The sequence below is a fragment of the Hemicordylus capensis genome, chromosome 2 (assembly GCF_027244095.1).
Source record: "Hemicordylus capensis ecotype Gifberg chromosome 2, rHemCap1.1.pri, whole genome shotgun sequence".
NCBI classification, from domain to species: domain Eukaryota; kingdom Metazoa; phylum Chordata; class Lepidosauria; order Squamata; family Cordylidae; genus Hemicordylus; species Hemicordylus capensis.
In genome coordinates this window covers 262,566,706-263,028,779 of record NC_069658.1, presented here as the reverse complement: position 1 = coordinate 263,028,779, position 462,074 = coordinate 262,566,706, and the positions used below count along the sequence as shown (strand labels likewise).

Below are 462,074 nucleotides of genomic sequence, written 5' to 3'. Positions count from 1 at the left end.
CCTAAGAACTTCTGGGCTTGTCCACTATGGGGCTGTAAAGGTGGGTATGGGTTACCACAGGCATAGCCAGCTTGAGGCTCTTCAGCTATTGTTGGACTGCAATTCCCATCAGCCTAGGGCACAATTTTATTTTTATTTTATTTTTGCCTCTGGGGATAATGGAAGTTGTTGCCCAACAACAGCGGGAGAGCCTCAGGTTGGCCACCCCTGGATTCCTACAACAGGTTAAAAGAGATTATCCATCTCTGAGGGTTCATAGGGCCTGAGGCATAAGGTTTACCTCAGAAGAGACTTTAGTAGTCTGGTTTCAGACCTACTGATGTCTATAAATTATTTCAGATATGAGTGGTTTCTACCTGATTGTTATTGCAGGTGGGGTTGTATATTTAATATTTAATATTTATTTATTTATAGTGTTTCTTGTGATTTGGAACGTTCAGATTAGTTTGTCATGACTGGTCTTGTGGTAGCAAGCATGAGTTATCCCCTTTGCTAAGCAGAGTCTGCCTTGGTTACATAGGAACATAGGAAGCTGCCATATACTGAGTAAGACCATTGGTCTATCTAGCTCAGTATTTGTCTGCACAGACTAGCAGCAGTTTCTCCAAGGTTGCAGGCAGGAGTCTCTTCCAGCCCTACCTGGAGATGCCAGGGAGGGCATTTAGAACCTATAGATGCTCTTCCCAGAGTGGCTCCATCCCCTCAGGGGAATATCTTACAGTGCTCACACTTCTAGTCTCCCTTTCATATGCAACCAGGGTGGACCCTGCTTAGCTAAGGGGACAAGTCGTGCTTGCTACCACAAGACCAGCTCTGGTTGCATCTGAATGGGAGACTAGAAGTGAGAGCACTGTAAGATATTCCCCTTGGGGGGATGGGGCTGCTCTAGAAAGAGCACCTGCATGCTTGCAGGCAGAAGGTTCCAAGTTCCCTCCCTGGCATCTCCAAGATAGAGCTGAGAGAGATTCTTTTACCTGTAACCTTGGAGAAACCACTGCCAGTCTATGTAGACAATACTGAGCTGAAGCTGATAAAACGTGCTCCTGGCTACTGCCTCAACCTGAGAAACCAGAGAGAGTTTGGGATCCAAGAGCACTCCCAGGCTACAGACATACCACCTGTTAAAATCCATGTGCTTTTGTTTACAAACAAAAACATGTGGCTGAGGAATGATGTAATGCCAGCCATGTGACTGCTTACATCATGGGAGCTGTCAGAAGGTCCTTCTGTCACAGGAAGTGGTTAAAGGAGGGGCTTACATCACAGGAAATGGTTAGGGATGGGGCTTACGTCATACGAAATGGTCAGAACCAGGGGTACACCCTTGCCCCGGAAGTTCACCCCCAACCTTCCACCCCACCCTAGAATACGTCCAGGCATGTCCTGAAGGTGGGTGTGTGATTCCCTCTACAAACACGCCTCGCTACCCTGGACACTCACTGTTTTGGCCCTTCACAGTAATATTTTGCAAAAGGGGGACATGATGGTCTCCAACTATCTGATACTCTACAATGTCTGTATAAACAGAGTACTGAACCCTCCGGTTATGTCTGCAGGGAAAGGGAATCCTTTGCTGGGTCTATCAAGAACAGAGTTTTGAACCCATCAGCTATGCTTGAAGGGTAAGGCAACGCTTTACCCTTTAAGTTGTGTGTGTCAGGAAGGAGCCCTAATATGTAGGCTAGTTCAGCCCCCGCAGAAAAGATGAAAGTGTTGTAAGGATTCATAAACTGAATATTTCTAGTAACAAAGTTTACTCCCTCTACAGCGCTTTTGGTGTTTGTGATTTCATTAATATCACGCAGCAAATCTGAAATGGTGGAGTTGTACTCCTTTTGTTACTAGAAGTTCCATTTCTTTAACCCCCTGGCGTATTGAAAGGGAGTATCCACTGTGAAGGTGTCCCAGGTATGCGGGTACTGTATCTCAGTTAGGGCCACTTTCCACTCCCTGGGAAGATCCAGCGAGCGACTTGGCTAATTGGATGGTGAAGGCTGAACTAGGGTTCTGTGGGAGAGCCTTCTTGCTAGCATTACTGGGGAGTGTAATGTAAAATCCTCTGTCACTCATTTTGGAGGTCTGAAGCAGGCACCCAGCTATTGAATTTGTCAGGCCAGCCTAGCCACTTCACTAAACGTTATTTTACTTTGCTATGGCCTTTTAAAGCTAGAATTTGTTCAACCCTGTAGACCTTGTCCTCTTCCGCTTTAACTTTCTGTAATTCTTTGGGATAGAAGCTGCCAAGAAGTGCCTCACCCATGTAATATTTGAGCAGATAGACTGGCCTTTCAGCTTTTCTGATGACTTTGTTGTGGGAAAATCCTCTGGAACCTTGCCCTCCTGTTTGATTCAATCCCTTGCTTTCATCCATCCATCAGTTTTGACAGAGAATGGGGCGTCTTACTGACCAAAGAGGACTGGGCAAGCTTGCCACAATTGAACTAGTTGCCTGACAGAATTGAGTCAACGAAGGTGTGTGCTCAAATAAGCATTTTTTATTCATGATCATGAAGACACAGTGCAGGTAAAAAATATATCTGACAGGCATTGTGCGCCGAGGGCACGCAGTGGCTAGCTTATATAGATTCAAAACAGCAAGCAAATCAGTAAATCCTACAATACAAGTCTTTGTGGATAAACAGATGTTTTCATGAGGTGTCAACTAGCCTTGGACATGAGCTACTGTTTGGCCTATCCGTCCTCCCTACTCCTTATCGGTATCTTCTGGTCCCAGCTATGTTGCTTTCTAAAACACAATTAAAACAATCTATATTATTAACTCTCCAAGACGGGCCATGTGTGGGAACGTGGCAGAAAGGAGGCAATTGGCTGACGGGGGGGAGGAGGAGGAGGTGATTGGCTGACAGAGTGGTGGGAGGCAATTTGCTGACAGCACGAGAGTTTGGAAAGCGAGAAGGCAGCAGCCAGAGAGGAGTGCGAAAGCCAGGGTGTTTGCCGGCTGGGGTCATGAAGCAGGGAGTTTGGGGACTGGAGACAGAGTTTGTGGAGAGCTGCAACATAAAGCGCCAGGGAATTCGGCAGAAGGGTGTGTGTGGCGGTTCGCCACCTCAAAACACGCCAAGGAGCTTGAGGCCAGAATGAGGGCGCTACAGAAAGTGGTTGGGCGGCAGGGAGGCTGTTGTTAGTGCCCACCTGCCACACTCGCCATCGGGAGGAGGTTTGCCGGCTGGGGTCAGCTGTTGGTTGGAGGGAGGGAGTTTGCATTGGACCACATCAGCAAGTGCCAGCGAGTTCAGCAGAAGGGGCGGCTGGCAGTTGGCTGCCTCAGAACACCTTGCTATTGCCCGCCCGCACCTGCCAGTGGGGAAATGGAGACTTAAGGACAGTCGGACAATGACAGGTTGACACAGGCGAGCGAGAGAGTTGCGGAGGAGCAAGAGAGTTGTGTGTGTGGGAAGAGTGAGCGAGAGAGTTGTGGGGGGAGACAGCAAGTGAGAGAGTTGTGTGGGGGAAGAGCGAGAGAGAGAGTTGTGGGGAGGGAGAGCGAGAGAGAGAGTTGCGGGGGGAGAGAGCGAGCGAGAGAGTTGCAGGGGGAGAGAGTAAGTGAGAGAGTTGCGGGGAGAGTGCAAGGGAGAGTGTTGTGGGGGGAGAGCGAGTGAGAGAGTTGTGTGGAGGGAAGAGAGTGAGAGAGTTGTGGGGGGGAAACCGAGTGAGAGAGTTGTGTGGGAGAGGAGAGAGCAAGCAAGAGTTGTGTGTGGGGGAGAGAGTGAGCAAGAGAGTTGGGGGGGAACAAGTGAGAGAGTTGTGGGGGGGAGAGCAAGCAAGAGAGTTGTGTGGCGGGGGGATGCCACAAGCTCAGGGCATGACTGCACAGATTCTCTGTGTGGGGTCAGCTAGTATCTAATTAAAAGCCTGGGTAAACAAATGCATCCTGACTGCCCTTTTAAATGCTGATAACCATTTCATTATCAACTTGGTCCACTGTAAACAGCTCAGTGGCACAGTTCTGTTCATATCCTTTCTCAAAAAAAACTCCTTTAATTTTAGAAATCCTAATGTGATCTTCTCCTTTTCTTAACACAGGAGACGGCTTTTTTTTAATGGATAGTGCTACCATAGACTGTTTTCAGATGGTTGCTGGAGCGAACATCCACAGGCCTGGTTGGTATGGTTCTGTGAAAGCTGTGGTTATAGCTCTTTAGGAGCTCAGGCAAGACATCAAAATACCTGAAGGTGTTGTTCGTGGTAAAACACCTTCACATCCAACCTTTTAATGTTCTGTTCAGCCTTTCCACCACCCCTGCTTTGACATCATTGTTGGTGACAAAGTGGTGAATCCCATACTCCTTTTAACAGCACACCTACAGGTTTATTTAAAAACTCACTCCCTCTATTGCCAGGCTTTCGGCCTTCTCTGAAAATAGCTTTTAAAACTGCAGCCACTTCCCTGCTTGTTTTGTCTTTTAGAGGCACACCCAAGCCTATTTAGATAGAATATTGACCACTGTCAAAATGTACTCATAGCCTTTGTTGCATTTACAATACTGCTGCACGTCCACTAAATCTGCCTGTCATTGTACATCCACCCCGAAACAACAGTCTTATTTCTTTTAAAATGAATCCTTCAGGGACGTAGCAAGGTTGGAGTGGGCCCAGAGACAAGATTTGTAAACTGTGGACAATGCAAGTCATTTAATGGTCCTAGAGAAAGACATGCTGTTCTGGTAGCTCCAGGTCTTAACACTCACATCAATTTCGGAGGAGGAATACAACTGAAGGAAGCTCAGGCGGGTGTGTGGCTGGGGGAGTCAGTCATGTGACTTGCCTCTGGGGGGGGCCCAAGGCAGTGAGCCCCCAGACAACTGTCTCCCCTTGCCCTATTATAGTTACGCCCTGGAATCCTTACAGGTTTGTGTAGAGTATAAGCGTCCTGCTCTGAAAGCCATGCCTCAACTTGCCTTTTACTCAGCATTTTACTGTGCTTTCTGGCCTCTTGAAATAGTGGATTTTCATAACTCCTCACTCTCCCAGGGGTGTAATATATTTTCTTTAGGGTTTCCTTGTGCCTTGCCATTGTCCTGCTTAACACAGGTATGAACACACATATTTAGAATAAAATTCTTTTATTGGTCACCAGCCGTGCCAGCACATGAGATGCAGGAGACATGGACAACCCTGTTGTGCATGCTCTCAAAGGCATGGATGTGCACAAAAGAGGACAATCTTTTAATACTGCAGGGTGAACAAACAAACAAAAAACAAACAAAGCAAGCAAATTAAAACATATACAACTTACCAGCTTGTCAGGCTCCTCAGTGGGGGTTTGCTCTTCAGGTTTTGTAAGCATGCTGCCATCCGTGGCTTCCTTCTCCCCCTCCCCACTTCAGATGATGAAGTTAGTAAAGCATACAGCCCTGCAGTAAGAGGATCTTGGGCTGCCTGAAATTGGTGTCAGGCAATCACAAGATGACCGATCTTCACTAGACACGCAGCACTTCCTCACACTGTAACCGCTGCGGCCTGCTTGACAAAAATGAATCACAGCCACACCCCATATCTTCAGAAAAGTTCCCATCTGAATTTTGGCAACAGTTCTCACCACACCAAAAACACTGAGACCTCTTCTTCGCCCATTTTTCCCCTACGCAGCTTTCATTTCACAGGAGCTTCTGTTTCAGAATCCGATGAACTCACATTTCTCTTTCTGAGGGCAGTAGCTGGAACCTTTACAGTGCGTTTTCCATACTAGGAGATTTGTAACACTTAAAATGTTGAAAAGTATAATGGAGTGAGGCAGTGGTTTGAAACCGGGAGCACAGCAATTCTCACGCAGTAATCTGCAGCGGTTTTTCCGGGCAGGGAGCTTCCATACTCCACCTCTAGAATGCATCCACTGGCCCCTCCTCCTCCTCTATCTCAGGCCAATGGGGTTTCGGGGGGAGGGGGGGTCGCTGATGGGACATAACTTTTTTTTTTTTTTTTTAAACAATTTCTCGGTGAATTTGAGCAAATCTTCCAGGAGGAGGAAGCACCGCTGAATGGGCATGCACCTTTGTGCAAACATCTGTTTATGAAATTTTTTTTAAAAAAGAGGAAGGGGTTAAGAGAGGGTTAGGAGAGGGGCTGCAAGAACAAAAAACTGGGAGGATGAAGAAAGGAGACTATTTCCCTGCGCCACCTTAAGCAGCCTCTGGCGGGGTTGGAAGGGGACACAGACTGTCTCCCTTCCCGCCATCTGCAACACATGTTGCTGCCGCCCCCGCCCCCCCATTCTGCTGCCTCCCCAGCCCCCCCCACACACACACCATGAGAGCTGAACATTTAAAGAGGCAGGAGGAAGCAGAATCTGTCTTTGGAATAAATATAAAAATCTGTCCAGACTGCCACACTTTGCAGTGCGTTAAGTACGGATGTAGCCTCCCTACCATGGAAAAATACATCTAGTCTCCTGAGAAGCATTAACAGCATTGTAAGGCAAAATCGCATCATTATGATTCAAATCCAGGCATGGGGAATGTGGACAGCACCATTCTTAAAATGTGGTGACACCAAGGGCAATCTGGACAGGCACTCCACAGAAAGGTTGTGAGTACGTTCCAGCATCCAGTGTGGAAAACACCCTGCTTCCGTTTTCATGCCAGTTGCAGGGTTGGTGTTACAGCTCCCAAAATCACATTCTAGTTCATCATACTGGTCTGCTGCTAAATTTGTTTCTGGAACGAGAACCTGGCCAACAATAAAAACAGCCATCTGGTGCATTTTCATTCCTGTGGCAGGGTAGGACAGACTCTTCAGTGTCATCTACTTCTTCATGTCAGCTTTTTCAGGAGCTGGCATATCCTCCCTAAATGCCTGCCTGGAAGCAGTAATGGGCTGGATGAGGGAGAATAAACTGAAGCTGAATCCAGATAAGACGGAGGTACTTATTGGGCAGGGTCAGAACTCTAGAGACGATTTTGATCTCCCTGTTCTAGATGGTCACACTTCCCCAAAAGGAACAGGGTCGCAGTCTGGGAGTACTTCTGGATTCACACCTCTCCCTAGCTTCTCAGGTTGAGGCGGTGACCAGGGGTGCTTTCTATCAGCTCCGGCTGATACGCCAGCTGTGCCCGTTTCTTGAGATCAACGACCTCAAAACAGTGGTACATCTGTTGGTAACCTCCAGACTTGACTTCTGTAATGCGCTCTACGTGGGGCTACCTTTGTATGTGGTCTGGAAACTTCAGTTGGTTCAGAATGTGGCAGCCAGGTTGTTCTCTGGGTCATCGCGGAGAGACCATGTTACTCCTTTACTGATGGAGCTACACTGGCTGCCAATAGGTTTCTGGACAAAATACAAAGTGCTAGTTACAACTTATAAAGCTCAAAACAACTTAGGTCCTGGGTATCTAGGAGAGCGTCTTCTTCACTACAAGCCCCACCACCCGTTGAGGTCATCTGAGAAGGTCCGTCTCCAGTTACTGCCAACTCGTTTGGTAGCTACACAGAGATTGGCCTTCTTGGTTGCTGCCCCAAGATTGTGGAATGCGCTCCCTGCTGAGATACGATCCTCCCCATCTCTGGCAATTTTCAAAAAACAGCTGAAAACCCATCTTTTCGCCCAAGCTTTCTCAGCTTGCTAAATTCTTTAGGTTTTAATCTCTAGTTTATTTTTAAATTGTTAAATTGTTTTAAGTTTTTTGTATATGTTTTTAATTTGTTTTATGCTATTGTTAACTGCCCAGAGACGAAAGTTTGGGGCAGTGTACAAATTTGATAAATAAATTAAATAAATAAATAAATCAGCCAAACGTTCAGGGCTGTCTGTGGCAAAGATAGATCTACGGGACACAGTGGAGTCCTAGCATCAGCCAGGGTCTCTGGAGATCTGTAAAATGGCCACCTCTATACACGCAGCCTGAGGATCTGTACTTAGAGGGGTCACAACCCCTTTTTGACCAATAGAGTTACACAAAATTGCTGCTGACTCACTATTACACCTGTGCAGTCAGACCTTTCTGGTCTCTGAAACCTGTTCCTGATGGTCCAGGGTGGGTGAGCTGTTTTTGTAGAGGGGTCACATGCCCACCTTCAGGACATGCCTACCATATTCTAGAGTGAGGTGGAAACTTGAGGGGCCAAACCTCCGGGGTTAGGGCGTATCCCTGGTTCTGACCCTTTCTGGTTACGTAAGCCCCATCTCTCACCATTTCTTATGATTTAAGCCCCTCCTTTGACCATTTCTTGTGACATAAGGACCTTCTGACAACTCTCATGATGTAAGCAATCACGTGGTCACACGGTTACATCATTCCTAAGCCATGTGATTTTGTTTGTTTAAAAAAGCACATGGATTTTGACAGCTGGTATGTCTCCCTAACTACTCCTGTTCTTTCAGGGGGAGTGTAACTCAACCAACCATCTCTCAAGTCTTGACTCCCCACAATAAGAACATAAGAACAGCCCTGCTGGATCAAGCACAAGGCCCATCTAAAAGCCCCTATATACTAGGGATGTGCAGAACTGGTTCAATTGCAAACCAGTCTGCTATGAACTCGGCAGTTCAAGCAGTTTGAGCTGGTTCATTGAACCGACATGAAGACCCATGGTTAGGTCCGATTCAGACCAAACCACAACAAATGGTCCGTGCACACCCCTACTATACATTTTAGGAGATGGTAGTCTACAAAAGAAGAGGAGACAACAGCAGGAGAGCTGATCATGCCACAGCATCAAGGGGATTTAAACACAGCTGATGAATTGTGAAATATCAGATTTGTGGGACATTTTGGGGAATGCAATACCTTGGTTTGGATATGGAGTCTAAATAAAGTGTGCTGTCAAGTTGATTTCGAGTCCTGGTGCCCACAGAGCCCTGTGGTTTTCTTTTGGTAGAATACAGGAGGGGCTTACCATTGCTTCCTCCCGCGCAGCCTGAGATGATGCCTTTCAGCATCTTCCTATATCACTGCTGCCCAATATAATACCAGCAGGGATTCAAAGCGGCAACCTTCTGCTTGTTAGTCAAGCATTTCCCCGCTGTGCCACTTAAGGTAACATGGAGTCTAAATACACTCCTGTAATTTTCCCCCACTGAACGCTATGGTATTTGTGTTTTAAATTGGGAAGAGAGGAAAAACATAACAAAAAAAAGTGCTACAAGTGAAGTGAAAACACATTGCCTTATTATTGCTTCCCTTATTCTTTGCTATAGGTATGTTGAAAATCACAAGATGGGATTATGCCGCCTCTCTAACTGAATCCACTGATTTTATTTAATTGTGTATTCTATGAAAATCTTCATTTTAGTTGAAAGGAGTGAGGTTTGCAGAGAACTGGTGCAGTTTTGGGACACGCTCTGCTCTCATTCCATTGCAAAAAGGACATGAAAGAGTTGAGAAAGGGGCAACTAGATGATCGAGGGCTTACAGCACCTTTCCTGTGAAGAAAGGCTAAAACATTTGAGGCTCTTTTAGTTTAGAAGAAAGCTGTCTAAGAAAGGAACAAGATCAAGGTTATCCATGTTGTGCAGAAAGTAGACAGAAGTTTTCTCCCTTCTTCCAGAACATCCAGTGAAACGACTGGAGGGCAGACAAAATAAAGGCTTTAACACAACACACAGCTAATTTACAGAACTGTCTGTCTGCCACAAGATGAGATTCTGGCCATTATCTTCATTGGCTCTGAAAGGAGATTAGACAAATTCATGGAGAAATTTAGGTCTATCAATTACTGTTAGTCATAATAGCTAGGAACCTCCAGGTTCAAAGGCTGTCTTCCTCTGAATGCCAGTTGCAGGGGAGCAACAGCAAGAGACAGGTCTTGTCTGATGACCTTCGGTCTGATCCAGCAGGACTCTTCTTCTGCTTGTATGTTTTTGGCATGTGAGCCCTACTTGCTTGCTCCATCCTCAGCCTGTATATTTATAAACAAATACATATTAACCCCTGCTAAATTGGCAAAGTGGCACCTTTTAACATGGTGATTCTCTTTATTTAGCAGGGGGAGAGTAACTGGCCCTGTCCACCCCTAGCACAGTACCTCCAGTGACTGTTGCTGGTGTCTATCTTCTGTAGTGTTTTTTGTTTGTTTGTTTATTTGTTTTTTAGATTGTGAGCCCTTTGGGGACAGGGATCAATCTTTATTTATTTATTATTTCTCTGTGTAAATCACCCTTAGCCACTTTTTGAAGGGCAGTATTGAAATTGAATAAATAAATAAAATAAATAAATATTATAAAACATTGGACATCTTTGGTACTCTCCAAAGAAAATGGATGCAGTGTACTGTACCTGAATATTCCATGGGCAGAGAAAACAAGGGCATAAATTTTATTTAGATATTACCCACAGACATCTTCTTTTGAGTCTTGCAACCTTGTAAGTAAGATGAGGCAGAAAGAGTACAACTCAACCAAGGCCTGGATTTCTAAATAATCTGGATTTGAAATAGTAGTCCATGTGATATATTTAGGGATGTGAATGCATGGACAGGAGTGGGGGAGCGAGATTGTACCCACTTTCCCTCACCATCCACAAGCTGAGCCAAAGGTATGAACAGGGAATATGCATCATTTGGGAGGAACAAACTCTTCAGATGTCACATATTTGTTCAACTTGCTGTAGATCAGTGCTATGATAAATGAAGCTTTGTTAAGCTTTTGTTTAAATTTGACTAAAGAGTATTCACTTCCCTCCCCCTTTATTCCTTTTGTGTTTTTGATATTTCATATATTTTTATAGAATAAAAATATGAATCTTAAAAAGAGACTATGCACACGCGCACACACACACACAAGATCTGTTCATAGCTTTAGCTAAACATGTGGATTGAGTGGTGGTTGAGAGAGGGAGGAGCTTCCTACCCTCAACTCCAATTACAAACAGTGGCAGAAGTAGGACAATACGCCACCATATCGTCCCAATTCTGTCTGACTGGAGGTTTCGGATGTGAAACCACGGAGGAACCAAGAGTTCCAATTCACGTTTGTGGCTGGAAATCTTGGGTCACTTTTGTCACATAACTGAAGGTTTGCACTTTTGGACAACCATAAACCCAAACCTCTGGAATGGTTGCCTCTGGTTTGGTGTGATGTCTGAAGACGGCCCTTCTGTCTGAAGCTTCAAGGCTGACCAGAGTCTGGGCTTCAATTCTTGACTCCCAACTCCTATTTTTCCATATTGGAGTTCTCTACACAAGTAGCAGAATGAGATGATAGAATGGATATTACTACTTCAGACTGTGTGTGTGGGGGCGTGCCTTGTTTGAAAGTTCTGCTGTGTTAAAAACTCCCTGAAAATAGAAAATCAGCTGGCACAGGTCTGGGATAGAATCATTCTCCCTGACATGCCAGTTTTCTATTTGCAGGGACATTTTTTTTTTTTTAATGTGGGGGAGTTTTAAAACTGGATCCACCCACCTGCAGCCTGAGGTGGTGAGATACATTGTAGCCTTCTCTGCTACCAATGGGCCAGGCAGTTATTGGCTGCACTGCAGCAATGCCATGCTTACTTTTGGCAAGCCTCCCCTGCATGCACCCATCCCATTGTCTTATGTCAGGTGAGCAAGAGGTTTCTTATTTGCTGACATCACCTCACTCCTGGTGATGCCATAAACAAGTTTGTAATCTCATGACCCTTGTTTCCAGAGGCCTGGAGGCTTTCACAAAACAAATGAGGAGAAAGCAGTGTTACAAAAGAGCTTTTCTTTTCCTGAGTGTGGAAATCTAAAAAGCATCAAAAGTCTGAAGATTAGTCTGAGGTAAGCCATCTCACACCAGACCAACTCAGCTGTCCCTAAAGCTAGTAGACTAGCTTTGATCTGAATTATTATGTGTGTGTGGTGGGGGGGGGATGCCAGCATTGGGTCGCCAAATCTTGGACTACAACTTCCATTATTCCTAGCCAGAATGGCCAAAGTGATAGTGGGAGTTGGATTACAATTGAGGATGCAATGTTAGGAACCACTGGTTTTGGAATTTAATTTCTATCTATATATACTTGTATATTATATGTTAATAATAGCCTCATGGCAATTTACAAAATATAAATACAACAAAACAAGGCAATAGAAACTTAATTCTGAAAGGTAAAAGCATAATTAAAATGCTGTCTAAAACTCTAAAAAATATCATAAAAACAAACATAAGAATCCTCTTGATAAATTGGGATGCCCTAGATTCAGAGGATTCTATTTGAGGCCATGATCGTCAGTGCTTAGCTCCAGCATCTGTTTTTGGTGCCAGACCTGAACTCTTGAGAAATGGGAAGTAATAAGGGAGAGAACAACAAGATGTGCAAAGTGTCCCCCCACCCCCGCCTTTCACCACTGATTTGCTGCAATATGCCCCACACATCTAAGTGCCTGATATGTTTCTGGGCAAAATACAAGGTGCTGGTTATTACTTTTATAGCGCTGAATGGCTTAAGTCGAGTTATCATAAAAAGAGCACCTTTTTCTGCACAATCCCGTCTTCAGTTACCACCAACACATCTGGTGGCGACTCAGCAGGCCTTCTCTGTAGCTGCTCCTGGGCTGTGGAATTCGCTCCCGGCAGAAATCTGTAATCTGAGTTCATTGTTGGCCTTCAGGAGAGCCCTTAAGACCTATCTGTTTGGCCTGGCCTTCCAGGGTTTTTAAACTGTTTTTAAACCATAAAGGTTTGGCCTGCTTTTCCAGAGTTGTAAAAGCTGTTTTAATGGTTTTAATAATGGTTTTATGTTTTTTGTTTTTTGTTTAGCAGTTTTTTTATTTTAATAGTTAATTGATTTTAGTTTTGTTTTAATTTTGTTTTGATTTTAGTTTTAGTTTTTAATTTTTGGAAGGGCGGTATAAAAATATAAATGAATGAATGAATGAATGAATGAATAAATAAATAAATAAATAAATAAATAAATAAAATAAGTATAGATTGACAGAAGGAAAAGGCACCTCTGAATCATCTGAATAACTCCTGCTATCTGAGCAAAGAAGCATTTTTAGAAATGGTGGCTCTCTCTTATATTTAGCAGGAGACTGTTGCTAGCATCTGCCTTGTGTTTTCTTTTTAGATTGGCCCCATTCATACATAACACAGAACTGGAGTTGAAGGGGCCTGAGGCTGAAATTTTTGTGTGTCCGAACTCGTACAGTATGGACCCAAAAATGACCCAAGGTTTCCCTCCTAAGACTCTGATTTGAATCTTTGGTTTGTAGTGGATTTCGCTGCTCCTACCTGCGGTTTGATGATGTCAGCATTACATCCGAACACTACACTGCAGTCCCACTGTGCTGCAACCGGAGTTGAAGGCAGAAGCTCCTCCCTTGCTCTGGCTGTGATTGGCTGCTGTTCTTTAGTCCAGAAGCAGCAAATTCCCCCTCCTCTCTGCAGTCTCTCAGAAGAACGGGGGAAGGGAGGGGAGTGGAATCCTCCTGGGTAGTGATGTGCACCGACTGGTCCGGAGGCCATTCTACAGGCCTCCGGACTGGCCCAATTTTGTGGCGGTTCGGCAGTTTGAACGCCAGGGTGGGGTTTCCTTTAAGGACGGAGGGAGGGTGTACTTATTCCTCCCGCCACTTTTCTCTCACTGGTGCTTTTTTTTGGTAAGCATCTGGGGTGGCAGGATACCTCCCTGCTGCCCCTTCCACCTCTCAGCAGCAAAAGGCTTCAGAAAGCCTTTTGCGCGTGCACACGTCACGTGTGCATCACGTCTCTGCGACGTGCATGTGCGCACATGCACAAAAGGCTTCCTGAAGCCTAATTATTATTATTATTATTATTATTATTATTATTATTATTATTATTATCATCATCATTATTTTGCTGCGGAGAGGGGGAAGGGGCGGCAGGGAGGTATCCTGCCGCCCCAAATGCTTACAAAAAAAAAGCGCCGGTGGGAGAAAAGCGGCGGGAGGGGTAAGTTAAAGGAACCCCTTCCCCAGTGCCGGAGCGCAGCTCCGCGGTTCCGTGCACATCCCTAATCGTGGGTTAATTGGACCTGCTATTCTGCATTTGGTGCAAATGCAGCAGCCATTGTAAGCCCCTTTGTGGCAGGGAATCTCCTTCTCATTCCTTTTGCTATGCAAACTGCTTTGATATTTTGTATCAAAAAGTGCTAACTGGGCAAAGAGGCACCTTTTTAATGCTGTGATTCTCTTTTATTTAGCAGGGGGGAGAGTAACTGGCCCTATCCACCCCTAGCACAGTATTTCCCATTACCGTTGCTGGTGTCTGTCTTATGTTTCTTTTTAGATTGTGAGCCCTTTGGGGACAGGGAGCCATCATATATATAGTTAGTTAGTTAGTTAGTATTTCTCTCTGTAAAACTGCTTTGGAAACTTTTGTTGAAAAGCGGTATATAAATATTTTGTTGTTGTTATTTAAATATAGAAAATATAGAAAATATTAAATCTTTGACAAATTAGTTGTTACCTAAGGCCAGATCTTGCCTTATTTTATTAATTATTTTTTTTTCTACTGCTTTTCTACTTAAAAAGTACCCAGTGCAGTGCCCAAAAGAATTTTTAAAAACTATTTAAAATAATAAAAGCCAAATTTTTAAATTTTAATGTGTTTTTATCTATTTTATCTTTTTATGTATTTTAAATGTTTTATATTTTATATTATGTTTTAATTCTGTAAACCACCTAGAGATTTCAATATTAGGCAGTATATAAATTCAATAAATAATAATAATTAATAACAACAATAATAATAACATTGGGGACAGATAAAGTCAAATAGCCCATAGGATCATTGACCACTTCTTAGCTTCAGCTATGAATGCCCTGGATGGTCTCATCTTTCACATTCTCAGTCCCAACCAGCTCAGTCTGTAAAAATGGTGACAAGAATAACAATATTGGTCTTTTTAACAGTGTTATTGTTTTAAGAATTATTGAGAAAATGTATATTAAGTGCTTGGAGCATGATCCTGTGCAGGTTTGCGTAGATGTAATGGAACTTCTTCATGTAGGATTGTACATAGGATTGCACCATGAGAAAAATATTAGCTTAATCTTCAAACACTAGACAGTGACAATGTTTCAAACACTAATAAGTGATAATGCCTTGAAAAGTTTCATCTGCTGAGTTTTGCCAGTGAAGCTGTAGTCAAAAGCCACAGCAGCAATCCAGGCCTTTTCCAGTCAGTTGGCAACTCTGTCTATAAACACATTTAGAATACATCCCTACTATTCTTTGTTATTTTAGCACATTGCAAATCCTTTTCCAGCCAACAAAGCAGGAGAAAATTAACACAAGAACAGAAAGAGTGTATGTGTGTGTTCTTCTTCTTCTTCTATTGCTCCCTGCCAAGTGTTTCCCCATCATACAAGCTCCAGTGTTCCCTATAACAGGGATGCCCAAATGTTGACTACAACTCCCATCATCCCCAGCTGTAATGCCCTTTGGCCGGGGATATTGGGAGTTGTAGTCAACAACATCTGGGAGTCCCTGTTATGAGGAACATTTCTCAACACCCTGGCAAAACCCCTGCAATGTCACCATGTGAATCTCCTTCCTGTGGGTTCTCTCCAGCTGGCAGTGATATAGGTACAGGGGGCATATGGACAGTAGAGTGAGGGGATAAGAAATGCATGTATCATATTTATGATAAATAAATCATATATAAATGATTTTTTTCTGTCAAAAATCATAAAATGGTTTGTTTTATTTTTACATGTTCCCTGTAGATATTAGAGGATTGTCTTCCCTGGAGTCCTTCAGGAGAGCCTTAAAGACCCTTATTTTTAGCCTGGCTTTTAATGATATCTAGTTTTAATTTTGATCTGGTTTAGATTTTTTTTAAAATTTTAGTGTAAACTGTCCTGAGCCATTTTAGGAAGGGCAGTAGATAAATTGAATGAATGAATGAAAATATAGCGCCTGATTGATTGTTCTGGGTTGGGTGGTAGGACCCAATGGGTGGAAGCTCCCACCCAAATTTTAAAGAATTGGACAAAGGGGTGATTTTTAAAGAATTGTTGAAGTTGATGCATCTTTAAGCTTTTCCCCATAGGGAATAATTGGGATTTGACAAACGTTGAACCCACTCTTATTTCCTACCAGAGAATATACTCTCAGAACACTTAGAGTGCCCCATGGGCTTGTGGGTTTAGGGGTAGTTGGCACCCTATGTGCACTACACCACCACTTTCTCTGGGCCACCCTGGTGCCCCCCAAATGGAGTTATGGGGCTGCTGAAATCCCCATTAATCCCTAGGGGAAAAACTTAAAGACGCGCATACTTCAGAAATTCTTTAAAAATCACCCCTTTCACCAATTTATTTGAAATCCAGATGGTAGCAGGCACCCATTGGGGCACTACCACCTGACCCAGTCTTCTGCCACCGAAACCCCTTTTCTGCCCAGAATCTGCCCCAAAGACATGCCATCTTCAAAAAATCTTTAAAAATCAGCCCTTTGCCCAATTCCTTTGAAATCTGGGTGGTAGCTTCCTTGCACCCATTGGGCACTACCAGCCACCACAACCAGTTCTGGGCCACCCTGGTGCCACCCCCCGGGGAGATATAACTAAGGCTGCTGAAATCCCCATTATTCCCTATGGGGAAAAACGTAAAGATGCGTAAACTTCAATAATCATTTAAAAATCAACCCGTTACCAAATTTCTTTGAAATCTAGGTGGTAGCTTCCTTGCACCCATTGGGCACTACCACCCTGGTCACCACATCTAGAAAAGGACATTGTAGAACTAGAAAAGGTGCAGAAGAGGGCAACCAAGATGATCAGGGGCCTAGAGCACCTTTCTTATGAGGCAAGGCTACACCTGGGGCTATTTAGTTTAGAAAAAAGACGACTGTAGGGAGACATGATAGAGGTCTATAAAATCATGCATGGTGTGGAGAAAGTGGATAGAGAGAAATTATTCTCCCTCTTACATAACACTAGAACCAGGGGTCATCCCATGAAATTGATTGCCAGGAAATTTAGGACCAAAAAATGGAAGTACTTTTTCACACAACGCATAATCCACTTGTGGAATTGTCTGCCACAAAATGTGGTGACAGCCAACAACTTGGATGGCTTTAAGAGAGTTTGGATAACTTCATGGAGGAGAGGTCTGGCAATGGCTACTAGTCGGAGGGCTATAGGCCACCCCCAGTCTCAAAGGCAGGATGCCTCTGAGTACCAGTTGCAGGGTAGTAACAGCAGGAGATCGGGCATGCCCTCAACTCCTGCCTGTAGGTTTCCAGCAGCATCTGGTGGGCCACTGTGTGAAACAGGATGCTGGACTAGATGGGACTTGGGCCTGATCCAGCATGGCTGTTCTTGTTTATGTTCACCCACCATAACCCTGGTGCCCCCCATGTGGAACTATAAGGCTGCTGAAACCCCCATTATTCCCTATGGGAAAAAGCTTAAAGACGTGCCAAATTACAACGTTCTTTAAAAGTCACCCCTTTGCCCAATTTCTTTGAAATTTGGGTGGTAGCTTCCACCCATTGGGCACTACCACCCACCCCACTCTTTTCCCCCCGGACCCCTTTTTTGCCCCAAATTGATTCAGATTTGGAAAATTTAGGTACAAATCGAATCTGGGGTGATGGGGGGCAGATTCAGACACATAACAAATTGGGGTAGTTAAATTTGGGTACAAATTGAAAAAAATCGATAGATGCACATCACTACTAAATTTATCAACTTGTTGGTGTTAGTTTCATATTGAAATATAAGGATGTTGTAAAGGACAGTGTAATCTATTTTGTGTGTGGTGGTGGTGGAGAAATAAAACTTATAAATTAGATATTTTTAAACCAGCAAGAATTTTTCTAAAATAGTTCAGAAGGTAAGGATTGGGGATTAGCCTGCCCTAGCCTTTAACCCCTTATAGCATTATGAAAATTGTATAAAAGTTGGGGATATGCAACATTTTGTTGCAGAACCAACTTGTTTCCTCCAATAGCAAACTGAGGTGGTTGAGTGCCACTCAGATATAAAAATAACTCAGATATTATTCTATGACTTAGCAATCATAGAATAAGGGGGTAGGTTCATTTATGCATTGATAACTGGCTGAAAGATAGGAAACAAAGGATAGGATTAAACAGACAATTTTCACAACAGAGAGAAGTAAGAAGTAGGGTCCCCCAGTGATCTGTAGTGGGACCACTGGTTTTTAATTTATTGATAAATGAGCTAGTAATGGGGGTAAGAATCAATGTGGCCAAATTTGTGTGTGTTTACATGTAACATATATTATACTGAAATCTTTAGGAGGCCCCACACATGCTGATTCACCCCCAGCCCTGTGCCCCACTAGGAACAGCCCTGTTAGAACTTGCACATGTGCAGTTTGTGATCTCTTCTACAATCAGCTCCAGGCCACGTCTTTGCTGTTATAACTGGTCTCTTCCACTTCCTTGCACCAATAATGTAATCAATTTGATTTCTGTGTACTCCATCTGGTGGTGTCCATGTGTATAGGTGCCGCTTTGGTTGTTTGAAGAATGTGTTTACAATGAAGAGATCGTTGGATTGGCAGAAACTAATAAGTCGTTCTCCTGTTTCATTTCTGTTTCCTAGGCCATAGAGTCCAACTGTGTTTTCTTTCTTACCATTTCCAACTTTGGCCTTCCAATCTCCAACCACCAGCAGCACATCTTGCTTGCATGTTCTGTCAATTTCAGACTGAACTTGAGCATAAAACTCATCAACTTCCTCTTCTTCTGATCAGTCATTGGAGCATAGACTTGGAAAACTGTCATGTTAAAGGGTTGTCTGCAAAATCTAATTGATATTAGTTGGTCACTGACCATATTGTACCCTGATCAGGCGCAGAGTCTGCGAAATCTAATTGATATTAGTTGGTCACTGACCATATTGTACCCTGATCAGGCGCAGAGTCTGCGAAATCTAATTGATATTAGTTGGTCACTGACTACATTGTATGCTGGTCAGGTGCAGAGCCTGACCACCAGCAGCCCTTGTGTGGCCGCGGCCACAGCCCCACTCATCCCGCCCCCCACATCTGACGTCAGATGCGGGGACTAGCCATGCATTCGCAGTGCCAGCCATTTAACTCCCGAAGGGGCCGCACGGCCCCTTCAGGTGTTAGGCTGGGGCTGGGGCTGCATTCGCAGTGCAGCCAGGAGTGGCTCTTCCCTGCCTTAAAGGCAGGGAAGAGCCACTCCTGGCTGCACTGTGAACACAGCGGCCATTTAACTAACGAATGGTGGCCGCTCGGCCCCTGCTTGGGAGCTTAACCATTACCCCCACGTCTGATATCAGTCGTGGGGTGTGTGTCGGGGCAGCAAGGTGCGACCCCTGATTGGGCACAGCCCAGGTTCTTTGAACCTGTTCAGCCAGTGGTAGCTCAGCCCCTGACCCTGGTACTGTCATTGCTACATCCTTCCTGACTATGAAGGCAACACTGTTCCTTCTTTGTTTCTTGTGTCCCAAGTAGTAAACAGTATGATTTTCTGACTGAAAGTGGCCTATTGCAATCCATTTTAATTCACTGATGCCCAAGATGTCAATCTGTAGTTGATTCATTTCATCTTTCACTGTGTCGAGCTTTCCCATATTCATGCTTATGTTCCACGTTCCCATTGTAATTCTGTCTTTGCAGCTTCAGATTTTCTTTTCTTGCATGGCAACATCAGCCTCTAGACGTCCAAAAGGCTTTAGCCTAACCGCATCATAACACCATTGGTATTCTGAGAGATCCTCAGCTCTTCTTCAGTAATATGTTGAGTACCATCCAACCTGAGGGCCCATCATCGGGCACTACATCGATAATCTTTCTATCTTGACCATCCATGTGGTTTTCTTGGTAAAATACAAGCGTGATTTACCATTGTCTTCTCCTGTGCAGTATGATATGATGCCTTTGTCGTTGTCACTAAAGGAAGGACCATCCTTCCTATATGGCTAAGACCTGCTATGCTGCCTCATTGTGGTGGCGGGGAGGTGTTCCTGGGAGGGATGAGCAAAGTACGCTGGGAGGTATACTCCCAGTAGGGTCACCCAAAGTGCAAAGGTCATCCCAGCTGCTCAGATAAAGGAAGCAGGAATCTATATTGGGCAGCAGTGATATAGGAAGGATAATCCAAATTACTATATTAAAATAGTTGATATACTGGCAACGCAATATGCATAATGGATCTACACTAAATTCTTCTCTCCAGACCTTTTTATTGTGTAGGTTAAAAGAAAATTTTAAAAACCCTACAAATAAATAACAGACGTGCAGATGTACAGACATCAACTTCAGTGTTCCATGTCTCACTGTTTAAAATCCGCACTCTTTTATCCCAGATACTCTCCCTAAGTCCAATCAGGCATCTGATTAGCACGTGAAGGAGGAGGGGGAGGTGGAAATTGATGACTCGCGGCTTTGTGGGGCTTTGCATGCTTAACACTATCAAATGTCTTCCTGTTTTCCCTATATAATTTTCACCACATTCTGTGCAGGTAATTTTGTAAATACCTCCTTTTTTCTTGCAGATCCCTTCCACATTTTCACAGACTGGACAGGCTTTAATTTTGCACTTTTTATCATATAGTTTAGATCTTACTAACTGGTGTTTCAAAGTCTTGCAGTTGTGCATACTACATTAGCCTTGATCCCACATGTTCTTACATTTTTCTGACACTGCCTAATGATGCTGTTAGAGATACTGAAGGGGATTTTAAAACAGGTTTTCATAAAAGCAGGCTTTTAAATGCTCCATTATTGTTTTGTTATATCTAGTAGGTTCTTTAGCTTCTTTAGCTTTTTATAATTTTCAGTTTTAATTTGAACCGGATAATTGTGGGTTTTAATCTGACTTATAAAAATTAGTTAATTTTATTACTTTTATTGTATCTTGTGTCTCGTACTGTTGTCAGCCGCCCCGAGCAGTAGTGCACTGGAGGGGCGGGATATAAATATTTTAAATAAATAAATAAATAAAACAGGTAAACCAGCCACATATTTGGACCCCCCTGATCTTCTTAAGGGGGATTTGTTTCTGCTAGATTCCTAACTTTTTAAAAGACCGGCCCTTATAAAAATAATAATAACATTTTCACAGAATAAAAATATTTAAAAACTATTCAGAGAGTGAAACAATTAAAATAATTGCACAAGATAAAACCATTTAAATTAAAAGCCTGAGGGGAAAAAAGGTGTGTCTTATTAAAAGCAATCTGAAATGGAGAAGCTCTTATTCTGACAGGGAGTGAATTCCAAAGCCCTGGGGCAGCCACAGAGAAGGCCTGGCCCCAGGTCGCCATCAGATGAGTCAGTGACAACCGTAACTGGACCTCTCCAGATGATCTTAATAGGAGGCAGGGTTCATGACAAAGAAAGTCATCTCTTAAATACCCTGGACTGAAGCCATTCAGGATTTTAATGGTAATGACCAGCACTTCGTATTTTGCTCAGAAACATATCGGCAGCCAGTGCAATTCTTTCAGAATTGGTCTTATATGGTCCCTTTGGGTTGTCCCAGAGACCAACCTGAATACATACAATTCTGTACCAGCAGTTGTAGTTTCCAAACTATGTAAAAAGGCAGCTCCACATGTAGTGCATTACAGTAGTCAGTAATCTCTACAGTAAGCAGAGATTATATGATAATAGCATGCAGCAAGACTGTACTTTGGTGGTAGAATTGAAACCCAGCTCTTTTCAAGGCATTTTTGAGTGAGTGGACAGCACTTTCTAGGACCCAAAGAGTCACAACCCATTTCTGCCAATTTCCACTTCCTACTGTAGCCTCTAGTCACCTTAAGTGCAGTGGGGTAATGCTTGATAAACAAGCAGAAGGTTGCTGGTTCAAATCCCCGCAGGTACTATATTGGGCAGCAATGATATATTATTATTTCTTGTTTACACAGTCAGACAGGAGTTATTGACTGGTTTGTTTTATCCAGACATTGAGTCTTTCCCTATTATTATTATTATTATTATTATTATTATTAATTCAATTTCTGTACCGCCCTTCCAATATGGCTCAGGGCGGTTTACACAGAGAAATAATACCTAAATAAGATGGATCTCTGTCCCCGAAGGGCTCACAATCTAAAAAGAAACACAAGATAGACACCAGCAACAGTCACTGGAGGTACTATGCTGGGGGTGGATAGGACCAGTTACTCTCCCCCTCCTAAAAAAGAGAATCACCACGTTAAAAGGAGCCTCTTTGCCAAGTTAGTATACAGGAAGATGCTGAAAGGCATCATCTCAGGGAGGAGGCATACTTTACTGTAGCCTCTGCATCACATCCCATGTTTCCAGAGAGCTCCTTGACCCTCAATAATGGCTCAAGGATACAAAGGCTGTAGTAGCAGGAAGAAGGAGAATAATGTTGCCTGCTAACCTCTTCTCCTAGTCACATAGGCTCTCCCCAGAATTATGCTTGTGGGTGGTTCCAGTAAACATGATCCTGTTCTCCCCTTCTATGCACATTGGCTGTACATACATACACCTGCGAATTTTCCTTAATCACCTATTTGTGGAAATAACTACTTCAGAGGCATATAGCTGTTTAGGGGGGGAATCTGGCACAAAAAGAGCAGTGTGTGAAAGGGTTAACTTCCTTTCACCATGCTTTCATGCAAAATCTGTGCCCCATCCCCTGCAACTGTTCTAGGCCTTCAAATAACGATTTGGGTCCAATTCCTGCTTTAAGCCCACCTCTCACTGGGGATTCCAAATGGCCCCTTTAAACACATGGAGGAGATGTGTCTCTGGGGGGGGAGGGGGCATCACATCCCACCCAGCACAGTGTCATCTAGTTGTGTGTGTGGGCAGTTTGTCTGAATCATCCCCAATGAGTTGTTTTAATAGTGAATTAATGTATCATTTAAACTGCATATTGAGGGACAGTTTGGCAGGACCGTCCCCCTGCATGTTTAAGTGCTAGCAGAAAAATCACCCCATGTGCGGGGAGATGTGTGTGCCCACCCTCCTCCCTGGCATTTAAAAGGACCAGTCAGAGTGGCATCCGAACCAGTGCTGAGAGGTTTACGGACTCATGACAACCTACTTAATCAGGGGTGCACCTAGGTAATTTTGGAGTGTGGACCTAAAGGCCTTTGTTGCGCCCCCCCCCCCCGCTTGCTGGAGTCCCCCTCCCCCACTGCAAGTTAAGCATCACCCACCTACACACACACTCGTGACACACACAGAATTTTTAATACATCAAGTGGGTTCTTGAGGGCACAAACAGCAACTGAACTCACAAGAATGTAACTCTACAAAACAGGTACATTTATGCAAATATGCATTAGCAGAGACATTCCAACATAGAATTTATCCTTTCCCCACATGTTTCTTTCCCTACTCCCTCCTCTGTCTCTAAAGCAGAGTCACACTTGGCCACAGTCACACTTGGCCACTCAGGGCAGTGCGGGTCAGCAGCGACCACACCACCCAGGATAGACTAAAGAGAATTTGAGGGCCCCCAGGGGGCGTAGAGGCCCTGGACTTCAGCCTCAAAGTCACTGTATTTGATCTCACTCTTCTACCATTTACAGTAATGTCGTTGCTTTCAAATATACCCTCAAATGAGAAGCATACTGGCTCACAACAGGTTGAGATTCTACCATTTGTAAGGGCTGTGTGACTCAGTGGGAGTGTCCATCCTTTGCACACAGAAGGTCTCAGATTCTGTCCCCGCCATCTCTAGTTAAAAAGGGTAGCTGGACATCCCTGCCTGAGAATGTGGAAAGCCACAACTAATCAGAGTAGACACTACTAAGCTAGATGGACCAATGGTCTGACTCAGCTGAAGTCAGCTTTATCTGTTCATGTTGTTATCCTTCCTGAGCCTTTTGGATAGAGCAGGTGATAATGAATGAGTGGGCCATTTGCTCTATTGCAGGATGAATTCTTTCATAAAGAAGCTCCTAAAGAGGAAGGGTGTGGAGAGCAATGAGTCTGCTCCTCAGACTAGTCGAGGCCGGCCAGGGAGTCGGGAGGTTTTCCGGACCACAGGCTATCAACCATCATCAGGTTTCCAAGATCCAGCCAACAAGAGAGCATCCCAGCTCTTGCCGCTCCTGGTCAAACCTCCTGTGCCAACTTCTGCTGAGGTCAGGAAAAGGCCCCAGCCAGTGGTCCTCCCTGAAGTGGTGCAGCGTTGGCCCCCCAAGTCTGGTCCAAGGGCTAGTAGGACAGACCAGAAGTACCCACAGCAAGTCTCAGGCGAGGCTGCCAAGGAACAGATTGTTTTGCCAAAGCTGCCTGCTGCTAAGCCATCAACAAGCACTACACCAGTACTGAAAAAGAAACCATCAGAGTGGGGAGCACCGTTATTGCCAGGTAATTTGGACTGCACCACAGAGCTCCTGGTCATTCACCTTCATGAGGCCTAATCCACCCGGAGCATCTGACACCCATACTTTAATGTCTGCACTGGTTTCCTGTTGCCTTCAAGTCTGCCAGACACGATGCAGCAGCAAACCAGAGTATGCGCCCAATGGGAAGCTTCTGCTGGCTCCTGGCTCCATGATAGCATATCCCAACTGAGCCTGTATTTGCAAACACGGGTTTGCCGCAGTGTTAGGTGTCCACTTAAAACATCTTAGCGGTGCACCTTCACTGGCCCTTCTGGACATACTTGAAAGTGCTGGTTTTGACCGAAAGGCTTTTGAAGGCCAGGGTCTTTCGACAGCTCAGATGGCCTTCTGCTCTGCTTCAAAACTGACTGAGACCACCATGGTATGTGTCAGCTTAAAATCCCAAGAGTGTGCAAACATGGCAACCAAACCTCCCCAATCCCCAAATGAAATGAAAATCCACTCAGTGTTAGCATCCAATACCAGGAGGCATCTGTGGGAGATCCCATTTTATGTTCACAACAGCCCATCCTCCATGCGTTCATTTGAATGTCAGAACAGAAGCTAACTGTTCCTAATGGTGCAGAAGAGCGCTGGGTACATAAAGTACTGTGCACGTATGCTCATATGCACCAATCTTCAAATGGATGCATGGGAGTTGGGACTGGAAACCATGCAAACATTGCAATTTTTCTCCCTCCATGTGCTTAAATATTATCTGGGAGAGGCTATTTCGTGTCCAATGTTGCATTACACTGATACATATATATTCAAATATGTCCCCCGTATTCACTTAGTGAGGCCCTCCTATGCGTTGCACTGTTCATGGCAGCAAGGTTGGCAGCAGAGCATGAGAGGGCTGGGAGGGAGCTCTTTTTCTGTGGCAGGGAGCTCCACATCCAGTGTGTGGAGCTCCCTGCCATGGGTGTCTGTCTGGTTCCCCCATTGGCAGTGTCCCTGTGCCATTTGAAAATCTTTTTCAGATGCTGTGGATTTTGTTTTCTGTTTCCCTAATCATTACTTGTTGGTTTTTTGTTGCTGCTTTGTTGTGTTTTATGGTAGCTGCTTTGGGCACCTCCATCTGGAAGGGAAAATGCAGGATCCAAATTCATTAAATAAGAATGTATATATTTAACTCTAAATACCATCTGGCCATATGAAATTCAAGTACTGAAATCTTCAGATTTGGAGCTTGGGAAGTAGAATGCCCTTGTTTCTGCTGTCAGCCACCACTGCACCAGAGGTAGCAAATAAACCGTCGCATTCATTCACCACAACACACTCTAATTATGATCTAGTTAATCAGATGACAGTCATAACTTTTTTCATCTGTTCTAAGTCACCACTTCATTGGTTTTTAGGTCAGTTTCATGTGAAAAACTGTTTTATTTGAAGGCCCCTTCAAGTAGCAAGAGTCGGAATGTCCCACATCACTGAAAAATCAGAATTTGCTCCCATGTGATCAGTGTCAGCTTGCACCAGCTTGAAAGCATGTTTTTCCAGCAAAATACCAAACATGCAACATACTATAGATAGGGAAATATCACCTGTGCTGACTTGGTTGCTGTAAACAATGATTTAACTCGAGTTTTCTCCACTCTCAACTATTGTACCAAATAACTTATTTTTACATATTGCCTATAGACTCTTTCTCTCTCCCACAGAACTCTCTGATGATAATTTCAGATATCTGTGGGGCAGCAAGAACTTACAGAAAGGAAAAACTGTCCAAGAAGCTGTAGATATGATGGATGAGAAAGAGATCCTAGACACCATCCTGGCTCACCTCCAGCATTCTCTCCAGGTGTGTCTGTCTATTCTATTACATGAAAGATCTTGAGTCACTCCTGGAATAAATTAATCTTTGGAAAAGATTAATACCCCAGACTTTAGAAGATCATAGATGCAGAAGAAGCTAGGGATTTTGACAGAATACTTTGCTTCCCTTCTTTATCCCTTGGGAAATCAGAGTGCTGCAGTGTTAGTGTGGCACATTAACCCAACCTGAAAGAGATGGACACAGCAGGCATGGGGCGGGGGGGGGGGCATGCCCACCCCTTTCTCCTGGGTAGGCTGCTGGCATGCTGACGATTGCCAAGCCAATACAAAAGGCACATTTTGAAGTCACTGCTCAAAAATGTGTTTTGCTTTATTTACTGAGTATATGAAGCTGTTGCCTACTGAGTCAGACCATGAGTCCATCTAGCTCAGTACTGGTTACCCTGATTGGCAGTGGCTCTCCAAGAATTTTAATAAATCTAATCAATCAATCAATCAATCAATCAAATAAATAAATAAATTCAGGGAGGAGTCTCTCCTAGCCTTACCTGGAGTTACTGCTAGGGACAGAACCCAAGGCCTTCTGCATGCATTCTGTCACTGAGCCCCAGCCCCTTCCCTGAACCACACAGCCGCTTCCCCTCCTGCTTGTATTCCTGCTTGTATTGATTTTTAAAAAATTAATTGTAATGGCTTTATGGAGGGGTTCGCAAACGTTACATATTTTGAAGACTGGTTGGTTGGTTGGTTCATTCAAAATACAAGTCATAGTTCCTGATGACCTACAGATCCCAAATTTTGCACACACAATCTTGTCACTTATATTAGCTGAATGCACTACTTTTTACTCCGGATTAGGCTCGGTGAAAAATTAATTATTTTTTAAGGAAGAAAGTCAATCAATCAATCAACCAATCAATCAATTTATTACAGCCATAGGCCATACAAAGAACAGGAAGAACGTCTGAATATCCTACTTCCTAGTTAGTTACAAACACCCAATTTCGCATGAACAGTCCTGCCACTTAAATTATTTTTATTTTATTTTATCAGATTTGTACACCTCCGCAAACTTTCGTCTCTGGAGGTTAACAATAGCATAAAAACAGTTTTAAAATATTTTTTTAAAAAAATTAAAAAAAACAATTTAAAAATTTAAAAATAAACCAGAGATTAAAACCCAAATTTTTTTTTTTAGGGAGCTGAGAAAGCTTGGGCGAAAAGATGGGTTTTCAGGGGGTTTTTTTAAATTGCCAGAGATGAGGAGGATCGTATCTCAGCAGGGAGCACATTCCACAATCTCGGGGCAGTGACTGAGAAAGCCTGTCTCTGTGTAGCCACCAGACGAGTCGGCGGCAATTGGAGACGGACCTCCTCAGATTACCTCAATGGGTGGTGGGGCTTCTAGTGAAGAAGATGCTCTCTTAGATACCCAGGGCCTAAGCCATTTAGGGCTTTATAAGTTATGACTAGCACTTTGTATTTTGTCTGAAAACCGGTTGGCAGCCAGTGTAGCTCCATCAGTAAAGGAGTAACATGGTCTCTCTGAGATGACCCAGAGACCAACCCGGCTGCTGCATTCTGAACCAACTGAAGTTTCCAGACTATGTACAAAGGCAGCCCCACATAGAGCGCATTACAAAAGTCAAGTCTGGAGGTCACCAACAGATGTACCACAGTTTTGAGGTCATTGATCTCAAGAAACGGACGCAGCTGGCGTATCAGCCAAAGCTGATAAAAAGCACCCCTGACCACCGCCTAAACCTGAGAAACCAGGGAGAGGTGTGAATCCAGAAGTACTCCCAGACTGCGAACCTGTTCCTTTTGGGGAAGTGTGACCCCATCTAGAACAGGCAGATCAAAATCATCTCTAGAGTTCTGACCCTGCACAATAAGTACCTCCGTCTTATCTGGATTAAGCTTCTCCGTCTTATCTGGATTCAGTTTATTCTCCCTCATCCAGCCCATTACTGCTTCCAGGCAGATATTTAGGGAGGATATCCCAACTCCTGAAGAAGTTGACATGGAGAAGTAGAGCTGGGTTTCATCAGCATACTGGTAACACCCAGCTCCAAATCCCCTGATGATTTCTCCCAGAGGTTTCATGTAGATATTAAAAAGCATTGGAGAAAGTACAGAGCCTTGAGGGACACCATACTTTAGCTCAGATGTTGAAGAGCAACAGTCTCCAATCGACACTATCTGGAATCTATCTGAGAGGTAAGAGCGGAACCACTGTAAAACAGTGCCTCCCACCCCCAACACCCTCAGACGTTCCAGATGGATACTATGATCAATAGTATCGAAAGCCGCTGAGACATCCAAAAGGACCAACAGAGTCACACTTCCTCTGTCAATTCCCAATTGGAGATCATCCATCAGGCCGACCAAGGCAGTGTCCACCCTATAGCCCGCCCAAAAACCAGTTTGAAATGGGTCTAGATAATCAGTTTCCTCCAAAACTGCCTGGAGCTGAGAGGTCACCACCCTCTCAAATTAGCTAAATGCACTACTTTTAACACCAGAATATAATGAAGGAAAGTTTTGGATGATATTTTGGTGTTTTTAGAAAAAAATTGGAATATATATAATCATAATATTTTAACTGTTGTTGTTCTCAACAGATTTTTAATACTCAATAGTTAGATCAACAATTCCAAAATGTCATCATGCCCAAGAAGAGAAGATCAGTCTGAGATTCAAATTTACTATGATTCAAATTATTATTATTATTATTAATAATAATAATAATAATAATAATAATAATAATAATAATAATAATTCGATTTCTATACTGCCCTTCCAAAAATTGCTCAGGGTGGTTTGCAAAGAGAGATAACAAACAAATAAGATGGCTCCCTGTCCCCAAAGGGCTCACATTCTAAAAAGAAATATAAGACACACACCAGCAACAGTCACTGGAAGTACTGTGCTGGGGGTGGATAGGGCCAGTTACTCTCCCCCTGCTAAATAAAGAGAATCACCACGGTAAAAGGTGCCTCTTTGCCCAGTTAGCAGGGGTCCATATAATTTACCATATATAATAATTATTCAATAAAATGAATAATGTTTGAAGTAGAAATTCTTCAAATTTCAAACTCTTCTTTTACTTCTCTTTTGCAAGCACATTAATAATAAAATTCTATGGCATATATAGGTGGTCCCCAAATAGTGGTTTTGTCCATTCATGGACCACCTGTCTGTATACCAGTTATTGTGGGGCAGGGGGGTAATTTCAGTTATTTGCGCTTTTCTACCCCTCCCAACTAAATTGGTATATACAGTTTCAAAAGCCACTCTCTCTGCTTCTCAGCTGTCACATGGGGAGATTTAAAGAAGCAGCACAAGAGGCACAGGCTGCTCCATTCACTCTCGTCTCTTGCACCGCTTCTTCAAACCTCCCCATAATCACCTGAAAAGTGGGGAGTGGCTGTTTAAATATTACATCTCCCCACACATCTCAGCTGACATGCAGGGAGGTTTAAAGTTTAAATAGCCATTCCCTCCAAGCAGGCTGCTCCTTCCACTCTTGCTGCGAGAGTAGATGCTCTCACTCAGAAACCTAACCCAATTTTTGGGGTTAGGCCATGCACTCCAATATTGTGGATACCGCAAACATTACCCCCAACCAAGATATTAGTGGGCCTCCTGGGTTCCATTTCTTGGATCTTTCTTAGCAATGGAATCTATATTTTAATATAATATAATGTACTATAATGTAATGTAATGTAATATAATATAATATAATATAATATAATATAATATAATATAATATAATATAATATAATATAATATAATATATATTGACATGACTTCTCCCAATCAATGACAGGCCTCACCTACTATTTTTTAAATAAAGCAAGACATCAATGAAAGGGTGGCTGCTTTTTCATGCTCTCAAGATATGAAACATGAGACTCCTCTTTTGTTTTAGCAGACTCCTTCTACAGACCCCAAGCAAGCTGCAAGAGGACAGACAACGGCAGACAGCTATGCTGCGAGCCAGAAAACGGCAGCACCGTCATGGGGCTGGCAAGCACCTAGCCAAGATAAGGTGAATTCTGAGCCTAGATGTAGAGGTGGAGATGTTGTTATAGTTGTACTGGCATCCTTTTGCTAACTCTGGATGTAGACATGTGCTATTCCAAGGTGGATTGGGACAGAGGCTTGGTACCCCCAATACTGCTACAGTCCCTAGGCATCCCCACGCTTTCCCCATCCTCCCCACAGACACTCTCGGCATTCTCCCCACCTGCCCAGCCTTCCCTGTGCCAGTGCTGGGTTGGGATTTAAAGAACCCACCCCATGCCCACTGTACTTCCTGAGGCAATCGGCTGCCTCCCCATACTGTGTGGAGAGAATGGTGATGTTGGGAGTTCTGATACTCCTGATTGTACAGCCCTAAGCATAGCACCCTGTGGGACTGAGTCTACACTGGCCCTCTTCTGTCCCATACTATGGTGAGTCCTGCCACCAGAGGTGTTGCTAGGTGCTTATAAATCCAGGGCCTGGGCCCAGAGGGCTTGGCTCAGGCTCACATCCTCCTCTCCCCACTCCGGTTTTTATAATTGACTTTTTCATGCATGCAAACAAACCAAGATCCTCTTCCATTTTTTGGAAGGCATTAATCTCTAGAACATCCTTGTTATATCTGGAGGCTGTTGACACAAATGAAAACTGGGTAGGATAAGAATCCTCCTACCCAGGTTTGGGAGCTGTGCACTCCTACCCAGGTTTGGGAGCTGTCCCAATTTTGGGCTGTGTGGGAGCAAATACCTAGGTAGGAGGAGGAGTACGGTCCAAGACCAGAAAACAGCAACAGACATGACCATGAACAAAATACAGAGTTATAAGGAGGGGGGAGAAGTGACTGTGTAGGAGACAGGAGCTGGGCAGGACAGCACTGTTCTACCTAGCTTTCATACCCAGGATTTTACCAAGGTAGCAGAAAAAGCTGTCCTACCCAGTCCCTGCCCCCCACACAATCACTTCTCCCTCTTCCGACCTAGCAGGACACTTGCCATACCCAGTTTTCAGTTGTGTGAACAGCCTCCTAGTGTGGTTTGACCCACAGGTCACAGTACTTGTTTTATTTCAAAAATTTCCCTCCCTTTTGCAATCACTTCTTGCAGAGGCCTCACCACTGTGTGAAATCTGGGAGGTGGGAGTTTGTTTGTTTATTTTTACATTTATTATTTTATTTTTATTTTATTTTGCAGGGCAGTAAGCTATGGTTTTTTAGGGGGCTATCCACCTCCTACTCCTGAACCATCACCATCAGCAGCTGGGTTGAGGCTGTTGGTTGTGAGACCCATCCATCCCCCCTCTCCCATCCTCCACTGTGATATTTGGTAGAAGCTTACCTGTTTGGGGAGATTTGCATGACACTTTAAGATCTGTCACGTATAATGTGGCACTCTCCGCTCTCCCTGGCTTCCCAAGTCGTCACTGGTTTTGCTCAGCTCTCTGGAACTCCTGGAGCTCTGGGGATGGCTCCAGACTTGCAGGTGGGGTCCTCAGGTCAAGCTGGGTTCCGGTGGGTTCCCTGGCTGGAGAACCTGTTCACCTTGCAGTGGTTCCACTATAACCAACTACCCTATACAGACCTCCATGTATATGCAGGTAAACCTCCAGGAGGTTATTCACACATGGCTTTATGCCTCAGGGTATCTGAAGAGCCAATCTGCAGATTAAGTTGACAGTTCACATAGCTGTCAGTTCCTCCCCGCACTCCCTGGCAGATCTTTTCCCTGTGCTTTCGCACCTACCTGGCCTGCGGTTTCCCTCCAACCAGTCAGAACTCACAGAGGAAGAGGGGAGAGAACTTTTTAAAAATAGTTTGACAGCTAAGAGTGCAAGACCAGCATAACGAGTTGCCGAACAGCTGGGTCAAACAGCAGGACGCTTAACCTTTGCCTTTGTGTGAGTGACTGCCTTCATCACCTCATGTTTACCACTACCACCCCTGCCCCCCCCCCCCCACACACCTAATAGAATCAGCCTAGACAACAAAGGGCTCAGGTTACATCTAAAGCCTATGTAAAACATAGCAAGACACATTTTTCAGGAATTTCTCCCTCCCCCTCCCCCAGCAATTTCTCCTTCTCCCTCCCTCAACAGAGTATCAGCCAATCTGCAGCAACAACACTCCACCCCGGCGCTTACAATTTCAAATCACTTAGAGCAGACCATACCCCAAGCAGCTGTCAAACTCCCCTTCATTGAGTTTTGCTGATTTAACGGCACGACCACCCCAAACATAAAAGAGAAAACTGAGGGGCTAAACAGAAGCCCCGGGTTTCCCCCCAAAAGCCTCTGAAACAAGAGGATTTTTAAAAAACCAGACATACTTTGGGCTGAGCCAGAATTCGCAGCTTCCATTCAGGAAAAAACAAAGTCCTGTCCATCCTGGTCCCTGATAGCCCGCAGGGACCTCGGGGTAAATCCAGCTAATATGTGGACTGGCGCACTCCAATCAGGAGTGGATTCGAAACAAAAGTCCTGTGTGAAAAGCTTCCTGGTAAACCTCTTGCCGTCCATGCTTCCTCTGAACTGTGGCTGCAGCCTATCTTGAACATCCTTGTCCAGCAACAGATTAGTGGGTCCCTCCTCTCATCTTCTGAAAAGGCAGGAAGTCACATCCTGGAATGGAGACGTTTTCTTGGAGTTCTCTCACCCCAACCAGACATTGTCTGCCACCCCAGCTCTCATGTCTTTTGCCCCAGGGAAAACAAGGAAATATTCATTGTGCTCAGGTTCACCTCTTGGTTCAGCCTTCAGCATCACCACCCTAAAGGGATGGGGACCCCTCACATTTCAATCTAAGCAGTAGAACATGTAGGAGACACACAGAAACTAGCGGTGTAGTTGATTGACCCATCTAAAACTACATCTTGTTCTTGCTGTTTTTGCTTGCTGTTTTCATCTGTTGTTTTTAATATGATTTTTTTATTATTTGTATTTGTATTCATGTTGTTAGCCGCCTTGGATGGTGTCTTACAGAAAAGGCAGGTTATAATTCATAAATTGTTTTAAAATTATCTTTAAACTCTTTTATTGTTTGAAAAGTTTATGTTGTTTTAGGATGTAAACTTCCTAGAGATGCAAGTTGAAGTGGTACTTAAATGAATAAAATATAAATGAAATGAAATGAAACCTTTACTTTCTCAAAGACCTCCTTTAATACATAAAATGCATTAAAGGAGGTCTTTGAGAAAGTGTGTGGATTTCGGAGAATGTGTATTTCATCATTGTTATACCATCTTATCCAAATAAATCCATGCATAAAATAAATAAGCATTTGGCTTCCCCAAAAACATAAACCAGAGGGAGCAATCATTCTAGTGTAAATTTAAGTAGAATACATATGATCTAAGGAAAGACGCAAATTTGAATAAAAAGAAATTGACTTGTTACAACAACAACAACAACAACAACAACAAATTAAGATTACAATAAAAGGAAAGAAACAGACTTCTCTGGCAAGAAGACACAGAGGCTCAAAGAATGTGCTCAGAGGCTACAATCCTGCACCCAGTTACATGGTCTAACCAAAGTGAAGGGCTGAGTAAAACATGAATGTTTAATATCTCTCTGTCTCAGCATTCTGGCATGTATAAAATTGCCTTGACTGAAAAAATATCCTTTTTGAGAATATTTATGTTTGAGATTCTGCTGGGTGATATTTATTTATTATTAATAATATTTATGTGCTGCTTTTCAACAAACATGTTCTGAAAAATTAAAAAACGGTTCCCTATCCCAAAGGGGCTAAAAATCGAAAAGGAAGCCCAAGGTGGACGCCAGCAGCAGCCATGGAGAGATGCTGTGCTGCTGGGGCTGGATAGAGACAGTTGCTCTCCCCTTGTTAGAGCCATCACTTTCCAAAATGTCCCTTTGCTGAGTTGCAGAGCTACCATCGAAGGGGCAGGAGAAGTGCCCAGGCAGGGCCACGGTCTGCAGGGGCCACCTGCCACCTGCCCCATATTCACACTCCACACTGGGCACTCTGCTGGCAGCTCTCTGATGCCACCGAGCTGCACGGTGGTTCAGAGACAGAGCTGCTCCAATCCCAGCAAGGAAAGGCGGCCCCTTTAACTCAGGCTTGCTCTCACTGGATTCTGTGCAGTCTATCCCCACTGATTTGGCACGGCTGCATCAGCTCAGTGATACCATCAGGCCATGCCAATGCGAAATAGGTAGGCCTGGCAGCAACATAGGCAGGCAGCGATGGCAAGGCCAGCCAGGTGGGCCCATCCTTAAATCTTGCCCCAGGGCTACCTCCAACCTTGCTATTAGACTTGGGAAAGAATATTCTCCTGCAATCCTTCTCCTAGAAGGGATGAATAATTCAGATAATTTTTCTGACCCTTTTTAGGTGAAGGATTGGAGAATATTCTTCCTTCCTTCCTTCCTTCCTTCCTTCCTTCCTTCTCTCCCTCCCTCCCTTCCACCCTCCCTTCAGTTTATATACCGCTTTTCATTAAAACAATCTCAAAGCAATATAATTACATTATAATTATAATTACATTGTTTTAATTATATTGTAATTATTATTACATTATAATTATAATTACAATATAAGTAAAACAATGCATCGTTATTTTATCTGCACAAAAGTGCAAATAAAATAATATCTCTGTTAAAAAATTAAAAAACCCATTTAAAACAATACATAAAAACACAAAGTAACAGCAGTAAAAACAATACTTTCATTTAAAAGCCTGCGTGACGAGACACATCTTTACTTGTTGCCTAAAAATGGTCATGGAGACTGAGGAGTGGATGCCAGATGGGAGAGCATTCCAAAGCCAGGGGGCAATGGCTGAGAAGGCCCTGTCCCGCGTGCTCGACAACCGAACCTCTCTCCCAGTCGGCACGCAGGGCAGAGCCCCCTCTGATGATCTTGTCAAGTGGGCAGGTATCAGCGGTACTCTTCACTGCAAGGCCCGGGAGCAAGTGGCAGCTCCCATCAATCCTCAGTGTGGCTCTTTAGTGGCAAAGCTGAATACTCCACACATCCCCCCAGTAGTGGGCAGGGATGACTGTCCCTACCACCCAGTGCCAGTCGAGCTCCTTTAAGAGAAACTTCAAGTCTACTTGCTACACCCCTTCCCCGCTTAGCAGGGGCTAGGATACGAAGGTTCCGTCTCTGATATTGGATCAGTAATGATGAACTGTTTTATGCATGTAAGCTGTCACTTGATGTCCATGTCCTTGGGTTATGGCATTGCTTTTTGATGGAATTTACTGCATGCTTTAGCATGCCAGGGTGCAGCCACCTGACCACAGATCCCTGGAATGCCAACCCTGCCTGTATATGGGCCAGGAAATGCAGTACAAATCTCGAAATGTGGCACCAGTCAGGCAGAACACCTATGCTTGAAAAGAGCTCTCTTCCTGTTCCCTGCCAGCTTACCTGAGTCAGTTCTTAACCATCCCAGGTGACTAGGCTAGTGACTATTTATTAAGATACAGAGTCCTCATCCTGACAGACAAAATAAGTTGGATGGATACATATAGATTATGTTTTATCATGTATATTTAAGTTGGACTCTCTTTGAGGCTGAGGACAGATAAGGTCAATTTTTAAGGATTTTCTAAGTTCCCCACAGTAGTATTTTAAGCCTTCCCCTCCAACCCTCTGATCACCATGATCTGCTGATGTGATGATCTCCCTCTAACAATAGCAACTAACTCCTTTCCTGACCTTTACCAGATTGCTCTTTATAAATATTATGGGATGAAACTGCGAGACTCAAGTTCTAAAGATCTGGTCTGGGAACACTTGCATATGCTTCTGAGGTTAACAGGACAAGACGAGGATAGAGAGGTAAGTGAATGGGGGGTGTTTCTGGAACATTCTGGCTGCCCATCCCCACCACAGGCCCTCCTACTGCCGCTCTCTCATGTTTGTCATGGCTAGAGTCTCCAAGACCAAGGAGCAAATGGTTTAAGCCATCTCAGCTGTCCATTTACCAACCACTGCCCCTTCCATGATCTTTGCATGATTAGGGCCAGCTTTTGGTGGCCCCCCCAGGCAGAGCCCTTTGCAGCCTCCTCATGGCTCCTGGCTTACTAGGTAGGAGCGGCATCAACAGCTTGTTTTTGAATGGTGCTGAAGAAGAAGAGGCCCCCATCACTGCTGCCTGGTAAGTTTAACTGAGCTCAGTGAGTGAAGGTTGATGGGGGTGGGGTGGGGAGGCCACGGCAGTGCCAGCATCAGCGACAAGAGCTCTGCCTTCCATGCTGATGCATGTGGCTGGAGCAACAACACTGAAAAAGGAGCTGCTTCAGCTGCCTGGTACGTTTCCCAGGGGAAGGAGAAGAGAGTTCATCCAGCTGCAGTGGACACTCCTCCTTTAGCTCCACTGCTCATAGCTGGAGCCGCCATACATGCTCTGGGCAAGCAGGTGTTGGGTTAGCTGTGGGCCCTTTGATAGGCAAGGGCCCCCAGCCAATGTCTGAGCCGGCTAAACCCACAACTTTCTGCTTTCTTGGTTATCACAGATAACAAAACTCAAGCCCCAACCCTGCCTGGAAACTGACAGAGAATAATAGGAATGGGTTCTAGGTTTCCCATCAAGAGTTGGGGACCCTCCACTGTAAGCCGGAACAGATGTCATTGACTTCAAAGCTTCTAACAAAAAGATAAGATATTTTACTCTGCGACAGCCAGTCCTGGTTTCTGAAGGAGGCCATCAGTCTGGATAGGCAGTTGTGTGGATAATGGAAGCAAAAAACAGCACATTGGCATGTTGTGTCCACACCCATTTGCACACATACTGGAGACAAGATTTGTCTTCATGTATTTATTTTTTTCATGTATATCTTCATCCTGCCTTTCTGTTTTACAAACTACATTCAGAAAGGGGTAAACAAAGAACAAGATATACCTTCCCTTCCCCTGGCCCGGAGATTTAATTTCTAGAGACTGGGGGAGAATCTGAAACCTGAAGGACTTAATTGTGGATGTGTGGGCACTTCCACACTTTCCCAGAAGGCAGAATCAGGATGAAATCAGGGCACTGTTGGGTCAGGATCAGAAGGACGGCACTGTGCCTGATAGATGGAGGTAGCTGGTGTCAAACTACAGCAGACAAGACATTTATTAAGGTCGTTCACATGATCTTAGACGCGTGGCTCAAGAGGGCTGGAGGGGAGCAGGAGCTTGTCTGCCTTCTGCCCAGATGAGTGGTGGCCGTCTTGGGCTCCACTGTGCCGTGTGCCCACATGAGCAGCATTGTGGCAGAGTCCTGAGCTGGGATTGGGAGGAGGAAGTCCTCCCTCTTCTGCTGCTCTGCTCTGCACTGCTGATCCTTCCCACCCCCCACCTAGCTGCACAAAATGGCAGCAAGCTGGGAGGAAGCCCAGCTACCCAGCAGCATTCGCACACATGATTGCCCGCTGAGGTAGAATGAACCAATGGTTCGTTTACCCACTTTAGTAAAAAAAAGTGGGTAGGAATGGCGGGCTACCCAGGCCTGGAGCAGCTGGGAGCGGAGGGTTCCCGGTGCTCCAGATGACACGAGCTACCTGGGGGGTAACCTAGGCAGCTCATGTTGTGAGAATGACCTCAGTGTGTGCTTGCCAGTTGTGCATCTTGTCTTTTCCCTCTTGTAAATAAGCAGCAGATTGGGACGTGAACCGGGTCCTGGTGGAGGAGGGAGTTTTAACTCTTCCCATTGCTGTGACCCCAGTTTGGTTCAGGCCCCAATTGGGCTGCTGTTTACAAAAGTAAAGATGAGATGTACCACTAAGTATGCAATAAATGCCTTGTCTGCGTTGACCCTTCAGAGGTAAATCTTAGAGACTCCTTCCAGAATGCCTTGGTGGTGCCACCTCTGTTTTCAGGTCCTTCTTCAGAAGCCAGCTTTCCCACGAAGTCTTTGGCTTAACCCCTTCCCTGTAGTCCTCAGAAGAAATTAATCCAAAGAACATGTAACTTGAACTTGCTTACATTGATAGCTGGAGATGCAAAAGAAGCAAAAACCACACAAAGGGCGGTGGGGGAGCAGCTTAAGAAAGCTAGTTACCATCCAAGGAAAGCAAATGAAATGGCTGTCCTCTCGACAGACATTAACCATTGGTGTGTGGAACAAAGGAGAGGCCAATCAAATGTCTGCGTCTGGAAGGAAATGGTGTCACCGACATGTATTCTTTTTTTGTACAGGGAATCTCTGAAGCAGTTGGCCTGGTTGCTTCTCGCCATTTGCCTGAGATTCTGGGAGCACTTAGGAATTATGGACAGTTGGTTATTACAAGGAAAACTTTGCAACAAGTGGTGCCTGAGGTAAGTTGTAGGACTGAAATGGTTGTGTAAGAAAGTGGGGCTCATATTGGGGTGGATTGGGCCCTACCCTTCTATTCACACACCCTTCAGTATGGAATACTAGAAAATTTCCTCTGTCGGTATGTTTCAGTCATTATCAGGAGCAACTTGGCCTCAGGAATTTCCATAATGCACTGCACACTCGCACAGTGCATTGTGAGATATATGGGGTCCAGGCATCCTTCCCCTGGCCTCTAGATTGCTGCAGCAATGATCATGTGGGTGCACAAGTGGTGATGCCCAGAGCAGGAAGGATCATGTGGGGGGAAGGTAGGTAGGATCTTGTCTCCCCCACCAGCCCTCCCCAACTCCAGGCTGTTGGGGGTTGTTAATTTTATGCCCAGTAGCTAAATAGCAGAGCACTAAGGAAGAGAGAACACACTCCAGTTACAAAGTAGGTAGCAGAGGATGGTTTAGTTTTTGCAGCTATTTAGAGAAAACACATGGAGATTCTTGTAGAACTAAATACTAAGTATTTATTGGTTAAGTATACTTGGACAGGAAAGACCTAATCCTAATCTAAAGGATGACATAATGAATCGATAAGGAGATATATATATATCCATCTGCTCTCCAAGAGGAAAGGAAGGATTCTGACTCAGCACATAAGAACATAAAAACAGCCCTGTTGGATCAGGCCCAAGGTCCATCTAGTCCAGCATCCTGTTTCACACAGTGGCCCACTGTCAAGGTCTGGCCCAAGGCCAGGGAAGTTCTCGGCTCGGCTGCACGCTGTCGGCTGAATGACGAACGTTGAATCTCAGCAATGAGTCGGAGTTTGGAGCTGTAATTTATGGAGCAAGCCGAGAGCTCCCAGCTGGTAGGAATTTACGGCTTGTCAGCCTTCAACAATAGCCATTTGCTCCTCCTAACCGCTTCTAATTGTGTCCTGCGTTTAGAACACCTGCGTTGTTGCGGTGTCAGCGGTGTTCCAATGTCTAGTTCACCCTCTGATTGGTTCCTCACTCTTTCTGTTGACTCAGGCTGCTGAGCCTGTTCTAAATCATCAGCTGGATTTACTGCAGCTGTCTTAGGAACGCTGACAGCTGGGCTCTGCCCTTCAGACATTCCTGACTTGGCTGGAAAGCCGACAGCTTCCCCTTCCTCCTCGCTGTTGGAGCTCGAGGGCATGACACCCACCAGATGCCTCTGGAATAGGGATGTGCAAACTGATTCGAGTACGAATCAATTTGTACCTGAATCTAGCTGATTCGGGTGATTCGGAGACCAAACAAATCACCCCTGTGGTCCATTGGCTAGATTTGGGTACAAATCAAATCGTGCCTGATTCGATTCGAATCAATTCGAGTTTGGGATCCCTCCTATTAATTTCCCCAGATTCCCAGCTTTCATTTTTTAAAAAAGCTAAGCTCTAGCCCTTATAGAAGTGGAGTTATGGAGCAAAATGTGTGGTCACTATTTTTCAAGTGTTTGAATTCTTTGGTGTATAATAACTTTCACTCAATGAATCCTTATGAGGATTCATTACACACTTTCATTTCTTCTTTTAATTTTGACTGTCCTGTTTTTTCGAGAGCACCAACTGTCAACTGCCATGTGCCAACTACACCCCACTCCCGCCTGCAAGGCAGTGGGGTATTACTCAGTTTAAGTTAAGTGCCTAATGGGTAGAGGCTACCACCCAAATTCCAGAGGAATTGGGCAAAGGGCTGATTTTGGTGAATTGTTGAAGTTTTAGTGACTTTGGGGCAGATTTGGGGCACAAAGTGGGATCTGGGGCAGAAGAGTGGGGTGGGGTGGTAGTGCCTAATGGGTGGAGGCTACCACCCAAACTGCAGGGAGATTGGGCAAACAGCTGGTTTTTGGTGAATTGTTGAAGTTTACGTGTCTTTAAGGTTCCCCCCCATAAGGTATAATGGAGGTTTATCGCTTCACATCGGGGGGGAAGGGGTGGCCTATAGTGGTGTGGGGTTGGTGGAAGTGCCCAAGGGGGGCAAGGAAGCTACCAGAATTTTTTCAAAGGATTTGGGCAGAGGGCTAATTTTTGGTGATATGTTGAGGTTTACGCATCTTTAAGGTTTTTCTCCATAAGGAATCATGTAGGTTTCAGCAGCCCCATAACTGCACTTGGGGGGCACTGGGGTGGCCCAGAGTGAGTGGCAATGTAGTGAACAGAGGGTGCCAATCATCCCCATGGGTTTCTAACCCATGGGGTACAGGGTTCTGTTGTTTCTGAGGTGTTCTGAGTGTAGATTCTCTGGTAGTAAATGAGATTTTCAATACAAACCATGAATCCACTCTCATTTGCTATCACAGAATCTACACTCAGAACACCTCAGAACCCACTTTTTGATCCAAATTGATTCAGATTCGGATTCAGAATAATTTGGATCCGAATCGAATCTGGGGTGATTCAGATGGGTCAGATTCGGACCAAAAACAAATCAGGGGTGTTTCAATTTGGATCTGAATCGAAACACCAAAACTCCAAAATGCACACCCCTACACTGGAAGCCTACAGGCAGGAGTTGAGGGCATGCCCTCTCTCCTGCTGTTACTCCCCTGAAACTGGTAAGAGGCATCATGCCTTTGAGGCTGGACAGAGGCATATCTAGGGAAAATAGCACCTAGGGCAAGCACTGAAATTGCGCCCCTTGTCCAAACATCCAACACCCATCTTTCAGATAACTTTACCATAATATCTGCTGAAAAATACAAGTCAAGCTCGTTAATCTTTTAATTTTTCAAAAACAATTTAGAAAACTACAAATTTCAGTATGCTGGGGCTCATGAAATACCCAAATACTATGTGAAGGTATACTTGGAAAACTAATGTCTAATTCTCTACTATGCATTGTAGCATCACTATTACATAAGTTTTTAAAAGAAATGGAGAATTTGACTTTTCCCTATTTACTCTGAAAATAATTAAAAGATATGCAGAGTAAACTGTGTCACTGCTTGGAATATATTCTAGTATTTCAGAAAGACAGTTAAAATGAGAGAAAGAGAGCAAGAAACTCCCAGTGGGCCTTAATACTAAGGCTAATTAATACTAATTTCACACTGATTGAAAGACAAATTCACCATTAATAGCCATATTATTAAGACATCACATTTAACTCACTTATAACAAGAAGCAAAGAGCAAATGAATACAATCTTAGCTCATAAACTTCAGCTCATTATTCACAAGCCCTGATTCTCTGTACATAGTGCCAAACTGAATATGTGTACAGTGACTTATATTATATTAATTTTTTTAAAAAAAAAATACCTGTAGCCCCTAAAGGCTGTGGGGTGGGTCTGCAAAGGTTCCTGTTCCCCTCGCTGGCCTCTAGGGCTTTGCAGGGACCATTTGAGCATGTGTGGTGGCCATTTTTTATATCTATATCTATATCTATATCTATATCTATATCTATATCTATATCTATATCTATCTATCTATCTATCTATCTATATCCGCTGAAAACAAAATGGCTGCCACACATGCTCAAATGGCCTCTGCGAGGCCTGGCATGGGGGCCTCACAGAGGCCATTTGAGCATGCACAGTGGCCCTTTTGTTTTCAGTGGCCATTTTTTTAAAATTAATTTTTAAAAATGGTGCCCCCCTTCAAGTGGTGCCCGGGGCACGTGCCCTGCCTGCCCTACCCCTAGATACGCCCCTGAGGCTGGAGGTGGCCTATAGCCCACAGGAAGTGCTGAAGAGTCAAATCAGGGGTCATAGGGACAGATAGGGAGACCCTTACTCACTGTCTCTACTCCCAATGCCACTAATGGTCATTAGGATAGCTAGTGCAAAAGGTTGATGCACTGGAACTCCATCTCCATCACAGGCAAACGGTTGTGTGAATGGCTTTATTATTTTTCAAAATTTGTTTGGGAATAAATATGGTATATTCCAACATGGCTATTTTTTGTGTTTTGCTGTACATCCTTACATCTGCTTGTGATTCCCCTTGTCGGTTTGAACCCAATACTCTCTATTTTGACTGGCAGCAACTCTCCAAGGCCTCAGGCAGAGATGTTTCCCAGCCCTGCTAGAATAGGAGATCCTTTAACTAGAAATGCTGTGGACTGAATCAACGAAACTATAGTTAGAAGGATCATGTGCTTCTCAGTTGAATAATCTGAGAAGCTAATCATCTTGAATTTTGTTAAGACATCCCCATAAAATCACCACCATATCTTGAATGTAAAAAGAAACCCTATACGGATGGGGAAATGTCCTTAATGTTTTATTATATACATTCCAGGGCTTCTCAGATTTAGCTCCCCAAATGTTGTTGACTACAACTCCCATCTTTAGCATTTTTTCCCCTTAGATCCAGGCATACTGACCAGGCATTGTTGGGGGGCGGGGGGCAAAGCCCATAGAGAGAGTCCATTCACAATGACCAGACCTCAAATTCTTCGGCACTACACTAAAACTATGCCACTTGCTGGCTACTAAAATGCAGCTGTTAAAAGGTTACAGAGCAACTCAAATGGGGATTTACGTAATATATACATTGTTTAAGATTATCTCCCCTTTCCTCCTCTTGCCTCCAGGAACAAAGAAATGTCTTTGAGAGACAGTTGCGTGCTACTCTGATATTGTGCTATGGACAAGCAGCCTTCGGGGCCAAGCCAGAGGAGATTTTCCCACGAGCAGAACTCTTTGTATCAGAGGTTCTTTTTTATTTCCAGGGCATCTATAAGGTAGCATTCTCTTCCTCCACTGCTCATGTGTTACAATCATATCCTGCCTTTCTTCATTTATGGAACTCAAGGTGGTGGACATAAGCGTCCTGGTGTCCCATCCATACTCTAACCAGATCCAGATATGCTTAGCTGCAGCAAGGTTACTGACTGCCTCATGTGCCTTTGGACTACACCCTGAGTTGTGGTTTCCTGTTATCATTGTTTAAGAACAGATTATTCTCCAGTTATCACAATGAGAATTCACTTAATGCAGACTTGTGACTTCTTAGTATTTTTAAATTGTGCTGTTGCACACACAGTTAGGAAGGGTGCTAAAATAGTGGAACATAGGAAGCTGCCATATACTGAGTCAGACCATTGGTCTATCTAGCTCAGTATTGTCTTCACAGGCTGGCAGCGGCTTCTCCAAGGTTGCAAGCAGCAATCTCTCTCAGCCCAATCTTGGGGGAGCCAGGGAGGGAACTTGGAACCTTTTGGTTACAGGATGTACATTTTCTCTGCCATGTCATATTGTATTTACCTGAATCAAAGACTAGTTTTCCCCCAAGTTTTTTTGATGTTAAAAATCAGGACGTAAACTGTTAATGAAACTGCTCTGGGGTGTTGACAAAGCACCCCTGACTAACCTTTGGGTTTCTGTGGTGAAACTAGAGGGAACAGTTAATTACAGTGTTCAATTGTGCAAGGCTTTGGTCTGGAAATCAATGACAGAGATTTGGGGTACAAGGCAATCAGATGTTTTAAAGGCAATAAGGGTAAAGAAAGGCAAAAGAGTGAGTAATCAATATAAGCAATACAATATTAACTAATAAGACTAATTTAGATCTCACAAAGAGGTGTTTACGCTTGAATTCAGTTAAAATCAACTCAAGGCTGACTAGAGAAAAGGCTCTTAGAGAGCAGCTTTAGACTTTAAAGAAAGCAAGGAGCAAGAGGGTTTGGAGCATAGGTTTGTTAGTATTTCTGAATTCTAGGCTGTCTTATCACCCTTGAAGCTCAGCAGGTGCAAGAGACCTCCTCCGAAAGACCCGTAGCTTTCCAAGACAGCAGACCTTCTGCGAGGCTGTACTGCAAGTTCAAAATTGTCCCAAAACACCAACGCAAAAAGTGGATTTTTTTTACCCTGGATATAAATCGGGCTGCACTCTAACGCATGATGAAAAACCCAAATTGTGTGTGCCATCCTCCCTGATAGCTCACAGGGATAAATTTGGCCGATATGTGAATGCACACCTCAATTCCAGAGGAGATGTGAACGAAAAGCCAGGTGTGAAAAACTTCCAGGCAAGACCGTGGGGTGTAAAGGCAAACGTGCCACTCATGAGCCAGGAAGCTAGAAAAAGTCTAAAGGTGGCCTGATCTCAAAGGACCAGTTCCTTGATGCAACCAAGCATGGTGCACAGGTTGGACCTCGGTACAGGTACAAACTGGAAGCTGGAAGCGGAACAGGCACAAGAGCCAAGGCACAGATAGATGGAATAGCCAATGCCAAAACACAAGTACAACCAGGTGGTAGTTCTGAAAGAAACACACACGGCTTGATGGGGCTTGTGATACAAATAGGCAGAATCCTGCCCTGGGGCCAAACGCGGATCAGACCTCTTTGCAGATGAGGGTGACCTGTAATGGACAGGTGATGTCCACAGGGCTTGTCCAACCACAGGTGATGGACAAAATAATACATTTTGTCCTATTCAGTCCTAGGTGGTGTGCTCTAAGGCAGTGTTTCTCAACCACTGGTCTGTGGACCGGTGACGGTCCATGAGGCATTGGGTACTGGTCCGTGAGGCATCACTAATAAAAACCACCCCCGCAAACAAAACAATTTTAGGCCAGCATGGACCACCAGGAGCTCTCCAGAGCTCATTTCCAGGCAGCCCTTGCTGCTGGATAACATTCATTACACTTCCTCGAAATGAACATTATCCAGCAGAGAGGGCTGCCTGGAAATGATCTCCAGAGAACTGCCCGAAACTGGTTTTTTGGAGGGGAGGGGTGCTTGGGGATGGGGGCGAGGGGGGGGTGACCCCCTTACTAACTGCTGGTCCAGGGACCTGCACATGAATCCAATCCTGCACACCAGTCCATGACTCCAAAGACGTTGAGGAACACTAAGGCACAATGGCTGTAATGGTTTTGAGCAAGCTGTATGAGCTAAGTAGGAATGAACGGACTTAAAATTCATCTGTTGACCAGGATGATCCATCCAGGTGCAAGATAAGAATTCTTTATCCTGCCAAAATACTCAGTCCATTAGTGCTGGTGATTGCTGGGTGGGAGTGAGAGAGAGAGCTTTTATTCTGTATTTGTGTAAAATCATTAGCTTTGCTAAGGCCAACGATGGAGTTGTTGACTATTCCTTAGATATACAGGTGAAACTTGGAAAATTAGAATATCGTGCAAAAGTCCATTAATTTCAGTAATGCAAATTAAAAGGTGAAACTGATATATGAGACAGACGCATTACTTTTATATTATAAGCATGCATATGTATTCAGTACTTGGTTTGGGCCCCTTTTGCAGCAATTACTGCCTCAGTGCAGCGTGGCATGGATGCTATCAGCCTGTGGCACTGATGAGGTATTATGGAAGACCAGGATGCTTCATTAGCGGCCTTCAGCAATTCTGCATTGTTTGGTCTCATGTCTCTCATCCTTCTCTTGGCAATGCCCCATAGATTCTCTATGGGGTCAGGTCAGGCGAGTTTGCTGGCCAATCAAGCACAGTACACTGTATACTTTTCAGAGGTCCGATATTGTTCTATTCTACAATCCTTGTCTTCTTGGTTCCATGTAATATTCTAATTTTCTGAGATTGTGGATTTGGGGTTTTCATAAGCTGTACGCCATGTTCATCACAATTATAACAAATTAAGGCTTGACTTCTCGCTTTGCATGTAATGCGTCTGTCTCATATATCAGTTTCACCTTTTAATTTGCATTACTGAAATTAATGGACTTTTGCACGATATTCTAATTTTCCGAGTTTCACCTGTACTGTAGGTATACCAACTCATGTCTGCTTCAGCCAAGCAAGCTCTTTTGTGTACTTGCCCAAAGATAAGCTATGAGGAGCACCATCCAGCCTTGCGCTTGTACTTTGGACTGGCAGAGTGCTTCCCCAAACTGCTTGTGCCAAGCGCCTGGCAGAGGAATTGTCCATATACTGGTGATGGGGGTGGGGTGGGTTGGGGAGTCACACTCATGTGAGTCCCAACCAAGATGGAGCCTGCAAGCCTGCAGATCCAAAGTACAGAGTGGGGGTACTTCTGGTAGCTCCCAAACAAGCTGGTCTCTTAACATGTCTTAAATTCAGAGTCCTGTTCTTTGTGAGTAAATGCAGGTAGGTATAACCTATACCTAACCTCCAGGCGTGGAGGGAGGCCAGCGACAGCCCGGGCTCAGCCCGCCGTTGCAGCCTCCCAATAGCCCCGCCCCCTGCATCAGCATCTGACATCAGATACGGGGAGCGGTTAGCCCCCCCCCACCCCCGCCGCCACATCTGACGTCACAGGGTATAAATCTTTTAAATAAATAAATAATGTCCACTCTGTGCAGCCCCCAACAAGAGCCTGGCTCCTGAGTTTGTGCGAGCTGAAGCTTCCGGATGCTTTGAAAGGGCAGCCCCCCTTTAAAGTGCATTGCAGTCATGTGAACATGATGTGACTAAGACCTGAGTTGCTGCAGCTAGATCTGCCTTCTTGGGGAAAGGGTACAGCTGGTGCCAAAGCTAAAGCTTGCACCAACATGCTCCTGGCCAGGGCAGCCTGCTTACCCAGGACAAGCGATATTGTTGGGGGCTGAGCAGAGTGGAGATTATTTATTTATTTAAAAGATTTCTACTCTGCCCCTCCAGTACACTACGGCTCTGCGTGGCTCACAACAATAAAATAGATACAATATAAAATAAAACTAATAAAATTAACCAAATTAAGCAAACAAGTTGTGCTGCAACGGGGGTGACTCTATGCTTTCCTGGGATCTACCCTCAGTAGAGAGATTGCTCTGATTCCAAATCTAGGCGCAACGCCGTTCCTTTGAGGTAGGCTGCCACCACTTGAAGACTGATCTAAGTCACTGACCAGGCTTAGACACGGCTTCAACAACCTATAACTGTCCGGCTTGGGACTTACAGGCACTGTACTGCCAGAGTCCACATGACCCAGCTCTAGACAATAAGATTTTATTCTGAAAATCACTCAACAGTAGCGAATGACCTTACGAGGCACATGGGGAAGAGTTTTGCAAGTAAACCTCCAGAATCTGTTAAATCAGACTGAAGCCACTTCTAAGTATATGGAATTTATTAAGAAACAGAAACAATACTGTTTATTGCACACAGAATAAGGAATTGGAGAGAAATAGGGTGAAACTGGGATTAAAGAAAGGAATACAGGAATTCAAAAGAAAATACAAAAAGCATTTACTAACTGACTAGCACTGAGTTTTACCTTAGTCTACCCATAGGCAGGTCCTCGGCTGAGAGAGGGTTAATCTCTACAGCATCTCCCCATGGAACACCCATTTGCAGATGGAGAAGGGTGAACACTGGCTAGGCCTTTGTCCTCTAGCTTTAAAGCCATGGGGGAGGGGGTGAGCTGGGCCCAGGCGAGTATTCTACTTTCCTCCCCTCTGGGTGGTGAGATGCAAAGTGGCCCTATCTCCTGTGTCAGATACAATTAGGGAATTGGTGCAGGGAGGGTCTGTGAGATGTTGTGGAGTGACGCGCTCTCACCATATATGCGGCCGGGGGTGGCGGGGGTGGGTGGGCCGAGCACCCACCCCTCCCAGTGACCGGCAAAGCAGAAGAGACTGCTGAACTTGACTGTACCCCCCAGCAGCCCTTGAGAACTGCGATGTGCTCCAGCATGCCCGCACAGTTTGCATAGAGCGTTGACACTCGACTCAAACTGCGCAGGCGCTGACTGGAGTACCTCGCAGTTCTCAAGGGCTGCTGGGCCGTACAGTCAGGCTCTGTGGCAACTCCTGCTCTGCCCGCCGCCACCACAGGGGGGTGCTCGGATCACACACACACACACAACACACACACACACCCCATTCTAACACATAGTGGCTAGAATTATTTTTAAAGATTGGCAGTTTGGCCAGGCAGCGGAAGCAGCTTCATGGCCTCACGGCGGCAGCGAGCAGGGGCCCCGCTGCGGGGGCCCCAATTCCTCCCCCCCCCACGAGGCCCAAACCTGCTCTCTGTGGCCCTGGGTGGTAACCTTCAAAGCCTTAAATCATTTGGGTCCTAGAAACCTGAAGGACCACCTGCTTCTCCAGGTGTCACCCAACAACACACCGGTTCTACAGCAATTGCACTGACTACCAGTGCAATTGTCTTGTCTTCATGTTTTCATTTCTATAAACAGCTCTGTGGTAGCTCTTTTTGGCAAGCAGTATAGAATATGTTTTAAATAAATAATGAAATAAAATGAGAATTAAATCAAGTAATGAACGACACCATTTTAGCCTACCTGTGCTGGATCATGCATATGTAGATAGCATTCAGATGTCCTGTTCCCGTGTCAATATGCAGGGATGGAGGAAGCAGGGCCAGCATGCCAGGTGAGCTACTGGGGAAGGCTGGCCAACTCTCATTCATGCAGTGGGTCTGATCTGGAGGAAGGCTTAACCAGTCAGCCTCCAGCTCTAATTTATCATTTCCCTCTGTTCAGGAGCATAGCTATAATTGAACAAGGTGAGACAAATGTTCCTGGACCCTGAGGGAGGAGGCCCTTACTGTGAGGGGAGTGTGTGGCATTATTTGCATAGGGGCAAGAGAAAGGACATGCCAAGAATGTTTTGTTTTGTTCACCATATCCTTACTGTTCTTCTGGAGTAAGACCAGGGCGATTTCCACATTATACGCTGCAACAGGAGTGTGCTTCTGTACTGTCCTCAATCCGACATCACTTGCAGCGAGCTGCCATCCATATTTCTGATACCCTAATTTGGATTTTATTGCGGCACTGCAGCACTGCAATGTTGCAGCTGCCTTGCAGGAAAGTAGCAGTATTTTTCCATTGTAGGAGGGTTGTAACAATGTCGCCCCAGTGTAAGTGGTGTGGTGTGTTCATTGGGGAGGCGATCTGTCCATATCGCCCCTTCCCGCTTCAATTTTATTGTCTCTTTTTATTTTATCTTTCCCTTCCTATTTTTTTCTTATTTTTACACTGTGCAAAGGGGGAGCAGCAGGTGGATGGGTGGAGCCTTAAGAACCAAGAAGCTCTGCCTGGGTTTGCTTTGCTCACCATTTGCCGGGGGGGGGGGGCAAAGCAAGGGGGATAGCTGCCTTGACTGCCCCGACGTGACCCCCTTGTTCAAAATGCACCCAATCCCCAACTCCTCTGATGTCTATCTAGAGGCCCTCTCCACCATTTTTGTTTGTTTGCTTGTTTTGCTGGATTGCCTGTGGAAGGGTGCAACACTGCAAGTAAATTCACTTTGGAGCGACGCTTTCCCCGCCATTCACTTTTGGTGGTTGTGTTTTTGTGGGGGTTTTTGCTAGATTGCTTGCACAAGGGTGTAATGCTACAAGTAAATCTTTGTTTTTGAATGGTGCGTTCCCTGATGGCTTTGTGCTAGGGAGATGAGAATTTATTTATTTTTTAAAGTCACGTCATCCCCCAGCCTCCTCCACGACTCCACTGGCCCAAAATGGGGCAGGAGGAGGGGGCTGATAAGGTGGTTCAAGGGGAATATGGACACCTGTCGCCTGGAAACCATGTTGCTGTGGACAGCAATATGAACGGCCACCAGCTTACCACGAAGCATTGAACAACCCTTTACTTATGGTTTGAAACTGTTGCACCATTCCGTTGCACCTTGCAGTGCTGGGGCAAAGCTTGTAATCTGGAAAATGCCCAGGAGGGTGGCGAAGAAGGTAGGGGACCTGGGGGGCAGGCAAGTGCCCATTTTCACTTCTTGTCTCAGGGCTCACTCCAGCTTCAGTGCACCCCTGCCTCTGTCCTCCTTAATTTCTTTTTTTTTTTAATCCTCTTTTTAGGATGAGGCAATTAAGCGATGCTTCTTGAAGTCTGTAGTTTTGATCACCAAAGCACTTCAACACTGCAGGAAGGAAGATATCCCCCGAAAAACTGAACTGGTCATATGCATTATAGTAAGTGAGATGGGAGTGGGGAGGGGAGGAGTGTCTGAGAGTGTATCCAGATGGACATCTTTACATGGCATTTAACATGCCAGTCTATTTCTTAGTACGATCTGCTGGCCACCTGGTGACAATCCAGGAAAACTCATGGGCTTTTTTCAAGTCAGAATTAATATGGTGGTTGACATCACAGTCCACTCTACATCGATGTTAGGGATTCATCAGGGTTGTTGCACACAACTTGAATGGCAACCCTGATGGTGTAGTGTGATGGGGCTGCTATGGAACGACTTAAATGGTGGGCACTCGGGCAGTGATCCTGGAAAGAGCTACCTTTCAGGTTTCTCACCAGTTGTGGCTGGTCCTCATGTCTTGTGACCGTGAGCACCTTTGCTAAGCAGGATCCACCTAGTAGTTTGCATTTGGATGCATGAATACATGTGAATGCTCTCTGTTGTAAGATATTCCCTTTAGGGATGAGGCCATAGCTAAGTAGTAGAACAGCGGGTAGGGCTGGGAAAGAGTGAAACCTTGGAGAGCTACTGCCAGTCGGTGACAGTACTGAGCTAGGTAGACCAGTGGTCTGAGTCAGTACAAAAGCAGCTTCCTGTGTCAACACAGGGCTGCCCATCATGTCAGCTTACCATTAGGCGTGCACACACACACACACACACACACACACACACAACATTTTTGAAAAGCATCCTGAGAAAACAACTTAGGGACAAGTGTTTTCCAGAAAACCAGGACTGTCACTAGTTAATTAGGACACTTAGCACATATGCAGCTCTGCACAAACACTGTGCAGTCAAACACTCAGCCTGTGCCTGAGCAACAGGTTTCCCAGGTGGACCAGTACTCATCAGGAGGGAGAGACCTGGAGGGAGAGTCCAGTGCCTGTGCCATGCCTTTTGATCATCATAACTCACAGTCTTCTCAGCAAAGAACAAGGGTGGCATTGTGAGACCAGTTTGCAGTGACACCAGTACAAAGAAATGTGAGAACAGCAGGTAAGGCTACAGTAGTCCTCCCTAGAATGGGAGGGAAAGAAGAACCCAGCCACTAGGTCACTGAAGACTTGCTAATGCATGTACATGTGTGGAAATGTGAAGTTCAAGGGGTAACTTGAACCCTGACAATTTAACACAAGTTGCTAGTCCATGAGAGCTTCTAATACAGAGGAGGTGGGCCAACCAAGTCTCTAGTCGGCCCACTCCTACCTTAGACTCTGTGTGGTTAATTTTCACAACTCAGCTCATTGCTTCTTCAGCATTGGTTATGAAAATTAACCACACTTGGACTTGTTGGAAGTGAAGGACTCTGCACTGTCTCACGTCTCAGTGACAGAGGGGGACAGACTAGTGAGTCAGAGAGCTAGAGGGATCAAGACATTGGTCATCCCTTCTCTACTGCTCTGACACTATCCCTTTGATATGTAGATTGCTACTCTTAGGGACTGCCTGCCTTCCTTCCTCTCTTCCTCTTTCCCTTTCTTCTCCCTTGCAACACCCATGCTCCTCTCTCTCTGCACCATGTGTGCAGAGATACAGAATCCCTCTGCATCCAACTAGCTAGATAGATTAGAGATATTATCTCTCCACTTTACTATCTAGAATGGAGTTCACTAATAAAGACTCCTTATACTGATTTGAAACTATGAACAGGCTCCAAGTATCTTTTTACTTTCAGCATACACACATGCCTAGCCAAACTCTGCTGTATTGTGCCTCAGTGCACTCTGCTGTAATAGAAAGGTATCTCTTACCAGTCAGAATTCCCAACAGGTTATGGGCCCAGAGCCTTGAGCTGCGTGTACTGCAACTAAAAAGTTAAGTTTATTCCCGGAGATCCAGTGAGATCTAGCCACGGGCACTTTGAATTGCTGATCTACAGCTTCTTTTATGGAGCACAGTGAGGATGGCTACTTATCTAGAAGGAAAGCTTAGGCTGACTGTCCTGAACCCAGACAATTACTTGGAATGGCGAATTCAACTGCAGCTTGCATTACGAGCTGAAGGACTACAGAAGGTCACTGAGGAGAATGAACCAGCATATGGAAATTCAGCTGCGGAGAAAACTGCTAAGGGAACTTGGGAACTGAATGATGCGAAGGCGCAGGCTCTCATCATTGCTGCTTCTGTGAGTAGACAATATCATTCTACCATATGTGATCTTGCTACCTCAAAGGAAATGCTGAGCAAGCTAGTTTCCTTGCATATGAAAAAGGGGTGGGCATACACCTTTAACTTGAGAAAGAAAATGCAGAATCTCCAGTATAAAGACGGGGGCTAGAGGACTTTTTGGGGAGAATTTAAAGTAGCAAGAGAGAAATTTACAGAGAATCAGAAATTGGAAGCTCTGTTTCTAAGCATGCCTCCTAGTTATAGTAATATTATTGGGCAATTGGAAACCCACACTGCTCTAACCTTTGAGAGAGCAGTGGAAACTATTTCTTCTGAGTAAAGCAGAAGGCAAGTTTTGAGTTCTCGCTATGAAGATGAACAGGCAAGTAACTTCGCTCTTAAAGCAACACTTGGTCATGCCAGAGAAAACCCAAGGTGGGGAGGGAATGCTTTGAGAGGAAACCGCATGGGCCCCCATTTGCATACCAAAAGCTCTGGCTCCCTTGCCAAGGGAACTCAGTCCAGAGGGAGAGGTCACATGACCACCACCAGGGAGACTGCTCCTGGGATGTCTGGAATGAGGCCAGCTGGGACTAATGCCTTTAGATGTTTTCTGTGCAACCAATTTGGCCACAAGGTGGCAAACTATCCTAAGAATCAGACAAAAAGAGTTGGTTTTTTGAGAGAGATTCCAATAAGAATTTCAGTGTTTCCCTGTTGCAAGAAGATGCAGGATTCATATTAGACAGTGGTTCCACAATTCATATCTCAAATGGCCTGGATTTCTATACTGAACTGTTTGATATTCCCGAAGAGATTGTTCATTTGGCAATAATACTACAATTAAAGCAAAGAGGAAAGGTGAAGGAATTCTGTATTGCAAGTTAACAGATGGATCCATTAATCAGTTTTTAGTGAGATATGTTTTATATATCCCTGATTTCTCAAGCTCCTTGCTTTCATTATCCAAGCTAGAGAAACAAGGCTGTGAAATGGATATTAGAAATGGACAATGTGTTGTTACTCAGAAATGGAGAAGTTTGCCTAGTAGGCTCTGAATGCAAAGACCTGTACAATGTGCAGGAGCAACCTGTGTCAAAGACGAACAGAGAAAAACCAGCCTGGTCCAAACCTGAAGCATGCCAACTTAATGAAGTGAACCTTACTCAGTCATGCTCGCATAAGAACTGCTTGCAACTGTGGCATAGTCGTCTAGGACACAGGAGCTATGAATCAATCCAGAACATGAAGGAAAGGGGATTAGCTGATGGCATTGATTTTATACCATGTGACGTTGTGACTAACTGTGTTTGTTTTCTTGAGTCCAAAGCCGTTAATAAACCATTTCCTAATCAGAGTGAAAGGAAGACCAGAAAACACCTAGAGCTGATCCACAGCGATATATCTGGACCACTACCAGCGACCATCGGTAATTTCAAATACTTTCTAATGTTCACTGATGATTATCCAGATATACAGTTGTCTTTCTACTAAAGGAGAAATCACAGATGCTTGAGAAACTCCAGGACTACGTGGCCATGGCAAGCAACAAATTTGAGCAGAAGCCAAAGATCCTGCGCACAGACAATGGAGGAAAGTATATGTCCAGTGCCACACAGCAGTTCCTGAGAGAACATGGAATCGTGCATCAAACCACGGTAGCTTACAACCCATCGCAGAATGGAGTGTCAGAGAGAAAGAACAGAAGTCTCCTGGATATGGTAAGATGCATGCTTGCTGATGCATGCCTCCCACAGAAACTCTGGTGAGAAGGCATTATGACAGCTACATACATACAAAACAGAATGCACACAAAGGCTGTAGGAACAACACCATATGAACTTTGGCATGGTCATAAGCTGTCCCTGAAGCATTTGCATGTCTTTGGAAGCATGGCTTACTCATACATCCCAAAAGAAAAAAGGACTAAGTTAAGAGCTAGGGCCACAAAAGGGATTTTTGTAGGCTACTCAGCATAATCCAAAGGCTACAGAATTCTGGATCCTGACACCAACAAGATAACCATTAGCAGATCGGTGTATTTTGATGAGAATGAAAGAGCTACGTCTTCAGAGGGGGCCTACACCGAAACAAGCAAGCAGACCAAACACCCTGACAACTGGATTATGCTTCCTGATGTCAGCAGAATTAAGGAGGAGGAGACAGCAGATCCAGATCCAACCACGCTTAACACAGAGACCTCCAGTGATCCACCAGGCACACTTGAGATAGTGGAAGACTCCACAGAGGGTGAGGCAAGGCGATCAACGTGCTCAACAAGAGGTATTCCAGCCCCGAGACTGTCGTGAATTACCTCACAAGAATGGTGGAACAACCAGAACCATCATCATGGGAGGAAATATCCCAGTTACCACAACCAGAAGCCCAGAAGTGGAAACAAGCTGCAACTGAAGAGTTTGATGCTCTACAGAAAAACAAAACCTGGACTGCGCTGTCTCATGTCTCAATGACAGAGGGGAACAGACTAGTGTCAGAGGGCCAGAGGGGTCAAGACATTGGTCATCCCTTCTCTACTGCTCTGACACTATCCCTTTGATATGTAGATTGCTACTCTTAGGGACTGCCTGCCTGCCTGCCTGCCTTCCTTCCTCTCTTCCTCTTTCCCTTTCTTTTCCCTTGCAACACCCATGCTCCTCTCTCTCTGCACCATGTGTGCAGAGATGCAGAATCCCTCTGCATCCAGCTAGATAGATAGATCAGAGATCCTATCTCTTTACTTTACTATCTAGAATGGAGTTCACTAATAAAGTCTCCTTATATTGATTTGAAATTCTCAGCATACACACACGCCTAGACAAACTCTGCTGTGTTGTGCCCCAGTGCACTCTGCTGTAATAGAAAGGTATCTCTTACCAGAGAGAATTTCCAACAGGACTACAGTAGGAGTGGCCTGACTAGAGTCTTGGTTGGCCCATTTTCTCTGTATTAGAACTTCCCGTGGGCCAGCAACATGTTTTAAATTGTCAACACAAGAGTGCATGCTCTTTGAACAGCTAAGAAGAGAATCTGTGTTAAATAAACCCACATATGCACTCCCTCTCTTAAGAACATAAAAAGAGTCTTGTTGGTTTAGAACAAACTCCATTTAGACCTGCATTCTTTGCAAGAATCCCAGCAAGCACTAGGGAGATCACTGGAAAATGGCCTTGGTCTACCTCCTAATTATTCCTCTTCTAAGGTTTGCTGAAGCCCAGTTTGGAAGATGTTTGAAGCTCACATAGGCTGTGTGTTTTCCCCACAACAGGAAGTGATTGATGAAGAGCCAATGGGGTCATACACCATTACAATTCTTCACCAGGCCATCATTACCATCTCCTCTCTGACGTATGTACTGGGGTTTTGATGTCTTCTTGATCAGGCTCCTCTTGCACTCTAGAGCTATAAATGCCACTTGCCCAGAAATGCCACTTCACCATCACCATCACACTACCCTTGAACTATACCTCTTTGGTTTAGGTACAGTACCACCAGGTGTATGGATTATTATTAGGTGTATACTGAATTTATGACTAATGCTGAAACTGATCTGCCAAATTCTGTTACTTTGCTCCTGTACTATATACTTTGAAATTCTGATTATGTCAGCATTTGGGGAATGGGACGCCATGCCAGTGAAGTTTAAAATGTACAGACTGTTGATGTTAGGGGATGGAGTCATCGCTGTTTGGTAGAGCACATGCTTTAGATACAGAAGATATCAGATTCATTCCCTGGCATCTCCTGCAAGCAAAGCATATGCTCTGCTTCTTAGCTATGGCTCATCTGCTGTGCGCCTTCTCTGTTTTCTTCTTATGTCCTGCTGTGATAATTAAGTTCCACAACTCTTGAATTAGTGCTTCTCCTTGGTTAGGGTCCTTCCTGCTGGCCTGTGTTCATTTTCTTCCTCTTTCTTCTGTTTCCTTCTAAGTACCTTGAAGCCCCCGTTGGACTCACACATCAGGTCTGACCTAGTGTCCAAAAGCATTGAGAAGGTCTTCTCTCTGCCCTCCCTGAAGATGATGAAGTTGAAAGCTGGCAGCCCGATGCACCCAACACAAACACAGGTGACTCAATTTCTGCCTCAAAAGTTCCAAAGCAAAAGAAGATAGTCCACAACATTTTATTGGGCTGTAACGATAACCAGATCAATAATCTGAAGGGGACAAATTTAGGTTGCTCCAATATTACCCCTTTTTTGGAATTGTCATCCTTTTCTCCTTCCCTTTTTTATGGAGCATCCAGATGACAGTGTCATCAAATCATTGTGCTCACTATAAAAGAAAGTGGGCGGGGGGATAAAAAATTGCAAAATAAACCTCCCTGCACAGTAAACATAAGCTGACTAAAAGGGAGCAATTATGGGGCAATTAATTATTAATCCCCTAGCTGTGACTCAATAAGAAGCAATAGCCTGCAGGGAGGGGGCAGAATCTACAGGGAGGAAGCCTTTTGAATGAATGATGCAGGGGATCTTTGCTGAACAGGCTTTACTTGAGTAAACATTATAGAAGAATTTTGGCCATAGGGAAGGGGATTGGTGGATAATATAGCACTTGCGTTTGAAATCTAATCCCACTTGTAGCTAACTGAAGAAAAGCAGTGCCTCAGCAATGCTAAAGGACTCTAGGGTGGAAGCAAATTTTGAGCCATAGTCTCAGCTCCATCTTTCTGAAGCACATGCCCCAAATAATGCAGCCAGATACACCACAATTGCTCTAAGTGTGTCAATTTTTCTGCAGTACTGTAAGTACACTGCTTCTCAATCTGGCTATCAGCTACAAAAAGCCTTTTTCTTCCACAGCAAATCTTCCTTTGCCTAAAAATTCTGCCTTGCTCCTGCAGGGAGTACCAAAACCTAGACATGGCTGCAGAAAATACTCCTAGGGTTGCCAGTCATCCAGGACTCCAGGAATCAACATCAATCTCCAGGAGACTATTAAAAGCAATCCTGGATGGTTTAATGACCTGATATTGTGAAAAATATTTGGTTGGGGGTGAGGTGGGGAAAGAAGCTCCAGGAAAAGCTTCAGTCAGAGTTGGCAGCCCTGCCTAACACATGTTACCACTACCACCACCACCATAACCACTTGCCTAGCCAAGTTTCAAGGGTGTGTGTATATGTGTGTGTGAGAGAGAGACATATTTTTGGACACATTTTTTCCAAAACTGCAAAACATCAGCGGAAGAGACAGAGCTGAAAGATGGCTGAAGGCACCTTGTGGATGCTGGGGTAGTGGAGCAGCTGCCTTGTACAAATGTTTGCCTCTACTTATGGACTATTTGCATAAGAACATCAGGAGCCCTTTTGGATCATACCAATGGCCTCACTAGTCCAGCATCCTGTTTCCCACAGTGGCCCACCAGATGCCTCCTGGGAAGCCCACAGCCAGGAAATGAAGGCATGTCCTCTGTCCCACAGTTGCTCCCCTGCCATGGAACATGCCACCACTCAAGAATATGGAGAACAGACAACAATATTATCATCACTACTACTACTGTCTCCTTCTGTCAGCATGCCAGCACCATTTGCAAAGCTTTTCTGAAGTTTTATTTTTAATATTAAAGGGCACGGACGATCTTCATCTCTCTGCTCATGGGGCAGCTTGTAGAAATAAACAAGAACCCTTCCTGCCTGATTGCCCCTGACACCTTGTGCCACTGCTGTAACTGGTGGACCACTCCCCACACCTTCAGCAAACAGTTTTTTTGATACTTACTGCTCTTTCTCCTTTCTTTTCAGGATTTTTATCAACAGACCGTCAATGCCTGCAACAACATGCTTATTGGCTTGCTGTCTGAGGCCCCCAGGATTGAATCATTACAGGATATACTGATAGTAAGAGAACAATTCAGATGTCTGGCAGAAAGGAAGCTTTGTGCTGAACATCCACTTAATGTTATTATGCATCAGGATTCAGGACTGACTCTAAAACATCTATCTATCTATCTATCTATCTATCTATCTATCTACCACCCAAACTTTTGTCTCTGGGCAGTTAATATAAAATATTCTGGGGGAACAAAGTGGTGTCAAAGAACGTTATTAGGGGAGTGGAGATTTTGCCATACATTAAATACTTATAGAGGTAAGGTAATTAATGCAATTAACAAAATTAAGGAAAAAGCCTTTGGAATAAGCTTCCTGCTGAAATAAGAGCATCTCCTTCTCTGTCATGCATTTTAATGTGTGGCTTTTAACTATTTTAAATTTTTTACACCACCTAGGGATATACATATCAGGTGGTATAAAAATATGATTGATTGACTGACAGACAGACAGATAGATAGATAGATAGATAGATAGATAGATAGATAGATAGATAGATAGATAGATAAAATTAGTCTCCTAACTACCTGGCTGCTCTGTCTTCTGCAGCTTGTTCTATGGCAGAGGAATGAGTGAATGAGGCACCTTTTAAATAACTGACATCTTTTAAAATAATTAATTCAGTCTACAGGATGGAAATATACTATGACTGTATTGTCTGCTGTAAAGTCTGGAGGATGGCAGAACGAAAGGGGGTGGGGGTGGGAAATATTGGTGGGGGGAGGGGAGCACCCGCTACCCCTTGGAGTCTTCCCTGTACTGTATTTACCTGAATCCAATACTAGATTCCCCTCCAGTTCTGTGATGTTAGAAATTGAGGGGCCATCTTAAATTCAGACTGCTGTTGCTTTGGGGTAAATACAGGTATATCCTGCATTTAAGTTCTATTTTTAAGGGAGTTGTCTTAAATCCAGGGCCGTCTTCTATTCAGGTAAATATGGTATATGTGAACAGATGCAGCTGCCTTTTACTGAGTCTGTCAGAACCTTGGTCCATCTAGCCCAGGGCTTGCTGCAGCACAGTCTTCCCCGGCTGCTACCTCTCAGAGCCAAAAGGTAAGGGTGGGCATTCCTCACCCCACTTGATTGCCATGCAGGAGCTGCCAGTGGTTTCCTCCTAACGAAATGCCACACTGACCACCACTGCACCCAGGAGGCTTTACACACAGAGCTTCTGCCTCGAATCTCCTTCAGAAGAGAGGGTGTACGTTCACACACCAGCCAAACTTACCTTGAAGTCCCTTCGAGATTTTTGGACCCACTCCACACATAAACCGGGCTCTGTGATGCAAATTCTAGCTTATCTTGTCGTATGTCCGGGTTTTAAAAATGCTGGTTTTAAGCTACTTTCTCTGAAAACAACAGAGCAAATGGGAGAGGCACTGACTTAGAATCGTAGCATAAGAGGCATGAAATGCAGATCTATCAGAAATGCAGATCTATCTCTGCAGGAGCTCTTCCACCCACCCCCCATTGTTTAGAAGGAAAACACGGAGCATGTCATTTGGACTTGTTTCAAAGTGAAACCTAGCAGGGGGTGGGCTGCTTCCCTCAATGCCGCAAGTGTACTTCGAAGTGGCTTCGCTCAATGTTTACCCCGAAGCCTGAAGCCAAGTGCGAATAACTCCCTGGTGCCAAAATGTTTGATTTCAAGAGATGGCTACCATCTGGCCAGCTCACTGGTTCTATACACTGACTATTGTAAAGTTAACACACCAACATTACAATAGTTAGTGTATAGGAATGCATGCAGAAAGCTCAGATTCTTTTGCTTTATTTATTTCATTAATTGATTGATTGATTCGATTTATATGCCGCTCTTCCTAAAGTGGCTCAGGGCAGGTTACATTAGAATTAAAAAAACACATAGTAAAACAATTAAAATTTTAAAAAAATTAAACTAGATTAAAATTAAAACTAAAACTAGATATTGAAAGCCAGGCTAAAAAGATGGGTCTTTGACTCTCCTGAAGGCCTGCAAAGAAGATAATCCTCTCATGTTCACAGGGAGTGCGGTGTGTTCAGTATTGATAAGATTGCTGTAATTAATTTTTAAAAGTATGAACACAAACAAGACACTTGTAACAAATGTTCTCTGACAAAACTACCTCCTTTTGCAGAATATGTTTGTTTGTTATTTTTGTATGCTGCCCCAAACTCTTACAACAGCATAAAGCTAATTAAAACAAAATTAAAACAAATTAAAACCAGAATGTTAATTAAAAGTTTGAGTGAATAAATGTTTCTTTAGATACTTTTTTAAAGCTGTCAGAGATGGGGAAGCTCTTATTTCAGTAGGGAGCACATGTCAAAATATCAGGGCGGCAACAGAGAAGGCCTGTCCCTGAATAGCCATCAGACAAACTGGTGGCTACTGCATACAGACCTCTCTGGGTGATCTCAGTGGGCAGTGGGGCTCATAGTGAAGATGTTCTCTTAAATACCTTGGACCTAAGCTGTTTAGGGCTTTATAGGTTATAACCAGCACCTTGTATTTTACCTGGAAACATTTGGTAGCCAGTGTAGTTCTTTTAATATAGTAGTAATAATATGGTCTCAGTAATAAGATGAGTCAAAATGTTTCAGTCATTTAATTTGACTGAGACATTTTGCACTAATTGCATTTTCCAGAATATGTACAAAGGTGGCCCTACATAGAGCACATTGCAGTAGTCAAGTCTATAGCCATGAAATGTCCTTTCCTGCTCTAGCAAGATCCTGTTAGCTGCCCAAGAGACTTGCAAGCCCTGGATAATGCTTTCTTTCTCTTGCATTTTTCTCCCAAAGCACACAAATGGCTGGATTGAATCCCAAAAAATCTACGAGCGGGAAAGAGCTGTTAGGAGCACCAACTACATTCTGAAGTTTGTTTCTGAACACTTCAATTTTAATGTGAGTGTACTGCAGGAGGGCAGGCGGAATAACCCTATCTCATCTAAGTAGGTCATAAGAGCATGAGAATTGTCTACTAGGTCAGCCCAAACACCCATCAGAAATATTCTGAACTCATTCTCACAACCCTAAAAAGGGTAGGAGGAGCATGTAGCCACGGCAGAAGAGCCATGCACGTTCTAGACCTGCAGTCATGTGTTTGCAAAGATCATGGTAGTAGGAGGAGGGGAGAGTGATTGTGTGGGATCTGGGAGCTGGGTAGGACAGGTGCAGACAACCCACATTCTTTGCCCAGCATTTTATTTTATTCAGGGTGGACGAAAAGCCCTTTTACCCAGCTCCCACCTCCCACATGATCTGTGCTGCCTCAACAGCACCACGGGTTTAGTATGCATGCCAGAGAAAGCACATCAGATAGCTCTTTCTTGTTAGGCTTTTTGTAACAGGATTGACTGACTCTCTCTCTCTCTCTTTCTCTCTCTCAGACAACCCAGGAGTTTTCCCTGCTTGGGCACCTGTTGGTGCTGCTGTCCCTTCGCATTGCTGACAGCGCGGAGGACATTGGCATGCAGGCAGCAGAGGCCATATACTATCTCCACTACATTATCATGGGCAAACTGGGTGAGGGGCATGATGGGAAATCTTGAGTTTCTTGTTAAGTGTCTGCCTTGAAATGAAGGGAAGGGTGCTGAAGGGCCTACAGAAAGGACGGGTAGCTCAGCCTTGTCCCTCTTGAGGATCCCTGAAGATAGTTGAGGAGGATGTCTCTTGGTTTGTAACTAGGGGCTGGAAGTGGGTTTTAAGTAGACACTGCTCCCAGAGGCCCAAAGGTAATCCTGGGGGAATGCTTCTCTTCTGCATCAGGGCCAAGAGTTCCTCTTCCACAGTTTGTAAACGGTTGGGTTGCCCAATTCCTTTCCTTTTCTAAAGTCTCATGTGTATACCTTTTATGGGTGGATTGGGATTGTTTTCACTTGCCCCATCCCCAAAGGCCCTGGACTAGGAACAATATTTAAAGGTGATTAATGACAAAAACAATGAAAACATTTTGTTTTTACATCTTCCATTTCAAAGACTCCCCTCCTCATCCCAGCTTCTAAATCTTAATATCTGGAGGATTTCCAAAGGTGTGATCTCCACTGCATGTCTTGGGGAGCATCTGACAAACAGGCTTGTGTTGCGTGGACAGCTTTCTTGAGCAAGCAATGCAGTCGAAAGCAACTGTTCAGCCAGCCCTTAGATGAGCAAATCTTTGAAAATAGTGGATGGGGAAAAGACTAACGCTGTTTCCTTCCTCCTCAAAATATACTGCTTAGCTAGTGAAATGGAGAAAAAATCCAAGAATAAGAAAGGGAACGTTGTGAAATGGTTCCGAGAAGACTTTTTCGTTTCTGGCCCCTCTGTTTTCTTCAACAATATCGCAAAAGTTGCAAAGGTATTGCTCTAGACTGGCAGTTGGTAGGCTAAAGTGATGTTCTTTTTGTTGGTCTTCTCTCCAGCCATCTCTTTCTTTTTAAGCTGAAACCTGACATCCACCACCTCTTCAAATGAAAAAGCCACATTTCCTTTGAGTTTAGCATGCCTTCCTGCCTATTACACACCATTATGGCCATATTCACAGGTTTCTAAAACAAACTGCTAAAAGAATGGGCCCAGTCCAGTTCAGTTATCGGGCTCCTACTCATAATACAACGTCTAGCAGCCCTGGATGAATAGCCATGTCCCCATCTATATCATAAGACACATCATGCCAGTTTGAGGGGACCAGATGGATTATTGTTGTGTGGCAATTGCGGCTGCACATCCCAGATGCACACTTGAAGTTGCATCAGCTGCATATTTGAGCAAACCTGCTTCTGCACACACATACACATCTCCTTTGCTGGATCAGGGCAAATGTGTCCTTAGCATCATTTGTGAAGACATCCGAGGATTGCAGTAAGTGTCACTCAAGCAAGCAAGCTTCCACTAGTTTCAATAGCTTTATTTTTATATCCAAGACATGCAACGATAATTCAGTCTTAGAGGTTAGCACTTCCAGGGGGCATTGCAGTTCAAATAGAGATCAAAGTCCAGGAGATGAATTTTTGAGGATTGTAAATTGTGGAAAGATGATTGCTAGATGAAATGACCTGTGGTTGCTAACCATGAAATCATTCAGAGAGAGCAGCCATCTTGCCCTCCCATTAAGAGAGAGGCAACTAAGAACAAAGGGCAGAGCTGTTTATGGCTGAGAGAAAGGAAGCCCCCTGCCTCTGGCTAATCATTTAGCATGTACGATACGATACGGCAAATATTTATATAGACTTAAAACCCTAGACAACAACATAGGCATCTGGCTATACCACACAGCAGTAATAGATGGCTACTAAAGGGCTCATGTATATAATTCTCTAGTTTGCATGCATTCTAATCCTGTGATGTCCCCTGTGGCAGCACAATAACACAGGACAGAAACTCCTAACCTGCTCCGTTTTCTTCTTGTGTCAGGCTTTTGGAGAGCACCTGACCCCCAGTCAGATCTCAGAGCTTGTGCTAAGAGCGATAGACAATCTCACGCATGAAGAGAAGGCCATCTCTCGGGGGGCAGGTGTGCTGCTGAGCTCCTTCCTGCAGGAATGTGGCGCGGACATGGAGGACGTAAGAAAACAAAGGGGGCAGGGGGAAACCTTCGCTTTGAACACAGAATTAACTTCTGCAGGGTGTCTACCCTCTAATATTTTTCCTTTCTCTAGAACTGTGGTTTCCAACCAGGGGTCCTCCAGATGTTGCTGAACTACAACTCCCAGCATCCTCAGCCACAATAAATCATAGCTTGGGGTGATGGGAGTTGTTCAGCAACATCTGGAGGACCCCAGGTTGGGAACCAGTGTTCTAGAACCCTTAAAGTAGGGGTTCTCAAACTTGGGTCCCCAAGTATTGCTGGACTACAACTTCCAAAGGCCACTGGGGCTGTGGATGATGGGAGTTTATTATTTATTTATTTATTTATTTGATTTATATACCGCCCTTCCAAATGTTGTAGTTCAGCAACATCTGGGGACCCAAGTTTCAGTACCCCTGCCTTAAACCCAAACAAGAAGGAGCATGTGACTGCTGCCAGTTCACACCTGGTTCCCCATCTCCACCATCCTTAGAGATGACATGTGATGTGACATCACCATGCTCAGAGTTTCCTCATCACTGCTCCATTTTGCCTTTTTGGCTGCAGTCGGCCAGGGGTGCAGAAACCCGGGACACAGTGATGTCACATGAGGCATTTTTGGTAGGTCAGCATTACCTGAAGACACAGCAGGACCTGAAGGTCAGTAGCAGCCGCTTGTTCTTCATCCTGACTGAGTTCAGGCAGTAGTGCCTGTCTGGCCCTGTGAATCACATGATGAAGAGCAGTGTGTGTATGTATTTAAACCAGACAGTGAAGGGCAGTCTGGAAGTTTCACCTGCCCACGTAATTATGTCGCAATGGCATAGTGTGCTCAGAGGTGGGAAATGTGCCCAGACACACCCCATCATGCATTCCGTTGGGCTGGTTGGGTGGTATCCTAACTGGCATAATAAATAGCTTGGACCTTAGCCAGGGGCAACTTCCCCCATGAGCCAAAGTGAGACAATGGCCTCAAGTGGTGAATGTGCCACAGGGTGCCGGATGCAGGCACCCAGTTTCACCAACCACTCTCTCACTGCCACTGTGCTCTCCCTTTCAGCATGACGCATGTCCATTTGTATACAACAGAAAGCAGAAGAGAGTGAGCTGGTGGCTGGCTCATTCTCCAGTGGGAGCAGCAAGAGTAGGTGGCATGCATCCAGCTTTGCCAACCCCTTTCTACTCTCACTCCCACCACTGCACCCGGACCAGCAAGTGGCTCACTTTCCACCACAGCCTTCCCCTCCAGTAACAAAAGCAAGCAAGCTCGGTGCTGGATGGCAGGACATCTGGGTGCTTTCCAGATTAACCCGTACCACAATGTCACTACGGATCTGCAAAGTGTGCTTCCGTACTTGTTGTAATACTGCAGTCCCTGCGCTGGCAGCAAAGTGCCGTTCACATTTTCTGGTGCCTTACTTCAGATTTTATCTTTGAGATTTAGTGCTACGACGTTGCAAGTCCATTGCAGAAAAACAGCTGGAGTTTGAGATTATGAGGATCGTTTTCAAAACGAACCTGCCAAGACGAAGCATTTTAATGTTGTTCTAGAGTGTAATCTGGAACGTGTCCTGGAGATGCTGAGCACTCCTGAGACAAGCATGTATTTAAACTTTACATGCAGCACCAACTCTTACTCTTGCATTTAAAGGCTTGTTGGCCCCTCAGTTCATTTTTTTAAATGGAGCACACTACTACTTTGTCATGTGCTCATCTTCCTGTTCTCTCTCCATCCCTTTATAGCAATAGCAATAGAAATAGCACTTACATTTATATACCGCTTTATAGCCGGAGCTCTCTAAGCGGTTTACAATGATTTAGCATATTGCCCCCACCATTCTGGGTACTCATTTTACCGACCTCGGAAGGATGGAAGGCTGAGTCAACCTTGGAAGCCTGAGTCAACCTATGCTCTTGTATTGTGTCTATTACACAGGGGTTCCCAACCTTGGGTCTCCTCCAGATGTTGTTGAACTACAGTGCCGAAGGCCATTGTAACTGGAGATGATGGGAGTTATAGTCCATTTGGGGACCCAAGACTGGCAACCCTTGTAAAACTGCAGGTAGAGCCTATGCCATTTTTAATCTATCTATGGTGCCTAGAAAATTCTTCTTAGTGCTTTATAAATCGATCCATCCATCAATAATATAGCAGAGGAGGATGAAAGGACTTGCTGTTGAAAGGGGGAAAAGACAAATTAATTTTGTTTGTTTGTTACCTACCTTAGCTGCCCATGGTTATCAAAGAAATATACATGCATCTTCCTGACATCACTGACTCTGTCACCAAAGAGGAGACCCTGAAAGCTGTGCGCAACCTAGCTTCGAAGCGTCTGAATGGAATAGTAGACATCCTTCTTGAAATCTCGCTGGAATGTGATAAGTAGGGGCCTCAAGGAGATACGCCAATAATCTCTCCAATAAGTTTCTCTCTCTCTCTCTCTCTCTCTCTCTCTCTCTCTCTCTCTGTATTCCACCAAACTCACTGAGCCCAGATGTGCCCAGATGTGCTTCTACCCCAGATGTGCTCTTGGACCAAGATGTTATACTGGTCTGTATCTATTCTGCCAGAGAGCCTTAGTGCCATTCTGTAAATGCTAGGGAGTCTTAGATGCTCATTTCCCCAGCATGGAAGTCCATGGGCCAAAAGCCTCAGCCAGGCCTGGTTCTAGAACTCTTTGGAGAATTAAACAATCTCTCACCCTCAAGGACATATTTTTGGGTGGCACCGAGAGCTGCTAGGGGATGGGGAGACTTGTCAAAATTTACCTTTACTGCATGAGCGGTGTTGATGAGTTAGTTGAACTCTTCAGAAGCACCAGTGCTTCTACTGTAGCACTGGTCTTTCATTAGTCTGGATGTCAGTCACTGTTATTTTGTATTCATACATGCAAGCATTGACATGCATGTGTGGTAGAATTAAGACATTTCTTCACACGCACACCCAATATTTAAGATAAATATTTAGACTAAGACCCAAAGAATTGAGATATGTGCATACTAACACTACTTTTTTTAAAAAAAACACCCTCTAAAATCTCCCCCAAATACAAAATGAGGACTATGATTGGCCAGGAACCAGAAAACCAGGATTATACCTGAAAGGTTGGGATGGTGCAGTTGGGTCTGCTACAGATTCCTTGAGCTAATGCAGGTGGAACATCAGGAAGGAAAAATACAAGACCTGAGTTTTCCTTTTTTTATGTTGTTTTGAAAACCTGCAGCAGCGTAGCAGAGATGTGGATGGCCCTGGCCTACGACCCATATTCGAACATCAGGATTATAGGACCACTGCTCAAAAGGCTGCAAGATGAAGAGCCTCTTTCAGAAGTCTCCAATACCAGGCGTCACAGCAAGTCTCTCATGCCTATTGCGGTACAGGAGCACTCCGCTTATCTGTCCTTTATTAGCCCTGAACTTAGGAACATAGGAAGCTGCCATATACTGAGTCAGACCCTTGGTCTATCTAGCTCAGTATTGTCTTCACAGACTGGCAGCGGCTTCTCCAAGGTTGCAGGCAGGAATCTCTCTCAGCCCTATCTTGGAGATGCCAAGGAGGGAACTTGGGACCTAGATGCTCTTCCCAGAGTGGGTCCATCCCCTAAGGGGAATATCTTACAGTGCTCACACATGTAGTCAATGCAACCAGGGCAGACCATGCTTAGCTAAAGGGTCAAGTCATGCTTGCTACCACAAGACCAGCTCTCCTCTCAACTTGGGGAGTTGGGTTGGGGTTTCTGCCTAGCGCTTTCAATATCAACCGTGTTTGATGTGCTGTGGCTTGATGTTGAGACATTAGCATGAGAAAATGCTGATCTCCACGAAAAGCTTCACCTACAGATTCTTGAAAAACATGCTGCTATTCACGGCAGAAGAGCAGACCTGAGTACATTTCTGTGATCTGTTAGCACCTGTCTCTCTGGCTAGCTAGGGCGAAAACAAAATTTTCAAAGCAAAATCTTCTCACAGAGACTGGAAACATTCCAGCTTCTCAAAGGTTGAACTTTGAGGATCATGTGGCTTATCTGGTAATGGGGATGGAGCCGTAGCTTGGTGGTGGAGCATCTGCTTTGCATGTAGGAGGTCCCAGTTTCAGTCCCTGACAGCATCTCCAGGAGCCCTACCAGACGATGGTTTTACTTGGGAAGGGCAGGTGTGCGCTCACATATCATCCAGATTTACGTCGAGGTCCCTGCAAGCTATCAGGGAGCACTCGAGACACAATTTGGGTTTTTCATTGCTCATTGGAGCTTATACCGATTTATGTCTGGGTTGTTTTTTTAAAAAAAAAACCCACTTTTTGCATTGGGTTTTGGGGAAGATTCAAAATATCTGATATGCCCTGTAACTCACACTATTTTACCCCTCTTAATCCCATGTTAAAACCTGCAGTCTGGGAAAGGCCCAGATAGAACTGGGCAAGAATCCCACCTGAAACCTTGGAGAGCCACAGCTGGTCAGTATAGACATTACTGAGCCAGATGGACCAGTGGTCTGACACGTATAAGGCACTTCCTAATAAAAATGATGATGATTTGTAACCCTATCCCAAAAGGGCTGACAATCAAATGAGAAAATAAGATAGACACCAGCAATGACAACTGGAGGATTGCTGTGTTGAATCTATGCCTCCCTTTGCAGCTATGAAAGGCACAGGGACCCTTGTTGGGAAAAAGATGGCTGCCTTCTGACGCAGAGCTCTGTGATATCTTCTGACTTGAGGCTGGGGGCGGGGTGGCTGATGTGAGGGATTATAGCTCATGATGATCCCCTGCTGATTGAGGTTCTCCTTCCCTGCCCCTTCTAGGCTACCAATGCTTTGTGTCTGATCCTGTCTTTGCCCGAGTCTGAGGATGCAGTCCAGGGCAAATTTGCCCACCTGCTCATTGCTCTGGTCACTCAAATTTATTTTGTCATCGGGACAGGAAGGAGAGGATCCAGGAGGTTAAGTGATGCTGAGTCCCCTGCCACCCCACTGAGGTAAGAAGCCAAGGCATTGCGGTACCTGATGTGAGGCACCCAATGCCAGCTTGCCCTATGCCCCTGGTGGGAGCCAGTCAGCTTTCAGAACCAACCTGTGCAGGCTCAGAAAGAGGTGAGGGGGGCGGAGCGGAGGGAAGGCTGCCGGCATCCCTTTAAAGTTTGCAGAAAACAAGAGCGGCCTCCTTTTCTCTCCTAGGCGTTTCCCGCATTACATGCTGCAATGGTTTCGCAACGTGTCTGCTAAGTGCCCCTCCGTATGGCCCATGTTGCGACATCACGGTAGCTGCACTGTCAGCAGGGTGCCATTCATATTTCCGATGCCTATGATTTTATCAATGTGTTGTAGTGTAGCCCTACAACTTTGTCTATGCATTGCAGGAAAGTAGCTGTATTTTTCCATTGTAGAAGGCTTGCCCCATCATTTATGCATTGCAGCATGGTGTGGTGTGGACAGTTCAAACTGTGGTGCAATGATTTATTGATTTTTACAGCCCCTTTCTGTCCCATTCATGAAATAATCTTTCTGCGAATTTGATTTTTTTTTCCCCACCCAGGTTTTTGCTCAGCTTTTGATTTCAATTTCATTTGCTTTTGTTTTTCATCAGAATTATTTTTCAGACACGTTCATGTTTCCTCCATTTTTCTGTGCTATGGATTGGCTGGTTCATTCGGCAAACCCCTGTAGCCTGGGGTTTGTTTGTTTATTTTGCTGGATTGCTTGTGCAAGAGTGCAACACTGCAACTAAATTCTCGTTTTGGAGCCGCACTTTCCCCACCATTGCCTTTTGTTTTTCATCAGACTTATTTTTCAGAAACGTTCATGTTTCCTCAGGTAAACATGTTTCTCCGACAGGAAGCAGTCTTATACAGAGTCACCATCTGTCATCAAGCTCCACGTGTTTCCGGTGCTCTTGCTAGCTCAAAGCAGAGCTGATGGAGCTGTGTCCCTGCTAGAGGCTTTGAACAAAGGACTGAGATTTTTTTCTTTTTTTAAAAAGAGTTTGTCGCGTCAGTGGTTTCCTGCCCCCTGCACAACCCTATTGGCCCAAAATGGAGGAGGAGGGACAGTGAATGTGATTCAGGTGGAATATGGACACCCCCTGCCTGGAAAACCTGTGGCAATGGTGGGCAATATGAACAGCCAAAACCCTGTCATGGTGCATTGAAAAATGCATCAAGAAACACTGTACATGCGGCTTCAAACCACTGCCTCATGCCATCACACTTGTCAACACTTTAACTGGTGCAAATCTCGTAGTCTGGAAAATGGCCAGGCAGGGACGTAGCTTGGGGAGAGGAGGCTCATGTTCACCCCCTCCCCAGCAGCCCCTCAGTGTGAGGGAGATAATGAAGAAAATTAGGGAGAGGTGGATCTGGGGGCCCTCAGGAGCTGCAAAGCCTGGGTTCTTTGAACCCATCCACTCAATTATAGCTACACCCCTGTCTCCTGGTGTTTTCTGCAAACCTATCAAGAGAAATGGTCCTTGCAAAATTGGTAGAGGTCAGATTGGTCCTGAAGAGCTGCTCTGATGGTAGCGGGGGTGGGAGGGGCAGGGGGCAGCTTGCTACTCTGATAATGCCCCAGTAATCTGCTGCCTGAAGGGACAGCCTCACCTTGCTTCATGGCTATAGGCCTTGCCTCTGAGGCTGGGCTTATATTTGCTGCTAAATACCAGTTGCAGAAGAACAACAGCAGGAGAGGAGGAAAGCCCTCACCCCCTGCCTGTGGGCTTCTCAGAGGCATCTGGTGCGCCTCTGAGTGAAACAGGATGCTGGACTAGATGGCCTTGAGCCTGATCCAGCAGGGCTGTTCTTATGTTCTTCTGAAAGGACCCCTAAAAACCTGCAGGAACATTAGGGGTGGCTCTTCTTCTCCCTTCCCCTGGCTTGCAAAACTGACCCACTGCACTAAGAGCAAGTTTCTGTTGGTTCCCATGAAATCCAGGTTTACAGAATTCTAGAAGCAGTACTTTGTTGGACTGGAAACCCTTGTGAGCCCAGGAAATCTAGTTGGTTAATCACCACTCTGCATGTCATCACAACCTAGTGGCTGTGCTTCAACGATGGCGTACAAATCAGGATATAAAAACTCGGTTTCATAGTAGCCATCACCACCTCTTTGTGCAGAGAATTCCTAAGTCAGGGCCGAACTTTGCTCCCCTGATGATGCTGGACTTCAACTCCCACAATGAGTGAGGCCATTGTGACTGGGGATTATGGGAGCTGAAGTCCAACAACATCTGGGGACCCAAGTTTATTTATGTATGTATCATATTTATATACCACCTGATATGTGCATATCTAGGCAGTGTACACAAGTTTGAGAAGCCCTGCCCTAAGCAAGCTGATTTATACAGTCAGCTTTGAACCTTTTCCCAACTTGCCTTTTTAGCCTTCAGTTCTAGGATTAGGAAAGAAAGAAAATTTTCTCTGTCTGCTATCTCCACTCATGCTTAATTTTGCAAGCCTCCATCATGTCCCTGCTTAGGGCCAAAGTAGAGGAGAGACATTTTAATACGTGCTTTGCACCTGCATGTCTCATGAGTTACTTTCTAAATACCATCTAATAGGGGGCCAATCTGCTTTGGGACCATGGAACGGAGGAGGCATTAACCCCTTGTCCCTGTCACAGTCCCAGTCCAAACTGGGGGGCCTCTGCAGCTATTTATTTATTTATTTATTTAATATACTGCCTGACTCCAAGGCTCTAGGCGGTTCACAGCAGTCGATACAAAAACAACACAGTAAAACAAACTGTTAAAACAACAATGAATTAAAAGAATTTCCAAACATTCAAAGTTTACTAAAAGCCAGGCTACAAAAATGTGTCTTAAGGGCTCTTTTAAAGGCTGACAAAGATGTTAAACCGCAGATATCTATAGGAGTGCATTCCACAGCCCAGGAGCAACTACAGAGAAGGCCCACTCCCGAGTCACCGCCAGATGAGCTGCTGGCATCTGGAGGCAGACCTCTCTCGATGACCTTAATGTGGGGTGGGGTGTTACTTGCTTTGGAAGGAAAGCTTCATTCCCTTTCCTCCCTAGGCAGATAGCCATGTGGGGAAGGGGGCAATCTGGGCCAAGACCACAGCAGGGACAAAGGGTTAAGCCCCCGCCTGCTGCAGTATGTGTCTAGATTGGAGCCATGCACCACTGCTAATTTAAAACCCATGCAGGCCCCAGTCACGCAATAGCTGTGCTGCTCGGTTTGGCCCTTAGTCTTCTCTCTGCTTAACAAAAGCACCACAGCAGACTTTTCCCCTTAGTGTAAGCCTGCACAACTTGCGCCATCCTTGAAAGAAATGCAGCCCACCAGCCATGTTGCTTGGCAACCCCGCCTCCATTTTTGTAGTGCCCAGCAGGGAGCAAAATGTGGGGCTTCTTGAGCTCTTTTTGGAGCACCAGACATGGCTAGCGGACTGAGTTTGGCTTTGCAGACTGCAAAAAGAGCCAGTGTGGTGTAGTGGTTAGAGTGCTGGATTAGCTGGACTAGGACCAGGGAGACCCGAGTTCAAATCTCCATTCAGCCATGAGACTTGCTAGGTGATTCTGGGCCAGTCACTTCTCTCTCAGCCTAACCTACTTCACAGGGTTGTTGTGAGGAGAAACTCTGGGCTCCTTGGAGGAAGAGCAGAATATAAATGTAATAAGTACGTAAGTAAGTCTCGAAGGGTTCGAGAGACTTTGGGTTGAGACCCGTGAGAGGCTCTGCAGTTGGGCCCATCCGGCTTCTGACAATACCTTTTTACGTATTTAACTCAGCTCTGCCATCCAGGCCCTGAAGAACCTGATTGCATGTGCTGGGTATATAAAGGAGTACAACCTTCTGGGAACACAAGGCTGTTGGGACATGTTGGCCACCCCAGACAAGTTCTTTGAAGGCATTTTTCTCCTTATAAGGTAAGAAGCTGCATGCTGGGAGGCTTGGGCATACAGGCTTGGAGAAACTGGCCACAACACAAAATAGGGTACATCACTGATACAAAAGATAAATCTAAAGGCCAAAAAAGACCAGGAAAGAAAACTTATACAGTAATGGGCTGCTAAAAGCTAAGTATAACTAGAAGTGGGTATTTGAATAGCAAAATTTAAAAGTCCTACATAGAACAGCTAAATGCAGTTAAAATCATTTCATAAAGATAAAATATAAAACATTCTGATACAAATAGCAATAAGGTAACATAGAAAATATAGAAATGTCCCAAGTAGTAAAAATATATGCTCGCAGGTGAGCAAAAGTCCTCTTGAAAACTGAATGCTGTACCACCCAATCGTGGGAAACCTTCCCAAAGTGTGAAAGTTCTGTTCAGTGGGTCAGACGCATTTTGACCTATGAGTCTTCCTCATATGAAGAAGACGAACCCGTAGTCCCATGGCCTACTGCAGGAGTTAGGACATAGGAAGCTGCCTTACATCGAACCAGACCATTGGTCAATCTGGCTCAGTATTGTCTACATAGACTGGCAGCGGCTTCTCCAAGGTTGAAGGCAAGAGTCTCCCTCAGCCCTATCTGGGAGATGCCAGGAAGGGAACCTGGAGCCTTCTGCATGCAAGCATGCAGGTGCTCTTCCCAGAGCAGCCCCATCCCCTGAGGGGAATATCTCACAGTGCTCACATGTGTAGTCTCCCATTCAAATGCAAACCAGGGTGGACCTTGCTTAGCAAAGGGGACAAGTCACGCCTGATACCACAAGACCAGTCATAGCAGGTGAGGGTGCCGGTGGAGGGGCGGCGAGAGGGACCTTTAAGAGTAAAAGAATAGGTCCTTCCCTCCACTCTCGCCGCACCTGAACTCTGCTCAGAGAAGCTGCATGCTGCCCAGCAACCCCTGAGGTGGGGGAGAGCCTCCACCACTCCCCTGGCAGCAGGCAGGTGAATGGCTCCGTGGAAGCCAGGTGAGTGGCAGAGGTGATCCCCCACCGCAGGGGATGCTGGGCTGCACACTGCTTCTCTGAGAGTGGAGATAAGCACCAATTCCTTTACTCTTTAAGGTGCCTCTTGGCCACTACTGCACAAGACCAGCTCTGCTCCCTCCTCCTCCACGGTTCTCAACCTTGGTTCCCCAGATGTTGTTGGACTACAGCTCCCATCACCTCTTGGGATGCAGGCTGTAGTCCAACCACATCTGGAGACCCAAGGTTGGGAACTCAGCCTAAGTTCTTGTAACTGAAACAATAGCATATTCTTCCCCTGCTGAACTCTGCTTCCTTTTCCTTCTTCTGTGGTCTGCCTTATGTTGTTTTCTCACTCTAAGCCTCTTGGACAGGTCCTCTCACCCATGGTAAGCAGCAACAGCGTGTCTTGCTAGCTTTCAGATTTGTGACTCATTTGGGTTTTCTGTTTGACGTTCCAGGTGTTTGTTTGCATCTAACAAAATGCACCTCAAACAGACTTTCAAACAGGCCAATACATATTTGCGCCGTCCAGACGTTAAGGAGAGGACTATTGGGATGGCCTTCTTCGCCGAGGTGAGATTTGGAAGCCAGCTGGGCATGTAGGCTCTCTTGTAGGGGACCGTGACCTGAGAAGTGCTTTGCAACTCCTGTGTTTTTGCAGTCCCAGGCAGGCAGCAAACCCAGGAGTTTGATTAGGCCCTGGCCAGTCACCGTGCCTGACTACAAAACTGCCTGGTGGATCACTTTTTCTGCAGGCCTAATATAGGGACTGGGGCAAGGGCTTTAAGAGGACAGGGCCAAAGAGAGTGGGGTGCTGGTCACACAGTTAATGGGATGCTAGTCATACAGTTAAGTACATGTGGCTGTGTGTGCTCTCATTTCCAACCCTTGTTCCCCATGACTCCACCATTGTCTTTCACCTTCCACAATCTCATACATTAAGGCTATTTATACGATCATTATGGAGAATGGGAGGGTGGGCGAGGGAGAAGGCAGGGTCCAACTCATCTTCCCCCCAGACAATGGAGCACATTCTGCTGGGAGTGTGGCCGAAGCATCCCGGCCTCTCGATATCCCACAGTGCAGCACATAACGAGTGCGGTGCATTGGGGGATACCCCCATGAGACGGGTGATCTAGGTGTGAAGCCTAGGCATATGCACGACCCTGGCGCCAGGGTTAAAGGTGCACTCACGCCCTTAACCCTGGCTAAAGGCCGAGGTTAAAACTTGGGCTATCTGAGAGGGCAGCGCTAGGATCGGGCTCAATCCCAACAGTGCACACAGGCAGCCAAACCCAGGTTAGTCTGCCCTAGCCTGGGTTTTGCTGCTCACATGCATAGCCTTCCTGTCTTTCTTTCTTGCTTGCTTAACTTCAGATCACCCAAGTTTAGAATAATGATAATAAATACGAACACACCACTAAAAGCAAAACAGCCACGGAACAGGCCAGATTGGCAAATAAAATCAATATAGTGCTAGTCAAGGTCTATGGCAATTAGGGATGTGAGAACCGGTTTGAATTCAAACCGGTTCAAATTTGAACCAGGCTGGTTCGAAGGTTCGAATTCAAACTGAACCAGCCATCAGTTCGAGCTGCAGGTTCGAATTTGAACTGAACCAGGGGGTGGTTCGATTCGAACCAGTTCAAACCAGTTCTGACATCCAAAAATTGGTAAGATGGTAGCTGGCACCCAGGGGTACCCATCACCCAAACCCCAAAGCAATCGGACACTCGTACGATTTTTTATGAATTTTTGAAAATTATTTTTATTTTTTCTCATAGAGTATAATGGGACCCGAACCAGTCCATATCCCCTATTTTGGAGCACCTAGGGGCACAAAAGCAGGGTGGGTGGTAGACAGACAGGGGTGCCTACTACCCACAAAACCCCAAGGCAATTGAACACTCCTCTGATTATTGGTGAATTGTTTAAGTATTTTTGAATTCCTCATAGAGAATAATGAGGATTGCAGCAAATGTATAGCTTCACATCGGGGGGAAAGGGGTGTCGTAGAGCAGAGTGTGGTGGGTGGTAGTTCCCCGGGTGGGCAAAGAAGCTATCAGAATTATTTGAAAGGAATTGGGCAAAGGGATGATTTTTAAGTGATTTTTGAAGTTTACGCGTCTTTAAGGTTTTTCTCCATAAAGAAGCATGGAGGTGTCAGCAAACGTATAGCTTCACGTTGGGGGCAAAGGGGTGGCCTAGAGCAGTGTGGGGTGGTGGTGGTGCCAGGTAGGGGCAAGGAAGCTACCTGAATTTTTTCAAAGGATTTGGGCAGAGGGCTGATTTTTGGTGAATTGTTGAAGTTTATGCATCTTTAAGGGTTTCCCCCATTAGGTATAATGGAGGGTGTATCGCTTCACGTCAGGGGGAAAGGGGTGGCCTATAGCAGTGTGGGGTTGGTGGTAATGCCAGGTAGGGGCAAGGAAGCTACCTGAATTTTTTCAAAGGATTTTGGCAGAGGGCTGATTTTTGGTGAATTGTTGAATCCAAATTAGAGTGGATTCATGGTGTCTCATTGAAAATCTCATTTGCTATCACAGAATCTACACTCAGAATACCTCAGAAACAACAAAACCCTGTACCCCATGGGTTAGAAACCCATGGGGGTGGTTGGCACCCTATGTGCACTACACCACCACTCGCTCTGTGTCACCCCAGCACCCCCCAAGTGCACTTATGGGGCTGCTGAAAACTCCATTATACCTTATGAGGGAAAACCTTAAAGACACATAAACTTCAACAATTCACCAAAAATCAGCCCGCTGCCAAAATCCTTTTAAAAAATTCAGGTAGCTTCCTTGCCCCTACCTGGCACTACCACCAAACCCACACTGCTTTAGGCCACCCTTTTGCCCCCAATGTGAAGCTATACATTTGCTGACACCTCCATGCTTCTTTATGGAGAAAAACCTTAAAGACGCGTAAACTTCAAAAATCACTTAAAAATCATCCCTTTGCCCAATTCCTTTCAAATAATTCTGATAGCTTCCTTGCCCACCCTAGGAACTACCACCCACCACACTCCGCTCTATGACACTCCTTTCCCCCCAACGTGAAGCTATAAATTTGCTGCAATCCTAATTATTCTCTATGAGAAATTCCAAAATAATTTTAAAATTCACCAATAATCAGAGGAGTATCCGATTACCTTGGAACATTGTGGATAGTAGGCACCCCTGGTTGTCTACCACCTACCCCACTTTTGTGCCCCTAGGTACTCCACAATAGGGGATATGGGCTGGTTTGGGCCCCATTATACCCTATGAGAAAAATAATTAAAAATATTTCAAATATTCATGAAAAACCATAGGAGTGTATGATTGCTTTGGGGTTTGCATGGTTGTTGGCACCCATGGGTGCTCCACAATAAGGAATAATGGGCTGGTTAGATTCCCATTATATCCTATGAGAAAAAATAGAAATAATTTTCAAAAATTCATAAAAAATTGTACGAGTGTCCGATTGCTTTGGGGTTTGGGTGGCAGTTACCCCTGGGTGCCAGCTACCATCCTACCAATTTTTGGGTGTCCAAACCAGTTCAAACCGGTTCTCATCGGTTCAAACTGGTTCGAATTCGAACCAAACCAGGGGGTGGTTCGAACAAAACCAAAACCGAACCACCCCCTCATGGTTCGAACCTGGTTCGAATTCGAACTGAACCGGGTGAACCAGTTTTGTGCACATCCCTAATGGCCATAGACCTGACAAAAAGGGGTAGAGGGCAAAGAGATCTGTGCTTCTGCTTATGTTACTCCATTAAGCATCATGTCCGTGGATGTTGTCAATTAGTCCTCCTAGATAAACGGTAGCTCCCAATATTGCATCACATCTCTAGTGTACTGAGAAACAAGACTCAGGATGGGTCTGTGCAGATAGTGGCATGCTTTATTCTAGGGATGGATCAATCCTAGAGACAAAGTAGGCAGTTGCTTCACATGCCAAAATTCCAGGGGTACCCATTGTACTGAAATTTCTTCACACCACATAATTCACTGATGTAGTCTCTGTTGTGAGATGTGTTGATGGTCACTTGCTCAGATGACTTTACGAGGGAATTAGACAAATCCATGATGAAGAGAAGACTGTCAGTGGCTAATAGTCACAATGGTTATGTGGAACCTCCATGTTCAGGGATAGTGAGGTCATTCACACAACTGAAAACTGAGTAGGACAAGTGTCCTACCCAGGTTTGGGAGCTGTGTGTGCTCCTAATTTCCATTTGTGTGGGAGCAAACAACTAGGTAGGAAAAGGGAGAAGTGATTGTATGAAATCAAGGTTGGAGAAAAAGCTGGGTACGAGAATGCTGTCCTACCCGGCTTTCATGCCCAGCATTTGACCAAGGTAGGAGGAAAAGCTGCCCTACCCAGCTTTTTCTCCTACCTTGATTTCACACAATCCTTTCTCCCTCCTCCAACCTATTCATTTGATCCCACACAACCGAAAATTCGGAGCACACACAGCTCCCAAATCTAGGCAGGACACTTATCCTACCCAGTTTTCGGTTGCGTGAATGACCTCAGTATATCTCTGACTGCCAGTTGCTGGAAATTGGGAGAGGGATATTACCTTTATTTCCTGTTCATGGGCTTCCCATCTGGTTGGCCTGGCCACCATGGGAAGCAAGATGTGGGGCTAGATAGATGGACCATTGGTCTTATTAATGATACTTCCTATCTAACATTATTTCTATGATACCTATCTATGATACTTTCTTCTTATGATACTTCTGGGATGGCTGCTGTTCCCCCTGTGACCTTGCTTACCAACAAGAGCTTTTTTTCTCAGCTTCTTGTTCACATGCAAATAGGCATGATGTTTGTGAAGCAAGACATCCTGGATGTCCTCCACGAATGGATGGTGCAGGCCTGCCCACTCATGCAAGTCTTCAGTATCCGAGGGCTCGGGTACCTTCTGAAGCATTCCTTTGAGGTAAGAGCATCACTGCAGGAACTGAACAGCTCTCAGGGTGGAGCAGAGGATGCATATAGGATAACAAGTATATACACTTTTGGGCTTGAAGCAGGAATCTCATGGCCCATGACTGGGTCTTAATCAACGTAAGCTTCCGAAGACCAGGTATTCTCAGAATCCTAAATTTCAGGTAACAGAGATGTGGGAACATATCTTTGATTATGAAATTGGTATGAACAACTGCATGATATACTTGGTATGGATACAATTTTTCTCAGTTCACTGACATAGCTGACCCTTCCTAAGCACTTATTTCTGGAAACTTTGTTACTTTTTTATATTTTACGTACCCCTCTAAAGCATTTTATTGCAAACCAGTAAGACTAAATCCTTTTAATGTAGTCTAACAAATCTATACTTTGTGATCTGGAGCAGTTTGCTGTACTCCTTGCATAGTTTCTCAAGTTGTTTATTGTTTCCTCAGATGTTACATTCTAATCCTCACCACAGAATGTTATTTTGCATACTTTATTTCTCTTTATTTTACTCTGCCCTTTGGAACTGGGTTTCTTCCCTCACTCTTTCTATTTATTTATTTATTTATTTATTTATTTATTTATCTATTTGATTTCTATAATAAATAAATAAGATGGATCCCTGCTCCCAAAGGGCTCAAAATCTAAAAGAAACATAAAATAGACACCAGCAACAGTCACTGGAGGAATGCTCTGCTGGGGGTGGACAGGGCCAGTTACTCTCCCCCTGCTAAATAAAGAGAATCACCATGTTAAAAGGTGTCTCTTTGCCAAGTTAGCAGGGGTGTTGAATACATTTGATTGTAATTCCTTTTATGGAATTTTGTTGTATTTTATCTTTTGTAAACCACCTTGAGATACATTATGAAAGGTGGTATAAAAATTGAATAATAAATGAATTGTCATGTAAATATAAGAAGTAACTTAAATTCAAAAATATTTTTTAAAAACAAAATAATAATAAAGAAGGGAATGGGGGTATTCAAGAACCCCTGTGGTTGGCAGACAGTATGAATCTTCTGGACTGGCCAGGCCTGAGGCCTGGTGGTCTGAGCTTGCATGGTCAATAGAGCAGTATGATTTGCAGTGCACCCTGCATTTCAGGCCCCAACTCCAGCGATCAGCAGGGACCCTGGGTTTCGAAACTTGCCACTTCTGGTCTGTATTTGGTTGGCTGCCCCTAGCCTGGCCCTGACAAGCTGAGATCTTTCCCAGCCTTGCAACCTAAAATAAAGGGATATCACTATTGTTCCTGATCAAGCTCATGCTTTGACACAGAGTTATACCATGGTGAAAGTCCGATACTGTGGGACTGCACAACCAGTGGTATAGGGAGCACATGGAAGGCCTGTGTTCTCACAGGCAGCCCTCCTGTGGCGGTGGCGGGTTCCCTACTCCAGCAGTGGACTCCCACGGCAGTGACAATGGCGGAGGCAAAGCAGAGGTGGCCTCCCCACTCCTGCCGCCCATGCTCCAGCCAGCTCTGATCCCGAGACAGCTGGGAATGAAGAGTGTGCATGCCATTGTTCCCAGCTGACTTGGGACCATCAGACCCCTGAGCAGCTGGGAAGCAGCAGTGGACTGCAGGAGCACTACTGGGGATGGGCAACGTGGTGCTTCGCCACAGGAAGGAACATGGTGGTAGGAAGCAGCAGGAGTGGCTGGCCAGCAGGAGAGGGGAGGTGAGTGAGGAAGCCCCTGAGACAGAGCGAGGGGGCTCTGGAGGCAGGATGGCACATGTCACTCAGACCCATTTGCCCTATTGTAGTTCCACTCCTGTGCACAGCAGCTCAACCTGATTCTGAAACAGACATTCTTAGTGCCCACACCAGCTCTATTTCCAGCACAAAGTAAAACTGGTGCTCTTGGCCCTATATAGGGTCTCACTGGTTAAATGTTCCAGCTTCTGAGTTTGGTTGTGAGAAAAGAGGGCCAAACTACATGTTGCATTAAACAGATTATTTTGCCCTGCATCTGTGGGTCCCCCACCCCAGCTTCTGCTGCAGTCCCAATGAACATGTCCCCCTGCCCCAAGTAAATGTTAATCTCGGAAATGAAGCTGCCACTGGTATGGTCATAGCAGCTGGGGGTGGAATTTTTGCTGGGGTTGCTGCATGGTGAGAAAGGGTTAAATTATTCCTCTTTGTCATCCTGATCCTGACTGCGCGCACAGAGAGAGAGAGAGAGAAACACACACAAACACTGCAGTTGAACTTTAAACTGGTGAGGAGTATAATTTCTGCTCCTTCTGCCTCAAATCAGCTCCCAGAGACACTCTGCTGTGACGCCTTTAGTGGGTTCTTTGCGAATAAAATCTCCTGTATTCGGGCCGACTTGGACTCCACTATTTCTGCAGGGTCTGTGAGGGAGGTATCCAGCAATCCCTCTTGCAGTGTTAGGTTGGATCAGTTTCAATCTGTGACTCCTGATGACGTGGACAAGCTGCTTGGAGCGGTACGGCCTACCACTTGTTCTCTGGATCCTTGCCCGACCTGGCTGCTTCAATCTAGTGGAGAGATTGTTGGAGATGGCCTAGTTATTATCATAAATGCATCGCTGGGGGAGGGTAGGGTGCCTCCTTGTCTGAAGGAGGCAATAGTTAGACCTCTTCTTAAGAAGCCTACCCTGGATCCCTCAGCGATGGATAGTTATAGGCCAATCTCCAATCTCCACTGGCTGGGCAAGGTAATCGAGAGGGTGGTGGCTAACCAGCTCCAGGCGGTTTTGGAGGAAACTGATTATCTAGACCCATTTCAAACTGGCTTTAGAGCTGGCTATGGGGTTGAGACAGCCTTGGTCGGCCTGATGGATGACCTTTACCGGGGAATCGACAGAGGGAGTGTGACCCTGTTGGTCCTCTTGGATCTCTCGGCGGCGTTCGATATCCTTCTGGGTCGCCTGGAGGGGCTGGGAATAGGGGGCACTGCTTTGCAGTGGTTCCGTTCCTATCTCTCAGGTAGATCCCAGATGGTGGAGCTTGGTGACAGTCGCTCCTCAAAGCAGGAGCTGTTATATGGAGTCCCTCAGGGCTCCATTCTGTCACCAATGCTTTTCAATATCTACATGAAACCGCTGGGTGAGGTCATCAGGAGATTTGGTGCTGGGTGTTATCAGTATGCTGATGACACCCAAATCTATTTCTCCTTTTCATCTTCAGGAAATGGCACTCACTCTTTAAATGCCTGCCTACAGGCAGTAATGGGCTGGATGAGGGAGAACAAATTGAAGCTGAATCCAAGCAAGACGGAGGTGCTCATTGTGGGGGCTCAGAATCTGAGGAGTGAGTTAGATCTCCCTGTGCTGGATGGGGTCACACTCCCCCAGAAGGAGCAGGTGCGCAGCTTGGGAGTACTCCTGGACCCAGGCCTCACCCTGGTTTCTCAGGTGGAGGCCATGGCCAGGAGTGCTTTCTATCAGCTTCGGCTGATTCGACAGTTGCGTCCATTCCTTGAGGAGGATGACCTCAAAACAGTGGTGCACCAGCTGGTAACCTCCCAGCTTGACTATTGCAATGCGCTCTACGTGGGGCTGCCTTTGTACGTAGTTCGGAAACTTCAATTAGTTCAGAATGCGGCAGCCAGATTGGTCTCTGGGGTAACCCGGAGAGACCATATTACACCTATTTTGAAACAATTGCACTGGCTGCCGATATGTTTCCGGGCAAAATACAAAGTGCTGGTGATTACCTTTAAAGCCCTGAATGGCTTAGGCCCGAGTTACCTTAGAGAGCGCCTTCTTCTGCGTGTTCCCCACCGCATTTTAAGGTCATCTGAGGAGGTCCATCTCCAGTTACCACCAGCTCATCTGGTGGCGACTCGGAGGCGGGCCTTCTCTATGGCTGCTCCGGGGCTGTGGAATGCGCTCCCTGCGGAAATCTGTAATTTGAATTCTCTGTTAGCCTTCAGAAGAGCCCTTATAACGTATTTGTTTGGCCTGGCTTTCCAGGGTTTTTAAATTTTAACCCGATTTTGGGGCTTTTAATTACTGTAAACTGTTAAATCCTATTTTAAAATGTTTTTATATTGTTAATTGCTATATTGTTTTTAATTTGTTTTAGTTTTTATTGTTTTTATTGTAAACCGCCCTGAGCCATTTTGGAAGGGCGGTATATAAATCAAATAAATAAATAAATAAATAAATAAATAATAAACGTAAAAAGAATGAAGATGCAGGGCCAGACTGCATTTTTAACATAATGAGGCTGTTCTCACACACAGCCAAGACCAGGATAAAGCAGCTGAGCCTCCTTGGCAAAGTCACCTACGGAGCCCACCTCTTAAATGAGGTTAGGGAATGAGTGCTACCATAGCCCTGTTTCCCTCGATCATCTACCAGCAACAGCTGCTTTTAGTTATTTATTATTATTAATTTTTCGATTTATATTCTGCCCTTCCAAAGTGGCTCAGGGCAGTTTACAACAAGGTAAAAACAATTAAAACCAGTTAACAGTTAAAATCAAAACTATAAAAACAGAATAAAACCAATTAAACAATTCAACAGCTTAAAAACCCTGGAGAACTGGGGCAACCATTTATTATTATTATTTCTTGTTTACACAGTCAGACAGGTGTTATTGACTGGTTTGTTTTATCCAGACATCGAGTCCTTCCAAAGGACCTGGGATGCCAGAATGTTATTGTCAATTGTTATAGATATCGTCGCAGAATATAGGCTGTTCCCAGTAAAGCTGCTTTTTGTAATTGGCTGATGGTGACCAAGGCTGTCTCAACCCCATAGCCAGCAATAAAGCCAGTTTGAAATGGGTCTAGATTATCAGTTTCCTCCAAGACTGTCTGGAGCTGGTTGGCCACCACCCTCTCAATCACCTTGTCCAACCAAGGGAGAGTGGATATTGGCCTGTAACTATCCATCTCTAAGGGGTCCAGGGAAGGCTTCTTTAGGAGTGGTCTAACCATTGCCTCCTTCAGACAAGGGGGCACCCTACCCTCCCTCAGCGATGCATTTATTATATTAACTAGGCCACCTCCAACAATCTCCCTGCTAGATAAATCAAATCAAATCTTTATTGTTACGGTCATTTGACCAGCAAAACACAAAGTACAAAAGCTTTACATAAAAGCAAGCTTTACATAAAAGCGAACTTGGTCAAATAAAGTAATAAACTGTTAAAACATAAAACAGAACAATAACAACCAAATTCATCCATTACATAAAACAGAGGGCTCCATGCATTATAAAAATCTAAAATTTAATTCAATCCAACCCCATATCTCACTTCTCAACATTTCTTATCCTAGTCTTATTAGCCAGAAAACAATACTTTGCCACGTTATAAGATACTACATCCCAATGGTCTGTCAAAAGTAATTCCAGATAGAACTGCTCAGAACAACTGGGGTATGCTGTTTAAAAAGGACTTATATATCTCTTCCGCAAAGTTTGATAAAACTGACAATTCAAGATAGCATGGGCCGTTGACTCCACTTCCCCAGAACCACAAGGGCAGACATGCTCTTTATAGGGGATCTTATAGTATCTCCCTTCCTGGACAGCTGTTTCTAAGGCATTACACCGGGCCAGCAACAGAGCACTATGGAAACTAGGTACTAATATTTTAAGGTATCTTGCTGGGCCAGACCGTGATGTTTGATTACCTGAATAAGAGTCAACCAGGGACGTAGCTAGCCCGCCGGCGGCCCGTGTGCGGCCGCGGCGGGCGCCCTGATAGCCCCGCCCCCTGCATCTCACGTCAGACGCAGGGGATAGCCACGCCCCCGTGTCTGATGTCAGATGCGGGGGGCGTGGTCTGGCTCCCGAATGGAGCCTTGAGGCTCCATTCGGGAGAAGCAGCTTAACTGCTGAAGGGGAGCACGGCCCCTTCGGCAGTTAGACAAAGGCTGGTGCTGCATTCACAGAGCAGCCCAGGAGCGGCTCTTCCCTGCAGGGAAGAGCCGCTCCTGGGCTGTGTTGTGAACGCAGCATCAGTCTTAGCGCCTGAAGGGGCCGCATGGCCCCTTCAGGAGCTAGTTAGGCTGATGCTGCGTTCACAGCGCCAGCCAGGAGCAACTCTTCCCTACAAGGAAGAGCCGCTCCTGGCTGGTGCTGCGAACGCAGCGCCAGCCTTTGTTTAGCTCCCGAAGGGGCCGCGCGGCCCCCGCTTGGGAGCTAAACTACTGCCCCCACATCTGACGTCAGACGCGGGGGGCGTGTCAGGGCCGTGAATGGCGGCTGCTGATTGGGCACGGCTTGGGTTCTTTGAACCCGTTTGCCCAATTATAGCTACGCCCCCGGTGTCAACCTCTATCTGGCTTCTGTCCGTCTGTTTCTCCATATCCATAATGGGTTGGCGCAGACATGATCTTGCTCTCCCATAGCTCAAGACAACCAAAGCATCATTGGAGAAGCCATAGTAGTTCAACCCCTTCTCCATGTAGTATTTCCACCTAGACCTATATGTATCATTCAACACTAAGGGTGCTAGTCCTACTGGCTGAATAATCAACTTCAGCCAATATTCAAATATTACCAGCCAAACACTTGCCTTCACCCGAATCCAGCATGCTTCCAATCGTAGAAATGCATTGGAGACACCCCGGGATAGTTGGAGCACACTTCTCAAAAACTTTGATTGGATCGCCTCCAACCTGGCAAGGTTGGACTGCTAGATAAAAGCAGCCAAGTTGGGCAAGGATCCAGAGAACAGGTGGTAGGCTGCTGGCCCCAAGCAGCTCATCCACATCCTCAAGAGTCACAGATTGAAACTGATTCAATCTAATACTGCAAGAGGGATCGCTGGACACCTCCTCCATAGACCTTGCAGAAATATTGGAGTCCAAGTTGGCCCAAGTACAGGAGATCTTGTTCTCAAAGAACCCATTAAAAGCATCACAGCAGAACGATCCGGAGGAATGATTTGAGGTAGAAGGAGCAGAAACCAAACTCCTCACAACCTGGGATAGCTCTGCTGGACGCGAACCTGCAGTCGCAATGTGCACAGACCAAAATCTCTTTTTCGCTGCACGCACCACCACTGCATAAGTCTTGGATTGCGGCTGTGAGACCAATCATATTAACCAGGTAGTGGTCCATCCATGACAATGGGGAAACCACCAGATCCCCCACCCATGAAACAGCTCCCTGATCTGAATAAAAGACCAAATCGAGTGTGTAGTCAGCAACATGAGTTGGTTCAGAAACTAAATGGGATAGGCCCATAGTTGTCATGGCCACTATGAACTCCTGAGCCACACCAGACAAGCCAGCCCCAAAGTGGATATTGAAGTCCCCCAACACCAGAAGTCTAGGAGACTCCAACACCAACTCTGTGACCAGCTCCGTCAGCTCAGTTAGGGAGTCAGTTGGGCAGCAGGGTGGACGGTACACCAACAGAATTCCCAGTCTATCCCTAGATCCCAGCCACAAAAATATGCACTCAATATAAGTCAACTGTCTCACAAGGGCCCTGGTAAGCAATGGTATTCTTATGGACCACAGCCACTCCACACAGCCCCCACCCACATCCCCTAGCCTGCTCTATGACAGAGTAACCTGGTAGAAGAAGCTGAGCCTACACTGGACCATTCGCCTCCCCGAACCAGGTCTCAGTTATACATGCCAGGTCAGCTCCCTCATCCACAATCAAATCGTGGACAATTTTGGTCTTATTCTGAACTGACCTGGCATTGCAGAGGAGCAAGGCCTGACCTTGTGGGTCATTGGAGCTGCTCCCCGAGGCCTGAGAGTTGACAGAACAGCTGGAAGTGGAAACAGTTACTAAATTACTGATTTCCCTTCCCCTGTAGCTGCCAGCTGCTCTGCCAGCACCAATTCTTCTATTACCCACCAGTACAGTAATAGCTGCCCCAGAACTGCCAGGGGCACCCCCAGGGCCATCCCACTCAAGAGAGCCCAAACACATATCTGCAAAAGGCCTGGCACAACCCAGCCTCCCAGCCCTCAGTCCCACCCTTGAAGGTCCAGCCCCAAAAGGCCGGCCCCCTTTGGCAACTGGCTTTGGTGGCTGCCTACAGGTAGCCCAACAGCTATGCCTTTGATGAGTCTCCTGGTTTTTAAGCCTGCAAGCCCCAAAAACCACTCCTCCCACAAGCAGCTTCCAGGACAAGCGACAGGTGGTGCAGTTCAGTCTGGGAGGCTGGCAGCCAACCAGCTGGAATCTGGCAACAGATTTGCTGACAGGCAGGCTGCTCCCTGTCTGGGCCGGAGTTTCCACAGGAGGCAAAGGGGCCAGTGGGTGAGTCCCGGCAAGGCAGGTGGAATGGCCTTGCACCCCCTGTTACCTTCCCAGGTATGAAAGGCTCAAGCCCACCCCACTGAACTACTTCGTGGAAAGCAACCCCCATCTGAGAAGTTTACTCATGAGTAATTCTCCTGCTATGCTTGGCAGATGCCAATTGTCCTCCTGCTCAAAGCAGCAGGATCGAAGTAACTGTGTGTTTTGTTTATGAACCTAGCTTTCTATAATAGCTACCATATCTAATTGCTTGCATCTTTTCTTCCTTCAGGATGAAGCTCTGGAGCGCTTCGTCAATCCCCTGCTGACCTGCAGCTTAGATACAGACAAAAACATTGCCAAAGAGTCCATTAAGACTTTCCGAAATTTGTTCTGGCACTTGGGGACGGAGGATTTTGCACCTGTGGGGATGACCCTCATCCCTCATCTCCTGCAGTACTTTAATGATGTAAGTCATCAAACTTAAAGCAAGCAAGCAGCTAAACCCTGCTAACTGGGCAAAGAGGCACCTTTTTAACATGGTGATACTCTTTATTTAGCAGGGGGAGAGTAATTGGGCCTATCCATCCCCAGCACAGGACCTCCAGTGACTGTTGCTGGTATCTATCTTAAGTTTCTTTTTAGATTGTGAGCCCTTTGGGGACAGGGTTCCATCTTATTTGTTTATTATTTCTCTACATAAACCGCTTTGGAATCTTTTGTTGAAAAGCTGTATATAAATATTTGTTGTTGTTCTGCAGATATGATCCATTGGGATTAAGTAAAAAAACCAGAACAATTAGTATGCTGGATTGAGCTTTTTTCCATGCTGAGTAGCCACTTTGGCAAGGCTTCTATCAGCATGCAAAGCTGTTCCATTTCCCCAGAGAGTATGCCTATCCATCTGGGATGCAGAATGAACACAGTCATGTATTGTGGTATTCTGGATGTTGGGCAGTGGCACTCCACTCCCAGGGTGGCAGCAATATCGTATTGAGCCCCTAATGGGCTACCATACATGGCTGGTGGACTGTGTTGTCCGAGTGAATAGCATGAGCCCTTTCCTCTGCCATTGCCATCCTTTTATTCATTCACTTTTTATGGAGAATCTACACAACCTTATTAAATAGCTGCAGTCCAGTGTTTTCTGTGCTGTTCTATGCTTTTTCAGCTCTGATCTGTGGTGACTTCTGTACATTGCAACACTGCAGCACTATCCTCTCTGTTTTGGACAAAGCACTATGGAGCTGTTTCAGGGTTCCTTGACTTAAACTGAAAGCTGCTTCTTTGCAGTTTCAATCCACTTTGTTGCTTCCTGCTGATCTTGGCTGAGGCATGGTGAAGATAAATCTCTTAGATGCCCCTTGAAAAGCCTTTTTTAATTGCCCAGAATCAATTTCTATTCCTGCAGGAGGCACATTTAATTATTCATCGCCTCTCATTTTTCTTTTCATTCTTATAATGAAATAGAGGTAGACCTCATCACACGCAGTTCCGACAACCATAGTTTCACTTATCTGTGGCTAGGCAATGGAAACCCGACCTTGGTATATGCAGTTAAACAAAGAGTTAAAAATCCATGTGTCTGTGGTTCCTAGGTGGCTGGAAATGACCTCTGAGGTCATTTCTGGCCACCATTTTGATGAAAGGAGCCATTTTGTGACTCATTTGTTAAATTAAAAAAATCTGTGATTTTTTGTGTGTGGGAAATTGGCCAAATTGGGTACTGGGGGTGGGCATTGCTGGGCAGTTGGAGAGCATGGTATGTTCCTCCTTTGCACCTATTTCTGCATTTTTCTTTTCTTTTTCTGCCTTTTTTTGCCTTCCAAGAACTTAACCCTCCAATTCCCATTCACTCAATGCCTTGTTATCTGTGGTTTCTTTATCCATGGTTGTAGGGCAGACTAGAACCCCTGTGGATAATGAGGTCCAACTGTAGCATTAGTATACTGTTAAAAGAAAAAGGGAAATATAATGCAAGGAAACCAGGAATTAAAGGTTCCTCCCCGTGGGAACAGAAATTGCCACTGGAGCAATTAAAAGGCTATTCATTATGAATTCCCCAGCTGAGATCCAACACGAAGCAATAAATTGGCTAATAGGAAGCTTTTAATTAGCATTGGAAATTCCCCTCTGCTGACTTGAGTAGACACTGTAGAAGGAACTTGGCCACGGGGAAGAGCATTTTTTGGATAATATAGATCTATGTTCTGCTGTGTGAAATCTTTGTATATTGTTTAATTTCTGTACCTCCTTTCATTAAAATAATCCCAAGGCAGTTTACAGTATTATTCATTCATTCATTCATTCATTCATTCAATTTATATACCGCCCTTCCAAAATGGCTCAGGGCGGTTTACGACAAAGTAAAAACAATTAAAACAAGTTAACAGTTAAAATCAGAATTATAAAAACAAAATAAAACCAATTAAACAATTCAATAGCGAAAAAACCTGGAGATCCAGGGCAATCATTTAAAACAATTTTAAAACAGTTTTCCAGTCATTTAAAACCCTGGAAGGCCAGGCCAAACAGATAGATCTTAAGGGCTCTCCTGAAGGACAGTAATGATCTTGAATTACGGATTTCTGCCAGGAGTGCATTCCACAGCCCAGGAGCAGCTACAGAGAAGAGCTGCCTCTGGGTTGCCACCAGACGAATCGGTGGTAACTGGAGATGGACCTCCTCAGATGACCTTAACGTGCAGTGGTGATCATTCAGAAGACATTCTCTAATTAAAACAATACACAATTAAAAATTACAAATATTAAATTTAAATATAAATATACTACATCTCTATTTAAAAGTTATGTTATGATTCTGTTTCTAACCAGTTTGGGAAAAGCAACACTATAGGGCTCGAGTGTGGAAACAACCACAGATCTGGCTTGTGCCCTTGTACAATCAGAACCTGGGAGGAACAGAGCATCTCATCTCATCTCATCTATAATCTAATCTAATCTAATCTAATCTAATCTATTTTGCTACTCCTACAAAAAAATTTCAATGCCATGTTTTGCTTCTATGCTAGCATGAAAAAATGCTAAGTGTTTATTTAACTGAAAACTCTGACAGCCTGCAAAACTTGACTGACATTCTCCTCTCTCTCTCCCTCTCACTTCTTCCTCAGGAAGACAATGAATTGCGAGGCTCCGCCATTGGTCTTTTTGGGATGCTATTGAAGGGGGTTAAAAACAGCTCCAAACAAAGCCTGAAGGAAGAAGTTTCCAAAGCATTTGTTCCCCTCTTAATTCAGCTGATGGACCCTTGGACCAGAGAAGTGAATTGACATTCTAAGGGCTTCTCTACACATCATCTGCATGTCATCTGGTCTGCTCAGTGAACTCGCTCCCTGCACCAACTAGTTTACCTTCAAATGTGTTTCTTCCATGGCCATTCGCAGCCATAACAATCACTGGCATTTGGGTCTTCCAGCACCATTCTGCAGCTCAGAAGATTTGGAGAGTCATCTGGTTGCCTAGGCAATGTGGAGATGTTTTTTTGTCATCTTGTTCTGTGCTGCATAGTAGGGGTGTGCACAAAACCATCTGGCCTGATTCGTTCCGAGTTCAAACTTAACCCGAACTGCACTGGGCAGTTTGGTTTTGGCCCCTTTCAACCCCACCCCTGGTTTGGCTCGAAGAAGTTCAAACATATGGGAGAGGGTCTTCTTTTTTTCTTTTAACTTACGCCCTCTGGGGACTTCTCCAAGGTGGCAGGGAGGTCTGTGGAGGTTCCCCACCCCCAACCGGCCTTCTTTTTTGTAAGAATCAGTTTGGGTGTAATCGGCCCTTTCCTGGCGCGGGGGCCATTTTGGAGGCCGCCGTGCCTGCACAGTGGGACCTTGCATGGCCTGGGTCATGACCCATCCAAAATGGCCACCGTGCCAGGGAATAGGCCTGGAAAGGACCAAAGATGCCCGAACTGGGTGATTCTTACAAAAAGGAAGGCTGGTGGTGGGAGGGGAACCTCCACAGACACACACACACACACACCCTGCTGCCACCTTGGAGAAGCCCTCTGGAGGGGGTAAAAAAAGAGGGGGAAATTCCCTCAAAAATGTTTGACGAAGCCCTGAACTGGGCTGTGGGGGGGGGCATTGTTTGGCCCGGAGTCAAACCGAACCCGAACCTTCAAACTGAACCAGTTTGATATTGAACCGGTTCGGATTTGAACGTGTCTGCACACCCCTAGTACAGCAGCAGTAGACAGCAAAGCATTTCCCCGTTGCCCTCACAACAATGTAACTTTTCTAATCTCCCAGCAAAACGGCAGTGATCATTGGTAGCTGTGAACAGCCACAGATTGGAAGGTAAATTAGTTTGCGGGGAGTTGCATACTAAACAAACCCTCAATTTCATCCCCAGTGTTTCTGTTGGGTAATTCTTCAGCTCAGCCCTATTTATAGCAGGGCACAGAGAACAGTCATGAAGAAGGAGTTTCCAGGTCAGGTAGTATGTACAATGACTATGGATGGGCAGGCTTTGATCATACTTAGAGTCTGCGTAATCACAATTTTTCAGGAACTTCTTTCTAGATCAAGACGACTCTTGATGTATTTGCACTGCAAATATTGTATATTGTGGTTTGGATTGGAATTTTGGATTGGAACTCCAGATAAGACTAGTTAAAGATCCTGTAGTTTCCCTTTTCCCTGTGCGCTGGATCTCTTGCTGGAGCCATCCTGATATATTTGTACTGCACATATACTGTGATTTGGATTGCAGGGGTTTATATGAGAACAGCTTGGAGATGACCTTGTTTTGGAGAAAGTTGTCTTGATCTAGAGCAGGGATTCTCAATGTTGGGTCCCCAGATGTTATTGGACTTCAACTCCCATAATCCCCAGCCAAAGTCCACTAGGCCTGGGGATTATGGGAGTTGAAGTCCAGTAACATCTGGGGACCCAACGTTGAGAATCCCTGATCTAGAGGAAGGGCCATGGCTCACAAGCAGGGCACCTGCTTTGTATGAAGAAGGTCTCAAGTTCAATCCCCGTTGTCTCTAGTTTGAAAAGGAAAGACCTCTGTCTGACACCCTGGAGAGCTTCTGCCCATTAGAGGAGACAAAGCTGGGCTATATGGCTACATATAAGACAGCTTCTCATATACACGTGTGTGTGCGCGCGCACACACACACACACACAGAGGAGTCTTTGATTTCTGTCAACTCTTGATTCTACTATTTACTTATGAAACTGATTGCCAGGAAATTTAGGACCGACAAAAGGGATAACTTCTTCACACAATGCATAACTAACCTATGGAATTCTCTGCCAAAGGATGTGGTGGCAGCCACCAGCCTGGATGGCTTTAAGAGGGGCTTAGACAAATTCATAGAGGACAGAGCTATCAGTGGCTACTAGTCGGAGGGCTATAGGCCTCCTTCAGCCTCAGAAGAAAGATGCCTCTGAATACCAGTTGCAGGGGGGACAACAGCAGGAGAGAGGGCATGCCCTCACCTCTTGACTGTGGGTTTTATAGAGGCATCTGGTGGGCCACTGTGGAAAATGGGATGCCGAACTGGATGGGCCTTGGGCCTGATCCATCAGGGTTGTACTAATGTAAGGGTTTTCAAACTTGGGTCCCCAGATGTTGTTGGACTGCAACTCCCCTTATCCCCAGCCACAATGGCTTTGAGAACCCCTGCATTAAAATCCTGTCCATCCCAACAATGTTATTTCCATTTTTTCCACAAAGGACCCTATATAATGCTACAATCCCCTTCCCCCCCACCCCAGTCCTCCAGATTTGGCTGAGCTTTTGAGAGTACACAATTTCAGCCGTGTCTGAATTTATTGATCCTCTCTCTTAAGATACTGTTTGTTCATTGCTCCTGCTTGTTCCTTGTTTTATGTTCTTATTTTTGCTTCTTTGTAAGCTATTTAGTGTATTGTTCCAGTAGAAGTAGAAAAGCAGCCATTAATAAATGGCTGCTCACCACTGGGTCTGCCTCTCAGTAGCCACTGATAGCTGCTTCCACATCATAGTGAAACACGGCCTTGATGCCCAACCACCTTCCCTGGGCCCACATGCCAGACATCTCTTGGCCAATGCCCAGTACTCCTCCACCAGTTTCTCCATCTGCCTGAGCACCGAAACTTCCTCACATCATACTTCCTAAGAATCATGTCTGGAGTTGCCCCTATTGTCTTTTCTGAGCCATTGTTCTAAGAAGTAGCCTCATAGCCTGGCTAACCTCTCTGTCTCTCATTTCATCATCCAGTTCTCCAAGGATGCCTTTGCCACCTGCATCAGCTACATGAACTGGGGAGATGTGCCCAAAGATGTCATAAACATCGATCCCAGTGCCAATCTCTTCTATACATATGGAAACATCTGCAAGTACTTTGTGAGTAAGACCATGCTGGACTATATGGTTCTTGTTCAGTCCAGATGGGAACATAGTAACCCCTTAATGTGGCACATTCGTCAAGAGAGATCACATAGCTCCCCTCCTATGAGACTCTGGTTTGCAACAGGTTTGGACTCCTGTTTCTATTTTTTTCCCCGGCTCCTTTGTCAGTAGCTGTGACCAGTCTATGGTATTGTGTGTGGTAACCACCTCATTCTGTCTAGCATGACTGCAGAGGGACTTGGAGGCCCTATATGCACTCCTCTGGGGGCAACACAAATAGTCTTAGCCTCCTCTCTCTGGTGTGCCCTGGCCATCTCCCAAAATCGACTTATTTGGATTCTCCTCATAATGTTCACTATTACTAAGGGAGCGAGCTTGGACATCACTCAGAACCATGGTTTATTTTGTCTGTGTGGTTAGTTTGTATCTCTGAACCTGTACCAGCAGCAAACTGTGGTTGATTTCAGGCAGTGAAACAACAATCTGGACTCAAGGTTTGAAGTTATTTTTTTTATCCTTACCATGCTCTTGCATGATGTCTGAAAGCACAATTATGATTTAATTTTGGTTTATTTCAGTAGCTGCTCTTGCATAGAGAGAGCCAAGCCTAAATCATGGGAGTGAAGAAGGGGTAGGATCCAAACAAACCACAACAAAGCAAAACAAACCAAGATTTGGTGATATCTGTCCAGTTTTGTTAAATAAACATTAATCAAAATAAACTGTGGTTCCACATGATGTCTAAAGCCATTCAGAAGCTGCAGTTTGTGCAAAATGCAGAAGCTAGGCTGATATTGGGTGCCATACAGCTTCACTGGCTGTCAGTTTGCTTCTTGGTCCTTTTCAGTGTGGTGGTTATTACCTTTAAAGCCCTGAACAGCCTCTCTGAAGGACCACCTGCTCCCAATTGAGTCTACCCAGCCTTCGGGGTCTTTTGGGGGGCCCTGCTCTATGTGCCTGTGCCAGCTGAAGCTTGGTGGCTGCACACATCATGCAGGGCCTTCTCACTGAATGCCCCAGATTATGGAGCTCTCCACCAGGATCTTTCCCAGACAGCAAGGCTTTACTGCAAGTGCGAAGTTGCCCCCCAAAATGGATGCAAAAAGTGGATTATTTTAGCCCAGTATAAATCAGGCTACACTCTAACGTGCAATGAAAAACCCGAATTGTGTATGACTTTGCGGTAAATTTGGTAGATATGTAAATGCACACCTCCATTCCAAAGAAGATGCGACCTTAAAGGTGGGTGTGAAAAACTTCCTGGGAATGTCCATTCTCTCCTTATACTTCTGGTCTTCTGCTGACTGCTGAAGACAGCGGCTGTCATCTAAATTTCCTAGAGGAAGTCCTATTGAAATTTAGTAGTATTTTAGAGTAATTCCTGAGTAGTACTGTTTAGTAATTTAGTCACGATGTCAGCCAGTGCTTTTTACTGGGCCTTTGGAGAGTAGGGCTGGTTGTAACTGGAGAATTCACCTTACATGTTTAGATGCTACTGATGGAGCATTTAGTTTTTATTTTGCATTGTCTTCTATTTATTTTTCTTGCTTTTATATAATTGTACATTTTAGGTTGTACATCATGTTGAAGCTGATAGTGAAAGATGATCTATAAATTTAAAAATGATTAACAAAATTAAAACAAACACACACAGAGCTCCCATGTCACATCTAGTCTGGCCCTAATCTATCTAAATGTAGAGATACATTGCAGATAGGCAGGTGGGCATGAGAAACATGGCATTTTTGGTAGTGATGCAAAAAGCACTAATGGCCTCTCTGGGCAATTAGTGATTTTTGGCCAATGGCCTCATCAGGTTCCCTCTCTTCCCATGTTTAGGCTGTTGCTAAAAGCCACTTAAGCAGGTGATTGACATTTAATGCTTTAATATTATTATTAAGAATATTTGTATAAACCAGGGTTTTTTTTAAGTTCTCAAAGTGGTTTACATAGCAAAAGGAGTGAGAAGTTGATTCCCATCCCAAAGGGGCTTACGATCGAGGAACATAGGAAGCTACCATATACTGAGTCAGATCATAGGTTCATCTAGCTCAGTATTGTCTACCCAGACTGGCAGTGGCTTCTCCAAGGTTGCAGGCAGGAAATTCTCTCAGCCGTATCTTGGAGATGCCAGGGAGGGAACTTGGAACCTAGATGTTCTTCCCAGAGCGGCTCCATCCCTTAAGGGGAATATCTTACAGTGCTCACACGTTTAGTCTCCCATTCATATGCAACCAGGGTGGACTCTGCTTAGCTAAGGGGACAAGTCATCCTTGCTACCACAAAACCAGCTCTCCTCCCTAAAACACACACACCAACAGCTGCTGAGAGGGATGTTATGCTGGGCTGAGCTGAGACAGTTGCTCTCCCGCTGCTACGACTTTAAAAGGTACCTCCTTGCACACTTAGCAAAGATAACTGGTTCACTGCTTTTGAGAATGTTTTATTCTGTTACATTGTATAGGGTTTTTTTTAAAATAACTGTGGATGTTTTGAATTGTAGTTTTACTTGTTGAAAATTGCTCTGACTTAACAATTAAAACCCCCTGCTAACTGAGCAAAGACACACCTTTTTAAAGTGGTGGTTCTCTTTATTGAGCAGGGCGAGAGCAACTGGCCCTATCCAATCACAGCACAGCATCCCTCCAGTGGCTGTGACTGGTGTCTATCTTATGTTTCTTTTTAGATTGTGAGCCCTTCGGGGACAGGGATCCATTTTATTTTGTTTGTTTATTTATTTATTTATTTATATTTCTCTATGTAAACTGCTTTGGGGACTTTTGTTGAAAAGCAGTACATAAATATTTGTAGAAGGAGGAGTTCTATGTTCAATGTTGGTTTTGTGTCATTTTAGAGCATTGTAAGCCACTTTGGATATAAATTGTATTTAGAACAGTGGGGTGCAAATTCATTTAGATGGATTCATAGAACAATCCTATGCTTGTTTACACCCTGCATTCAGTGAGGCTTACCCACTGGAGGCATGTTTAAGATTGTAGCCTATTTAAACCAAAACTGACAATTTCTGCTTTGGTTTCTGAGCTGTCAGTAAACATAACCTAGATGTTTTCAAGTGTTGGTCAACAACTATGAAGACTAGGAACTTACAGAAGAGGTAGGATTTAATTAAAGTCACATTGATTGCCTTCCTGTTTTCTAGATGCGGAAAAACAAACAGAAGTTGCCAGAAATGGTAGCCCAGATGCTAGAATATCTCAAGAGCAGGTTCTCTTCGCACCGAGAGGCAGCAGCCATCTTGATAGGTAATCAAAGACACAGCTCTTGATAATGGGACGTGAGCCTGCAGTGGACTCTTCCACGAGAAACTAAGAGGGCGTGGGGCAGGTTTTCAGCCCATGTTACTACCCATCTCTGGCCAGAGAAGGGATCTGAAGATGGGCCAGCCCTGTCATTAAGGAAACCTCTTGTTGACACTGGTAGGCTAGAACAGGTCAGGTGGTATTCTTTGACCCCTATAAAAACATCCTGGTCACTCATGGTTGCTGGTTTCAGCAGCCTAGAGAACATGCCCTCACGTCTGGTTACAGATTGTCATCCTCACTGGGATTTAACTGACAATCTTGTGAAGACTGTAAGACTATCCCTGATGTTTAGATGGAAAGGTTTAGTGTCATATTTTATGCACCTTTTTAGCTGGAAATACAAAGTATTGCATTTCAGGCAATGAGAATTTTCTGTGGATCTATCTAGGATGCAGTGCGCAGTATATGAAGTCTGATTTGTCCACAAAAGAAATTGAAGATATTTATATAGGTGAGTATGTTAGCAGTGTTGAGTTCTGAAGAAATCACTCAGCACCATAATTCATAACTGTTAGAAACTTGAAAATAAGAAAAGCCTTAGCTGAGTTACATGTCTGTTTTGGATGGAGAGAAGAGTCTGCCTGTGAGTCTTTGTCTGCTGTATCTGTGCCTGGTTGGCACAAAAGCAAATATGCAAAGAATCTATTTACATATGAACCCTGCCCCCCACCATCTCTTCCCCTCTAGAGGTTAAATTAACCTTTTACTTTCTGGCTGGGAATATCCCACCACCATTGCAACTTCCAACACAATAGTCAATCAGGAGTTTGTTTAGTGTACACCGCAGTCCTTCACAATATAGCACAAGACATATAGGAATATGCCTGGGAACTTGATTCCTCTTCTGAGCCTTTTTGTGGTTTGCTCTGTTGTCTGAGGTGCAGTGGCTGAGTTCTTCAGACAGGGTCTTTTTGCTCATGGCACCCCAGGTTAAGAACAGATCCTCTGCTCCCAAGGGAATGCTGACTCTTTCACTGGGCAGCAAATACTGTTTTGTTTCAGCAGCAGGCTGCTACAAAGTGTGGTTTTGGAGAATATGTTGCTTTTTTGTTGAGTTTGCTTATTACTTACCTATTTGTCAAACTTAGAAGCTATTCAGAACAAGGCTCCGGCCCAGCATACAAACTAAAACAATGAAACATTAAAATAAATGCAGTGGTCAGCATCCTAACCCTGTGCATGCGCAGCTGAAAAAGGCCACCAGCACCTCCACTTCTAAAGCATAAATGTTCTCTATGCAGTCTAGAAGTAGGTCACTGAGGGTTGCAAGACTCACAGTGACCCACTTGCAGGTCTCACAGAGCGCTTCAAGGGGAGGGGGGATTGGCGAAATCACACACACGCTACGCAAGCATCTGTACTTCAGAAGCTGAGGTGCTAGCACTTTATGCATGCCTTTTTAAACAAAATAGTTGACACTCCTCTGGGGACAGAGAAGACTTAACCTCCCCACCCTACCATGGTCCTGAATAGGATCACACCCTGCCCCAGCTGCTGTTCAGGAAACAAAAACCGAGCATGCAAGAGACAATGGCCTGGCTGACATAAATTATATTTTATCCCAGTCAACTTTTAAACTTACTTATTTATCTGCATCATTTAATAAATATGTTCCCTTATAAAGCAATGGTCAGCCTACCATTCTGGCCTTAAAGAAGCCCAGTACAATATAACTTTCTACAAAAGCAAAACAGTGAATTGTGAGCCATCTCCTCAATAGCCTCTGAACCACATGGGCTTGAAAAGAAGGTGTCTTAGGGCCAAAGGAGATGTGACGTGGAGTTCCATGACTCCCTAGAATTCTTAGTTCAGAAGAACATCTGGTCTCTCCAAGTCTTTGCTCAGTATCTGCTTTATATAGATAACATTCCCGGCTGAATAAGGGCTCTTCCAGACAGTGATCTATTCCAACGTCATCACAAATTATGGCAATAAATACAATGAGAAATCCACACTACGTACAAGGATATTGCTTAATATTCTTGGTGCCATCTGCTGGCAATCTGTGGTAATCCATGACTAATTTTCTAAACCTCTTCCAGGCTAGGAAGGCCAATGGTTCTGACTATATTAGGCAGCTCCTTCTGTCCTTGTAATGAGAACAGACTATACTAGGCTAGGTGCCTTCACTCAGCCCAAGGCACATTTCTGCCAACCTGCAAACCAGTTCTTTCTTACCAATTCAGCTCTCCAAGAGCTCCAGGCAGACCATGAACCTACCGTGGCCAAGATTGCTTTTGAGGCAACAGAGGAATTCCTGAGACACTGTGGGAATCGGGTCAATCCTGCTATCACCCCCAGCACATCCGTCCGGAGAAGCAGCACGGCAAGCGAGACCAGGAAGTGAAAGGGCCTTGGGGAAGGCAGGAAGAAAAAATGTTCCTTGCTAAGAACCACAGGGAGAAGGCCCAGATTAAGACATGCTGCGGTCCTAAGCTATAAGGCCTCATGAGCATTAAAAACAACAACATTCTAACAAAAAGGATAATAAAAATAAAAATAATAAAGGTTTGATTTTGTTCATATATATCTGGCAAAGATGGAATGAAAAACTAATAATCTTGCAATAAGCCTATTTGCATTAGAAATACCTTCAACAAACTACATTATGATTTCTTACTTAAAAATTTTCAGAGATGCTGAAGTACAAAAATGCAAGAGTGGTTACACAGTTCAGCATTACTAAGTGTGTGTGTGTGTGTGTGTGTGTGTGTGTGTGTGTGTGTGTGTGTGTGTGTGATACAACCTGCATTATATCTGCTTTGCATTTCATGTAAAATTTAAAACATTTTATTTCATGATTTTTGGAAAGCAACGTCATTTAAGATATCAATTAAGGGGTTACAAAGTTTATCACTTTCTATGCACATAATGCTTTCTGCAGGAAGCCGTTCTTGTAGCAATGTTGTCCACGGTTCATTCTCGATCTTTTTTCAGCTGTGAAAATGACCTGAGCAGTGTGTTAGCATTACACTCAAAATGATCCACTATATTGCTTCTACATTTGGGAAAGGTGACTGAATTATATCTTTGATGATGACTTGATACAGGTCCTGATGGCAGAAATGTCCTTTATTTGGATAATTCTGCTTGATATAACCATGGAAGTGCTTTACATCCCCAACAGGGGTTGAACATTGACATCATCAGGATATTTATTTATTGAAATTTCTTATATACCACCTCCTCCAAAGACCTAGGCAATGAACAACAGAAAGATATTCTTTCACACAACTGGTTTTCTATGACATCTAAATCAATTAAAAAGAAAAATTTTGTGCAACGTTTTCATATATGATTGCTCTTTTCTTCAAGTTGGTTTCAAGTACATCCATCATAGGAATAAAGGACTTCACTTGAAAACTGGTTTCTTAGAGAAAGCCTTCCATCAGTATCAGGTACATCACTATCATAGATTGGTTTTTTCCTAGAAGTTTTTGCTACATGCGTTTATACCTTCCTGCCATGTTAGCATCATCATCATATGACTGTCCTCTACACTTGCTGAAATCAGTTTTATAATCTTTGCATAGAATAGTATAATCGAGCACCAAATTGGTGATACTTTCACCATTATGATTTTCTAATTCGAGGAAAGTTAGAAGGTGTTAAATGGGAAAACTATCTTTAGGAGATACATATTTTACAACAGTCAATTGATCAACATATAAAAGGTCTGGTGTAGAGTCAGACAAACTGAAGAAGCCTGCTTTTTGCAAATCCTCCAAAATTGATTATCTTACCTTTTTATCCATAACCTGGATAAGTTCTTCACAGACAAATATGTTTCCTTGTCTTGTCTTCACAGACAAATATGAGGCCACCTCCAGCCTCAAAGGCAGGATGCCTCTGAGTACCAGTTGCAGGGGAGTAACAGCAGGAGAGAGGACTTGCCCTCAACTCCTGCCTGTGGCTTGAAGCGGCATCTGGTGGGCCACTGTGAGAAACAGGATGCTGGACTAGATTGGCCTTGGGCCTGATCCAGCAGGGCTGTTCTTATGTTCTTTCCACATCCATTGCTTCCATAATGTTTTATATGGCTAGCAAGAAGTGGATGAAACTTAGCAGTGAGTTCTATCAAGCCAAGAAAGTTTCCGTGTTGTTGAGAGCCAAACTTTTCATTACCCTCTAAAAGCTAATCCACATTCTGCTAATGTGCACACAACTGCAATAACACAGTCAGGAACATCTTTCCAGTACTCTTGCTCCTTTTTCATCTGTTCTACCAGATATGCATCCAAGGTTAACCCTCATTGCCTTATCAAATAGGAAAGCAAAACTGTTCTCTGATCGTCAGAGTTCTCATGATTTTGAATTCTAATGAAGTTTCACCAGTCACTAAACCCATTACTAGCCAGAGTGGCTGTTGGTGTTGAGAAGATCTTGTAGACAAAGCAGCCAACATAACCAGTTGTTGAAGAGTATACTAGCCACTCCTGATTGTATTTTTCCTTTTGTTGAATGAAATAGACTAAGCATACCTGTTTAACCAGGCTTTTAGTTTATAGTTTTAAAGCTTCAGGTTTTAGAGCTTTTATTTGTATTTTTAAATTGTGTTGATGTTTTAATAGTTGTTTTTAGATTGTGAACTACCCAGGGACTTCCGTATAGTGTGGTATAGAAATGTACTAAAATAAATAGACTTTGAACAATATTGAATTTGGTTATTGAATGCCTGCTTTGAGTCTTCAAATGGACCATTCCAATGTTGACATTCAGAGGGACCTTTTTGTATCCAGAATGAAATCAATTCTTCAGTCAAGACACCCCAAAGACAGGGCCAGTGCCAGACTATTTTGCGCCCTAGGCAAGGCTAAGTACTTGCACTCCCCCCAAAAAATTTCAACTTTGATTTTCAAAAACAGATGTTTTGTAGAAAAGATGAAAAGCACAAAACTTGAAACTGCTAAATTTATTTTAAATTGCAAGGATAGGTAATACATCAGTTTTTGATTATCTTTCTCAAATATAAAAGAAAATATTTTGGCACACAAATCATTTTGATTGATTTGATACACTCTGGGCCCCTCTGAGGTCTGCACCCTAGGCGGCTGCCTAGTTGGCCTAATGGTAGCACCGGTCCTGTCCAGAGATCATTATCAGAATTTGTGCATTTATTTTCTTCTGTTGGGATTTCAGGCTTTGTAGCATTCTCATGCATAGTAATCACATTCACATCTGTATGACCTATGCTATAAGGAGAGGTGGATGTCTGTGGCTGCTGTGAGCCAGACTGACTATTCTGATATCAGGTCTCTTCCTTCCCACTGTAGTGAAATAACTCTCAACTTTTGGTAATTTTTTACTTGCCCTTCAAAAGCTGCTGGTTCTTTTTTCTTTTCTGACAACTGCTTTGAAAAGTTCACTTCATTTCTAAAAGCCCACTGAAAATTATTCAAAAATCAGTAATTATTCAAAACCATGGTGTTGTAATACTGTGTCTCAAGACTACCTGCTAATATACACAGCAGAAGTGTAGCTATAACTGAATGGTGGGGGGGGGGGAGCATATATATCTCTGGGACCATGAGGAGGCCCCCACTTGCTGGTAAATAGCCTTTTTGCACTCCCCTCCTACCTCCCTGACAGTGGCAAGCTGCTGGTGAATAATATTATTTGCAAAGGAGTGAGTAAATAGGGCATGCCAAGAATGCTCCTCTCCAGTCTATATAGTTCTGCTGCAGCAAAGACACAAAGAGTGGGGGAAGAAGAAGGAAAGGAGCCAAGGGGGCCTATCTGAGGAAGAGGGAAAAGCTCCATTAGAATGGACCCCTTCCATGGATCAAAACACTGACAGTGACTGGGAGTTGCAGAAGGAAATCAGGGAGGCATCAAGGAGAGGCAGGGCTGTAATAATGGGTGACTTCAATTACCCACAAATAGACTGGGTAAATGACCAGTCAGGTAATGACTGGTCAAATTTCTAGATATGCTGAATGACTGTGTCCTAGAACAGTTGGTCTTGGAACCAACCAGAGAGAAGGTGACCTTGGACTTAATCTTGAGTGGCACCCAGGACCTGGTGCGTGATGTCAGTGTCATAGATCCCTTAGGGAAGAGTGACAATAGCGCAATCAAATTCAGCATACATGCGGGGAGAGAATCACCAAGGAAGTCTAACACAGACACTTTGAATTTCAGAAGAGGAAGCTTCTCCAAAATGAGGAGTACGGTGAAAAAAAAGTTGAAAGGGAAAATCAGGAGAGTCACTTCGCTCCAGAGTGCATGGAGTTTACTCAAAACCACAATACTAGAAGCCCAGTTAGATTGTATATCCAAAAGGAGGAAAGGTACCACTAAGTCCAGGAAGATGTCAGCATGGCTAACAGGTAACGTCAAGGAAGCCATAAAGAAGAAATCTTCCTTCCGGAATTAGAAGGCCTGTCCAAATGAAGAGAACAAAAAGGAACATCAACTCTGGCAAAAGAAATGCAAGGTGACAATAAGGGAGGTGAAAAGAGTTTGAGGAACATTTAACTAAAAATATCAAGGGGAATAACAAAAACTTCTTTAAGTACATCAGAAGCAGGAAACCTGCCAGGGAGGTGGTTGGACCATTAGACAATGAGGGAGTGAAAGGGATTATGGAGGTTGGAGAGAAACTAAATGAGTTCTTTGCGTCAGTCTTCATGGCAGAGGACACTGAGCATACACCTGTTCCTGAACCAGGCTTTTTAGGGATGGAGGCTAAAGAACGGAGTCAGATAGAAGTGACAAGATGATGTTCTGAACTGTATGGAAAAACTGAAAACTAGCAAATCACCATCCAAGAGTCCTCAAAGAACTCAAATGGTAAACTGCCAGCCTCCTTACAAAATATATATAACGTATCCCTTCAGTCAGGCTCTGTACCAGAGGACTAGAAAGTAGCAAATGTAACACAGATTTTCAAAAAGGGATCCAGGGGCGATCCAGGAAATTACAGGCCGGTTAGCTTAATGTCCATTTCAGGCAAATTGAAGGAAAGCATCCTCAAGGATAAAATGATAAAGCACATAGAACAGGCCCTGCTGGGAGAGAACCAGCACAGCTTCTGCAAAGGTAAATCTTGCCTCATAAACCTTTTGGAGTTCTTTGACACTATCAACAAGTGATCTATTTGACATAGTATACCTGGACTTCCAAAAAGCTTTTGACAAAGTTCCTCATCAAAGACTCCTGAGGAAACTTAGTGGTCATGGGATAAGGGGACAAGTACATGTGTGGATTGCAACTGGTTGAAAGACAGGAAACAGAGGGTAGGTATAAATGGAGAGTTTTCACAATGGAGGGAAGTAAGAAGTGGGGTCCGCCAGGGATCTGTACTGGGGCCGGTGCTTTTTCATTTATTCATAAATGATCTAGAAGCAGGGGTAAGCAACGAGGTGACCCAATTTGCAGATGATACCAAACTCTTTTGGGTAGTAAAATCCAAAACAGATTGTGAAGAGCTCCAAAAGGATCTCTCCAAACTGGGTGAGTGGGTGACAAAATGTCAAATGCGGTTCAGTGTTGACAAGTGTAAAGTAATGCACATTTGGGTGAAAAACCCCAACTTCAAGTATACGCTGATGGGATCTGAGCTGTCAGTGGCTGACCAGAATCGGGATCTTGGGGTCGTGGTGGACAGCTCACTGAAAGTGTCGACTCAATGAGCAGCAACTATGAAAAAGGTCAATTCCACACTAGTGATCATTAGGAAAGGGGTTGAAAATAAAACTGCTAATATTATAATGCCCTTATACAAAACTATAGACTGGCCACATTTGGAGTATTACAGTTCTGGCAACCATATCTTAAGAAGGGCATTGTAGAACTGGAAAAGGTGTAGAAGAGAGCAACCAAGATGATCAGGGTCCTGGAGCCGTGCTATCATATTGCCACTAGTGGGCAGTCAGGGAGAGGTAGGAATGCTCTCTACCTCAACTTGTCCTGATGTCAGATGTGAGGTGGATCGCACTCAGCGGGCCTGCCTCCTACAGACTTGCCTCAACCCATGTGTGGTACAAGGATGGCACCACTCAGCAGCTTAAAGCTGTGCATGAGGGCACATAGTACTGCATGAGGTGTCTGAAACCGGCTCCACCACCGCAAAGGGCTGGTCATCCATGGCCAACATATCTCTGATGCAGCAGGTGATATCAACAGCCCTTGGACTGCCACCCAACCCTCTACCCAAGAGTCACTTGCTTACTCTGCTCACCTGCAGCTTCATCAGAGAGGTGGCCTTGGAGAAGCCTGAGAAGGAAGAGGGACCTGGCCCATGGACACTCCCTGCAGCCTCTGGCACAAGACAAAGGTGGACTCCACAAACATCACCAAGAGGTGGTCCACACTACTCTGAGTCTCTTCTGCCCACAAGGAGATGCTTGTTGCTCCTGCAGGACAGAAGGAGCAGCAGGTGCAGGGACCTCCTTCACCTCAAAGAGGAACCACCGTACTGGCTAGGAGGGCTCAAGGTGAATGGTGAAGACGTTGCCCACTCCCAGCAAGTTCCACGCCTGCCCATGCAGAAGTGCTAGGGGGAGATGGGCTAACGTATGCCTCTTCAGCTGCCACTGGTGGCAGCATAGGCTGAGCTTGAGATCCAGAGGAGCCTGCCACATCCTTTCCTTCACCCAATCCCTCCACTCCCTTACCAGAGTGAACAGGTTGCACCTGAGTTGGGGTGGGGGGTTTACTGAAGCCACACTGCTGCCTCATCCTCTGCCCCAGCCCTGAGCTCTACCTGACGCTGTTGCCTTATACATGATGGCAATAAACTGTTTAGTCACTGATAAAAATAAAAATTCACAATATAATATATGAAACTCAAATATAATATTGTAGGACTGAAGGTAAGGCAGGAACAAGAAGAAAATATGGATAGTATTCAGGGGGACTTTGTGTGGTGCTTTGCTGCACAGACTAGTGAAGGGAACTGGGAATCTAAAGTGAATAGGGAGGGAATAAAAATAATTTTATTTGGATTTGAAAATGTGTTTTGCCTAGCACACAACACAATACTCAACAGAGAGACACAAGGAACAGAGCAAAAATTATTTAAAAGAAAATTTAAAAGGGTGGGGGTGATAAGAAGGGGGGAATTGAGGAGAGACTGCAAACAAACAAGCAAGCTACAGGGGGAAATGGAAGTGGCAGATAAATCTACAGTAATAAAATAAAGCAAGCAAACACACATAGAGCACAGACAATCTGAAGTCAAGGACCCTAAAGAATAACCAGACAAGACAAGAAGAAAGCAAACTGCAACCAACAAGCAAGCAAAAAAGCAATGGCCAAAAACCAGTACTACCACCAGCTACAATTGTTAACACAAAAATTCATTGCACAAGAATAATAAAGGGATCTGTGTCCCGCCCCCACAGCACAGTGATTGGAGGAGAAGCATGAGGCTATTTGATAGATTCTCCTTGGTTGACCATTACCCTCTGGCACTCAAGTGTCCTCTCCTGAAACCGTCCAGTTCAGACTTCTCTCTTTAGATTTAAAGGAACACAAGCTACAAGCATAGAAAGTTTAAACTTTTGTATTTTTCTTAAGCTTCCCCACTCCTCTGCTTGAAAAAACCAAACACATTAAGGAACATGATTTTTAGCCACTTTATTGAACCCTGGGTGACAATCCCACCAAAGTGGACTTCATGGGTGTGCCAGATTTCATAAATATAAGGGGCGGGGGCATGCTGTTACCATTTTTCATCAGGCCTACAGTATAGGCAGGGGGTTTCCATCCAACTCAATAAGTTTCCCATTCTCCCTGAGTGACAGTCTGCCCCCACCCCCACAAGTTTCTCTATCCCTCTAGCTGCAACACTGGCGTTAGAAATCTGATCTGAAGCTCTTCTCTCTATGAAAATTTGCAACTTGCCTAAGGCACGTTGTTTGGCAAATATCTCCTTACTCATTAGTAATGTTTCATTCAGAGGCAATATACCATTCACTGCATGCAAGTGGAAGGGGAGGAAGGCAGCAGGAGAAGGGAGTCCATAACCCTCCTGCTTGTGGGTGTCCTAGCTGCTATCTGGCTGCTCCCTGTGGAACACAGAACAGTGCGCTGGACAAGGCCACGGCCTTCCCTGATCACAGCAAGCAGCCATGCTTTTAGTCTGGGTTTAGTTTATGTGGATTTTTATTGGTTATAAAATGATAAGCATACTCCTGATGCAATTGCTTAAGGAAACCCACTTACTATTTTAACCATTTTATTGAATTTATTAATGACATTTAGAAAATTACAATTTCTGTTGACTTTTGCACTATTTCAATATAAGTGCAACAGGCTGCAAGTTGTTTTTAAAAAGCTGTATAACCTGGCCCACCACCCCATTTGTGATTCTCCCCGCCCCCGCCAACTTTTAGGCTGGATACAGGCCCACTTTTCATGGCAAATGTCGGCAAGTGGTAGATTCCTCCACATGCTGGTGGAATGATGGTCCAAGGAGGGTCTTCAGTTTCAGAAGTTTTTGTAAAGTTCTGGCTTGAAACAAGCCAGATTTCTAGGGATGTACATGAACAGCCACGGCTCGGGCAGGGGTTGGTTCCTTTAAAAAGCAGGACCTTATTGACTCAACCACTGCCCCACCATTTTTCAGAGCATGGTGCTCACTGTTCAGAAGCCCACACGTGGCTGCAGTGCAGCTCCCAGCAGGCTACACATGCATGATGGCCATGTGCATGTCAACACCACAAGCAGGCTGCTGGGGGCTGCAAGGAAAGCACTGCGCCCGGAAAAGCAATGGGGTAGCCGAGGAGCAGGTAAGGTCCTGCTTACCTGTTTTTTAAAGGAAGCGACCCCCGCCACACCAAACAGGTTCAACTGCCTGCACCTGAACTGGTTCAGCGCTTCCTTAAGGAGGCGCCAAACCAATTCGAACATAGCCCTACAGATTTCATTTTTAGACATTTTAAACAAAAATTTCCCCAAAATCAGGGGATTGACCACGTCTCTTCAAATTCACTACAGGTGACCCTGACTTCCTTCTCCACATGCATGGCAATTTTCAAGGCTCTAGGACCAACCAGTGAATTCTGGTGATTTCTTTTACCAGTTTCCTCATTCACTGCTATGGGGGAAACCCTACTGCATTTTGCTAGTTCCAAAATTCTGAAGTATTTCCAAAATTAACTTCAATATTTTGGAATTAATTCCTTTACCAATCCAATTTAAAAGATTGATTCCGATTTTACAGATGTTTTCTGAGTATGGGCAATTTAGGGGTGTAGCTATATGGGTTCAAAGAAACCAGGGCCCCCAGTTCCTGAAGGCCCTCCAGTTCCACCCTTCCCTCTTTTCTTCGTTATCTCCCTCACTCTGAGGGACTGTCGGGGAGAGGGGTGAACACAGGCCCCCCTCCCCAGCTATTCCCCTAGGGCAATTTGGGATAAAATCTGATTTTCCAAATCCGAAATTGCACAGACCTATCAGTTTTGGCCATATTCTCCAACATGAAGAGTCATTTTGGTGATTTCCCCCACTCTCATAACGCAGCAAGACTTTTCTGCAGCTTGAAGCTGTTCTGGGTGTTATCTCTACTTCTCTAGGACAGTGAGCTGTTTTTCAGCCTTCAGCAAAGAGGCCCAAGTCAAAATAATAAAGTGAGTTCATCTGCAACAAACAGGGGAAACTGTCTAATTGCCAGAGTGTGTTTGGGATCATACACAGAAATCTACAGAACTTCACAGAAAGTCACAAAGAACACAACTATGCAGACAGCTAAGCGGAAAGCTAACACAGAGACTTTGAAAATGGCAGCTTTTCCTCCTGGGTTTTACTGGAGAGTTTGGGACTACTTTTTGCTTTGGAAGCTTACTTTTTTATTCGTTTGACACCGACTGTAGCCTGCTTTGAAGCAGGTCTGAGACTTTTGTAATGTTTTTCAATAGATTTCAATGTGACCTTTACAACCTACATTAAGTGAAATATTTTGGCAGCATTTTCAAGCATGTCAATGTCTTTTTTCATACGTTTAGTTTTTGAACTTGCCAATAAAAAGAGAATTTAGGAAGAATCCTCCTCTTATTATTTGTCTGGATAATCCTGCCCTCCCCTAGCAAAGTTAGCCATATGCATCACACACACCTGGTATTTGACTGAAGCCAAGCTGACTAGATTTACTCGAGTTATTTGACTACTTTGGCATCAACAATGCTTAATGTTACATGCACAAAATCACACCCTTATGATCTGTATTATTTAAATCCGGAGTGAATTTGGTTCTGCAATTGCAACTGCTAAAACAAATTACAACCCTCGATTCATTCATAAGCATGCACAGGAAGGGAGGCTATAATCCTCCCCTTTACCCTTCCTGGCAGAAGTTAAAGGGGAGAGTGATCTGCTTAAGCGCTCTTGGGTAGGTATGCCTCAGCCATCAAGGGTCAGCTGGGCAAGCAGTACCTTAAAAAAAGGGAAGATTCTCTCTCCAGAAAATGAGGCTGATGAAAAAGTGAAGACTGAATCCTTTGTGTCAGCATTTAAAAATGCCACCTGCCCTCTTTTGTAGTCCACAGACACCCGAATCCTTCTGGGAGTGCAACTGAGGGAGAGGGGTGTCACAGGGGTAGTGAGAGCCTGGTATTGACCAAAATCCCCTTGCAAGGCCCAGATCCCTTCCTCTGGGTTCAGTTTGAGCTCTGTCTTCCTCCTCACCGAGCCTCTGGCTACCCCTATAGCCCAGATGCCTCCATCTTCCACATTGACTTCCCAGTAATGTCTCCCAGACATGAATCCTTCAGAACCCAGCACACAGCAAGAGGACTTAAATCGCTTCGGATTATGTGCCACATCAGTCCGGGTGACATCCCATCTTGCGCTTTTTCGATCAGCAGAAATGACGACTTGAGGATTTGCTGTGTCTGGGTCGAGAGTTACATTGACTGCAAAGACAAAGAGAAGAAGGGAATGAAAAGGATGGGATAAAAAGTCCATTCATTATGGGCAGCATTCTATTTCAAGTCAGAGTACCTCAGAAGTCTGTGGTTGGGAGATGAATCTTATGACACATATGAGCGCACTGTAAGAGAGCTGTACTATGGATCCTGCTAGATTAGGGGTTCCCACATCTGTAGTACTCCAGATGTTGCTGAACTGCAACTCCCATAATGAACTGCAACTCCCAGCCACAGTAAACTGCAGTTGTGGGTGATGGGAGGTGTAATTCAGCAACATCTGGGAATCCTTGTGCTAAATGTAGTTTGGGCTGAATGAACTCAAACTTGGTCTGTCATATTGTTCTGTACAATGTTATTTCCCCTTCAAGTTTATTACTGATGTGGCATCCTGCTGCTATTGTATTGCTGTTTTGTTTAATTAAGGCTGTACTGTTTTAAACTGTTTTCTGGTTGGTTGGTTTGCCTGGTTGCTAGTCATCTCAAAGGCATACTTTTAGGACTGAGTGGGAATACATTAAAAATATAAATATAAATATAAATATGGTCACCCAGTTTGGTTCTAATCTTTTTGGACAGGATCCTCCTCTGTTTACAGAAATAAATAAACATAGACTAACTATTTTCCAAGTTTTTTTCACCAGAAACTTACCCCATTCTGTTCCCAGTTCTGACGGCAGAGTATCTAAGGGAAGAAAAGAGGCATGGCATTCTTAAGCAGTGGTTCATTTCTAAGAAGAGAGGTGTTAAAACCCTAGTGCACCTGCAAGCCACTTCTGATGTGAAAGCCTGGCTTGCCCACCAGTCCCAGATTTGAGGAGGCAAACTATAGTCGAATGCCAGGAGGAAGACATGTAATTGTAGAGTGCCTTCATCCACCTGGGATGAAAGTGCAGCAGCACTTCCTCCTTATTAAATTCAAAGTCTGAACCTGGCCTCATATTAAGCTCTAATCATTTATTTGGTTTCATTTCATTTATTTTTGAGAAGATGCATCTTACGCTTGTCTCTTTCTTTTGCTGAAGGTAGACATGCTGTCAATTTTGAGATATAATTGGAAGGAAATTGCCAGGAATATCAGAAAGGGGTACAGAAAAACCAACAATTAGTTAAGGACCAAGAAAGAAATGAATACAAATCTATCAAAGGTTCACCCAGTTGTACAGCTAGAGTATAAACATTCATTTTGGGCAATCTGTAATACTTAATTTTAAAAAAATTCCCAGCAAATCTATCACATCTAAAGCAGATATTAAGTACCTCTGAGATTCTTCAGGATTTCTGCGAGAACAGTATTTTTCTCACAGAATTCATCTAGTCTCTTTTCCACTTTAACTGGCATCTCCTCTGGTGGCTGAAAGGGCTCCTTAACAAACCTGAAAAGGGAAACATCATTTCAATTTTTGATCATTTTGCTGACATCTGATATAATACTATTTACTGTACTTTAACTGGTTCAATATCTATTGGATGTTTTATCTTATCATTTTGTTAGTTTTTACTGTTGGAAGCCAACAGTAAAAACGGCTGACTGAGCAAAGAGGCACCTTTTAAAAGTGATGATTCTCTTTATTTAGCAGGGGGAGAGCAACTGGCCCTAGCCATCCCCAGCACAGCATCCCTCCAGTGGCCGTTGCTGGTGTGTATCTTCGGTTTCTTTTTTAAGATTGTAAGCCCTTTGGGGGCAGGGAGCCATTTTATTTATATCTACGAAAACCACTTTGGGAATTTTTGAAAAGCAGTATATAAATAACCGTCAAATTCATATAAGCTGCCTTGAAGGATTTTTTCAGAAAAGCAGGATATAAAATGTTTTAAATAAAGAGAAAATGCAACTCTTTCACCTAACACCACACAGTCAATGGCATGTTGCCTTTGGTATTGTGACAGTTCCACAATTTTATTTTATTTTTTTAGGATTGTAAGCCCTTTAGAGACAAGGAGCCTATTTATGTATCTATCTATCTCTATGTAAATCACTTAGGGAGATTTTGTTGAAAAGCAGTATATAAATATTTGTCGTATTCATATTCATCATGAACATCAACTGGATATTATCTCTGATACATGATACAACACTTTCCCAATGCTCTATCTGCAATAGGAAAGGAAAGGTTGTGCCATCGAGTCGGTGTGAACTCCTGGCAACCACAGAGCCATGTGGTTTTCTTGGTAGAATACAGGAGTGGTTTACCATTGCCTTCTCCCGCACAGCTGCAATACCTGGGCCATAATGTATCTTTTTAAAACTCCCCATCTCAAAACTGGCAGATCCATATCTGCTTTAAGGAACAGCTTGCTTAAGCTGATACAAGTCAAATGTGAGAGCAGCAGCATAAAAACAGAAAAGATGGTTAGTCTGGAGAGTGGGAGGAGCTCTTGCCCAAATGGGAGGGGCCAGAGCTTAGGGGTAGAGCATGTGTTTTGCAGGTACAAGATCCTAGGCTTAGGCCAAAGCATCCCTGTTAAAGAGTTTGAACTACCAAGGCAGGGAAAGACCTCTGCTTGGAATCCCAGAGTGTCCATCAGATTCAACCGTATCAAGGCAGAAGAACCAATGGTCACTAGAAGACAGCTTTGGATTTGCAAAGGCAAACCATCTGCACCAGAATGAAGCAGAGCAACCTTCAGTTAAGGTAAGCCTCAAGATGGAGAATGGAGGAGCCACAAACCTGCACAAGGTTCCTCTGATATCCTAGAGAGAGAAGAGAAGCATGGGTGGGGAGAGAAAGACAGGAACTCTGCATCACAATGACTGTAATGAGAATCAGTGATTATAACCATGTACAGGCAAAAAGTGTATTTCTGATATATTTCAGAAACTAGCATAAATACTTTTCATCATTGTGAACTTTCTAACTGTTGGAAGAACCATGCCAGTGAATTGAAGTGAAAGGATATGAAAAGTGTATACATTTCATTAGGGGGAAAAGTGTTGCAGAGGTAGACATCACGTCAAATGTAGTAAAAGGCACACCCAATATTTAGCACGTATATAGAATTTTTCCAGATTGCACAAAGCACTTCACATATATCATCTCTGTATCGTTATAAAGTGGTTGCCAAGTCCAGAACCTGAAAGGGCTCCTCTTCCTTCCAGATGTGCATAGAAGGAAGCAATTCACAAGCTGCATCTTTTTCTACCACAGGATTACAGTAGTGGGAGACGCCAGACCTAGTGGAATTTTCTGTTTATGCAGTTAGGAACATAGGAAGCTGCCATATACTGAGTCAGACCATTGGTCTATCTAGCTCAGTATTATCTTCACAGACTGGCAGAGACTTCTCCAAGGTTGCAGGCAGGAATCTTTCTCAGCCCTAGCTTGGAGAAGCCAGGAAGGGAACTTGGAATCTTCTGCTCTTCCCAGAACAGATCCATCCCCTAAGGGGAATATCTTATAGTGCTCACGACTTCCAGTCTCCCTTTCATATGCAACCAGGGCAGACCCTGCTTAGCTAAGGGGACAAGTCGTGCTTGCTGCCACAAGACTTAAAAGATTCAGCAACCTTGCAGCATTTGATCCTACTTACAGAATTCAGCCTTAGGCCGCCATCAAAAGGGAGCTAGGAAGTCAAGCCAGCAAAGACTATCATCTCCCAGGCAAGTCCCACCTTGAATAGGGAACTTTTATAGCCATTTCTGGTGAGGAGATCCAATGGCCTGCCTGGGTGCGTGACGTCACTCCAGTACCTGGGAAACATTTACAGCCTAGGGAAAGACTGCAACCTGGTGGCTCACTACACAAGGCAGCTGTATGTAGGTTCCGGTTCTAGTATAGAACCTCCTGATGAACATACTAGTGTTTTGACTTTGTGTGTGGTGTTTTTTTGCAGTATTTTCTAAACTTCCCCTTCCCAAACTGCCACTTTCCCCCCCATTCATTTTCTGTTGGGTGGTTGTCAAAGGAACACAAATTCTGCCAAGAAAAAAAAGTTGGCAACTTCATTGACCTCACACTATAACAATGATCTTGTGTGTACCTGATGCCGATGTTATACACCACAACTCTATATCTGACATACTGAGAGCACGTATAAACATTTGAGTGTTTATAACTAGTCCATGTGCAGTTTTTCAGTGTATGTCCTTCTTTCAAATTCCCCCTCAAGACCACTTACCTGCAGAAATTCACTGTCTGGCTGGCCATACTTTTCTTCTACCTTTTCAATCAGGTCACTGAGAGAGACAATCTCATCAGAAAATTTGGTGTTATGCTCCTTCTGGTGCTTAACCATCTCTCTCTCCATTTCATTCAGCTGAGCCAGCAGGAGTCTTTCCTGTTCCTCCAGAAAGTGGCGCAGTTGCTCAAATTCCAACACGGTCTTCTGCCTCTCGGCTTCTGTTTGTCTCTAGAAGGTAGAGAGGGAAAGGGTATGCCAGGCCAGGCCATTTGGAAGAACATTAGCAGACACTGAATTTCTGAATGGCAGAAATGACTTTTCATCCAAATTGCAATACTGGATGTGCTTCCCCAAGATAACCAAAAGTAAACCTGAATTATTTGAACCCTTTGAAAAACCAGTCTATCCAATGTTCTGATTTTGAAAATTGTCATCACAACTTAAGATGTATCCATGACATTTGAACTTTGCCACCCATGCCCTCTGACCAAATCCTGAACTTCTCCATTGATTGAGTCTCAACAAAATTAGAAATCCAATTACTGCTTTTAAAACCAGCAGTTTTATCAGGGCTCCTGAAGAACATCCATTCAAAACACATTAGGCCTAGTTTTCCTCTTCTAATGTCTCAGGTTCTCCTTAAGCCCAAATTGTAGCGGTCACTGTGAGAAAGATGCCACTTTCCCTCACAGAGTGCATGCTTCTTATCACATCCATGCAAATTCCACTTTTATTTGGTTCTAGCAAAATGGATGGGGAAAGTATGAAGGATATGTACTCCAAAGACTACTTGAGTGGGGTGCATCTCTACATGAACTGCACACACACACACACACACACGCGCGCACACCACTCCCAGCAGCATCCTTGTCAGGGAGAACATGGCCACCCACAATCAGGGTGGTAAATAGCTACAATTCTCTCCTATGGGGAAGAAGTAGAAAGGTGCCCTTAGGGACACCACAGGGGCTCCCTATCTCTAGTGATTCCACCCCCTAATAGTGGAGCCTGCTTCTGTCAGGTTAGTCCTGCCTCTCCATCCTGGACAGCAGCCCTATTCAGACATTACGTTGAATGTGTGTACAAATGTCTGTGCACACATCTGTTTGTGAATGACTGTACACCGGTTCATTTTAAAAGTGAATCTGGATGGATACAGGCCCCCTCAAGTGCAGGGTACCAATCGAAAGTGTTCTTAATGTATGTGTATTGCATATAATGTGCAAAATGAATGCAATAGAATTTGGGGGCTAGCTTTTATATATGAAGACAGGACATAGATGCCATTAGATACCATTTCTGGGCATTATGGAAAGGGATAGGGATACCCAACTGGTTCTTGCTAGAATCCTGTAAAACTTGTTTTAATAATTTGAACAAGTTGTTCTAGTAAGAACTAACCTGCCTACTTTCCTTTCACTATCCCTACAACTGGACTTTATTTGGTCCAAATCGGTAGGCAGTTCACAAGTTAGCCCTCAAAAGTGCATGCATCCACAACTTGAACTGGGGTGGATGACATCATCACAAACTATGAGTCTGAAGTGTCCCTATTGTGTCCACACAACTGTACCAAATTTGGTTCAAATTGGTTCCCATACACCTCAAACGTTTACATATCCGCCATCTTGAATCAGGGTGGGTAATATAATTACAAACTACGCCCTTGAGCTGTCCCTACAGCTATAGCAAATTCGGTTCAAATCAGTTAGGTGGTCCACAAGTTAGTCGAACTCTTAGTTCAAACATTTATGTGTCCGCTATCTTGAATTGGGGTGGATGACATCATCAAAAACTACACCAATTTGGTTCATATTGGTCCGGGCATTGTGAAGTTGATATGGTAGTGATACACACACAGTCAGATGATCTCATATGCCTACTGGAAAGTACACTTAAAAGCAAGATGCAAAGCTTTATGATTGCACAGAAAAGCTTAAAAATAATTAGAGAATTTGTCCAATTATATCAGAAACCAGAAACTAAAGACTAACTTTTCAATTCTCATGAAGTGCATTTCATAATTTTTAGGCTGGACTTATTTATAGACCATTCACATATTTGTGTCAAACACTTCTGGAGGTACAGGAGACAGTAATTGGGGGTGGGGGGATTACTATTTTGAGCAGGGTTTTACATATCTTCCCTCCTTGTGAATTCTGCCATCCCTGCAAGACCCCAGTCCGCTGTGTGGACCATCAACTCAGGCTCAGTGGATTACATGTGACTGGTAGCGGGAGGGGGGAGATTGTGCATGTTGAATAGATGCATCCAAGATCCAGACAGATACATGTGTAAACATAGCTGCATAATGGCATCTCCAAGACAGGAGTGAGAGAGACTCCTGCCTGCAACCTTGGAGAAACTGCTGCCAATCTGTGTAGACAATACTGAGCTGGATGGACCAATGGTCTGACAAGGCAGCTTCCTATGTTGCTATGATACTCATATTCATTACTAAAATACATCATTGGCTTCTATGCTTACCAGATATTCCTGATGTCTATGCTCTCCAGCCAGCTTTAATACCACAAGTTTCTCTCTCTCATCCTTCAAGCTCTGCAGCTGGTTCCAGATTTTTTCCTAAGAAGAGAGAAACAGATTTTGAAAATATTTGGTATATTATTATTCACCATTGGTGAATACATTCTGAATTCAGGCAACATTTAATTTAGCAAAAATAAACCTACTGCTACTCTACAATCAACCGAAGAGCCAAAAAAGACCTGGGTCACAGAAGAATAGGGTCAACTCATGATGAGAGCAATATACCCCTTCAGAGCCATTATGGCTCCTAGCATCTCATTTCCCAATGTAAAGATAAGGTAAAGCGTGCTGTCAAGTCGATTTTGACTCCTGACGCCAACAGAGCCCTGTGGTTTTCTTTTGGTAGAATACAGGAGGGGTTTACCATTGCCTCTTCCCACGCAGTATGATATGATGCCTTTCAGCATCTTCCTATACCGTTGCTGCCCGATATAGTATCAGTGGGGATTTGAACTGGCAACTTTCTGCTTGTTAGTCAAGCATTTCCCCATCCCCACTGTGCCAAAAAGCAGGAAAAAGGAAAAATGATTGCAGCCAACAAGATTCTGGAGAAAAAGGGCAACTCAGTAGATTTTTAAAATATTTTAATTGTCTCTTTGATTAACATCTTCTGCAGCAATTGTCATTTCCCCCCCAATTGCATCTTGATCTTTCATGAGCTAAAGTATATTGTTCTGCAATATCCCCAGAATACATGAACATAAGGAGACGGGTGGTTTCTTGTCCACATGTTGCTATCTAGAAAACAGTGATATCCACCTATAATATTTGGATATTCCAAAAGCTAAAAGCTAACATCTACCTCCCTCCTGAGCAGAGCTTAAAAGACTGCATAACCACCACACAGGTGACTGAGCTCTTTTTATTCTCATCCACTTTTTGTTTTCTTGGGAACCCACTGAAGACAGGTCTATTTTTTTTTTTTTTTAAATGCTGTCAGCCAGTGATTCCCAACCTGGGGGCCTCCAGATGATAATGAACTACAATTCCCATCAGCCCCAGCTACAATTTATTGAGGTTGGGGATGATGGGAGTTGTAAAGCAACATCTGGAGGGACTGTTGGAAGCTGCTTTGAGTCTGAAAGCCTGTGGGACAGAATAGGCTATAAACAGAATGAATGGATATTCAGGGATGTCGCAGGCATGGTGGATAAGGGCTCCAGAAGTCTCCAGGTCCTAGCCCAACATTCCAGCCATTACACTCTATTTCTTACCTTATAATCCTGGGCAGCTTCCTCTAAGGGAAATACAGAGTGACTCCTGTGAGCTCGGGACTCCCTGCAGATGTAACAGATGAGACTTTCTTCCTCACTGCAAAATAGTTTCAGAGCTTCGTGATGTTTCTCACAAACCAATTCCCCTCCTGCCGCTTCCAAAGCATGTACGCTCAGCCGCTTGGTTATTTCCACGACATTCCCCAGCTCCCTGTTGGGCCTGAAATTTCTCTGCAAAGCAACTTCTCTGCACTGAGGACAGGAGAAATTTGTATTCCGTTCCTTCCAGCACTGGGTGATGCATGCCCGGCAGAAGCTGTGGCCACAAGGGATGGAGACCGGGTCTTGGAAATATTCCAGGCAAACGGAGCAAGTGGCTTCTTTATGGAGGCTTTTGACAGGGTGTTCCATGGCAACACAATACCCAGTCGCTGGATCGATTTAGTTCGCAGTTCTGGTTGATTGGCTGAGCCGGAGAGGACCGGAGCTCCCAGCTGCTGAGAAACCTAACCCTCTGTTTGCTGAAGAGTGGATACTCCGCCCACGGCAAAGCACACACGTACAAAATATGTGCCCATTTGTTGAGACAGAGGCTTGTTTGAATGAATAGATTGATTAAGAGTAAGTCGCTACCGTTCAGCATGAGTGTCGATTTCTCCCACGGTACCCATCATAGCTTCTCCTCCTGAATCCTGGGAATTGCAGATTATTGGGCTTCGGAGACTTCCCTATTAGCAATCCCTACCACCAGATTACAAGCACCAGGAGGGGTTCCTGCCTTGGAAGAAGGAATGTTAAGCAAACTGAGTTCCTAGCACAGAGAAATGCCCTCAACAAAAGGCTCATATTGATCCTGACTTCTTCCAATCAAAGATTCCGATCATGGTTGAAACAGACCGCGATCGGAACCTGACTCCACCCGCCTCTGATGATGCTCTTCGCCGAGCGACAGCAGAAGAACCACTGCAGAGCAAAAAGCCGCTCTAATCCCCTCTTCCTCGCCCCCAAGCTCTAAAAAGGCCAAAGAAGGAAGTGGGCTGGGCTAGTAAAGTGCGGGGCTAGAGCGTCTCGGTGGAAACAATCTGGGCTAGTACTCGCTTCTCCAGCTGCAAAGAGATCCTCCTTCCGCTCCTTCCCTGCTTTTTCAAAACCCAAGGCGCGAGCGGAGGAGGAGAATGGTGACTATGAGTCATGCAGTTGCTGTGTGAAGTAAATGGGGAAAAGAGAGACACGAGGCAGGGGCTGAAGTGTGTAGTAAGATATGCAAGAAGAAGAACTCCTGCTAACTGAGCAAAGAGGCGCCTTTTAAAGTGGGGGTTCTCTTATATTTAGCAGGCTGGGAGCAGTTGGCCCTATCCAACCCCAACACAGCAACCCTCCAGTGGCTGTTGTTGGTGATTACCTTATGTTTCTTTTAAAGATTTATTTTTGTCTATTTAAACAGCTTTGGAAGCTGTTGGAAAGCAGTATAGTAGTAGAAGTGAGCTAGGCTGGGCTGATGGTAGAACGAGGCAAGAGACAGGACTGAGCTGTGTGGAAGAAGTATCTAGCTCAGTGGTAAAGCATCTGATTTTGAGATTAGAGATGTGCACGGAACCGAGGAGCTGAGGTCTGACGCTGGGGGTGTGTGGCTCTTTAAGGCTGAGGGAGGGTGCCCTTACCCCTCCCGCTGCTTTCCCCCCACCGGCGCTCTGTTATTTTCCAAAATCCATGGGGCGGCAGAATACCTCCCTGCTGCCCCTCCCCCTGTTGTTGGCTGGAAAGGCTGACGTTGCACATCACGCACGCATGTTGCATGCGTGACATGCACATGCGATGTGTTATGTGTGTGGCGGGTGTGCACATGCGTGACAGTGGGCACACACGCAGACTATACTTTCGCCTTTCTGGCCAGCAACAGGGGAAGGGGCTGCAGGGAGGTACGCTGCCACCCCATGGATTTTGGAAAATAATAGAGCGCCGGTGGGGGAAATGTGGTGGGAGGGGTAAGTGCACTGTCCCTTAAAGAGCCCCCCCCCCCAGCGTCAGACTGGCAAAGCCACCAGTTCTTTGAACCAGTACGGAGGCCCATAAAGGGCCTCCAGACCGGTTCCATGCACATCCCTATTTGAGTTTAGAAGGTCCCAGGTTCGAACCCTGAAATCCCCAGGTAGGGCTGGGAAAGAGACCCCTGTCTAAAACCCAAGAAACTACTGCTAGTCAGAGTAGATACTACTCTGTGTTAGATGCAGTGCCAGCCTGAAGCTTGTTTGCACCTGAGGCAGACACAAATATTGCTGCTCCCTCCTCCCATGCTGGCTCCATCACTCACTATCCCCACCCCTACCTCTGAAGCCCAGGTGACATGCTCAGTGTGCATCACAACATGCCCCTGGGCACTCCATGCTGCCTCACCGTCAACAGCGGCTTAAAAACAAGATTGCACTCAGCAAGACTGGAGTGGCTGTGTGGGCTCTCATTTTTAAGACACTAGCAGCGACAGCAGCATTCTCCACTAGGGATGTGCACGGAACCGGCAGGGGCGGGCAGCTCAAAGATGAGGGGGATATCTTTAAGGGCAGGGGAGGGTGCTCTTACCCCTCCCACCGTGTTTCCCTCGCTGGTGCTGCACTTTAAAAGGGTCCGGCAGGGTGACAGTGCACCTCCTTGCCACCCCATTGCCTTGTCGGACTGGAAGTACCCGACACACGATGTCTGTGCTCACGTTGGATACTTCTGGTCTGACGAGGCAATGGGGCGGCACGGAGGTATGCTGCCACCCCGCCGATGGGGGAAATGCGGTGGGAGAAATAAGAGCACCCTCCACCGCCCTTAAAGGCATCCCCCCCCCCGCCTTCGAACTGGTCGAACCACCGGTCATTTGAACCTGTTGGGAATCTCGTAAAAGGGCCTCTGAACAGGTTCATGCACACCCCTTTACTCCACTCTCACTTCTACTGGCTCTCCTTCCCATTCTTGTAGGGAAAGGGAGCCAGGGGAAGAAAGGGAGGAGAATGCTGTTGCTGCTGAGGCACCATGGAGAGCCCAGGGGCACACGGCGACACCCAGAGAGTGTTTTGCCGGGGCTATGCGGGTGGTGATAGCTGGGGCCCATGAGGTAGGGGGTGCGAGGCCAACTGGGGCAGCAGGGGCACATTCTGCTGACCCCAAAAATACTCCTCAAAGGTGTGCCTGAGGAGGTGATGGCCTCAGTTCGCCTCATGGGCCAACTGGCAGCTTTTTCCCCTGGGCAAACTGCTCATCATGTTTCCTCATGGGCAAACTACTCCTGGATCGTACAGGAGTTGCATTGCTGGGTTGTACAGTTTGCATGCTCGAGACAGGACTGGAATTCTTTTTTGCCAGGCTAGTTTCCTACCACCGGAGGGCACCTTGACCCGGTTCCGGATAGGGCCCCAAGCTCGGAAATCTTTCACGCTGACGTGATTGCAACTAAAAACAGGGTTTTGAATGAGAGCAGTTTCAAAGTAATAGATGCCAGCAGTTCGAACGGGGCCTAGGTCAAGGCATTGAGCACCCTGTTCAAACTCCATGACAGAAATCGCTGGTCTGGTGGAGGGGCCAGATTGGATGCCCCCTTCAAAAAACAAGCAATGTGTGGATGTAGTGATGCAGATCCCAGACCTGAAATCTTTAGCACCGAAGCCAATGTAGAGACCTGTCTTCTTAGGGTATTGGCCCTAAGATGAAGCTCCCTTCCTGCTTGCAGAAAAGCCAGAACCTCTGGCACTCTCGCAGACAGCAGGTCCAGATGTTTGTGGGCCGACCATCAGGAGAAGGCCGACCAAGTCATGGTCTGATAGAACTGCTGAGTTGAGAATACGGAGGGGGCAATGATGGTGTCATGAACTGATTTTGCATAGCCCTTGATGATTAGGATTCCGCGCTCAACATCCACGCGCAGAGCTGGAACCACTCTGGATCTGGATACTGCAGCGGGCCCTGACATAATAGGTCTCTCCGCAGAGAAAGACGCCATGCAGGTTGGCCAGCGTAGTGAACTAGCTCCGAGAACCATGGTCTTCTTGGCCAATGTGGGGCCACCAGAATCAACCTTGCCCTTTCCACTACCATCTTTCGGATGACTTTGGTTATGATGGCTGTGGGTGGAAAGGCATATAACAGACCTTTTGGCCAGGGAACTATGAGGGTGTTGACCACTTCTGTCTGGGGCGACTGGAATCTGGAGAAGAACTGAGGGACATGGTGACTGAGATGGGAAGTGAATAGATCCCAGTGGCCCAAACACTGGGCTATCGGGAAACCCAAAAGGAACAGCACAACTCCTCCTCTGCCACATATCTTGTTGTCTGGGATGGGGAATGTGCATGTCCCCACCACCTTTTCTTGATTGCTGCCCTTCCCAGCACCATGTTCATTTCTATGGAACAAGGGGAAATATCTGTTAACAGGGAAAACCCCTTGAGGGGAGAACATAATTGTTCTTCACCTTCCAACAAAATGCCATGTGGTGGTTCTGGTTGGGAATTAACTTTCACCCAGTGCAGCAAAATCACTTGAGCCCATTGAATTCTGCTGCCTTACTTAATCACTCATGCTTTCTATTGGGTTGGGCCAGTCATATGGTCCTGCTTATGAAGTATGAATCACCACTCCTCAGTAACAGATATCATTGTTAATTTCCTTTTATTCTGTTGCCTTAGCAAACATCCAAAAGTCCTTCCTCCTGCTTCCGTGGCAGATCTGACGCTATTCCCTAGGGGCAGCAGTTGAGAAAATAAATAATTTGTTGAAACAAACCAGACGATGGCAGGATGCAGTGATTTTAGTAATTCCCTTGCCTGTGCAGACCTGTATCTTTGTGTAAGATGCACTAAGCTTCCATTCAAAGCTGAAAATAGTAAAGAATTCAAAACTTTGTTTCCGCTGTTGTGAATCTTAACTGCCACCAGTGGGTGTGGGCAGGGGATTACAAAAGGCATGATGATGGCAAGAAGGTAACGCCCATTCCAAGGCCTGCAACATTCTATCTGATCTGATCACAGGTCAGAATGATATAGATCCTGCTCGGTTTCCTGGAGAGATTCATGATGTTCTCAGACGAGGCAGCTGTAAAACTTCAAGGAGAACTTTCTTGCTCCATCTGCCTGGAGTATTTCAGTGATCCAGTGTCAATACACTGTGGGCATAACTTCTGCCATGCTTGCATCACCAAATACTGGGACCTAATGAAGAAAAAGGCCTTCCCTTGTCCTCGATGCAGAGAAACTAGCAGGAAGAAAATCCTTAAGCCAAACAGGGAGCTGAAGAACATTGGTGAAATAGTACCAATGCTGAATGTAAAAGAAAGAGGAGAGAGAATGTGCAAGAGGCACCAAGAGCCCCTGAAACTCTTTTGTAAAGATGACCAAACGCCCATCTGTGTGGTGTGTGACAAATCTAAAGAACACCAAGATCATATGGTACTTCCCATGGAGGAGGCCGCTCAGGATTACAAGGTAGGAAGGAAAATGCTCCTCAATGCCATGAAGCTTGTTGTCATTTTATCACAGAAGCCACATATATAAATTATTCCTTGCATTAATTTGTCCTTTTCTGTGACTTGTATGTAGATCACAACTGAGTTTATATTGTATGTGATTGAATGTAGATCACAACTGAGTTGTGATCTGCAGAAAAGTTATTTGTATATGGAAGAGAACCACAGGTCAGCTAAAACTCTGTTGGTTTTGCTGCTGCAGTACACACTGCCAAAGAGAGAAGCCTTGCTTAAAACTGAACAATGGCTTGTCTCTTCAATAATAGGAAGTACTGTAGCAGAAACTTAAGTGAAGGCCTGAATGTGTTATCTTCTATATATGCATATTATTCCTTTGGATCATAGTCTATAATTTGAATAATGCTAGGGACTTTCACTAATAGCTCTTTCTACCTCTATGCAGTGTCTGAAGGTTTTGTCAAATACAACATTAAATTACCATTTACTTTGCTCTTAAAAATTTCTCAACATTGCCAGCATTCAGTGGCTGACACCTTGCCCATAGTATTTATATTTATAAATATTGCATGCCATCACAGACACTTTAACCAATGACATGGAAATGTGGCATTACTGAGTCCCACCCCCCTCCCACCACATGTGATGCATTAGTTACCTTTGAGCCTCTTGCACTGTCTGCATTATTTATGTAGTGTCTGGCAATTGTTCATACAGAAAAGAGAGAAAAGAAGAGGCAAGTGTTACATGCATGAACATTCTGGCCAATGTAGGTTTCTGATGCAAATGACAGACTTTAAGCCTCACATGAAAATGTCCTCGTTTGTCAGTCCTTCATCTAACCCACTGCTGCTGTTTTTGACATCTAATATAGCCTATAAAAAACAGGCAAGGATATTGGGAATTTAAGGTTCTGCACTATGCATCCCATGGCATTAGTGATTACATAAAAGTTAAGGATCAATGGTAAGAATGACAACTACTATATTAAATCAAACATGGGTGGCTACTGTACGTTCCGTTGGAATATAATTTACTGAGGTCAGCAAAATCTACTGACCAGGTCTTACTGACTGGGGTCAACTGTGCTCACAAAGCAGTATGTCAGCTTTTGAGTTGCACAGAACCCTTCCTAATGGTAGAGATTCTTAAAAAAAAAAAAAAAAAAGAGGGGGAAGATTATTCTAGAGAAGTCATAGTTAGGGATGTGTACAGAAGTGCGGCGGGACGGTTCAAAGGTGGTGGGGGTCTCCCTTTAAGAGGAGGGTGCACTTATCCCTCCTGCCCTTCCCCCCCCCCGCTGGCACCAGTTTCACAGCATGACTATTCAATGTGTCTTTTAAAAACAATTGTGTTCAAAGTAAAAAGGGAGTTGCATTGATTTTTTAAAAGACATTCTAAATGTTTAGAAGGCAAGGAAACTTGAGCAAATCTACTTGGGATGAACAGGCAATAAAAACCCGAGTACAACTCAGCTAAATTGAAGGGAATAATTTGCAACACGTTAACCACTTGTTTCAAAAGACAAGCCATTTATCAGTATGGTAACATGGCAAAACACAGGGATGGCAATACATTGCAAATGCAAAATTTCTGGGTTTAAATTATTACAGCAGGTTGTTGTTGTTGTTGTTTTTTAAAGCATCACACAAGTTAAAGGCAGGCACTTTCCAAGTTTGAAATCCCACAAACCTTATAAACAGATTGCTTGACAAATATGCAGATAAAGATAGAGCTCTGTATAGAGAATTAAACAGCATGCAAGTGAATATTTCCATTTTATTCCTTGCCTCTCAGTTTTTTAATTTTCAAAATGGCCACCGCACATGCTGAAATGGTCCCTGCAATGTCCTAGGCCTCACAGAGGCCTTTTGAGCATGTGCGGCGACCTCCAAAATGGCCACTGCACAGATCTTTGTAGGCTTGAACAGGCCTGAAAATCAGACTGGGATGGGCTGCAGCGGTGATCTAAGTGGCCAGTGGGGGGAGGGGGAACCCTTGCAAATGCATCCCCCCCCCCCGTGGCCTTTAGGAAGCTCTCTGAAGGGGCTACAGGTTAAAAAATGTTTTTAAATTTAAAAAAAAAATTTGTGAATTGGGGAGGGGGTAGGGGGCAGCATGGCACTGGCGCCCCCCAGGTGGTGCCTAGGGCACGTGCCCTGGCTGCCCCACCCTAGATTCGCCTATGGAATAGCTATTAAACAGGTTTAAATAAGTTATGTAGATATGCTATTGCTAGTAGCTGAGTTACTTGAGTATTTACTGAGTGGCAGGAGGAACTTGGGGAACAGTTAATTGGAATCTGAAGTTCATGTCAGTGTTACTTTTGAGCATGTGTGGTGACCTCCAAAATGGCCACTGCACTGATCTTTGTAGGCTTGAACAGGCCTGAAAATTAGGAGTGTGCATGGACCGGTTCGGAGACCATTCTACTGGCCTCCGAACCGGTCCGGACATGTGGTGGTTTTGGTTCGGGAGGGTTAGGGTGGGGTGTTCCACTAAGGGCGGGGGGGGGGCTTTACTTACCCCTCCCGCCCTTTCCAGCTTTGGCGCCGTAATTATCCCCCAAAATCCGGGCGGCAGGATCCCTCGCCGCCCGCTTCTATCCACTACGAAGGCTCCGCCGCTCCTCCGTGTGTAAACAATCGGGCAGCAGGGTACTTCCCTGCCGCCCCCTTGAAGCCCCCTGCTGCTGCTGCTGCTGAAGCCCCCTTTCGCCCCCTTAAATCTCGCCCGGACCGGCTGCGCTCTCTATAAGCGGGTGGGTGACAGCGAGATGTCCTCCTGCCCGCCCCCTTCCCTGCTGTCTGCGAAAGTGTTTCAGGAAGGAAGCCTCCTGCGCGCGCATGCGCAGAAGGCTTCCTGAAACACTTTCACAGACGGCAGGGAAGGGGGTGGGTGGGAGGACATCTCGCTCTCGCCCGCCCGCTTCTAGAGAGCGCGGCCGGTCCGGGCAAGATTTAAGGGGGTGAAAGGGGGCTTCAGCAGCAGCAGCAGGGGGCTTCAAGGGGGCGGCAGGGAAGTACCCTGCTGCCCGATTGTTTACACACGGAGGAGCGGAGGAGCCTTCATAGTGGATAGAAGCGGGCGGCGAGGGATCCTGCCGCCCGGATTTTTGGGGATAATTACGGCGCCAAAGCTGGAAAGGGCGGGAGGGGTAAGTAAAGCCCCCCCCGCCCTTAGTGGAACCCCCCACCCCAGTGCCGAACCGCAGCTCTGCAGTTCGGTGCACACTCCTACTGAAAATCAGACCGGGATGGGCTGCTTTATACTGAGTCTGCCTTATACCTGCCTTATACCGAGTCAGACCATTGGTCCATCTAATTCAGTACTGCCTATGCAGACCGGCAGCAGCTTCTCCAAGGTTGCAGGCAGAAGTCTCCCTCAACCAGGAGATGCCAGGGAGGGAACTTGGAACCTTCTTCATGCAAGCATGCAGATGCTCTTCCCAGAGTGACCCCATCCCCCAAGTGGAATATATTACAGTGCTCACATATAATCTCCCATTCAAATGTAAACCAGGGCAGACCCTGCTTAGCAAGGGGACAATGCATGCTTGCTACCATAAGACCAGTTCTCCTCCCATAGGAGGATTTGGTTCCTTAATTCCTTCATCATTAAGGAATTGGAAAGTGAAGACCCAAACACTCTCTTCTCTTCAGAAACAAATCCAGGATCAGCTGCAGCATATGAAGCAACAAAAAGAAACACTTCTTGGATTTAGAGATATGGATGCAGCAAGGAGCAAGGAGTCTGTGGTAGGTTGCTGGACATTGATTAGCAGGGAGAAATGGAGGCCCCTCTGTCTTTAGGGTAGTAACCTAATATTTCCTTATTTGAATCTGCTGTAGGAAACAATAATATTTGAGATTCAGAAAACGACATCTGCTTTTAAGCATATCCAGCAGTTACTTACTCAACAGAAGCATTTGTTGTTGGCTGAGTGGAAATCACTGCAAATGACAACTGTGAAGAGGCAGGAAGAACACACCAGCAAGTTTTCAGAGGATGTAGCCCACCTGGACAGCCTCATTGCAGAGGCAGAAGAGAGATGCCAGCAGCCACCAACTGAGTTTTTACAAGTTAGAACTTTGATATTGTTTTCTTTGTGTTGGACAAAAATTATGTCATGAGACTCAAAGTACTTGAGAGCAGCCCCTTAAAGCCAAGAGTGAAAGGTGAAGCTTGAGACTAAGAGTTGTCCTGTAGAGGGAGAAAGGTGGCTTGACAGAGGCATTCATTCCCATGGTCTATTTGCATGATAGGGTTTACAAAATTAAGCATGGTGTGGGGGGGAAATGGACAGACGGAAATTTTGTTCCCTCATAATACTAGAAGAGGAGGTCACCCAGAGCAACAGATTTGCAGGAGGTCCTAGAAAGGCAAGAGCATACTTCTTCACACAACACATAATTAATTTATCATAAATTTGCGTCCTATTTGTGGGCTTCCCAGAAGCATATGGCTGACCAGTGCTGGAAATAGGATGCTGGACTAGATGCACCTTTCGTTTGATTTGGTGGTGGGACCTTTTTAAAGTCCATGTATTTTGTTTTGTCCCACTGCTGCCTTTTCTTAGATATTGTTGCAGGATTTAAAAAAATTTTTAAAAAGCTTACAAACCCTGTTTACCAGAAGAGCAGCAACTCCTATTTCAAAGCATCTTCACTCACTGGAAAAAAAACACCACAATTTCCCTCCACCCTGAAGGTTCTTCTCACCCCTGTACAAAATATCACCACAATTTGTAAACATTTTTATTAGGCAACTTATATTGGTGATGTATATAGTGCTTTGCACACTATCTGGCTCATCCTTATAGAAATCCTACAAGGGTAGCCCCTCAGAATCTAATTTCACAAATGGATCACATTGGCTTCAAATTGTTAATAATAACTAATGAAGGAGTTGCTTCAAATGTCTATAGGTGTAGGGCTGAATGTATTATGTGATGCTGAACTGCCTTTTCCTCCTTTCTCTTCTAGGATGTAAAAAGCACTTTGACAAGGTATTTGCTTTCCTCATCTGCTGGTGCACTATGTGGGGAAACAAGACATGGGGAATTATAAAGCTGAATGGTGTAAAGATGTTGTGAAAGGAGGATAACAATAGGGAACATATACCCTTCTCAGCTGGTTGTGCGGGACTATTGGCTCCTTTCCATGCATCTGCAGATGGCCACATGGGTAGGGCCAATTGCATGAGTATTTTCCACTTGATCAGTTAGGATTGCCGATCCTCCAGGACTGGCCTGGAGCATTAATCATCAGGTAACTACTGAAAGCAATCTTGGAGCTTTTAATAGCTTGATATTATAACAGGTTGTTCTAGTAAGAACTAATCTGCCTACTTTCCTTTCACTATCCCTACAACTGGACTAAATTTGGTCCAAATTGGTTAAGCAGTTCACAGCTCACTTGTGCCCCAAACGTTCATGCATCCACCATCTTGAATTGAGGTGGATGACATCATCACAAACTATGTGTTTGAGGTACCCCTATGTGTTCCTACATCTGTACCAAATTTGATCCAAATTGGTTCTCACTTGCATCTCAAGCGTTCATGTGTCCGCCATCTTGAATCAGGGTGGATGACATAATTACAAACTAAACCCTTGAACTATCCCTATGTGTACACCTGTAGCAAATTTGGTTCAAACTGGTTAGGTGGCCCACAAGTTAGCCCCCTTGCGCCTCAAACATTTATGGGTCTGCCATCTTGGATCAGGGTGGATGATATCATTACAAACCTGACCATTGTACTATCCCTATGTGTCACTCACTACAACTATACAAAATTTGGTTCAAATCAGTTACACGGTCCACAGGTTAGCCCACTTGCGCCTCAAATGTTTATGCATCTGCCATCTTGAATCAGGATGGATGACATCATCAGAAACAATGCCATTGGGCATCCCTATGTCCCTATAGTTGTAGCAAATTTGGTTCAAATCGGTTAACTGGTCCACAAGTTAGCCCACTTGTGCCTCAAATGTTAACGCATCCGCCATCTTGAATTGGGGTGGATGACATCATCACAAACAATGCCATTGAGCTGTCCTTATGTGTCCCTACAACTGAACAATTTGGGTCATATTGATCCAGACATTGTGAAGTTGATATGGGGGGACACATGGATGGACGCACACACGAAATGCCAGATCTCATAAGCCTACTAGAAAGTAGGCTAAAAAACATTAGGCAAGAGGTGGGGGGAATTTCCAGGAATAGCTTCAGTAAAAGTTGAAAACCCTGTGATCAGTGTCCAAGTGATGTGCAACCAGATTGGTTTCCCCTCATTTTAGGTTCAAGAAGAGGAAATTTGAGGGATCAATGAAGACTTCTTCTGAACTGGAACAAAGCCTTGATTCTTTGATTAGAAAAAATATTGCAGTAGCCGAAACGCTGCAAAAATGTGAAGGTATGAACTTAGCAGGTGACCTCTGAATATGCATCTGTTGTATAATTTCTGATCAAAGATGTGTTGAGACTTAAGCATATCTGGAAGACCTTCTGAAAATCCTATGTGTATGGCACTGAGTTGTGATTTCTTACTAGAGAGAGAAAGGCACCTTTGCGCATACGTATTTATAGACACTTATTATTCATAGTCTGGCTTTGCTTGGTATTGTATCTAAAGCTTTTTATCCCAACTTTCCACCATAAGAACCCTCAAGGTGACATACATCTTCATTTTCAAATTAAAGCAATAAAAATAGCAACAATAAACTCAACATATGCACATCCAATTACATAATTCTAACAGAAGTTAATGCCAGTGGACCACATCCAGACTAGTTAGTCATGACTGAATGCCACTTAAATCAATGGAATAAATTAGTCATTACTAATTTAAGTCCCATTAATTTCAATAGGTCTTTGTCGTGACTAATTTGGTCTGGATGTTTCTCATTAAAAGTGATTCCACTCAGTTTATAATAGTTGGTGTTAAAAGCTCAGGCCCACAGGGTGGACTTGGCCTAACATCTGTTGCCAGAACTGCCCCAGGGTGCTGGCTAGACACTCCGACTGTGCTTTTGGCTTAGAATGGGGAGTTAGTTTGGCTAGAGTATCAAATTTGAGCAAGTTTGGGGTTTGGGAAAGACGAAGAGGCGTCTTTAACTCTAAAATCCAGGCATAAGTGGATTTTGCCCAACAAAGGCAAAGATAAAGTTATAGAGCTGGATTGTGCATGTTGAATGGAGCCATGCTGAATTGACGATCTAGAGAACAGAATGACCCTAGGTACACAAGATTACACATCTCCAGTTTTGATGTGCTCATTTCCCTGAGTCCTTGCCAGCTAAATTGTTAATTCAGAATGGGTCAGGAAATGCACCACTTATCTGTGTGACTCCCAAGAAGTGCTCTACTGTTATCTCTCATAAAAGGGAGGATTTCTTCCCTTGATCAATGGAGTCTGCTTGTTGGCTCTTGCCTTCTCTTGTGAAACAGAGAGGGGCGGGGGCATTCAGTCTTCACTATTCTGACCATGGGGCATGTTGTCCCACGCTTTGCTCATGCTGAGCAACCAGCTGTGGGTCTTGCTAAACCCAGGCAGGTGAAAAGTTTATGAGCCCATGAGCTGCAGCTTCTAAAATGGAGACCATGGTCCCACAGTCCCATATAGTTAGCACAATCACATAGAAGGGTGCTCTCTAGGCTACCCTGAAATCGGGCTGTCTGGCAGAACATCTAAAAGTTATTGGTCGTGGTATCAGATGAACTTTCTTTGTGGTGGGTTTTAAATAAATAAATATGTTAAATAAACAAACACAGCCAAGCTTTTTAGATATCTGGTAGTATTTATGAGTATTTTAATTTGATCTTTTTATATGTTATAATTTCTTGGCTTTATTGCCGTAAACTGCCTAGAGACTTTGGTAGTGGACAGTGGACAAATATGTATTATTCCACAACTGGGTGTCTTTTTGTGGTCCTTTCTCTGGTTGTCAGAAGCCTAACTTCTAAAAGTGGGGAGCACAATGGTTCTCGGGATTCTGCAAGAGCCCTGATGATTCTTAGATTCTATATTTTCAAGGTAGCTGTGATCATTCAGGTGTCTGTATGACTTACCTGCTTCTGAAGCAGGCTGTTCTAGTACTACTATAATTGCACAACTGTTTGGATTTTTTTAAAAAACTTGTTATTTTTGCTCCTCTCTAGACACTCTGTCTGAAATTGATAGAGGCCAGTGGGAATCTCTAGTGGATTCTGGAACAGCAACAAGTAGCAAAGGTAAGTTTTTTCACAGACACTTAAAAAAATGTAGACATTGTTACTATAAGAATCAAAAGATAGAAAATGCATGCATCTCAGTCAGCAAGGATGATGTGCACAAGTTCTGCTGATCTTGAAACTGGTTTCATGAGTTTTTCCAGAGATACAGTTTTATAATACAGACTATGTTACTGTATCAATTAATTAATAAAAAATAGAAAATGCATGCATCCCAATCAGCAAGGATGATGTGCATACATTTTTCTGGGCACAAATTGTATGTGGAGGTAGATGTACATCTGGATATGCATCCACCTTGTGATGCGCAATTGGATACAGATGGGCATTTGATCCAAGCCAGTGTCTACATCGCTGGCATAGTTGATGGAGATGCATATTCCCAAGTGCACTGCAATGTTAGGAACATAGGAAGCTGCCTTAGACTGATTCAGACCAATAAGGAACAAAGAGATCCCTCACCAAACTGTCCACTAACTATGTGATGAAAAAACAAGCACAACTTTGTCCAATCTAAATCAGAAATTATATTCCATCTAAGACAAGACAAAACAATTGGAAAATTGTATCAGTGAAACAATTGTATGCTGTGGGCGGGATTCATAAAGTCCATAGTCTGGAAATTGATGTGATGCTTAAACGAATAAGTCCACACATTTATGCTTCACATCAGTTTCCACACTATCATTCCTCTCACACCATGCAATTGTTTCTTTGATACCATTTATAAATTTCTACTATAGATCTATTGGACAAAGTTGTGCTTGGTTATGTGGTTAATGGACAATTTGGTGGGGGATCTCTTTGTTTCTTGTAGGTTTGATTTCATAGATCCCACTACGCTTTATTTATTTTCTTATACTGATTCAGACCACTGATCTATCTAGCTCAGTATTGTCTCCACAGACTGGCAGCAGCTTCTCCAAGGTTACAGGCAGGAGTCTTTCTCAGTCCCTATCTGGAGGTGCCAGGGAGGGAACTTGAAACCTTCTGCATGCAAGTATGCAAATACTCTTCCCAGAGCAGCCCCATTCCCTAAGGGGAACATCTTACAGTGCTCACAGGTAGTCTCCCATTCAAATGCAAACCAGGGTAGACCTTGCTTAGCAGAGGGGACAATTCATGCTCATTACCACAAGACCTGCTAAAATTATTGCCTACTTGTTACTTGAGGCCTGTAGCCAAACATACTTTGTTGTACATGACTTTGGCTGGGCTGAGGATGTGCTGTTTTCTATATACTGGTGGATGTTAAGAGTTATGCTGTTAAAAACAAAACAAACAAAAACCACATGTATTTATCATGGATCTTTCCTTGGTTAGTTTGGTCTAGGTGGCAATCTCTGATCTCTTCCAAATGTGTACTTTTCCAGCTGATCGGACCGGTTCTGCACTCCAGAAAAGGAGTGCTGAACTAGTTCTGTGCACATCTCTAGTGGCTACTTTGACGGTGATAACAGCTTTTCAGGAACATCTTGTCTCAGCCATCACAGTGATCAACTTACAAAAGAATTGTACTTTTCCTAACAATATTTACAAGGTTTGTGATAAACTGCCTGATAAACAAAGTAAGGGTGGAACTACACTACACCTTAGAATGAAAATGTAGGGGGAGAAGCAGTTAACTCAACCTGCAGATCTTCCCTGTTTCTCCCAAAACAATATTCTTCTAGTTTAAAAAAAAAAAGCTGAGCTAGCCGAGAGACCATGACATACAGGTGAAACTCGGAAAATTAGAATATCGTGCAAAAGTCCATTAATTTCAGTAATGCAAATTAAAAGGTGAAACTGATATATGAGACAGACGCATTACATGCAAAGCGAGATAAGTCAAGCCTTAATTTGTTATAATTGTGATGATCATGGCGTACAGCTCATGAAAACCCCAAATCCACAATCCCAGAAAATTAGAATATTACATGGAACCAAGAAGACAAGGATTGAAGAATAGAACAATATCGGACCTCTGAAAAGTATAAGCATGCATATGTATTCAGTACTTGGTTTGGGCCCCTTTTGCAGCAATTACTGCCTCAATGCGGCGTGGCATGGATGCTATCAGCCTGTGGCACTGATGAGGTGTTATGGAAGACCAGGATGCTTCATTAGCGGCCTTCAGCTCTTCTGCATTGTTTGGTCTCATGTCTCTCATCCTTCTCTTGGCAATGCCCCATAGATTCTCTATGGGGTCAGGTCAGGCGAGTTTGCTGGCCAATCAAGCACAGTACACTGTATACTTTTCAGAGGGCCGATATTGTTCTATTCTACAATCCTTGTCTTCTTGGTTCCATGTAATATTCTAATTTTCTGGGATTGTGGATTTGGGGTTTTCATGAGCTGTATGCCATGATCATCACAATTATAACAAATTAAGGCTTGACTTATCTCGCTTTGCATGTAATGCGTCTGTCTCATATATCAGTTTCACCTTTTAATTTGCATTACTGAAATTAATGAACTTTTGCACGATATTCTAATTTTCCGAGTCTCACCTGTAACTGTTCCTTCCCTCCACCAATAATGAGCCATTCCTTTGACTGTTGAAGGCTTTCCCCTGCCTTGTGGGTGGGTGATCTGAAAGTGAGGAATGGCAAGGCTTGGGCCAGCTCTTCAAGCCACTTCAGCATTCCCAGCCTGTGGAGAGGCTGTTGAGATTCTAAACAGTCAGAGCCAGACACTTTCCACCAGAGTTACCATAACATAGCCAGGCTCACTTTCTTGAACCAGCCAGCTTGTGCTTTGCAAGTCTCAGCATTGAGTTTGAGTCACACATAATAATTTGTAACACTGTGTTCAGTACACTTCGTGGCTCTGTGCATGATTCTGAATGAATCTACTTTGTAACACTTTACATCTCTACTTCTTGAGTGCTCCCCCACTAACTAGCCAAGAAGAGGAACCTTTTAAAGTGGTGGCTCACTAGCCCCCCCCCCCCACACAGCATCAGGATCAGGGCCTGAAACTACCATTTGGTAGTGCTTTGATTATTGCTAACACAAATATCTCTCTAAAATCTGATATTACAGAACAAGACAATAATGACTGTTGTTGGTGTTTTCCTTGTGTTTCTTCTTAGATGTGAACCATTTGCAGACAGGCAACAATCTTATTCCTTTTCTATTATATTAAATATATTATATTAAAACCATTAGATGTGCAGAACCAGTTTGCTCGTGAACTAGATCACCACAAACTGGACCAGTTCGAGCAGTTTGATTGTGAACCACTTCCAAACAGTTCAAGCTGGTTCATTGAAACGACCGGCCCAGGTGATCAGTTAAACTGAACTGGTTCCATCCAAATTTAGACCAAACTGTTCCCAAAAGTCCATACAGATCCCCATATTAAATCACTTTAATAGTTTAAAAACCTTTTAGTTGAAGTGATACATTAATAATAACTTATTAGGGTTAACTCCTGTAAAATTTCTTTTTCCCCCTCCCTCACAAAACATGAATACAGTAACATAATATAATAGGCGCTGGTCACTTTGTGTAGTGGTTTTGACCATGCCTCTGTGCAATTCCATATCTCATGCTCTCTTTAGATACTTTGCCATTTGAAGTGAGGAAAGAAGAGTCCAGTTCTCCAGCTATGAAAAGAAAAATGGTTAAGGTTATTACTGATCCACATACAAATAAATTTACCCTTCAAGACCAGAGAGCAACTGTTAAACCTGACCATGTTCTGGACAGCAGAACATCCTCCCGAACTGTCTCTCAGGCTGATAAAAGGTTTTCGATGGGAGATGGTAAGTCTGTGAAATGGGCCTTTTCCAGGGCTACTGGGTGTGGGACAAAGATGGTGGGTGTAGAGGCCTGGCTTACACAGGGCAGTTCCGGTTCCCTTTCTTGCATTTTTTTTCAAATTTAATTTTTTTTAATTGAAAAAAGAAATGATATGCTAATGAGTGTGAAAGCTGAGCACCAATATTTTTACAGATCTCTGCTTCTGTGCCTTTAACAGCAGCTTCATCTGCAGATATTAAGAGTTGATGTTATGAATATCTGTGATAACGCTTATCTTCATGCTGTGACAAACTTTTCTGGTTTGTGAGCAAATCCAGCAAAGGGCATTGTAGGGTGGCTAACCATGAAACCCAAAGAGTTTTGTGGCACCTTAGAAACCAATGGATTTGTTGTAGCACATACACATTCATGGATTAGAGCAGCGGTTCCCAAACTGGGAGCCTCCAGATGTTGCTGAACTACAGCTCCCATCATCCCTAGCCATAGTAGCTGGGGCTGATGGGAGTTGTAGTTCAGCAACATCTGGAGGCTCCTGGTTTGGGAACCACTGTATTAGAGTATTTAAATCAGATAGATTTAAATAGGTTTGTTTTAATTGTAAACCGCCCTGAGCCATTTTGGCAGGGCAGTATATAAATCAAACAAATTAATAAATAATAAATAAATAGATGAAGCTTTATTCTCAGTTAGCAGAGAGAGAGACAATTTCACATGCACACAGACAGTATACTTTCTGAGCCACAGCAAAGCAGCAGTTTCCTGTAGCCCAGAACTACAGAAGATATTCAAGGAGTGTCCCACTTACCGTGTGGCTTCTGTGATGTGTTTGAGGCTATGGTAAGTTTCTAATGTACGCTCCATTTTTATTTTATTTTTTATTTTGGGTTTGTAGGTGTCACCAAACATCATCTGAAAAAGAGTTCTCCTCAGTGCCCTTTATCCTAAGAGAAATCCTTCATTTTTTGCAAAAATGAAGATACCTGCTCCCAATGCTTCTTTTGATTACTTCATCTGTGCCTAGCCAAGCTTTCATAATGTAATCAGCCATAGCAAAAGTACCAGTAATTCACCCATCTTGCAGACAGCAGTACCTTATGCTTTCTACCCCAGAAATCACCTGTAGTGTCATACACCTCTGTGAATCTGCCTTCTCCTGAACCACTTTCCAGTTTGGATAGAAGAGGTATTGTCTGAAAGGTATGGAGGATGGAAGGGCAATGACGTATGTTTGGGGGACTGATAACCTTTCACCAAGGAGAGAGCCCCACCCCCCACGCTTGTGCCCCTTCTCCATAAGATCTGCATAAGGGTACAGCATTGCTTTCCACTAGTGGTAAGGACATATCAGTACCTTTTGAAATCAGCACGCTTTACTTTAGGGATGTGTGTGAACCAGTTCAGAGGCCCTTTTATGGACCTCTGAACTGGTTCAAAAGTCCGCTGGTTTGGCCAGCTCGAAGGTGGGGGCAGGGGATAGCTTTAAGGACCAAGAAGAGTGCTCTTCTCCCCCCCCCCCCCGGTGTTTCCCCCGCTGGCGCTATGGTTTAAAACAGTCCCGCAGGGCAGTAGCGTACCTCCTTGGCGCCTCAGTGCTTGGTGGACCGGAAGTGCCACCAAGATGTCATGCTTGCACACGCACTTCACACACACACACACTGGGTACTTCCGGGCCACCATGCAGCTGGGCGGCAGGGAGGTATGCTGCCACCCTGCGGGAACATTTTAAAGCACAGCGCCGGTGGGGGAAACATGGCGGCAGGGTGGGCAGGAAGGTAAGAGTACCCTCTCCTTAAAGCTATCACACACACCCCACCTTCAAACCAGCAGTCGCCAGTTCCATGCACATCCCTACTTTACTTTAGTCTTCACATTCATCTCAGATCTATTTGCATGCCTGGCAACCAACACACTTCATATAGAAGTGCAGGGAAAAGATTACATAGGAACACAGGAAGCTGCCTTATACCGAGTCAGAAAACAGCTTTTTCTAGCAAGAACCTGGTAGTAAAGGAGCCCTTTTAGATTACAGAGGAAACCACCAACCATTGATCCATCTAGTTCAATATTGACCTCCTGGGCTTCTGTAGATTCTAACCATTCTTGATCTGGACCTGCAGTCTCAGCCAGCCAGTCCATTGCTCTAGCTCTTGCTCTTGTTCTCCCCTCCAGATAATTGCCTGACCTATGCCCTGTAACTCCCTCACGGGCTCAACTTCACCTGGATTGGACACTGTCTTCTGTTTGATTGTTTTTGCTGTTCCTCAGTATTAAAGTTGCCACCTCTCTTCTGTTTTGTATCTCTTCTGTTAAGATTTAAATGGATTTATATTTGATTTGGGTTGGTTGGTTGGTTGAGTTAGATATTGTAACCTGCTTTGAGTCTCTTTGTAATAGAAAGGCAGGATAGAAATTCCAATAAACAAAGTCCATTACAGAAACAACATACTGGATTGTTATTTACAGTTTAAAGGTATGACTACAGTATTACAATATTTAGGGAATCCTACACAGTCTTGTTGCACAGCATTCTTTGTTGTAAGGCCTATGGGCCAGTGGCAGCCTCCATCAAAACTAAGTGTGGCTCCCTGACTCATTGTTTATTGCTGGGCCTCTATAAAGCTTCCGCCAAAGCTGAATACTAGTCTTTGCATAGTCCCCCGGGTGACTGTTCCCCTTGTAAAATGCTGTGCTTTGCCCAGCACTGAGTGGTTGGGTGGGGGGTCTTCTTTGAGGGAAATTGAGCCCTCTTAGCCCCTGCACCATCTTGGAAGGCGTGCACAGAGCACTGGCATTTGTAATCCTTCCAAAGCAGTGTTTCTCACATAGAGCTCTTAAGAGCGGTCTCCAATTCTCTTAAAGGGCCCTCTCCCATTACTGAGAAAAGTTCAGTACTGTGTGGAGTTTAGCACAGCGGAAAATGGTTTTCACATTCAAAGTTTTTTGCCAAAGTAGCCCCCGCTTTAAAAATAGTGAAGATCACTATATTCTCTGCTTGTACTTACAAAAGTATGCTAGAGAACCTCAAAGTAGTATTTCATTCCTTTAAAAGGAATCTGGCTACGGTGCTCCTGAACTGAACATTAAGTACTTCAGTATGAAATAATCTCTGAATTTGATCAAATAACCGTGTGTATCATAAGCAAAAATTCAATTGAAACATGTATATATGATAATATAGATATTGACCCATTATTTATTTATTATTTAATATATTTCTGTACAGCCCAAAACTTGCATCTCTGGGCAGTTTTGTTACCATATATATACATAATATTTTAATATATGTTACCATACAGGTGAAACTCGGAAAATTAGAATATCGTGCAAAAGTCCATTAATTTCAGTAATGCAAATTAAAAGGTGAAACTGATATATGATACAGATGCATTACATGCAAAGCGAGATAAGTCAAGCCTTAATTTGTTATAATTGTGATGATCATGGCGTACAGCTCATGAAAACCCCAAATCCACAATCTCAGAATATTAGAATATTACATGGAACCAAGAAGACAAGGATTGAAGAATAGAACAATATCGGACCTCTGAAAAGTATAAGCATGCATATGTATTCAGTACTTGGTTTGGGCCCCTTTTGCAGCAATTACTGCCTCAATGCGGCGTGGCATGGATGCTATCAGCCTGTGGCACTGATGAGGTGTTATGGAAGACCAGGATGCTTCATTAGCGGCCTTCAGCTCTTCTGCATTGTTTGGTCTCATGTCTCTCATCCTTCTCTTGGCAATGCCCCATAGATTCTCTATGGGGTCAGGTCAGGCGAGTTTGCTGGCCAATCAAGCACAGTACACTCTATACTTTTCAGAGGGCCGATATTGTTCTATTCTTCAATCCTTGTCTTCTTGGTTCCATGTAATATTCTAATTTTCTGAAATTGTGGATTTGGGGTTTTCATGAGCTGTATGCCATGATCATCACAATTATAACAAATTAAGGCTTGACTTATCTCGCTTTGCATGTAATGCATCTGTCTCATATATCAGTTTTTTTACCTTTTAATTTGCATTACTGAAATTAATGGACTTTTGCACGATATTCTAATTTTCCGAGTTTCACCTGTATATAGAGATATATAGATATACTGTATATGTATCATACTGAGGAAAATATATTGTCTTTATCTTGTAGCTTGCTGCAAGTAGACTTCATTTCTAGCCCACCTTTCTCTCATGGAGCTCAAGATGGCATACACAGGGTTCTATCCAAGCACACACCTGACTCAAACTCTCTTAGCTTTTGCAGAGTTACTCCATTATTTCCCTTCAGATCATGCCATAGGAAGTAACAATATGCAAAGGGGAAATATTTTCCTAAAGCACCAACAACACTAGTTACTGAACTGGAATAACCATAATGAGAAGCTTTATTCAAATTATGAACATCAAATTGTACTGCAATCTATCTAGCATGATGCGCTCAATGATTAATGTCAGAGAGAAATAGAGCCCGATCCATTGTTTTGCTTCACTGGCACTCTAATCTTATGCACACTTACATGGAAGTGAGTCCTGTTGAGCACAATAGGATTTACATCTGTGGGAACATGCTTGGGGCCACACGGCATGCCAGTACCAAGCCACAGTGCCAGTGGTGCAGGTAGCCACACCCCACCAAACCCGGGGACTGGGATACTGCATGTGGCTGCGTAACAACCCCCGATACCTTTTGCAGTTAGCTGAAGCAGTCACAGCAGCCCCTGCCAGAAACTGTGGGCCAGCAGCACCTTCTTAACACCACAACTTAGGTATGAATGACCTCTCCTAACTCAGGGACAAGGGTATAGTGGAGGGGAGACACGCAGGGACAGAGCGCCGGTACTTCTCGGCTTCCCTGGCTGTTGGGGTGGGCATGGCCATGGGGGCTGTCATGGAGAGTGCCTGCACTTCAGAATTTGCAACTACATCACTGAGCATCGGAGGTACTACTCAGCCGGTTCTGATTATGCCTTGATTGTTGGGAGTGGGTGGATGGGTTTATTTATTTATTATTTATTTAATACATTTATATACCGCCCCAAACCAAAGTCTCGGGGCGGTTCACAGTCATAAAACAACAATACAAATAAACCAAACATTAAAATCAATTAAAACTCAAAAAAAGCTGCTTAAAATGAAAAATTTACAATGTTTAAAATTACAAAAGCTAAAAGACCTGGTTAAAAAGATGAGTCTTCAAAGATCTTTTAAAAACCTCTAGAGATGGGGAGAGTCTTATGTCAGCGGGAAGCGCATTCCAAAATCTCGGAGCAACAGCTGAGAAGGCCCATCCCTGAGTGGCCACCAACGACTTGAAAGTAGGCACAGACGGGCCTCCCCTGACGAATGCAGTGGACAATGGGGATTGTGCAAAAGAAGACACTCTCTTAAGTACTGTGGGCCTAAGAAGTTTAGGGCTTTATAGGTTATAACCAGCACTTTGTATTTTGCCCAGAAACCTATTAAATACCCCTGCCTGGGTTGGCAGAATACTGCAATTCCTGCCATTATTTAGAAAAATAGAATGTTAGTTGGAAGGGACTTTTGGAGATTGTCTAGTTCAGCCCTGCAGTCAGTGCAGAAGTCTGCTCCAGCAGCATTCCTGACAAATGCCTGTCCAGCCTCTGTCTGAAAACCTCCAGCAAAGGAGAGCCGGTCGCTGTATGTGGTAGACTGCTCTGCTGTCGGACAGCTCTTACAGTTAGGAAATTCTCCCTATATCTAGCCTAAATCTGCTTCCTTGTAATTTCAACCTGTTCATTCTAGTCCTGCCCTCAAGAGCTGTAGAGAATGTCCACTGTTCCTTCTATGTGACAGTCCTTATATATTTGAAGATGGCTATCATGTTGAGGCAAAAGATCCCAACTTTCACATGTAGTGGAGGAAGCACCTGCAAATCCTTATCCAAGATGTAAGAAATACAATCAAACTTGTCAATGAATTCCAATTTTAATTTAAATATAGTGTTCCCAAAGTCTAGAGAGGTATCCTATTGACACACTCTCTGTCTGGCCTTAGAATCACTTTTGCTTAAACAGGAATTTCAAAATGCAACATGATCTAGAATTTGTGCCAAGGAACTATCACCTGCTGGTTTGGGTTGTACTTCGATTACAATCACATCCCACTTTCCCCTTCTGGAGGTACTATGGCTCAGTACATGTCTTTGCATGTACAAAGTCTCAAGTTTAACCATGGGTATCTCTAGTGAAAATTCTAGTGAAAATTCAACCCAGAATTTTCACTTGAGGCACAAATGACCAGGCTCAAACTACCATACTTTGGACACATTATACGAAAACCCAGCTCCCTTGAGAAGTCCATAATGCTGGAGAAAGTTGAAGGAAAGAGAAGAGGACAACCAGCAGCAAGGTGGATGGACTCGATTACGACAGCAATGAATGCACCGCTGTGAGACCTTAAAGGCCAAGTTGAAGACAGATAATCCTGGAGAGAATCTATCTGTGGTTGCTAAGAGTCGACACTGACTTGACAGCACTTAATCAATCAATCTCTAGTGAAAAGAATGCTCAATATCAGTGCTATTAAATACCTCTGCCTGAGAACCATGAAAATGTCTGCCAGCCAATGACAACCAATCAATGTAGGGCAGATCTTTGCATTATTAAAAAGCTTGTTAAAACTTGGCTTTTTAGCCAGGCTTTTACATAATCGTTTTTACTGCTGCTTCTGTGTGTTTTTACTTGTTGTATTGTTTTTATGCCTGTTTTTTTATATGTTTTTATATTTTTTAGCTTGATGTTTTTATTGCCTTTTTATTGTGTTTTAACTTTTGTAAACCGCCTTGGGGTTGTCTTTTAATGAAAGGCGGTATATAAATGCAACAATAAATAAAATAAATAAATAAAATTATACCACAATCTCCAGCAAAGAGGACAGTAAGACAGTTCAGTGGTAGTACAGCATAAACTTTGCACATATAAGGCCACAAGGACCCCCTGGAGAACCTCCAGGAGTCACCAAAAAAAAAAATCAGCAGTGCCTGGAAAAACTTCTGCCTCAGTAAGACCTTGGAAAGCTGATGCTTCTCTGCTGCAGAGTAAAAAACAAAAGGCAGACCGTTGGTTTGATTCTGTATAAGGCAACTCTTTTGTGAGTCACTGTCAGTTTGTCACTGAAAACAAAACATGAGCCCAGGCTTCTGATTTGTTCTGGCTGTGGAATACGGACGTGCAGTACACAGCAAATTAACTTCCTCACTGCAGCTTGCAGGAATTAACTTGCCTCTTGCACAGCTTGATGTCCTCTCAGCCAATGGGAAAGAGAATAGGTCAGTCACTCACACATAAAGGCGGAGAAAGGAAAACGAAACAACTTTTGGCTCTCCTCATAGGGAATTATGGAAGCAAACATTCTGCTAGAAAGTCTGAAAAAGGAAGCTCGATGCTCCATCTGCTTAAGGTATTTCAAAGACCCTGTGTCCATACACTGTGGGCACAGTTTCTGCCAAGTCTGCATTGCTGAGTGCTGGGAGGAATTGGAAACAAACATCTGCCCCCAGTGTGGAGAAAGCAGCCAGGAAAAAACCTCCACAAGGAACCGGCACCTGGCAAGAATGGTAGAAATAGCCAAATGCCTGAATCGTGAGGCAGCTAAAGTGCTGGAAGAGAACATGTGCAAGAGACACCTGGAACTTCTGCAAGTCTTTTGTATAGAGGATAAAATTCCCATCTGCCTGGTGTGTGAGCTATCCAAGGAGCATCGACGTCACACAGTGATTCCTAGAGAGGAGGCTGCTCAGGAGTACAAGGTAGAATGTGGTTCTCCAATGACAATTCACATGGGTGTGGGTTCTCAGTTCATAAGGGGGAACAGTGAGGCCCAACTGGCTTGGCCAGTCTCAGAACCCCACTTGGATTCAGAATGTGCCTAGAACATGCCCCACAATCCTTTGCAGTGAGCTGGCATTTCATGGCAGATGCTCAGCAGGCAGAAGCCCTATTCACACATTCTGTTTGATTCATGTACAACCTCTGTACATTGCACATACAAACATCTGTATACACATTCAGTTAGTCACACATTATGCTGAACCACACACACAGTAGCAATGTACTTCCTATCTGTACCTGCACTTGAGAGATTCAGTACCCGTCTCACTTTTGAAATGAATGGATGTAGTGTCATTCACGCAAGAACATATACAGTCTGTGGTGTAGTCACAAATTCACAAGTGCAGGAGCTCCACATGGCAGCTGGCATAACCATACCCCATGGCCACACCCACCTAAATGGCCCCACTCGCCCCACTTAGATAAAGGCAATAATTTTTGTGAGTTTTGTCATAAGATTATGGATAAAATAATGGGGGGGGTTATATAAAAACAATTGGAGTTAGGCAAAGTTTCTGCTCCACCCTCCCCCGTGTCTGCCCCAGGGGGGCATATATGCCTTCTCTTATTAATGAATTGATTAATTAATTAATTAATTTTATGTACTTGTTTGTTTGTTTATTCTCTTAAAAGGCACATTTAGCAGAAAAGGGATATTTTAGCTTACATGGACCAAAGAAGACAGGGAAAGTTTTAACCTGAATTCCCAGAGTTTTTGATCGAGGAATGAAAATAAACATGCCAAAGAAAAGTGAAGGGCAAGACTGGAAAGGTTCAATCGTAGAAAAAGGCACAAACCATACTGTCTGTTAGTTCTGCTCTTATTTAAAGCCACAAGCTAGCATTTAGAAATAGTACAGCTGGAAATCTATGAACCTGAGCCCTGGAAGTGCCATGTACTGTGAAAATACTGAATGTTGGACTAGGACCAGGCAGACCTGAGTTCAAATCCTATAGCCCCAAGGCTACAGAGCAGCTTAATAAAGCCAGGAGGTGCTGTCGGAGTAATGTTGGCTGGGACTCCGGATGTTCTGCTTGGCTGGGGGGGGGGGGCGGCATGGGGGTGCCACAAGAAGTGCCGGAGCTCCGCTCCTGTGGCTGGAAAGGTGCCAGAGCTCCACTCCTGCTCCACTGCATCACTGTATACAGACACCTGAACACACATATGGCATAATGTCTGAATAGAGCTAGGATTTGTCTGCCCGCAAGCTGGTTCCCTGAACGTTTGAAAATGTATGGCCTAGTTTCATACAAGTAAATAGAAATTCCACTATAGATCGCTTTAAAAGCAGATGAGTCAATACAAATACGACACATATTTATATACCGCTTTTCAACCAAAGTTCTCAGTGCAGTTTACATAGATATAAATAAAGAAGTAAAATGGCTCCCTGTCCCCAAAGGGCTTGCAATCCAAAAAAGAAACATAAGGTAGACAACAAGCCACAGCCACTGGAGGAATGCTATGCTGGGGATGGATAGGGCCAATTGCTCTCCCTCTGCTCAATAAAGAGAATCACCGTTTTTAAAAAGGTGCCTCATTGCTCAGATAGCAGGGGAGTACTTGGAGGATTGATATGTCAATGGCTGACTATTCCTTATGGTGGCTAATTGAAGCCTCCATGTTCAGGCAACGTATTTGAATAGCAGTTGCTGGAAACTGAGAGCAGGAGCAGGTTGTTGCTTTCATGGCCTGTTTGTGAGCTTCCTGGAGGCATCTGGTTGGTCAGTATAGGAAGCAAAATGCTAGACTAGATGGATTTTTGGTCTGATTTGGCATGGCTCTTCTTATGACTAGACCTGATGGCAACCAACTTCTGATTATTTAAAAAGTTAATTAAACCTAAGAGAGGTTTTTAAAAAAAGAAAAAGTCCTGAATGGTGGAATGGGCATTGCTGAGAGTGAGAGAGAACCTTCCACGCCTCTTTTTCTATCTTATGAATAACTACTGGTGCTCTTATCTGGTTATGAATCCACCATTTCACAAACTGAAAACAAAAACACCACAATACTGTCTGAACAGTTCCAAAACTAGTCTGATATTATTATTATTATTTCTTATTTACACAGCCAGACAGGTGTTATTGACTGGTTTGTTTTATCCGGACATCAAATCCTTCCCAAGGACCTGGGATGCCAGAATTATTATTATTATTTCTTGTTTACACAGTCAGACAAGTGTTATTGACTGGTTTGTTTTATCCAGACATCGAGTCCTTCCCAAGGACCTGGGATAGCTGAATTTTATTGTCAATTGTTATAGATATCGTCGCAGAATATAGGCTGTTCCCAGTAAAGCTGCTTTTTGTAATTGACTGATGGTGATTTCTGTGGCCCCTATGGTGTTGAGGTGCTCTTCAAGGTCTTTTGGAACTGCACCCAGGGCGCCAATTACCACTGGGATTATTTTGGTCTTTTTCTGCCACAACCTTTCAATTTCAATTTGTAGATCTTTGTATTTTGTTGTTTTTTCTATTTCTTTTTCTTCTGCTATCCCCTGGTATTGCTATGTCAATTATTTTAACTTGTTTTTCTTTCTTCTCGACTACAGTTATATCTGGTGTATTGTGTGGCAGATGTTTGTCTGTTTGTAGTCAGAAGTCCCATAATATTTTTACATCTTCATTTTCTTCAACTTTTTCAATTTTATGGTCCCACCAATTTTTGGCTACAGGTAGTTTGTATTTTTTGCAGATGTTCCAGTGCATCATCCCTGCTATCTTGTCATGCCTTTGTTTGTAGTCAGTCTGTGCGATCTTCTTACAACAGCTGATTAGGTGGTCCACGGTTTCATCTGCTTCTTTACAAAGGCGGCACTTGCTGTTTGTTGTTGACTTTTCGACTTTTGCTCTTATTGCATTTGTTCTTAGTGCCTGTTCTTGTGCAGCCAGTATTAAACCCTCAGTTTCTTTCTTCAAGTTGCCATTCTTAAGCCATTGCCAGGTCTTGGTGATGTCTGATTTTCCACTTATATTGTACAAATATTGACCATGAAGTGGCTTATTTTTCCATTTTTCTGCTCGGGTCTTGACTTGTTCTTTCTTGTAGGCCTGCTTTGTTTCATTGGTGTTGAATAGTTTCTCGTTATTGACCATTTGAAGTGCATCTTCTTCACTGTCCTTTATATATTCTTCAAGGCCTCTTTTCTCCTCCTCTACTGTTTGATGGACGTTCAGCATTCCTCTTCCACTTGAGCTGCGAGGGAGGTAGAGCCTATCGACATCACTGCGGGGGTGCAGAGCATGATTGATGGTCATGATTTTCCTGGTCTTACGATCTAGCGTCTTTAGCTCTGCCTGGGTCCAGTCTATTATTCCTGCACTGTATCTGATAACAGGTATAGCCCAGGTGTTTATGGCTTGTATGGTGTCCCCGCCATTGAGTTTGGACTTGAGGATTTTTCGAACTCTCCTGATGTATTCACTTCCAATTTTTCTTTTAACTTCAGTGTGTGCAATGCTATCAGCCTGGAGAATGCCCAAGTATTTGTAATGTTCTTTCTCTTCCAGGTTCTTGATGTTGCTTCGATTGGGCAGTTCTATTCCTCCTGTTTTTGTTATTTTCCCTCTGTTCATTATTAATGCAGCACACTTGTCTAGTCCAAACTCCATTGCTATATCGCTCCTGAATATACGGACATTGTTTAGCAGTGGTTCGATTTCTGACTGTGACTTTCCATACAACTTCAGATCGTGCATGTAGAGCAGATGGTTTATTTTAATTGCTGTTGTTATTATTTTGTTGTTGTTTTGTTTATACAGTCAGACAGGTGTTATTGACTGGTTTGTTTATTATTATTATTATTATTATTATTATTATTATTATTAACATTTTATATCCTGTTCTTACTCATGTGCATTATGCACAGTAGGTGCCCTGATAGTCACACTAACATGTACATACATGCTGAGCTTTTGTCAGATTTTTCTTTTTCTTCCAAAAATAATTAATAATAATAATTAATAATTAATTAAAATAATCAATAAAATCCACAGCATTTTCTATAAACCAAGCACAAGAATTACCAATGCCTGGATTTGAGAGCACATTTCTTTCTCTTTCCAGTCTCCACAAGATGGTTCACAGTGTGGTGTAGTGCTGAGTTTGGATGTAGGAGAATGCTTCTTGCTCAACTCCCACCCCAGTTAAAATGTATGTTCAGCCACAAAACTCACTTGGTGATCTGGGCAGCTGATTCTCTTAATTTAGCTGAGTGGTGAACTTATGAAATAAGAATTATAAGGCGCATTAGACACTGGAATGTCTTATAATAATCAGCATTTCTCTCATCATGAAATTACCTAAATTATAGTCTAATACTTTTTTGGTTTAAAAGGAACAATTTCAGATGGAACTGCAGACTTGGAAGGAGGAGAGAGAAAAGCTACAGGTACTCAAAATGATTGAAGAGAGAAGAAGCTTGAAACGTCTGGTAAGACATTTTGCCCAGAGACATAAGTTATATTTCTATAAATATATCCCACCCAGAAACATAGATTTTGGACAGTATATAAATATGTTAAATTTAAAAAATTAAAATAAGAGGTTAATTGTTGGAATACCCCACCTTCCTAATGGGGCTCCTGTATCTTTCAACAGCTGGTGACAGGCAGAAATTCTACAGGTGAAGCTTTCCCCAGCATAGATGTGCAAAGATGGAGGAGACTAACTTGCTGTATTTTTGCCTGTGATGCAGCTGGAGCCCTGTCAGAAAAAAATGAGGGCAACCCAACTGCTTGGGTACCCACCAGTGTGTCTACTGGTGATTTTGTCTTTTGGTGATTTTAGACTCTGCAGAAGCTTCAGACCGCATTCTAGATGCAGTTTCTGTGTGTCAAAATGGGTGGCAGGAAGAAGCTGGGAAGGCAGTTTTGTCAGTCCCTGTAATGGATATCATGGCATGGACACCATGCTAGCGACACATGCGGAATCTTCAGATGAGTACGGCACAGCAGGAAGCTGCATGCAGCGGCGAGCAAGTAAGGATCTGCTCTCCTCTTTTTCAAAGATCCTGCTCACCACTCTCCTCCCTGCGGTGCTGAACCAGTTCAGATCTCGTACAAACCGGTTCAGCACCAAACCAGTGTACAAACCTTGGTTCATGCACATCCCTACCCTTGCCCTAGGATGTTGCACTGTGGTTTAATAGAGAGCCCCTATTCAACCTCAGTACAGCATCCTTTGCAGTAGCAGTTGCTAGTACTTGTAAATCCCTTTAAATGTAGGTGTGAACCCTTTGGGGGCACATAACTATCTTCTTGCTACTTTTGCTGTATAAATTGCTTCATGAACTTTTGTTGTTGCTGAAAGGCAGTATGTACACATTTTTAAAATAATAATTGTATGCTACTGAAGTAGTGCTTGGCTGCTGCTCCACTTCCTTCATCCTGTCAATACGTATATATCTATGGTATCAGGAGATAAGAACATAAGAACAAACCTGGTAGATCAGGCCCAAGGCCCATCTAGTCCAGCATCCTGTTTCACACAGTGGCCCACCAGATGCCGCTGGAAGCCACAGGCAGGGGTTGAGGGCATGCCCACTCTCCTGTCCCCTGCAACTGGTATTCAGAGGCATCCTGCCTATGAGGCTGGAGGTGGCCTATAGCCCTCAAACTAGTAGCCATTGATAGACCTCCATGAAGTGATCCAAACCCCTCTTAAAGCCATCCAAGTTGTTGGCTGTCACCACATCTTGTGGAAATAGAAGTTGATTATGCGTTGTGTGAAAAAATATTTCCATTTGTTGGTCCTAAATTTCTTGGCAATCAATTTCATGGGATGACCCCTGGTTCTAGTGTTATGTGATAAGGAGAAAAATTTCTTGCTATCCACTTTCTCCACACCATGCATGATTTTATAGACCTCTATCATGTCTCCCCACAGTCTTGTTTCTAAACTAAAAAGCCCCAGATGTTGTAGCCTTGCCTCATAAGGAAGGTGCTTTAGGCCCCTGATCATCTTGGTTGGCCTCTTCTGCACCTTTTCCAGTTCTACAATGTCCTTCTTTAGATGTGGTGACGAAAATTGTACATAGTACTCCATGTGGCCACACCATCATTTTGTATGGCGGCATTAGAATATTAGCAGTTTTATTTTCAGTCCCCTTTCTAATGATCCCTAGCACGGAATTAGCTTTTTTCACAGCTGCCACACATTGAGTTTAAATCAGCTGTCCACCATGACCCACAGATCCCTCTCCTGATCAGTCACCAACTGCTCAGATCAGGGGAATGAGTGGCCATGGCAGAGCCTATTGACATCAAGGAAGGGTCCAGTCAACCACTGCTGCTGTTTTGGGGCTACGGAGGCCATTGGCAGAGGGAGGCAGGAAGGCAAGGAATGGGTCCAGGCCTGTCAGCGGCCTGAGGGGAACGAGTGGCCATGGCAGTGGCAGCAGCGAGGAAGGGCCCAGTCAACCGCTGCTACTCCTGAGGGGAGGATCAGGAGCAGGGTTCGGGTGATGGTGAGGAGGTCTCTGGGGATGGGGGGGGGCAATAGCTTGGCCAATAGGTGCCAGCAATGCTGCAGCTGTGACCAAGAGGGGTGAGAGGGATGGAAGCAACTGGATGGAGGAGGAGGAGCAGGAGTGCAGCTCAGGTGAGGGTGGAGAGATCTCTGAGGTGAGGGGGGCTGTGGCAGGGGGTGAGGGGAGCAATCAAGTATTAGTGTGCAGATACTCTGTGAGGGTTAAGCTAATGTTTTGTTATTCCCCATGATGCATTTAGCTAAATTTATTTATTTTTATTCATCATGTTTTTATACCGCCTGATATGTACATCTCTAGGCGGTGTACAAATTTTAATATTAAAAATCACAGATTAAAAAATACATAAAACACAATAAAAACAAAATAAAACAAATTATTAAAATATCAAAATTAATTCTATTTAAAAGCTTGCGAGAACAGGAGTCTTGAGGATCTTCCGGAAAACAAACAGAGAAGGAGATGCTCTAATTTCAGCAGGGAGCATATTCCAAACTCAGCATACCTTCAAACTCTCTTTTCGCCTCCCTTATTGTCATCTTGCATTTCTTTTACCAGAGTTTGTGTTCCTTTCTGTTTTCTTCATTTGGGCAGGCCTTCCAATTTCAGAACAAAGTCTTCTTTCCCTTTATAGCTTCCTTGACTTTACCTGTTAGCCATGCTGGTCCCCAGTCTTGGTACCTTTCCTCCTTTTTGGTATACATTCTAATTGGGCTTCTAGTATTGTAGTTTTGAGTAAACTCCATGCATTCTGGAACAAAGTGACTCTCCTGATTTTCCTTTTCAGTTTTCTTTTCAACAAACTCCTCCATTTGGAGAAATTTCATCTTCTGAAATTCAGAGTGTCTGTGTTAGACTTCCTTGGTGATTCTCTCACCACATGGATGCTGAATTTGATCATACTGTGGTCACTCTTCCCTAAAGGGTCCACGACACTGACATCATACACCAGGTTCTGAGTGCCACTCAGGATTAAGTCCAAGGTTGCCTTCTCTCTGGTTGGTTCCATGACCAATTGTTCTAGGGCACAATCATTCAGTGTATCTAGAAATTTGACCTCTTTGTCATTACCCTGTGAATTTACCCAATCTATGTGTGGGTAATTGAAGTCAACCATTAATACTGCCCTGCCTCTCCTTGATGCCTCCCAGATTTCCTTCTGCAACTCCCAGTCACTCTCAGTGTTTTGATCCATAGGGCGATAGCACGTCCCCAGTAGCACATTTCCTTTCAGGCCTTGTATTGTCACCCATAGGGTTTCCGTGGAGGTCTCCGGTCCTCTTAGGTTTTCTAGCTTGTTAGATTCTATCCCTTATTTAACACACAGTGCTACTCCACCTCCAAGGTGCCCCTCCCTCTAACTCTATAGAGTTTATATCCAGGGATAACAGTGTCCCACTGGTTCTCACTGTTCCACCATGTTTCTGCAATGCCCACTATATCTATTTCTGTGTTAGCAATCAAGCACTCCAGCTCGCCCATCTTGGCTCGGAGGCTTTTGGCATTGGCATATAAGCACCTATACGCTGCATCTCTTACCTAGTGTGTGCTGTTTTTCTTTTGGCTCTTTGATCTCTTTGACCAGCTAGCACAGGCTTCTGTCTGCTCTTTATGTGGTTCTGCTCTATCCCCTTCTGTGTTATATGAATCCTTTACACCGTCGCACCTTATAGGATAGCATTTTCTGAACCAGATATTGCAGCTCCTGTCGGCTATTCCCCAGGCGTCATTTTAAAAGCTGTCCTGTGACCTTTAAGCGCTGGCAGTCTGGTTCCGTCTTGGTTCAAATGCAGCCCATCCCTTTTGTACAGGCTTTATTTGCCCTAAAATGTATCTCAGTGCCTAACAAATCTAAACCCCTCCTCCCTGCACCAGTGTCTCATCCACACATTGAAACCCCTCAGCTCTGCCTGTCTCACTGAACCTGCGCGTGGAACAGGTAGCATTTCTGAATGCTACCTTGGGGATCTTGAACTTCAGTTCGCTACCTATCAGCCTATATTTGGCTTCCAGGACCTCCTGACTACATCTTCCCACATCATTGGTGCCAATGTGCACCACCACAGCTGGTTCCTCTCCAGCACTGCCTAATAGCCTATCTAGATGTCATGTGATGTCTGCAACCTTTGCACCAGGCAGGCAAGTCACTGTGTGGTCAACATGCACGTCACAGACCCATCTCTTTATACCTCTAATGATTGAGCCATCCATTACAAGGAGGCCCCCACCCCCTGGAGGAGTATCCCCTCATCATCCATGGAAGGGGTCCCTTCTAAGGGAGCATTTCCCTCTTCCTCAGACTGATGTCTTCCTTCCCCAACATATTATTATTATTATTATTATTATTATTATTATTATTATTATTATTATTTTAATCAAATTTCCCCAAACTTTCATCTCTGGGTGGTTAACAATAGCATAAACCAAGTTAGAAACATATACAAAAACTTAAAACAATTTAAAAACAAACCAGAGATTAAAACCTAAAAAAATTAAAAAGCTGAGAAAGTTTGGGTGAAAAGATGGGTTTTCAGGTGTTTTTTTAAAAAAATTATGGGGAAGGAGGATATTTCCCCAACATATTATGTGGTTCTTCTTGAGTCTTAGAAGGGTTTAGGGATTGTACAATGGAATTATTGGCCAACCTGTTCCCTCTTTTTAATCTGTTCATTATAGGAAAGGTTAGGCAATGAGAGGAAGAGGATTGTGTCTGGCTTTGAGCAGCTCCATCAGTTTCTAGAACATCAAGAACAACAACTTCTGGCCAAGCTGGAACAGCTGCAGGAGGAAGTGATCAAGGAGGAGAAGACAATTATTTCTAGACTCTCCGTGGAAATCTCCAACCTCAGTGACCTCATCAGTGAGATAGAAGAGAAGTATAAGCAGCCAATGAGTGAATTCCTACAGGTGAAAACTGGAACCTTCTTCTGGGGCATCTATAGCTATCATAACTAGAAGCTATGTGCCTTTGATTAGAAACTCCCTCTTTATGGTTTCTGCCCTTATAACTGCTTCCTGTTCATTACTGATTTGCCCATTAATTTGTAACACTTCTCTATGGGGAACATACCTGTGGCACTGAAGAACTGGCACATACTAATTTTTTAATATATTTTTCCTGTCAGAATAAAGCTATTGTACAATAAGAAAAAGAAAGAACTAGTAATTAGAGCCACAACCGCTACACCTGCAGGGAACAGGAACTGGCTAGATGAAGGGTAATTACAAAGACAACCTCACTTTTATCTTGCCATTCTGAACAGCATTTCAGAATTCCTGCAGCAGAAGCTTCAAGAAGGAAACTTCTAATTAAAGTAACCCTGAAAATTTCCAGTGGCACTTTGCCAATCCACACTGGACAGGTGGTTGTTGCAGTGTATTTTAATTGAAAAGGGAAATCGCCACAAATCAGGACTGAAAAAAGATGGGAATGATCGAGAACACTGGAATGCTAGGGGTTGGCAACAATATTGTCTGGATAATGTCTAAAAAAAATAAGTAAGCAATGGATGGCAATGGCTACTTTGAAAGCAACCTGTGATGTACTCACCAAAAAAAGGTTATTCATAGTTATTCATAGTGCACTGGTATCCAGCTTGGTTTTATTATCTTGGCTTAAGTCATAGAATAGTTGGTGCTGAAGAGAGCCTCATGCCAGCTCATACATTTGTATGGCATTGTTTTAAAATAATACAGTTCTGGCAAGATGTGGAATACTTTTGCCGCCGGAAGCTGTTTTTCATTATTTCATCCCCCCCCCCCTTTTTATCTATTTTATACATTTTTATCCAAAATTTCTAGGTATTTCCAGGGTGGCTTACAGCTATGCTCCCTGCTCTCTGGCTGCATCTCAAACATCACACAGTTGGATTCACAGAGCAGCTGTGGGGGCCAAGAGAGCAATTCTACCACACAGGAGGGCTTCAGACTCTTCCTTCAACTGAACAATTATAATACCTTAACGGCTAGAGTTTTCCAGATACTTTGGAGTCTGTATTGCAAGTCATCCTATATTTATTTATAAGTGCATGAAAATGCTTATCTTTGAGAATGATGGCTCCCTCCAGCTTTTCTTTCTATAGATTTCCTTTCTTCAGTCTCCTCCTCCTCTTTCCTTTTTTAGTGGAACAGGCAAGGGTCATGAGGGGTGACTGAGTAAATGCTGTTAGATATTGTTTTCAGCTATGGATAAGTGCAATAGGATTAAGCCCAACATTTCATGGAAAATTAACATTATTCCTCTACAAACAAAACAGCATCTGAAACAGCCTTGCCAAAGAGGGAATTGGGGCAAAAATTGTTTTGATTGTTATATTTCTGTTCTCTCTCCAATCCTTAGGACATCAAAATCATCTTGAACAGGTATGTGACTTATCTTTGCTCTTTTAACCTTTTGATGGGGTTAGGCCCATAATGCAATAGCAGAGCACCTGTTCTGCATGCAGAAGAACCCCACTTGGTCCTGGAAGAGACCCCTGGAGAGCTGCCTGCTGCCTCTCTGGGGAGAGCCCAGAGCAGATGCCTAGGGGGCGGATCCAGCCCTCAGGGACTTCTTTACTGGCCCCCAGGTAGGGATATCCTGCAGCAACACAGGAACTGGAAACTGCCTTATGGCACCATCTTATGCATCTTTACTCAAATACATTCCATGCTGTACGCAGTGAGACTTAGTCCCACGTAAGCATGCCTTGGATTGCCGCCTAAAAGCAATGGCAATTTAGAGCAGTGTTCCCTCTAACAGGGATTCCCAGATGTTGTTGACTACAACTCCCATAATCCCCAGACAAAGGCCATTGCAGCTAGGGATGCTGGGAGTTGTAGTGAACAACACCTGGGAATCCCTGTTAGAGGGAACAGTGATTTAGATAGAGGAGAGAACTTAGCTTTGAGAGCTGGCATGCACTCCAGGGGCCCCCGACTGAGCAGGGACAGGACCTACTTTCTGGCCACTATCCTTAGTTAAAACTATGGGTCCCTTGACAGGGAAATAGATCCACAAGTATCTAATAATATTTTTAATTTAATGTAGTAACATGCTAAAAATTTACTTCGGCCCCTGCACACCACATTGTGGTTGGTTCTGGCCCACCAGGGCATTTGAGTTGCGCAACCCTGACCCAGAGACAATACTGACCTAGTCAGACTCTGGGTCCATCTTAGTATGAGACATCTTCATATGCACTGCACACCCAGCCTAAAGGGTATAACTAATTCTAAGAGATTATAATAAGGGATTATAACTTGGATGGGCAACACAGGGTCTACACTGCAGGGTCCACTCTGGGATATAAGGGTCCCAGGGACTTGGCCTTTACATCTGGGGAAGCTCCTCCTGAGTCAAGCTCTGGTTGGCGAGAGATGATACCATGGATAGGTTAGAGGAAGGGAAAGGATGACTTCCCACTGCCTTGTCCTTGGGAAAATTGGTAGGAGGGGTCGAGGAAGGAAGTCCTCCTTTACTCCCTGTAGCAGATTACAAGCCTTTGTCTCAGAGCAAACCCATGTGAGGGGAAGAAAAATGCTGAATAATCCCCTTTATGCTTTCTGAGCAAGCCTTTTTCTTAAACTTTCCTGTACTTCTAGTAGTTTCAAAAATGGCTGCTATATACCCATCTTTATCTCAGAGTTTGACCCTTCCTAGGCTTGGGGTGGAAATCCCAAGGAAACTCTCATTATTTTGCTATGGGGGAAAATACTCAAAAATCCTCCATGTGCAAGCCTACACATGGTGAGAAAACTGGAAGATTGCTGAATGTTTGAGGTGTGTTGCACAAGGAAAAAAAAACACTTTGAGCCTCCGCCCCCTTCCCGGAGTTAAAAATCCACTCAGAGAGGCTTGTAAAATGCAAAGAACAAAAAAAGGAGGGGGGAGTTCTATTCAAATGCTACAGACTGCTTCTGTCTGAGGCTCTATCAGCTTTTAGTTACAGGTAAAAACACTCAGTGGTTACAAGAATACTTCAAAAATCACCCTGGATGAAGTTGGGGTGGCATGCTTTAAAAATTGTGGTTACCCAGTTACAAAGAACAGGTATATAGGAAAATACAAAAGCACAATTAAAACTCACAGAGTCTTACAGCGCCCTGGCTAGATGGGCGACGGTTAGTGTTTCTTAGCTTAGTTACGTAACAGGTAAACAATAGTAGACCGGTATCAGGAATATGCAAAACACACACAAAGAAACAGAAAGTCTAACGTGAATTCTGACTAAATGAACTTTCCCTAGACTTTCCAGAAGCCAAAATCCAGGCTTCTTCCTCCTCAAACTCACCAAATCCTGGATGAGATTTCAAGTTTCCTGCCCTCCTGTCTTTTAGAGGTGTGCACAGAACCGGCTGGTCCAGTTCAAGTTCGGACCGGACCGGGCCAGTTCAGTTCCACACCCCCTCGAAATGCCCCCCCCCCCGGTTCAGTTCAGTACGGGGGGGCAGGGGCTGCGAACAATTTTTTTAAATTAAAAAAATAAGTTTTTTAACTTACCCCCTTTGAGGGAGTTGTTGGAGGTGGGGAGGGGGAGTCCACTGAGGTTCCCCCTCCTCCCACCGGTCTCCTTTCATGCCACCACCAGCCTGGGTCACACAGAGGCCAATTGCACAGGCGCGGTGGCTCCTAAATGGCCGCCATGCCTGAGGGGGAAGGCCTGAATGGCCAGTGACCGCATGAAGGGAGGCTGGCGAGGGGAGGGGGAACCTCCGTGGACTCCTTCACTGCCTCCAACAACTCCCCTGAAGGGGGCAAGTAAATTTAAAATAAATTAAATTAAATTAAATAATAATAATAATCCATGAACCTCCTAAATAATCAGGGGGTGTTCAGTCTGGAGTCGGACCGAACAGGTTCAACGTTGAGCCTGTTTGCACATCCCTACCATCTTTCAAGGAGCTGCAGAGACCTCCTTGCAGCCATCTTCCCTGGCCACATGTGCTCAGCTGCCACACCTCCAGCCTATCTTATTTGAACAAAGAAACTCTTCTTCCTCTCCAATGGCTGCCTAGGTCCCACCCATCTGGTGTGCTGATTGGCTGATCCCTGGAGTTCACCAGCCTGTCAGTCAGGACAGGGTTCCCTTCTGGTTAACTCTTTAGGGGAGATGAGGGGCTGGTTGCTAGTACACTCACTTTCTCCATTTGATTCCTGGGATCACACTTATTTATCCAAAATTTACCATCATTGTAAGTGCTGAATTACCACTGATAGCTATACTACCCTTGCAGAACCATTGGCTCATTATTCTGTAATAAGTTTATTCTGGAATGATTAACTCGCAGGCTGGGGAAACCTTGAGAATTCTCTGACTAAGGAGCCATTTTTCTCCCTCCAGATGTGAGAATCTGAAGATCCAGCAAGCAGTGGAGCACTCTCCTGATGTGGAAAAGAGACTGGACACCTTTTTTGAGAAAACTGTGCATCTGGAAGAGATCCTAAAGAAATTTAGAGGTATCAAGACAGGAAAAAATAGGAGACATGTTTCTGGGATATTAAGGCAATCTGAGCCACCCGTGATCCCTAAATGATAAGATACAGCACTTTGGGGGACAGACCCATCTTCTACACAGCTATTAAAGTTATAGGAGACCAGTCCAGGTTTGCCTCTGGTCATAAGAACATAAGAACAAACCTGCTGGGTCAGGCCCAAGGCTTATCTAGTCCAGCATCCTGTTTCACACAGTGGCCCACCAGATGCTGCTGGAAATCTACAGGCAGCAGTTGCGGGCATGCCCTCTCTCCTGCTGTTACTCCCCTGCAACTGGTACTCAGAAGCATCCTGCCTTTGAGGCTGGAGGTGGCCTATAGTTCTCTGCTAGTAACCATTGATAGACCTCTTCTCCATGAAAATATCCAAACCCCTTTTAAAGCCATGTTGGCTGTTGCCCCAACTTATGGCAGAGAATTCCATTAGTTGGTTATGCGCTGTGTGAAAAAGTACTTCTGTTTGTTGGTCCTAGATTTCCTGGCAATCAATTTCATGGGACAACCCCTGGTTCTAGTGTTATGTTAGAGGGAGAAAAATTTATCTCTATCCATTTTCTCCACACCACCATGCATCTATAAACACCATGCATTTATAGACCTCTATCACGTCTCCCGCAGTCGTCTTTTTTTCTAAACTAAAAAGCCCCAGGTGTTAAAGTCTTGCCTCATAAGGAAGGTGCTCTAGGCCCCTGATCATCTTGGTTGCCCTCTTCTGCACCTTTTCCATTCTCTCGGTCTCTCTTAAACCAGAGAGAAAGAAATGATGATAGTGATTGATCCCTGATCTAAGAGTAAGAGCATAAGCCAGTTGTGCAGCCAGCCCTCCAGTTGAAGACCAGTGTTCTAGGACAGGGGTTCCCAACCTTAAGTCCCTAGATGTTGCTATCATCATGCCCTGCCACAATGGCCTTTGTCCAGATATTTCCAGCAATATCTGGAACATAGGAACATAGGACACTGCCATATACTGAGTCAGACCATTGGTCTATCTATCTCAGTATTGTCTTCACAGACTGGCAGCGGCTTCTCCAAGGTTGCAGGCAGGAATCTCTCTCAGCCCTATCTTGGAGAAGCCAGGGAGGGAACTTGAAACCTTCTGCTCTGCCCAGAGCGGCTTCATCCCCTGAAGGGAATATCTTGCAGTGCTCACACATCAAGTCTCCCATTCATATGCAACCAGGGCAGACCCTGCTTAGCAATGGGGACAAGTCATGCTTGCTACCACAAGACCAGGTTGGGAACCTCTGTCCTAAAACGTACCTGACATGTTTGGCTATGTTCAGAGGTTCTGTGGCAGACATATAGGGGTTCCTCAGCGAATAACTTGATATGGAAAGTGTCCATGAATGTATGGATCTGAAATCATTGGCTTGAGCACAGTGGCCTATGAAATCCAATCTCAATTGCTCTCCTTTCTTCCTCTAGCTGAATTGTTGTCCGAAATGGAAGGCACATCTTCGTCAGAAGGTGAATTGGAAGTCTGGCAAGGCAGGACCAGATTCTTTGAGTTGCCCTACACCACAGAGAAAATAATAGGCCGAAAAGGTCAGTAGTTATACTTTTTCTGGCCACATTAATGATTGTTTGGTATGGGGTGCACTTTTGGTGACAGCCTTGTGACAAATGCAAAGCGTGTTCTAGCTCTTGGCTCTGTGGAAGTGTTTGTGAGGGACAGATCTTCCCAGCTGCTACCTGCTTCTTATTTATTTATTTATTTATTTATTTTATTTTTGCATTTTTATACCGCCTTTCGTTAAAATATAGCCCCAAGGCGGTTTTCTAAACTAAAAATTAAGTGAGGCTTAGACAAATCCACGGAGGATGAGTTTATCAGTGGCTACTAGTCCTGATGGCTATAGGCTACCTCCATGTTCCGTAGTAGGATGTCTCCGGATATCAGTTGCAGGGGAACAACAGCAAAAAGGGGGGCATGCCTTTATTTCCTGGGTGTATGGTTTCCCAGAAGCATCAGGGCACTTTCCAGAATGCACACTACAACAGTGTCATTATGTGTCTGCTAAGTGTGCTTCCGTACTGCCTGTGTTTTGACATTGCAGTCCCTGCACTCTCAGCAAGGTGCTTTTCACTTTTCCAATACCACCTTTCAGGTTTTATCTTTGCGTTTTAGTGCTACAACATTGCATGTGCATTGCAGGAAAATAGCTGTATTTTCCTGTTGTAGGAGGGCTTAGGAGGTGTGTGCAAACTAGAAAAGACTGTTCCTCCTGCCGGTGGCTTTGCGCAGCAAACTGTTTCCACCCTTTATTTACATTTTCAATATGATCCTGGCAAGCCAAAGCATTTTACCGCTGTAGAGCTCACAGTCTCGAGTCAGTCTGGAAAGCGCCACTGGTGGGCTACTGTGAAAAACAGGGTGCTGGACTAGATAGGCCTTGGGCCTGATCTAGCAAGGCTTTTCTTATTAAGCTCTTTCTGTTCACCTGCTGTTTTTCTCTCCCTGCTCTCCCTATCCTTCAAGTGAATGTGACTCTGGATCCTAATTCTGCAAACCCCTTCCTCGTCCTCTCTGCGGATCAGAAGAGTGTGAGCCTGGGAGACATATGGCAGGATGTTCCTGACAACCCTGAGAGATTTGACACTTATCCCTGTGTGCTGGGTTGCCAGGGATTTACATCAGGGAGGCATTACTGGGAGGTTGAAGTTGGAAGTGGTAAGTACTGGGCTGCAGGCTTTGCCAAGGAATCTGTCAGGAGGAAAGGAGAGCTCATCCCTAGCCCCGAGGAGCAGATCTGGGCCCTACAACAGTATGGGGATCACTTGGAGGCTCTTACCCACCCTGTGACCATCGTGTACTTCAGCAGCTGTCCCAGGAGGATTCGAATACTTCTGGACTACGAGGAGAATAAAGTGGCATTTTTTGATGTGGGTACAGCAACTTTGATCTATATGTTTTCACTTACTGCTTTCAGTCAGGAGAGAATGCTTCCTTGGCTCTGGGTCTGGCCAGGAACTGAACTGAGACTTTGCCAATAAGATCATATCCTGATATATTGGACTAATTGCAATGATGTTGAGTAAGATGTACACAAAATTACTTTTCTAGCTTTTGACAGTTGCAATCTCTTGGTACTGGGAAACTAGCTATACAGGAGCTTTTCCAAACAGTGATCGAATACAGCTTCACTACACTTAAGCTGGGGGTAGTTCATACAAGGGAACCATTTACAGTGTGGATGGCGACAGAAGATGCCATTCATACAGCCAGTGGCATTTTTCAGCTTCGTTCCTGACGATTCGCAGTTACTGTGCGTTGTATGTATCCTAAAAAGGAAGCACTTTGGTGCAGTGTTCAAAATGGCTTAACTTTAGGCACTTCCTGTCGCAGTAAAGTCGCCCATCTGGGGAACCTCCAGGCCATATATTGCTTGCAAGTGGCTCATTGCCTGTCCTAAGGGGTGGCAGTTAACATGTGCAGAGAAACATGGGGTGTGTGGGTGGGGGGAGAACTACCAATCATTGCTAAACACTAGTCATATGCTAATGAATTATGTTAGGCAAATCGACACAAAAGTACACAAACTGTATGCTAATTTTAAGTATGGACATGTTGAACAATATTTAGCTTTTTAAAAACTGCTAAAATTAAGAGAACATGTAAACAGATCAGGTTTGATAAAACAAAATGCAGTATGAATATCATTAACATTTAACAGAAAGAATATCATTAACAGTTAAATATGAATATCATTAACAATAAGATGATGTACAACACTAATTTTTGTTCAGAATAAATTATATAAATCAATACAGTGTGCAAAGATGAATGTTTGCATATGTTATCTACATCATTCCAGGCTCACCAGTTGTTTGGGTGTATTTTCCCCCCAAAAGAGCAATGTAGGGGCAACAAGATGGAGGAGGTGTGGGCAAGTGACAGAAGATGGCTAAAGGCCTAGAGTGGTACTTGAAGGCATGGACATAAACCCTTCTTATGGTTGTTTCCTTAAAAACAGACAAACCTAGCCCTTCTCCTGGGCCATGAACACAGCCTGATACTGAGGAGAGGAGAGCTGGTCTTCTGGTAGCAAGCATGACTTGTCCCCTTAGCTAAGCAGGGTCTGCCCTGGTTACATATGAATGGGAGACTTGATGCATGAGCACTGTTCCAAGCTCCCTCCCTGGCTTCTCCAAGATAGGGCTGAGAGAGATTCCTGCCTGCAGCCTTGGAGAAACCACTGCCAGTCTGTGAAGACAGTATTGAGCTAGGTAGGCCAATGGTCTGACTCAGTATATGGTAGTTTCCTATGTCCCTATGTTTTTGGTAGCTTTTATCACCTAGAATCAGTAGGGATGTGCATGGTCATGGAACCGGCTCGGAGGCCCTTTATGGGCCTCTGAACCAGTTCAACAGCAGCGGGGGTGTCACTTTAAGAAGGGCGGGTGGGTGCATTTACCCCTCCTGCTGCTTTCCTCCTGCTGGCGTCTGTTTTTGTAACAGCTAATCAGGGTGGCAGCATCCTGCAAATACGATTTTATTGCCTGGAACTTGTACCAGATTGTGGATTTTATTGACTTTCTGCATGGGACTTGGTTGGTTTTGCGTAGCTCCAAAGTTGGCATTCCAGGTTTTCTCCAGAATATCATCTCTCCCAAAATGGATGCTGGAATGTTTTTGAGGGTTTCTTCATTCCCACCCAGGCCTGCGTGGTATGTGAATCCAGCTGTGTTTGATGCCTAACCTGTGCCCAAATGCAGATCTCCATCTTAGCTCAAGAATGTCTTACACTTACCACTCCACCTGGAGTGCTCTGAATGGGGGACATTCTTCCCTTTTGTTACTGAGTGAGGACAATCACTGTTTTTTGTTAATGAAGAGACAGAGCCATCAAGCTATCATACCCTTAAGCCCTTTTTTCACAATAGGTGACCAGCTCAAACCAGACCTATCTTTAGACATGTAAGTTCAGACCCATTAAGGAGGAGAAACCTCTAGTTTGGAGGAACAACCTCAACCCCAGATTCACCAAAGACCAGCATTATATCAGAGATCCGCTGGCTCTTTTCACTGGATCCCAGAGATCCCAGATCACTCTGGAACAGTAGAAAAGCCTTCCCCCTCTTTAATCACTATAATTAACATATGGGCCAAGTCCCACCACCATTTTGTCACCAGTCCAGTAATGAGTAATCCAAGTTACCATGTCACCAACTGCCAGAAGGGGTGAAGCTGTAGAGATTAATGCTCTTTCAGCCAAGGACATGCCTACGGCTAGACTAAAGTAAAACTCAGTGCTAGTAAGTATATTTTTGTTTTTTCTTTTGAATTCTCATGTGCCTTTCTTTACTTCCAATTTCCCATCTCTCCAAATTCTTTATTCTATGTGCAACCCTTATTTGCTTAAGGAATTCCATATAATTAGAAGTGGCTTCAATCTGGTTTAAAAGGTTCTGGGGGAGTTATTTGCACAACTTTTCCCCATGTGCCTCATAAGGTCATGCACTACTGAGCCAGCGTGGTGTAGTGGTTAGAGTGCTGGACTAGGACCGGGGAGACCCGAGTTCAAATCCCCATTCAGCCATGAAACTAGATGGGTGACTCTGGACCAGTCACTTCTCTCTCAGCCTAACCTACGTCACAGGGTTGTTGTGAAAGAGAAACTCAAGTATGTACTACACCGCTCTGGGCTCCTTGGAGGAAGAGCGGGATATAAATGTAAAAATAATAATAATAATAATAATACTGTTGATTTGTTCTTAGAATAATATATTACATAAGAACATAGGGAGCTGCTGTATACTGAGTCAGACCATTGGTCTATCTAGTTCAGTATTGTCTACACAGACTGGCAGCAGCTTCCCCAGGGTTGTAGGCAGGAATCTCTCTCAGCCCTATCTTGGAGAAGTCAGTCAGAGCTGGGTTGTGTGGACTCTGGCTGTACATTGCCTGTATGTTCCAAGCCAGACAGTTTTAGGCTGTTTAAGTTGTGTTTGAGCCTGGTCAGTGGCTTTAGAAAAATCTTCAGCTGGTGGCAGCCTACCTTGAAGGAGTGATGTGCTCCTAAATTGTGTTCTCAGAGCAATCTCTCTGCTGAGGGTAGATTCCAGAAAAGCTTAGAATAACCCCCAGTCCGTCTCTCTCTGTATATGTACACACACACACACAGTTTAATATTGGACGGATTTCAGTTCTAAAATTGTTCTCAAGTGTCTTTTAACACTTCTGGTTTTTTTTAATCCAATTTGATTTTTAAGGGGTATTCCATTCCAGCTTTTACACCATACTTGAAGCTTTTCCAAGCGTGCAGGTAAGCATTATATTACGTTTCATTTGCAGATGAAGCGGCTGTTAATAGGACAAGAACAAGAGGTTTGTTTTGCTCAGGGAAGGTAACAGCTGAAAGCTAGAGGTGATCTATTCCATTAACCAGTCAGAAAATGGAGAAGTGAAACTTTTGACTTCCTGTTTCAGGCTGCACGTAGGAAAGCGAAACTAACTTTTGCTGGCAGTGAGTCTTCGAAGGCGGCGTTGCTTATATGACTACCACTGCAGAAAGCAAAGACCCTTGTGCCGTCTGCATGCAATATTGTAAACGTCTGGTTTCTACAGACAGTGTAAATATCTGCCGGGCTTGTACCGCCGAGAGCATGGGAAGCGTAACGAAAGAGCGATCCTGCCTCCAGACGACTACTGCAGAGGGTCCCCAGGAGAGAAGCCCCAGGCAAACCCCTGAGCGGAAAAGAATACAGTTGGCAAAATGGCTGAGATTCCAGGCAAACGGAAAGTTTGGAGGGGAGTCGCTGTGTAACAAACACCAAGAGCCTCTGAAAGTCTTCTGTATGGAGGATTACACCCTCCTCTGCCTCGTGTGTGAGAAATCCAAGCAGCATAGAACCCACGCAGTGCTTCCCTTGGAAGAGGCAGCTGAGGATTACAAGGTAAAGACCTGGTCGCTCTTGACGAATCCAAGGTAGAGAGCTGGCCTTTGGTGTTTTTTTTTTAAAAAGTGGTCTGTGACACTGCTCTTGCTTGAAGTGCAATTCCAATGACTACGTTATCCAATCTTAACCTGCATGACGAACGTGTTTTCGTTTTTACTAGCCGACCTGCACAGAGCATCTGTGCGCTTTTGGGGCCGGCTGTTCTCCCCTCCCTCCTGCCTCATTCTTCCCCCCTCCTTCCCCACTCCCCCTCCATCCCTTCCTCCCTCCCCATCACTCCCACCCGCCCCACTCTCTCTTTCCCCCCTCCCGCCCCACTCTCTCTTGCTCTCCTTCCATCCCTCCCACTCCACTCTCTCTTGCCCCCCGCCCGCCCCACTCTCTCTTGCCCCCTTCCATCCCTCTTGCCCCCCTCCCGCCCCACTCTCTCTTGCCCCCCTCCTGCCCCACTCTCTCTTGCCCCCCTCCCTCCTGCCCCACTCCCTCTTGTCCTCCCCCACCCTGCACGCAGTGGTCAGCCATTTTTGGCCGGACCTCACCGCAGTATAGAAAGATGGCATCATCTCAGACTGTGCGGGAGGAGGCAATGGCACACTCCTCCTGTATTCTACCAAAGACAACCACAGGGCTCTGTGAGCGCCAGGAGTCGACACCGAATCCACAGCACACTTTACCTTTAGTTTATAGTTTTAAAGCTCCCGGTTTTAGAGTTTTTATTGTATTTTAAATTAGCATAATGATATTATGTTAATGTTTTAATGGTTTCATATTGTGAACTGCCCAGGGACTTTTTTGTATGGGGCAGTATATAAATGTACTAAACAAACAAAACAAAACACCAAACAGTGGAATGTGTTAGAGCCAAAGGAGAACAGTATTTTAGACTGACTCTTCCAATACTGTATGTTTGTTAACCTCTCAGGCTGAACTTGCCTGGAACAGAATGGCATAGTCATCGTGAATATAGGAAGCTGCCTTGTTCTGAGACAGTTTATAGGTCCATGTCGCCCTCTGCTGTCTACTCTGACTAGCAGCAGCTTTCCAAGATCTTGAGCAAGGGCCTTTTCCAATCCTGTTCCCCCAAATCAGGCATCCCCAAACTGTGGCCCTCCAGATGTTGCTGAACTACAACTCCCAGCATCCCTAGACACAATTTTTTGTGGCTGAGTATGCTGGAAGTTGTAGTTCAGCAACATCTGGAGGGCTGCAGTTTGGGGATGCCTGCCCCAAATCCTTGAATTGGGCAGCCTGGGGATCGAACCTGTATGCATGGTGGATACTTGCAAGCTGTGCAGGAATTGAGCTAGCAGCCTAAATGGACTTGCAAGACCAGCATGGCTGGTACAGTCCAGATCAGTAGTGATTGTAGCCCAAAGCTCCTGTGCTAGATGGTATTTCTTCCGAAAGATATTTCCCCAGCCTGCCTGGTCCACACTTCTGGTGTAGCACTGCAGCAGGTGGTAGAAGCTGCCCTAAGCAGTTGCCAAATTGTTTTGTGTGTATGTGTGGGTTTTTGTTTTTGTTTTTGCTCAGAAAGAAATTCAGATCCGCCTAGAGATTTTGAAGACTGAAATAAATACTGTCCAAGAATCAAAGCTTCTGCAAGAGAAACAAATTGCAAAACATTTGGTAGGTGCCTTTTCTTTGTATCTGGTAGGTTGAGAGTTAAGTATGCTCTGTGGTCAGAGAGAGAAAACCCTTTTGATGACAAGTGGGAACCAATGCTGCAATAGTGCCTGGGTGGGCAAGGGAAGCAAGCACAATTTCACATTGTCAGCAGACAATCCTCTTAGCATGAAAGAAGTGACCAGCTTCAATGCAGGGCTTGAAGCAGCACAGAAGATTGCTTGTGGCATTTTTCGCATTGTGGATGAAAGGCTGCTTAGCGTTCCTCCTGCTTTGCTCTTCAGCCAAGATTAGCTCTCAAAGTAGCTTCCTATTAAAATCCATACAAAGGTGCAATATATTTGGGATTCATGGGTGGTTTTGGGACTACTGATGATGGAATCCAGGCTCAAGGGAGTAGAAGGAGCTAAGGTGGCAGGGCGGGTGGGGGGAGTAGTACTGACTCCAGGACTGGCCTGTGGTAAAGGTTATGTAACAACATAGGAGGTAACGAGTTCGAAATACACTTTGTTAGCCTTGTCAAAAAGCCATCAAGGGATAGTATTTTAGATTAGTATTGTCGATTAGTAACTTGTGCCTGGGGATAATGGGAGTTGCAGTTCAACAGCATCTGGGGATCCAAGGTTGAGAAGGTTGTACTTTATTTTCTGTGTATACTTTTTTAAAAAATTAACGAAGGGAGACCACATTTCTGGAAATGTATTCAATTTGTTGCCTGACTTTCCATTATATTTATGTGAAATTTAGCCTTCCTGTGTCTTGTCGTCTTGTGCATTTATTGAGATTCCTATTTTGCCCCTATCCTTAGAGAGTGGAGTAAAATAAACGGTGTCAACTGCTGGCACCCAAAGAGCCCTGTAGTTGTCTTTGGTAGAATACAGGAGGGGTTTATCATTGCCTCCTCCTGCGCAGTAGGGGAGGGATATTTTCTTCCCTGTCTTTATGACAGCCCTGTCAGACATGTCACTCTTAGTCCCAATTTACAGATCTCTCCTCCTCACTCTACTCTGTTCCTCTTTGTTTATCATTTGACTGCAGGAAGACTTAAAAATGGAGAGACAGAAGATTGTGCTGCAGTTCCAGAAGCTCCGCCGCTTTCTGGAGGAACAGGAGGACCTCTTCTTGACTCAACTGGCTGAACTAGAGAAGGAGATGGAAAACGTGCAGCAGGAAAATTGTATCCAACTCTCTGACACAGTTTCCCTTCTAAACAGCTGTATCAGTGACTTAGAAGAGAATTGTCAGAGGCCTGCCAGTGAATTCTTGCAGGTAAAAACGTTCCTGTCTTCTACAAGAATCGCTTTTTCTGCAGAGTTGCTGATGTTAATATAATATCACAAAATGCCTGCCAATATGATGAGTGGGATGTGGGTGGAAGGAGGGCCTGTATATTGTATGGATCCTTGTGGGGAGCAGATGCGATCAATCTATATGCTTGATATAGCCATTGAGATGGTAGTGTGCAATTGCACCCTACCATATCATCCCTGTGGATGGAGATTGGGCTACTCATTTGGTGGGCCAGTAATATCCCCAACACAGTTCCCCCCAGAGCAGATCCCCCCCCCCGGAATAAAATGCATGTAGTCACATACATGGGATTGACAGAAATGGGTACACTTGATGACACTACTGGGGTGGGGACTAAATATGCCCTTCTCTGGCGTGAGAGCCAGGCTAAGAGCCCTCTTAGCTGTGTCTCAGACGGCAGCCAATTGACTCTGCAGTCGAGCTCAATGGAGAGAACGGAGCCAGTCTGTCTGCCCCACCCCTTTGTCTCTGTATCCCTGTTCAGGATTGCAGCCGTGGCACTAGTGTCCTAGCGGACCCTGGGAAACTGACTGATAGACAATGAGGTCATTCACACAATCAAAAACTGCGTTCTACCTGGGTTTGGGAGTTGTGTGTGCTCCCAGTTTTCGGTTGTGTGGGAGCAAGGTAGGAGAAAGACTTGGGTAGCTTTTTCTCCTTTCTTGCTTCCACACAATCACTTCTACCCAGCTTTTCCTCTTACCTTGCTTCTCCACAACCAGAAACTGGGAGCACACACAGCTCCCAAACCTGGGTAGAACACAGTTTTTGATTGTGTGCGTGGCCTCAATGATTTGCAGCATACCTGCTTTTTAACAATTTCAGTATTTTACAGGTTTCAGCTGCTGATGTATATAATCCTAAGTCAGGGCTATGTCTGCCTGAAGCCTTCCTTAACCACATCAGCATAATCAATGCTATGTTACTCTCCTCAGCTTCATCCTCAGTACTCCTATCACAAACCCTTGACCTCTTTCTCCATCCCTTTCATACATTGCAAGCCATTTATTTATGTTTCTTATTTTATTAAAATATGTATACCCCTCATTTCAGGCCAAAGCACCCTGAGGTGACTTACAACCAAACAGCAAGAGAAGTATTATAAATAGGTTAATAACTGCAATATAGCAGTTCAGATAACAAATATAGGGCTGTAGTAGTGGGGGGGAAACCAAGCTGGGATTGAATCCAGTTAGTGTTAGGTTGATGCTAATTACATGTGTAGAGAGGGCAGCTGCAACTGCTAGATGCTTGTCAAAAGATGCCTGTGATGTACTCTGGCTCAGCTGTTCTTAGTGTTGGTGTAAGAACATAAGAACAGCCTTGCTGCATCAGGCCCAAGGCCCATCTAGTCCAGCATCCAGTTTCACACAGAGGCCCACCAGATGCCGCTGGAAGCCACAGGCAGGAGTTGAGGGCATGCCCTCTCTCCTGCTGTTACTCCCCTGCAACTGGTACTCAGAGGCATCCTGCCTTTGAGGCTGGAGGTGGCCTATAGCCCTCTGACTAGTGGCCGTTGATAGACCTCTCCTCCATGAAGTTATCCAAACCCCTCTTAAAGCCATCCAGGTTGTTGGCTGTCACCACATTTTGTGGCAGACAATTCCACAAGTGGATTATGTGTTGTGTGAAAAAGTACTTCCGTTTGTTGGTCCTAGATTTCCTGGCAATCGATTTCATGGGAAACTGTGTGCAACATTTTCCTGGGAAATCTACTGAAATGTTTCAGCTTCTTTGAGATATTAATTAGAATGAGAAGTTTTCATGGATAAAGAGGTTTTAAGCTGCTGCTCCTGTTGAGGAGCAATATTTGATAACTTCTGAACTTACTATTATACTACATTTATACTGTATCTACTTGTTATATGTACATCCTTCCATGATGGAGCTCTAGGCTGTGCACCTGGGATGTCAGGTGAGATTTCCATATAGACACTGAGCAGAACCAGGTGTGCTCAGTTTCAGCAAGATTGTTATATCGTGTGCCTTCAGGCCATGCCCTGCAACCTATATGAAACCATGTGTTTTAGATTGTGAACCACTCAGGGACATTTTTGTATGGGGGGAGGGTATAGAAATGTAATAAATAAATAAAATAAAATAAGTGTTAAATGTTTAAAATACTTTTATGGAAAGTACAAAATCCTGAGGGATTTTAAGAGAAAATGTCTCCACGGATATGATTGTGACAGTTCTCTCTCTCTCTCTCTCAGTTCACCATGTAATTCACATTTCTCTCTTTGATCTCTCTAGGATCTCAAGAAAACCTTAAGCTGGTATGCATTTTATGATGATAGCCAGTGGGTACTGGGTGTGTGTATTACAAAGATATCTCCACTGCTTTTTGCTTCTTGGGGCATATATGCAAATCTACTGAATGCAGATAAGTGACCCTTACTATATTTATTTCATTGGCTCACCTGCTGAGTAGCCTAACATGGGTGGTGCTAATTTCTCCACGCAGCTGCGGGCTCGTGGTGAAGTGTGGGCTGCCTTAAACTTTTGTACAAGGGCACAAATACTTTAAATAACGCACCTGTGTTCTGGAAGCGCTCCTTGGATTGGAAACCTGATGCTTGACTGTCAGATATTTGTTTCCAATCTAAGGAGTGCTACTGAAGCGTAGGAACATTCCTTAAAGTGTTTGTGCTCTGGCGTGAAAGCACAGGACTGTCTGTGCTTAACTGCAATTTGGTAGTAGCACAGGGGAATTAGCACCACCCACATTAGGCTGCTCAACAGTCAATCGGAGAGTTTTAAGTGGGAGAACTGATGGAGAGAGCCCATCTGCGTACCCTAGAGGCACTCTTCAAAGTTATTTCACATGTCCTGCTTCTAAAGCTTAGTTTACACATGCAGGTCCATAGGGCTCTCTCTTTCACAAGGTGGGAACTGAAACTTAGCTTTGAGAGTGCATATACTCTGTACTATGCAGGTGATGTACTGTGTGAACCAGGTGTCCATGTGTACAAGGACTTGCATGATGTGATTTGCATGATCTTTCTGTTTGGTGGAACGAAAATTCATATATTGAATCATCCATATGTTCATGCATGCTAAGCTCACACACAACATCATCTGGTAGTGCCAATCATGTGTACTTCTGAGGCTAAATCCCAGTTTCTGTCACATGAAGGATGTTTTGTTTTAACTTCATGTGCTGCCTTTCAATCTATATATTTAATTCTATAAGGCATTCCCATGGCCAATTCTGTGCGTGGCAGCTCTCGTGAGAGTTCGCGAGCAGAAGCACCTTATTGGGCAGTGGGGATTCCGTATGTAGATAGGAAGGAGGAGCCTGTGAGAGCAGAAGCACCATGGTGATTGGGCAGTGGGGATTCCATATGCAGATAGGGAGGAGGAGCCCATGATGGTTAAGGTCAGTTGGAATGAAATTGTTACTGGTCAGAAGATGTTCTTGATTGTAGAGGAGAGGAATATATCTATATGGATAGTGGGCAGGGGTCTGCAAAGATTGGGGTTGTGAGGGAGGAAAGAGCCCCTTCAGGAAAAGAAGGCTGTCGTCGTGTGAATTAAGAACATAAGAACAGCCCTGCTGAATCAGGCCCAAGGCCCATCTAGTCCAGCATCCTGTTTCACACAGTGGCCCACCAGATGCTGCTGGGAGCCTACAGGCAGGAGTTGAGGACATGCCCTCTCTCCTGCTGTTACTCCCCTGCAACTGGCACTCAGAGGCATCCTGCCTTTGAGGCTGGAGGTGGCTCACAGCACTCCAACTAGTAGCCGTTGATAGACCTCTCCTCCATGAAGTTATCCAAACCCAATTAGATGAGGAAACAAGATGAACAAGATCTATTAACTCAGGAAGGGAGAGAGAAAGAAGGGAGGGGAAGAAAGACAGTGGGGAAGAGCGAGTGGAGGAGAGAGAAAAAGAAGGGAGGTGAAGAGAGAAAGAAGGAAGGGTGAGGGACGGGACCAAGCCTGCCAGTGACCTGCGGAGAACAAGTGGCCATGGTCGTGCCTATTGGCAGCATGGAAGGGCCCAGTCAACCACTGCTGCTGTTTGGAGCTACCGAGGCCATTGGTGGAGGGAGGCAGGCAGGCAAGGGATGGGCTTAGGCCTGTCAGCGGCCTGAGGGGAATGAGCAGCCATGGTGCTGGTGGCAGTAAGGAAGGGCCCAGTCAACCACTGCTGCTCTTGTGGGGAGGAGCAGGGCTCAGATGAGTGTAGGGAGGTCTCTGGATATAGGGGGCTGCAGTTTGGCCAGTAGGCGCCAGCAATGCTACAGCCGTGACCAGGAGGGGTGAAGGCGATGGAGTAAAGGGATGGAGGAGTGACCAAGAGGGTGAGGGGGATGGAAGCAATGGGATGGAGGAGGAGCAGGAGTGCGGTAAGGGTGGAGAGATCTCTGAGGTGAGGGGGCTGTGAGTGAGGGGAGCTCTGGGGTGAGGGGAGCAATCCAGTACTAGCATGCAGATGCTCAGCGTGGGTTAAGCTAGTATAAATTATTCTCAGAGTGGTTTACACAGTAAAGATCTTGCTGTGATCTCAGATGTTTGTGGTCCTTCAATGTCACCTGGATTTTAATTTAATTTATTTTACTGCAAAAAGACCAGCAGATGTGAATTAATGCCCATCTCATCTCCCTCTTACCAAGCCCCTTGTGCCCTCCTTGAATGTTTTGGGAAACCTGAAACCACTTTGTGTTTTCCTTAATTTGGTAGAGTCTGTTTTCTTCTAGGTATGAAAAAGGGAATTTTTGTAGGCCAATGGAGATACAGCCTAGTCTGGAAAAGGAGGTCAATGCATTATCTCAGAAAAGTATTGTGTTAATGGAATACCTCAAAGCATTCAAAGGTATAAAAGATGCCAAGTAACCTATATTTTTGTGACTGTAGGAGAAGTCATGTTCTTGTGGAAATTATTGAATAGAAAACAAACGGGTGCACATGGTTGTACATCATGAAATTGTACACCTCCAACCACTAGAATCCCCTTCTTGTTGATAAAATATCAAGCGTGTGTGTGGTGTGTGGGGGTGGATTCATTTCCCCCCTGCCCTAATCCACGAGGTCTAGAGCTATGCTCTTTTTAAAAAGAGAACCTAGGAATCTCAGGGTTCTGACCTGGTTGCCACATTCCATCCTTGCTTCCTAGATCTCCTCCCAGAGCAACTGATTAAGACAGATCAACCCTTTAAAGTAAGGGCTGTCTGGTGCTGGTACGGTGTGCAGTTTTCATGGCTCGAGAAACATCATAGTGTTCTGCCTTTTTGGTGGGGGGGCACTGGTAAAATCCTTAACCATTTCAAAATAGACATTTGTATATGTCATGCAAGTAGTTAGATACATATTGGTGTTTGGTTATATGGCTAAGGTTGCCAGTCTTCCAAGATTGTTTCCAATGGAAGTAGCACTGTACAACTGCCCAGATGCTGTCTTAAGTTATTGCACAACTACTCGGTCAAGCAAGCACCATCAGGGCTGCTTTTCACATTGCCTAGCAGCCCTGGTGGGTCCCTAACACCAGTGTACTGCTGTGCAGAGTGTCAGCCAGTATATACCCTTTCCACCCACACACACATCCACCCACCTCTGCTTTCACCCTACACACACGCTGGAGGAAATAAGCCTCTGGGAATAGCTTCTGTCAGAGTTGGCAGTCCTAAATATGTCCTTAATGCGGCAGATCAGCATTATTTTCCCCCTTTCTCTTTCTTCTCCAGAAATGTTGGCAATTGAAATGAGGAGAGAAAAGGCACCTTTCCTAAATGCTGTGGTGCAGGCACAGGCAGACCAGCCGCAGCTCATCAGGCTGGTGATGTATGCTGATGCTCTGAGAACAGGCACAATCGGTAAAGAGGGATTTGTTTTATTTGGCTTGTATATTTGCAAACTTCACATTCTATAACTTGTACATCTGGAACAGGTAGTTGCTGCCATATTTGGTCCCAGAGAATAGTAGCATTTTTTGTACAGAAGATGCCTTTCATACTTGGCCACATAAGGTTTGCTTTTGCTTGATGGAATCCCATGCAGCTGGGGGATGAAAGTGGGCAACACCACCATGTCGGTAAGCTAAATGGGACTTGCTTCCAAGTGTCTATAAGAGTGGGCAGTGTGTACTCTGGAAAGTTACCTATGCAATTGGCACCACCCATATGGTTGCACCATTCACATGCAGCCTCCAATTCTGTGGGGTTAAATAACTATAGTTGTCTGTGGAAGGATGCTTCAGTTGCATTTCAACTAGTCTGCAACATGAATATCAATTAGCTAGGCTATAATTCATAGGAACATAGGAAGCTGCCATATACTGAGTCAGACCATTGGTCTTATCTAGCCCAGCATTGTCTTCACAGACTGGCAGTGACTTCTCCAAGGTTTCAGGCAGGAATCTCTCTCAGCCCTATCTTGAAGAAGCCAGAGAGGGAACTTGAAACCTTCTGCTCTTCCCAAAGCAGCTCCATCCCCTGAGGGGAATATCTTACAGTGCTCACACTTCTAGTCTCCCATTCATATGCAACCAGGGCAGAGCCTGCTTAGCTAAGGGGACAAGTCATGCTTGCTACCACAAGACCAGCTCTCAGTCTCTTCTCTAAGTTAATGCATTCTACCCTGTACTAATATTTCTTTCTATTTATTCTTGCTTTTCATTCTAAATTGCTTTAAATGCCCTCATGGGTGGAAATACTATAAATATTAGCACTTCCATGACAGAAATGGCATAAGGGAGGCTGGCTGGAATCTTGAATAGAGACGTCTGAGACTACCCCTTTGCTACAAATGTAGCTGATATTTTAAATTGCTCTGTCACTGCTTTCCCTATGGAACGCTGGGGATTATAGTGGAGGGAAGGGTTTACACGGTACTGAAAACTCTTTGTGCCTTTCTTCCCTTTCAGAACTAGTGTCCTGGGTTGGAAGCTGAAACAAATGTGTGTAGGTTTGTAGGGCAGAACTGCTCTTGTGAAAGTTTGGGATTGTCTTACCTGCTTTTTATAGGGGAAACTATTTGGCCATTGTTTCTCTTTTTAAAAGAAAATAAAAGTACTATTACAGCAAAAAGAGAGAGAGAGAATTAGTTCTACAGGTTTGATTAGCTCTTACAAAAGGGAGCAGATCTGGTCTTGCAGCAAGCATGACTTGTCCCCTTTGCTAAGCAGGGTCCACCCTGGCTTGCATTTGAATGGGAGACTACATGTGAGCACTGTAAGATATTCCCCTTGGGGGATGGGGCCACTCTGAGAAGAGCATCTGCATGCTTGCATGCAGAAGTTTCCAATTTTCCTCCCTGGCATCTCCAAGATAGGGCTGAGGGAGACTTTTGCCTGCAGCCTTGGAGAAGCTGCTGCCAGTAGGGATGTGCATGGAACTGTGGCGGGGAGGCTCAAAGGCGGCGAGGGTGCCACTTTAAGAGCGGGAGAGGGTGCACTTACCCCTCCCACTGCTTTCCCCCCGCTGGCATCCATTTAATCCGGGCAGTAGCATACCTCCCTACTGTCCCATTGCCCCCATTGGCTGGATATGGCCGGAAATTCCAGTCACGCCTGTACGCATGGACAGGCCCTTCTGGGACTTCCGGCCAATGGGGCGGCAGGGAGGTATGCTGCTGCCCCAATTAGCTGTTACAAAAACGAATGCTGGTGGGGGGGAAAGCGGCGAGAGGGGTAAGTGCACCCTCCCCCGCTCTTAAAGCAGCTCCCCTGCTCTTAAAGCGACATCCCCGCTGCTGTTGAACCGACGGAGCCGCCAGTTCAGCGGCCCATAAAGGGCCTCCGAGCTGGTTCCATGCACATCCCTAGCTGCCAGTCTGTGTAGACAATACTGCACTAGATGGACCAAGGGTCTGGCTCTGTATAAAGCAGCTTCCTATTTTAAAAGTTAACATAAACCTGGGGGCAAGAGCTTCAGAGGGGATACATATTTTGCTGCAAACTGCAGGGGTGAGTTTTGTAACAACTAGTGGTGTGCACGGAACCGCTGCAGCGCGGTCCGGCACTGAGGGGGGGTCTACCTTTAAGGGCGGGGGGTAGTACTTACCCCTCCTGCTGCTCTTCCCCCTCCGGCGCTGCATTTAAACTCGAAGTTTCGGGGGTGGCAGCGTTCCTCCCTGCCGCCTCTGCCCCCGTCATTGCCCGGAAGTCTCGGAAAGATGAGCACGCATGCTTCCGGGCAACGACGGGGGCAGGGGCGGCAGGGAGGAACGCTGCTGCCCCCCGAAACTTCGAGTTTAAATGCAGCGCCGGAGGGGGAAGAGCGGCGGGAGGGGTAAGTACTACCCCCCACCCTTAAAGGTAGACCCCCCCCCCAGTGCTGGACCGCCAGACCGGTCCAGTTCTGAACCGGTTCGGAGGCCTCCAACATGGCCTCCGACCTGGTTCGTGCACATCCCTAGTAACATCTCCTCATTGTCTCCAAAGAAGTATCTGAAGAATGAAGCAGACAGATTCTGAGAGGCAGAAATAAGGTGCTTAGGTGTACTGAAGTGTGTTAGCGCATAGCTGTAGTGAAAAGGTTCTCAGTCTTGGGTCCCCTAATGTTGTTGGACCATCCTCAGCCACATAGTAGCTGGAGATAATGGGAGTTACAGACCAACCACATCTGGGGACCCAAGGTTGAGAACCCCTGCTTTAGTATCTTTTTCATAAGCTGGATTCAGGACTTTGAGCTTAAGTTTTCCTCTAGCATTGCAGACAGAGGAGAGAGCATACATGCAAAGCACCATCCCTTCCCAGAAGAGAAGCACAGATTGAACCTGGCTTCTTTGAGAACTGTCCAGTGACTGTTTCTTTCTCTCTAGCAAACGTGACTTTGGATCCACGGACAGCAAACCCCCAGCTCTTTGTCTCTCCGGATCAGAAGACAGTGAAATATGGAGATCGACTGCAGGTGCTGCCTGACAATCCTGAGAGATTTGATCTTGAGCTCTTTGTGCTGGGCTGTGAAGGATTCTGCTCAGGGAAGCATTGCTGGGTGGTGAATGTAGAGGAAGGTCAGAGTTGGGCAATTGGAATTGCCAGGGAATCTGTGAAGAGGAAAGGATACATCAACCTCAGCCCTGAGCAAGGCATCTGGGCTGTGGAGCAGTGTTGGGGTCAATTCCAAGCACTTACCTCCCACTGGACTCCTCTGTCCCTGTTCAGAAAACCTAAGAGGATCTGTGTGTCTCTAGACTACGAGAGAGGATGGGTGGCCTTTTTTGATGCAGATCTTGATGCTCCACTCTTCAGTTTCCCACCCATCTCTTTCAGTCAAGAGAAAATCTACCCTTGGTTCTGGGTAGGACCAGGATCTCATCTCAGTATGTGCCTCTAAAAGTGCTTGCTTCCATGGAAGCCGGTCTGTAGATGATTGGCGCTCCTTCATTTCATGGAGACTTCTCAAGTTTCTGTCATTGCTATCTCTGTGATGCTGGAGTGTTTCTTTCAGTGGATCCTAAAACTGTTGTGGCCTGATGTACATATGCAAACTGCAACACGGTGGTTGAATTGAACTCTACTTTGTGGAAGCTGCTTCATGCAACAACAATCTACTTGTGTTAAATGTATGTTGAGCAATGTTCCTGACTCTCCTGCAAATACCATTCTTCTGTGGTTATGCAATTTCCAGTGGTGTTACAAAGGTCATGAGAACCATGTGGCATCATTTAAATGGACAAACACTAGGTGTACACAATTTCTTTTGACTTATACAAAGCTCTGGTGCCAGAGCAAAATAAAGTGTATGTTTTATATGCCTATGTGTGGTGTATTAAAATATAGTTGCTCTGCCATACAGTCATTCCTGAGTAGGGCTGTAACACTGTGGGAATAAAGCCTATAACTGGAATGTATACAAAACCAAACCCGTGAACAACCTTGGACAGGTCGAAATGTGAAAAGTGCAGTATACACATGTAAAGGGTAAAAAAATACTCCCAAGTATAATCTGATCCACAAACCGCAAAAGGCATCAACAATACAGAGATAATGTAAATTCAGACAATATGGGCTAATGAAAAGCTCCACAAACTAAAATATATCGTTCTTGACAGAAGCTGATGTCATGCTTATAGTGCCAAATTGCTTGAGGTAAATCCTCATAGGTAAGAGGTAATATTCCCGAATGAGAAACTTGACAGACTTCCTAGGTAAAGGTCAGTTTCGAGATAGTCTTCATCAGAAGTACCAATAATCTGCACATCAATCAAACAAACTGACAATACACCAACAGTACAACATAAACAATGAAAATGTGTCAAAATACAACAAAACAAAACCTTCTTTCCAGAAAAGCCAAGAGCTTGAGAAATCTGCTGACTCGTTCGGATTTTTCAAAAAGATCTCTCGAGAGAAATGTTGCACAAGGTTTTTATCCCTGTGGGAGCTATGCAGCCTGTTCTTTTTGTCTCCCTCCCACTGAATACTGGGACCCCACTATTAAAAAACATGTTACTTTAAAAAAAATTTGCCAATTGCAAAACTAAAGGTACTGTCTATGTGATAGTTTGTCTGTGCAATTTGTGGTATATTGGGAGCAGTATGAGAACCATTAAGACCTGTGTTCTCAAACACAGATCCCGGTTGAAGAACAGAGTATTGGATGTGTATACTGCATTTTTCACATTTTAACCTGTCCAAGGTTGTTCACGGGTTTGGTTTTGTGTTCATTGACTTGTTATCCGTGATTCTCTGTTCTTTATCTTTAGCTTTGGAATGTGGCAGCTGCTGCAGAATTCCAAGAGCCTGTGTTCTTGGGTAAAAAACAAAGTCATGTTTCTAGCCATCATCACAGAAGCAAAAAAAACTGGACAAAATGAGCAGTTTCGGCCAAGTACTTATAAAGCCAAAGTCTGTAGAGCAACCAGATGATTGTGGGTGGGGATGGTGAGTTGTAGTTCAACAACACCTGGGCGCCCCAAGCTTGAGAAGCCCTGCTCTCTATAGCCTCATCAAATATCACTACTCCCTCTAGTGGTATAGGGAGGGCATAGGCAGCCAAGTGCTGCGCCGACCACTCATCTGGCCCTTGTGTGCGCATGGCAGCCAGCTCAGCAATGCGGGCAGGGCAGCCTACCCTGGGCTGCTCAGTCAGGGAGGCCACTGCCACCAGCTGCCCGTTAGAGCGGCGGGGAGGAAAGGGATGAGCGCAGCGGCCCCAGAAAGAGCTGGAGGCAGCCCCAGCAGCTGCAATGGCAGATCCACCCGATTCCCTCAAACACCACAAAATTGCCACCAGTGCTCCAAGGGCTGTATTTAGCCACAGGGGGGCACATTTAAAAAATAATAGTGCAAGCCTCTATATGTTTACTCAGTTGCAAGGCCCATTTAATTCAGTGAGGGTTAGGAAGTGTTTATGGGATTGCAACACTTCTAAGGGATGTTTGTGGGATTGCAACCTGGATCGCTGGTCTCTCTCACTTGTAAAGATGTAAGGCTAAGCATGCAGGTAGTATCCTAAAGGTAAAGTGTGCCGTCAAGTCGGTTTCGACCCCTGGTGACCACGGAGCCCCGTGGTTGTCTTTGGAAGAATACAGGAGGGGTTTACCATTGCCTCCTCCCATGCAGTATGAGATGATGCCTTTCAGCATCTTCCTATATCCCTGCTGCCCGATATAGGTCGGGATTCGAACCAGCAGCCTCTGGCTTGATAATCAAGTCATTTTCCCACTGCGCCATTAGGTGGCTTAGGTAGTATCCTACCCAACTGCTTTGTAGGAAGTAATACAAAATTAAATAACATTACATATAATTGGCTGTTCCTGCATTTATATTAATGCAATTTTGTAGTTATTCCTACCCACCTTTATTTCAGCCTCACCACCTTTCTGGTAATGGGCCTGCATGGTCCACATTTTCTCACAGTCTTCATACTCTGATCTGAGAGCTCGTCCAAGCGACGATATAGGGCCATTCATGCAGGGTGGGGGCAGGAAGCTGGTTCAACTTGCTCTCCCCCCACCCCAGACGAGCACCTGACTATTGCTGGGAGCATGGACCACACTCCCAAATGATCTGTGCTGCATGGTGCAGCATGGAACTCCGGAGGCCACAACATCCCACAATGCACCATAGAACATGCACAGTGCATAGGGGGATTCCCCCAGGAGACAGGTGTTCTAGGCACCTGTCTCTGTGTCTGCTGGGGCTGAACCTACCCCAAGCAAAAAGATAAACGGAGAGCCCAGGGTTAAGGACTCACTCAAGCCCTTGACCCCGGCTAAGAGCTAGGCTTTAAAGCTGGGCTAGGTGGCACTGCCCTGCCAGGATTGGGCCCAAAGCCAGCGGTTCTCACATGCAGCCTAACCCAGGCTGGGCTTCCCTAGCCTGGGTTAGGGTGTGTGTGAGAACAGCCTCTATCTGTAATACACACAGTTTTCAACTATGGGTGAGCAGCATATTTACTTCTTTATTAACAGAATGTCTTATGCCATTTTCCCTGTCAGAGAGCTCATTCATACAATCAATAACTGTTCTATCCAGGTATGGTTGCTGTGAGGTCATTTGCACAATCAACAAGTTGTTCTAGTAAGAACTAATCTGCCTCCTTTCCTTTCGCTGTCCCTCTGAAATGTGGTCCAAATTGGTTAAGCAGTTCACAAATTAGCCCACTTGTGCCTCAAATGTTCATGCTTCTGCCAACTTGGGGTGGAATACATCATCACAAACAATGCCATTGAGTGTCCCTGTGTGTCCCTACAACTGTATCCAATTTGGTTCATATTGGTCCAGGCATTGTGAACTTGATAGGGGAGGGGGGACATACACGTGGAATACCTGGTTTTCCTCCTACCTAGCTTCCACACAATTACTTCTATCCAGGTTTTCCTTTCACCTTGCTTCCACACAACTGAAAATTGGTAGCACACACAGCGCCCCACCCAGGATAGAATAGTTTTTGATTGTGTGAATGACCTCAGAGAGTGCTCTTGAGTCTAAGGAATGTCTTCATTATCTGTATATTTAATTCTCCTGGATGAGCCTTGGAATGTGTGTCCCAGCGCCCAGCAGATTGGCTGGGCGGTGGAAGCGCCTGATTGGCTGAGGCGCACCTCAGGAGAATTGGTCGCTGGGAGGGGGGGAGGGGAGGGAGGGCAAGAGAGAGTGGGCAGGAGGGGGCAGGAGGAAGGGGAGGGCGGGCAAGAGAGAGTGGGGCAGGGGCAGGGGGCAAGAGAGAGGGGCAGGAGGGAGGGGGAGGGGCAAAAGAGAGTGGGGCAGGAGGGAGGGGAGGGGCAAGAGAGGGGCAGGAGGGAGGGAGGGGTGAACAGCCGGCCCCAAAGAGCACACACATGCTCTGTGCGGGTCGGCTAGTTTATGATTAAAAGCAGTAAGCACAATTATAACGCTGAACCGGCACACAGCATCTGCGCCGCTAGTCTCTCCTCGCCGCTCCCCCACCCCACCCCAATCTATTCCCAGTCATTTTCGCCCGCTGGCTGCCTCCTTTGCCAGGGCCCGCCGCCTCCACCACTCTCCCTCCTCCCAGCCCACATGCCCACCACAACAGCTCCAGTTGCTGCGCCAGCCTCCCCCCCGCCCCCGGCCATTTTTGGGAGTCTGCCGCCACCGCCACCTGCCCAGCCGGGCTCCTCTTGGTGGCGCTGCTCAGCTGCCAGCCGCCTCCTCTCCTCTCACTGTAGGACCCTTTATTTACTCTAAGTCCTCTAGCACTGCACGGCCCAACAACAGGGCAGCCCCAGGAAAACGGACACAGACACCAGCTGGTTTTAGTCAGTCAATGATTCATGTTTATTATAGTCAGTTAAACAGCAAGCTAGCTCCTAATTCACACACACACACACACACACACTCACCAGCCCCACTCCAAAGATGATCAGTCTTTGAAAGGGGTGTTGGAAGAAGCGTGGAGGCCTCGCACTGGGTGGTGATGCTTCTCAGGGGTCTTCTGGTTTCCTGCCTGACTTATAAAGGGATGTTTCCACTCCGGCTGGTACATCTGCAGTCCACTTCCATTTCCGTGATCACAAGATGTACTCCTCTTATCTTTTTGTTCTATTCCCAGTTCTTTCCCCTTTACAATGTCTTTGGCAGTTCTCCCCGGTTTTCACCGATTCTTCAGGCCTTTGGCGTCTTTCCCAACATTGTTTGTGTTCGAGAGGGAGTGGGGCTGGGGCACACTTGATGTTGCTCACTCATGCATTCTTCCATACATACTGTTTGCACGTACTACCTAAGTTTCTTAATTTGTCAAAATCACATGGCCCCGTAAGGTTACAGAAATGAGCTATTACAAATTAATATATTGTTTCTTGTTTCTGGATCTTTATAAACTTGCAAGTTAGCCAAGTACTTTATGCATCACTACTATCACAAAGCTAGCATAATTCTACATCACCACCCTTGCTAGCCGCCCCCAGCCGCCAGAGTGCCCCCCCCCCCGGCCTCCTCCTCTGGGCTCCTCCAACCCCCAACCAACGTTTCCCTCAGTCCCGAACTCTCACAGCGTGTCACGAGAATTCTGCCAGAAATCCTGGGCATGCATGGTCCCAAGAGAATTAAATATATAGATAGCCCTGTTCAAAAGGTTGAACATCCGTATAATCTAGCCCTATTAACATATCAATACTCATGGACACAGGAGCTATATTTGGATATTTTGCTGAAAATCCTCTGAACACACGTACAGGTAGGTCCTGAAGCTGGTTGCATCTGCTTTGGCACCTGTAAGTGTGTTTAGAGGATTTTAAACTAAACATCTGAATAGGGCTAGGTTCAGATCTGTATACAGGTACAGTTATTCACATGTTATGTTGAAAGACGGTACAGCAGTATACTTCCTATCTGTACCATGCATTTGAGGGACCTGTACAGTGTTCCCTCTAAGGCATGTGCGTGTGTTCACAAGTTTTTAGATGTCCGCTCATTTCATTTTAGATCCCACTCAGGTTGAATCAGGAAGGCCACATTCTGAATTCAGGTGCACATACACTGCCTTGATACTGCCACCCAGAACAAAACTAATTCCACACAGAGACGAGGGAGGGTGGGGAGAATAAAGGGACCACTGGACCTGGACTGACACTTAAGGTACTTATTGTGTGGGGTCAGAACTCCAGATATTATTTTGATCTACCTGTTCTAGATGGGGTCATACTTCCCCAAAAGGAACAGGTTTGCAGTCTGAGAGTACTTCTAGATTCACACCTCTCCCTGGTTTCTCAGGGGTGCTTTCTATCAGGTCCGGCTGATACGCCAGCTGCGTCCGTTTCTTGAGATCAATGACCTTAAAACAGTGGTACATTTGTTGTTAACCTCCAGATTTGACTTCTGTAATGCACTCTATGTGGGGCTGCCTTTGTACGTAGTCCGGAAACTTCAGTTGGTTCAGAATGCGGCAGCCAGGTTGTTCTCTGGGTCATCTCGGAGAGACCACATTACTCCTTTGCTGATGGAGTTACACTGGCTGCCAATAGGTTTCCAGACAAAATGTGAAGTGCTAGTTATAACTTACAAAGCCCTAAACGGCCCTGGGTATTTAAGAGAGCGTCTTCTTCGCTAGGAACCCCACCACCCACTGAGGTCATCTGAGGAGGTCCATCTCCAGTTACCGCCAACTAGTTTGGTGGTCACACAGAGATGGGCCTTCTTGGCTGCTGCCTGAGATTGTGGAATGTGCTCCCTGCTGAGTTACGATCCTCCCCATCCTTGGCAATTTTCAAAAAACACCTGAAAACCCATTTTTTTACCCAAGCCGTCTCAGGTTTTAAATTTTAAAGTATTGTTAATTCTATGGTTTTTAAATTGCTATATTGTTTTAACTTTTATATGTGTTATATGTTTAACTGTTTTAACTTTTATATGTGTTTTAATTGTTGTTAGCTGCCCAGAGATGTAAGTCTGGGCAGGATATAAATTAAATAAATAAATAAATAAAAATGAATGCAGATACATCATTCACACATAAACTTGTACCATATTTACCCCAAACTGAAGCTGACTCTGAATTTAAGACGACTCCCTTAAATAATACAAGTTCTATTGTATTTACCTGAAAGGAAGAAGACTCTGAATTTAAGACCACCCCCTGCTTTCTAACATTAAAGGAAAAAAATCTAGTCTTGGAGTAAGGTAAATACTGTATGTGTATTAGGCATCTGAAGGCAACAACCTGTGTTTCTGTCACAGTTTTATTTATTCCGATCAACATTTAGCATGTGGTCTTTTCTGTTGTTTTAACTGCTTCTGTTCGGTCTGCTGTGTTACCATTTCGTTGATGTTTTTAAAATGACGGTTAGCTTAATCCTTGCATTTGTATACTGCTTTGAGTACATTTTATGTAGAAACGCAGGGTAGAAGGGAGGAATTTATTATACAGTTTTTCTTTTCAGTTCGTTTTACTGCTTTGTGTCCACTTTTATTTATTCTTTATTTATTTACTGCATTTCTATGCCGCCTAGTATAGAAATCTCTAGGCGGTGTACAGATTAAAACATAATATAAAATAAAACCATTTAAAATTCATAAAAACAGATTATAAAAATTACAATAGATGAAAACACACATTAAAATTTTAAAATTGCAATTCCATCTTCTTTCTGATGCTTCCTTCTCCATCTGCTTCCCTTTCATCTTTCTTTCTAGCTTCTGCTCCTCAACTGTCGCCCCCCACAACCCATCCCGTCTCCAACAGACACCAGCACCCGACTTCTCTCTCCTGTTTTCCTCCCCCGAGGCTCAGGCTTCTCTTTGCTTGCGCGCGTTCTATGACCTCACGGTGCGTCGCCACTTATCTGCACTCTGGACATTCTGATCTGGCAACTCTTCTAATTGAGGGAGCAACCCCCGTGAAAGAGTTACGGCTCCTCCAGGCTCCTCGCGGGAAATCAACCAATCAGAATGAGTTTAGCCACGGAAACCGCATCCATTGCTCCTATCCACTTGCAGGCTGACACCCCAAACTTGGTTTCTGCCTTGCACAGTGGCTGCAGGCAGCGGCGGGCAGCCATGGACACGGCCGACAATCCTCTGCAAGGCCTCCAAACGGCAGCAGTTTGCTCCATCTGCCTAGAATACTTCACAGACCCTGTCTCCATAGACTGTGGGCACAATTTCTGCCGGGTTTGCATCACTCAATGCTGCGAAAAGTCCCGGAGACGTTTCTGTTGCCCTCACTGCCGAAGAGGGGCTTGCAAAAGAGATTTCAGACCTAATAGGGAACTAGCAAATATGGTTGAAATAGCCAAACGGTTCAAGCTACAGGCAGCAAAAGCTGCGGGAGAGCAGGGAGGGTGTGAGAGACACCAGGAGCCTCTGAAGCTTTTCTGTGAAGATGACCAAGCCCTCATCTGTGTGGTATGTGACCGATCCAAGGAACACAGAACTCACACGGTGCTTCCTCTAGAGGAGGCTGTCCAGGACTACAAGGTAAGGACTAGTTTGTCAGTGGCTCAGGCTGCCTTTGCACTAGCAGCTAAGCTCTCTGGGATGGTTTGGTGTCAAACTGAATTCAGTTGCTTTTGAAAGATTCAGTAGTAGTTGCTGCTGGAGAACCAACATTATACCTCAAAGTTTTCAAAGAGCTGAAAACTTTCATTGCTGGTAAATAGGTTTTGGGCAAGGAGTGAAAACCAGAATGGGTTTTGGGCAAGGAGAGAAAACCAGATTGGCTGGAATGGCCCTTTTATAAATAAAATGGTTGCAAAAACAATGAGATGCATCCAAGCCACCTGAGAACAATGTTTAACATTACAATATTCTTCTTTTTGAACACACTTCTGAGGCATCCAAACTAAGTTCATGTATCACACAGAAAAGAACTATGCAGTAAGTGATAAAAGAGCAAACTGATGATAACGAATTGTTTAATCCAGGCCTACAAATAAGTATATAAAAGTGTGTATCAAAGTATAACTCAAAAGTTTGGTTCATATCCCTAATGGAATATAAAGCTAGCAGGTTATTCAGAGTTGAGAAGCCTCTCGGTAACAGAGGCCAAAGTCAAGAGCGGGAGGCCCCCTTTCAAGAATGTGGGTTGAGAAGCCCACCAGAGATAACAGGTACCAGGAGTGGTCAAACACAGGCCATTAGCTAAATTCCTCAGTCAGCAGAAAGAGGGTTTTGCTGGTACGAAGAGATGCCATAGTTGTCATAAAAGCCAGGTAGTAACTCATCTTCTCAGGCTGTAGATGACACCTCTGAAATATGTAAGTTTAATAACTAATAACGTGTATTAATCGCTTTGTTGATATGCTTGTATGTTTGAGACCTATAAAAATGAGCCAACTGCATGGCTCGGGCGCGCAGTATCAGCCAGATGTTCTCTGATGATACTCGTGCCTTTTATGACATGAAATAAAAACTTTTTTGAGCAACGCACCCTTGTTGTTTGACTCCATTCAGTTGGACAGCAAGTATATCGGCGAGAATTGAGCCTAATCCTCTTTGGTTCTGGCAAGACACCCGATTCCCTATCCACAATAGGAGGATGAAAGCCAGTGGCTGAATCAAACAGGAAGGCTAGATTCTAGAGGTTTTTCCCACAACACTGATGTTGGAAAAGCTTTCCGAAAGCAAGATAAGTTCTGCTTATCCAGTCCCAATGTTTCATTTGGTCACTTGATCAACCTATAAAGGAGGCCATTGTCACTTGCCCAATGCTGCACAGTTAATTTCTGGCAGAAGTAGGTAGTTTCATGTATTATTTATTTATCATTTTTATACCAACTGATATGTGCATCTCTAGGCAGTGTACAAAATTTAAAACATAACAAATATAAAACAGAGTAAAAATATTTAAAATTTCACAAAACAAAAACAATCTCATAAGATAAAACCAAATTAAACAGTTTAAAACCTGAGAGAACAGGTGTGTCTTGAGGGTCTTCCTAAAAGCAATCAGAGATGGAGATGCTCTTATGTTGACAGAGAGCATATTCCAAAGCCCTGGGGCAGCCACAGAGAAGGCCTGGTCCTGAATTGCCATCAAATGAACCGATGACAACCGTAACCGGGCCTCTCCATATGTTCTTAATAGGTGACAGGGTTCATGACAAAGAAGGCACTCTCTTAAGTACCCTGGACCCAAGCCGCGGTACTTGGCATCATACATGCCAACTGTTCCCATTTACCCCAAACAGTAATTTTATTTATTTATTCATTGGTGTGTGTGTGCATAGAGAGAAAGGGAGGGAGAATTTTTAAAGTTGCAAACAGAACTCCATAAAAGTATTTTCTAAATCTCAGAAGGATGCTGTTAATCAAAAGGAATTTTATAAATGTATTGTTGATTAACAAACTCTTTGTCAATCAGCAATAAATTCTCTCTCTCTCTCTCTCTTTCTCTCTCTCTCTCTCTCTCTCTCTCTCTCTCTCTCTCACACACACACACACACACACACACACACACCCTTTCATAAAAACATATCCCAAGGCAGTGTACAATTTTTTTTAAAGTCATAGAACAATCATTATAGCAATAAAACACAAATAATAAAAACATAAATGCAGTCAAACAGAAACAGCAGCAGAGCTAACAGCTCAACTTTCTAGGAGTTGAAAGCTTGGACAAAAAACAAAACAACAAAACAACTGAAGGCAGTAAGAGAGGGCAATGAATGAATGTCAGAAAAACATTCCAGAATCTGGATACAATGACCAAAAAGGTCCTCTTCCATTTATGTGTGAACCAAGCAAGCCTCTTTAAGCGTTGGCACGTGACCCAGGGCCCCCAATGACCTTGTCAGGTGAGCAAAAAGATTATAGTAACTCTGCCTTTTGTGTTGTTTAGGAAGATCTTGGAGATGCTTTAAAAAATATTGTTAGTGTTATTTTTTTAATCCATTTGTTTATATACTGGCCATCCCAAAATAGCTCAAGGTGGTTCACATAAAATTAAAAACAATTAAAATGTTAATATAAAAATCATTTTAAAACCAATTAAATATTATTAAAAGCCCGGGTGAAAAGATGGGTCTTTAGGGCTCTTTTGAAGGCCTTCAAATATGGTAAGGCTTTTATACTCATGGGGAACATGTGCCACTGCCTAAGGCCAACTGAGGAAGCCTGATCCCAGCGTGCCACCAGATGAATTGGTAGCACCCTAGAAGACGGACCTCTCCTGGGAGTTTCTTGCACATGACTTCATGCGGGGTAAATGTTGAGCGAAGCCACTTCCAAGTACACTCGCGGCATTGAGGGAAGCAGCCCCTTCCCTCTGCTCTCTGTTTTTGTCTTTACAAGTTCATATGGCATGCCTCTGTGTTTTCCTTCCAGCCACTGGGGAGGGGAGAGTAATAAAAAGCTACATCTGCATTTCAAAGGCAGTATCCCTCTTATCATAATAATGATTCTGCCAGTGCCTCTCCCTATTTGCACCAACGTTTTCAGAAAAAGTAGCTTAAAACCAGCATTTTAAAAACCCGGAAATAACGCGAGATAAGCTAGAATTTGCAAGACAACGCCCAATTTGTGTGTGGAGTGGGTCCAAGGATCTTGAAGGGACTTTGGGGTAAGTTTGGCTGGTGTGTGAACACATACACTCTCTTCTGAAGGAGATTCAGGGTAGAAGCCCTGTCTGTAAAGCCTCCTGATGATCTTAATGAGCAGTGGGGATCTTGCAGGGAAAGGCAAGTGGATGCGGCATGCATCTTGAGAGTCACCTGCCTTAATAGATACCAAATACTAGGGCATTGCACAGGCCAAAGAGTCACTGAAATAAAAAAGTTACAAGTGATTACCAAAGGACCCATCCCTGATGATCCACTATCACATGAACACTGTTTCAGCAGGCTTTTAGCCTGGGTGAAATTATTTTATTTATTTATTTATTTATTTAAACATTTTTATACCGCCCCAAACTTACATCTCTGGGCGGTTTACAACAGAATAAAAACAAACTAAAACATTCGTTAAGACAGAAGGGGGGGGGGGACACACATTACAACAATTTTAAAAATTTCAAAACAATACTTTAAAACAGCATTAAAACCATTAATTTTAATTAAACCATTAAAAACCATAATGAATGCTATCTGAATTCAGGGAGAAATAACATGTTTACTTTGCAGATTACTGCAGTGCGTTGTATGTGCGGCCTTTGAAAATAGTCCATAAACTGTAGTTGGTCCAAAATAGGGCCACAAGATTATTAACTGGGACTGGGCATTTTGATCATACCACACCTGTCAGCCGCACTGGCTCCCAGCCCATTTCTGGGCCAAATTCAAAGTGCTGGTTTTAAACTTTAAAACCCTAAATGGCATGGGACCAGGCTCCCTGAGAGAGTGTCTTGCCCCTTAGGTCCCGACTTGGACCTTAAGATCTTCTTCTGAGGCCCTGCTCCAAGTGTCCCTGCCAAATAAGGTTAGGCGGGTGGCTACTAGAGAAAAGGCCTTTTTGGTGGTGGCACTCTGTCTGTGGAATAGCCTCCCCAGTGAGGCTCACCTGGCATCATCACTTTGTTCTTTTAGATTTCTTTTGAAAAGTTTCTAAATGTTTTGTATCATATTTTCTATTTTATGTTGTAATTTGTTTTGTGTTATGTGTTTTAATTTGATGTTTTTACTGTTGTGTTGCAAGCTCCTCAGAGAAGAATTTGTTATGGGGCAGCTAACAAATAAGTTGTTAAACTACTGTAATAATAACAGACACTAGTTTTAATTTGTTTCAGTGGGTGCTTTGTGCTTCTTTGTCGGTGCTATTTTTAATAGGATTTCCAAAACCAACAAGTTACTTGTGCTATTAATTTCTATGGGATTTCCACTGAGTAATTTAGTCAGGATTTCAGCCAATGTATTGGAATAGCAACCCACCCTACAACTGGATGCACAAAGAAAGGCAGTGGTGGTCTCAGACATTTTGCTACCTGAGGCGAAGGACAATATGATGCCCTTCCCTATCTGTGGGCGGGTGCTCAGCATTCTCAGGTCATTCTGTGGAGGCAGCAACAGCACATGAGTGCTCTCAGAGTATGCCACCAGGCAGTGATGGCTGGGACATTTCTACCCATTATTATTAGAAAGGGGATTGAAAATAAAACGGCTAACATTATAATGCCCTTATACAAATCTATGGTGCGACCACACTTGGAGTACTGCGTACAATTCTGGTCACCACATCTTAAAAAGGACATTGTTGAACTGGAGAAGGTACAGAAGAGGGCAACCAAGATGATCAGGGGCCTAGAGCACCTTTCTTATGAGGCAAGACTACAACACCTGGGGCTTTTTAGTTTAGAAAAAAGACGACTGCGGGGAGACATGATAGAGGTCTATAAAATCATGCATGGCATGGAGAAAGTGGAGAGAAAGAGATTCTTTTCCCTCTCACACAACACTAGAACCAGGGGTCACTCCATGAAATTGATTGCCAGGAGGTCTAGGACCAACAAACGGAAGTACTTTTTCACACAACGCGTGATCCACTTGTGGAACTCTCTGCCACAGGATGTGGTGACAGCCAACAACCTGGATAGCTTTAAGAGGGGTTTGGATGACTTCATGGAGGAGAGGTCTATCAATGGCTACTAGTCGGAGGGCTGTGGGCCACCTCCAGCCCCGGGGCGGGGTGCCTCTGAGTACCAGTTGCGGGGGAGTAATGGCAGGAGAGAGGGCACGCCCTCAACTCCTGTCTGAGGCTTCCAGCGGCATCTGGTGGGCCACTGTGCGAAACAGGATGCTGGACTAGATGGGCCTTGGGCCTGATCCAGCAGGGCTGTTCTTATGTTCTTATGTACCCAGTGTTGATGAGGGAGAAGAGAGAAAGAAGAGGCATGCAAGGAACAGCAAGGCCCCCCCCCCCAACAGCACGCAAGGAACAGCATGCCCCAGAGGAAGGGCAGTGGTAGCAGGAGGCCAGTGGGGTGGTGCCCATGGTGGTGTGGGGCTGACACTTGTCGTTCCCTGCACCCCTCCTTGCACCTATGCCTGAGACGACTGCCTCACCTTCCGTTAGGCCCGTGTTGGGCCAGGCATTTGGTTAAGGCCATACTAGGCTTGCTGTTTAGTTGTGAATTTAGAAAGCAAACTTGGCTTCCATATCCTGCTTGCTAATGCCAAATTACAGCAGTTAGCGTGACAGGCTGCAAGTAGAGATAAGGGTTAAAAATGCACAGTCAAGGAGTACAGGCGAAGTGTGGCCGAGGGCGTTTGCCAGAAGCACAAAGCAACTATGAACTGGCACTGCCAGAACAAGGAGAGAGAAGCTTGTGCTGGAGCCAAGGGGCACTGCAGGAGACAGAAGGACCCATGACCCAGATGGCCAAAGCAACGCCCAGATACTGAGGGAGAGGACTCCAGCATGCCCAGATGGCAAGGGGACACGCCTGAGCCAGGAAACATTTCAAGAGATGGGGGTCAAAGGCCCACCCCAAAATAAGCAGGATGAATTGGCGGACACCAGATGCCAGTAGACAGGGAGCTATTTTATGTATTTATTAATGTCTATATAAATGACTTGATTAGCAAGCCAGAGGCTGCCAGTTCGAATCCCTGCTGGTATGCTTCCCAAACTATGGGAAACACCTATATTGGGCAGCAGTGATATAGAAAGATGCTGAAAGGCATCATCTCATACCATGTGGGAGATGGCAATGGTAAACCCCTCCTGTATTCTACCAAAGAAAACCACAGGGCTCTGTGGTTGCCAGGAGTAGACACTGACTTGGCAGCACACTTTACCTTTAAACTGCGTTGGGAACCTTTTGTTGAAAAGCGGGATATAAATATGCGTCATATTCATCGGCGTGACCCTGCCTGCAGAGACTCAGTCCAGTTCCGCATAGGAAGGCTGCCCCAATGAAAAGAAACGGAATATTATTCTGTCTAAACAAAGTCATTCCTTTTTTCCTCCAGGAACAAATCCAGAGCCAATCACAGAGTCTTAAGCAAGAGAGAGAAAAGCTCCAGGAGCTTCAACAGGCTAGTGAAAAAACAGCAGAGGAGTGTCTGGTAGGTACTTCTTTCAGTTATCCAACACAGACCTTGGGAAGGAGGAACTTTGGGAGTCAGTGGGTGACCTCTACCAGAGTAGGAGATGTGTAATAATCTGCCTGCGTTTCCCCAAACTTTTCAGATTGAGTTCTGGCCCTGTGTGATCACTTGCTCATGGCATGTCAGACTCTTGTGTTTATTAGCCCTATGCAGACATTATGACTGGGCTGAGAGACACTTGTTAGACAAAGGACAGGGCATTTTCTTTTTCTATGGCCAAGTTGACCAATGTGCTTGCCATTGGTTTTGGGAGAGTCAGGCTTTTTGGGCCTGAGATGACAGGTATGTTATGTAGTGATGTGCATGGACCGGTCCGGAGGCCATTCTACAGGCCTCAGGACCGGTCTGGACATGGGCAGTTCAGGGTTCGGGCGGACTGGGGTGGGGGTTCCTTTAAGGGTGGGGGGAGGGTGTACGTAGCCCTCCTGCCGCTTTTCCCCCTCCGGCACACCTTTTTTAGTTAGCAATTGGGGCGGCAGGATACCTCCCTGCCGCCCCTTCCCCCGCTCCCTTCCCCCGCTCGGCTTCCCCTGCTCGGCGCGTGGCCACACACACACACATACATATCGTGGAGATGTGACGCACGATGTGCGCACGCACAAAAGGCTACCTGAAGCCTTTTGCAGCCGAGCGGGGGAAGGGGCGGCAGGGAGGTATCCTGTCGCCCCAACTGCTAACTAAAAAAGGTGCACCGGAGGGGGGAAAGCGGCAGGAGGGGTAAGTACACCCTCCCCCCGCCTTTAAAGGAACCCTCACTCCAGTGCCGGACCGCAGCTCCGCGGTTCCATGCACATCACTAATGCTATGCCCACGCATGTTTCCAAGCTGTCATGAGGTGCCTTTTCAGATTGAAATGTCAAACGATGATGTTTTGAGTGACACAACAGGATGCTTCCCCAATTTAGTCTAGATTTTACTTCAGAGGCATTAGGACAGAACATGCTCAAACCACAATGTTTGTATGAGTTTCGATCAAAACACCTATGATGCAGTTTTGGTAGGTTTCATTTATGCGCATTCAAGAATTGACCAATGGGTCAATATGCCAAAAGGGGTGACAAATTGGGTTATAGGTCATCCGTGGTGTGGATTCTTCTGACCAATCATTGTTAGGAAGAAGGGGGAAGCAGGGTTGTGAGGGTGACTCCTTAATCGAGTATAAGAAAGAAGCTGTTGAATGATTTAGGAGGGAGGGAAAAGAAGAGGAAGGAGCGCAGGAGGTTTGGACAGAGAAGCAACCACAACGTGCAACTGCGAGAAACAGGAAAATGTATTATAAAAATAACAAACCATTAACATTCGGTTTTTTAACCATAAGAAAAAAAACTCTGTTAAATGATTGAGGTATACTGATTGAATTCAGAATTGTTTCTTGCTTCTGCCTACTGAATACTATCAGGATTTGGGTGAGAATAAATACTGTTAACTCTTCATTTCTTGTCTGTGTGTGCTTCACGAGTCTTGGAGGAACAAAACAAGCCAAACACAAGGCATAGAACCTAGTCTTCTGAAGACTTCTGAGCTCCATTCCCCACATGTGAAGGAAGAATTCCGAAGTATCTAATTTCTTACACACTTCCAGTAGTGGTCCTCTTATATTTAGCAGGGGGAGAGCAACTGTTCCTATTCAACCTCAGTGTAGCATTTCTCCACTGTTTACCTTGTGTTTCTTTTTAGATTTTAAGCTCTTTGGAGATAGGGAACCATCTTTTTATTTGCAATCTTTTTTAATGTACACCTCTTTGAACACTTATTTGTTGAAAGGTGGTATGTAAATTGTTGTTATTACTACATGGAAAAACATTTTTTAAAATCCATTGCCTTTAATATTAAGTAGTGTTATCCATTCTACCACTTCAGAACTTTACTGTGTTTCTCATGCACATGCAGGTTCATGGAATTGTGTTGTTAATACTTGCATCTTCCTGCTTTGGTCTTTTAATTGTAGGAAAAGCTAGATGTTGAAAGGAAGAAGATAGCCTCTGAATTTGAACTGCTGCATCAGTTTCTTGAGGAAGGAAAGCAGCTCCTTCAGAGCCAATTGAATGAGCTGGAGCAGGAGATTAAGAAAGGGCAGAAGGAAAATGACACTAAATTCACTGAAGAGATTTCTGTTCTGGGAGACCTGATCAGTGAGATGGAGGAACAGTGCAAACAGCCAGCAAGTGCATTCTTGCAGGTGAGAGCAATTTTTTTTTTTCAAAGAAATTTTGGCTAAGAACAAGTAATGGGTAAACTGAGTGGGCCTGGAAATCCTAGATTCAGCAGTGACAACAGAATTCATAGATTATAAAGACTAGGACTGAGCAACAAGGCCCCGTTTGTTGGAAGCATTCCCCAAGGTATATTTGAATAATTATTGTTAGAACACTTGTGTTCAAAGAATGAGAAAACATAAGATAACTTACACACTTTTGCTTTACTTGGTACTATTTAAGGTCCAAATATTAATAGTGGGTTTACTTTTGAAAGTTGTATTACAATATGGGAAATAACATTCTGAATAATATTGTCATACTGTCATTCATGTTGGTATAAACTGCAGTTAAAAAAATAATGCTTCTTTTCACTAAAACAAGCAATTTAAGTTTCTAGACCTCATGGATTGCAGCAATAAGTTTGAAAATGTGCTGGCCAAATAGTGAAGGATCAGCCAAATGGTGGCAAGTTTAAAATAAAAGCAGCACATGTTCAGTAGTCTTGAATTCTCAGAGGCTATCCTCCATGAATGATCTAATCCTTTCCTAAACAAGTCATATCTATTCTATAACTTCTCAGAGTAAACTCCTTAAGTAAATTATCTGTTGTGTGGGGAAAGTATTTTCTTGCCCTGTATTATAAGAGAAAAATGTATTGTTCTTTATTCTACCCGCAATTTTATATTCTCCTATTGTGCTCCATTGGGGACAAGCCTCTCTTGAGAGCTCTTAGGCTTTCAGTAACTGCAGTTTTAAAAGGTTAACTAAATGTAAAGCCTCCTGATTACCTTTACTGCTGGATGAATATTGCCTGAGAGTGTTCAAGTGGCTGTGCAACAGAGTACCTGAACCACTGCATCGTCTTAACGATAGTGCAATTAAACTCTCAATATTATTTATATGTATGTATACATACACACACACCACTTTTCAACCAGAAAAAAGTTCTCAAAGCAGTTTAAATAGCAAAAGGTGTAATAAAAAGCCTCACAGTCTTTAAACCCAGCCAGCCCCAAGATAGAGGAGACACCAGCAACAGTCCCTGGAAAGATGGATGGACTGAATTGGGACAGTGGCTATACCCCTACTAAATATAAGAGAGTCACATTCACCACTTTGAAAAGGTGCTTCTTGCTCAGTTAGAGGAGGGGTAATATTGCACCCAGTTTACAGTACTCAGCATGATGGGAATGCTGATCTCCGTTAACCTCTGCCTTCTGGTTTTAGTATAGCAGCGTGATAAAGAGGAACCCAGCAGCTGCAGAAATGCCCAGGCCTGCATGCTAGGCTCCCTCTGCCAGCACAGAGGGATACATGGTGTTGCACACTTATGTCTGAAGATGAAAGCATTAGCATGCCTCTGATGTGATATGGCCCTGGATGGGCTCTGTGAAGCCTTCTACAGGCAACTTGGTGGCTCAAGAGACCAGATAACTGACACATTTGCACATTCCCCATGAAAGCTGAGGTGAGCTTGTGTGGAGATGACTGGCTGGAAAAAAATCTGGTCCAGGCTTGACATATAGGCAAAGTTGTGTGTGTGTGTGTGTGTGTGTGTGTGTGTGTGGTTGTTTTTTTAATGAGGAGATCAGCATTTTTATCTGATAATTGCTGCAGATCAAAGGGCTGTCCACAGGACAGCCTTTGGGGTGAGCAATTCAAAAGTTAATAATCTAGCTTTATGTTACAAATAGGGCAGACTAAAGCCAGAAGGTGCTTTGTACTTGCCAGCCATAGGATATCAGCATAGCTTTGTGCATGCAAGCCACCAGTACCATGACTCTGCTCAACAGAATACTAATATGGTTGGATGAATCATTAATATGGTCACTCAGTGTTCTTAAGACTAGGCAAAGGAAGTAGAATCACCATGACGTAATATTAGCCCATAAAGATATGAGTGTACTTTCTGTGCTGATAATGGGAACTCAGTTTCCTCTTCTTTCTTGCCCCCTTCAGAATGTCAAGAATATCCTGAGCAGGTACGTGGTTCTTTCCTGCTCCTCTTTACAAATGGACTGAGGTGGATTCACACATGCCTGTGTGCTGCTTGATTACTGAACACATAACTCACAGCTGAATGTGTGAACTGGCTCCACTGAAAAGCTTTTAGATAACTGTTGAATTACACCTGCGGAAAGAGCCTGATAGGTTTTGGGACTTGGGAGGGAGAGAGTTGGAGACAGGCAGCAAGTGAGAGAGAAGGCATCTTGGAATGTTGGGGTTTGGATAGACAGAATAGGCGATAGATAAGTGGGAGCAAGTTAATAGAAGAAATGTAAAAGGAATACAATAAGAAAGAGGGCACCAGTGCAGAGAGCAAAAAAGTCAGCTAACATGGTCATAGTGATGAGGACAACAATTTAGAGGAGCTGACAACTTCTAGGCAGAGAAAATGAGATTTGATAGAAGAGGCAGGAAGGCCAAGCAAAAGCATTAATCATAGCCCATGTGCATATCCCACCTTTCCTCCAAGGAACTTAAGATGGCATGTATGATGGGATGACGCCTCTTTTCCTCATGCCACCTTATGAGATAGGTTAGAGTGAGAGAGAGTGACCTAGGCACTTGGTGAGTTTCATGGCTCAGCTGGGAATTTGAACCCCCCCATTCAGAGTCAAACATACTAAACAGTGTTGGATATGAGGAAGCATTTTGATTTGCCACAGCAATGGAAGTTTGTGGAACTTCCATCTCATATGCTGTGTATGCTCCCAGGCTGAAAATTCTCTAGCTTCAGAATGCATATAAGAATCATTTCAGTTTGAGTGTTCTCCTTGCTAGGTGTAAGAAGAGAAAGGTTCCTCTGCCTCTGGAGATTCCTCCAGACCTAAATAAGAAACTGAGTACATTTGCTAAGAACAACATTTCCCTAGCAAAACTCCTGAAGAAATTCAAAGGTAAAGGAAAATTAACCAAGTCCTGATGCTTCAGCATTTCTGTATATCTCTTCTGTAGCATCTTTTAAAACTCTCTGGCATGTCCTGGCCATTTCTTTCTTTGAACACTACAACCTCCTTATTTCCTGAGTATCCACCCAGGTGTATACCTCCCTTCTGCAGAATGCCTGTACTTTTTTTTTTAATCATGGGGAAAAAAGAATAGGAGGTGTGGGTGTGTGAAGGTACATGGAAAGGAGTTGGTAAGAAATATGAAGAGTGCCCCCTTGCTATCTCCTATAGTTGGATATCAAGATTAAACAGTAAAGATCTCTGGAAAGACTGTATATTTAAGGCTGCAATCTTTTACACACTTATATGGGTCTAAGTCTCATTGAATTCATGAGTTTGAATTCATGAGTAGACACACATGATGAACATTGCTTGTATAAGAGATGGGAAATGTCTGTAGGAGTAAGAAGTTTGATTAGTTTTGACTACATCAGCATAATTTTTGGAACGAGTGAAATTACATAAACTCTTAAAGTAGGTAAGAAGGGTCCAAACTGGTTTCCCCTCCTTGATGCCCAGATTATGTTTAGAGAGATGTGCACGTTTAGACAAATCTTTTGCCTAATATCCTGACTCCTAAAGCTGGTAGTAGTTTTGGCAAGAAATGATTATTACATTTTGATCCCACCCTTCCTCCAAGGAATTGATATACAGTATATCAGCTGTGAAAAGACAATCCATATTAAATATTCTCATCAAAAGTGATAAAGAAGAGAGGCCATGTCTTATTGGTAGAGCACATACTTTGCATGCAAGGAAGGAACATAGATTGGCAATTGGAGAAGCAAGCCCTACAGCAGTGAGTCTATAACTGGATCTTACTAATTTGCAAATGTATGAAGACTGTAGAATTTAGGTACCCTAGTATTGCAGGAGCTTTTAACGGAAAGGATTTTAGACCACCTAATAATGATTCTGGGCCTCCTCTCTCTCTCCCAGCCTTTCAGCTTCTTTCTCCAGTATTTGTTACCCAAATAGGATAATGTGAACCAAGCAGCATGGAATCAGGAACCTTATGTCCCACTCCTTTGCTTTTCTCTAGACTCCTTATTGTCAGAACTGCAAGAAAAGGAAGAGGGTGTGGATGAATCTCCAGCAACAGGTGTGCAGATAAGTCAGACAAACAAGTTGTATATCTGCTGGCTGAAGAAAGATGAGGTTTTCCAAGAATTTGTTTCCAAATTAAGGATTATAGTTGTATGTGTTTGCAGATCTGAATTAAGTGACCAAAGTAAGAACAAGAGGGCAGGAACTTTCCAAGGAAAACATACACATCCTTACAACTTCTGGTATTACAGAAAAGGACCCATAGGGCAAGGACTGTGATGTAGGCATTCAGAATAATGATATGGCACAACACTGTTGGAAATATTCTTCTTTGAACTGCAGGGGAAGGCTACAGGTGAAACTCGGAAAATTAGAATATCGTGCAAAAGTCCATTAATTCCAGTAATGCAAATTAAAAGGTGAAGCTGATATATGAGACAGACACATTACATGCAAAGCGAGATAAGTCAAGCCTTAATTTGTTATAATTGTGATGATCATGGCGTACAGCTCATGAAAACCCCAAATCCACAATCCCAGAAAATTAGAATATTACATGGAACCAAGAAGACAAGGATTGTAGAATAGAACTCTTCTGCACCCATGCTGTACTGTATACCCTTGAGAAGCAGATGCCAAGAATAACCGGAGGAAGGTCATAACTTTCATCCATGGCTTGTGAGCTTTCCTGGGGCACCTGGCCAGCCATTGTTAGAATGCTGGGCTAGATGGACTTTTAGTCTGATCAAGCCAAGCAATTCCTATATTTCTATAGTTTGTTCACTGCTTCTCAAGGAGTGCAAAAGAAGCAGAAGCAACTTGAATGGTTCAAACAGAGTCTTCTGTCTACACCAGTTCCTGGATATCAGTTGTCTAGGGGCGCAATCAGCGCCCACAGGGTGCCACCCTCTGGTAAACGATGCAAACAAGCCCTAACTCTCCAATCCTCTCCATCTCTTTGCAGCCAATGTGACACTGGACCTGGGCACTGCAGGCCCATACCTCATCCTGTCAGACAATGGAAAAAGTGTACAGCTGGGAGACACGCGTCAGAAACGTGCTAACTCTCGGGATCGATTTAATGTGTACCCTTGCGTGCTGGGCAACGAAGGGTTTACCTCAGGAAAGCACCACTGGGAGGTCCAGGTGGTGGAAAGGGGGTGCTGGGCTGTGGGTGTGGCCAAAGAATCTGTGAAGAGGAAGAGAAAACTCAACTTCCGGCCTGAGGAGGGGATCTGGGCTTTGGAGCACTTTGGAGGGGATCACTACCGCGCTCTGACATCCCCTCCCACCCCGCTACCCATAAGCAAGGCCTGCCAAAGGGTCCGGGTATGTCTGGACTATGAAGCGGGCCAGGTGGCATTTTTTGATGCAGAGAGGAATGAATGGATCTTCACCTTTCCATCAAACTCTTTTGCAGGGGAAAGAATCCATCCCTGGCTGTGGGTGGGGCTCAGATCCCAACTCAGACTATGTCCCTAAGGTTGCATGTACTTGTTTCCTGAAGAGGAATTGTAATTGATTATATGACAGTTTCAGAAAAATGTGAGTTTTACCCCTGTGGCATTCGTATATGGCACTGGACTTAAGCTACATTCCATTGTTCTTCAGCTTCCCCACACCCATACCCATACTATAAGCCAAGAAAAACACGCTGTGGTGGTCTCATACGTCTGCTCCCCAGTACATTGCAAATCTATACTTTTCCAGCTGTTAAAATACTTCAGTGAGAGTTTTCCAATTAGCGTATGAATACAAATATATGCAGCTTGTGTTCCTACTGTCTGAAAACTACACGTGAATCTGCCTACTGAGAATCCACAGGTGCCAAGCACTAAAGATCAGCTGAGAAGCTACACTAGCTGACATACAGAGCAAGGAAGCACCAGGGCAGCAAAAGGAGCAAACCAAAAACACTGGCAGACTAACTGCACGGATGCAAGGGCAAGCTCTCACTCAGTGACATGTTTTTCAGGTGGCCCCGAATGTTTTCTGGGGAAGGGGAGGTTGTCAAAAACCACCCATTCCATGGTGAACTGGTGCAGTTAGTCTGCTCCTCTCACTGCACTGGTGCTTCCATGATCTGTAGTCACGATTCTTAAGTTTCTACTGTGAGACCAGTACATGAGATTCTAACTGTACTCATATTTGCATCATGAAGCATATGAACATGGATGGGGAAAGCTGGCCAGGACAACTCTGCAGACGCTTACCCCAGAGGCTACAAATGGCAGCAGATCTTCCTGCTGTAAAAAAGTAACACAAATCAAATACGGATTTGGGAGATGTGCCTGTGAAAGGGGTGGCCTCTTGTTGCATCCGACACACAAGACATGGTTGTGCAGTATCTCACTGAGGCTCTTGAGAGCAGTCTTTAAAAGGTGGCTTATTAAAGACAAGCTTATTTCTTAGTGGCTTAATCCAGAAGGAAATTATACAGTGATCGCAACATGGCACAGAATACTTTTTTGAATTTGCTCTGTATAAATCTTTAAAAATAAAGGGCTGGGAGAGAGGATGAACATGGAGGGAGGCATTGTATATTCATATTAGTCTGAATGTTCGGAGAAAGGTTGGCTACAGCCAGGGCCAGTTTTTTGCAGAAAGAGAGGCTTACCCCAGCACTGGAACTCGAGTGGCAAGATTCCCAGGAGCAAACTCCAGTTCTTGGCCTCAGCAGGGAGGCAGAAAGCAACATTGGTAAAGTTACCGTGAAGGGTTCTTTCTCTTCACTGTACAGAGGATGTCCTCTAGAATGAGTTGTGCTCCCAACAGACAGGATCTGATGTCAATCAAAAGGAGTCTCATAGTGCCTTGGGAGTGAGCCCCTCCCAGTTTGGGGACTTCTGTGAAGTGAAATAAGGAAGGCTCTAAACAGACAACAACTTGTAGTAGAGCAGGCAACAACAGAGAGAATACATATTGGCTCTGTAAGGACCAGAGAACGATGTTCAGAAAGCGTAGCAAGAGTTCCCCCTAGAAAAAACAGCCAATTAGAAATGAGATACACCTCCGCCAATCAGAGAATAGTTATACTGCACCCAAAAACCAAGGGTGAGAAAGTTGCTGAGGTTGCAGAACTTGTAGAATGTGCTGTGATCTTGCGGGTATGTAACGAGAGGGACTCCTATGCCATAGTTATGCATGCTTTGATCCAGGGAGCTAGAGATGCTTTGTAGACTTTAGAGCCCACAGAAACTGGATGAAATGAGGCAAACAATAGGGGTGTGCAGAGCCAGTTCTATTCGAACCGGCCCAGTTTGACCTCTTTGAGCTTGGACCGAGTTCAAACTGAACTGGAACTAGTTTTACCCGGTTTGTGATGTTCATAAAGGGGAATCTGGTAAGGATTCCCCTTTACAAGCAAAGGGGGATCCCTAACCACTAAAAGGGGGTTGAAAGGTTGTGTGTGTGTGTGAGCGAGAGGGCACCTTACCTGTAGCAGTGGCAGGCTGGCGGCAGCTTTTCTAGGTCCTGTTGGCGCTCCCCTCCCCCATCAGTGCGGGCCAGCAGGGGCCCGGCTTCAGCCTCTGTGCATGTGCAGAGGCCATTTGCATGCATAGAGACCAAAACTGGGGACCCACCGCCTGTGCTGATGGGGCCTAAAGGAGCTGCTGCCGGCCCACCACCACTGAGAAGCTGCTGGCAGCGGTAAGGTGCCTCTTGCCTGCCCTTTCAACCCCCTTTCAGTTGTTAGGGATCCCCCTTTGCTTGTAACCAAACATGGCTGTGCTATGTCTGTTTATTCAAAAGGCTCATTGGAGTCAGTGAGATTCCTCCTAAATGGACATAAGACTGCTTCATGCAGTGGCCAGTCAGGTTCAATTGGGGGTGGGGGGGGAGAAGGCAACACCGCACCCCCACACAGTGTTCCCTAGCACCTGGTGTTGTGTGGGCATGCCATCTCTGTCCTGATTAAAGTATATGGCTATTAAGGCTAGAAGCAACTGATACATTTCCTTCATGAATTTCTCTAACCCCTTTTAAAAACTAGATTGGTGGCCATCACCACATCCAGCGACACGGAATTCCATAGTTTAGCTATACATTGTATAAATATTTACTTTTGTCTGTCCTTATTAAATCCTTTTAATTAAGTAGGTTCAATACTAGAAACCAACATCAAAAAGTTACTACAACAACTTTGAAAAGGCAGGTGTAATTTCAAGCATTACTGTGGCTAGGCCATATTTCTGTCTGAGGAGCCCACAGCACCACCCCTTGAACATCCATCATGCAATTTATGTACATAGGAACCTGAAGGGTCACAGAAGCTACCACTGCATTTTTGTATTGCTTTAAGGTTTCCTGCACCTAATACAAATTTCCAGATGTGTCATTTGCACAGGGACAAGCCTGAGCTTTAATCCAATATGTAACTAAAATAAATTAATACAAGCAAAAACATTTGGTCTACTTATTGTTCCAAAGATTTACAAAATGCATCTCTAAAACTACAAAAGCCCTCACAAATATGACTCCCCCTTCCATAGATCGCCTTAAATACAGATTTCGCATATCCAGACCCCAGCTATTGATGTGGAACCACATTCACTTCTGTTGTGCCATACGTGTGTTAACTTTGAGAGGTCTCATAATTCACAGCTGTGAGTCTGCCCAGACCCAAAGAGCAGCTTGTGTCCCGCGAACTTAAGTGGCACTATCTCCCCAGCAAAGAAGAGCAGAGCTGTCTGGTTCTGCTCCTTCAGTTCGATTAGGACAGCATATGAACATGGTTATCAGTCATCAGTCTGCCTGCGGGAGTCTGAACATGTGAACACTCTCCTCCTCCCTCCTCAAAAATGAATGTACTTCTCAACTGGTGGCAAGCCCATAGCTGTAGTTGGACCATTCATACGCCCCACCAGACATTTTATGTTTAGCACAGTATTCCAACCACCTCTGACCTTGCACCAATAATGCAATAGTCAGGGGTCTAACTATAATAGCGCAAGGGGAGACAGTTGTCCGGGTGCCCACTGCCTTTTGGGGGCCCCAGAGGCAAGTCACATGACTGACTCTCCCAGCCATGCACCCACCTGGGCTTCCTTCAGTTGTATTCATCCTCCCAAATTGATGTGTTAAGACCTGGAGCTACCAGAACAGCATGTCTTTCTTTAGTACCATTAAATGACTTGCATCGTCCACTTTCGTCTTTACTTCATGAGCTGAGCTTGGGGGGGGGGCATTTTAAAATCTTGTCTCTGGGCCCACTCCAACCTTGCTATGCCCCTAGCAATAGTGGGAGGTGTGTGGGGGGCAGAGTTCCCTGTAACAAGGATTCCCAGATGTTGTTGACTACAACTTCCAGAATCTCCAGATGCAATGGCTTTTGCTTGGGGATTCTGAGAGTTGTAGTCAACATCTGGGAATCCCTGTTAGAGGGAACACTCGTGGGGGAAGAAGCCTTGCTGTGCTACGCCATTGTTTTTTGGTTTAAAAATGGGGTTGGATGAATGTGCCAACACAACAAAGTACCACAGAGCCAGTATGGGTTTTTTCTTTTAAAGGAAACATTCCCGAAATGCCAGGGCGGTGCAAGAGGGGTGAGGAAAGGGAAGTAATATATTTTTCCCCTTTTTCAAATGCACACCAAGTGCTGCTTGAGCATTTTTACAGCTTAGAGTTGCACAGTGAGTTTGCGCACAAGATAAAAACCATAAACGCAACATTGCAACATGTAATGGGCATCATATTACTCATCACTGGCATTACAGAATAACCATAACTAGATGACTGCGAACCTCATGCAGCCCCACTCTGCACAGCAATCCCAGTAGTGATTCATGACCTAATCCAAGAAAAGCAAAACAAAGTTTTCTCATATTCAGGCTGAGCTGGATTCCACAGCTACTGCAGAGTTTACTCTGGAGGTGACAAGCAACTCCTCTTCTGGAATTAGATTGGATCATTTTCAGCATGTGACTCCTGAAGAAGTGGACAAGCTGCTTCGGACTGCGCACCCTACAACCTGTACTCTTGACCCTTGCCCAACTTGGCTTATCTCATCTGATAATCATATTATCAGAGAGGGTCTGGTAAATATAAATAATTTCTGAGGGAGGGCAGGATGCCTTCTTGTCTTAAGAAGACTACTGTTAGACCACTTTTGAAGAAAGCTGCATTGGATCCCTCAGAGTAAGCTAACTACAGACCTTTTTCTAACCTTCCAAGATTGGGTAAGGTGACTGAGCGGGTAGTGGACTCTCAGCTTCAGGCAATTTTGGATGATGCAGATTATCTAGACACATTTCAAACTGGCTTTCGTGTGAGCTATAGGGTTGAGACTGCCTTGGTTGGCCTGATGGATGATCTCCAACTGGCTATCGACGGAGGGAGTGTAACTCTGCTGATCCTTTTGGATCTCTCAGCGTCTTATGATACCATCGACCATGGTATCCTTCTGGACCGTCTGAGGGGGGTGGGATCGGGTAGCACTGTTTCACAGCGGTTCTGCTCCTACCTTTCTGGTAGATTCCAGACCGCTGTTCTGCAAAACGAGAACTAAAGTGTGGAGTTCCACAAGGCTCCATACTGTCTCCAGTGCTCTTTAACATCTACATGAAATGGCTGGGAGAGATCATCAGGAGGTTTGGTCTAGAGATGTACATATCAGGCAGTATAAAAATATGATAAATAAATAAAATTGTTTGTTGCATTTTACCTAGGTACAAAATACAGATCATCCAGTGCAATCTTGGGAGTATGTCCTGCCTCTGCAACAAGTTGGGTATATGTTTGTGTGAGCGTAAGCTTATTTACTCAGAAGTACATCCTGAGTTTGGGATGGAGATCTGTGGCCTAACAAGGGTACTAAGGATTGCAGCCTTATTGGAGTAAAGTCCATGGACTCTCAATCTGGTTTTAGGGAGCAGGATCAAGATGAAATGTATTTAACTCAGGCTGCAATCCACACACTTCTCTAGAAATAAAAACAACAGAGAATTGTGACATCTTAAAGACTAACATATTTATTGTGGCATAAAGTTCTCATTTGCCAGAACCTGCATTGTCAGATATATGAAATGATTACCTAACTGGGTAGGTATAGACCCTTCTCCCCAGCAAAGAGAGAAGCTGATTTTTTTGTTCTTTTTAGAAGGCAAGTCCAAAAGAAGCAAGATCAAAAGGTGCAAGTCCAAAAGAAGCAATGCTAGAGACAGCTGTAGATCCACCAAAGAACTAGGCAGAGCATAAATAAACACAGAATCAAATGAATAAAGTAACGCCTGCCAGATCTGGGAGGAAGTGGGATTTATTCTGAAAATACATCAAGAAGATTATGCCATAAAATTGCAATTCTAAACTTGTTTGACCCTGAAATCAATGGGTCTTGTTTCTAAATTAACATTGACATGTTAAAGGACATCTTCCTTTTAATTCATCATATAGCAGCCACAGTGCACTAAAGAAGATATGTGTACATTTATATTTTAAAATAATCTCTCTGCAACAGGGGTGGCCAACTTGGGGGTCTCCAGCAGTGGTGGGACTACAACTCCCATCATCCCCAGTTGCAATTGCTGGAGAGCCCCAGGTTGGCCATCCCTGTTCTATAGCATGATTTTTGGGTGACAGACTCTCCCTGGCTTAACTTCTGGTACAGTGCTCTGCCAATTCAAGAGTGAGGCGCACTTTCTGGTTCCATGTGACTCAATAGCTTATCCTCACTGAAGGTGGAGCGGATCTGTGACTACTACTGTATTTATTTATGTTTACATTTCTATCCTGCTCTTTCTCCAAGGAGCCCAGAGCAGTGAACATGTTTATGTTTATCCTCCCAACAACCCTGTGAGGCGCAGAGAGAGAGAGAGAGAGAGAGAGAGAAAGAGAGAGAGAGATGTGATTGGCCCAGAGTCACCCAGTGGGTTTGATGGCTGAACAGGGATTTGAATTCAGGTCTCCCTGGTCCTAGTCCAAACTCTAACCAGCACTGCAGTGACATTTCTCCCATGGGGAATGATGGGAGTATTGTTGCTACAGTGAGGATACAATCCTTCGTAGCCAGAGAGCCTCTCCAGCTTAGCTAGCATTGAGAAGAGGCTGTTACAGAGGAACATAGCAAGCTGCCTTATACCAAATCAGATCATTGGTCCATCTTGCTCAGTATTGTCTACATTGACCAGGAGCAGCTTTCCAAGGTTTCAGGCAGGGATCTTTCTCAGTCCTACATGGAGATGCCAGAGATTGAACCGGGGACCTTCTGCATGCGAAGCAGATGCTCTGCCACTGAGCTACAGCTCCCTCCATTGCGTGCTGAGTTGTATAAAAGCTCTTGGCTCTACAGGGCGCTGTGCAGAATGTAAGCCCCCGATTCTAATGTCACTGTGAAGCATTGAAGCACATGGGTAGAATTTCACAGCATTTCAAGCCAAATGAAGTGCACCCAAATGTTGGTGGCTAGGAAGCAAAATCTGAACCATTAAAAATATGCTGCCCAAAGAGATGTGACAAATGCAAGCTGGAAAGAAGTCCCCCATAAATAAAATGGGCTGACTAACAAAAATACGGGGGTGGGGGTGGGTGGGATCCCACTTGATTATTCCAGATTTAGTATTAAAGTTCTAAAAACATTTTCAGCTACAGAATTTTTGCATGCTGAATAAGCTTTGGCAGTACAAGCTGTATCTTATTGGTCAATGTCAAGACTTCCAAAGATTTATTTTTTTTAAAACTGAACTGGGTTGTACCCTTTGGTACTGGATTGTTGTTCTGCAATTGCCTCGACTGATGAGAAGTCAGTAAATGTTTGCTAAAGAAACAAGTATTATATACACAGGAGTATATTCTAGAGAAATTATTAATTGATGGCCAAATCCTTTAATAACTCAGCCATCATCTCTCAATGAGAGGCGACAATTAGTTTCCACCATCTAACTAATCCCTTGTTTTATTTCATGGCTGAGTAACTAAACTTGAGTTATCCATTTACTTATTTTCAAAAATACAACTCCCCTGTTAGACAATTCTTGTTGTTAGACAATACTTCCCTAATATATATATATTTTAATTCAGATGTGGGGAAAGGCTTTAAGGGAAGGTGGTTATCAAGAGCCAGCTGGAACCCTGAACAGCAAATGGCTGGAAGTGCACACAAAAAAGACCCACAGAAAAAGGATCAAATTCTGGTTTCAACCAGCCCTTTGTTCTTCAGTAACTTTTATGATGTTAGTTAAGCCATTCTGCCCATTTTTTCTTCAAGAAAAATCTCTCTCCTTTAAACTGTGGTTTGATCTCTGAATCTTACTGGCTAGGTTCCTTAAAGGTAAAAAGGAGAACTCAACAATAAGCCTGCAAAAGACAAAACAATAGTACCAAGAAAGATTGTTCTGCCTCCGAAAGTGTTATGCGCAGGACTGTACCTATTCTATTGTTACACAAGCATAGGTGGTATTGGGCACATATTTCAGCATCCTGAGTGTCTCACTTTTTGTGTTTTTGTTTTAAGCAAGTTTCTAGTCCTTATGGCTGCAAAGATAGATTGAAAACAGGAGGGCAATACCAGGGCGAGATCTCAGAAGCCATAGAAAGGCTGAGGAGGATTTTCAGTGGTCAGGGGGATAGTGTTTCAGTGCTCTGCAGAAGCAGAATTATGCAAAACAAACGTAAGTAAATAAGCTTAATTTGCATATAGCATACAGGCCGCAGGATCTGGCTTCACTTAAGAACAGCCCGGCTGGATCAGGCCCAAGGCCTATCTAGCCCAGGATCCTGTTTCCCACAGTGGTGTTCCTTCCTTCCTTTCCTCTTGATGAAGGATCTGTACTGGCTTGGTGCAGAATTTTTACATTCTTTAAGAAAAGGCTCAGCATGGACATTTGTGTGTACTTAATTCTGTTTGTGTGTACTTAATAACTTAAGGAAGCAAGATAAAGTAGAGGGGGATTATGAGGAGGATCTTCAGGAAGACTCTGTTTCTTGTTCAACGGGAACAGGAGCATTTGCACCAGGATTTTTTGCCTTACTTTTAAAGTGGACTCTCCGATGGCTAACAAGGTGCGAGCTCTGATTAAACCTCTTACCGCACTCAGGACACTCATAGGGCTTCTCGCCTGTGTGGATTCTCTGGTGCTTGTTCAAGTCTGAATTCCGTATGAAGCTCCTGCCACACTCAAGGCACTTGAAAGGCCTGTCCCCCGTGTGCATTCTCTGGTGGGCAAGGAGGGCTGAGCTGTAACTGAAGGTTTTGCCACAGAGAAGGCATTTGTAGCGCCTGTCCTCCTGGTGGGATTTGCGATGGACCAGCAGCTGGTGGATCATGCGGAAGCTGGCTGGGCACTCGGGGCAAGCGTGCAGCTTCTCGGTGTGAGTCTTCTGGTGGGAGATGAGGTGCGATTTGTGCCCAAACCTCCTGTCACATTCAGTGCAGATGTACGGCTTCTCCCCAGTGTGGGTCCTCTGGTGGGCTGAAAGGTTGGAGCTGGTGCTGAAGCACTTCCGGCAGTCTTGGCACTCATAGGGTTTTTCGCCCGTATGGGTCCTCTCGTGGGCACGGAGCTGTGAGCTCTGCCGGAAGCCCCTCCCGCATATGGGACACTTGTAAGGCTTTTCTCCCGTGTGGATTCTCCAGTGTTTGATGAGCACTGAGCCTTCACTGAAGCACCGCCCACAGTCTGAACACACATAAGACTTCTCCCCGGTGTGGGTCCTGCGATGGACTATGAGGGCCGAGCTGGTGTTAAAGCTTTTCCCACAATCGGTACATTTGTAAGGCTTCTCCCCTGTATGAAGCCTCCGATGGGTCAAAAGACTGGAACTGTGACGGAAGCTTTTCTCGCACACGTCACACTTAAATGGCCTGTCGTTTGGGTGGATTCTCTGAGGACCGTTCTCATAGTCAAAACAGAGATCCTCAGCAAATTTCTCCGGATGGATTTCCAGTTCCCTCTTGTGAGCTTTTGGCTGCTCAGAATCCAGGAAATCCTCACCCTCTTCCCATAATGCCTCATGGGGCTGTTCAGGATCCACTTCCGCAGGATTTGTTTGCTCAGAGGTTTCCTCTTCATTTTCTCTCTTGATCCAATCTTCACCTGCTAGAATAAAGAGGCTGCTGTCAGTCAATCACTCTCCACAACGAGGCCAAAAGCCATCTAAGATGATGAAGGTGGGGCAGAGGAAGGGGATAAAGAGTTTAAAAAGAAGAAGCAGCTTCTAAGAAAGGGACAGGGATTTGTTCTGAACAGCACAACAGTGAATACTCTGATCACTAGGTAAGACAAGTCAAATTCAATATAGGTAAAGAAAGAATGAAAAGTTAGTTTGGGGACTGTAGTATGGTGATGAAAGACCTAGATCAGCTTGGCCATTTAACATTCTCCATGTCCCCGTTCCCACCTTGACAGTCCTGCCTAGTGTTGTGTCTATAGTCATTCAAGCCTATCTGAAGGCTTTATAGAACACAAACTGGGCACTCTTTGTAAAAAGAGTGTAAGACATTATGGTCAGAACCAGTCTGTCTACTTTCCTTTCAATAATTAGCATCTTCACAAGTTAGCCCACTTTTACCTCAAACCACACATCTGCCATCCTGAGCTGAGATGGATGACATTATCGCATACTACGCCGTTGAGGTGTCCCTACAACTGTACCAAATTTGGTCCAAATCAGTTCAGGCACAGTGAAGTTGTTAGGCGTGCGCACGCGCACACCCACACCCACACACACCCATGACTGATCTCATAAGCTTACTCTCCTTAAGCAAAGTAGGCTAACAAAATAATACCTCCACAGAGCTTGCCTCCTGAGGATTTTAAAGCATGCCACAAAAGTCAACCTTCCAGACAAGTGCCCACAAAAATGTCCCTCCCACATGCACCTGTGTATCATCAGGTAGGTTCAGCAACAAATCTTTGGATGGAAGACGTCATAATATCCTCAAGAGGAGCAACTCACTGCAAGACTTCCATATAACAATATCTTTTTGTTGATATTTTCCAACCCTGTCACTTTGCCATGAGCCAACCTGCCACTGATAGGTTGTGGTGGTGTGGTTACTGTAAAAGGACTTCAAACCCTTTAACTTTAGTCTCTTGAAAAGAGACTACAGAACAGACACCAATTGTCCAGTGGAAGAGGCTTCAAAAGAGACCATCTGTGCCAATCCACAGCTGCCTCCATGCAGTAACAAAAGGCATCAGCCATTTAGAGTTTTGTTCTGCATCCAACCACTGACTGTCCACAATCTTTTAGAACTTTCTCTAGAGTAGGAAAGAAATGCTGGTACTTGGGGGAAATGCTGGTTCTGAGAGGCTGGGGATGTCTGAGAATCAAACATAGACACAAGGAGCTAATTCTGACTGAAGCCTGGTCTTTGTAGCAGAATGAGATGGCAGGGTCCTGTGGAAGTAGCATGGATACTATTATTTCAGACTGCAGATGGGGAAAGCACATTTTTGGATACTCCCCTGAAAGCAGAAAACTAGCACAGCAGGAACCAGTGCTGGAACCTCTTTCCTGATGTGCTGGTCTTGTTGGGGTTTTTGGTTTTTTTAAAATGTACATGGAGTATTTACATGGGGGAGCACTGAAAAGTGAGATTCCCTCACCTGTAGTCTGAAGTGGAACAATTCACTTTACAGCCTCAGGATTCTACCCACCTCATGCTGCTTCCTGCATTAGCAGTTAGGGATTGGCTATTGGTGTGGAAAGGCAGCCACTAGAGGGCAGGGAGGGAAGGAATAACAATGTTATAGAGAACTTTCCCCCCTTCTAAGGTGCCCCATGCTTAAGTTTAATTTGTAAGCCTACTGGGATCATAGGCTAGGCAATTTTCCTATCTTATGACCATAGACTTGGGCAATTTTCCAAGTGTGGAAATATACATGTGAAGTTGCTTGCTGAGCTAATGATTCCATCGACAACCCTATTACAAAATGACAAACTCTGGAACCCCTCACTCACCATAGCTCTTTAGCATCAACCCTTACCTGAATTTCCATTCTGCCTGATGAGGTTTTATATAATTCAATAAGCTTGCACATTAAAAAAAAATCAAATAATAGCAATATTTCTATTTGTATCACTAAAAGGACATATATTCAAAATAGCTCCATAGATATCAGTCTTGCTCCACTGCCACAACCAGGATACTTTTTAAAACCAAATGATGAAAAGGGTGGATATCTTTCACTCTTACAATACAGTTGTGCGTGAGATGAAGATTCTAAGATTCCAGATTATAAACTGCAAGGATGCAATCAGGGAGTGGTGGTGGTAAGTCAAAATAACTTGAGTATAAAAGAGGTATATGTGACCTTCATCTTGAGATTTAAACAGAACCTTTAACAATAAACAAAAACAAAAACAAAAGAGGGATTGTAAGAAGTGTTTATAGAGTCTCAAAAGAGAAGATAAACTGAAATTTAACAAGAAAAAATGGTTAGAATAAAAAATGTCAATCTTTAAACCTTCTTGTAGATGTTTTAAAGGAGGAAGAGTATGCTTTGTTCCCTTTCGATAGGAAATCAGCAATTCTTCACCTTCCTTGGCCCTAGTGTTTCAACGTCGTCCACGCAAGCGCTCCTCTCTGGATTCGAGTTTAACCCAAGGAGCAGCCAGCATAATGCTCCAGTATTAAACCGCATTTACTGACATCCGATTTCCTGGGAGGCTTTCACAGACTTGCCCTCATTTGTTCCTTATCTCCCTCCAGCCCCATTTCAAGCACTTACCGGGGTCCATTCCTATAGTCACAGGTTTGTTAGTTTTATCCTGATGAGAGGCTGGGGTGCAACGCAGCAAAGCAAACACCCATCTCAGAGTCAAGATTCCGACCGAATTCCTGTGGCCTTTTGTGTTGCCCTCGTTAAGAACTATGGGAAATGTAGTCTTGAGGACAAAGAAGAAATGTAGTGAGTGGAGGCAAAGCATATTGGGAATTGTAGTTCTAGTTAAACAACTGGACTACTAGGCGCTATCATTGACCTACGCTCTTTGAAAAGCCGTGCTTCATTTTTATTTATTTTTTAAAAGAAGAGGTGCAAGTCACAACGCCTGTCTGGAAAGCCTTTTCCCTGAATCCATGTGTTGTTGGTGGGGTCACGATTCACTCTGCACATGCTAATGGACACTTTTATCTATTATTATTTTACATAGACCAATGCTGCGTCTTGGCAGCACTGAAAACAAACTGTGGTGCCAATCCCGAAAAGCGACCCTGCTGAACAGCGACGAAACGTGAACAGGAGCAATGCGGCCCGTTGCGGGGGAGAGACAGGATGGGGCACGAAAGAGAGTAATTCTCGACTGCCTCAATCTTGGGCTTCCATTCCAACTCTGCTTGGAAAACGAAATCAAGATTGGGAAAAAATGTGCACGTATAAAGACTGCATTAAACTGACTAAAAACCATGAACGAACATGTGCGGTTTAGGAAGGCGAAGGAAAGATTAAATAATTCATTTCTTTCCTGGAGTTCGCTTTAGTACTAATACACGAGCTCAAAAAACAGCAGTCGCCCAACGTGGGGCTCGAACCCACGACCCTGAGATTAAGAGTCTCATGCTCTACCGACTGAGCTAGCCGGGCTGCTGAACAACCAGCTTCTAACTAACATAGTTAATGTCTATTTCGAGTGTTAGTTTTGTTCCACTATTGAGTAGTTCTATCGCTGCTGTGGTTATCTGCGAATTGTAGCCAAAAGCTGGCTTGTCTTATTAATATCGTTCCAGAATTCAGGATCTGAAGCATGCCCCAACTATGCACGACACACAATAGTATACATTATTATAAACATTATTTCTGAGTTTCAGGAAATTGTTCCATCAAAATATAGACACAATTCTAAAATCATCCGGAGTTGCCTCTTGCTTCCCCTTTTTATTTTTTGCGTTTCTTCACAGTTTGGCATTATTCTTTTTCCTTCAAACCATTTTCTCCTTCCCCAAACACAGACTGTTCGTGTTACGTACTGTAGACATGACTTTATAACCCGAATCTTGATGAGCACATTGCTTATTAACATTTCGTGCGAAAAAAGTATGGAGAAAAAGACTTATAATGTAGCTATTTTAAAGATGTATGGAAGACATTTCTGCTTTAAATTACCTCTGGTGAACAAAAAAAACCCCAAAATACTCTGCTGTTTCTGCCCGGTTTCGAACCGGGGACCTTTCGCGTGTGAGGCGAACGTGATAACCACTACACTACAGAAACCAGCTGGCTACCAATCTTTCTACATACGCTACAACACTCTGAAAACAGAGACAAGCAATTCGTAAAAATTATGTTCCATATATTGCTGCTCAATAATACTTGACGCGCGAATGATCAACAAGAAAGCTTCAAGCATTCTCCCAATCAACATGGAAGAGAGAGGCACGAGTGCCTGAGATCTGGGACCCATTTAAGAATAGGACAGTGCTTTCCTATGATCCCAGCAGAAGGCCAAGAATTTCTGGGCAGGGCTGACAAACGAAGAAATAACGCCCTCTTTACTAACATATGGAAATATGTCCAACCCGTTCTATCTACATAATAATCAGTTATAATGTTTCTAATATAGTGCCTTAAAAGAAAGAGGCACTCATCCTCTCGCAAGAAAGCTCAATGCAAAATTAGAAAACCCACTAGGCCCAGCAGGGAATAACCCCTGCTAAGTGGGCTAAGAAAGATTGCAACCACACAGGCTGGTAATACCTTTATTAAGTTTGTTTATTAAGACCAAAATGACACATAGCCAAAAACAAAAGGTTGGGGAAGGGGAAAGCATGTATATTTAATGAGCCTAAAAGCCCGCAATCTATCAGTCTTAAAACAGAGACCAGGAGGAGCTGATTGACTGACTGACTGATTGATTAAGTGCTGTCAAGCTGGTGTTGACTCTTAGAAACCACATAGATAGATTCTCTCCAGGATGATCTGTCTTCAACTTGGCCTTTAAGGTCTCTCAGTGGTGCATTCATTGCTGCCATAATCAAGTCCATCCACCTTGTTGCTGGCCGTCCCTTCCTTCAATTTTCCCCAGCATTATGGACTTCTCAAGGGAGCTGGGTTTTCACATAATGTATCTGAAGTATGCTAGTCTGAGCCTGGTCATTTTTACCTCAAGTGAAAATTCTGGATTGATTTGTTCTATGATCCATTTGTTTGTTTTCCTGGCTGTCCATAGAATCCTCAAAAGTCTTCTCAAGCACCAAAGTCCAAAAGCGTCAATGCTTTTTCTGTCGTGCTTCTTCAAAATCCAGCTTTCGCATCCATAGAGTGTCACACAAAAAACCATTGTTTGAACAATTCTAATCTTTGTAGGTATAGACACATTATGGCATTTAAATATTCTTTCCAAGGCCTTCATTGCAATCTGTGGCGTATTTCTTGACTGCTGGATCCTTTACTGTTGACGGTCGATACTAAAAGGCAGAAGCTATCCACCACTTCAATGTCTTCATTGTCAGTTCTGAGGCTGGTTGCTGTACCTGTCGTCATTAGTTTAGTCTTCTTTACATTTAGTAGTAGTCCCATTTTTTCACTGTGCTTCTTGACTTTTATTACTAGAGCTTGCAGATCATCTGCATTCTCAGCTATCAGAGTGGTGTCATCAGCGTAGCACAGGTTATTGATATTTCTTCCTCCAACTTTAAAACTACGTTCATCAGCTTCTCTCAGTATATATTCAGCATATAAGTTGAATAAATAATTTGTCCTTAACAACTTAATAAACATTAGTCCTTAACAACTTCTTTGATTTCATTCCACAGTTCTTCTGGTTCCCTATCAGTGAAGTTCAGAACTTCACTGCGGTTCCTGATGTTCTCCTTGAAAATGGTGGGTACATTCTCAAGATCATATCGTGGAAACTAGATAGCTTTGTTTTTCTGCTTTAGCTTGACTTGGAACTTGCACATGAGCAGTTTGTGATCTATTCCACAATCAGCCTCCGGCCATGTTTTTGCTGTTATAACTGTGCTCTTCCACCTCCTTGCACCAATAATGTAATCAATTTGATTTCTGTGTACTCCGTCTGGTGATGTCCATGTGTATAGGCATTTTTTTGTTCGAAGATGGTGTTAGCAATGAAGATTGGCTTGGCAGAAACTAATAAGTCAAGTCTCCTGCTTCGTTTCTGTTTTCTAGGCCATTCAGTCCGACTGTGTTTTCCTCCTTACTATTTCCAACTTTGGCCTTCCAGTCTCCAACTACCAGCAGCACATTTGCTTGCATGTTCTGTCAATTTCAAACTGAGCTTGAGCATTAAACTCATTAACTTCCTCTTCTTCTGCATCAGTCGTTGGGGCATAGACTTGAAAAACTGTCATGTTAAAGGGTTGTCCATTAAATCTAATTGATAATATTTGGTCGCTGGCCACATTATACCCAAGCATTGTCATATCCTTCCATCCTGACTATGAAAGCAACACTGTTCCTTCTTTTGCCCCCGTGTCCTGAGTGGTAAATGGTATGATTTTTTGACTGAAAGTGTCCAGTTCTTCCAGGCTATTTTAATTTGCTGATGCCCATGATGTCAGTCTGTAGTTGATTCATTTCATCTTTCACTGTGTGGAAGGAGGAGTTACACAGACTTGAGATTATGCTCAGAAAATGCTAGATGCTGATTTCAAACTACAGCATCGGCCTCTGAGACGAAGGAATAATTATGGCTATTTTCCCATTTTTAGAAAATATAAAATCTTGCATGTCCTTGATTCTGCCTCCAGCATGAAAATGCAATTATTACAATGAAATGCTTCTGTTAATACTGGAAAAAAACCGTGTTGAAACACTTAAAAAAAACAAAAAACAAATACGAAATAAGGCATGGGTTAGAGTAGAAACCTCTTTCTTTGCTACTGCCTATTGTTTCAAGGGAAGGGAGCGCATACTGGTTGCCCAAATCAATTTCTGCATTGAAGCACGAAAAGGATCCAATAGGATCCTTCCCTCTGGTCTTTGTATAATTCTTTGGTCTATGGTGGCATCATTGGGAACCAGAGAGACAGACAGACTGTAGAGTGACACCCAACTTCTGGTGCATTTCCAGAAAGCCATAGAGAAGCCTCTTCCTATTACGGAGTTGCAACTTCCTTCTTCCTGTTGCTGTGGTGACGTCACTGACGTCGTGCATGCCGGGTAGGAAACGTAACCAGTTCTTACTTAACACGTGTGTCGTTCTCCACCCAGTCAGCCACTGAACACCGAGGTTTGGTGGTGGGTAGAGCCAGTCCATACGCTCAAAGAAGTTTAGCGCGCTCCCGAGCTTCTCGGTCAAGCCGGCTTCGTAACAAAGATACGAGCTGTGGCAGGCTAGAGCGTCCCCAGGAACTCCCTGCCTCACTTCCGGTGGCAGTGCGTCTTCATGACTATAGAGTCGCCGTTGCGGAGGTGTGAGAGAGCGTCGCGTGACTAGTTTGTCTGTGCCTTCCTATGGGGTGAAGTGTAGGTTGAGCGAGCTGCTGCATTTCCAGGCTGTTGTGAGGAGGGGGAGGTAGGGCAGGAGAGGCGGTAGGGCGCTGGGTGGGCCGGGAGGACTGGCTGCTCCCTGGGGCCGGGTGAGCAGGAAGGGAAGGGAAGGAGGAAAGGCGAAGCTGCGGGAGAGGGAAGAAGACCCCCTCGGAGTCTCCTTGGGACAGCGGGGTTCTGCGGGGGGCGGGGGGGGGGGAGAGGGGCAGGAGAGAGCTTGGGGGCCCGGGATCTCTGGCTGTAGGGCAGCGAGAAGCAGGCTCGTACGTAGTGGGGTGGGGGAAGAGCTCCCTGCAAGGGTGGGTGGGGAGGTGGGTGGGGAGCGCTAGGAAGTGGGGAGGAGGATTCCCAGTAGGGTGTGTGTGTGTGTCTTGGAAACTCCATGGCGGCTGCGGCAGCAGCAGCAGCGGTACCTGCAGGCAGTGCCTATGGGGGCCCCCTCAACCCGGTGGCGACCCTACACGAGGAGGCTGTGTGTGCCATTTGCCTGGACTACTTCATAGACCCGGTGTCCATTGGATGTGGTCATAATTTCTGCCGCGTCTGCATCACCCAGTTGTGGGGCTCTGGTGAGGGCCAAAGCGAGGAAGAAGGAGACGATGTGGGAGCCTCTGGCTCAGATGGAGGCTATGGGGCTGGTTCTGAGGGGGCAGGGGATGACGGAGGGATAGATGACCTGGGCCCTGAGGAAGACGCCGATGATGAAGATGACGATTTAGAGGATGACGAATACCTGGATGACGGGGATATGGAAGAGGAGGAAGAGGATGCCTCCAGGGATGAGTATGATGAAGATGACGAAGTGTGGGATGAGGAAGATGACAGAGAGTACTGGGACCAGGACCCTGGGTCGGATGAGATGTGGGAGGATGCTGTGGGGAGTGATCTATTCTTTGATAATTATGATGATGATGAGGAAGTAATGGATGAGGAAGAGGAGCCAGAGGAAGAGTACACTGTATCTGCAACCCCACCTACTCCCCCACCACGCCACTCTTTCACTTGCCCCCAGTGCCGCAAAGTCTTTCCCCGTCGCAACTTCCGCCCCAACCTTCAGCTGGCCAACATGGTGCAGATCATTCGCCAGATGCATCCGCAACCATTCAAACCCCCGGCAGCATCAGCTGAGGCAGTCGAGTTGGCGGCAGCAGGGGATTCATCTGGAGCACCTGCTGTCCTGGCAGCAGGCCGGGCTACGCGGGGCGAGAGAGCCCTATGTGAGAAGCACCAGGAGCCCCTCAAGCTTTTCTGTGAGACAGATGAGGAACCCATCTGTGTGGTGTGCAGGGAGTCGCGAAACCATAAACACCACAGTGTGATGCCACTGGAAGAAGTTGTGCAAGAGTACAAGGTGTGCAGTGGGATGGGGTGATGTGAATGTTTGGAGAGTCTGTAATTGTCAGTCTCAGCCCCCTTTTATGTACCTTCTTGGTGGAAGGATAGGTTATAAAACCACCGATTGTGTGTGTAGCAGACATGCATTGCATGCAGAAAATCCCAGGTTCAGTCTCTGATGTCTCCAATTAAAAGTTTTTTGGCAGCTGGGCCAGGAAAGGCCTCTGCTTGAGACATTCATTCATTCAATTTTTATACTGCCTTTCATAAGGCATCCCCAGGTGAGGATTAAAAGTTAAAATACAATAAAACTCCATAAAAAGCACATTTAAAACCTTGAAATCAGTTAAATATTAAAAGAAACTACAACCATCAAAAAGGCAAACGGAAGTAGGAGAGCTGAGAGACCTGGCAGAGCTGCTGCAAATTAAAATGGTCAGTGCTGGACCAAAGGACCAACAGTGACTCATACTTTCACAGCTTCATTTACACTCTTGAGTTGTGTATTGGAAATAGTTATGCAGTATTAACTCTCCCTAGTTAAGAATTCCATAGTGCAGAAATAATCCATCCACCAGCTCCATATTTCAGATGGAAGTTGTATTCTTCTGAAAGTTTGAAAATCACCTGACTCACTCGCAGGATTGATTTGCTCTAAATCATGTTTTAAATTGCTTTACAGAAGGACTCGATTTTAATTATTTAAATCACTAGTCTGGTAGATTCTGTTTAATCATCATTTTCTAGTAAAAGTACATTCTTGTTGTCTAACATAACCTTAATACATATTCAGAGAGAGATGTAGGTTTCATTTTTAGTAGGTAGGTATGTCCTATAATAGATATTTCTCATAATATTGTTTCATTCGGGCAACCAGGCCTTACCTTTCTTTGTTGCACTGTTTGCATTTCCCAAATAGGGTGTCTCTTACAGCCTGCTGCCAGGAGTTTCCCTTCTACAATGGAGGATACACTCCGAAAATGTTTCTTCAGGATTGCATGAATGTGTTCTGTTCACCTTTGGTTTCACTTTCTATTCCCTTCCCCAGCCCTTGCATTTATATCCAGATTCTTCCTTGCTCAGGTCTGCTCCATCCCCCCTAGTCCTCTGTTCATTTATTGACCATCTTTGTCAATGCACTTTTAGAGGGAGGTGGGCAAGGGCTTGACTGTGTGTGTGCTTCATGTACACCAGCTGCAGAATAGGATTGATCTGGTCTGTTATTTCTCTTCCTGCTCTTAACATGTTCATAGAATATAATTAGAAGTTATGGTTAATATTCATGATGATATCGTTGACCAAGGGTTTTTTATGAATTAAAAATAACTTAAAATCCAATTTAAATTTTAAAAATCTGATTTTTTTAATTTGTTGTTTTTTTTTAAAAAACCTCTCCGATTTTTGTCAGGCCTGCTCATTCGCTTTCTCTCTGTGTGTCCAGATAGAGCAGATAAGACTCAATGAAGTCAAGTCATGGGTAAACCGATATAATTGCATCCTTATAGTGAAGGATCCACAAAGTATGGGATATTTTACCCAAATATATTTGCTGTACAAGCTAGCTAAATTTAATAACTGATGACATGCTTTTTACAGGCACCACACATCACTGTGGATATTCCCTACCTATATAAGCACAATCTCTTGGCCAGCTTTATCCTCACAAAGACCTGGGATGGATGTGAGAAGTTATTTCAGACTTATTCTGTCCATTTTGATGTATGTGGCAGAACTGAGATGTGGAAACAAGTCAAAGCCAAATATGGAGAACAGCTATACGGGGCATTGATCAGTGAGCTGCTTCTAGGGCATGTATATAGTTTCTGCTTTCCAGGTTATCTCTCTTTAGAACACGATAATGAACAAGTATGGCAAAGCTTGATTTGGACATGTCAACAAAACCATTCTGACAGAACAGTTTCTCATGTTCTTTCATCCCCGGTCTTTGTGAAGATGTAGCTAAGAGGCTGCACTCTGTGTGAAGGGGATGTTCACAATGCCTGTGGAAATAGAGGAGAGCTGGTCTTGTGGTAGCAAGCATGACTTGTCCCCATAGCTAAGCAGGGTCTGCCCTGGTTGCATCTGAATGGGAGACTTGATATATGAGCACTGCAAGATATTCCCCTCAGGGGATGAAGCTGCTCTGGGAAGAGCAGAAGGTTTCAAGTTCCCTCCCTGGCTTCTTCAAGATAGGGCTGAGAGAGATTCCTGCCTGCAACCTTGGAGAAGCCACTGCCAGCCTGTGAAGACAATACTGAGCTAGATAGACCAATGGTCTGACTCAGTATATGGCAGTTTCCTATGTTCCTAAATAACATCATCAAAATAGGATAAATCTAGTTTGTGCAGCAAGAGTTCTTTGTAAATGCGTTTGTCTGAATATCCGAAATTTCATGGCTGTTTTGTCGTAAAGGTGCAATTACGAAAACTTACTCCTATTTGAGTAGTCCTGTTAACTTTAGTATGTCTTACTTGCTTCATTTGGGCTGTGTGTGTCTCCCTGGGTTATTTGCAAACTGCCATATGCATACTGCTTCCATCTGAAACATGAATCTGGAAAAGGAAATATCTTGGCCCTACCTGATGCTAAACTCTTGTTCTCCCATTAACTCTTCATATTTTGTACCTAAAATCAAATTATGTCTCCGAGAACACTCAAAATCTCTACTTTGAATTCGATTTCCCCCCCTGCCCTTTCATCTGTATGTGTGTACATATCTGCTAGCATGCATCTGCTGGAATAGACTCTCATCCAGGAAAGCTGATGCTACCATAAATGCCTTTGTCTTTAAAATGCTGCAAGACCCTTTGCTGTGTTTTCTGAAGCGGACTAACATGACTACCTCTCTGGGAGATGCAGCTCTGTGTTGCAGCTCTATGACCCTGTTGCTTAATTAGTGCAGTCTTTTTTTGCTTACAGTTAAGTCCTTGGTCATTTTAAATTGCTTGTTCTGTTATGCTTTTTAGGGTTTATTGTTTACAGAATCCCGATGTTTTTCTTTGAATACTTGTTTGGGTACCGAGTAAAGAATGCAGAGACTCCTGAAAAATAGCATACCGTATTTTATGGACTATAAGACTCACTTTTTTCCTCGAAAAATATCCGCCAAAATTCAGGTGCGTCTTATATGTTTTAACAGTTTAATATGTTAAAACTCTGAAAAAATGGATTAAAATTAAGGTGCGTCTTATAGTCCGTAGCGTCTTATAGTCCGTAAAATACGGTATGTGTTTGCATATGCACATATAAATAAGTCAGTAGGAGACTGAGGGACACTGGAGAGGGCACGCAAAAATGTTCTACCCAGACACACTCTTGTTTCTAATCCTTAGCAATAAATTGGCAAAAAAGTTGCATTCCCCCCCCCCCCCCCCCAGTTATGAAGAATGGGAACTTTTGCTCTGTATTGCAGCAGAAGCTTGAGAAGTCCAAGATTTTTTAGAAGTTGTGGCATTCTGCTTTAGAGGCTCTGCATCTTTTATACCAGTTGTTTCCAAGGATTACAGCTAATAGGCCAGCAAGAAAATATGATAGTGAGATTATGACACACATTCAAAAAAAACCAGACAGAGTGAGAGAGAAACAAAAAGGGATTTGAACTAATCAGCTATTCTTATTAAACCCTAATCGTGGTTGTTGGGGAAGTCCTGAAGAAAATGTGACTGCATTGTTTATCCTGCTTGTAGTGGCATCTTAATTCAAATACTGCAGCCACACAGTTGGCCGACCCTTGGAGGCCTAGACTTGAGTATGTCTTTCTTTGTGTTTCCTTCTTTAAAGGCCAAACTTCAGGGTCTCTTGGATCCACTGAAGAAAAAACTTGAGACTGTCCTGAAACAAAAGTCAACTGAAGAGGAGAAAATAGCCGATCTCAAAGTACGTGACCACCTTCCCTTTGCCTCTTATAACCCTGGCTGGCTGCTAAGCCTTTTGTTTGATTGGTTTGATATTATAATATTTGTTCGATATTTGGCCGCACAGACCTAGGATGAGTGGAATTTCTCTTCTTAGTCTGAGAAGCTGATGCTTTCTTTGTGATAAGAAAATTATTGTACCTTCTTGGGGCATCTCTGTATTGAAGGTGTAGATTCCTGGAACTGAAAAAGCCCTGGTTCCAAACAAACACATCTAAAGTTTTATCTGAGCTGTAGACAAACGCCGTGTACCTTAAAAAGGTCGTACACTTGCATGTATTCTGTGGAGAGTGACTGACATGATACACCTGCAGAGCAACTCTATGCATATTTACTCAGAAGTAAGTCTCACTGGTTGCAAGAGACTTACTCCTTAGTAAATGTAAGTAAACTGTTTGTTATATTTGTACGCTGCCCAAAACTTCTGTGTCTGTGTGGTTTACAGCAACATGAAAAAATTAAAACAGAAATTGAAACCTTAAGACAACTTAAACCCACAAGTCTAGTTTAAAAGTTTGGGTGAATAAATTGTGTCTTTAGAGACTTATTTAACGTTGAAAAGAGGTGTGGAGGCTCTTATTTCAGCAGGGAGCTCATTCCAGAGTCTCAGGGCGGCAACAGAGAAGGCCTGTTTATCTGTATGAATTTGATAAATGTACAAGGAGGCAACCACTCGGAGCTCTTTGGAGTAAAGGTGGGATATAAATTTATTATTAAAAACAACAACCAATGTTCTCAACCATAGCAAAAAGGAATTAAAAATAGTTCCCTGTCCCAAAAGGATTTGCAGTCTAAAAGATGGAAGGCAGGCGACCAGCAACAGCCACTAGAACATACCCTAAGCTGGGCTCAGTAGGGACAGAAGTTCTCCTCCCCCTGCTACATATGAGGGCCCACATGCTTTGTTTTTAGACAGTCTGTGCACTCATTTCAGGCATGTAGCATCTTGATGGAGGCAAGTGTGTGAGAGAAGGGAATGCTTCTTCAGAAAAGTGCCTGCCACTCACAAATTTTGTAAATTATTGTACTAAAAATGCCATTTAAAAAAAAATCTGCTGGTTGTTTAAATAGCATCTTCTAAATTGATCAAAGAGTGTTAAGCAGTTAACCTAACTGACAAATCAACTAAACACTGCAGCCTTACTTAATTTATTTCAGTGAAAAATCTACGCACATGCATCCTATATGTGCACTGCCAATGCTATTACTTATAGTAATGGGTGGGGTGGCTTTGTCTGATCCTAATTCTTGGTGGTTTTTTAATTTTTCATATGTATAAATACAAAAACAGAATTTTAAAAAATGTCTAATCTCAATACATAATACTTTTTTTTTTAACAATTATATACCTTTAGGCAAAACAATTTAAAACAAGAAGTTCTGGTAAGAACTAATCTGCCTACTTTCTTTTCACTGACTCAGTTCATATGTAACATGAAACCGGAGGTTGGCGAACCCGCAGTTTCAATTTGGAACTGTAAATCGCACCACAGACATTCTTCAAACCATGCCCAGCCAAACTCCAGTTGCAGAAGAGGGTAGCCGTTCCCTGGTGCTCACCTGATCCCAGCAAGCTCCTTGGCCAGACTGTGGGGAAAGAGTCAGCACATCAGCGGAGTAGTCACAATCGGCCACAATCTCAAAGGGGGCGTGCCAAATGTATTTGTGCATTTTTGGCATGGACTGCCCATCCTCGACAGAGAAAAAGGAAAGGAAAGATTGTGCCGTTGAGTCAGCTCATCAGAGAATGGGCATTTAAATCCATTCCATGCCATGACAGCCTCCTTCTGGCAGTGAGAGCACCAGTGGCCCCCCAAAGATCCCTGTACTCTGATAGTCCTTCACAAGCACAAAATTGGTAGGTGGGGTGGGTATTTTCCTGTTACTTGGAGAGGGGAACAATGAGACGTCCAAGGAGGGGATATGTAGATAGAGGGCAAAGGGTGCTGGCAGGTCTGTCCCACCATAACCTGGGATGAGGTTGCAAGGGGTAACCCCGGCAAAGCAGTCCATGCAGACCTAACTGAAATCCTGCTTTCTGGCAGCTTGCAGCTGAGCGGGCTTGCCGGCTCATGAGGGGCCAGGAAAGGCTATGTGGCTCTAAGGGCGCTGGTTAATCCATGGGCTGCGAGCTCATGGATTGAGCCACTTGTTGAACTCTCTGCCACAGGATGTGGTGACGGCCAACAACCTGGATGGCTTTAAGAGGGGTTTGGATGGCTTCATGGAGGAGAGGTCTATCAATGGCTACTAGTCAGAGGGCTGTGGGCCACCTCCAGCCTCAAGGGTGTGCCTCTGAGTACCAGTTGCAGGGGAGTAACAGCAGGAGAGAGGGCACGCCCTCAACTCCTGCCTGTGGCTTCCAGCGGCATCTGGTGGGCCACTGTGCGAAACAGGATGTTGGACTAGATGGGTCTTCTTGGGCCTGATCCAGCAGGGCTGTTCTTATGAACCAGCCCGCCCACCCACCCAAGGGGGCCTCGCTTGTGTGAGGCCCCCAACTCTTCTTGGTAAAAGATAGGACAGATTCTCCATAACCTCCCCACCCCCGTTCCCTGTGAAGACTTGCACGCACCCAAAGGAGATCTAGATGCTCCATGTGCCATAGTCTGACCACGTTTGTGGGGCGGCGGGGGGGCGCACTGAGACGGACCTTTAAACTCATTCATAATTCAAGAGCCTGGTCTGGCGCTGCTCCAGATGCAGATCTGCCTGTGCAGGGAATCGGAGAGGGCAGTCCCTGTTTTCCAGTGACCTCAGGACTGTTTTGTGTACATATGATTGTTGTTGTTTTTTAAGTATTACGTATTGAGATTAGACATTTTTTTTAAATTCTGTTTTTGTATTTATACACATGAAAAACTGATTTTTATATATAATATATAAATATAAAAAATCAATCAAGAATTAGGATCAGACAAAGCCACCCCACCCATTACTATAAGCAATAGCACTGGCAGTGCACATATAGGACGCATGTGCATAGATTTTTCACTGAAATAAATTAGGTAGGGCTGCAGTGTTTAGTTGATCTCCTCTCTTAGGAGAGGAGAGCTGGTCTTTTGGTAGCAAGCATGACTTGTCCCCTTAGCTAAGCAGGGTCTGCCCTGGCTGCATATGAATGGGAGACTAGATGTGTGAGCACTGGAAGATATTCCCCTTAGAGGATGGAGCTGCTCTGAGAAGAGCAGAAGGTTCCAAGTTCTTCCCTGTCATCTCCAAGATAGGGCTGAGAGAGATTCCTGCCTGCAACCTTGGAGAAGCTGCTGCCAGTCTGGGTAGATAATAGTGAGTGAGATGGACCTATGGTCTGACTCGGTATATGGCAGCTTCCTATGTTCCTAGTCACCTTGGCTGGATGGGCCAACACTTAAGCAGGCATGCGAATGGCTTCAGGCCTTAGCTGATAGCCTAGAGATTTTGGCCAGATCCTTGTGGCCCCAGGATCTGTCAAAGCTAGACTTGACCCACATGTTGAAAGCCTCTGGTGCAGAGATTCCTGCCTGCAACCTTGGAGAAGCTGCTGCCAGTCTGGGTAGACGATAATGAGCTAGATAGACCAAAGGTCTGACTCAGTAGATGGCAGAAATAGAAAAAATCACCAAATACAAAGATCTACAAACTGAAATTGAAAGGCTGTGGCAGAAAAAGATCCAAATAATCCCAGTGGTAATTGGCGCTCTAGGTGCAGTTCCAAAAGACCTTGAAGAGCATCTCCATCTCAACACCATAGGGGCCACAGAAATCACCATCAGCCAATTACAAAAAGCAGCTTTACTGGGAACAGCCTATATTCTGCGACGATATCTATAACAATTGACAATAAAATTCTGGCATCCCAGGTCCTTGGGAAGGACTCGATGTCTGGATAAAACAAACCAGTCAATAACACCGTCTGACTGTGTAGATTAATAATAATAATAGGTGGTGAGCACCAAGGGGAAGGGGCTGGGCCCCCCTTCCCCCACCTATCTGTGAAAAAATAGAACTTGGCTGCTCCTGAATCCCTGCTTGGAACTGCCTTTTAAATTGGACCACAGGAACCCTCCCCCACATGCCAAATATTTGTTTTTGTTTATCATTTATTATTATTATTATTATTTATTAAAACTTTTATACCGCCCTTCCAGAAGGCTCAGGGTGGTTTACATTAAAACACCATTAAAATCAATTAATAATTAAACAAAAATTATAAAACATAAAACAATGATTAACAATTAAAAACATCATAAAACAACAATTAAATAATCAAAACAATTTAAAAACAAGTTTTTAAAAGCTGAGAAAGCCTGGTTGAAGAGATGTGTTTTTAGGTGTCATATTTATATACTGCTCAAAACGTAGGACTCCCCACCCCCCCATGCCGCAATGGGGTGCCCTGCTTATGTTGCTACCTGGAGTCGCTTGTTTTTTTGGGAGCTAAGCACTTGGTGCCCATCCTGTCTCTCTTCTCTCCTGCTTGCCAGGTTGGGGGAGCAAGGGACAGAGTTAGAACAGGGAATGCCCATTGAGAGGATTGCAAGGCTGTAATGGGACATGGCAGTGTACCTGTTGCTGAGCAACTCCATAGCAGCATAGGTGACGGGAGGGGCGTGGCTGCTCTTGCGAGAGGTGGCCAGCAAGAAGTGCAGTTGGCATAGAGCAGCAGAGTCCCAGGGTGGGTCTCCAACACCTCTATGATTGCAGTTTGGAAATCCGTTTGAAGCTGCTGTTACGGCAGCGTCCGAACACTTCGTCCAAACCTCAGGTCTCGGCAGCGAACCATTCTGCAAGTTGAAGCTTGCTGAGGCAAACCAGAGGTCGCTTTTGCCATGAAACCGTAGTTTCACATGTTTGGACATACTTGAGTTCCAACCTCTGTCATGTTTAATTCTGGTTCGGTGTTGCATATGAACTGGGCCATTATAATCTTAATTGATAATTACCATCTTCACAAGTTAGCACATTTCTGCCTCAAACGTTCATGTATCCACCATCTTGAATTGGGGTGGATGAAATTATCACAAACTACATTGTTGAGGGGTGTCTGAGTCCCTACAACTGTACTCAATTGGTTCATATTGGTCCAGGCATTGTGAAGTTAATAGGATCACACAGAATGCTGGGTGATCTCATAAGCTTACTTTCCTTAAGAAAAGTAGGCTAAAAACTCAATCAAGAGAATCAAATATTTATTGTTACGGTCATTTGACCAGCAAAACACAAATACAAAAGCATTACATAAAAGCAAACTTTACATAAAAGCAAACTTGGTCAAACAAATAAACTGTTAAAACATAAAACAGCACCATAACACCTGAGTTCATCCATTACATAAAACTGAGGGCTCCATGCATTATAATAATCTAAAATTTAATTCAATCCAACCCCATCTCTCACTTCTCAACATTTCTTATCCTAGTCTTATTAGCCAGAAAACAATACTTCGCCATGTTATAAGATACTACATCCCAATGGTGGAATCTAGGGGTGTGCATGGTCTGGAGTCCCCCCCGGTCCGGCACGGGGGGACTGTTACTTTAAGGGGGTGGTGGTAGTACTTAACCCCCCCACCCGCCGCTCTTCCCCCTCCGGCTCTGGTCCTTTGAAAAATCTTCTTGGGGAGGCAGAGTTCCTCCCTGCCGCCCCTGCCCCCGTCGTTGTTCCTAAAGGGTTAAAGAGACGAGTGCTAGCGGCGCGCATGCGTCTCTGATGCTGCTGTGCACGCACCGCATACATCATGTGATGTATGCGGTGCGCGCGGCAGCGTCAGAGACGAGCGCGCGCACCGCTAGCGCTCATCTCTTTAACCCTTTAGGAACAACGACGGGGGCAGGGGCAACAGGGAGGAACTCTGCCACCCTAAGAAGATTTTTCAAAGGACCAGCGCCGAAGGGGGAAGAGCGGCGGGTGGGGGGGAAGTACTACCCCCCCTTAAAGCTACATGCCCCCGCCCTCCCAGACCTCCGAACCGGTCCGGCGGTCTTTTAAATTGTGCCCGGACCGAACCGTGCACACTCCTAGTGGAATCAAGAGAGAAAAGAAACAAAGAAAAAGCAATTTAAATTACTTGAATTTTATGTTAAATCAAAAAGGAAGGAAGAAGAAAAAGAGAGATATGACGTACATGATTTGAAACTGAGACAATATTTTTACAGTGCAACAGGCCTTTTCTCAAATTACCTCTAATAACATTAATGGTTTTGTATTATCCTGAGTTCTCTCATTTCAATAACTAATAAAAAAGGGACTACTTTTGAACAAATTTTTCTTCCCACTGTCTTCCCTCTTTTGTCCTAATACAAATAGTTAATTTAACCATACTGGCCAAATCCCATACTTTCATTAATCATTCTTGCAAAGTTGGACAGTTAGTCTTCTTCCAGTTCCTGCTGATTACTAGTCTAGCAGCAGTTAATAAATAATGAACGAATAATTCATTCTTGATCTTCCCTGAATACAATTTTGATATTACAAAATAAAACAGCCTAGGGATCTAAAGGGTGAATGTGCCCAGGAGTGTTCCCTGTAACAGGGATTCCCAGATGTTGTTGACTACAACTCCCATAATCCCCAGCCAAAGGCCATTGCAGTTGGTATGGTGGGAGTTATAGTTGTTAACATCTGGGAATCCCTGTTATAGGGAACATGGTGCCCAGTTATTTCTGTGATGCTCTTAATAACTCGCCTCCAAAAATTTCCTTTCTTGGGACATTTCAAAAAAATCCATTGACAAGTCAGCTCTTGTACTACCACACCTCCAAGAGATATCCTGACATGTCAGAGAGATATAGCACCCAATCGCTGTGTGGTGTTTACCAATGCAACAATATCTTATAAAAACTCTAACATTCAGTGTAATTCCTGATTATTTGAGATGTGGGGAGAAGGAAAGCCTTGTGTAATCCCACTGTACTTGACCATCAGCTGGGGTATCACCAAGGCCCTCTTCCGGCCAGCCACTCCTCACCCCCCCCCACTCCCTCCTTCCACAGAACAAGATGAAGCTTGATATGAAAGAGTTTGAGTCGGACTTTGAGCGGCTGCACCAGTTCATTGTCGGAGAGCAGGCGCTGCTGCTGCACCAGCTGGAGGACCGCTACGAAGTGCTGTTGGCCCGCCAGAGCAGCAATGTCACCCACCTGGAGGAGCAGGGGGCCGCTCTCAGCCGCCTCATTGCAGAAGCTGAAGACAAAAGCAAGCAAGACGGCTTGCAGCTTCTCAAGGTGATCCCCTTTCCCTCTGGCCTGGGCCCAAGGTGGTTGGGGATCGGTATGGCTGTCATGGGGCACTGTGGTTTTTTTTAGAATGGGGACAGGCGGAAGGTTGACTGTTGAATCCTGGGAGCTCTCAGGGGGAAATCAAGTCCGTCACGACTATTCTGCCCGTCCTCCAGCCTCGAGGGTTGGAATATAGGCAACAATGGGACAAATAGGCCACCAGTGGGAGGGGAGTTGGTTTTGTGATAGCAAGCATGAATTGTCTTCTTTCCTAAGCAGGGTCTGCCCTGGTTTGCATTTGAATGGGGGACTACATGTGTGTGAGCACTGCAAGATACTCCCATTAAGGGATGAGTCCACTCAGGGAAGAGCACCTGCGTGCTTGCCTACAGAAGGTTCCAAGTTTTCTCCCTGGCATCTCCAAATAGGGCTGAGAGAGATTCCTGCCTGCAACCTTGGAGAAGCCACTGCCAGTCTGTGTACCAGGGATGCTCAACTGCGGCCCTCCTGCAGATGTTGGCCTACAATTCCCATAATCCCTGGCTATTGGCCACTGTGGCTGGGGATTATGGAAGTTGTCGTTCAAAAACATCTGGGGGGCCTAAGTTGAGCAGGCCTGGTAGACAGTACTGAGCTAGATGGACCAAGGGTCTGACTCGGTGGCAGGCAGCTTCCTCTGTTCCTATCCACCAACCCGCACTGCTGCTGCACTTGGGAGAACTGGTGAAGCGGTGCAGTGTGGTGTGTGGAAGCAGCTCGGCAGTTTGCTGCTGTTTGCTAGCTCCAGTGTGGTACAAGTTAGCAGGAACAAGGAAGAGGAGCAGCAGAAGTCTTTTGCACTTAAAACCATATAATATTTATTTATTTTATGGATTTCTATAACCCAGGGGCAAACTTGGCCCTCTAGCTCAATTTTGGCCCTTCTGCAGATGTTGGCCTATAACACCATAATCCCTGACTATTGGCCACTGTGGCTGGGGATTATGGGAGTTGTAGTTCTCTATGGATACAAAAGCTGGACTTTGAAGAAGCAATATTAAAAAGGTATTGATGCTTTTGAATTTTGGTGCTGGAGAAGACTTTTGAAGATACCATGGACAGCCAGGGAAACAAACAAATGGATCATAGCACAAATCAGTCCAGAATTTTATCTTGAGGCACAAATGACCAGGCTCAAACTATCATACTTCGGACACATTATGCAAAGACCCAGCTCCCTTGAGAAGTCCATAATGCTGAGAAAGGTTGAAGGAAAGAGAAGAAAAGGACGACCAGCAGCAAGGTGGATGGACTCGATTACGACAGCAGTGAATGCACCACTGAGAGACCTTAAAGGCCAGTTGAAGACAGATCATCCTGGAGAGAATCTATCTATGTGGTTGCTAAGAGTCAACACCGACTTGACGACACTTAATCAATCAATCAGCCCCAAAACAGCTGAGGGGCCAAGTTTGCCCACCTCAGATATAATCCATAGATTATAACCCATCTAGATGGAACCACCTAATAAGGCACCTAATGGCGCAGCGGGGAAGCAACCTGCCTAGAGAGCAGGAGGCTGTTGGTTTGAATTGCCGCTGGTGTGTTTCCCTCAGAATATGGGAAACTCCTGTATTGGGCAGCAGCAATATTGCGAAGTAGTCAGTGACATCAACTGCACATTTGTTTTCCTGTATTTGCAAGTCACTGCTGCGTGTTCCGTCTCAGTAAACTTTGAACATGGTTCCTTTCTCTTTTAAAAGCACTTACAGATTTTCAGTTCTTTCTGTTGTCTTACATTGTCTGTCTTTCTAACCTCTTCTTCTTCTTCTAGGACTTCAAAGGCACCTTAGTCAGGTTGGTTGAATTTCTTTACACTGCTTCTGCTTTACATTTCCCCTTGATTTGTGCCCCATAGTTAATGTGCAAGTTATCTGAAGGTCTCTCTAGAACTTGGTGGTTCTCTGAAGATCTCTATTTACACATTCTGTGAATGATAGAGATCTGATTCTTCAGGTGTCTTCAAATGTCCTAGTACTGCTTTCTTAACATTGTGCTATAAGGTGGCTTTAGCTTCTTCGCTATTATATGAGCTGAGGTTCTCAAATGTCATCTTCAGCTGCCCATCACTAAATGAAAGATGTCCTTGGTCATGGTCTGAAGGCACATGATATGGAAACCTTGTTGAAGCTAAACAGATCTGGATCTGGTCAGTACCTGGATGAGACTGTTTGGGAACTCTGTGCCATTTGGAGTTCAATTAAAGAGAGGCAGGATATACATGTAGTAGATAAATAAACATCTCTTCAGCTGCCAAGGATTGAACTACCATGAAACTGGTATTATGCATTGTCATGGCCGGTTCTAAAGGAAGCAGCTTGGTGCAATGTGGCCTAGCTGCTGCTCTACCATAAAGCCCCTATCTAGCCTCTCTAAAGTGTTTTCACAGTAAGCTAGTCTAATGAAATCTATAACTGCTTGACACTCCCAAGTTAAGGGAATGCAGAATAACTTGCTAGCATGTGTCTCATCCTTGTGTTTCAAAAATTTGCAAGACTAAATGATGACCTTTGAGAAGCGGTGTTACATGTACAAAAGACCTATCCAATTTCCCCTTTTGTGTAAGCTGTTGGAAATATTCAGAGAATTACCATGTGCTCCTGCAGTGCTAAGATATATGCCAGTTCTCTGAACCCCATACCGGTTCTTTATTGCTAGTGGGATGTGTGTAGTGTCCTCGTGTTACTGATGTATAGAAGAAGTAGTTGAGCTGTATTTTCTGGAGAGAATGGTGTAAAGGGAAATGGGTAAACCGGAAATCTTTCAGCAGGATCCAAACTAAATTGGTCATGACTAAATCCCATTGAAATTAATGGGACTTAATGTGACTAACTTTATTATTCTGTTTTCCCTTTTCATCTAACCACCTTGCTTCTGTTCTCTTTTCATTGTGTGTGTGATCGCTTTATAATAAGATGAATAACTGGGGAGGGGTCTAAGGGAGGAGAGCTGGTCTTGTGGTAGCAAACATGACTTGCCCTCTTTGCTAAGCAGGGCCCACCCTGGTTGCATTTGAATGGGAGGCTAGATGTGTGAGCACTATAAGATATTCCCCTTAGGGGATGGGGTCACTCTGGGAAGAGCAGAAGGTTCCAAGTCGGCCCTGCCCCGGCATCTCCAAGATCGGGCTGAGAGAGACTCGTGTCTGCAACCTTGGAGAAGTCACTGCCAGTCTGTGTAGACAATACTGAGCTAGATGGACCAATGGTCTGACTCAATATATGGCAGCTTCCTATGTTCCTATGAGTTCTACTCTAGCCACAGAGATAACTTTAGAAGAACTGAACTAGGAATGCAAGTTCTCACCCACCCAGCCCTTTCTTCGTCTTCTGATTTTATGCTTTCTCTGCTGGTTGCTGTGCCCATGGCTTACCTAGTTGCTCTCTAAATGATGATCTTGCCAGGTGTGAGAATATCAAATTCCAGGATCCCGAGATGGTGCCAGTGGATGCAGGAAAGAAGTATCGGAACTATTTCCTTATAGATGTCTTAATGAGGAAGATGGAGAAGGTCTTCTGCAAAGTCCCTCAAGGTAAACAGTCCTTTCTTGCTCACCACACTCCCACTGCAGGGCAATTGCTAGTGGTGGGGGGAGATGTAGCTCAGCGGTAGTTTACATGCTTTGTATACAGAAGGTGCCAGGTTCAATCCTTGGCATCTCCAGATAGGGCTGGAAAGCCCTGTTTAAAACCCTGGATTGTGGCTAATAGTCAGTGTAGAAATATTGACCTAGATGAATAAATGGTCTCACTCCTGTATTGCTACTATAGCAGTGGAGGCAGCTGCTAGAGGAATGTGTGCTACTTGTAGCCTCTAGTTCTGCAGTACTGCTGTCTGTCTTCTGCCCCATGGAGGTGAGGAATCTCATTTGTTGCAACACCCAAATCTTCTTAGTTAACCCTAACTCACCGTGCAGATTTCTGGCAGAAATGTGTCCTGTAGATTGTGGCATCAACGAAAGCTGGAGGTTTCTGTTCAGAAGGACTGGAATTTCGTATCCGTTCCTTCTGTTGACTGGCCAGATTTATGAATAAACTTTTGAATCTCCAATATCGATTGATATTTACCATATCCAGATTATACATCCTGCCATCTTAAAAGTGGCTCTGAGTGGGCAGCTGCCAGAATTTGTCCATCACTAAGCTATGTTCCAGGGCCATCAACTAGTTTCTCTCCTCTTCAGTCTAAATGTAAATGCTGTAATTTTGGAGCTTAAGCAACCAACACATTTTCCTGTTGCAGCCCTGTCCCATGAAATACCCATTCTCTTGTCTGCAGTCGTCATGGTTTTGCTCTCCTCCACACAAGTTGAGATGAGACACTCTCCTGAAAGACTATGGGGCAGTCTGTTGAAAAGAACATCACGGTGTAAATTATACCCAGACAAGTAGTTGTGTCTGAGCTACGTTGCTGCAGGCATGAATGACCGTTGGGTGAGCCTTTAAGAATGGAGCCAGTGAGAAGTGTTAACCTGTCTTGGTATAGGGATTTACGGATGGAGGCACCTGGAGCAATTGCTCGGCTACTTCTCTGTGAAAGACTTTGACTTATCACATTTGCAAAATACACTAACTCTGTGTGTGTGTGTGCGTGTGCGCGCATGCTCACGCACTGATTTAAATAGTGAGGAGCAGGAGTGTAGCTATAATTGAGCAGATGGGTTCAGAGAACCCAGGCTCCTGAGGGGCCCCCCAGTTCTACCCCTCTCTATCTTCTTCATTATCTCCCTCACTCTGGGACTGCTGGAGAGAGGGTTGAACACAGAACCCCCTCTCCCCTAGCTACGCCCCTGGTGAAGAGGAAGTGAAAGATGCAAAATGTGGGCGGGCAGCAGCTGTGGTCCTAGCCAGGGCCACGCTGGCGAGGCAAACTAAGGTGCCTCTCTGCCCAATAGAAACCCTGCTTTTTTTCTAAAGCATCTTGGAGAACAACGTCTTGTCTCTACACCAGTGTGGAATAAAAACTGATTAATTAAACAAACAAACCAGTGGAGACTGTCCAGATTTGTAAAAGGTTTGAAGACGTGATTCCATGCACCTTTTGTATAAATGCTGTTACCTGTCCCGAGTCATTTGGAGAGACTACAAATCTGAAGAAATGCCATACTTGGTTACTTACCTATGTTGCATGTTACATGGTTATAAAGGTGACATACACTGCCTCACCATTTATGCTTTTCTTTCTTTCGCCCACAGTTGATTTGACCCTGGACCCAGATACAGCCCACCCTCGGCTCACCCTTTCCTCAGACTGCCGCAGCGTCCGCCTTGGGGAGCGCTGGCGGGACCTGCCAGATAACCCCAAGCGCTTCGACTCTGACTACTGCGTGCTGGCTTTGCAGGGTTTCACTTATGGCCGCCACTACTGGGAAGTAGAGGTGGGTGGCCGGCGGGGTTGGGCTGTGGGGGCTGCCCGCGAATCTGCCCGACGCAAAGAGAAGCCCAATGGAGGTCCCCACCAGAAACGGGAGATCTGGTGCGTAGGGACCAACGGCAAGAAGTACCAGGCACTGACCACCACTGAGCAGACGTCCCTCTCTCCAACTGAGAAGCTCCGGCGCTTTTGTGTTTACCTGGACTACGAACGGGGCCAGCTGGGCTTCTACAATGCTGAGAGCATGACCCACATCCACACTTTCAACGCTTCCTTCCATGAGCGCATCTTCCCCTTCTTCCGCATTCTCTCCAAGGGCACCCGCATAAAAATCTGCAATTGATCCCATTTCTGCTTTTGCTCTTGCACGTAGCTGGATTTCTCCCCTGAGGCCTCCACCTCACTTTTAATCCTCCTATCCTGGCTCATCCTTGCCAAATGATCCCTAATCCTCATCGCTCTTGGACCTTGGTGGATTCCTTCTCTTAAACTCTGGCAGTGATTCGATTCTTCCTCCTAAGGATTAATTACTGCATAGATACTCTTCTTGAGAGCTCAACTAGATGGTGGGTCTGAATCTTCTTTCCCCCTTGTGGCCCAGATCCACACTCAAGAACTTCTCTTCCTTCACCTCTGACATTCTGCTGTGAGCTGGCTACATACTGACTGACCTTTCCTTGAGGATCTCTTGGTCCCTGATCCCTTTTAGGAGAGAAAAGAATCAAGGCTTATTCAGCATGTGATTTCCCCTGCCGCCCAGCTGTGTTCTTGGTGAGATCTGCGTTGTCACAGAAGGCTAACTGCTCTGTTGTGCCCATCTGACATTTCAAAGGCACCCAAATCCTCTTAAGAAGTCAGGCATTCAAGTCTCAGTTCCTGTGAGTGCTCAATTGACTTAGCTTTTTGTGCTTCTGGTGCTCTGACAAGATTGACTGGTCCCAATCTGTTCTTGGAGCTATATGCAGCCTATGCTAGGAAAATAATTCTGTTTCTGTCTTGTCCCAAAACCTTTCTGAAACAACTGTGGGGTAGCTAAATACTGTGCTACAGAAACACCCTATCTGGTTTCCACATCCTAGGTGGTTTCTTCTCCTTCTACTGTCCCACTGTTTCTCCCTGACACTCTCCTTCGTTGGTTCTTCCCTCTTTTCTCTTGTTCTTTACTATTACCGAGCGTTCCACAAAATCACCAGCCCAGTTTCCATTTCTTGTGTGTGGTTTGACTTAAGGTCCCAGCTGTTTTTCTCCCTCCCTAGGATGTCCCCCTCTCTCCTGCTTGGTGTTTGTTGATACTAGCAGTGTGATATTCAGGCCTTTTGGGGGCAAGGATGGATCTTGGCTGACCTGTATAGCCAAGGATGTCACTGGGGGATTGTGGCCCTTGGGATTAGTGTAGCTATGCCAGAAGCTAGCTTCAGGTGTGGTCTTCATCACTGTTGCCTCGCCCACTCTTTCTCATCTAGATAACTTATTTTAAATTGCTCTCTCCTTCCAATTGCTCCACAGACTTGCAGTGGAATCATTTTCTTCCAAACCTGCAAGCCACTGGAGGCTTTACCTATGCCAGCTGTGTGTTGGGTTTTGGGAGGATTCTTTTTGGCATTACAGAGCTCCTTTGAACTATTTTTGGCTATAAAAAAAGACTTAAAATGGAGATTTAGTTTTTGGAAAAGTTGAGAGAATAAATACATACAATAAACAATTCTACAAGTTCAGTCTCTGTGTCCATGGTCTGTGTTCATGTTAAAAGCAGATGGATGTGGAAACTCGAGATTTAGTGTATGGCTCTATTTCAGGGGTAGGCAATTTATTGCAGCTGGGGATTATAGGAGTTAAGCAACATTTGGAGAGCTGAGATTGCCCAGGCCTGCTCTATTCCAACTAGCCCGAGTCAGGTCACTAGCAATAGCACCTGTCTATCTTGGAAAAGAGCATTGAGGGTGGGGAATCCATCTGCCCCCTGCCCTGTGTGCCACCACCCCACCCCACATGATCGGGTAGGCTGTGTGTACACAGGTTTGATGGTTGGGTTAAACTTCATATGGACGTCCTGTGCCACTGCTGAGGTCTGGAAGCTGGGCATGCTTACTCACATGAAGATCCTGGACTTGGCTGGCTCAATCACCCCTTTAAAGCATACTGCTGTGCTGATAGCCTCTAACAAACCTTTCTTCTCAGCTGAAAGGGAGGAAATAGACAGCTGTAGCTGATCTCTCTAGCCAGACTGTGACCCTGTCTCCATTCAGTGGTGGCAGGAGAAAGGCTAGTTTCAGGGCGGGGGGCGCCTCCTACCTGGCCAAGTCTTTCTTCAAAGAACCTGCCTTCTAGTGGACTGGCTGGAGACCAGTCAGAGTGAAGGTGTGACTGCAAGGAGGCCCCTTATCCTAGTTTTAGAAAACCACTACACTGAGTCTGAGATCACTGAAGAAGACCAGGTTAAACAGGACTGTGAAGACATAACATTGTATTAAATTCAGGCGTGACTACTCTTTAGTAGAAGGGCTTTTAGTCCATTGTGGGTTTTCCCCATTGCTATTTGAGATTTCTCCTTTGCAGAGGAATGCAAAATTTGCCAAGTGCTGAATGCAGCATTTTTCTTCCTGATTGCAGTGATCTGCTTTGACTAGGACCGGGGAGACCCAAGTTCAAATCCCCATTCAGCCATAAAACTAGCTGGGTGACTCTGGGCCAGTCACTTCTCTCTCAGCCCAACCTACTTCACAGGGTTGTTGTGAAAGAGAAACTCAAGTATGTACTACACTGCTCTGGGCTCCTTGGAGGAAGAGCGGGATATAAATGTAAATAATAATAATAAATTCATGCAGCAAAATAAAACACCCACTACACACTAACTCTTGAAAAATAATTTCTCTTTCTGCACTAAGGTGTGCAGACATTACCAGTTGGAGAAAATAATGGGCAGGAAGACGTAATGTTAACAGCCTTGAGCCATGAAGCATGCGTAGATGGTTCTATACAGTATATTTTCTCCAGTCTGTACACTTTTATCCCACCCTTCTTGGCACTGCACATGGATCTCCCAGCAAGAGAGCACAACACAGAAAAGGAGCCACTTCCAGCCTCAAAGGCAGGATCCCTCTGAGTACCAGTTGCAGGGGAGTAATGGCAGGAGAGAGGGCATCTCCTCAACTCCTGTCTGAGGCTTCCAGCGGCATCTGGTGGGCCACTGTGAAACAGGATGCTGTACTAGATGGGCCTTGGGCCTGATCCAGCAGGGCTGTTCTTATGAACCCTCTGTTAAGAGATAAAGGCAGCCCCTAACAAGTCAAAGGGTTGGGGAAGCCAGCCAATCCACCTCAACACAAGATGAAAGCAGTTAATCCTTTGTGCACTTTCTTTGGTGTAAGGCCCACTGAACACATATCTGCCTCTTGAGTGACCGTTTGGAAGGAGAAATGTCTACTCAGGCAGCAGGTTCTGTTGCAGTAGTAGGCCATGGTGGTGGCTGGGAGAGATCCAGCTAGCAAATGGGTCTTGCATCACTACCAGCAAGGCAAAGGAGTTAGAATCTACTGGTAGCTCTTTCTACTTGCCTCTCATTAAATCTGCTGAGGAGAGTAGCTTGCAGCTGGTTTGATTTTAAAAGGTTGCATTAGACTTTCTGCACATTTATTTTTATATCTGTATACTACACATAGCAATAGCAATAGCACTTATATTTATATACCGCTCTATAGCCGAAGCTCTCTAAGCGGTTTACAATGATTTACCATGTTGCCCCAACATTCTGGGTACTCATGCATTGACTCAGGCAGTTTTATGGAGGCAAATCGATCGTTTCTTCTCTGGGTGCTTGTTGAAGGCTTGGTCTCACCACCTGCTGCCACCAAAATAAGATATTTAGCTTGTGGTAAATAAGATGGGCAGGTAGGCATGATGTGGGACCAAAATGACACACACCAGTAAAGTATTGGCTTCAAAAATTAAAACCATACAGGAGCCAATATTGAAGAGTTCAGTTGGCAGGAGTACAAAGTTCAAAATACAATTAGCCTTCTCTCCCAAGGCCTAACAGGTTCTAATAAGACCAGCACCCTCACTGCTACCTCCCCTAATAGTTTCAGCTCAACCAGACCCTGCTGGTGCTGCAGTCTTCTGGCTCACACAACACTCAGCAGCACTCACACACAACCCCCTCTCCCACAGCCACGCTCCCCCTGGTGGTTCAACCTTCCCTTTTACCCAGTTCCAAAGGGATACATTAAGCAATCGGGCTTTCTTCCCTCAGACAGCCAGAGCCACCTGTCTCTGCCTGGAGACAACCAAGCACAACACTTTGTAACTTTCCCTCCAAAACTTCCCCTCAGTCTTTTGACAGGAAGACTATCAACTTATGTACATTCCACAGCTTGGTGGCTTACTGGAAAACACACTGACATTTTCCTGGCTGAAGGGAATGTAACTGTAAAACCAGAAGCCTCTATTAATTGAATGCAAAATACACTTGCGGGAGGGGGGGGGGGCGGGGGGAGAGGAATTGCCTATATCTGGAACATAACAAGGATGACAACACAAAGCTTTCAGCAACAGAAAAATTTATTGAAATTTTTTTTACATAATTATAGCCTGAGCCTTGGGACAGTCACTTGTACTCTCTCATCTAGTCCCAATGGTGACTTGCCAGACGCGGACCAGGTTATCTGTGTAGCCAGCAAACAGTGTCTAAATGGAAGGAGGGAGAAGCAAATGTTAATTACCAGTGTAGGTTGAACTGGTGAAAAACTGGGAAAGGGGGAAACACAAGTCAATTGCTGGACACAGGAAGTAGCAGACTGTGGCAAGCTAGTCATGTCTCACAGGTGTCACGTGCCAACCCAAACTGTTTTTAAGAACATCTCCAAACTGTCCAGTACATTACACCTGCAGCGGCTCAGCCTAACATATACTAGGATGAAGGGTGGGAAGGTTAAAACTCACAAGAAACGGGTTAAATCTCGGCAAAGGAACATGCTTCCCTTTGAAGGGAAGACCAGGAAGTGATAAGATGCAATCACTTTCTGTTCTGCATGTCAAGTTGTGAGCAATCTGCACCTGGCATTCAGAGGCATCCTGCCTTTGAACTCGGAGGTAGCCTATAGCCATCAAGACTAGTAGCCATCGATACACTTGCCCTCCACAAGCTTGTTGAATCTCCTTTTAAAGCCACCTAAGCTAGTAGCCATCACAGCTTGTGGCAGCAAATTTCATAGATCAGTTATGTCTGTCCTACAAACCAGACAGCTACAAGCCTCCTTCCAGTTCCCTCAGACTTGGATTTGCAAGGAAGGCACAAACAACAACAAATATTTATAGACTGCTTTTCAACAAAAGTTCCCAAAGCGGTTTACATATAGAGAAATAACCATAAATTTAAAAAATGGCTCCCTGTCCCCAAAGGGCTCACAATCTACAAAAGCAACATCAGATAAGACACCAGCAACAGCCACTGGAGGGATGCTGTGCTGGGGATGGAGAGGGCCAGTTGCTCTCCCCCTGCTCAATAAAGAAAACCACCACATTAAATAGGTGCCTCTTTGCTCCGTTAGCAGGGGCAAATTAACAGAGGTTCCTGCACATCCCTGATGCAAAGCCAAGTCGTACCCAATGCCATTGCGGAGGGGGGACACTGCTGCACACTGAAAGGGAGACCATTCCACCTACTCCTCTGTGTCTTAAGGCAAGATACTGTGAGCCTAAACAGACTTCAAATATATCCCCACTCAGTTTTTAAAACGACTAGCCTACTGAACGGAATTATATTCAAGCTGCCCATAAGGATGTCACAGTGCCAAGCTTTTTATGAGCCCAGGAAACCAGGTGACTAGGATTTTCCCAGCCCTAGCAACACCCTCCTTTAGTGTTTAGGCATGCCAATGAACTGAGGCTGCTAGCCATAGCAAGGGGCAACCTGGATATGTGGGGTTTTGTGGCAGGCTTAGCTCTTCTCAAGGCAAAACCAAATTACATATCCCAAAGGCAGGCATAGACAAAATCTGCTTCCCTCCCCGGCTTTTTAGCAGGTGGAAGAATTAAGAGCTCTTAAGCCTCTCCTCACTGGTCCACTTGGCGTCTTGCTGCTCTTACCTGTCCATCTGCAGACCAAGCCAATGAAGTGCACTGGGGAGGCTCGGCCTTGCTGCTGGTGCTGATCACCTCCTGCTTGAGCTCATCCACAATGATTTTGCCTTCCAGGTCCTGGGAACAAAGAGCATTGTGGGGTGAGTGGGGTCAAACAGTTTGCCTTACTCAATTCCGCGGCTGTTGGCACCTCAACAAGGTAACTTGGGCAACAGGCTCAGAAACAGCCTCTGGTTTTCCACACAGAAGTCATGTCAGAAGGCATTGTGTGTTTCATCACAGCACAAGCTGCCTTGTACTCAAGACACTGAAATTGTAACACATCCTCCACAGTAACTGAAGAGGGGATGATAAACTAAGGCTACACACATCTAACTTCATTTGCACAAGTGATGCTTGTGCTGACCTTTCCCCCCGGTTCATTTGTTGCCATCCAGGTATCACATTCAGATCATCATACGCAAATACACACATTTCCTAATTAGATTTGCATGCCTTATTCCAAACAGGATTTTAAATTCTGTGCAATTTGGACTTTTGAGTTCAAGCAGCCTGTGTGCCGAGAAGATTAGGCAGCCAATGGGCAATTCGGCTGCTATCCTGTGCACACTTACTTGGCAGTAAGCTCAACTGAACTCAGTATGATTTACTTTGGAGTAAACATAGAGGGACAGGGCTGTTTCTGGGAAGAATGTAATGAGGGTGCAGCATATTCTGGTCTTAAAATACAAATTCTATATCAAGAAAAACTGAGTTAATCTGTGCACACTGGCTTAGTTTGTGTAATTTATTCTGCTATGCTGGCCAGCTGCCTCTCCCGGCCCCACCCGCTTTGGGTTTTGAGAGTTCGTATGTGCCACCACAATGGCAAGAACTTCAACTGCAGAAGACCAAGAGGTCTGACTAGGACTACTGATTAAAAAATAAGATTAAGAGAAGGGTACACCAAGGTTGGGTGTTGGGTGTGTTTTAATGGAAAGTGAGGTCCTGATTCAGAAAAAGAACTTCAGTCCTTATTTTGTGAAACTTGCATCAACAGCCCACACAAAACCATCAACTTACCCATATCTTGATGCTGGGTCCAGTAGCAGCACACAACCAGTAGCGGTTGGGGCTGAAGCACAAGGCATTGATGATGTCCCCACCATCCAGTGTGTACAGGTGCTTGCCTTCGTTCAGATCCCACAACATAGCCTGCCCATCCTAGAACGGAAGAAGTCAGGGATGTGATAAAATATGGTTTCCAGCAAGCAACGCTCTCTGAAAGAGCACCTCCCCGGTTCTTTTGCAGCAGAGCTCCAAACACCTCTTTCCCAGAGTTCAACAGGCATATTCTCCATTTAAGAATGGGCAAAGACAATCCAGAGACTTGGGGCTGGTAAAAGGTAAAGTGTGCCATGGAGTCAGTGTCGACTCCTGGCGCCCACGGAGCCCTGTGGTTGTCTTTGGTAGAATACAGAAGGCGTTTACCATTGCAATCTCCTACACAGTATGAGATGATGCCTTTCAGCATCTTTCTATATCACTGCTACCCGATATAGGTGTCTCCCATAGTCTGGGAAGCATACCAGCGGGGATTTGAACCGGCAACCCCTGGCTTGATAATCAAGTCATTTCCCCACTGCACCATTAGCGGGCTGGTAACATGTTGCGTTATCAGGGCACGACTATCTTAACTTCCTCACAACAAGTTTCCAGCCCTAGTGCCATTGTATCTACCCTCTCATCATGTGATTCCTAGCCCAAATCCACTAAAATGAGCTTAAGTAGCCTGGGTATGAATATACCAGTCTTTAATGACTTCTTGAGAGTCTTAAGAGATTTTGCAATGAACTGGGTACCAAGATTCCACATTGCAGGCTTGCACGCCAAATTGTGGACTGAGCCTCCACTTCTTACCAGCACCTGAAAATAATACTCTCATCCAAGGCTTGGCCAGCTCAGAAACAGCCTCTGAGTATCCGCACAGTTATAAGAGTCAGATGGCATTTGCAGGTTTCATCACAGCTGAGCCCAGATCTTCTAACAATAGAAAAGAATGGACAAACAGAAGATGGATTTATCCATCAGGACCTTCAGATCAGAGCGGGGCTAAATTTATTTATTTATTAGAGACATTTAATATACTGCCCACTCTGAAGACTCTGGGTGGTGTACAACAACAGGCAAAATTAAAAATTACATTACATTAATAATTACAAATTATGAAGAACTAAAGTAACTACCAGAAAACAGAAAAATGAACTACAGGGCAAAGGCCTGGCAAAAAAGAAAAGTCTTCAATAGCGATTTGAAGATCAGTAAGGAAGGTGCTAGCAGGCAAAGATGTTTGCACAGCGGCAGAACCAAACAACGCCCCTCAGATTCAGCCCTTGAACCATCAACCCCTACAAATATGTATATCCCGCTCTTCTTCTACAGCACAATTTCCATCCTGCTGGTCCCAGTCAGACACTTTAACCATCACATCACACTGGCAACTACAGATCCATAGCTGTAGTGCAGCCTTCTTTCTGTCTCCAGCAAGTGCACACTTGGTCAACTTTCCGGAACACTGAGCAGAGCACCAGTTCACATGGTGCCAGCATGGTGTAGTGGTTAGAGTGCTAGACTAGGACCGGGAAGACCCAAGTTCAAATCCCCATCCAACCATGAAACTCACTGTGTGACTCTGGGCCAGTCACGTATCTCTCAGCCTAACCTACTTCACAGGGTTGTTGTGAGGAAAAAAATAAGCATGTACACCATTCTGAGCTCCTCGGCGGAAGAGCGGGATATAAATGCAATAAACAAATAATAAAGAAAACAAAACCAAGATGGCAAGCAGTAATGTAGAAAATAGTCCTACAGCCACGGAGACTTACCTTGCCACCTGAAGCACAGAGGGAGCCATCAGGAGAGACTGTCACCGTGTTGAGGTAGCCAGTGTGTCCAATGTGGTTGGTCTTCAGCTTGCAGTTAGCCAAGTTCCACACCTACAAAATGGAGAACACAGAACTGGATGAGGAAGATTTCTTCACCCAACTATCTGGAGGTTTCCTAGAATTACACACAAGTTCTTAGCCCACCAAGGCACGACCGAAACCAATGTGCGATTTGGGGATCGGCACAGCTGGGCTTTTATAAAAAAATTGTGGCAGAGGGCTACCAACTCAATCTGTCAGCTCCTGCAAGCATCTTAGCATTCAATTTGTTTGCATTAAATCTAAGTCGAGTCCTCACATTAGCAGAGGAAAAACATTTGAGTCATTTCTTCTTCTGGCTTGGAAACCAGGAGCTTGCAGATCAGGGGCTAAGTGGGGCTGGCCCACCCAGAGAGCACATGGCGGTCTCAACTCAAGCACTGAGCAGCCAAGGTGGCTGTCCCTGGACCAGCCATTCTGCCAAGCACAGGACAAAATGAGTGCTTTGCAACTGCCGGAGGTGGGAGATATAAAGTACAATATGCATGTGCAGAACAAGTAGACCATAATCGTTTTCGCCACCAAGTGCCCCGTGGCACTTAAATACTCATGGGCTAAAACCCACATTGTACTTACAAGGACTTGTAGTGGCCTCAGGCCTATACTAGGTTAATGGACAGATGGTGGGACTCAAGTTTGCCACCAACTCTGGAAGATCTCGTTATTCCTAGATTTGTGGGGGCCGTTGCAGTTTCTCAAAAGTGAAAAAGTGGCAAGGGAGAGGGAAGAGACACTTTGCTTTGGTATTATCTGAGCAGCCGTTCAGGGGGGTTGGTGGTGAAGATAGGTTCTGGGGTTGAGCCCTGGCTCATATTAAGCTCAGGCCTCCTTGGACAACTCACCTTCACCAACTTGTCCCAGCCACAGGAGACGATGATGGGGTTGCTGCTGTTGGGGGAGAAGCGCACGCAAGAGACCCACTCTGAGTGACTTTCATCCTGGGGGAGCAAAAGAGGAACGGAAGTCATGAAAAAGCATTACAAGTTAACTCATTAGAACAGCAAAACAATCCATTCTAAAAATTAAGAATACCAGAACATAGCTAAGACAGATCTAGTTTTAAAAAGCCTTAATCTTCACGGCCAGCAATGAAAAGTAAACCCTTGTACAAGCAACTGCATTTGTGCATAAGCTTCCTCCAACTCCCACCCCATCTGTCCTTTCTTCCTCTCACTCTGGTCGTCTCTGTTGAAATCTGGATTGCAAGCTCCTCCCTTCAGGCATTCTAAAAGCTGGACAATGTGCTTGCATGCAGCACCCCCAAAGCATGCTCAGAAGCTCTGCATCTGCTGTCCACAGTTACGGCGTTTGTCTGCAGAGACAAATGCTGTACTTGAGGGTGGGGGCCTCTGAGCACACCAGTGCAAACTCAGGGCTTCAGAGCGCACTCTTGGAAATGCTGTATGTAAGTACAGCATCTGGGGATTTTTTAATGCCTGCATATGATTACTGGTGGTCCTCTATAAACCTAGAAAACATTAACAAAAAGGTCGCTAAAAACAAACTGAAATAGCCACATTTTGCTCAGCTTTTCAAAAGCTTGCCAGCTTAGGCTCCACTGGGGTGTCCCACAGTAATACATTCTATCGGACCAGAGCTGTCAGTGAGAATCCACAGTATTGTCCTGCTGATCTGGCATGGAGTGGGGGCTCTCTGTGCGGAATGAGTTTTGTTCCGGGCGGCAGTATCAAGGCAGTGTGCGCGTACATGTGTTCAGAATGGGGCCTTCCTGATTCAACCTGAGCGGGAACTAAAATGAACTGAACAGACATCCAAAAACTTGTGAGCGCACGCACACTAAGAGGGAACAGTGACTGAATGTTCAATACTTCCCTTGTGTGCCAACCACAGATTTGTCCCAAACTGTTCAATGAGTCTGACTGCACAGAGAACAAAATCTTGGCTTTCCTGGTACTTGCTGGATCTCAATAGAGCAATTCACAACTCAGCTTAAGCCACCTTCTGGGACCTGCACAATGGGAAACTGGATTCCACACCACTGCTGGACCAGACTGTTATTGCCTCTCTACACAACTAAGCCCCACAGGACTCTGCATTTAAGAGCCGCATACTCAGCTCTTCCAATAGGTTTGTTCATAGCATCTCTTTCCTGACCTCTTTCCATATCCAATGAGGATTAAGGAAGTTCAGACAATTCTGGGTAAAGCTGGCAACTCTCAAGCCCGAGAGTTTCCTCTGCTGGAACTGCCCCCTTTCACTTAAAAGGTAATCTATTATGTTTCAACTTAATATGTTGTCCACTCAGTGCTAGCCAGTCCCCAAGTGTTTCACTCCCATCCCCACTGCTCGCTTCTCCACAGTTATAGGCCCAGAGGACTCCGACTCCTCTCCCAAAAACCAATGTGATATAATGGACAGACCAAAGAGCTCCAATCCCCATTCGGTCACAAAGACCATTTGGCCCACTCATCAGCCTTCAGCATAACCAAATGAAGAGGATGGAGGAAACAGGTACCACATACTGGAGGAAAGGCAGGGTAACAATGAAATAAATTAAAGATGTCATTGCAGGACTTGTCCTCAGGTACAAGCAGCACCACATCCCATTTTCTTCTGCTTCCACAGAGTGAGGCACAGGAAGGCAAGTGAGCAATGGCAACTCTCTCTCCTACAGAGCAGGGGTTTCACAACCTTTGGCCCTCAGATGTTGTCAGCCTATAATGACCATCATTCCCAGCTACACCAGCCTTTGTCTGGGCATAATGGGAGTTGCAGTCCAACAACAACTAAGGAAACAAGCATGGGAACCCGTAATGGAGCACCTGTAGCAATTGCCTATCTGAACCAAGAGCCACGAGAGGCTCAATAAGGCTTTCATACCATGAACAGGATCTCAGGAGTGCTACGTTTCAAGCTCTAGAGGGCAGAGTAGAGCACCTCACCTGCACAGTGTACTTGCAGACACCCAGGGTGTTCCAGAGCTTGATGGTTTTGTCCCTGGAACCTGAGACGATCTGGCGGTTGTCAGAAGAGAAAGCCACACTCAGCACATCCTTGGTGTGGCCCACAAAACGTCGAGTGGTGGTACCCCTGGACAGGAGGAGGAGATGGACACACTTATTTCTACCTAGTGTAACACACGGAAGGAAGAACCCTTGGGCCAAATCAGATCTCTCCTTGCCTTTCACCTCTGCATAGTTATTTTATTTATTGTTAAATTTATATACCACCTTTCATTTAAAAAAACAAAAAACCCAAAGCAGTTTACTTGTTAGCACAGTCTGTTAGAATCTAAATATGGCTAACTTTAGCAGTCTAAATTGTTAGCACAGAGCATCACTAGATTCTTCAGGTAAACTGCCAAAATGACATAAATTAAGCCCAAAGAGGGTGAGGGTTTTTGCTTTGTTTGCATCTCCATGCAAGAGATGTAGCATAAATTGCATAGCCCCAACTACACCTTTAGGGGTTATAAGAAAAGCTACCAAAGAAGCTCTGCTGGGTCCTGTTTCAAGGTGTGTGTGTACGCCCGCACACATGCACATGTGTGAGATAAAGAGACTTAACGATAGGAACTTGATCCCATCGACATGATTCCATCCTAACTACAATTTTAGAAGTGCTAGGATCTCCTTCCATCTCATGGTTTTCCTTTGTGGTATGCGCAAGCGAGTAGCAGTAGTTCTTCCTTTGATCTAGTCCTTTACTGGTTGCTGAAAGGGGATTTGTGTGACACCAAGAACACAACTGCATTACAGATCTTAAAGATGTGTGTGTGTGTGTGTGTGTGTGTGTGCGTGTGTGAACTGTGCCTAAAAAAAAAGTCTTATTAAATAAACCACTTGATCTGTTGGGCTTTGAAACCTCACAGGAAACTGGTTTTTCCCTCTGTGTCATTGAGAATTTCAGAGACTATATAAAACCACCAGCGTTCCCTCTAATAGGAATTCCCAGCTGTTGTTGACTACAACTCCCACAATCCTCAGCTGCAATGGCATTTCCTCGGGGATTATGGAAATTGTAGTCAACAACATCTAGGAATTCTTGACAGAGGGAACACTGAAAACCACCAAGCTTCCATTCTCTCACTCTCTTCTGCAGTGTCCCATCATAATTGCAGGACATATCCTCAGACCCCTGTGGAGTCAGTAGATTTGTGTCAAATCTAATCATTGGGACAAGAGGAAGGAGAAGGAAACCTTGATCCCAAAGTCAAAACCTAGACAAGAAGCAGGAAGCAAACTAGCATGAATGCAGTATAAAACTATTCTTCTAAGGGCTCATCAATAATCGCCAATCAAAGGTGACAGACCCTTTCCTTCTGTCCAAACCCAATCTGCACTCACGTGGTAAGGTCCCAGAGGCGCAGGGTACCATCCCAAGAGCCAGAGAGGGCAAACTGCCCATCTGAGGAGATGACCACATCGCTGACAAAGTGGGAGTGGCCTCGCAGAGCTCGCTGGGGGATCCCATAGTTGGTTTCATCCCGGGTCAGCTTCCACATGATTATGGTCTTGTCTGCAACAGAAAGCAAGATAGCAAATACTCTTCCCATTGATTTCACTAGCATACCAACATATACACCTGTGGGGAAGGTAGCCCATTCCCCTAGAGCAGGCAGAAAGCTGCACCTATGATTCCACACATCATGGCGCCCTGGTCTCACTGAGCCCTATGCTTGGGCTGGACCACTTCAGGATGCAGGTAGCAGCAGCTCATATGTCTGAAAGCTTCCAAATGAACAAAAAAGATTCTTACACAGAGAAAGCCAGCTGGCCAGGGAGAAGGCTAAACTGGAACTTCTCTCCCTGACAAGCAGTTTTCTCTATGGATGGGACATGGTTTATTTAGAGAGGTGCAAAGCACCACAACTTTACCACCTCCGTTAGAACAAGGCCTCAGATGCAAACCAGAGCCATCTGCAAACTGCAATATGCTCTCACTCAAGGCTTGGACTCACATGAAGGCTGCAGTCATCATAACCATGGTCACCGAAGGAAGAGTTCTCTTGAAACCAGTGAGACTTCCTCCAAGCAACATGGTAACAATCCAAGTTTCGAATCTTGGCTGTTAAACCCTCCACTTAATTCTTGGTGTATTTCTGGACTTGCCAAAGCTTCAACAATCTGGGCCCTTCCTCAGTATGCCAAGCCAATCCTTTTGCACCATTCATCTGGGCAGCAAGAGTGCAAGGAGTGCTGGTTAAAAAGTACTTTTGGCAAGTGGCCATTTTCAAAGAAGGGCCTCTGCTGGACCCAAAGGAAGCCTTAGTTTTGTTAGCTGATCCACTCTTGTCCCATCATAATTGCAGGACATGTCTTCAAACCCCAGTAAGGGGATCAGAAAGCAATGTCGGATTTAATCATTGGGACCTGGAAAATGGACTTAGCCCATCATACAGCCATACTCCCGCAATTCTCTTCCACATGGGACCGACATACACACATAAGATCTGCATTAGCAAACCCCTATGGTTTGTTCTCATTCTTCCCACTTACCCCTAAGATTTGCAAGGCCTTAGGCCTTCGGGCCTTCCTAATCCCCACCCTGCTGGTACCATCCGGGAAATAGCCACCCCCCTCACACACTGGTTTCTGCCGCCACCCCACATTGCGAGTTGGTCCCGTCCTCTTCCTTACCGCGCGAGGCGGAGAGGATCATATCCGGGAACTGCGGGGTGGTGGCGATCTGGGTTACCCAGCCGTTGTGGCCCTTAAGGGTACCACGCAGGGTCATCTGTTCCGTCATGGCGGCGGCTGAGAAGGCTCGAGCTCCCGCTGGAGACGGAGGATGGAAGCGGATTCGCAGCGGCCCTCAGCCCGGACCTGCCAGCTCGCTCAGGCCCGCAGAGAGAAAGGAAGCGGCGGGGTCCTCCGGAACCGGAAATAGCCTCTTCGCCCAACAAGCTCTGCTGACGATTCCGTACAACAACATGGCTGCCTCAAAGTCACTTATACAGATGAGCTTCTTTCTCCAAAGAAGGCCCTCTGTGGAGAAAGTTTTGTCAACAACAAGAAGCCACATGTCTGACTGCAGTGCGATTTTTCAAGTGCTCCAATCCTGAATGTAAGCACTTTGAAGGTGTACTTTTCCGATGAGCTGGGGCGTGCGCTTTTAAAAGGGACGCCCAATATGGCGGCGCCCAAAATATTTTACATATCGCGATGTTTCAAATAAAACGATAATACGGGATTACACTGCATATATCGTCATCACTGTTCTGTCGCGCGGCCCGCGGCGGATGGCCTGCAGTGCAGTGCACAGACGCCAGTGGTGTCCCTTAGCCAGGCCAGGCCTGTATCTCGCGCTACTCCTGCGTCCTGCCTCCTCTAGTAGATCGTGCGCGCGCTCTCCTCCTGCCCCGCCGCACACTTTCTCGCTGGCTCCCACGGTAAAAATAGTGAAGATCACTGACATATAATATAGTGGCGCATACTGGGTAGATATGCACAGACCTCCCCATGGTCCGGAAAGGAGTCGCGAGTACTTCAGTGCTTGGTGAACTGGCGCATTTGGTTTATGCGAAGATAAGTGTAAACTCCGACGTTTGCTTTCCATTAGATATGGCTATGTCAAGCCGCTTCGGGCAGCAACGTTTGAAAAATCGAGCCCCCCGTGGTTCGTGGCAACGAGAATCCAAAAGATCACGAGGAATTTAGGCCAGGTTCGATTTTAATCAGGTAGTGGTGTCAGCGGGGAGCAATCTTGAGAACTGTTGACTGGATCAGATCGAAAGGAGCCTACAAACAGGGCATGAAGACTATAGCCTTAGCCCACGGTTGCCCGCCAGAAACATGATATTCAGAGGTGCACTGCTTTTGAACATGGAGGCTCTATCTTTACCCATCATGATTCATTACTGCTGTTTGAGTTCTGCTCCATGGTTTTCTCTCGTCCCTGTCCCCCTTTAAAGATATCTAAGCTAGTGATTGTCACCGTGTGACAGTGAATTTCATAAGATTAATATGCTGTGAGAAGCAATTCCTTTAGTTTGCCTGTCTAGAGCCCTGGAAGGGCTGCGCAAGCGATCTGGACCTTATTTTCAGCCAGCAAACAAAACAGCCAGCCAGCTGGCAAACCCCAACTGGGAATGAGCCCCTGAGGGCTTGCACAGCCCTTCTGGGGTTGCCTCTTCACCTGCTGTGTGTGTTGGAGCTAGGCCCAAGGCAGGTCGCCTCACATTGCTATGAATATTGCCAAGAATAGACTCGAGGAGCTGAAGGGGGGAACCTAGACAGTGAGTGTGTTTCTTTCTAACAACCTAAACATACTGCTTGATTATCAGTGCGGACAAAACTAAAGTAACATGAGGACTGAAGAGACGTCATAATTTCTTGTTAGTATTCAATTTTTTGTTTTATCTGACGGCTGGGAGAGTAGCTCTTTATGAAGTCACCATTAAGATAAAGACTAGAGTGATAAAGTGCCTGAAATCCCAGTTTTCCTAGACCTTTCCATCCCACCACCACCCATCTCCAGCCCTTCAGCTGCCCAAAGAATCAGTTAGTATTACTGTGATAGGGCATCGCCTTGTCTACCAAGAAACCAAAGATAGATAGTAAAAAAGACAGAAGTTCATATTTAATATTTCATGTGAAAAGCTAATTATTTGGGAAGAGATTTCTTTCTTTTAAAACATTCAGCTGCAAGTCAATGCGAGCTTTGCTATGCAACTGCAAACTGGATAAGACTATCTCTGTGCTATAGTCTAAAATTGGGTGTTTTGATTTTCCTGGAGATGAAAAATGACTAATGCCTAAATGTTTTTGAAAGGAACCCTAGGATAATAATGGAGGATTTACTCCATAGCATACATTTTATTTATTTGTTTATTTTTAAATTTATGGTTAAATTGATTAATAATAATAATAATAATAATGAAATCCCAAGACATTTCAGGAGATTCCCACATTTTGTTGTAAATATTGATCATTGTTTGTTCTTACACTTTAATATTCTTTTGCCAGCCACCTTGGAAAGCCCTGGTCAGACAAGAAAGTAAGATATAAATATTTTAAAGACAATAAAATAAAGCAATAAACCAAAGTCTCAAAGTCTATCCTTATCAAGAGAATTAAAAGGCACTCCTCCAACTTCTTTGCATTGTTGCAATGATGGATCACCAATGATGGATCACTAGCAGATGATAGTTTAGGTTGTTTCTGTTACAGAAGAACATGAGTTATTACTTCCCTAATGGTTTTAGCATCATGCACAGTACTTTATACGTATCTCAGTACCCTCATAAGGCCCCTATGAAATAGTTTAATAGGTTATTCTAGAATAATAACTGATTTCTAAAGGGGGGTTGATGAAACTCAGTTTGCAGCCAAAAGATATCAGCGGCAGCAGTGACTGACACACTTCATACCCTCTAAGAAAATGCAGCTTGATTGGAGTGACTCAGACACAAGGATGATGAGTCAGCATTCCTTTCAGCAGTCATGGGTTTCATTCCACTCATACTTTCTTCTCAGCTCCAGCAGCTCAAAGGAGCTATACAGCTGAGTTTCTGTAGTGTAGTGGTTATCACGTTCGCCTCACACGCGAAAGGTCCCCGGTTCGAAACCGGGCAGAAACAGCTAGTAATGTTTTTTTCCTCTCCTTCTATCCTATGGAAGCTATAGAAAGCAGGTAGTTTATATATAACATGCCTTCTGTTTTACAGATTAATTTGAATCACCTAATCAAGCCCTCCACCTAAGACACTGTAGTGAGCAGCCCTCCCACCTGCATAGAGTGTGCTGGCATCGATCTCCCCCAATTTCATCCCATCCCCATTTTCCTCTGACCCCTGTGGCACACACTGAGTGCCACATGTCAACTACTCCTGTCCAGTCTCTTCCCCCACCCCACATCTTCCCTTATCTGGTGGTTGTGGTGGTGGTAGCAGCAGCAGCAGTCACTCCTGCTCCTCATCCTGCCAGGGAATGAAATGGCAGAAAGTGACTTAAAAACACTTTATGCCACTCCAGGCTGCCTTCTGCCTTTGAAAAAGCAGGCCAGGATGAGCTGGAGGAGGAAGTCCAAGATGCCCGTGGTGGCAGCTGCCACACATACACTACCATCACTGGGTGAGATCTGGAGGAGGCAGAAGGCCCACGGCAAAGGCTGGAGGTAGGTAGGTAGGTAGGTAGATAAACTTTACTACAGTCTTTGACCAGTACAGAAGCATGAAAAAGAAAACACACAATGTCAGACCCATACAACAAAACAGCAACAATATAGCCTTACAAATATACAGTGACAGCAAATTACTCCACTACATTAATCATTTGATGCCGTTGTATGTTGTTCATTGCTGTTAAACAGAACTTAGCCACATAACTTTGTAATTAACATTGGCTTGATGGTCTGACAGGAGAACAGAAATATATACTCCATCTCCTTTGCCTGGTTTGTCCTTAATCAGGAGTAAAATTAACAACTCAAGCGAGTCTCTATAACAGTTACAGTATAATAAAACATGACCCACCTCCTCTATGGCCTGTGTATTGCATGGGCAGTAGTGTTCAGAATAAGGAGTCCCACCATATCTACTATATAAAACCACTGAGGGCAATATGTTAAGGAGAGGAGAGCTGGTCTTGTGGTAGCAAGCAAGCATGACTTGTCCCCATAGCTAAGCAGGGTCTGCCCTGGTTGCATATGCATGGGAGACTTGATGTGTGAGCACTGCAAGATATTCCCCTCAGGGGATGAAGCCACTCTGGGAAGAGCAGAAGGCTCCAAGTTCCCTCCCTGGCAGCATCTCCAAAATAGGGGCTGAGAGAGATTCCTGCCTGCAACCTTGGAGAAGCTGCTGCCAGTCTGTGAAGACAATACTGAGTTAGATAGACCAATGGTCTGACTCAGTATATGGCAGTTTCCTATGTTCCTATGTTAAAGCGGGTCAGCGCAGATGCTCTCTATGTTATTTAGGAGTTATTAGGGTTATTATTAGTTATTAGGGCTTGGCTGTAATCGGCTGGCTTGGTGCTAAACGCACGTCTCCATATTTTAAGAGGCCCTACGTCTGTCCTATTGCCATTCCATATCTAATATTCTTTTCTTTACAGCCTTTTTTGCTCATTCATAGCCCATGGATTGCAGCGCTTCAGGGGAAATGCCATAAAAAGCTAGCTTTTCTTTAACCACTGACACTTCCACCATAATTGGAAGCTCTCTTCAAGCCTCAGTGGGGCCAGCCCCATCGGAGAGAATGCCACCTTCAGCCAATAGTTAAGGATGGTAATCCACATCCGGGTTTCCACTCTTATGACTCCCAATTCCAGTCTTAACACTGTATTAGAGACAGTGACACTCTTACCCCTGGACTTCAGGGCCCAAATCCAGGGCCTCCACAACCTCTCTGGGGGCCCCCAAATCCTCTTCAATCTGTCCTGGGTGGTGTGGTCACCGCTGGCCTGCACTGCGCCAGGCGGCTGAGTGTGATAGTGACCTGTACTGGGTGCTTTAGAGACAGGGTGGAGTGGAAAGAAACATGTAGGATAAGAATAGGGGGATGATGCATAACTTGCAGGGGTGGTAGGGGGCTTCCAGCAAGGGGGGGTGCCCTCCAAAGGCCTTTAGGTCCAGGCTCCAAAACTACCTAGGTGCACCTCTGATTAGAGACGCATCTAGAGACTTGCATAATTGATCTTTGAAACTTCGATTGTACCTTCTCTAGCAGGGCAAGGTTAAAGTAAGGGCCCCAATGTGCACTGTAGTAGCTGCACTACTACTTTGGCCTCAAATAATTTCAGGACCGGGCTGGAAGTAGTGGATGACCAGCAGGCCATCCACCACTTCTGTCAATCTGCAGCCTGAAGCAGCTGCCTCACTCTGCTAAGCTTTAGTAGCAGGCTGGCCATACATCAGCAATCTATAATCATCTATGATCTTCTAGACCCTTCTTCAATCAAACCCATCTTCTATTTTTTCTAGTTTCTATTTAAATTGTAAATGCATTAAGCAGGAAAATCTGTCTTGTTTCTGTGTAAGACTGTGCCCTGATATTGAGAAATATTGACAAGCCCATGATTTATTGGAGAGCATTACTGAAAACAAAATGAAGTATCTGCACTGGTTAAAAAAATATCCACAACATTGTACAAACCTCCATTCATAGTTCTGTGACTTGTCTGCAATCAAGTCTGATCCATCAAGTGTGTCCATTCATTCAAGTGATCATTTTTGTTTCTTACATTCACTGACATTTGTGCAGTGCAATCCTAAACCAGGATTACTATTTATTCTGAAGTGAAGCCCACCGAGGTCTAGAAACCTTTTTGCAGGCAGATGTCCATAAGACATCTTATGACATTGTAGCTTCCTATATCTGCAGCCCTGTGTGCACTTGCTTGGGAATAAGTCCCATTGGACTGAATGGGACTTATTCCTGAGTAAATATGCACAGGATTGCACTGTGCATATTTTTATTTTATTTTTGCAGTGGGGCACTGTCCAGAGTCCCAACCAGATATTTAGTCTGGATTCAAGCTGTGTCATTCCAGCCACTCTCTTGCCAACTCTTGGAGGGGCAAATTTGCTGTCTTCCTTCTCCCCCATTGGCAGCCCCCACAAAGAGCTGTGCTCCGCAGGGTACTTCATAGCATATGCAGAGGTTGGACTGGATCAACCTTTTGAAATTTATATCTGACAGTTGTTAAGTGAAGTATTTAACAGTTGGCATGCAAGAAAAGTATTTAATATTTGATCTTCATTGACATTTTGATCATTGGAATGCAGAGAACTGACATGCATTTTTTAAAAATTACATTTTATATCCCGCTCTTCCTCCAAGGAGCCCAGAGCAGTGTACTACATACTTAAGTTTCTCCTCACAACCACCCTGAGAAGTAGGTTAGGCTGAGAGAGAAGTGACTGGCCCAGAGTCACCCAGCAAGTCTCATGGCTGAATGGGGATTTGAACTCGAGTTTCCCGGGTCCTAGTCCAGCACTCTAACCACAACTACACCACCCTGGTATTTAATGATATTTAATATTTGACAGTAAGTAGTGAATATGATTTCTTATTTATATCATACATGTGAAAAAGAGAAACCAACAAATCTTTAAAAAAAATTAAATATCTATGTCTGAAGTAAAATTTTACATTCCACATTCAAATGTGGATAGTTAACTGGATCCAAGTCTTACATTTCAAATTTGAATGGCATGCTTGGAAATTCTGGCAAATTTGAACTATTTATGGATAGTGATTTATATCTCTGGTGTTCATTTTTCTGCCCCCTATAGCTAGCTACTGGCATAGCCAATGTAGCAGTATATCAGAGGATCTTTTGTTTCAGAGGTAGGTAGAGAATTAGTCTTGCTAAGGGATCCTTTGCTCCTGAGATCGCTAACTTCAATTTTTCTCTTTTCTGATTAGTGGAGGAATAGGTGGCAACTTTTACATGGCAAAAAGAGTGAGCGGGGATATTATATCCTATTATCTTCTAGGGGGTGGGGAAGTGGGGCCAATTAGCTAGAACGTCAACACTAGAAAATGACATAAATAGCTGTTATCTGAAACGGTAAGGTAAGGTAAAGTATGCCGTTGAGTCAATTTCGACTCTTGGAGCCCACAGAGCCCTGTGGTCTTCTTTTAGTAAAATACAGGAAGGGTTTACCATTGCCTCCTCCTGCGCAGTCTGAGATGATGCCTTTCAGCATCTTCCTATATTGCTGCTGCTCAATATAGTACCAGCAGGGATCTGAACCGGCAACCTGCTTGTCAGTCAAGCATTTCCCTGCTGAAACTGTAGCACTCTTAAATTATTCTTCACTAAATTGTTTTTTAAAACATGTATTTTTAAAATGCAAGTTAGTTTGATGTAACATGTTACAAACTTGCTTGGGCTTTTTGTATGCAGCTGGATAAAAGTCCAAATAAATGCTTAATTTTACAACACTTTAATATGGCAAATATTAGGAGACAAAATAAAACTTGCTTGTGAAATCTTAGAATTCCTGGGCTCAAGGACACCTAATATAATTTAGTGGCTTTCACGTGACACTGACTCTCAAGTTGAATGAGTATACATTAAAATATGATAAATAAAATGATAAATATGATGATAAATAAAAGAGGGGGTAGGTTGTTCTGAGAGTACTGTATTCCAGTAAGAATCTCCCCCCAACTATAACTTCACAAGAGTTAGGCCACGAAGAGTGGGGCAGCCTCCAACACTACATTTAAAAAAAATAAATAAATTTTTTGTTAAATTTAAATATGGCCTTTCATTAAAAACAATCCCAAGGCAGTTTACAAAAGTTAAAAAACATATAATAAAAATGACAGTTAAAAGTATTAAGCTAAAAATATGAAAACTGATTAAAAATATATAAAATACAAACATTAAAACTATACACAGGTAAAAACACATAGAAGCAGCAATAAAACAATCATGTAAAGGCCTGGATAAAAAGCCAAGATTTAACCAGCTTTCTAAAAACTGTGATGGAGTCCGAGGGGCAGATGACCACTGGGAGAGCATTCCAAAGTCTGGGGGCAGCAACAGAGAAGTCCCTGTCCCACGTGCACGACAACCAAGGCACCGGAGCAGAGCCCCCTCCGATGACCTCGTCAAGGGGCAGCAACCGTTGGGAGCAGGCGGTCCCTCAGGCGGGATCAATTTTTAGCGCTCGTAAATGCTCTGACCGAAGTATGGGTTCAGTAGTACACTGATTAGCTGAATGTGTCCCACGCCTGAAATGGTCCACCTCCTTTGCCTTTTGTCCTGCCATCTGGAAAGTATGTGTGTATGTATGCGGGCGGGGCAATACTTCTGAATGATATTATTTTTACAAACTAGGAAGGATATTTACACCCATACATAACAATAAAAAGCTAAACGTGGAGAAGGCAAGTATGATATGCAGTGCTGGACCTGACTGAAAACTACAGCTATTCCGGTCCGCTCCATGGATGTAGCAACTGGCAAAAAGGGCGGGGGAAGAGGGACATCTGCAGGTTGATTCTTTTATGCCAGACTCATCGCTATATCTACGGCTTGCCTACGGCAGTTTTGAACGGGGCTTCCAGTAGGTGTCGGTACAAGCAGCTTCTCGGGGAAACATGGTGCGTGGAAGCGGGCAGAAAAAGGCTGCGTTGACTGAAGCGGTTGCTACCTCCGCAGTGACTCGCTCCCAACCTGCTTCTTCTGGAATGAGGAAGAATCGCCTCTCTGGTTCCTTGTCTCAGCTTATTTTAAAAGCGTTTGAGACTTCCAATCCGCGAAAAGGATTGTCTTTGGCAGCGCTCAAGAAGTTTCTCGCTGAATCTGGCTACAACGTTAGCAGAAACAACCATCGTCTCAAAAGAGAGCTACATAACTTGGTCTCCAATGGGTTATTGATCCGTATAACGGGCAGCGGTGCGTCAGGCTCTTTCAAATTCAGTAGTCGGGAGAAGAAAGGAGTTGGGAAATCGGATCCAGCAAAAAAGAAAACGGCGGTAGTTGCCAAAAAGCCTTCTGCGGGGAACACAGAACCCCCCAAAAAGCCCTGGAAGAAGCAACCGGCGGTTACTAAACCGAAAGGTCCCCGAAATAAAACTGCCAACCCCAACAGAAAACAGCTCGCCACAGCGATAGTCGCAGCAAAAAAGAAAGCACCTGCGGGGAGGAAAAAAAAATGAGTCCTAGTATTTGCCAGCAACCTTATTTACCGCTTTAGCTAAGATGTAAAAACGGCTCTTTTAAGAGCCACCCACGACTCTGAGGGAGCTGATGCATTTTCAAATTATATACTGTCACCGATTAATTAAATGAACTACGTTGAAATGACTTTCATACCCAAAGTTTTATGGCGACCCATAGTGCTTTTTTCGCAGATATATTGAAATAATGCGAAGTTTGAAAACGGCAATTAAAACGAAGTTAAATAGAATAACTTCGATTATAGTTATTGTATAGTGCTGTTCTGAAAATGTAGGATTCTTCCTCAATAGATTTTCTGCTTATGACGTATTTGGCTAGGCATAAAGTGTTTCGTATACCGACGTTAGCGGTTAACTGGCTAAATAACTTGTGGAATATAATAAACAAAGAAAAATGGAGGAGCTGGGTAGATGTGATAAAAAAAGGCTGGCATTAATTTAGAAAAACTAAAGCCCCTTCGGTTTATAAACGATTGATTTGGCGACTTAACGGTAAATATTTCTCAAACCCTGGACTATTTCCCCACCTCTACCTCGTGCTCTGTAAGTAGTTATATCAAGATGAATGTTGATTGGCTGGAATAAAAAAGTTTATTTCTAATTCCATACCGGGGATAAATCAATGGCTATCGGACCTGAGAGAAAACATTCAACCATCTTGCTATCCTCACGTCTTTCACAAAATGAGGGGATATAAGTAAGCATTGCTAATTCGATAGTTTTAATATTGGTGCTAATTCTTGAAAGGGAAATTATTTTTCTATATTTAAAGGTTTTAAACCTTGTCGCCACCTTCTGATCATAAATTTAGAAGTTTCTTCTATAATGCTCCATTTCTACAGAATAAAACACTAAACATACAAATACTGTGTTTACTTTAAACACATTACTGATTTTTTAATATAAATAAAATCACTTGCTAATTTAATTTAGGAAGTATAAAAATAGTGGACGCAATCTAGCCAATTTAAATCCCATTTGTTTCAACAGAAGAATTAAACATATGTTTAGCAATTCCACTGAAAGTAGAAAGTTCTTAATTTTTATCCTGCACCCCCATTTAGTGGGTTGCTTATAAATGTAACAGCAGTGAGGACATCAAAAAGCAAGAAACCTTTTTTGTTTAATATTGCCAAGGAAAAAACCCCAGCATTGTCGAAATACAACACATTTTATTTTTAAATCTTTGTTAGCCTCCTGTTACCAAATCTCAATTGGACATTTTAATATGCAGCCAATGAAAGGAACCTATTGGATTTATTTTTAAGATGCCAACCTAAAGAAAACCCCAATACAAATGGCATGTTTAGAAAATGCTGAGATTGCAACTGCAGTATTCTTGCCAAGTATTAGAAAAATACTTATCAAGAATGTCGCAATTGGAATGGATCATTTTCTAAATGTGTGTGGGGTTTTTTAAGCGGTTTTCTTGGTAAGTCCAGACATAAGAAAAATGGGTATCAGTCCTTTAGCTTTATTCTAAATATATAATAATTTAAGCAGCATCAATATCCAAGTAAAATATGAGAGACTTAAGGCAGTTTCTTCATTTCCAATTTTGAAGTATGAAAAAGTAGGAAAGTTGAAATTGAATCAGTCCTGGTCATTCTCTTACACTTAAACAGAATTTTACTTTGAAGATATAAATGATGTAACTTCCAATATTCCTGCTTTAACACAATAACAATACTTTAAGTGGTTCTGAAAATGTCTCAGTATTCTATGTCGGAGGCAGACAGCACAAGGACTAAACTGCATTTCACTATTGTTTTTGATTATTATTTGGCAGGTTTACTGCTGCTAGTACTTATACTTCCAGTTTCCTTCGGCAGACAGCAGGCTTTATCATGGGTTTACTGTGAGTTCAAATTTGCCCAAAAGAATCAATGTGAAAAAATGGATTTTTTTTAAAACCCGACATAAAATGGGCTAAGCTCCAATGTGCAGAGGGAAACCCAAATCGTGTATGGTGTACTTCCAGATAACTCACAGGGACTTTGAGGTAAATCTGGAAGATATGTAAAGGCACACCTGCCCATCTGTGGGGAAGCTAAAGTAAAATTGCCATCTGGGAATGCTCCAGCACAGGATGACCTTGCACAATGATGCCTCCTTCCATCAACCTGCTTAGTTTTTTGTCATTCCTCAAAGGCAGGTGGTGTGGGATAATAATATGACTCTTCCTGCTGTCCCTGGATGCATTGGCTGCCACCCACTTGAGGATCAGCACTGAAATATTCAAGGACTGAAGCCAGATAGATAGTGGTACAGATAAGTGTGTCCTCCAACCCAACCTGCATAGTTCTCTTTTCAGAAGAGCAAGCACTTTTCGAAGCAGCTTATGCACTCTACCAACTGGCAACTTCAGCCTTGCCCATGGGGACAGAGTGCAAGATTTTGCCTTACTTAGAGAGCTGATTTTATCTCTAGTCTTACCATAGGAACATAGGAAGCTGCCTTGCCTGATACCAAGTCAGACTATTGGTCCATCTAGCTCAGTATGGTCTACACAGACTGGCAGTGGCTTCTCCAAGGTTCCAAGCAGGAGTCTCTCTCACCCCTATCTGGAGATGCCAGGGAGGGAACTTGGAACCTTCTGCATGCAAGCATGCAGGTGCTCTTCCCAGAGCTTCCCCTTCCCCTAAGGGGAATATCTTGAGGTGCTCACATGTAGTGTCCCATTGAAATGTAAACCAGGGCAGACCCTGCTTAGCAAATGCTTGCTACTAGAATACCAACTCTCCTCCAGGACTGGACATAAATCTATCTTCCAGCACAGTCCTCCTTTCCATAGTAAGAACACAAAGCAGAAGTCAGCTTTGAATGACTTTATAAACCATTCCTAAACTTGATTGGTCAGGGCCTACAAACCAAAAGGCAACAAGACCCTATTTTACTCAATAATACACGACTGAGTGGGATTTAACAGCATCCAAAAGGCCCATATTAATGCAAACAAAGCCTTTGTGAGTTATTGTATTAATATTACAAACTTATCGTGAAAATGGGGGGAAATGTAAACTTCTTTTGCTCTGATTAAGCATGGTTTAAAGAACAAGAGTTGTTTTTACTATCCCACCTTTCCGCAAGAAATGTTCTATTACAATCAATTACAGTAGCAATTACAATCAATAAATCAAGATAATCCATTAAAAAAAGCACAGTTAATTAGGTTTAAGAAAGCAGTCACTGAACATTTGAGAATTTGACATTTGAGGGAAGATTCCACAAGACTGGGTAGTCTGCATGTTTAAATAAAGATGTAAATGCCAACTAATTACTACTGGTGCTCATTATTTCATCATGAGATGGTGAAATCAACCATTGCTTCTTGGGTTTGTTAGGCATCTTTATTGAATATTTATGTAGCTCTGAAAAATATATTTTTAAAAATTGCAATATCTCTAAGACCTTGTTCCTTGGAATTTGGTACCACTATCTCCACTTTGGCCTTTTCATGATGGATGCACCACGGCCCCTGATAGACTTTTGTTGTCTTTGTGGGTAATGTGCATTTTTTCTCCGGGGGCTTCTCTGTCTTTTACCAGGGGATACAGTTTTAGTCGCACGATATCTAGGTTTCTTCATAATGAATGCTGCTTTGCTGTAGGGACTTTCAGATGCCTTTAGTGAAGCTCTGAAATTGCTGGTAGAAGCTAAACATCTTAACTTGTTAGGAATTGCTTTGCTGATAGGACTTTTCGGTTTCTTTGCAGCAGGTGCGGCTCTGCTCCTGGGGTTTCTTGGTCTCTTTAGAGTAGCTCCAGCTTTATCAATGGAATGATATGATCTTTTAGGTTTGGACATAGCTTTGGTCCCAGGGCTGCTCAAAATGGCTTTTTTGGCCAGGCTCTCTAATCTTTTTGTAGCACTGCTTTTGCTGATGGATCGTTGTCTGTGTTGCTTTTCTCCTGCCTTCAGTTTCCTGACGCGACGCTGGAGCTTTCTCCTAGCCTTTCCAGCCTTCCAACCAGAACTCTTTGCTTGTCTGGCTGCTCGCTTTGTCTTTCCAGAAGTGTGCATGGTTTTTCTTCTTCCTGATTCTGCCTTCTTTATCCCTACAGTTTTCTCAGAGCCTTCAAATATTCCGGTGGTAGTGACAGTATTTTCTTGATACTTTCTGACAACGAAAAATGTCGAGCCATCACCATGAGTCATGCGCATCAAGGCACCTTTCGATGCCAATGAGTGCAGTTTTCTCTTAATGATGGGGCAATGTCTGCTGACATCATAGCCCTTCCCACTGAGCACTTTCTTCAGCTCAGTGAAGCTGAGGCCATTGTCAGACTCGCAGGAGGCAATAGCTTGGACAAGGAGCCCAGAGAGACTAGAGAGGCTAGGGAGGGACTCGACTGATTTACAAGGAATCAGACTTTTTTTCTTTTGTGTAGGTCTTATGCTTAATCCTGAGCCCTCTGTGGAATTAGTCACTCCTTCTTTCCTTTGACGAAGCACCTTTCTCCTAGGAACTGATATTTGAGTTGCTGTAGGTATCATGACCACAGGCCCCGCCATTTCTCCTCTTGGGACTGTTGCTCCATTTCCCTCCATTATTCACCATGTGAAGTCTCCACAGAGACTGATTCTTGCTGCTGCGGTCTAAACTATTTATAGATCTGAGTCTGACACAATAGAATCAGTCTCATCAGCTTCTGTTCCCAACAGCCAATCACCTTCCTCCATTCTGTTCTTGAGAACTCATCTTTCCTACAAGGGCAAGAGACAACACTTGTAAAGGCACACATTGAAAATGCTCCAGGCACATAACTGTGTGAGGCACAACATGACAACGAATTCTAGAAAAGCAGTGCTATATGTGATCCAACAACAATATTTAATAATAGAAACAGAATCCCTCAGCTCATTATAATATATATAAAACATTTCTGCACTGGACATGTAAAACCAGGTAGAGTAAATATCTCACCAAATGGACAGAATAAATAACATGCCTCATGGCCCATAAGGTGCCAGCTATAATATTCAACCTACTCACAACAGCAGTACAAAAACACGCTCATAGGAATGAGCAGTCTGTGGGCAGAAACCAAGTTAGTCATGACTTAAGTCCCATTCAGTCATGTCTCATTTATTTCAATGGTTAGACATGATTATCTTAGTCTAGTTCCTGACCAAAGTCCATAGATAAGTCTGCCACTGATATCATAGAACAGATACTGTAGAATTGCACTGACATACTTTGAAAAACAACAGATCTCTGATAATATTCCTGCTTCAATCTCCTTCTTCTTTAGATACTTAAAACATAATCATTGGCTCCATTTGTAGCACCAACACCTCATTGTCTCACATAAGCTTAGTTGTTCCCCTTTCCAGGGCCTGCATAATACCTGCATGCCGGGAGAGAGAGAAGGTGAGAGCCCAGACCAGAGGAGCTGAGCACACATCAGCAGCTCTGTTCTGAAGGTACTACTCTGGCCTGAGACTTAACTCTGTTTCTTATCCTTGTTTCCAGCAATTATTTCTTGTCATCATATACCGCCTTGGGTGCCTTGGCAGAAAGGCAGTATATTAATGCAACAAGCCGATCTTTTCTTCCTTGAAGCATGTACAAAAAGTGGCCTTTACACGTTTTTGTACACCAAATCATTGTTCCTGGCTGGCGAAATCTGAAGCCCCACACATCCACTGCAGATACTAAAGCATCCTTGATTGGGTGGTCCTTCTTCCTCACAGAAATGTGGTGGGTGATGTATTCTTGCCACTTATTTCCATAACAGAAAAAGCGTAACACCTGCTGAGTCTCTGTGCACCAGGTTGCTGTGAAAGACGCAGGAGCAAGGCCAATAAAAACAGCGGCTGACATTCAGACTAAACTGCTTTCAAGCAGTGTTCCCTCTAAGGTGTGCACGTGTGCGCTTACTCATATTTTTTTAATGTCCACTCAGTTAATTTTAGATCCCGCTCAGATGTAATCAGGAAGGTCCCACTCTGAATGTACATGAGCACACACTGCCTTGATGGTGCCATCCAGAATAAAACTCATTCCACACAGAGAGCATTGCTCCCAAGTAGTCCTATTAAAATCAAGTAATCCTTCAGAGTAGTATAACTGAGTAGCTTAGTCTGGACGTCAGCCAGTAATCTTATGTGGGAACTGTTGGGTTTTCTGTTAATAATTGTGTTTCTGCCTAACTCCTGCTTGGGGGAGACATGCTATGAATGGAGAGGAACTGTCCCTCTCCTCTACACTCGTTCTACTCTGTTCTATTGTGAGTTCTCACAATGGAAGAACTAAGGAATCTCCACCTATCTGAAGATTAGATTAGAAGATTAGATTATTCGGGGTTCCTTACTAATATTAGTCTTCTCATGTAAATACAAAACAGAGCCTTTTTGGCAGTGGCCCCAGGATTGTGGAACCCCTCCTCAAGACCTTTCTTTGTTTTTAAATGGAGGCCAAAGACTGTTTTGTTCCAGGTTTTTTTTTTAAACTGCTGTATTGACAGAGCTTTAGCTTCTTCCACTTCAGCTTAGTCATAACTAAGCCTCATTGAAATTAATGGGAATTAAGTGGACTTCAACGATGCTTAGTCATGACTATCTATTCTTGGTGCTGTTCACTGTTTTATTTTTTGTTTTATTTCTGTAAGCTGGCTTGTGCATCTGTATTTAAAATGGTTTAGAAATGTATTTAAAACATAAATAAATAAAAGCCCCACCCCTGTTGAGCTGATCGGGTGGGATAGGCAGGGAATAGTGTGTCGGAATACCTGCCGACCCCACCCTAACATATACATTGTACATATCTAAGGCCCCCTGCAGAAGAGCCAGTTCACAATGTAGAGGTCAAGTGTGGGGCCCTCAGGTGCTGTCCCAATACACACACACCCTATATGGAGTTCATCTCTAGATTATTCCAGGGACAAGTTCATGGGATTTAAAAGACAGGTGCTCCCTGGTTCTCAGAGAAATTATGTAATCATAATGGTGTTTGTGATGCAATCATGGTATATAGAGTGCCTACGGGAGCATCATGTGACTTAGCAAGTGGTCAACTGATCAACAGAAGTCTCATATAGATAGACTTTGGGTAGAGGCAGGGAGGGAGGGAGATTGGATGAAGAATGTCTGAAAAGGGGAATTCCTGTGATCTTGGTCCAGGGGAAAAGTCTAGCCATGGGTGCTGGGTTTATTAATCAGGCTGTGAGGGAGACACCAGTATGGTAAATGGGCTCCCATTTGAGGATCTTTGCTATACTGCTGCTTTTAGGGAGAAGGCTCATGTGAAGCTCCTGAGCAAGGAGGTCTCAAGAACAAGCTTTGTGCTGTTGAAAACAAAATCAAGAGAATCTACTGGTGGCAGTGCTTGGATCCTACACACATATACATGTATAAAGTTATAACAGGGATATATTATTTTCTTCCCTCCGTCTTTGTATTTGCGCTTCATACAATAAAGGATTCAGAAATGGCTTCAGAGACTGTTGTTTCTGACCATGCTTCCACCTCAAATCTTATATGGCTGCCTCAGATCAGGCCTGGATACATTTTCTTTGACTCTAGGAGCCAGCCAGCCAGCCAGCCCCCCAAATTAGGAACCAGACAGTGGGCACTTGACAAAATTAATGGACTTAGTGGCAGACATTGTAGAGGAGGGGGAAGGCAAATGGGTGTCTTTTTATCCCCTTTACAAGTAGCAGACTTAGACACAAGGCTGCCTGGGACAAATGAATAATGAATATTTATTAAATAACTCTACCTCTGAATATCTTAGACTAGCTGCCACGGTTAAATTTTTAGATGCCATGGATCCAGTCTCGTGACTACAATGGAGCACTGGAGGACAGCCCCAGGCCATCACCACCTCTGAGCTCTTTTAGGGGCCGCCAAAGAACCTACACTCCCTGCTTCCCTCTCCCAGCGAGCGTCAGGCAGCACCTCACATCTTGGCAGCCTTGCTTCGGTAGCCTTGTTTCATCCGTGGCTCGTGGCTCGGTCCTTAGCCCTTCCCCTTGCATGGAAGGGAAGAGGTGAGGAGGCAGGGCTAGAGTGGGACTATGTGGGCTTGCATCAATTGTTTGCTCTTCTGCCCAGGTATAGTCCCTTGCAGCCACCTATGGCAGAGGAAAAGGCAGGTAGGCAGGCAGGTCCCCATCCCTGGTACCTGGGATTTGCCAAGTCCTGTTCTAGGTTATTATGTCTCTCGAGGGAGTTTTGTGTTCCTTTCATTTCTGCATCATAGAGAAATGAGTTGGTTCATCCCATGGATGACAGCAAGTTGGATCAAGAACCTCTGGCTTTGTTTTTGACTTTTATTGTGGTTTCTTAGCCACCCAGGATGCTGAGTTTCACAGCTGACTGACAAGACTGATTGAACCACAGAGCTTGCTTTCATTGCCTGTTTTCATTCAGGTCCAGCCAGAGTATACTAAACCAACACTGCCAGTTAATATGGAATTAGGCTTCTTAACATGTTCCTTCATTCATTCATTCTGCCTAAATTGTCCAGACCAATCCAGACCCCTAGATAGGATACAATCCATCTACACTGATGTTTGATGACAAGACCCTGCTGCACATTTCCCTTCAAATGTCCTGTTTCCTAATAATGTGTCTGCTCATATCCACTTCAAGACACACAGGAGAGTCTTTGCTGAAATATGCCTTGTTTTTCCTCTTCCTTGAAGAGCGTTCAAAAACAGCACAATTTCCCCCATGCTTCTTGCCATATGGTCCTTCTGATGCCGTAGGGGATATTGTTATTTGACAGGACATGTGTTTGGATCGTGAATGATTTCCCAGGTCAAAGACTCTAATTGCCAGTGTCTCTAAAGAGAGAAAGGCCTGATTACTGTTTACAGTGGAATTCTCCTCCAGCCAATCCGAAATGATTGAAGTTGCTGTGGAATCAAGGGGTGGGGTTTAGGGTTTAAAAAAAAATTAAAAGGAAGAAAAATAAGTTCATGAATCATGTGATTTATTAAGGTCTGAGTGAATGTAAACAAGATCCAGGCTGAAGTTTATCATTTCAAAGGTACAAGCCCTTAATGCATCCATGAAAACTTATACTGCAATAAATGTGTGAGCCTTTTACAAGAGTCTTCGTTGTTTTTGCTCCAGTACAACAGGCTATTCTTCTGGAAATGGTTACTGTGGAGCCCTGTTTCCTTAATATATACTTTTTTGTGAATGCCACCATGGGACTAAAACAGGGCTGCAGGCTTTTCAAATGGTCTGTAGCTATGCATTTATAGTCAGTAATAATTATTTTCATGGTATGAAAAACTTCAGCAGAGGAGGCTGTTTTTTTCTGATCAGTTGGCAACCCTAACCCATCTTCTGAGGGCTAATAACCATGCATTATGGGCAACATCCAGACTGTGTTAGTCATGACTAAGTCCCATTGAAATGAATGGGACCTAAGTTAATCATGGCTAACTTCTATCATTGATGGTGGTGCTACTTAGTCATGGCTAACTAGGGTGGATGCTGCCCTATATTTTTTTTAGGTGTGCCTTTAAGTTTTAAGTGTGCATTTAATTTTTTTAAAGTGTACACCTGAGCATGTAAATGTGACAAATCAATGTTTGAAGACATGTATGATCATACAGATACACTTGGCAGAGAATCAGGATTGGCTGCATTGTCCAGTCCAAAACGGATTGTGAGGAGCTCCAAAAGGATCTCTCCAGACTGGGGGAGTGGGTGACAAAGTGGCAAATGCAGTTCAATGTTGGCAAGTGTAAGGTGATGCACACTGGGACGAAAAAACCCAACTTCAAGCATACGCTGATGGGATCTGAGCTGTTGGTGACTGACCAGGAGAGGGATCTTGGGGTCGTGGTGGACAGTTTGTTGAAAGTGTCGACTCAATGTGCGGCAGCTGTGAAAAAGGCCAATTCCATGCTAGGGATCATTAGGAAGGGGACTGAAAATAAAACGGCTAATATTATAATGCCCTTATACAAAACTATGGTGCGACCACACTTGGAGTACTATGTACAATTCTGGTCACCACATCTAAAAAAGGACATTGTAGAACTGGAAAAGGTGCAGAAGAGGGCAACCAAGATGATCTAGGGCCTAGAGCACCTTGCTTATGAGGCAAGACTACAACACTTGGGACTATTTAGTTTAGAAAAAAGACGACTGCGGGGAGATATGATAGAGGTCTACAAAATCATGCATGGTGTGGAGAAAGTGGATAGAGAGAAATTCTTTTCCCTCTCACACAACACTAGAACCAGGGGTCACCCCATGAAATTGATTGCCGGTTAATCTAGGACCAACAAATGGAAGTACATAGGAACATAGGAAGCTGCCGTATACGGAGTCAGACCATTGGTCTATCTAGCTCAGTATTTTCTTCACAGACTGGCAGCGGCTTCTCCAAGTTTGCAGGCAGGAATCTCTCTCAGCCCTATCTTGGAGAAACCAGGGAGGGAACTTGAAATCTTCTGCTCTTCCCAGAGCGGCTCCATCCCCTGAGGGGAATCTCTTGCAGTGCTCACACATCAAGTCTCTCATTCATATGCAACCAGGGCGGACCCTGCTTAGCTAAGGGGACAAGTCATGCTTGCTACCTCTGCCACAAGATGTGGTGACCGCCAACAACCTGGATGGCTTTAAGAGGGGTTTGGATAACTTCATGGAGAGGTCTATCAACGGCTACTAGTTGGAGGGCTGTGGGTCACCTCCAGCTTCAAAGGCAGGATGCCTCTGAGTACCAGTTGCAGGGGAGTAACAGCAGGAGAGAGGGCGCGCCCTCAACTCGTGTCTGTGGCTTCCAGCGGCATCTGGTGGGCCACTGTGTGAAACAGGATGCTGGACTAGATGGGCCTTCTTGGGCCTGATCCAGCAGGGCTATTCTTATGTTCTGTGTGGGCAACACAACTTGAGTGTGCACTCTCAAGTTTCAAACCCAGGTTTGTTCCTTTGTAATGAGTGAAAGGACCCAAAGTCCAGGGTTAATGTGGGCTTCAATGCAACATCGAACAGTCAGTTGTCTGAATCTCTAGTCACATGTTATATTCAGCACACATCTGCAGTCTGTATACAGTGTATGCACCTACAGCTCTGTATACATGTACAGCTATTCCTGTTTTGCTGAATGTACATTCAGCAGTGCACTTCCTATCTGCACCATGTGTTTGGTAGACCTGTACCCAGGCTCATTATTAAAGTGAATGCATATATGGTCATGCACACAAAAACATGTACAGCAATGCAAAATAAAAATAAGAGAGCCAGCGTGCTATAGTGGTTAGAGTGCTGGACCGGGAAGACTCGAGTTCAAATCCCCATTCATCCATGATACCTGCTGGGTGACTCTGGGCCAGTCACTTCTCTCTCAGCCTAGCCTACTTCACAGGGTTGTTGTGAAAGAGAAACCTAAGTATGTAGTACACCGCTCTGGGCTCCTTGGAGGAAGAGCAGGATATAAATGTAATAATAATAATAATAAAGTAAATTGTGCTGTCGAGTCAGTATCGACTCCTGGCAATGACAGAGCCCTGTCTTTTTTTGTAGAATACAGGAGGGGTTTACCATTGCCTTCTCCCGTGCAGTATGAGATGATGCCTTTCAGCATCTTCCTATATCGCTGCTGTGTATATAAGGTACAGATACTTATTTGCACGTACTGTACAGCATAAAGTTGGAATACGGCCTGTGTAAGGGAGTGATTGCAGTTGAAGCCTCACAGGTACACCTTCCCTCTCATTTCAAACCCAGCAAGTTTCAGTGGGAAAAGTCAGTTCATGAATTCACCTGTTAGGCCATCAACATGCTGAGAAATCAAATGATGTATGTGTATGTTGTACACATCTGCAGGAACTGGCCCTATCAGACATGCTATTAATGTTGCCAACTTTTCACTGCCCAAATCATGCACCTTTAACTCCTTGATATGTACAAAGAAAGCAGGTGAATCTGTTTCCACCATTTATGCAAGCAAATCTTCATTTCCTATGTTATTGCTTGTCAGGCTGAGGCTGTTAAAGGCAGGAGCCTAGGTAGAATTGAGCAGGGTGGTGCAAATACCCGGGGCTGCCTGCGCCCCCCCCCCCGCAACCCCACCTCCCATGAGGCACTCTGCCAGTCACTTTCGAATGCATCTATGCCACGCTTAGCTGCCCTGATCCCAGCAAGAGCAGATGGCCTCTTTAAAGCAGGCCTGTTCTCACTGGTATCTGTGCAGTTCATGACATCCTCAGAACACACAGGTGCAAAAAAAAGGTAGGTGTGGTGGCAAAGACCGCTGCAGCAAAGGTGGCTGGGTGAGCAGTGAAGGCAGGTGTGGCCCGTGAACGCGCCCCGGGGCGGGGGGGCAGTGGCAGGCAGCTTCTTTTAAGGGTAAACGGAGCCGGTGCTCCGTGCCGCCCAGCAGCCCCCGCGGCAGGGAATCGCCTCCACCACTCACCTGGCTCCCATGGAGGTCAGCCCCCGCCAGCGGCCAGGTGAGTGGGGGAGGCGATTCCCCGGCGCGGGGGCTGCTGGTCAGAATTAGTATCAGGCAGCTCCTTCCTTCCTTACCTTCAAAAGAGGCACGTCCACCTTTCTCCTCTGATGCATGACCTGGTGAAATTCCCTCTTCTACCTACAAATGCAGAGGTGAGGAATCTGAGCCAGGCACAGAGAATGCCTGTTGCATTTCCTGGCTATTTTGACTTTACTGCTTTCAATTTTTTTTCTTTATGCCTAATGTATAAAGAAAACCTTTCTTTATAATGTTTTTTTTTTCTTTATACCTCCTGCCAAGAGAGGGAAACACCTGATACATCTAATGAAATGGGTTATTCAGGTTAGTTTATGCGGGAGAACATGTGTGAGTCTTCCGCCACAAGTTTTCTTGTTCTTTCTTTTGTACAAAATTGTGAAAGGTACAGAAGCCCTGCCCTCCTTTGCAGGAGTACCCTAGGCTGGAAACAGACAAAAAAACCTTTAAAAGAGTGGGTTAAATGGGCAGGTTTCCAAAGCAATTAAACAAACAAACAAACCCTGCACATTCTCGTCACCAGAGACAGCCATGGCATGTGCATAACCATCACAAGTCATTTCCCATGTTCAAAGACTTGAAAAAATAGTGCTTCAGACCTGGCTTGCTTTCTGCAAGGACATATGGAGATATATGGGCAGCAAGAGAGTTTTCTAGGAATCTTTAACACTAAGAAAATAAAAGTGTACTGCTAAGCTAGCAGTGCTCTTTTATTTTCTTAGCATTAACTAGGACTGTCTTGGTCAATATAGATCAACTGCTTAAAAATGCATCCTCTTGCATTTCTCTCCTTGATTCTCCCCGCCGCCCCCCGCCCCCAAACACTCACTTCCACCTATAATAAGGGTGGCTAGACTCAGGCTCTCCAGCTGTTATTAGACTACAAACTCCAGCATCCCTGGCCACAATGTACTGTGGCTGCGGATGATGGGAGCTGTAGTCCAATGACAGCTGAAGAGCCTCTGGCTAGTCACCCCTGTCCTGTATCTCTTCATATTTCAGGAGATCAATTTGAGCCATACACCTCTACCCACATAGAAGAAAGGGAAAACTTTCTCCCCATCAAAGGAGGCTTTCTTTCGAATGACTTTGCTACCCATATAAAAAGACACAGTACCATGTTCATAGTCCAGAAACACCCCAATCTTTTCAGGTTGGTTGGGAAGTGTTTGGGAAGTTGTGTCCATTCGCCGAAGCCACCAGAGACCCTCTTGCCAAATTCCTTCCTCGGGAGTAAGTGTGATATAGCCTTTCCTTTCCACAGATCCCTTGGCCACCCCTACTGCCCATTCCCTCTGGTTTTCATACTTCACTTCCCAGTAATGTTTCCCAGATGTAAATCCTGGAGAACCCAGCAGACAGGCCGTGCTATCGAATCTTTCTGGATTGTCAGGCACATCTTGGACACCACCTGATTCCACATACATCCTGTCTTCAGAAACAGCAAGACTTGGATGTGCCGTGTTTGGATCAAATGTTATGCTGGCTGCAGGGGAGAAAGATGGAACATCAGAGCATTAGAGGCAGGACCAAATTTGGGAGGAAGAGGATTTGAACATCAGCCCCCCCTCACTTGCACAATTAATTAAGTCTGCTTGGACTCTTGGTCCAACTTCCAAAAATTGCACAAATGCAATTTTGGGGGTGATGTTCAGGCACAACTGCATTTTCACAATTTCCGGCAGTTGCGCAAGAATGCTCTTGTGGAACTGCATAAACATTGTTTCCAAATTGTGCAATAGTCTGCATGGTAGCGCTACCGCCCACTTAATGCCGGACTGTATGTGGGCCAGTAAATCAGAGCTTTGGTTCAGTACTGCCTACTCTGATTGGTAGTAGGTCTCCAATGTCTCAGGTAGAGAAGTATTTCCAAGCCCTGCCACCTGAGATTTTTTGAACTGGAGATGCTGTGAAGTGAAACTGGGACTTTCTGCGTGCACTCCACCAGTGAGCTCATGTGAAGGGAGGGTCCTTCTGTTGGAAAGGCCTCTGTAAGTTTAACACCTGGATGACAGGACAGACGATCAAGTGATGAAATTTTGCTGAGTATGAAAGTGCAGTGATGAGGGGGGAAGCTTTATCTGTTGAATAACTGCATATCAGAAAGGGACCAGCTTTTTCTGTGGCTGCCCCAGGGCTTTGGAACATGCTCCCTGTTGAAATAAGAGCATCTGCTTCTCTGTTTGCTTTTAGGAAGACCCTCAAGACATACCTGTTTTCTCAGGCTTTTAACTGAAAAATGTAAAACTATTTAATGTGGTTTTACCTTAAGAGATTGTTTTTATTTGTTTTGTGAATTTTAACTGTTTTTACACTGTTTTTATATTTGTTGTGTTTTCTAATTTTGTACACTGCCTAGAGATGCATATTTGAGACAGTATAGAAATATATGAGAGAGAGATATGAATGAATGGATGGATGGATGGATAAATAGTGTAACTTTTCTTATAACAGGATCTCCAAGCTGATAGAAGCTTCTGCTGCAGAATTTCTGTCTTGTGATAAAGTTCTTTAAAGGCACAATAGGGCTGTAGGGTAACCAGGGCACAACCCTGCTCATGGAAGCTGAAAGATGGGATTTGTGGGAAAGTGACATTGACTCTGCTGTGTGGACCAAGAGAAAGCTCTGTTGGTCTTTAGTGCATATATTGTACCCCTTGAATTAGATAAATGTACACCAACGTCCTGTAGGGAGATCAAGTTTTTAGTCCACATGATCCCAAGGTACTTGGGGACCATTCATAAAGTGTGCCACATTTTAAAGGACATAATGCTCCCTGTTTCTTCTCATACTATCCCTGTTTCTTCTCATACTATCTATGCCCCATTTTAAATAATGTTCAATTGCTCATTTGTTACAACATTGCTACCCCTGCCAAACTCTTGAAGCATGACATACTTTATGGATGGTCCCTTTACTACAATGCATATTTATATACTGCTTTTCAACTAACATTCCCAAAATGGTTTACATAGATATAAATAAATTAATAAAGTGGCTCCCTGTCCCCAAAGGGCTCACAATCTAAAAAGGAAACTTAAGAGAGACACCAGCAACAGCCACTGGAGGGATGCTGTGCTGGGGATGGATAGGGCCAGTTGCTCTCCCCCTGTTAAATAAAGAGAATCACTACTTTAAAAAGGTGCCTCTTTGCTCTGTTTGCAGGGGACCTTTAGTGATTAACAAAGTCAAATCATTTTCTAACAATCGCCATTTTAAAACAATGTACCCTGGATTCTTCCAGCAGTATTTGTTTTAACCAGCTTGATTTTAGGTTACACAATCCTGGGGTCCTTCTCCAACAACTGCCCCCCACCTAACCACCTTAATTAACCCATTCCTTACTTATGTAGGTCTCCTTTGGCACCATAGGAGTGGAAGCTCCCTGTACAACAAGAAAGCAGAGTGAGAGCCACAGGATGACGAAGAGTCCTGAAGAGAGATACAGAAAAAGAAGTAACAAGTGCCTTGCTTCTGATAAGCAAATGGTGGCTGAAGGGGAATTACACATGCATAACATAATCAGTCAATGAGGCAATGAGAGCATTGATAGACTCCACATATATCTCTTTTTATAGAAAGCTAATTTGACCTGAGTGCTTTGTTAGTTGGGGAGCTGGGTAAAAGACAAAGGTAGACTCAGGGATGGAACTACCTTTGGGTGACTATGTGGGAGCCTCCCAAATATTTACCTGTGGGCTGCTGCCCACATCACTGCACTCGTGGGTTGAATGGAGAAACCACAAAGAACACCTGTAATGTCCAAGGAGGAACATGCTGGGTGCTCAGCTCATATTTTATTATAAGGGTATAAATGAGATAACTAAACATATGTGCAGGAGAGGGGAGGAGGGAATTATGCCAAAAAGTTGACTTTACCAGAACCAGACAAGAGATGGACCACTCTCAAGGAGTGGGTGGGCACTAAAGGATGGACTGCAACAGGGGTTTGGCACAAGACAAACCTATCAGGACAATGAAAGAAAACAACAATCAAAAGAGCCAGCATAGCGTAGTGGTTAGAGTGTTGGACTAGGACCAGGAAGAACTGAGTTCGAATCTTCATTCAACCATGAAACTCACTGGGTGACTCTGGGCCAGTCATGTATCTCCTAGCCTAACCTACCTCACAGGGTTGTTGTGAGGATAAAAATAACCATGTACACCACTCTGAGCTCCTCGTATAAATAAATAACAGGTTTCTGAAAGGATGTGAGGTAGAAATAATTTTGGGTCACAGCCCTGGCCATCCCAATCTGGCCGTGTTGTTTGTCTGATTTATGTTTGTGATTGCTGTTTTTGGACTTTTATTGTTTATTGTTTGTCTAATCTCCATTGGCACTTGGTGTTCTGAAGCTGGTGAGAAAGAAACAAACGTTATAAAGTAGAATTTGGGGCATGCATCCCATTTCTTAAGCAGTGGGCAAACCAGCTTGGACAAACCCATCCCAACAGCTAAGCTTTGGCCATGTGAGGCTGAGAGGGAATTAATTTAAAGAGTAAAAGGGGGATAAATTTTCCAACAGGGTATAAGGCAGGGGTGGCTCTTTCATAAGGCAGTTGCCTCGGAAGCAGATTATAGGGGCTCCAACAAGATAGCAAGATGGCCTCCAGGAAAGGGAGAAGGTATATATGCAAGGGGGGCGGAATTTGTTGCCCTGCCTCAGGCACACAGAGGTCTTGAGCCACCACTGGTATAAAGCATTTCCACATATATTCTTCAGCTAGGAGGAACCAGGGAGGATAAGGCAGTGTGCCAGTGTCCTTTAGTTTTCAGAGTGCTTTACAATCTTTATTATTAATTTGCCCTCACAGCAACCTTGTGTGGTAGGTCACTATAATTCCTGCAGTACAGATGGCAGGGAGCTGAGGCGGAGAAATGGTGCCCACTGCTGGTTTTAGAGGGCAATGCGATTGGACCTGGCCTCAAGACCAGGAAAGGGAACACTATCCCAATGGAACTGCTTCTCCTTTGCACAGAGCACCCAAGATGTTCAGAGGTAAGACAAGAAGATTCTCCTCTTGTATGCCTCGCTTCCTCCAGATAAAGGGGGTTCACTGATGGTATTTTGCTTGAGGGTTCTCCAAATGCTTGTACAGGCATTGGACTTATCCAAAGGTGCACCTAGGTAATTGTGGAACCCGGACCTAAAGGCTTTTGGAGGCGCCCCCCCCCGCCACTTGCTGGACCTCCCCGCCCCCACTACAAGTTAAGCATCATCCCCCTATTCTTATCCCACATATTTCTTTCCCCACTCCCCCTTCTGTCTCTAAAGCATCCAACATAGGTCATAATCACACTCGGCCACCCAGTGCAGGGTGGGCCAGCAGTTACCACACCACCCAGGAAAGACTAAAGAGGATTTGGGGGTCTTCTCAGGGGGTGTGGTGGCACTGGATGCCGGCCCCAAAGTCCAGGGGTAAGAGCGCCACTGTCCATAGGATAGAACAGACTTAAACATGTGGGTTATATTGTGTGGGTTATATTATATCTGTGGGTTATATTGTGGCCAACACCTCAATAACCACAGGTCTAAATCAGGCCTACTTCGCACAGATTCACGGAGAAAATGAACTGCAGTGTTTTTATTCATTACCTTTGATCTTTTGTGGAACATAGGTTCTGGGATTTCCCGCAGCAGAAAAAGACATGGTAGTCAGAAATGCTTCCTTCCCACAGCAGACAACAAATAGGCAAAAAGGTGTGATTAGTACTTTTTGTCCAGTTGTGAATCTTGCCCACTACACTAAGATTTACAGGTCAAACAAACTGTTCAAGGGGAAGCAACCTTCCTTCAGAGCTGTTGGTTTGAAACCCTGCTGGTGTGTTTCCCAGAATATGGGAAATATTCTGTTTCCCAGAATATGGGGAACACCTATATAGGGCAGCAGCAATATAGGAAGGTGCTGAAAGGCAGCATCTCATACTGTGTGGGAGATGGCAATGGTAAACCCCTCCTGTATTCTATCATGAAAACCACATGGCTCTGTGGTTGCCAGGAGTTGACACCAACTCACGGCACAACCTTTCCTTTCCTTTCCTTTCCTTTCCTTTCCTTTCCTTTCCTTTCCTTTCCTTGACCAATAGGCAATCTAGCACAGGATTACCAGTTCTCCAGGTATTCTGATAGACTGATATACAGGTGAAACTCGGAAAATTAGAATATCGTGCAAAAGTCCATTAATTTCAGTAATGCAAATTAAAAGGTGAAACTGATATATGAGACAGACGCATTACATGCAAAGCGAGATAAGTCAAGCCTTAATTTGTTATAATTGTGATGATCATGGCGTACAGCTCATGAGAACCCCAAATCCACAATCCCAGAAAATTAGAATATTACATGGAACCAATAAGACAAGGATTGTAGAATAGAACAATATCGGACCTCTGAAAAGTATACAGTGTACTGTGCTTGATTGGCCAGCAAACTCGCCTGACCTGACCCCACAGAGAATCTATGGGGCATTGCCAAGAGAAGGATGAGACACATGAGACCAAACAATGCAGAAGAGCTGAAGGCCGCTAATGAAGCATCCTGGTCTTCCATAACACATCATCAGTGCCACAGGCTGATAGCATCCATGCCATGCCGCATTGAGGCAGTAATTGCTGCAAAAGGGGCCCAAACCAAGTACTGAATACATATGCATGCTTATACTTTTCAGAGGTCCGATATTGTTCTATTCTACAATCCTTGTCTTCTTGGTTCCATGTAATATTCTAATTTTCTGGAATTGTGGATTTGGGGTTTTCATGAGCTGTACGCCATGATCATCACAATTATAACAAATTAAGGCTTGACTTATCTCGCTTTGCATGTAATGCGTCTGTCTCATATCAGTTTCACCTTTTAATTTGCATTACTGGAATTAATGGACTTTTGCACGATATTCTAATTTTCCGAGTTTCACCTGTATTCTCAGTCATTCAAGATCCCTCACCTAGGCCCTTTCCAGATTAGACCCTGCAACAGGGTCACGTTGGATCTCAGAAGTGTGCTTTCACACTTCCTTCATTGTGACACTGCAGTCCCTACTCAGACAGCAGGGTGCTGTTCACATTGCCAATGCCTTGTCTTGAATTTAATTGCTGCGATATAGAGCTAGGATGTTGTATATCCATCGTAAGGAAGTTGCTGGTTTTTTGGGTTGTTAGTTGCTATGAGACTTCCCCACACCCTGATGTTTACGTTTTCAATGTGACTTGCCTGAATGGAGCAGCTAGTCGCCACAGTCCCAATAAAATCTTTCCCTCCTCCTAAGCTGCTATTTGCCCTTGGAGAGAGGCCTGCTATCATAGGGGTGGCCAGTTTGAAGCTCTTCAGCTGTTATGGGATTGCAACTCCCATCATCCCCAGTCGCAATAAATTGTGGTTGGGGATGCTGGGTGTTGTCATCCAACAACAGCCAGGCAGAGAGCCTCAGGAGGGGCTTACTATTGCCATCTCCTGTGCAGTCTGAGATGATGCCTTTCAGCACCTTCCTATATCGCTGCTGCCCGATATGGAAAACATACCAGTGGGGTTTTGAACCAGCAACTTCTGGCTTGTTAGTCAAGCCATTTCCCTGCTGAGCCATTAGGTGGCTTTATGTAGGCAATACAGCATGTCAATGGCAGTACCCATTGCAGGGAAGGTCCAGCTGCACCCTTGATGTCTCCCTCCCTCCCTCCCTCCCTCCCATCCATCCATCCATCCAGAGTAATTTGCGTCTAGGCAAGGGAGAGAGAGCAGGATGGATATATGTGAAGTGAGCATGTGCCTCCCTGGTAATAGCCTGTTTTACTGCAGTTCAGAAGGGTGATGGAGAAAAAACACATGCAGGTGAATTAACCCATGTGGAGATGGAATGTCACTCCCTCCCTCCCACCACTTAAAGTTCAAGTTTAAAATATCCTTTCAAGTTGAATTCTAAAAGTGAAACTTGGACATATTGAAATGCTAAATTCTGAAATGTTGCTCAACTTTCCCCCCAGTTATGTTCTTAAGTTTTCCAGTTATTTTTTAACAGTACAGACAAAGTACAACAACAACAACAACAACAACAACAGCAAACCAAAAGACATATCAGTAGGGAAACATCTCAAAAATTATCTCATCAGGTATTAGGAAAACTCAAACATGCAGCTTTAGTCCAAAGATTATCTTTTAAAATCTGCAAGCACTAACCAAGCAGAGATTTTTATTTTGTGACATTTGTGTCCTGCTTTTCTTCCATCATTGTATTGAAGACAGCAGGCATGGAATGTCCAGGCAGTTTCCTATCCAGGCACCACCAACCTGACACAGGTGGCCTGCTTAGCTTCAGCAAAACAGCTATTTTATATCCCATTCTTGAGACATAATTTCCCTGCATTTAATGGTTTCTTGAGGGCTCAAGACGTCATTGTTACTGTTTACCTAAGCAATAAAGGGTTGGCATGTGGCACCGAAAGTATCTGACTTGACTAACCTTTTAAAAGGGGAAGCCACCAGGGGTGTAGCTATAATAGGGCAAGGGGAGACAGTTGTCTGTAGGCCCACTGCCTTGGGCCCCTCCCCGGAGACAAGTCACATGACTGACTCCCCCTGCCGCGCACCTGCCCGAACTTCCTTCAGTTGTATTCATCCTCCAAAACTGATGTGAGTGTTAAGACCTGGAGCTACCAGAACAGCATGTCTTTCTCTAGGACCATTAAATGACTTGCATCGTCCACAATCATTTAAGATTTCTTTACTTCATGAGCAGAGCTTCAGTGAGGGGGTCCATTTTAAAATCTTGTCTCTGGGCCCACTCCAACCTTGCTACGCCCCTGGAAGCCACACAACCTAATCTCTTTGTTATGTGATGTGAGCTTCTCTGACAGCACTATCCTCTGCAACTTCTCATACTACCTATCCACACAGCACCTTGCAGCAGATTTCCAACGAAGGGTTCTTTACAACCTAGCTGCTTTTAATAAAAATGATAACCAATGCTGTGCAAAAGGTTCCTATGCTGCTGCACCATCCAGAATCTATATGGCAGCACAACTTCAGCCCGCCAGCTGTTGTTGAACTAAAACTTCCATAATTCCCAGACACAATGGCCAATAGTCAGCAATGATGGAAGTTGCAGTCTAACAGCACAGGGCTAAAAAGATCAGAAGAGAAACCATGGGATCTCACAAAACTGGTTCCTTAACCATTTTAGATATTTCTTCAAACGCTTGAGACCCAAATTAGCATCACCATGTAGAACCCCATCACAGATGGAAATGAGAGCCCAGTGCTACACATCCCCATTCCTAATAATAGTTTCAAGTAAAGCCTTGAAAAGTGAAACTACACTCAGAGAAAATAAAACAGAATGGATACTTATAGCCTACGATTCTGCAGATGTTTAACACACATGGCTGCTTTTAGGTTCACTCACAATTGTTGAGTGATCTACACTTCTGTAAAGACCTGAGTCTCCTTGTCAGGTCTTACCTTGTTTTGCTTAAATGTCTTCTGTATGGACACCACCCAGAGAGCTCTAAGATGCTAGGATGTCTCTGGGGCAAATGATTTTACCCCACTTAACTAAAGGCTCTTAAATACTCCTTGGGACAAGGAAGGTGGTCTAGATGCATCTTTCCCAGATTGCAGCCTGAATGGTACAACCTGTTCTATGGCATTCTCCAAATAGCCAAGGGTGATGTTTGACATTTTCATGCCAAGCCTCTAGTCCTTGGCTCTAAGACCAGAGGCTGATGCAGTTTCAGGAGATGTAGCACCCACAGTACAGGGCTTCATTACCCTGACTAATTATGCATGAGAAGATATTTCAGCAGATACAATACTTATTAACTTGATTGTGAGTGATAAATACAACCACAGGGCACCAGAACTGATGTGGGATGGCATAAAAATTGGAGAAGAATGGGTCAGAACAATCCTTTAAAAATGAAATTAGATCAGCCAAATGGTGGAATGTGTTAGAGACACTTGAGAACAATAGGATGGAACAGAAATATTTCCCACATGATACGTTTATTGTTGAGGGGTGTAAGAAACATTAAAACCCTCACACTGCAGAGTATGCTCTGGTGGTAAAGTAATCTAGCTCAAGATATTATCTGAAGTCATTAGGCTGAGGTCAAAAAACAAATAAAGATTAAGAAACTAAAACATTACATACTGTCAGAGACATAGTACAACATACCTGTGAAGGAACGAGGCCTAGACCTCTTGGGTTTCGGTCAATAAGCCTCTGTATTGTATCATGTATTAATATTCCCAAACCTCTTCTTGTAAATAAGCCCTGATACATTAATTGTTTTACATTATATTCCCAAAACTTCATTTTTGTAAATAGGATTTTGTGGTTGCAAATCTCTGTGCATGGAGAAGGCTGGCAGGGTCAAAAGTTCATTCGTCTTTCACTTTTGGTTTAGCATTTTGATGGTTGGTTTTTGGAGGGAAATGAGATTTTTAAAAAGAGAGGGAATTTTTTGTTTGTTCTGATTGGCTGGGCTGAGGAACTGATGGGCAGAGAAACTGCATATATTTGGAGTGTTTAGAGAAGGAAGACAGAGTTCTAGAAGTAAAGTCAACAGAGTCCTGGGAAGGAGTGAGAGTCTTGGAAGTAAAGTCAAGTGGGTCCTGAGAGAGAGAGTGCTCAGAAAGAGTCCTGAGAGAAACCTGGAAGATGGAGAAGTCAAGAGTCTGCTGGAGAGGGGACTCAAGAGTCCTGAAGGAGAGCCTTGGGAACAGTGGCAGCAGCAGCAGTGGAAACAGAAAGGAGAGTTGAAGAAAAGCAGTCAAGAAAGCCAAGAGAGCTGAAATCTGTGTGTGTCTTTCTGCTGGTGTTGGTGAGAGTTTGCCTAGCCAACAAGAAGTAGAAAGGCCTATGAACTGAAATCACTGGAAGAGAAAGAGAGCCAGGCTGGATTGAGCCCCAGACCTAGGGGTGTAACTATAATAGGGCAAGGGGAGACAGTTGTCTGGGGGCCCACTGCCTTGGGGGCCCCCCCCCAGAGGCAGTCACATGACTGATGCCCCCAGCCACGCACCTGCCCTGGCTTCCTTTGGTTGTATTCATCCTCCGAGATTGATGTGAGTGTTAAGACCTGGAGCTACCAGAACAGCAGGTCTTTCTCTAGGACCATTAAATGACTTGTATCATCCACAATTTACAAAACCTTTTAAAAAATAATTTAGGATTATGCTCCCTTATGGCACATAGGTGTTATACACACACATATGTACACATATATAATTTTTACTATGCTTTTTGTTACCACTATTCAGCCTCATTTAAGATTTCTTTACTTCATGAGCTGAGTGAGGGTGGGGGAGGCATTTTAAAATCTTGTCTCTGGGCCCACTCCAACCTTGCTACTCCCCTGCCCAGACCTGTGCTATCTTCTTAACAAAGAAGTCTGCCCAGCCAGCCAGAAGCTGAGAAAAAAGGACTTTGAATAAGGACTTGTATAGATCTAGGCAGTGGTTAAGTTGCTACAGATTTTTTGTTATCCTGGCTTGCTCTGTAAGTACTGCTTAGTGTTATATTTTTCTGTAAAAGAAATGTTTTGAGAAGTTTTGTTTTTTTCTTAAAAGTAAAACTCTCTTGTTAAACATAGTAGAAGCTTGGGTGCTAAATGAGAAGCTCACACAGGAGAGAGGATTTTGATGACTTCCCCTGAAAGCACTGTGTCTGCCACCTGAAAAAATGTCCCTGAGGGCTGCCTAACCCACAGGGACATATTTTCGGATGGTGCAGAGTGCTTTTGGGGGAAAGGGAGAAAATAAAATCACAGTTACTAGTGCTTCATTAGTCAAAACCTTCAGCAGCACCAGTGCTTCTCTCCATGCTTTGATGATCTAGAAGTTAACTCCTGTTTATGAGAGTAACTTAAGATTTTCCCAAAGGACCATTTTTAGCATAATGTGCGGCAGTTTGAAGTTCTGCAATGATTCAGACACTTCCCTCAAAAGTAGCATGATGTCTACTCTATTGCTGCAAGGAAAAGAAACTAGATATCACCCACTACCAGTAAAGTACAGCATCAAGAGACTGTGCTAGGGAAATCTCCCCAGCATTCAAAGGACAAAGTATTGATGGCGAGAGAACGCAATTTATTACTTTCATTTGGTAAAACTGCCAATTTTTTGTAGTAAGGTTTTGTTCTGAGCCAGTTCTTTGGGCAGTGGGAATTCCAGGGGAGCAGCAGCAGCTGGTTTCAGATTTCCCTTGGTGCAGATTTCACAGGAGGCTTATGGGGTCTTTGTAAATAGTTGGTTTATTTACAAATCACTTTTGGATAACTTTATGGAGGAGAGGTCTGTCAACGGCTACTAGTCAGAGGGCTAAAGGCCACCTCCAGCCTCAAAGGCAGGATGCCTGTTGCAGGGGAGTAACAGCAGGAGAGAGGACATGCCCTCAACTCCTGCCTGTGGGCTTCCAGTGGCATCTGGTGGGCCACTGTGTGAAACAGGATGCTGGACTAGATGGGCCTTGGACCTGATCCAGCAGGGCTGTTCTTATGTTCTTAGGTTCTTAAGTATGCAAGTTGAGCATTGGAAGGAGTTGAAATAGCAGAGCACTCACATAAGATAGCAACAAATCACTTCAGTTCCCCAGAGAGCAAACCCGGCACCCCAAGGTGTTTCAGTTCTCCTCCTAGGCCTCCCTGTTCTAGGCTCTCCAAAACTCCTGCTGTGCCTCTGTCCTCATCCGTCAGCTATACATCTTGTTGACCAGACATATAGATACCCCTCTGGGGGTGGGGAATATGAGTAACCTCACACCCTCACATCAGCCCCTCCCTTCAGGTGGACACTATTTCCTAGGCTGCCAGACTTTTCATGGCTTCCCTCACCTCCAGCATGATAGCCTTTAGAAACGTCAGTGGGAACTATTAGCTAACAACCTGACTAGAGAATTGGCCAGCAAATAGTCATGAATGCAAACTCACTGTACTATCTTCCTCCATCTTTTATCCTGCCTTAGGGTTTCTAAGTGGATGTGTGTCTTTAACACCTGGATCATGCAGGAGGGAAGGTAGGCAAAGCTCACCTGCTCCTTTTGTAACCCCTTTATCTGTTGATCTGCCTAAAGCAGGGGAAAAAATCCACTACTGCAGAGGGGAAAGAAGGACTAGAAGATACTGTACTGTTACTTCATCTCCCACTTAAAACTGTTCACTTAAAAATAAACCCGGTAACCTTGCTCCATGCCTGCGAGGACCAGATATAGTGCTAAGAAACACTTGTGGGAGGATTGCACCAAATGCGGGGGGTGGGGAAGTACAGATCTAATACCTTACAAAGGTTAAGATGTGATTGAGACACTTTTGAAGCAATCATACACACATCCCAGCTAGCATGGCTACATACATCATTTGATTTTTTTATTGTTGTGTACTTATTTAATGATAAGAGCATAAGAACAGCCCTGCTGGATCAGGCCCAAGGCCCATCTAGTGTAGCATCCTGTTTCACACAGTGGCCCACCAGATGCTGCTGGAAGCCACAAGCAGGAGTTGAGGGCATGCCCTTCCTCCTGCTGTTACTCCCCTGCAACTGGTACTCAGAGGCATCCTGCCTTTGAGGCTGGAGGTAGCTATAGCCCTCCGACTATTGTATGATCTATTGTATCGTGCTCTAAAGACTCTGTAGCTGGTGGAAAGGAAGGAAACAAATCCCCTAATACAATCAAGAAAACCCTTTTCTTCTGCTGAGACCCTGCTTCTTACACTTTATTTATTCTGCAGGTGCTTTCATTAAAGTATAAACCTATACATTCAAGTGGGTCTTTGAAAAAGAAATCAGTCAGATTGTGTGTGTGTGTGTGTGTATTTCCTAGCTGCACCATGCCATTACTTGGCAGGAAGGACCAATATCTGGGGACAATGTGAGCAAAGAGGTTAATAGGAAAAGACAAAATATGGTCTTTCTCGTGACCATAACAGGGCCAAGGAAGGGGGAGGAGGGGAAGGCAAGGTTGAACCTACATCCCGCCCCCACATGATCTGTACACTCCTTTTCGGCACTGCACCGAGCCCTGCTCTGAGCATCATGGATCTCTGGAGGCCAGGAAAATGAGTCTTAGCCTCCAGGAATCCCAAGATGCACCATGTAAGGAGCACAGTGCATTGAGGGATTCCCCCTCAAGCCCGGCGTTCTAGGCATTCGGCTCTGTGTCTGCTCGGGCTGCTGCCTGCCACCCGAGCATTCACACAACTCCGGACCTGGGGTAAAGGGCGCACTCTCATGCCCTTTAACCCAGGAAAACGTCTGGGTAAAAAACTTGGGCCACTGGTGGAGGCAGCACTGTGATCGGCCTTGATCCTGTTGCTTCACACAAGCAGCTCTACCCAGGTGAACAGTCTTCTTACAGGCACAGAGCCAGCCGAGCGGTGGCCTGCGTCCAGCTCCGCTCAGCGGCCCCCTCCATGTTCGCCTGTGCGCATGATGTCACGCGCACGGGGGCGTGGCTCGGGGTCCAGAGGAGCCCAGAGCTAACTCCCCCCTCCCACGCCCAGGCCGAGAGCCTGGGTGAACTATCTGCTAGTTATTTCTACTGCCGATAGAAAGTTTTTCCCTTCCTCTCCCCAGAGGCGTATCTAGGGAAAATAGCACCTAGGGCAAGCACTGAAATTGCACCCCCTGTCCAAACCTCTGACAGATAACTTTACCATATTTCAGATAACTTTACCGTAATATCAGCTCAAAAATACAAGTCAAGCTTTTAATCTTTTAATATTTCAAAAACTATTTAGCAGTGGACGTAGTCAGACCAAAAAATGCTGGAAAACTACAAATTTCAGTATGCTGGAGCTCATGAAATACCCAAATACTATGTGGAGGTATACTTGGAAAACTAAACAGAAGTGCCTGTCTAATTCTCTACTATGCATTGTAGCATCACTGTTACATAAGTTTTAAAAATCAATGGAGAATTTGACTTTTCCCAGACACTCTGAAATAATTAAAGGATATGCAGAGTAAACTGTGTCACTGCTTGGAATATATTCTAGTATTTCAGAAAGAGAGTTAAAATGAGAGAAAGAGAGCAAGAAAGTCCCAGCGGGCCTTAATACTAAAGGATTTCACACTGATTCAAAGACAAACACCATTAATAGCCATATTAAGACATCACATTATTATTATTAAGACATCACATCTAACTCACTTTATCACAAGAAGCAAATGAATACAATCCTAGTTCATAAGCTTCAGCTCAGTATTCATAAGCCCTGATTCTCTGTACATAGTGCCATACTAAATAGGTGTACAGCGACTTATATTATATTAAAATTTTTCAAAATTTTTTTTACCAGTAGCCCCTTCGGGGGACTTCCTAAAGGCCGTGGGGGGGGGGTTCTGCAAAGGTTCCCCCTCCCCCCTGCTGGCCTCTAGGGCTTCTCAGGGACCATTTGAGCATGTGCGGTTTCCATTTTTTAAAATAAATTTTGTTTTTTAAAAATGGCCACTGAAAACAAAATGGCTGCTGCGCATGCTCAAATGGCCTCTGCAAGGCCTGGCATGGCCCAAACAGAGGCCATTTGAGCATGTGCAGTGGCCATTTTGTTTTTGGTGGCCTTAAAAAAAATTTTTTTTTTAAATGGTGCCCCCTTTCTGGTGGCGCCCAGGGCACGTGCCCTGCCTGCCTCACTATAGATACGCCCCTGCCTCTCCCTCAGCATCCATCTCCAGGTCACGGTTAAAAACAATTCTAGAGATTTAAATAGTTTGATATTGTGAAAAGTATTGGAAAACAATTTGGAAAACAAATTCTCCAGGAATAACAAGTCAGAGCTGTTGACCCTATTTCTTCAGATAATGCTGGAGGACTTCTATTTCACTTCATGGTAATTCTGCTGTGACAGGCTATGATGTTCAGCTTTCTCCCCCATGTTATTTAACAAACTACATGAATCTGCTGGGGGAGATCATCGTACAAGGACACTGAGTTCTATTAGACCTTCCACTGATTCCAAGTGTGGTAGGGGATGTTTGAACAGGTGCCTGGACTCAGTAATGGGCTGGAGGAGACCAATAAACTATAGCTTAATCCAGATAAGATGAAGCATTGTGGGTAGCAGACATGTAGAGGGTTGGACGGTGGCCCAGAGATAGGCCGCAGCTGTCTGATTTCATGATTGTCCCACTGGCAGGTGTTCATGCCAACCGTGTCCCTTCAGCTGGTGTCAGATGCATGCTGATGCAGGGGGTATGGCCAGCACAGGGGGATAGACAGGCAGAGCACTTTGTTGCCTGATTACCTGACAGAGAGGTCCCTGACAGAAGGAAGGCAAACCAGTGATAGGGAGGCGTCTGAAAACCTTTCACTATGAACTTGGGACAAGCTCAGGATAGTGCTGCTGTCCAGCCTTTATTGGAGTGCCCTATAAAACCTCCTTTGTGTTGAGTCAGGAAAGGGATGATGAAGGGTACCAGAAGAGGGATTTTGTCTGTCCCGCAAGCTAATGATGTAAAAAACAAACAAGCATGGGTCAGCTCAGAAGGATTCCTGTAGCAGCCCTCAAATACCTATTTTCAGGTGGCACAGAGGGCTTCCTTGGGAAGGGGAGGCTGTGAAAAATTGTCCCACCCCCATGTAACCAACAGTGCTGTTAGGCTGGAAGCACTGTTATTCTGATCCTCTCACAGCACTGGTGCTTCTTTAGCCAGGATGTAGTCCAGCAGGTACAGGCAGGAAGTTCTTCAAGGTCCACAGTCATGTTCTTTCACAGCTCCTATCCATTTCAAAGGGGCTTCTGCAGAGGAACCTCCCGGTGAACTGCTCAGATTCCATTACCTAATATCCAGCTATGAAGATATACCTACTCCACTTAGAAAAGAGAAAGGTTTTATTCTAGATAGTTAACTCCTGCCCAGGAAAATGGATAGGCATTTCATATTCTTTGGACTCTTCTGAGATCATATGGAAATGTAGAATGTATGTGAAATACATCGTTAGAGTGTAAGCACTTCTAAAACTTCAAAATCCATACAGATTGCATAGAACCCTGGAAAGCCGGAAGACAAGCAAAACATAAAACACTATTTTTATTCTGCTCTGTAGACCTTTTTATTGAGTATATTTTTATTTGCAAAGTTGGAGGTTGATAAAAAGTACACTAGGCAAAGCTTAGTTTGTCCACATTTAAAAGTGTAGATGGCTGGGTTCAGAGTTCCCTCTAACAGGGATTCCCAGATGTTGTTGACTACAACTCCCATAATCCCCAGCTAAAGGCCATTGCAACTGGGGATGCTGGGAGTTGTAGTGAACAATATCTGGGAATCCTTGTTAGAGGGAACACAGGTTGGGTTTGCTGTGCGATCTGTGATTTTGTGCCATCTGTGATTTTTGCTGTGTGATCTGCAGGTCAGCTCTTGTAATTCAAGAAAACCCCACCCTTGCTCATTACTAGTTTTGTGGTTACTAGGGGAAAGGGTGGGTAAGGTTGCACTAGAAAGTAGCATGAAAGCTTGCAGTAGTGTGTATATATAGGGAGTAAGATCACACTTGGAACTTGTGTGAAAGCTTTGAACATCCCACAGTTTATTGCTGTCTGGAAAGAGAGCAACTTCAACTAGAGAAATTAGGAAGTGAAGCATCTTACACAGCATGGAGATAAGTATCAAGATGCTATTAAAATCACAGCTACAGATGTCAGCACCACTCTGTACTCTTTGGAGGAAGAGTGGGATATAAATGTAAAAATAAACACACAAATAAAGAAAACACAGTGAAATCCCACAGATAACCAGACATTTAATGTAAACTGAGAATTGTGCCCATATCTGCAACTTGGAAAAAAGGGAAGATTTTCTCACCTTTAAAATTGACAGATTGGAACATATAAAGAACACGGTAGTCATATGTATCACAAAATGACACTGTTGCTTCTTCATAATCCAAAGAAACCTTGATCTCTTCTGGGTTGTTGTTCAGGTATAGTGGAGTGACTTGGGAACTGAATGCTACATAGGAACCATTCTGACACCCCAGAGCAAAGATCCCCTCCTTGGGAATAATACAGACATCTCCTTTTCTCTCCACAGATACTCCTAAAGCCCAACTTTTCCCATGGCCTACATTGACCTTCCAATAATGTTTTCCGGAGATGAATCCCTTCATTCCAAGTACACAGTGAAAATTTCCAATTCTCTTTGAGCTGGAGGGAAATTCCTGAAGGATATCTCTGCATCTTACACATTTCCGATCTGCAGACACAATATATTGGGGATGGGCTGTTTCTGGAGCCAACAATACATTTTCTGAAAGAGTACAGGTACAATGGTCAGATCAGATAAAATGTTATTGTACTAGCCATAGGCCATGACAGAATAAAGGTCAGAAACCAAGCCCTAAGAACCAAGCACTAAGCGATGGCATCAGGAGCAGAATCATTAGTGATCAAATTGCAAAAAGAAAGAGAGCTTGTAGGCAACTTATTGACTGCCACTTATATAAACATTAGCAAAAATAAAAAATAGAGAAGTAAATTGATACCAGTACTCAAAGACTGGAGTAGGAAGATCTGGCAAACCATGTTAACCCAGGGCCACCAACAAGTGTTCCTTCTAACAGATTCCCAGATGTTGTTGACTACAACTCCCATAATCCCTAGCCAAAGGCTGTTGCAGCTGGGAATGATGGGAGATTTATTTATTTATTTATTTATTTATTTATTTCATTTGTAAACCGTCCTATCCGAAGGCTGTGGGCGGTGTACAACTAGTTTAAAAAGACACAAAAAAACGTACCATTTAAAACAGTGCTCAAAACAATATAAAAACAATTCAAAACCATTTAAAACACTTTTTAAAACAATTTAAAAACCTTGGAAGGCCAGACCAAACAAGTAAGTTTTTACAACTCTCTTAAAGGCCGACAGCAAGCCTAAACTGCAGATATCTGCCAGGAGTGCATTCCATAGGCCAGGAGCAGCTACAGAAAAGGCCCAGTTCTGGGTCACCACCAGACATACTGGTGGTAACTGGAGATGGACCTCTCCATCTCCAGTTACCAGATGTTGTAGTGAACAACATCTGGAAATCCCTGTTAGAGGAAACAGTGCTCCCAACCCTCTAGCATTGGCCTGGAGTGTCCAGGAATCAGCATCAACCTCCAGATAACTATTGAAAGTGAGCCTGAGATTTTAATGGCTTGGTATTGTAAATCAAATAAATAAATCCTGGAATAGATTCAGTCAGTGTTGGAAATCCTAGAAAAATGACAGCCTTTCATTATATACTGGAATACATTACAAACAAAAGAAAATGTATAACAATATAATCAGTGTTGAAAAAATATAGGTGGGAAAATACACACATACAGTTATCAGTAATACTGTTTATATTGCTTGTTGGCCTGCAGCCAACAACATAACAGCCTGCAGCCTTCAACATAAAGTTAGTAGGCATCGGAAAAATGCCTCTCTCTCTCTCTCTCTCTCTCTCTGTGTGTGTGTGTACACAATGCTGAGAAAATTTTTGTGAACCCCCCCAGGATGATATGTATGTTAGCACAATTCTTATTCAAAACATGATTAGATCCTGAGCTAAATCCTGATAAGAGAGAATGGCAACTCCATTGAATAAGTACCTCAGGCAAAAAGGATATATTTTGAATATTCACCCAACAGAAAGCCTGAGCAACAAACATCCTTGCATGAAAAAGTATGTGAGCCCTGCATTCAGAACCCTTCATTCCATGGCACCTCCTTGAGCAGCAATAACTACAACTCAGTGTTTCTTGTATATGGTGACCAGTCTCTCACATTGGCTTGGAGAAAACTTGACCAATTCTTCCATACAAAACTGTTCCAGCTCTGTGAAATTCAAGGGCTTCCTTGCATGAACAACTCACTTCAGGTCTTGCCAAACATTTCAATAAAAGGTTTAGATTGGGACTGACTCGGCCACTCAAGTACCACTCAAAAAAAGATGAATAAAAAGGAAAATCTCTTCTGTGGTAGACTTACTTGAACGCTTAGGGTCACTGTCTTGCTGCATGACCCACTTTCAGCTCAGCTTCAGCTCACAGACAGATGGCTTGACATTTTCCTCTATAATTTTCTGATATGCAGTGGAATTCATAGTTTCATCAATGATGGCAAGCTGTCCATGTCCTGATGCAGCAAAACAGCCCCAAACCATGATGCCTCCACCACCATGCTTGAAAGTCAGGATGAGGTTCTTATTTTGGAAGGCAATGTTTGGCTTTTGCCAAATGAAACAATTTGTTTTGCCCCAAAATTTCAATATTTGATTCATCTGTCCAGAGAACATCATTCCAGAAGCCTTGTGGGTATTTATCCAGACACTCCTTGGCGAACCTGAGCCAAACAGCAATGTTCTTTTTAGATAGCAGTGGTTTCTCCCTAGCTATCATTCCCATTCAGTTTTTTTCTAATGGTTGACACATGAACCCTCACATCAGCCACAGCAAGAGAGGCCTGCAGATCTTTAGATGTTAAGCTAGGGTTCCTTGTGGAAATATGGATGATTTTTCAAGTTGCTCTTGCAGTGATATTGGCAGGACAACCATTCCTGGGTTAAGTCACTGTAGTCTTCAGCTTTTCCCATTTGTAGACTGTCTGACAGTGGATAGATGAAGCCCCAAATACTTAGAAATGGACTTGTATCCTTGTCCAGAAAGATGAGCATCAACCACTCTTTTTTGTAGATCCTTTGGAATTTCTTTTGATTGTGGCATGGCAAGTTCCCACTGACTGTCATGGTGCAGACCTAACTCAGGACCTTTAAGACCTTTATATAGGATAGGATGCTCAAAAACAGTCATACAGTTTTCCTCTGCCGTGTGGTTTACTTGTTACCCAATTCATTAGGCACGTGATTGTGATTAGCCCATTGATCACAACCAAGTGATTGTGAACCTCATTAGAGGTTCACTTACCATCTCACACAGTGATCCTGAACTGGTCTCCTTGTTCCTACTTTGTACATTATTGTGACTCAAGAAACACAGCATTGCTTAATTCATGCTCTTTTATTGCATTAGGAAAAACTGGTTTCAATTATGCAAGGATATCATGGTAAGACCTTGCAGTGTGATTCTCATGATTCTACTTGGGGTTCACAAACCTTTTCTCAGCACTGTATAATAATGTCTTAAGGGCCATTTGGGAAAGGCTGAGATCTAGTGGTTGGCTTTTAATGTGCAAACAGCAAAGAAATTAACACCAAATTGCACACACTTGCTTAGTGCCCACATTTCCCAGCCCAAAGGTCCCCTGTCCCAGGTCTTAAGGGAAAGACCCTTGCTTTGCATGCAAAAGGTCCCAGGTTCAATTCCTGGCGTCTCCAGGTAGGACTGGGAAAAGACCCATCTGAATCTGGAGAGCTCACTACACACAATACTGAGCTAGATGGACCAAGAGTCTGACTCGGTGTAAGGCAGCTTCCTATGAGACCAGGGTTGAACATATGAAGCTGTCTTGCACTGAGTTAGACCACTGGTCCACCTAGCCCAGTACTGTGTTTATGCTGAGTCTGCCATCTATGCTGAGTCTGCCGTTTATGCTGAGTCTGCCGTCGGAGGTGCCCAAGCCCTTGCATAAACCTCACATTGTCCCTGGTGCCTCAGTTTCTCATACTCCAGGCGATCTGGGAGTGTGACAAATTTGCAATACAGGCAGAGTCTTATTTCTCCCTTACTATGAGAAATGAACATTCAGTTTATTCCATTGTGACAGAAACTTACCTTCTACCCACTTTAGTTCAGACAGGTTATCTAGAAGAAGAAAAAGAGGAAAGACATAGATGAAGCTCTGCCCTTGGTTAACAAAAAATATTCAACAACTTGCAAATGTGTATGATACACTTGTGTGCGCGCACACAGGCTGACATATAGCAATAGCAATAGCACTTACATTTATATACCGCTCTATAGCCGAAGCTCTCTAAGCGGTTTGCAATGATTTTAGCATATTGCCCCCAACATTCTGGGTACTCATTTTACCAACCTCGGAAGGATGGAAGGCTGAGTCAACCTTGAGCCCCTGGTCAGGATCGAACTTGTAACCTTCTGGTTACAGGGCAGCAGTTTTACCATTGCGCCACCAGGGGCTCATTGGGGCTCATAACTGAAAGACACAGGGTTAGCTAGCCAACAGCAAAACTTCTCAGCGATCAGCTATAGAAATATGTTGCTGGGTTACCTTTGATTTTCTTCAGAACACTTTGCAATGATGTGCTTTGTCTGGAGAACTTCTTGAGCTTTTTCCTGAGATCTGATGAATCAGACACAGCAGGAGGCTGAAACTTCCTCTTCTTGGGTCTAGATGGGTGTTTTTTAAAAGAGAGAAATCCAAATAGGAATGGATGCATAAGTTAGGCCTGCACAACTTGTGACCTACAAAGCCAAAAGCACAACCATATGAGGCGGTAGCTCTGTGGTAGAGTGCCTGCTTTTTATGCAGAAGGTCCCAAGTTCAATCCCTAGCATCTCCAGGTAGGGCTGGGAAAGACTCCTGCCTGAAATCTTGGAGAAGCTGCCGCCACTGTAGACCAGAGTTGCCAGAACCTAAGGGGTATACTCGTGGGTCAAATGGGCCGTAAGCCAGAATTTGGCTTTTTAAAAGCCAAATCTGGCCACCTAGCTGTAGACAGTACTCTTCTAGATGGACTAATGGTCAAACTTGGTATAAGGCAGCTTCCTATAGTCCTATGTGCTTGACAACCTCTCTGTTTTTCCAATTGCGGTCAGCAGAAAAAAGGAAATTTATTTCTGATGAGCTGGCATACAAAGCTGGCAGACTGCATTCATCTTGTTGGGTCACAAGTTATTTACCTTTGCTAACTGTGGAAAGAGGCTACACCTTTCAAAGTGGTTATTCTCTTATATTTAACGGGGAAAGTGGCCTCATTGAAAGTGTTGAATCAGATACTTGGGATAATTAGGAAGGACTGAAAATAAAGCTGCTAATATCATAATGCCCTTATGCAAATCTGTGGTGTGGCCTCATTTGGAGTACTGTGTACAGTTCTGGTCACCGTATTTCAAAAGGAACATTGTAGAACTGGAAAAGGTGCAAAGGCAGCCGAGATGATCAGGGGCCTGGAGCACCTTCCTTATGAGGCAAGATTGCAAGCTCTGGGGCTTTTTAGTTTAGAAAAAAATTGACTAAGAAGAAACATGATAGAGATCTATAAAATTATATATGGTGTGGAGAGAATGGACACAGACAAACATTTCTCCTTCTCTCACAACACAAGAACCAGGAGTCATCCCATGAAATTGATTGCCAGGAAATTTAGGACCAACAAAAGGAAGTACTTTTTCACACAGCACATAATTAACCTATGGAATTATATGCCATGGGATGTGGTGATGGCCACCAGTCTGGGTAGCTTTAAAGAGCTTACACAAATTCATGGAGGACAGGTCTATCAATGGCTACTAGTCTTGATGGCTAGGCTGCATCCAGCCTCAGAGGCAAGATGCCTCTAAATACCAGTTGCAGGGGAACAACAGCAGGAGAAAGGGCATACTTTCATCTCCTGCTTATGGGCTTCACAGAGGCATCTAGTGGGCCACTGTGTGAAACAGGATGCTGAACTATACAGGCATTGACATAACCAGCAGGGCTGTTCTTATGTTCTATATGTCCCTATTCAACCCCAGCACAGTGTCTCTCCAGTGGCTGTTGCTGATGTTTACCTTGTATTTCTTTTTGGACTGTAAGCTTTTTGGGGACAGGGAACTATCTTCTTTTTATATGTAAACTGCATTGAGGATTTTGTTGTTGCTGTTGTTGTTGTTGTTGAAAAGCATAAATAATAATAATAATAATTATTATTATTATTATTATTATGCTTTTCAACATACTGTTAATAATATATTATTATTATATTATTAATATTATATTATAAATATTATATTATATTATATATTAATAATATAATAATATATTAATATTATAAGAGTAAAAGAATCTTTAAATACCACTTTTCAGCAACAAAAAAGTGTTCAATGTGGTTTACCCGGCAAAAAGAATGAGAAGATAGTTTCCTATCCCAAAGTAGATCATGACTTTAGAAATGCCTGTTCCCTGCAGTGCTCCTAGGCATTCTGTGCTTCCATGGAGAAATGGAAGCAAGAGAGAAAACTGAGCCTCTTACCTGTTCAAGAAGTTTCCAGGGTTCTGGTGGGAAAACAAACAGGGCAGTTGTCAAACATGCAAACTGGGACACCCCACTCCACTTTCTCTCTATTGTGGGAAGGAGTTCACCTTCTCACCACATTGTGTTCTCCTTGAACTGCTTACTGCTTAAGTCATTTAATTCAGGCTAAGCACCTGCTCTGGGAATAGGAAGTAAAGCCCTTTGTCCTCTTTGCTAAGCAGGGCCCACTCTGGTTTGAATTTGTATTGGAGTTGGAGACTACATGTGTGAGCACTATAAGATATTCCCCTTAGGGGATGAGGCCGCTCTGGGAAGAGCATCTGAATACTTGCATTCAGAAGGTTCCAAGTTCCCTCCCTGGCATCTCCAGATAGGACTGAGAGAGACTCCTGCCTGCAAACTTGGAGAAGCTGCTGCCAGTCTGGGTAGAAAATTCTGAGCTATGGTCTGACTCAGTAGAAGGCAGCTTCCTATGTAATATAATGAGTTTTAGACCATTTCAAATAACCTAGTTCTCCTGGATTTCTGCCAGCTGGTGGACTACAAAAGTCATTCCTCCCTGGGAATTGCATGAATTCACTTTCAGGTATTCCTCAGTATTATAGCAAGCATACTACATGAGATTTGTAGACATTGCATGAAGCCCCTGCAAGTTGCATCCATGACAATAATGCAAGACCCTGCTTTGCATGGAAGAACCTGGAGGAAAATAGCTTTGTTGTATGTGGGGGCAGGGGAATAGAGAGTAAATGACTGTGCTGCTCATCAGCACAGGGGTGTAACTATAATAAGGCAAGGGGAGGCAGTTGTCTGGGGCCCACTGCCTTGGAGGGCCCCCCAGAGGCAAGTCACATGACTGACTCCCGCCCCCCCCCCCCCCGGCGCCCCGCTGCACACCTGCCCGGGCTTCCTTCCGTTGTATTCATCCTCTGCAGGGGCATAGCAAGGTTGGAGGGGGCCCAGAGACAAGATTTTAAAATGGGCCCCTCGCTGATATACACACACAAACACTTCACAATATATCATGCACTCACACTCTCATCCCCATTATGAATACGGTGAATATCTAGTTCACATTGAATCTAGTTTTTTTACTCTCTGCTCATCTCCAAGAGACTCAACATAATTCATAGGGGGTGCAACATGGGTGGGTGGGGAGTCATGTGATGTGCCTCTGGGGGGCCCCTCGAGGCAGTGGGGCCCCAAGACGACTGCCTCCTCTTGCCTAATGGTAGTTACGCCCCTGATCCTCTTAAATTGATGTGAGTGTTAAGACCTGGAGCTACCAGAACAGCATGTCTTTCTCGAATACCATTAAATGACTTACATCATCCACAATTTACAAAACCTTAAGATTTCTTTACTTCATGAGCTGAGCTTCAGTGCGGGGGGGCATTTTAAAATCTTGTCTCTGGACCCACTCCAACCTTGCTACGCCCCTGCACCAGCAGATTGTTAATGCATATTCAGGACTCAAGGAGGTGGAGGAGATGTAAAACTAGGGAGATCACAGCCTAACAGATTTTTAAAAGCTTTAAAAAATAAAATAAAATAAAATAAAAGGGCAAGCAAGCCAAAACCATGCCTTGGAATGTTGTGGGCATGGTACTGAGGGCTGAATCACCAATTGGACCCATTTTCAACACCTAGAAGCTGTTCTCACGAGCAACCTAGCTCAGGCAGGAGCCTGAGGAGACACAGAGATGGGTGCCTAGAGCACCTGTCTGATAGGGGAATCCCCCAAGGCACTACACATTGCGCGGTGCCTTGTGGGATATCTGGAAACTGGGGGAACTAGTCCTGGCCTCTGTTGATCCACGCTGCCGGGAGCAGCACCAGTACTGATCTACGCTGCTCCTGGCAGTGCAGGTTGTGTGGGCACGCAGCTCACGCGCCAAAGAAACAACCATCAATCACCTTGGAGAAGGTAGGCCCACACGGTCATGTGAATAGCCTCATAATGTCATTTCACATGGCCATGGCAATGAATGCAGTCTCTGGAAGAAGTATTGGATTTTTGCAAATATAAAGTATTGCACAGTGAGAAAATGCAACAATCACAGAACAAATGTAGAGACATGTCCCATCTCTACTGGAAGGACAATTCTTAAAGGCCTTCTCAATAGCAGTGCCCAAGTCTGGAACTTCTTCCCTAGAAGATATGCCTCGTTCCCTCAGTATGCTGTTTTCAACATTGTCTTAAAACATTTATTTAAAATGGCATTTAAACTGCCTAGGTAGCTTTTGGAAGAATGTTGTTGACTTCTATATGCTATTCTGTCTCTGTCATGCATCTCTTTTAGCTTTTAAATATATTTTGTTGTGTTAATTTAATCTTTGTAAGCTGCCTTAGGCATAGGCAAGAAGGGTGGAATATTTTAAATAAATTTCTTGGGCAAAAAAACAACAACCCCGATTGCACAAAAAAGCTTCAACACAGCCTTACCCACAGGAGTTCATTTGCTGACTTCTGGCTCATCTGATCAGTTTCATTGATAAGGGCACCGAGATGAGAGATCTCCTCAGAAAATTTAGTTGCGTGTTCTTCCTTCTTTTTTTCAACCTCCATCGTCAGATCTTTCAATTGGTCCAAAAGGATTTGTTCTTGTTGTTCAAGAAGATGGTGCAGCTGCTGAAATTTTGACACAAGCTTCTGTCTCTCAGCTTCTGTTTCACTCTGACAGATACAAACAGGGTGGGGGAAACATTAGTGCCAATAATACAGTATTTCTTTATTATTTATTTATTTATTACATTTATACCGCCCTTCCGATACGGCTCAGGGCGGTTCACAACATGATAAAAACAATTAAAAACAAATTAACTATTAAAATCAAACTATTAAAACACAATAAAACAGCTAAAAGCCCTGAAAATCAGGGCAATGATTTAAAACAGTTTAAAACAATTAATCATTTAAAACTCTGGAAGGCCAGGCCAAATAAGTATGTTTTAAGGGCTCTCTTGAAGGACAGCAATGATCTCAGATTACGGATTTCTGCCGGGAGTGCATTCCATAGCCCAGGAGCAGCTACAGAGAAGGCCCGCCTCTGCGTCGCCACCAGACGAATTGGTGGCAACTGGAGACGGACCTCCTCAGATGACCTTAACGTGCGGTGGGGATCATGTAAAAGAAGGCGCTCTCTAAAACCTTACTCTTAAACCTTACTTCTGCCCATCTTCTGCTTCTGCTCTCTTCTTAAACCTTACTTCTGCCCATCTGCCAATACAGAATTTCCTCGGGGGGGAAAGAGTTCTTAATGATTGCACTATGAATGGAATAGCAGTTCCTCATTCAAAATTGCCTTTGGAAGGTCGGAGACCTGGGATTAATTTTCACAACCTGTCCTGTGTGCTTTCCAGATTAACCCTTACCACAGTGTCACTACAGATCTGCAAAGTATGCTTCCGTACTTCCTGTGTTGTGACACCACAGTCCCTGCATTGACAGCGAGGTGCCAGTCACATTTCTGATGCCTTACTTTGGATTTTATCTTTAAGATTTAATGCTACAACGTTGCAAGTCTATTGCAGAAAAATAGCTGTATTTTCCCCTTGTTGTAGGAGTTTGAGATTCTGGGGATGGTTTTCAAAATGATCCTGCCAAGTCAAAGCACATTACTACTGATCTAGGACGTAATCTGGAAAGTGCCCTGGTGAGATGGGTTGTGAAAATTGTTTGTGACAATTCCACTTTATCTTAAAAGCAGAATTAGGTAAGCATTAGTTGAAGCTAAGAGATGGATACAGATTGATTTGGTCTGCAGAAATTTCAGAACTGCTCACTCTCCATGTAGACAGCCCAGAAGTTCCTGGAGAAGATTCACACCCTAAGTGTAAAATAACTGAAGTGCTCTAGAAGTTTACCCTAAACTTCTAAGCATAAATACATGGAAGCAAGTTCACACAATCCTAGAATTTTAGAGTTGGAAGGGAACTTGGTGGTAAGAACATAAGAACAGCCCTGCTGGATCAGGCACAAGGTCCATCTAGTCCAGTATCCTGTTTCACACAGTGGCCCACCAGATGCCACTGGGTAGCCCACAGACAAGAGGTCTGTGCATGCCCTCTCTTCTGCTGTTGCTCCCATGCAACTGGTATTGAGAGGCATCATGAATACCAAGCTGGAGATGGCCCACAGCCGCCAGACTAGTAGCCATTGATAGACCTGAACTCCATGAATCTGTCTAATCCCCATTTAATGCCTTCTAAGCTGGTGGCCATCACCACATCCCATGGCAAAGAATTCCACAGAAAAATTATGCTCTGTGTGAAAAAGTACTTCCTCTTGTCGGTCCTAAATTTCCCGACCTTCCATTTCATGGGGTGACCCCTAGTTCTAGTGTTGTGAGAGAGGGAGAAATATTTCTCTCTGTCCACTCTCTCCACTCCATGCATAATTTTACACACCTCAATCATGTCATAAGAACAGCTCTGCTGGATCAGGCCCATCTAGTCCAGCATCCTGTTTCACACAGTGGCCCACCAGATGCTGCTGGAAGCCACAGGCAGGAGTTGAGGGCATGCCCTCTCTCCTGCTGTTACTCCACTGCAACTGGTACACAGAGGTATCTTGACTTTGAGGCTGGAGGTGGCCTATAGCCCTCCTACTAGTAGCTGATGATAGACCTCTCCTCCATGAAGTTATCCAAACCCCTCTTAAAGACATCCAGGTTGTTGGCTGTCACCATATCTTGTGGCAGAGAATTCCACAAGTTGATTATGCGTTGTGTGAAAACGTACTTCTGTTCTTTGGTCCTAGATTTCCTGACAATCAATTTCATGGGATGAACCTGGTTCTAGTGTTATGTGACATGGAGAACAATTCCCCTCTATCCACTTCTTCCACACCATGCATGATTTTATAGACCTCTATCATGTCTACCTGCAGTCTTTTTTCTAAACTAAATAGCCACGCATCTTGTAGCCTTGCCTCATAAGAAAGGTGCTCTAGGCCCCCCTGATCATCTTGGTTGCCCTCTTCTGCACCTTTTCCAGTTCTACAATGTCCTTTTTTAGATGTGGTGACCAGAATTATATGTAGTACTCCAGATGTGGCTGCACCATAGATTTGTATAAAGGACATTATAATATTAGCAGTTTTATTTTCAATCCCCTTCCTAATGATCCCTAGCATGGAATTGGCATTTTTCACAGCTGCTGCACATTGAGTCGACACTTTCAACGAGCTGTCCACCACGACCCCATGATCCCTCTCCTGATCAGTCACCAACAGCTCATATCCCATCAGCATATACTTGAAGTTGGGGTTCTTCATCCCAATGTGCATCACTCAGTATCTCCCCTTAGTCATCACCCAATGTTTCCCCTTAGTCGCCTCTTTCCCAACGTAAAGAGCCCCAGATGCTGTAGCCTTGCCTCATAAGGAAGGTGCTCCAGGCCCCTGATCATTTTGGTTGCCTCTTCTGCACCTTTTCCAATTCTACAATATCCTAGTCTTGGTCTTCTAGTCCCTGCACAGAGCATGGGAGAAAGACTCACCTAGCCTCCGCTAGCTCTTTGCTGCTTCCACCTTCATAGGTGCTGTACTACTATAATATAAGATACTTTTAAAAGCATACATAATTATTGTGGGGGGAGGCGTGGTATAATTGAGTTTTAACTATCAAGTGGCTGTCACACCCTCGGTCTCAGATAGTGAGGATGCTGACAGCCCTTCAGCCAATGCTGGGGTGCCTGAGGGGCAGAGCCTGGCTGCCGATTCCCAAGAGATGGCTGAGGCAGGTCTGGCTGATGTCCCAGAGCATGCACAGCAGTCTGAGGCAGCAGAGACAGGGACTGACAAACCGGAGGATGAGCTGTGCAGGCAACCCCCACTGACTCCACATCAGAGATGGGTCACAAGGCGGCAGGCGCATCTGGAACCCAGCAGGAGAAGTAAACGCCTCTTGCAGACGGCTGATAAGCCTTGAATCCCTGCCAGCTGAGAGTTATCAGCTTGGACTATAAAGCACGTCTACAGCTTGCAGTTAACCACTGGAAGACAACTTACGTCATCCGTAGTGTCGACAGCCTGTAGCCTGAGCCAGAGAGCGATTCCGAGCTGTGCTTTAGCCTCTGCAACCCAGACTTTTGTGAGCTACATTCTAGACCCCCCCTGCCGGTGCCTAGATTACTGACAGTGGCAAGCTATTAGTACCTTTGAAGTACCTAGCAATGCCCCTGCTGTTCAGTCTCTATTTGAAAAGTAACTGAGAGCCCACTGCTGCGTGAGGCAGACTGAATCACTGTCAAACATATAGTTAGGAAATTCTTCCTAATGTCTAGCCTAAATCTGTTTCCTTGTGATTTCAGCCTTCAGGGTCCTAGTCCTGCCCTCAGGAGCATCACGAAACAAGTCTACTCCTTCTTCTATGCGACAGCCTTTCAGATAGTCGAAGATGGCTATCATATCATCCCTTAGTCTCCTCTTCTCCATGCTAAACATATCCAACTCCTTTAACTGTTCCTCATAGGACTTGCTTTCCTGGACTCCCACACTATCTTCACTGCCTTCCTCTAACTCTATTTCCATTGAAATCTGTGGGACTTGCATATGAGATGTGACTGAATTCAGCCTAAGCCCAAACCAAGCTCAATTCTGTTGAAGCTAAGAAATGTTCAACCACTCCTTGTACAAGTCAATACATTTAAATCCAGGGTACCAAAGGAGTAGAGATAAATCTATTTGTAGTGTAGCCAACTTGCTAATTGCACCTTTACTTACACAGTATATCATAATAGCACTTACCAGCAATTCCCGAGTTGACTTCTCCCTATCTGATTTTAGTAACATAACTGCCTCTCTCTCTTCTTTCAACATTTGCAAATAGCGATGACTTTTAGCCTAAAGACAAACATAAATGTACATTTTTGACTTGACACCACAAATCAAAGGTATATTTACCATCTAAGTTATGGGGGGCAAGTGAAGATGACTCTTGCGGGGGGGGGGGGGACTTTGCCTCTTTTTTTTTTTTTTTTTTTTTAAGATAAGTAGTTCTCTTTCTTGCTTGGCTTTTACCATTTTAACAAATAATAGGAAGTCACAGCTCAATCAGCCATTGTACTAGAACATAAACATCAGGGACTGGAATACAAAGCTGATTGGATCAGACAACATTAGAAGTGACCATGGCGCTTTCCAGATCAGCTGCTCAACAGCAGCAAAATGCTTCCGTACAGGCAAATTCATTCAAAATGTAAACAGCAGGGGGAGCTGAAGAAACAGCAACCTTTTTACGCCAGATACACAACGTTATAGCACTATATCACAGTGATTAAATTCAAAACACGGCATTGGAAATCTGAACAGCACCCTGCTGTCAGTGTAGGGACTGCAGAGTCACAACGCAGGAAGTGTGGAAGCACACTTCAGAGATACGTTGTGACCCCGTTGCAGGGTCTAATTTGGAAAGCGCCCACCCATGTCAGCTACTCAAGCCAATCCTGGAAAAGTCTGTGGTGTATCAATAGCACAATCTGAAGTGCCATGTTGGCAATGCAAGCTAATATCAAGAAGTTGTGCAGATACAGGTGTGTGCATAGATTTAACCACACTGACCATAAAGCTACAATCAGTCAACAGATTTACTCCTCCATGCCTGGGGAAGACAGGAAGCAAGCAAAACCACCACCAGACACTTACTTTTCAGGACTCTGACTGAAGCCATCGCTGGAGAGTTTCTCTTAACAATATTCTTCACAATATTAAGCCATTCAAATTTCCAGGGCATTTTTCATACAGGGCTTTTTGCTCGCATCTCCTCCAAAATGAAGGGTGTGTGTGTTCACATATCAGGCAGATTTACCCCGAATTCCCTGTGAGCTGTCAGGGAGCACTTCACACATGATTTGTGTTTTCCACTGTGCATTAGAGTGTAGCCCGATTTGTATCCGGGGTAAAAAAATTACACTTTTTGTGTCAAGTTTTCGGGGCAGCTTTGAACTCACAGTAAAGCCTCACAGTAAACTCCCAGTAAAACCTGCTGTGTGAAAAATGCCCAGGCGCGTGCTTTCAATAGGCACCTGGAAATTGATGACTTTAAAAGGTAGGGAGAGCCGTCCTGGCTGCGCTGCAAATGCAGTGGGGCCAGATTTTGCTCGCAAATGGGGCACGCACCCCCGTTTGCAAGCAAAACCACACACCCTGTGTCTGACATCAGATGCTGACATCTGATGCAGGGGGTGTGGCTGGGGGGCCCGCTAGCAGCAGGCTGAACTGGGGCCACAGCTGGCCTCCCTATGCTACTGCCTCCTAGCATCAGTGTAGCTGGAGCCACCCCCGATTCTCCCACCCCTGATTCTCCCAGTGTAGCAGAGCTCTGGACATTGTGAAGGAACGGAAATAGCAGCTCCTTGTGCTGGCGGGAAGGAGCGGAAATATTAAGTGGCCAGCAGCATAATTTGCGTGGCATTTGCTCAAGGGTACAGTCTTTTTCCAGGAATCAAAACCAACTCGGCCGCACACTGTACCTTTACAGTCTGCTGACACCACCCTGCCCACTGCCTTCTCTCCTCCTGGGTCAATTTATCTGATCTTTTTTGGTGAGGATCTTTTAAGGCGGCAACATGGACTTCGATAGATAGATAATTAAATTGCTGTTAGTTACCTTGAACCCTTGGAATAGGGTGGGATATAAATCAAAAGACATACATTTTACACTTGCTTCCCATGTAAACACAAAGTGACTGTGGTAAGTTGCATTAAGAATTTTATTTTTAAAAAACAACCCCATTTCAGCTCTCTGTATTGTCCTTCTCCCTCTCCCCCTCCCTTTCTGACTCTGCTCCCATATTCTCTATTATATTATATTATTATTATTATTATTATTATTATTATTATTATTATTTACATTTATATCCCGCTCTTCCTCCAAGGAGCCCAGAGCGGTGTACTACATACTTGAGTTTCTCTTTCACAACAACCCTGTGAAGTAGGCTAGGCTAAGAGAGAAGTGACTGGCCCAGAGTCACCCAGCTAGTTTCATGGCTGAATGGGGATTTGACTACCCATCCTGGGACAAACTTCTAAATAACAAAATGGATTATCAGATAGGCTACAACAATACATACATACATAAACAAACCAACTGAAGGGGGAAAATCTAACTAGAATGTACTTTTAAATGTCAAACACGCTATTTATTTTAACATGTTTTATCCTGCCTTGGCATTAAAACGAAAGAATAGGGAATAAAATATGGCTGTAGGCAATGTTATTAAACATTTAAGTGTTTTAAAAGGTGCCCCTTAATTTTTGAATCATTGAAATCATGAATTAAGATCTGAAAAACTCACTAAATTTTAGTCCTGTAAAGTTTTCTTTCTACTTTAACTAACAACTATTATAATCACCCAGTACACACTTAGATGTGAGCAAAGCCATTAGATGATGTAAAAATTGCTTCTAGGGTATGCAAACCTATCAGGAAATGTAATTTGTTTCTGAACACCCTCCTTTGCATGAAATATTAGCTCCTAGGGGGACAGACATTCCAAAGATGAGATCAGCAACTGGGTGGCCACAGGGACAAATATGGATCCCTGAGTACCACCAATTGATCTTCCCAGTTGCCGCTCTAAATAGGAGAGCGCTGTGTGACAAGGACTCCTGATCTGATTCACCACCTTCCAACGTGTCCTAAGAAGGGCTCCTTCAGTTGCTGGCCAGGAGTTTTGGTTGTTTTCAGGAATCAGATGAATACATCCAAGGATGATCTTAAAACAAGACCACACTCTTGTGAATTCATCTGATTCCTTAAAATGAGTGCTGAATGCCCTGATGTATCACAAATAAGCAGGCCTGTAACCAGCCTCAAAATCTGGATGGCGGGGGCGGGGGCGGGATTGCAGAAGTCAGGGGAGGCAGGTTATAAAATGTTCAGTGAAAACAGTCAGTGAAGCTGGGGATGGAAGAGAATTTTTTGGTGTGGAAGGTACACACCACGCCACCAGCTAGCTCCGGGCTTGCAACTAAGGGCTTAGATTGCAGCTCTTTACTTTTTGACTCACCCCTTAATTTCAAAGGCATCCCAAGAGGGAAAGCATGGCAGTGCCACAGCGCTCAGATAAATAACTGCCAGCCTCCCGCCCCCAATAGCCCTGTGGTGGATTCGTCACCTCTGCTGCAAGAAGCTGTTTCAATATGGCATCCATGTCTGAATCTAGTCTCTCTGTGGCACATCATTCCATTTAATCCATTCCCCACTGGGGGGACCTCCATAGCCATGAATCCACCCCACTATTTGGAGCAAGATGGGCTTCCCTCATTTCAAGACATTTGGTTTTAACTACCCCTGCTTGAAGAGCAATTTCAAGTGAGTGTATTCGCTAGTCAATAACATCAAGGAATGGCATGCACGTGTGAAATGAGTGTCACAGATCCAACTCCACAGTCAGAACATTTTCTCGCATACAGTGAGGCTATTCTCACGATCGGCTAAAATCGGGCTAGGGGAGCCTAGCCTGATTTCAGCAGACCGTGAGAAGCACCGGGCTCACAGGCGAGCCTGGTTGCCGCAAAGCGGGTAACCCGCTTGCGAAGCCCTCCCCTAAGCCCAGGTTGGCAGATCGAGCGCTCCGCCAACCTGGGCTCTATGATCGTGTGTTGCCGTGGCATGGCTCTGTGCCATGGCAACTCATGAGGAAACCCCCGACTGGGAGGCTAAAAAGCAGCCTTCCGACTCGGGGGTCTCTCCTGCATGCTCTGCGCACCCACACAGCCCCTGAACGCCAAAGCCCCCCACCCAAGGCTGCAGCCTGCTCATGTGCAGGGAGAATGGGCTAAACCCACTCTCCCCACTAACCCTCTTGAGGCAGGTCTCACTGATCGCGAGACCCGCCTCAGTATCTTCTGCTGGAGGTGGTCGTTCACGTGTTCAGCTGTGAGTCATTGACTGACAACACACCTGGCTCATCCACAAACTGTAATTCTTAGGACAGGACAAGTGCCCTACCTAACCGTGTGTGCTCTTGTTTGCGAGGGGGAAAGGAAGGTCAGAGCAGGAGGAAGTGACTATCTAAGAAGTGGGGCTGGGTCAGACAGTGCTTTACTGCGCACTGACTTTACAGGTACTTTCCCGAAGCAGGAGGAAATGCCATCCATCTCAGCTCCTTTCTCCCAAACAATCACTTCCTCCTCCTCTGACCTTGCTTTCCCCCTTGCGGACGAGAGCACGGACAGCTCCCAAACAAGTGCCCTGCCCTAATTTTAATTGTGTGAATGAGCCTACCATGCATCAAGAGATGCATACATGCATGTGGGAGTCAAGCCCAGAGGTTAAGAAGCACGTTTCCATAGGTACATAGGAAGCTGCCTGACACTGACTCACACCATGGGAGTTTTTCACACCCAGCTTTTAGTTCACCTCTCCTCTGGAATGGAGGAGGTACGTTCACATATCGGCCAAATTTACCCTGAAGTCCCTGCAAGCTATTGGGGAGCACCTCACACACAATTAGGGTTACATGTTAGAGTGTAGCCCAAAAGAAATCCAAGGTTAAAAAAAACTTTTATCATCAGGTTTTGAGGGGGCAATTCATAGTAAAAGCCTCTCCAAAAACCCACAGTAAAGCCTGCTGTCTGGGAAAGCTCCTGATTCTGTCTAGCTGAGGATTGTCTACATTGACAGAGAGCAGTTCTCTAGGATTTGAGAGAAGACTGTCTGCCTGCCCTCTAGAGATGCCAGGGATTGAACCTGGGACCTTCGACATGGAAAGCAGATGCTCTGCCACTGAGCTATCCTCAGTGCCCATCCTTCCTTTGGGTCATTCTAGGTTACCTGGTAAACCAGAGCAGCTTTTTCTATGGAAAGTACAGGGTGGTCCCTATGCGCATTGAATATATCACACCGCCTGCAGAGGGGGGCTTGATCCAATTCACAGAAGAGTTCCAGGGGCTGCCGGTGCTTCTTGCACAGCTTCTGCTCCCCTGTCCCATTTGCCTTCCACTTGTTGAACTGTTTGGCCAGCTCCACAATATTTGCCAGGTGCCTGTTTGGCCGGAGGTTTTGCCAGGAAAAGGGCTTCCTGCAGTGTGGACAGGAAGATTTGGAGGAAGTTTGTCCTTTCCTGCACCGGGTGATGCAGTCACGGCAGAAGTTGTGCCCACAATCTATGATCATCACTGGAGTCTGAAAATAATCTAGACAAACAGGACAGCTGACTTCATCCTGGAGAGCTTCTTCTAGATTCAGAGCAGCCGAGGTCATCCTGCAGGAAGCCAGGAGCAGCAAATCGGAGTTTCCTTCCTCTTGATACAACAGCAGGTGTTTCCTTTAAGCATCAGGAACTAGATTAAAGGACACACACACCAAAAAAATGCATAAAACACATTTATATTTGAAGAAGATTTTAACTATTAGAGGTATAACATTCTTGAACAGTCTCCCAGCATATCCGTGGGCAGAGGCGTAACTAGGGAAAACGGCGCCCGGGGAAAACACTGAAATTGTGCCCCCCACGCCACCCTCCCCCCTCTGCGCCCCCAACATACATCTGACTGACACACATGTTTCAGAAAACTTTTATTTTAAAAATTTAAAAAATTACAAAAATTACCAAAAATTTCAAAATGCACTACATACTTAGGTTTTTCCTCACAACAACCCTGTGAAGTTGGCTTGTATCTCAAACATCAGAATTATGATGCAATGATGATACATACTACATTATACTTAGGTTTTTCCTCACAACAACCCTGTGAAGTTGGCTTGTATCTCAAACATCAGAATTATGATGCAATGATGATGATTATGATTATGATGCCCCTCCCTCATGCCCTGGTTCTGTTCCTGACTTTCCCTTGTGAGTGACTGTATTTTAACAAAACGAAAACCAAGGACTCCAAAGTAATTCGAGGGACTAGGGTGATAGTGCTAAAGACTCCTTATTCTCCCACTGTTAAAGAAAGACTCCCCGTTTCCAAAACTGTGTGCTATTTACACCAGAAAAGGTTTCAAATGGAGGGGGAAGCATTTATGCATTTATGCTTTGTTTTATGTTATGATCGCAAAGTTAGAAAAACTATAAAAGGGCCATTTTAGAGAAGATATGCACTGCCTTAGTTGCAAATCCTGCTTTTTGAGATTCCCTGCAATTGAATAAAGCGATAATATACACCTTTGCTATTTAAATTGGTTGGAGAGTATTTATGACAATAAAAAATGAAATGGCATTTCAGATGCAACATTGGTTGCCTAAGACCACTCAGATTTAACTAATCTTCATCACATTGACAAAAAGAGCAATTAAAATTAAAATCCATGACTAAAACCAAACCACTTTGGGGTTGTTTTTAATGAAAGGTGGTATATAAATTTAACAATAAATGTTTAGAAGTATATACTTTCACCCCCTGCCCAACCTACAATTAATTCCAGCTTATTTTCAAAGGGCTTCAAGTTTTATTTACAAATTGCTTGGCAGCACCAATGTTTAAGTAATCGCTAATTGCTCCTAATGATAGTTTTACTTATTGTTAAATTTATATACCACCTTTCATTAAAACATTCTCTGTTCATCTGATTTCAGTCTGGTTAATTAAATTGGTGGAGGTTTAGACTTTCCTGATGGGCTGAAACAGCTAATCCATTTTGATGATGACATATAATTAAATTAGCTTGCATTACATAGTGAAAAAGTCCAGGAAGGGAGAGATGGGGGGATGTGGAACCCAAGGTTCCACATCCCCCCATATCCCCCTCGCTGAACCTTTTCAGTTAAAACGCGCCGGGGAGTGAGAGTCAGAGACTTGGACTACGAAGACGCCACAGCGCCCAGTGCTGGATGAGCAATGCCAAGGGGGGGGGGGCGCGTGCCAGGACCGGGGGAGGGGGGCTGCTCTGCAAAAAAATTTAAAAAATAAATAAAAATAAATTTTTTCCGGCAAATCGGGGGGGGGGCAATTTTTGGTGCCCCCTGCCAAGTGGCGCCTGGGGCACGTGCCCTCCCTGCCCCCCCTATAGTTACGCCTATGTCCGTGGGTACAAAGAGCTTCATTCGGTTCTATGCACAACTGCACAATTTTGTGAAGAACTAGCTAAATACAAAACAGTGGCAACATATATGGAGAGGATGGAATAGGGATGGCCTGTAGGTGTGGATGACTGAGTGCCAGCCTAAACTTCCTTTTTCAGTGGGCTTTACCCTATGTCTCTTTTTACTGGGCCCCATTTCCTCTCTCCTTCTGCCCCTAGGAACCCCTGCCTCTGCCCAGATGCCTTATCTGTACCTTATCTAAGCTTCTCTTCTTTACTTCAGTCCTATTCAGTCATAGCCCATGTCAATTAGGAGAGCAGCAGCGCCATCAGCAGGGACATCAGCAGCTATTAAACAAGTTCCCAGCCTTATCTCAGGCCTCTTTCCTTTCCTTAGGTGTTTTTGTTGCTAGGCATGCAAAGTGGTCTGAGATGAGCCTGGAGATCAATGCAATAATGGCTGCTGATGTCATAAAGGCTGTACTTTCCCTCCAAAGCAGGGAATATCAGTCCTTCCTATGTGTTTCCTAGGGGGCAGGTTTTTTGGGTGGGGGGCTCTCTCCTACATAAAAGGTTGCAGAGTCCTCAAATAACACCTATTACCCCCCCCCCCCCGTTGTCTGATGGTACTTGTATTTCTGGTGCTAGCAAAGTGGTTCATGAGGAGGCAGACATTCACAGTCATGCAAAAGAAGTTTGCAGAAAATAGTCTCTGAAAACCTTTCAGCATTGCTCAAGTGAAAATAGCATATTACCACCCCGCTCCCGCCCTAAAGGTCTCTTTTGCTTTGTGGATATAATTCAGTCATCCAAAAACCTTTGGTTTAAGTTAAGAGTTAATGTCACCAAAGTATCGCCTATATAGTAACTCTGGAGCCATAATTCAACAGGTCTCCTCTCCAGTCCAGCCGCAATCTCTTACAGATACGCTGGCCTGATGGATTTCTGTCTGATGTATCTCTAGAGGGCACAGTTCTTCCCCCAAATGTTATGTACAATAGTAAAAGTCCTTGCAGAAATTCAAGATATATAGCCATTTCATATATAATTCCTTCAGCCTTTCATTCACCTCCTTTGGGGCTGCTAGCAATAGAAGGGCTTGCTTGGCTTGGCCCTCAATCTGAATGAAGTGGGGAGGCAGGTCTGCTTGGAAGGAATTCTTCCTGACTTTGATAACTGTGTTTATTCAGAACAAAAGATGGGGAGCATTGCCTGAATGCCTTAAGAGCATGCTGACATGTTTCCTTCCCTAAAAGAGCAAAAAGTGGAGTGGGCAGGGGGCGAGACTATTTTAGGGGTAGCAATTAATATCTTTGCAACATATCCCATCCTTCATTTGGCATAATTCTGAATGAACTAATTGTTGCCCTAGTTGCTCAGACTTTACTCCTATCCTTCAGTTTGCTTTGCTCTGGAATATAATCAAAATAGGTTTCTTTACTGTATCAAGTGTCATTGAGTTCCACAGATCAGTTTGCAAAATAAATGATAATGGTTATGCAGTTTTTTCTATTTGCTGAAATGCTATTAATATATCACTATTCATGTTTCAATAAACTTCCTCTTAAGTGCTTAACGGAATCAAACACTTAATCCAGGTGTCTTCAGCCGCTATTACCAGCTTTGGATGAGATGTGAACAAATTAATGTCAGCCTTGAAAACTTTCTGGGACTGAAACTGCCTATTGAATCCTGTGGAGGTTATCTGAGGAATGCAGCTGTACAAGTGACATTTGGGGGAAGCACTGTCCTTTGTAGAGATGCATCGGGCTGAAATTAAACTGGGGCATCTCTAGGAATTGACTGGGGAAGCTGCACTTGTTGAATTTCTGCCTGGATGCATCCCTCCCCAGCCCAATGTCCAGCTGAAAAGCCAAGGCAAAATGTGGGTGCATGGAGCCTCATTTCTAAAGCTGCCAGCATAATACACCAGACTGTACAAAGTCTTTACCGCCTATATGGCATGGAAGTCAAGATGGGCACCTTAACGTGGAACTTCCATGTTTTTAAAAACATTAGTGAAAAACAAAAGCATCTTAACTCTAATCTTAAACTGAAGGTTTTTGGATGACTGATTTTCCAGGCTTTTAAAAAAGAAAAATCTGATTAGGCACTGCAAGGAAGAGATGTGTAACATGTCACTTTTCCATGCTGGTTAAGCCGAGTATCCATATTCATAGGCATTATACCTCTGATACTGAAGGTATAATGTTTGTTTTGTGTCAGAGGTATAGGCCTTCACCACTTCACCCCCACTACCTCACATAGCTTTGCAAGGTCCCCCATTACCTTGCCACAACCTTATGCTCCTCATAAGCCCATTGGCCTAACCTTCAGTTTCTTTGCACAGTCTTTCATAACCTCCATGCATTCATACGCAAGTTCTTTGGTCCTTAATTGTAAGGATCATCCGCTGAAAGGCACAGTATAAATCTTCTAAATAAAGAAATAAAGGCAAAGAATAATTAGACTGTAAGTTATTTAACACTTGAGAGAAATTCCTTCAGTATTTCCATATATGCTCCTACTGAAGGTTTGATTGTATGGTAATATATGGAAATTTAGTTAATTATTTGATTAGGTGAATACCAGCCATGCCAGGTATTGAACAAACTAAAAAAAAACTTTTAATCAGTCCCAAAGTATTTTTGCTCTTTCTGTAAACTTTCTGGAGTAGTCTGACTGTTGGTGATAAGCTGTAGATGATATCCACTTAAAAGCTGACCTCCTTCCCCATCTGTTTACCACTGATAAGGCAAATGGACCTTTAAAAGAGATCCTGCTCTCTTTCTTCCTCCTTAGCTGGACTTGGCATAAAGACATGGACATGACTGAGATATGTTTGTTGCCCAGTGACAAGAAATTCCTGAACATCATGCCTCTTACAACTTTTCATGGATTGCCCAAGTACAGCTTTGAGATTCTGGAAAAAAAAACCCTCTATAATCAGGGGGGAAAGAAGAGGACAAATTTTCAGAATTGACATTAGTTCTTAAGAAAGGCAACAGAGGTAGATTCAAGGAATTCTTCACTCTTAAGGTAAGGAGAAAACATGACTCTTGATTTTGCTAAATACAGTGACAACTAAATAGACTTACCAGTAATGTCTGGAGTCTTCTTTTGAGTTTTTAAGGTTAACATATTTCCAGTGAATGACATAATGAGGAAAATTACTCAAAGCAGTACTATTGAAATTAAAACAAGAAGTCAGGCAATGTCTCACTTGTCCCTTCTATTTCAATGGCACTATTTTGAATGATGTTCCTCATCATGTAGGCCATTGTCTTTAATTGTATCATATCTATGCCAATAGTTTTTCTGTTTGATTTTTTTTTTTAACGACCAGGATTACAAGCTTCCAGTTAGTATAAGAAGGGCTCAAGATTGGTTTCTCTGCTTATTTCTTGTTTGTTTGTTTCAGACTCCTCAGTCCCCTGAGTGGTAAGAAGTTCCAGTGAGAGGCTTTTAAAGGATCTGTTTCTCCACGAGAAGAGACAAACAGGACATTATTTTGTAATCAATTATTTATTTCTGGATGTACAGTTTGAGACAATAGGGAGAGCAAGTGTGCTCTCAAGTAGCACTACTTCCAAAGTGTCCTAGATGCTGCTATATCATAAAATCCCTACTCTAACCGCCTACCTAATCCCAAAGCAGCAATTGTACAGCATCCCAGTGTTTTAAAAGCTCCTTCTACCATCCAGAATTCTTTCAGTAAGCTTTCCCACCAGTCTCCAAATTATCTTTTTCCTGCTCATGTTCAAACTCCAAAAAGAGTTTACCTCAGCTTCCATCACAAATTCCAGTGGCTTTTAGTTTCATCATCAAAGAAAGCACCTTCACCTATCAGATTTTATGAAAACCTAAAGGTAATTGAGGATGCCTGCTAACTGAGCAAAGAGACACCTTTGAAAGTGGTGATTCTCTTATATTTAGCACTGGGAGAGCAATTGCATCTATCCAGCCCCAGCACAGCATCTCTCCAGTGGCTGTTGCTGGTATCTGCCTTATGTTTCGTTTTAGCTTGTGAGCCCTTTGGGGACAAGGAACCATCTTATTCATGTATTTATTTTTCTATGTAAACCGCTTTGAGGACTTTGGTTGAAGAGCCGTATATAAATATATCCTTACTAGTAGTAGTAGTAATAGCAGGACTATGTAATCCTACTATAATCAAAGAGCCTGTTTTCCAAAAAATAATAATGTCCTGTTTCCTTTTTTACAGAGTTTGTTTTGTTTCCCTGAGTGAAAGTGAAGGCTTCTGTGTCTTCTCTTATGATCCAGAAATGAGTGCCTTGTTCTCATCCATTCTCACCATTTTCTTAGTGGTTTCGCCTATTAATAATGTGGACCCAGGTAAGGATCCATCTAATCCTGGTTGAAATGTTTTGTTTTCCTTTGAGCAGGCAGAGATAAAATGTCTACTAATACTCTTACAGTACAAGCCTATGTATGTTTACTCAAGAGTAAGTCCCATTGTGTTCAATGGGGCTTACTCCCAGGTAAGAGTGGATAGGATTGCAGCCTATCCATATACTTTGATATACATTTCTCATATAAATACAAATAAAAATTCAAAGAGAGAATAATTTTTCTAATTCTAATAGTTATAATATTATAATTATAGTACTATTAATTATAATATTATTTATAATTATAGTACTATTAATTATAATAATATTATTTATAATTATATTATTAATTATAATTATAATTATAATACTATTATTATTAATTATAATTATACTATTATTTATTATTATATAATGGCATGCTGCATCAGACCAAAAGTCCATCTAGTCCGTTACTCTCCTTGACAGTGCTGCCCTCATGTCCCAGAGAAGCTCAGAAGTAGAACAACATCCCTTTCCGTTTTCTTCCCTGTTGCTTGTGGAAATTTCATTTATATCAACTTTCTAGCTGTTCCACCAAATAATTTGGATAAATGAGGTAATGCTTTATATGGAAATGTTCTTGATAGGATGCTTACACAATGCTTTGGGCCTATTGAAGCCTCTTGCACTTTCACTCAACTGTGTGCTCTCTGAACTGTTGCAATGCTAGTCTGGTGGATGTCAGCCAATAATAAATTCATTCATTCATTATTTATTTAACACATTTGTATACCACCCAAAACGCAAGTCTCTGGGCGGTTCACAACAAAATAATAAAAACAACAAATAAAAAGGTTAAAACATTTCAACAATTTAAAATTTAAAACGCTAAACCTATTAAAAACACAATTAAAACAATAATAAAATAAAATGATGATGGTGGTGGCAGTGGTGGCTGACATGATGCACAGTCCTAATGGTGACAGTGGGACATGCGGCGCTGCTGCTGCTGCAGACCTGGAAGCTGTGGTGCTGCTGTAGAGAACCAGTCGTCGTGCTAGCAGCATCACAGTCTTTATCTCCATTGTCACGAATGGGGAAACTTGCGGTAATGCTGCTAGTGCAGCTGCTGGTTTCTACAGCCACAGTGCCCCTTCTGGGTCTGCAGCAGTGGCATTCCAAGTGCCACCATTCCCATTAGGCTTGTGCAGCATGTCAGCCACCACCACCACCACCCATTGTTGTTGTTGGTGGTTTGTTTATTGACTAATAACAATAATAATAAATGTGCTTCAGCACACAGTTTGGAATCACTGGTCTAGCCATATATAGCACTGCTTATTCAGCTTGTGTAGTTGTTTGTGATTGTTTGCTCAGTGTTTGGTACATTTTACAGTCCAGTTGGCAGTGAATGGCCCACTCCACCCAGTCACCGCTGCGCTGAATGAGGACATTGTGCTGCATTGTCATCTTTACCCCAGGACAAGTGCTCAGAATATGGAGATAAAATGGTTCCGCTCCCAGAACTCTTCATATGTATACTTTTATCACAGTGGCAAAGATCATTTGGAAAGGCAGCAGCCTGAATACCAAGGAAGGACAGAATTTTTGAAAGATGGCCTTGGTGATGGAAAGATAGCTTTGAAAATTCTAAATGTCAGCCTTTCTGATGAGGGACAATACCACTGTTCTGTTAAAAATGGTAGTTTCCATCAGGAAGCCATGGCCACGTTGAACATGAAAGTGACTGGTGAGTAAGCAGTGAATCATTTGGAAGTCCCATCTAATCCTGTTTCACGGAGTGGCCCAGCATATGCCTCTGGGAAGCCAACAGGAACGAGATGAAAGCATGCCCTCTCTCCTGCTGTTGCTCCCCTGCAACTGGTATTTAGAGTCATCTTGCCTCTAAGCCTGGAGTCAGCCTATCACCACCAGACAAGTAGCCATTGATAGACCTGCCCTCCATGAATTTGTCTAAGCTCCTTTTAAAGCCATCCAATCTGGTGGCCATCACCACATCCCGTGGCAGAGAATTCCATAGATTAATTATGGGCGGTGTGAAAAAGTACTTCCTTTTCTTTGTCCTAAATCTCCTGGCCTTCAGTTTCATGGGATAACCTGTGGTTCTAGTGTTGTCAGAGAGGGAGAAAAATTTCTCTCTAACTACCTTAGTTGCTTTTCTTCTAAACTAAAAAGCCCCAGATGGGAAGAGCCCCGGAGGAATTTGCCTGTTTTTCCTTCTCTGCCTCAAGGAATCTTTGGTCAAGGGACCTTCTGGTATTTCCCCCCTCCCCACTCTCTCCAATGCTGATGCTTGGGAGGGACTACTAGGGTCAGTTTTCCATAAAGCAGCACCAAGGAGCTGCTCCAAAGGAGATGCCATCTTCCAGCCTCCTGTTTTTAACTCTGTATATTGAGAGCTGGGCACTTTCCAGATTAGACTCTGAAACAGGGTCATGATGTAACTCCAAAGTGTGCTTCTGCACTTCCTGTTTTGTGACACCACAGTCCTGGCACTGACAGCAGGATGCTATTAACATTCCTGATGCCTTGTTTTGGTTTTAATCTCTGCGAGTTATTGCTATGATGTTGTATGTCCAGCAGCATCACCTCCCAAAGCTGCTTGTCTTCCTTCAGCCTCTGTTTGCCTCTCAGGCTTACCACAGAGTCTAGTTACAGCAGCCTCATCGTGGACTCTGCTATCCGTACCCTGGTTTCTTGACCCCGCTCCTTCCTCTCTCCTTGTTCCTATATGAACTTGCCTTCCCCTCTCTCAGAACTCTTTTTGTTCCCTTCTTTCGCATGTAGCAGCCCTTGTTTACATAACAAGCCCTTTCCCAACCCATCCCAGCTACCCCAAATCTTTCCCCCATCCATGCCCGGATAAGTCCTTTATTTGGGAAGATGCTGCTTGTTTGTGTGCTGCCTCAACAGTTTTGGAAACAGATTCATATGAAAATTGAACAAATCTTAGAAGTTAAGATTCCCTTTCTTCCAGAAAATTTTCTTTTAAGTATGATAAAACCATATATTCCTGCTAAATCAGACGAATTGTGTTTATATATGATTACAGCGGCCAGGATTATATAGGCATCTAATTGGAGTATTTTGGAAATCCCTTCCTTAAACGATTGTTTTTTGAAAGTGTAAGATTATGCTTCAATTTCAAAAGTCTCAGCTTTTGTACATGGCATGTCTACTGAATTATTCATGTCTGTCTGGGAACCTTTTATAAATTACAATATCCGTTATGGTCAAACTTGGTTCCCATTTTCTGGATTTGACTTATAGTGTTTTTGATATGTAACTTACAAGAAGCTGATCAGATCAGATTTTACAATTCTAAGAGTCCCAATTTCTTTTGCTTTATCTTGTTATAGATACTTTTTCTGTACTGATGTAATTAATTAGAAAAATGGTTTTTCATCATGAAGAATAATTGGTTTTAAATTGTTTTTATGGTGATTTGTCTTTGTCCTCTTTGGTCTATTTCTTAATAAAAATTCTTATTTAACAACAAAAGAAGGACAGTGAAAGGTAGTTCCAACAGGCCTATCAGGGCTAGGACTCATTTTGCACTGATGGGAGGAAATGTAGTAAGAGTTCCAACTATTGGAGCTCGCGCCTATCACTTTCAGAATTAATTCCAGCTAGCTGGCCTGGGTGCAGAGCATCTGTGCCTCAAGTTCTCCCCCCCCCCCCCGCGCTCTCCCCATTCTCAGCCCCACTGATGCTGTTTTCAGACACTCACCCCCACTGCTGTCGCCATCATTTCCTCCCCTCCACCCACATGCCTGTCTACTGCCGCTTTCCTCTGCCTCTCCTGGCAGCTCACTCGCAAACTCTCACAAGAGCTGCCATACATGGGATTAGCAGGTACATCTTGGAGAATTATATAGATAGATAGTCCCAACACAGAGACCACCAGGTCTGATTTGCCTTTTGGAAGTATCGGACTGCACAGACCTAGAAATTGCTACATTTTTGCCCTTTCATAGCATGTGTGTCTTGACTCACTTAACGAGTCATCCAGAGACATTTGATCTGCAGTTCATCAGGTTTCTGCTGGTGATGTAGGTCCTGCAAGCAGGTCAAGGATGAGGGATGTGGGCAGAAGTAGATGGATGATAGCAGCATGGACTTGAACTGGATGACATGCTAGTCCATGCCAATTCTATTATTCTGTTCCTTTTTAATTATTTTGTTCCTTATTGCCACTGCTGGATTTTTAAAAAAATGTTATTCTGAATTGATTGTAAAAAAAACTTTAAACAGACTGATTCATCTTTAAATTTACACATTATATTTATGTTTAGCTTCAGGCACTGGTCCTCATATATACATTGAAGGATATCAAGATAGAAGCATCCGAATTATTTGTCAATCCAATGGTTGGTACCCAAAGCCTGAGATTCTGTGGAGACATCCCAATGAGAAACATCTACTTTCACGGGCTACAAAAAATTCCCAGAAGCACAATGGGCTGTTTGAAGTACAAAATGATATAATCTTAACAGGAAGTTCAAATCAGAACTTGACCTGTGTGATCAGGAATATCCTCCTCAACCAGGAAAAGGAAGCAACCATTCATTTAGCAAGTAAGTTAACAAGAAATATTTCCAGTTATTTTGCATTTTAAAATTATAATACTCAAACAATGTGGAATTGGGGATTTTTTGAGACAGTCAAGTTTGCAGATAGCACTGAGTAAACTCACAAGGACAGTGAGTAGCTCCAGTAGGTTCTCCTCCAACAAGATTACTAGAGAAGATGGCAAATGGAATTCAGCATTAAAGTGAGTGCAAGGTAAGAAAACATGATCATTTCCCCTCTAGTTCTTTTTCAGCTCAAAATTGTCTTCACCAATGTAGGAAAATGTTTGAAAAAGATAGATGAAAAAGCCTCTTTGGGTGGACAATCTAACATTTTTAAAAAACAAAACCCAGAGGGGAAAGGGTTAAACAGCCTCTCTCCAAATCTTCATCTTCTGTCTGTATCAATTGAGCATACTTCTAGGTTACTTTTTTTAAAAATAGTGAAGGAAAGAACCATGGAACACGAAGTATATTTGCAAATGGTCAATTTGGGCTTTGGATCTTGACTTCTAATCTGCTCAGAAAGGAGACTCAAAGATTAAATACAAAACAATTTTGAGGCAAACCCCTAAACAATCTTTTAAAATGAATTGTAAGGGCTCTAAAGAGGCAGAGTGGTTAAATTGAATAGGGCTTCAGGAGTCAGAGAGGTAGGGGAAAGAAAGAACCAATAACGTTTTGGCAACAAACCAAAAGATTCTATCCAGTAATCTTTTGCATTTTGTTGTTTGGACATTTTTCCCAGTAGGGTTCCTATAGAGAGTGTGGGGGAGGAGTCAGAATGAAAAGGGAGGGGGAAAATGGAATTGTTTCTGAATAAAGCTTAGTTAAACAAACATAAGATTGCTTTGAGTTTATCCATTCATTTACAATCTCTGGGTCAGTTCAGACGATACTTTTCCAGCCCATACAAGTATAAGGGGAGTGTGCCAAAAGCATGCCCATCATGATGTAGGAATGTGCATGGTACCGGCAGGGGAGCATACCTTTTTAAGGGTGGAGGAGGGTGCCTTTACCCCTCACCCCTCCTGCCATGCTTCCCCTGCCGGTGCTCCATTGAATAAGTTCCCATTGGGGCGGCAGCATACCTCCCTGCCACCCCAGTGTCCTCCTCGGCTGGAAGTTAAAGGAAGTACCCGGCACACATAGGCATGCCAGGCATGTGCGCGTGCACATCATGCTCGTGCGTACGTCAGGTGAGCGAGCAGAATGTGCGCATGCGCCTGGAGTGTACATGCGCAGTGGGTACTTCCTTTAACTTCTGGTCGAGGAGGACACCAGGGCTGGGAGATATGCCGCCTTCCCCCTCCCCTCCCATGGGGACTTATTCAATGGAGCACCAGCAGGGGAAATGTGGTGGGAGGGGTAAGGGCACCCTCCCCCACCCTTAAAGGTATGCCCCCCGCCTTTGAACCTCTGGTCGATCGGACCGGTTCGGAGGCCCATAAAGGGCCTCTGAACTGGTTCCATTCACATCCCTATCATGTCATCTTGGGTATACATCTCATGCCCTCCCAGCATGCTCCTTTATCACATGGGGAGGGCTGTTTGTCTGGACAGCAACTCAAATACTAGTTTAAACAACACAATGGGTGCACTCTTGGCAAGTTCAACCTTTTAATTGTGTGCCCTGGAAAAGTATATAGTAATTCAAACTGGCCCAATATGGATTGCCTAGGATCTATGCAAGTGGGCACCCATAATTAGGAATTACTGTTGCAGGGGTGAAATTTTAAATAGCACTTTGTGAGGAGGCATTCATATGGCCATTCAGTGTTTACAACCAGTGTGTAGATTAGAGAAAGATAAGCAGTTCTGGAGCATGAATGGAACTGGAGAAAGAAGTGGGGAGGAATCACTCTGCTTTTCTTTGGTTTGTTAGTTAAACATTTATTTTATCATAAAATCCTTGAGCATTTCCAGATGGGGCTTTTAACTCACTTCTTCTCCAGAATGGAGGGTGTACATTCACAGATTTACCCCCAAGTCCTTGTAAGCCATCAAGGAGCTCTCCAGACACGATTCAGATTTTTCATTGCACATTAGAGCGTAGCCCATTTTATGTCTGGGGTAAAATTCCATTATTTTTCCCCTCTTTTGTGGGGAGGGCAAATTTGAACTTGTGGTAAAGCCTTGCAGTAAACCCTGCTGTCTGGAAATGCTGCAAGCTTCCAAACTAATGTCTGTTGTTTTGTTACAGATCACTTATTTCCAAAAACCTCTCACTGGATAGTGGTTCTGTGTGTCTCCCTGATGGCTGTGCTTGGCCTTATTGTCGTCATCCTTTACCTGTTTAACCAAGAGAGTGAGTAGTACGATGGGAAACGCAGCTGGAAAGAGCAGCCACAGGCCTTCTAACTGTTCAAACAGTGGCTGACATGATGGGCAGCCCTACACTGATGTCAGGGACCTGGCAGGGCTGCTGTGCAACTTGAAAGGCTGACCCAGTTGTGCAGTGCAACTCAACCTGAAACTGCTTTGGGGCCATCACAAAGTGCTACTTCAGTTGCAAACAATGACAGTCACGCTGTGTGATTGCCTGGAAGTGACTTTAGGTGATTCTGCAGCAGCTCCACTGTTGGGATTGCCTTTCAAATTGGGCAGCAGCAGCAGCCCCAGTGGTTCCCTCATGTCTATGTAGGGCTGGTTGCCATGTTAACTGTTATCTGTTAACTGTTATGTTTTTATGCTTGTTTATATGTTTTTAGCTTGATGTTTTTATTGCTTGATGTTTTTACTGCTTTTATTGTATGTTTTAATTTTTGTAAACCGCCTTGGGGTTTTCTTTTAACGAAAGGCGGTATAGAAATGTAAAAATAAATAAATAAATAAATAAAATGTTGGCCAGAGGCAATAGCGACATACAGTGCAAAAAAACCCCCCTAGTTTTTACAGAAACCACAGTCTTGGAAAATTAAAAAAAAAAAATTAAAGTTGATGAAACATTTTTCTTAGTACTTAATCTAAATCTACCTTTCTGCAACATAAACCCAATTCTAATTCCTTCTCCTTTCCTCATTATTGTGTGATTATTCTTTTAAAGATGTTCTTCTTGCAGTTGTATCATTCTTATTTGAATTATTCTGCTATTAGACTTGTTTTGACAGCAGTCTTGCTTCTTGTTACTGAGAAATAATACTGCCTTAAGATCAGTGGGGCTTATTTGTAAATAACTAAGAATTGCATACTTGTATACTTGCAATATTAATACTTATTTTTCTTTTTTATTCTAGAAAAGCTTGCTGCGGAACTTAGTAAGTGATTCTGTCTTTTTTTTCAGAAGTAAAACCTCCAGTGCAGTTAGGTTTCATATGTCATAGGAACATAGGAAGCTGCCTTATACTGAGTCAGACCACAGGTCCATCTAGCTCAGTATTGCCTACACAGACTGGGAGCAGCTTCTCCAAGTTTGCAGGCAGAAATCTCTCTCAGCCCTATCTTGGAGATTCCAGGGAAGGAACCTGGAACCTTCTGCTCTTCCCAGAGCAGCTCCATCCCCTGAGGGGAATATCTTACAGTGTTCACACTTCTAGTCTCCCTTTCATATGCAACCAGGGTGGACCCTGCTTAGCTAAGGGGACAAGTCATGCTTGCTACCACAAGACCAGCTCTCTTGGTCTCATGGTAGCAAGACTAAGACCACGTCTCCATATAGATGCCTCAAACATCACACAGAATATTTCTTTTCAATAAAAATGCCCTTTAAAATTGCAATGGATGTAGTAATAATAATTGAAATATGGCATTCATATTAGACCACAAGTGCTTATAGGCATGTGTCTGATTTTTCTATAAACTTTTAGAGCTGTAGCTCTTTCCCCCTCTGTGTGTCCTGTTAGATAACACAATGAATTATAGTTATCCCTTATATTGCAGCTTTCACCACAAGAGTTCAGTTCAAACAATGTAGAAAATAACTTTTTGGTGTCCTATCAGGAAAAAACATAATTTTGTTTCCCATCTTATTTCAGTCATAGAACTCAAGGTGGCATATCTTTGCTTCACTTCAGCAAGGTGGCTGCATCATATGCCCTCCAGACCATGCCCTGGCACAAGACAATTGTCCTTATACACACTGTTTTGCTTTTGTTATACAGCATCAGGACTGTATGAAACAGACCCCTATTCAATTCCGAGTCTTCCTCAGAACTTTGGAGGCAGCCTCAATTAAAATCAACTTTTTACATGGCTGAGTCGATTCAGTTTGGCTACATTCAAAGGGGTTGCTTCTAATTTATTTATTTATTGTTAAATTTATATACTGCTCTTTCATTAAAACAATCCCAAGGTGGTTTACAGCAAAATTTAAAAACAAGATGGTAAAAAAATACATAATTAAAAAATTAATAAATTAATATAATATAATAAATATAATATAATATAATAGGGTCCAAAGCATCACCCAGCCCCGCTCCCTGACTCTTGTACTTACTGGACAGGACTATCTTAAACGGCATTATTGCTCCTGACAGCAAGAGAGCAGCAGTTGCTGCAGCTTCACATAGAAAAGTATGTAGAAAGTGGAAAAGAAGGAAGAGGGTGGCATCTGAGCTGACGAGGTGGTGAGTGGGCTGATGTGGGGGCAGCACTGGTAAGAGAAGCTGATAGTCAAAGATAGTGGCAGCAAGCAGGTGGGTGATGCTTGTGGCTGGGGAATAGGATGCTCATATTCACATGATGCTCTGGCTGCCTGAGGCTCTTGCCTCATCTGGCATTGTGAAAGAACCACCGCTGGTGCAGCCGCTGCTCCCTTGCTTCTGGGAGTGAAAATGAAGTTTAAAAGAGGCTTACCAGATAAGTAAGGGGTTGAGGAGCTACAAAGGCCTATTCAGTCCCAAACTGGACCCAGCTGAGCCTAATTCAACCTGAATGGGATGGCGGTTTGATTTGGGTCAGTTGGGCTAAATTGGGTTCAATTGGGTCAGTTCCATTTGAATCACTCTCCAAAGGTGGCCATACCTCTGGAGGGGATGCTCAAAGTTCATAACGTTATACAAGTACTAACTTTAATAATGTGATTGCTTTTAGAGTGGAGGCAGTTGGTGATGCCGGTAGAAAAAGGTAAGTAGCTATTGTGTTTACATATAAAAAGCTTTTGCATTGCTATTTATTTTTTACACTAGATATGCATCCTCTGGCCATTCCCCAATGATGAATTTTCAGATTAATTTTTATGTGGTAAAATTACCATGATGTGGTAGTGCATATTTACCTTATACAAGCCACACAGCCCAATTCAAGCAGACCCAGTCACAACATTGTTCTGTTTGGGGTGAGGTGATGCCTCTGTTATGATGGTGGCAACTAACATATGTGGCATTTAACTGCATTCAAACAGCTTACAGACTACTAACAAACTGCTAACTTGGCAAAGAGGCACCTTTTAAATGTGATTCTCTTTATTTAGCAGGGGGAGAGTAACTGGTCCTCTCCACCCCCAGCACAGTACCTCCAGTGACTGTTGCTGGTGTCCATCTTTCATTTTAGATTGTGCGCCCTTTGGGGACAGGGGTTCATCTTATATTTATTTATTAGTTCTCTGTGTAAACCACCTTGAGCCATTTTTAGAAGGACAGTATAGAAATCGAATGACTGACTGACTGATGACTGACTATGCTAAAGTGCTGTCTTCCTAACAGGGGCGTAACTACAATAGGGCAAGGGGAGACAGTTGTCTGGGGGCCCACTGCCTTGGGGGGCCCCCAGAGGCAAGTCACATGACTGACTCCCCCAGCCGCACACCCGCCCAGGCTTCCTTCAGTTGTATTCATCCTCCGAAACTGATGTGAGTGTTAAGACCTGGAGCTACCAGAAGAGCATGTTTTTCTCTAGTACCATTAAATGACTTGCAATTTACTATGCTTTTTGTTACTATTCAGCCTCCTTTAAGATTTCTTTACTTCATGAGCTGAGCTTCAGTGAGGGAGGGGCCCATTTTAAAATCTTGTCTCTGGGCCCACTCCAACCTTGCTATGCCCCTGCTTCCTAAAGATGTTCCATGGACACTCTTAAGGTGGTTTTTAAAGTATAGAACTTTTACAATAGCTAGAGATTATTTGCATATGATTCCAGTTAGAAACATTTATTCTGAGGAAACTGACTTCAGTACAGTGCTGTTGCAAAACCAGCACCACTGAGAACAAGGGAAATGAGGAAGACTCGTAGGGCATTCCATATGTAGAAATGTCTCCTTCCTTCCTGCATAGTTTAGTTAAGGATAGGAAAAACAGTTTATGGCCAAACCCAAATTAAGGTGATGAGCTTTCAAAATTAAGCACTGAAAATAGAGGCTGACATCCTAAGGGTGCATGTGTGTTAAATAAAGCACACTTGCAGCGCTAACCTCCTCACTTCCAAAGCATACGCACTCTTGTACAAGAGTAACTTTTGCATCTCTCCCCTTGCTCTCCTGTTTACATTGTCACACCCCTGAGGGACATGTTTCTGTGGGTCAAAGAAAGCAATGAGCATTTTCAAAGGAAGAGAGGAAACGGGGTGGGGGTGGGGGGAGAAATCACAACCCTTTTCAAAAGCACCACATTACAGAAGTGGGGAGACTAGTACAGTGTGCATGCTTTTGTTAGGAGCATATGTGCACTGTTAGGATGTCAGCCATTATTGGTGCAGGATGCTTCTGTGGCTCACCTGTCCTCTCGCAGGGTGGGGGTGGGAGGAGCTATTCTTCCTGTCATGATTATACAGGAGGAATATAAGAACAGCCCTGCTGGATCAGGCCCATCGAGTCCAGTATCCTATTTCACACAGTGGCCCACCAGATGCCACTGGAAGCCACAGGCAGGAGTTGAGGGCATGCCCTCTCTCATGCTGTTACTCCCCTGCAACTGGTATTCAGAGGCATCCTGCCTTTTGAGACTGGAGGTGGCCTATAGCCCTCCAACTAGTAGCTCTTGATAGACCTCACCTCCATGAAGTTATCCAAACCCCTCTTAAAGCCATTCAGGTTGTTGGCTGTCACCACATCTTGTGGTAGAGAATTCCATGAATTGATTATGCATTGTGTGAAAAAGTACCTCCATTTGTTGGTCTTAAATTTCCTGGCAACTAATTTCATGGGATGACCCCTGGTTCTAGTGTTATGTGAGAGGGAGAAGAATTATGTTATGTGTGAGGAAGAACTGCAACCCTGTCTCATTAACACTCCCTTCCCTCCCTCTTCCTTGCTTCATTTGGTAGCAACTACTATAACTCTGGATCCAGACACAGCGAACCATGAGCTTATCCTGTCTGCAGACCGGAAGAACGTTATTCAAGGGTTCATGTGGAACAGACTGCCTGACAATCCTAAAAGATTCAGTGCTGAACGTTATGTGTTGGGAAGTGACGGATTTTCCTCAGGGCGGCACTACTGGGAAGTGGAGGTGGGGGATCATGGGTATTGGGCTGTGGGGGTGGCTCGAGAGTCTGTGAGGAGGAAGGGGAAGCTCTGCCTTGACCCCAAAGAAGGAATCTGGGCTGTGGAGAAGTATCATTTCCAATACCAAGCGCTGACCATCCCCAAGACTCCTCTCTCTCTGCAGAAGAGACCCAGGAAACTTGGGATTTATTTGGACTATGAGATGGAACAGGTGGCGTTCTATGATGTCAATCACAAGACACTCATATTTAGCTTCTTCTCAGCTGCTTTCAATGAGGAGAAGATCTTCCCTTTCCTGCATGTGGGGGTAGGGTGCTGGCTTACCCTGTGCCCCTGAAGCCTTCTTTGCAAGTGGATCAGTAGACCAACTGTAACCTGATATGGCAGGGCCATCAAGCACAGACTACCCCAGGGAACTGCTGCCTCTAGCTCTCCATGGGAGTCACAGAACTCCTTCTCCTGGCAGCTCTCCTCCTGGACTGGTCCCTCTTCACTGGCCAGCTCTGGTTTATATAACCCTTGGCAGGTGGGGCAAGTCTCGTGAGAACTCAGGCCAAGCTCTCACGAGAGTTGCTCCTATCCTGCAATGACTTGCTGTCTTAAAGCAACGGTGTGCTGTTATCATGTGGGGGCCAGGCAGATGCTCCCTGGCCGGGGCAAGCAGCCACCTCCAGGGCTGCAGGGTTGGGAGGAACCAACAACAGTCACATTGGGAGGGTAGGTTCCCGAGTGCCAGCCCAATCTCTTGTAGTAGCCTCTCGGGGAATCCCTGACAGGCATACAATTAGAGAAGTGTTGCTGAATAATTGAGATAGTTGGTATTTGGGTCTGTTTCATGGTCTGGTTCTCTATCTAGAAGTTCTACATTCAACTAAAGGTTCTACATTGTATCCTTAGAGACTTACAACCAATTCTTGAGAATGTCCTATCCCTCAGGAAGGCAGTTGGAAGAGACTTTTGCTTGCTTATGGACAACCCCCGAATCTTAAGAATGATCAACCGTCTCCTAATTCTGAGCATCCATTCCTGTTGTGATGACAGACTCTAGTTCAGGACCCCCACTGTTCCATAGGATCAATAAGATGGAAATGATAGGTTGTTCTAGTAAGAACTAATCTGCCTACTTTCCTTTCACTATCCCTACAACGGGACTAAATCTGGTCCAATCAGGCAGGTCACATTCAAAGTTGTGAACTGCACCTCAAATGTTCATGCATCCACTATCTCGAATTGGGGTGGATGAATAATCACAAACTACGCCATTGAGGTGTCCTGATGTGTTCCTACAGCTGTAGAAAATGTGGTTCAAATCTTGAATTGGAGTGTATGACATCATCACAAACTATGTTGTTGAGGTGCCCCTCTGTGTCCCTACAACCGTACCAGATTTGGTCCAAATCAATTCCCACTTGCACTTCAAACATTCATGTGTCCACCAGTTTTAATTAGGGTGGATGACATCATTACAAACTATGACCTTGAGCCATTCTGTGTATCCCTACACCTGAAGCAAATTTGGTTCAAATCGCTTAGGCGGTTTACAAGTTAGCCCAATTGCGCCTCACAATGTTCACGCATCTGCCATATTGAATTGGAGTGGATGACATCATCGCAAACCATGCCATTGAGGTATCCCTGTGTGTCACTCATTACATATGTACCAAATTTGGTTTAAATTGGTTAGGCGGTCGACATGTTAACCCTCTTGCTCTTCAAATTTTCATGTGTCTGCCATCTTGGATCTGGGTGGATCATACATTTACGAACTAGACCATTGAGGTGCCCCTATGTGTCACTCATTACAACTGTACCAAATTTGGTTCAAATCGGTTAGCCTACTTGCGCCTCAAAGGTTCATGCGACTGCCGTCTTAAATTGTGGTGGATGCATCAAACTATGCCATTGAGGTGTCCCTATGTTTCTCTACAGCTGTAGCAAATTCAGTTCAAATTGGTTAGGCAGTTCTCAAGTTAGCCCACTTGTGCCTCAAACATTTACTCATCCACCATCTTGAATCAGGGTAGTCATCATCATGGATGGACCACCTCTTCAGGGGTGTAGGACCTATTAGGTCCACCCAAGAAGGCTATTGGATCCTATAGGATTTCAAGAGACCTTGGAGGGTTTTAGAGTTGGTTCTGCCAGTGATTCTGTAGATGCCCTGGTGGAGACCTGGAATAGGGAGCTTATCAGGACAGTAGACACTATCACTGCTAAGTATATTTTTCCATTCCACTTCAAACTGGCCTCATGGTACACTGAACAGCTATGAGAACTGGAGCAGCAAGCAGCTAGAGTGTAAGTGGAGGAAGACTTGACCTGAATCCGATAAGACATGACGCAAAGCCCACATGAAGGCTTATTCTGTGGCAATATATGCAGCAAAGACCCCCAACCCCGCCACCCTCTCTGTAAAGTGTATTAGAAAGTAAATAAAATGGAGCCAGAAGACATAGCCTGAAGACTAGAATGTCAGTGGAAAGGTATATTTTGCTGGCATGCGTGAAAGTCTCAACTAAGTGGTGAAACAAATGTGCAGAGAAAGTTGCAGTAGAAATGTATCTACATTGCAAGCGGTGAAACAGCATTATTATTGTGCTCAATAGAAGCTAAGCTAGTCAAATTGTAGCCACTGCAAAACAATGAACGTTCTCATTGCTTTTCAGACATGTGCAGTGTGCCAGCAGCTGCTTGCATGTATTGCTAAAAGTATGACTTTAACAAATATGCTTGGAGAACTCTAGTCTTGGACTTCAGCATAATAACTGCTTGGCAGCTGTTGGCAGGGGCGTAACTATAATAGGGCAAGGGGAGACAGTTGTCTGGGGGCCCACTGCCTTGGGAGGCCCCCAGAGGCAAGTCACATGACTGACTCCCCCAGCTGCACAACCGCCAGGGCTTCCTTCAGTTGTATCCATCCTCCAAAATTGATGTGAGTGTTAAGACGTGGAGCTACCAGAACAGCATGTCTTTCTCTAGTACCATTAAATTACTTGCATTGTCCACAATTTACAAAACCTTTAAAAAAATAATTTAGAATGATGTTCTGTTGTGGCACAAAAATATAAAATTTGTACTCTGCTTTTTGTTACCACTATTCAGCCTTATTTAAGATTTCTTTACTTCATGAGCTGAGCTTCAGTGAGGGGTGGGGGGGCATTTTAAAATCTTGTCTCTGGGCCCACTCTAACCTTGCTACACCCCTGGCTGTTGGCACTTGGCCTGGTTCAGCTAAACTGTGATTTCTTAGTACTAAAATAAAGTTTGATTGAAGGTGATCAATTGTATTTGAGAAGCTTTGTTTCTTCCACAACATGCAGCAAATAAGCAATTCTATTCTGCAGGTATTGCGCCTGCAAGTTCGCGTCCAGCGGAGTTGTTCAGAGTTGTGAGGAGATTGACTCAGGTTCCATCTTTTCTGAACTTAGATTTGGATTTTTCGCTGTGATGCTTTTAACAATTTCCCCCCTCTTGTACCTCGGCCGCGGTAAGAATAAAAAAACTAAAGAGCAGAGGTTTGGCGGGGCGGGCCCTCCAAAGAAGGTTTTGGGGGCTTTACGTGTGTGTGTGGGGGGGGGAGGCCTCGTGGCTGGGTGGTCTGGGTGCCCAAATGACCTTGGTGTGCCCTTGGATCTAGGGCCTGGGCCCTCTTTATAATTAATCATGCTCCCCCACACCCAAGAATATTAGGTATGTTGTTTAAAGTCTCTAATACAGCACCCATGAAAGTAGAAGCAGCAGGTGAGGCTAAGAGATCTTTCTCCTGTGCTTTGTGCAGGTGCCTCCACTGCTGGGCTTCCTTTCTGGAGGAGGTCATGGAGGAGGGAGGGGGCTGATGAGATTTGGGGCCTTGTGAGATTTGAGGCCCGGCCTAATGACACTTCAGGTCACATCACACAGTAGCCACTAGGAGTTTTGTCTCTAGCACATTGCCTCAGTGGCCACCACTGAGTACCTAATGAACAAACCTTGGTGGGGTTAAGAAATTCTTCTGTTCAAATCTCACCTCTGCCATAAACTCCTTGGATGGCTTTAGGCCAGCCTTTATTTCTTATTGACAATATATTGCCTTGACATTAATTTGTATTGATAAATAAAGGATGTTTAGTAGCCACAATAACAAATTAGACTACTACTACTACTAGGAATATTTATATACCGCTCTTCAACAAAATTGTCAAAGCAGTTTACATAGAAAAATAAATAATACAGAAATAAGATCCCCTGTCCCGCAAAGGGCTTACAATCTAAACAGAAACATAAGGAAGACACCAGCAACAGCCACTGCAGGGATGCTGTGCTGGGGTTGGATAGAGTCAGTTGCTCTCCCACAGCTAAATATAAGAGAATTACCATTTTAAAAAGTGTCTCTGTGCTCAGTTAGCAGGGGTTATGTGTTATGTTCTAGCTTCTAAGGGTCAAACTAGATATTACATCATATGGGAGGCAGGTATAACACTTTTTATTTCACAGCCCTCTATAAAGGATATCAGCATGGTGTAGTGGTTAGAGAGTTGGACTAGGACTGGGAGACCTGAGTTCAAATCCCCATTCAGCCATGAAACTCACTAGGTGCCTCTGGGCCAATCACTGATCCCTCAGCCTAACCTACCTCACAGGGTTATTGTGGGGATAAACATAACCATGTAGAGCACTGTGGGGTGCTTGGAGGAAGAGCAGGATATAAATGTAAAAATTAATAAATAATGAAAACAAAACAAGCAACCCCTCACTCCTCCCTTTTCCTGTATTCAAAATGGCAGCTTTCTAATCCTAGATGGGACTAATCTATAGGCTAAACATTAGTACATTGTGTGGTTTAAATATGGGAGAGAAAATGGGACAGGAAGGGAATTGGCTAGTTGAGGGACTTAACAAAATTAGCCCCTATCACCAGGATATTTAAACAGACACCTCTTTATACAGATGTCTGACAGCAAAGAGGGGGGAGGTGAAAGCGGTATGCATCCCACAGGAAAAACTAACAGTCTGCAAAACAGAAACTTTGGCCTCCGGAATGTTTTCCAATCACACTGAAGGCTACCAAATTAATATGGTTTCATATGTATTTTTAAATACATATATTAAATACGTACTTTTGTCACAGCAACGTTTACTGCTATGCATGCCCACAAATTTCATATACACAAATCCGGCACACAGCACTCCACCTGAGAGCTCTCCAGGCTTCCATTGCTGCTAAGGTAAGCCTCCACAAGCAGGGGTGCACCTAGGTAATTTTGGAGCCCGGACCTGGAGGGCTTCAGAGCCCCCCCGCCGCTTGAAGGCTTAGGAACATAGGAAGCTGCCATATACTGAGTCAGACCATTGGTCTATCTAGCTCAGTATTGTCTTCACAGACTGGCAGCGGCTTCTCCAAGGTTGCAGGCAGGAATCTCTCTCAGCCCTATCTTGGAGAAGCCAGGGAGGGAACTTGGAACCCTTTGCTCTTCCCAGAGCAGCTCCATCCCCTGAGGGGAATATCTTACAGCGCTCACACTTCTAGTCCTCCTTTCATATGCAACCAGGGTGGACCCTGCTTAGCTAAGGGGACAAGTCATGCTTGCTACCACAAGACCAGCTCTCCTCTGCTGGGGGCAATTTCTATCTTCCTTTTTTCCAACCACCGCTGTGCGGTGGGGATGGATGCTACTTGGCAGGGATGGGGCGGCTGGCGGGGTATGTGTGCAGGCTCTGAGAGAGAGATTGAGGTAGGGGAGGCAGAGGCAAGAGCTGTGTGTGTGCAAGAGAGCCCCTAAATGGGCTGAAAATGGCCCAAACTGTCATTTGGGCAGCAGGCGGGCTCAGGGAAGGAGCCCTTGCTGCTGCCTCTGCCTCCCTTGCCTTGGTCTCCCCTTTAGTGCCCACATCCTGTCGGCCGCCTCCGCTACCATCCCCACTGCACAGCAGCGGTTGAAGAAATTTTTTTAAAAGAGATTTAACTTGCATGGTGGGAGTGGGGCAGCAGTGGGGCTCTGGGGAGGCCCCCAGAATATTTGGAGGCCCCAGAGACAGGAGGACATGGACCAAATCCCCAAGGACTGTGGCTAAGTGCCCCTCTGTCCACGAATGTTGGGCAGTGGTAGCAGCAATGACTCAGAGTGATCCCCAGCAATTGTGCTAGTGGCCGCTCTTTGCCAATAATTCAGTACGTGACCGTGGGGCAGGGGTGTAGCTATAATTGAGCGGATGGGTTCAAAGGACCCAGGCCCCCCAGCTCCTGAGAGCCCCCCAGCTCCACCCCTCCCTCACTCCGCGGGGCTGCTGGGGAGAGGGGTGAACACAGGCCCCCTCTCCTCTAGCTACGCCCCTGCCGTGGGGGCAGAGGCACTGCACTCTAAGGTGTGCATTCTGTGTTTCTAAGGTGTGTTTGAATTAGTTCACAGCATAATGGCATTGCCACTTGATTGTGGAGTGGGGCTTTCTTGGTGATTTTCCCCATTAGTTTTTGAGCATCAGGTTTGTGAGATTTCGAAAGAAAGAAAAAAGTTGGCAATGCTCCCCATCAAGAACTTTAACTGAATCAGTAAGTATTCCTTGCTGGTAGAGGTTGGGAAGTTGATTCAGTTGCTACACCCTCCAGCCACACTATCAGCCAGGGGCATAGCTATAACCAAACATCATGGGACAAATGTCCCTGACTCTCTTCCTGTTCATTCCTCTTCACTCCTCCTGTTCTCACCTCTCCAGCCCACTGGCATACTGTTGGTTCCTGATTGGAGGGCATGTCTTGGCTTCAAGTGAGGCAAGTCCTCTAGGAGGGGAGGCGTGTCAGGCAGCATTCCTCTCCCCCTCTTAACCAGCTAGCTAATGCTCAGGTTCAGCCCACCGCACTGTCAGCATGACTGACAGGCTCAACACTGAGAGAAAAGTCACTAAGTATCAATCAGCAATTCATAAGGATGGAAACAGAGAAGGATGCTACCCGATACTCCTCCCCCTGTCCTCCTACAGCTGAAACGATCTTAAGTTAAAGGAGCTAAGGGACCCTTTTAAAATAATGTCCTTGTTAAAAAGAACAGGCAAAGAAAGCCATAGCACTCTTTTTCTCTACTCCTCCATCCCACCCCATTATTTCTTAGCAACAGTGTTCAGTTTATCTCTAAATCCTGGAAAGACAGAAGCATTCTTGATGTTGTATGAATATATGAGGTGACAGTATGGTAAATGTATTAAAAAATGTTCCTGAACCAGGGGAATGCACGTGCACAAGTGTATGTGTAAAAGTGTTTGCACTTGTGCAGAGTGCATATTATTTTCATAGGACTGCTCCAGCATGCCAGGAATGTTTTGTTTTTCAGCATGTCCTTAACATATGAATACAGAGGTGCTCTTGCCCCTGGGCATCTGGGCCGAAGTCCAGGGCCTCCACACTTCCTGGGGGCCCCCAAATCCTTTTTAGGATGTCCCGGGTGGTTTGGTCATGTTAAAAATGTGTTTAAAATACTGTTTGTGTGGGTGGGTGGGGGCCCTCCAAAAGCCCTTAGGTCCAGGCTCCAAAATTACCTAGGTGCACCTCATATGAATATTTATAATCAAATATTTATAATCTGCTTTTCAACAAGGGTTCCCAAAGTGGCTTACATATTATATAAAATAAATAAAAATAAATGGCTCCCTATCCCCAAAGGGTTCACAATCTAAAAAAGAAACATGATAGCCCCCCCCCCACGCCCGCCCACTAGCACACATACACACACACAGCCACTGCCACGGGAGGGATGTGCTGGAGATGGACAGAGCCCGTTGCTCTCTCCCTACTGCATAAAGAGAATTACCACTCTAAAAAGCGGCTTCTTTGCTCAGTTAGCAGGGTTACCATTCTTCTGCACATACGCGGGGGGGGGGGGAGAAGAAGAAGGCAGGTAGGAGCCCATCTTTCTTAGCCCAGGGCCCTTGCCAACTTTGCTACACCGCTGGTCCAAACTGGCCCCAAGTTCAACAGAATGTGTAGGATTGCAGCCTAAAATAAATATACATTACACATTCCTAAAAACTGGGCTGTAGTGCTGTTGTCCTTTTCCCCCTCCCAGAGAAGTTCCTGTGCCTTCAAGGATTTTACAGCAGGCAGGAGATGGGGTGAAGTATTCCACAAACCTTTGGGGGAGAAAGCTGCACCTGTCCAATTTCCCAAAGACTTAAAAGATTAAAATAGAAAGTGGCATTCCTACACAATCAAGTCCCCCCTTTACTTTTAAAAACCAAACGAAAGCGTTTGCGTGCACAGGCTCCTTGCTCCATTGGCTATAATAGTTCGGTAAATAGGTTTGCCGGGAAAGTCCGATTGGTGAATTGTAGCCAATAAGGAATTTCAGTTTGTTGCTGGATGGGTGGAGCCAGCGCTCTCCTTCGTGGCAGCTGTGTGTGGTTGGCTTGGGGCGAAAGCTTCCTCGTGGGGGAGGTTGATTGTGTGTGTTTGAAACAGCCGCAGAGCAGCTAATCGACGGAGAAAGGTAGTGAGTTTGCAAAACGTTAGAGGCTTAGAGCAAAGTAAATTTTTGGAGCTGCTGTATGACGATGGGGAAAGCACAGAAGTAGACTGCAGGAAGGTTTTCTGTTTTAAGTTTGGGAGAAAGCAGAAAATGGTGGTATTGGTATGGGGATATTTTGTGGAGGGGGGACTAGGGAGGCAGCAGATTCGCACCCCCACAGTACTGAGGGAGGGAAGAATTAAAAATGACTGTAGAAATTATTTCTGGTTGACAGATGTTGAAGAAAGAAAATAATGATGCATATATATTGGCTTTAAAATCAAACCAGTCTTCCTCATAGTTCTGTTTCCATGGTGGAAAAGCGTCACCAGTTAAATTTCTGACTAGCTGGCTGGCTTCTGACAAAGGCAGGGCCACTTAAATATAATATACCCAGACAGATTGAAAAGTTGTGTGCCCGTCAGCCTCAGGCTATGGAAAGGGGGCAGGAGACTGAATGCCACCTTTCCCTCTTTCTGCACTCTCTGGAGGGTAGCAAAACTTAGGAATTAATTGAGTGGCCGGCTGTTATATGAGTGTATGTTATTAAACAAATGTATTTATATTTATGTAAACCACTTTGGAAACTTTTGTTGAAAAGCAGGATATAACATTTATTGTATTTGTATATCCTTGTAGGAAAACTTTCTCTTGAGGGGCAGTCATAGAACCATAGAGTTGGAAGCTCCTTGTAGGTCATCTAGTCCAACCCCACATGCTTGATGCAGGAAGTCCAGAGCCAGAACATGTTCAATGAATGACTGTCCAGCCTCTTCTTGGACTTTCAGTGAGGAAGAGCCCAACCCCCTCTCTGGGAATTAGTTCCATTTTCAAGTTGCTCTTATCATTTAGAAGTTTGTCTTTATATTAAAGCCCCCACCCACTCCCGCAATAACTTGAGTCTGTTAGATCTAATCTTGCCCTCTGGGGTATCAGAGAACAAGTCCTTACACATTTCTGCATGATAGCCCTTCAGGTATTTGAAGAGTATAATATCATGTCCTTTCTCAGTACACTTTTCTCCAGGTTCAACATACCCAGTTCATTCTCTTCTCCAGGCTTAGTATACTTTCAGTCTTTCCTCATAGGGCTCTTTTTCCAGACCCTTCACCATCTTTATTGCTTTCTTCTAAATATGATCTGATTTGTCTACATACATTCTTCTTAAAATGTTAGACCCAGAAGTGGTCATGGCACTCCTGAAGAAGTCTGACTAATGCAGAATAAAGTGGAGCTATTACTTCTCCTGACTTGGGAACTATGTTTCTATTAATGCAGTCTAAAATTGCATTAGCCTTTTTTGCACCTGCAGTATCCTCCTGACTTGTGTTCAGCTTGTGATCAGCTGCAGTCCTGAGATCTTTGCCTGCACTACCGCCAGTCCTGGTATTCCCTATACTATACCAGTGCATTTGATTTTTTTGGTGTGTATGTGTATGTATAGTGTGGAACTTTGCATTTATCTCTGCTGAATTTAATCTTGTTAGTTTCAGCCCAGTTTTCAGTTCTATCAAGTACATTTTTGTCTAGAACTGCAAGTGCAAAGAAAATACAAACAGTCCATGGGCCAGTCCTGCAAAGACTGCTGTCTACAAAATGTTGACCACTTTGGCATGCATAGCATTATGAGACAAAGCAGTGCAAAGTTCCAAGGGAAGCACTATCTGGGTTTGTTTTCTTTGCAATGAGAGACCACTGGAGACTTGTGTGTTGTTCCATATAGCTTTTTGTACTGCAAATTATAGAAGTAGAGCAAGGGCTTCCAACCTTGGGTCTCTAACCTTTGTTGGACTACAACTCCCATCATCCCCAGTCACAGTGGTCAAAGGGGATGATGGGGCATTATAGTCCCAACAGCATCTGGAGACCTGAGGTTGGTGATGGAGAATGGGGAACCTATGAAATAACACATATGTGAAAGTTAAAGAAGTTTTCCTATAAAGCAGCAGATCTGCCATCCCACATCCTATCCCCCCTGAGAGAGGCACGTAGGACTTCCCTGTCCCTGCTGAATTAGACCAAAGGCCCATCTAATCCAGCATCCTGCTTCCTACAGTGGCCAACCAGATGCCTTTAGGAAGCCCACATTATTAAATCATGCATTGTGTGAAGAGGTATTTTCTCTTGTCTGCCAGTCAATTTCACTGGATGACTTTTTAAGTTCTGATATTATAAGAGAGAGCAAAAACATCCTCTCTCTACTTTTTCCATACCATGCATAACTATATACACTTCTATCTCGTCCCCCTGCTTAGTAATTTACTTCCCCCAAAAGCCCCAAGTAGTGTAACCTTTCTTTGTAGGGAAGGTTCTTCGCCCTCTGATATGTTTGGCTGTCTTATTCTGCACCTTTTCTAGCTCTATGATATCTTTTGGAGGATGGAACAACCAGGACTGTATGTAATCTTCCAAATGCAGCCACCCTGTGCTCCAGGGTGCTTCACCTTCAGGCAGTTTCAGCTACCTCTGCCTTTACCAAGTTGCACAGACATACATGTTTCCTGCCTATCTCTCCAAGCACTTGTCTTGGCCTCCATCCTGCAGGTGAATTGCCCTCTTCTGGGAAACCTTCACAGCCACTGAAGAAAACGTTTGCTTCTTTTGTCAGATTTGGTAGTCACATTGGGCAGTCAGTTGTGGCACATCAGTAGTGTGAATTAAAGAAAAAGAGGTTTTAAAAAAGAAGCCCACAATGGTACCATTTTACAAATGCATATGACCCTGCTTGGTCACTGAGAGACAATTCTTATAAGAAACTTAAAAGTTTGCATTTCACTGTGCTATTGATGGCTTTTAGACATGATGATTTCACTATTAATAATTGGGAAGGAAAAGAAAAACACTACATATTCACGCTTACGCCCTATTCAGACATTATGTTGTACCTGCATTCAGGTGGCTGTATGTTCATACATGTATTTGTGTGAATCACTTTCTTGCGTCATTTTAAAAGTGAACCTCGGTACAGCTTCCTCAGATGCATGGTACAGAAAGGAAGTATACTGTTGTACCTGCATTCAGCACAGTGTGTGAATAGCTGTACCTGTGTACACTGTACACAGATAGTATGAATTTTGAAGATAATGTATGAATAGGGCTTTAACGTGCATAGAATTAGGCTGCCAGGCAGAGATAGTTTATGTGGGAATAATGGAAAAGTCCACATGAACTTAACTTTTTTATTCTGGAAATGTTGGTGGGTGTTCATGATACACCTCATCAGTTTGTCCACCTTTCTGTTGAACACATGAGATTCTTTGCTCCCATAAACTTTGAATGGAGATGATTCAACAGTATTGTGTCTCCAAGGGCCTGTATGGTCATAACACCAAATGAGAGTTAAATGTGCCATAGGATGGCGTTCTGATTGTCTGAAAGCATGAAGCCGTGGTTTAATTATCTAACCATGGCTCAATTTTTGCTCCCAAACTTGAATCTGAACCCTCTGTTTCTAGAAAGTTTCACTGCTGAAATCTTGGGTTATTTTATTTATTTATTTATTTATTTATTAAATTTATATACCGCTTTTCATTAAAACAATCCCAAGGTGGTTTACAGCAGAATATAAAAACAAGATTGTAAAAGTGACACAATTAAAATATTAAGCTAAAAATATAAAACAAATCTGATTAAAAAATTTAAAACACAAGCATAAAAAGAATACAAAGAGAAGCAGCAGAGACAATAATATAAAAGCCTGGATTAAAAGCCACAATTTAACATGCTTTCTAAAAGCTGTGAGGGAGACTGAGGAGCGAATAACCACCCGGAGAGCATTCTAGAGTCTGGGGGCAGCAGCAGAGAAGACCCTGTCCCATGTGCATGACAACTGAGCCTCCCTCATTGTCGGCACGCAGAGCAGAGCCCCCTCAGATGACCTTGTCAAGCGGGCAGCAACCCTTGGGAGCAGGCGGGCCCTCAGATATGCAGGGCCCAAACCGGGCTAGACGGCAGCACTGTGTCATCCTAATTTTGCTGCCGCTATAACCTGGATTTGTGCACTAGCTCCTCCCACCACCATAGGGAGGTAGTCTCAGTTCTAGGGGGGCTGCGTTTCTCGCTGGACACCTCTCTGAGCTGATGCCCCGCCCTCTGCCATCCCCTTGCTCCAACTGCCACTGCTTGGCAACAGGGATGCCATATTCCTGCATAAGAACAGCCCTGCTGAATCAGGCCCAAGGCCCATCTAGTCCAGCATCCTGTTTCTCACAGTGGCACACCAGATGCTGCTGGAAGCCACAGGCAGGAGTTGAGGGCGTGCATTTAAAGGGATGGAATGGCATTGGTGGAAGCACATGTTAAATAAAAGGAGAATAGGCACACATGCAAGGAGCCCTTTCATTGAACTAACACCTGATCTAGCCCCATTCCTGGGGCTCTCAGATGCTATCAGTGGAGTGTACTTTCTTTGGCCTTAATGTACACAAAGGTGGGTGGATGGGGAACCAGACTGAGGGACAGGCCTGAGAACTGGGGAAGACACTGGTTGCCGGACTACAGAAGGGCCGGGCACTGCTTGTCTGGTACTCCAGGAACAGATATTGACTTCCTAGGAGGGGATATATGTCTATGAAAGCAGGCAAGGGATCCTGGGGTTTGTTTCACTGTAACCAAGGATGCCACAAGGCTAGACGACCTGGGCCAAACAGTGAGAAAGACCCAACACACTCTTGTCTTCATACTGGCTTGCTGGCTGGGGCGGGGTGGGTTTCTCATGAGAGAGCCAGTCCACTGGAGAAAAATAGAAGCACCAGTGTGTTTCCGCTCTCCATTTGACTGCACTCTCATGGGGTAAGCCCTTCCAACTATGGGGGCCCCACTGGTTAACAATAGAACCCATATTCCACACCTTCCAGATTTCAGAGTTCTCTGGGCTGTTTTGGGTTGGGTGAGCAGACAAAGAGAGACTGGGGATGGATCCTATGTCCCAGGCTAATTGGTACCAGCTGGGTCTCATGCTGTGGCGTATGCAAACCAGCCACTACGGGGCACTCTGGGATGGGATGTCCGTGAATTAATAGTCCCTGGCTAGCCAGGTGACCGTGAGAAGCTAAACTGAGCCTGGAGATGTTTTGTGGGACTCAGATTCTTAAGGGCCGCTTATATTCTTGGTTCCCGGCAGCTGGCGGGACCAGGAGCGATGTTGCTGAGGGACCCTTCCCAGGGCTTTGGTAGAACAGTCAACTGGGCTGGGTGGTAAAAGCCAGGCATCCCCTTGAGAAAGTGGACCACTCAGAAGCAGGACCCATCTTCACTGCACTGGGAGCATCTCTTGTGCGATCAAATCCTGCTCTAGATGGACAGTCCTGCTCATGAGGTTTAGCTGGCACTCAGCTTACTTAAAAACATAGGAACGGCCACAGGCTGGATCAGGCCCAAGGCCCATCTCGTCCAGCATCCTGTTTCACACAGTGGCCCACCAGATGCCTTTGAAAAGCCCACAGGCAAGAGGTGCGGGCATGTCCTCTCTCCTGCTGTTGCTCCCCTGCAATTGGTGTTTAGAGGTATCGCCCACTCACTCATTACTAAGTTTACTCAAGAGCCTTTGGTGGGGTACCTTTGTACCAACTGGTACAAAAATAGATTGAAATCGTCAAAAACCAAAAGGGCAAATCAAACTATTCTAGCCTATTCTTAGCTGCCTAATCCTATACATCCATACATCACAACTTGTGCGTGGGATAGGGAGGGGGTCTTGGGTGAGAAAAATAATAAAAATCCCCAGAGACATGGTGGAGGGAGGGGAGCAATGTGTCTCCTGACATATCTGCTGGAGAATGGGCTGGTGTGGGTGTGTTGCAAATGGCCATTGATGATAACAAACTCATTCTGCGAACAGATGAGAAAAAGTAGAGGGAATGATTGTGCAGTCCATCTTTAGACTGCAGGAAGAGAGGGGCCCAATCCTTTCTTCCCAGGGGAGGGGAGCGGGGGGCACAAGACCCTTCCTCCCCAGCTGTTGAAGACAGTGATGAGGAAAGGTTTAAAATGCCTTTGGCACGCTGTGGGCAGGTGAACACTGCTAAAAAGGCACACTTGCACGGAGCATTCCTCCTATAGCATTGTGCCAATGGTTGCAGCTTCACTAGCATGCTGATACCTTGCCCAGATTCTGGTGACGTGATGAAGCTTTCTGGGATGCAGGCTGGGTGGACTACGAAGAGGGAGAGGTTCTTCTGCCCAGAAGCCAGAGGTTGTTTTATTTATTCATTCGATTTCTATACCACTCGTCCAAAAACGACTCAGGGCAGTTTACACAGAGAAATAACAAATAAATAAGATGGATCTCTGTCCCCAAAGGGCTCACAATCTAAAAGAAACATCAGATAGACACCAGCAACAGCCACTGGAAGTACTATGCTGGGGGTGGATAGGGCCAGTTACTCTCCCCCTGCTAAATAAAGAGGATCACCACGTTAAAAAGTTGCCTCTTTGCCAAGTTAACAGGGGTTAGCAGATTGCCAAATGGTACAGCATTATTCCCAGTTTAAGACTAAAAGAACAGCCCTGCTGGATCAGGCCCAAGGCCCATCTAATCCAGCATCTTGTTTTTAACAGTGGCCCACCAGATGCCTCTGAGAAGCCCACACACAAGAGGTAAAGGCATGCCCTCTCTCTTGCTGTTACTCCCCTGCAACTAGTATTTAGAGACGTCTTGCCTCTGAGGGCTGGAGGTGGCCTATAGCTCTCAGACTAGTAGCCGTTGATAGACCTGTCTTCCATGAATGTTTCTAAACCCCTCTTAAATCCAGGCTGTTAACTGTTGCTATGTCTTGTGGCAGAGAATTCCATAGTTTAATTATGTGTTGTTTGAAAAAGTGCTTCCTTTTTTCGGTCCTAAATTTCTTGACAATCAGTTTCATGGGATGACCCCTGGTTCTAGTGTTATCCACATCATGCATGATTTTATAGACCTCTGTCATGTCTACCCTTAGTCGTCTTTTTTTTCTAAACTAAAAAGCCCCAGATTTTTAGGTAGCCTTGGTTCGTAGGCTTTACAGATTAACCACAGCTTCGTCTACCTTAGTTTTCATTCTATGTCCAACAGGGCCTAAGAGTAAAAACCACCTTCAAATGCACTCTGTAAAAACTCTGCTTCCTTCTCTCTTCGCCTAGTTCCTGGTGAGGCAAGTGCTTCCTGATGCTTGCAGAAAGGAAACGCCCATTATTGTGAGCAAACAAAACGAAACAAACTTTGTTCCTGTGCTTTCCTGCAAGAAGACGCCAATGGCTGCTCTGAATCCTGAAAAATCTCTCCAAGATGAAGCCACTTGTTCTATCTGTTTGGATTATTTTCAGAGTCCAGTGATGATCATAGATTGTGGGCACAATTTCTGCCGAGACTGCATTGGCCAGTGCTGTGAAGGGTCTGTTACCAAAGTGCTTTCTTGCCCTCAGTGCAGAAAACCTTTTCTCTGGAAAAACATCCGGCCCAACAGGCATCTGTGGAATATTGTAGAACTGGCCAAACAGTTCAGCGCACGAAGGGCTAATGAAGCAGGAGATCAGCGGTTGTGCGAAAAACACCAAGAGCCCCTGAAACTCTTCTGCGAACAGGATCGAACTCCTATCTGTGTGGTGTGTGATCGATCTAAGGTGCATAAAAACCACAATATTATTCCCATAGAGGAGGCTGCTCAGGCGTACCAGGTAATTTGGGCTGGCTGAGAGGGTTTATGGGAACATGTTTCTTAATTTTTGGCTTCTCAAAGGAAGCTCTGACAAAGTCAAAGCATACGGAAATGGGGGACACGATAAGGGGAATGCCTGTTCTCACTGTTCAGCTAAACAATAATTTGTTGTGGTTCCCTTTTGAGAGGGGCACCCTTGTAGTACTGGAAATCTGTTTGAATTCATTTTGAGGTACTTGGGGGTCACTTTTCAGATCTTTCCTTGAAACCCACCTTCTCTGCATGGCCTTTCACTTATCCTATTAATTTACATTCCCAGTTTGTTTTTTTGTTTGCTTTGTTTTGTTGCATTTTTATATTTCTGAAATCAACAATCTCTAGGTAGTTGTTGTTAAACTTTTATGAATTTGTAAATACATGTGTCCTTCCTTCCTTTCCCTCCTTCCTTCTGTTGTTTCCCCACTGTCTGTTTTAGATTGTAAACCCCTTGGGAGCAGGGATCTATCCGTGTACCTAAGCAGCCAAGAAATAATAACACTCCTGCAAAAATCTAATGATAGATAGATAGATAAACTGGTCTTTGACCAGTGCAGAAACATGAAAGAAAGAACATAATGTCACACCAATTATAATAGCATTGGTATTGTTTTACAGATACAAAATGACATAGTAAATTATTCCACTATATTAGTCATTAGATGATGTTGTATATTCATTGCTATTAAACAAAACTTAAGCCACATTGTAAGTATTGTTGGCTTGAGATCTGACAAAAGAAATGAGATCTATGCTTCATATATATGCTAAATCAGTGTCATCAGTCCTGATGATCCCTGCACTGATCCCTCCTATTCTCCTACCTCATATTGTGTGTGTGTGTGGTTTTTAATCTACCTTATTCAAATATGCAGTTCCTCGTTTTTGCTTACTTCCAAAAAAAAGTGCTGGGATTAGGCTAACCTTGCATTGGCCAAAATGTACAACTTGATTTGGTGAACCAGTGTTTCCAGAGTTCCACAATTCCTTAAGTACATTATTCCTATATCTCCTGTTTGTTGACAGGCTCACACCAAATACCAAACGTAATATTGCACTTGTAAATAAAGTGCTGTTTTTGACACACAAGCAAACACACACACCCTCTCACAATTTGCCACTTGCAATGTCTTCTCAAAAGAGGTTGCAGTTGTATTATTTAAGTTATGAGTTGCCTTGGGAGGCCACTGGTGTGGCAAAAGAAGGGCTATCAAATGTAGAAAGTAACAAAAGAAAGAAAATGTTTTTGTGGTTGTCTGTCACATAAAATAGGGATGGGGGTTGTTGCTTCAGGATACAGCATCTGCTTTGCTGGCAGAAGGTCCCAACGCCTGGCATCTCCAGTAGGTCTGGGAAAGACTCCTGCCTGAAAGAAACCTTGGAGAGCCTCTGCCAGTCGGTGTATACAAAGTTGAACTAGATGGACCAAGAGTCTTACTCAGTATAAGGCAGCTTCCTATGTTCCTAAGAGGGATTTCTTCTTCTTCTTCTTCTTGGCTGTGGTGGGATCTGCTAGCTACTGATTAATGAGGATTTAGGTGAAGCAAGAAGCTTTAATTCCTGCCTTGTGCCCAACTACCAAAATGACATTCATTTCCCTCTATCTCTAGAGTAGGGTAAAGTAAAGTTGTGCTGTTGAGTCGGTGCCGACTCCTGGTAACCACAGAGCCCTATGGTTGTCTTTGGTAGAATACAGGAGGGGTTTGTTGCCATCTCCCGCACAGTATGAGATGATGCCTTTCAGCATCTTCCTATATTGCTGCTGCCTGATATAGGTGTTTCCATAGTCTGGGAAACATACCAGCAGGGATTCGAACCAGCAACCTCTTGCTCCCTAGGCAAGTTACTTTCCTGCTGCGCCATTAGGGACAGAAAGGGAAAAAACGGTTTCATTTGGAGTTGGTAACTGGAAGAATCTGAAGAAGCTGTTTGGGGATGGCTTAACACAGTTGAGAATGCAAGTTAACACTGAGATGGTGTTTGGAGGTTACTTCAGCACTGAGCTTAAGTAATTTATCACCCAAGTGCTCTTTATCTATTCCTGTTGTTTTACCCAGTGGTCATGCTGAATGACTTACAATCCTAAAGTCATCCAATATAAAATGTTAAAAGTAATACAAAAAAATTAATACCGTATACGAAGAAAGTGGACCTCTCTGAAATAGATATAGTGGTATATGGGGTTGAGGTCTCAAGGGCCTAGGAGTGCCTTAGTTAGCTTCATGAGCTTGAACAGAGAAGGTGTGCTACATGGGCCTAATGGGGGAGAGCATTCCACAATGGGAGTGCTGCAACCAGAAGACCCTACCTAACCTTAGTAGAAGCTGCATTGGTTAAGGGAAGCTTATGGAGCAAGGCTTCTTTTAAGGGCATTCTTAATGCCCGTGCTCTAAGAAGTTGCTGCTGTTATGCCAAGGGATGCTCAATTACATCTGTCTACACTCTGCATCTGTGGACAGGGCTTTGATTATGAGTTGTCTTGGTTATCCGCCCGAATATAGCCCTGATCATACTCTAGCCAGGGATGTCAAACTGTGGCCCTCCAGCTGTTTTTGGACTACAACTCCCATAATCCCCAGCCACAGTGGCCAATAGCCAGGGATGATGGGAGTTGTAGGCCAACATGTGCAGAAGGGCCACAGTTTGACATCCCTGTGAGTCTAGCCCATTTCAGACACTATATTGTACATGTGTGCAGATGTCTGTAAATATTTCTGTGTTTGATTGTACATGTGAACTTTAAAACGGAACTTGGGTACAGACCCCTTCTTATCAGGATATGTATAGGAAGTATAATATTGTACATGTGTTGGACATAATGTGTGAAGAACTGTACATTGGTGTTGCCTCTAACAAGGATTCCCAGTTGTTGAGTACAACTCCTATAATCCCCAAGCAAAAGCCATTGCAGGTGGGGATTCTGGGAGTTGTAGTCAACAATATCTGGGAATCCCTCTTAAAGGCAACACTGCTGTGCATATGTACAGATCTCTACATGTGTACACTGCACACCGATTGTACGTGTGTTGAACATAATGTCTGAAGAGATCTTATATGATCAGCTCAAAAATGTGTGCTTATGACTTTCTTAGGATAAAATACATAATTGTCTGCAGACTCTGAAAGAAGAGAGAGAAAAGATTTTATCGCTTAAATCGGAGGTAGAGAAACCAAGCCAGGATCTACTGGTAAGTGCTGTTATAATGTATAAATGTTATAAATGAGGAGTTGCTTACACTGCTCACTGCAATCCAGGCTATTAACGCCTTGATCCTTTGTCTCTGCTGCTTAATTGAAACTTCAGTCTTGGTTTCATAACCCCAGTGCAAGCTGAGCACTTTGTCTAGAGAAGTAGACATGGTAACATTCTGTTCTGTGGGCTTATGGAACGGTGTGTTCAGGTTCTTCCAGATTCGTAGTAGCTTCCCAGGGCAGTAATAATGTAGTGTCGCACTAGTTTAGGACCATCTACTGTGATATGCTCGTCCCCATGTAATGGGAGTCAGGACTAGCCTTGATGCTGGGAAATCGGAAGGTTTTTCTCCCTTGAAATCCAGAGATATTTGCTTGAGTGCTGAAACATGTAAATATGAACACAGTCTCTGGGGTGAGAAAATGAAGAATACCTATTCCTCAGCTGAATTTAAAATCGCCTGTCTGGGCAACAATGGGATAGTGACTCACCTGGCAGTAATGGCACAGGCACCATCCAGTAGGTGCTCATGGCACAGCAATTGGCATCCCCAGAATTTCAGTTCATGGGAAACAGTGATTTGCTGACTATGAAAGGGCAAAGTAGTCTGGATAAAAGGGAGGGGTGAGCGGTAGCTATGCAGTTCCTCTGGGAACATCAGTGTCTGGGAAGCCCCTGGCTCCTTGTGTTTCCAGTGTCTGCATCTCTCCACAACAGAAAGAAGCCAAAGCAGAGAGGCAGAAACTTGTGGCAGCATTTCAGGAGCTGCGTGAGCTTCTGGAGAAAGAAGAACACCTCCTGTTGGCCCAGCTGAAAAACCTAGAGACGGAAATTGAGAAGAAGAAGGAAGAAAATGCATCTAGATATTCTGAGGAGATTTCCCTTCTCGGTTCCTTAATTGGCGAGCTTGAGCAGAAGCGCCAGGAGCCGCCAAGTGGACTCCTTCAGGTGAATACCCTTCCCGTTTAGTATACATCCACTGCATTGCTCCCTTTAAGCACCTATCTATTGCTTTTGAATAAAAAGTTCACAAAGGGGATGAGGAAGAGGAGAAAATTGTCTCCTGTCCCAAAGATGCTCACAATCCAGAAAGAAATGCAGAGGAGACTTGATGGCTATTTGCTATGCCCAGCTTCGGAGATGGTATCCCTCTGGACACCAGTTGCAGGGGAACAATGACAGGAGGGGGGGTGAGGAAACGGGCCGGAGTTTTATGCTTATTTTGCACACACTAGCCCCTGTCCACTCCTTTTAAATTCTCTGTAGTGCTACCACCACCCTCAGTCTGGGGGAACCTCTTTTTAGCCCCCCCCCACCACCAAAGGGTGTTACCTCAACATCATATCAAGAATGTCCTGTAACCTCTTAATGTAGCATAAGTTTAAAACAATCAATTTATTTACTTGCCTCCCTATTTACTTAATAAAGCAAGTTACAGGCATTACATGTGAAAGGCAAATATGTAAATGCAAACAAGGTACCTTCTCATCTTGCCTGATATTGGGCAGGAGGCGAAAAGATCTTAGTTGTTGGGTTGCCGTTCAGAAATTAAAAGTTTGCATCATGGCAATCGCGGCACGCTCTCTTGAGCTATGCAGCCAGGACTCAGCCAAGCTAACCTGAAACAGAAGTCACTCCTCTAGCAACAGGAACTCAGAACACCCAAAAGCTGACCTTTTTGTTTTATAAGAAAGTAAGTTTTTTCTCCTGGTTTGACATTGGAAAGATTGGAGCTAGGTGCAAACTGAAAACTTTCTTCGTAGACTTGAGCAGACATCCCTGCAGGATGTTAGTCAGTTGCTCTGTGCACTGAATTCAAGGACTTAATGCTTCCCTTGATAGTGGCAGAACAGTAAGGGAATCCATTTGCATGATGGCTTGGCCATGTAGCACCCTATTGGCTGTCTGACACAGGCAGGGGATTAGTGATGTGCCCGGACCAATCCAGAGGCCATTCTACAGGCCTCCGGACTGGTCCGGACATGGGCGGTTCAGGTTAGGGCAGATTGGGGTGGGGGTGGGGTTCCCTTTAAGGGCGGGGGAGGGTTTACTTACCCCTCCGGCCACTTTCCCCCCCTCCAGCTCACGTATTTTCTGTAGTAATCGGGGCGGCAGGATACCATCCTGCCGCCCCTTCCCCCCCTTGGCTGCAAAAGGCTTTTAGAAGCCTTTTGCGTGTGCGACGTGCGCGCAAAAGGCTTCTAAAAGCCTTTTGCAGCCAAGCTGGGGGGAGGGGGAAGGGGAGGCAGGGAGGTATCCTGCCACCCCGATTACTACAGAAAATACGTGAGCCGGAGGGGTGAAGGTGGCAGGAGGGGTAAGTAAACCCTCTCCTGCCCTTTCAGGAACCCCCCCACCCCAGTGCCGGACCGCAGCTCCGCAGTTCTGTGCACATCCCTACAGGGGATCATGTAGAAAACAGGTTGGCTAAGTGACTAGGGGGCCACCTAATGGCGCAGCGGGGAAATGACTTAACTAGCAAGCTAGAGGTTGCTTGTTCAAATCCCCTCTGGTATGTTTCCTATGGGAAACACCTGTATTGGGCAGCAGCGATATAGGAAGATGCTGAAAGGCATCATCTCACACTGCGCAGGAGATGGCCATGGTAAATGCCTCCTGTATTCTATCAAAGTCAACCACAGGGCTCTGTGGTCGCCAGGAGTCGACACTGACTGGAGGGCACACTTTACTTTAAGTGACTAAGAGACAGACAAACACACTCCTAAACATGAGGCCAGACAAGCTCGAAATGGAGTTCAGAACGAAGAAAAATTATGGTATGTGAGTTAAGGACGCCTTAACATGACAGGGGGCATGCTTTCATCTATTGCTTGTGGCCTTTCCGGGGCATCTGATGTGGTACTGTGGGCACACAGGATGCTAGCCTAGATAGGCCTTGGCCTGATCCTGCAGGGCTGTCCTCATGGTGTTGGGAGACACCAGTAGCAGCAGCTGGGAGGGAAGCCACGCTGGGTTGAATAGAGCTATTGCTCTCCTCCAGCTCCTTATAAAGAGCCATCACTTTTAAGATCTGCCTCTTTGGCTTTTTGGGGAAAGTTTGTTTGTTTGTTTGACATATTTTTATACCACCCAAAACTTACGTCTCTGGGTGGTTTACAACAAAATAAAAGCAACATTAAAACATTAGTTAAAAACAAAAACAAGAAATTTTTTAAAATGACCATTTAAAATTTGTAACACAACATTAAAAACAATCAAAACAGTATCAGTTAAAAGCCTGGGTGAACAGGTGCGTCTATAAAGACTTTTTAAAAATTGTCAGAGATAGGGAGGCTCTTATTTCACTAGGGAGTGCATTCCAAAGCCTCGGGGCAGCAACGGAGAAGGCCCGTCTGTTAGTGTGTGGATATGGAGATATTGCATTTCAGGTAACTGGAAAATGTATTAATTTATGTTGTGCCTGGAAAACTCTGATTATTTCTCCAGATTAGTCCATTTTCAGTTGTATTTGGCATGCAGCAACCCTCAAAATGATCATTGCGTTTCTGCAGGTACTGCATGTCCAAATATGTTCTCCCCCATCACCAAAGTTAGGAACATAAGAACAGCCCTGCTGCATCAGGCCCAAAGCCTATTTAGTCCAGCATCCTGTTTCCCACCAGATGCCTCTGAGAAGCCCACAGGCAAGAAGTGATGGCACACCCTCTCTTCTGCTGTTACTCCCCTGCAACTGGTATTCAGAGGCATCATGCCTCTGAAGCTAGAGGTAGCCTATAGCCACCAGACTAGTAGCCATTGATAGAATTGTCCTCCATGAATTTGTCCAAGCCCCTTATTAAAGCTATCCAATCTAGTGGCCATCATCACATCCCATGGCAGAGAATTCCATAGATTAATTATATGCTGTGTGAAAAAGTACTTTTTGTTGTACCTAAATTTCCCAGCCTTCAGCTTCATGGAATGACCACTAGTACTAGAGCTGTGAGAGGGAGAAAAATTTATCTCTGTCCACTTGCTCCACTCCATGCATAATTTTATACATCTATATCAAGTCTCCCCATAGTAACCTCTTTTCTAAACTAAAAAGCCCCAGATGCTGTAGCCTTGCCTTATAAGGAAGGTGCTCTAGGCCCCTGATCATCTTGGTTGCCCTCTTCTGTACCTTTTCTAGTTCTACCTTGTCCTCCTTGAGATACGATGACCAGAACTGTACGCAGTACTCCAAGTGTGGCCGCATCACAGTTTTGTATAAGGGCAGTATAATATTAGCACTTTTATTTTCAATCCATTCTTAATGATCTCTAGCATGGAATTGGCCTTTTTCACAGCTGCCACACACTGAGTTGACACTTTCAACAAGCTGTTCACCATGTCTCCAAGATCTCTCTCCTACATAGTCACTGACCGTTCAGACTCCTTCAGTGTATATGTGAAGCTGGGGTGTTTTTTTGCCCCAATATGCATCTCTTTACACTTGCTTACATTGAACTGCATTTGCCATTTTGTTGCCCATTCACCCAGTTTGAAGAGATCCTTTTGGAGCTCCTCACATTTATTTATTTATTTATGAATGTTATTTTAATCCACAATCGGTTGTGGATTTCACTACCCTAAATAGTTTAGTGTCATCTGCAAATTTGGCCACCTCATTGCTTACCCCAACTTCTAGATCATTTATGAATAGGTTAAAGAGCATTGCTTCCAATACAGATCCCCGGTGGACCCTACTTCTTACTTCCCTCCATTGTGAAAGCTGTCCATTTATTCCCACCCTCTTTTTCCTGTCCTTCAACCAGTTACCAATTCACACATGAAGCTGCCCCTTTATCCCGGCCATGACTACTAAGTTTACTCAAGAGCCTTTGGTAAGGAACTTTGTCAAAAGCTTTTTGGAAGTCCAAGTATACTATGTCAACAGCATCACCTTCATCCACATGCCTGTTGACACTCTCAAAGAACTCCAAAAGGTTAGTTAGTCAGGACTTTCCCTTGCAGAAGCCATGCTGGTTCTTCTTCAGCAAGACCTGTTTTTCTATCTGTTTAAAAGTTTTGTTTTTAAGTTTGCTTTCCATCAATTTACCTGACATAGAAGTTAAGCTAACAGGCCTGTAGTTTCCTGGATCTCTCCCCCCCCCTTTCTTTTTTTGAAAATTGGAGTCAATTAGCTACTTTCCAGTTCTCTGATACAAAGCTAGGAGAGATAGCATTTTCACATTTGAGTTCTTTCAGAACTCTTGGGTGGATTCCATCTGGCCTTGGTGCTTTAATTTTTAGTTTTTTAAGACAGTTTGGAACATCCCCTCTCATCCACTCAAATTGGCCCAGTTCTTCAGCCTCCTGAGTAGGCTGAAGTGGGTATATGGTCAGTATTGTCTACCATGAAGACAGATGCAAAGAACCCGTTCAGCCTCTCTGCAATCTCCTTATCCTCCTTAATAATCCCTTTCAAACCCTCATTGTCTAAGAGTCTGACCACCTCCCTGGCAAGTTTTCTGCTTCTGATATATTTAGCTTTTGTTATTCCCCCTGACACTTCTAGATATATGCTCCTCAAACTCTCTCTTTGCATCCCTTATTGTTTCCTTGAATTTTCTTTGCCAGAGTTTATGTTCCTGTTTGTTCTCTTCATTTGGGCAAAACTTCCATTTTCTGTAAGAAGTATTCTTCCCTTTTATAGCTTCCCTGACTATTTGTTAGGCTTGCTGGCATCCTCCTGAACATGGTGGTATCTTTCCTCCTCCTTGGTATACTTCTTCCAACTGAGCTTCTGTTATTGTGGTTCTAAATAAGTTCTATGCTTAAGGAGTGTTTTGACCCTCCTGGTTTTCCCTTTCAGCTTCCTTTTTACCAGTCTCCTCATTTTTTAGAAATTTCCTCTTCTGAAGTTTGTGTTGAACTTCCTTAGCGATGCTCCACTTGCATATAAGCTGAATTGGATCACACTGTGGATCACTATTCCCCAATGGTTCTACTACTCGAACATCTTGCACCAGGTCTAGGGCACAACTCAGGATTAAGTCCAGGGTCTCAGTGTTCGCCTTCTCTCCGGCTGGTTCCGTGACCCACTGTTCTAACTCAGTCATTTAGCATGTCTAGAAATTTGGCTTCTCTGTCAATACCCTCATGTGAATTTGCTCAGTCTATGTGAGGGTGATTGAAGTCACCCATTGTTACAGCTCAGTCTCTTTGACACCTCTCTGATTTGCTTCAGTCTGGGAGAGCAGGGGGGTCACTTTAAGGGACAGGGAAGGCGCTGCCTCCCTGCCAGCCCCACCCCACTGCTTCCCCCCTGCCAGCGCCCTCCAAAAAAAGCGGGCGTGCTGGGCTACAGCATTCCTGCTTGCAGCTCCAAACAGCATCGCCACACTCATGGATGGCATGCATGTGCTTCAGCCATGAGTGTGGCAACGCTGATCGGGGCTGCAAATAGGAATGCTGCAGCCCAGTGCGCCTGCCTTTTTGGAGGGTGCTGGTGGGGGGGGGGAGCAGTGAGGCGGGGGCTGATAGGGAGGCATCTCCTTCCCTGTACCTTAAAGCTACCCCCCGGCCTTTGAACTAGTTCGGACGCTGGTGGACCAAACCAGTTCAGTGTTCCAGAAAGGGAGCGCTGAAATGGTTCTGTGCACATCTGTAGCTTCTGCAGCTCCAGGTCACTCTCAGCATTTTGATCCGGGTGGCAATAGCACGCCCCTAGTAACACATTTCCTTTCAGTCCTCATATTGTCACCTGTAACGTTTCTGTGCAGGGCGATGGATTTTCTAGCTTGTTGGACTCTATCCCTTCTTTAACATATGGTGTTACTCCACCCCCAGTCTGCCCTTGCTGTCCTTTCTTTAAATTTTGTATCCCACTGTATAGAATACAGTGTGATAACAGTATCCCAGTGGTTCTCACTGTTCCACCAGGTTTTTCTTGTGCCTTCTGTATCTATGTTTTCATTAGCAACCAAGCACTCCACCTTACTTATCTTGGCTTGGAGGCTTCTGACATTGGTATATAATCACCTCTACACCTTGAGTCTCTTGCCTGGTGTTGGCGTGTGCTGTCTCCCTTAAGGTCATTTGACCTTTTTGACCACCTGTCATGTGTTTCTACTCCTGGTTCTACTCTGCCCCCTTCTGGTTTATCTGAAAAGTTTTCACCCTCACACTTTAGGGAACATAGGAAGTTGCCATATATTGAGCCAGGCCATAGGTCCATATCAGTGTTGTCCACAGGCAGTGGCTGTCGACTGACAGCGGCTTCTCCAAGGTTGCAGGCAGGAATCTCTCTCAGCCCTATCTTGGAGAAGCCAGAGAGGGAACTTGGAACCTTCTGCTTTCCCAGAGCGGCTCCATCCCCTGAGGGAAATACCTTACAGTGCTCACACTTCTAGTCTCCCATTCAAATGCAACCAGGGTGGACCTTGCTTAGCTAAGGGGAAAAATCATGCATACTACCACAAGACCGAACCAGATATCACCTAGTTCCTGCCAGCCACCCCCCAGGCATCATTTTAAAAGCTGCTCTGTAACCTTTTTTATTTTAAACTCCAGCAGTCTGGTTCCATTTTGATTCAAGTGGAGCCCATGCCTTTCGTACAGGCTTTGCTTGCCCCCAAATGTATCCCAGTACCTAACAAATCTAAACCCTTTCTCCTGGTACCACCGTCTCATCCACACATGGAGACCACAGCTCCTCGTTTGCTGGTCCTGCACGTGGAATAGGTAGCACTCCAGAGAATGCTACCCTGAGGGTCCTGGACTTAAATATGTTACCTAGCAGCCTAAACTTGGCTTCCAGGCACTTTACTCTTCCCTGGCACTGCCTAGCAGCTATCTAGACACCGTGTGATGTCCACAACCTTTGCACCTGGCAGGCAAGTCACCATGCATTTGACATGCAGGTTGCAAATCCATCTCTCTATGCCCCTAATGATCAAATCGCACACTACAAGGAGGCCTCCAACCCCTGGAGGAATATCCTGTGCTAGAGGATATGGGTGCATCACCCAAGGAAGGGATTCCTTCTAAGGGAACATTCCCCCTTCCTCAGACTGTCCCTTCTGACTCCTTTATTCTCCATGGCAGTAGTGGAGCTGTCAGCCTGGGAGTGATCTCTGAGGGTCTCATCCACACATCTCTCTGAGCGTCTCCAGGTCAGCCACTTCTCTCGCTTCGAGAGAATGAACTTGTTCCCTGAGAGCCAGGAGCTCTTTGCACGGAGCACAAAACCATGATTTCTGCCCCCAAGCAAACAGTCAAACATGCAGCACTCCATGCAGTACACTGGGAAATATCCTTCTGTTGCCCCTCCTACAAGCTGTGTGACCAGACGCGTAACCAGAGTGGGGCAGGCAGGGCACATGCCCTAGGCGCCAGCTGAAGGGGGCGCAAAATGCCTGCCATGCCCTGCCCCCAAGCAAAACAATTTTAAAAAAATTTTAATCCCCCCCGCCCCCCATTCAATCCTGGCGGGTCTGCCTGCTGCTCACCACTGCTGCCGTGCCACAGCCCCCCCCCCCCCCACGCAGGTGCAACTCTCAAGTTGTGAGATCTCTGAATCCGGCGGGCGGGCACTCTCCCATTGGCTGGTGGAGAGCGTGAGCGGCTCCCCTGTGCTGGAATCAGCGCATGCCTGCACACACAAGATGACCACATGGGTAAGAGAGACAGAGACTAGCAGCTTGCTGTGGTCGGTACGTGCTATCGATGTTTGTGTCCTCTGTAGGAAAGCTTAACCTGCTGCTATGTCGCTGCTTTGAGTCTTCTTCCTCTTCCCCACCTCTCTCCAAGGAGCCCAGGGGGTGTATATGCTCCTCTCCCCCGCCCCATTACTGTTATCAGAACTGTCTTTTGGTGGGTAAGTCAGGGTGTAAAGTGGTGGCTGGCTCTCGGTCAGCTAGTGAACTTGATTGGTGGGAGAAGAGGATTTTCAGCCGTAGTCCGTCCGTCCTCCCCCAGCCTCCCATCCCTCCTTCCCTTCTGCTGCTGCCGCCAGCGGGGTTTTTGTGTTTCTTTGGGGCAGTGAGAAGCAGGCTGCTGCATCACCCTTCGATAATCTTATGTTATGCAAGTTGTCAGTGCTCAGTGCCATCTGCCCTGAAAGACTCACTCTTTAATTGAAGCAGCGGTGCTCATAGTAGTACCCCTAAATAATGAGTGCTGCAAAGTGCATTAATGACTGCTCTGTGCTTGCTCGGGTGCCTCGCAGCCTGGGAAAGAAAGTCCAGTCCAGAAACTTGCTGCAGCTGTGTCAGCATCTGAGAGAGTGTTTGTTTCTGCCCTCTCATCTTGTTTGAGCTTTTGGTGCAAGACAAAGGACTGTCAGTTCTTGGCTCTCACCTGTGGGGTGAAGTCTGTGAGCAGTGGCAGTAAGATATCTTCAGAGTCCATCAGTAATTTTGAATTTTAGAAGTTGAAAACTTGGCTTTAAAAAAAATAGTAATGGTTTGGACAGGGGCGCAATTTCAGTGCTTGCCCTAGGCGCTATTTTCCCTAGATACACCCCTGTGTGTGACTCACCTGCAGCTAACCCCCACCCACTGTCTCTTGAGGCACAACCGAAACGGAATCAAACCCTAGGAATGACTAGCCCTTACCAACTCACCTTGCTCCCCACCCCCTTCTTGTTGATTTGTTTATTTGCTTGCTTGCTTCTTTAGAAAGGAAAACAAAAATGTGTTAACTCCCTTGGTCTGGGCCTTGTCTTCTCAAGAACTGCTTCCAAATTGCCTAACTCAAAGTAAACTAACAAAGGCTGAGCTAGCCCTCAGCCTTTATAAGTTATGCCACACAGGTGTGCAACATCAGCATTTTGAGTGGCTTGTATGACACTCATAATGGAGTCAAAGCAGTTCTTTCTTGAAGTTGCTTAAAGGAGTCTCTGAGAGCAAAAGATGAAAGGAAGATGAGTTATCATTTAAATAGAAGGAAGTTCCTAATATAATGTTTGTTTAAACCAAATTGCCAAATCTCTCTCTCTCATTTCTATTCCACCAGGATATTGGAGGTATTTTGAAAAGGTATGCAACTTATTCTTCTTTCTGCTACTATTTTTCCATGGCTGGTCTCAAAAGACTTGGGAATTGGAGAGGGCAATTCTGTTCTAAATGTCTTGCGCTCATGCTCTGACTTTGTAGAAGCAAGTGGGTGCCATTTATATTCTAATGGTTGGGAGATGCATAATAGACCCTTAAAAAAAAAAGGGACCTACTCAGATTGATGCAGGAGCTTACTCTCTTTTTGGATGAATACTTCCATCCATCACATGAGCTAGTTATTTATTGGGAGTAACAGCAGGAGGGAAGGACATGCCCTCAACTCCTGCCTGTAGGCTTCCAGCAGCATCTGGTGGGCCACTGTGTGATACAAGATGCTGGACTAGATGGGCCTTGGGCCTGATCCAGCAGGGCTGTTCTTATGAAATGGCTTATCCACACAGCTTTTCCTGGAACGATCTTGTGAGCAGGCTTCCAGCAACGTATATTATTTTGTTTTATATTGTAAGATGTTGCAAGTCGTTCTTGCATATTATCTTTTTAAAATAAGAAAACTATTTGCAGCAAGTTAGCTATTTTTAAAAAGGCAAATACATGCAAACATAGGCAAGCGGATAATGTTGGCATCACATGCAGATCAAGTCCTCCTCTTGTTCTTGCCCCCATACCTACTACTCGAGTGATGGACAGGGCTGCCATCTGCTTCCATGCATTACTCAGGCTGTGTTTGTTTGCTTTCTATCCTCTTCAACCTAGAGGGCTTCGGACTCCCATTGCCATGTGTCCTCTGCCCTCACAATTGTTGCAGACAGAGGTCCTAATTCACACTATGCAAACAGCAAATTCTACATTTGATCTTCCCCTGAGAACTGTAATTTTACTGAGATGTATTGTGTGACTTTAAAAAACACAACTGTTGGTGGTTTCCTGTTTTGTGTTTGTGCGTTGAAACCTTAGGTGCAAGAAGGACAAATTTCAGCCTCCAGTTCTGGATTCTTCAGAATTCAAGAGAAAGCTCAAAGAATTTTCCCAAAAAAGTGCATCGCTACAGGGTGACCTGAAGAAATTCAGAGGTGACAAATGTTTTTCTGAAGCTGATTACTGGGATGGAAAACGTTCTGTTTATTGGGCTTTATTCAGTTGGTCAGTGAATGCAATGCCCAATCCTATTTAGCCTTGGTGAGAGAGTCTCCATTAAAATAGAATAGTATTGGATCCTGTGCTCTCATAATGGGATTAAGGTACTGTGGTAAGATGCTATTTGCCTCCTTGGGAAAAAAAACACATTAAGCTAGATGTCTGCTCCAAATCTGAGAGGGAGAACTCGCATCCTTCAGATAAATACATACATAAAACTTTCCACTACGACTCTTAAGATTGTAGTATTATGGATACATATTAAATGTGCTTTATTAATTAACAATAGAAGTTTCACCTTTGTGTCTCTCCTCCTTTTCTTCTTCTAGAGACTCTGATTGAACCAAAGTGGATAAAAGGTCAGTTTCTGCAGAATTTGACATCTCGCAGTAAAGGCAATGGTGGATTAAGGCATAGGCAGAGGAGGCGTCTGCCTACAGCAGCAAAATTTGAGGAGCGCAACTTTTGCCGCTCCTCAAATTTGCCGTGCCTCTGGGCTGTGGTGGCTGGGGGGGGCATGAGGGGAACCCCCACTTTTGTCTATAAAAATCGCCACTACTGCGGTGGGATGAGGCATGGTATCAGTGGCTCGTGGCTGACTGAAGGGAGGGTGGATTGGGCTGAGGAGGGAATACTATCCCCCTTTTTTTAACCTTTAAAAATTAAAGTGCCGTCCATCCATGATTTCTCCGCAGCGGTGGCAGCAGCCCCTTCCCTCGAGTAATATCCGTCTCTTGCTTGCAAAGGGGGCGGGCATCACCTGGTTCACTCACCACTCGGCTTTGCCAAGTGAGCTCTTCCCCTCATTTCAGGCAGTTGTTTGCTGCCTGATCATCTGTTTCTCTTTCTCTTCCTCCAGTGAGGCCCACACCCCCACATGCAAAGGGGACGTGGCCCAGGCTCCAGAGAGCCCGAGCGAGCGCTCCCCCCTCATTTCAGGCAGCCATGGGCTGCCTGATCAGTGTTGATTTCATGTTCTCTCCCTTGCTGGAGGAAGAGACGGATGCAAGAGATGGATATTACTGGAGGGAAAGGGCCGCTGCTGCTGCTGCTGTGGAGAAATCATGGATGGACGGCATTTTAATTTTTAAAAGGTAAAAAAACAAACCCTGGGGTAGTCTTCCCTCCTCGCCCCAATCCACCCTCCCTGTAGTCAGCCACAAGCCAACAACACCGCAGCAGCGATTTTTGTAGATGAAAAGGGAGAAATTACCCCTCACCCCTGCGGCAAAAATCCTCTTTGCCTATGGGCGGCAAAGAGGTTAATCCTCTTTGACAGCTTTTTAAAAGTCTTTAAAGATGCATCTGTTCACCCAGGCTTTCAATTAATATTATTTTAATTGTTTAAATGCTGCTTTAAAACATTGTTTTTCAAAATTTAAAATTTTTATAATGTGTTAAACTTTTTGTTTGTAACTGTTTTACTTTTTCTGTTTTTATTTTGTTGTAAACTGCCCAGAGACGTAAGCTTTGGGTGGTATTTAAATGTTAGTTAGTTAGTTATTAAATTAATTAAACAAACAAACAAACCACCCCTGAGTAAAGGCAGAACAATGCTTTATTTGAAGCAATGCCTTAGTTCAGATGTGATGCCAAGCCATGATTTTATGCCGTGGGATGGAACCTCAAGCTCCTCCCTCCATGCACTCAGAGCAACTTGTTACTTCCTGGTTTTTGGCAAGCTATAGTTTGCCACTTGTTCTGAAGTGGCAGTTGTTCTTGCCCTGTAAGTGAAGATCAAACCAGGATTGTACCATCTTAAGGCTCCTTCCAGGTTTGTTCCCATTGTGCCAAACCATGGTTTAGAGTTAAGTCTGAGTCCAGCCTGTGTCTGTCCTGTGCATCTGCTGTGTTCCTAGACCTCCTCAAATGGAAGGAATCGGTGCAGAGCAATACAGTTTATACAATACAATCTCCTGAATTTGCTTTACCATTTTTAATGTTGGTGATTAAGCTGCATGATAGTCTATGAGGTAGATTGCTACTGTTCTCCTTTCCCAGGTGGGGAACTAGAGCAGTCATAATCCAGAAGTCTTGATGCACATCACCTTGCCGTGCAGTACTGTACAGTACATATTCACCATGCTAGATCAAATCACTGCTTAAATCTACTGCTGAGCTGCTTTTGGTGGAGCCTCTTTTTGGTGATGCAGTCGGGGTGGGGTTGGAGGAAGATAAGCATTTGCAGAGAATTCACACACGCGCACACACACGCGCACACACACACAGAGCAAAAGCTCTCCATGTATCTTAGAGAGTGCCTTCTTTTTCATGATCCCCACTGCAAATAAAGGTCATCTGAGGAGGTCTGTCTTCAGTTACCACCAGCATGTCTGGTGGTTACTCAGAGGCAGGCCTTTTCTGTAGCTGCTCCTGGGCTGTGGAATGCACTCCCAGCAGAAATCCATAATCTGAATGCATTATTGGTTTTCAGGGGAGCCCTTGAAACCCATCTGTTTGGCCTGGCCTTCCTCAGTTTTTCAACTGTTGTAAATTTTAAAATTGTTAACTAGCTGACCTGGCGCAGAGCACCTGCGCCCCTAGTTCTCCCTGCCCCCCCAACTGATCCGACTCGCTGCCCTGTCTCCATCCCTTCAACCGTTCCCCCAATCCCTTCAGCCAGTTCGTTTGTTCTCCCTCCTCATCCCTTCAGCCCATTCACCCCCCCCGCATCCCTTCAGCCAGTTAGTTAGTTTGTTTGTACACACACACACACACACACACACACACACACACACACCCCACTGGCAGCCCTTCAGCTAGTTTGTTCATTGGTTCGCCCCCCATCTCCATCCCTTCAACCAGTTTTGTCACCGCCGCTCCTTTCTCTTGGCCGGCCAGCCGCCGCTTTCCAGCATTCCTTTCCCCCTGCCGGCAGCTCGCTCGCAAACTCTCCCGAGAGCTGCCACACATAGGATTAGCGATGGGTATGTCTTAGAGAATTATAGATAGACAAGTGAATTTCGGCCCGTTAAGTAACGGGCGCTCTGGCCCCCCGCCGCCATTCCCCCTCCCGCCGACAGCCTGCATGCCGCGGCCGGTCCCCCAGCCGGGCAAGGGCCCCAGGGTCTCCGCGGCCGCCGCCGCCCACCCTCCCTCCCAGCTGCCGAGACCTCCTTTCCCGAGTATGATATCCCAGGTGATAAAAGTTCCTATTTAGAGAAGGAGAGAGGAGCTCACAAGTAGAGCTCCTCTCTCTGAAAAGCCTCTTCCCGAACTGGTGCTTTGGGCGCAAAGGACGCCTATTGCGTCCTTTGCATCCATAGCGCCAGTTCGGGCAGTGACTTTGCACAGAGAGGAGCTCTGCTTGCGAGAGTTCTCTAAATAGTCTTCAGTTCTCTAAATAGGAACTTTTATCGCCCGACTAACGTGGGTGTACTCTGATAAGGAGGTCTCGGCAGCTGGGAGGGCGGCCGGCCGCGGGGGCAATTACATGGGCCGATTTGGCCCTTAATCATGGGGGGGGGGGTTGGTTCAAAAAGGAGGACTCGGGCAGCTGGGAGGGCGGTTGGCGGCTGTGGGAGCGATTTATTGCTATGACGATGGGGACATCAACCGTCGTTTGGGGCACTTCAGATACTTTGGCCAACATGGCCGCCCATGTCTGGGCGGCCGTATCTTTCTCGGCGGTTCTGGGCATGCGCTCTGCACATGCCCAGAACTGCCCAAAAAGACACGGGCGGCACGGGATCACACACAGGGGTTTTATTATAGAGGATAGATAGAAGAGAATTATATATATAGATTGGTTTTATGTTGTGTTTATAGTTTTTTTTCTTAACTGTTAAATAGGTATTTAATTAAGAGGCCTTGGTAGTGGTGGAAACATTTTTGTTTTCTTTTTAAAGGCTCACATGAGCATTCCTGAATTGGTGTGGTGCTCAAATAACGAAAGAACTAAAATGAAGATAGCAGTGCAGGCATGGGGTAGAGGAAGGGTTGGTTGTCACTGAGGTAACTGGCCTAATCCAGAAAACCTTGAATGGCATTTGCACAGTTACATAGTACTAGCTCTTCCAATGCCTGCATTATATGAGGGCAAAACTGTAGCCCTATTCAGACATTATGCTGAACATTCATACAGGGTACACAGGTACAGTTAGTCACATGTACTGAACACAAGTACAGCACTACACTACCTACCTGTACCATGCATTTGGTGGCCGTGTACCCAGTTTCACTTCTAAAATGAATGCTGGTACAGTCATTCACACAAAAACATGTACAGACATCTGTACACGTATACAACATGATGTCTGAATAAGGCTGGTGGTTTCTCAGGATGCTGAATGTTGCTTTCTGCCAGGACCCCTGCTTCAAATGAATTGTTCCTGTGCATTTGTTGCTTTATAAATTGATATTCTTTGGAGCTTGGCTTTATGTCTGTCACGTGCGTTTTCTTACAGAGAACGTTCTGTTGGATCCATTGACGGCGCACCCTCGATTTGTGGTGTCCGATAATCAGAAAAGTGTTGCATGGGGATCTTTCCGCATGGACTTGCCCTACAACGCCAAGAGGTTTGACCCTGCCCGCTGTGTGCTTGGCTCTCAAGGATTCTCCTCGGGAAAACATCATTGGACGGTAGATGTGGCCAATGGAACTTTCTGGGCTGTGGGAGTGGCCAGAGAGTCTGTAACGAGAAAAGGACAACTCAGTTTTATTCCAGAGGAAGGAATCTGGGCTGTGGGTTTTTACAATGGTCAGTACAAAGCTCTAACTTCACCACCTACCTTTCTGAATCCCAGGAAACAACTTAAAAAGATCCAGATCTGTTTGGACTATGAAGAAGAGACTGTGACTTTTTGTGATGCTGAAGGAGGAGGGCGCCTTGTTAAATTTAAACCAGCTCATTTTGCAGGAAAGAAAATCTTTCCTTTCTTCCGTGTTGGGGATATAAACACGTGCATCGGGCTGTGTTAAGTATTTTGTTATCTGTGGAACTTGACTTCTGAGCACAGCACCAATAAATGCTCTTTTGACTTTTGAGCACCCCCAATAACACAATAAAAGCAAAGCCACTCTCTGCCTAGTGCACTTTCCATATTTTCTAATCCAGGAGTTCTCAAACTTGGGTCCCCAGAAGTTATTGGAGAGCATCAGGGAACAACATCTGGGGAACCAAGTCTGAGAACCCCTGGTCTAATAAATGACTGTTTCTGATTTGGCTCACCAGTTCCCTTTATCAGGTTTTTCTGTGCACATAATAGAACAGGAAGTAAAGAAATGACTTGCTTTAGCTATAAATTTTCCGTTTGATATGTAGCCAGGATGTAGCTTCGCAACCTCATTGTCTCTTTCAGCTTAGCCAGCAGACTAGATATATGACGAGCTCTCTCTTTTTAATTCATCTTGTTCCAAGCACCTAGGCTTTAAAAGCATAGGAGACTGAAATGCATACAATGTTCAAAATAGCTAGCTAGTCCAGCTTTTAATGAAAAAGTACTATCTTGCTCATGGCTGAGCTGTCTTATAGAAGAAAATTCAGATTCCAGAGTACAAAATTCCCCATGACATGAATGGTGCATGTATTTTAAATGGCTAGCAAACTCATTTTAAGAATTTTGTTCTAGATTTTTTTTTTTTAATGTAACTTTGGCATGAGATCGTTGACAGGCAAATGTATAGACAGTCTGACTTACTGGAATACCTTGCTGCCTTACATCTGAATTTCAAAAATCAATAAATGTTGACAATTTATCCTTGATCTGTTGACTTTGTACATGTACTGTATTAATCAACTTAAGTGTTGTAATGTTCCACAATCTAGAAGGTCATTGAGGGTCATAGATCTGTAGTAGTAGGTCAGTGAATTTTCAAGTTCCTTCCATTTAGAGGCTATTTTAGTTCTTCCTGCCATCAAAATATTTGCATTTGTATCTTTTTTCTTGAGGGGTTCTGCCTGTATTATAACTAGATGTGTGACAGTAAATTCTCCAGGGTAATTGCTTTTGTTCCATACTCATGCTGTTGCTTCCAGTTCTGTTATCCTATACTGGGAATACTGGGGTTGACAGTGATACAGTTGCCTCTTCTTCTGGTAACTCTGGACATATAGTTGTGCTTGGGGGATCACATCAATGTTTCCTTGTAATCTGAGCTGTCTAATTTTTTTCTAGCTGCAGTCCTGGAAGCAACTGTGAGTACTAGGGACTAGATGATGATGTGTCAACCTACAAGCTGTTCAACCACCTCTGAACTAGCTATGTTGGTGCAGTCCTATATATCTGATACAAAATTGCAGCCTGTCAGGAGGAACACATTGCACTATGTAACATACAGGCCGTTAGCATGAAGAGAGGAAGGCCTGGCTTAGTTTATGCATGATTTGTTTATTGATTGATTTGATTTGATTTGATTTATATACCGCCCTTCCAAAAATTTAATACTGCTCATGACCAAAACCTTGTAAAACTCTGTGCATGTTCCATGTTTTTCTACTCTGTTGCTCAACAGAAAGCCTCATAGGTTGTGATTACTGATATAGCCAAGGGCATGTCTGTGTGGGAGCTTCCCATCTGCTGGTGTGGCACTTTAGACTGGAAGTAACATACAGAGTGGACTACTGCAATGCACTCTGTGTGGCTGCCCTTGAAGACAGTTCGGAAGCTTCAGCTGGTCCATCCTTGCAGGTGCAAGTCACTTCATGAGTGCCACATGCATCCTACAGCAGCTTCATTGGTTAGCAGTCCCCTTCTAGGCTAGATTCAAGGTACTGGTCTTGACCTTTAAAACTCTACATGGCTTGGGACTGGGGTACTTGTTGGACTGCATTCACCCCTATCTATCTATCTATCTATCTATCTATCTATCTATCTATCTATCTATCTATCAGTATTTTTTAATTTAAAATCACCAGCCACCATTACAATACGTTTATAAAAACCATCATTAAAAAGAAGAAAAACAAGCCCAAACCTATGATTGCAAAACATTAGACACATAACACTCTACAACATTGAGGTCATTCTTAAACAAATGCATATTTCCAAACTTGGATGAACCTGGTTGTCCCCTCCTTACCATAATTTTTATAATTCAAAAATAAAAGGTAAAGTTTGCTGTCAAGTCGATTTAGACTTCTGGTGCCCACAGAGCCCTGTGGTTTTCTTCAGAAGAATACAGGAGGGGTTTACCATTGCCTCCTCCCGCGCAGTATGAGATGATGCCTTTCAGCATCTTCCTATATTGCTGCTGCCTGATATAGTACCAGCGGGGATTCAAACTGGCAACCTTCTGCTTGTTAGTCAAGCATTTCCCCACTGTGCCACTTAAGGTGATGTCAATTCAAAACTAGATCCGGCAAAATCAACATAAAAGACTGAAATGGAATTATACCTTTTTGGATATTTAAGGAATAAGTCAGTTTTTCGGCTATTGCACTATACCAGAGGTTGTTATACAATTCTTCTAGGGATAACACTCCCTCTTTCCAATTTTTGGCTATGATCAATCTAGCTGCTATTAACATAAAGGACAGTAAATCTTTAGATTTCAGTGTTTCTAGTTCTCCTGGGGAAAAATACCTAAGAGGGGATCTGGCTGAATCTGTTGGTCAATGATTTTTGCCATCTCTATGAAAAACAATTTCCAGAAATTTCTAACTCTTGGACAAGTCCATCATAGGTGGTAGTAAGTCCCCTTCTCCTTGCAATCATTGTTCCAGCATTTAGCAGATGTGTTTATGCCAATATGCACTAATCTCACCAGAGTTATGTACCATCTATGGAATATTTTCATATAATTTTCCTTAATTTGAGCAGAGACTGAATATAAAGATTCACTAGTCCAGATTTCCCCCCATTCTCCATCCTGAAAAGTTCTTGACAAATCTGTCTCCCAGACATGTTTGAAGCTGGTCAGTGGTTTTAATCCAGGTTTTAACAGAATCAAATAGAGCTTAGATATTAATCCTTTTACTTCATTGCCGCTTTTTATCACCAACTTCTCAAAATTGGTCAGGTCTCTACCAGCCATAGATAACATCGGGAGTGAAGCTAGAAATGACTTCAGTTGTATCCACTGAAATCACGACCCACTGTCTTCCATTAAAAGTGGTTTTATTTGATCGAGTGTCTTAAGTTTACCTTTATGGTATACATCTCTCAGTCTCACTAACTTATTCTTAGGTCTTTTTATTCTACCAATGATTTCTAGACTTTTGGGATGGAATGTTACTGGGGTCAGTGGGGAACTAAGAGATGATTCCCCCATATGAACCTGTCAGGGTCCTCCACTCAGCATCTCAGGCCCTGCTCGTGGCCCTGCCACTAACAGAGAGCCGGTTGGCAGGGACTAGAGACAGGACCTCTTCAATTGTGGTCCCTTGGCCTTGGAACACCCCCACCCCCCGGAAATGCTTCGCCATGCTCCTTCCCTCAATGTTTAAAAAAAACCCAAAACCCATCTTTTAAAGGAGGCTTTCAAATGTTTTATCTGCTGCTTATATCTGGTAGGTTCTTTAGTTTTTATAGTTCCCCGTTTTTAGCTTTATATTAACTTTTTAAATTTGAAACCTTTTAAAAAATTTAGTTTTAAATGTGGTTTAGCTTGGTCTTCTTGTTTAACTTTATTAATCTTTTGTTTTATATAGTATTTTATTAATGTTGTGAGCTGCCCCGAGCAGTAGTATACTGGAGAGGCAGGGTATAAATATTTCAAATAAGTGCAGGGAAACTAACTCTGCACATAGGGGAACACAATATTGCACAGAAGGCTCATGCAGTTGCCCTCCATGTGGACTCTGTAACTCAGAGTAGAAGGGATCTACCCCAGCGATTGGCACCACAGACCTGTGGCTTCTTGGTAATGGATGTGCATAGAGTGTCCTGTCTTGTCTAAAATGAAGGGATTTCTGCCCACATGCTTGAATGAACTGACAGGTGACAAAATTGCCTTCCAAAGGCTGCCAGCATAGCAGCCCCAGCCCAACACCTTGGATGGGTCATAGCAACTCCCCATCTGCACAGGGTCAGCCTGCTTATATCCAAGATTTGTTGGCTTTTCAGCTCAAAAACTCTCCAATTTAGTTAGGTGGCAACTCCTCTCCCTCTGTGATATGTGCATGTCCCTTTGATCCCCCGTTCAGTCTTGCTTCATCCTTCAACAGAGTAAATTCTCTCAGCGCTCTGAGTTTCTGCAAAACTGAAAGTACCCTTGTTAATCTTGTTCGTTCCTTTTTGTTCTTTCTAATCTTGTTTTGTTTTTGTTCCTTCTTTCTTTACATTAACATCTTGCTTTTCTTTTGCGGCCCTTCTCCCCTCCCACCTTGCCTTCGGACAAGGAATTGTTTGTTTGGAATTCTTTTTCTGCTTATGGCTAGCAAGGTTTCTTTTAAACTTTGTGTCCGTTGTAGGGCAAAAATCCCCTCCACCATTGTTGTCTTTACTGCCTCTGTGAGGCACACAACGTTCAGACTTGTTCCTTTTGTGCAGCTTTTTCTAAACATGCCTGCAAGAACAGAGCTTCACACCTTAGATCTTGGCTGTGGGATCAAGCCCTGAGATCTTACCAATCTGTGTCCTTGCTGCAACAATGCAATCTGCCTCTGAGGAGACAAAGATTACTTCAGTCTCATAGCCCATGGCAGTTTTGCCTACAAAGCCTATGGCTCAAAATATCCCACCTCTGGGATCGAATGGCTCAGTACCTACTGTAGCTACCAATTCTCCCTCAGAAAAGGATTGCATCCGAAACTATTATGGGTTGTCACTACCTCCTGCTCCGAGACAGGGCCAATCAGAGAGCTTTCCTCTATTTCAGGAGGGAGGGGCAATCCCCTTATCCTCCAGTCTTTGCCCTGTCTTGCTCCGGCAGGAGTCTCGTCACTTCACTCTGATATCTATCCTTTACCCTGTGATCTACATCTAATTCCTTTCATCTGGTTCTTCCCTTATTTTGTCTGCTTAGTCCAGGGAGAATCGGGGAGACTTTTTAAAGAAATGCGACCACTTGCATCCCTCAGGTGCAATGGCTGGAAGATCTCCTTAACCATGGCAGCAGAGACTTTGCGCTTTGAGAGGGAGGCTTCTCCTTTCCTCTCTGAGGCTCTGTGGCTCCCTCAGTCTGCCACGCCGAGTGGGCTGCAGCCACAGCACCTGCGCCTGAAACTCGGGTCCCCAAGGCCAAAAAAGCCAAAAAGCTCACGAAGGAGCAGAAAGTGGCGGCCAGAGCGGCAAAGGGCACTGCAGTGCAAGCAGCTCGGGCTCCCACTGGTGACTTAGGACCCCCCACTCTCTCCCCATGTGCTCCCTGCCGCCCTTCTGCCCCGGCCCCATTGTTGACTCTTGTGTATCGTGGAGGTGGGGGAGGGGATGACCCGTCTGAGGAGTCCGATTCTGGGAAAGAGGAGGGAGAATTATCAGAAGATGAGGAGGGCTCTGCTGCACCACTGCCCCAGGCCCCTTATAGGCTGTTTAACCAGTCTGCTTTCCCGGTCCTTCTTCATAAGGCTCGAAGGACCCTCAGGCTGGGGCGGGGTAGTTCCCACTGCGCCAGATAGCACAGAAGGAGATCCAGAAGTTCTGCCCTTTCTCAAAGCTCCCGAGGTGGTAGTACCCTGCCCACAGCTTTTCTTACATATCATTCAGGCAGAATGGGATCGCCCCACTGAAAGTAAGGGACCTCCACCAGGGATCAAGCGCCTTTACTCCACCACCAAGGCTGTCATGGACAAATTTCCGGTCCCGCCTGCGGATGCTGAAGTTGCCGCCTTAGTCACTGGTGCTATCCCCCCAAAGTATGGGGATGAGGCTTTAAGAAACTTTGATGATAAGAAATGCGATGCTGCATTGCGTAGGTCCTATGAGGCCTTGGCTCTGGCCATGCGGGCCTCTATGGCTAATTCCATATTTGCTCGTGTTTCAATGCTCTGGATCAAGGAGCTGTTCCCCCTGGTCCCGCCTGAGCTGACAGCGCTTAGGCAAGGGCTTAATAAGTTGGGCAAGGTCTCTGCATTCCTGGCAGACAGCTCCTTGGATGCGACCCAATTGTCAGCACATGCTGTGGCCTCTAATATTACAGTACGGCGCCACTTATGGCTCAAAAATTGGAAAGTGGACCAAAAGTCAAGATGTAACCTTGCTAATTCTTCATTTAAAGGGGGAAAGTTGTTTGGCGAGGCTTTGGAGCTGGTCCTGATCGACACCAAGGATAAAAAGAAGGCAATGCCTTCCTCAGTGCCACGTCAAGATCGTAAGTCTCTTTCTTCCAACTCCTCCTCCAAGGGCTTCAAATCCAGTTTTCGTTCCTGTCAGTCGAGACAAGACAGACCGGCCTGGATGAGACTGCAGGGATTCTTTCAGGACAATGCACAGCCCCCACCTCAACAGACAGGTTGTTACTCCAAGCCGGGATTTGAGCGACCTGCCGTGCAATGACTGCCTTCGGAATCCGCAAGTAGGCGGCAGGCTACAGCAGTTCACCCAGCAATGGAGGGCGACCTGCACCGACCACTGGATTTGCCAGACAATATCTCAGGGGTAAAGTCTGGACTTTCTTTCCTGGCCCCCAGATCAGTTCCTAATTTCCCCACGGTCCCGCAAACAGGACAAGCATTCCTTAATGCTAAAGGCCATTCGTCACCTGAGGGCGATACGGGCTATCGAGCCAGTCCTGCCCGAAGAACAGGGGCGTGGCGTTGACTCTATTCTCTTTTTAGTTCCAAAAAAGAATAGAGAGTGGAGGACCATCCTAGATCTGAAATTTGTCAATCGTTTCCTCAGGGCAACGTTCCATTCTGATGGCCCTTCAGCAGGGAGACTTCCTGTCTTCAGTGGATCTGAAGGAAGCTTACCTTCATGTTCTAATCCACCCCTTAGACAGGAGGTTCCTTCGGTTTGTCTATGCGGGTGCCCATTTCCAGTATCGGGCACTCCCCTTTGGTCTTTCGACTGCGCCACGGGTGTTTACCAAGATCATGTTGGCACTCATGGAGCACTTGAGGACCAAGGGGGTTCACCTGTACCCCTATTTGGATGATCTTTTGGTCAGATCACCTTCTCGACATTAGGCCCTAGAGGATGTGGGTGAGCCTCTCTCTCTTCTCGAGTCCCACGGGTTTTTGGTGAATTTTCAGAAAAGCTCTCTGGTTCCCCAGGGGGGCTATCATCAACGCTACCAGGGGCATTGTCAGTCTGACCGCAGAACGCAGGCTCAGGTTGGTCCTGGCATGTCGGAAGTTGCTGTGCCATCCCCGATCCGACATCCTCAGCCTGAGCCAGCTACAGGGCATGATGGTCTCGACCATCGGGATTATGACCTGGGCTCGCTTTCATTCTCGGCCCTTCCAATGGCTACTCCTTTCCCTCCAGGATCTCATGACTGGCAGGTCCAGACTCAGGGTCCCTCTAACCTCTTGGGTTCGTCAGTCCATGGTCTCATGAACCTCCCCAGTGATCCGCATGGGCGTGAGCTTCTTGCCAGCTGACCTACTCATTAAAATGACAGATGCCAGTCTTCAAGGCTGGGGTGGACACTGTCATCGACAGGTTGCCTAGGGTCTCTGATCACAGGAGGAGCATCTCCAGTCTATAAATTGGCTGGAGCTAAGGGCCATACGTTACGCCCTCATGCAATTCTTGCCTGCGGTGTACAATCATTGAGTTCTCGTCCAGACGGACAGTGCGACAGCCATAAGTGCACATCAATTGTCGGGGGGGGGGACGAGGTCCCAATGCCTCATGCACAAGGCTGCGCTTCTGCTGGCCTGGGCGGAGGAGAATTTGTAGTCCCTGGAGGCTGTGCACCTCAGTGGGAAAGACAACACTCTAGTAGATTGGCTGAGCCGGTCTCAGTTAGATCAGGTGGAGTGGTTGCTGGACGATCAGGTTTTTTGCAGGGTTGTATAACGGTTTGGCACCCGCTCGTGGACCTGTTTGCATCTCTGGCAAACTGGTGGCTCATTTCATCTAGTTTCCCTCCCCAGGGGCAGAGAGAGTGGATGCCCTCCTGGTCCCTTGGCCCCAAGGTCTGCTGTACGTCTTCCCCCTGCCACCCATCCTGTCCCAGACTATACAAAGGATCCATCATCCTTGAGGCTCCGCACTGGCCGCGCCGCCCTTGGTTTTCGGATCTGGTTGCTCTGACGACCTGATCTGGGATGTCAACCCCGTCTGCTACACCAGGGGCCAGTGTTTCACCCAGAGCGGAGTGGCTCAATCTCTACGCTTGGAGATTGAGCGTTGCTTGCTAGATGCTTGCGGTTATTCTTCTTCTGTTCGTGACACCATCTTTGCATCTAGGCATCCTTCCACTACCCGGGTCTATCAATCAATGTGGAAAGCTTTCGCCTCCTGGTGTGCCTCGGTTGAGGTGGAGCCCCTGTCAGCAACTGTGGCTCAGGTCCTGGGATTCTTATAAGCAGGTCTGGATAAGGGCCTTCGGCCAAACACTCTTCGACACCAGATGTTTGCTATCTCATCTGCTCTTCAGCTTCCAGGGGTCCTGTCCTTGGCTGGGCATCTGCACATGCAGAGTTTCCTAAAAGGGGCCTCCGCCAGTCCCTCTCTTTCCCACGTGGGATTTAGGTCTGGTTCTCAGGGTGCTCACGAAACACCCCTTTGAGCCCATAAAAACAGTTTCCTTGTGGCTCCTTACCCTGAAGGTTTTTGTTTTTAGTAGCCATTAGCTCTGCCCACCGGGTCTCCGACCTTGGCGCTTTATCGGTTAGGAAGGAGCTGTGCTTAGTCTTTCCGGATTATGTTCTCCTCTGTACTGACCCCACTTTCGTTCCTAAGGTATATTCTTTGTTTCATAGAACCCAGGAACTAATGCTTCCCTCCTTTTGTCCCAGTCCTTCCACTACTAAAGAGAAAGAATGGCATACTGTGGACGTGCGCAGAGCAGTTCGTGTTTATCTCCGGCGCACCAAGTCCATTAGGGTCTCTGACTCTTTCTTTGTTTTGTTTAGAGATTGTACATTGAGCCGGAAGGTCTCTTCGTCTACCCTGGTGCGTTGGATTTGCCAGTGCATTCACCTGGCGTACACGACTGGGGGAGTGCCTGCACCTGAGGGGATTACTGCCCATTCCAGGTGGAGTGCGGCTGCTACCGCTGCCTTTTCTGTTAGAGGTTGTTGATTTTTACCCACAATAGGTAAAACAGCAGAGCACTAAGGAATGAGCACACACTCCAGTTACAGAGTAGGTAGCAGAGGATGGTTCTGATATTGCAGCTATTTAAAGAAAACACATGGAGATCCTTGTATGACTAAACACTAAATATTTATTGGTTAAATACACTTAGATAGGAAAGACTTATCTCTAATCTAAAGGACTACATAGTGGATAGGTAAGGAGAGAGAGAGATGTTTCCATCTGCTCTCTAGGAGGAAAGGAAGGATTGTGACTCAGCACAGGAAGTGCTGCAGAGTCAGTTCAGGGGTCATAGAGTAGGGACAGATAGGGAGACCCTGACTCACTGTCTCTACTCCCAATGCCCCTAGTGGTCATTAGGACAGTTGGTGCAAAAGGTCGATGCATTGGAAGTTCATCTCCAACAATTTGAACTTTAGCCTCCACTCTTGTTAGACCCATCTCCAGTAGTAGAATGACACTGGTACACATCTAGGGACCGAGAATAGAGCACACAAGAATTTTGATTGGTCTATCAACAGCTACTAGTCTGAGGCTTATAGGCCAGCCTCAAAGACAGGGTGCCTCTGAATACCAGTTGCAGGGGAGTAACAGCAGGAGAGAGGGCATACCCCTTTCAGCTCCTGCCTGTAGGCTTCCAGTGGCATCTGGTGGGCCACTGTGTGAAACAGGATGCTGGACTAGATGGGCCTTGGGCCTGATCCAGCAGGGCTGTTCTTACATTCTTATGAACATCTCCATTTGTCTAAAAGTGTGTGGGGCTTGCCTTTTATGTGGTATAGACACAAAAAGGACTCCAGCGAAATCAGGAACAGTGGAACACCTTCCTGTTACCTCTTTTGTCTACCACACCAGATCTGGGCATGCTTCAGTTCAACCAGCGTGATTATATCTGTAATGTTTCCAGTTCTTGTTGGGACATTTTAATGTTATAAATGTTGATTGCCATTTTTGAGTATGAACCTTTACCAAAGAAGGTGGGATGTATAGTATAAAGGGTTAATCCCCTCTAGGGGATGGGCATCAGAAAGGCTCCAGGCCTGTTATATGGTTGAAATAAAGCTCTTGGAAAAGACAGGCTTGTCTCAGCTGTTTCAGAATAAATACAGTGCTGGTCACTGCTGGCTAGATTTCAAAGTGATTCAATGCTTTGAGTTAATTAGTAAACCAAACAGAATCAGAAGTATCCAAAGTGCAAGACTCTGTTCCAGCTCTTAATGCTTGCTTTGGGGGTGGGGGTGGGGGGAACGCCCCTTCCTAGGAAACGAAAGAGAAACTCATCTTCAGTTGAGAAACTCCTCTCTGCCGAGAAGCATTATGGCGACTGCAAGCCCAGCAAAATGCCTTCAAGATGAAGCTACTTGTTCAATCTGTCTAGACTACTTCCAGGATCCTGTGATGATCAGCAATTGTGGGCATAATTTCTGCCGAACCTGCATCATCGAGTATAAGAAGTCTGATATTAATATCTGCTGCCCAGAGTGCAGACGATCTTTTTCCCGGGAACATCTTAAACCCAATAGACCCCTGGGGAGAATGGCAGAGGCAGCTAAACAACTCAGTTTGCAGATCAACAGCCCAGCAAAGAAGAGAATGTGTCTGAAACATAAGCAGCCTCTGATCCGCTTCTGCAAAGAAGATGAGACCCTCCTTTGCTGCCTCTGTGAGGAATCCAAGGCTCACCGAAATCACACGGTTGTTTACGCAGAAGCTGCTGCTGCGGATTACAAGGTAGTGATTTGCTGAACAGTAAAATATATCCTGAAATGTGTGACTTGGTCTGTAAAGACGGACAATGCTGTTTTAGTTAGAGCTGTAATGCAACCCTACGCATGTTTACTCAGAAGTAAGCCTCACTGAGTTCAGTGAGACTTCCTCCCAGGAAATGATGCATAGGATCGATCGCAGCCCTAATGTAATCATGATTAGAACTAGAAGCTCACGAGTTCTCCATGGGCTGCTACTTATTACTCCCTTCTCTCGTGCATGCAGATTCCTCCTTCTGGAGGTAACTGTGGCGTAGTCTTCTGTCAGCAACATGCATGTTAATGTTAAAGAGGTGAGTGTCAAATGACATTTTGCACTGTTTTGAAACCAGCCATGGTTGGCATTAACATCCGTGCAAATGTGACACTGTATCATGGTTAGCTTTGAAAGCCTTTGAAGCGGGACCGGAAGAGACGGAGCCATTTGGATACAAGCATCATGCGAGGGGTGTGTGTGTGTGTGGAGCGGAGGGGGCGGGAGCATGGAAATAGTGAAGAAATCAGGGACATGTTAATGGAGGCTTGGGGCATGAGCAGCTGTAGCCAGCAACCTCCTTCGTCAAATGCATAGTGATGGGTGAGCTCTTCAGAGCTCATCTCAAACTAACCGATTCAAGTTCTTCCCTCCCCTGCCCTAGGAAGGACCCAGCTCATTGACTAAGCCCCGTCCCTGCCAGCCTCCCCCTGAGAGCATCCCACCTTTTACGTAAGTTGCTAGTCTCATTACAAGCAGCAGGGCAATAGGAGGTGATGTAGCAGCAGCAATGCTATAAAAGGAGGAGGTAGTTTTCTTTTCCTCCTCTCTGCAATGCACTCCAGAGCAGTATGCCATGGGGAAATGCTGCAAAGGGCCTGTAAAGCCTTCTGGACTTAAAGAGAAGAGGCCTTTTCTCCCCTACTTCCTCTCTCTCCATTCTCTAGTGCAGCTGCTGTTTCTTCCACCACCAAAATTGTCGTCCCCGCCCCCCCGCTTTCCCTTTCTCCAAAGGAAGAGGGTATGGGGATTGACAGGGAGGCTGGCAGAGGGAGGGGGAGAACTTTTCCAAGCTTAGGAGAGGTCTCAGGGTTCTGGAAAGGGAGCAGAGCTGTTCTGAGGAGGAGAGCTGGTCTTGTGGTTGCAAGCATAAATAGTCCTCTTTGCTAAGCAGGATCCACCCTGGTTTGCATTTGAATGGGAGATGTAGGCACTGTAAAGATACTACCTTTGGGATGGGGCTGCTCTGAGAAGAGCACCTGCACGCTTGCTTGCAGAAGGTTTCAAGTTCCCTCCCTTGCAGCTCCAAGATAGGGCTGAGAGAGACTCCTGCCTTCAACCTTGGATAAGTCGCTGCTAGTTTGTGTAGACAATACTGAACTAGATGGACCAATGGTCTGACTCGGTATAAGGCAGCTTCCTATGTTCCTAAGTACACTCCTCCTTTGGGAGATAGATTTCCATGTCTGTTCAAGAAATCTTCCACAAGCCTGGAGGAGTTTCCCATCATCTCTATTATTGTTGTTTGTTGTTGTTGTTGTTATATACCACTTTTAAGCAAAGTTCTCAAAGCATTTTTCACAGCAAAAAGTTATGAGGAAAGGGTTCCTTGTCCCCAAAGAGTCCATAATCTAAAGAAAAGCGCAACTAGCAACAGCCACTGGGTGGGATGCTATATTAGGCTGAAGAGGGCTCTCCCCCTGCTCAGTAGAAGAGCTAGGGGGTGGTTTAGAAAGCATCTATTTGCTCTGTTAGCAAGGAAATAGTGGTGGTAATTCAGCCTGTGCTTTGGTGCTGCTGAAGCAGAAAAATCTGCACCATTGTGTTAGTACAGTGCAGGGGTGGCTGCCTGTGACATGGCGAACTCCATGCAATACTGCACACTTCTAGTGTGGGGCCCCTCCTTATGGGAAGCAGAGCTGGAAGCGCACTGGACCTGTGCAGAAATGGCCGTGCTGCGAGTGGCCACCGGTGTGCTGTTCTGACCGGATGGTGCAGGTTATTTGGCTTTGGAAGTCGAAGCAGACACCTAGTGTCCCGTATCGGTGCATTTGAGTAGGAGAGACTTTATCATCAGATTTGTATAGCACCTTTCATTGATAATAATCCCAAGGTGATTTGCAGTATCTTTAAAACAATACAAATACTAAATTTCAATATTTATTAAGAGTTTTAATATACCACCAAATCCACAGACTCAGGACGATGTACAAACAAGAACATCATCCAAGATTTAATAATAATAATAATAATAATAATAATAATATGTCTGGATAAAACAAACCAGTCAATAACACCTGTCTGACTGTGTAAACAAGAAATAATAGCGCAATTTCCTGGCGGAAAAGAAATGTCTTGAATAAGATTTTAAAGGCTAAAAGGGAGGAGGCAGACTGAATCTGGGTGTGGGGAGAGGAGAGTTCCAGAGTGAAGCGGCAGCAACAGAGAAAGCCCTTCCACGGGCCCTAGTATTATGGACCTCTCTGAGACCAGGGACCAAAAGAAGGGCAACCTGAGAAGATCTCACAGGATGGAACAGGACTGGCCGGGAGATGCGGTCCTACAGGTAAGCAGGTGAAGGGCTTTAAAGGTGAGAACCAGCACCTTGAATTGGACCTGGAAGCAGATAGGTAACCATTGCAGCGACTGCAAGAGAGGTGTCACACTATCCTATCTCCTAGAGCACATAAGCAGGCGGGCCGCCGCATTCTGGACCAACTGAAGCTTCCGGATCATCTTCAAAAGCAACCCCAGGTAGTCAAGATAGTCAAGAGAGGTCCATCTCCATATACCTCCAGCTCGTCTGGTGGTGACTCAGGAGCGGGCCTTCTCTACAGTCGCTCCTGGGCTGTGTAATGCACTCTCTATAAACATTTGTGGCTTAACATCTTTGCCAGCTTTCAAAAGCGCCCTTAAGACACACATTTTTTAGCCAGGCTTTTAGTAAATGTTTTAAATTTTAATTGTTGTTTAATAGTTAGTTTTATTCTGTTTTTATTGTGTTTATTTTTGTAAACCTCCTAGAGCCTTTGGAGCTAGGCGGTATATAAATAAAATAAACAAACAAAAAAATAATAAATGTGTCAGGCGGGGACGGGGAAAACAGAGCTGAAGGTTTGCGACGGAAGGGGTACACTTGTTTAAAATGATTGGGGACCCCTGTAGTACTTTATGCAGCCACACACAAAATGGCTTCTACCCAGTTCAGCTTTCACTTCTTCTAAATTAGGAGTGTACAACTCAAATGCCCTGGTGGGCCGGAACCATGACGCAGTGTTTGGGGGCCAAGGTCAATTGTCAGTACACGATTACATTAAAATTAATTATCTAAAATCAAAGCAATTATTAATTTCCTGTGGATCTTTTCTCATCAAGGGATGCACATTTATTTATTTATTTCATTTCATTTCAATCCTGCTCTTCCTCCAAGGAGCCCAGAGTACATGGTTATGTTTATCCCCACAACCACTGTGTGAGGTAGGTTAGGCTGAGAGATACATGACTGGGCCAGAGTCACCCAGTGAGTTTCATGGCTGAATGGGGATTTGAACTCAAATCTTCCCGGTCCTAGTCCAACACTCGAACCACTACACCACACTGCACACCATAGTGGCCAGAAAATAGGCCCTGTCACTGGGGTAGCTGGAGTGCATGTCGGCTCCAAACAAAGCCAGGTCCTCCCCTCTCCCTAAATTGTTGTTGCTTTCCGGTTGCAATCCTAGGCATGATTACTGAGGAGTAAGCCTCACTGGGAATATTTCTGAGTAAACATGCATAGGTTGGTGCTGTAAGTCAGTGTCAGAGGGGACAGAGGATGGTCCCCTTGCAGAAGAGGGAACTGACCCATAGAGTGACCCTCTGCCTTTCTGGGATGTTGTTGCTGCAGGATATTCCTACTTGTGGGCCCGCAAAAAAGCCCCTGCAGATCTATCCCTCAAGCCTTACGTTGTGCAGCCCTGTTCTAGACTCTTTGAATCAAGGGTATGACAAATATACCTGAGAAATGACAACTATCCATGACACTAGTAATAATGATTGAAGCACCTGCAGTTGTTGAAACTTTTGCCACAAACTTCTTAAGTTGCCACAGAATCTTGGATGACTGGAGAAGCAGGGATAGCTCAGAGTGCTGAAAAATATTGCTATTCATTGGTCCTAGAGAGCTGGTTATGGTGAGGGTTTTGATTCATAATATATCCATATAATGAGGTTTCAGTATTTCATTCATTCATTCATTCATACATACATACATATGCTGCTCTTCCTCCAAGGAGCCCAGAGCAGTGTACATAGTTAGGTTCCTCCTCACAACAACCCTGTGAGGTAGGTTAGTATAAACTGAGACTACTTAAAGATTGTTGTTTGTTATGAAATAAAATACCCTAGATGAATGGAAGCTTTAAAAATATTATATATCTTTAAAATATATATTCAATACATAAATTTATTTTAGATGAAACTTCAGAAACGTCTAGAGAACCTGAAGAAAGAAAAAAACAAAATTCTGTCAGTCAAATCAAATGGAGAAAAGCCAAGCCAGGAACTACTGGTAAGAACTGACAGGCACCTTCTCCCCTAAAGACATGTTGATGGTGGAAGTTTGTCCGATGACAATGTGCCATTTAGGACGAATGTCAGTCACAGTGTACTTCAGTGGAGTGTGTGACTGGACAAGGGACCAGAGGAGGAGGTAACACATTGGATACGTGCTGTTTCTGCCACACATTCTGACTTTTGCTCTGCTTCATATTACTACAAGAACTGAAGATTTGGAGCAGGCAAAGTTTAGTGCCTTAACATTGTCAGGGGGCGGGAAAGGTGGAGCAAATTGTTTGGAGTTGCATGTGAAATCTGAACCCTATGCACACCTAATGTTTAATGCACATACAGTGTGTGTATGTATGTACAGATCTGAATGCATGTACAGTTATTCACACATTGTATTCAAAGTACTACACTTTCTACAGACTTGCTCAGACAATACTTTGTCTGCTGGTCTAGCCACACGCAATAAGGATGGCTCTGCAGGTCCTTCCTCTGCCATCTAGGATGCTGTTTCTTAATCACAGGGTGGGCAGTCTTTTTGAACTGCCCCTCTACAAATAGAATACTAGTTTAAACTTGTACTTGTTCTTTGTGTAGAGGAAAGTGATATACCTGCTATGTGTGATGCTTGTTGTTATTTTATAAATGACTGTTTTGTGTTAAGTTTGTCCAATAAAATATTTTTTTAAATGGGGGGGGGAGGGAGGGTATGCATGCTGGGGGGCAGTCTAGGCAAAGGTTCCTAGGTCCGAATCCATACAAAGGGGAATTTTACCCATCACCATGCTGTTTGCTTCCTTCTCTAAAGTTGTTCCTCGAGACTCTAAAGGTAAAGCAGGAAGCCCAGGCAGAGACCAAGTGGCTCTGTGGCAGCAGCAACCCCTGGATCTTTCTGTTTAACTGGTTGTTAGGAAAATCCTCTCTTGGCATGAGTCTTTTGTACCCTGTTATCTCCTGGGATAACTGACTTCACTGCAGAAACTGTAGGGCCTGGGCATCCGGAGTAAGGGGGAAGGGGCAGTGTCATCCCTTCCCCTGGACTGAGCAAGTCCCATTGAATTCAGTGGGGCTTACTCCCATTTAAGTGGGTATATAGGATTGTAGCTTTTGCTGTCCCCTGAAAAAGGTTCTGTGGATGCCCATGCCACTGGGTCCTTCTAGCAACCAAATCTATGAAAATTCATGCTGTAAAGTTGCAACCCAGAGAACCTACCTTTTTAATTTTTTTAAGAGTAGTGATGCAACAGGAGAGATGGCCTCTGCTGCTCTCCTGCACTGTTCTCCTGAAGATTGCTTTCACTTGCCTTAAAAGGATGCCATCTCAGAAGATGGGCTCAGAAAGGTATCTGCATGACACTACAGAGAGCTGCTGCCAGTAAGAACAGACAACACTGTACTATAGGGACCAATGGTCCCACTTGGTTAGGCAGCTTCCTATGTTCAACCTCTCCTCCTGCTAGCTGTCAGGTGTTGGTCTGAGTCCTGCAGCCTAAAGTTGCTTCATAAACCCTGGCTTCAATGACACAATTTGAACATCAATAGTTCTAGAATATGCTCAACTTTCTCTGGATTTTTCCATGCTATTTGGATGTAAACTGTCTTCAACCAAGACAAAGCAATATTCATTTTCATATTTGAATTTCATATAAGCAGTGAAAGTGGACTGTAGATTGATGGGTATGAGTTGGTTATGGTCACTCTTAACTTTAGTCGCCTTTTTTGTCAATTATAGAAGGAAATGGATGACAAAAAGTCGTCGATGGTATCTGAATTCCAACAGATAGTGCAGTTTTTGAAGGAAAAAGAGCAATTCCAGTTGAGCAGGTTGGGAGAACTGGAAGCGGAGACTGAGAGGACAAGGAAAGATTATGGGAATAAATTTGATGATGAAATATCCTACATCACCAATCTGATTGGTGAGATAGAAAAGAAGAATGGCCAACCACCCAGTGAATTTCTGGAGGTAAGACACAATTTTATCCCAGTCTAGAAGTTGGATGCCATCTGCCACCACATGCTGCCAGTTCAGGGCTGACGTCAGGAGTCAGCCAAGGCTGAGGACCCAAGGCCATCAAGAGGTCTGTGGCCAAGTCATGGGCCTTGGTCAGTGCCCACCCTTCAGGCAGGGGTGTGTCTGTTGTTTCCCCCACTCCCCATGAACTGGCTTCATTTAGAGACTTCTCCAGCATTGCTGAGGCTTATGGAGGAAGCCCATTCATGGATGGGGAGGCTGAGAAGAGCTGCCATTGCTGAGCAATGACACAGGAGCCTCTGGAATAATAAACCCGTTTAGATATTGAAAAGAAAAAATAGTGTGGCTCTTTATGCAATTCATAAGCCTCCTCTTGCCCCACACACGCCACTGCCGCCGCCTCCTCCTATTATTATTATTATCATCATTATTATTATTAATTACAAATATATACCACTTTTTAATGAAAGTTCTCAAAGCAATTTACAAAGAAAGAAAGAAAGATGGATTGATTTATCTTTAGCTAAATCATGCTGTCTCAGTCTGCTAAAAGCCATAGGAGGGCATCACAAAGGGTAAGGGAGATGGATCCCTCCCCCTGGTAATTCAAGTACAGGGTTAAAACATCCCTTCCCAAATGTGTATGACTCTACGGGTAGAATGGCAGGTGGATAATAAAAATGAGCTTTAAATAAAATTCATCTATTCACAAGTCAGAAAACAAAAAAAGTAGGAAGGCTAAAATGTTGTAACTCTACCTTTCTTCATGGTCGTCAAAAGATTTTAAAAACCTTACACGTGCATTTAAAAATGATTTCTGTCTTTTGCATATATGTACCAACAGTGGGAGAGAGGCCCAAAAAGGGGGCTTGAAGTGGCATATGTGAAACCTGTTTAAATCTTCTTTCCTCTCTTCCCCCTCTAGGATATTGGAAGCATATTGGATAGGTATGTGACTTTGTGTTTGCTTTATAGCCACTGTATTGATGGTAAGGCTTAAATGAGGATTGGTAAAGTGTCACTCACAGAGGATCAAGACGTTGTTGTGTTTATTTTTGTAATGCTGGGAAAAGTAGCTGGCAGAGAAATTCTGAACAGGGAAGTGAGGGCAGTGGGGGAAAGGTTAGATAGCCACGGCTGCCACTTTTCAGTTTTAAATTTCCACCTCCCCAAAGGGCCTTGTTCTTTTAACAATGCCCTGGTATTCTTTTTTACATGTCTGCATGAATGTTTAATGTGCAGGTAGCTCCTTGGAGAACTGGGGCCAATTCATCCTTTAACTGGACCCGGCTCTGCTTTTGGAAGCTCAGGTGGAGGCGGTGGCCAGGGGTGCCTTTGCACGGCTTCGGCTGGTGCGCCAGCTGCGTCCTTTTCTCGAGAAGGCAGATCTGGCCACGGTTACCCACGCCTTAGTCACGTCGCGGCTGGATTACTGTAACGCGCTCTACGTGGGGCTGCCCTTGAAGAATATCCGGAAACTGCAGCTAGTGCAAAACGCGGCAGCGAGGCTTTTATCCGGAGCTGCCCGTTGGGAACATATCACCCCCATTTTGAAAGAGCTGCACTGGCTGCCGGTTCGTTTCCGGGTCCAATTCAAGGTGCTGGTTTTGACCTTTAAAGCCCTAAACGGTTTGGGCCCGGGGTATTTGAGGGACCGCCTGCTCCCACGGGTTGCTGCCCGCTTGACAAGGACATCTGAGAGGGCCCTGCTCCGGGTGCCGACAATGAGGGAGGCCCGGCTGTCGTGCACTCGGGACAGGGCCTTCTCTGTTGCTGCCCCCAGACTCTGGAATGCTCTCCCAGTGGCCATTCGTTCCTCGGACTCCATCACGGCTTTTAGAAAGCTTTTAAAGACTTGGCTTTTTACCCAGGCTTTTACATGATTGTTTTCTACTGCAGCTTCTTTGTGTTTTTATTTGTTGTATTGTTTTTATGCCTGTTTTATGTTTTTATATTTTTAACATGATGTTTTTATTGTCTTTTTATTGTATGTTTTTAACTTTTGTAAACCGCCTTGGGGTTATCTTTTTAACGAAAGGCGGTATATAAATGCAAATAAATAAATAAATAAATAAATAACTTGTTGCAAAAACTATCATTTCTGAGGAATGGGGGCTTCCCTCTGGCACTTTTTCTTTCATGGATTTAGCACTGCCTTTATGCATAGCAACATAATCATGTTGTGATTATATTGGATGAGAAGACCTCCATGGCTTCTTCCAACTCTAAAAATTCTATGACAGCTAAAGGAATCTGTTTAAGATACATTCAGGGATGACCTTTCCTTTTTTTGCTTTCTCCTTCCAGATGTGAAAAGGAGAAATTCAAGTTTCCACCTCCACCTGATACTTCAGATATAAAGAAAAGGCTTGAGCAGTTCTCTCAACAAAGTACAGGCGAGCAAAGTACTCTGAGAAAATTCAGAGGTAATAGAAAACCTTTTTACTGATTGTTGGGGCCAAACGTGCAGGGTCACTCTTTTTAATGGCCAGCAGTTCTGTGCTTTGAATGGATGCATAGCTGTGTGAAACTATGCATCATTTTTTCTGTTTCTTCCAGGATGTGTACTGTGGTGTAGTGAGATAGGAGGGGGTCTCTGTTCTGTAAATAAACACCTCCCCAGAACATTTTTTTTTTTTTTGCATCTCATACATTTTTTTTTTTTAATTTTTGGCTGCCTTTACCTGTCACCCTCTCTCTTCCTCCAGCTCCACTTGCCCTCACTGGCCCAGCCCTGCACTGTTCGCAGTTCACACGCTGTCCCCATTGCACACCTCACATTTTCTGGAGTACAAGTGGCAAAGAGCGTTGGTGAAAAGGGCAACCTGAAAGTAGGGGTGTGCACGGAACCGCGGAGCTGCGGTCCGGCACTGGGTGGGGGGTTCCAAAAGAGTGTGTGGGGGGGCTTTACTCACCCCTTCAAGAATTCTGAACGTATATATTCGAGTAAGCGGGCGGCATACCTCCCTGCCGCCCGCTTCACTCCCCCTCCTCCGGCGGCGCGCGTTTCTCCTTAAATTTCCGGCTTCAATTGCAATCGGGCGGCAGGGTAGCTCCCAGTCCCTGCCGCCCGGCTCTTCCATACCCCCGTGTCTCGGCTGGCGGCCGCCCCCTGCTTAATCACAGGACCCCTGCCACCCCTTCCCTTCCAATACACAGGCGGCCGGCAGGAGAGCTCTCCTGCCGACCCCGTCCCCTTCCCCGGCTCGGCTGCAAATGGCTTCCTAGAAGCCATTTGCAGCCGAGCCGGGGAAGCGAGCGGACGGCAGGGAGTTCTCCCGCCGCCCGCTCGCTGAAGTTAACGTTAACTTCAGCGAGCAGGCGGCGGGAGAACTCCCTGCCGTCCGCTCACTTCCCCGACTCAGCTGCAAATGGCTTCTAGGAAGCCTTTTGCGCAGGCGCGCAAAAGGCTTCCTAGAAGCCATTTGCAGCCGAGCCGGGGAAGGGGACGGGGTCGGCAGGAGAGCTCTCCTGCCGGCCGCCTGTGTATTGGAAGGGAAGGGGTGGCAGGGGTCCTGTGATTAAGCAGGGGGCGGCCGCCAGCCGAGACACGGGGGTATGGAAGAGCCGGGCGGCAGGGACTGGGAGCTACCCTGCCGCCCGATTGCAATTGAAGCCGGAAATTTAAGGAGAAACGCGCGCCGCCGGAGGAGGGGGAGTGAAGCGGGCGGCAGGGAGGTATGCCGCCCGCTTACTCGAATATATACGTTCAGAATTCTTGAAGGGGTGAGTAAAGCCCCCCCTATTCTTTTTAGAACCCCCCACCCGAACCAAAACCACCCCGTGTCCGGACCGGTCTGGAGGCCTTTAGAATGGCCTCCGAACCGGTCCGTGCACATGCCTACCTGAAAGGCTAAGTGGAATAGCTGGAGAGAATTCTGTGGAAATCTTACTGTAGATACACCAGTGTCACTGGTGTACAGACGGGTCAAGAAGATGAAGGGTCTGCAATATAATTGGAGGGGCGTTCCCACTTGGGTATGCGCTAATTATTTTGTCTGTGTGGTATGGAAAGATAAGGCCGAAGCTTTGGCTGATGTCTTTGAAAAGGTCAGTAGTGAGGAGTATTGGACTGAAGATTTTTAGTTGTATCGGAATGGTTTTGGCTAAACGTTGTGAGTTTTTGAGTGACTGGGTCTGTGAAGAAGATATCTCCATGTGGGAACTGGATAAGACTTTAGGCCTTTGTAAGACTACAACTCCGGGGGAAGATGGAATTCGCTATGAGATGTTGTGGCATTGGCCTCAGGACTGTTTACAAGTGCTGCTTGACTCTTATAACGCAGTTTGGCAGGTGGGTAAGTTGCTGAGGTCCTGGAAGTGTGTGCTTGTAGTTCCTGTTATTGGTAAACCTCAGATGGTGCTGTCTGACCCTTCTTCCTACAGGCCAATTGTATTGACTTCCTGTTTTGTGAAGATTATGGAGCAGATGTTGAATGAGCAGTCGATGGTGTATTTGGCAAAGCTCCAGTTGCTCACAAGCTTGCAGAGTGGCTTTCAGGGAGGGCAAGATACTTGGGGTCATATATTGCAGCTGGAGACTGGTGTGTGGAGGGCCTTCTGTTGGAGGGGCCATATGGTTGCTGTTTTCTTAGATACTGAGAAAATGTATGCAGCGTTTGGAGAGAAGGTTTGCTTTACAAGCTGGCTCAGTTAGGGATGCAAGGCAGGTTGTTCTTGTGGATCTGTGACTTCCTGAGAGATTGGCCTTTTCGGGACAGGGTTGGGTCATCGTTATTGGCCTCTTGCTTGGTGCAGAATCAAATTCCATAAGGAAGTGTGCTCAGCCCTACTGCTTTCAATATAACGATCAATGATGTGTTAGAAGTGAGAATTGTAAAGCATTGCTTTTAGCACCGCAGTAACCTCTTCTGGCTACCACTATTCATTCATTCATTCATTCATTCGATTTATATACTGCCTTTCCAAAAAAAGGCTCAGGGCGGTTTACATCAAAATAAAAGCAATTAAAATCAATTAACAGTTAAAATCAAAACTATAAAAACAGCTTAAAACCAATTAACAGTTAAAACATTTAAACAGTTAAAAACCCTGGAGAACCAAGCCAAACACTTACAGCAGTTAAAAACAATTTACAACAAATTAAAAACCCTGGAAAGCCAGTCCGAACAGATGGGTTTCAAGGGCTCTCTTGAAGGCCGGCAATGAATTCAGATTATGAATTTCTGCCGGGAGTGCATTCCACAGCTCCGGGGCAGCTACAGAGAAGGCCCGCCTCTGAGTCGCCAGCAGATGAACCGATGGTAACTGGAGACAGGCCTCCTCAGGTGACCTTAATGTGCGGTGGGGGTCATGTAGAAGAAGGCACTCTCTAAGATAACCCAGAACTAAGCTATTTAGGGCTTTAAAGGTAATAACCAGCAATTTGTATTTTGCCAGAAACTTATTGGCAGCCAGTGTAACTGTTTCAAAGCTCTCCGGGTTGCCCTAGCGACCAGTCTGGCTGCTGCATTCTGAACTAACTGAAGTTTCTGGACTACATACAAAGGCAGCCCCGCCGGGAGGTTACTAGCTGATGCACCACTGTTTTGAGGTCATCCTCTCCAAGGAATGGGCACAGCTTTCGAATCAGCCAAAGCTGATAGAAAGCACTCCTGACAGCAATGGCATTCTGTTTTGCTTAACCCCTCGGGGCGGCAGCCTACCTCCCTGCCACCCTGTTGCTGCGTCTCCCGGAAGTAACCGGAAGTATCGGGCACGCACATGTTGCGCCCCTCACGTGTGTGCACCTGCCATGTGTGCGCGCGCCTGTGCCCGGTGCATGCAGACGCGTCTGATACTTCCAGTTCCTTCCAGGAGACGCAGCAACAGGGTGGCAGGGAGGTAGGCTTCCGCCCCGAGGTGCTTAAAATGGTGCGCCGGCAGGACGGGTAAGTGCACCCTCCCCTGCCCGTAAAGATGCACACACACCCCACTGTTGAACCTTGTTATAAAAGGCCTCTTCTTCCTCCCTATTTTTCAGCCTTTCCTTGTTGCTAATTTTCTCTCTTACTGTTGTGTGTTAAAAAAAGCTTTTTTTTTTTCCATTTCTCCAAATCTCCCCCTTTGTTCCCCCTTTCCTTTATCCTTACTCTTATGGCATCGATTCAAGCTATTGCCAACAAGGACAGAAGCAGCAGGAATAGAGCCAGCATGGTGTAGTGGTTAGAGTGCTGGACTAGGACCGGGGAGACCTGAGTTCAAATCCCCATTCAGCCATGATACTAGCTGGGTGACTCTGGGCCAGTCACTTCTCTCTCAGCCTAACCTACTTCACAGGGTTGTTGTGAGGAGAAACCTAAGTATGTAGTACACCGCTCTGGGCTCCTTGGAGGAAGAGCAGAATACAAAATGTAAATGTATAATGTAAATTCTCCGAGCAGCAAAAGGGTGCTGTGGTCTTCTCTTCTCTTCCCCCCCACCCCACTCTGAGATATATTATTTATTTATTTGATTTATATACCACCTAGTATAAAAATCTCTAGGCGGTTTACAGAATTAAAACAAACAATATAACTCATTTAAAATTAATAAAAGGATTTTTAAAAAATAGATAAAAACACGTTAAGAACACATTAAAGGTGCTTCCAACACGGATATTGGGCTGCAGCAACACTGAAGATCAGAAGCTTCTTCTCCAGGTTTGGGGCCGTTCATCGCCCTCCTGATCAGTCCCCACCCCTTGCTCATGTCTCCGCAGCCACGCTGTTCTCAGGCCGACATTTCCCTCCCCGCCCACCATTTCACTTCTGCAGTCTTGCCTTGGACCAACCGCCTGGGGGCTTGATCGTTGCTTCCATGAGGCAGCCGTGGACCTAGGCCATCACCAAACAAATGGCTGGAGGGCCTGCAGGAAGAAGTGCAGCCTGCAGCAGCCTAAAAAAATGGCAGGGAGAGGATCGGAGCAGCGGCAACTCCTGATTCCAACAGAGCGCCATTTGCAACAGCAAGGCCAAGCTCCTGGTGCCCATCCCAGGATTGCTGCAACCGACCCAAGCAGGGAGCTGGGGAGCTGTTATGCCGCCGCCTCAGCTATCCGCCACCTCTTCGTACAAGCACACCTCCTGCTAGAGAGCCCGCCAAAACCTGTGAGATTGGAGCCAACAGGCATTGTACTTCTGGCCACAGACCTGCCTGAGTGGCAGCCTCATCCACCCCCCACCCCTGGCCCTCACCCCATTGGAGTTTTTTACCCATTGCTACAAGAGCTGTTTGTACCAAACTTGGTTGGCTTCTAGGCAGAGAGTCCTGGCCAGCCTTGGAGGACACGGCTGCAGGGGCTCTCTGTGCAGCATCACCAAATGGCAGTTACCTTCAAAGATGGCCCAAAGAGTCCATTTTGCTAGGGTGCAATCATACATGGCCCCCTAATGGGTCATGTTCGGTAATTACACCCCTTACTTTACATAGGAGCATCCAGGGACAAGACGGCAATTGGAGGAATGATAAATACCTTGCTGGCCAACTATATGGCATCTCTCGTTACTGCTGAAGCTTTCTCCTTTAGAGGATGAGTCACAGTCTTACAACCATGCCCATACCACTGCCACTACTATAAATGCTTATATGCCACCCCTTGTATGGGACACTTTAGCAGTTACATTACAGGCCTCTACGACCAGAAGAGCTGGTCTTGTTGGGGCAAGTGTGGGTTGTTTCCTCTGCGGGTCTGCCCTGATTGCATTTGAATGGGAGAATACAGTATAGGACTATTGCTTCCATAGCAACATAGTAACAGCCCTGCTGGATCAGGCCCCTGGCTCTTCTAGTCCAGCTCCTCCTCATGCACTGGCCCACCAAATCACTGGAGCTAGAGATGCAGTCCTTTGTGCCTGAAAATCAACCACCTTGCCCCTAAAGGGCAAATTATTTTTTTGTTCAACTGACCTTCCAGGGACACTAATATTTCTATGTCTCTAGAATGGTAGAACACACATTGACGTTCCCAGGAGAGCCCTGGCCTCAAACAGATTCCAAAGTAAAGAAAGGAACAGGTCCTGTCTTTACCACCTAAGGCCAAGCTTAAATGTCCCTTTCATTTACACTACTAGGATGGCTTTCTTATCAATAGGTATGCCCTCTGCTTTTACATATCATACTGAAAGCAGGCGACTACATGGAGGTCACATGCTCTCTCCTCATGAGACATAAGATCCTGGAAAACTGTTATAAAATGATGTACAGATGGTATTTGACACCAAAAAACCTGGCATTAATGTATAAAAATGTTTCAAACAAATGTTGGAAGTGTGGGCAATCTGAAGGTACCTTTTTTTCATATGTGGTGGACCTGTGGGAGGGCTAAGGCCTATTGGGTCATGATATATAACGAATTAAAGAAAATATTCAAAATGACATTTCCTAAGAAGCCAGAATCCTTCCTGCTGGGAATAACACAAGGAATAATTTCTACAAATAACTTAACATTCTTCATGTATGCTTCTATGGCGGCTAGAATAATATATGCACAGAAATGGAAGAGTAATGAACTGCCTTCAAAAGAAGATTGGTTGATAAAAATTTTGGAATACGCAGAGATGGCAAAATTCTCTCTTCTGATTCTCCTCCCCAGGGGTCCTGCCATAGCCTGTTAAAGGGTGGCTGCATGGAGCCTAGGGCCATGCCCTTCTCAGGAGGCTGACTCCTTACACCCTCCTGGCTCTGGATTTTTTGGTGTAGTACTCTCAGGCAGTTCAGGGATGTCACCTGGATAGATGCCGCCTGCAAACTAAGCACCTAAGGATAGCTCCACCTTCCTCTGGCTAGGAGGGGAGGAAATCCACCACCTTTTGGCCCTGCACACTCTTCTTGACATCCCATAGTTGTTAATGATAGACAATGCAAACACTGCAAAATTGACAATGACACAGCAGCTGGCAGTCTCCTCCAACCATGGTTCGACTAATGGTCCACAGTCCTGACTCAGGTTTTCCCACCTGGGCCGAGTGCCTTCACGCAAGGGTAGCTGCCACTTCCAACATCTCCTGTCACAGGTACGATGGCGCACTCCTGAGAATAATCTGTTTCCTAATGCAAATTTTGGCGAAAAGGGGATCAAATTATATGTTTCTTCCGACTACCATGCACTCTAATGTCTTAACAATCCCATAGGAGGTAGCAAACAAGAGGGCTGTCCTGCTTGCAAGCAGGACAAGAGGGCTGTCCTGCTTGCTAGCGAAAGACCTGCTACCCAGGACTGCATAGTCCACATGGACCTTCACAAAATATCTGAAGTCCCCCCCCCACCTTTTCTCCCCAACTGTTCCTACCTCTTCTCGTAAGGGGAGTCTGCACTAGCATGAATGAGCTCTCTTTTTCTGACTACCACAGCATCTTGGGTGCCCCCGATTCCCTAGCATGTTGCGTAGCTAACTTACCTTTCAAACAAGGTCATGAGCCACTCTGCAATATGAGTCCCAGACCTCTGAGGTTTACTTTCATATAGACAGGGATGTGCAGCCATACCCAGTGCATGGTCCTTGCTAACTAGGCAAAGAGGCACCTTTTAAACATGGTGATTCTCTTTATTTAGCAGGGGGAGAGTAACTGGCCGTATCCATACCCAGCACAGTACCTCCAGTGACTCTTGCTGGTGTTTGCCTTATGTTTCTTTTTAGATTGTGAGCCCTTTGGGGACAGGGATGCATCTTATTTATTTATTTCTCTATGTAAACCGCTTTGGACACTTTCGTTAAAAAGCAGTATATAAATATTTGCTGTTGGTCTAATAGTAACCAGGGCCAAATTGGCCACCCCATTCCCATCTCAAATATTCTGTTCTGGGTCATATAACAGCCATCGTTACCGGTGGGAGCTTGTCCCCCTGTACATATTAGAACTATCAAGACCCCATCTGGGCACTAAGGATATACCCCAGTGGTGGGTTCCCTAATACCGATGGTGACATGGCAATTAACACCAGTTGGCTCATTCTGTCTCAATCAAGCCTAATTGACACTCTCCATACAAAAACCATCATAAAGTGATAGCACGGATGCAGCACCTCTGTCAATAGCACTGGGCACATGTTTTGTCCGTCCGTCCGTCCAGAGCCTATTTGCCTATCAGTAGTACTTCGCCTGTAGCCACCTAATGGCGCAGCAGGGAAGTAACTTGCCTAGGGAGCAAGAGGTTGCTGGTTCAAATCCCCGCCGGTGTGTTTCCATACTATGGGAAACACCTATATCAGGCAACAGTGATATAGGAAGATGCTGAAAGGCATCATCTCATACTGTGTGGGAGATGGCAGTGATAAACCCCTCCTGTATTCTACCAAAGACAACCGCCATTGGTCACCAGGAGTTGACACTGACTCAACAGCACAACTTTACTTTATTTTGGTACTTCACCTGCACCTTTAATGGTTCCAACAGAATCCATACTGCCCTCACGAACAAATGTTGTCAAAGCTAGTTGTTTGCAGCCTGAACTGACCTGCCTACATATTTATCCTTATTTCTACAGTGCTCAGACGCCTGCCTACAGGTTATTAGGAGACATTCAAGCATGAATACTGCATTGTTCACTCTGCCGTGGGTGGACTAGCCCAGGGTCTGGGTAGCCAGTGCCTTATAGAGCTAGGCTGCTTCTTTTCTCCTCTGTATTCTATCTAGGCATTGCAAGATAACCTATTCCACTTGCCACATTCCAACAGCTTTTTGCCTGAGGGGCTTCTCCAGGGCCACACAGAGGCCCATTGGGCATGTGCGGTGGCCATGGCCTCAGAGAAGCTCCTCAGATGGGGTGAGTTTAAAAAAAAAGTTTAATTTAAAAAACAAAAACAAAGTGTGAATCCCCCCCAAATGGCCAGGGTGGGTGGGGTTTGGTTCAATATCATACCTGTTTGCACATCCCTACTCAGGGGAGTAGGGATATCTACTGCAGCAGAGCTGTATATCTACAGCTCTGCAGTAGATATACAGGCTGTGGAGCCTTCTAGGCAGTGGTGGCCGGGCAGGCCCCCCCACAACACAATTTTCCCATTGGGCCTGTGTTTATGGGACACATCAGGACATTGGTGGCTCCACCCCTGTGATGGACTAGAATTGGGGAGACCAAGGTACAAATTCCTACAGACATGATACATACTGAGGGACTTTGAGTATTCACTATCTCTCAGCCTTGCCTGTTTCACAGAATTGTTGTAAGGATGAAGTGGCTGTAGGTATGGAGGAAAAACAAATGTACAATGCCCTGAACACCTTGGAAGAAGGTCTAAGAATTCTGCTATTCAGCCAGTAAAGGCACAGTGCTTTTGTCTCTAAAAAGTGACTTGAACATTCTCACCCTGTGCTTTTGGGAAATGTGTTGAAGTTCACGCTAATCTTATTCAGATGGTATGTTGTATGTGTATACAGATGCTGTTAATGGAACTGCCCCCAGGGAAAATTGGCAGAGACCCCTGACTACGTTTAGGCCTGTGTGGGGCAGGGGTGTAGTGGAGGAGGGATGTGCAGGGATGGAGCACCAGTACTTCTTGGTTTCTCTGGCTGTTGGGGTGAGCATGGCCTTGAAGGCTGTCATGGAGAAGTGAATCACTTCTGAATTTGCAATCACTGGTGTGGGAGAATTAGCATGCTTAAACAGAGCAGTCCACTTCAGAATAAATTTGTGCAAAGCTTTGGTCCCAGGGAAAAGGACTGACAGAGAGTTGAAAGTTCAAATATAATTAGGTTTATTGAAGGGTTTAGGGATACAGAGGAAAAAGAATTGATTGGAGGGCAATGCAATATTACTACTAAAATAAAATAGAGTTGCAAAGATTAACCAGAGAACTCTCAAAGAGGCCATTTAGCTTAGTGTCCAAATTAAATGAACTCCAGGCTGGTTAGAGAAGGGGGGTTTTAGAGGTCAGGTTTTTGGATTTTGGAAGGAACAGGGATAGAGGGGAGCACAGGGGTACAGCAGTTAATATACTACCTCACTCTGTCCATTAGGGTGAATGGACCCTTGTGGCCCATTCGTTACCGAGGGACCTCTCTTCTCAGGAACAGGCTGGAAAACGGGAGGCAGGTGCAGTGACCTGAGTACCGCTCAGGGGTTTGGTAGCAGGGGCTAATCCAAAAGAGGCATGATCTCGTGGGACTAGCTTCTCATAGCAGCTGGACATGCTGCACAGATCAGGCTAGTGAAGAGGGCCGATCTGGAGGGTAAGAGCAGGAATGGCATGAAAGACAATTCACGGCCTGGTGTTCTGGTGGATGCCAAGTAAATCACCTATGCAGCAGTGGGTGAATCCAAGCTGTAGAGGCTGCAGGAGAAACACAGTTTCATGGTGCCAGGGCTAGTTATAGCCCAGAATGTGCCCTGGGTCACAAAGTTGACCGCTCCTCCTTGCTGAGGAGGGGAATTCTGTGGGTTTCAAAAGAATCCATTGTCTTTGTTGGGAGTGCTTCTAAAAGCGTAATGGCGTGAAAAGGTTGAAAACAAGCTGTGGAAACTGTGTTTCTCCTGCAGCCTCTACAGCTTGGATTCACCCACTGCTGCTGTCGGAACCCACGGGACCATGGTGTGAACTGGGCTGAAAGTGAAGGTGTGGTGACTCTTCTAAGATGGTGTCTGCTGTCTACAGTTTTTATATTTAAAATAAGAACACTTTTAAAAAAACGTATTATCTGATTAATCAATCTGTTTTGATCTGTTGATTTTTTAAAATCTATTTGATTAAAGATTTTTACCCACAGCTTAATTATAGTCATCCCTTGCCAACTGCTAGGGTTGCACTCTGGCAAAACCTCACGGTTGGCAAATTGCAGTCGGGGTGCAATAGAAATGAATGGGAATGGGGGCTAGGGGGACCGTAGTCATGAAAGGTAAGGAAAAAATCACTTTTAAAAGGTTGGAAATTTCCAGGAATTACAGTAACCCTTTCACCTTCCCTCCCCAGCCCTCCAACAGCAGCTGCAGGAGGAAGAGAGGAGACAGCAAATGGGGAGGAACGTTGCTGCCTCTGCAGGCGCCAGGCGGGGGAGAAACCCAGCGCAGGGTAGACTCTCTTTCCTTCACTCTGCTTCTCTCTTTTTTTTTTTTCAAATTCAATTTTTATTGATTTTAACAATAATAATATTCTCATTGATTACAAATAGACAAAAGTGGACTTCCTGCACACAGCTCTTCGTGAATCATCAGCTATAAAGTTTACCCTTGCTATAATAATAGTTCAAAACATACATTTAAACCCTTACAAACACAGCTAATCTACCCAACCTGCAGTTTTTTACTAAATTTCAAACCCTGCTGTAAAGTCCATAATAGGAAAATAGTTCTTTAGATACAAGAAGAATGGTTTCCAATCTTCTTTAAAGCATTCCAAATGTTGGTCTCTTATTAGTGTTGTGAGTTTTGCCATCTCCGTGTATTCCAAAATTTTTATCAGCCAGTCTTCTTTTGAAGGCAGTTCATTACTCTTCCATTTCTGTGCATATATAATTCTAGCCGCCGTAGAAGCATACATTAAAAATGTTGAATTAATTGTAGAAATTGCACCTTGTGTTATTCCCAGCAGGAAGGATTCTGGCCTCTTAGGAAATGTCATTTTAAATATTTTCTTTAACTCATTATATATCATATCCCAATATGCTTTAGCCTTCCCACAGGTCCACCACATATGAAAAAAAGTGCCTTCACACTGTCCACACTTCCAACATTTGTTTGAAACATTTTTGTACATTAATGCCAATTTTTTGGGTGTCAGATACCATCTATACATCATTTTGTAATAATTTTCTTTTAAAGCATAACATACAGTGAATTTTAAATCAGTTTTCCATAATTTTTCCCAGGCTACCATTTCTACCCACATCTTGAGCCCACTTTATCATGGTCAACCACTTCCTCTCTTGTCTCCTCCAAAAGTAACAGTTTATACATTTTAGAAACTAATTTTTCATCATTTTCACATAATTCCTTCTCAAAACTCGAAATCTGATCCTCAAATCCAACTTTAAAATCTTTCTTATATATCTCATTTAACTGATGGTACTGAAACCAATCTCTGACCAAGTTTTGTATTTCAGTTAAACTTTTTAACTTACAATCCTTTTCCTGAAAATGTAGCAAATCCCTATAGGTACCCCAATGCATTTGCATATTTACTTCTTTGCGTGATAAAGCTTCAGTTGGAGATACCCATAGCGGAGTTTTAGGTTCCAACCAATTTTTATATTTTAACCACACCCTCATTAAACTCCTTCTCACATAGTGGTTCAAAAAATCTTTATGTATTTTGCTTTTTTCATACCACAAATATGAATGCCATCCAAACTTTCTATCAAATCCTTCCAAGTCAAGTATTCTACGGTTTCTTAATGTTATCCATTCTTTTAGCCATGTCAAACAAACAGCATCAAAATACAACCTTAAGTCTGGTAAAGTAAGACCACCTCTTTCCTTTGCATCTGTTAAATTCTTAAAATTAATTCTTGGTCTTTTCCCTTGCCAAACAAACTTAGTTATATCCTTCTGCCATTGCTTAAAACAAGTTAAAGTGTTGATTATAGGAATAGTCTGAAAGAGAAATAACATTTTAGGCAGAACATTCATTTTCACCACTGAGATTCTTCCCATTAGAGACAAATTCGTTTTAGACCATCTTTGTAAATCAATTTTCACTGTATTCCATATTTTAACATAATTATTTGTAAACAACAAAGAATTATTGTTTGTTAGCCAGACCCCCAAGTATTTAATTTTCTTCTCCACTTTCAGCTCACTTATTTCAGAGAATGTCCTTAGATTTCTGATCCATATTTTTAGTCAAAACTTTAGTTTTGGCCTTATTTATATAGAATCCAGCCAACTGTCCAAATTGTTGTATTTTTTCCAAGAGTCTTCCAGTCTTGTCCATTGGATTTTCTAGAAAGAACACAACATCATCCGCAAAGGCTCTCAACTTGTAGTCTTGTTTGCCAGTTTTAGGGCCATATAATTTATCATCTTCTCTAATACTTCTACAAAGCACTTCTAGGACCAATATAAAAAGCAATGGGGAAAGTGGACATCCTTGTCTAGTCCCTTTTTATATTTCACAATTGTCTGATAATTCCCCATTTACAATAATCTTAGCATATTGCTCCGAGTAGATTGTCTTAATTGCCCTAATAAAATTGTTGCCCACAGCCATTACATCTAATAATCTCCACATAAATTGCCACGAAACATTGTCAAAAGCTTTCTCTGCATCCAAAAAAATCATCGCCATCTGTTTATCATTATGTTTTTCATAATACTCCAGTACGTTCAGGACTGTTCTCACATTATCTCTCAATTGTCTCTTTGGTAAGAAACCAGCTTGAGCTTCATGAAAAAAATGTCTTAAAATAACCTTCATTCTTCTTGCCAAAATGGCAGCAAAAAGTTTATAATCATTATTTAAAAGTGAGATTGGTCTATAGTTTTTAACTAACGTTAAGTCTTGATCTGGTTTTGGAATTACTGCAATATTTGCATACTTCCACGAATCTGGCATAATCCCTTTTTGTAGAATATCATTCATAGTCCATTGAAAAGGCTGTAAAATTTCATCTTTGACTGACTTGTAGTACAAAGCTGACAATCCATCAGGCCCTGGGGCCTTGTTGGGCTTACTTTGATTTATAGCTTCTGTTATTTCCATGATTGTTATCGGAGCATTCATAATTTCTATTTGTTTCTTAGAGAGTTTTGGAATATTTTTGGTCCTAAGAAACTGCTCAATTTTTTTGTATTCAACTATTTTACCTTTGTATAATTCTGAATAGTATTTTAAAAATTCAGCTCTTATTTCCTTTCCATCATAGGAAAGCCCATTTTTTTGTAAGTATTTTAGATATAAAATTTTTTTCCTTCTCAGATCTAATTTTCCATGCTAACAACTTGCCTGGTTTATTTGCAAACTCAAATGACCTTTGCTTAGCATACTTCAAATTCCATTCAAGTTCATTTGCTACTAACATAGAAATTTGTTGTTGTAACATTTTGATAGCTTGAGTAACTGTCTTCTTATCTTTAACCCATAGTAATTCCCGTTCCTTTTTGGAGATCTGCATCAATAATGTCTCTTTTTTCAATCCTCTTTGCTTCTTAAAATATGCATTTTGCTGTATAAAAAAACCTCTCATAACCGCTTTAGTTGCATCCCAGATAATTTTATTGTCCATTCTTTGGTTTAAGTTCAATTCAAAATAATCTTTTAATTTCTTTTTGGCTTTCTCCACAACGTCTGGTTTTTTCAAAAGTTATTTGTTCAATCTCCAACGAAATGAAGTCATTCCTTTCTTCTTCCATGTAAAACAAATTGGATTGTGATCCGAAAAAGTCCTAGGTAAAATATCCATTCTTTTCATACATGATGTAATAGCTTTAGATGTCCAAACCATATCTGTCCTTGAATGTGATTGATATCTTTCAGAGAAATAAGTATATTCTTTTGCATTTGAATTTTTAATTCTCCACAAATCATAAAGATCCATGTGTTCTACTAAATCAAAAAATGCTTTAAGAAGTTTACCTTGTAAGTTCCTATCCGATATATCAGATTTTCTGTCCAAAGATGTAGAAACAACACCATTAAAATCTCCCAATATAATCAAATTAACATTCAATAACTCCGCCATCTTTTGATCCAAATAATTATAGAATTCAACTTTCTTTTCATTAGGGGCATAAATTCAAATAATCACAGTTTTAATCCCAGAAATTAGAATTTCCAATGCTAATAGCCTACCTTCTTCATCTTAAAAATCAATTTAGGTTCAAATTGTTGTTTGACATAAAATACTACCCCTCTTTTTTTTTTTTTTCCTTATCTGAGGAAACAAATTCTTGTCCTAAGGCCTTATTGACCAGAAATTTTCTATCTTGTTTTCTAATATGTGTCTCCTGTAAGCACACAATGTCCAAATTTTGTTTCTTAAGAAAATGAAAGACTCTATTTCTTTTAGCTTTTGTGTTTAACCCATTAATGTTCCAAGAAAGAATCCTGTGGTCTCGTTTGAAATCCATCTGGTCTAATTCAAATTATGTGTTGAGGAAGCTGGATGTTCAGGAGATAAGTCTTTTTTGTATTTCCGCCAAAATTCTTGCACTTTAAGAAGCTCAGTGAATCTATTCTTCTTGCTGTTATAGAAAAAAGAAACTCCCTCCGGTGTTTCCCACCTAAAGCGTATTCCATTAGCATTCAATGCATCTGTCAAACATTTGTAATCCTTACGTTTTCTTAAGATTCTGGTTGGAATTTCTTTCAAAAATTTTATCTGGTGGGTTTCAATAGTAAGGGCTGTAGCAAAATGAGCCTGAAGAATCCGCTCAGTAATTGATTTTGAGCTAAATTGGACCAAGCAGTCTTTAATTAATTTATTTCTTGTAGCAAAATCCGAATTTAGACGAAAAGCTATCTCAATCTGTGCCTCCATCTCTCCAACTGTAATTCCCAAAAGTGATGCAAGCTCCTCCCCAAGTATTTTCTTGATGTCTTGGTCAGCTTTCTCTGGAATAACTCTGAATCTTAAAAATCTCTCTTTTTGTCTTAGTTCCAACAATGCCATTTGATCTAATAATTTTTCTTTGTCATCTTTCAGTGATCACACCTCCTTCTCCAAAGTGTCAACCCTTGATTTAAATTCTTTGTTGTCTTGTGCTAATTTCTTGACTGTTTCTTCAATATTTGATGCTCTATCATTTAATGTCTGTGTATCTTGTTTCACTTGGACCATATCAGAACTAACTTGCTGGAGAGCAATAGCGTTTGATTGGAGTATCTGTTTCATCTCTGATAACGTTTGATCGAAATCTAAAGGCATTCTGGTTTTCCCCGCACCTGTACTTGGAAGGGAAGATTTCCTGGGTTGTAAATATATCTGACTTTGCTGAGACTTTTTTTGCATTGTGTCTATCCCCCCCTTTCGTAGTATAGAGGAAGGGTTAAAAAAGAAAAAACACTTTCACAGCAGGGTTTAATGTCCTTGATGTCAAAAAAGAAAGTAAAAGCCTGTGTTTATATCCCAAGTATAAACAGTTCTGCACCACAGCTCCTATATCTTATCACTGGCAGTTAAATTTTCTCACAGTAGTGTGAAACGCCTATTACTCTAATTGGTTGACAAAATGATGGACAACTTCAACAGCAAACAGCGAACAGCGAAACGCCTCTTCCATAAACTTCGCCCGACAGCAGTAAAAAGAAAGAAGAAAATAATAATTCCCACTAATAAGATCCTTTTCCAGGTATTAAAAAATTATTAATCATCAACTCCGCTCTTGAGTTCCAATATTTAGCAAGAAGATTGAATTCCCCTCCTTAATTGTAATCGGAAGAAACTTACAGCTGCGTCTTAAGCTCTGAAATATCTTTCCCAGAAATGCAGGAAGAACTCCAGCAAGTTGTCATCAGTCGCTTGAGAGGTGAGCTTCATGAACTTTAGGTAATTAATTAAATCCAAACCATAGAAATTGGCTGCCAACTAGCTTCGGTCAAAATGATTTCCGAGAGAGAAGTAAGCTTGATTGGACCCAGCCTCCGCCGCTTGACCTAAAACAAAAACTGCATTCTCCAATGCAGCTTTGAATTAAGAGAGCTGGCTCGGGAGGAACAGTGGGTTATCTTGAAGTCGACCCTTTAATCCAGGGTGACGTAGGGGGGCTTTGAAGCCTCAAAACCCTCTTATTTTCTCCTCCTCGGTCTCCCCCTTTCAGAGAAGCATGCAGCTACGATGGCAGTCCAACCGGAAGTCCCTTTCGCTCTGCTTCTCAGTGCTTCTCTGCTTCTTGAGCAGGAATGGCATGAAAGACAATACACGGCCTGGTGTTCTGGTGGATGCCAAGTAAATCACCTATGCAGCAGTGGGTGAATCCAAGCTGTAGAGGCTGCAGGAGAAACACAGTTTCATGGTGCCAGGGCTAGTTATAGCCCAGAATGTGCCCTGGGTCACAAAGCTGACTGCTCCTCCTTGCTGAGGAGGGGAATTCCGTGGGTTTCAAAAGAATCCATTGTCTTTGTTGGGAGTGCTTCTAAAAGTGTAATGGCGTGAAAAGGTTGAAAACAAGCTGTGGAAGAACTAGAATTGAATGAACGCTCAAGTCTTTATCTCATGGAAGGACCAGAATGTGCGATCAGAACTTTTAATGAACGTGCCTCCCAAATTCCTATTGCCCATTAGCTCCTATTGTTTGGGGAGGAAGAAGCATAGGTCCCACAGCAAGGTTAGCAGTTTGAATTAATCATGGAGGGAAGTAAAAGGGTCAGTCCCTGAGCAGGGAGACCTTGGAGTTGACTCCTTCTACTTAGACATTCTCAACTGGCTTTAGACCAGAGAGAAAGGTGGGAAGCTAATCCCCTTTCGGGTTGCATGTTATCTGGTGAACCTGGGGGTGATTGTCCCAATTGCCTGCCAAGCGATGGACCCTCTTGTACAAACAACTGGTGGGCCCATGGTCCTGTGGGTTCCGATATGCAATAAGTGGGAACTACAAGCCTGTAGTAGCAAACATAAGCAGAGAGGCTTCTGGGAGCCCACAGAAAGGCAGTGCTAGCAACAATGCATATGTATTTATGTGAAGGACCGTACATGTTTTCATTTGAAAACTGAAACTGGACACCGCCCCGCTTCAAATTCAGGGTACAACTGTGAAATGTACTACTGTATGTGTGTCGAATGTAATATGTGAATAACTACATGTGTTCAGATCTGTACATGAGTACACTGTGCACAGATTGTACATGTGTTGAACATAAGGTGTGAACTGGGCTGAAAGTGAAGATGTGGTGACTCTTCTAAGATGGTGTCTGCTGTCTACAGTTTTTATATTTAAAATAAGAACATTTTTTAAAAACCGTATTATCTGATTAATCAATCTGTTTTGATCTGTTGATTTTTAAAAATCTATTTGATTAAAGATTTTTACCCACAGCTTAATTATAGTCATCCCTTGCCAACCGCTAGGGTTGCACTCTGGCAAAACCTCACGGTTGGCAAATTGCAGTCGGGGTGCAATAGAAATGAATGGGAATGGGGGCTAGGGGGACCGTAGTCATGAAAGGTAAGGAAAAAATCACTTTTAAAAGGTTGGAAATTTCCAGGAATTACAGTAACCCTTTCACCTTCCCTCCCCAGCCCTCCAACAGCAGCTGCAGGAGGAAGAGAGGAGACAGCAAATGGGGAGGAACGTTGCTGCCTCTGCAGGCGCCAGGCGGGGGAGAAACCCAGTGCAGGGTAGACTCTCTCTCCTTCGCTCTGCTTCTCAGTGCTTCTCTGCTTCTTGGCACTGGAGGTGGGGGGAACTCAGCGCCTCATTGGCGGGAAGAAACAAGGTGCCTTGGTGGAGGGGGAGAGGAAGGAGAAATGGGAGAGGGAGGAGAAAACATTCTCCAGAGTGTAGGGAGGGGAAGAGAGTAAGCCCAATCAAGATGCCATTGCTGGGCGCGCTCCCTACATGCCCAGATGGTTCCCTGTGCAGTAGGGAGGGTCGGGGCCGGAATGTGTCATCCCGGCCTCTGGAAATACCATGATGCACTGCGCAGGTCCATCATGGGGATCCCCTCCCTGGGCTCCCCACAGTCTGGCAGCTGCGGCTGCCAGACAATCAAAAGCACTTGCTCCCTTAACCTCATTTTCTTTTCTTTTTTGCATTTTAAATTTTTATTGGCTTTTACAATAGCTTTACATTCCAATTACATTTATTTCTACACGTATGTAAATATTGACTTCCCACTTACCTATCGGCGTGGTTCATGAAAAACCCTTGCTATAATAATTCAAAACATACATACTCCACAATACTACTCGATTTTACCCAACCTGCTGTTATTACTATATTTCAAACCCTGCTGAAAGGTCCATATTGGAAAAATAGTTCTTTAAGTAAAGCAAAAATGGTTCCCAATCTTCTTTAAAACATTCAAAATTTTGGTCTCTTATAAGTGCTGTAAGCTTTGCCATCTCTGCATATTCCAAAAATTTTTATCAACCAGTCTTCTTTTGAGGGCGTTTTAGTGTCTTTCCATTTCTGCGCATATACTATTCTTGCCGCTGTGGTTGCATACATTAAAAATGTTAAATTTCTTCTGGAGAATTCGCCTTGAGTTATTCCCAGCAGGAAGGATTCTGGCCTCTTAGGAAATGTCTCTTTAAAGATTTTCTTCAACTCATTATATATCATATCTCCAAAAGCCTTTGCCTTCCAGCATGATAACCACATATGGAAAAAAGTTCCTTCACATTGTCCACATTTCCAACATTTGTTTGAAACATTTTTATACATTAAAGCTATTTTTTTTCGGTGTCAGATACCACCTATACATCATCTTATAATAATTTTCTTTTAAAGTATAACATGCAGTAAACTTTAAATCAGTTTTCCATAATTTTCCCCAAGCAGCCATATCTATATTATGACCCACATCTTGAGCCCATTTTATCATAGTCGTTTTGACCACTTCATCTCTTGTCTCCTCCAAAAGCAACAACTTGTACATCTTAGAGACTAGTCTTTCATCATTTTCACACAGCTCCTTCTCAAATCACATTTGATCAACAAACCCAACCTTAAGATCCTTTTTATAAATCTCATTTAGCTGATGATACTGAAACCAATTACTAACCAAATATTGTACTTCATTTAATTTTTTTAATTTACAGCCCTTCTCTTGAAAACATAACAAATCCCTAAAAGTACCCCATTCAGACTGCATATTTGTCTCTTTACATGTCAAACCCTCAATCGGGGATACCCATAGTGGAGTTTTACACTCCAACCATTTTTTATATTTTGCCCATACTCCCATCAGACTCCTTAGGTGGGTTTGCCGCCATGTTGCCACCAGGATTGGCCTGATCCTGGTGGTTCACACGCATGCATAAAACCAGGCTGGGCCAGGAGCGGAGCCACCATTGGGCCAATGAGTTCGAAGAACCTGGGCTGCTGACCAATCAGGGGCCGCAAGAGCGGCCCCGACACGCTCCCCGCGTCTGATGTCAGACACGGGGGCGGTAGTTTAGCTCCCGAGCGGGGGCTGCGTGGCCCCTTCAGGAGCTAAACTAAGGCTGGCACTGCGTTTGCAGTGCCAGCCAGGAGTGGCTGTTCTCTGCAAAGGCAGGGAAGAGTAGCTCCTGGCTGTGTGCTGTGAATGCAGCGCCAGCCTAACTAGCTCTTGAAGGGGCCATGTGGCCCCTTCAGGAGCTAAGACTGGCGCTGCCTTCACAATGCAGCCCAGGAGCGGCTTTTCCCTGCAGGGAAGATCTGCTCCTGGGCTGCGCTGCAAAGGCAGCACCAGCCTTAATTTAACTGCGGCCCCTTCAGCAATTAAGCCTCAACTCCTGAACAGAGCCTCAAGGCTCCGTTTGGGAGCCAGACCATGCCCCGCTCCCCCGCATCTGACGTCAGACGCGGGGGCGGGGCTATTGGGGTGCCCGCCGCGGTTGTAATCGGGCTGCCGGCAGGCTGGCTACGCCCCTGGGCTGGGCTCCCTTAGTCTGGTTTTGCACATGCATGTGAATAGCCTCACTGCCTACCAGGCTGTGTATTGTAATGTTTAAGGTCTTTGGCTTTGTAGTGCAATCCATTCTAAGCATGCCTCTACTAAGATGTTAGTACCATTGGTTTCAATCAGATCTTCTATCAAGTAAGTTTGTACAGAATTGCAGCCTGAAAAGCTGTGCATTCTCGGCTTCAAAAGCGGCTTCTCCATGTTAGAGGTTGTTGATTTTTACCCACAATAGGTAAAACAGCAGAGCACTAAGGAATGAGCACACAATCCAGTTACAGGGTAGGTAGCAGAGGATGGTTCGGATATTGCAGCTATTTAAAGAAAACACATGGAGAGCCTTGTATGACTAAACACTAAACATTTATTGATTAAATACACTTAGATAGGAAAGACCTATCTCTAATCTAAAGGACTACATAGTGGATAGGTAAGGAGAGAGAGAGAGAGAGAGAGAGAGAGAGAAAGATGTTTCCATCTGCTCTCTAGGAGGAAAGGAAGGATTGTGTGACTCAGCACAGGAAGTGCTGCAGAGTCAGTTCAGGGGTCATAGAGTAGGGACAGATAGGGAGACCCTGACTCACTGTCTCTACTCCCAATGCCCCTAGTGGTCATTACGACAGTTGGTGCAAAAGGTCGATGCACTGGAAGTTCATCTGCAACACTCCAAGGTTGCAGGCAGGAATCTCTCTCAGCCCTATCTTGGAGAAGCCAGGGAGGAAACTTGAAACCTTCTGCTCTTCCCAGAGTGGCTTCATCCCCTGAGGGGAATATCTTCAAGTGCTCGCACTTCTAGTCTCCCATTCATATGCAACCAGGGTGGACCCTGCTTAGCTATGGGGACAAGTCATGCTTGCTACCACAAGATCAACTCTCCTCTCTCCTCTTAAACCTAGTGTAGTCTTCAGTTATTTTATATAGATATTATTTTGGTTTTGTGTTTTTTAATTTTGCTTTAAGCCACCATAAATTTGCCCTCCCCTGTGCTCTTTTTAAAGCCTATAGCCATTTTGGTGTTACATTTTATGTACTTATCTCAGGATGTAAATGGTGACCGTGACAAGGCTTAAGCATGGAAGACTTAATCCCTAGTGCCAGTTTTTTTAGGGTCAATTGTAGAATTTAGTGGCAATGCAAATGCACTCAGAGTCAGCAGTGCTCCTCAGCATGAGCTTTAATTATCTTCACCTTAACCAATAAATAACATGTTTAAATTTGCATATTTAAACCAATAAATAGTGCATTTATTCACCAATAAATAGTATATTCAGGTTTTGGAAAATGGAGTGGGATGGTTGTCTGCAATTGTGAGGAATCCATGACTGTACTACACACGACAGTACTACAAACATTAGACACTGTTAAAAACTGAATTTCTATATTAGAAAGTATTGGAATATATAAAGTCTGGGTGTATTAATGCTCAGGAAAATGGTCAGGCAAAGAGATCTCCCCCAACAATTGTTGGTAGATATCCGAGCAAATACAACTGGAAAGTGAGTCATCTGATTTGCATATTATGCAAATTATTTGCAAGCCAGTTTACACAATATGCAAATTAGAGTGCACAGATTTGGGGAGTTTGGATATGGCAACCCCAGAGGAGACAAACTTTGGCAGCACGAGGAAGGAAAGGAACAGTAAGCAGGGAGGAATGTTGCTGCCTCTGCATGTGCTGGGGATGGGGATGAGAGGAAAGAGAAATGCCTCTGCCCCAGCTCAAGGGTGTGGGGTGGGGAGGAGAGAAGCAGTGGCCGCAGGAGGAAAGGAAGCGAAGGAACAGCAAGTGGTGAGAAAGGTTGTTGCCTTGGAAGTTGGCACATGCTGGGGTGGGGATGGGGGGAGAAATGCGGTGCGGGGAACTCCCTCCACCTCTTTCTGACGTCTGCCTCTCTCTCTGCTCCTATCTCTCTTTCTCTTCTCCGCTTCTCTCTGTCTCACATATACTCCATTTGTGGTAGGCAAAACAGTCTACAAAAGCCCAGTCACAGATACTCAAAATGAAGGATGACTGTATACTATTGATAATTCTACCAGTATACACAATTGTCTTTGCTTTAGCAGAGTTCTTGGTTAAGTCGAGCAGTAATTATATTGTTGATCTGGGATCTCCATGTTATGGCCTTCTCAGAGTTACACTTGGCAGTGATCTGAGAATCACTGCCATGGAACACCCTCTCTCTGGAAGCCAATTAGTCTCCCTTTGTGGCCACTTTTTCTTGTCATGTAAACATTAGGGGTGGGTCCGGACCGGTCCGGAGGCCATTGTAAAGGCCTCCGGACTGGTTCGGACCTGGCCGGTCTGGGTGGAGGGGGTCCCTTTAAGGGCAGGGAGGGTTTACTTACTCCTCCCACCGCTTTGCTCCCTCCAGGGCCCGTATTTTCTGTAGAAATTGGGGCGGCAGGATACCTCCCCACCGCCCCTTCTGCCTCCTCATTGCAAAAGGCTGTAACAAGCCTTCTGCGCACGCGGTACGGCGCGCGAGCTTCACGTTTACCCGACGTGACGGGTAGACCGGGCCTCCGACCCGGTCGCGTCGGGTAAACGTGAAACTCGCGCGCTGCGTGCGCAGAAGGCTTGTTACAGCCTTTTGCAATGAGGAGGCAGAAGGGGCGGCGGGGAGGTATCCTGCCGCCCCAATTTCTACAGAAAATACGGGCGCTGGAGGGGGCAAAGCGGTGGGAGGGGTAAGTAAACCCTCCCTGCCCTTAAAGGGACCCCCTCCACAGTGCCGGACTGCGTGCGGTTCTGTGCACACCCCTAGTAAACATGTTTTCATTTGTGCTGGCTTTTCCCTGATAAGTGATATCTGCCTGGTGTTTGTGCCTTTATAGCTGTGCTTGATGTTTTCTTTCTTTTATTATTTATTTATTTATTATTTATTTATTTGATTTATATACCGCCCTTCCAAAATTGCTTATTATTAACATTTATATCCCGCTCATCCTTCAAGGAGCCCAGAGCGGTATACTATATACTTAAGTTTCTCCTCACAACCCTGTGAAGTAGGTTAGGCTGAGAGAGAAGTGACTGGCCCAGAGTCACCCAGCAAGTATCATGGCTGAATGGGGATTTGAACTCGGGTCTCCCCAGTCCTAGTCCAGCACTCTAATCACTATACCATGCTGGCTCTCTTATTTTTATTGTGCATTGCTGTACATCATGTTGAGCTTTCTAGGAAAAGAAGTATATAAATTTAATCATAATAGTCTATCAATTAGCCTTCATACCACATCAGAATGATTAATAGATATAGTTATCAACAGTGATGCATTGTTTGTTTGCTAATATGCATATATTGTGAAATCTGTACTGTTGATCTGCAATGGCAGTCTGACCTCTTATTTCCCCTCCTAGATAACATGTTGAGACCAAGATGGATTAAAGGTGAGCTTCTGTAACTGCTTCATTCTGATGGTCAAAAGAGATGAGACAATGGATATGTGATTGGATTTCCCAACCATTCTTTTTTAAAGTAAAACTGCCGAGTGCGGTGGGGGCAAATTGGATCTGGATAGTGGTGCTGGGAGAGAGAGAGTTTAACCTTCTCCCACTTGTTTCCCCCCAATCTAAACCATATGCACTCAAGCCCAACAGGCAAATGGCTTGCGGGGGGGGGGTGTTGGGGGGAACATTTGTGTGTGGGGGGGGATGGCACAGCTGAAAGGATTAAATTATCTTTGCCTCCATCACCCCCCTGCCACTGCCATACTGTAGCTGCCTGACCCAAAACAGCTTTTAGATAGGTAGACAGATAAATACATGTCAGATGATCCACTTGTAGATCTCCAGCATCTTGTCCATTTTGGCCCTTAAATAGAACATTTATATTTTCAGACATAGTGCTGAAATAAGATTTGATATGCCTGGATTAGTTCTTGGAATGATTGCTATGAGTACATTTCAAAGCGGTCACAAGCTGGACTTCAGACTTTGGGTCAACCTGTATTTGGACATGCGATAATGAGTTAATTTGCCAATATTGCATACCCAAATCCAGATAGATTAAATTTAATGTTGTGGTTGCAGCATGGTAAAATGATTGTTTGTTTTGTTTGTTGGCTTGCTTGTATATTTTAAATATGCATCATTTGCCATTAGATACGTACCTGAAGTGGGGTACAAATCAAAACAAAAAGCAATCTAAAAACCATACGTAAAATACATGAGTTGTATCCAAAGAAAGTGAATACTGGCTAAGTGCCACAACTAATTCATTTCTGTGATTTCCATGGTGCTTATTCAGGATTCTCTATCTTTGGATGCCATCTAATAAAAACAATATTATAGCCATATAAAAATCCACATTAGGTACATAGGAAGCTGCCCTCTACTGAGTCAGACCATTGGTCCATCTAGCTTAATATTGTCTTCACAGACTGGCAGCGGCTTCTCCAAGGTTGCAGGCAGGAGTCTCTCCCAGCCCTTTCTTGGATATGCTGCCAGGGAGGGAACTTGGAACCTTCTGCCCAGAGTGGCTCCATTCCCTGAGGGGAATCTCTGACAGTGCTGCTCACACTTCTAGTCTCCCTTTTGTATGCAACCAAGGTGGACCCTGCTTAGCTAAGGGGACAAGTCATGCTTGCTACCTCAAGACCAGCTCTCCTCTTCATGAGCAGAGGTTTTTCACAGCGGCAGTTTCAGTTTACATTACAGGGAGTGGGGGGAGAGAGAGAGAGAGAACGAACAAACAGTAAATAGCTGCTTTAACTCTTTCCGTTCCCCACTGCACATTGGGAACCTGCATGCATGCTGTTTATTGTTTTAAAAACTGAAAAACAATCACCACCAAGCACAGATGTACTAAGCACACTCTTTCTGTAATGTGTAGCTGGAGGCATCAAAAATAACACAGCAGTTTACAATGTATCCAGCCAGTCAGCAATAATTGCCTTCTGAAAAAGCTTTACTTGGTGACAAAAGACCAACAGCAAGGGCATCAGGTGAACCCACTAGAGAGGGCATTGCTAATCATAAGTGCAAAATATTTTTTTTAAAAAAAACCATGTTAAAATTGTGACTAAAATATAAGGTAGAAAGGAGGGGAGCTAAGACCAGGCAATACAAAACAGAACCTTAGAAGGAAAAGACAAAATGAAAGCCTTGACTGAATGGTAGGGGTGTTGCAACTGGAACCAGGAAAGAATGGTGTCAGCGAAATAGCAGTGGTTCTTCCATGAGGCAAGGTGAGGCAGTTGTCACAAGTGGTGGTTTCTGCTGGAAATTCTCTGTGGTGAGAGAATCCCTTTCTCATTATAGCAGTGTGCACAGAAGCACAACACAGCGGAGTCTGCCCAGGCATGGGTGTATGCTGAGAGTAAAGTAACTTGGAGCCAGTTCATAGTTTCAAATCAATATATATGGCATTTATTAGAGAACTCCATTCTAGATAGGAAAATGAGGAGTTAGGATCTCTAATCTATCTATCTAGCTGGATGCAGATGGATTCTGCATCTTCTCTGCACACATGGTGCAGGGAGTGAAGCTTGCCATGTTGCAAGGTAGGCGGCCAGGTAGGAAGAGTGAGAAGGAGGAAGGAAGTTGAATCCCCTAAGATTAGCAATCTACATTTCAAAGGGATAGCATCAGAGCAGTGGAGAAGGGATGACCAATGTCTTGACCCTCTAGCCCTCTGACTTACTAGTCTGTCCTCCACTGTCTGAGGCAAAGAGACAGCACAAAGTCCTTTAACTTCCAACAGTTTCCTGGGGTTGCTAGCAGGGCAGCAAGATGCCCTGTTGCCTCCACCCTGCCACCCTCCTCTGCCCTCCGCCATCAAGCAGCTCTTCGTTGAAGGGTGGCACAGCCACCATTTGACAAACAGCTGCCACAAGGCTGTCCTCCAGGTACCCAGCCACTGCTGCCTCCTGATTGGGCCTCCTGCCAACACTCAGGCCTCTCTGGATGCCACTACTATTTTCCTGCTCTCTCTGCCTTTTCAAAAGACAATGGGTGGGGAGCTTCTGATTGTTCCATCCCCCTTCCCTTCCCTTTTCAAAAGTGGGACATTTTTAGCATCTGCCCATGAGCCTGAGTGGCCATCACTAACTCAAGGACTGAGGTGATATTGTGATTGTCCCCTTTACAACTCAACAAGCAAGTTCCTTCACAGATCCACCCAACCCACTTTCTCAACATGTTTTCCTTTCTTCTAAAGAAGGGATACTTTAAAGAAGTATATATGGAGTTTGAAAGCTTTGTCTTGAGCCATTTTGGATTCTGTTTCACCATCATTTTTCCTTTTTGTTTTTCAGAAAATGTGTATCTGGATCCAGAAACAGCTCATCCTCGGTACATTGTGTCTCAAGACGGGAAAAGTGTCGAATGGGGAGAAATCCGTCAGGATTTTCCCTACAACCCAAAGCGATTTCAGTATGCTCGTTGTGTTCTTGGTTGTGAGGGATTCACCTCAGGGAAACATTATTGGACAGTGAGCGTAGGGGATGGAGACTATTGGGCTGTGGGAGTGGCCAGAGAGTCTGTGGAGAGGGGGGAGGAAATTGATTTTGATCCTGATGAGGGGATCTGGGCTTTGGGACGTTACGATGATCAATATAAGGCTCTGACTTCCCCTCCTACTCTTTTGGAGCTAGACTATGAGCCAACAGAGATCCAGGTTTCTCTGAATTATGAAGCAGGAAAAGTGCATTTTTATGATGGAGAAGATAAGACCCGCATCTATACTTTCGATGCTGATTTTGAAGGGGAGGCAATTTTCCCTTTTTTCCGGATTGTTGATTCATCAACTTGCCTCCAGCTCTGTTCTTAAAACACAAGAGGAAGTCATGACTAAGCACCAGTGGTGCACCTAGGTAATTTTGGCTCCCGGACTGCCCATGCTGTGAGGCCTCCCCCATAAAAAAGAAACCTGCTTTTGGGGACCTCTCGCTGCCACCCCGCACCCTCCCCGCTGCTGTCCCGCCACACCAAACCTCCGATTCCCCCGCCACCCATAATTTTAGCTACCATGTGCCTGTCCAAGGGGTGGCAGCCAGGGAGCCAAGCAGACCTCCCCCGGCCCCATGGCGGTGGCAGATGGAGCAACTGCTGGGCCTTCCGTCTGCCCCTGCAGCTCTGGAGAACTGAGAGGCACTCCAGTGCAACTGCACAGTTGAAATAAATCATTGCATGCCCGTGACATAAAAGGCCTGCTCAGTTCACCCCCCCCCCACCCCTCAGCTGCACACACAGTTGCTAAGTTATGGGGCGGGGGTGTCAGGAGGGCCCCCAGACCTTGGAGACTACACACTGGGGCCTCACGGTCCAGGGTAAGAGTGCCTCTGCTAAGCACCACTAAAATCAGTGAAACAAGCAGGGCTGGATTATGACATGCTGAGGCCCCAAGATATATTAAGCTTTAAAGGCACCATAGCATTACAGTAAATATATTGTAACAAAAAACACAATGAACTAACAAAGCTTTATTTTTACTTAGCAAAGATGGAATGAAAAACTAATAATCTTGCAGCAAATCGTATTTGCCTTTAAATGAAAATAAATTATGTAAGACTTGAAATCATCTTAACAAATAATAGTAATCCAGAGGCCCCTCATAATGTGAGGCTGTAATCTGTAGCTAACTTACCTTGTGCTTAAATCAGCACTTGAAACAAGTTAATCATGACTAATTTGTACCATTAATTTAAATAAGGAACGACTAACCTTCTTTGTTTACCACTCATTGTCATTGGCTTCCGATCAGCCATGATTGTTTTATGTTCTTCCTTGATAATGGCCAAACAAGGTAAAAAATTACACACCTTGTTTTTGTTTTAAATTAAACTTGAAAATTCATATTTGCTTACTTCTGATAGAAGTATAGTGGTTATCAGTTAAGATTCTTCTTTTGGATGTATGCCTTTTTTTCTCATTTTAGTTCCTTTTTTGTTATTTGAATTAAATCAGTCTCAGTACATGATACATTTCTGCTTGTAAGGAATTAGACTATTTGGAATGTTTATTCTGATATTATTGGCACCCTTAAAATTTTTAGTAGTTACAAGAGGGTCTCATTAATCGGGGCTCCAGCATTTGCGGTTTCATGTATCCACAGTCAGATCATTATCACCTGACCTCGGCATATGTGGAAAAAATGGGGATGGGGTTTAAACCCATGTATCCGTGGATCGGGGTGGCCAGAAATGACTTCAAAGGTCATTTCCGGCTGCCATTTTGAGCACTGGAGCCATTTTATAGCTCATTTCCTTCTAAACTGGCAGCAAAACCCATGATTTTCAGCCTATTTTGGATGCCATTTTGGCTTGTGGACATGGTAGGGCACATGATAGAACACAGTGGGTATTAAGGTTGGGGGGGGAACCACAATTTTTGGCTGATTTTGGGCAGTCTCGAACCTAACACTCACATTTCCATAGCTCTAATAACCCAGTATCCGTCCCCCCGGAACCAAACCCCCGCAAATATTGGGGTTCTCTTATATTTACATTCCAAAATCATCTAAGAGCATTAGGGACCTTTCAGAGTGGGTTTTGGAACACACTCAGATCCTAAACAGGTTTACTTAGAAGATATTACCACTATGGTCAGTGTGGCTTTATTCCCAAGTTAGTGTGCATAGGATTGCAGGCGTAATCCTGAAGAAGCAGGATAAGAGTCCCAAAATGCCCATGCAACACATTTACCCAAGTAACTTTGCACAAAACATAGTCTTATTACTTGCTTATATGCAAAAATTATTAATTGCATTGAAATTTCGATATATTTCTGCTTTACCAATTATATTTTGTTTATAGCAACTAGTGTCACTGAATTCTTTCAACTGTTTCATCATCCCATCAATACAGTTTTTGAATTACTTTTAACGGTTGTGTTGTCTCAGTCAATCTTGTTATTTAACCCCACTTTATTTTTGTTCAAAATTAGGGGAGGTACACAAAGTATGACTTTAACAATATATTTTTCCAAGACTGAAGCTTAGGTCCCTTCAGCTTGAGCTGCGGTCAGTCTGCATGAAAGTCCATTTTAAACAGAATTTGTTACATCATTCCTACCAACTGAAATGACCTGGAAAGCACTTCAGCTGTTTTGACTTACAAAGATAGTGAAAAATGTAGCTTTAAAGAGAACACTTAGTTGTTCTCTTTAAAGCTACAGTCTCCAAGGTTTCTTGTGGGGGACTGTGACAGTTAAAATACGTTCTGGTTTGTTGCAGTGTACACTTGCAATGAAATCTTGGTGATGACTGAAAGGTGAAATGCTAATAATATCCCACCTCCCCCTTTCGCCCTTAGGAATTAAGATGTATCCACATTATTCCAGACTGGGCACAAAGTAGGAGGGCTCTGGTATGCCAGGTTCAATGATGGGTTATGATTGCTCTGATTGCCATTGGGTGTGGTCGACTGGTCCATTGGAACCTGTCATGAGTTCCAAGACTCATGCTTGATGGAGGGGTGATTTAACTTTAAATTAATCTAATTTAAAATGAAAGAGCACAGGGTTTAGTTTTCTCCTTCCCAGGCTCAAAAGAAATACCTCCCCGCTTCCACTACCTGCGCGCTTATGTGACTATTTTGCTTTCCTAAAATGGAGGCTGACCTTCAAAGCGCAAATCCTGGTTCAGACAGAAGTTAAGGGACTGGTTGGCAACATTTCACAGCTCAAGATATCAAGCACTTAAGTGTATGCTTAAGTCCATTACTTTTGGTGAAATCACACAACTCTAAGGGCAGCTTTGAACAGGCATTTCCCACTCCGAATCTCCCCCCTCCATGTGTTTTCATAGTACTACCCATGGCACCACCCATATATGCCTTATTTCTAGTAATACACAAGATGCAGTCTGTTCCTAACCATGGGCTTTTTTTTTTTTTTTTTTTTTTGGCCGAAGTGTATCTCATTAATTGGAAGGATCCTAACTGAGGAGGTTCCTGGGACGCTGCCTTATACCAAGGCAGACCATTGGTCCATCAAGCTCAGTATTGTCTGCACTGACTGGTCAGCCCTAGCTGAAGATGCCAGGGATTGAACCTGGGGTCCTATGCATGCAAAGCAGATGCCCTATCAATCGACATACACACACACCCCTTTTATTTTAAAGATTTTCTATTTTTATTGATTTTCTCTAAGCTGATTTGGGAGCCTTGTCAACTGAAGAGCATCTGTCATTGACATCTCTCTTCCTCTTGACACTTGCCCTTTGCAGAATATTACAAGCAACAGATTTCATGCGTATGTCCAAAGGGAAAACATGCATTGTTTACTCTGCTGAAGTAGACAGTGTAGATGCTAGGCAATATTGCCAATATTGTCTTAGAGCACAGTTCCCATCTCACCAAGTTGTTTGAAGAGGCAGAGAACAAGTGCCTGCTGCCAGCCTATGAATTAATACAGGCGAGACTGCTGTAAATGCCCTGTGTAGAGAGAGAGAGAGAGAGAAAGAGAGAGAGAGAGAGCAAGCTGAAACCCACAAACGCAAATGTGTTTTGGCTAGTACTAAATTTCACTCTTGTTGGGGGTATACATGTTCTGCAAATTAGTTGGCCCACACAGAACAAGTGGCTCTGATATTACACCTGGCTTCTGGGTTCACACTTCCCCTACAACCCCTCTGGCCCTGACCTCTAGCCCTAGAGGGTTATCTATTGGGCTGCATTATGAAATAAGACCAACTTGCATAGTAAGAAGATACTGTAAACATTCCTATTACTCTCCTTCAAGGAGGAAACAGTTCATGCTTTTTCCCATGGTGGAGGCTCATCATCCCATCTCTGGTTTGTGTGGCATAGGCTACCTTGCTAGTTTTGGTTTCCTTAACATTTGACCTAGGAAGGGAAGTAGGCTTCTTGAACATGCCTCCAGTTGAAGCTCTCCAGCTCAGAGGTGGTTTCTTTTGCCACTTGCTAAACATGCAAACTAATTAAATAAGTGACTCTGCACCATAGAACGAATCCCATCTAACTGGTTGTTCGTATAAAAATAAAGCAGAATCTTTCCCCATCTTTTTACTGTCTGCATCTGATACCCTCCCTCCTGCTATTCCCCAAAGCTGAAAAACATGTTGAGGGTTTGTCTGGAACTGATCTTGTATGTACATCAACAATGCATATGGCAAAGGCATGCTCAAATTGGATATACATGTACTAGCTGCTTACTCACGACTAGTTCGTTTTGTGTATGACCATGGAGGCTGTGTGTGCACATGCCTACTTGAGCAAGCAAACAGGTTGAGTTCCATTTTCTTAGGGCTGCAAGATCCACAAACTGCTTTTGAGCATCCTTGCAAGCTTCCAGGTACAAAATAAAAATAAAAATGAGGAAGCAGAACTCCCTTGGAACCCTTCTTCATTGTAAGGCACCTTCAGCCATACCCCAGCCAATCTTTGCCTGGTAGTTACATTTAGAATCTACGAATTCATCCAAGGCTGAATTTGGGTAGAGTTTCTTTTGCCATACCCGTCAAAAACAAGGCTGTGTAACTGCAGCCCTCCAGCTCTTTTTGGACTACAACGCCCCAAATCACCAAGTGGGAGTTGCAGTGCAACATCTGCAGGAGGGCTGAATTTATTATGAAGTACAGTAGAACCTGCCTTAGGACCAGAAGTTCTCCACATCTCCTCTTGCAGAATGGTGCTGCGATATGGGAGTGGAGTACCAGAGTCAGTGTCCACATGAACTAGATCTTATAATTGTCCATTCACTCTGTTGAGAAGTTAAGTGTATTGCATGTTGCTTAAGTTCACTTTCCAGGCCACTTCCCAGAAGATTTTAATGGAAGTCCCACCCCCCCAAAAGAGGTTGATCCTCCAATAAAAGCTGCTAAATAAAGCATACATATGCAGTGATCTGATAAAAGTTCTGGTCTCCATTTCATTGAATTTAACTGCTACCGATAACTAGCATCCTGAAAAGCCAGATCATAGGGGAAACTAGTGGTCTGCACTCTGTAGTGAATGAAGTAGATTCCTGCCCATACAGAGGGCGTACTGTAGCACAGAGCACCTGTATATTTTTATTAATCATCTTTCTTTCATAACATGTGGATTGTTCAAATCTCAGCAACAGCAGTTTCACCCAATGACTACATTTGGAGGGCTATCTATAACTTGCAGCTCCTACATGTTGAAGGCCACTATTTAAGCAACACACTTTCCTTTTGAGCAGAAATCTGTAGTCCAGGATGGAATGCTTATTTCTCAGAGAGTTTAATCTAACTCAAAAGTCTGTAAACCTCAGAAGATGTCACCTTACTTGTATTGCATGGTAGAGATCTGTTCAGCAAGAGTGCACCTTTTCATTAAAGTTTCAGAAGAACAAGCCAACAAAAAGAATTGGGGCAGGGGTATGGGGAGAGGAAATCACATTCACAGTCTTTGCTACAAATTCTGCAACTGAAGAAAAGCATTGCAAAATATAAATGTTAGCATTAGTGTTTAGACACAAACTAAGAAACGTGTTTTTATGCTGTGATAGATTAGATAAAGTACAAGAATGTCATGCATGCTCACACAACTTGTATGCCAAACTGAATGCAGCCCATCAGCCATGTATGGCAGCTCAAAGGACTCTGCTTGTGGAGCCTGCAAAAACAGAGTTGTCAAGCACTTGGCAGGCCTCAGCACATGGCTGCTGGACTGCACATGGTGTGCAAGATCCCAAGTTGTACAGGCTTGTTGCACTACTTCATGTGGTAGTTTGAAAAGCATAAGTCCACATAAGACATCCAAGCTCTGCTTGGTAGAGGCCCCAGCACCAACTGAAATTCAGAATAAAAGTGCAATGCTTAATCTGTGGCTGTAGGAGGCAAGTTTTTTTTAAGTTACACAGAACTCTTGACATGCCACCCAAGAAATCTAATGCAACTCAGAAATAAAACACAAAAACTTCAAGGCAGGAACCCTGTCTGTTATCACAACACAGCCCAGGTATATCAATGTGTATACCCTCACACACTCATAACACCAGTAAGTTTCTCTCTTTGCCTTCCTCCCCCTGTATTCGACTTCAAAGTGGAGGGAGGGGACCCTGTCTTATCACAACTCAGCCCAGACAGGTTTGGCATGTTCACCCTAATTACCCAATACACTTCTTTGTCTTCCCCCAACCTTGCTCTCCATTAAACTCACACATGAATCTACATTTCAAGATACATCATGAATTCAGGAACCTGCTGTTCTGTCTTCTCAGTAGGCTACAATTTTTGTTCAGCCTGTTTTTGAGCAACAAATCTTAAGCACAAAACTTTGAAAAATAATTTCTGGATTCCCGATGCTGCCCAGTCATTTGTTTCAAGGCAAGCTGCTGTCAAACAGGAGCAGATCTTCACCTCATCATCTCGCTCCGGAGGCACCTGACAAGATGAAAATCACTAGAGAGGACACGAACCCTCTTTGCATGCATAGCGCACAGGTTCCAGTCCTCATACAGGTTCAGCAGATAGGCTTGGCAGGCTTCGTTCAGGGCCAGGATAGCAGCCGTCTGGAAACACAGGTTTTTATAGCTATGCACTACCTTGTCAAGCACCATCCCAGACCCAGAGGCTTTCGGATGCTGGTGGATTTGCTGCATTACTGACACACTAGGACAGTGGTGGGACGATGCCAGAATTTTAGGAAGACTTTTATAAAAGCTAGCCTTCTTCCATGGCTTGCCTTTCTTTCCCAGTTTTTGAGAAGCCTTCGTTACTCTAGCCATATCACCAGTGGGCTGATGCACGACTCTGCAAAAGACAGGATGATGGTAGCATTCACACTCATGGAAGATGAACAAGGAATAATCTCTCTAGCAATTTAGGTTTCCCACCTACTTGTCTGTTAATGATTCAGCAGTGGGCAAGCCCTCTAGGGTACACAAAATGAACTATGAGTGCACCTTAGATATGTGACCCCACTTCCCTCCAGCTGCATATCACAGAGAAAATGGCTAGTGGGGGGCAAACAGTCTTTCAGGAAAACTTGTCTGCTATTCTCAGTCTTCTAATAGGACCCACTATTAGAAGGCCCAGAGTTCCTTGGAACACATCCCTTTGTCCAGTTCTTGACTGCCATAAAGCAACCCGAGTTAGTACCTGTTCAATAATATCACTTTCACACTTACACATTGCTTTCCCCTGCCAAGTGACATAGCACCTTCGGTACATCTCACACCTGAGTAATCCCTACTAGCTCACCTTGAAGGGTTGCATTGTTCTCATATCTGTAGGTTATAGCCAAGAGGCTGGAAGGGTCACTTACCTACAGCTACCCAGGAACTTCACAGCCGCGATGGGCAGAATTTGCACAGTATTATTTTACTATTCTTCCGGGGGGTGGGGTGGACTTTTCTGTCTCTCTGGCAACAGGATAAGCTACCTAAATGTTTAACCTAAAGAAGACACAGAATCAGAAACTTTTGCCAAGGATATTCAAAATGTTATATATGCAGCAATATATTTAAACAAAGATCCACCAGTGTTCCCTTTTATTTTATTTTTCATCTGTGTGTAAATGAGTTTTCTTCTTGGCAGCAGTATCAAGGCAGAATGGGGCCTTCTCTGAGTGGACATTAAAAAAACACCTGAGGACATTAAAAAAACCTACATCCCAATAATCCCCTTTATGAGTGGACATAAACCTGAGTGGACATTAAAAAAAGCCAAAGTGGATTAAAAAATCTTGTGTGCATGTGCATGCCTTAGAGCAGGGATTCTCAACGTTGGGTTTCTAGATGTTATTGGACTTCAACTCCCATAATCCCCAGCCCCAGCTGCCTTTGGCCTAATAGCATCCGGAGACCTAATGTTGAGAATCCCTGCCTTAGAGAAGGGCTGCCCAACTTCAGCCCTCCTGCAGATGTTGGCCTACATCTCCCATAATCCCTGGCTATTGGCCACTGTAGTTGGGGATTATGGGTGCAGTTTAGTCCAAAAACAGCGCGGGGTGTGTGTCTGCTAAGTTGAACAGGCCTGCCTTAGAGGGAACACTAGAGTCCACCTACATTGCAATAATCCCCACCTGACAAGGTAGTTCAAGTTAAAATGATGCAAGAAGTCAGACATTCTCCTCTGCCAGTTCTTTTCAAGCGTTAATAACCACTCATTTCGAAGCAACAGCCATGACCACCACAAGGTAGACACGCACTACCTTGAACTCTTTGGAACAAATGATGGAATAAGGAGCACACACTTTGTGCTGTTCACCCCACTGTGCCCACCCACCCCCCATTGCATTTCCCTAGTAACTGCAAAGGGAGAGTGGCCCTTAGGTCTAGGTTATCTGAAGGGCTTCAAGGAACAGTGAACTCTTCAGGAACTGCTCATGAGGAATTTCATTCTGCCATTTCTAGGACACTGTGCTTTTAAGTTGTTGCTGTCTATTGAATCAGAGGATACAGCAGAGCTGAAATCAAGAGCACTCCAAAGCAACACTTTCCAACAGAGGCTACTACTCATGTGTTCAGCTGAGGCTCATCAAGTGGTGAATGGCAAATGTGAATGCACACATTTTCCCTCTGCAAAGTCCAGCAGGTCAGTCTTTAATTTTTACATTTATATCCTGCTCTTCGTCCAAGGAGCCCAGGGCAGTGTACATGTCTATGTTTGTCCCACAACAACCCTACGAGGTAGGTTAGGCAGAGAGACAAAGGACTAGCCCAGAGTCACCCAGTGAGTTTCATGGCCAAGTAGGAATTTGAACTCAGATCTCCCTGGTCCTAGCTCAACATTCTAATCCAGTGTGGGCAGACTTGGCCATGGGAATGATGGGAGTTGTAGTTCAACAACAGCTGGAGGACCAATTTTGCCCATCCCTGCAAAAAGACCCAAAGAAAGAAGTCTGTCAATTAAGACTGATACTTGTGTTTTTAGCCAATGATGTAGTCTTAACAGTAACATAATAAAACAATCTTTTATTACCGAGGCCTAGGGATCCCCAGGAGAGGAGGCAGAATAGAGAATGTAATAAGAAGTCAGGCTGCTGTTAGGCATAGGACTCAGACTGGTGACAGTAACATAAGAGGAGACCATCAGCCTTAGCTTACAAGCCTCTTTCTTTTAGACCTCAAACTTACAAAGCAGACTGCAGCATCATTAACAAACCAAGGAGTGCTTCAACTATTTTCCAGCCAGCCTCGTGAACTGCAAAGCCACTCAGGTTTATAGAGGGAAAATAAGACACTTCCCCCAGAGAACAGAGCCAGCTTTCCAGCCCAGTCGTACCAGAGAGCCCAAGGCTACCCTACAAGCAGCCGCAGCCCAGCCCACCATATACAGCATATAGACTACAGAGGACAACTTAAGTACACTACATCAAATGGGGACACAAGAGAACTCTCTGCTGTCACCCAACAGCCCCTTCTCTCAGCTGCAGATATATTAGGTCTTAATATTAAACTATTCTGTACATGTTTTCTCAAAAGAAACTCCTACCGAATTTAATGGATGCTCCCCTCGCCCAAAGTCTTATAGCCATACATACAAGTCACCAAAAAAGTATGAGAAGGGACACAGAAACGATGGGGGTAGGAATACAGACACAATATTGCAGTAAATAAGAGATTAACCAACCTGTGGCCAAACACCTTGCAAGCACAGCAGAGTGAGGGGTGGGGGAGAACAACCATACCATTTATTTCCTTTCGAGACCCAACTTCTAGTTTATCAGCAGCAGCTGCAGCTTATCTGGAAAAATGAGAGAAAGGAGCTGAATCTGGGACCAGCAACAACGTCCTTTTAATTTGAACGGTGCAACTGATTGCTATTGGCTGCAATAGATGCGAGACGGATTGAGAACTGATACAGTACTTGCAGACTGCCGTGGCGGGGGGGGGGGGGGGGAGATCAGTTTTCAATCAGGTCAGAACCCAGTAAACTCTTCTTTTTGTGTTTTAAGACGCTGATTGGTGCCAAGAATATTAGGAAGGGAAAGTGATTGCAGGCATTGGAAAGACATGCAAGAGGAAGACGAAGATTCTGTTGGATGATGCTCTCTTCAAAGATTGTGTTGATCAGGTGCAATAAAAGCTATATGATTACCTTTCGTTAGGTATACATTTTGCAAAATGTTGTCTCGAAGTTGCCGACAAACAGGCAGTGCTAAAGAAAGATTACCATTCTCCCGCCCTGGGCTTCGGTGTCTTCCTAACAGCGGGATAAGCATAAATTAAATACCACAGACACCACTTCTTCCCAGCACTGCATTGCTATGCCAGGAAAAGCTACTTTCCGATTTTCTCCCTGAATTTGGTTAGATTAAGAGTATATTTTATGAAGGCTTCCCCAGCGAATTTCATGTTGCAGCAAAGATTTGAATATGGGTCTTACAGCCAAACCCGACATTCTATACACATGTGTTCTATACACACGTTTTCCCCGACAATATAAATTAATAAATTTTTAACGTATATATAGTTGCCTTTTGTACCATAAAAACAAGCGAATACATTTTAAATGTGTAAATCGCCCTAGAAATCCTTCTTGCGTATATTTATATATAAAGGACAGACCTCTGATTGTCCGCTTTCACGTACTTGGAAAGGAAGGAACTGTTACTTTTACATCTTGAGTAATTAAGGACAAAAGCAAAAGTCCTTCAATCTGCAGAGGTAAACAAGGAATTAAAGCTTTTATTCAGCTGAATGTCGTCTCAAGTCAATTCTCAGGACCGACAGTAAAGGGGGCGTGACCCCAGAGAGATATAGATTGTATTTATGCTTCTCTCATAGGCAGTTTTCCACAGATAGACCGATCAGTACTAACTTTAATCTCAGAGATGTTTGACCTTTTTGCATCAAAGAAAGAAAAGTATTTGGTGTAGTCAGGAATAGGAGGTGATTTGCTAAACAAATAGATGCTGTATCATTAGGATGCATGCAGCTTTTACATGACTGTCAAGATTAGTCTGATCGATTATTTTATTTTTAAAATCTGGGCTCCTCATACAAGGAATCTGAAAAGGCATGATTTTTTCCTCTTTGGTTTATTAGATACTATAGACGTCAGGTATTAAGGTGGAATCAGATAAAATTCGAACTAGTAACGGCAGTTATTAATGTAAAGGCAATTAAATATTAAACTCAATAATATGATCATTCTGATGATGGTGACATGGAAGCCGTGTGATACGTGAGATGTTGCTTAGTTTTGGCCCAACTTAGCCACATATTTACGGAGAAGACATTAACACGCCTATGTAAAGTAATCATTATCATCATTTTCTGGTTTCACATTCTCAATCACTGAAACGAATTAAGAATCTTTTACGGGTAAAATAAACCGCAGTGGGACTACGATTTAATATTACAGACTGAGGTGAGTTTGTCAACCACTTTGAATTCTGATGGTAGTTTCTGATTGGCCTATACATAATAAGTGGTCAACGAGAGGAACACAAAACGGTAAAATAGCGGCACTTATGAGACCCATTTTGAACACACCCACTTAATTTATAGCCTTGGTCATTGTGGTTCCAGAGTTTTAAGCAACACAGAGCTGATCTCCTGCATGTTAGGCTTTCTGGGGTATACACGCTTGCGCCACATAGACACTCTTTCAGCCTCAGTTCTAGATCAGTAAAAATGAATATATCAAGTTCTTCTTCATCTGTGGAGTTATGCCGTAGAGTCGATCCTGGCGACCACAAAGCCATGTGTTTTTCTTTGGTAGAATACAGGAGGGGTTTACCATTGCCATCTCCCGCCGCGCGGTGTGAGATGATGCCTTTCAGCATCTTCCTATATCGCTGCTTCCGATATAGGTATTTCCCGGAGTCTGGGAAGCATACCAGCGGGGATTCGAACCAGCAACCTCTTGCTCCCTAAGGATGTTACTTCCCTGCTGCACCATTAGGTGTCATCTGTACAATGGGAATAACGTTAACTCGCCTCATAGTTTTCTGAAGAAAAGTAAAAATTAGACACTTAAAAATTTAGTATAAATTATCAGTAGCGGTATAGGAAATACTACATTTAGTATTTAAACCAACTTTACCCCACTGAAATCAAAGCAGTAAGTAGAAACACTTCACACGTTAACTTAGGCATGCAAGAAAAGCAGAAGGATGTGTGATGGAAGCGATCTGTTACTAAAAAGGAGAGAATTGAAGGATAGCAAACGAAGCCAAAGCGCTCTGACATTTGGAACGCGATTTAGCGGTTGATGAAAAATAGATAGGAGTATAACACATTGGACCGTGAGCTGCAAATGTGTGTTTACATTCGTGTCCAACCCTGTGATATTGAGCCCGGAATTCCTTGTGCTTGCTTCCCAAGTAACAGTTGTGTAAGACACCACAGCAAATATAATGAAACGAAATGAAAATAAACTGACAACTTTTTATATCCCGGTATGATTCAAGAAAGAAAAAATATTTATATTTAAGGCAGAAAACATTAAAAATACCTAAGATTAAATTATAATTATATGGCTGGCAACTCTCTTCTTATTTTTGCAACTTAATTCCGATTTACAGTTTTGATCAAAAGCGTTTTTTAGGGCTTGATGTTTTTTAGGCGCCTCTGAAGGCATAAAGGCGTGAAGCGACTCGCAGCAGGCTGGAGATTCCGGAGGCGGGAAAATATGAAGTACAATTTGCTTGCACTCCTTCACGCATCCTCCAGAGGCAGCACAGGCACAAGACTATCAAGCCCCGCCCCTCCTGCCCCGCCCCCCCCCCCGCCTGTGTTTCTTCAGCATCAGAAATATATTTTTTGAAAATGTCGGAGAAATTTGTGACCCAAAAATTGCGCGGCAAATTTATAACAGGACCATTAGAGCCTTCATACACGGGAAACTGAGAACTAAATGCATTGACTGGTAGTTGTATAGACGGGAGAAACTCGCAAAATATACTCAACTGCCCCCCTATATACTGAAATAAGTTCAAAAACATACACGAAGATTATTCTTTCGCTTAGCAGAGCAGTAGAAAAGGATCAGGGCTTGAGCCAGAGGCTTCTTTTATTCAGTTATTTTTTTTCCTTTTTTGATTCATTATAGAAATGTGTTCTAAACTAACACAAAAAAATAGACTAGGGCTTTGTTGTATTTATTATAATCGAAGCCTCTTATTGGTTGAAAACAGGATCCTTATTTCTATTGGCTTAAAATCTTTGACCAATCATAGCAAGCGGGGGTCTACCAAGAAATGTATAAAAGAGGTCCAAGTGACGGTTTTCTTATTCTTCTCGCTACTGTGTCGGAAAGAAGCAAAGAATATTTCAGCTATGTCGGGCCGCGGCAAGACAGGAGGGAAAGCACGAGCTAAAGCAAAATCCCGCTCTTCTCGGGCTGGGTTGCAGTTTCCTGTGGGCAGAGTGCATAGGCTGTTGCGGAAGGGGAATTATGCTGAGCGAATCGGATGTGGAGCTCCCGTTTACTTGGCTGCTGTCCTCGAGTATCTGAGTGCTGAGATTTTGGAACTTGCTGGTAATGCGGCCAGAGACAACAAAAAAAGCCGCATCATTCCACGCCACTTGCAGTTGGCTGTTCGCAACGACGAGGAACTGAATAAGCTGTTGGGAGGCGTGACCATTGCGCAAGGCGGCGTTTTGCCCAACATACACTCTGTCTTGCTTCCCAAGAAGACTGAAGCAATGCACACTGCTGCCGCCACCAAGCCTGGCACCAGCGTCAGCAAATCCGCCAAAGTTCCCAAACTCGCAGTCAAGCCTACAGCCGCTCCCGTCGCAGTTCAGTGAGGAGAGAAACGTCAGCCCTGGCCCGGGGGGGAAATACTGAGACCCAAAGGCTCTTTTCAGAGCCACCCACAAAGACAATGAAAGTGGTTGGCTTCACTGGAATAAGTTTTTTGCAAGAGAAGTTTAATCGAAGCTCTAGAAATAAGTAAATTTTAAAAATGACGTTTCAAAACGGGCATTTTATAGACAAGTTTCTTAGTGTTCCGTTGCCAAGCTGTACAACGGACTTGCTGTTAAACAGGCACATTGGTGTTTAGGGCAAACCTAGAATCGCTTCCTGATGAAACGGGATCCAAAGAGCTGACAACTTACTGCACGCTGGTGGGCCACCTCACCCTGTTAAGGTTCAATCTAGCATATGCAATAAGAGCAAGTGCTGACTACTCTAGTTTCATAGGGACATAGGAAACTGCCATATACTGAGTCAGACTACTGGTCTATCTAGCTCAGTATTGTCTTCACAGACTGGCAGCGGCTTCTCCAAGGTTGCAGGCAGGAATCTCTCTCAGCCCTATCTTGGAGAAGCCAGGGAGGGAACTTGAAACCTGCTCTTCCCAGAGCAGCTTCATCCCCTGAGGTGAATATCTTGCAGTGCTCACATGTCAAGTCTCCCATTCAGATGCAACCAGGGCAGACCCTGCTTAGCTATGGGGACAAGTCATGCTTGCTACCACAAGACCAGACCAGCTCTCCTCTCCTCTTCAACTACTGTATTTTGTAAGTCAATTTGTGCCAATACAGCATATTATTTATCATATGTACACACCACCCCAAACTTGTGTCTGGGCAGTTTACATCTTTTTAAAAGGCTACATGAAGCCCCCACTCAAGAGCAAGAGCGTTGGGCTGAAATAAGTGCTAGGCGAAATTGTCTCACTGTGTAGAGGTGTGCCATCCAGGAAGCCACCTCCTTGCCCATGTGCCACATGGTTAGACAACCATAGCACATTTACTAAATTTACCTGAATCCAATACTAGGTTTCCCCCCCAAGTTCTTTGATATTAGAAATTGGGGAGTCCTCTTAAATACAGAATGCTGTTCCTTTTGGGTAAATACCAGAGGCGTAACTAGGGGAAATAGCGCCTAGGGCAAGCACTGAAATTGCGCCCCTGTCCAAACAGGAATGATGGGACTTGTAGTCAACAATCTGGAAATCCCTGTTAAAAGGAACACTGTACCATCTAGACATGGTTGTTGATCAAAACCTGAAAACATGAGCCATCTCTGTAAAAGACTTAGAACAACAGTCAGGAGTTATGCAAGGATTCCAAGTGTCATTTTCTCTGTCTCATCTCATTCTTTTTTTAAAAAAACATGACTCTGTCCTAGAGGATCACCTGCCCAAATAGCCACTAGCAAAATAGGGGAAGAAGAAGGTGGTGGTGGTGTGTGTGTGTGTGTGTGTCTATAAACCAGTGAATGATTCCTGCCAGCCTTTGTCTTATGATGACTGTTGGCTCATGATGGGGTATATGTGCATTCACTACACCAGTGCTTGCTTTGACACCAAGAGGGAGGAGGATACATTAGTTTGCCACACTAGACAGAGGAATTTGCAACAGGAGCCGACAGCCAAGTTCTGCCAGGGCCAAAACCAGCCCCTGCCAGACTAAGAAATCATTGTAATTTGCCCCTTCCTGTCACAAGCAGTGTGCTGTTCTTTTATTATTGACTCTAATTCTCAAATATCCCAGTCATGGATGGAAAATTCAGGGTCAATTTACAAGAGACACATTTTCTACATGGAAGTTTCTTCTGTGCAGGTGTTGTGCAGAAACCCATGTGTAGTGACCGCCAGGGGCATAGCAAGGTTGGAATGGGCCAAGATGAGATTTTAAAATGGGCCCCCAGCCCCTCAAAGTCCAGGGCCTCCACACACCCCAGGCCCCAAAGGATTTACGTCTGATATTTCAAAATAAGTATGCTGCCTGGAAATACATTTCACTGAATACACGCATGCACACTTCACAGTATATAGTGATATACATTGAGTACTGTATATTTGTGCTACTTTTAATGCCTAGAACACACTAGCAACGCTAATTATTAAAATGGCCCCCTCGCTGCAGATTAGCAAAGGAGACTTTCAACCATGCAGGGTGAGCCTATGTTTGTTTTCTCAGAATTCTGAACAAATTCAGTAAAGTTTGATTCCAGGAGGTTTTTCACACGAGGCTTTTAAAGCCCTTTAACACACACCTCCTCTGGAATGGAGGTGCTGCATTCACATGTTGGCCAGATTTACCCTGAAGTCCCTGCAAGTTATTGGGGAGCAGTTCACACACAAGAAAAATAAAATAAAAGCACAACACATGCTTCACAGTTTTCACTCAGACCTTCTGGGTTGCAAAACAACTTGAACATAAGTGCATTTATAAATGAATGAATGAATAAATAAATATTTGTTCCAGAAGTTTTTGTAATAGTTTTTGTTTTTAAAGCCAGCACATTTTCCAGTCTGTTTTAAATTAAATATTCAGAGACTTCTCAGTCTCGCCCCACCACCCATATCAAAGCCCTATGGCAAGCAGATCCCTATATATGGGGGAAACCACAAAAAGGAATTCACAGCCTACCTGCAAAAGCTGTGCTGGATAGTCTGGTCTGCTGCAGGGAGGGTCTGCTTCAGGGAGCTCTGCCAGCCTCCTTCCTGGCTTGCTTGGCCTGCCGAATTCAGGCTTCAGGGAGGCCTACTCGGAGGCCTCTCTGGAAGCCCTGCCCACCCGCCGATCAGCTGAGAGGCGGGGAGAGAAGAGCTCTGCAGTTTGCAGGCTGCTCCAATCCTAGGCCGGAGCTGGAGGCAAGTGGCTGAGAGGCCCTGGGGCTGGGCAAGTGGGCAATGGGGTGGGGGTGGCAGGAACTGGCATGGCGCCCCCACCTCAGTAGCGCCTAGGGCACGTGCCCTGCCTGCCCCCCCCCCCCGGTTCCACCTATGGTAAATACACATATAACCTGTATTTAACTTTCTTTGCAGGGGTCATCTTCTATTTGGGTAAATATGGGTTATTTATTCCACATACTGATCCTATACACCAGCTGGCTTGGTGTCAACTTTCCCACCCATGAAATGGCATTAATATGCTTGAAAATATAAGAATAAAATACTAGAGCTTAGAGAAACAAATTACTTTATTTATTTACTTTTTTAAAAAAAAAGTTCCAACTTTGAGGATCTACCATACAGAGGCACTGAATTAGGAAACATTGTCTTAAGCTCAGAACATCTTTCCTTCTTAAATCTTCCTTCTTCCCCTCAAATCTAAGGGCTATTAGTGCTTTTGGCTTCTATGGCCAACATCTTCCTCCAGTTCTTGCCAACTCATGTACAGGCAATGAATACAGTACAACTGGATTCGATAGGATAGGCTTCTAGCAAGCCGTAAATCCAAGATAGTCTGCACCATTCATCAAGGACATAACTTTGCCTGGGCCCCCATTTTCGGCGGCATAAAGAATGGAAAAATTCTTTCTCCAGAAAAAATAGCTGGCAGGAAAAACAATCAGTTCACTGGGACTGGCATCAAAGTATGCCACCTGTTCTCCCTTATAGTCCAGATAAATACGGATTCTGCTGGCTTCTCTACGCCAGAGATTATTGCTTTCTGACTGCAGAGCCCAAATCCCCTCAGCTGGAGAGATGGTGACTATATCCATCCTTTTGACCGATTCCTTAGCAACACCCATGCTTCCACCCTCAGCTGTAATCTCTTCCTCTCAGTAGTGCTTTCCTGAAGTAAACCCTTCACAGCCCAGCACACAAGGAACAAAGTTAAAGCCTTCTGAGCTTGTGACTGGACAAGAGCAGAGGACTCTATCCTGTGTCATGCTCTTTCTATCTGTAGACAGCATTAGCTGTGAATAAGCAGTCGCTGGATCCAGAGTCACATTTGCTTGTGGAGGAACCAAGAAAAATCAGTATTAGATGCAGGCTCAAGGCAAGACATTTCTAGATGTTCATGTTCTCGTTTTTCGGGGCAAATCCCCGGTAGGCTGCAGACTTTGGGGAAAGCTCCCGCCAATACCTTCCACTGTGTTAACACTTTTGTAACAGTTGCTTTGGGGGTCTGAACTCAACCCTGATGATCCTATGCAGAATTAGGCTCACTTAAACCATTGGAACAGGAACAGGTAAAACTCCTGAATGTTAGTCATGTAGCCTGAGCGGACCTTTTAAGGATGCATTTCTGTTTTAGGGATACGATTACGACAGCAATGAATGCACCTTAAAGACCTTAAAGGCCAAGTTGAAGACAGATCATCCTGGAGAGAATATATCTATGTGGTTGCCAAGAGTAGACACCGACTTGACGGCACTTAATCAATCAATCAATCCTCAGCAGCCACACTGAGCAGGGAAGATGCAATTACTGTCTTTACCAGTGTAGGGTAATCCAGTGTAGGATTACCCTACATTGCAGCACACTTTGGTTCCATCTGGGCCAGAATAGGGATTCATCATGGAGGTCCCTGCAAAAGTTAGATACAGCCCCAAGCAGGACTTCATGATGTGCTGCTTGACTGGATTTCATGAGTGCCTGATGCTGCTGTCCCAAACATTCCTAATGTATGTGCCAACCCCACTTCCCTGTGATTGCACCTTTTACATTTGCTAGTCATTTTATATGAACAGTCCATCTCCACATCCCAGGCAGACATCAGATTTGTCTGATCTGCAACCAGCTTGTGTAGTTGCATTTTTCTAAGCATTATAAATCAGCTCTGTACTGTGAAGTTCTTTACTTGATAAGCTTTAACCCATTGACTGCTGCAGATTAAGCAGCTGTTAAAACACAACTATGGATCCAGTTTGGCAGACAGTGGATTGTGGCTGAATCTTCCTAAAAAAGGAAGATTGGAGTTTGTTTTATAACTTCCCAATTCATCCCTTTAGGTCTTCTCTCCACTTCAAAAGAATTAGCAGTAACTTGAAGCCTTCATCTATTTAATTGGAGGATTAAATGAACCCCTCATCCTCAGAGTTCAGTATTTACCTCTTTCCACGTTTGGTTTCAATGGCAGGGTCTCTGGAGAAAGAATAAATAGATGACTGCAGGCTGCCGATTATAACTTCTTCAAATCATACTTTCCTACAACTGGCACTCAGGTTACTTACAAGGGGACACAAATCCTCCTCCTGCCAGTAGTGCAGACCAGGTTTTCAGCTATTAGTAAATCAGTGTGCAGTCTCTACAAGCGTTTCTGAACTGCCAAAGGCTTGCAATTGCAACCCAATATTGCATTTCACACTCCAACACCAGCACAAGCCCCCAAAGCCTAGTTTTTCCAAGGCCTGGTATCAAGTACAACATTTCTCAAGGACATCATTAGAAGAAACTTCCAGCCCTCATAAAACCCTTGCCCTCCTTCACACCTGGCTTTTCAAACATTGTCCCCGCCCCACCACCAAGTACATTTATACTAGCCATTTAAGTAATCACAATAAAAGATGCTTGCAGCTACCATGGCTTTGCAAGACAACTGATAATTATTTTAAGAAATCCTGAGCCTCTCGTCATGAACGTACAAATGTTAGGGTTTTGACAAAATGGGAGGAGAGGGAATCATGATCATTATCAGTGGGACTCGCCTGACACCCTCACTTTGGTTTTTTAGATGCCAGGTGAAGACCTTTTTGCTCACCCAAGCTTTAAAAACGCTTTGGCCTGTCTGTCTATCTATCTGTCTGTCTATCTATCTAATTTGTACACAGCCCCAAACTTTTGTCTCTGGGCGGGTAACAATAACATAAAACAAATTAAAAACATAGACAACTTTAAACAATTTAAACAATTTAAAAGTCAAACACAGATTAAAACCTAAACATTTAAAAAGCTGAAAAAGCTTGGGTGAAGAGATGGGTTTTCAAATGCTTTTTTAAAATTGTCAGAGATGAGGAGGATCGTATTTCAGTAGGGAGCGCATTCATCTTGAGGCAGCAACCGAGAAGGCCCGTCCCCGTGTGGCCACCAGCCAAGCTGGCAACAACTGGAGACGGACCTCTGCAGATGACCTCAATGGGTGGTGGGGCTCATAATGAACAAGACGTTCTCTTATTTAAATTTAGTCTTATTTGTTGGAATTCTTGTTTGCTTTCATGTTTTCAATTGTATGTTTTATTTGTACGAGCTGGCCAGAACACAATTTGTTATAGGGAAACCATATAAAGTGGTTAGTATTTTAAGTGCCATGGCAACGAAGGTTGTGTGTGGATATATCATGCAGAAGTGCTCACTCCACATAAAATCTGTTGACAGTTTCCAGAGGTGCAGAAGTGTTCATTTGTTATAGCAAATATCCTGTGGCACATGAAGAGCAAGATTTATTGTGGCATAAACTTTTGTAGAACCTTAAGTGGTGCAGTGGGAAAATGCTTGACTAACAAGCAGAAGGTTGTGCCAGTTTGAAAACACCTACCGTATATCAGGCAGCAGCAAGATAGAAAGATGCTAAAAGGCATCATCTCATACTGTGCAGCAGGAGGCAATGGTAAATTCCTTCTGTATTCTACCAAAGACAACCACAGGGCTCTGTGGGCACCAGGAGTCAATATTGACTTGACGGCACACTTTTACTTTAAGCTTTTGTGGACTTAAACATATTTCATGCCTCTGATGCGGTGGACTCTAGTCCACAAACACAACAGTAAAACTGTTAGACTTGTTTACACTGTCTGTTTCCAGATGTTGTTCACTACAACAACTCCCAGCATCCTTGGCGGCAATATCCTTTGGCTGGAGATTATGGGAGTTGTAGCCAACATCTGGGAATTCCTGTCAGAGCAAACACTGCTTGTTTATTATGGATTTTGTATATGAGATCCCACCAAATCAGAGCCATGAGGTATGTTCTAGTCTACAGTTTTGTCTCATCTGTCCAAAGGACATTCTCCCAGAAGCATTGTGGCTTGTCAATATGCATTTTAGCAACTTCCAATCTGGCTTAAAAAAAAAGAGTTTAGAAAAAAGTCTAGAAAACCTCCGTGGTCCCTTTCAACACTAATATTCTATGACGCTGCGCCTTTCATAGCAGCCGGGGAATTCAGCCAGGGGAATTCAGCCAGGGGAAGCTTTTCCCAATACTTATCTCCACAAGAAGCATCATTCGTAAACAAATCTTCTTTGTATATATTTCTCCTAGGTGTACCCATCACTAATCCCATGTGTAGCAGCTCTCGCGAGTTGGCAAGCAGCTGCCTGGATAGTGATGGTGACAGGGGAGAAAATGGTGGTGCCAGTCGGCAGGGACGGAAAGCAGACTGAGAGGGGGAGAACAGACTGGAGCTGAAGGGAGGGGGGAAATGAAGATGGGGAGGAACAAAGAGAACTAGGGGCGCAGATGCTCTGCGCCGGATCAGCTAGTACTAAATATTATTATTCTCTACATTTTATATCCCACTCTTCCTCCAAGGAGCCCAGAGCGGTGTACTACATACTTAGATTTCTCCTCACAACAACCCTGTGAAGTAGGCTAAGCTGAGAGAGAAGTGACTGGCCCAGAGTCACCCAGCAAGATTCGTGGTTGAATGGGGATTTGAACTCGGGTCTCCCCAGTTCTAGTCCAGCTTTCCCTGCTACATTTGTGTGTCAAGCTGCTGTGAAAGGTAGAGAAACAAGGGCATTAAAAAAAAGTGGCTGCTGTACATTTAGAAAAGGGGTTCCCAACCTTGGGCCTGCAAACTGGACTACAACTCCCACCCTGTTAGCCATTCTGGCTGGGAATGATGGGAGCTACAGTCCAATAGTACCCGGGGACCCAAAACTTGGATTCAGAACCTTGATAATATTGGGACTGTCAGTACCAGAATACGCCAATATTCTGGTATTGCTTCCTAGACCAGAAAGCAGAAGCCATTATGACCAATTGAGATTGGGATGGACAGAACCAAAGCATACCGGTGTCGTGTGCGTGTGAATTCAGAAGCATGTAAGAAAAGCCTTCTAAATGAGGCCCGAGGCCTAACAAATCCAGCATCCTGTCTCTCACAGTGGCCCATCAGATGCCAAGCAGGAGATGAAGGCATGCCACCCCACCACACCCACAACTTGCCTCTGAACATAGAGGCACATTCTAATTATGCATTTATAATCATTTGTATATCCAAACAGGGTTGTCCAGAGATAGTGTCTATACTAGTGGGCCTGTTCTGAATCACAGAAGCAGGAGGCAGGCGCCCTGCTTGTCCTGCTGCAAGGGAAAAGCAGGGCCCTGGTGGTCACAGCAGGTATGGCCGTCAGCTTTGGAACTCACCCCTGTGGCTTTCCCTTAAACAGCAGTTTGATGCGCTGCAATCAGCAGGAGATCTTGTTTATCTGAGCACCATGAAAAGCTTCACCTGCTGACTGTTGCAAATCAAACCTCTGTTAAAGGGACAGGGGGAGATCAGGCTGTTTGCTTTTTGGCAACCCAGTTGGCAAACCTAATGGGGTGGGGGGTGGGGGTGAAGGAGAAGCTTGGGAGGCATAGAGATTGCAGAAGCTTTTGATACTTTGGGGGATTTAAAGATAAAAAAGCAGTCCCTCTAGGTAAAAGACCTGGCAACCCAATATGCAAATGGCAGACGATAAGAAACTGCAGGGTATGTGTCTGAAACACCCACTTTCATTTAATATGGATAATGAGAGTGGCAGACCTTTTCTGATAGAGCATCATTAACAACTGCATGTCAGGCAGGAATCCAACAGGTGTGGCTTCCTCACTACTGCAGCACAGTGCTGACAAAAATGGCACCCAGTGTATTTCTGCTTATTGTAGAGAGCTGTTAGAAACACAATAAACACTTCCCAGGAACAAAAAGATGGCAACCCCATCTGGGTGTAGGCACCGTCAGATACTGTATATGGTAACAACTGTAAAGTATAATAAATGGCAGCCACATCATGTTCTAGTGAGAAAGTGGATGCATTTTTAGTGCCTGTGACCTAGCATTATCATCATCCATCTCTCAATCTCTCTCTCTGTGCTTCTGTCTTCAGGCAGCATTTTGCTCAAATATCCCTTTATTTCATAGGAAAACCCTTTGTTTCAGAAGACCACCATTTCATAAAACAGGGTTTCTTAACCTTGGGCCCCCAGATGTTGTTGGACTACAACTACCTTCATCCCCAGACAAGGCCTTTGTGGCTGAGGATGATACGAGTTGTAGTCCAACAACATCTGGGGGCCCAAGGTTAAGAAACCCTGCCATAAAACATACATAGCAGATGTTCTTTGTAAATGCACCCCCGTCCCCATTAAAAGCATTTGTTTCTGATGTATGCTATTTGGAGGCAGAGAGATGTTATATGCAGTCAGAAAACAAACACTAAAATTCAACAAACAGTTTATTACAGCATTTGCACCTTGAAGAAATTGTGCCTTGATATTTGTAGCTGCCCGATTCTCCTCCTCCAGAGCACGTATCTTAGGAGATGCCCTCACTAAGACATTATTGACCAATCTAATGAAGCAAAGATAGAAACTAGACATTTAACCCATCATGTTAAAAGTCGATAGTGCCAACACAATGCTAACCCCACTTTGGGGTTCATCTTATTAAGGCAAGGTCTTCTGGCCAATAGCTCCTCTTACTGTTGACCTCAGTCTGTGGATAAGCTGTGTGCTTGGGAAGAAAATGTCAGCCCATTGAAATAAAGTTTGCTCCTCCTTTCTGCTGTGGATGCTTCACTCATGGCCGCTTCATATATTACACAGGGCAAAGCCGGATTTGCCACTAAATGTTTGTTTGTTTCCTGCATCCATACTTTAGAATTCTAGGTATACACTTAAACAAATAGCGTGTGAAGACGCCCTTATTGCCTCCTGCAGAAGAACTCTTTTTCCGAACGATTCATGCTTACTCAAGAGGAAAATGATGGGCAGGAGATTTAGTAAGGACAAAAAGAAGTACTTCACACAGAGTATAATTAGCCTCTGGAATTCATTGCCACAAGATGTGCTGGTCGCTACCAGCCTGGATGGCTTTCAAAGGGAATTAGAGAAATTCATGGAGAACAGGTCTATCAATGGCTGCTACTCCAGATGGCTATAGGCTACCTCCAGGTTCAGAGGCATGATGTCTCTGAATACCAATTGTAGGGGAGCAATAGCAGGAGAGGGGGTGTGCCTTCACCTTCTGCTTGGGAGCTTCCCAAAAACGTCTGGTGGGCTACTGTGGGAAACAGGGTGCTGGATGAGATAGGCCTTGGGCTTGATTCAGCAGGGCTCCTTTTTGGCATACAGGTGAAACTCGAAAATTAGAATATCGTGCAAAAGTCCATTAATTTCAGTAATGCAAATTAAAAGGTAAAACTGATATATGAGACAGACGCATTACATGCAAAGCGAGATAAGTCAAGCCTTAATTTGTTATAATTGTGATGATCATGGCGTACAGCTCATGAAAACCCCAAATCCACAATCTCAGAAAATTAGAATATTACATGGAACCAAGAAGACAAGGATTGAAGAATAGAACAATATCGGACCTCTGAAAAGTATAAGCATGCATATGTATTCAGTACTTGGTTTGGGCCCCTTTTGCAGCAATTACTGCCTTAATGCGGCGTGGCATGGATGCTATCAGCCTGTGGCACTGATGAGGTATTATGGAAGACCAGGATGCTTCATTAGCAGCCTTTAGCTCTTCTGCATTGTTTGGTCTCATGTCTCTCATCCTTCTCTCGGCAATGCCCCATAGATTCTCTATGGGGTCAGGTCAGGCGAGTTTGCTGGCCAATCAAGCACAGTACACTCTATACTTTTCAGAGGTCCGATATTGTTCTATTCTACAATCCTTGTCTTCTTGGTTCCATGTAATATTCTAATTTTCTGGGATTGTGGATTTGGGGTTTTCATGAGCTGTACGCCATGATCATCACAATTATAACAAATTAAGGTTTGACTTATCTCGCTTTGCATGTAATGCGTCTGTCTCATATATCAGTTTCACCTTTTAATTTGCATTACTGAAATTAATGGACTTTTGCACGCTATTCTAATTTTCCGAGTTTCACCTGTATCTCCCCACCTTACCCAGAGGTCAAAAGCTCCTTGCTCCTCATGAGTAGCAAGAAGCTTTTGGATCCTGTAAAGAAAAGCTTCCATTTGCAGATACACAGCTAGAAGAAATGGGTTTTCAGTTCACCCTGCCCACCTCAGCAAAAGCTAAAAGGTTGCTTCCTAAGTCTTCTACCTCCTATGCTCCCTCTGTACCTTATTATTAATATTAAGTGCTTAGCATTTATACAGTGCCACCTTAAGTGGCGCAGCAGGGAAATGCTTGACTAACAAGCAGAAGGTTGCCAGTTCAAATCCCCGCTGGTACTATATCGGGCAGCAGTAATATAGGAAGATGCTGAAAGGCATCATCTCACACTGCATGGGGGAGGAGGCAATGGTAAACCCCTCCTGTATTCTACCAAAGAAAACCACAGGGTTCTGTGGGCACCAGCAGTCGAAATTGACTTGATGGCACACTTTATTTATACAGTACTTTTAGAATGTTCAAAATGTTTCAGAGACATTAGCCCTGTTCAGACATTATATAGTACATGTGTACATCTGTCTATACACACGTTTTTGTGTGAATGACTGTGCATGCAGTCCTTTGAAAAGAGAACCTGTGTACAGACCTCCTCAAATGCAAGGTACAGACTGAAGAGCACTACTATACATGTGATTAACATAATGTATGAATAGCTGTACCCCCGTACATATCTGTACATGCGTACACTGTGCACAGATTATACATATCGTTGAACAGAATGTGCAAATAGGGCCACTATCTTGCTTTAATGTTTACAACAAGTCTGTACAGTGTTCCCTCTAACAGGGATTCCCAGATGTGGTTGACTACAACTCCCATAACCCCCAAGAAAAAGCCACTGCAGCTGGGGATTCTGGGAGTTGTAGTCAACAACATCTGGGACTCCCTGTTAGAGGGAACACTGAGCCTGTAGAGCAGGTCAGTATTATCTCCATATCGCAGTTGCAGAGGAGGCTGAGAGGGAGGAGCTGGCCTAAAGCTTCCTGGTGAGTTCATCACAAAAGTGAATTGGGAAGTTCCTGATTCATGACTCACTCTACCCTAGGCTATAGGTGGGCTCTCCTCTCTCCGCTAACAGGGAAAACAGCAGCATTCAGCAGCTGCTCCCTCTGCATATGCTCAGTCTCTCTCGTCTCTTTGCCAGTAGAAAGGCTGGGTCTGCAGGAGCAGCAGCCACAGTACACCACTATATTTTCTCTGGCAACAAGGAACCCAGTGCAGTGTTAAGGTTGCTGCCGTTCTCTGGCCAGAAGTAACCTAAGCAAGAGCAGGTTAGCAAGAGTAAAGTTAATAAGCACATAAGAACCGCCCTGCTGGATTAGGCCCAAGGCCCATCTAGTCCAGCATCCTGTTTCGCACAGTGGCCCACCAGATGCCACTGGAAGCCACAGGCAGGAGTTGAGGGCATGCCTTCTCTCCTTCTGTTACTCCCCTGCAACTGGTACTCAGAGGCATCACGTTAGCAGGTTAGCAAGAGTAACCTAAGCAAGAGCAGGAGACATGCCGACGTCACTTGGCTGCTCCCCTCCAAGCAGTTTCAACTCACCACAGCTAAGGAGGAAAGCAACACAATACAAGTTTAAAAGGTATTTATGACATTGTCATCCTGTCCTTCCTGCAAGGAGATCAGGGTAGCATATTATGGTTCCCCCCTACCCTCAGTATTTTTGCAACTCTGTAAGGTAGGTTAGACTGAGAGCATGACTGTCCCAAAGTTACTTATTGAGCTATTTGACTGCATGAGGATTCAAACCAGGATCGCCCATGTCCTAGTCCAACACTCTAACCACTACATCATGTTGCCTCTCACATAGCTGTCATCAAGATATGCCAAGCCAACTACATTCTTAAAAAAAGAAAAAGAAAAGAAAATTTAAATTTTTTTAAAAAAATTAAATCCTGTTCCCAAAGCGTACAACAAGGCCTATTGGGTGGCAAATGAACAAATCCAGCCCTACTTTGCCAGTTCCCTCCTTTCCATGTATGCACTGAAAAGATCTCTGATCTCTCGGGCACGGGGATTCAAGACATACACAGGTGGTCGCTCTGGCTGCTGGTAAGACCTGGAGACGGATCTCACCACCTCCTCCCACCCGTCCTGGAGGGGCTCTCCTTTGGTCTCACATATGTTGTGCAAGATGCAGCAGGCCACAATGACCCTGGGGGCATAGCGCTCCCTCACATCCAAGCGGGAGAGCAGGCACCGCCAGCGGCCCCGGAGGCGCTCAAAAGCATATTCCACCACTGTCCGGCAGCGGCCGAGGGTGCGGTTGAACAGCTGCTTGCGGGCGTCCAAGTGGCCACTGTAAGGAGTCATCAGCCACGGCAGGAGAGGATAAGCAGAGTCTCCGAGGATCACTGGTTTCACTTGCTCACCCTCCATGTCCATAATAGAGCCGGGACCAAACGTGCCTTGGTTCATGGCCCGGAAGATGGGAGAGCTGCGGAAGATCCTCGCATCGTGCACTTTCCCAGACCGCCCGGCATACACATCGGTGAACCGGCCTTGGTGGTCCACCAACGCTTGCAGGACCATGGAGTAATAGCCTTTGCTGTTGATGTATTCCGTTGCCCTGTGCGCAGGGGCAATGATAGGGATGTGAGTAGCATCGATGGCTCCTACGCAGTGAGGAAAACCCTTGGCTGCAAACCCTCGCATCACCTCTTGGGCAGCGGTCAGGTGGACCACATGGTGGTACACATCGTAGAGTGCCTGGCAGACTTCCATAACGATCCGCGAGACCGTGGAGCGTCCCACACCAAAACACTCGGCTACCGACCTGTAGCTATCCGGGGTTGCCAGTTTCCAGATAGCAATGGCCAGCTGCTTCTCGACGGTAATTGGGGCTCGCATGTTGGTCGTCTGCCGCTCGAGGACAGGCCTCAGCATGTGACACAGCTCCATAAAAGTCTGCCGGCTCATCCTGAAATTCTCCTGCCAGAGTGGGTCATCCCAATGGGGCAGGACAACCTTCTCCCACCATTCAGAGCGGCCTGGTTGCACCCAGAAAGCGCGCTCCATGATGTAGAGCTCATCGATGAGGCCGGCGAGGACAGCGGGAGACTGGAAGAGGCAGGAGCACATCATGGTTCTCAAAGAGTCGATGCTCGATTCAACAATTGCTCGGAGGCGGACGGCAGCTGCGTTTTCCACCATCTCTTCCAGCTCGTCCAAGTCGTCGCGCTCTCGCCTCAGAAACTTCCGGCGTGTCGCCAGCCTTGTGAAGATGCGAGACTGGATCCCTATGACGGTCTTCACAGCAGCCACTGCCGCCGTGGCCACAGCAATGGCCGCAGAAGCTGCTTTCTCGTTGGAGAGACTCATTTCTGAAGAAGAGACCATAAAAAGAAAGAGGATATTTTCATAAATTTGTGAACCACCTAGAGCAGGGTTTCTTAACCTTGGGCCCCCAGATGTTGTTGGACTACAACTCCCAGAATCCCCAGCCACAAAGGCCCTGTCTGGGAGTTGTAGTCCAACAACATCTGGGGGCCCAAGGTTAAGAAACCCTGGCCTAGAATCTTTGGAGTCAGGCGGTATATAAATTAAACAAATAAAATGATGATAATAAATGCCCTTCACTTTTCTGAATTCCAACTTCAGTTTAGACGGGGGTTGGGGAGGTAACTTACTTCCACAAACTGAATAAATTATGTAAATATTTGTTTGCTTTAGTCTCACCACAGTTGCAGAGGAGTATTGCTTCTGTTAGTCAAAGCAAGGGACATGCAAAACCCTGAACTCACTCCACAGCCTAGCATGGCTGAACATCGCTCTCAGTCCACCTCTGGCCTTAACAGTTTCACCAGATATTAGTCACATAAACCCCGTTTCCATACATTATGTTCAATGAATGTACATTCACACATTATGTCCAATACAAGTGCAGTAGTACACTTCCAATCTGCACCCGGCATTTATAGGGGTCCGGGGACTGTACCCAGCTTAACTTTTAAAATGTACTTTACAGACACCTGAGTAATAACATGTCTGAAAAGGAACATTCTGTTAAGTGTTTTTGCCCAGCCCGAAGGATTAGCAACATGCTGTTGTTATAAGTGGAGGGATTCTGTTTCAGATACTAAATTCCATGATCATTGAGTACAAGCATGGAAATACCATATTTACCCAAATAGAAGACAACTCTGAATTTAAGATGACCCCCTTTAAAAGTAGAAATTAAATACAGGTTATATCTGCATTTATTTGTGGAGAAAACTAAGCTACTTAGTTTTAACTAAGTAGCAGTGAGTTATTTCTCTAACACACGGAAGCATTCAAACATTTGATCTTCAGCTTACAGCCTGAAATGGTGCAGCCCAACAAAAGTGGAGCCACATGAGTCCTCTGACCATGTATTTTGTCCGTCAGAAAGATTAAAGATAGAAAAAAGGCCAAGAAACTGTGTTGAATCTTTCAAAGGAGAAAACATGCCAGAATGCACTGCAACAGCTTCCGCAATCATGCATGTTACCCGCAACCAGGAGCAGACTAAGCAAGAACCAGAAGCAGTCCTGTGTATGGCTCACTCTGTCCCCGAAGCAGCCATTACCCCTGCTAACTTGCCAAAGAGGCACCTTTTAAACGTAGTGATTCTCTTTATTTAGCAGGGGGAGAGTAACTGGCCCTCTACACCCCCAGCACAGTACCTCCAGTGACTGTTGCTGGTGTCTATCTTATGTTTCTTTTTAGATGGTGAGCCCTTTGGGGACAAGGATCCATCTTATTTATGTATTATTTCTCTGTGTAAACTGCCCTGAGCCATTTTTGGAAGGGTGGTATAGAAATCAAATTAAACAAACAACAACAGATCCTTCCTGCACAGAGCTCATCCTCAAACTTGACAAATTGGAAATCATTCAAATTTTTATCCGTTCGCATCAAAGCCCGGGTCTTCAAGCCTGAAGGTTGTTTGCAAAGAGCCAGAGTTAAGAACAATGCAAAGAATAGCGCATCTTATGGTCTGTTCTTGTGTGCAAGGGGCAACGTTATACTTTTGGCTTAACCTGAGCGAGCAAGATATGTGATCTAGATATACCTCAAGAGAAGCATCCCAGGCACAGCGGACAGGAGGGACCAACTACTCGGCAGGCAGCACCATCTTCCACCAGACAAAGTAATTATTCACATGAGTTCTATTCAGATGTTATGTTGTGCATGCATACAGGTGTCTGTACATCTTTCTGTATGAATGGCTGTATATGCATTCATTTAAAAAGTAAACCTGGGTAGAGACCGCCACAAATGCAAGGTAAAGACAGGAAATGTACCATTGTACATGCATTGAATTTACCGGGTGAATAGCTGTACGTGCATGCATGTACACATGTACATGCATTGGACATAACCTGTTAATAGGGCTATGGATGCCATGAAAAATACTTCAGAGTAACTCTTGCTTATATTTTTCTATCCAGTTTCTTACCTGCGACAGCATCTTTCGGCATCTCCTCTTCCCCAGGGTTCTGGGGATCCAGGTTCCATATTTCTTCCCTTCCATCCATCCTCGACATCAGCTTAAGTTTTGAGATGGGAAATCCTGTTCAGGGAGGAGATGTCAGAATCAGAGTTTGATATAAATTCCAGTGAGACTGGCTGTTCAAAACAGGCCAATATGTTAAGCCGAAATTACATGCAGGTCTGCTCAGAATATAAGCATCCAAGCATGATGCTTATATTCTGAGCAGACCTGCATGTAATTTCGGCGTAACATATTGGTCTGTTTTGAACAGCCAGCCTCTGAACGCACTCTGCTGTGCAGAGTGCATTCTGTTGCAGATTCTGCTTTCTAGGAGGCAGTCAGTTTTCTATTTTTTAAAGATTAAAAACCCCAAAATGTGAGTTAGCAGCATCTTCCGAATGCTCTGAGGGCTCCGAATGCTCACAAGCCTTTCCCATTTCTCTGTTCTATGATATCCTTATTGAGATAGGACAACCAGAACTATACACACAGGCTGGGTTCAAATCATCACAAGGAACCTGGTTAAAAAGTTAATCAAGATTAATGAGCCCAGTGGTTTTGATTGTGTGAACCCAGAATTTCAGGGCAGTCCTGGTCAGACTGCTTTGGGTAACCAGCATAGTTAACTAGGATTGAAGTCCTGAGAAACAAGTCAGTGAGGCTATGCATACGAGCAGCCCAACCCAGGCTACGTCAACCCAGCCTGCTCCCAATCCTGCTGCTTCCGCCCCCACTAGAGTTTTCCCTGGCCTTTAACCAGGGTTAGGAACACATAGGAACAAGGGAGCTGCCATATACTGAGTCAGACCATTGGTCTATCTAGCTCAGTATTGTCTACACAGACTGGCAGGGGCTCCTTCAAGACTGCAGGCAGGAATCTCTCTCAGCCCTATCTTGGTAGTTTGTTGGTTCAATAAAAAAATCTTGTCCTATCAAAAAATAAATAAATAAATCTTGTCCTTTCTTGGAGAAGCCAAGGTGGGAACTTGAAACCTACTGCTCTTCCCAGAGCGGCTCCATCCCCTGAGGGGAATATCTTACAGTGCTCACATGTGGTCTTCCATTCAAATGCAACCAGAGTGGACCCTTCATAGCTAATGGGACAAGTCAGGCTTGATACCACAAGACCAGCTTTCCTCTACCACAAGACCAGCTCTCTGAGGGCGAGGGCGCCCTCATCCCCAGGGGTGGGGTTATGTGAATGCTCAGGCTGCGCAGTCACAGAGATGGGCCCCCAGAGCGACAGCTTGAGGGGGAATCCCTTAATGTTTGCATTTCTGGATTCGGGGGGGGGGGGCAGGACTAATTTCCCCAGCCTCTGGAAATCCATGCTGCTGGGAGCAATGCATCGTGTAGGCGTGAGGTCACACACCCAAGAGGAGCGTCCCGATCATCTGCGGGGAAGGTGGGTTCAACCCTGCCTTCCCCTCCCAACCCACCCTCCTCGCCCAAACAACTGTCGTGTGCATGACCTCGATGTCTGATATCCGACTAAATTACTCAATAGTAGTACTCAGGCACTACTCTAAAGGACTACGTAATATTAATAAGATTTCTCACAAGTAATTTAGTCTGGATATTAGCCGATGAATGGGAAAGCATCAATCCTCCAGAAGAAGGGTCCGCAGGATCAGACCACAGATCTATCTAGTCCGCTGTTTTGTTTCCCACTGTGGTCAGCTAGATACCTCGGAAAGCTCCTAAACACCTAATAAATAAATAAATAAATAAATAGAATAAATAAACTGGCCTTGAAGGCAATAGCTCTCTCCCACTGGTTGTTCTCAGCAGCTGTCATTCAGCAGCGCTGGGGAGGGGATCGTAGCCCCGTGGCAGAGGGAGGGCCTTTCATGCAGAAGGTCCTGGGTTCAACCCCAATCCCAGGCATCTCCAAGTAAGGCTGGAGAAGAACCATGTTTGAAACCTTGGGAAGCTGCTGCCAGTTAGTGTAGAACATACTAGATAGACAAAGGGTCTGGCTCAGTATTCAGCAAGCTTCCATGTTAATGGGATCCATATCTATATCATCTGGTAATGCCTGGCAACACACTTCCTGCAAAGGGGCTACTTCCCCTGAACTCACTGCAGATTAAGGACAGCAGCAAGAGTAGCTGATTTGGGGAGCGGCTTTCACAGAGGTTTCCCCAGGATCTCTATGAGCCGTTTCATCAGACACGACTGTTGTATGTAATAATTTGTTGTATGCCCTCATGAGGATCTTTTAGATTTAAAGGTGGGGTATAACTCTTTAAAATAAATCCATCTAGCAATCCGGTCTAATACCCAATAGCTATTAGTCTAAGTCAGGGTTTAATTTGTGCAGGGGCTCAAGAAGACTGAGCCTTGAAGTATTTTGAATGCTGAGAATTTCACGGGGGGGGGGGGAGAGACACACAAAGCAATGAGACTGACTTTTTCTCACCACTAAAGATTGTGTTGACCATGTCAAGCTGTGGAATATCCTTAGGAAAATGGGCATCCCAGAACAGCTCATTGTTCTCATGAGAAACCCATACACAGGACAGGAAGCCATAGTCCAGACGGATCCAGATCGGCACAGGAGTAAAACAAGGCGGTATAGTTTCTCCTTCTTTATTCAATTTATATGCTGAACATATACTGAGAGAAGCTGGATTGGAAGAAGATGAGTGTGGTTTTAAAGTTGGAGGAAGAAATATCTATAACATGCGCTATGCTGATGACACCACTCTGATAGCTGAGAATGCGGATGATCTGCAAGCTCCGGTAATGAAAGTCAAGGAACACAGTGAAAAAAATGGGACTACGACTAAATGTAAAGACAACTAAACTAATGACAACGGGTAAACAACCAGCCTCAGAATCGACAATGAAGACATTAAAAGTGGTGGATAGCTTCTGCCTTTTAGGATTGACTGTCAACAGTCAAGGATCCAGCAGTCAAGAAATACACCGCAGACTACTAGCACTTGGTAGGGTAGCAATGAAGGCCTTGGAAAGGATATTTAGATGTTGTGACGCGTCTATAACTACAAAGATTAGAATCGTTCGGACAATGGTTTTTCTCGTGACAGACTATGGATGCAAAAGTTGGACTTTGAAGAAGCAAGATAGAAAAAGCATTGACACTTTTGGACTTTGGTGCTGGAGAAGACTTTTGAGGATACCACGGACAGCCAGGAAAACAAAAAAATGGATCATAGAACAAATCAATCCAGAATTTTCTCTTGAGGCACAAATGACCAGGCTCAAACTATCATACTTTGGACAGATTATGTGAAGATCCAGCTCCCTTGAGAAGTCCATAATGCTGGGAAAAGTTGAAGGAAAGAGGAAGAGGATGGCCAGCAGCAAGGTAGATGGACTTGATTATGACAGCAGTGAATGCACCGATTTGAGACCTTAAAGGCCAAGTTGAAGACAGATCATCCTGGAGAGAATCTATCTATGTGGTTGCCAAGAGTCAACATCGACTTGACAGCACTCACTCACTCAATCAATCAAAGAGTCACTACCCCCTTAAACACCTGGCATTAGAGAGGTAAGTGCTTCCACAGAGAGGGGGAGGGGGTGCAGGTGGGCTCATGAAGAGAAGAGAAGCGCTTCTGGATCGTCCAACCAAGGAACCATTTAGTCTAGCATCCTGTTCCCAACCGCGGACAGACAGATGCTTCCAGGTAGGAAGGAAGGCAACAACCCCAGCAACAAATATTCAGAGGTAGGCTGCTTTTCAGCAACTCAAAGCTGCCCAGCTGAGCGGGTATCTCCGATCTTAGGAATGTAGTTTCCAATCCTAGACACACTTACCAGGAATCGAGTCCCGTGTATTCCGGAGTGAACTCTTCGGCACTGTACACAGGAGGGGTCTCTCCCCGGAGCAGGAGATCGATCAGGAACCCCTGCTTTTCCTAGCCAGAGCTAGTAGGAGGTTTAAAGTCTGTAAATGCATAGCAGGAGGCGTTCAAGTAACCCGGATCCACTCTCGGCCCCAGCCGCCCCATTACGCCCGTCTCTAGCCATAGAGCAGCGAATTCCCTTCCTGCTCTTGTGCTGGGAGATCTACGCGTCCGCTCCCTCTGGGTCCTAAAGGCAGTTCTGCTTCAGGGAGAGTTTCTACGGCTTTACCATTATTTTAAGTATTCCTACCTACCCACGCCGCGACAAGTGTATTGCTAATATGTCCGTGGTGTTGCTACAGTTTCGCATCGTTTATGTATCTGCCTTTCCTTCACCCCTTAACAGTCGCTATGATTCTGCCGCCCTCCGAGCTGCTGTACAATTGCATTTCTCGTAGCAGCGTGCAGAACGGAGGGTTGAGATAGAACCAATCCCCAATCTAGCTAGACCTCCTGCTCCCGTGTCACGCTGATTTCTGTAGGCAGTTGCTGGAAAAAGCCAATAAGTTGGAGGTAGGGCTGCTCTTATGTTCTTATACATGGTCCCCACACAACAACAACCCTGTAAGGTGGGTTAGGCTGAAAGAGTGACTGGCCCAAAGTCACCTAGTAGACTTGTTCACAGGACTGAAAACGGAATGAGGTAGGAGAAAAGCCCTCTTAACACAGGGCGAGGCCAGCTGATGATCACTGCCAGCTATCTTCTTTTCCCCTCACACATGATCACAAAATGGGAGCATGCACAGCTTCTGACACTGGGTAGGATGCTTGTCCTATCCAGTTTTCAGTTGTGTGAACGAGCCTACAAAGTTTCATGGCTGAGTGAGGACTGAACCTAAGACCAAGTCTAAGTCCCAAATCCTTGTCTGACATACTAACCATTACACCACACTGGCTCTCCTCCATCTGTGTCCTGCTTGTGGAATTTGCAGCCTCATTTTTTACACTGGAAACAGAACTGCTGCTTGTACACTAACGACAAGCCAGTACCTTTCTCACAATATGAATATGTCTTTATTTACATATATATCCCACTTTTCTTTCATGATTGAGCTCATGGCAGCAGCATACATGGGGTCCCTAGGAAGCTATACTAGACAAAGACACTAACGTTTAAAAACATACTTTTTTGATGTTGCCTTTTATTTTACACTTATTTATTTATTTATTTATTTGTTTGTTATGTATTTGATTTCTATACCGCCCTTCCAAAAATGGCTCAGGGCGGTTTACACAGAAAAATAACAAATAAATAAGATGGATCTAAAGGGCTCACAATCTAAAAAGGAACATCAGATAGACACCAGCAACAGTCACTGGAGGTACTATGCTGGGGGTGGATAAGGGCCAGTTACTCTCCCCCTGCTAAATAAAGAGAATCACCACGTTAAAAAGGTGTCTCTTTGCCAAGTTAGCAGGGTTTGACCTATATGGAGCCGTTGGAGGGGGTGGGGAATTACCTTTTGGTAATCCCACATGTGTGATGCATGAAGGCCACACAAAGAAACACCTTTACAGATGTTCATATTGAGTTGGATGGGCCACTGGTCTGACTGGGTATAGGGAATCTTGCTATGTTCCTATGAGTGCTTTTCTCACTGGCTGACTGTAGGCCAGTCGACTCGCCAACTCTCGGCATAACCCACCTCAGATGGTTGTTGTGTGGCTAAGAAGGTGGGGAGCCATGTATGTCAGTCAACTTGGAGGACGGGCAGATAAAAATGAAATCATCTGAAGCCCCAGAAATTTTTAGAAGCCAGCAACACTGCTGCTGCCTATCTCGGCAGCATGGTTTCTGAGCTCCTGCCTGCCCCACCTCCTTGTGCACTGCCAAGGGTGGGTGGGTGCTATCTTGGCCTTCACCTCAGGCAGCACAATGCCTTGGGGCAGCCTGTTTGCACTAGTAGGTTGCATGCATTTGTAGGTTTCAAGCACTTAAAAGTGAAATCAAGTGAAAAGGGGTTGGTTTTTGGTTTTTGTCTGAAAGTATGCAGATGATATATGAGAGAGATAGAGATATTTAAGAACTAGGATCCAACCCACTGCCTCGCATGTGATGACTTAGGATTCCCAAGAGGAGCCATCAAACCGTCCACAGGTACCAAGGATGTCAGTTCAAGAAAGAAATACAGAATAGACAGAATCCCAGGTAGGTAGCAACTATTAGTTCTTGCACCTCCCCAAAAAGCAGCTTATGCCCTTAGGCTGTTCTCAGAGCAAGGCAGGTTTGTCAGCTTTGGTAACCGTGAAGCCTCTTCACACAACCAACCCAGCAGGGCAGACCAGTTCGGCCGATGAGGTCTTCCCCTTGTCTCTTCTCCAACAACCAATTGTTAAAAAACAGATTCTATGGGGGAAATGAGCGTGACATTCCTGGAATGTCTCCAGTGGCCTCTACCACCAGCAGCATACAGGCCATCTTGTCTCTTGTCTCTAGTTAAGGTTTTGCCTTGAATCTCCTTTTTTCCCGTGCCCCCCAACTCCCTGACTCATCCACCCTCCTTTTTACCCACTCCATCCCCTTATCAGTCCTTCCCAACTAGTTTCATTTTTCAGATCACTACCAGCTCTCTTCTTCCCCATCATTCAACAATCTTGCACTTTATTCCTGTCTCCTGGGTCCTCTTCTACTTCTAATATTTTTGCCCACTCACTTTCCTGCTGTCAGGACACAAATAATGTTTCCTTCTAGCCCAGCCAGTAACGTCTTTCTTCACAGGTGTTTTATCGTTATTATATATCTTTTTCTTTTCAAAACATTTTTATATGTCTATATGTTAAAATGTTTAAAACATTTAAAAAATGTTTAAAACATTTTAAACATTTTTTATATCCCGCTTTTCCTCCAAGGAGCCCAGAGTGGTGTACTACCTACTTGAGTTACTCCTCACAACACCCCTGTGAAGTAGGTTAGGCTGAGAGAGAAGTGACTGGCCCAGAGTCACCCAGCAAGTCTCATGGCTGAATGGGGATTTGAACTCAGGTCTCCCCGGTCCTAGTCCAGCGCTCTAACCATTACACCATGCTGGCTCTTTGTCCTATATCTGTACTTTCTCCTTCAGAAATTAGCATACTTGCTAACATTCCATGACATGGCAGCTGCTTAGTCAATGGCTAGAGGATCTTTCAGGCATCCATCTATTTTTAGCATAATATATTATAGTCTGCAACATAGGACTTACAACTCTTTCTATAAGGCAAGGGGCCTTACATTTCCAGCATTCCCAGGAAGGTGGACATAAGAACAGCCCTGCTGGATCAGGCCAAGGGCCTGTCTAATCCAGCATCCTGATACACACAGTGGCCCACCAGATGCCTCTGGGGAACGCATAGGCAAGAGGTGAGGGCATGCCCTCTCTCTTGCTGTTGCTGCCCTGCAACTGGTGTTTAGAGGCATCTTGCCTCTGAGGCTGGAAGTGGTGTATAGCCATTGGACTAGTGGCCATTGATAGACCTGTCCTCCATGAATTTGTCTAAGCTCCTTTTAAAGCCATCCAAGGTAGTGGCCATCACCATATCCCATGGCAGAGAACCAACAGCTGCTTCATCAGTAACTGACAAGATGTAGTCACAGGGGCTAAAATGAGTCTCTAGTGGAAAACAGAGGATCCATTTATGTACGGTGGGCAACCCATGTAAGGAGCCTGAGAACTGCTGTGCCTAACAGCCTGCAGCTGCTGCTACATGGTGAGCTGTTTGTTTGTATGTGGTGGCTTACCACTCAGTCTGCCATTTTCACAATGCCAGCACAAGTAGCTCAGGTTTGTGGCAATACTCTGAATCTACCCACAGTGGGTTGCTTAGGCGTAGGGAAGGAAGGCGGCTCCTTTTCTTTCAAGCACTTTCTCTGCAAGCATGTCAGGCCAACTGGGCTGTCTCCATAGCACTCTGACTGTACAAGCCAATGGTCATGCTGGGTGTAAAACAGTTATAATATTTAACAGCCGGATACTACTATTGTGTACTTTACATTATCATCATCTTGTAATGCACACAGCAGAGGCACCTAGTGGCACAGCAGGGAAATGACTTATCAAGCCAGCGGTTGCCGGTTCGAATCCCCACTGGTATGTTGCCCAGACTATGGGAAACACCTACATCGGGCAGCAGCTATATAGGAAGATGCTGAAAGGCATCATCTCATATTGCACAGGAGATGGCAAGGGTAAAGCCCTCCTGTAGTCTACCAAAGACAACCAAAGGGCTCTGTGGGCGCCAGGAGTCAACACCAACTCAACGGCACACTTTACCGTTGCTCAACTCCACAGCCCCCTGTCCCTTCCCAACTGATTCTGGGCTGGACCTTAATAATAAGATGCCATCATTTTTAATTTGTAGTTCTTTTTCATTTGCTGGACAGTAATCAGGGCATTTTGTGCAGTGATGCCATAGTTATGGAACTTTTCCCTGGGAATATCGATCCTGGCCCCTCTTTAGTAATTTTTAAGAAGGCTGTAAAAACTGTATTGTGCAATATCTGTCACTGATTTGACTTTGATTGTTAAGGCCATTTTTATTCTGTTACTGCCGTTCTAACTTTTAGCTATGTTCTGTTGTCTTTTGTATTTCAGTTCATTGGTCAGCTTCCAGACTAGTCAGTCAGTCATGAACAACTTGGTCTGGATGCTGCACAATACCTTTTATACTGCATTTACCTGAATCCACGACTAGGTTTTTCCCCCCCAGGTTCTTTGATGTTAAATCAAAGGTCATCTTAAATTCAGCATCCTCTTCCTTTTGGATAAGCATAGGTATAGCCTGTATTTAGCCTCTGTTTTTTAAGGGGCTCATCTTAAATTCAGAGTCACCTTGTATTCTGGTAAATATAGTACAATCGATTTTCCAAGGTACTTTCCAAGACTTATATCTGAAAGGTGGGAAATCCAATCTTTATTGTCCACTTCCGCTGCATTGGAGACTCTGGTGTTCCAAGGACTCACACAGGGGCCCTGTCCAGACATCCCATTGCATGTGCATTCAGGTCTCTGTACATATTTTTGCATGAATGACTGTGCAGGTGCTCATTTTAAAAGTGAACTTTGGTGCTGTCCACCTGCAATACAGGAAATAGAAAGTGTACTGCTGTACATATATTCAACATGTGAATGGGTACATAACTGTATGTGCATACATGTCTCTATGTGTGGACACTGCACACAGACCATACATGAGTTGAACATAATGAGTGAATAGGGATAGGGGTTCACACAGGCATCCTTTCCCCATCCTGTTACTCAGGAGTTTGAACCAAGGATGCCAATGGCTGAAGCTGCGACCTCCTTCAGGCTCCTACACACACTCGCACACACACACTTTCAATTTATAGATACCCAAAGCCGACAGCCCTATGAGACACTAACATATGAATGTGCAGATATCTGTACACTTGCACATGTGTTTGTGTGAATGACTGCACCTGCTTTCGTTTTAGAGGTGGATGTGGGTACAGGCCTCTCAGGTGTGTGGTACACATAGGAGGTGGACTGCTGTACCTGTGTTCCACACACCATGCAAATAACTGTATAGCTGTGTGCACTGTACACTCGTAGTTGAACATAACGTCTGAATAAAGTGACTGCACAGGCAGCAAGTTCACTTGTGGCCTTCAGCGGGTCATAGAGCCTTTTGGTAATAGCAGGTCATAGAGCCTCACGCTCATTAACTGTTATGAGAATAAATGGCAACCAACAGCCTCCACCACAGTGATTACAGAAATACCTCATGGTTCCTCCCTCCCTCCCTCATCAGTTAGCAAACTCACAATGCAAAATCCACTCTTGCTTTAATTTTCCTTTCTTTACACAATTGGCAAATAAAATTATGATTGTAAAAAGATTTTAAAGTCCTGAAAAATAAAGCCACAACCCCAATACAAATGTGCCCCTCGAGTCCCGCATGCTACCAATCTCTGAACAAGCACCTCATTAGATGCGGTGCAGCTGCAGAGTCACCTCCTGTACCTTGCCCGAGCAGCGGGCCGTCTGGGAACGCCCAAGCGCAAGGGAGAAGAGTCTGCAGAATGATTTGGCTGTCCGAGCCGTGGTAACCGGGTGTGCCGGGTCAACACAGGGGACACGGGGGCCTGAGCCTCAGTCTGCTTTCGCACCAGTGACTCCAGCAGTTCGGTCTGGCGGTTCATGAGCGCAATGATCTGCTCAGTGTCCACACGGTCCCTCTCGCGCTCCTCCAGGTCTGCCTTGGCATATTCACCCAGGGCTGTCAGGATTCGGTCAGTGGCCGCTTGCACCCTTTTGTCAGCCGCCTGTGTGATTTCCAGGGCCATGTCTTGTCTGTTTTTCCTTTTCCGTTTTCGGATGTTGGCAAGCCGCTCAGCAGCGTAAGACCTTACCGGGGCAGGCAAAGGACTCTGGGAGGGCGTGACAGCCCCATCTGAAAAACAGGAAACGAGAGTGAAGTGGTTCAAGCCATAATGCCACCACAGCAGGGCTGCTCAACTTTGGCCCTCCAGCTGTTTTTGAACTACAGCTCCCATAATCCCCAGCCACAGTGGCAAACAATCAGGGATTATCAGAGTTGTAGGCCAACATCTGCAGAAGGGCCAGAATTAAACCACCCTGCACTAGAATCTCTGAAGGCAGATGTACATGAGAAGCCAAAGCAGCCTGGGCTCACAACCAAGGAACCACACTCTGCTTTGAATTTCCAAGCGTCCAGGCAGATCATGGTTTGGAGACAAATTATGTTCTTACAGTGCAGATTCACAGAGGAAAAGTCTATCAATGGCCACTAGTCTGGTGGCTATAGGCCACCTCCAGCCTCAGAGGCAGGATGCCTCTGAATACCAGTTGCAGGGCAGCAACAGCAAGAGAGAGAGGGCATGCCCTCAACTCCTGCCTGTGGGCTTCCCAGAGGCAGCTAGTGGTGGGCCACTGTGTGAATCAGGATGCTGGACTGGATGGGCCTTGGGCCTGACCCAGCAGGGCTGTTCTTATGAGAGCTGCTTTGTCTGCTTTCATTTTCCTTCCCTTCAGCACTCCCATGGCTATAACACAGGGGCCTCTCTATTATTATTATTATTTCTTGTTTACACAGTCAGACAGGTGTTATTGACTGGTTTGTTTTATCCAGACATTGAGTCCTTCCCAAGGACCTGGGATGGTTGAATTTTATTATCAGTGTTCTTGCTGTTATTATTATAGATATTGTCGCAGAATATAGGCTGTTCCCAGTAAAGCTGCTTTTTGTAATTGGCCGATGGTGATTTCTGTGGCCCCTATGGTGTTGAGGTGCTCTTCAAGGTCTTTTGGAACTGCACCCAGGGCGCCAATGACCACTGGGATTATTTGGGTCTTTTTCTGCCACAGCCTTTCAATTTCAATCTGTAGATCTTTGTATTTTGTGATTTTTTCTATTTCTTTTTCTTCTATTCTGCTATCCCCTGGTATTGCTATGTCGATTATTTTAACTTGTTTTTCTTTCTTCTCGACTACAGTTATATCTGGTCTATTGCGTGGCAGATGTTTGTCTGTTTGTAGTCGGAAGTCCCATAATATTTTTACATCTTCATTTTCTTCAACTTTTTCAATTTTATGGTCCAACCAAAGTTTGGCTACAGGTAGCTTGTATTTTTTGCAGATGTTCCAGTGTATCATCCCTGCTACCTTGTCATGCCTTTGTTTGTAGTCAGTCTGTGCGATCTTTTGACAACAGCTGATTAGGTGGTCCACTGTTTCATCTGCTTCTTTACAAAGGTGGCACTTGCTGTTTGTTGTGGATTTTTCGACTTTGGTTCTTATTGCATTTGTTCTTAGTGCCTGTTCTTGTGCAGCCAGTATTAAACCCTCAGTTTCTTTCTTCAAGTTGCCATTCTTAAGCCATTGCCAGGTCTTGGCGAGGTCTGATTTTCCACTTATATTGTGGCAATATTGACCATGCAGTGGCTTATTTTTCCATTTTTCTGCTCGGTTCTTGACTTGTTCTTTCCTGTAGGCCTGCTTTTTTTCATTGGTGTTGAATAGTTTCTTGTTATTGACCATTTGAAGTGCATGTTCTTCGCTGTCCCTTATATATTCTTCAAGGCCTCTTTTCTCCTCTTCTAATGTTTGATGGACATGCAGCATTCCTCTTCCACCTGAGCTGCGAGGGAGGTAGAGCCTATCTACATCACTGTGGGGGTGCAGAGCATGATTGATGGTCATTATTTTCCTGGTCTTACGATCTAGCATCTCTAGCTCTGCCTGGGTCCAGTCTATTATTCCTGCAGTGTATCTGATAACAGGTATAGCCCAGGTGTTTATGGCTTGTATGGTGTTCCCGCCGTTGAGTTTGGACTTGAGGATTTTTCTAACTCTCCTGATGTATTCACTTCCAATTTTTCTTTTAACTTCAGTGTGTGCAATGTAATCAGCCTGGAGAATGCCCAAGTATTTGTAATGTTCTTTCTCTTCCAGGTTCTTGATCTTGCTTCCATTGGGCAGTTCTATTCCTTCTGTTTTTCTTATTTTTCCTCTGTTCATTATTAATGCAGCACACTTGTCTAGTCCAAACTCCATTGCTATATCGCTACTGAATATATTGACAGTGTTTAGCAGTGATTCAATTTCTGACTGGGACTTTCCATACAACTTCAGATCGTCCATGTACAACAGATGGTTGATTTTACTTGATGTTTTAGATGTTTGGTATCCAAGGCCTGTTTTGTTTAGTATTTGTGAAAGTGGGGTCATGGTGATTACAAACGAGGGGATAGTGAGTCCCTTTGGAAAATTTCTCTTCTAATGCTAACCTGTCCAAGTGTCTCGCTGTTGATTGTTAACTGTGTACTCCACATGCTCATTGCTTTTTAAAATAAATATCTGAATGTTTTTGCTGACACCAGTTGTTTCTAAACATTTTAGTATCCATGTGTGAGGCAATGAATCAAAGGCTTTATTAATTATTATTATTATTATTATTATTATTATTATTATTAATTCAATTTTTATACCACCCTTCCAAAAATGGCTCAGGGCGTTTTACACAGAGAAATAATAAATAAATAAGATGGATCCCTGTCCCCAAAGGGTTCACAGTCTAAAAAGAAACATAAGATAGACACCAGCAATAGTCACTGGAGGTACTGTGCTGGGGGGTGGATAAGGTCAGTTACTCTCCCCTCTAGGCAGAGCAACAGCTGCAACTAGGCCTTAGTTTTAACATGTGAACATTTAATCTAATCTGGCATTTATAATCTTGCCTTTCCACAAACGTATGCCCAAGGCAGCTCAAAATGCAAACCTGGTTTATGCAGAGTCAGGCTCTTGGTCCATCTAGCTCAGGGTTTCTTAACCTTGGGACCCCAGATGTTGATGGACTACAACTCCCATCATCCCCAGCCACATGGCTGGGGATTATGGGAGTTGTAGTCCATCATCTGGGGGCCCCAAGGTTAAGAAACCGTGATCTAGCTCATTACTGCCTACACTGGCAATGACCAGGTGGGTGGGTGCTGGCAGCGGGCAGGGGGATGTCTTTCCCATTTGAACCTGGAGATACTGCAGCTGAAGCATGGTGTTCTACTACTGAGCTACAGATCATCTCTTGCAGCTTAAGCATGTGTGGGCAGATGAACTAATAGCTTTCATAAACGTATCCTCATAGGCTACCCATTACCCTGGCTACCAATCTCTCTCCCCACTATAAACTCCTTGGAGGAGGGGACAGGCACTCCAATTTTGCTGTGAAGTACACCGTACCCCTGCCTTAGCTTCCAGTGGCAATTCTTACTTGAGCCAGGCAAGTGGCTATTTACAAGCCTGTGCGGAGGACTCCAAAAGCATCAGGGATAGTTATGATCCGTTCTTACCTACTGTTGAGGCAGAGCTGCCTGGTTTGTCACAGGAAGCAGATGGCAGCAGGGCAGCTGGACTACTTACTTCTGCTAGGCCTGAAAAGACACACTTTGATTAATTCTAGAGGCATAGCTGTTTGTCCACACTTGCAGGGCTGCTCAGTTGTGGCCCTCCAGCTATTTTGGGGCCACAACTCCCTTAATCCCCAGCCAGAGTTTCCAGTAGTCAGGAATTATGGGGTTTTTAGGCCAACATCTGTAGGAAGGCCAAAGTTGAGCAGCCCTGGTCTACAGCAAGGTTGGGCAACCTTGGCACGCCAGCTGCTGTTGAACTCGTGTCATCCCCAGCCACAATTAATTGTGGCTGGGGATGATGGGAGTTGTAGTTCAACAACAGCTGGAGTGCCGAGGCTGCCTAGCCCTCACTTGACAGCATCAAAAGACCCAGAGTTGTGGCACTATGAAGACATACTGGTTTATTGTGGTACAATGCCTTGGTAGGCAGCTAATTTCATCAGGTACATGGAGTGGACTGATATGGTGGTAGGTGTACTCTCTCGCGCACGCTCTTTCTCTCTCTGCGCAGAGGATGAATGGTGTTAACAAGGGGGAAATTACAAAACACACCCCGATAACTGGAACACTGATCCAGCCCTTCCATTCTTGATACAATAAGGAGGCCACTTACTTCCCTGGCCGTGCAAGTCTTTTATGCTTTTTCCTCACATTCTTGATGGATTCCAGTTCTCCTCTTCCCCCAGCTAGCCTTTGAAACTGCTCTGTTTAAGTAACAAAAACTAAGAGTGTCAGGAGCATCTGCTCACCTGGCCAGGACAATTTAAAACAGGGATTCTTAACCTGGGGTCCATGGAAGACATTTGCTTAACTGAATTTAATTTGCTTCCAAGGGAGTCAGAATAAAATTTTTGAAAATAACTATCCTAAATACTTATTTCCCCACTTCTAGTTTTTATTGGAGCCTTATGAAGATATACAAATGGGTCCATGAGTAATACTTGAATATCTGGAGAGGTTGGTAGGTTAACACCACCTGGTTTAAAAACAAGACAATTGCCAGGGAAAGGGTGAAACACAGGGGATTCTTTTGCAAATCCAGCAGCACTACTCTGGTCTTCATCTAGGACAATGGTTCCTAACCAGGGTTCCTCCAGATGTTGCTGAACTACAACTCCCAGCATCCATAGCTATAATGTATTGTGGTTGGGGATGCTGGGAGTTGTAGTTCAGTAACACAGAAACATAGGAAGCTGCCATATACCGAGTCAGACCAGAGGTCCACCTTGTTCAGTACTGTCTACACAGACTGGCAGCAGCATCTCCAAGGTTGCAGGCAGGAGTCTCCCTCAGCCCTATATTGGAGATGCCAGGGAAGGAACTTGGAACCTAAGATCTGAAGGTTATTAGTCCTTGTGGACTTTAGTATTCCCATCAAGGCCTCTTTGTCGGTTCAAGTCAGGACTTCCTGGGCTTCCAGTTTATTCCACCTGAGGAAGCAGGCCAGGTTCTTGGGGAAGTCCATGCCCCAACATGCTGCTTGGATTGCTTACCCCTCTTGACTTCTAAACAGGACTGCTTCCAGGGGGCCCTTGGCAAACTCCCCTGTATGGACCTGCTCCTATTTGGCTGGGCCCTGAGACAGGCCTTGACAAACTTTCTTTGGATCTAGGAGCCAACCAATAGATACTTGACAAAATTACCAAATTTAGAGACAAACATTGTGGAGGGTGAGGGTGAACGGCTTCTCCTTATCCCCTTCCTTACTTAGAACAGAAACAAGGCTGCCTGGGGGAAATAGTTATTTAGGAACATAGGAAGCTGCCATGTACTGAGTCAGACTACTGGTCTATCTAGCTCAGCATTGTCTTCACAGACTGGCAGCGGCTTCTCCAAGGTTGCAGGCAGGAATCTCTCTCAGCCCTATATTGGAGATGCCAGGGAAGGAACTTGGAACCTAGATGCTCTTCCCAGAGCAGCTCCATCCCCTGAGGGGGATATCTTACAGTGCTCACTCTTCTAATCTCCCATTCAGATGCAACCAGGGCAGACCCTGCTTAGCTAAGAGGACAAGTCATGCTCACTACCACAAGACCAGCTCTCCTCCCTCTCATCTAGAGGAACCCTGGTTGGGAACCACTGGTCAAGGAGCTGGATGGTTCTCACCAGTATTCCCTCCCATTTTTTTCCAGCTGTGTGCTGAATGAGTTTTGTTCTGGGTGGCAGTATCATCAAGGCAGTGTGTGTAATTGCATGTGCAGTCAGAGTGGGGCCTTCCTGATTCAACCTGAGCGGGATCTGAAATTAACTGAGCAGACATCCAAAAATGTGTGAGTGCACACACACAAGCGTGCCTTAGAGGGAACATTGGTTCTCACCACGATTACCAAAAGCAGCAATAAAATGGCTTCCCACTTGGCTATGTAGTGTCTTTATGCTGATAAAAGGACAATTTCTATGGACGGTTTCTATCCTGCACTCCAATCTTTAAATTCTCCCCTTGTTACCATCATACCACAACCCATGTGCTTACAGTCCTATTCCCTACCCAGTCCACACTATGCAACCCATTAGTTGGGCTCATGCATTTGCTTGCCGCAAGATCACACCAGGGACCCACCCTCATAGCTTGCCTTCAAGAGTTCCCTGTCATGCCATTTATACCCCGCTCTTCCTCCAAGGAGCCCAGAAAGGTGTACATGGTTATATTTATCCTCACAACAATCCTGTGAGATAAGTTAGGCCGAGAGAGGAGTGACTGGCCCAGAGTCACCCAGTGAGTTGCAGGTCTAAACTGGGATTCGAACTAAGATCTCCCTGGTCCTTAGTCTAACACTCTAACCACTACACCACACTGGATCCCCACCCTCTTGTAGGAAATGGCTTCCTAGAGTCAGCCGCTTGGCCCATCTAGCTAAGTACTGTCTAGTATTGCTCAGTACACTAACACAGAGTGGCTCTCCAAAATTTCAGACAGTCCTTCTCAACTCCAATGAGAGAGGCCAAAGACTGAATCTGGGAGGAATCCAGGCTGGGACCTGAGTGATGACCCCATCCCCATCCCACCCTACCCAGCATGCCCATTCTCCCACCTTATTGGATTAGAGTTAAAGCAAACAAGCAGAAGCCCCATGTGAGAACGCTCGTATCGGACTGGGGGCAGGGAGCGGAAATTGAATGTTTGGACTGCTTCCTCACATGCTTCCACGAGCCATTTTTGGAAGGGTGGTATAGAAATCGGATAATAAATGAATGAATGAATGAATGAATAAAATTAAAATAAATATTCCCCATAAATATCTATAAATAAACCCAGCATGTCAGGGAGAAGGGTTTTATAATAGTTTTCTGCAGACATGCTAGTTGTATGTTGGAGGGAGTATTTATGTAGGGGAGGATTCAAAATATTCCCTCCACCCCACTTGCAGTCTGAAGTTGTAAAGCCCCACATGCTACATGAGGCTTCTTTTTGGTTTTAGGTCTTGTCTGATGCACAAAACTATCCCCAACCAGCCAGCTGGAGAAATCTCTAGATCTCAAGTGGAGCTTGCTTGCAATTTCAGGGACACGTCCTCACTCAGCTTAACTTCAGAAATCCCTGTGGTGCCCTGGTTTGAGTGGCAAAACACACGACACAAGGTACATGAACATGAGAAGCACCAATGCAAAACAACCCTCCTAGAAAACTTAAAAGCTTTCTATGTTTATCTATCTATATCTATCTATCTGGGATTCGACCACGGAAGTATGCATTGACATAAAACCAGCCTCTCTCTCTCTCTCTCTCATGGACACATCTGCAGCAGCCATAGAGAGGCCAAAATGATAAAGGACCCTGCAACGTGCAAAACATCCAGCAGATGAAGGTTCAAGCTCTTGCAGGCTTCAGACAACTTAGTTAGCTAGATGCTGTAACCTTCGAAAACTCATGCTGTGACAAATTTGTGAAGTCATTCAAAGATGCCACAGGACTCTCTTGTTGCAGCACAATTACAATGCAGTCTTCTGAGCCTTGCGCAGAAGAGGGCCACGTCGAGACCTTATTCCGTGGTCGACTCAGAGCACCAAGGTGCAATGCTCACCCGCCGGAGGCTCCCCTGCTGTCTCATCAGGGGCTTCCTCCTTAATGTAAGACAGAGGGAAGCAGTCCGTCACATTAGAGACCTCAGCTGGCGACTGTGTTCTCAGAGGGAAAAGCTCCCGACTGGCTGGACTGCATTCCTTGGTCCCCTCTGGCATGCCTTCCTCCTCCGTGGAACACTGGGAAATAGAGTCCGCTCGAGGCACCCCGCGGCGGCTGAAATTAGGCAGCTTCTCTGGAGGTGGGATGTTTGCATCGTTGGCCAAGAGGTGGTCAAGCCGGTCATAAAAAAGCCAAGCTAAATGCCCCTTCCCGGGGGAGTTGTTGGCCTTGGCTATTCTATAATCTCTCTTCAGCGTTTTGATTTTCGACCTGCACTCCAATGCAGAACGTTTGTGGCCTCTCTTGGCCATCTTGCTGGCCACGACTTGAAAAGTTTCTATGTTTCTGTGGCTCCTCTGCAGCTCCTGTTGGATCTCCCGCTCTCTCCAGATGACCAGAAGGTCGATGACCTCAGGGTAGGTCCATGTTGTACCACGATACTGCCTGTAGGGGGTAATTGCGGGTTCTGCAGTTCCACCAGCTATAAAAGGGAGCAAGGTGGGGAGAAGAAAGAAAAAGTTAAAGCCAGTTTGGAAAGAAAAAAGAAGAGGTAAAGCTGCCTTCTCCTGAATCAGTCCATTGTCCCCTGTTGTTAACTATTGTCTACACCAGGGATTCTCAACACTGGGTCCCCAGATGTTATTTGACTTCAACTCCCACAATCCCCAACCAAAGGCCGCTGGGGCTGGGGATTATGGGAGTTGAAGTCCAATAACATCTGGGGACCCAACGTTGAGAAGCCCTGGTCTACACTGACTGGCAACAGCTCTCCAAGGATTCCGACAGGAGTCTCTCCCAGCCCTATCTGGAGATACCTCCAGGGATTCAACCCAGAACCTTCTGCATGCAAAGCCAGGGCTCTACCACCGAGCAACAGCCCCTTTGTCTCCTGGGGCAAAATAGGACTAGTGACAGTGCCCAGGGACTGCAAAAACTAAGGGGAAGGGCACGCTGCTGGACTTATTTGATCAAAAAGTGGGATGAAAACCTTGAAATAAAAGAAAATGCCTCCATGTGATCAGCCAGGGAAGCTCTGTGAACATTTCTTGTTTGGGGAATGACTAGGAGAGACTCGAGGGAAGACAGGCAAGTATACATTGTTGTAGGCATCAAGACGTTCAAAGTAATCCTTTGACTTCTGCCACACCAAAGCAAAAACCGCTCAGTTTTGAAAAGTTATTTACAAGTCCTTTGCCTGATCAATAATCCCTATAGTGTGTTAACTATAGCAGATCATAATTAGAAATAATAATCATCATCATATTTTTACAAACCACCACCACCAGATCTTGAGGATATAAACAGCCAAGAAAATAAGTCTTGCTTTCTATAGCCTATTTCTCTCTTTTACCCTACTCCAGTTTTCTTCCCTGAGTTTGGGACTAAGTATGCAGCAGAACAAGCTGCTGCAGGTCTAGCAGAGCAGGGAGAAGATTCTAGCCCAGCTCTTTGTCTGCTATGCTAGTTTTCTACTCACAGCAGCGTGAATATGGATGAGCATTCACAAGTGGGACCCCCTATCCGCCATTTGAAGTGGTGCAATCCATTCCATTATCTTGTTCTTCTGCAGGTGCACCAGGCATCACAGACTCTTGCTGCCCTGCAGTCCTCCTCTCCATTTTACGGAGCTCCTGACCAACATTATAATAAGGCTTAGGCTCACTATAACAAGTCACTTTGGTGCACTGATGAGGCTGTGTTACAGACCACTAGGATAGATGCATCCCCTTTTCAGCTGCAGGAGAGGGCCTCCCCCAGAGTAAGAGCAGCTGTTCTTTCAGATCCTTCCTAGCCTTGCTCATCAGTATTCTTTTAACTAGAGATGCATGCCTAGAATGGGCTCTACTATCACTATTTAATGCTATGGGGCATTGAATCAATTATATAGCCCATGCCTTGCACACAGAAAATCATACGGTAGTTTCAGTCCCTGGCATCTCCAGCTGAAGAGAGATCAGAAAGCAAAGCAAACATCTCTGGCCTGAGACCTTGGAAAGCTGCATGCTATTCTGACCAGCAGCAACTCCAACACAATCCAACACTCTGCTCATGACACCATTCTGGCAATCTCCAGTGCAATAAGAGTATATTAAGGGCGTGCAAAGTCCTCAACTTACAGTAGCTAGAAATGACTGGACTCGATAGTTCCTTGGTCTGACTCAAGGCAGCAGCAAATATATCTCACATCCAACAACAACGTGGCAAGTCCCACCCCTCAGCAACAATCACAGGATTGCATTTCTGTCCGAACATGTTTAAGCATGGACATAAGAAATCTGTCCTCCTTCAAACCAACACAGCTTTAAAACTGACAATATTGATCAATTTTTTAAAGGCAGAGTATATAAGGTGCATGTCACCTTAAGTGGCGCAGTGGGGAAATGCTTGACTAACAAGCAGAAGGTTTCCGGTTCGAATCCCCGCTGGTACTATATCGGGCAGCAGTGCTATAGGAAGATGCTGAAAGGCATCATCTCATACTGCACGGGAAGAGGCAATGGTAAGCCCCTCTGTATTCTATCAAAGAATACCACAGGGCTCTGTGGGTGCCAGGAGTCGAAATCGATTGATGGCACACTTTACTTTACTATATAAGGTGCATGGCTACTACTAGTGCCCCAAGTTAGCACAGTAAACAACCAGCAAAGACAAGGCCAAGAGAGAGAGGTGTGAGTTTTCCAGAACATTTTGAATGGGGAATTTTTTTGGAACTGTTTCCGGAACAAAGTCCCATGCAAATTTCCCTTTCTTTGCATAATGTTTGCATTATTTTTTTCTTCAGACTATTACTATACAAGTTTTCCTGATGTCCTAAATAGATTGCGATGTTATGTGGCCTATGTATACAGTTAAAAAACACCACAAAACTACCATAATAATTTCCTGCACTATATCTCAGAAGTTTTTCAAGCAGCCAAGCAGACATTTTAGAAATGGAAGTTTCTCCACCCCACATCTCTAGAGATACAATTCCCAGCCTACCTTTCCAAGGGTCCCATTTCCTTTTTCTTTCCCTAATCAGCAGTCAAGGCATCCGGTGCATGTCGGACTTTGCTGCTCAGCCTGCCCACACCTGGCACTAGCCTCAAGGAAGGACCTCCAACCAGGAGTCCACCGATTTCGCTTGGGCTTTTTTTTGCCAGCCATCAGTTCCAACAGGGCTTGGCTTTCTTGCTTCCTGCTTCACCGAGACACAGTAATGTGGAGTGCTGCCTGGCAGGGAAGATCCTTCTAGCAGAGAGGAGAAGGGGCCATGTGCGTATTTATAGCAACCCCTCCTCTCCCAACCCACCACATGAATGTTGCATCTTAGCTCAAGAGACAGTCTAGTGCCAGTTGGAAAGAGGCACCCTCTGCTCACCTCCATGGGTCGTCATTGGTCTTTTAAGAAAAAGTCACACCTGTGATAGTGTATACTAGCGGCTTACCTGGTTGGTTGCCAGAATTATGGTTGCCATTGGCAATCATATTTGTAGCCACCGGCCTCCAACCAACCCAACAGGTAGATTGCTAAAACTTATCAGCCCTCCGTTTTAGGTGGTCATGGCTAAGCATGAAGCAGAAATCAAAGCAGAGTTTTGAATCTGTATCTCTCCCACATCCAAGCCAGACTCTCTCACCACTGTCATCACGCCCCCACCACAAAGAATTTCACTGGGATGTAGGACCAAACTAGATAATATACCCATTGCGTGATTTGGGCCCCCACATGCTTAATTTTTCAAGCGTATTTGGGGCACTGATCCAGACGTCACCAAGCATAGGGGAGGAGGGCACTAGCACTCTGCCCCCTCCCCATGGTCCTGATCTGGACTCCCTGCCCCCACCACACATACACACTATTTGTCATCAGAGAGAGCTTTCTTCCCCTATGTCAATCTTTTCCCACCCAGGTTAACTAGCAGCCCTCTGTGTGGGAGGGGAAGATTAAAGTCCCGCTCCCTCCATGCCAAGGCCCTGATCTGGATTGTGGCCCCAGGCAGCTATTTACATTTGAAGAAGAAGATCAAGCACACAGACCCTAATCACACAACAGGCTTAGAGTGCAAGGCTGCATCTGCTTAACTGTTCTGCTTTCTTTGGTGTGCTTCTTGCCTGCAGCAGTTTGGGGAGAAGTAGATTGCTCTAGCTGGGGCAGGAATTGCCTTTGGAGGACAGGGGAGTGTGGTCAGCTTGTGCAGCATGGATATTCTGATAACACATGGGGATAGTTTTAAGATCATTGGGGAAGGATAATCAAGTTTGGACCAGAGGAATCTGTTGCAATGCAAAGAGTAAAAGAGTAGAATGGGATGGGGAAGAAAAAGATGAGACCTTTAGCCTGCGAGACTTAAGAGATTTTCTCTTGTGCGAAACCATAAGCCACCTTGAACCCTAAGGTAAGAGATAGACTCAGCAGCACTAGATCCTACGCTGCCAGCTAAACCATTTTCTGAATTCAGTGGGTACAGGACACACATTAATTCTGAGGAATCAAGAGGATTTCTAGCTTTTTTTCACACATGGAGTAATGATGAGAGACCATCTCTGAACACATGCTGAGTGCTTTTTTCTCATTGCTGAGCAACTGCTACCAGTTCCCCCAAACTTTGGAGAGAGAGCGACATCCTGATCAGGATTAGTTGAGCCTGTATGCCTTCCAGGTTTAACTGACTCCTTACCATTGTGGCCAGAACCTAAGGGGTATACTTGTGAGTCAAATGGGCCATAACCCAAAATTTGGCTTAAAAAAAAGCCAAATCTGGCAACAGAGCTCCTTACCCAACTTGTTTCCGGGCAGGATTCGCCTCTCTTTAGCCTGCTCACTTGGGATCCACAGTTCTTCCTCTGGTTCAATCTTGCAGATCAACTCTGGCTCATCAATGGGTAACCCTGTGCAGGAGCGAGTTAAAAAGAGTCATGAGGCTCAATTTTGCTGGCAATTCAATCCCTACAGGAAAGCATGTTCTGGCTCACCCCAAACTTGAGATACTAAAAATGTCATTTTAACACAGGGGCAGGGCTCTTACCCAGCAAGGCCACAGTTCCAAAATTGTTCTGCATGATGGACCCCTGCACAGAGCTTCTTTGGGTTCAGGTCCAGAAGACTCCACGGTGAGGTCCACCACGACTTCTTCAAGGATCACCACCATCCAGAGCCACAATGCTCCGTTTCTCCTCCCAGTTTTGTTTTAGGAACTGTAGCAGGTACAACAAGAAAAGAGAGAGGGGAGGAGGAGGAGGAGAGATCAGTAGTGAATCATCTGGGAGCACCCAGGGCTGGAGCACTATTTAGGAAAAGCAAGTATAGGCCTCAGCAGTGCCTGGGTGATGAGAGACCACAGGGAGGCCCATGCAAGCTGGATGGGGGAAGAGCAGGGCAGATGTTTCAGGGCACAGCCTGGAGAAACCTGGTAGCAACCCTGCTGAAGCCAGTTCTGGTTCTGGTCAGAAGACTGCCTAGGAACACCATACATACTGCTTTGAATTCCAAGGAAGACAAGATATATAGGTGTATTAACATAATGATATATTAAAAATAACAATATAAACAACCTGATATAGCTCCAGTGTTACTTGGATTAATCAGATTAAGCACCTGATTCCACCTGGCTGGAGGGGATCGGACAAGGCAGGTCCTCTCCCTCAGCTTGGCTGGGACCAGCAGCTGTCTGTGGTTTTTGTCTCCCCTCCATATACTGTGTCTATCTGCAGCTATTTGACCTGGCGGCAGCAGAAGGAGAGGTCAGATAGCAATAGCACTTACATTTATATACCGCTCTATAGCCGGAGCTCTCTAAGCGGTTTACAATGATTTAGCATATTGCCCCCAACATTCTGGGTACTCATTTTACCCACCTCGGAAGGATGGAAGGCTGAGTCAACCTTGAGCCCCTGGTCAGGATCGAACTTGTAACCTTCTGGTTACAGGGCGGCAGTTTTACCACTGTGCCACCAGGGGCTCATCCAAGCAAGACGAAAGGAGCATAGGAAGCTGCTTATACTGAGTCAGGCTATTGATCCATCTAACTCAGTATTGTCTGCACTGATTGGCCGCAGCTTTCCAAGGTCTCAGGCAGGGATTTTCCCCAGACCTGCCTGGAGTTGTCAGGGATTGAACCTTGGACCTTCTACATGCAATGCAGATGCTCTACCACTGAGCTAGGTAAAGCGTGCTGTCAAGTCAATTTCAATTCCTGGTGCCCACAGAGCCCTGTGGTTTTCTTTTGGGTAGACCATTGCCTCCTCCCGCGCAGTATGAGAAGATGCCTTTCAGCATTTTCCTATATCGCTGCTGCCCAATATAGTACCAGTGGGGATTCAAACCAGCAACATTCTGCTTGTTAGTCAAGCATTTCCCTGCTGTGCCACTTAAGGTGACTGAGTTATGGCCCTAAAATTTCAATAAGGTTCTTATCTTATTGGCAGCCCTGATATTTGAACCCTCACCCCCAAAGAGACTTGAGCCTTAATCCAGAGCCACTTTGTCCAAAATGCTGATAGTTGAAAAACGAAAACAGATCCATGCTGTACGCAGATTTGTCTTGTAAGCTGTCCTGAGGGCTTTTCAATTTGAAAAGCGGAAGGGAAAACATAGTAACATACTACAACACACACACCACACACACTCGAAATCCAAGTTGGAAGGCACCAGAAGTCAACCCATTCATTTTCCTACACAGAAAAGTGGGGTCATTTGCCAGCCACACTCTCGGTGCAGATATAAATGCTAAGAGCAGAAAGTCAAGTGCTACAGGAGTTGCTTTGACTTCCCCAACCCCAATAGTTGCAGCTTTCCCCCTCTTCCCCAGCTCAGGTGCTGCTTCCTTCAAAACTCTGCAAAAAAACCTGCAAAGCCAGTTTGAACTGAGATCACAGCAGGCAGGAGGAAAAAAGAAAGAAAGAAAGAAACCACACACACAGAATGAAACACACACACACACACATTGAGCAACCTCCACGTCTCTGAAAAGGTTATTATCTGTACACAATCCCTGTCTCTTGCAGCAAAGGTGCCTGAAATCAGGATTGGATGCCTTGCCCATTCTTTCCAAGCGGCTGGTTCTTGCTCTGAATCTCTGGAAAGCGGCCTTGAGACAAGAATCCGAAGTGGAAAGTATAGAATAGCATAAGGGGGTGGGGGTGTCTAACAGCAGCAGATTTACAATTTCACTCACCAAACAGAAAGGGAGCAATCAAGCATTCCATTTCTGCAATGTGCTGTAAGAAAACAAAGCTGGAGACATAAGTAACTTTTGAGACAGCTGAAGGTGGTATGACAGAGCAATTGTTGTGCACATTCATCCCACCACCATCGCCAATCAATGTGGATTTTACAGCACTTCAACAACCTGCCTAACCTGTTTGACGAGAGAGACTAGAGCAGAGCAAAGAAATGAGTGCAAACACACCTCAAACAATGGCTCTATCACACCATCTTCAACTCTGAAGTCACACACATATATTGTCTGTCTCCAGCCACAGATGCACAATAGGAGAAAACGTTCAAATAATAATAATCAGAACACAGAAACTGGGAGGAAAGGGGTGTGCCCAACATAAATTGAGCTCCTCACTAAAAGAGGTAGACACCAGAGTAACAGTCAGGAAAAGGAAGGTAGGGGAGGCGGGGAGTTTGAAGAAAAAAGGAACAATGATAGCACAGATTCCATCTTCATCTCTCCCTTCCGTAAATGAAAGCGTGAGACCAAACAATCAATTTGGTTGGATTTATCCGGTGAAGCGTCAGCAACGCATGTCAAATACCAAATGAAGTTGCTAGTTCTGCTGGTATAATAATACTGTCAGACAACTCCAGTATGTATCATTTCAACACGAGAGAAACTTCTAAGAGCAACGTGTTACCTTTTAACCAAGATTCCTGATGGCAGGGGACCTGAACCCCAAATCGCTTTTTCCGCTTCTTGTGTTCCACTGCGGCGAAAATCCCTGTTCCTTTTGGAGCGGGAGGAGCGGTGACAGATCGGGTTTCCTTTTGCGTGAGTCGGAGTCTTTAAAGAAAATTGGATTTCTGGGATCCCCAGCTGGACATAAAAAAAGTCAAGACGGTTTTGCTGCGGTTTTCTTTCTCGCCCACTGCCTGCAACGTGATCTTTGGGGTTCCAGCAGTCCCATAACTACATGACTCTATAATAATAAGCACAGACTGCATACAGCTCGGAAGCACTTGCAAGACAGGAGAAGAGAAAGAAATAAAGATTAAGACATTCGGTTATTCAGGTGGGCAGCCAAACTCTGCAGCACTTCCTGTTAAAGGAAACGCTGGGCCAGCCAGATGCCAGCAATGACTCACACATAGCCCAACAACTCTTAGGTCCTAGAGACATACCTTTTCGCTCCCGGATTTTAAAGTGAGGGGAGCTGAGTCTCCTCCAGGATCTCCGATTTTAAATGCACTTCTCTGGACAAGAAGCCCGCTTAATGCTTAAGTGTGCTAAAGAAGACTTGCAGAGCACGTCTACACACGACCACAAGCGCAAAAGAACCAGTTTTAGCTGTCGTGGCTTCCCCTACAAGGAACCTTGGAGATTGTAGTTCAGCGAGAGGTCTGCCTTTATTAAAGAGGTCTCTCTGCTACCCGCTCGAAACTACAATTCCCAGGGTTCTCTGGGAACAGCCCATACCAGCTAAACAAGTTTTGGAACCGGTTTGTGTTTGTAGTGTGTAGATGTCGAGAGGAACAATCGGCGACCAACGCCTTGAAATGGGGCAAGCAATGAAGATTTTTAACTCCCCCCCCCCCAAGATTACTATTTGAAAAGTTGGGGATCTTTGCATCAGTTCCATGGGGCTTCTTACAACAGTAATATTTTGAAATCAAATACATTTAGGCTACAACCGTGTACATCTGGAAGTAAGCCTTATTAAATTCAGTGCGATTTACTTCTGAGTAAACATGCATAAGATAACTTGTTGAG

The 462,074-nt window shown here is 44.5% G+C and overlaps 18 protein-coding genes, 1 long non-coding RNA gene and 3 other non-coding genes across 47 annotated transcripts; 11 read left to right on the top strand and 11 right to left on the bottom strand.

The window, feature by feature from the left end:
- Positions 1–25,905: 25,905 nt before the first annotated feature.
- Positions 25,906–98,738, top strand: LOC128343968 (maestro heat-like repeat family member 5). Its single transcript, XM_053293407.1, has 25 exons — positions 25,906–26,013; positions 29,926–30,042; positions 35,707–35,820; positions 38,161–38,280; positions 42,833–42,982; positions 49,997–50,110; positions 55,487–55,566; positions 56,150–56,285; positions 57,962–58,057; positions 60,835–60,939; positions 61,425–61,560; positions 62,256–62,374; positions 63,430–63,579; positions 65,812–65,966; positions 66,808–66,958; positions 68,391–68,563; positions 72,328–72,465; positions 73,919–74,033; positions 78,253–78,396; positions 86,897–87,073; positions 89,735–89,884; positions 92,830–92,955; positions 96,122–96,224; positions 96,673–96,735; positions 98,471–98,738. Exons 1-25 carry the CDS (start codon positions 25,954–25,956, stop codon positions 98,629–98,631), a joined length of 3,153 nt encoding a protein of 1,050 aa, XP_053149382.1. The 5' UTR covers positions 25,906–25,953; the 3' UTR covers positions 98,632–98,738.
- Positions 98,739–101,181: 2,443 nt separating this feature from the next.
- LOC128346202 (zinc finger protein RFP-like) lies at positions 101,182–118,079 on the bottom strand. The gene is made up of 7 exons (XM_053299203.1): positions 117,037–118,079; positions 115,763–115,858; positions 113,273–113,503; positions 111,826–111,848; positions 110,414–110,529; positions 109,806–109,838; positions 101,182–109,141 (listed from the first exon to the last, which is right to left on the bottom strand). Exons 1-7 carry the CDS (start codon positions 117,445–117,447, stop codon positions 108,630–108,632), a joined length of 1,422 nt encoding a protein of 473 aa, XP_053155178.1. The 5' UTR covers positions 117,448–118,079; the 3' UTR covers positions 101,182–108,629.
- Positions 118,080–120,541: 2,462 nt separating this feature from the next.
- LOC128346204 (zinc finger protein RFP-like) lies at positions 120,542–136,890 on the top strand. 6 transcript variants are annotated; one of them, XR_008316840.1, is made up of 9 exons: positions 120,542–122,495; positions 126,157–126,252; positions 126,346–126,576; positions 127,480–127,502; positions 128,799–128,914; positions 130,660–130,731; positions 134,279–134,482; positions 135,373–135,663; positions 136,650–136,709. XR_008316840.1 is itself a non-coding variant. In XM_053299209.1 (9 exons), exons 1-8 carry the CDS (start codon positions 122,085–122,087, stop codon positions 135,635–135,637), a joined length of 1,200 nt encoding a protein of 399 aa, XP_053155184.1. In that variant the 5' UTR covers positions 120,542–122,084; the 3' UTR covers positions 135,638–135,677; positions 136,650–136,890. The 6 variants fall into 6 exon arrangements, 4 of the variants coding, with proteins under 4 accessions (XP_053155184.1, XP_053155183.1, XP_053155185.1 ...); XR_008316839.1 differs by having other exon boundaries at positions 135,373–135,677; positions 136,650–136,700; XM_053299209.1 differs by having other exon boundaries at positions 135,591–135,677; positions 136,650–136,890.
- A 4,899-nt stretch (positions 136,891–141,789) lies between these two features.
- Positions 141,790–160,055, top strand: LOC128346198 (E3 ubiquitin-protein ligase TRIM39-like). The gene is made up of 7 exons (XM_053299198.1): positions 141,790–142,243; positions 146,663–146,758; positions 151,490–151,720; positions 153,153–153,175; positions 156,136–156,251; positions 157,713–157,832; positions 158,767–160,055. Exons 1-7 carry the CDS (start codon positions 141,833–141,835, stop codon positions 159,279–159,281), a joined length of 1,512 nt encoding a protein of 503 aa, XP_053155173.1. The 5' UTR covers positions 141,790–141,832; the 3' UTR covers positions 159,282–160,055.
- A 1,372-nt stretch (positions 160,056–161,427) lies between these two features.
- On the top strand, positions 161,428–175,820 carry LOC128346199 (tripartite motif-containing protein 15-like). Of its 3 annotated transcripts, XM_053299200.1 has the most exons (8): positions 161,428–161,543; positions 162,718–163,184; positions 164,721–164,816; positions 165,852–166,082; positions 168,378–168,400; positions 170,828–170,943; positions 171,812–171,940; positions 174,888–175,820. In XM_053299200.1, the coding sequence occupies exons 2-8, from the start codon at positions 162,783–162,785 to the stop codon at positions 175,400–175,402; spliced, it is 1,512 nt and encodes a 503-aa protein (XP_053155175.1). In that variant the 5' UTR covers positions 161,428–161,543; positions 162,718–162,782; the 3' UTR covers positions 175,403–175,820. The 3 variants fall into 3 exon arrangements, with proteins under 3 accessions (XP_053155175.1, XP_053155174.1, XP_053155176.1); XM_053299199.1 differs by lacking the exon at positions 161,428–161,543 and having other exon boundaries at positions 162,627–163,184; XM_053299201.1 differs by lacking the exons at positions 161,428–161,543; positions 164,721–164,816 and having other exon boundaries at positions 162,627–163,184.
- Positions 175,821–182,840: 7,020 nt separating this feature from the next.
- LOC128343967 (uncharacterized) lies at positions 182,841–234,177 on the top strand. The gene is made up of 14 exons (XM_053293406.1): positions 182,841–183,450; positions 189,876–189,971; positions 191,962–192,192; positions 194,171–194,193; positions 194,996–195,111; positions 196,205–196,264; positions 197,174–197,683; positions 202,878–202,957; positions 214,957–215,952; positions 219,718–219,813; positions 226,826–227,056; positions 228,864–228,886; positions 230,494–230,621; positions 232,285–234,177. Exons 1-14 carry the CDS (start codon positions 182,923–182,925, stop codon positions 232,803–232,805), a joined length of 3,639 nt encoding a protein of 1,212 aa, XP_053149381.1. The 5' UTR covers positions 182,841–182,922; the 3' UTR covers positions 232,806–234,177.
- Positions 198,599–210,004, bottom strand: LOC128347818 (zinc finger protein OZF-like). 3 transcript variants are annotated; one of them, XR_008317750.1, is made up of 2 exons: positions 209,880–210,004; positions 198,599–199,055 (listed from the first exon to the last, which is right to left on the bottom strand). XR_008317750.1 is itself a non-coding variant. In XM_053302972.1 (2 exons), the coding sequence occupies exons 1-2, from the start codon at positions 209,887–209,889 to the stop codon at positions 206,110–206,112; spliced, it is 1,143 nt and encodes a 380-aa protein (XP_053158947.1). In that variant the 5' UTR covers positions 209,890–210,002; the 3' UTR covers positions 203,155–206,109. The 3 variants fall into 3 exon arrangements, 2 of the variants coding, with proteins under 2 accessions (XP_053158947.1, XP_053158948.1); XM_053302972.1 differs by lacking the exon at positions 198,599–199,055 and adding an exon at positions 203,155–207,242 and having other exon boundaries at positions 209,880–210,002; XM_053302973.1 differs by lacking the exon at positions 198,599–199,055 and adding an exon at positions 203,155–207,239 and having other exon boundaries at positions 209,880–210,001.
- On the bottom strand, positions 210,662–210,734 carry TRNAK-CUU (transfer RNA lysine (anticodon CUU)). Its single transcript has one exon. It is a non-coding gene; the product is annotated as a tRNA-Lys (tRNA).
- TRNAV-CAC (transfer RNA valine (anticodon CAC)) lies at positions 211,289–211,361 on the bottom strand. Its single transcript has one exon. It is a non-coding gene; the product is annotated as a tRNA-Val (tRNA).
- Positions 234,178–237,001: 2,824 nt separating the features above from the next.
- RACK1 (receptor for activated C kinase 1) lies at positions 237,002–247,329 on the bottom strand. Its single transcript, XM_053302977.1, has 8 exons — positions 247,104–247,329; positions 245,811–245,982; positions 244,407–244,554; positions 242,346–242,441; positions 241,405–241,515; positions 239,603–239,743; positions 238,547–238,657; positions 237,002–237,145 (listed from the first exon to the last, which is right to left on the bottom strand). Exons 1-8 carry the CDS (start codon positions 247,210–247,212, stop codon positions 237,080–237,082), a joined length of 954 nt encoding a protein of 317 aa, XP_053158952.1. The 5' UTR covers positions 247,213–247,329; the 3' UTR covers positions 237,002–237,079.
- A 2,643-nt stretch (positions 247,330–249,972) lies between these two features.
- Positions 249,973–250,045, top strand: TRNAV-CAC (transfer RNA valine (anticodon CAC)). Its single transcript has one exon. It is a non-coding gene; the product is annotated as a tRNA-Val (tRNA).
- Positions 250,046–255,024: 4,979 nt separating this feature from the next.
- LOC128347821 (histone H1-like) lies at positions 255,025–256,642 on the top strand. The gene has a single exon (XM_053302978.1). The coding sequence runs from the start codon at positions 255,527–255,529 to the stop codon at positions 256,085–256,087; it is 561 nt and encodes a 186-aa protein (XP_053158953.1). The 5' UTR covers positions 255,025–255,526; the 3' UTR covers positions 256,088–256,642.
- Positions 256,643–259,267: 2,625 nt separating this feature from the next.
- LOC128347819 (histone H1.4-like) lies at positions 259,268–263,040 on the bottom strand. Of its 3 annotated transcripts, none has more exons than XM_053302975.1 (2): positions 262,961–263,040; positions 259,268–260,815 (listed from the first exon to the last, which is right to left on the bottom strand). In XM_053302975.1, exon 2 carries the CDS (start codon positions 260,657–260,659, stop codon positions 259,544–259,546), a length of 1,116 nt encoding a protein of 371 aa, XP_053158950.1. In that variant the 5' UTR covers positions 260,660–260,815; positions 262,961–263,040; the 3' UTR covers positions 259,268–259,543. The 3 variants fall into 3 exon arrangements, with proteins under 3 accessions (XP_053158950.1, XP_053158951.1, XP_053158949.1); XM_053302976.1 differs by lacking the exon at positions 262,961–263,040 and adding an exon at positions 262,792–262,807; XM_053302974.1 differs by lacking the exon at positions 262,961–263,040 and adding an exon at positions 261,308–261,436.
- Positions 263,041–269,566: 6,526 nt separating this feature from the next.
- Positions 269,567–270,289, bottom strand: LOC128343966 (ohanin-like). The gene is made up of 2 exons (XM_053293405.1): positions 270,142–270,289; positions 269,567–270,054 (listed from the first exon to the last, which is right to left on the bottom strand). Exons 1-2 carry the CDS (start codon positions 270,287–270,289, stop codon positions 269,567–269,569), a joined length of 636 nt encoding a protein of 211 aa, XP_053149380.1.
- Positions 270,290–286,279: 15,990 nt separating this feature from the next.
- Positions 286,280–307,085, bottom strand: LOC128347816 (zinc finger protein RFP-like). Its single transcript, XM_053302966.1, has 8 exons — positions 306,913–307,085; positions 304,463–304,971; positions 299,431–299,526; positions 295,126–295,356; positions 292,677–292,699; positions 290,714–290,832; positions 290,257–290,286; positions 286,280–286,805 (listed from the first exon to the last, which is right to left on the bottom strand). The coding sequence occupies exons 2-8, from the start codon at positions 304,889–304,891 to the stop codon at positions 286,300–286,302; spliced, it is 1,434 nt and encodes a 477-aa protein (XP_053158941.1). The 5' UTR covers positions 304,892–304,971; positions 306,913–307,085; the 3' UTR covers positions 286,280–286,299.
- A 2,399-nt stretch (positions 307,086–309,484) lies between these two features.
- Positions 309,485–326,233, top strand: LOC128347817 (butyrophilin subfamily 1 member A1-like). 4 transcript variants are annotated; one of them, XM_053302969.1, is made up of 9 exons: positions 309,485–309,697; positions 310,080–310,099; positions 310,884–311,014; positions 312,389–312,742; positions 315,309–315,590; positions 317,788–317,892; positions 318,821–318,841; positions 320,616–320,648; positions 322,782–326,233. In XM_053302969.1, the coding sequence occupies exons 3-9, from the start codon at positions 310,945–310,947 to the stop codon at positions 323,297–323,299; spliced, it is 1,383 nt and encodes a 460-aa protein (XP_053158944.1). In that variant the 5' UTR covers positions 309,485–309,697; positions 310,080–310,099; positions 310,884–310,944; the 3' UTR covers positions 323,300–326,233. The 4 variants fall into 4 exon arrangements, with proteins under 4 accessions (XP_053158944.1, XP_053158943.1, XP_053158942.1 ...); XM_053302968.1 differs by lacking the exon at positions 310,080–310,099; XM_053302967.1 differs by lacking the exons at positions 309,485–309,697; positions 310,080–310,099 and adding an exon at positions 310,400–310,527.
- Positions 326,234–331,245: 5,012 nt separating this feature from the next.
- On the top strand, positions 331,246–359,076 carry LOC128341555 (zinc finger protein RFP-like). 2 transcript variants are annotated; one of them, XM_053287829.1, is made up of 8 exons: positions 331,246–331,415; positions 338,482–339,083; positions 342,193–342,288; positions 343,011–343,241; positions 352,236–352,258; positions 353,192–353,307; positions 353,701–353,730; positions 357,778–359,076. In XM_053287829.1, the coding sequence occupies exons 2-8, from the start codon at positions 338,661–338,663 to the stop codon at positions 358,290–358,292; spliced, it is 1,434 nt and encodes a 477-aa protein (XP_053143804.1). In that variant the 5' UTR covers positions 331,246–331,415; positions 338,482–338,660; the 3' UTR covers positions 358,293–359,076. The 2 variants fall into 2 exon arrangements, with proteins under 2 accessions (XP_053143804.1, XP_053143803.1); XM_053287828.1 differs by having other exon boundaries at positions 331,247–331,415; positions 338,550–339,083.
- A 9,662-nt stretch (positions 359,077–368,738) lies between these two features.
- Positions 368,739–406,998, top strand: LOC128344922 (E3 ubiquitin-protein ligase TRIM39-like). Of its 5 annotated transcripts, none has more exons than XM_053295997.1 (10): positions 368,739–369,193; positions 373,656–373,751; positions 375,480–375,710; positions 376,645–376,667; positions 378,027–378,145; positions 388,606–388,704; positions 394,053–394,097; positions 395,807–395,905; positions 401,534–401,563; positions 404,431–406,998. In XM_053295997.1, exons 1-10 carry the CDS (start codon positions 368,780–368,782, stop codon positions 404,943–404,945), a joined length of 1,671 nt encoding a protein of 556 aa, XP_053151972.1. In that variant the 5' UTR covers positions 368,739–368,779; the 3' UTR covers positions 404,946–406,998. The 5 variants fall into 5 exon arrangements, with proteins under 5 accessions (XP_053151972.1, XP_053151973.1, XP_053151974.1 ...); XM_053296001.1 differs by lacking the exon at positions 368,739–369,193 and adding an exon at positions 371,600–371,768; XM_053295998.1 differs by lacking the exon at positions 395,807–395,905.
- A 1,516-nt stretch (positions 406,999–408,514) lies between these two features.
- Positions 408,515–421,515, bottom strand: LOC128344924 (uncharacterized). Of its 4 annotated transcripts, none has more exons than XR_008316124.1 (4): positions 421,385–421,515; positions 414,678–414,791; positions 412,369–412,498; positions 408,515–411,854 (listed from the first exon to the last, which is right to left on the bottom strand). It is a non-coding gene; the product is annotated as an uncharacterized LOC128344924 (long non-coding RNA). The 4 variants fall into 4 exon arrangements; XR_008316125.1 differs by lacking the exon at positions 421,385–421,515 and adding an exon at positions 417,510–417,659; XR_008316126.1 differs by lacking the exon at positions 421,385–421,515 and adding an exon at positions 415,640–415,761.
- Positions 418,283–418,969, top strand: LOC128344923 (histone H2A-like). The gene has a single exon (XM_053296002.1). It carries the CDS (start codon positions 418,334–418,336, stop codon positions 418,805–418,807), a length of 474 nt encoding a protein of 157 aa, XP_053151977.1. The 5' UTR covers positions 418,283–418,333; the 3' UTR covers positions 418,808–418,969.
- Positions 421,516–429,761: 8,246 nt separating the features above from the next.
- Positions 429,762–439,303, bottom strand: LOC128345897 (uncharacterized). Its single transcript, XM_053298530.1, has 3 exons — positions 439,080–439,303; positions 435,258–435,371; positions 429,762–433,158 (listed from the first exon to the last, which is right to left on the bottom strand). The coding sequence occupies exons 2-3, from the start codon at positions 435,343–435,345 to the stop codon at positions 431,786–431,788; spliced, it is 1,461 nt and encodes a 486-aa protein (XP_053154505.1). The 5' UTR covers positions 435,346–435,371; positions 439,080–439,303; the 3' UTR covers positions 429,762–431,785.
- A 4,748-nt stretch (positions 439,304–444,051) lies between these two features.
- Positions 444,052–461,687, bottom strand: LOC128348024 (uncharacterized). 4 transcript variants are annotated; one of them, XM_053303508.1, is made up of 8 exons: positions 461,486–461,687; positions 461,002–461,322; positions 458,166–458,334; positions 457,918–458,028; positions 453,056–453,637; positions 448,974–449,054; positions 445,089–445,558; positions 444,052–444,221 (listed from the first exon to the last, which is right to left on the bottom strand). In XM_053303508.1, the coding sequence occupies exons 3-7, from the start codon at positions 458,197–458,199 to the stop codon at positions 445,116–445,118; spliced, it is 1,251 nt and encodes a 416-aa protein (XP_053159483.1). In that variant the 5' UTR covers positions 458,200–458,334; positions 461,002–461,322; positions 461,486–461,687; the 3' UTR covers positions 444,052–444,221; positions 445,089–445,115. The 4 variants fall into 4 exon arrangements, with proteins under 4 accessions (XP_053159483.1, XP_053159479.1, XP_053159481.1 ...); XM_053303504.1 differs by lacking the exon at positions 444,052–444,221 and having other exon boundaries at positions 444,934–445,558; XM_053303506.1 differs by lacking the exon at positions 444,052–444,221 and having other exon boundaries at positions 444,934–445,558; positions 461,002–461,283.
- Between the last annotated feature and the right edge of the window lie 387 nt (positions 461,688–462,074).

What these genes read in the sequence shown, in the direction of transcription:
- LOC128341555 (XM_053287829.1), top strand. Translation starts at nt 338,661, where the DNA reads ATGGCTGCTCTGAATCCTGAAAAATCTCTCCAAGATGAAGCCACTTGT. An exon ending in AACCAAGCCAGGATCTACTG is followed by an intron (nt 342,289 to 343,010) that starts GTAAGTGCTGTT and finishes TCTCCACAACAG; the next exon opens with AAAGAAGCCAAAGCAGAGAG. An exon ending in ATTGGAGGTATTTTGAAAAG is followed by an intron (nt 352,259 to 353,191) that starts GTATGCAACTTA and finishes TTGAAACCTTAG; the next exon opens with GTGCAAGAAGGACAAATTTC.
- LOC128346199 (XM_053299200.1), top strand. Translation starts at nt 162,783, where the DNA reads ATGACTACCACTGCAGAAAGCAAAGACCCTTGTGCCGTCTGCATGCAA. An exon ending in AACAAATTGCAAAACATTTG is followed by an intron (nt 164,817 to 165,851) that starts GTAGGTGCCTTT and finishes ATTTGACTGCAG; the next exon opens with GAAGACTTAAAAATGGAGAG. An exon ending in CTGCCAGTGAATTCTTGCAG is followed by an intron (nt 166,083 to 168,377) that starts GTAAAAACGTTC and finishes TGATCTCTCTAG; the next exon opens with GATCTCAAGAAAACCTTAAG.
- LOC128346198 (XM_053299198.1), top strand. Translation starts at nt 141,833, where the DNA reads ATGGAAGCAAACATTCTGCTAGAAAGTCTGAAAAAGGAAGCTCGATGC. An exon ending in CAATGAGTGAATTCCTACAG is followed by an intron (nt 151,721 to 153,152) that starts GTGAAAACTGGA and finishes TCCAATCCTTAG; the next exon opens with GACATCAAAATCATCTTGAA. An exon ending in GAAAATAATAGGCCGAAAAG is followed by an intron (nt 157,833 to 158,766) that starts GTCAGTAGTTAT and finishes CTATCCTTCAAG; the next exon opens with TGAATGTGACTCTGGATCCT.
- LOC128346202 (XM_053299203.1), bottom strand. Translation starts at nt 117,447, where the DNA reads ATGGAACACCCTGTCAAAAGCCTCCATAAAGAAGCCACTTGCTCCGTT. An exon ending in CAGACAGTGAATTTCTGCAG is followed by an intron (nt 111,849 to 113,272) that starts GTAAGTGGTCTT and finishes TTCTCTCTCTAG; the next exon opens with GATATCAGAGGAACCTTGTG. An exon ending in AGAACTGGGAACAGAATGGG is followed by an intron (nt 109,142 to 109,805) that starts GTAAGTTTCTGG and finishes TTGTCTTTGCAG; the next exon opens with TCAATGTAACTCTCGACCCA.
- LOC128343966 (XM_053293405.1), bottom strand. Translation starts at nt 270,289, where the DNA reads ATGTTTATGCAGTTCCACAAGAGCATTCTTGCGCAACTGCCGGAAATT. An exon ending in AGACTTAATTAATTGTGCAA is followed by an intron (nt 270,055 to 270,141) that starts GTGAGGGGGGGC and finishes TCTCCCCTGCAG; the next exon opens with CCAGCATAACATTTGATCCA.
- LOC128347817 (XM_053302968.1), top strand. Translation starts at nt 310,945, where the DNA reads ATGAGTGCCTTGTTCTCATCCATTCTCACCATTTTCTTAGTGGTTTCG. An exon ending in AAAGCTTGCTGCGGAACTTA is followed by an intron (nt 318,842 to 320,615) that starts GTAAGTGATTCT and finishes GATTGCTTTTAG; the next exon opens with AGTGGAGGCAGTTGGTGATG. An exon ending in GGTGATGCCGGTAGAAAAAG is followed by an intron (nt 320,649 to 322,781) that starts GTAAGTAGCTAT and finishes TTCATTTGGTAG; the next exon opens with CAACTACTATAACTCTGGAT.
- LOC128347819 (XM_053302975.1), bottom strand. Translation starts at nt 260,659, where the DNA reads ATGGAGGGAAATGGAGCAACAGTCCCAAGAGGAGAAATGGCGGGGCCT.
- LOC128344923 (XM_053296002.1), top strand. Translation starts at nt 418,334, where the DNA reads ATGTCGGGCCGCGGCAAGACAGGAGGGAAAGCACGAGCTAAAGCAAAA.
- LOC128344922 (XM_053295997.1), top strand. Translation starts at nt 368,780, where the DNA reads ATGGCGACTGCAAGCCCAGCAAAATGCCTTCAAGATGAAGCTACTTGT. An exon ending in CTGCTGCTGCGGATTACAAG is followed by an intron (nt 369,194 to 373,655) that starts GTAGTGATTTGC and finishes AATTTATTTTAG; the next exon opens with ATGAAACTTCAGAAACGTCT. An exon ending in GAGACCAAGATGGATTAAAG is followed by an intron (nt 401,564 to 404,430) that starts GTGAGCTTCTGT and finishes TTTGTTTTTCAG; the next exon opens with AAAATGTGTATCTGGATCCA.
- RACK1 (XM_053302977.1), bottom strand. Translation starts at nt 247,212, where the DNA reads ATGACGGAACAGATGACCCTGCGTGGTACCCTTAAGGGCCACAACGGC. An exon ending in TCTGCAAGTACACTGTGCAG is followed by an intron (nt 242,442 to 244,406) that starts GTGAGGTGCTCT and finishes TTGCTCCCCCAG; the next exon opens with GATGAAAGTCACTCAGAGTG. An exon ending in GACCCAGCATCAAGATATGG is followed by an intron (nt 238,658 to 239,602) that starts GTAAGTTGATGG and finishes CTTTGTTCCCAG; the next exon opens with GACCTGGAAGGCAAAATCAT.
- LOC128346204 (XM_053299209.1), top strand. Translation starts at nt 122,085, where the DNA reads ATGATGTTCTCAGACGAGGCAGCTGTAAAACTTCAAGGAGAACTTTCT. An exon ending in GTAAAAAGCACTTTGACAAG is followed by an intron (nt 127,503 to 128,798) that starts GTATTTGCTTTC and finishes CCCTCATTTTAG; the next exon opens with GTTCAAGAAGAGGAAATTTG. An exon ending in AACAGCAACAAGTAGCAAAG is followed by an intron (nt 130,732 to 134,278) that starts GTAAGTTTTTTC and finishes TGCTCTCTTTAG; the next exon opens with ATACTTTGCCATTTGAAGTG.
- LOC128345897 (XM_053298530.1), bottom strand. Translation starts at nt 435,345, where the DNA reads ATGTCGAGGATGGATGGAAGGGAAGAAATATGGAACCTGGATCCCCAG. An exon ending in GCCGAAAGATGCTGTCGCAG is followed by an intron (nt 433,159 to 435,257) that starts GTAAGAAACTGG and finishes TCTCTTCTTCAG; the next exon opens with AAATGAGTCTCTCCAACGAG.
- LOC128343968 (XM_053293407.1), top strand. Translation starts at nt 25,954, where the DNA reads ATGATGGATGAGAAAGAGATCCTAGACACCATCCTGGCTCACCTCCAG. An exon ending in CATTACAGGATATACTGATA is followed by an intron (nt 58,058 to 60,834) that starts GTAAGAGAACAA and finishes TTTCTCCCAAAG; the next exon opens with CACACAAATGGCTGGATTGA. An exon ending in GGCAGCAGCCATCTTGATAG is followed by an intron (nt 96,225 to 96,672) that starts GTAATCAAAGAC and finishes GGATCTATCTAG; the next exon opens with GATGCAGTGCGCAGTATATG.
- LOC128347821 (XM_053302978.1), top strand. Translation starts at nt 255,527, where the DNA reads ATGGTGCGTGGAAGCGGGCAGAAAAAGGCTGCGTTGACTGAAGCGGTT.
- LOC128343967 (XM_053293406.1), top strand. Translation starts at nt 182,923, where the DNA reads ATGAGTTTAGCCACGGAAACCGCATCCATTGCTCCTATCCACTTGCAG. An exon ending in CAGCAAGTGCATTCTTGCAG is followed by an intron (nt 192,193 to 194,170) that starts GTGAGAGCAATT and finishes TGCCCCCTTCAG; the next exon opens with AATGTCAAGAATATCCTGAG. An exon ending in AGAAAATAGCCGATCTCAAA is followed by an intron (nt 219,814 to 226,825) that starts GTACGTGACCAC and finishes CTCCTTCCACAG; the next exon opens with AACAAGATGAAGCTTGATAT.
- LOC128347816 (XM_053302966.1), bottom strand. Translation starts at nt 304,891, where the DNA reads ATGACCTCGGCTGCTCTGAATCTAGAAGAAGCTCTCCAGGATGAAGTC. An exon ending in AAGCTGCTCTGGTTTACCAG is followed by an intron (nt 299,527 to 304,462) that starts GTAACCTAGAAT and finishes GTTTGTCTTTAG; the next exon opens with GCTAAAAGTCATCGCTATTT. An exon ending in CCTGGAAACTTCTTGAACAG is followed by an intron (nt 290,833 to 292,676) that starts GTAAGAGGCTCA and finishes ACACCCATCTAG; the next exon opens with ACCCAAGAAGAGGAAGTTTC.
- LOC128348024 (XM_053303508.1), bottom strand. Translation starts at nt 458,199, where the DNA reads ATGCAGAACAATTTTGGAACTGTGGCCTTGCTGG. An exon ending in TGGAACTGTGGCCTTGCTGG is followed by an intron (nt 458,029 to 458,165) that starts GTAAGAGCCCTG and finishes GCTCCTGCACAG; the next exon opens with GGTTACCCATTGATGAGCCA. An exon ending in CAGCTCTGCCTCAACAGTAG is followed by an intron (nt 445,559 to 448,973) that starts GTAAGAACGGAT and finishes CCTGTTTTTCAG; the next exon opens with ATGGGGCTGTCACGCCCTCC.